Raw genomic sequence first — 480,804 nt, 5'->3', positions numbered from 1 at the left:
AACCTTTGTGACGGATTTGGCTGAATACTGAACAGAAACGGACCCCTAATTTGCTAATTTGTAAATTTAGGGGAAGGGGGGGACAAAGAACCACACCAATAGCGCACGGCTAAAAAGAAAATGTTGTCTTCCTTGTTTGTGTGATGAAATGTCTTGTAATTTTTTGGATTCTGATTCAGTTGGGCCAGGCACTTGGATTTCCAGCTGAAAAAGGCCGAGTCTTGGCCGAATCCTGAAGCAAACCCTTGGTTTGGTCCCTATTATTACTACATCTAGTGAGAAAGATTTGCCCTTCTGCTTTCAGAACAGCTGGGATCCATCTCGGAAGGAAGTTCTGTGCTGGTCGTGATGGGACACTGGAAGCCTCCGGCAGATAAAGGAGGTGGGAGTCTCCCCAGCACTTGGAGTTTTTCAACTTGTCCTGAAGGTTAAATGATATTTAGAGATGAGGAACAACTACGTGTTTGGCTTCATCCCAGTGTCCAGGAAACAACTACTGAGTTACAACTACAGGCCCTTGAGATATGGGATCTTCCACAGGGAACCGTTCTACCTGGTGACCTACAATGACTTGCACCTCATGTCCAACCCCTATCAGATAGAACTGTCCTTACTGTATGATATGTGTATTATAACTGCTCTACCCATTACTACTATATCAACAACACTATCCACAGTATGTCTCATACTTACTGAAATTCATAAGCAGAGATGAGAATTTCTCTCACTTCCTACTGTATCTCCTTCCTGTTTCCTACAATTTCTCTTTCTTACTTCCTACTGTATATGTCTCTCATTTCCTACTGTATATCCTTCTTATTTCCTACAGTATATCTCTCTGACTGCTTCTGTATCTGTCTCTCACTTCTTACTGTATCTCCTCCCTATTCCGATCTCTCTCTCTCTGGCTTTCTACTGTATCTGTGTCTCTCTCACTTCCTACTGTATCTCCTCCCTATTCATACAGTATCTCTCTCTGACTTCCTACTGTATCTGTCTCTCACTTCCTATTGTTTCTTTTCCTAGAGTATCTCTCTCTGACTTCCTACTGTATATGCGTCTATCTCACTTCCTTCTGTATCTCCTCTCTATTCCTACCGTATCTCTCTCTGACTTACTACAGTATATTTGTCTCTCACTTCCTACTATACTCTCCCTTTTAATTCAACTGTCAGCTCTCCAGTCCATAATGAACACTGCTGCGAGGCTCATACACCTCAGCAACCGCTCCTCCTCTGCCTCGCCATTCTGTCAATCCCTGCACTGGCTTCCGTTACCTTTCAGAATCAAATTCAAATTAATGACACTGACTTTCAAAGCACTTCACAACTCTGCTCCACCCTACATCTCTGAACTCATCTCTATATACTCACCCACTCGCTTACTACGCTCCTCTACTGACCTGCTCCTCAACTCTTCTCTCATTACCTCCTCACATGCTCACATTAAAGACTTTGCAAGGGCTGCACCCCTCCTCTGGAACTCTCTCCCACGGTCTGTCCCACTTTCTCCCAACCTTTCTGCTTTCAAGAAATCTCTGAAAACGCACTTCTTTCGAGAAGCCTCCCCTCACTCTGCTTAACTACCAAACACAACACCACATACAATACCACATTTCTCACCCACTTAATTCAATCTTGCCCACTCCCACACCTTGTGTATTACTCCCTTCCCTTTAGAGTGTAAGCTCTTTCTGCATAGGGCCTTCCTCACCTTTTGTACCTGTATTGATTGTGATGTATGTAACTCCATATGTTCTATGTATAGAATTCATGTGATTTAGTTGTATAATCACATTTACTATACAGTGCTACGCAATATGTTGGCACTATATAAATACATGTTAATAATAATAATAATAATAATAATAATAACAATATATCCCTATTTCCTACAGTATCTCTATGACTTCGTACTGTATGTATCTGTGTCTCGCATTTCCTACAGGGTCTCTGACTCTCTGCGTCTCTCAATGTGTTTGTTCTCACGATGTCTCTTTTGTCTCTGGCACTGGAGATCTGAGTGCAGTTATTTCTTGGCTCTGATTTCCTCGGCCCAATGCTCTGTCCTGTTACTCTGGGCAAGACTGTTCCTTGTCTCCGTCCTCTCCCTCCTCCTCATATCTCTGCAGCATTAAGGCCTGATGTGTCTCATTCTGTCTCTCACACCCACATATTTGGGCCTATGGACCTATGGATAATATAGGGAAAGCCTGAGCTATGGAACATTCTGTGGATTGAGGAAGTGGTGGGTTGGGAGAGGTTCCAGCCGCACAATGGGGCCCTGTGTCGTGGATAAGGCAACGGTTCTGCCAGAGTCTGGATATTGTACTTGGCACAGCCGGGGGAGCTGTGGGTTCTCCATCAGGAAAGGGAGAGGATCTTGTTGGGGGATTAAGTTTAGATTCATGAGAAACTCAAGGGAAAGGGTGGGGCTGATGTTGAAATAAACCAACCTGTAATGTGGCACTGGCTCTGCCCAATAGCGACTCATGAGATTAAACCTAATGGACTTTGTCTGTACTGGTGGGGGGGGGGGAAGGGGCAAAGTGTCCCCAGGCTAAATCTCTTCTGGATCAGAGACTGATACTGATTTCAACTTCTCAAAAGTTCAGAAAAACAAGGGGATTTCTCTCTTCTGGGCACGGAAAACACTAAACCATTTCTCCATGAACTCATTTATTCACTGGAGGAAACACTGTCTGACTAGGCCAGAAATAAATATAAATATATATATATATATAGACCCACCTGATTCTTCAGATTGAAAGCAAACCATGAGTTTCTGTCTGTGCTCACTGGGACCAGTCCCCCTCCCCCTTAGGCTCACAGTGTCATGAGACCCCTCCCTCAGCTTCTTCCACTGTTGAGTGATGGATTCTGGGACTTGAAGTCTCTCTGATTTCCATAGTCGGGGTGTAAAGCAAAGCAAACTGGTCAATTTTGGCCGAATGTTTAAGAGACTCAGAGGGGCAAGGGGGAAACATAAGAGAGGAATAATAAATGAAAACATAAAGATAAAAAATGGTATTAAACATAAAACTGATAACACAAATATTTATTTTTTCCAAACTAAAGAACTTCCACTTTAAGTCCCAGGCTCCTTTGCGGTGCATTGTCCCAGCCGTCTGTAAAATCATGATGGAAATGTGACAGTTAGACTGTCATGTGGTTCAGGCTCAGGCGTGTGGCCCTGTATATTCCCTATTGTGTCCCTAAGGCTCATGAATAAACAGAGCGGAGCTGCCATGTGACTGCAGGATTCCCAGTAACAAGACCCCAGTAAAGAATTACCCAGCATGCCTGTGTGCTGAGAGACAAGGCAAAGGGTCAGGGCTGTAAATCACTCTCACATCTGTTTGTGGTTAGATCTGAACACATAAACATGTCCCCGTCCAACGCTGCCCCCCAAGTACAGGATGAAAGGCCCCGCACCCCACTGCACCCGCCCAACTGCTCCCTCTGGCTGCCCAGTCAATAAACACAGGAATCTGCATTTTTCCTCCTCTGAGACAAATTGGAGAGACTTCAGATAGTGTTTTTCGCCTTCCTCTGGATCAACTGACAGTTAGGCAGGTTTATATAGACTTAAAGGCGGCATTCGATGGACATGTTTCTTTTTTCAACCTATGTTACTCTGTTACCTTAATTACATTTCCCGGCCTCTCCCATTAAAATTCTTCCTCAGTGCCCTGATGCTTGCACTCTAATAAACTGCCGCTCAGGCCCAGATACAGACACGCAACGTTAATAAAGGCTACATAAACCAATCAGAAAACAAAGGCAGCCTTTATGGGGTCTTCAGAAGGGGGGGAGGCCAAACCAGAATCCTTCATTTCTTTAAATAAACCTTCTGTCTGGCACCGGCTCCAGCAGTGTGTAAACCTCTCCCCTTGTACTCCCAGTAACCCTTCCCAGACTGAGGAGATGATAAATTGTCTGCAGGGGTCGCTGGGAGTTACAGTCCTGAGACAGTTACAAAGCTGCTTCGGTTACAAAGGGAAGAAAAGAACCAGAAGGTGTTACTTTTTGGTACAATATAACTGAGATTTATACTTGACCTTTAAATCTCTCCCCCTTTGACCTGTTTGACCTCTCGGGTTAATCCCCATTGGTTTCCTCTGAGTAACAATGAGAGGGGTGATGTGGGTGTTCCTGTGTCCCTGGGGGGTTAAAAGGGTGAGTTTAACTCTTGCAGCTTTGAAGTTGCACAGATGCCCCTGCCCTGACCCAAAAGTAATCCCTGAGTTGCCCCGGCCCGCCCACACAGGGGCACAAACTGAACTGTATATATGTCTATAGGGCTGACGTTGCTAAACTGGGGGGCTGATCACACTGGGCTGACAGTCAGGATAAAACTAGAATATATATAATGAGGGTGGCCCCCATCCCCCTTTAAAGCCAGACTGTTATTAAAGGGACAGCGCTCCTTCAAATCAAATGCCTGTATGACACAGCCGCTGCTGTTAGGAAGAAAGTAAAGGGGAACTCTAGCCAAATATTTTTAAAAAATGCCTAATAAGAAGTATGAAGTGAAGCAGGAGGGTGAAAGGCATTGTGGGAAGTCTTGACTGGTGAAGAGCTGACTCCAGCTGCATTGTTTCAAAGGTACATGTAGTCAGGACCAGCAGTGCAGAGAACAGACAGACAGACAAACCCAGAGGACAGTGTTGGACTGGCCCACAGGGATACCAGGAAAACTCCCGGTGGGCCCAGGTGTCAGTGGCCCCTCATGCTGATAAACATTTGGCCTATATCATGGCCATTCCCTATTTCTATGAGAACAAAGAGGCTAAATAGATGGAAAAATAGATTATAGTCTGTAAAGAAAACAGACTAGGAGAATAGAGGTTGAGTGAGGGGAGGAAGAATAATAGTACTGAGAGTGGGCCCCTGGTCTACGATTTTTGGTGGGCCCCTGGTGTCCCAGTCCGACACTGCCAGAGGGAGTGAGAAATGAATGGATATTGTGGTCTGTCTAAGTTACCCTTTAAACCCGCTGTGAGCTTCCTGTCTGGCCAATGAGGTAAAGTCAATTTCAGGGCCTTTCCCAATAGTCAGAGCCACAGACTGTAGGTTGGGTATGTGAGTGAGGGGGCTGCTGGCGGATATTACTGGGCCCAGAACCTAATCAGATTCATCCCACTGACCATTGGTCCCACGAGGGGCACTCAGTAATGGGCCTGTTTTTTATTATTTTATCATTAAATCATTGTTTTACCAGGTGTTCCCATTTATCTGCCCAAATCCAAACAGAAGCCAGTGTGGGGGGTGTCAATTGTTTTCCCTTAGACTGGGGGGGGGGCTGTACATTCATATTACCCAGTAATACAGAAGAATAAGAGTGAGGCTTTGCTGTACCTAAAGAGCTTACAATCTAACTAAATAATAGGAGGGTTATGCTAAGTCCTTTGAACCTTCTTCTACTTCAGGGTGACTTGAAATCCAGTGGGTCAGCACAAAATGCCACAATTCAGGTCAGTTTAGGGGTAGAGTATAAACGGGATTTGCACTTGGAGGGCAACTTTGGGGCAGGGAAGTAAATAAAAGTGCCAAGAAATTGTTATACTGTGTCTGGCAAGGGGCAACTCTACTGAATACAGGGGTCACATGGGGGAGTACAGGGCTTTGATGGCTACAAAGGTATAAATCCCCCCAGACTGAGTGTAACTGATCTGAGCAGAATGGGAAGACATTCCGACCGCTGAACTTGGAACAAATTTCCAGGGATGGGGGAGGCAAGTTATTGGGCAGATACAGAAGTGCTCAAACGACCCAAGTGACTATTCAAACACTTCTTAATTCTGATATAGTTTTATCATGGGGTAAAAGGGGTATTTGCCCTGTATTTACAGAAAGGGGGGGTAGCTACAGGGAACAGACTCCCAGCAGGGGAGGTGGGACTAAAGCTGGCCATAGACACACAGATCCTATTGAGGATTTGTACGATTTTCGGATCGTGTCTGGGGAGTGCCGACAGCTTTCGTCCGGCGGAGATTGGTCGGTCGATCGGTCAGGTTTGATTTTGACCCGACCGATCCCGCCGGAGCCCACGGCACATCGTAATCGGATCAGATTACCCCCGATATATCCATGCTCGTTAATGGAATATCAGGGAAAGATCCACTTGTTTGGCCGAATGAGCGGATCTTTGCGTCTATGGCCACCTTAATACAGTAAAGGTATAGGAGGGAGAGTGAAGTGATACTTTACAGAAAGGGGGATAGATACAGGGAACAGTCTCCCAGCAGGGTCGGTGGGACTAATACAGTAAACAAGCTGCTGCCGTTGGGTCTGTATTTTCCCTACATGGGGTGCAGGGGTTGGGGCTGTGGGTGAATGAACGGCCGAGTGATACAAAAGTCAATGAACTGGGTGCTGGCGGATTTGGACAAGAAGTTTCTAGTGGGCGGATCACAGACTGAGAGGATTGGGGTCTGGCAGCTCTAGAGAGAGAGAGAATGTACAAACCATCTGGAGTCTCAGCCTGGAATCTCTCTTTCCACATTCTGACAAAACTGTCTATCTGAGGCCAGTTCTCTTTCCTCTGGTTATTGGCCTCATCTATTCATTCTCCATATTCTCCAGGGGCCCCTCACTTGGCCAGAGCCCATACCTGAGCTGGATAAGGTCCCAGACTGTCCCCTACTCACACCTCTGCTTTTCCTCCTCACTGACTCCTGAGAAACTCCAAAATGTGTCTCATCCAATCTGCCCCATCTCCTCCAGAGCAGCAGTGGGCAGGGATGTACAGGATCCCCATATATATAATGTGCCCATATGTTTGCTCCCCATATGAGCACCAACTGGTACCTACCTGTGCACATAGACTTTACATAGGGATTCCTTTTTCTCTACTGGGGCAGAAGAGCAGTGTCAGGTTAACTGCAATGTATAAAAACTGAGTGATGGAGTCATTGTGCTTATTTAATTACCAATTAATCATTCAGCAAGAGGATTTTGTGGGTTTAATTATAGATTATAGATCTTGCCCTACAGACCTCAATTTGTCCTACCATCTCCATCTTGCCCTACTGTCTCCATCTTGCCCTTCAGTTTCCGTCTTGCCCTACTGTCTCCATCTTGTCCTACTGTCTCCATCTTGTCCTACTGTCTTCATCTTGCCCTACTGTCTCCATCGTGTCCTACTGTCTCCATCTTGCCCTACTGTCTTCATCTTGCCCTAATGTCTCCATCTTCTCCTACTGTCTACATATTGCCCTACTGTCTCCATCTTGTCCTGCTGTCTCCATCTTGCCCTACTGTCTCCATCTTGTCCTCCTGTCTCCATCTTGCCCTAATGTCTCCATCTTCTCCTACTGACTCCATCTTCCCCTACTGTCTCCATCTTGTCCTACTATCTCCATCTTGTCCAACTGTCTCCATCTTGTTCTACTGTCTCCATTTTGCCCTACTGTCTACATCTTGTCCTACTGTCCCCATCTTGCCCTACTGTCTCCATCTTGTCCATCTGTCTCCATCTTGCCCTGCTGTCTCCATCTTGGCCTACTGACTTAATCTTGCCCTTATGTCTCCATCTATCCCTACTGTCTCCATCTCGTCCTACTGTTTCCATCTTGTCCTACTGTCTCCATCTTGCCCTATTCTCTCCACCTTGCCCTACTGTCTCCATCTTGTCCTACTGTATTAATCTTGTCCTACTCTCTCCATCTTACCCTACTATCTCCATCTTGCCCTTCAGTTTCCATCTTGCCCTACTGTCTCCATCTTGCCCTACTGTCTTCATCTTGCCCTAATGTCTCCATCTTCTCCTACTGTCTACATCTTGCCCTACTGTCTCCATCTTGTCCTACTGTCTCTATCTTGCCCTACTGTCTCCATCTTGTCCTCCTGTCTCCATCTTGCCCTAATGTCTCCATCTTCTCCTACTGTCTCCATCTTCCCCTACTGTCTCCATCTTGCCCTACTGTCTCCATCTTGTCCAACTGTCTCCATCTTGTTCTACTGTCTCCATTTTGCCCTACTGTCTACATCTTGTCCTACTGTCTCCATCTTGTCCATCTGTCTCCATCTTGTCCTACTGTCTCCATCTTGTCCATCTGTCTCCATCTTGTCCTACTGTTTACATCTTGCCTTATAGTTTTCATAAAAAAAACAGCAGCAGATCATTATATCTGCAATCAAATGACTTTTATTGGCTGGGCATCAGCAGCCATCACTGTGACTAGGAGGAGCAGAGTCATTTCTGGCACTCAGTGGACAAATGGCAGCAGTGTGGCAGCTCCAGCTGAGTGAATAAGGCCTAACGCTGATGATCCAATATTTCTCAGCGAGGGTCAGGTTGCAAGAAATGGCACAAGCCAAGATTATTTTCATCAGCTCTATTCTCCACAGGGTCCTTATATAATCAGAGTTCTATTCATTATATTGTAACTGTGAGCTCAGCAGAAACATGACTTGAGTTACAGAGTAGGACCAGACCCACATGCCTGGAGGAATTAGCGCTTCCTGCGAAGGTCTCAGCCTAATTTACAGTGGCTCTTGGCCCGGCTCTATCCAGTAGAACAGTAACATAATGAGCCTAATTAATGACAGATCCTCAGGCATCTGCTGTGCTGCTGTTTCCCCATAGTTTGTTCATTATAGGGAAATCACTTGTGGTTCCAGTAGCTACTCTATTGTCTTGATTCTTACATCCCATGTGGGTATGAGTGTGTTACCCTAACCCCACAGCCCACAGAACATCAGAGATGGCCCCAAGCCATTGGCCAAAACATAGTCCCACCTGTAGTTAATCACCAGTTGCTGCACAGGACTGGGAGTTGTCTTTCAGCTCAATCCAAAGGACTTCAGGTTGAGCATTATTGATTTAAGTGTTACTGTCTCCATCTTGCTCTGTTATTGCCCATCTTTAGCAATGTTGCTTTAATATTGCCCTTCAGCTTTGCAAACTCCATCTTGCTCTGTTATTGCCATCTTATGTGCCTGTCCCTATTTTGTCCTACTGTCTCCATCTTGTCCTACTGTCTCCATCTTGTCCTACTGTCTCCATCTTGTCCTACTGTCTCCATCTTGTCCTACTGTCTTTATCTAGTCCTACTGTCTCTATCTTGTCCTACTGTCTCCATCTTGTCCTACTGTCTCCATCTTGTCCTACTGTCTCCATCTTGCCCTACTGTCTCTATCTTGTCCTACTGTCTCCATCTTGTCCTACTGTCTTCATCTTGCCCTACTGTCTCCATCTTGTCCTACTGTCTCCATCTTGTCCTACTGTCTCCATCTTGTCCTACTGTCTCCATCTTGTCCTACTGTCTTTATCTAGTCCTACTGTCTCTATCTTGTCCTACTGTCTCCATCTTGTTCTACTGCCTCCATCTTGTCCTACTGTCTCCTTTTTTCCCACTGTCTCCATCTTGTCCTACTGTCACTATCTTGTCCTACTGTCTCCATCTTGTTCTACTGTCTCCTTCTTGTCCTACTGTCTCCATCTTGTCCTACTGTCCCTATCTTGTCCTACTGTCTCCATCTTGTCCTACTGTCTCCATCTTGTTCTACTGCCTCCATCTTGTCCTACTGTCTCCATCTTTCCTACTGTCTCCATCTTATCCTACTGTCACTATCTTGTCTTACTGTCTCCATCTTGTTCTACTGTCTCCATCTTGTCCTACTGTCTCCATCTTGTCCTACTGTCCCTATCTTGTCATACTGTCTCCATCTTGCCCTACTGTCTCCATCTTGTCCTACTGTCTCCATCTTGCCCTACAGTCTCCATTTTGCCCTACTGTCTCCATCTTTTTCTACTGTCTCCATTTTGTCCTACTGTCTCCATCTTGTCCTACTGTCTCCATCTTGTCCTACTGTCTCCATCTTGTCCTACTGTCTCCATCTTGTGGTAGTCCAGTGAGACTGCTGCCTGACTGCACACAGCCCTGACCTTAACCCTGAACCCCAACTGTGATACCGATCCCCAAAATCAGTGGCCAACCTCACTATTGATTTGGTGACTGAATGGAAACAACTTCCAGAAGAGCAGGGACTGTTATAGCAGTAAAGGGAGAACCATTTATTTTAATATTTTAATGTCAAAGACTGAAATCGGGGGGCAATATTACTTAGAGAGAGTTACCAGCGCATGTATTCATAACCTTTTCATATATTTGGGTTACTGTTCCTTTAAGCTACAGACAGAGTAAAGGAGAGGCTTTTGTTCCCTGGGAGTAAGTAGTAATTATTGTTAAGATGTATCATTAGCAAAAACATTTCTATCCTCTAGTTCTCCCTGTCTGAGTGCTGCTCGTCTCACCCCATTGGCTCCATAACCCTTAATCGTCTGTAACCCTTAAATACTGTGCCCCCCCCACCGCTTGTTTCCAGGCATAAAAGTCGTGTTGAACAACAGATGTTACAAGTCACTTGTTTCCCAGGGGAATCCATGGAGCAGTTTGTTTGTTTAACTTCATATGAAAGACTTTCCCTTTATCCTCTGACATTGTGTTGGCCGGGGAGTTGTGTTATTGTTGCTTTTATTGTGTTATCACTGCTTGTATTGTGTTATCACTGCTTGTATTGTATTATCACTGCTTGTATTGTATTATCACTGCTTGTATTGTATTATCACTGCTTGTATTGTATCACTGCTTGTATTGTATCACTGCTTGTATTGTGTTATCACTGCTTGTATTGTGTTATCACTGCTTGTATTGTGTTATCACTGCTTGTATTGTATTATCACTGCTTGTATTGTATTATCACTGCTTGTATTGTATTATCACTGCTTGTATTGTATCACTGCTTGTATTGTGTTATCACTGCTTGTATTGTGTTACCACTGCTTGTATTGTGTTATCACTGCTTGTATTGTGTTATCACTGCTTGTATTGTATCACTGCTTGTATTGTGTTATCACTGCTTGTATTGTATCACTGCTTGTCTTGTGTTATCACTGCTTGTATTGTATCACTGCTTGTATTGTGTTATCACTGCTTTTATTGTGTTATCACTGCTTTTATTGTGTTATCACTGCTTTTATTGTGTTATCACTGCTTGTATTGTGTTATCACTGCTTGTATTGTATCAATGCTTGTATTGTATTATCACTGCTTGTATTGTATTATCACTGCTTGTATTGTGTTATCACTGCTTGTATTGTATCACTGCTTGTATTGTGTTATCACTGCTTGTATTGTGTTATCACTGCTTGTATTGTGTTATCACTGCTTGTATTGTGTTATCACTGCTTGTATTGTATCACTGCTTGTATTGTGTTATCACTGCTTGTATTGTATCACTGCTTGTATTGTGTTATCACTGCTTGTATTGTATCACTACTTGTATTGTGTTATCACTACCTGTATTGTATCAATGCTTGTATTGTGTTATCACTGCTTGTATTGTATCACTGCTTGTATTGTGTTATCACTGCTTGTATTGTGTTATCACTGCTTGTATTGTGTTATCACTGCTTGTATTGTATCACTACTTATATTGTGTTATCACTACCTGTATTGTATCAATGCTTGTATTGTGTTATCACTGCTTATATTGTATCACTGCTTGTATTGTGTTATCACTGCTTGTATTGTATCACTGCTTGTCTTGTGTTATCACTGCTTTTATTGTGTTATCACTGCTTGTATTGTGTTATCACTGCTTTTATTGTGTTATCACTGCTTTTATTGTGTTATCACTGCTTGTATTGTGTTATCACTGCTTGTAACCAGTGCTGCTCATGTGGGGGTCACGCAGTGTCAGACTGGGGGGCCCCCTCCCCTGCAGTAGTGTATTCTCCCTATACTGACAGGGGGGGAAAGAGTCCATGATTTCAGGGGGTCTTGGTTGGGGCCCATCAGGTTTTTCCCGGTGACCCACCAGCTCAGTCCGGGGGGGTGTTTTGCTCTAGTGCAATCGGCTGCTCCATGTGCAGAGGGAGGTGGGGGCTTCTGAGGGGGAAAGAAAGGGAGATGAGCAGTTGGGGGGCAGTTTGGAGTTGGGGGGCACTTTAGACTCCCCTGTGAAACAACAGGTCTCATGTGACTGGAAGAGGTTGGAAGAGGATTCTGGGAAGAAAAGAAAGAGAAAAGCTGGAGATTATAAGTGAAGAGTTAAGTGTCCTAGAAGAGGATGATGGGTCCCCAGGAATAAGTGGGGTTCAGGGGGAAAGATCAGGAGGAATATGAGCAGCTAATGTATAACAGCGGCACTCAAACTAAATGAACTGAGAAATAGAAATTTAAACTTTAATATTGAAGGTTAGAGATGAATTATTTGGTTCCATCTGTTTTGTTGTTGTTATTTCTAAGTTCTGATTATTTATTGTTACTCATTTATAGTATTTTAATGTGTCGGTACAAGAGGAATGTGTTTGGGGGACAACGTTTGGGCCAGTCGTATTCATCAGGGAATATCACATTGCAGGCGTCACACTTTCTAACACAAACGGACTTGTCTCAGTTTCAGTATCAGCCCCAGGAGCGGCTCCATGTGGGAATGTTTTCCTGGAAAACCACAAGACTGAGCCCTTGTGTAGAATGTGCTCCATCTGCTTCTCATCAGCCTGTGCTGAGTTGTGAGTCTTGTGTTGTCGTCGTTGTGTTGTTGTGACACAATGTCTCATATCCGGGCACCCCGGGGACTGGATCATTAAATGGGGGGTCACTCCTCTTATCCTCACCCACGGCTCATTGCCCCCCACATGTGACTCTCATTTATAAGGATCTGGTCACTGACCCACTGGGACCTCTTATAAATGTTTCCTTAGGGGCCTGAACTGCAGAGAAACATAACGACTCCCAATGTGTCAATTAACAACTTCCTGTACACGGGGCAAATACTTGGGGGTCACTTTTCTGATGTCAAATTGCAGCCCCCCCTGCTCCATGTTACAGACACTACAATAACCAGACCCTAAAGCAACCCCCCCCTTACACTACAGTGAGCTGATGAGCAGGGGAATGGGTTAATGGGGCGGGGGGGCAGGAGCTGCCATACAATCTGCTGGGGGTCGGCAGCCATAAGAGCAGAACTGGGGGTCGGCAGATAAATGAGGCCCAGCAGCCCCTGTGTATTGCACCCCAGTCACATGACATTTCTACCTCCCTCTCGTTCCCTGGCTCTAATCTCTGATTAGATGAATTTACTTGTTTTTATTGGAGGGGGTCACATATTTCTCTCCTATAATTAATTTGGAGGGAGGGGATTTAGGAGACAATGAGGTGGATGGAAGTTTATTTATGGCGTGTATCATGGTTTCCAACAATTCTGTGGTTTTGGTTATGGGGTCTGTTATGCTAGGGGTTTCCGGATAAGGGCTCTTGCTGTAATGAGGAGCACTGCCCCTTGAAGGAGAAGGAAAGCTACAGAAGCAGTTTATTGGCAATAGTGCAAGCTAGAAAACTATATTTATTCTGTAGAATACTTTACCATACCTGAGTAATCAGCTCTAGTAGCTCTTTCTGTTTGTTTAGAATAGCAGATGCCATATTAGCTTGGTGTGACATCACTTCCTGTCTGAGACTCTTCCTGCTCACTCTGGGCTCAGATTACAGCAGATTTAAGGCGATCATAGCTTTAAAGGAGAAGGAAAGGCTAAACATAAGTAAGCTTTATCTATGGCAGCATATGTGTTCCCTTGTACTAAACCCAATTCAGCAGGATTTATCCCCAGAGAGTGGATATATTGTCAGGATGAGAGGGGTTGATACAGGAAATGCACACAATAGAGATGACAGGAAGTCCATATGTACTCAAACAAACTGGAGCTGAAGTTTTATCACTGAACCCCTAACAACCAGGAAATGGGGTGTCACTGTCTTTTTATAAATATTTATGTTCAGCCATTTGTCATATAGGGAAGTATAGTTTTCCCTTGCAGGTGGGTATGATCATAGCTGTGGTAGGGCCACCATCACAATCTGCGGGGCCCGTATGACAACATTTTCTTGGCCCCCTTACAAGTAAAAAAATATTGGTGGGGGTTCTTTACTGTAAGGACAGTCGGGTTATGGGATTCCCTACCAAGAGAGGGGGAATGAGTGATTCATTGGTGGGGAGGAAAGGAGATCTCACCATCAGCATAGGAAGGGGTTCTTTACTGTAAGGGCAGTCAGGTTATGGGATTCCCTACCAAGAGAGGGGAATGAGTGATTCATTGGTGGGGAGGAAAGGAGATCTCACCATCAGCATAGGAAGGGGAACTTGGCTGTACAACAATCAGTAGTAGTTGGAGGAATGTGAATCCCATTGGGTTTCTGGGAACGGATTGTATCGACTGTTAAAGGAGACTTACCTGCTGGGGCTTCTGTCAAACAGAGAATAATGATGTGTCACTTGCAGCCTCTCGCCGCTGTCTATAAGAGTGCAGTGTATCTGGGATGTGCTGTACACTCAGGAATATACTGCCCCTCCCCGACCTTCTGGTGGGTTTCCAGGGGTATCGAGGGGTCTATTTAATTGCAACTATAACTATAGGTTTCCCTTGGGCTCATGTTTGGATGAGATGAGCAAATGTCTCATTGCCCCCTACTTGCCCCCAATAACAACCCTCCCCTCATACAGCACCTGCACTATTTACTATTGTGACCCCCCTCCCTGTGTTACAAACCCCTCCCTGCTCTTCAGTGGGGCCCCGGGGCCCGAGCAGCACAATAAAGAGCCAGTCCTGATTTATCTGCTTTATAGACTTCTCTATAGCAAAGTCTGAATTCTCCTGCCCAGCTGTTCCACGGGCCCCACTCTCAGGAGATAAATTATATTTCCCTACATAATGGTGACAAGTGATGTAACACAACAATGGGGTTTAAAGGGGAAGTTCAGCATTAAATTAACTTTTAGTTTTAGTTTGATGTGTTTTGTTTTTTTTTCAATTATTGTGCCCTTTCCCCTGGTATCTCTCAGCATCTCAAGTCTGTCTGTCTGTCTCTGTCTGTCTGTCTGTCTGTCTGTCTCTGTGTGTTTCTGTCTGTCTCTGACAGTTTGTCTGGAAATGCCCATAAAAAGCCAACGTGTGCGTCGGGGAATGACATGATGGCGGAGGAATCAGACTGCGGATAAGGAATTGAGGAATTGTTGGAAGATGTGAGAGTCAATAGGAGCCGGAGCCAGATGTGATGTCAGAGCACAAGGGGAATATCCATATGTTTTACTTCTGTCTCTGCCTGAAACAGGGGCAATAGGGCAGCACCTGTGACTCTGTCTCTAATAACAATAAGGAAATGTGTTTCCACTTTCAACTCTTTCTGAGAATGAGAAAATTCAGAAAAAGTAAATTCCCTCCCCAAATCCCAGTACAAAATTAAGATTCTGGAGTCAGCACCTTACAGTCACCCTAACCTTCTCCCAGCACCCTACAGTCACCCTAACCTTCTCCCAGCACCCTACAGTCACCCTAACCTTCTCCCAGTACCCTAGAGTCACCCTAACCTTCTCCCAGCACCCTACAGTCCCCCTAACCTTCTCCCAGTACCCTACAGTCACCCTAACCTTCTCCCAGTACCCTAGAGTCACCCTAACCTTCTCCCAGCACCCTACAGTCACCCTAACCTTCTCCCAGTACCCTAGAGTCACCCTAACCTTATCCCAGCACCCTACAGTCACCCTAGCCTTCTCCCAGTACCCTAGAGTCACCCTAACCTTCTCCCAGCACCCTAGAGTCACCCTAACCTTCTCCCAGCACCCTAGAGTCACCCTAACCTTCTCCCAGCACCCTAGAGTCACCCTAACATTCTCCCAGCACCCTACAGTCACCCTAAGCTTCTCCCAGCACCCTGTATAGATATAACCCTAATTACTGCCCTGTAGTTTCACACTGGGGTACCTGAGACTCACCAGAGAAGCTCAACCAGAGCCCCCCAAACACATAAGCACCCCTTCTACTGCAACTGTCACCCCACCCCGCTATTTATACAGATGAGCAGGGCTTTCTCAACAAAAGATGGGGCCTAAGGGGAAAGTGAAGCTTGGGGCCCTTTTCCACTCCCTTTAGCCATAATTACCAAGACTCACAAGTAAAATCACTGTAAAAAATGGATTATAAGCACATTAACTCTAGACATGCCAGAATGATCACTGCAGAACATGGATTAAGAGCACATTAACTCTAGACATGCCAGAATGATCACTGCAGAAAATGGATTAAGAGCACATTAACTCCAGACACGCCTATAAGATCACTGCAGAAAATGGATTGAAGGTCACACACAGACACTTGCACAAGTAGAATATCTCATATTTATTTTCTCTCCACTGCTGCTTCTTGACTTCTTACTCTTGCACATTAGAAACTCCTATAAAACTAAATAAATATGGCTGTTAATTTCCATTTTTCTTTTTTTTCATCTTCTTACAGTTAGTTTGACACATCTATCAGGCCCAGAGTTCCTTCTCATGCCGCTTGATCCCAATACAAGTAAATTCCATGTTCCCTGTGGAGCCTTCTGGGCTCCATATTCATTCTGAGGGTCCTTGTGCCCCTCTATATCCACCCCTGCCAGGGAATGGGCACTATAAACTGCAGACGGGGGCACATTCCCTTGTGCGACATTAATGAGTCAATTACTGGTTTATATCACAATACTGTGCCATTGTTTGTTTTGGGTCCCACAGTATCGGCCAGTGATCTGACTTATAATAATATAATAAATTCAGCCTCAGTCACACGGGCCGGTCCAACTGTCTCCCAGAGAGAAACCAGCAACTTCCACATCACGCAACTCCCAGGGGGCCTTGGACTGGGCTCAGAGATTTCTGCTAATTGAGATTTATTATCCTACAGATCAGATCCTCTTCTATAGACAAATCTGGGCCCCTGACTGCACCCGAATCTCAACAGAAATCTGCTCCATCTGCTCTAGAACCTCCCCACAACTGCACATAACTGTTTCTGGCTGCATTTATTCTGGGTTCATTTATTCTGGGTTCATTTATTCTGGGTTCATTTATTCTGGTACATTTATTCTGGTGCATTTATTCTGGGTACATTTACTCTGGGTGCATTTATTCTGGGTGCATTTATTCTGGTGCATTTATTCTGGGTTCGTTTATTCTGGTGCATTTATTCTGGGTGCATTTATTCTGGTGCATTTATTCTGGGTGCATTTATTCTGGTGCATTTATTCTGGGTTCATTTATTCTGGGTGCATTTATTCTGGGTGCATTTATTCTGGGTTCATTTATTCTGGTGCATTTATTCTGGGTGCAATTATTCTGGTGCATTTATTCTGGGTGCATTTATTCTGGTGCATTTATTCTGGGTTCATTTATTCTGGTGCATTTATTCTGGGTTCATTTATTCTGGGTGCATTTATTCTGGTGCATTTATTCTGGGTTCATTTATTCTGGTGCATTTATTCTGGGTGCATTTATTCTGGTGCATTTATTCTGGGTGCATTTATTCTGGTTCATTTATTCTGGGTTCATTTATTCCGGTGCATTTATTCTGGGTTCATTTATTCTGGTGCATTTACTCTGGGTGCATTTATTCTGGGTTCATTTATTCTGGTGCATTTACTCTGGGTGCATTTATTCTGGTGCATTTACTCTGGGTGCATTTATTTTAGGTGCATTTATTCTGTGTTCATTTATTCTGGTGCATTTATTCTGGGTACATTTACTCTGGGTGCATTCATTTTGGGTGCATTTATTCTGGGTTCTTTTATTCTGGTGTATTTATTTGGGTGCCCCCTGACTGCTAAAAACTCCTCTAGGAACAGCAGGAGGGGGGGATTTTGGGGGGATTCTGAATAACCGTTTTCCCAGCTGGACCCAAGGGACCCCTGGGGTACTTATTCTCCATACAATATGAGATCGGGGGTCTATGTGGAGGCAGCTGCCTACAGAGGTGTCGCTTGCAAACGAAATCTCAGGAGATGCTGAGGGTGAAGGTCAGATAATCCCTAACGAGTAATGAAGATTAAGCAGAGTCCAGTTAATTGGATAGAGGATCTGGTTAATTAATGGGGAACTTGGTTCATTAGGAGCAGCTGCTGGACATGTCCTGGTGGGTAAATTCATTGAATGAGCCGAGAAGCAGTTCCATTCGAAAAACTGACGGAAATACCCCCCCAGTACTGATATAGGGGGGCGGAAAGTAACTGCCCCTTCCATATCCAGCTGTGCCCCCTATCCCAAACATACACATCTGCTTCCCCAACATCAATATCATCATTTATATAACAGGCACTTAGTGATATTCCCCAGTTAATCCTTTATTCACATTACAACATGGCAGCTTGGAGAGTCTGACACCAAGTTAGTTAGGGGGGATATGATCACTATATATAAATATATAAGGGGATATGATCACTATATATAAATATATAAGGGGATATGATCACTATATATAAATATATAAGGGGGATATGATCAATATATAAATATATAAGGGGGATATGATCACTATATATAAATATATAAGGGGATATGATCACTATATATAAATATATAAGGGGATATGATCACTATATATAAATATATAAGGGGGATATGATCACTATATATAAATATATAAGGGGGATATGATCACTATATATAAATATATAAGGGGATATGATCACTATATATAAATATATAAGGGGATATGATCACTATATATAAATATATAAGGGGATATGATCACTATATATAAATATATAAGGGGGATATGATCACTATATATAAATATATAAGGGATATGATCACTATATATAAATATATAAGAGGGATATGATCACTATATATAAATATATAAGGGGATATGATCACTATATATAAATATATAAGGGGATATGATCACTATATATAAATATATAAGGGGATATGATCACTATATATAAATATATAAGGGGGATATGATCACTATATATAAATATATAAGGAGATATGATCACTATATATAAATATATAAGGGGATATGATCACTATATATAAATATATAAGGGGATATGATCATTATATATAAATATATAAGGGGGATACGATCACTATATATAAATATATAAGGGAATATGATCACTATATATAAATATATAAGGGAATATGATCACTATATATAAATATATAAGGGGGATATGATCACTATATATAAATATATAAGGGGATATGATCACTATATATAAATATATAAGGGGATATGATCACTATATATAAATATATAAGGGGGATATGATCACTATATATAAATATATAAGGAGATATGATCACTATATATAAATATATAAGGGGAATATGATCACTATAAATAAATATATAAGGGGATATGATCACTATATATAAATATATAAGGGGGGACAGTAATGAGATAGAGAAAGTACAGAGAAGGGTGAATAAGATGATAAAGGGAGTGGAAGGGAAAGTAGGATTAGTTACAGATTAGGAGTAAAGCTCCCCATAGACGCAAAGATTTCTCTTGCTGAACGACCGATTTTAGCGAAGTCCAACCAATCCTTCGGATCTTTTAAAAAATCTTTACATCTATGGCCAGCTTAAGATTCAGTGTGGGTGGGCACAGGTTAGTATATACATAGGGGAATGAGTGAAACTCAGTGACACTAGTTAATGTTTGCACTCAGTATATTTCAGACACGCAGTATGGCAGCTCCCGCTTCTATTTCAGGATATAAAGATTTACAGAAGGAAATTAAACACTTTTTCTATTGTTTTTCTATTGTTTACCCCCACATGATGAGTTACAGGCGGCTGTATATAATGAGAGCGAGTAGCACATACAGAAGAGGGTTAATATGGCAGCTGCTGGGGGTGATTAAGTCCTGCAGTTGGTCACGTTTGAGCCAATCATTTCTCTGCCTCACAATCGCTCTTCCTCCCACACATTTGATTTAATCGTTTCCCCATCCCTCCCGGGCCCCATTCTGACACAGCACCTGGTTTTCATTAGCCCTGACACAAGTCTGAGTTTTGGGGGGAGCCAGCGGCTCGGGTTCCTCCTGAGTCTGCACATTTCTGCCCTTTTATGGTGAGAGATTTGGGAGCCAGAGAGGGTGAGACTGATGACTGGGGTGTAGGGAGGGAGGGTCCTGGCTGGGCCAAGGCTAAATAGACCCTGGGATTATTATTTATAATTAGGGATATCAGTGACTGCTGGGGATGTTGGGAGTTGTAGTTCAGCAACAGCTGGGGGAGATGTTTACTATACACACTATGTCACAGTTACAGACCATTCCCATGATTCCTATACACACCCGCAGTTATAGGGGTACTGCAGTCAGGGGCCCCACGGGAGGGAGGGGCCTGAGATTGACAGGACAGACTTGCAGGAAGTGGGTGGAGTTTGCTCCAAGTTATTACACGGTAGAATATATCCCAGGGGAGGGGCTTCTGCTAATTTAGTATTCTGGGGCCCTGTTGTTACTGACTCTATTGTTATAAAATAGAGAGATAAATCCCCCCCCCCCCCGTCTCACAGCCACGTGGTGAATCCAATTATATGTGGGGGTTAAGGATGAGATTAGAGGATAAGGCATTTAGGGGTTAAGTTTTGGGATCAGTGCCCCCCTCCAGCCCCAGAACAGGTGATACATAACCGGGTGCCGGGAGTCCAGAAGAACCAGAGGGGGGGGGATTTGGGTCGGCAGAGGAGAAGATTCACAGACAGGGAAAGAATCAGAGACTTTTCCTTCCAGGGAAAATAAAACGTGTGAAGTGACTTATCCGGGGCCCCAGGACGAGCTCATATGAGGCCCAATAACAGGAGATTGGAACTGCAAGGGTTAAAGCACAGGGCTAGTCATGTGACACCACCTGCAGGAAATGCCCAGGGACAAAGCACAAAATGCGTTGGGACCAAGTACATCATGTGACTGGGGGAAATGAATAGGGGTCAATCAGATCACATGACTGGAAATACGAGGGGGGGCAATGGGAGTTGGACTTTCTCTGGGAAGATGTGACCAGCCTGTGGCCCCCCCAGCTCCTCTGCCTCCCAGCGGGGCCCCTGACATTAGTGATGGATCCTCTCTGCACCCCACAAACATTTCCCATGAAAGTGAATGAGGAGTGAGTGTTGGGTCCAACCGGGTGCAGATGAGCCCCAAGTCCAACACCAGGAAGGGGGGAGACTGAATTGGACTCACCCCCACTCACATACAATGAGAGAATCATCCTGTGGCCCCTTGGGCTCATCCTATACTAAGTGTGGCGAAGGGCCAAATATATTTTCCAGGCTCTATTTATACCAAATGATTTCATCCAGTAACTATTCCCAGATCCTCGGCCCAAGAGCTGCTCTCATAGAACTGCCAGAACCTGCAGGGGGGCTTTATGCACAGGAAAGGGGGTATATTCAGGCAAATGCTGGCGAACACTCCTAGGGGACCTGCAAACCTTAGCCAGTACTATATCCTGTAGAAGGGGGTAACTCTGAGTGATATAACCCCCAGTCATCACTATATCCTGTAGAAGGGGGTAACTCTGAGTGATATAACCCCCAGTCATCACTATATCCTGTAGAACTGGGTAACTCTGAGTGATATAACCCCCAGTCATCACTATATCCTGTAGAAGGGGGTAACTCTGAATGATATCACCCCCAGTCATCACTATATCCTGTAGAAGGGGGTAACTCTGAGTGATATAACCCCCAGTCATCACTATGTCCTGTAGAAGGGGGTAACTCTGAGTGATATAACCCCCAGTCATCACTATATCCTGTAGAAGGGGGTAACTCTGAATGATATCACCCCCAGTCATCACTATATCCTGTAGAAGGGGGTAACTCTGAGTGATATAACCCCCAGTCATCACTATATCCTGTAGAAGGGGGTAACTCTGAATGATATCACCCCCAGTCATCACTATATCCTGTAGAAGGGGGTAACTCTGAGTGATATAACCCCCAGTCATCACTATATCCTGTAGAAGGGGGTAACTCTGAGTGATATAACCCCAGTCATCACTATATCCTGTAGAAGGGGGTAACTCTGAGTGATATAACCCCCAGTCATCACTATGTCCTGTAGAAGGGGGTAACTCTGAGTGATATAACCCCCAGTCATCACTATATCCTGTAGAAGGGGGTAACTCTGAGTGATATAACCCCCAGTCATCACTATGTCCTGTAGAAGGGGGTAACTCTGAGTGATATAACCCCCAGTCATCACTATATCTTGTAGAAGGGGGTAACTCTGAGTGATATAACCCCCAGTCATCACTATATCCTGTAGAAGGGGGTAACTCTGAATGATATCACCCCCAGTCATCACTATATCCTGTAGAAGGGGGTAACTCTGAGTGATATAACCCCCAGTCATCACTATATCCTGTAGAAGGGGGTAACTCTGAGTGATATAACTCCCAGTCATCACTATATCCTGTAGAAGGGGGTAACTCTGAATGATATCACCCCCAGTCATCACTATATCCTGTAGAAGGGGGTAACTCTGAGTGATATAACCCCCAGTCATCACTATATCCTGTAGAAGGGGGTAACTCTGAGTGATATAACCCCCAGTCATCACTATATCCTGTAGAAGGGGGTAACTCTGAATGATATCACCCCCAGTCATCACTGTATCCTGTAGAAGGGGGTAACTCTGAGTGATATAACCCCCAGTCATCACTATGTTCTGTAGAAGGGGGTAACTCTGAGTGATATAACCCCCAGTCATCACTATATCCTGTAGAAGGGGGTAACTCTGAGTGATATAACCCCCAGTCATCACTATGTCCTGTAGAAGGGGGTAACTCTGAGTGATATAACCCCCAGTCATCACTATATCCTGTAGAAGGGGGGTAACTCTGAGTGATATAACCCCCAGTCATCACTATATCCTGTAGAAGGGGGTAACTCTGAATGATATCACCCCCAGTCATCACTATATCCTGTAGAAGGGGGTAACTCTGAGTGATATAACCCCCAGTCATCACTATATCCTGTAGAAGGGGGTAACTCTGAGTGATTATAACTCCCAGTCATCACTATATCCTGTAGAAGGGGGTAACTCTGAATGATATCACCCCCAGTCATCACTATATCCTGTAGAAGGGGGTAACTCTGAGTGATATAACCCCCAGTCATCACTATATCCTGTAGAAGGGGGTAACTCTGAGTGATATAACCCCCAGTCATCACTATATCCTGTAGAAGGGGGTAACTCTGAATGATATCACCCCCAGTCATCACTGTATCCTGTAGAAGGGGGTAACTCTGAGTGATATAACCCCCAGTCATCACTATATCCTGTAGAAGGGGGGTAACTCTGAGTGATATAACCCCAGTCATCACTATATCCTGTAGAAGGGGGTAACTCTGAGTGATATAACCCCCAGTCATCACTATGTCCTGTAGAAGGGGGTAACTCTGAGTGATATAACCCCCAGTCATCACTATATCCTGTAGAAGGGGGTAACTCTGAGTGATATAACCCCCAGTCATCACTATGTCCTGTAGAAGGGGGTAACTCTGAGTGATATAACCCCCAGTCATCACTATATCCTGTAGAAGGGGGTAACTCTGAGTGATATAACCCCCAGTCATCACTATATCCTGTAGAAGGGGGTAACTCTGAATGATATCACCCCCAGTCATCACTATATCCTGTAGAAGGGGGTAACTCTGAGTGATATAACCCCCAGTCATCACTATATCCTGTAGAAGGGGGTAACTCTGAGTGATATAACTCCCAGTCATCACTATATCCTGTAGAAGGGGGTAACTCTGAATGATATCACCCCCAGTCATCACTATATCCTGTAGAAGGGGGTAACTCTGAGTGATATAACCCCCAGTCATCACTATATCCTGTAGAAGGGGGTAAACTCTGAGTGATATAACCCCCAGTCATCACTATATCCTGTAGAAGGGGGTAACTCTGAATGATATCACCCCCAGTCATCACTGTATCCTGTAGAAGGGGGTAACTCTGAGTGATATAACCCCCAGTCATCACTATATCCTGTAGAAGGGGGTAACTCTGAGTGATATAACCCCCAGTCATCACTATATCCTGTAGAAGGGGGTAACTCTGAGTGATATAACCCCCAGTCAGTACAGCCAGTGTGCAGCAGTATTGTCTCTCATTGTCTCTTTAAGAGCTGCCGGAATGTTCCGGTTCTGGGCAGGACTGGACTGGGAGTCAAACTAGGTCCTGTCATTCCCAATACACAGACAGAGACCCAAACAGCCCCCTACCAGCAGCCCCTGTGGCATTTGCCAGAACCCACATATTGCCGGCCTGGGCCTGGTTCTGAGGCACCGGACTGGAATTCACAGACAGATAACGATAGAAATGGTCCGGGACTAATCTAAGCACAAACAGGATCCTGTGATTGGATGCGCCTGTCACCTGATACAATTAGGAATAAGGTGCAGCAGCGCCACCTGGCAGCCAAAGGCAGACATTGCAAGTGTCATATACTTTATTGCAAGTTGCTCAGAATTAGGTTTTATTAGGCACATTTTGGGGTTGACTTTCCCTTTCAAATGTCCAACACTGAGCTGCTGATATTTCCATTTAAATCCAGTCTCCCAAGGCAGGTGTCTGGGCGGCTCTGGACTGACAATCTGTAGGTTCTGGCAAATGGCAGTTGGGCTGCTGTAAGATGCCACAGACACTCACTATTTATTGGGCTGTTTGGGCCTCTCTGTACTTATAATGTTTTGCCTCCCAGTCCAGACCAGTATGTGAGAGCCGTCCCTCACCTTCTCAGCCCACACTAGAACTTGCCCCCTCTTTCTACGAAACATTAGAATAAAACACTAATAAAACACTAATAAAACACTAATAAAACACTAATAAAACACTCCAGGCCCTCGTCCTCTCCCTCATAGACTATTGTAACGTATCACTAGCTGTTCTCACCCACTGCACTTAGTCCTCACTGCTGATGCCCCATCATCTCATCCCCATCCTCATCTCTCACCCCTAATCTCTCACCCCCTCATCTCTCACCCCCTCATCTTTCACCCCCTAATCTCTCACCCCCTCATCTCTCACCCCCTCATCTTTCACCCCCTCATCTCTCACCCCCTCATCTCTCACCCCCTCAATACTGGACTCCTGGATTCTGCTCAAGTGGCAGCTAAAAGGGAAAGTTCACCTTCCAAACACTTTCAGAAATAAAGACTTTTTTTCAGTTGCTTTCCATCTTTTATTTTTTACCATTTCAAAGTGTAATGTTCATGTGTGAGTGTGTGTAAGTGAGTGTGTGTGTAAGTGTATGTATAAGTGTGAGTGTGAGTGAGTGTGTGTGTAAGTGTATGTATAAGTGTGAGTTAAAGAGTAATGTTGGTGTGTGAGTGTGTGTGTAAGTGAGTGTGTGTGTAAGTGTATGTATAAGTGTGAGTTAAAGTGTGAGTGTGAGTGGGGCAGCTCAGTGATCCCGGTGCAGATTCTGTTCCAATTGTCTGATCCATGAGTTGGTATAAAACAGTAACAAATAGAAAGTCATTGGGGAAAGTCTTTATTTCTGGGGAAGTGTCTGACACAACTGAACTGACCACTAACCAGTGACTCCCCCCCCCCACACTTTTTGCTGCAAAGAGGCCCCAATATTAGTGCAACTGGTGTCTCTGGAGTCAAGTTTTGGTTAAAAATAAAAACGAATTTGGTTAAGTAACCAGAGGAATCTTTTTGCCGCCCCCATAACTGGCTGCTAACTGTCAGCTGAGGCCTCATACATAGAAGTCTAGTGGGAAGCGACTCCCTGTTATTATTAGTTTTCTATATAATCTGTCTATGTCAGTCTCCTATAGAGTCTATTAATAAACCACCCTGTGCTTGTTAACCCCGAAGTTGCCTCACGAGGAAACTTCGGACGACTTTGTAAATCGAAGAGCCGTGAGTGCATTAGTGCAGGCGAATCTTCATGTGCTTGAACAGATGATGTTTTAGTGTATTTTACACCAGTAATAAACAATTAAGTCCCGGCTGTGTAATTGGGTATCAGCTCAGGAGAGGCCGGATCATTGGATCCCCGGAGTGAAGGAGGAGCGCAGGGGGGGTCATTGAGAGGATTCAGCAGATCCAGGGACCTGAGGGATTAGACTGCAGCTCAGAAGCAAATAAAAGGGTCCCTGGTGGAGCGAGTGCTGCTGCCAGAACATGAGGCACAAATTGGTGAATGAGACTCCCTGGAGGGAGAGACAAGTGAGAATGTCCCGAGTGCAGGAGCTGCTGTGAATGGGGAGAACCTCAGTGAGGGGGACAAGGTGAATGTGTGAAACGCTGATGAACTGTGAGTTCCTTTGACTTGATGTTGGTTAAAGTCTCCTGAAAATAAACCTGTGTTTGTCTGAAGATGTCGTTTCCCTGTATTTTTGCTCCTGATTATGGTAATTAGGGGGTGTGGCCATAAAATAAGCGCAGCAGATCTTTTTCTCCCTCTTTCTGTTTTTCAAATGTTGGGAGGTTTTATTTGCATAAATCCAGATGTGGTGCCACACACAGACCCCTGCAGCTGCCAGTCCACATACAGGCTACAAATAGCCAATCACATAGCCAATCACATAGCCAATCATATAGCCAATCACGTAGCCAATCACATAGTCAATCACATAGCCAATCACGTAGCCAATCACGTAGCCAATCACGTAGCCAATCACATAGTCAATCACGTAGCCAATCACATAGCCAATCACGTAGCCAATCACATAGCCAATCACATAGCCAATCACGTAGCCAATCACATAGCCAATCACGTAGCCAATCACATAGCCAATCACATAGTCAATCACGTAGCCAATCACGTAGCCAATCACATAGCCAATCACATAGCCAATCACGTAGTCAATCACGTAGCTAATCACGTAGCCAATCACGTAGCCAATCACATAGCCAATCACATAACCAATCACGGAGCCAATCACGGAGCCAATCACGTAGCCAATCACGTAGCCAATCACATAGCCAATCACGTAGCCAATCACATAGCCAATCACATAGCCAATCACGTAGTCAATCACGTAGCTAATCACGTAGCCAATCACGTATCCAATCACATAGCCAATCACGGAGCCAATCACATAACCAATCACGGAGCCAATCACATAGCCAATCACGTATCCAATCACATAGCCAATCACGTAGCCAATCACATAACCAATCACGGAGCCAATCACGGAGCCAATCACGTAGCCAATCACGTAGCCAATCACATAGCCAATCACGTAGCCAATCACATAGCCAATCACGTAGCCAATCACATAGCCAATCACGTAGCCAATCACATAGCCAATCACATAACCAATCACATAACCAATCACGGAGCCAATCACGGAGCCAATCACATAGCCACCCAGGAACATTCATTTCTGCTTGTGTTGATCCCCAACTCTTGTTACATCTCAATGTGACTCATGGTGGCAGACAGATGGCACATTGCAATTTATTTTTTGGGGTCACAGGGTGGAAATTCCAAGGGTTAAAGTTGTTCCAAAGCAAAGGCCAAGGAAGTTCCTATTTAGGACATCACTAATCCTAGAGAAAAAGGGGTTTCCATCACATTCTTCTGCCTGTTAGAAGAACTGCCTCATGGGAAGAGCGACTCCTGAGTAAAGGTGGCCATACACGGGCCGATAAAAGCTGCCGACAGACCGTGTCGGCAGCTTATTGGCCCGTGTATGGGGGCCCCCGACGGGCTTCCCCGATCGAGATCTGGCCGAAAGTCGGCCAGATCTCGATCGGATGGGATTAAAATCCCGTCGGATCGCGGCCGCATCTGTTCGTTGATGCGGTCCCGCGATCCGACCGCCCGTTTGGCGAACGCTAGGATCCGATCGTTGGGCCCTAGGGCCCACGATCGGATCAGCCCGATATTGCCCACCTCAAGGTGGGCATATTGGAGGGAGATCCGCTCGTTTGGCGACATCGCCAAACGAGCGGATCTATCCGTGTATGGCCACCTTAAGTCAATGACATGTCTCCCATATGGTCTAGCGGTTAGGATTCCTGGTTTTCACCCAGGCGGCCCGGGTTCAACTCCCGGTATGGAACTTGGCTTTTCCAATTTGATTCAGCCGGCGCCACTGCACCGATCTTATCCAGAGGCTCCTACATCTCTACTTATGAAAGGCAACAACATCATTCTCCTAATTCTTATTACACACAATCACTGAGCTGTATTATATCCTATACAGGCAACATGCTAGGATTGCTGCTATAATCTGTGTGTGGGAACATGATAGAGAGAGAGGAGAGACTTATTGGTTTTCCTTTTATTCACAAATGCTCTTGCGCACAATCTTCAGCAGAAAGAGTTCCCCGACATTCCACTCATTTTCTTTTTAGTGGGTGTGGGGGGCATGGAAAAGCCATTGGGGAATGACGGGCACAAAATGTCCTTCGAGCCGGAATTGAACCAGCGACCTAAGGATTGCTCTATTCCACCTACAGTCCTCCGCTCTACCAGCTGAGCTATCAAAGGCCCCATAGTGACACTATCCTGACCTTTAGCTGGAAACTTGACTTTCTTCCCAACCTTCCCTGTTAGTACCTGTATATATACACATGGGGCCCTGCTCTCAGAATGACAAGTCCCATACATACCTCCCAACTGTCACGTTTTTAGCAGTACAGTCCCTGTTTTGACAGCTCAACCCGCAGTCTGGGATTGTTACTGAAATGTCCCGACTTTCTTTTTGATCTACTGCACTGAACAATTAGAAAAAGATACAAAGTTTCTTAAGATTAATTGGCTTTTAGCAGAGAGCCCAGAATATGTGGCAGATGCACTTAGATACTTTTGTAACAATTTAAGATACGCAAAGAAACAATTGTAACAATTTAAGCTAAGCAAAGAATCAATTGTAACAATTTAAGATAAGCGAAGAAACAATTGTAACCATTTAAGATAAGCAAAGAAGCAATTGTAACAATTTAAGATAAGCAAAGAAACAATTGTAACAATTTAAGATATGCAATGAAGCAGTTGTAACAATTTAAGATAAGCGAAGAAACAATTGTAACAATTTAAGATAAGCAAAGAAGAAATTGTAACAATTTAAGATAAGCGAAGAAACAATTGTAACAATTTAAGATAAGCAAAGAAGCAATTGTAACAATTTAAGATAAGCAAAGAAACATTTGTAACAATTTAAGATAAGCAAAGAAGCAATTGTAACAATTTAAGATAAGCGAAGAAACAATTGTAACAATTTAAGATAAGCAAAGAAGAAATTGTAACAATTTAAGATAAGCAAAGAAGCAAATGTAACAATTTAAGGTAAGTAAAGAAACAATTGTAACAATTTAAGATAAACAAAGAAACCATTGTAACAATTTAAGATAAGCAAAGAAACAATTGTAACAATTTAAGATAAGCAAAGAAGCTAATGTAACAATTTAAGGTAAGTAAAGAAACAATTGTAACAATTTAAGATAAGCAAAGAAACATTTGTAACAATTTAAGATAAGCAGGTCTCTTGGAAAACTGTGACTTGCAGCTTAAAGGGCAATTCACCTTCATTAGCAAAATTATAACAATATTTAGGGGGAGTGACCATAAAATGGGCGTGGTCCAAAAAATGTTGGTGCTACGTGCCAAATGTTTTTATTCCTCTTTCTATTTTCCAAATGTTGGGGGGTACAGTGTGTGTTGGGGGGTACAGTGTGCCCATGTTCCAAGAAGGTGCCCCGGCCACAAGCTCAGCTTGACACAATGTCCCTAAAACGCTTCTTCTCTCCTTATCACAGGGTTAAATTTACATGGAAAAGCTGCAATGGGGAAGACTGGGGCAAATTCTGCTTCTTCTTCTGATTTTCTGCCCCACAGGCAAGGAATCTGCCACTGACACAGGGGGCCCAGCATGGAGCACAGTTTTAGGTCAGATTTGGGGGTGAATAAACATCTGTTCCCTTGGGGACCCCTGCCATTAGAACAGATTGTGTGTCACCACATATATATGTACCCCTGGCTTTCTAATGGAACCCCAACTAAATGTTGGACTTGAAAAGAACATTTGTACTAATAGTCCATGAGCCCAGTGCTGAATTAGCTCCGTCGGGAGAACATTTATTAGATGATATAAAGCCGGTCCTATACAGGCCATCACCCTGTATTGTATTTCAATGGGGTGTTAACGTCTCCTAAAGTAGCCCGCTTTATTCAAATGTAAAATATATACACACATATATACACACAAATATACACACTTACTGTACCTACACAGTTGTATCTCTGCACTCACATGTATAATCTATATATCCCCATATCTATACTAACTATAGAGTTTAGTATCACAATAGCCTTTGTATTATGTCTGTCCAAGAAATCCTCCAAGTCCCTCTTATAGTCATTAACTGAATCATCACCCGGCAGTGCATTCCCCAACCTCACTGTCCTCACTGTGATGAACCCCCTACTCTGTTCCTTTAAATGAAACTTCTTTTCCTCTAGTCTGAAGGGGAGGCCTCTGGTGCAGTGTTGCCCCCGCAGGCCATAGGCTCCTGATCTGTCACATGGAAGTTGCTCTAGAATGATAAAGTCACTCGGGTCTCATATCTGCTCCTGTCCCTTCCACCATTTCCACCCCCACGCGTGGCCTGGAACCTCTGCAAAGGCTAAAGTGGCACAGCTAAACATGGCAGAACGGGCAGACAAGGCCTTTCAGAGATTTGCAGCAGAATTGGAAAAGCCAAGTTCCCATACCGGGAGTCGAACCCAGGCCGCCTGGGTGAAAACCAGGAATCCTAACCGCTAGACCATATGGGAGACATGTCAATGACTTACTCAGGAGTCGCTCTTCCCATGAGGCAGTTCTTCTCAAGAGGCATTTGAATGTGATGGAAACCCCTTTGCCTCTCAGATCAGCGATACCCCAAATAGGATCTGCATTGGCCTTTGCTTTGGAACAAGTTCAGCCCTCGGCATTTCCACACTGTCCCCCAAATTAATCTGCAATGTGTCACTCATGTGTTTGAATACCGAGGTCACCCAACTGCTTCTTACCCCTCATCTTCTGGTGTTTGACTTGGAAAACAGCAGCACTGGAACCCCACTTTTGTCAGGGTTTAACCCTCATTTACTTGGGTAAGATAAAAGTACATTTGCCTGAAGCTGAATTACTTTGCAATCAGATAATTCGATTTCCCTCAGTTTGGAGGGGGTTAATTAGTTGCACCTCAGTGTAAATAGAACCCCGTGGAGCTTGTTTATATGAACCAGGTGTTTAAAGTGGGTTTAAAACAGAAGGATTTTGAAAGAAGATAAAGTAAAAACACTAACCAGTTTAGTTGCACTTAGTCTCTGCACTCACTTAAATCACAGCAGGTCTGGACTAGGAGTCAAATTAAACCCTGGCATTTCAAGTACACAGAGGCCCAATCATCCCCCCACCAGCCCACTAAATAGTGATTTTCTATGGCAACTTTCAGCAGTCCCTATGGCATTAACCAGAACGCACAGATTGCCAGTCCAGACCTGCCGCTAAGTATCAGTCGGTCACTACTCGGGCAGTCACATAGGGTTAAACACTCCCTCAGTGGGAAATACCTGACACGTGTTTCGCTCATTAAAAAAAAGCATCATGGGCACCAGGGCTGTCAGTATGTCCTTAAACCACACCCCTTCTGCTGATGCCTGCCAATCAGAATCATGAATAGCTTGGTTAGAAATAACGGAATCATTTAAATAAGAGAAAAGAAATAGTAGCCCCCCCTTCTTTCCTCACTTAAAGGAATTGTTCAGTATAAAAATAAAAACTGGGTAAATAAATAGTCTGTGCAAAATAAATAATGTTTCTAATATAGTTAGGCAAAAATGTAATGTATAAAGGCTGGAGTGAGTGGATGTGTAACATAACAGCCAGAACACTACTTCCTGCTTTTCAGCTCTCTTGCTTTCCACTGATTGGTTACCAGGCAGTAACCAGTGACTTGAGGGGGGGGGCACATGTCACATAACTGTTGCTTTTGAATCTGAGCTGAATGCTGAGGATCAATTACAAACTCACTGAACAGTTATGTCCCATGTGGCCCCCCTTATAGTCACTGACTAACTCAGAGTTAGAGAGCTGAAAAGCAGGAAGTAGTGTTCTGGCTATTATGTTACACATCCACTCACTCCAGCCTTTATACATTACATTTTTGCCTCACTAACTATATTAGATACATGTTTTATTTTGCACAGCCTATTTATTTACCCAGTTTTTATTTTTACACTGAACTGTTCCTTTAAAGTGGCCATACACAGAGATCCTCTCGTTTGGCAATTTTGCCAAACAAGTGGATCTCTCCCCGATGTGCCCACCTTCCAGGTGGGTGATATCGGGTGATCCGATCGTAGGCCTTAGGGCCCAACGATCACATCATAATTAAAGCAATAAGGGCGGTCGAATTCAGGGTTTTTACCCCTGCCTGACTGACATCTGTCTGACTCTTGACCAGATATTGATTGGGGAAGTCCACCGGAGGGCCCCATACATGGGCCAATAAGCTGACAACTTGGTCTGTCAGCAGTTTTTATTGGCCCGTGTATGACCAGCTTTACTCCTTTACAGTAGGAAGTGTATAATCATTAATGTCAAGGGCTATTATTCTGCATTTATTGATCAGGATTAAGAAACATCTGATCCAATCACAACCAACTGCAATCATCGTTAGAAATGTCCCAGATATTCAGTTATGATATATATTTGTCACTGCTCTCTCATGGTTTACATCTTCTCTGTCTGACTGTTCCTTTAACGTTTCCTTCTCTAACTCTACTACGTTCCCTCTCTCTGTTGGAATTCATCAAGTCTCTGTCTAAATCCCTGTGCTGTTCTCTATAGAACTTCTCTAGGAATTTGTATTCAGTCGTTTGGACTTCAGTATCACCTTTATGCTGGTGACTCTCAACTTTACTTGTCTACTCCTGACCTCTCTCCTTCTGTCCTATCCCAAGTTACAGACTGTCTCTCTGCTGTCTCCTCCTGGATGTCTCAGCAGCACCTGAATCAACATTGCCCAAATAGGACTGTATCTCAGTTCAGAATCAACTAAAACACTGGTTCAGTCTCTCATCATCTCCCGCCTTGATTACTGCAACTTACTCCTCACAGGTATTCCAACAAGTCACCTTTCACAACTCCAATCTGATCTAAACGCGGCCGCTAGACTCATCTATCTCACCGCTCAACATCAGCTGCTCCCATATGTATGTCCCTTCACTGGCTCCCAATCTCTTCTAGAATCAAATTCAAATTACTTACACTCACATTCAAGGTCCCTCAGAATGAATATTGTGATCGTCTCTGTAGTCTGTGGGAAGCCTTTAAGCAGGGAATGGGCATTTTGTGTTCTGTGATGCTTAATTCTGTTCATATTCCATATTTGGTAGTTACAGAATTGTATAATTTAAAGGTATAATAATATGATACAATTAAAACAGTTTGTTCCCATACCGGGAGTCGAACCCGGGCCGCCTGGGTGAAAACCAGGAATCCTAACCGCTAGACCATATGGGAGACATAGAAGTTGATAAATCGCCTGTCATTGATAGCCTGTTATACAGGACTGTAACTAAGCGAGAGTTAAATTCCTAATTTCAATTAGATGAATTAAAGGAGAAAGAATCACAATAAATAAATATTAAGTGCTGGTGCCAATAGTAAATGCTCACAGGGAAGCCTGCGCTTCTCAGATCTCACTGCTACAGGGTGTGTGATGAACTAAATTCATTGATATAAATAATTAGAGGAGAAAAGCAGAAATAAAAGAATTAAAAAGAGAAAAATTCAAGTCCTTCGAGCCGGAATTGAACCAGCGACCTAAGGATTGCTATATATGAGCTACAGTCCTCCGCTCTACCAGCTGAGCTATCGAAGGCTTGACCATTGCTGCCTCTTTCTAATTGGCTTCCGGAATCTTCTCATGTTTCTATTGCGTAGGCTCCACCTTGTTTCACCACAGCCAATAGGAAGACTCGTTACTGTTGACTGACAGTGGCAGGAAGTCTCTCCCTCTTACTGGCTGCCCATGTGACTATATAGAGATAGACTGAACTACACATCCCATCATCCTACCCAGAACAAGAGTTGGGCTAGTGTTGCAATTGAGCAAGTTGCCCCAGGATCTCAAGCTTAGGGGGCACTTTTGTAAAAGTTCCCTGAGTTTCTAATTATTTTATAACATTTCTGTTGTCCAACCTGCTGCCCCCCCAGCAGCCCAAATTTATATTGTAAAAATATTTCCAGATTGGGGTGGAACTTTCCAGCTGGGCCCCTTTTCCCCTCTTATAAAGGATCATGGGAATTGTAGTTCATTTGCTATTGTGCCAGTTCTCCCTGTAACTCCACCCCCTGTATAAATAGCACAATTATATATAGTGTGAGCAGCAACAAAGTAAGCACAAGGCATGCTGGGAAAGCAACATCCCGTTTAACCCCTCCAACCCCTGGGCTGTACCAGTGGGAACAAGTGAAGGAGGGGGGTCATTAGAAACAACTGATTTAGGAACAAAAATTCAAGTCCTTCGAACCGGAATTGAACCAGTGACCTAAGGATCTCTGTAATTCCTCTACAGTCCTCCGCTCTACCAACTGAGCTATCGAAGGCTTGTTGCTCTTACACCTCCCACACTGCTATACCAGGTCTCTCTTACAGGGATCCCCTCGTCACTAATCTTGGGGTGCTACTCACACAGTGCTATACCCAGGTCTCTCTTATAGGGATCCTCTCATCACTAATCTTGGGGTGCTACTCACACAGTGCTATACCCAGGTCTCTCTTATAGGGATCCTCTCATCACTAATCTTGGGGTGCTACTCACACAGTGCTATACCCAGGTCTCTCTTATAGGGATCCTCTCATCACTAATCTTGGGGTGCTACTTACACAGTGCTATACCCAGGTCTCTCTTATAGGGATCCTCTCATCACTAATCTTGGGGTGCTACTCACACAGTGCTATACCCAGGTCTCTCTTATAGGGATCCTCTCATCACTAATCTTGGGGTGCTACTCACACAGTGCTATACCCAGGTCACTCTTACAAGGATCCCCTCCTCTCTAATCTTGGGGTGCTACTCACACAGTGCTATACCCAGGTCTCTCTTACAAGGATCCACTCCTCTCTAATCTTGGGGTGCTACTCACACAGTGCTATACCCAGGTCTCTCTTACAAGGATCCCCTCGTCACTAATCTTGGGGTGCTACTCACACAGTGCTCTAACCAGGTCTCTCTTACAGGGATCCCCTCCTTTCTAATCTTGGGGTGCTACTCACACAGTGCTATACCCAGGTCTCTCTTACAGGGATCCCCTCCTTTCTAATCTTGGGGTGCTACTCACACAGTTCTATAGCAGGTCTCTCTTACAAGGATCCCCTCGTCACTAATCTTGGGGTGCTACTCACACAGTGCTATACCCAGGTCTCTCTTACAGGGATCCCCTCCTCAATAATCTTGGGGTGCTACTCTCACAGTGCTATACCCAGGTCTCTCTTACAGGGACCCCCCTCGTCACTAATCTTGGGGTGCTACTCACACAGTGCTATACCCAGGTCTCTCTTACAGGGATCCCCTCCTCTCTAATCTTGGGGTGCTACTCACGCAGTTCTATACCAGGTCTCTCTTACAAGGATCCCCTCGTCACTAATCTTGGGGTGCTACTCACACAGTGCTCTAACCAGGTCTCTCTTACAGGGATCCCCTCCTTTCTAATCTTGGGGTGCTACTCACACAGTGCTATACCCAGGTCTCTCTTACAGGGATCCCCTCCTTTCTAATCTTGGGGTGCTACTCACACAGTGCTATACCCAGGTCTCTCTTACAGGGATCCCCTCCTCTCTAATCTTGGGGTGCTACTCACACAGTTCTATACCCAGGTCTCTCTTACAGGGATCCCCTCCTTTCTAATCTTGGGGTGCTACTCACACAGTTCTATACCCAAGTCTCTCTTACAGGGATCCCCTCCTTTCTAATCTTGGGGTGCTACTCACACAATTCTATACCCAGGTCTCTCTTACAAGGATCCCCCTCCGCACTAATGCGGGGGTGCTACTCACACACTGCTATACCCAGATCTCTCTTACAGGGATCCCCTTGTCACTAATCTTGGGGTGCTACTCACACAGTGCTATTTGCAAGTCTCTCTTACAGGGATCCCCCTCCTCACTTATGTGGGGGTGCTAGTCAAACAGTGCTATACCCAGGCAGGGCATGACATTATGGCACTGACCAATAAAAGCACTGGAATATAAAATTCGTTTTATTGGACAATTATAAGAAAATGACTTATAAATGAAGGTTTATTTGTCCTTTAGTGCCCCAGCCCAAATGCTCTGTATCTGTTTATTAGATTGCAAGTTCTTTGCATGATTTATCTGTAAGATTGCTGTGGGTGCCCGTATGTTATACAAAGCTACAAGCAGAGATGGAACTGGGAAGCAATGGGGAGAGCTGACGACCCACTGGTACTTGAGCCCAAAACCTGAGGAACTTTATGGGGAGAGACACTGAGACGCCAGCGCTTCTACTAACCAGCGCCTGATTGGTTACATTCGGCTGCTCTCCTAAATGCAGCAGCCAATGGCAGCCTCTTAAACAAGTGCAAGTCTATGTAGTTACCTATGAGTGCTAACCAGAGGGGGATTAGCTCAAATGGTAGAGCGCTCGCTTAGCATGCGAGAGGTAGCGGGATCGATGGCCGCATCCTCCAACTCTTTTCCCCTCTCTTATATCAGATCAGTAGCCAAAGCTGCAATGTGGTGCCATTGGGCAAGATCAGGTAAAGAATTCATTCTTCAACACTCTGGACAATTGTACAGTTACGGGGACACTATACGTGTATTTCCAAATTAGCACTTTATATATTGACATGTCCGTGGTCTCATCTATATAAGTGAGACAACACAGATGGTAAAGTCACGTATGTCTCAACATCGTTGGAGCATAAATCTAGGCAATACTACATTACCTCTATTGAAACATTTTATAGATAAGGGACACACTGCAGATCAATTAAAATTCATGAGATTGGAGATTGGATCAAAGAGGGGGAGACATAAATTAATAAACTGAAATCTTTACATCCATTAGGTTTAAACAAGGATTACGACCTCTTTTTGTATTTATAAATGCATATATGTAAATTGATTGTGATACAACTATGAGGTCATTTCCTTTTCATTGTCTTAAATACGTTTTACCTGTACAATGTTGTCGTTTATTTGACTTGATAAAGGGCACATCGTTTGTCCGTAACATCTCTTTGTGATGTATTGAATTTTAATACACTTTTTGAATGAAGGACATGGAGAACTCATAAATTGACATTTTGGTCCTACACAGAGGACCCTTCTTAAGATATCTAAAGTGTCTCCTTTGTGTAGGACTGAAACATTGACCTACATTTTTTGCACATAAATCAGGTCCCATGAGAGCTCCGTGTCCTTCATGCTGATATTAATTTTTGCAGCAGCGCCTGGAATTTTTTGCCTTTTCTTGGGGTGAGTTTGCTGCCCTTCAGACTCTCTCTCTCAATACTAGAGATGCCCAGAGAAGAACAAGGAGGAGGACATGGAGGTAAGACTAGCGAGTAGTGTTGTAGCTCCCTGAGGCTGTGGGTAGCAGGAGTAGGGACAACAGATATATATATTCTCTGGTGTTACTGAGAAGGTGGAGAGCAGACTTAGGAGCCACCTGATTGGAGTTATGGTACCCTGGGAACTACATATCCCATGAGGCTCTGCAACAGGAAGTGGATGGAGCATGCCAATAGCAGCCATAACTACCTGGGAGAACAAGATGTGGACAGAAAAGAGAGGAACAGTTGCTAACTTGGAGCTTGCCCATTATCTGGACCATGGGAAGCTCAGCTGGAACCCAACTTTAGAGCTTGAACCTTGGGATCTGGAATCTGGAGAAGGGTGTGTATCTGCATGGGGCTCTGGATTACAGTGAGTACTGGGAGAAAATGTCCCTCCAAATCATCAACCAATTGCATATTTGCTTTCATTTTTGAATTATTATTATTAGACAAACCAAAACTAATGATTAGTTGCTATAGGCAACTGCATTGGCGCCATTTAGCCCCAAGTTTATAGAATAGATAAATCAATTTCTAGTATGAGTTTGCATTATAGTTACTTCACCTGTTTGTTATTGCTGAACAATCCATTGACATGGGCTCTAAATAATATGTATCTTTACTCCAATTATATCCATGACTGGATTTCTGGGTGTCAGCAGAGTGAGTGCTTGAGCCCCCACAGTGCTTGGTTCAAAGGCTGACACAATGGGTAAAGAGGTGTTATAGGAAATAAAAGTAACAGAAATGATTGTTAAACCCATTGTCTGGCCGGGTCATTGTAGTGATAACAACCAGCTGCTGCCTTGTACTTACCCACCCACTTAGATTGTAAGCTCTATGCGACAGAGACATCCTATTATCTCAGCATTGAATTGTGAATGTAAGTTTGTTTTCTGTGTTTTGTATTGATCCCAGTCACTGAGAGCACAAGCAGCACTGTATCCATAACAATATCCAGACCTGTCCCTGCAGTCTCCTGACTGGGGAGCAACATACTGGTGTCTTAAAGGTGTATGCAGTCAAGTGGGAGGAGCATAACAGCACAGGGGGATTAGCTCAAATGGTAGAGCGCTCGCTTAGCATGCGAGAGGTAGCGGGATCGATGCCCGCATCCTCCACTTTTCATAAATATTCAAGTGAACACAAAAATATAATATATATATATATATATATATATATTATAAATACACGATTCAACTTCCCAATATCTATTCATTCCTCATTCTCATTTCTAGTTCTATAGAACTGTCATTATGTCTGTCCCTTTTCTGCCTCTATAAATAAAGTTGCACTTGTCGTCTTTCCTCCTGCAGAGACAGGTCTGATCGGCTGCTTCTTGTGACAAGAGTCGGACCCAGAGAACTGAAAGCGACAGACACAATGACAGTTAGAACTGCACTAAATTCAGGTTATAGTTCTCAGAAATGTTTTGACTAATTCTTTTCTATCGTGGTCCTATATTTTTAGATAAATAGACCTGTCTGTGCAGAGAATACTTCTATACTACTATTTTCTAACCTATATCTCCCATATGGTCTAGCGGTTAGGATTCCTGGTTTTCACCCAGGCGGCCCGGGTTCGACTCCCGGTATGGGAAGATCTGATACTTTTTTTCACTTCCCCCAGGGTATTGAGTGGGGATGTACCATGGAAAGACCCAGCCCATTGCTAGACTGACCCTCAAGGTGATTTTTCTCTATAAGGGTAAAACCCAGACCCCCGTACATATAGAACAGGATATTATTATATGAGCATGTCTTGTAGTTACCCGGCCTGAACCAGTCTTAAAGCTGTATGCAGTTGAGAGGGAAGGGAAGAACAACAGAGGGGGATTAGCATGCGAGAGGTAGCGGGATCGATGCCCGCATCCTCCACTTTTTCTTTTAATAACATGGCTGTGAGTGTGATTTTCACTCTTACTCTTATATAATATGGGGTTTTTAGGATTAACAGTCCATAGTACTAATTTGTGCAATTTGTGTTTAATTTGGGTGTTTCAGTCTGGCAGCTCAGTGATCCCGGTGCAGATTCTGAACTGTTACAATTAATTGATCCATTTGTCAGTCAGATCTATGGGGAATATAAGTGCAACTATTGTATCAAGTCTAACAGTTCCCTGTAATGTCACTCAGGGATTCTGCTCAGCAGGGACAACCACATGGATCAACTCATGGATCAGTTACAGGGTCGCTGACCCCTCTCCCATAACTTTTGCCCTTACTTCACAGCTCCAGGTTCCTAAAGCCGTGGAACTGATTGCGCTTTGTCACTGACTCCTCTGCGCATGCGATCCCATCACTTAGGGACAGATTTACTAAGGGTCGAAGTGAATTCAAGGGAATTTTCGAAGTAAAAAAATTCGAAGTAATTTTTTGGATACTTCGACCATTGAATGGGATACTACAACTTTGAATTCGATTCAAAGTAAAATCGTTCGAATATTCGACCATTCGATAATCGAAGTACTGTCTCTTTAAAAAAACTTCGACTTCAATACTTCGCCAAATTAAAACTGCCGAAGTGCTATGTTAGCCTATGGGGACCTTCTACAACCATTTTCTTAGTCTTTAGAGGTCGAAGGAAAATCCTTCGAATGATCGTTAAAATTGATTTTTTGTTCGACCGCAGGATTGCCAAATTTGTTGAATAAATTTTGAATTCGAAATTCAAAGTTTTTTAATTCGATGGTTGGATTTCACAGTTTTTTGTACTTCGAAATTCGACCCTTGATAAATTCGACTCGAGGTAAAAATCGTTCGGATATTTGACCATTCGATATTTCATCATCTGCCGGGTCTCTGCCGCAAACATCACCCGACCATTTTTAGAACGATATTGCAATGATTATTTGATCCGTCTGTATTAGAATTGATTCTATGCCTTAAGACTCGTTCATATTGAAACGTATAATCCCTATTAACCCCTCCAACCCCTGGGCTGTCCCAGTGGGAACAAGTGAAGGAGGGGGGTCATTAGTAACAACTGATTTAGGCACAAAAATTCAAGTCCTTCGAACCGGAATTGAACCAGTGACCTAAGGATCTCTGTAATTCTTCTACAGTCCTCCGCTCTACCAACTGAGCTATCGAAGGCTTGATACACTGACTCCTCCCACACTGCTATACCAGGTGTCCACAGAAGAACAAGGAGGAGGACATGGAGGTAGGACTAGCGAGTAGTGTTGTAGCTCCCTGAGGCTGTGGGTAGAAGGAGTAGGGACAACAGATATATATATTCTCTGGTGTTACTGAGAAGGTGGAGAGCAGAATTAGGAGCCACCTGATTGGAGTTATGGTACCCTGGGAACTACATATCCCATGAGGCTCTGCAACAGGAAGTGGATGGAGCATGCCAATAGCAGTCATAGCTACCTGGGAGAACAAGTTGTGGACAGAAAAGAGAGGAACAGTTGCTAACTTGGAGCTTGCCCATTATCTGGACCATGGGAAGCTCAGCTGGAACCCAACTTTAGAGCTTGAACCTTGGGATCTGGAATCTGGAGAAGGGTGTGTATCTGCATGGGGCTCTGGATTACAGTGAGTACTGGGAGAAAATGTCCCTCCAAATCATCAACCAATTGCATATTTGCTTTCATTTTTGAATTATTATTATTAGACAAATCAAAACTAATGATTAGTTGCTATAGGCAACTGCATTGGTGCCATTTAGCCCCAAGTTTATAGTATAGTATAGAATAGATAAATCAATTTCTAGTATGAGTTTGCATTATAATTACTTCACCTGTTTGTTATTGCTGAACAATCCATTAACATGGGCTCTAAATAATATGTATCTTTACTCCAATTATATCCATGACTGGAGTGGAGTGAGTAAGTGCTTGAGCCCCCAAAGTGCTTGGTTCAAAGGCTGACACAATGGGTAAAGAGGTGTCATAGGAAATAAAAGTAACCGTAATGCCGTAATGATTGTTAAACTCATTGTAGTGATAACAACCAGCTGCTGCCTTGTACTTACCCACCCACTTAGATTGTAAGCTCTATGCGACAGAGACATCCTATGATCTCAGCATTGAATTGTGAATGTAAGTTTGTTTTCTGTATTTTGTATTGATCCCAGTCACTGAGAGCACAAGCAGCACTGTATCCAGAACAATATCCAGACCTGTCCCTGCAGTCTCCTGATTGGGGAGCAACATGCTGGTGTCTTAAAGGTGTATGCAGTCAAGTGGGAGGAGCATAACAGCACAGGGGGATTAGCTCAAATGGTAGAGCGCTCGCTTAGCATGCGAGAGGTAGCGGGATCGATGCCCGCATCCTCCACTTTTCATAAATATTCAAGTGAACACATAAATAATATAAATATAAATACACTATTCAACTTCCCAATATCTATTCATTCCTCATTCTCATTTCTAGTTCTATAGAACTGTCATTATGTCTGTCCCTTTTCTGCCTCTATAAATAAAGTTGCACTTGTCGTCTTTCCTCCTGCAGAGACAGGTCTGATCGGCTGCTTCTTGTGACAAGAGTCGGACCCAGAGAACTGAAAGCGACAGACGCAATGACAGTTGAATTCAGGTTATAGTTCTCATAAATGTATTGACTAATTGTTTTCTATCATGGTCCTTTATTTTTTAGATAAATAGACCTGTCTGTGCAGAGAATACTTCTATACTACTGTTCTCTACCCTATATCTCCCATATGGTCTAGCGGTTAGGATTCCTGGTTTTCACCCAGGCGGCCCGGGTTCGACTCCCGGTATGGGAAGATCTGATACTTTTTCTTCACCTCACCCAGGGTATTGAGTGGGGATGTACTATGGAAATTATTATATGAGCATGACTTGTTGTTATCTGGCCTTAACCAGTCTTAAAGCTGTATGCAGTTGAGGGGGAGGGGAACAACAGCAGAGGGGGATTAGCTCAAATGGTAGAGCGCTCGCTTAGCATGCGAGAGGTAGCGGGATCGATGCCCGCATCCTCCACTTTTTCTTTTAATAACATGGCTGTGAGTGTGATTTCACTCTTACTCTTATATAATATGGGGTCTTTAGGATTAACAGTCCATAATACTAATTTGTGCAATTTGTGTTACTAAAGGTTAATTCAGGTGTTTCAGTCCAACAAATGTTTATGGAAAACTCAATAAAAATGTATTGAAAATAAAAAAACAAAGTAAAGATTTGTAAACTTTACCCACTCTCATCACCTGAATATTTGCAGCAGCTTTTACTCCCCTCAAACACAAGTACTGGACCCTGTCTGAGGTCAACTAGGAACTATCGCAAAAATAAAAATATAATATAATATAAGGTTCATCATACTGAAGTAAGAACATTTCTAAATATAATCATTTAAATATTCTGTTTCTGAAATAATCAAGTTTATATTCACTATTCCTCTCTCAGCATCTGTTTCTCTTCATTCTCTCTTCATGCAGCAGTTGGGTGTCAGATATTCATTGACAGTTAGATCCAATATATCTTATAGGGGGGCTCCTTTTGCCTAGAAGATGTATTAGAGCTCACTCTATTAAACTCACCAGACATCATGTCTCTCTACATGCAGGATTTGTGCAAAAGGCAGTTATTTTGTTTGTACTGGAATCAGTTATGTGAGTGAGCTCTAATACATCTGCTAAGAAAGGAGCCCCCCTATAAGATATATTGGATGTAACTGTCAGTGAATATCTGACACCCAACTGCTGCATGAAGAGAGAATGAAGAGAAACAGATGCTGAGAGAGGAATAGTGAAGATAAACTTGATTATTTCAGAAATAATGCAGAATATTTAATTGATTAGATTTAAAAAAATATCTTATTTCAGTTTGATTTTCACGATAGTTCCCCTTTAAATTAAACTGCTGGCGTCATTTCTTCATCAATTCCCCTCCCCTCGTCTAGGGGTTCTCACCTTTTCAGAAACTTTTTACCAGCCAGTGGTGGGGGCAGGAAATGAAAGGGGCGGGCTGTGATATAAAGGGGGCAGGACATGATGCAAATGGGGGTGGAGCTGGGGGCAAAAGGGCGGGGAAAAGTGGTGCAATGGGCAGAAGATGGAGAAAAGGTAAGTTTCCAGCTGGGGGCCAAGGGCTTTTTTTTAAGGGTATAACAAATTACCAGCAACTACATTGCCAATAAATTTGTAATTCCGGCCCCAGCAGGTGATTTACTGGCCAGGTGGCAACCCTACCCTCGTCTCATTCTCACATTAACCCTTTCACCTCAACAATAAAATTCTGCTTTTGGGACTGGTGTTTGTACATGTCGTTTTTCCTTGTTCTTGTTCACTTTGTGTTTGTTCAGGTAAGCCCGTATAACACGGTGTGGCTGGTAAAGGGTTAAAGTGATACAGTTACACTATATAAGAGTAAAATCACACTCACAGTCGTGTTATTAAAAGAAAAGTGGAGGATGCGGGCATCGATCCCGCTACCTCTCGCATGCTAAGCGAGCGCTCTACCATTTGAGCTAATCCCCCTGTTAGCAACATCATGCTCAGGTTTTTCCTGACCCACATCCAATCAGCACCCGCCCTTCCTTCCACCCATGCCCTCCCAATCCCGACTTCTGGCTTCCCTTTATAGACCCGCGCTGACCCACCTCGCACAATGATGATGTCACAAAAGGGGCGGGCAGGCATGTGACTATCGAAGTCGTAAGCCGGCAGTTGAAAGTGGCGGGTCGGGAGAGCAGAAGGAAAAGCTCGACCCAGACCTGCCACCTGCAAAGGGGGGTGCGAGATCAGCCCGAACCCGACTGACCTGCGGGTATATTTGCCCGGCCTGCACTACCCCCTGTACTGTTTTTCCCCTCCCCCTCGACTGCATACGGCTTTAAAACAGCAATTCCAGTATGTTGCTCCCTAGTCAATAGACTGCAGGGACAGGTCTGGATATTGTTATGGATACAGTGCTGCTTGTGCTCTCAGTGACTGGGATCAATACAAAATACACATTTACATTCACAATTCAATGCTGAGATAATAGGATGTCTCTGTCGCATAGAGCTTACAATCTAAGTGGGTGGGTGAGTACAAGGCAGCAGATGTGTGCCAGGGGTATGACATGAATATCATACTCAGCAGATTTGGGCACAGAATCTAAAATACACAAGTCCTTTGACTCGGAATCAAACCAGCGACCTAAGGATTTCTGTTATTGTTCTACAGTCCTCCGCTCTACCAGCTGAGCTACCGAAGGCTCAATGTTGTATATTTAATATACTGTTTGCAGGCCGGGTAACTACAAGTCGTGCTCATATAATATATATAATATCCTGAGGGTCTGGGTTTTACCTTTATAGAGAAAAATCAGCTTGAGGGTCAGTCTACCAACGGGCTGGGTCTTTCCATAGTACATCCCACCTAATACCCTGGGGGAGGTGAAAAAAGGGATAGATCTTCCCATACCGGGAGTCGAACCCGGGCCGCCTGGGTGAAAACCAGGAATCCTAACCGCTAGACCATATGGGAGACACAATCAATGTAATGGTATATAAGTATTCTCAACCCAGACAGGACATATCCTACATCTGAGAATTTATTAGTCTGTCCATGGATTATTAGTATTGTTTGGGGGTTCCCAGTGGCCCCTATTATTGTCACTGTCTGACTCCATAATCATTTGTTGCAACTCACTCACTGCAATAATACGAATAGAACAAGCAAAGGGTTTCATTTGAGATGTTTGCAGAGTGAACTATAGGGATATTATTAACATTTATTTATCAAACTGCAACATATTGTCCAGCAATTACAAACCAAAAAGAACACAAAACATTTACTCGGCCAATCGACCGTCCGCAGGTGAGAAACACGAATACGCCCAATTATTTACAAATCTGCAATGAATCAGATTACAATGTATTCTACATACGTTTCCTCTTCCACCCGCTCACCAGTTCAGAAAGCGATTGAAACCGTGTATCTAAAACGTAACTTTTACTCAGTGTTACATTAAAACTATTTTCCCATTCACACGCAGACAAAGCAGTGCAGGACAGTGTCCTTCAAACCACCGATAAATTCAAAACCGCACAGAGTGGAATCTTTTACGCTTAATAGATCTACGTATCTCCAGTGTTTCCCAGAAGAGTAGCGCTAAGAGGTATCATTCTCTATTTCGCGCATGTTTTGGCCCTTACTTCACCGCTCCAGGTTCGTAAAGCCGTGGGACTGATCGCGCTTTGTCACTGACTCCTCGGCGCACGTGATCCCATCACTTAGGGACAGATTTACTAAGGGTCGAAGTGAATTAGAGGGAATTTTCAAAGTAAAAAAATGCAAAGAAATTTTTTGGATACTTCGACCATCGAATAGGATACTACGACTTTGAATTCGATTCAAAGTAAAATCGTTCTAATATTCAACCATTCGATAATCGAAGTACAGTCTCTTTAAAAAAACTTTGACTTCAAAACTTCGCCAAATAAAAACTGCCGAAGTGCTACGTTAGCCTATGGGGACCTTCTATAACCATTTTCTAAGTCTTTAGAGGTCGAAGGAAAATCCTTCGATCGATCGTTAAAATCGATTTTTGTTCGGCCGCTGGATTGCCAAATTTGTTGAAAAAACTCGATATTCGAATTCAAAGTTTTTTAATTCGATGGTCGAATTTCACAGTTTTTTTTGTACTTTGAAATTCGACCCTTGATAAATTTGATTCGAAGTAAAAATCATTTGAATATTCGATAATTCATCATCTGCCGGGTCTCTGCCGCAAACATCACCCGACCATTTTTATAATGATATTGCAATGATTATTTGATCCGTCTATATTAGAATTGATTCTATGCAATAAGACTCGTTCATATTGAAACGTATAATCCCTATTAACCCCTCCAACCCCTGGGCTGTCCCAGTGGGAACAAGTGAAGGAGGGGGGTCATTAGAAAGAACTGATTTAGGCACAAAAATTCAAGTCCTTCGAACCGGAATTGAACCAGTGACCTAAGGATCTCTGTAATTCCTCTACAGTCCTCCGCTCTACCAACTGAGCTATCGAAGGCTTGATGCACTGACTCCTCCCACACTGCTATACCAGGTGTCCACAGAAGAACAAGGAGGAGGACATGGAGGTAAGACCAGCGAGTAGTGTTGTAGCTCCCTGAGGGTGAGTGAGGCTGTGGGAAGCAGGAGTAGGGACAACAGATATAATAGAAAATTCATATCATACTTACTGGAATTTTCTTTTCCTGGCCATCCTCCCCATCAACATGAAAATTCACTAATGGGTTAATCTCCTGCTACTCCCAGCCTGGACAGAAGATAGTTAATTTTAAGAACCCATAAAGCCCACCCCCTCCTGGCTCACATCAGTCTGTTTATAAAGTCACCATAGGGAGGAGGGAATGTTGACGGGGAGGATGGCCAGGAAAAGAAAATTCCGGTGAGTATGATATGAATTTTCTATTTTCCTGGCCATCCCCCGTCAACATGAAAATTGACTAATGGGTCGTACCCAAACAATTAAACCACAAGGGAGGGAAAATAATTATACTTCAATTTATATGGCCCAACAGGCTAAAACATAAGAGAACTAACTGTCCAAACAGGACCAGAGATGAAGACAAAACCTCGAATCTGTAGAGTCTAAAAAGAAACATATTAGGGGTAACTGCAGATCATTTAGGAAGACCCTCCTGCCTCTGATGCCCAAGAGGCTTCCACACCAAGTGTCTAATGTACAGGGCCGCCATCAGGGGGGGACAAGCATACCAGGCCCGGGCATGAAGGGGGGCCCGGCAGCGCTGCATTTTTTGAAGATCCAGCCCCCCTTACGAGCGCCCGAGCCGTACGTCTTGCCTCTTGCGTTGCCGAATGCGGAAGTGCCGAAAAGCCGATGCGCCGAAAAGACCCGAAGTCACGGAAAAAGCCGATGCGCCGAAAAGACCCGAAGTCACGGAAAAAGCCGAAGTCCCGAAGCGCCGAAAAGACCCGAAGTCACGAAAACAGCCGAAGCCGAAGTCCTGAAGCGGCGCAAAGACCCGAAGTCACGAAAACAGCCGAAATTGAAGTCCTGAAGCGGTGAAAAGACCCGAAGTCACGAAAGGAGGCGAAGTTGAAGTACTGAAGCCACGAGTTCAATTCTACTGAACACCAGTTTGTGTTTTTTTTTTTTTTAATCCCCTGGCCACCAATGTATTATTTTAATATTCTATAGGCCCCTGCCACCAATCTTTTTTTTTTTTAAAACATTTTTTTTTGGGGCCCCAATTTTTTTTTTAACTCATAAGGGGCCCCTTGCCACCATTGTTTTTTCTTTGTTTTCAAAAAAAATGTTTTTTTACATTTTTTTTTTGGGATCCCAATTTGTTTTTAACTTATAAGGGGGCCCCTGCCGCCAATGTTTTTTTTTTTCAAAAAAAAATAAATTTATTTTTTTTTTCAAAAAAAAATATTTTTTTTTTTTTTTTTCACATTTTTTTTGGGGCCCCAATTTATTTTTAACTTATAAGGGGGCCCCTGCCACCAATGTTTGTTATTTTTTTACATTTTTTTTTGTTGGGGCCCCAAGTTTTTTTTAACTTGGCCACCAATGTTTTTTTTAAAAAAACGCTGATGTCTGTGTGGTCTTTTAACTGCGATGTGGAGTGGGCGGGATATGGGGTGGAGCTTGGTCGTCAGTGTGGGCGGGGCCCAGGGGGCCCCAAAAATTTTGTTGTACGGGGCCCCGTGATTTCTAATGGTGGCCCTGCTAATGTACCTTACTCCCCTAGGCAAATAGTTGCCCTGCTATTTACAAGCCCTTGATATGGTCTTGACTATCCAGGAAGAGTAGACTTGGAGGCAAGTTCCCCTTTTTTCCTTCCTGCTGGCACAGCAAACAGTATTCTAGACTTTCAAACAAAAAAGTGATCCCTTATCAAATTTATTTATCCTGCGGTAGAAGCGGAGGTCTGACCTTAGTCAGTACAAACTAATAAATTGAAAAGAAAGAAAAAAGTCCCCCACTTGCTTCAAACTCGCTCAGCAGTCTCTAGTTAGTTTCCAGATTCCTAATTATTATAATCTCAATTGCTGATTACTTTGTGGTAATCGTATGAATTAAAGAAAAGTGCTTGTGCTATAATTTAACTGGTTAAAATCCCAATTGATTATAAATTAATTAATAAATGTGATACAATTCATTCTCTTATATATAATGGGGTTAAAAAATTGTACCAATATAACCTTAGCTACAATCAATTCTATTTCACACTAATTTATATATTTTTGCAACAAGGTGTATTAGTCTAAAAGTTAATAATAACCCCCTCCAATCACTTTGAGTTACAAAAACTTTAAAGTGCAAGTGCTTAAACAACTAATCAAGGTAATCAACATAAATTCATCCGGACTTAACAATAATTCATAGAATTTAAATGCAGAGACTTGGTCTTTAGAGTGCGGAGACTCAGACCCTTTTGTAGCCCTGTGTTAAGAAACTTCAGGATATCCATCGCAGATGGTGTTATGGATTGAGATGCAGCTCAACAGCCCAGTAAGAGAATATATGCCATGTTTTATAATATTTACAATTTGTATTGAATTTACTGGCATTGATAAGGGTTTGACCTGATCAGAACATTCATACTCCTTTTCATATTCTTAGGATTCTCCTTTTAACCTCCACAACATCAGTTGGTGATTGGGTTTGGATGCTTCCAACTGCCCTGGAGAAGGAGACCTCTGGTTTGTGGAAGTAGTAACAAACGCAATTGACAGTCTTCTCAGGAGTAGATACCAAGGTCTTCTGGGCCAAGCGGAAGAATGGTCATCATGTCCATCCTTGACAATAAGATCCTTTGCAGGACTCAATATTATCCATACTGGAGGAAAGATGTAAGAAAACAGACCCTCCCAACTCTGGGAGAAGGCATCCACTGCCACAGTCCCACACAAGGGACTCTGAAGAGGAAGATCTGAAGCTTGGAGTTCAGATCTATCGCCATCATATTCAGCTCTGGACAGTCCCAATAGATGCTGGCTGAGATAATCTGCCTCAAGATATTGCACTCCTGGAATGTACAGAACAGTTAAATCTTGTAGGTGGGTCTAAACCCATTCCATGATTGGGACAGTCACTTTGAGCAAGAACTTGCTCCTTGTTCCCCTTGATTTCTAAAATAAGCTGCAGCCACTGCATTGTCTGATCTTCACTGCAGACCCTAGGAGAACCACACTGAGCTCCAGGATATTGGTCAGTATCTAGGAAAAAGGTCTTCTACCTAACCCTGAGGCATCTGTGAATGCCTCTATTCAAGCTGGTTTCCCGAGGGGAAACTCCTTACAGGGATTGCTGGGTATTTTCCACCAGGCTAGATGTCTCTTGCACTCTTGTGTTGATCTGAATTGCCGGTTTCAAGCTATAGGATCCTACTGCCTGACAAAATAACTGAATAAACCTCATCCTCCACAAATTACTCCGCAGATATGAATGACCTCTCACAAAATTGCGTTACCTGAAGGACAGGTGTCAATTTGAGCTCCAAGGTATGCCTTTTTCTGGCATGGTATCATCTGACTTTTGGCTACCCTTATGATCCAGCCAAACTTCTCTAAAATTTCCTTTTTATCGGATGGATGGTGATGTGGCTGGATCACACACCCCTAAAGTAAATCATCCAGGTAATGGTAGATCTCTGTGTTCTCCTGTCCTTTAGCTTGGCTATTTTCACAACAAGAACTAAGGTAAAAGTTCTGGGAGAAGTAGCAAGGTCAATGCGAAGACAGCAAAATTGGTAATGTTGGTCTTAGAGACAAAATTGTAGAAATCTGTGATGTTCTAAAGCAGGGAACCCCAACCTTTTTGAACCCGTGAGCAACATTCAGAATTAAAAGGAGTTGGGGAGCAACACATGCATGAGAAATGTTCTTGGGCTGCCATTGGCCATTTGGTAGCCCTTATGTGGATTGTCAACCTACATTGAGGCTCTGTTTGGCAGTACATCTGGTTTTTATGCAATTAAAACTTGCCTCCAAGCCTGGAATTCAAAAATAAGCACTTGCTTTGAGGCCACTGGGAGCAACATCCAAGGGGTTGGAGAGCAACATGTTGCTCACGAGCTACTGGTTGGGGATCACTGTTCTAAAGCAATGGACACATGCAAATAAACATCTTTAATCTAAAGAGGCTAGCCAATCTCTTGGACAAACTACAAACGTTATAGTAGCAAGGGTCTCAGTTAAAGTTTGGCTCTTCGGGAATCTGTCATTCCTCAAGGTCTAATATGGGACATAAGTCTCCAGTAGCAAATAGCAGAGAATTGAAAACTCTTCCTTCTTCCGGAGATGGAACCACTGAAATTGCTCTCTTAACAACAGCCCTGGAAACACTGGCAAGAAATGTCCTACGTCTTGAGGAATTGCAGTAGGAACAAATAATTGAAAGATACATAAGTTTTCACCCCTGAATCTTGAACCTTTCTAGCCGGCCCGAGACTTCCTGAAAGGTGAGCAACCTGGGGTAGGCTGGACGGAGTGACTGCAAATTAGCTTTTGAGGAAGGTTTGGGAGATCTTGGGACTCCAACTCTGGACCTGAAAGAACCTTGTCCTGATCGCCAAGATGAAAATCTAAATTATTCTCCGAAATTTTTGGAGTCCTGCCTTCTTCTGGAGAAGACCTACAAATGTTCCTGGAATTGTCAAAAAACTGTCTTGCTTGGTAAAGAAAATTACTCTTCCCCCGGAATACTTGGAGACCATGTCACCTAAGGCTTTCCCAAATAATCCTTTCCCTTCAAAAGGCATCAAGAAATTCCTGGAGCCAGTATCTGCAAACCATGTTTTAACCCAAAGGGCTCTGCGCTGCAACTTCAATGACAAAGAGCAAGCTGACAGCTGGACAAGCTCTAGAGAGACTTATTCTGAAGTCATCCAGACCTTTTAAGTTTTATTAAATATTTATTTTTTTATTTATTTATTTTTCTGGGAACGTAATCCTCAATGACTTGTTCCAGATTCTTTGCCCACATAGAACGGGCCTTTGTAACTGCCACAGAGCTACAGTAGGCTATAGGCCATCCAGAAGACATATAACATTTCTTTAATTCCTGGGATGTTTCAGTGCTGAAATGTCATCTATTGGCAAAGCCGCCTTCTTAGCTAATCTAGCCATTGGAGTCTGCCATCAGATCCACTCGTCTCACCTGAAAAAAAAAAAAAATGATACAGCTCTTACACTTATCTCTCAACCAGAACTCTTTTGGAGATTTTAAACTACTCTGCCTGAATAAAATCTGTCACTTAAGTATTCATCAAAGGATCACAGCCGGTATTCAAACTCAAAGCTCCACAGCCGTAAACCAGGCGCTATGCCACAAGGTCTGAGCTCTTGGAAAAAGAAGAGAAGTGGTTAGTTGGTCAAACTCCTCCAGGTTGAGGGTACATTTAACAGTCTTAATTAGGGGATTAAACGCTTTTGGTCAAATAGCAAGATCTCTCTCTCAGCCCCCCCTTCTTAAGCTGTATAAAAGGTGCATCTTTGATTTTTCTACAAGGCAAATGAGTACAGCTGTAGGCTTTCTTTAATAGCTGACCATGTCACTGAGCTTGGCTGCTGGCCCTATATTAAAGGAAATTTCCTAGATAGAGAAAACCTTGATAGGCACAGAGAGATCTTAAGCAGAAGCACTGTCTCTTTAAGAGTTTGGGATACTGCTCTCTTAATTAAAGACTCCTGATCTGGCAAGGAGTTGGAAGGAATGGCTGCATAATGTGAAACAATTCACCTTCTTAGAAAGATATTCAATGAAAAGGTATTACAAATTCTATGCCCTTCATTGCAGACTTGTTAAATGCTTCTGAATCTCACTTACCCACTTTTACTGGGCTCTTCAGAAGGAGCAGAGGCACTTAAACCAGTAAGAGAATGTATAATAAGCAGAACACTCTGGAGGTTCTTATTTTTTCGAAGTGCAAAGGATGGTACTCACTCGGCAGCTCTTGGAGCGGCTCATTTAGATGCAGCCAGATCCTCATAGTGCACATGTAGCAGCAGCAGCAGCAGCAAGGAAAATCCAGATTGGGGCCAAACAGCTTTCCATACAGGGTGTGCAAAGCACCAGCAGACACTGCAAAGCAGTTATCAATACGGAACAGGGGCTTCGGGTGGTGAAAGAACCTCCAGAAACAAAACTGCACCCGGTAATCTACAACTTGGCAAATAAGTGAAAACTTTCTTGACCTGTAAAATAAAGAAAAGAGAGTTAGTTTAAACTGTTAACCCTCTCACACTATGCCCAGGCTGGGACAGAAGAAACAGACTGATGTGAGCCAGGAGGGGGTGGGCTTTATGGGTTCTTAAAATTAACTATCTTCTGTCCAGGCTGGGAGTAGCTGGGAGTAGCAGGAGATTAACCCATTAGTGAATTTTCATGTTGACAGGGGATGGCCAGGAAATATATATTCTCTGGCATTACTGAGAAGGTGGAGAGCAGAATTAGGAGCCACCTGATTGGAGTTATGGTACCCTGGGAACTACATATCCCATGAGGCTCTGCAACAGGAAGTGGATGGAGCATGCCAATAGCAGCCATAACTACCTGGGAGAACAAGATGTGGACAGAAAAGAGAGGAACAGTTGCTAACTTGGAGCTTGCCCATTATCTGGACCATGGGAAGCTCAGCTGGAACCCAACTTTAGAGCTTGAACCTTGGGATCTGGAAACTGGAGAAGGGTGTGTATCTGCATGGGGCTCTGGATTACAGTGAGTACTGGGAGAAAATGTCCCTCCAAATCATCAACCAATTGCATATTTGCTTTCATTTTTGAATTATTATTATTAGACAAATCAAACTAATGATTGGTTGCTATAGGCAACTGCATTGGTGCCATTTAGCCCCAAGTTGATAGAGTATAGAATAGATAAAACAATTTCTAGTATGAGTTTGCATTATAATTACTTCACCTGTTTGTTATTGCTGAACAATCCATTGACATGGGCTCTAAATAATATGGAACTTTACTCCAATTATATCCATGACTGGATTTCTGGGTGTCAGCAGAGTGAGTGCTTGAGCCCCCACAGTGCTTGGTTCAAAGGCTGACACAATGGGTAAAGAGGTGTCATAGGAAATAAAAGTAACAGTAATGATTGTTAAACTCATTGTAGTGATAACAACCAGCTGCTGCCTTGTACTTACCCACCCACTTAGATTGTAAGCTCTATGCGACAGAGACATCCTATGATCTCAGCATTGAATTGTGAATGTAAGTTTGTTTTCTGTGTTTTGTATTGATCCCAGTCACTGAGAGCACAAGCAGCACTGTATCCATAACAATATCCAGACCTGTCCCTGCAGTCTCCTGACTAGGGAGCAACATACTGGTGTCTTAAAGGTGTATGCAGTCAAGAGGGAGGAGCATAACAGCACAGGGGGATTAGCTCAAATGGTAGAGCGCTCGCTTAGCATGCGAGAGGTAGCGGGATCGATGCCCGCATCCTCCACTTTTCCTAAATATTCAAGTGAACACAAAAATAATATAAATATAAATACACTATTCAACTTCCCAATATCTATTCATTCCTCATTCCCACTGTGCTTCTAGTTCTATAGAACTGTCATTATGTCTGTCCCTTTTCTGCCTCTATAAATAAAGTTGCACTTGTCGTCTTTCCTCCTGCAGAGACAGGTCTGATCGGCTGCTTCTTGTGACAAGAGTCGGACCCAGAGAACTGAAAGCGACAGACGCAATGACAGTTAGAACTGCACTAAATTCAGGTTATAGTTCTCATAAATGTATTGATTAATTGTTTTATATTATTAGCCTATATTTTTAGATAAATAGACCTATCTGTGCAGAGAATACTTCTATACTACTGTTTTCTGACCTATATCTCCCATATGGTCTAGCGGTTAGGATTCCTGGTTTTCACCCAGGCGTTCCCGGGTTTGACTCCTGGTATGGGAAGATCTGATACATTTTCTTCACCTCCCCCAGGGGTATTGGGTGGGGATGTACTATGGAAATTATTATATGAGCATGACTTGTACTTATCTGGCCTTAACCAGTCTTAAAGCTGTATGCAGTTGAGGGGGAGGGTAAGAACAGCAATGGGGGATTAGCTCAAATGGTAGAGCGCTCGCTTAGCATGCGAGAGGTAGCGGGATCGATGCCCGCATCCTCCACTTTTTCTTTTAATAACATGGCTGTGAGTGTGATTTCACTCTTACTCTTATATAGTATGGGGTTTTTAGGATTAACAGTCGATAATACTAATTTGTGCAATTTGTGTTACTAAAGGTTAATTTGAGTGTTTCAGTCCGGCAGCTCAGTGATCCCGGTGCAGATTCTGATCTGTTACAATTAATTGATCCATTTCTCAGTAAGATCTATGGGGAATATAAGTGCAACTATTGTATCAAGTCTAACAGCTGCCTGTAATGACACTCGGGATTCTGGGACAAACACATGGATCAACTCATGGATCAGTTACAGGGTCGCTGACCCCCCTCCCACAGCTGCTTCACAAACACATAAGAAGGGGAAACATGACTCTTTACACTTCAGTATTAGAAAAACAGTCACAAATAGAAAGTCATTGGAAAAAGTCTTTATTTCTGGGGGAATGTCTGACACCAACTGAACTGTAACACGTGTTTGAAGGTGAACTTCCCCTTTAAGTGTTACATTGAATTAGATCATGGAGATATTAACAATTAAAGAAATAGAATAATAGACATGTATGAGATTTTTTTGTACAAAATAAAAAACAACGAGGCTTTTAACTTACACAAAACATTGTTCACATTAGTACAACTTATGAGAAAGGAAGGAAAGTGATTGAATGAGGTTTAGGCAGAGACAGGACTGGTTTGATCAGGACTAGGAAGGAAAACATGGGCAGATTTTACTTAGGGTTAAAATGTCAAGGGTAAGTAGGAAATGTCTCCTTTACTGTGTCTCGCTGGTTAAACAGGGGGGCGGGCATATCTGTTGCTGTGGAAACCAGCAGCACTCTGATTGGAGCTTTCCTTTAAAGCTCCTCCACTCAGAGCACAGATCTGAATGTACCAATCAGCAAACAGAGGTGGGCGGGCCTGTGGAGTGACTACAAAGTGAAAAGCATTATGGGCAAAAACAGCTGAACCTTATATAAAGCTCACGTTTATGGACGACCGGTCTGTTTCCTTCAAACTAATTAAAGTCTTAGAACTACTACAAATCTAAATGTATTGGAATATAAAATGGCTTTATTAGATCACGGATATTTTTGATACTTGACATTACCATATTTGTTGATAATTCTTCTTATATAATTCTGTAAATGTGAAATTTGGCTTATTTTTGTTTCTTTACTTCATTATTTTACTCACTATTTTACCTATTTTTCTTTGGAATGTATGTTTTGTTTTTTTGTCTTTTTTGAGTATATAGTATAGATAGATAGATAGATAGATATTTGTTATACGGCATTGTATTGTCGTCTCTGTTGTTATTATGAATGTACTCAATCTGTGTAACAAATGTTTATGGAAAACTCAATAAAAATGTATTGAAAATAAAAAAACACAGTAAAGATTTGTAAACTTTACCCACTCTCATCACCTGAATATTTGCAGCAGCTTTTACTCCCCTCAAACACAAGTACTGGACCCTGGCTGAGGTCAACTAGGAACTAATGCAAAAATAAAAATATAATATAATATAATATAAGCTTCATCATACTGAAGTAAGACAATTTCTGAATACAATCAATTAAAAATTCTGTTTCTGAAATAATCAAGTTTATCTTCACTATTCCTCTCTCAGCATCTGTTTCTCTTCATTCTCTCTTCATGCAGCAGTTGGGTGTCAGATATTCACTGACAGTTAGATCCAATATATCTTATAGGGGGGCTCCTTTTGCCTAGCAGATGTATTAGAGCTCACTCAAATAACTGATTCCAGTACAAACAAAATGTAACAAAATAACTGCCTTTTGCACAAATCCTGCATGTAGAGAGACATGATGTCTGGTGAGTTTAATAGAGTGAGCTCTAATACATCTTCTAGGCAAAAGGAGCCTCCCTATAAGATATATTGGATGTAACTGTCAGTGAATATCTGACACCCAACTGCTGCATGAAGAGAGAATGAAGAGAAACAGATGCTGAGAGAGGAATAGTGAAGATAAACTTGATTATTTCAGAAACAGAATATTTAATTGATTGTATTTAAAAAAACTGGCGTCATTTCTTCGTCAGTTCCTCTCCCCTCCTCTAGGGGTTCTCACCTTTTCAGAAACTTTTTACGGGCCAGTGGTGGGGGCAGGAAATGAAAGGGCGGGCTGTGATATAAAGGGGGCAGGCCATGATGCAAATGGGGGTGGGGGTGGAGCTGGGGCAAAAGGGCGGGGAAAAGTTGTGCAATGGGCAGAAGATGGAGAAAAGGTAAATTTCCAGCTGAGGGTCAAGGGCTTTTTTTTAAGGGTATAACAAATTACCAGCAACTACATTGCCAATAAATTTGTAATTCCGGCCCCAGCAGGTGTTTTACTGGCCAGGTGGCAACCCTACCCTCGTCTCAATCTCACATTAACCCTTTCACCTCAACAATAAAATTCTGCTTTTGGGACTGGTGTTTGTACATGTCGTTTTTCCTTGTTAATGTTGACTTTGTGTTTGTTCAGGTAAGCCCGTATGACCCTGTGTGGCTGGTAAAGGGTTAAAGTGATACAGTTACACTATATAAGAGTAAAATCACAGTCATGTTATCAAAAGAAAAGTGGAGGATGCGGGCATCGATCCCGCTACCTCTCGCATGCTAAGCGAGCGCTCTACCATTTGAGCTAATCCCCCAGTTAGCAGCATTGCAATAAGGTTTTTTCCTGATCCACATCCAATCAACAGCCGCCCTCCCTCTACCCGCGCCTGCCAAATCCCGACTTCTGGCTTCCCTTTATAGACCCGCACTGACCCTCCTCACACACCGATGATGTCACAAAATGGGCGGGCAGGCATGTGACTATCGAAGTCGTAAGCCGGCAGTTGAAGGTGGCAGGTCGAGAGAGCAGGAGGAAAAGCTCGACCCACACCTGCCACCCGCAAAGGGGGGTCGAGATCAGCCTGAACCCGACTGACCCGCGGGTATTGGTATACCTCCCAACTGTCCCTTTTTCGGAGGGACAGTCCCACTTTTGAAAGCTCGACCTGCAGTCCCTCATTTGTACTGGAAAGTCCCTATTTTCTCTGCACTGAACAGCCAGAAAAACAAACAACGTTTCTAACTTAATTGGCTTTTAGCAGAGAGCCCAGAACAGCCACAGCAGCAGATAAGATACTTTATAACAATTTTGAGACACAAAAAAAAACAGTTTAGATAAGGAGAAATATTTTCAAACTTTCATAACCTGCCAAATTTTGTAAAACAAACATGGTAATTAGGGGGTGTGGCCACAGAAATGGACGTGGTCAAAAATTCCAAACAATTTTTTAGTCCCTCCTTTTTACTTCCAAAATGTTGGGAGGTGTGGGTATTGGGCCGGCCTGCACTACCTCCTGTGCTGTTTTTCCCCTCCCCCACGACTGTATACGGCTTTAAATCAACAATTCCAGTATGTTGCTCCCCAATCAGGAGACTGCAGGGACAGGTCTGGATATTGTTATGGATACAGTGCTGCTTGTGCTCTCAGTGACTGGGATCAATACAAAATACAGAAAACAAACTTACATTTACAATTCAATGCTGAGATTATAGGATGTCTCTGTCACATAGAGCTTACAATCTAAGTGGGTGGGTGAGTACAAGGCAGCAGATGTGTGCCAGGGGTATGACAGGAATATCATGCTCAGCAGATTTGGGCACAGAATCTAAAATACACAAGTCCTTCGAGCCGGAATTGAACCAGCGACCTAAGGATTTCTGTTATTGTTCTACAGTCCTCCGCTCTACCAGCTGAGCTACCGAAGGCTCAATGTTGTATATTTAATATACTGTTTGCAGGCCGGGTAACTACAAGTCGTGCTCATATAATATATATAATATCCTGAGGGTCTGGGTTTTACCTTTATAGAGAAAAATCAGCTTGAGGGTCAGTCTACCAACGGGCTGGGTCTTTCCATTGGTACATCCCACCTAATACCCTGGGGGAGGTGAAAAAGTCATTGATCTTCCCATACCGGGAGTCGAACCCGGGCCGCCTGGGTGAAAACCAGGAATCCTAACCGCTAGACCATATGGGAGATACAATCACCAGATTAATAGTATTCTATTCTCAACCCAGACAGGACATACAGTATCATACATCTGAGAATTTATTAGTCTGTCCATGGATTATTAGTATTGTTTGGGGGTTCCCAGTGGCCCCTATTATCGTCACTCTCTGACTCCATAATCATTTGTTGCAGCTCACTCACTGCAATAATCAGAATAGTTTTCATTCAAGATGTTTGCAGAGTGAACTATAGGGATATTATTAACATTTATTTATCAAACTGCAACATATTGTCCAGCAATTACAAACCAAAAAGAACACAACCATTTACTCGGCCAATCGACCGTCCGCAGGTGAGAAACACGAATACGGCCAATTATTTACAAATTTGCAACAAATTAGAGTACAATTAGTGTACAATTAGAGTACAATTAGTGTACAATTAGAGTACAATTAGAGTGCAATTCATCCAAAGAGCTACACAATCTTCTTACTCTCAGATATTGACCTATCGGTTTGCTATTAATAATATTCTGGGGCCGTTGACTACTGACATATAAAAGACTGTTAGTGGTTGTCTCTTTTCTAAATACCAATGTCTGTACGTTATTGGCAAGACCTCGAAAAATCCATATATATCCAGAAAATTAACAGAATTATTGTTAATTTCAGCGGTTACTCTCAAGTTTATATCATTAATGTTTAATTTGTTCACAAATTCATCCTGTGTTCCTGACCATATCAGTAGGACATCATCGATGCAGCAGAGCCATAATGGAATATTTTGTGTATATTCCAATAAGTTCTCACTAAAAACAAAGTTGCTTTCCCACCACCCAAATTACATGTTTGTATATGTTGGGGCACATGTGCTGCCCATTGCGATTCCTCTGGTTTGGTGAAAAATATTTGCCATTAAAGGGGAAATAGTTATGTTTAAGTACAAACTCGAGAAGTTCCACAATTTATTTGTTATGTTCCAAGTTTTGCTGCCCTCTCTGTTTTAAGGTGTGTTCAACTGCTTCCAATAATGAATAATACTGGTATAACGTGATTCAACATCTAGGCAAGCTAGAAAATCATTTTCTGTCAGAGTGATGCCCTCTAGGTGTCCATTGTATCTTGAGCAAATGACGGAAGACTAGATACAAATGGGTTTAAGACTTTGTCTATGTACATCAGGGATCCCCAACCTTTTGAAGCCGTGAGCAACATTCAGAAGTAAAAGGAGTTGGGGAGCAACACTAGCATGAAAAATGTTCTTGGGGTGCCAAATAAGGGCTGTGATTGGCCATTTAGTAGCCCCTATGTGGATTGTCAGCCTACATTGAGACTCTGTTTGGCAGTGCACCTGGTTTTTATACAACTAAAACTTGCCTCCAAGCCTGGAATTCAAAAATAATCAACTGCTTTGAGACCACTGAGAGCAACATCCAAGGGGTTGGGGAACAACATGTTACTCACGAGCTACTGGTTGGGGATCATTGATGTACATACTACTTGGTTCCATTAGGCTTCCTATGCCCGATACTATGGGGCGGCCTGGGGGGTGATGTACAATTTGTGTGTATTTTGGGGATGGTATAAAAAGTGAGGTTTTAACCATCATAAAATCTAGTTCTTTCTTATTTATTAATGACTTGTCCTTGCTTCTTTCCAGTATGTTCTATTTGAAAGATTTGGGATCTTCTTTTAACTGTGCATAACAATTCTCATCATTAAGTTGGCGCAGGCTTTCTTGTACATAAGCTTTTCTTTCAAGTATGACAATATTCCCACCTTTATCGCTCGGTTTAATGATAATTTCATTGTTATCTTCTAATTGTTTTAAACCTTCTCTCTCTTTCCATGATAGATTATGGGAAAGGATTTTTTGTCCATTCTGTACTGTAAAGTTGCTTGAAATCCCTGGTACAACCTTCAATGAGAACATCTACTCTTGGGCAAAGGGAACTTGGTGGTTTAAAGGTACTTTTGGCTCTCAAAATGGTAAACGGCCCCTTGGCTGTGTCCCTATATTCATCATTATCCTCTAACAAGTAACACAAATCTTGTAAGGCTTGTCTCTCTTCTGCTGACCAAGTTTCATGTTTGAATTTTGGATTCTACCAACTGTGCGAAGGCTTGATGTTGTTTGCTGGCCAGGTAACTACAAGTCATGCTTATTTAATATTATCACATGCTATATGTAAGGGGGTCTGGGTTTTACCCTTATAGAGAAAAATCAGCTTGAGGGTTGGTCTAGCAACAGGCTTGGTCTTTCCATTGGTACATCCCCACCCAATACCCTGGGGGAAGTGAAGAAAATCAGATCTTCCCATACCGGGAGTCGAACCCGGGCCGCCTGGGTGAAAACCAGGAATCCTAACCGCTAGACCATATGGGAGATATAGACTGTCTTTACATAGTAAACAAGTAGTCTCTACACAGACAGGACATATCATACATCTGAGAATTCACTAGTCTGTCCATGGATTATTAGTATTGTTTGGGGGTTCCCAGTGGCCCCTATTATTGTCACTGTCTGACTCCATAATCATTTGTTGCAGCTCACTCACTGCAATAATCAGAATAGTTTTCATTCAAGATGTTGGCAGAGTGAACTATAGGGATATTATTAACATTTATTGCATCCCTAAATGAAATACAGTATCTGTTTGCTCTTTGCTTTATTCCCTTTTCAGTTGGCCAGAATTAGATAGAATAGATTTATTGAACAGGGTGCAGAATAAATAGCGTTTCAGGGGAATAGAAGAGTATCACTGTGCTACCGAAGATCAATCCTTAAAATCATGGGACTTTCCTATATTACTTGTATCCCACCCACTGTTTGTTACTAACCCAATGTCCCTCACCCTGTAAATTGCTATCAGTACCACCCACTGCTTGAGTTACAGACTCCCAGCTTCACCCCTCTGACCCACTGCTTCAGTTACTGATTCATTAGGTCTTCCCCTGTAAACTGCCATCAAAGTGTCTTAGTCCCACCCACTGTTTCCCCTTTCTTTCATAACCTGCTAAATTTTGGAAAATTAACATTAGGGGGTGTGACCACAACATGGGTGTGGTGAAAAAATGTTTGGCCACGCTACACACGGCAAACCTTTTTGTGCCTCTTTCTATTTCCAAAATGTTGGTATGCCAACAGTGTTCTAGTCCCACCCACTGTTTTCCCTTTCCCTATAAACTGCCATCAGAGAGTTCTAGTCACACCTTCCAAGCCACAACTGTCAATCTGTGGATTCTGGCAAAGGCCAGAGGGGCTCCTGTAAGATGCCACAGACAGACTGTCACTATTTATTGGTCCTAATGGGGCTGTTTAGATTGAGCAGAGCCAACAGTGCAGCTATGAGGTTGGTTTGGGAACTCAGACTCCTGTATTGTATACACTGAAGAAAATAACTGATTTAGCATATTTGCCTTTTCTGTATCTGTTACGACCAAACTGGTACCATTATAAGAAGGAGCAACACTCTCAACTTGCATCATTTTACTATTAATATACTTAAATAACTTTTTGGGGTTAGTCTTAGTCTCTGCTGCAATCAGTTCCTCATTTTCTATCTTTGCCTTTAAGTCCTAGCTGTCCCAGCTAACCTGAAAGCCTTAAAACCAGGTCTTTTCTTACCCACCTCAACACCAATGCTTCTATTGAACCAAAAAGGTTTTGCTTTGCAATAACATTCCTTGCTTACAAGGGCAATATAGTGACAAGTTGATTTATTAAGCAGCATTTTAAAGACATTCCTAGTAGATTTTCTTTGCAGTATAATATGGGTTAACTCTTTCTGTGACATGTAATAGCTAGTTAGGCATTCAGGAAAGGGGGATTAGCTCAAATGGTAGAGCGCTCGCTTAGCATGCGAGAGGTAGCGGGATCGATGCCCGCATCCTCCACTTTTCATGTGTGGGAGATTTAGGCTTTGTGATGTTAAAGGTGGTAAATATCATACCGATCCAATAGTTTGGCCCTTGTGGAAGTGCAGGCCATCAGTCTGAATCAATGAGCCAATGCTGTCCTCATCCTGATGGGATTTTCAGGCAGATATCAGTCAGGTAGGAGCAGATAAGTTGTCATCTCAGTCTGAAGGGGCTCAATTGGCAGCTTAACGTTGTATCTATTGATGCAAGAGTGGCTCATCTGCATACTCTGTGTGTTCACATACTTATTATATTTATTTATTATTAATATTTCTCTATTTATTGCTTTAACACATGCATATCCAAACTCTGGGCGGGCCATTTTCAATTTTAGACAGGCCTTAAAAAAGGATTCGTCCATTCAAGCGCAGACCCAGATAAAAATTGGCACGCAACGCTATCTTCTTGCTGCGCGCAGTGATGTAATCGCCCGTTTGAGTGTGCGCGTGATGTCATGATATCACTGGAATTACTGGATTAGGTGCCAGTTCTCGCCTGTGATTACACCCGTGTGCCTTCTAATTTTTCTTGCAGATGCACATGAGCATGGTCACCGACTCATCCCCCCAGGTAAAATGTTTATATAATATGATTCAACATATCAATTAGAAAAGATAATCAAATTAATTGGAGGGCTCCCTTCTGAATGGACCGTCAGACTGGGTCTCACCGAGTATCATTCTAAGGTCACAAAAATAGAATATAGAAATGGAAGGAATCCTATATAATAAAGTTGAAGTGTCTCTGCGTCCAGTCCCTGTGTCCGTGGGATTACGCTACTGCGCATGTGCCCCACGGACAGGCCCGGACTGGTAACCTGTCTGTTCGGGCAAATGCCCGAGGGGCCGCATATATATTGTGTTCATGTGGGCCGCTCCTGATCATAAGAAACTCATGCCACTGGGGGCCCCGCACCCGACTGCAACGCTGCCCTGCAATAATAATCGAAGCAGTGTCCCCCTCTTTAATTTTCCACATGGAACAGTCCATTCTCATATATACGTGCTTGCGCTGCGCACACGTGCGCAGGATTTGACCCGTGATGATGCGACGCAGGCCCCATGCGTTACCAGTACCAGCCTCCCCCAGGCGAGCTCAGTCAGGAAGGACCGGTCAAAGAAAGTGTACCGCACCATGGGCCTCCATAATATCTTCCAGTAGTAAGTTAGGGTCAAAGACTCCTCTCCTTACCTCACCCCCTGCAACATGACTTTCTCCTGCTGTAATATCCATCAATCAATCATAATTCATAGATAATATACAGCATAGCATGTTAATTGTCTGATGATATTTTCTGGTCTGGTACTTGCCTCACACCTCCACCTGTTATTGTACAATAATTAGTTACAGTTTTTATTTTATTACATTTTTTGTTTTCTGCCTTAATTTTTTATTCTGGGTATTTGTTGGCTTGCCTATGCCTTATATTGTTCTATTCTGCTCCTCTCCTATTCATATTCCAGACTCTTATTCAAAACAGTGTCTGGTTGCTAGGGTAATGTGGACCATAGCAACCAGATTGCTAAAACTGCAAATGGAGAACTGCTGAATAAAAAGTCCATTGAGTGTTTACATGTGGGCTGCTTTGATTTGTTTGCCCGGGCTGCTTTTTACTCCCAGTTCGGCCCTGCCCACGGATATGTTCTAGCGCCCGTTAATTTAACGGGCTTAATGTCTAGTCAGAAAATAAAATACAGCCTACATGAGAAAACAATAAAAGTTTTAAACAAGTAAATAGAAGAAAAAAAACAGAAAAGTTAAAAAAACATGGTCGGCCCACACACATTTTCACCTCATCAAATCTGGCCCTCGTTGCAAAAAGTTTGGACACCCCTGCTTTAACAAAATCCAAGTCCTTCGAGCCGGAATTGAACCAGCGACCTAAGGATTGCTATGTTTCTGCTACAGTCCTCCGCTCTACCAGCTGAGCTATCGAAGGCTTGACCTTAATCATATACCCACTATGAGGTTTTCCTATACTGCCATAATAATAAAGATTGCATTTTATATATATTCCCTTGGTGTGGTTCCGTCTAGAGTAGGATGTTGGGAGTTGTAATTCATTTAGTATTGATTCCTCCTGTGAACCCCCACCCTATAGTTTACTACTTCTTATTAAGGGTGTGGAATAATTCCGGTTGAGTGCTCTGAGTTGGTGTATATGACTGACTAGATTGAGCTGAGCCATTAGTGCAGCTATGAGGTGAGCCTGGGAACTCACACTCCTCTATTGTATACACTGAAGAAAATAACTTATTTAGCACATTTTCCTTTTCTGTATCAGTTACAACCATACTGGTACCATTATTTAAAGGAACAACACTCTCAACCTGCATCTTTTTACTATTAATATACTTCAAAAACTTTATATTCTTTATATTCTATATCTAGGCTCTACGTATGATACTATTTAACCAGTTATTCTGATATATATAATCCCATGGTGTGTTTCTGTCTAGAGGAGGATTTTGGGAGTTGTAGTTCATTTAGTATTGATTCCTCCTGTGAACCCCCCCCCACATTATAGTTTACTACTTCTTGCATAAAAATTCTTATTACGGTTGTGGAATAATTCCGGGTCAGCGCTCTGAGTTGGTGTATATGACTGACTAGATTGAGCTGAGCCATTAGTGCAGCTATAAAGTGAGCCTGGGAACTCACACTCCTCTATTGTATACACTGAAGAAAAGAACTGATTTAACACATTTGCCTTTTCTGTTTCTGTTACAACCATACTGGTACCATTATTTAATGGAGCAACACTCTCAACCTGTATCTTTTTACTATTAATATACTTAAATAACTTTTTGTGGTTAGTCTTAGCCTCTGCTGCAATCAGTTTTCTCATTTTCTATCTTTGTCTTCTAGTTTCCTGATAAAAGTCCTAGCTGTCCCAGCTAACTTGAAAGCCTTAAAAGCAGATCTTTTCTTACCCACCTCAACACCAACACTTCTATTGAACCACAAAGGTTTTGCTTTGTGACAACATTCATTGCTTACAAGGGCAATATACTGACATGTAGATTTATTAAGCAACATTTTAAAGTCATTACATTCCTAATAGATTTTCTTTGCAGTATAATATGGGTTAACTCTTTCTGTGACATGTACTAGTTGAAACACTGATCCTAAAAGTTGTGTAGGAGGGGGATTAGCTCAAATGGTAGAGCGCTCGCTTAGCATGCGAGAGGTAGCGGGATCGATGGCCGCATCCTCCATCTTTTAAAAATATACAAGTGGACACAAACCCAAACATTTAGTATTACGAATAAAATAAACCACAATTGTGAAAAAATTTCCTTTACTATTAAAAGGACCAGTAACATCTATTTCATTAGTATACCACAAAAAAAAAAACAACCAAGACTAATAAAACTTTAAAATCACACAGCCTTTATTAAGAAAAAACTTACCAAAGCTCCTCTTCAGAAAAGGCGACACGGCGATGATTCCTTATAGGAGATAGCCAGGGAGGAGAAATCGAGCGCTGGACAATGGATCGCCTTTTCTGAAGAGGAACTTTGGTACGTTTTTTCTTAATAAAGGCTGTGTGATTTTAGAGTTTAATTAGTCTTGGTGTTTTTTTTTTCGTGGTATACTAATGAATTTTTAAAAAAAAAAATTGATTACTGGTCTTTTAAAGCTGTATGCAGTTGAGGGGGTGGGGCCGTGGCCATGGAAGTACAGGAAGGGGGATTAGCTCAAATGGTAGAGCGCTCGCTTAGCATGCGAGAGGTAGCGGGATCGATGCCCGCATCCTCCACTTTTTATGTATTGGTGATTTAGACTTTGGGGTGTAAAAGGTGGTAAATATCATGCCGATCCAATTGTTTGGCTCTTGTGGAAGTGCAGACCATCAGGGTGAACACTGAATCAATGAGCCAATGCTGTCCTCATCCTGATGGGATTTTCAGGCAGATATGAGTCAGGTTGGAGGGCCCAATACATGGGCAGATAAGCTGTCGGCTCAGTCTGAAGGGGCTCAATTGGCATCTTAACGCATTTAATGCAAGAGTGGCTCATCTGCATGCTTTGGGTCTTATTATTTATTATTTCTCTATTAATTGCGTTAAAGAAAAACAAGTCCTTCGAGCCGGAATTGAACCAGCGACCTAAGGATTGCTATGTTTCCGCTACAGTCCTCCGCTCTACCAGCTGAGCTATCGAAGGCTTGCCATTCTCTAGAGATCCACCATGAGGATTTCCCATACTGGCAGGTCATGTGCTCCAGTTGCATGGGTGCTGGCAGGGTGAGCTTTGGGTGCTTCCCATCAGGCTGAAATACACAAGTGAGACAGGTCTTTTCTTACTCACTTCAACACCTACACTTCTTTTGATCCACAAAGGTTTTGCTTTGCAACAACATTCCTTGCTTACAAGGGCAATATACTGACATGTAGATTTATTAAGCAGCATTTTAAAGAAATTCCTTATAGGAGATAGCCAGGGAGGAGAAAGCGAGCGCAGCACAATGGATCGCCTTTTCTGAAGAGGAGCTTGGGAGTTTTTTCTTAATAAAGGCTGTTTGATTTAAAATGTTTAATTAGTCTTGGTGGTAAATTGATGTTACTGGTCCTTTAAAGCTGTATGCCATTGAGTGGGTGGGACCACAGTTGTACAGGAAGGGGGATTAGCTCAAATGGTAGAGCGCTCGCTTAGCATGCGAGAGGTAGCGGGATCGATGCCCGCATCCTCCACTTTTCATGTATTGGTGATTTAGACTTTGGGGTGTAAAAGATGGGCCAATCAGGGCTGGATTTACATAGTGGGTGTTCCTAGGCCCACTGTCATCCATCTCCCCTCCCCTTTATTTGTGCAAATTTTTGTCATCGGACCGGATAATGGGGACTGGAGTACTGGGAATTTAAGAAATGATTGTATCTCCAGCACATCCCCAGTGTTCTTGAACCAATGAGGGTGTGGTTGGGCAGCATGCCGCCCCCTAAAATCCTGCCCCCCTAGGCCCGGGCCTACGTGGACTTTCGACAAATCTGGGCCTGGGGCCAATATAATACCGATCTAATTGTTTGGCCCTTGTGGAAGTGAATACCAACAGGGTGAACACTGAATCAATGAGCCAATGCTGTCCTCATCCTGATGGGATTTTCAGGCAGATATGAGTCAGGTTGGAGGGCCCAATACATGGGCAGATAAGCTGTCGGCTCAGTCTGAAGGGGCTCAATTGGCAGCTTAACTCATTTAATGCAAGAGTGGCTCGCCGGCATGCTTTGGGTGTTACCTTACTTATTATTATTATTTATTATTTCTCTATTAATTGCGTTAATGAAAAAAAAGAGTCCCGCGAGCCGGAATTGAACCAGCGACCTTAGGATAACTTTGCTTCTGCTACAGTCCTCCGCTCTACCAGCTGAGCTATCAAAGGCTTGACCTTACTCAGATATCCACCATGAGGATTTCCCATCCTGGCAGGTCATGTGCTCCAGTTGCATGGGTGCTGGCAGGGTGAGCTTTGGGTGCTTCCCATCAGGCTGAAATACACAAGTGAGACAAAGTCCTATCAGCCATCTGCCTTAAAGTGATACACATATGTTATCAGTGCTAAAGCAGGTGTGTGTGTGAGGCTGCTGTTGTGCCTGGGTGAGTGTCAGTGCCAAACACTAAAGGACTGGTGTATTGATCACTGGAACTAAATTATTATTATACATCAGGAGGGGGTAATATTTTCCTTATACATCAGGAGGGGGTAATATTTTCCTTATACATCAGGAGGGGGGTTGTATATCAGGTCATGTAGAAGATGTGGATTATGAGGGGATTGGAACCCCAGTGCACAGACAAGCTGGTAAAGATTTATTTTTAATTTTATTGCCCCTTCTACCTGTGCCAACCTCTAACACATAACAGTCCTGAAGCTAACAGCTTGGGGTGTTGGGAATTATTACTAATTACTGGTAAAATGTATAAAGCATTGTGTATAATAACACAGACTCACTCGTGTCTAGGGTTGCCACCTTTTAAAATAATCTGCACTGGCAGGTGGAGGGGGCGGGGTTAAAGGGTGGGGCCATGATGCTACAGGGGGCGGGCCATGACACGCTATTGGCTGGCTGGGTCGTGATGCCAATGAGCCAAACTTGCGCATTTGGCAAGAAGCCCAGGAAAAAAGGTACGTTTGGAGCAGGCTGGGGGCAGGCCACGGGCTATATTAAGGTGTATTACAAATTTACCAGCAGCTACATTGCCGGTAAATTTGTTATACCGGCCCGTCCTTGGCTGGTGTTTTACCAGCTAGGCAGGTAAAATAGCGGCCGGGTGGCAAAACTACTCATGTCTCTAGGGGCATTAGATAATAATCTTCAGGCTTATTACATTACACTGATTCCTTTCCCCTATAAACTGCCATCAGAGTCTTCTAGTCCCAACTTCCAGGCCCCAACTGGCAATCTGTGGATTGTGGCAAAGGCCAGAGGGGCTCCTGTAAGATGCCAGAGACAGTCACTATTTATTGCTCCTAAGGGGGCTGTTTGGACCACTGGGTACTTGGGCTTATTTTGAATCCCAGACCTGCCACTAGAGCCGGCCCAACCCAGACAGTAGCCCTAGGCAACCTGGCCGGCACGGTGAGTGTGTGCTCTGGTGCGCATGCGCAAAACTGCACTGGAGCGCACATGTGCAGAAGCGCAATTACAAGAATTATCTGCGGCAGTCGGGGAGAGACGGGACCAGACAATGGGGTAGACGTTAGAGCAGGTACGTGCCTGGTGCCCCCCAGCTTTGCCTACTCTGCCGACCCCTAGTTCCGACCCTGCCTGTCACTTTCCACTGTGTCTTATTTATTAACTGGACTTGTGCTGAATGTGCCAGTACTATAGTATCTGCCATCTTCCCACTCTCTATATTATGATAGAATAAATAATTAGCAGCTGGTTGGCTTACACTTGGGGTTCCTGTTAGTGTTTAGCCACAGTGGGCTACCAAACTGACTGGGGTGGCACATATCAGTTTTCAGGGGGACAACATAGAAATGCAAAGAGCTAAAGTTGTTCCAAAGCAAAGGCCAAGGAAGTTCCTATTTAGGACATCACTGATCCTAGACAAAAAGGGGTTTCCATCACATTCTTCTGCCTGTTAGAAGAACTGCCTCATGGGAAGAGCGACTCCTGAGTAAGTCATTGACATGTCTCCCATATGGTCTAGCGGTTAGGATTCCTGGTTTTCACCCAGGCGGCCCGGGTTCGACTCCCGGTATGGGAACTTGGCTTTTCCAATTCTGACTCCTTTACAAACTATTTGATTGGTTCAGTGCTGCGAATCTCTGAAAGGCCTTGTCTGCCCATTCTGCCATGTTTGGGTGAATTACACACCATGTGTCTGTGGTTAATGGATAACACTGGTACAATGTTAGCCTGAGCTCCACTTGAGAGAGACTTATAGAGACAAACCAGTTACATATTATATATATATATATATATATATATATATATATATATATATATATATACACACGGGGCCCTGCTCTCAGAATGACAAGTCCCATTAAGGGTATAAGTGGATATTGTTACATCCCAGGTGCAGGACTTTACATTTATCAACATTGAATCTCATTTGCCACTTAGCTGCCCAGATTGCCAGTTAGTCAAGATCCTGTTGCAAGTGTCACATCCTGGATGGAATTAATTGGGCCGATAGTTTTGTCTCATCTGCAAACTGATACATTACTTACAACACCCTCCCCTAAGTCATTAATGAACAAGTTAAATAAAAGTGGCCCCAATACTGAGCCCTGAGGGACCCCACTAAGAACCTTACTCCAAGTAGAGAATGTCCCATTAACAACCACCCTCTGTACCTGATCCTGTAGCCAGTTTCCTATCCATGTGCAAACGACTTCATTAAGCCCAACAGACCTTAGTTTAGAAAGCAGTCGTTTGTGGGGCACAGTATCAAACGCTTTGGCAAAATCCAAATAGATCTACTGCCCCCCCACTGTCCAGCATCTTACTTACCTCATCATAAAATGCAATCAAATTAGTCTGACATGACCTATCCTTCATAAAGCCATGCTGATTGTTGCTCATAATGACATTCATTAGGACAACATTTTGAATGTGATCCCTTAACAAGCCTTCAAATAATTTGCCCACCACAGATGTCAGATTTACTGGCCTATAGTTGCCAGACTGAGATCGTAATCCCTTTTTAAATATTGGAATAACATCAGCTTTTCTCCAATCCATAGGCACCATACCAGATGATAGTGAATCACAGTAGAGATTTGGGGTGAGTGTTTATTTGTACCCTGGGTACCCCTGGAACTATAGCAGGGTGACACCCCAATGTTTCTATATATCTGTAACCTTGTTATGAGCTAAGGGGGCCCAGTCTGAAGGTCAGTTAGGGGGAGATTTGGGGTGAGTGTTTATTTGTACCCTGGGTACCCCTGGAACTATAGCAGGGTGACACCCCAATGTTTCTATATTTCTGTAACCTTGTTATGAGCTAAGGGGGCCCAGTCTGAAGGTCAGTTAGGGGGAGATTTGGGGTGAGTGTTTATTTGTACCCTGGGTACCCCTGGAACTATAGCAGGGTGACACCCCAATGTTTCTATATATCTGTAACCTTGTTATGAGCTAATGGGGCCCAGTCTGAAGGTCAGTTAGGGGAGATTTGGGGTGAGTGTTTATTTGTACCCTGGGTACCCCTGGAACTATAGCAGGGTGACACCCCAATGTTTCTATATATCTGTAACCTTGTTATGAGCTAAGGGGGTCCAGTCTGAAGGTCAGTTAGGGGGAGATTTGGGGTGAGTGCTTATTTGTACCCTGGAACTATAGCAGGGTGACACCCCAATGTTTCTATATATCTGTAACCTTGTTATGAGCTAAGGGGGCCCAGTCTGAAGGTCAGTTAGGGGGAGATTTGGGGTGAGTGCTTATTTGTACCCTGGGTACCCCTGGAACTATAGCAGGGTGACACCCCAATGTTTCTATATATCTGTAACCTTGTTATGAGCTAAGGGGCCCAGTCTGAAGGTCAGTTAGGGGGAGATTTGGGGTGAGTGTTTATTTGTGCCCTGGGTACCCCTGGAACTATAGCAGGGTGACACCCCAATGTTTCTATATATCTGTAACCTTGTTATGAGCTAAGGGGGCCCAGTCTGAAGGTCAGTTAGGGGGAGATTTGGGGTGAGTGTTTATTTGTACCCTGGGTACCCCTGGAACTATAGCAGGGTGACACCCCAATGTTTCTATATATCTGTAACCTTGTTATGCACCAGGCTGCAGCTCTAAGGTTGGTCTTGGGAACCTGAATACTGAATGTCCTGCACTCTTACACATAAACACTTCAGAAAAGCTAAAAGGAAACATTTATTTGTGAAACAGATTTATTATATATCCCACTGCAGTTTTGTTCACAGATTTTACTGGAGACCCTGAAGTGGCCCCTGTGAAAGTACACAGCAAAGGGTGTGCAGACATGATTCTACATGTTGGTTTTTTGGAATGGAAAGGTCTTTATATAAAATGCATGGAGTCCAGTGACTGTACCACACTGATGGCAGAAGCAGAGAGCCGCGGCAGGACTATTACTCGGGATTGTAAGACAACGGTTATTGCAGCCTTGAGAGTAAAGTACTTGCCGGTACCGCAGGATTTCATAGTTACACAGGTTAAATAGGACTGGTCAGTGACAGGGACATAACACACACGAGTGTTCTACTATGGATCATCTGTAGCCGGAATAATGAAGAGCAGATTGTCTGCTGGAACCCCCTGGTAGCCGTACACTACCAAGTGGCCAGAAGCAGGAATTTCCTCAATACAAACACAAAATGGAGGAAGGTTTGTGCAGTGCCCCCCACTGAGCCAGGCAGATGGATTTCGGAGGTGTCGGCGAGATGCACAGCCATCGCAGAGTTCAGTCTTTTGGGGGGAGAAGGGTTGTGAAGCAGCTCCCATTGTACAAGGAAGAATGTTTAGTGGTGGGAAATGATGGACAGGGCCCAGTTTGTCACAGTCATGGTTGTGTTTTGCAGGTAAGTCCAAGAGGAATGGCTGATGTTGCTGACTTGGCCCCGAACGCAGTCCCACGTCACCTTCCCACTACAGGGACAGATTTAAAGTAAAAAATTTAACGAGAGAAATGAAACGTAAGCCCTGTGATTTCAGACACTAGCTGAAAAAAAAAAATCAATGATTGGTTGCTATGGGTTATTGCCCAAGTGCAGTGCCCACTATTAATACACCAGCAACCCTATAACTGCTATGATCCAGGACCTCATAGTTATCAACAGAAGCTTCCCCAGCAGTGTCAGAGGCACTGCACATGCTCAGTGTGCTCTCTGCGCTGCTAATGAGAAATTAAGATTGAGGGGTGCCTGAAAATCATTGAAAGTTACATGTATCATAGGAGTTGATGCTACAGTGCTAGTAGCATTCCTAGCAGTAGCTTTACTTGGCCTTTAAAGCAATGAGATAAGCCTGTTAGTCAGCAAAGCACTGGCCCAGAGAGCTGACAGCAGCTGGTGAGGAAAGTCAATACCAGGTCTGAAGTGCCCCCGAGCCTCGGTGAAATTGAAGTGTAAATGTCACTTACTCGCAAGACTCCACATACTGTTGCCAGGCGTTTTGTACGGCCGCCTCTAAATACGTAACTGCAGGTAAGAGATACGTCCGTTGTAAATGGAGCAGCAGTTCCCTCAGGTACTCGATAAACTGACAGACTGAATCAGGGGTGTGGGAATGGAGCTGAAAGGGAAGCAGAACGGTCAGTCGCATCCCACCCTTGACCCCAACCACATCAGTTCATTTCTCCCTCCCTTCACCTCACCCTTCTCTACCCCTTTAACAATGTCACAACTTCAGCTGCCATGGAGCACTCAGACTTGCAGTTCAACAGCAGCCTGACCGTCCTCAAGTCCTTTATTAGCCAGACATCCAAAAGGCACTTACCCACTCGATCAGCCTTGGCAAGTTGTCCTTGGTGTATGTTATGAGGACGGAACCTTTCTCACAAGCATAGGCTGCTCCCTCCTGGGTCTTTGCCCACACCTGCTCAAGGACTGGTCCCAAAACCTCAACTGCTTGTGAATAATACTGGGGTACATTCCTCTCTAACCAGCTGAAACCAAGAGAGAAACGACTCATGAAAAAAATAACTCGGGATTTGCTCCATAAATTGCAAATAACTGTAAGACAATGGAGTATAGGAGGGGCTGTTGCTGGGCTGACAGAGAAAGAGGTAATGAGAATCGGGGGGGGGGGTCTCCAGAAAGGTCACAGGGAACACTGAACTTTGGCTCACCCCATACACCCTGCATAGGAATCAAGCACAGGGTGACTACACTAGTCTGTGGCTCCCCATACTGGCAGATCAGCAATGATAACACCTTATAAGAACTGTGGGCTTCAGGGGGGACACTCACCTTTGTCCTTGCAGAGAGTAGTTGGAAACCTTGCTCCATGCTTGCTGGGATACAGACAGGAGCCCCGACTGCTGCAGTACTTTATGTGACGTGGATGCTGGAAGCAAAGGAGAGAAATCGGAGTGGATAAAGCTCAATGTAACAGTGGCTGCTAAAGAGTCTATTCTGTAAGTAAATAAATCCCATGTGCCCCCTGGTTGGCAAACTGAAGAGCCTAAGTCTGTTCTCACCTTGGAATGAATTGTGTGTCCTGACATCATAGAAAACAAATCCAAATAGAAACACGAATGCAATGACAATGAGCCGTCTCCACGGGAAGCCACTGCCCTTCATCTTATGTAGCAGAGCCTGAAACAAATCAAGAGCAGGGGCAATGTTATAGACTCTTCCATATCTGTCCTCAATGGAACCATAATCTTTAATTCTTATTCAAATGGCCCAGGACTGATGCACAGGGCAAGTGGGCTGGACAGGTAATAAAGGGAAAGGTCAGTACTTTGGAGAGATAGTATAGGTAGCAAAGGACTGATGCACAGGTCCGTACCTTGCTGTGATAGAGGCAGGTATTGCTATACAAGACAGTCAGGGCAGGGCCGGATTTACATAGTGGGCACCCCTAGGCCCACTGCCGTTCGTCGCCCCTCTCCCCTCCAGGGGGACCAGAGCAATGGGGATTGGCGCATGGGAAATTTAAAAAAATGGTTGTATCTCCAGCGCATCCCCAGTGTTTTTGAACCAATGTGGGTGTGGTTGAGCAACATGCCGCCCCCCTAAAATTCTGCCACTCTAGGCCCAGGCCCAGGTGGCCTTTCCACAAATCCGGGCCTGAGTCAGGGGATGGAGGTTGTAAAGGTTTTGTCTCACTTACCTGACAAGCTGTGTCACATGCTTCCAGGTCTTTCAAACTGGATCCTTTACCAGAGAATTCCCCATTTGTAACTTTGAAGGAATGGACAGTTTCCCTCACAGATTTCCTCATCTAAAAGATTAGGGAAATTTGAGCAACATTACCTGACTGAGCAATAAAGGGATCAAACCTGTTTCATCTTTGTCCCACCTTCAATCTGCCAGTTTTATAAGCTACTGAGGGACAGACATTACTTCTGGGAATGTACTTGTACTGGCTCCATCTAAACAGCTGAGAGTAACACAAACAACTCCAATACGATTACTGGGCAACAGCTGAACTTGAATTCAGTGCTGGTGTTTTGTCCCAAACCTGGATTTGACACATTCCTATTAGAAAGCGCTGCCTTTTGGAATCAGCTCTCCACTCTGTGTACAACGGGTAACTAGTGCTGGGAGAACAGGAAAACCACTGACTATTCACTGGCAGACTATTATATTATATATGTATAATATGTGTATATCAGTTGTTCCCCTGAACATACCGCTTTGGAGTTTGAATCCCAGGTTTCCACCAAATGCTGCAGCAGGAAACTGAAACACAGAGATAGAAGCATCACAGATATATTCATAGGCTGAATAACTTGGCACAAAGCAAATAATACTGCCGACACCAAGCGACTACAAGAGAGTGTTGGGTGTTGCACAAGAAAAGATTAAAGGCAGAACAAACCAAAACACCAGTGTAATTTATAGATACTTAATGATTCCATAAGATCTGTATTGGCATCTAGATACAACATCTCTGACAAGTGCTGCTAGACAATATAAATCCATATGTGAAACACCAAGAGCCCCTAACACATTATGGCTTGAGACTAAGCAGCCCAATTGCAAAAGGTCAGCCATATCAAGTCCAGAGATATTAGCTAAACCAGGGCCGTATCTTACCTCGATTGGGACAGGTGTTTGGTATACAGCTGGCGCCACACACTGAAGCTTAGTGGGTCCTTGTTTAGGCAGTCAGTCAGGCTATTAATGAGCTAAACACAAGAAATAAGGAGATTAACACTTACATTTCTGGCGACACACACACACTAATGGCATATGAACATGTACTGTACATATAAACTGTAAATAAAGGTACATGGTCGCAGCTCACCCCATTTGTGAGCATTGTCTCAGGTCAGGATTAGTATTTATTGTTCCAATCGGTTTACAGAACATACCTCCCAGTACAGCCAGACTGTATCACACCCCCGAATATCTCTCCCAGCACAGCCAGACTGTATCACACCCCAAGTATCTGTCCCAGCAGAGACAGACTGCATCATACCCCAAATATCTCTCCCAACACAGCCAAACTGTATCACCCCCCCCCCCAAATATCTGTCCCAGCAGAGACAGACGGTATCATACCCAAAATATCTCTCCCAACACAGCCAGGCTGTATCACCCCCCCCCAAATATCTGTCCCAGTACAGACAGACTGTATCACCCCCCCAAATATCTGTCCAAAGACAGTCAGACTGTACCCACCTCTTTTCTCATTTCAGCAGGACAGCTTGGGGTGACTCTGGAGAGGAAGGAGGGGAAATAGGTGTGCAGGGTGCTCTCTGGAGTGGCACCAAAAGCCAATACCTTTAACCTCGGGTACAGGTTGCGCAAGTTTTCCTGTTGACTTTAAACACATGGTTAGTGTCACTGGCTGCAAAGAGGGGAACTTACAGGCAACAGTAAATGGAATGGATACAGGGAAGTGTGTTAGAAAGGAGCACATAATGTGGAAGGGAGCCAATAGCTGATAAGGCTGAGAAGGAAAGGCAGAAAGGAGCTGACAGGAGAGAGCGGTGAGTTCTATGGGCGGGAGGCTCCAAGCAGTCAGTCACATGGTCAGGAACCTACACATGACATACGAGAGCAGTGATATGAATGGAAGTTTATATCTGATTGGGAAAAAGAATGTGATGAATGAATTGGAGCCTACAGATGATAAGGGAAAGCAGTGCGTTGCACTGATGGGAGTATATAAGGCAATGTTACATGGACCTACAGCTGAGAAAAGTGGAGCATGAAATGGAAAGTTATTAAGTTCAGTACCTGGAAGTGAGAGAGTTGTTGGGCATAAAGGCAAAGTCCAGGAGAGGGAAGAAGTCTTTTGGTCCAATCATGCCAAAACCTTTGGTCAGGTTACTGTGCGCTCTGAAACATAAGACAATAGAGTGCTGAAAACTGGAGAGTTTTGAAATCCTGCTTCTTGAATATGAAAACAATAAAAACATTTAAACAGAAGTGGCCACTCAATCCTGTGTGGTTTTCTGGTGCAGAACAGGGGTGCTTCTAGCAAACGGCAGAATGATAAAGCTTAAATGGACAGTCATGGCAGCCATCGTGGTTGGTTACAACGGCTGAGTTTTAAAAACCCACATATAGTTCAGTATTTGGCGGAGCGTCCAATAGAAACAGAGAGTCTAAATGTTGCTGATAACATCCCTTTTCCTTTGATCCAGTGCCACCTTTTCCATAGATCAGACAGCCATGAGCAGAGACAATGCAGTCGCTGGGCCAAAACCAAGATGTGCAGCTGAGAAAGCCAAGGCAAGTTACTCACAGCAGTAGCCGGTCCAGGTATAAAATGGCATAAGGTGTCAGGGTCTTCACTCCCAGCACAGGAAACATAAGGCCCAGCCATACTGTAAGGGGAAGAGAAACAGGAATAATATTATTCCAAAACCAGCAGACATGGAGACCATCCTTTCCATTGAGAGGCCCACTAATAGCTGAAATGTTATGTGCAGTGATCCACTGGCTACGAGGGATCAGCTGAACTACTGGGCCCTTGCAGCACCTCTGCTAGTCAGACACTAAATGCTCAGGGACCTAACCTGCAGGCATCAAGTGCTCACATTTAAATTAAAGGGAAACTTGTGAAATCCTCAAGCAAATAAAGAAGGTTAATAAATCTGTTCCACAATGAGATTTTATTTTGTATTTTCTTTAGTGTTTTCAAGGTAAAACTCACAGGAGCAGGGATTGAAATAAAGGAAAGATGGAGGCAACGAGTACCTTTCAGCCCCTCTGTAAGATCAGTGAATCCAGCCTGCCCTACAGCCCACATGACAGCGAGACATTTCATTGGTCTGTTCACTTGGGATCTCAGCAGCTCCAGGTACTAGTGGGAAGGAAACAAAGATGAGCCAATCACAACAAAGCTTATTAAAAGACTACAGGGGAGGCAGAGGGGCTAGAGCAGTGCACACTGGGTTGTCGGAGGGGTGATCCATATAGAATAGGGGTACAAATAAAACAGGATAGTGCAGCCCCCAACCACAGTGTGAGAGACAGAAGCAGCTCACAGACAAGCTATGTTGGAGAACTTGCTTTTTTTTTGTTTACTAGTCACACCAAATGCTTTCTACCGACTGTTGGAATGTAAAAGTATCACTTAAATGGGAACCATCGCGAAAATGAAAATTTAATATAAACTTCCTCATACTGAAATAAGAAACTTTCTTAATACAATTAACTATTATGTACCTTTTCTGAAATAATCAAGTTTATCTTCACTATTCCTCTCTCAGCATCTGTTTCTCTTCATTCTCTCTTCATTCTCTTCTCTCAGCATTTGGGTGTCAGATATTCACTGACAGTTAGATCCAATATATCTTATAGGGGGGCTTTCTTTCCTAGCAGATGTATTAGAGCTCACAAACAAACAAAATAATTGCCTTTTGCACAAATCCTGCATGTAGAGAGACATGATGTCTGGTGAGTTTAATAGAGTGACCTCTAATACATAGTAACATAGTAACATAGTAAGTAAGGTTGAAAAAAAGACATGTCCATCGAGTTCAACCTTTTTTTTTTTTTTTTTTAACTACCTATCTGCCAGTTGATCCAGAGGAAGGCAAAAAAAACCCATCTGAAGCCTCTCCAATTTGCCTTAGAGGGGGAAAAATTCCTTCCTGACTCCAAAATGGCAATGGGACCAGTCCCTGGATCAACTTGGACTATGAGCTATTTCCCATAACCCTGTATTCCCCTGTAATACATCTTCTAGGCAAAAGGAGCCCCCTATAAGATATATTGGATCTAACTGTCAATGAATATATGACACCCAACTGCTGCATGAAGAGAGAATGAAGAGAAACAGATGCTGAGAGAGGAATAGTGAAGATAAACTTGATTATTTCAGAAACGATGCAGAATATTTAATTGATTATATTTAGAACATTTCTTATTTGGGTATGATTACATTAAAATGTCATTGTCCCAATAGTTCCCCATTAAGGACAGTTTGGGAGGTGGATTCCTTTGTATGTCTCCAGAGAGCGGATCACATATACTGGTGCTGTACAAGTGCACTGCCCATAAGCAGACGTGTGGATAAACCTACTGTTGTGACACGGTCTAAAGCAAGGACACTGCCCCAGCACACAGTACAGTGCTACTAAATCTGCACATAGATCAGAAGCCAGACGACAGCAAGTGAAACACTGAAAAGGAATGTGGGCTTGGGGGGCAGCAGCTCTCTTCTCACCTTTGGCAAGTTGTTGGTTACAGTTTTGGGCTTGTCCAACAGAACAGCCTGCAGGCAGATCCGGTAGCCATGCAGAGACTCCCCTGATGGTACAAAAGCAAACGAAATACATCATTTCTCTTCCTCATCAACTGCAGATACAGCTATGAGCCCTCCCTTTGCCAAAGCCCCTGTATCAGGCACAATTATTAGCACACAGGGAGGGACACTTGTAGGTGGGGAGATCCAAGGTCATTTCTGGAAGCAAAGTGTCAGTTTAATTGCCAACCATGGTGCTTCTCTTACCCGTGGGTTTGTCCAGTTCCTGGAACATGGAGAAGATACAGTGATCCACCATCACATCCAGCACATGGGGGGCTTTAGCCAGCAACGAGCGGACGATGCCCTTTAGCTCCTTATTTACCAAGCAGTATGGGTAATCTGTGCAGGGACAGGGAAATTATTGTTAATGCAGTGATACACCCATCAGCATCCAGCCTCCAACTTACCTACTGATACTCCCACCTGTATCTCACTAGTTATCTACTGATAATCCCACCTGTATCTCACTGCATAGTTACTGATACTCCCCCCTTTATCCCACCAGTTAACTACTGATACTCCCACCTGTATCCCACCAGTTATCTGCTGATAATCCCACTTGTATCCCACCAGTTATCTACTGATAATCCCACCTGTATCTCACTGCATAGTTACTGATACTCCCCCCTGTATCGCACCAGTAACCTACTGATACTCCCACCTATATCCCAACAGTTACCTACTGATACTCCCACCTGTGTCCCACCAGTTAGCTACTGATACTCCCCCTTTATCCCACCAGTTTCCTACTGATACTCCCACCTGTATCCCACCAATTACCTACTAATACTCCCCCCCTTTATCCCACCAGTTAACTACTGATACTCCCACCTGTATCCCACCAGTTACCTACCGATACTCCCACCTGTATCCCACCAGTTACCTACTGATACTCCCACCTGTATCCCACCAGTTAGCTACTGATACTCCCACCTGTATCCCAGTTACCTACTAATACTCCCCCCTTTATCCCACCAGTTACCTACTGATACTCCCACCAGTAACTTACTAATATCCCCCCCCTTTATCCCACCAGATAGCTACTGATACTCCCGCCTGTATCCCAGTTACCTACTAATACTCCCCCCTTTATCCCACCAGTTACCTACTGATACTCCCACCAGTAACTTACTAATATCCCCCCCTTTATCCCACCAGATAGCTACTGATACTCCCGCCTGTATCCCAGTTACCTACTAATACTCCCCCTTTATCCCACCAGTTACCTACTGATACTCCCACCAGTAACTTACTAATATCCCCCCCCTTTATCCCACCAGATAGCTACTGATACTCCCGCCTGTATCCCAGTTACCTACTAATACTCCCCCCATTTATCCCACCAGTTACCTACTGATACTCCCACCAGTAACTTACTAATATCCCCCCCTTTATCCCACCAGATAGCTACTGATACTCCCGCCTGTATCCCAGTTACCTACTAATACTCCCCCCTTTATCCCACCAGTTACCTACTGATACTCCCGCCTGTATCCCACCAGTTACCTACTGATACTCCCTCCTGTATCCCACCAGTTTCCTACTGATACTCCCCCCTGTATCCCTGGATATTCACACATCTTACACAAATTGCAATATAAATGATATCACTAAATACAGACAGGAGCCCTAGATAAATAAACAGCAGACAGGCACAGAGAATACAATATATTTTCAGTGAAATTTCAGGCTGGCTAAGGCAAGGGCTTATGTGGGGGACGTATTGTTGCACAATTTACTCTCCAGTAGGACAAATATTTACTTGAATTCTATTTGGCAAGTGTATAAAACATTTCAGCAATTAGTAGTGTGAGCTAAAGCCATGTGAGTAGTACAAGTAGTGTGTAGGGTAGAGTTCAGTGTAGAATCAGAGTGAATGACAGTCCTATAAGGGGTCAGTAGTGTCCCTCATGGGTTCCCCCCATTCCCCCCACTAACCGTGAGACTGCTGGATCAGCACATCATTCTTCACAGTCTGCAGCTTATAGTTCAGGTATCCTGCCAGGTCCTTCACCCAGATTGAGGGACTTTCGGGAAACATGTTCTGACTCTTCTCCAACTCTCTCTGGAGCTCTGCCAGGTCCAGCTATAAAGACAGCAGGGGGTTAATCTCCTGTAACTCAGACACAAAGACTAGTGAGGGTTAAGTTGCACAACAATACTAGTTTAAGGTTAACCTGTAGAATGGCACAGACTTGGAATCTGAAGCAGCTTGTAATATTATTGTCATATGTGATAGCTTTCTAGTTTGGAGCATTCTGTTGCTAGGGCCAGTGAGGCTAGCAACAAGGCAAGCGGTTAAACAGTTAAACAAGCACTAATGGAATATACAATACCAATCCCACGTACAGCTTTGAGCCCTTCCTCCAGTGTGTGGAATTTTCTCTGCCTGGAGCCAGTGTCCCCACTCTGGGGCTTTTTCCTCCCGGGGTTTTGTTGCTGCTGCTGCTTCTTCTGCGGCTGCTCTGCGGGGATGTTATTGGGGGGCACTTGCTCCTTGTTCTGCTTCTTGAGAATTTGTTCAAAGCCCATCTCATACACCGTGTTTGCCATCTTAATGGGAGCTGAAAAGCACCAGCACAGACCTTATATATTATACAGATAAAGGAGGAGAGAGTGATGACCTACAGTGTGAGGGATTTGATTGGCTGCCCTGCTGTGACCCACATGGAATGCTGGGTAAATAGGAACCTTAGTAATGTGATGTCACAAGGAAAAGATTTCTTAAATGCATGGCAAGGGGTCACAGTGTTCCCTCTGGGAATCGGGGGTAACCCTTACACTAATGGGCTGAGAGCTGAAGCAGCAACGGGGAGGAGGTACAATCCTACAATACAAGCAGGGCACAGAGAGGGAGGGACAGCTGGAGGGACAGGGCAAAGAGGGGGAGGGACAGGGCACAGAGGAGGAGGGACAGCTGGAGGGAGAGGGCACGGAGGGGGAGGGCACAGAGGGGGAGGGACAGGGCACAGAGGGGGAGGGACAGCTGGAGGGATAGGGGCACAGAGGGGGAGGGACAGGGCACAGAGGGGGAGGGACAGCTGGAGGGACAGGGCACAGAGGGGAGGGACAGCTGGAAGGGCAGGGCACAGAGGGGGAGGGGCAGGGCACAGAGGGGGAGGGACAGCTGGAGGGACAGGGCACGGAGGGAGAGGGACAGGGCACAGAGGGGGAGGGACAGGGCACAGAGGGGGAGGGACAGTAAGTGGCAGTTAGAAAAGGGCAGTTGGTGACAGGGAGGGATAAGGACTGACCGGTGCCCCCGAGAGTAACGTTGCTCTCGCTTAGAGCCTTACGTCCCCCTCCCTTCTCGCCGCTCTTTTTTCCTTTCTTCACAACTTTCCATTTTCCGTCTGGAGCCCCCGATGCCATCGTTCCGTCACTGTCTGTCTCACGCCGCTCGCTTCACACGTCACTTCCGGGCTCCAGACAAGCGCCTCACTCGGCTGACGTAGCAAAAGCTGATTGGCTGCCAGCAATAAAAAAAACCGCACGCGCCTGCGCACTGGTAACCGAGGTTTGAAAGGCCACGTCTGTCATCTTCTAGTGACGTCACATTCCGAAATTTGACGTTAGACTGCCGGGGGCGTGGCTACTACTTCCCTTATGTGGCAGCCCTGAGCTTTTGCAAGTAGAAGCCCTCCAGCTGTAGCCACGCCCCCAACTGTAGCCACGCCCCCTGGGTTCGCTCCTTCCTACACAAATAAACAGACTTTCATCCAACTCGGACACAACAAAGGCTGTTACTGAAATCTGCCCATGTGAGACTTGTCTCTTCATCATTGTGCTACACAAACACAGGAGGAGCAGCTTATTGACAGAAAACTCATCAAATGAATCAAAAACACTGGAACCTCCTCAAAGTGAGTTTAGGAGAAATATCAGTGAAATAGATTGGGCGCTAGTTCCCTGCTCTCCAGTCAAACCTCCCACTATTTGCAAAATTCAAACAGGGACTAAAAGACCGCCTTCACCACACCCATTTTATAGCCACACCCCAAAGCCACACCCAGTTTATAGCCACGCCCAGTTTATAGCCACGCCCAGTTTACACAACTTGGTGTTCTATGGAAAGTCTGAACATATTTCTGGGGGTTTTAGGGTCAGGTTTTATGTTATTACAGTTTTGCCCTTTAAGCTGCAAGAAACAGTTTCCCCAAGAGACCTGCTTATCTTAAATTGTTGCATTTGTTTCTTTGTTTATCTTAAATTGTTGCATTTGTTTCTTTGTTTATCTTAAATTGTTGCATTTGTTTCTTTGTTTATCTTAAATTGTTGCATTTGTTTCTTTGTTTATCTTAAATTGTTGCATTTGTTTCTTTGTTTATCTTAAATTGTTGCATTTGTTTCTTTGTTTATCTTAAATTGTTGCATTTGTTTCTTTGTTTATCTTAAATTGTTAACAAAGTATCTAAGGGGCACATTTACTAAGTTCGAGTAAAGTATTCGAAGTAAAAAAACTTTGAATTTCGAAGTATTTTTTTTGGGTACTTCGACCATTTAATAGACTAAATTGTTCGACTATTCGACCATTCGATAGTCGAAGTACTGTCTCTTTAAAAAAACTTTCACTACATACTTCGGCAGTTTAAACCTACCGAGATACAATGTCAGCCTATGGGGACCTTCCCCAGCACTTTTCTGAAGAAAAATCCTTTGAATCGTAGGATTTGTGGTAAATCCTTTCGAATTCGATATTCAAATTGTAGGATTTTACTTCGAGGGTCAAATTCGAGGGTTTATTAAACCTCGATATTCGACCCTTAGTAAATGTGCCCCTAAGTGTCTGGGCTCTCTGCCAAAAGCCAATTCATTTAGAAACTGTGTATCGTTTTCTGGCTGTTCAGTGCAGGAAATCAAAGAGAAAGTCGGGACATTTCAGTAACAATCCGGGACTTTCCACCGAAGAACGGCCCAATTGGGAGGTAAATGTGATTGGCTGGGAGAGCAGGTGTATGTTTGTGCTGTGCAGCGATATCTCTGTCCTCAGGGCTTTCACTTTATTTCAGTTCAGAATCCACGGAGATTGTGTGAAATAAACGTCACCTTTAAAGGGGATAATCACCTTCCAAACACTTTTTTCAGTTCAGTTGGTTTCATGTTTGTTCCTAGTGTTTGAGTCTGGCAGATCAGTGATCCAGAACTTCTGAACTGTTACAATTTGCTACAATTAGTTGTTACATTTAATTGATACAATTAGTTGCTCCATTTCTCAGTCAGATCTATGGGGAATATAAGTGTAACTATTGTATCAAGTCTAACAGTTGCCTTTAATGTCACTCAAGGATTCTGCTCAACAGGGACTAAGATAAGAAATGGATCAACTAAATGTATCAATTTAGATCAGTTTACAGGGTCGGCGACCCCCCCTCCCAGAGCTGCTTTAGAAGGTGAAAAATACAACTTTACGTTTCAATATTAGAAAAACAGTCACAAATAGAAAATATAAAGTAATTTAGGAATTCTTTATTTCAGGGGAACAATCTGAAACCCCCCTCCATTGGGGGAGGTGCACCCATGCAGAAAGCTTCCCAGTGTCTGTTACTTCATTCTGAATAGAACTGTGATACCCCTGTACCCCTGTACCCCAACCTGAACCTGACCAACGATTACCCATCCCAGGCAAAAACTGTCAAAATATTTCATGGGAATTTTACAGGAACCGGCAAATTTCACAGATATTTCTGTTAGATACCACAAGTGAGTGTTTATTTGTACCCTGGGTACCCCTGGAACTATAGCAGGGTGACACCCCAATGTTTCTATATATCTGTAACCTTGTTATGAGCTAAGGGGGCCCAGTCTGAAGGTCAGTTAGGGGGAGATTTGGGGTGAGTGATTATTTGTACCCTGGGTACCCCTGGAACTATAGCAGGGTGACACCCCAATGTTTCTATATATCTGTAACCTTATGAGCTAAGGGGGCCCAGTCTGAAGGTCAGTTAGGGGGAGATTTGGGGTGAGTGTTTATTTGTGCCCTGGGTACCCCTGGAACTATAGCTGGGTGACACCCCAATGTTTCTATATATCTGTAACCTTGTTATGAGCTAAGGGGGCCCAGTCTGAAGGTCAGTTAGGGGGAGATTTGGGGTGAGTGATTATTTGTACCCTGGGTACCCCTGGAACTATAGCAGGGTGACTGTTACCCCAATGTTTCTATATATCTGTAACCTTGTTATGAGCTAAGGGGGCCCAGTCTGAAGGTCAGTTAGGGGGAGATTTGGGGTGAGTGATTATTTGTACCCTGGGTACCCCTGGAACTATAGCAGGGTGACACCCCAATGTTTCTATATATCTGTAACCTTGTTATGAGCTAAGGGGGACAATGAACCCTCTAAACAAATACATAATTTAGTGCTTATTCTAAGCCCCTGTCTGCTGACACATAATGATAGTTTTGCCACACAAAGGAAGATATTGGGTACATGGGCAAAAAGAAATGAGGGGGTGAATATATAAACATAAGTCTGACCTATAGGAAATGTGAGTTAAATTTAGGCTGCTGTCGGTGGAAGATAATCCGAAGCTCAGAGATACAGTTACCGGCTTGTGGTTAAAATAACTGAATTCTTTCTGATCAGATTTCCTTCTCGACTGCTGTGGCTCTTTATCAGTGTCGGCTCAGAGCTCTGTGCCCGGCCCGTCTATAAACATAGAATGAAGCCACAAGCGTTCCCTGCCATCCTGCTTATGTGATTGGACAATTCCCTGTGTGTTGGGGACACCTGGGAATGGGAAGGTTCACTAACACTGTCTGCAATTCGCACAGATATCTGGGGCCGGTCACTGTATTTATTACTATGTCCCCAGTACAACCTGCTCATCAATGCTCAAAAACATCGGATTTCATCCTGATAAAACTCAAGTTCCGTTGTTAGCCGGACGCTCTGCTTTACTGAACATCACACACAATTTTCAGGCACAAATGCAACACCTTTTTATTTTGATGGTAGTGTTATTGACAGGACATTAGTTCTCATGTTAGTTATTTAGGGGACACCCCCAGTGCAGCTTTGCGTACTCCATTCACAGCTTATTGAGCTCAGCTTATGAGACTTCATTTTTTACATCAAACAATGAACTGAAAGGATAAAAACCATTGAGTATATGAGAAATTAATATTTTTGGCCTCTCTGGAAGGGCGGTGGCACAGGAGGAACTGTGAGTGACGCCACAATTAGATGCAGTCACAATGGGCAGAATCACCAAGATGGTTTCCATTGGAAGAGCTACTGATATACTAACTAGATATGAGCAGGTTTTAAGCTACTGGTGCTAATTTGAAGGTGATCCTCTTTCAATCTGAGTTCTCGTGTGCCACCACCCTGAGATATTTCAGCAGCTACAGGGACCCTTATTTTATTGTTCAAAACTCATTAGCAAACCAAAATACTGCAGCCTCCTCTGCCAGCAAAACAACATTAACGAGCAATCAATAAATTAACAGAAAGACGACAATTTCCCAGTTTTACCCCCCACAGAGGTACCACGGATAGTGCGCAAAGGGTCACCAACTCAGCCTTCAAAAACCACAACTGGTACCAACTTGTGCTCCAATCAAAACCCAGCCTAGACACTACTGGCAGCCAATCAAAGGCATTGCCAAATGAGGAACCAATCGGATGAAGTGATATAAAACTAAAATTAAGAAATCAATAAAAAGCTTAAAAACACTAAATTAAAATAGTATATTGAATCTTAGAAATGATCCTCATAGGACATTGCTAATACCGTATATACTCGAGTATAAGCCGAGTTTTTCAGCCCCCAAAATATGCTGTAAAACTCTACCTCGGCTTATACTTGGGTCAAGCGCAAAAACGGTCGCCGGCGCCTAAGAATAGTCCAGCACCTCCAATGGGAGCAGAAACCCTCAATTTTTTGATGGAAACTAACCAGAAGCTGCTGCATTTCTCACCCTAGGCTTATACTCGAGTCAATAAGCTTTCCCAGTTTTTGGAGGTAAAATTAGGTACCTCGGCTTATACTCGGGACGGCTTATACTCGAGTATATACGGTACTTCCAGTTATATACTTGTTTCCCAGTTGCATTATATTTAAATTAAACTTATTATAAAAACGTAAAAAGTACATCCATGTAAGGGAATGGACTGCCTCTAACACAGGCTGAGTTTGTGGCCCAAGCTCCACTGTGGTTTGTGTTGTTTGGGGTGGGGAATAAAAAAAATAAAAACTGGGAACAGAAAGTGCATGTAAAAACCATTAAAATATACATATGTCCACTCTAACTGGTCAGCCCTCCTGCTGTGGATGGGCCCACATTGCATGATGAGACTGGGGCAGCAGGAAGGCTCTTACATATAATACAAGCAATCATGGCGGAAGGAGACATCAGGAGAGCATCTGGGTGGGACAGAAGGAGAGAGGTGGCGTATTTACCAAGGTTTCTGCTTGATGAGAAGGTCTAGAGAGAATTAGTTCATCATGCCTTGGTGTTTCCTCATCTAGAATAAGTTCTGTTTCATCTCCAGAATCCTGGAGTCTATTCTAGTTGGCGCCTACAGAACAGCTGATAAGGGTTTTTTCCAAGCTGGGATCTGTTCTAGGTGCTACATACAGGAGGAAACCATCCCATCCCATGAGAACATCAAGGATCTCTGGGGTACCACATATAGATAACCATGTTTGCATCTTGAAACTAGTGGAGCATGTAGCAAAGCCAATGTGATGGTTCCATGTCAAGTCTTGAGAAACGACAGTTTTGTAACCTGAGGTAGATACACCACCTTGGAGGAGGAGGAGGAAGGCTGAAAGGCCTCATATATAAAAGGAAGACAGAGACATACAGATATTATAGGATCAGTAACCCCAGACTCCCAACAGGCAGAAAAACAACCAAGGATATAAAACTCCCACAGGAAAAAGATTACCCTCCCGATAAAAGAATCAAGCGCCATGTTTAGCAAGCGTAAAAACCCAACTCCAAAGAAACACCAACACCTCCCCATCCAGAGTTCCTATTGGCTGGAAATGGCAGACTTTGCGAGACGCCTGCGCTGCATCGGCTGTTTCTATGACGACGAATAGTGGCGTGGGAAGTGATCCCAAACCCAAGGTGTCCTCTTCTCAGAACGACTGATGGGCAATGACAGGGAGGAGGATTTATATGGGATGCCAAGGAATAGGATGAAAAAAGGGAGGATAAAAGCCTCGTTAGTATTCATCTTGGTCCGGGGGATGAAGTTCATCATTCTCCTCGTCTTCCGGGGGAGCGAATCCATCCTGCGCAAGACAGACAGGGAGTTAGTTTTAGGGTGATGTCCATGGTGCAAATAAGATCCACTTATTCACACTGACCAATCAGAATTGGTGACTAAGAATGAGGGGTGATTTCTTACACACAGTGTCATTGGCCCCAAAGTGTTTCCCTGGGGGCTCCAAGCTGACACCCACCTCTGTGGCATACAGGATGTCTATGATCTTGGAGAGGACCCCGGGGTTCTCGCTCTCATTCTCCTGACAGATCAGCTCAATGTCTCGCAGTTTGCTGAAGTAGAAGTCGCGCTCTTTCTCCAACCCGTCCACCGTCACTTTCAGCTCCATCAGCTGCAATGGGACAGAACACACAGACATAAGGCCCGCCCCTTTCTATTTTCCCTTATTTGTAGGTATTTATTCTCCTTTCAAATAAAGCAACAGAGAAACAAGAAACATTGGGCTGCTGCACACAAGCACTTTGCACTGGGGTCACATTCTGCTCACAGGAGCTTCATTTAGGGGCATTCCCTGGGTCGTACACATAGCGGAGTCCCTCAGGATAACATTTATAACAATAGTAGAATCTAGGGACAGTGGAATTTTGTAGCAGGTGCTGGGAGTTCCATTGCAACATCTCAAGGTAGGACAGAGCTTCTTTATAGAAATAATTCGGGCCCCACAAACAGTGTTCTGCTCCCCACCACACCTATAGATGGCGCTGCTACTCACAAGTGGGAAGCTACACATTTACTACTAAAGCGGGGGTGCTCTCCAAAGACATGTGTTTTTTCATGGAGAACCCCCCCATTGCCTGGGACTTGGCTCACCTGCTGGTTAAGCTCCACCACCTGCGAGTCCATGTCGTGACCCCCATTTCTGGTGATTGGTGGGTTTTTCCTCATGGGAGGGGCCGTGTTTTGCAACCGCACAGGGGCCGGCATAGTCTTGGGACCCGTAGGGGATGTTCTTTGTGGGACTGCGAAGGAGGCAGAAGAGAAACATTCACTGCATATGAGCACCTCGTTATTGTTACATTCATGTACAATATATACAATGACATGTGCATTTAGCACTGGGGGCACATTGAACCCAACATTTTACATAATTATGTAGCACTATGGCAACTCCTCCTGATAAACATTCAGTGGCCTCCTGATAAAGGGATCCAATAAAATCTCTTACTGGCACTAGCCATGTATCAACTAGTGACCGGGCATCATGCTGATTGGCTGTATCAAGCGCTACTATACCTGCTGTGCCAATGGGTTTCTTGGGCTTGATCAAACCGTGATCCCCAGGGTTAGGAGCGGGGGCCATGTCTTGCCCCTGTCTCGCCAGCAGCGGGTCGTACTCCTTCCCATCATAGTTGGCATCAAAGAATTTCTTGAACCACTGGACAAACTCAAAGTTGTCCTGGAATCTCCCCTTTATTAACCTCTCTACTGGGATTATCTGCAAGAAATAAATATGTCATGTGAGAGAGAGAATGGGGTCCTACTGGTTCCTACATCATATAGTCCTGGGGCCACTGGGGCTCTTCATCCTACAGTCTTTGTGCCCTGATACAGAATATGGGGAAAGGAAAGTTATGACTGGTTACACTGGTGACTGGTTATGATCACTATATATAAATATATAAGGGGATATGATCACTATATATAAATATATAAGGGGATATGATCACTATATATAAATATATAAGGGGATATGATCACTATATATAAATATATAAGGGGGATATGATCACTATATATAAATATATAAGGGGATATGATCACTATATATAAATATATAAGGGGATATGATCACTATAAGGGGGATATGATCACTATATATAAATATATAAGGGGATATGATCACTATATATAAATATATAAGGGGGATATGATCACTATATATAAATATATAAGGGGATATGATCACTATATATAAATATATAAGAGGGATATGATCACTATATATAAATATATAAGGGGGATATGATCACTATATATAAATATATAAGGGGGATATGATCACTGCATATAAATATATAAGGGGGATATCATTACTATATATATATATATATATATATATATATATATATATATATATATATATATATATATATATATATATAGTGAATCAGGGGTACAGGCAGATACATGGAAGACAGGTACAAGGAAGGGTCAGATGCCTTTTAGTAAGAAAGTACTAGTTTGGAGTATTGAGTGTGTCCTTATGTACACAAGCATATTCTCATTATAGAAACGCGCACACTAGTGGATCAATGCACAAACACACCCGGGAATAGTAGAATCTCGTGCAGGTTCCCTCCCAATTGTCACCTACTTTGTCGACGCCCATTTTCTTGAAGGCCGTCTGTAAGACTTTGAAGTTGTGGATGGATTCGTGCTCCAGTTTGGCCTGGAATTTGACTCTCTTTAGGAGGATGCAGCCTGGGAAGAGCATGTCCATGAACTGACAATAGGCAGCCCCTGGGAGGGGGGAATAATTTGGCCATTAGTCACACACGGTCTTAAAGAGGGGGCATGGGGAGGGGCAAAAGGAGATCAAGGAGCTGGGACAGGAGGGCCACTCACCAGTGCAGAGTTGCTCAGTCTTGGTGTTGTTCAGCTGCAGGGAGTCGTTGACCCAGGCCAAGATGTCATGGCGACTGAGGTTCTCGCTGGTCACAGACGTGGAATAGACATTGACCGCCATCCCCCAGCTGTTGGCAATAAAAGGGTGGAATGAACAAAGGCACCGCCCTCTTCTTTATTAAAATCACTATTATTATTATTATTATTATCCACAGCACTGCCTCAATCTCTGCTGTACCACTCATCTCACCAATACTCCTTGTGGAACTGCACATCTCACTATTACTCTCTGCCACCACTGATTTCACTATCACTCTGGTGGCACCGCCCATCTCACTATCACTCTGGTGGCACCGCCCATCTCACTATCACTCTAGTGGCACCGCCCATCTCACTATCACTCTGGTGGCACCACCCATCTCACTATCACTCTAGTGGCACCGCCCATCTCACTATCACTCTAGTGGCACCGCCCATCTCACTATCACTCTGGTGGCACCGCCCATCTCACTATCACTCTAGTGGCACCGCCCATCTCACTATCACTCTAGTGGCACCGCCCATCTCACTATTACTCTGGTGGCACCGCCCATCTCACTATTACTCTGGTGGCACCGCCCATCTCAATATCACTCTGGTGGCACCGCCCATCTCAATATCACTCTGGTGGCACCGCCCATCTTACTATCACTCTGGTGGCACCGCCCATCTCACTATCACTCTGGTGGCACCGCCCATCTCACTATCACTCTGGTGGCACCGCCCATCTCACTATCACTCGGTGGCACCGCCCATTTCACTATCACTCCGGTGGCACCGACCATCTCACTATCACTCGGTGGCACCGCCCATCTCACTATCACTCAATGGCACCGCCCATCTCACTATCAATCCGGTGGCACTGCCCATCTCACTGTCACTCGGTGGCACCGCCCATCTCACTATCAATCGGTGGCACCGCCCATCTCACCATCACTCGGTGGCACCGCCCATCTCACGATTGCTCGGTGGCACCGCCCATCTCACTATTATTCCGCTGGGAACGCCCATCTCACTATTACTCCGGTGGTACCGCACATCTAGGGTTGCCACCTTTCCTCCCGACTAACTCGTGTGACGTAGAGGGAGGAGGGGCTCTTAAGGGGCCCTTAAAAAAACCAGGCTGTCTGGGTCAAAACCGGACTGGTGGCAACTCTTCGTCAATCCCATTATAACTCTCTGGTTGGATTATCCATTTCACTTGAGAAGTTTTCTGTAGTTATTACACCCGCACGTCTGGGTTATGTCTTGGTATTTAGGGGTGCGCAATGGAGAGTTAGGGCCCAGGGCTGCAGGTTATATAAGGGAATCAAGGCAAGAGAAGAGCCCAATCATGAAACAAGAACTGGATCTGGTTTAGGGAGGGGGTGGAAAGCTCATGTTAAATATGTAACAACTACTTCCCATACAGCACCGGGTGACCCCCATTCCCCCAATTATTTCTGCCATTAGAAACCTTTTCCCCCATGTCTGTTAGAGCTGAGCACGAGCCCCCGGAGGAGCTGAAGAGTCACACGGATACGTTACACCCAGAAACACGAGAGGCCCCTGCGCTGGGGATGTGAATAATTTAATATAGGACGGGGGTCAGTAGCCGCGTAGAGTCACAAAGTCTCAGATTCTGCCCTTTAACTCTCTCCCCACATCCAATCAATTGTTAATTATCCAACCAATGAATAAATAGTCAATCAATCGATATCCACTATCCACTGTCAGTTCCACCCACGGATATTTCTAATGATTTCACAAAATTCCACCACTGTCCTCTATCCACCCTCTCACACTGTCACATATTGTATCCTGTCTCTACTCATCTGCTAGTCATGCCCTCTGAACTCACACCCCTCCGACCCCAGACACCCCTCCGACCCCGGACACCCCTCTAACCTCACACCCCTCTGACCCCGGGCACCCCTTCGACCGACTCCCCTCTAACCTCACACCCCTCTGACCGATACCCATCTAACCTCACACCCCACGAGCCCAAAACCCCTCCGACCGACACCCCTCTAACCTGACACCCCTCCAGCCCATGATGAAGCAGCTGTCAGGCTGATAGTCGGATGCTGCTCAGGAATGAATGGCCGACATTACTGTACAACGAGGTTCGGCAACAGCACAACAACAAAACAGTCACTGGACTCTGTTTACAAAGTGAGACCCCCCCCATAACCTCTGGAAAAGATGCTTGCGGTGGTTCATGGGTTAACAGATGTACCTTATCAAGGTCAGTCCCTGCACCCCCCTTACTCTACGTTCTCTACTTACTGCCCTCCAGCAGCGACACCGTCTGTTACAGATTCCTGGCATGCCCCAGGCACACTAAGGGTTAATCAGCAAACTAATCCCTGGGATTCCACTTGCAACATCTGGTGCCCCCATAACACTAATCCCCCCTCTCTGCTTGGTCTAATCCCTGCGCCCAAATCTCATTGACTCCTGCAATAAGCCCCATGTCTTACTTGCCCTTTACTCTGTATTGAACCCCCAAACTGCAATACGGAGGCTCAAATATATACGACCTATATCTTGTCTACTGTATAGTGCAATGCACCATGGGATTTCCCAAAATAACTTTCCTTTTCTCCTATACAGAGACCTAATGTATGTTACTTCCCCTCTCCCCTCCTGGTACCCCCAGTTCTCTCTGTATTAGACACCTCCAGTTCTCTCTGTATTACACTCCCCATCTGACACCCCCAGTTCTCTCTGTATTACACAAGGGTCCCTCAGTATGAGATGGATGAGGCCAATGAGAGGACAAGCAGTTAAACTGTATGTTATAGAAAGGAAATTTTCTGCATTAATATCAGACAAAATCACGACAATTCCCAGCAGCTCGACAGGCACAAAAGCTGGGGGGCTGCAGCCTGGTCACCACTAATTCCCACAGATTTCAGCATGGGGGGCCCCTTGCTGCTAAATGGGCCCCTGGGCAGCTCACCTGTAGCAACGCTCCTCCCTGACCACATGTTTCCTGAAGGGAATGATTTGCTGCTGGTCTGGGCTGCGGTGCCGGCGGGAGGGCAGGATTGGGGCCGGCATGACTGGCCAGTACTCTGGGGATCAGCCGGCAGTTGGGTGGGAATGGTCGGCATTCAGAGCCGGCAGTTGGGAGCAGAGACCTGAGACTAGAGAACTGCAGGAGGAGACTGGTACCCGGAGCAGCTCAGCACATCCAACCTCCTCCCTCCCACAGACATTAATATTCTGTAATGGGAGAACTCCCAGCACCCACTCATGCACCGAGGAGAGACGGGAGGGAGCCGAGTGATTCAGCAAACTGCAGGGGGAGCCCATTCAGCGCTACATCCCGAGCCCCCCAGCTGCTGATTTATAGTAAAGAGATGGACAGGGGGTGCCCCATACTGAGAGCAATCACTTTACATGCCCAAAGCCTTCCTCCTCCTCTTCCTCATCTGTATATTGGGATTTATACATATGGGAGGGAGGTGCCTATAGTCTCACACTGTACAACAGGGGGGCCCCAAAAGATAGATGGGGTTCTACCAGGAGACCTTTAGCTGCTGATCTGTAGATCTCAAGACTCAACTAACAGCTTGTCTATATCACCTCCTGTTTCATTCTTTTCATTCATTACGTTAAAGGAACAGTTCAGTATAAAAATAAAAACTGGGTAAATAAATAGTCTGTGCAAAATAAAAAATGTATCTAATATAGTTAGTTAGACAAAAATGTAATGTATAAAGGCTGGAGTGAGTGGATGTGTAACATAATAGCCAGAACACTACTTCCTGCTTTTCAGCTCTCTAACTCTGAGTTAGTCAGTGACTATAAGGGGGGCCACATGGGACATAACTGTTCAGTGAGTTTGTAATTGATCCTCAGCATTCAGCTCAGATTCAAAAGCAACAGATATGTCCCATGTGGCCCCTCCTCAAGTCTCTGACAATAGTTGTTTGTTAAATATAACAATATAAATAAATCAGTATTTAAGTCATATTTCCCATGGAACAGAATGCTAACAATGCTTTTATGGATGTAGATCATTTTGGGACAACATCACTAAAAAGTAGACCTGACATTAGTAAAGTATGGGCCCTCCTGCTGTATAATATGGCACCTCCCACCCAAAAACTTCCCGTGCAAAGCTGGGGGTCAGCAGGACGTCTGTGTGTTGCTCAGAATTACTGACACCCAGTTTGATAGTTTTAACCTGTCACTGGGGTTGGAGGAATTATGTGGGGGCTGTAACTTTAAAAAGAAGCCAAAAATGACAAAACTAAAGTCATTCTGGTCATGTGACAATAATAATAAGAGTGGGTCTGGGCACCCTGATTTGGACTCCTGTGAACTCCGAGCCAGAATCTGCACAGAGGGTTGAGTAAAAAATTAGGGGCATTTGGCCGGGGGGGGCAGTCTACCCAGGGTAGTGGGGAGGGGTTTTTTAAACTACAGTTGAATTCTCCTTTAAGAGAAATAGGTGATGAGGTTCATGTTGTACTGGAGGGAAAAAAAATCAAAAATGGATCTGTCTGTAAGGTCCATTTATCTCAGTATTTCTAATATCAAACTTTGAGCAACTCCGAATTCCCGAATGGACCTTATTTATGAAGTTTTCCGCAAAAACAACTTTTTTTTTTCCCAGAGTTTTCTGAGGTTTTTGCGTCGAAACCCCAAAATCATCGAATATCGGTTCGGACATCAGCGCAGACACTGGAACCTTCCCCATTGACTTATACAGGACCTCGAGAGCTTTTAGATGCCGGGGGGTTCAGATTCAGAGTTTCAATAAATCAATAAACAGGAGCACCTGTTTTTTAAGAGTTTCATAGAAGAGGCAGGGTTGGTGGATTTGGCCACATTTGGTGAGAAGAAGAGTCAGTAAACCTATAGATGTGGCCCAAGATGTAGTAGTAGCTATGGGCTCTTTGCATGGATACGGCATTCCAGATCAATTCATTAGTTGGTTAAATGTTTTGTATAAAGGGGATTCCCTCTGATTGGAAGGTTAGGATGGAGTGACACAGACATGTCCTTTGAGTTTGCTCCTGAGGAGACTGCAGGACTGTGGGATTGAGGTTGTTCCATTCACATTTGGTCAATCCTTTAAGTCCATAGACGACACAAATGATGTCTCTCTGGCAATGTCAAAACCTGGGGAGGAGGGAAAGATTCTGGAGCACATCGAAAGTTATTGTGAGGCATAAGGGTCTCCGATCAACCAAGAGAAATCAAAAGCTTTGTAGGCTCTTGAGGGGGACCACGTTTTGAGAAATTCCCAGTGGCCCCCAGTTTAGATAGAGTTCTGGCGATTCAATTTGGGAAGGGAGACATTGCAAAGGTATATTGGGAAGAAATAAGGGGTTCAGTGTTGGAAGCAATGGAAACTGACCTACGGAGGAAGGATTGACATTATTAAGACTCTTCCTCTTGCCTTTTCATTACTTATGTCTTTTTGTTGCCAGAATCTCTCTATGCTCAGATCCAGAGCATGGTCTTCTAAATGCTTTGAGGGAGTAGGGTCCCCTGTAAAAAGAGGGATCACGTTCCTGCAGAGGAAAAGGTGATGGTGTGACATGCCTTGTCCAATGGGTTTCTTCTGCGCCATCTTTCTGAGGTTTAACTTTAGGCGTGTGGTACAGGGATAATAGTCTCTGTGGGAAATCAGTGTTGGACATTGGGCATCGCAGGTTGAAAGAAGTCTGGATAAGAGGAAGCTGAACCCCATCTTATCTATTTTTTAAAAATATGGAATATTGGTGCAGAAGTTATACGGTACCTGCATAGGAAGATCATTTATTGTGCTGGAACCTCAGTTTGTTTGATCAGTTTTGCTATAGACTCCTGGGGAAAATACTAGAGGAAAGTTTTCACTGCCTCATAAGTAAACTCAGAAAGTTCTGGGACATTGCTCGGCTGTCCTGGTAAGGCAATTATAACCTGTGCTTGTGTTTGTCAGTATGTACAAGAGACAATATTATATGGATAGGGACAAAGGTATCTCTGTGCATTAAAAACAGTCACAGCATATGGTACATATACATTATATTTGCTATTTATATCCTGGTTACATTGTAACAAGCGATGAGTCATTGAGGAAACATTAACTGGCAATGATTTAATAGCTTACATAATTTGGTCTTGTTCTCACACTATCAACAAGACACAGCGCAGTGTCATGAAAAACTCACCAAAATCATTAAAACATTGAAATTCTAAACAAATATTCAGCTGTGAGGATATGGGCAGAAATTAGGTGGAAGAAACAGAACAACACAGAGCACACAAGGCTGGGGTGTCCTCTATCTACCAACACACTGTATTCCATCTAGAGCAGGAGCTTTAGCCACACCTCCTGGTCCACTAAACCCCACCCATGCCCAATTGGTGACTGTTGAGCAAGATGGTGACAACAAGACAAGACAGAAAGATGTACACAGTGGGACAACATGGTAACAGTTTAGAAAGTTGGTGACAACACAAAATGAAAACAGCAAGACAAGATTGAGACAATAGGCCAAGATGGTGACAATTGAGCAAGATGGAAACAGTAGGACAAGATAGAGACAGTTGGACAATATGGACAAGATAGAAACAGTTGGCAAGATGGAGACAGTAGGATAGGATAAGATGGAAACAGTAAGACAAGATGGAAAGTGTTGAGCAAGATGGAAACAGTTGGAGAAGATGTAGACAGTAAGACAAGATGGATAGAGTTGAGCAAGAAGGAGACAGAAGGGCAATATGGAGACAGTAGGGCAATATGGAGACAGTAGGAGAAGATTAAGACAGTAGGATAAGATGGAGAAAGTAGGAGAAGATGGAGACTAAGACAAGATGGATAGAGTTGAGCAAGATGGAGATAGTAGGGCAATATGGAGACTGTAGGAGAAGATTAAGACAGTAGGATAAGATGGAGACACTAGGATAAGATGGAGACACTAGGATAAGATGGAGACACTAGGATAAGATGGAGACAATGAGAAAGGATGGAGAGAGTTGAGCAAGATGGAGACAGTAGGATAAGATTAGACAGTAGGAGAAGACGGAGACAGTAAGACGGAGACAGTAGGATAAGATGGAGACAGTGGGATAAGATGGGAGACAGTAGGATACGATGGTGACAGTAAGACAAAATGGAGAGAATTGAGCAAGATGAAAAGAGTAGGGCAGGATGGAGACAGTAGGATAAGATTAAGACAGTGAGCGAAGATGGAGACAGTAGGATAAGATGGAGACACTATGATACTATGGAGACAGTAAGACAAGATGGACATAGTTGAGCAAGATGGAGACAGTAGGGCAAGATGTCTAGAACTGGGCAAGTAGGAGAAGATGGAGAATCTTAGGGCATGACTACTGCAGTGAGCACCATTGAGGGGAGACCACAGCAAACCCAGAAACACCCCTGTTAGGAAGGTTGCAGCCTGCTAGACTAAGACAATGGATTCTTAAGCAAGGCTGAAACTGCAGCACTATGGTAGAAGATGGGAGGGATGCAAACAGTGTAGCTACCTATCCAGTTTGGAACCAAACAGTTTGGTTTTTCTTGGGGGTGTTTGGGGAAAACACCCACCTCTGTGGTCACAACCACACACTCATACATCACAAGCACCCCACCATCCAATGTCATGACCATGTCTCATATGTTGCTGCTCCACCATCTGATGTCATTGGCCTGCCCTACCTTGAGGAAACCCATGCACACAGAGGTAGAACATACACCCACTTTGCAGATAGTGCTCTCTCTTTGGAACAGAACCTAGGACCCCAGTGCTGTGAGGCAATGCTAACCACTAAGCCACCAATTTTGCATCCAATCAATGTCTAATAAAAACTTAAAGGCAGATGTAATAAACAAGGTAGTATTCAATTGCTGCTCTAATTCAATAGAGAACCTGCCCCCTCATGTTGAGATCTTTATAATGGCTGCCTGTCAGGTAAACTCCTTCTATTCACCTTCCAGACCTTGACTCCATCTCCATATGTTCCTCATCATCTCCTCTGTTCCTCTTAGAGACATTGACTTTTCCCACCACCCAACCCCTCTGCCATATACCAAGAGGACAGGAGGTTTAAGAGGAAGGAAAGGGCAGTTGGGGGAAGGAAAGTAAAAGAGGACAGCGGGTGGGAGGGGAGTGCAGTTGGGGAGTAGGAGAGGTTACAGAGGACAGGAGGTGGAAGACAAAAGAAAAGGGCAGTAGTGGGAGGGAAAGGTAAAAGAGGACGGCGGGTGGGAGGGGAAGGAAAGGGCAATTGTTCTAAACAAGAGGTATAAGAGGACGGGAGGTAGAAGGTCTGAGAGGACAGCAGAGATTCACTGATACCTCAGTAATGAAGTGGGTACTAAGAAGTAAGGACAGAAGAGGGAGCAGAGGGGACATTGCTGTTACAAGAGATTTCTCTAACTTCCAGTACGACTTTGCTGTAAATTAGTTTGTAGCAAAACTGCAGCACCCCCCAAACCCATCACAGCTGCATCGGGGATAAGTTCCAGCAATTTCCTTACCTGTCTGCATATAGATATGTCTACCAATGAGATGTTGCACAAGATCAGTGAATTCCTGCAGAGAACAGAAAACAGAAGAGTATGAGTTATAGATCTGCCTTGTACCTCAGTGCACCCAATTTACTGACACCCCCCCCCGCCCACTGAATATAACCCCAACCCATCTGCATGGTTCAGTAGTACAGAAAGCCCCACTAAGTGCCTTGGGTCCAAAGTTGGGCATTATAGTCACTTGAGAAGTACCTAACAAATTGGCACCACCCACTCAATTGGCCTTTTGTTGCCCTTTATTTTACTGCACATATTTGGCATTTTTTGTGTTACTTTTCTCCACTGAAATGTGAGACCTTAGCCAAAAGTGGGGCTCTAGTACCCTGTTGGGGTTCAATCTAACATGCCAGGTTGGGGAAGTTTGGGAAGACAAACTTCATGTTACAAGGGTCGTCACTGTGCCTAATGTATCCCTCCAATACCATGTGGCCTGCAGCTCTATACTGAATATATTACTGGGGTGAGAAGCTGCTCCTAATAGTTCACTATCCATAACCCTCTTGCCCTACCGTTTCCATCTTCCCCTACTGTCTCCATCTTGCCCTGCGGTCTCCATCTTGCCCTGCGGTCTCCATCTTACTCGACGGTCTCCATCTTGTCCTATGGTCTCCATCTTGCCCTACTGTCTCCATCTTGTCCTACTGTCTCCATCTTGTCCTACTGTCTCCATCTTGTCCTACTGTCTCCATCTTGTCCTACTGTCTCCATCTTGTCCTACTGTCTCCATCTTGTCCTACTGTCTCCATCTTACTCTACCGTCTCCATCTTGTCCTACTGTCTCCATCTTGTTCTACCATCTCCGTCTTGTCCTACTGTCTCCATTTGCCCTATCGTCTCCATCTTGCATGGGGCAGGTATTCCAAGATATTAAAGATAATGAAGCTTCTTCTAACCTATTTACCCCTTTCTGCTTGAGGCACCCACAGAGCCACACCTTTTATTGCGCTCCCCCCAGACAGAGATTAATGTGGCATTCAGAGCCTGATATTGAAGAGAACCAACACAGCAGTGCAGAAAGGAGGGTGGATACAGACAACAGATGCCCAGCAGGGGTGGTGGGACTATAACAGTAAAGGAATTGGAGAGATAATTCCTTCATGTCTGGAGTCCACGACCCTCTAGAGTAGAGAAGCAGAAGTAATAGGAAGGCAACAGGCTGAGATTAATGGGCATTGGCAGAACAACACCCCCACGCCAGGTGCAGGTGCCATACTGGAGGGCTGCCAGCGCAGGGCATAGTGGGACCTCCAGCAGTTTAGGGATGAGAGACTTGCAGGCGTCTCACTGTGGCACGTGGGGCTGCATTGCGCAGTGTTTATCTGAGAGGCAGAAATAATTCAACAACCAATGGGACGTGAGGGTGAGTCCTGCCTGGCAACTGCACCAATCACAGAAGGCTGACAATTCTGTAACCCCACCCCCTCCCGTGGGAGAGACTGAAAGAGAAAGAGACTCTGTGCTGTCAGTTTCTCGTCTTTTCCTTCTATCCCCCCCCACAACACTCTGATGTTACTCTGACCAATCAGCCTAGAGATTTCACCCCTCCCAGCGAGTCTCGGCATTCTGGGACATAAGTAACTGACCCTGCAACTGCCGGCGGCCCCAGGATACACAGGGGTCGGGGAGACACTTTAACGTTCAGAGGAGTTTGTTTTGGGGTCTGATAACTTCTAGTTACACCTCTGCTGTCTTTATTACCCCCAGCAGCCCCCCTGTTGCCCCAACACTGCCCCATAACGGTCGTCTCACAGGAGAACAAAGGGGATTATTAGGCCGGGGGTCTGTATTTGGCACAACAATTCCAAACAAGGCTTGAGTGGGTTCATGGGGGGCATATGGGGTCCCACCTTTTATTCCAGGGTAAATTACATAAGTAACGAATGTGACCCCTTAGTTATCGATTTCAAATCGAGAATCTGCAAAACTCACACCTACAGTCCGAGGCCCTTCTTTTATTTGTGTACAACTCCCAGCACCCTCTGACAGCCAAAGCCTAACTCCCAGCACCCTCTGACAGCCAAAGCCCATGTTATTAATACTTTTATTTGTGTACAACTCCCAGCACCCTCTGACAGCCAAAGCCCATGTAATTAATTATTTTATTTGTGTACAACTCCCAGCACCCTCTGACAGCCAAAGCCTAACTCCCAGCACCCTCTGACAGCCAAAGCCCATGTTATTAATACTTTTATTTGTGTACAACTCCCAGCACCCTCTGACAGCCAAAGCCCATGTAATTAATTATTTTATTTGTGTACAACTCCCAGCACCCTCTGACAGCCAAAACCTAACTCCCAGCACCCTCTGACAGCCAAAGCCCATCTAATTAATTCTTTTATTTGTGTACAACTCCTAGCACCCTCTGACAGCCAAAGCCCAACTCCCAGCACCCTCTGACAGCCAAAGCCCAACTCCCAGCACCCTCTGACAGCCAAAGCCCATGTAATTAATTCTTTTATTTGTGTACAACTCCTAGCACCCTCTGACAGCCAAAGCCCAACTCCCAGCACCCTCTGACAGCCAAAGCCCAACTCCCAGCACCCCCTGACAGCCAAAGCCCATGTAATTAATTCTTTATTTGTGTACAACTCCCAGCACCCTCTGACAGCCAAAGCCCAACTCCCAGCACCCTCTGACAGCCAAAGCCCATGTAATTAATTCTTTTATTTGTGTACAACTCCCAGCACCCTCTGACAGCCAAAGCCCAACTCCCAGCACCCTCTGACAGCCAAAGCCCATGTAATTAATTCTTTTATTTGTGTACAACTCCCAGCACCCTCTGACAGCCAAAGCCCATGTAATTAATTCTTTTATTTGTGTACAACTCCCAGCACCCTGTGACAGCCAAAGCCCATGTCATTAATACTAAAGCTGGAATTTGCTAATGATACGACATTCACAGCACAAATAGGAATAAGGCTTCATGCTAGGACATTTAACACTTAATTCCCCATAGACACACAAGTAAGAATTAAAGTCCAACTCATGACAATATGCAATACAACAGCCTGTGCAAGTGGACTACATTTCCCAGCATCCTCAGGCAGTAATTGTAGTAAAGGTTGAAAGCATGAATATTCCAAATTCCACATTCCTCTACTAAATTGCTGACAAGCCTTGTAATCAGTGCAGCCTCATTAACAACATGAATTGCTCTCACTAATTGCACGTACCCCCCCCCCCCCCAATTACTGGGCAGGGCTGTGAGAGGTGCAGAGAAGGGCAGGACTGTGTCTGGCTTGGGACAAACTCTACCCAGAGACCTCTCGAGACCCCACACTCTTGGGGAGAGGGGTAACTAATCCTGAGCCCTCCGCAAAACTCACTGTGAGCCTCATGGTTTATACAGAGGGGCACCAGCCACTCCACTTTCTGCCCACAAGTGGCAACTGTCAGATACATCACACAGACTGATACAGTTTAGTACCTTGTAAGAAGGAGCCCCCGGATGGCAGCAGGTCGGAAACCCCCCAAGCTGCTCAGCGAACACAAATCACACAAAAAAAGTAGAAACTTGTCCTTGTGAGGAACATTGTGACAACATTGTATCAGCTGGTCGGATATGTCACAGTCTTCTGATTGGTCAGGCTACTTGTAAATCATTAACTTGACCAATTAGGCTTCTCTTGGCAGCAGTCCAGAAAAACTGTCAGAAACTCAATGACAATCCTGTTCTCCTCATGTTTGAGTTCAACGGAAATGTGTCATTGTCACACTATTGAGCATTGTCCTACTGTCACCATCTCCATCTAACCCTATGGTCACCATCTCTTCTTTAGCTCTCCATCATGACCTACCATCTTCTTGCCCTACTGTCTCCATCTTTCCCTAACAGCAATATGAGAATTGTGCACAAGAGAAAAGCCAAGTTGTCCATAAATTAAACTCTATAGAAACTCCAAACCTATTCACTGCCCCCCACTTCCCATCATGCACTGAGAATATACGGGGGGTCTGTGTACCTGGAGCAGCTACAGATGGATCGGCCAGTGTTCCAACACCCTCAAATGTTATTTCAAGACACTAACACCCAGGCGAGGAAGGAACCAGCTCATGAGTATAAATAGCCAATGTCCCAATCAGTCACACAGTCTGGGTGTTTACTTGTGAGCAAGCGTGAAAATCATCCATATCTCTGTCCCTCCATATCTCTGCCCCTCCATATCTCTGCCCCTCCATATCTCTGCCCCTCCATATCTCTGCCCCTCCATATCTCTGCCCCTCCATATCTGTGCCCCTCCATATCTGTGCCCCTCCATATCTCTGCCCCTCCATAGAGTTCACTATTGCAGCAGCATCTTATCTGTGTGCAACAAACAAACAATGTGCCGAGGGGTGTGAATGGGATACAGAGTGAGTAGGTACAGGGATGGGATACAGTAGGAGAGTGAGTAGGTACAGGGATGGGATACAGTAGGAGAGTGAGTAGGTACAGGGGAGGGATACAGTAGTAGAGTGAGTAGGTACAGGAGGGGATACAGTAGGAGAGCGAGTAGGTACAGGGAGGGGATACAGTAGGAGAGTGAGTAGGTACAGGGATGGGATACAGTAGGAGAGTGAGTAGGTACAGGGATGGAATACAGTAGGAGAGTGAGTAGGTACAGGGGTGGGATACAGTAGTAGAGTGAGTAGGTACAGGAGGGGATACAGTAGGAGAGCGAGTAGGTACAGGGAGGGGATACAGTAGGTGAGTGAGTAGGTACAGGGGTGGGATACAGTAGTAGAGTGAGTAGGTACAGGAGGGGATACAGTAGGAGAGCGAGTAGGTACAGGGAAGGGATACAGTAGGAGAGTGAGTAGGTACAGGGAAGGGATACAGTAGGAGAGTGAGTAGGTACAGGGAGGGGATACAGTAGGAGAGTGAGTAGGTACAGGGAGGGGATACAGTAGGAGAGTGAGTAGGTACAGGGATGGGATACAGTAGGAGAGCGAGTAGGTACAGGGATGGGATACAGTTGGACAGTGAGTAGGTACAAGAGGGGATATAGTAGGAGAGTGAGTAGGTACAAGAGGGGATATAGTAGGAGAGTGAGTAAGTACAGGGATGGGATACAGTAGGAGAGTGAGTAGGTATAAGAGAGGATATAGTAGGAAAGTGAGTAGGTACAGGGATGGGATACAGTAGGAGAGTGAGTAGGTACAGGGATGGGATACAGTAAGAGAGTGAGTAGGTACAGGGATGGGATACAGTCGGAGAGTGAGTAGGGGATACAGTAGCAGAGTGAGTAGGTACAGGGAGGGGTTACAGTAGGAGAGCGAGCAGGTACAGGGAAGGGATACAGTAGGAGAGTGAGTAGGTACAGGGAGGGGATACAGTAGAAGAGTGAGTAGGTACAGGGAGGGGATACAGTAGGAGAGTGAGTAGGTACAGGGAGGGGATACAGTAGGAGAGCGAGTAGGTACAGGGATGGGATACAGTTGGACAGTGAGTAGGTACAAGAGGGGATATAGTAGGAGAGTGAGAAGGTACAAGAGGGGATACAGTAGGAGAGTGCGTAAGTACAGGGATGGGATACAGTAGGAGAGTGAGTAGGTATAAGAGAGGATATAGTAGGAAAGTGAGTAGGTACAGGGATGGGATACAGTAGGAGAGTGAGTAGGTACAAGAGGGAATATAGTAGGAAAGTGAGTAGGTACAGGGATGGGATACAGTAGGAGAGTGAGTAGGTACAAGAGGGAATATAGTAGGAAAGTGAGTAGGTACAGGGATGGGATACAGTAGGAGAGTGAGGGGATACAGTAGGAGAGTGAGTAGTTACAGGAGGAGATACAGTAGGGAGAGCGAGTAGGTACAGGAAGAGATACAGTAGGAGAGCTAGTAGGTTCAGGAGGAGATACAGTAGGGGAGCGAATGGGTACAGGGAGGGGATACAGTAGGAGAGCGAGTAGGTACAGGAATGGGATACAGTAGGAGAGTGAGTAGGTACAGGGATGGGATATAGTAGGAGAGAGTAGTTACAGGAGGGGATACAGTATGAGAGTGAGTAGGTACAGGAATGGGATACAGTAGGAGAGTGAGTAGGTACAGGGATGGGATACAGTAGGAGAGTGAGTAGTTACAGGAAGAGATACAGTAGGGAGAGCGAGTAGGTACAGGAAGAGATACAGTAGGAGAGCTAGTAGGTTCAGGAGGAGATACAGTAGGGGAGCGAATGGGTACAGGGAGGGGATACAGTAGGAGAGCGAGTAGGTACAGGAATGGGATACAGTAGGAGAGTGAGTAGGTACAGGGATGGGATATAGTAGGAGAGAGTAGTTACAGGAGGGGATACAGTATGAGAGTGAGTAGGTACAGGAATGGGATACAGTAGTAGAGTGAGTAGGTACAGGAGGAGATACAGTAGGAGAGTGAGTAGGAACAGGAATGGGATACAGTAGGCGAGTGAGTAAATACAGGGATGGGATACAGTATGAGAGTGAGTAGTTACAGGAGGAGATACAGTAGGAGAGTGAGTAAGTACAGGGATGGGATACAGTAGGAGAGTGAGTAGGTACAGGGATGGGATACAGTAGGAGAGTGAATAGGTATAAGAGGAGATACAGTAGGAGAGTGAGTAGGGACAGGGATGGGATATAGTAGGAGAGAGTAGTTACAGGAGGGGATACAGTATGAGAGTGAGTAGGTACAGGAATGGGATACAGTAGTAGAGTGAGTAGGTACAGGAGGAGATACAGTAGGAGAGTGAGTAGGAACAGGAATGGGATACAGTAGGCGAGTGAGTAAATACAGGGATGGGATACAGTATGAGAGTGAGTAGTTACAGGAGGAGATACAGTAGGAGAGTGAGTAAGTACAGGGATGGGATACAGTAGGAGAGTGAGTAGGTACAGGGATGGGATACAGTAGGAGAGTGAGTAGGTATAAGAGGGGATACAGTATGAGAGTGAGTAGGTACAGGAGGAGATACAGTAGGAGAGTAAGTAGGTACAGGAGGGGATACAGTAGGAGAGAGTAGGTACAGGAAGGGGATACAGTAGGAGAGTGAGTAGGTACAGGGAGGGGATACAGTAGGAGAGTGAGTAGGTACAAGAGGAGATACAGTAGGAGAGTGAGTAGGTACAAGAGGAGATACAGTAGGAGAGTGAGTAGGTACAAGAGGAGATACAGTAGGAGAGTGAGTAGGTACAGGAGGGGATACAGTAGGAGAGAGTAGGTACAGGAACGGGATACAGTAGGAGAGTGAGTAGGTACAAGAGGAGATACAGTAGGAGAGTGAGTAGGTACAGGAGGAGATACAGTAGGAGAGTGAGTAGGTACAAGAGGAGATACAGTAGGAGAGTGAGTAGGTACAAGAGGAGATACAGTAGGAGAGTGAGTAGGTACAGGAGGAGATACAGTAGGAGAGTGAGTAGGTACAGGGAGGGGATACAGTAGGAGAGTGAGTAGGTACAAGAGGAGATACAGTAGGAGAGTGAGTAGGTACAAGAGGAAATACAGTAGGAGAGTGAGTAGGTACAGGAGGAGATACAGTAGGAGAGTGAGTAGGTACAGGGAGGGGATACAGTAGGAGAGTGAGTAGGTACAAGAGGAGATACAGTAGGAGAGTGAGTAGGTACAAGAGGAGATACAGTAGGTGAGTGAGTAGGTACAAGAGGAGATACAGTAGGTGAGTGAGTAGGTACAAGAGGAGATACAGTAGGAGTGTGAGCAGGTACAGGAGGGGATACAGTAGGTGAGTGAGTAGGTACAAGAGGAGATACAGTAGGTGAGTTAGTAGGTATAGGGAAGGGATACAGTAGGAGAGTGAGTAGGTACAAGATGAGGAGTAGGAGAGTGAGTAGGTACAAGAGAAGTAGGAGATGAGGTTACAGGCCACACTGGGCGCAGTAATTGGGTGTCGCTTTATAATTTAGTGACGGACTCGGTGTAGTTGTTACTCAGTGAGTAGAAGGTGAGACAGAGAATCAGGTGATTGTTGTGGGGGGGGGTTGCCAGGCAGTGGGGGGGGGGACATACGGGAATATTTGCAGTGTCAGTGTATGAGGAGGGGTCGGAGGGGGGTCGGGGATAGCGCAGTGCGATGTTTGAGGGGTCGGCGGATGAGGCGGGTCAGACACAAATAATCAGATCGGCGGAGACAGTTAAAGTGTCACATAATTGTTACAGGAGACTCGGGGGGAGAGGCTCGTGCCCGGGTCACTGACAGTCGCTCTGATTTACCCCCAAACCCGCTGCCCCTCTCCCTCCCCCCGGGCCCGTTACTCACGGTTTGTCTGTGTCCCCCCGGGGCTCACGTTTCCCCCATAAACCCCGAAATAACGAGGTGCTCGTCAGGCGGCCGCACTGTGCGGCTCTAACACTCCCAGTACCTGCCGCGCATGCGCAATAGCAACGCAATGAGACTGGCCAGGAGGTGGGGGAGGAGAGCGTTACCCGGCCTGGACCGTTACTGTGGAAACACGTGACACGACATACAGGGAAAGTCACTGAGTTCTCTGATTGGTCCTTCCCGTTAATTTACTCACAGCCTGGAACATGAGGAGTAGAAGGGAGAGGAGGTTGGGGAGTAGGTAAGTGTGAGATGAAGATGAGGAGTAGAAGGGAGATGAGGTTGAGGAGTAGGTAAGTAGGAGATGAAGATGAGGAGTAGAAGGGAGAGGAGGTTGGGGAGTAGGTAAGTGGGAGATGAAGATGAGGAGTAGAAGGGAGAGGAGGTTGGGGAGTAGGTAAGTGGGAGATGAAGATGAGGAGTAGAAGGGAGAGGAGGTTGGGGAGTAGGTAAGTGGGAGATGAAGATGAGGAGTAGAAGGAAGAGGAGTTTGGGGAGTAGGTAAGTGGGAGATGAAGATGAGGAGTAGAAGGGAGAGGAGGTTGGGGAGTAGGTAAGTGGGAGATGAAGATAAGGAGTAGAAGGGAGAGGAGGTTGAGGAGTAGGTAAGTGGGAGATGAAGATGAGGAGTAGAAGGAAGAGGAGTTTGGGGAGTAGGTAAGTGGGAGATGAAGATGAGGAGTAGAAGGGAGAGGAGGTTGGGGAGTAGGTAAGTGGGAGATGAAGATAAGGAGTAGAAGGGAGAGGAGGTTGAGGAGTAGGTAAGTGGGAGATGAAGATGAGGAGTAGAAGGGAGAGGAGGTTGAGGAGTAGGTAAGTGGGAGATGAAGATGAGGAGTAGAAGGGAGAGGAGGTTGAGGAGTAGGTAAGTGGGAGATGAAGATGAGGAGTAGAAGGGAGAGGAGGTTGGGGAGTAGGTAAGTGGGAGATGAAGATGAGGAGTAGAAGGGAGAGGAGGTTGGGGAGTAGGTAAATGGGAGATGAAGATGAGGAGTAGAAGGGAGAGGAGGTTGAGGAGTAGGTAAGTGGGAGATGAAGATGAGGAGTAGAAGGGAGAGGAGGTTGAGGAGTAGGTAAGTGGGAGATGAAGATGAGGAGTAGAAGGGAGAGGATGGGGAGTAGGTAAGTGGGAGATGAAGATGAGGAGTAGAAGGGAGAGGAGGTTGGGGATTAGGTAAGTGGGAGATGAAGATGAGGAGTAGAAGGGAGAGGAGGTTGGGGATTAGGTAAGTGGGAGATGAAGATGAGGAGTAGAAGGGAGAGGAGGTTGGGGAGTAGGTAAGTGGGAGATGAAGATGAGGAGTAGAAGGGAGAGGATGGGGAGTAGGTAAGTGGGAGATGAAGATGAGGAGTAGAAGGGAGAGGAGGTTGGGGATTAGGTAAGTGGGAGATGAAGATGAGGAGTAGAAGGGAGAGGAGGTTGGGGAGTAGGTAAGTGGGAGATGAAGATAAGGAGTAGAAGGGAGAGGAGGTTGAGGAGTAGGTAAGTGGGAGATGAAGATGAGGAGTAGAAGGGAGAGGAGGTTGAGGAGTAGGTAAGTGGGAGATGAAGATGAGGAGTAGAAGGAAGAGGAGTTTGGGGAGTAGGTAAGTGGGAGATGAAGATGAGGAGTAGAAGGGAGAGGAGGTTGGGGAGTAGGTAAGTGGGAGATGAAGATAAGGAGTAGAAGGGAGAGGATGGGGAGTAGGTAAGTGGGAGATGAAGATGAGGAGTAGAAGGGAGAGGAGGTTGGGGATTAGGTAAGTGGGAGATGAAGATGAGGAGTAGAAGGGAGAGGAGGTTGAGGAGTAGGTAAGTGGGAGATGAAGATGAGGAGTAGAAGGGAGAGGAGGTTGAGGAGTAGGTAAGTGGGAGATGAAGATGAGGAGTAGAAGGGAGAGGATGGGGAGTAGGTAAGTGGGAGATGAAGATGAGGAGTAGAAGGGAGAGGAGGTTGGGGATTAGGTAAGTGGGAGATGAAGATGAGGAGTAGAAGGGAGAGGAGGTTGGGGATTAGGTAAGTGGGAGATGAAGATGAGGAGTAGAAGGGAGAGGAGGTTGGGGAGTAGGTAAGTGGGAGATGAAGATGAGGAGTAGAAGGGAGAGGATGGGGAGTAGGTAAGTGGGAGATGAAGATGAGGAGTAGAAGGGAGAGGAGGTTGGGGATTAGGTAAGTGGGAGATGAAGATGAGGAGTAGAAGGGAGAGGAGGTTGGGGAGTAGGTAAGTGGGAGATGAAGATAAGGAGTAGAAGGGAGAGGAGGTTGAGGAGTAGGTAAGTGGGAGATGAAGATGAGGAGTAGAAGGGAGAGGAGGTTGAGGAGTAGGTAAGTGGGAGATGAAGATGAGGAGTAGAAGGAAGAGGAGTTTGGGGAGTAGGTAAGTGGGAGATGAAGATGAGGAGTAGAAGGGAGAGGAGGTTGGGGAGTAGGTAAGTGGGAGATGAAGATAAGGAGTAGAAGGGAGAGGAGGTTGAGGAGTAGGTAAGTGGGAGATGAAGATGAGGAGTAGAAGGGAGAGGAGGTTGAGGAGTAGGTAAGTGGGAGATGAAGATGAGGAGTAGAAGGAAGAGGAGTTTGGGGAGTAGGTAAGTGGGAGATGAAGATGAGGAGTAGAAGGGAGAGGAGGTTGGGGAGTAGGTAAGTGGGAGATGAAGATAAGGAGTAGAAGGGAGAGGAGGTTGAGGAGTAGGTAAGTGGGAGATGAAGATGAGGAGTAGAAGGGAGAGGAGGTTGAGGAGTAGGTAAGTGGGAGATGAAGATGAGGAGTAGAAGGGAGAGGAGGTTGAGGAGTAGGTAAGTGGGAGATGAAGATGAGGAGTAGAAGGGAGAGGAGGTTGAGGAGTAGGTAAGTGGGAGATGAAGATGAGGAGTAGAAGGGAGAGGAGGTTGGGGAGTAGGTAAGTGGGAGATGAAGATGAGGAGTAGAAGGGAGAGGAGGTTGGGGAGTAGGTAAATGGGAGATGAAGATGAGGAGTAGAAGGGAGAGGAGGTTGAGGAGTAGGTAAGTGGGAGATGAAGATGAGGAGTAGAAGGGAGAGGAGGTTGAGGAGTAGGTAAGTGGGAGATGAAGATGAGGAGTAGAAGGGAGAGGATGGGGAGTAGGTAAGTGGGAGATGAAGATGAGGAGTAGAAGGGAGAGGAGGTTGGGGATTAGGTAAGTGGGAGATGAAGATGAGGAGTAGAAGGGAGAGGAGGTTGGGGATTAGGTAAGTGGGAGATGAAGATGAGGAGTAGAAGGGAGAGGAGGTTGGGGATTAGGTAAGTGGGAGATGAAGATGAGGAGTAGAAGGGAGAGGAGGTTGGGGAGTAGGTAAGTGGGAGATGAAGATGAGGAGTAGAAGGGAGAGGATGGGGAGTAGGTAAGTGGGAGATGAAGATGAGGAGTAGAAGGGAGAGGAGGTTGGGGATTAGGTAAGTGGGAGATGAAGATGAGGAGTAGAAGGGAGAGGAGGTTGGGGAGTAGGTAAGTGGGAGATGAAGATAAGGAGTAGAAGGGAGAGGAGGTTGAGGAGTAGGTAAGTGGGAGATGAAGATGAGGAGTAGAAGGGAGAGGAGGTTGAGGAGTAGGTAAGTGGGAGATGAAGATGAGGAGTAGAAGGAAGAGGAGTTTGGGGAGTAGGTAAGTGGGAGATGAAGATGAGGAGTAGAAGGGAGAGGAGGTTGGGGAGTAGGTAAGTGGGAGATGAAGATAAGGAGTAGAAGGGAGAGGATGGGGAGTAGGTAAGTGGGAGATGAAGATGAGGAGTAGAAGGGAGAGGAGGTTGGGGATTAGGTAAGTGGGAGATGAAGATGAGGAGTAGAAGGGAGAGGAGGTTGAGGAGTAGGTAAGTGGGAGATGAAGATGAGGAGTAGAAGGGAGAGGAGGTTGAGGAGTAGGTAAGTGGGAGATGAAGATGAGGAGTAGAAGGGAGAGGATGGGGAGTAGGTAAGTGGGAGATGAAGATGAGGAGTAGAAGGGAGAGGAGGTTGGGGATTAGGTAAGTGGGAGATGAAGATGAGGAGTAGAAGGGAGAGGAGGTTGGGGATTAGGTAAGTGGGAGATGAAGATGAGGAGTAGAAGGGAGAGGAGGTTGGGGAGTAGGTAAGTGGGAGATGAAGATGAGGAGTAGAAGGGAGAGGATGGGAGTAGGTAAGTGGGAGATGAAGATGAGGAGTAGAAGGGAGAGGAGGTTGGGGATTAGGTAAGTGGGAGATGAAGATGAGGAGTAGAAGGGAGAGGAGGTTGGGGAGTAGGTAAGTGGGAGATGAAGATAAGGAGTAGAAGGGAGAGGAGGTTGAGGAGTAGGTAAGTGGGAGATGAAGATGAGGAGTAGAAGGGAGAGGAGGTTGAGGAGTAGGTAAGTGGGAGATGAAGATGAGGAGTAGAAGGAAGAGGAGTTTGGGGAGTAGGTAAGTGGGAGATGAAGATGAGGAGTAGAAGGGAGAGGAGGTTGGGGAGTAGGTAAGTGGGAGATGAAGATAAGGAGTAGAAGGGAGAGGAGGTTGAGGAGTAGGTAAGTGGGAGATGAAGATGAGGAGTAGAAGGGAGAGGAGGTTGAGGAGTAGGTAAGTGGGAGATGAAGATGAGGAGTAGAAGGAAGAGGAGTTTGGGGAGTAGGTAAGTGGGAGATGAAGATGAGGAGTAGAAGGGAGAGGAGGTTGGGGAGTAGGTAAGTGGGAGATGAAGATAAGGAGTAGAAGGGAGAGGAGGTTGAGGAGTAGGTAAGTGGGAGATGAAGATGAGGAGTAGAAGGGAGAGGAGGTTGAGGAGTAGGTAAGTGGGAGATGAAGATGAGGAGTAGAAGGGAGAGGAGGTTGAGGAGTAGGTAAGTGGGAGATGAAGATGAGGAGTAGAAGGGAGAGGAGGTTGGGGAGTAGGTAAGTGGGAGATGAAGATGAGGAGTAGAAGGGAGAGGAGGTTGGGGAGTAGGTAAATGGGAGATGAAGATGAGGAGTAGAAGGGAGAGGAGGTTGAGGAGTAGGTAAGTGGGAGATGAAGATGAGGAGTAGAAGGGAGAGGAGGTTGAGGAGTAGGTAAGTGGGAGATGAAGATGAGGAGTAGAAGGGAGAGGATGGGGAGTAGGTAAGTGGGAGATGAAGATGAGGAGTAGAAGGGAGAGGAGGTTGGGGATTAGGTAAGTGGGAGATGAAGATGAGGAGTAGAAGGGAGAGGAGGTTGGGGATTAGGTAAGTGGGAGATGAAGATGAGGAGTAGAAGGGAGAGGAGGTTGGGGAGTAGGTAAGTGGGAGATGAAGATGAGGAGTAGAAGGGAGAGGAGGTTGGGGATTAGGTAAGTGGGAGATGAAGATGAGGAGTAGAAGGGATATTTAGTGTATAATATACAGGCCTGGATTTGCGGCAAGGCCGCATAGGCCCGGGCCTAGGGCGGCAAAGAAATAGGGGCGTCATGCCGCCCAGCCGCCGTTCAACTGCACCAGCTGCGCCGGCGTTTTTTCGCCGGCGCGCTGGGAAGGCGCGCGCTAGGACCGCGGGGCCGCCTGGTCGGACCGTGCGGCCTAGGGGCGCCCAAAAGTGAAATCCGCCGCTGATAATATAAATATAACTTTACTCAATTGATTTGTCGCCTCTTCATGTGTTTTTGTGGTTAATGAATATTTGGGGGAGGGGGGGGCTGATGAGCCGGTGTAGTAGGTGAATAAATTTACATGATATACAGTAAATATAAGTTAACCAGTAGTAAATTATCATCATCATCATCATCATTTCTTTATATAGCGCTGTCAAGATACGCAGTGCTTTACTGCAGTTATAGCAAACAGGGAATAAATGGTGGATAACAAACAAGGATTACAGATACAATAGGGTTAGAAGGACCTAGAGATTAGAGTTTACAAACTAAAGGTTAGGGTACAATTGAGACATTAGGATTATATAAACACTTTGTCATTTGTGATACAGCAATGATTAATTAAGGTACATCGAATAAGCCTCTTTAAACAGATGGGTCTTTAAGGAGCGCTTGAAAGTTTGGAAAGAAGGAGAAAGTCTGACAGCTTGTGGCAGAGAGTTCCAGAGAAAAGCAGAAGCCTGAGAGAAGTCTTGTAGACGAGAATGGGCAGAAGTGATCAGAGGAGAAGTGAGGGAAGATCAGAAGCAGAGAGAAGGTTGTATGAAGGAGAATATTTGGAGATCAGAGATGAAATATAGGGAGGGGTTTCATTATTAAGGGCCTTGAATGTGAGTGTAAGTAATTTGAATTTGATTCTAGAAGAGATTGGGAGTCAGTGAAGGGACATACATATGGGAGCAGCTGATGTTGAGCGTGAGATAGATGAATGAGTCTAGCGGCCGCATTTAGATCAGATTGGAGTTGTGAAAGGTGACTTGTTGGAATACCTGTGAGGAGTAAGTTGCAGTAATCAAGGCGGGAGATGATGAGAGACTGAATCAATGTTTTAGTTGATTCTGAACTGAGATAGGGTCGTATTCGAGCAATGTTGCGCAGTTGAATACGGCAAGATTTTGCAAGTGTTTGAATGTGTGGTGAAAAAGACAGATGAGAGTCTAAGATAACTCCTAGGCAGCCTGTGTGGTGGAATGAAAGGTGGTGTTGTTTACTGTGAGTGATATCTGAGGGACAGGGGAAGATCTTGGAGGAAATATAATGAGTTCTGTTTTAGAAAGGTTCAGTTTCAGGTGTGACATCCAGGAGGAGACAGCAGAGAGACAGTCTGTGACTTGGGAAAGGACAGAATTAGAAAGATCAGGAGTAGACAAGTAGAGTTGGGTGTCATCAGCATAAAGGTGATACTGAAGTCCAAATGACTGAATGAGTTTTCCTAGTGAAGTTGTATAGAGCGAGAACAGCAGGGGGCCAAGAACAGAGCCTTGAGGAACTCCAACAGAGAGTGGGAAAGTAGTAGAAGTAGAGTTAGAGAAGGAAACTTTAAAGGAACGGTCAGACAGATAAGATGTAAACCATGAAAGAGCAGTGTCCCGAATGCCAGCTGAGTGTAGAATGTTAAGGAGGAGTGTGTGGTCAACTGTGTCAAAGGCTGCAGAGAGATCTAGAAGGATTAGAATGGAATAATGACCTTTAGACTTTGCCAATAGAAGATCATTGGTTACTTTGGTGAGTGCAGTTTCAGTCGAGTGTGATGGGTGGAAGCCAGATTGCAAGGGGTCGAGGAGGGAGTTGTGAGTGAGATGCTGGATCAGGCGTTTGTAAACAAGCCTTTCTAGTAATTTGGATGCGAATGGAAGAAGGGAGACCGGTCGATAGTTAGTGGGAGAGCTGGGATCAAGGGAAGGTTTTTTGAGGATAGGAGTGATTAGTGCTTGTTTGTATAATGATGGAAGGGTACCAGTAGAGAGTGAAAGATTAAATAGGTGGGTAAGTGCAGGAGAGAGTGAATCAGAGATTGGGTGGAGAAGGCGAGAGGGTATGGGGTCAAGGGAGCAGGTGGTGGGTTTTGAGCTGGCTAGGAGTTTGCTGACTTCATCTAGAATGCTAAAATTATGGAATGTTTTAGCAACTTTTAAAGTTTGGTCATCATTTTTAAAAATACTTTTATAGTTTTTGAATTATTTGCCTTATTTTTCTGCCTCTACATCTTTTTAATAGGGGTCGCTGACCCCAGCATCCAAAAAACATTTGCCCTGTGCAGCTACAGTTCAGTTATTATTGTGACATTCTTTTTTTCTATTTATTCAGCCCCTCTACTATTCACATCCCAGTCTTTTATTTGAACCACTGTCTGGCTGATGTGTGAGTGGAGCAGAAGGGAGAGAAGGGGCTGGGGAAGTAGATTTGGTGCATAGTCTTCACTTACACTGTGGAGTTGCCATACTGCTAGATATATGGGCAAATTCATTGTAACTAAGGGATGGACATTACTGGGGGTTGTGCCCTTGATTGGATAACGAATCTGCTCATTCCCATCATGCAACAGGAGCAGCAGATCAAATTCACAGATTCCTTCTCTGTATGAGATGCAGAAAGTTAAAGGGGATATAAACCCAATTATACAGTTTTTCCTAATTAACTTTGATGTCATTCTGCACAACTTCCCATTATCCATTCATTCCTCATTCTCACTGGGTTTATAGTTCTGTGTAACTGTCATTGTGTCTGTCCCTTTCTCTGCACTGCTGCTTCTGACTCCTGATACAACTTCCCAATATCCATTCATTCCTCATTCTCACTGGGTTTATAGTTCTGTGTAACTGTCATTGTGTCTGTCCCTTTCTCTTCTCTGCACTGCTGCTTCTGACTCCTGATACAACTTCCCAATATCCATTCATTCCTCATTCTCACTGGGTTTATAGTTCTGTGTAACTGTCATTGTGTCTGTCCCTTTCTCTTCTCTGCACTGCTGCTTCTGACTCCTGATACAACTTCCCAATATCCATTCATTCCTCATTCTCACTGGGTTTATAGTTCTGTGTAACTGTCATTGTGTCTGTCCCTTTCTCTGCACTGCTGCTTCTGACTCCTGATACAACTTCCCAATATCCATTCATTCCTCATTCTCACTGGGTTTATAGTTCTGTGTAACTGTCATTGTGTCTGTCCCTTTCTCTTCTCTGCACTGCTGCTTCTGACTCCTGATACAACTTCCCAATATCCATTCATTCCTCATTCTCACTGGGTTTATAGTTCTGTTGTAACTGTCATTGTGTCTGTCCCCTTTCTCTTCTCTGCACTGCTGCTTCTGACTCCTGATACAACTTCCCAATATCCATTCATTCCTCATTCTCACTGGGTTTTATAGTTCTGTGTAACTGTCATTGTGTCTGTCCCTTTCTCTTCTCTGCACTGCTGCTTCTGACTCCTGATACAACTTCCCAATATCCATTCATTCCTCATTCTCACTGGGTTTATAGTTCTGTGTAACTGTCATGTGTCTGTCCCTTTCTCTGCACTGCTGCTTCTGACTCCTGATACAACTTCCCAATATCCATTCATTCCTCATTCTCACTGGGTTTATAGTTCTGTGTAACTGTCATTGTGTCTGTCCCTTTCTCTTCGCTGCACTGCTGCTTCTGACTCCTGATACAACTTCCCAATATCCATTCATTCCTCATTCTCACTGGGTTTATAGTTCTGTGTAACTGTCATTGTGTCTGTCCCTTTCTCTTCTCTGCACTGCTGCTTCTGACTCCTGATACAACTTCCCAATATCCATTCATTCCTCATTCTCACTGGGTTTATAGTTCTGTGTAACTGTCATTGTGTCTGTCCCTTTCTCTTCTCTGCACTGCTGCTTCTGACTCCTGATACAACTTCCCAATATCCATTCATTCCTCATTCTCACTGGGTTTATAGTTCTGTGTAACTGTCATTGTGTCTGTGCCTTTCTCTTCTCTGCACTGCTACTTCTGACTCCTGATACAACTTCCCAATATCCATTCATTCCTCATTCTCACTGGGTTTATAGTTCTTTGTAACTGTCTGTCCCTTTCTCTGCACTGCTGCTTCTGACTCCTGATACAACTTCCCAATATCCATTCATTCCTCATTCTCACTGGGTTTATAGTTCTGTGTAACTGTCATTGTGTCTGTCCCTTTCTCTTCTCTGCACTGCTGCTTCTGACTCCTGATACAACTTCCCAATATCCATTCATTCCTCATTCTCACTGGGTTTATAGTTCTGTGTAACTGTCATTGTGTCTGTCCCTTTCTCTGCACTGCTGCTTCTGACTCCTGATACAACTTCCCAATATCCATTCATTCCTCATTCTCACTGGGTTTATAGTTCTGTGTAACTGTCATTGTGTCTGTCCCTTTCTCTTCTCTGCACTGCTGCTTCTGACTCCTGATACAACTTCCCAATATCCATTCATTCCTCATTCTCACTGGGTTTATAGTTCTGTGTAACTGTCATTGTGTCTGTCCCTTTCTCTCTGAGTCGGGGGTGCAGGGGGGTGTCTGCTGGTGATCACATCATGGTGAGGGGTTGTTTTTCTCTCCAAAAAACCGAATTTGGGTGAAAGTTGTACAATGTGCCCTTTTATCTTCACCTTTCCATGAATGCTGGGGGAGTCTGTGAATTGATCCATATTATAGGCCCAGTGTGAAACCCACAGGTGCCTGTTGCTAATTGTCAGCTCTTGGGAAACACAATAAGAAGAGAAGAATATGAGGCCGGACACTGGTGAATAGTAGTAACATTTTAATGAAAAGTCGTAGCAGATTCCACTATTTCTTGCCCCTCACAGGGAACGTTGGGTTTCGGGAGGGCAACGCATGGCACGGGTGTGTAACATATGGGCCAGAGGGGAGAGGGGTTAGTGCAACTGGATGATAGCACCATAGCGTGGGGGGGGGAGCATCACTACAGAGAGAGGGAGGAGTAACAAAGTAACAGTCGCCGTGTTGTTTCTGTGCCCCGCCCCCTTCCAAATGCGCAAATAAATAAATAAATACAAAAAAGTCATGTGATTACTGTACAAGGGGCACGGGGGGGCCCTATCACAACTTGTACACAACACACACACACTTTGTCCTCCGACACTAATGACGCACAATATTCATTTATGGTTTTGGGGGGGGGGAAGACAAATTGTTTATTACTGGGGGCACCCGGGGGGCGTCTCACAGTGTAAGTCAGGGGCAAGTCATTTTGGGGTGAAATATGTCCAAGTTCTACTTACAAAAGTCCCCCTTTTTTTAAGGTTTTTGTTTGTCTTTCTGTGTGGGAGCCACGGCACTAGGGTTAAGGGTCACCCCACAAATCACTTCCAACCCCAATTCTGAGGCTGTTTCCTGCCCCACCTGGGAAATTGTTTTCCTTCAGTCCCAAATGGAACGTCTTTAAAACTGATACAGAAGTTGAAAGAGAGAGTTGGCCAATGGTTGGGCAAAGCCCTGAAGCTCTACATGTTGACATTGCCCAGTACAGAGTATTTGCCCAGAGGGTTGCAATTAATTTGTGTTTCTAAACATTTGGGCTACGGTAACTTTATCCAACCAGCCAATGAGAATCCCTTACACATCCCAATGCCACCCTGCCAGGCTTATAATATGGAAACAAAAGTTGCCAAGCCACGGAGGTCCTACACAACATGAAGTCAAGTGATAGGAGGTCCTACACAACATGAAATCAAGTGATAGGAGGTCCTACACAACACGAAATCAAGTGATAGGGGGGCAAGGCAGGGGTTCTTGCTGGGAGCAAGTTGGTCGGACTCCATTTACTTGAGGCATTTAATGATGATTGGAGTGCAGCCCTTTGTCATGAAATAGGAGTAGGTGAGGGATGGAGGAAGCTGCCCCTTCCGTCCAATGAAACAGTGGGTTCTACAATATGGACCGAAACCTGAGCTTCCTTATTCCATGTATCTGCTCCATCTAGAAACTGGCCAAATGCAGTAGGGCTCATTTACTAACACAAATGCCACACACTGAGCAGCACTGGCATTACCCACAAAGGTACTTGCATTCATACATGCTCCTTAATGGGCAGCACCAATGCACCCCGCCAGACTGGTCTGATGGATTATGTGCAACTGGATGCAAGGAACTCTGGGATTTTTAGCAACCTGGACCTGCTTGGCGGTAGGGAATATACTAAGCCCAACCCACAGATGCTATTACTTATTGGGCACACAGTACAAGAGGGGTTCAGGCTAAAGCTGGGGGCACCCTGGTATTCTTAGGGCCAGAAAAGGTCAACTCTTAGAAGCCAAAAGTCAGGGTTGGCCATTGACACCTGAGGAGCGGGGGGATTATATAAATTAGGTCTTGCCCTCCAACCATACTTGTACTACTACTCTAACTCCAAGGTAGCACCCCTGTTGCCTGACTCCTGTTTAAATCACAAAAGCCATAACACATCCCTAAACTAAGGGCAGCAGCGTGGGTGGGTCATGTTGCAATAATCTGAAGTTTCCAAATCTCACAGGAGGCCTCCGGCTCAGCGTTATCTCCAGATACTGAAGAGTGAGAGGTTCCACCTTTGGCCATGAAGGGGTTCACACCCACAACATCCGCACACATGTGAAATGATTTCTTACAGACATACACAAATAACAAGAGCCCTGCACCCCAAACTAATCAAAATATTACTACTGTCATTAAAGGGTAAGACAACGTCAATTCAACTATTGCAAAAACAGGCTCTTCAGACACCATACAGTAGCAGAGCCAATGGCAAATTAACTTGTGACTTGCTCTTCAGACTGGCGGCAAGGGGGGGGATTCCAAGGCTTTGCAGGAATGTTCAGAGATGAGATGTTGTGTTGAGGCAAAGTGGACCTTCTTTTCTTACACAATACCAGTGAGTTTATGTGATGGGTTTGAGACAGTTGCAGAAGTGCTTGACTCTCCCAGGAGAGTAGGACGCAGAAGACCTGTGATATAGTGGGGGCAACAGAAAACAGGTTGGTTCATTGCTGATTACCAGATCCCACTGGATCTTCCTCCGGGAGGTGCAAGGATTCTGGCCGAGGCTCGCTTTGGGACGTGATCATCGATCTGAGAACCTGAAACATGGTAGACATTAATTAGTACAACTTATGAGTGTTATTGAACTAAATGACATAACCTGGAGCTTTAGTTTAATGGGCAGTATGGTGGTGTCTGCCTGTGGGCCTGCATTCTAGTAAATAAACACATTTTAGAAGGAAAGATAGACCTCAACCAGGAGATAACATGACTCTTACTGAAGGCTCTCAATCATGGAAGATGGTCACCTTGTTATCAACCTGAAATCTCATTCAATCTTATACAACTGCTGACCAAGAACAAAAAAACCCTTAGGGTTGGAGACCTCAACCAAGGATCATCAAAATGCAGCACAGATCAATTCTTCTGGATGATGGTTAATTCAAGCTCATATACATTGAATGGCAATACAATGGAAAGGGGAACAATGGGTGCAGTGAGTAGAGCATAGCATTACAGGCAGTATGTTCTACTATAGCTCCTGGCTTGTAATTACTCAACAGAGCACTTTGAACCAGTCTTACACATCCAACATACACCTGAATGGTTATATCACTGCCTTGTGTGTATTTGTGCAAGCCAATCATCTCTAACAAGTTGGCATTTCGTACTACTTCTCAATAAATCTGGATTCTGCTCCCCGAGGTGACTCTGACTGTGTTTGATCTACTTTTGCTGTCTCTTACCAGATAGGCTGAAGCCTGACTCATGAAGGTCTCTCATGCCCCCATGACGAGTGGTTGGTCGTGTTGGAGTGTCTGCCATTGGACTGCCTGTTTCCTTTTTACCAGAATTTACAACCACAGCAACTTCCCCCTGGTACGGAGTGCGGTCTACACATTTTTGGCTAGATGTCTGAAACGAAAAGTGAGATAAGGTTTGAAAAATCTACAGCACAAACAAGGTGTAGGTAGGCCCAGACATTACATTTGGTTAATGAAAGACCCCCCAATTGTTACATTTTGCTGTGGTCAAGCAACACACCTTAAAAAGGCCTCTCGAGAAACCAAACTTCTTCTCAGGTTACTCTATGCTTATACTCTACTCTTCTCACAGGACCCAATCCTTACATTCAACCTCAGGAGAAACCAAACTCCTTTTTCTTCTCATGATACTCTATGCTTATACTCTACTCTTCTCCCAGGACCCAATCCTTACATTCAAGAGAAACCAAACTCCTTCTTCTTCTCATGATACTCTATGCTTATACTCTACTCTTCTCACAGGACCTAATCCTTACATTCAACCCCAGGAGAAACCAGACTCTTTCTTCTTTTTATGATACTCTATGTTCATACTCTACTTTTCTCACAGGACCCAATCCTTACATTCAAGAGAAACCAAACTCCTTCTTCTTCTCATGATACTCTATGCTTGTACTCTACTCTTCTCACAGGACCTAATCCTTACATTCAACCCCAGGAGAAACCAGACTCCTTCTTCTTTTTATGATACTCTATGTTCATACTCTACTTTTCTCACAGGACCCAATTCTTACATTCAAGAGAAACTAATCTCCTTCTTCTTCTCATGATACTCTATGCTTATACTCTACTCTTCTCACAGGACCTAATCCTTACAGTCAACCCCAGGAGAAACCAGACTTCTTCTTCTCATGATACTCTTTTCAATGAATCCAATGTGGACACTCTACTACCATCATAGCACTAATTCTATGTCCTGACTCTTAATTTGTCTAAATCATCCCAATCCTTCCAATAGATGCTTCTAATAGTCTACATATATGTAGACTGTATATCTACTCGTTTTGAGACAGCCCTGTGGCTGCATTTATTCTATCAAAACTATCAAAGAGTCCAATGCATAAGAGTTATCTCAAGAAACTCAATCATTTTATTCCAGGTATCTTGCATATCTGTTTATTAACATTACAAATCTCTCAAAGAAATGGAAATTTTTGGCCTTCAAAAGAACTCAACTCAGCTATGGCAGCTACTTAGACTCCAGGTATCACCAACAAATCAATCTTATTGGGTCTCAGGAATCACAATACTTGCTTTTCATGATGCTGTTCTTATTTTAGGTGTCTAAACCAAACCCTTGCAGTTCAGGTCTTTACAGACACAATTGTGTCATAAATGGCTAAAATAGTTAATATTCTACATTACAGAACTGCTTTCTATAGTATTCCAAGGGACACCTTAGCTGTTGACTTATTTTCCCACTCAGCTGCAACCAGCCCCCATAATAGATCTTTAACACTTTCCCAATTCCCTCCTCTACAGTTTACCTTTTCCTTCTGCACCATCTTCTTGTAAAGGAAATCTGGGTAAGTCCTCATGGGGAAGAAACAACCAGATCCTTCCGCACACATGAACACTCCATTCTCATAGACTACGCGGCCATGGCTAATGGTGACCAAGGGGACTCCGTGACATCTCATGTTCTCATACAGATTCACATCTCCACCTTGGACCTGGGTGCTGGCAGAGATGGTCCTAAGGCAATAATTGGATTAGGATATAGAAAAGTGATACATAAAGCAGTGCCACCACCCACATTCAGTCATCTGGTCTCTCATAAAGACTTGGTTCTTTTATATGGAAAGCCTCCTTGGGAGAAACTACAGGGGCATCAGTAGGGTAAAGCAGCCGCCACAGAGGAAAGAACCAATGAGAAGGCAGCTCTATTATTCCAGTCCCTTACCTGGTCGCCTCAGGATCCCACACCACTATATCTGCATCAGCACCTGGGATAATGCGCCCTTTCCTTGGGTACATGTTGTGTATTTTGGCTGCATTGGAGCTGGTTATTGCCACAAATCGGTTCTCATCCATCTTCCCCCCGACCTGTGTGGCAAACAAATAAGGATTAATTTACAATTGCTGGGTGCAACACTAGGTGCAATGATCACAATCAAAATGCCATGCTGCTCCATATAGGAATGTCACCTGCACCTAAACGTTAGATAATACCTTCTATCACTTGAGCCTATAACCCTACAAGTAACAGTAACAGTACTTCACAACATGCACCCACATATTTGCACACAGGGCAGCTTGTACCCCCTTGTTTAGCACAGGTGATTTCATCTAATGAAGAAGCTAACGATGGCCAAGAACCATAATTTCTCTCTCCAGTCCTGATCTGGGTAATCCAAATTCTGAGAGCAACTGTCAGGCCAAGTTGCCAGGCACCAGAGCCTTACAGAACAAATGGATGATTCCATGAACTTATGGGCGAGGGTTTATTTATTGATAATGTTGTACAGGACCATTACTCTCAAGTGGGTCAGTGGCTATTACTGTGCTTTGAACCTCCACTTTCTCAGCAGCCCTGCCTGGAACATACCACTCCTCTCTCCCATATAACACTCATGCGGTCTTGCACCCCTCCAACGCCGTGAGGAATCTTGGTGAAGTCCTCCTTGCCCATGGCTTTCTGTTTGGTGGTGAAGGTTCTGTGGTCTGAAGACACCACATTGAGCGAGTCACTGGGAGACAAAATAGGGGAGAAAAAAGATGCAGTTTGATGCATGTGCCAAGTGGTAGGTAGTTAGGGTGGAGCTGCACTCTAGACCACTGGAAGTAAATGTAGCTGTGATGAAGTTCCCTTCAGGGGATCCCAGAGCAAAGAAGCTCAGAACCCCCTTGTCTACTTGCAATATACCCCCACCCTCACTGTCTGTGCCTGACACCCCCCAATCCCCCCACTTACTTGGCCAGCAGGCTCATGAGGTAGTTGGGTGTGTTAGTGTCCAGGCGCAGTGGTGGGACAGTAACATAGGCGGCGGCGTGAGACCACTCCTGGTGGTAGTAATGAAGTCCATTCAGGGTAGAGTGGGCTGTGGTGGTCTCTCCGTATACTGATTTACCTGAGGGACAGCACATCAGATATATAAATATGAAACCCACCAGTGAACCAGGCAATTCAAACACCTGTATTTGTTGCCAGACATGCGCAGGTGCCCAAGGTTCCACCTCAGGGACATTAGCAGCACCGCACAACTCTTGTGTCTTGGCACAGAATTACAGCTGATTCAGACCTTGTACCATCTCAAGCAATGAGCCCCATTATATTACTCGTTCTTGGCTTATGGTGGCACAGCAGCATCTGGGGGGCTTCTTACCTTGCATCTTGGCTGCGGCAATGACATCTCCTGCTGAAATACTGGACACATTGACCAGGTATAAAGGGCAGAAAGTCTGAGAAGCAGAAATAAAGGGGAGATAAGATGGAAGAAAATGCATTCTGGGTAATAAGTGTAGGGTTAACAGTCCATATAGAGGGTAATCCCCCACATGTGCTATTCCTCTAGATTCTAGGCCAGTTACGCCAGTTATAGTCCATTCTAGGAAGGTGAGATAGTAAGGGAAAGCTAGAAAGAGCATGTGCTCCACCTATGGATTGATAGCTGGAGGGGGCTCTAAGAACTTATGGCCTCCTATTCTTTTCTTTTGGCAGAAGATAGTAGTTGCACAACACCCTTTCCCTTCCTCCTCCAGTGAGGGCCCATCTGAGTAAAAGAATCCAGTGTGACCCATGTTATACCAACGCTAGCTGGACACGTTTAGGCCAAGATACAGGTTCCCTGAACATAACAAGGAATAACCAAGCACCAGCCCCTCCCAATGCCAACCAGATACCCACAATGCCAACCAGATACCCACAATGCACTATTCCTAGGGACAAAACAAATGCCCCCAGGCAATAAGCCCCAGGAGAACATTACCCTGTTAGCGATGGTTATTGCTCGGTGTACGGCCTCTGCTTCCAGCTGCAAATGAGAAACAAACATGGAGAGACATTACATTAATATTCTATAAACGCAGCTCTGAAAGTCATACAAGCCATTGGCAAGAAGCCCATTCTGCTCACCCCCAGTGAAATTGAATCCAGTCACCCCAATACTTACCTACGAACATTCTGCTCCTGGTCTGTTCTTTTTCCCATAGTAAAATGGACTGAAAGCTCCCCCCATTGGCCAAAATGTAATAAACCTGATTTATATTGTCTACTGAACAGCAAAGCCAGGGGAATCTCCAGCCATAATGTAAATAAATGGGACCAGGTTTTACCCCATGTGGAACAATATTGGCATTGTTTTGTGATGAATCCCTAGAAACGACTGACAGATATAGATGGATAGATAGATAGATAGATGTATAAATAGATAGATAGAGATACATAAAGATAGACAGATAGAGAAAGATAGATAGATAAATAGATAAATAGATACTGTAGATAGATAAATAGACATATTGAGAAAGATAGATAGATAGATAGATAGATAATAGATAGATAGATAGATAGATAGATAATAGATAGATAGATAATAGATAGATAATAGATAGATAGATAGATAGATAGATAGATAGATAGATAATAGATAGATAGATAGATAGAGAGATAGATAATAGAGAGATAGATAGATAGATAGATAGATAGATAGATAGATAGATAGATAGATAGATAGATCGATAGATAGATCGATATAAAGATAGACAGATATTTATCTTTCTCAATCTGTCTGTCTATCTATCTCTATCTTGATCTATCTATCTATTATATAATAGATAGATAGATAAAGAGAGAGATAGATAGACAGACAGATTGAGAAAGATAAATAGATAAATAGACAGACAGACAGACAGACAGATAGATAGACAGACAGACAGACAGACAGACAGACAGATAGATAGAAAGACTAAACTACTAAAAATGGCCTCCCCTTTAAACAAGACTTTGTCCATATATTGCAATATATTTAAGCTGCCCAACTGTGTCCGAGTCATCTCGTTTCTGGCCAGTCCTACACTCATATTATATTATTATATTATATCGTATAGACGTGAGGCTCCTCCATAGAGACAATATGAAGCTCCAGTGAATGTGGTCGCTGTCCTGCTGTGTGGACACTAGGGGGAGCCATACATACAGGTTTATATAAGGACTCGTATTGGCAGGTCAGTTGTACACAAGAGGTAGGGGGTAGAAATTGAAAGGGGTCTCTCGTTACCTCTTCGGGTCGGCTGATCTCAATTCCCTCAGGGCCAGTGATCCCCAGTTCCAACACCTCCTTAGCACCCTGCAAAAGACACAGCACAGAGAACATGGGGGCCCTGTAATCACTCAGTTTCCCAGAATGCATTGTAGGTGTGCAGTCACATCATTATTATTATTATTATTATTATTCATTGACTGGACTTCTGTTTCCCATCCCCTTTACCCCGCACTTCTCTTTCTGACCAGTAGGTGGAGCCTCCACTCCTTCAGACACAAATGTTAATAAGTGAATACAATTCCCAGGCTGGATTTATATTGCTCTCCCCTCTCTCCAGTGTCTCCCCTGTCCCTCTCACAGTCTGCCATTCATGTAACTACCTTGTTGCTAATGTGAGATATTTAGAGAAGATGCGGGTGGGTGGGGTTCAGCGCACAAGCAGATACCAGAGAAGGGAAATACAACTAGACCAGAGCTTTTATTGCTTGTTATCGGTGCCACAATGGGATTCAAAGTGCCCCCCTTACCTCTGCCACCAAATCCCCATTCTCAGCGTGGACACGAGCCACGGCCCCCAGATCTTTGCAGTGGCGGAAGACTTGGTAGAGCTCGTGGTCCCTCAGCATGTAGAGCTCCTTGTAGGTCATGAACATCTGGAAGGAATTCACCCCTTTCTCTCGCACCAGGGTCTCCATCTCAGCCCTCACCTGCGGGACAGAGAGAAACACAAGGGGGTGACTGTGGCATTTGCCCAACAACAAGGGCTTAGGTGCAACCAGGGCCACCATAACAATTCTCGGGGCCCCGTACCCCAAGTTAAATAAAATTAGTGCCCAAAGGTTTAAAAAAGAAAAATGGTGTTCGTTGCAACTCGGCTTCTACTTCAGCAGTTCAAGTGGGGCCCGGTTAATCCAGGAAACGCAGCTCGGCCCCCCTTAATATATAGAAGCCGTCAGGCCCGGGCAACTGTGCCCCTTGATGGTGGTCCTGGGTGCAATAATAATTACACAAATTACTAAATGATACGTGGGGACGGAGCATGTAAGTTAACCAACGAGACTACGGATTCTGTTTGGGATTCTGCGTTTTTCAGTAGGATTCAGCCAAATCCAAGTGCGTCTGAACTGAATCCAAATCCAAAAAATCACGCGACTCTTCGTCACACAAACAAGGAATTGAAACATTTGTAACCGTGTGCTCTGAGCACAATTCTTATTCCCCCTCATTTCCCTAATTTACATATGCAAATGAAGATTTGGTTCAGTATTCGGCAGAATCTATCACAAATGATTTGGGATTCGCCCTAAAATAGTGGAGTCTGTATATTCCTAAATGAGACCTCCATGAGTTACTGTTTGGAAACACTGAGGAGCCTCCTATTGTGCTGCCTGATACTTTAACCAGCAGGGGGCGCTGTGTATGTGTATGTGAGGGAGAGGATTGGTTATTAAGGCAAATATGCAGATGAATAAGGTTTCTGGGCCAATCATTATGGAGAAATACAGTGACTAAAGCTATACAGGCAGAGCCACTCAGAACCCCAGTGGATTGTAAAGGTCGCAGACTCTCGGCTGGGAGTTTCCTCACTCTTGGTGTGATATTGAGATGGAGCCGAGGTTGAATCCATCATTGGACTGATTTATTAATGGGCACCAGGAAGTGCTGGTCCAGCTGTTTTCTCTGCCCTTCTCAGGATTTGCTTTTCCCTGTCACAGAGGTGGTTTTATATTGATTAGGTGCCTGGGCACACACAGCTGCTGCTCCCACCCCCTGGGAATAACCTCACCCATCCTGTTCTTCTAATATTATATATATATATATATATATATATATATATATATATATATATATATATATATATATATCCAATATATCCAATTTATAATACTATATACCCAATTTATAACATTATATACCCAATTTATAATACTATGTACTCAATTTATAATACTATATACCCAATTTATAATACTTAATACCCAATGTATATTATATATCAAATTTAAAATACTATATATATATGGACCAGGAACAGCTGCTCTTCATTTCACCTGAGTGACCCCAGTACTGGACCAGTACCAAAACCATTAAACCTAATAACAAACATGTAGGTAAATATCTGACACATGAATTAACCCCAGGGTACCAGGGAACTCCCTTATGCCATCTGGGGGAGGGGGATATCTAATGACATGGGGTTGGTTAATAGGAGCACAAATGGGTTGGTGGGGGCCACACTCACTGACCCACAGATATAGGCGCCAGGGTGGGGTTCAGCACACAATACAGTTCCATGTCTTACCTTGGGGCTCCACCAGGTAACGCCCATGTGCAGGGAGTAGTCACAGCAAACCTTGGGGTCGGCCAGGCTGCGGCACTTCTCGTAGGCGTCGAGGAGAGACACGTCCTTGTCGGGCAGAACTTGTCCAATAATCATGGTGGTGCCGCCCATGAGAGCTGCCTGCAGGGGCAGAGCAGAGATGAAGGGGTTATGTGTGATGAGCAGAGATGAAGGGGTTACGTGTGATGAGCAGAGATGAAGGGGTTACGTGTGATGAGCAGAGATGAAGGGGTTACGTGTGATGAGCAGAGATGAAGGGGTTACGTGTGATGAGCAGAGATGAAGGGGTTACGTGTGATGAGCAGAGATGAAGGGGTTACGTGTGATGAGCAGAGATGAAGGGGTTACGGTGTGATGAGCAGAGATGAAGGGGTTACGTGTGATGAGGCAGAGATGAAGGGGTTACGTGTGATGAGCAGAGATGAAGGGGTTACGTGTGATGAGCAGAGATGAAGGGTTACGTGTGATGAGCAGAGATGAAGGGGTTACGTGTGATGAGCAGAGATGAAGGGGTTACGTGTGATGAGCAGAGATGAAGGGGTTACGTGTGATGAGCAGAGATGAGGGGTTACGTGTGCATGAGCAGAGATGAAGGGGTTACGTGTGATGAGCAGAGATGAAGGGGTTACGTTGTGATGAGCAGAGATGAAGGGGTTACGTGTGATGAGCAGAGATGAAGGGGTTACGTGTGATGAGCAGAGATGAAGGGGTTACGTGTGATGAGCAGAGATGAAGGGGTTACGTGTGATGAGCAGAGATGAAGGGGTTACGTGTGATGAGCAGAGATGAAGGGGTTACGTGTGATGAGCAGAGATGAAGGGGTTACGTGTGATGAGCAGAGATGAAGGGGTTACGTGTGATGAGCAGAGATGAAGGGGTTACGTGTGATGAGCAGAGATGAAGGGGTTACGCGTGATGAGCAGAGATGAAGGGGTTACGTGTGATGAGCAGAGATGAAGGGGTTACGTGTGATGAGCAGAGATGAAGGGGTTACGTGTGATGAGCAGAGATGAAGGGTTACGTGTGATGAGCAGAGATGAAGGGGTTACGTGTGATGAGCAGAGATGAAGGGGTTACGTGTGATGAGCAGAGATGAAGGGGTTACGTGTGATGAGCAGAGATGAAGGGGTTACGTGTGATGAGCAGAGATGAAGGGGTTAGGTGTGATGAGCAGAAGGGGTTACGTGTGATGAGCAGAGATGAAGGGGTTACATGTGATGAGCAGAGATGAAGGGGTTACGTTTGATGCTGTAACTTCCCTATAGGACAAATAGTTAATATGTGCTGCACTGATTGGCTGCAGGTGAGATTTCTAATGATTCCAATGACCTGGACCCCTGGGTAATCTTGCATAGTGGGTGACACAGGGGAGCCCCCTCAGCTCTAGGTGAGTTGGGAGAAGTCGCACCATGTGCAGTAGTGATGTACAGGCCGACCTGAAGCCCACGGGACCCAAAGTTTGTGGCTGAACTTTAGTCTGAGTCCTTTTATATACTCATATATATATATATACTCACATGCCAGCGTGCCCCACCCCCACCCATGACATCACAGCGGGTGGGTATATAAATAGGGGAGATTGGCCGGTACTCAGGGGTCGGTGTGTCTCCTGTTTTTCTCACTAATGTCCACCCTTATAATGAAATGTCAACTTCCCCTTTAATTTATATCCAGTCTCATTATTATTATCCAATCAGAACCTTATTTATTTCTTCTTTTTATTCTTCTTGACTTTCTCAGAACGTCTCAGCAAATAAATACAGTTATACATATAGACATACAAATGGAGAGATTAGGAGTCGGGGGTTCAGCAAACATCATTGGTTATTTCATACAGACGAATATTTCCCATCAGCCCCAGCGAGTCATTAGGATTAGTAACAAGTCTGAATGATAAAACACATTACCCACAATGCCCCCCTGTATCTTCCATTATCAGCAAGCCTTACAGGGAGTTGTAGCCGGGAGTATCTGGATGGCTGTTGGTCACTTAACCCTGTACTGCACTTTAACCCTTCCCACTCACTGGCAGCTCAAGCTCAGAATCAGCAATCGCAGTTCAGCACTATGATCAGTGGACAGCTCCCAAATGACTCCTCTACATTCCCCTTATTCCTGGGGCCACACTCTCTCTTCCCATTAGACATTAGAGCTGCTATTCACACATTGGGACTTGTTACCATGGATACAGGGCCAGCCCACGCCTCAGAGACCCCCTGTTAGGGGAGAGGACTGGAGGGTCACTGGGAGACCAGTGATATCATTAGATTGACTGACTGGTGGGGCTCTGGCCCTCCCATGCCATACTGGCCAGTGAATTGGTAGGGACATTACACTGTATTAGATTGTTAGCTCCTCTGGGCAATACATCCAAGTGCCGGTTATTAGAATGTCTAAAGGAAAACTGCTCATTCCAGATCACTTCTGGCAGTTGCATCACAAAACAGGAGGGGCCTCGTCAGAAAGTGGGCGGGCCTATATGCAGACAAGCGAATGGTCTGGGAGTGAATATCTTACAGATTAAATACATGAGAGAAGCAGTTCAGCACGAGGCCCCCTGGTGGCTGCAAACAAGTCGCTCATGTTGTCAGACCAGGAGAGGCAGTAGAAGCTGCTGGTTGTGTGAGTGTGGGGGAGGGGTGAGTGGGAAGGTTGAGTGAGTGGGAAGGTTGAGTGAGTGTATGCTTCTGAGTCCACGGAAGTGACCCCTACTGAGGAGAGAACATATAAATGTAGATCTGCTCCCCTACAGAGATGACTTTATTGCTCAATATCTCTGCTGATAATGTTCTACAATTATCTCAGTCATTTCTCTATTGCTATGACTGCTCATTAGCTAACGAGTGTCCTTACCAAGTGCCTGGATATTAGGCCATGACGGGGGTTCAGCTGCTGCTCAAGTCTCTGTATCAGGGAATCTCTCATTGAATTATTCATGTGCCCGTGTCTGGCACTGCCGTCTGCCTCTTATACCCCCTCCCTCTGAACACGCTGCTGCTTTTGATCCCCTTTAAATATCCCAGAATTCCCTGTAGCACATTATGTTCAGTCTCTTTCATTCCATTCCCACATCTTCCCATTTATCTGGGGTCCCGGGATCCAAACACCATTTACTACAATCACTACAATTGATTTGTTCCATATTCCTGGCACTGCCAGTCTCTCCCTCTGCCATTCATAGAATATAATGAGAGTCCTTTATGTATAAACCAATGGGATGGCACCGGGGAATATCCAAACCTTGTTATGAGGTCGGTTAGAGGGAGATTTGGGAAGTGCTTATTTGTACCCTGGGTACCCCTAGAACTATAGCAGGATGACACCCCAATGTTTCTATATATCTGTAACCTTGTTATGAGCTAAGGGGGTCCAGTCTGAAGGTCAGTTAGGGGGAGATTTGGGGTGAGTGCTTATATGTACCCTGGGTACCCCTGGAACTATAGCAGGATGACACCCCAATGTTTCTATATATCTGTAACCTTGTTATGAGCTAAGGGGGCCCAGTCTGAAGGTCAGTTAGGGGGATATTTGGGGTGAGTGCTTATTTGTACCCTGGGTACCCCTGGAACTATAGCAGGGTGACACCCCAATGTTTCTATATATCTGTAACCTTGTTATGAGCTAAGGGGGCCCAGTCTGAAGGTCAGTTAGGGGGAGATTTGGGGTGAGTGCTTATTTGTACCCTGGAACTATAGCAGGGTGACACCCCAATGTTTCTATATATCTGTAACCTTGTTATGAGCTAAGGGGGCCCAGTCTGAAGGTCAGTTAGGGGGAGATTTGGGGTGAGTGCTTATTTGTACCCTGGGTACCCCTGGAACTATAGCAGGGTGACACCCCAATGTTTCTATATATCTGTAACCTTGTTATGAGCTAAGGGGGCCCAACCTGAAGCCCAGTTTGGGGAGCTCTTCGTTACCTTATATTCTCCAGGGGGGTAAATTCCTTCCACCGCCAGAGAGACAGACGCAGAACCTGGGCGACAGTCTGAACATTAGGAAGGTAATTTAATTCCAACCAATCAGATGTTTGTTATTAAACAGCTGATCAGTGAATGTTACCTGCTGGCTGGTTGCTATGGGTTACAAGACCAGTAGCCAATATCACACTCCCAATGGCTCCGCCCACCCTCAGGCCACATGACTCACCTTGGTCCCATTGTAGAAGTCGTCCATGCAGGTGGCATTCATGAAGGTTTGGTGGAAGTGGGTGCTGGTGTCTATTCCTCCCGGGATCACAAGCTTCCCTGTAGCATCAATAACCTTGGCTCCACCAGGGATCATCAGCTCCTTCCCGATCTGCTGGATTATTCCATTCTCTATATAAACGTCAGCCTCCTGGGTACAGTCATCGTTCACTACTTTCCCTCCTTTGATGAGTATCCGAGCGCTGGCAGGATTGGCGTGCATGTCTGTATGAGCAGAACCAATAGATACCGGGTCAGAACCTGGAGCCCAATTATAATTAGTTCTCATCCCCCCCAGTACTGTCTTATGTCTGTCCCTTCCCCTATCTGCCTAAAGAACTCACACTTATTCCCCCATTACGGCTTATTTTTGCTTTGCAGAATTGTGGGAGCAGCACAATCCCCGGGGATAACAAATCTGACAGTTTACATATGACTGTGTAGATATTTCTTCCCCAGAGAAGGGAAACGTTGTTTTGGCAAATTTGTCTCATAATTAAATGGTGTTTTCTTTATAAATAACAAGGTGAATGTTTGGCTCGGGCCCTTGGCTTATTGATGACTGTGAGGAGCTAAAGAGCTGGGCTCCATGTGACGTCTAGTTAATGTGAATTGAGGAAAAGCCCAATAGTAATGATCCCATTGGACCAGTACAGACACCCTGGTCGGGTCACATATTTTGTTCCTAGTCCTGTAAAGAGGATTTGAATATGGTCTTCTGTACATTTCTATTAGAATATATTGTTGGGAGCTGCCATGTTGCTTCCCAGTATGACATTGCGTGTCTCCTTACAGACAGGAATAAAGGGCACTAGTTATCTGTGGCTTAAACGACCCTGCCATGCGGCTAATTCAATTCATCACAAAACCCATCTAGTCGACCATTGCAGCTGCAGCCGACTGGAGAAATCGTCTCATCAGAGGAACCCCAGCCGGCAGTCGGGCACAAACTGTCATTATTAACCAGGGAGCATCTGGGGATGACAGAGAGATGAGCAAACTGTCAGCACAGAGAGAGGAGCAAACTGTCAGCACAGAGAGAGGAGCAAACTGTCAGCACAGAGAGAGGAGTAAACTGTCAGCACAAAGAGAGGAGCAAACTGTCAGCACAGAGAGAGGAGCAAACTGTCAGCACAAAGAGAGAGAGAGAGAAGCAAACTGTCAGGCACAGAGAGAGGAGCAAACTGTCAGCACAGAGAGAGGAGCAAACTGTCAGCACAGAGAGAGGAGCAAACTGTCAGCACAGAGAGAGGAGCAAACTGTCAGCACAAAGAGAGGAGCAAACTGTCAGGCACAGAGAGAGGAGCAAACTGTCAGGCACTGAGCACTCAACCAAGACACACCAACCCTGATCCAGGGAAAGTGGAAATTAAACACAGAAATGTTCCCAGAACAGACAATGTAAATAATATATATATATAAATCTGTTTATTGTTACTTATTATAGAGCTGGGGCTGCCATACTGTTAATCTGCTGAGCACAAATGATACATCAATCTAAGATGTCAATGAAAACAGCACCTGCAAATAAGATTGTAAGTTCTATGGACAAGGAACCTTTTCCCTCCTGTTTCGCGAGAGTTTTGAGTTGAAAAGCAGCAGTTTCCGGACTGTCAGATTTGGGTGCATAACACTAACTCCCCATGTAGGGTGGTTACAACTCCCAGCACCACCTGAGAGCCAAACTTTAATCGGAGGACTGCGGCTTGTCAGTTCTATGGTCTTTGTTTAGTGCCCCTCTCCTATTTCTCCCTCGTTAGCTTTCCCTTCGTTAATAATAAATGCTTCTTCTCATTCAATTCATTATTCACCTGGATCTCAGTTTCACTGCTGGCTGCCCAGCTCAGTCCTTACAAAGCCACATCCATTGGTCGAGTACATAAGGCCTGACCTCTGTCATAAGAAACTCACCAGCCGACCCATTGCCCAAGGTGTGAGTGTCAGGGAAGGCAGTAACTGGCTGTGTATAGAAATGCAAGCTCTTGTGCCACGGAGCATATCAGATGTGGCTTATTGATTGTCCTTTCTAATCTTGCCAGTTACTCAAAATAAACTTTATGTTCTCCAGCTTTCCTGTTATCTGGGTGCTAGGGTCACACTGTCCTTAGCAACTAGGCATCCGTCTGAATGGCGGGAGGAAGATGAAGGAGAAAAGAAAGAATCAAGTTGCACAGGGCCAAGCATGGCAGCTGCAGGGTTAATGCACATCCAATTCCCATCATCTTCCTTTTCTCCAATTCCCACACTTTTTCTGGCGCTTTATATATTTATACTGCTCCTCAGTCTAAAAATAAGTGGAGAATATTATGGGAAACAAGTCCTATAATGAGACTGGCACCAACACAACTGGCACCATTTGGGCCAACTGATGTGACATAGAGAGGCAAGAAGATCAGCACATTCCCATTTACACCAGCCTTCAGCCCCCCAAAAACATATTCACAAGCTCCTCCCACCTACTGACAGGGATAACAGCTGGAGGGCCACAGGCTGGAGGGGTTAAAGTTCTTGTGAAACTTGTCCTTTGTTTATGTGTCACAGTCTGATAGAAAGGGAGTCTGAGCAGCTTGTTGGGTGGGCTTCACTGAACTATATGCACAAAGGGGTCAATAAAGGGCAAATAAAAGTAGTTTTATCACTTTTTCCTCAACCCAATGAAATGATGTACCCGTCAAGTCCATGTGCAGTTACAAAAGCTGGAGGGCCACCATTGTGCCCCCCTTTTTATTAAATCAAGTCACCAACCAGCTTTAGCGAGGACCAAAAAGCGCACTGGGGAGTTAGTTAGCCGCGGCACGTGCCAGTATAGAATTCCTGACACTCGGAGATTAAATTGCACAAGGCCATGGGGGTATATGTGCGGCCCCCTGTCTGTCCTAAGACTATTAATTAATAAAGTCATTATTTAATTCATTCATTAAGAAGGGGCAGCAGCTGGGGGGCAGTGAGCGAGACTGAAGGCCAGAGACATTCAGCTGAGGGGCCCGAGCCCTGGGGAGGGGTAGAAGGGGCATCTGTCTGATAACCATATTAAAGGAGAAGCAAAGGCTAAAAGTAAGAAAGATTTATCAGAAAGGTCTATATAAATACACCAGTAACCCCTCAAAGTAATGCTGCTCTGAGTCCTCTGTCAAACAGCACATTTCTTTCCTTCTATTGTGTACTCATGGGCTTCTGTATCAGACTAACTGTTTTCAGCATAAACCTCCAGGGCTAGGGCTTGAGCATGCTCAGTTTGCTCCTCTCTCCCTGCTGTAATCTGAGCCCAGAGCTATGAGTGAGCAGGGAGAGACTCAGGCAGGAAGTGATGTCACCCCAAGCTAATATGGCAGCTGCTATCCTAAACAAACAGAGAGCTTCAAGGTATGGTAAAGCATTCTACAGAATAAATATAGTGTTCTAGCTTGTACTATTGCAGATAATCTATTGGCAATAAACTGCTTCTGTAGCTTTCCTTCTCCTTTAATCAAATAATATGGGGGAGAAGAGTTCAGGTAGGGGCAATGAATGGAAAATACCCCAAAATACCCCATAATCCATCAGTCCTGTGGCCCTTACTGCATCCAGGAAAACAGACACGACAACTCGTTTGGAGACTAATTGGCCCCCAGTTTTAATAAATAAACTAACATTCCTAAATGTCATTAGTAGCCCCCAAGATACTGGTCTGTGGCCCCCTGAACAGGATCCCACAGTTTCCACAAAGCTGCTCTCCCCAAAACCATGCTCATTAGGAAGAGCAATTAGTGAAGAATCATAGGGAATTGGCAGGGGATTATGGGAAAAGAGGCCTGTCGGCACAAATGACTCCTTTCTCTGTGGATGACAAGCTGCGGGAGTTTATTTGTGGGTGAGCGTAAGCTCTGTGGGTTAATTGCCTCCTGTGGGCTTCATGATCCCTGAGTTCCGTGAAGCAGCAGCAGCTGAGGGTTCAGGAGCGTTACTGAGCAGATTGCAAGCTCTGACCTAATTTCAGATGATGCAAAGAGTTCCATATATATATCATGTAATGAACAGGGTCCCTGGGGCTCCTCTAAAAGGGGGGACAGAGCCTCCGAGCCGCTAATTGTTACACGGGGCTGCAGAATCTTCTAGTTGTTTAAATAATTCTAATTTCAAACCTCTGGGCAGGCTGTGGCGCTGTTCCATTCATCTCTATGGCTCAGTCTCTTGGCTGAATGTGGTGGGAGGCGGTACTGCAACTAGAACTAAATACATTCAGATCTACACACATTCTCCTGCAGGTGGTCCCTACAAGAACCACAAAATTGTGATGGGAAAAAAAAGAGGGTGGAGACAGTTGTGCTGCTCACAGAAAACAAAACACCCTCCATTATATTCCTGATGCTTCATGTGTGGCCCCAGGGACCCAGCTGAACTGGGCAATAGAATAATAAACTCTGAACCCCACCATGTAATTATGTGGATAAAGATGGAGTAAATCATTCTGCTGTCCAGGTCATTGGGTTTTATATCCTTATATAGTGTAGCTGGGGGTACATTATTCCACACAATAAACGAGCCATGTCAGGACTGGTGTGACACTCCCTTTCATACCCTAATATATGCCCTATTGTGTCCTTATAAATTAAAGGTGGGGGTAAATTATTAATGATAATGGACACAGCCATTGATTGGAGGAGAATATAGAGGAAGTCACCAATCACTGTGCAGCTCAGATTGATGTTTGCAGAACAGACAGAGGAAGTCACAGGGAACTTATGGCTGAATTAATGATGGAGTTGGGTCATTAAGGAGAAGTTTAATGGGACCACATTATCCCTGTATATTCCAGGATACATATATATATTCCAGGATACAGATACATCTCTGAGGCTTCTGCCAGGCTACCTGGTGCCAAACATTGTTTCAGTTCTATGGAGAAAGGGGAGGTTTAGAAGCTTCTGTCTCCATCAGTTACCGGTAAGTGGCCGCGGTGATCTCGTATTATAATTCACCTTATAAGAAACAGATTCTCCAAGAACAGGTCTAATGTTGGACTTCCAGAATCACCATTTATATATGGACCTTCCGTAACCAATCTCTGCACAACCCCACCAGGATAGGCACAATCAGACCTGACTCCGCCCATCTGGGTTGGACTGTCTCACCTGGGCACCAGTTAAAGGGATACTGTCATGGGAAAAAAAATTTTCTTTTCAAAACACATCAGTTAATAGTGCTGCTCCAGCAGAATTCTGCACTGAAATCCATTTCTCAAAAGAGCAAACAGATATTTTTATATTTCATTTTGAAATCTGACATGGGGCTAGACATTTTGTCAGTTTCCCAGCTGCCCCCAGTCATGTGACTTGTGCTCTGATAAACTTCAGTCACTCTTTACTGCAAGTTGGAGTGATATCACCCCCCCAGCAGCCAAACAACAGAACAATGGGAAGGTAACCAGATAGCAGCTCCCTAATACAAGAAGCTGAGAGGAGGTGTGTGAGCTCCAGGCTGTGAGTTTTTCACAGGCCCATTTTGGGTCTGGGAAGAGCGTTTTTCCTGTAAACTTTGCAGGTTATGAGGATTTCTCTCAGGAGAAAACTTTTTCCACCTGTTCTTGCTTTTGTTCCCCCACAAATTCCCCTTAAAAATGAGGAAGAAGAGTGAGGACCCGCTTGGGGTGTAAGAAGAAGACTGCTACTCCCGGTTTGGCAGCAGTAGTTGAGAACATTCAGGTGAACAAGGAGGTGGTGGCCATGGTGACAGCAAGGAAGGAGAAGGTACCTCTACATGCAGTGTTCCATCTGTAATGGAGTCTCCCAAGCAAGTGAATACCCTGGGTGACCAAGCTGAAGTTGCTGCAGAGAGTTGCAGTTCTGCTGCTGAGAGTTGCAGTTCAGAGGCAAGCCAGGAAGCTGCTGCAAGGCATGCTGGGAGCCAGGAAGGAAGTGCTGCAGGCTGTGAGGAAGCCATGGAGAGACTGAGACTACATGCTGTGTGACTATGGAGGAGTCGCTGAGAGAGAAGCCCAATTCTGCTGCTGCTGCAATGGCCCAGGTAGGAGCAATACACCTGTGTGATCATGGGGAGAGGAGGCTGCTGGAAATAGCGCTGGGAAGCCACAGACTGTGAGCTCAGCTGGACCAATCACAGCCAAATAATCAGGGACCTGACAGACATTAAAGTGTTGGAGGAGAAAAGGAACATGTTGGAGGGGAGAGTTAGTAACATGGTGACTGGACTGAGTGATCTCAATGGGACTGAGAGATCTAAAGCCGTAAGGAAATAGATTTTATGTCTAATGACTTGGAGGAGATTGAGAATAACATTACCAGGGTTCTGGCACTTCTACAGCCCTGGAAAGAGCTTTGTGATAATCACAAGAGATTCCTGAGGAAATGGAGGAAAATGAACTGAAAAAGTTACTTAAAGACTTTTCTTTAACTGATTCCTGGAGGGACAATGTGGGGTCTTTGTGTGCGGATTCCCAGGTGGCCAATACTAATGGCAATATAAATGCTGAGTGTGGCTGCTGTGAGCTTGTCCAGTGAGTGAGTGTGACCGGTGAGTGAGTGTGACCGGTGAGCGAGTGTGACCGGTGAGCGAGTGTGACCAGTGAGTGAGTGTGACCAGTGCAGTGAGTGTGACCGGTGAGTGAGTGTGACCGGTGAGTGAGTGTGACCGGTGAGTGAGTGTGACCAGTGCAGTGAGTGTGACCAGTGAGTGAGTGTGACCAGTGAGTGAGTGTGTCCAGTGAGTGAGTGTGACCAGTGAGTGAGTGTGACAAGTGAGTGTGACCAGTGTAGTGAGTGTGACCAGTGTAGTGAGTGTGACCAGTGTAGCGAGTGTGACCGGTGAGCGAGTGTGACCAGTGAGCGAGTGTGACCGGTGAGCAAGTGTGACCGGTGAGTGAGTGTGACCGGTGCGTGAGTGTGACCAGTGAGTGAGTGTGACCGGTGAGTGAGTGTGACCGGTGAGTGAGTGTGACCAGTGAGTGAGTGTGACCAGTGAGTGAGTGTGTCGATAAGTCAGTTATGTTTGCAAGAAGCTTTTAGATATCATTTTGAGAAAGAGAAAAGTCTTTTTATTCTTTCTATTGTATATGGTCCAGATATAGTGAATAAAGTGCCCCTTATTGTAAAATATAAGGATATTATAAGTTACCGAGGAGTTTCATGACCATATAAAAGTACGAGGCCGAAGGCCGAGTGTTTTTATACAGGTCATGGAACTCCGAGGTAACTTCTAATATCCTCATATTTTACAACTGGGGGTACTTTATTTATTATAATACACAAGTTTCAGTGAGTCATGTGACAGAAATGACATCACTAGTCACCGTTTATAACTGATGACATCAGAACTCACCGTTTATAAGGATATAATTTACAAGATATTCATGGCTTTTGTGTATTATATGTAGACTAGACATTAAGCCCGTTAAATTAACGGGCGCTAGAACATATGTAGTCAAACATTTATAAAAACAGAATTGTTCTAGGTCGGCGAACGGTAACGTATTTACGTTTTTCAGACTATCACCCAGAATGGTAAAACACGCCACAGCGTAAGGGTGCGAAGTTGCACGTCTATCTACCATACCTCCCAACATTTGAGACTAAAAAAGAGGGACAAAAAATTGTGCTGTGCGTAGCCCACTTTATGGCCACTCCCCCTCATAAGTCACGCCCATTTAACAAAAACACACAAATTATTTATCTATAAAGCATCCGGTATGTGCATTTTGCAGCTGAAGAGGATATCAGCCTAGTGTATGAGCCTGACATGTGACTGCTCAGCCAGGGTCCAGGAATATACCATGGCGGTCAGGGGAGGGGCAATAAGTGTTTCATTCAGGTGATGTGCGATGTCTAATTGATATGCTCAAGAATAGCACCCAGTACACAGTGAGAATCCTCTATATGGATTTCTATTATATAAGTTATATAAGTTGCCCTACCCTATCAAATTACTGCCACACTGAGCCTTTGCACAGAATGACCAGATTAGTAACGAATGCGCCCAAACTGTAATGACCGAAACACAAAACATTTCATGCTTCACATTTAGAATTGTGAAACTGCATTGTTTGTTTACCTATCACTTCCCGGAATCTTCATGTTTTCCCTGCCTCCAGCGGCAGAAGTGAGGGAGAGGAGGAAGCATGAATGGGCGTGAGTAATGAATTGAAGGATCTAGCACTTCTGATGGGCACATACGTGCAGAAGAAAATAATGCCGCATGCCATCGCCTAATTTTCTCTCACCCCCATCCGGCTGCAGTCACACTCCGCACCTCTGTCCTGGCTCCTCCCTCAGGCTCAGCCGACAGATTGTGACATCACGCGCATAGTCTCATCTCGCAAGACTTCGCCGCTACTGCTGGACTGAACCACGGGCACAGCCTTCCCCAATCCTGCGCCTGGTCAGGTATTCCTCCTCCCTACCCCCAGTGTTTGTGTAGTCCAGGCCCAGTGCGGTGTGCAGGCCCAAACGGGAAGGCGGTGCCTTTGCTTCCTCCTCCTACTTCCAGTGTGCGGGAGCTGAGAAGTTACTGTCCCATCTCGCGACGCAAAGTAAGAGTTCAGTTCCGGGACTCCCTTTGCAAACGTCACGCTCCCTTGGCTTATTGTCGGTTTCCTTTACAGAAAGCGCGGTCGAGCGCGGATATCCTCCGCAAGAACCCGCAGCAGGACTTCGAGCTCGTCCAACGGGTTGGCAGCGGCACCTATGGGGATGTGTAACCTACAGATCCTGTCTCTGCGTCCAGTCCCTGTGTCAGTCCGTGGGGCACATGCGCAGTAGCGCAATTCCACGGACACAGGGACTGGACGCAGAGACACTTGAAGATTATTATATAGGATTTATTGGATAAACCCAAGAAAGAATTGCTGACTGAATTGGGATTCATAGGGTCTTCTGAATAAGGGAATTGTATAGGCAAAATATTTCCTGGAATTTGTTTCTAATTATTTCCCACCAGTGTTCTAAGTGCTTTATTGTATTTCTTTCTTTTTTTTGTTCTAATGTAATTTTATTTTGTTCAGTTTTACTTTTATGATCTTTTGTTAGATCTTTATTGCTCTTGGTTTGTCCTTGATGAGCATCATTTGCTATTGTATCTTTATACATTTATATTCCATTTTGGATTTGTTTCATGTACTGCTTCATTATTGACTTGTTTATGATTGATAATAACTTAACTGAGTGTGTCAGGTGCAAGTGTGCAGTGTAACATGGCTGCGGGGAGTACTAACTTGGCTGCGGGGAGTACTAACTTGGCTGCGGGGAGTACTAACATGGCTGCACCCCTGACTAATAAAACTGTATGTGATGGTGCAGTAAGAGAGAACGTAGCTATTGAAAGCAGTGTCACAGAGGGTGCAGGGAATCCTGCAGAGAATCCTTGTGTAAATAGTGAGAGTGAAGGGGCACAAGGGAGGAGGGGTGTTTGGGAAGAGACTGTTTAGGCAGAATGTCTCTGAGGTGGGTGAGCATCAGACCAGTAGGAGGAAGAATGAGGTGAAAATTAAGTGGGTGAAGGAGAGGGGTGAGTTCCGGGGGGGCAGGTTTGTAGCCAGAAATCTCATCAAAGAGTCACTGGGCTTTACCCCTGCAGATGTGTTTGGGCTGGAAAGTGTCACAGACACTGAGTTTGATCTGAGCTTCAAACTGTCTCAGGGGCTGGATGAGTTCTGGCGCAAATATGAGGGTAAGAGAGACGCCCCAGAATGGGAGGGGTTTAGCGTGATTCCAGTCTCCCGACCTGAGACCAAGACTGTCACCATTATGTTTAAAGGGATACTGTCATGGGAAAAATATTTTTTTTCAAAATGAATCAGTTAATAGTGCTGCTCCAGCAGAATTCTGCACTGAAATCCATTTCTCAAAAGAGCAAAAAGATTTTTTTATATTCAATTTTGAAATCTGACATGGGGCTAGACATTTTGTCAATTTCCCAGCTGCCCCTGGTCATGTGACTTGTGCTCTGATAAACTTCAATCACTCTTTACTGCTGTACTGCAAGTTGGACTGATATCACCCCCTCCCTTTTCCCCCCCCCAGCAGCCAAACAACAGAATAATGGGAAGGTAACCAGATAACAGCTCCCTAACACAAGATAACAGCTCCCTGGTAGATCTAAGAACAACACTCAATAGTAAAACCCATGTCCCACTGAGACACATTCAGTTACATTGAGAAGGAAAAACAGCAGCCTGCCAGAAAGCATTTCTCTCCTAAAGTACAGGCACAAGTCACATGACCAGGGGCAGCTGGGAAATTGACAATATGTCTAGCCCCATGTCAGATTTCAAAATTGAATATAAAAAAATCTGTTTGCTCTTTTGAGAAATGGATTTCGGTGCAGAATTCTGCTGGAGCAGCACTATTAACTGATTCATTTTGAAAAAAAACATGTTTTCCAATGACAGGATCCCTTTAAGGGCAGGACTCCACGGACGATTCCGACGCACTGCGCAAAAATGCAGGCGTCACGTCGGATGTGACGGAAATAAGGTAAGTAATTCTATTGTCGGATTGTGTTGCAGCATTGATGCGACGCAATTGTTGGATGCAGACGCTGCATTACTTACTAACAAATAGAACTATCCAGCCACAGGGGGTAGCAATCTATTCGCACACAGTTACCTCCCATGAAAAGATCCACTATGTGTTTTAGAAACCCAGAACAGCCACAGGTGCAGTTAAGATACTTTTCTAAGAATTTTGAGATAGGCAAATAAGTAATTGTAACAATTTAGATAAGGAGATCCCTTGGGGAAAGTTTAGACTCACAGCTTAAAGGGCAATTCACCTTCATTAACAAAACTGTAATAAGTGAGGAAAAAACAGAAAATATGTTCAAATTTTCATAACCTGACATTTTGAAAAATGAACATGGTAATTAGGGGGTGTGGCCACAAAAATGGGCAGGTCAAAAAAATTGTTGCGCTTTTGTTGGGAGGTGTGCCCTACACCCCACAATGTTACCACTCCCAGCTCAGATAGGATAGCTAGAATCTCAGCTGCCATAAAGCAGGACAGGACTGCTGCTTACAATGGGGATCATATAGGATGTGTGCAGCCACTGGGACAGAATGTTCTGTTATACAGATAGCTAGAATCTCAGCTGCCATAAAGCAGGACAGGACTGCTGCTTACAATGGGGATCAGATAGGATCTGTGCAGCCACTGGGACAGAATGTTCTGTTATACAGATAGCTAGAATCTCAGCTGCCATAAAGCAGGACAGGACTGCTGCTTACAATGGGGATCAGATAGGATCTGTGCAGCCACTGGGACAGAATGTTCTGTTATACAGATAGCTAGAATCTCAGCTGCCATAAAGCAGGACAGGACTGCTGCTTACAATGGGGATCAGATAGGATCTGTGCAGCCACTGGGACAGAATGCTCTGTTATACAGATAGCTAGAATCTCAGCTGCCATAAAGCAGGACAGGACTGCTGCTTACAATGGGGATCAGATAGGATCTGTGCAGCCACTGGGACAGAATGTTCTGTTATACAGATAGCTAGAATCTCAGCTGCCATAAAGCAGGACAGGACTGCTGCTTACAATGGGGATCAGATAGGATCTGTGCAGCCACTGGGACAGAATGTTCTGTTATACAGATAGCTAGAATCTCAGCTGCCATAAAGCAGGACAGGACTGCTGCTTACAATGGGGATCAGATAGGATCTGTGCAGCCACTGGGACAGAATGCTCTGTTATACAGATAGCTAGAATCTCAGCTGCCATAAAGCAGGACAGGACTGCTGCTTACAATGGGGATCAGATAGGATCTGTGCAGCCACTGGGACAGAATGTTCTGTTATACAGATAGCTAGAATCTCAGCTGCCATAAAGCAGGACAGGACTGCTGCTTACAATGGGGATCAGATAGGATCTGTGCAGCCACTGGGACAGAATGTTCTGTTATACAGATAGCTAGAATCTCAGCTGCCATAAAGCAGGACAGGACTGCTGCTTACAATGGGGATCAGATAGGATCTGTGCAGCCACTGGGACAGAATGTTCTGTTATACAGATAGCTAGAATCTCAGCTGCCATAAAGCAGGACAGGAATAAGCAGTAAGTGAGTAGTTGAATACGCAGATTTAGTAAATGTGTCCGTTTATTTCCTGCTCAGAATGTTTTAGGGACAGAGAGGAAAGTAACATTGTAACTAAGGAAACTTTGCAACTGCCCCAGTTGATAAATAATAAATCTCTCCCTGAGCAACTGACTGTTCCACTGTCTCCTTTTGGTCCCACTATATCCTGCACGCTGCTGTGTGGGGGCACCACGTGGGCCCTTGTATTAATATCTGAACCCCAATTCTGTATCAGTATGTGGCTCATGGTATCTATAAAGGAGTCAGTATTTTGGCCAAATAAACAAATGGGTTCATTGCACCCCAATCAGCAACTGAGCGAGGCTGGAAGTTGCCCAAACTAAAAATCCCTTAATAAAAGGAGTGCAAGAGTGCAGCCAGCAGTAACCATGGCAACCCGATTAGAGACATTGCTGCATGTATCATTAGGATGTATATATATATATTTTTTTTAGGGATGCAGGATTCGGATTCGGCCGAATCCTTGTGCCTGGCTGAACCGAATCCGAATCCTAATTTGCATATGCAAATTGTGGGGAGGGCAGGATTTCACTTGACTTTTTGTTACAAAACAAGGAAGCAAACCAATTTTTTTCCACCGTTTCCTTTCCCGCCCCTAATTTGCATATGCAAATTAGGATTCGGATTTGGTATTCGGCCGAATCTTCCAAGATGGATTCAGGGATTCGGCTGAATCCAAAATAGTGGATTCAGTGCATCCCTAATATATATATATATATATTATATCAATAACGGGACAGAGATTATGTGTCTGTGAGACAGAAGCCTATTGGTCTGTGTAGGAGCCCAGTTTAACCCCGACATAATCATTAACTGATTGTGGATTATTAAGATATGGAAATATTGCTCCCCAATCACTTATTGGACCCCTAATTGGTGTCTTGGGACGTCTGACTTAGAAGCACATGAGACAGACTGAGGGGTGGCCAATTAGTCAGCGGCACCCCCAGCAGCCGACAGCCCAGGAATAGATCAAATAAGAGACCCCCCCCCAGTTAAAAAGCCTGGACACCCCAGGAGTTTCCCTTATTCCCCTGCAGCTGCTCAGGGTGTTATGGGGGGATTATTCTGCCCCTCTGACTCACTAATCTCTCCCATGCAGCCACTGTGCAAAACATGGGGTCCTTTAACTCCTTTCACTGCTGGAGGGGCCCAGAGAACAAACACAAATTATTTCGAGACTCTTCTGAAGCATGAAGCGTATTCCCCTCACCCCCTACGCACCCCCGCCTGACAAATGGTACAGTCCCACCCTCAGCGATACTCTCAGCACCTCTAGTACAAATGCACCAGCTGTCAGTCACACACTCCCCTTGTCTCTCTCTCTCTGGGTGTCCCTTGCTGAATCACAGTCTGGCAGAGGATGCTGGGAGCTGTACTTCACATCAGCTACAAGGATGTTATTCCTGCTGTATCCATCACTGTGCAGTTAGGATTTGGGACTACAACTCCCAGCATTCCCTTTCCCAACAGTTGGAGGGTATAAGGTTGCCCTAATGCCAGAGCAGTGTGAGTAATAGAGAGAATCAGCAATATGTCTGCATGTTGCACTGAGCCTGTATCCCATATATATATATATATATATATATATAATACACAAAAGCCATGAATATCTTGTAAATTATATCCTTATAAACGGTGACTAGTGATGTCATCAGTTATAAACGGTGAGTAGTGATGTCATTTCTGTCACATGACTCACTGAAATTTGTGTATTATAATAAATAAAGTACCCCCAGTTGTAAAATATGAGTATATTAAAAGTTACCTCGGAGTTCCATGACCTGTATAACTCGGCCTTCGGCCTCGTGTTTTTATATGGTCATGAAACTCCTCGGTAACTTTTAATATCCTTATATTTTACAAGAGGGGGTACTTTATTCACTATATATATATATATATATATATATATATATATATATATATATATATATATATAAACAGACACACACATATATATATATACACATACACATATACACAAGCACAGGACACACAGTAGATAACAGATAAGGTACACAGCAGCTTGTTTATATAAACTATAGTAGTACTTATCTGTTATCTACTGTGTATCCTGTGCTTGAATGGCTGCCCCCATGGCTACACAGCAGCTTGTTTATATAAACTATAGTAGTACTTATCTGTTATCTACTGTGTATCCTGTGCTTGAATGTCTGCCCCCATGGCTACACAGCAGCTTGTTTATATAAACTATAGTAGTACTTATCTGTTATCTACTGTGTATCCTGTGCTTGAATGGCTGCCCCCATGGCTACACAGCAGCTTGTTTATATAAACTATAGTAGTACTTATCTGTTATCTACTGTGTATCCTGTGCTTGAATGGCTGCCCCCATGGCTACACAGCAGCTTGTTTATATAAACTATAGTAGTACTTATCTGTTATCTACTGTGTATCCTGTGCTTGAATGGCTGCCCCCATGGCTACACAGCAGCTTGTTTATATAAACTATAGTAGTGTTTCTGAAGCAAACACACCAGTTTTACTAGTGCTGCGCACACTGCATTATATTTGTATAACTTTAAAACACTTTAATTATTTGTTGTTACTGTTCCTTTAAAGCTTTGTCCTCGGTTAGGGTGAAACTGTCATTTAATGCACTGGGGCACTAGCATGGAGCAGCCACCAATGGGTTAAAGCAGATGACCCTGGGATAGTGCTGCTATGAATGGTTTAATACAGCAAATAATGTGTTAATGGCAGTGTCAGTTAGGTTAGGGAAGCAGGGAATGGGTTAATGTAGGAATGATTGGGGTGGCACCGGTATAAATGGGTTAATGCTGGTGTCATTGCAGCAGGGAATGGGTTAATGCAGGTAACTGTGGGTTAATAGTAAAGGGAATGAGTTAATGGAGGAGACAGAGGGACTGGGCAGGAAATGGTTATTGTACAATTCAGTGTCGCTCTTACCTACTGTCGGTTCCGAGCGGCTCCGGGTTGGCAGGGAATTGGCAGTTGCAGGGGATGGGCTGATCTCTCCTCCGTCCGCCTCTCACATTAACTTGAGCGAGTAGAGGCTGCGGGTCTGTAACATCGAGGGGCGGGCTCTAGGGCAGAGTGACGAGGCGGATAACCAATAGTATTGCGGATAAGGACGTACAGCAGGTTAGAGTGTCACCTGTCAGAGATCTGATTGGCCAATTCCGTGAGTAGTTCTTGGGTTCGCGTTTGTAAAGGTAATTGGGCTCCAACGAACTGCAATTCCCGAAAACCATTGCTCCGGGGCGGTGTCTCCGTCTGGGACATCGCAGAATGGGAGAGGGGAGGCCAAGAGGTTTCCATGGCGACCAGTGGTACCTGACAAAGGATGGGAGAGGCCATGGGGGTACAGGGGCCCCTGGGATTTGGGAAGGGGGGGGGGACACAATCATCTTTATAAAGAGATACAGGGAATGTATGAGAGGCTTATGGGGAGTCTCAGGTGGGTGTTGCCAGTTGTAGGGTTAAATCAGGGCACTGACTGGCGGTTTCACATATTCTCTAATTGTCAGTTTCACATATTCCCACCGACTGACAGTTTCACATATTCTCACTGACTGTCAGTTTCACATATTCCCACTGACTGTCAGTTTCACATATTCCCACCGACTGTCAGTTTCACATATTCTCACTGACTGTCAGTTTCACATATTCCCACTGACTGTCAGTTTCACATATTCCCGCTAACTGTCAGTTTCACATATTCTCACTAATTGTGAGTTTCCCGTATTCTCACTAATTGACAGTTTCACGTATTCACGTATTCCCACCGACTGTCAGTTTCACATATTCTCACTAATTGTCAGTTTCACATATTCTCACTGACTGTCAGTTTCACATATTCTCACCGACTGTCAGTTTCACATGTTCCCACTAACTGTCAGTTTCACATATTCTCACTGACTGTCAGTTTCACATGTTCCCACTAACTGTCAGTTTCACATATTCTCACTAATTTTCAGTTTCACATATTCTCACTAATTGTCAGTTTCACATATTCTCACTGACTGTCAGTTTCCCGTATTCCCACTGACTGTCAGTTTCACATATTCCCACCGACTGTCAGTTTCACATATTCCCACTAACTGTCAGTTTCACGTATTCCCACCGACTGTCAGTTTCACATATTCCCACTAATGGGCCGGTGCCTCCATGTGCATTGCTAGATGCCTGCTGGAGAGGGAGAGGGGTAACGGGCGCTGCCATTGGGCACTGAGTCATAACTGACCTTTCACCATTGGCAAAACCATATTATTCCTCTTGAGCATAAGATGTTGGGGGGTAGGGCCCAGGTACACGCGTGTCTCTCGCTGTTGGAACTTGTCATTCCACAGCCATTTGCCCGTCACATTGCTGAACTTGCCCAAACCCCACATGAACACATTGCCAATCATACAGCCACTTTATTAAGGCTTCCAGAGGATTCTGGGAGATGTAGTTCAACCAAAGCTAAAGAACTACAGATGTCGCTGTGGGTTTGGACTTTAAAAACCCACCCAATTTTTTTAATGCAATTTTAAAATGGCTTTTGGCTAGTTTTTTTTGAGAGTCTTTGGCTGGTTTTGAAATATAAACCTGGCAACCCTGATAGAAAGGGAGCCCCACATTTTTGGGGTCTCCTTTACAATGTGCAGGTTCAACACACCCAGAACTGGGAAACTGTCAGTTATATAGATGTAGCTGTACTGCCATTCGTCTATATAACTGCCGGTTTCCCAGTGGTGCTACTTTAGTGCACGAGGAGCCGCGCTCTCTGCAGTGGAATCAATGGGCTCCCGTTGTTTGTGGCCCCTAGAGGCGCTCGCTGTGATGTCACTTGAGTTAGTAAATAGCAAACTGTAAATGTGCCTCAATTGGCTTTCTGTGACTTTCCTATTGGGCCGCGAATGTGAGAGGGGCAGTAGCACAGGGGGTGGCTAGAGCTGAGCCTCTTTATCTCTTTCTGCCTTAATAGCCCAGAGGAATCACAAGCCAATTGAATTGTTTGGTTTTGAGGCTTATAGCCAAAGTTATATCATGTTGCTTTGCTGCCACCTAGTGCCTGGAAGTGAGTAGTGTTCAAGTCTGAGCTGCGCCTCCCGCACACCAACCACCCAATGTATAACTTTATTTATAAAACGAGGATACACAGCACTATACAGGTATGGGACCTGTTATCCAGAATGCTCGGGACCGGGGTTTTCCAAATAACCGATCTTTCCATAATTTGGAACTCTGAAATCATGTAAACATTAAATAAAGCCAACAGGCTGGTTTTGCTTCCAATAAGGATTAATTATATCTGAGTTGGGATCCAGTGTTTTATTATTACACAGAAAAAGGAAATCATATTACAAATGTGGATTATTTGGATTAAATCAAGTCTATGGGAGACAGCCTTCCCGTAATTCGATGTTTTCTGGATAACGGGTTTCCATATAACGGATTCCATACCTGTACAATCTTTCAATGTACAGAGGGAGGACAGGTATAATGAATATCTATAAATACACAGAGACACAGTAGGAAGGAAGTCTCTGCCCTGAAGAGCTTACAGTCTAATGGGGGGATAACATACAGGTACAAACCGAAGGGCAAATGAAAATGAATAGATTGTTATTAAGGACTGAGCTCTCCTGCTGCCCCCTGCAGTCATGGGCTCTGCTGTATTGAAGTTACGCCACTACTACTTTGTATTGCACTTTAACTACCCAGAATCCCAAGGGGGATGAGGAGTTTAGATGTTTCACATCAATGAGTTCCCTGAAACAGTCCCAGATTTTTAAAACTGACCAACTGCATAAAAGCATTTCAATGATTTGCTCCTCTTATGAATTATTACTCCCAGGGTCCCTATCAGAAATCAAGGGGCCCCATAATTCCCACTAGGCACCTGGCAGGGTTGTAACTAGGGGTTCCGCTGGGGGGGGGTGCCATTTAGTAGGGGAGGTTTGCAGGCTGGGGAAGGGGCTGGTGGCAGCAGATGGAGCACAGGGAGCAAGGTATGGTGATAGGTGCCTTCTTGGGTGCCAGTACTACTGGGCCTGGCTCTGTTAACTGGTCCCAACTAGGGTTGCCACCTGGCTGGTATTTTACCGGCCTGGCCGGTAAAAATGATGGTTGATCCCAATGTTATTAATAGGGAAAAATTATAAATATAAAGGAAGGCCGGTATTTTTTTCCGGAAAAGGTGGCAACCCTAGTCCCAACTAACAGAGTTGATCCCCCAAAGGGAAAAAAAAATGCCCATCTAATTAAATTGCATGCCTGGCCAGGCCCCCGATCTTTCCCAACCACATCCAATTACACCCAAAATATGCCCAAACCAAGCCCATTCCCACATGCCCCGTTCCCTTTGCAATCCACAAGTTACTCCTTCCCACTGACCACCCTCCCTCCAATAATGTCCCTAATTACTCCGACCACATTGCAGGTTACATCCCGCACCCCAATACTCAGAGGTTGCCGCTGGAGTGTGGAGGAGAATAGTGGTCGCAGGGCAAAGATGGCTTAGATGGGTGTTGACTCTGGCCAAATGCCGGTGCCCAAGTAGAATTCAATAACAACAGCAGCAGCACATTATGCCCAGTGGCTCATGGGAATTTTAAAGGATCAGTAACATGAATTAAAAAAAAAAAAACACAGACATATTAAACTTTTAAATCGCTAAGTCTTTATCAAGAAATAATTTACCGAAACTCTGCTTGCGCTCCTCTTCAGAAAAGGTGATCTGGCGATCCATCACGCAGCGCTCGATTTCTCCTCCCTGGCTATCTTCAATAAGGAAGGCAGGCAGGAGAAATGAAGCGCCGCACGATGGATCGCCAGATCACCTTTTCTGAAGAGGAGCGCAAGCAGAGTTTCGGTAAGTTATTTCTTAATAAAGACTTAGCGATTTAAAAGCTTAATTTGTCCTTGTGTTTTTTTTTTAGTTCTATACTAACAATTTTAAAAAAATAATTTTTTTTATGTTCCTTTAACCCTGGGTATTAGCAACTGTCCGAAGTACAGGGCACCACCATTCTGTGCCCTTTGTGCCATTTTTCTACCTTAAACCACCAGTTCTGCCCATGAGATCCTGCAGCACTTGGTGGCGTTACTTTTGCAGGTAAGTGGCTCCCAGTTAGAGCCCCCTCCACACAGGCATGGGGTTCTGATTCCACTGGATGCAAAGCTTCTTCTCACTGTAGAAGGCTGGTACAAAAACAGAACAAAACACAAAAACTCCACAACAACAAGATTTCTTTAAATGATTTATTTCTCTTTAGTTTTCTGGGAACCAATAAAAACAAAAATGAGGCGAACGGAGTGAGCTGGACCATCTGCGGCAGGCAGAGACCCCCCCATATTTGTATTTCATATACAGCTATGCCACAAGCATCATTTACACAGAGTTACAACAAAATGCCAATATCAGGTACATGGGGGGCTTAATATTCTAAAATGTACCCCCCTAAAAAAATAATAAAAACCTTGCCCCACTGTAACCTTTAAAGCTCTCCTTTCTCCACCTGCGCTGCTCCTTCCTGCGACCATCCCGTGAAATGTACATCAATACATATAATAAATATTGAAGCCGTTTTACAAAGGAAAGAATGGCCAACCCCACTGAACGCCAATGATGCGGGTAACACAAAGAATATGACTCGGCTTGGTTTCCCATCCATTCATTCCTACCATTGGGCTCTAGACTCCCAATAACCAAAGCCAAACAGTCACCAACCTCTTCAACAATCCAAGAGGCCACAATGGAGGAATGGATCCAAGATTTAAGTAGGGGATGCATCAATCCAATATTTGGTTACAAATGTCCGAACAAACTTTGGATCATGTCTATTCAACTCCATCCCTGAAGGGCCTCATCAAGCCAAGATTTCAACAGATCGTTGCTTGGAAGATTTTAACTTTTTTGGATAAAAAACATGCCCTCATTTGCAAGGGAAGGTCATTAAGGGTGGAAGCAGAAGTCAGACAAATCCTAAAATAATGGACAGACTGCATCCCGAATCAAGCGATAACGCTACATCGACGACATTCCTTAACATCACTACAGATACAGAACTTGCTGCGCCCCAGTAGCCCACAGCCAGTGTCATTTGTGCATCAGATGATTGGGAACAAGATCTTCTGACCATGGAAGTCCAGTTAGAAGCCATCTTCAAAGAGAACCCCTAAACCAACCCACCCTAACTGACCAGCAGTTTGCTTTGTCTTTGGTCAGGAGATATGGTCTTCCCAGGTCTTGGAAAATGGACAAGATTAAGGCTTAGGGTGCAGGTGGCATTTCTCCAATGGATTTTGAGGAGATACACCCTACCTACCATGCCTCCTGTCCTTCATATTAATGGAAACTGCATCATGAAGTGTTTTTTAGCCTGAAAAGCACAGGGAGGTTATTGGCTGAGGTATGCTGGCTAGGGCTGTATTTTCTTTATAGGCACTCACGGGCCTGGGCTGAGGGCAACAGATTTAGATGCTGCCCCATTTTTTGCCTGGGTGAACCAAATCGAAATCCTTAAAATTACTTGACTTTTGATCATCTGACTAGAGAAATTGCAGATTTCCCCATCCCAGGATTTTGATAATTTGCATACGCAAATTAGGATTCGGGTTTGGATTGAGTTTAGCCAAATCCTCTCGGGAAGATTGGTTATTGGGCCAAATCTGAAAAAAAATTGGATTTTGTGCATCCTTAACATTTACAAACAAAATGTCCCTTTCTTCCAACTGCCGCCTGTGTGAATAAGGGAGGAAAGAGGGCAGGGCAACAGGCGGATGCCTAGAGCAGTACTATATTTTAATACAGCCCTGATGCCGGCAGAGAAACATTATATGAACCATAGTTCTAACAGGTGTTATTTCTGGGTCACTTCCATTGTCAGAATTCTCTTGCACCCCAAAAACACACAAAGCAAAACACAGTAACTTCAAGGAGGTGATCAGTTGCACAATAATTCAAGAAAAAACAGGAATAAAGGAACAATTTATCATGGCGCAATAAAGAAGAAATAAAATGAATATAATAGGGTTCCTGTAAGTGGAATGTGGGGTATTTAATTAAAAAACAAAGATGGGAACAATAAAAGTAAAAGGTTTCTAACATGGAGAAAAACATGATACAATTGTCAAACAATAAAAGTTATCAAATTCTCTACATAGTTTCATTTTCATATACATCATTGTCACAAAGAGTTAAAGCACCCACTAGTTCAACGCCTAGGCTAAAACACATGAAATCTGTTTGCTTTTTTTTGTTGTTTTTTTTTGCTTTTTTGTTTTTTCGTTATTTATTTCAAGTACAAAGTTAAAATGCCTTTTTTTTTTACTCATTTGTTTTCATAATAATAATATAGAAGAGTAAAATAAGAGTGCTTTCTCCCCTCAGCACGCCAAGAAATAAAAAAGAAAAACCAAGAATAAAACAAAAGAAAAAAACAGTCATCGACCAAATAGTTGATTTAATTTAACAATATATATTTTTTTCATAAAACGCGTAGCACCTTTTATGTTTTAAGTCGCCTACCACCTTCTTCTCATCTTAAGGAATTCAGGCATTTTTTTTTTTAGTTTTTATATATTTTTATGCTTTCGGTTTCACCCAGGGCTATGCCAAAACAAGGAAAAATGTGAAAAAAATTTCAGTAAAAATATAAAATCTCAGCACTTTTGAAAGAATGAGAATAAAAGTTAGAGGTCAAGAAAATTTGTGTAGAATTTTTTTTTTGTGTCTGGATTTCCTATGTTACCCACAAGGCACGTGTGTGCCCACATTCACTAAGGTGTATTTTGCAGTAAGTTCTGGTATCCTGGGGGGCACAAGTAGTGGGGCCCCTCAGTTCCAGAGATTCAGAATAAAGTTTATAATTTTTGCTTTAAAAGTGCAAATGCAGAGATGCTCCAGTCTCTAAAACATCACTAGAGTGGCCCTTCAGCAACCCCAACAGGCTTTGCCAACCTGCTCTACTGGCACCATCTTGATCTTTAATCAAATAGCAATTTAGAATGAAAAGCCACATCGAGTCCAGCTGCCTTTCTTTAAACTGCTACTTTGTGGGGCCCTGGTAGTCCCCCCTCCTTACAAACCCCTAAAGATATTTTTTTTTTAATTTGGAGGGCTAAAGGTTTTCCATTAGTGAATGCAGTTTATAAGCTAAGGCTAAATATCAGCCTGTTCCTACGACAAGCTAACCATGCTACTTATCAACACAATTACTTGAGCTCCTGTGGCATAATCTGGACAGTCACTGGGAGAGCCCCAATGGCATGGTCTGGACAGTCAAGGGGAGAGCCCCAATGGCATGCTTTGGATAGTCAATGGGAGAACCCAGATGGCAAGCTGTAGACAGTCAATGGGAAAGCCCCAATGGCATGCCCTGGAGAGTCAGTGGGAGAACCCTAGTAAAAAGCTGTAGACATTCAATGGGAGAGCCCAATGCATGTTCTAGACAGTCAATGGGAGAGCCCAATGCATGTTCTGGATAGTCAATGGGAGAACCCCAATGACATGCTGTAGACAGTCAATGGGAGAGCCCCGATGGCATGCTATGGAGAGTTATTGGGAAAACCCCAAAGGCATGCTGCAGACAGTCAATGGGAGAGCCGCAATGGCATGGTCTGGATATTTAATGGGAGCGCCCCAATGACATTCTGTAGACAGTGACTGGGAGAGCCCGGATGGCATGCTCTGGAGAGTCAATGGGAGAGCCCCAATGACATTCTGTAGACAGTGACTGGGAGAGCCCGGATGGCATGCTCTGGAGAGTCAATGGGAGAGCCCCAATGGCATGCTGTAGACATTCAGTGGGAGTGCCCCAATGGCATGCTCTGGAGAGTCGTTGGGAAAGCACCAATGGCATGTTGCAGACAGTCAATGGGAGAGCCCCAATGGCATTCTCTGGATAGTCAATGGAAGAGCCCCAATGGCATTCTCTGGATAGTCAATGGGAGACCCTGGATGGCATGCCATAGAAAGTCAATGGGTGAGTCCTGATAGCATGTTCAGAACTGTCAATAGGAGAGCTCCAATGAAATGACGGGAAAGTCAATGGGAGAACCCCAATTGCATGCTCTGGACTGTCAATGAGAGAGCACAGAGCTCTTTGTACAGGGCAGATAAAGCTACATCAGGCATATTTTAAGCTTAATATGATTATTAGATCACCCAGTGGCCCACTGGCCTCTTCTGGTCTAATAAACACAATGAGTGTAAAGCAGTTCTGCAACTACATACACACAATTGTGCACCAGGAACAATATTTTTTTGCCTGATTATTTACCTTTGTATTTGATCTAATTTTATTTATTTATATAATTAACCAACGCATAATTTAATACTTATTTATAGATTCTACATTCTGCCACGAGGCGGAGCATGTAGTGAAAATGAAACTCTGAGAAACACTTTGGGAAATGATTGCTAAAAATGCTCCAGATGACAATAAGAACAGCCCTCTCAGCATTCCTATATTGTTTCTCTAGATCATGTACTTGGTTTGGAGCAGATACCCCCATAGGCTTTTTGAAGGACCAGTAAAAGCATTTATAATGTACCATTACTTACCCTGCTTCGGAAATACTACTATAGTTTATATAAAATAAGTACATTATTTGGAGGTGCTGGATCAACACATATACATCTTATATTTAAAAACCATACAAGGAACAATCAGTCTCCACACTGGAGTTCTTGGCTTGAGGTACCTACAACCAACTGTGGTTCAAATGGACAGATATCTCTCTATAATGTCTCGCAAACTGGAGCATGTCCACAGCACATATAGGGGAGTGCAATGGAGCTCTCTCTTAATATGGGTTCAAACCATAGTGGCTTGCTGCCCTGTCCCTTTGGTGCATTGTCTTACAGACCTTCTGTGAGGCCATAGATGGGAGATTCAGTATAGACCTCCATGTTTCCCGGACATTCCTTTTGAGTTCGAAAGACATTAAGACAGTGGGGAGAATTTTATTAGCCAGCTGTCCCGCTGCACAAACATTGAATCATACAGTACATTGAGTTCAAGAGAAATTTAAAACTTTGTGAAATTCTCTGTGTTGAGAAAATATATTGGCTTACTGGACATGCAAACCCGATTCAGGGTTGATAGCACCATCAGAATGTCCAGAGTTAAGCCAGGTTCCCCATGGTGAAACCCAGCTCCCAAAAGGGACACCGGAGTCACTGGGGCAGATGTTTGTTAGAGCACCGAGGGGGATGCCCAGCTAAATCATTTGTGCACAGTTTATATTCTTTGTATAAAAAATATATCTGCAGAATAAAGAGGGTGAAGGCTTTCTCAAGGCTGCTGCAATGAAGCCAAATAACATCCATACATGCACAACAGAGACTGCCCTGTGTGTTCAGCTTGATAAATCTGGTGCTAGTTTTTTGCTTCAGCCAATAGGAACTCAGGTTCTACCGGTCAATGTCTGATCTCCCAAGCTTTACATGTAGAAGGGTTGGAAATGTTTCCACTGTACAGCAACAGCCTAGGTTTGTGGTGTCATTAGTACATGAGAAAACTCTAGAACATACTTAGTGGTATGTGGGTGTATTTAGTATTTGAAGATCCTTTGGTTGAAGGTGAAGAGTTTTTTTGTTTGTCCGCTTAAGTCCGCTAAGTGGGGAGCTTGCAGGCTTTTTGCTTCCTCCAACCCCTTCATCAGTTCTTACCTCTTATCTGCTTCCACCAATGGGTTATGATCACTAGTGTAGCGAGTGCGGTTGCACTCTTCTGCCCAAAAGCAGCAGAACCTGGAAATTCTGCGCTTAAAGATACCAAGGTTCTCATCTTTCCCCCTTTTCTGAACAGTTACAGTTGGAAGGGAAATATAGTTTATTTAGAAACATTTAAGAAAAGGGGGCAGAGTGTTCTCCTCATGTTCCTGAGAGCAAAGCCAAGACTGTTCACCCAAATGAGATCCCTATGAAAGGCTCATATATGGAACTGGGTGGAGAAGAAGACCTATGTGATGCAGAGTGTGTGTCATGGAATAGTGGGAACATCAGTTTGAAAAGTTGCCATAATAAAAACACAGGGGCTCATTTATCAACACTGGGCAAATTTGCCCTTGGGCAGTTACCTATAGCAACCAATCAGTGATTAGCTTTTCAAAGCCAACTGCAAGTAGAACAATGAATGCAGCAATTTGATTGGTTGCCATGGGTTACTGCCCATGGGCAAATTTGCCCAATGTTGATAAATGACCCCCACAGAGTCTTAAACTGCCAGTGCAGTAGAATCATGTAAGTTGGTGGAGGTGCTTCACCTGTGCTCCCCTAACCAAATTGTCTTACTGCCCAATTCTATGGTCTCATTTCAGAAGAGTCTTTGAGCCGGAGGTCACTGCCATCCTTTACCCAAATAAGACTGGGAGAAATGAAAATGTAAAAGTTTTATTCATGTTATAAAAAGATCCCTGAAAACACTGCTCTATATTTTAGTCAACAAACACCAACAATAAAAAAAACTGTAGTTATATCTTCTCTGGAATTGCCCTGGGAATACAGGAGAAACATCTGTCTGAGGAGGGTTCAGGAACATAAAAGGGTTTAATTCTGTGCCAATCCTGGGGGAGGGGAGGGATTGAGATACCTTAATAGGACATAAGAGACAATTAAAGCTTTCAAGCATCGCCACCTGAGCTAGACAAAGGTACAAATTAATGGAGGAATACTGGTCTGGTGTTGTTTTTCATGGTTTGGGCCCCTAGAAAACAAACCTTAATGCTACAAATCCATGCCGCCTACTTTGGACAACAGTTTGGGTAAGGTCCTTTCAGCAGAACAATAACCCCAGGCACAAAGTAGAGTGCAAGCCGAATGGGGTTGCTGAGATGGCTCTGCGGGATGAACTGGAACCCCAACTGAGAGGATGATCCCCAACATCAGCGCACAAGCTCACTAATGCTCTTTTGGCTAAATGGAAGCAACTCCCAACAACCATGGTCCAACATCTAGTGGGATCTTTCCCAGAAGAGCATGGCCAGTTATAGCAGCAGTGAAGGGCAAATTCATATTATTCCCCTTAAATTGGGAATGAGATGTTGGGCAGGTAGATGACCCCCATACTTTAGGAAAAATAGTGTATATTCACCAAACCAAGTTTACCCAAAATATTTTCATTAATTGGGTGCTCAAAGGTGACGACTACAATGGCAAAGCTGAAATTGTTGCAAGTAAAGAATTCATTGATGAAATGAACAGAATTTTCTGACCTTGTGTGTAATGTATTGGCTTTTCTGCTGTAGTTCCAAACTTTTGAACACTAGTGTCCGTTGCTCATTTGTCTCCAGTCTCTGGTATATGGCCATTCTAGCAGCCCACTGTGCCATTCTAGCAGCCCACTGTGCCATTCTAGCAGCCCATTGTGCCATTCTAGCAGCCCACTGTGCCATTCTAGCAGTCCAACCACTGTCAAGCTGGTAAACAGCAATATGCTCCATCCATTGTAAAATCCAACGTTTGCTACTCATGACTAGACATGTTAACCCACCCATCACACCAATTGTTGGGGTGGTTCAATGTGATTTTTGCAGTGATATCTGAGCGGCATGCTCCGGCTCTTGCATAAGGTGGAGCGTGTTGCTGTTCAAAATGAAACGTGAGTTAATGCATCCTACAAACCCTTTGTTTCAGCCCTTCTATTTTAGAAGGGACATAATTAGAGGCTGAAATAATTTTGTTGGAAATTGCCTAAGTTTGAAAAAATTGCACCAAATTTATCAAAAGAACAAGCAGAGTAAAAACAAAAACATTCTTGGCCAATAATACCAAGGTTTTAAGCAGATACGGATGTTACAATGCAGATTTTAGCTCTGAAATTCAGACGCCTTGAAAAAAACAAAAAAAAAAGATTTATTTCTGGCTCAAAATGTGGAAACCAAGAGCTGAATTACAGTGGTCCCCCTTCCTTGCACCACCAAATATGCATCAAATGAGCGCCACCCTCTGAGGGACCACTGTAAATCCACATTTCAAGCCAGAAAGCTTCTCTGGATGGAAGGATCTGTAGATTTCTTATTTTTTTATTTTTTTGATACATCAGCGAGTCGCTGCTAGGAGAACGTTAAAAAACTACTGGGAAAAAGATACTATTTTTTTCCCCTCTTTTGTTAGAATCACAGTTGCAACTGGAAGGAGAGTGCGATGTTACAAAAGACGTTGGAAGATGTACAGTCATTGAAACCGGCTGTATTTGTTTGCCATAGAACACAGCCAAACCTTAATCAAGTAAATCATAAAATAAAAATGTTCACATCATATACAAAGGAGGAAACAGAAGGTGGGCGGGGTCTATGCCATGCCCCACCCCCTTTACAACAATAAAAAAACAAAAAACAAGATTCCCAAAAGCAGAACCACCAAGAATAAAAGCGAGAGTTGTGAACGTGTGCCGGTCCTGACACACACATGATATCGTCCTGTACTTTAAAACAGTACACGGGGCAAGGGTTCCGGTCTATTCATTCTGAAATGGCCTAGAACAGAATGGAACGGACCCCTGGGCCCCACTTGCTAAACACCCAGTTTTACTGAATTGAGTATCCAAACCCATAATGATAAGAGGATTTCGAGAGACTGCGTTTGCCAATCCCCCGCACAAGTAGAACTATAAAAACCGCAGCTTCTGGATTGGTTTTATGTTAGGGATGAGTAAAAACATCGCTGAGTCTCCCGTTGGAGGCTGGGAGGTGCACTAGGCTGTCATAGGCTTGCATTGACCAGAAGTCTGCTATGATTTAGCACACAATAGAGGCATAGACCCCAGTAATACAGTAAGTGTGAGTGTGGTGGCTGCACAAGCCAACACAATAAGCACCAGCATTGGTAACATAGAGTATCATGAATGGGGGCATCTTGGCAGGTGGGGGAAAAAAACAACACACAATCCAGATACATAGAGGTCAATGTGGTTATTGCACATTCTCTTAGCAGGGCAGATACACCAGTGGTGGGGTATTTGCTAACCCCATAACAGAGGAGCAGTTAAAGTATGGTATCTAGTTAGCTTACATTGACTGATAGGGATATATGCTGCTCTTATTGCATAGGAGAGATGCCACCCAGATCCAGGATGTAATGAATAGGTATATCGACGACATACACATTGCTCATTGATCTCAGGGAGTCCAGCGGTTGCTCTGTAATCAGGGCGACACTATCTTATGAGTTGAAGGAATGTACATTGGTGCCGGATCTGAAAATGTTACATGCAAATTGGCAATAAGGCACCACAAATAAATGGTTTCAAGTGGCGAGGTCTAGAATAAACTAAAAGACATGAGATGGCCATGAGACGGTGCTCACGACACGTGACGATTATGGACAAATAAAGGGCCCATCTAATAGCACCAGTTTATCGTTATGGACGAATGTGAAGTTGGTAGATTGCGATGCCTTATCACGGACCATCTCTCAACCATTGAAATGACTGGTATGAAATAGAATTGCTATAAAATCCTCTGATGCTTCTTTGTGCCTGGTCCACAGATATAAAACAGAAGCCCTCCAGCTACTGGTGGAGAACACCACACCTCCCCTAAATAAACCCCATACTGATACTTCCTAAGGGAAGCCCAACTCATGGATCTCCAACTTTCCTGTGGCTTTTCTGCAGACTATAAAACTCTGCATTGGAGTTAGTTCTACATCCAAAACTATAAATCCTCCCTTGACTCCTAAGGTTATATTTGCTAAGCTTCTGCCTAAATTCTTCTAATTACGAAGCAGAATCTTGTGTTTTTTTTCCAAGAAGCCTACCCTACAAGCCCAGATACACACGACCCTTTGGAAGTAACTGCCTTGGTACAATAAGGCACTAGGAGAGATTAGCTATCATTAATCCTTGGGGAAGGGAGGATAAAGTAGATCACCAAACGCCTTCTGGACTCAGGGGTAAAGAATGTTTCGGAAAGGCTCCACCACAATCACCATTAAGTCTAATTTACTGACTGGCAAGGCTAGCAACAAAGTGTTTATAGGCACAGTTCTTGTAAAAAATAAGCACCTGATCACATTATGGAACAATGTGATCACTTGATTATTAACCAATGTGATCACTTGGATAATTAACTATAGGAAGCTTGGAATGTCCTGTGGACACAACAGATCTGACCCAGATCTGGCCAATGGCCAGCTTTTTGCACAGCCCATAAGGCAACATGGCAGCTGATGTTTTTAATCATCCCATTGTTGGTAAGCACCATATGAAGTTGTTGTACAGCAGTAATCAGTACCAATACACAAATACGTCAACACTCTAAGGGTATGCATCATTGTACACAGGTATACCATATGTTAAAACATATACAATACACAAGGCCACCATTGTCAACCATCAGAAACATTCTAGTGGCTTTACAACACCAGCATGGCAGCATTAGAGAGATTTAACAGCACCTGGTGTATTGTAAGCACCTTACAATATCTCCTAATGCCCACCAATTTCTTTAGTTATCACCCATGCTCCATATTCCTCAGCCAGGAGGGAGCCAATATTTGTTTCTTAAAAGATTGGAATGGCTATGGGAGCCAATATTTGTTTCTTAGGATATAGGGAACAGCTATGGTAGCCAATATTTGTTCCTCAGGTAGAATATTGGGAATGGCCATGGGAGACAATGTTTGTTTCTCAGATGGGAGATTGGGAACTGAAATGGGAGCCAATATATGTTCTTCAGTTAGGCTATTGAGAATGGCCATGGGAGCCAATGTTTGTTCCTCCGATAGGAGATTGGGAACGGCCATGGGAGTCAATATATGTTCTTCAGTTAGGATATTGAGTATGGCCAAGGGAGCCAATGTGTGTTTCTCAGATAGGAGATTCGGAAGGGCCATGGGAGTCAATATATGTTCTTCAGTTAGGATATTGAGTATGGCCATGGGAGCCAATGTGTGTTTCTCAGATAGGAGATTGGGAACGAACATGGGAGCCAATATATGTTCTTCAGTTAGGATATTGGAAATGGCCATGGGAGCCAATGTGTGTTTCTCAGATAGGAGATTCTTGGTTTCTCAGATTTGAGATTGGGAACAACCATAGGAGCCAATATTTTCTGCTCAGTTAGAAGATTGGGAATGGCCATGATAGCCAATGTTTGTGGTATACCTGACATATCATGCAGACACTTAGAAATTAGCGTATTGGTAATTATCACAAACAGTGTAAACAGTGTTGAGAGGTCCGAGCTGTCTGTGTGAGCTGCTTGGTTCAGGCTCCTTTTTTGCACGAAAATAAACGTGTATAATTTCACCATATATTTTCTTTTTTTTCCTCGGTCTCATAAAATTCTGAAAGCTGGCATCTGGTAAAATCTATATAGAATGTTTCATCTCCAATGATCAGTTTAAGGAAGATGAAGAAATAAAATCTAAAAGACAAGATGCAGAAGACCAAACTATATAAAAGCAGCACCCTGTTTGCTGAGCAGTGCATCTCCAAGTCTTCCAGAAGGAGGTGGTCCCCGAAGGTGGCTCATGGAGAAACACCACTCAGTAAACGCTGGTCTCACCATGACAATGCCAAAAAGTCACCTTGAAAGGAAAATGTGTAGATGTGTATTTTTTATATATCCTCTTCCTTACTTGTGCTCAAACCACTGAATATTTGCGGTATTTTTACGACTAAGGCATAGTACAAGATACCGAACACTAAACGTCAACATCTAACCTTTCAGCACCAGGATACAATGACCTCAACAATAGACAAAAATATCCACTACAACTCAATGGCGCTGCTCCGTTTTTAAGACGTCTTTGTAAAGACCAGCGGCACTGCAATCATTTGCTAAAACCTAGGGCTGGAGGGGTTTAAAATGCCCCCCTCTTCCCCCTATAAAATAGCAGATAAAAACTACAAAAAAAATGAAAATAAAATGAGAAATGTGGACAAGTGTAAAAGAGAATAAAAGTGTAACATTGAACAGGGAATTACGTAAAATTGTCTGCTCAGGTCTCAGATGCCCCCGATCTCCTGACAGCTGCTGGTTCTCTGCCCCCGTGACTTTACTGAGATTCATTTCCTACGTGACACGTTCTTGTTTCGCTTCTTTCTTCCCCAGGAGGATGGGGTGAAGGGGAAGATGGAGTGAGGATCTTGCAGGATCGGGGGTGGGGGGTTGTTGAGAAGATGGGGATCAGCCTCAGGTCCCTGTGCCTAATGTGTTAAACACAGGCATAATATTCCTTAAGAGGGGCAAAGAGGTGACGGATGACCGGGACACTCCAGGATCTTCCCAGAAGCCTTTGCCTTGCCAAACGGCTCATGTTGGAAACGTCAGTGTAGTGGACTGGGAAGCCGAAAACCCTGTAAGAACATTAGAAAACTGGTAGAACAGGTACAAGCATATTTGGAATAAATACAAAGACTACTAAGTTAGCAGGACCCTCCCCAAAAGGGACCCTAATTATTAGCCCATAGAGCCCTTTGGTGGTGGGTCTTGCCATGAAGTAGGATGGAGCCCCAATAAAACCAAAATGCCACCCACGTACATGATCACTCCTCTGATCTCCTCCAGCTTCTCTGTTATGCCAAAACCCCACCCATGGTTCCCCCAAACTCCCTGCAAATCCTTTTTACAATTATGGATCAGATGTCTCTTTGGACACCTCTGCCATGGGTCCTCTGACTGGAATACCCCCTGAGGGGGGCCCTGTTGTCTGTTTTTTGCCATAAGAACTCTCTTCCTCCAAATTTAGATTTGCACACAGAACTCATCCCTGCCCACCAATACACCAGTCTCACAGGACTCACCACACCATCCACAGACCCCAAAGCCCAGATCAATGGAAACCTCAGAAAGGCAAACATCTCCCTGGATGAATAACCAGAAGATAAACATAGTGAAATACCAGGGATAGACGATAGTTTAGGGCCATAGTCCTGTGCTTGGCTGTCCAAAGCAACACTGTAGCTTGTTTCCTCACTGGAGAAAGGGAAATCTGATTTTGCTGTGTCAAGCTAATTTCTAAATTCTAATTTCTGCATCCTAGATGGAACTATTGGCTGGAGTCAGCACTGAGAGCTCTTTGGTAAAGCATGGTGGTTAATACAAGGAACTTCCATGAGCAGAGCTACTTACTGGTATAGCACATATTCATTTCCTTGCAGCTCACTCACCTTTCCATCTCAGTGCACCAGAGAATGTCTTCCTTCTCATTCATGTACACAGGGAAATGCTGGTCCTTGCCCTGTTTGATGGAGTTTGACCTAGTGGTGATGGTACGGACCTTGCTAAACTGAGGAGACAAGTAAATATTATACTATGAGTGCTGCAATGGCTGGCCAAGGCTTTTTTATATTGGTAGAGGTCTCAGGCACTGACTCACCATCCTCTACTACCTGATACCTGAGATTCTGTCCTTTTACCATAGCACCGTTTCCCAACGGTCAAACAAAATGCAGTTGTAAAATAAGCTATTTATAAAAATGACTTAGCAAAACTATATCGTATAAAAACTATATAAAAGTCAACAGGGGTATTGCCCATAGGGGGAACTCACCTTTGCTAACCTGCCATGTTCCAAACAGTCTTGTAATTCCAGCCTATCATTTATTGTAGAAACCAGAGGCCTGCGAGGAAAGAAATAAAGGGCAAGTTAAGACAGAGGATGGGGTACTCACAATACAGCTGCCTGGCCAGTCATACCAGCACCAACCACAAACACAGCCAGCTCTGCATCACCAACATATCTACAAAGCCAAAGTCTATCATGTATAAAAGCCAAAAAATTAAATTTTTGACAATTCCTTTACTATGTAGTGTCAGTATTCAGGAGGAAGGATTAAAGAGCCGCCTATTTAAAAGCAAACATCAAATTGGTTGCTATGGGATACTGCACCTGGCAAACGTTGCCTTATTTATTACAAATGGGGTTATGGTTGTAAACTACAATTAGTAAAGCCTTGGGTATTAATCCCAGTAGAAGTTGCATGCTCACAAACTCAGTTAAACTGGACTCTTGTCCCCCTCATCATGCTCTCACCAACCTGTTCATACCGGGAAGGTTACCCCAGAAGTAACGAGCTCTGTGGGCTGCCGACACCTCTCTTGCATCGATCATCACTGGGTTGGACTGGAAACGTAAAATAATCCATTGTCATTGTAGAGTCAGACATAGGTGAATTGAGAGTTGTGTTACCCTGATGTCCCTGAGCTTTGGCTTGCCTACTATGAGAATTACCTCTAATACTCTAAGCAATGGTTCCTGGGACCAGACCTTACTCTGAGTTGTACCCTGCAAACCCCTTACTCTGAGAAATACTCTAACCCTAGGTTGCTTAGCCTGATCATTACCCTGATTATTCTGAGCATTACCCATGTTACTCTGAGCATAACCTTGGCTTCTCTGAGCATTACTCTTGGATATCTCAAACAGCTGAGGACAATTTAGCCAGAAACCTACATTTGAAGGTCAAAAGGAACTAATCAAACCCTCTAGTCTTCCCAGATCCTCACCTCTAGGAAGCGTGAGATGTCCCTTTTGTCACTAACGCCCATGGCCACAACATTCTCAAAGAGCCAGAAGAACGGCCGGTCCTCTCCTGCCTTAGGTCTGGCCTCGTGAAGCAAACGATAGAACTCAAAAAAGAGTCTCCCGGTGCCTTCTGTCAGGGGGAAAGAATAGTTCAAAGTCAGTTGGGATTTTGGCCTAACACACGCCCATCGTATGACATATATGCCCTGACACCAACTACTGAAGTATTTCTTGATGGCAAAGCAGGAACTTCCCACTTATTTGACCTGTGTTTAGCCGAGTTTATACCATAGGTATTACTCCTACAATGTTATCCTTACCACTGACATTCTAACCAATGAAGTGCACCCCCAATTTGTCCTTCATTGGGCTGAAGATGAATAAGAGAGTAGACACAACGTGATCAATCATTAGGGAAAAGTTTGTATCCGTTAGGCAGTACAGTACAAGCTCATTTTTTATCTGGCACAAAGGGTGATTTGTTGCACACAGCAATCTGTGCCACCCATGGGTGACAAATCACCTGAAGGACCCTTACACCTGGAACAGTGAAGATTGCCACCAATAAAACACATCAATCAGGAAACTTTTTGCAGTAATTGAGGTTTTTTACCCATGGTGGTGTTTATTGATCTCTTGGATTTTTTATCCAAACACATGAAACATTCTACACTACCAACTAAATCTTTCCCACAGACTAACACACACATACATAAATTCTACTGTTAGTGGACCATCAATTTCCACATTCAACAGTATAAATCACTTACCGAACAGACCTTTCCTTGCGGGGTTCACAATGGAAAGATCATTACAAGGACTACCCCCAATAACAAGGTCAAAAGGGCCCCATTCCTGAATCTGTGGGAAAAGAAGTCAGAGCAATCAATATAAAAGAAAGTGTTAACAGTTACTATTCCCAAAACGCTACAGTGTGTTTACCTAACTCAATCTCAAACTTATGGGCAAGTGTCATCACTGATTTAGAATTTGGGATAAATCTTGGCTCCATACATAGTAGGAAGGAAAGAAAAAAGAGAGGGTGGGAATATTTGGCCAAAGAAAGTTCTGCAATGGCTGCACAGGTCAATTGGAGATGGTCAATGGCTGCAAAGGTCAATTGGAGATGCGAAGGTCTGCATCAAACTGAAGGTTCTGGATGATAAACCTTTGATTGTTTGAGGTGAAGTCAAGCAAAGTGCTTCTGAGAGTTCTGCAGAGTAACAGAATTTGCTGACAGTAATAGTTTAAAACTTGACCAAATTTTGGCTACAGAAAGTGTGAATCATTTGTCTAGAATCCAAAGAATTATTGCATTTTGGTTCCCTGAGGATGATAACGATCAAAAGTTAACAACAGGTAACAAAGTGGCCTAATTAAGAGAGTATTGAGCTTTTGGGAAGATGATGGGGAAAAAGATGATCATCTTGTGAATTATTGGGGATATCAAAGATTTGTGTTGAGACCATGCTGTGCCTTTTGAGTGCTCAACGCATTGTATGTTCAAGATGGTTCACATGACAGTTGGTTGTTGGTTGAAGTATCATGTTGTGTAGGAGTTCAGCTACGTAATCCCTCTTTGTTGAACATGATTTTCTATTGATTCTAAAAGTATCACCCTTTTAGCACTGGTACTCACATGCTTATGGGTAATATTGCGCACATCTCCCACGTACACGATCTTTCCCTGATGTCGCACCATACCGACAGTAATGGAGTCTTCACACACCTCTGAGGCAATGTAACGTTCTATGTGGATCCCAAGATCCTTTAGCACCAATAGACCTGTCCAAACAAAAGCACGATGACTTATAACCTGAGGGTAAAGCATCCCAATTGTTTAAAATTATGTAGCTCAGTCTCAGGCACTGATCTAGCATCAAACCTTTAGCACTTGCACCGCACAAACACAAATGGACAGGGATCTGAGGTAATATTGGATGGAAGACTGAGCCAGACAAGGGAGAGTTTGGGTGTGACGAGAGCTAGTTATAGCACGTGTATTTTTAAAAATTCAAAAAAATGCTACCTTACCTTATGGAAGTGCTCCCAAATCATTTGTTACAGAGGAACAATATGTAGGAGTCCCTCTCCCAACTATCCCTTGAGACTCCAGCAAAGCATTTGAACAATGGTTGCAGTTTGTGTCATTAAAGAATGCATTAAAGCCCCTAATAGTCAGTTAACCCCACAAAAACATATTGTTTTTGATAATAAATATTCTGAATATTTTCAAATGGGTAAATGTATCTTTTATAAAAATGACCACAAATCAACTGCAAAAAAGCAAACAAAAGAAATTCCAGAAACTGACAGTTGCATTTACAGCATCTTACCACCCACATTGCCTTGGTTAAAAACATAAAAAAAAAAAAAAAGAATCTCCTGAATAATCAGAGCCGGATTTCTTCCCCGGCAGCCCCTAGGCCGCGCGGTCCGACCAGGCGGCCGCGCGGTCCTAGCGCCCGCCTTCCCAGCGCTCCGGGGAAGAAACGCCGGCGCAGCTGGTGTAGTTCAATGGGGACGCGAACGTCCCCATAATGCGGCTGGGCAGCATGCCGCCCCTATTTTTTGCCGCCCTAGACCCAGGCCTATGCGGCCTTGCCGCAAATCCGGGCCTGTGAATAATATGATATAACACATATTCATATTATTATCCAACTATTTGGAATGAAGAGACCCAAAAATATAAATAGTTCTAGTGATTTCCTTGGCTGACATTCGGCCCCTGCTCCATTCAGGTCTCTCTCTCTCAAAAAATCAACTGTATATTAGCACTTTGCAGGATCTTATCTCTCACATGCTCTACAATTAAAAGGCCAAACTCCATAAATATGAATGCCATGGATCTTCTGAATTATCTGATACCCCACATGCATATGATCAGCTGAGCTGCGTACCATGTAGGTGCCACAATATGTGAATGGCATTTTCATTGATCACCAAGATGTAAGGTAAATTGACCCCTGGATATGATGTGTATTTGGTAAATCAATATCATACGGGATTCAAATTAGTTTCAAATGTCTTTCAAGGAAAAAAGTATCAAATGTCAGTTTTTGTGATAAACATTGTGCATTTAACAAATTGCCATTTTTTAAAGTCACAGTCACCCCATAAATACCACTACTAACAACATATATCTACTGAGAAGACAGTAGCGTGTGTATCACACAGGGATTGGAATGTGCTCCTGTGGGGCTTATGGATCCTGGGATATCGTTATTGGTTTCTTGTGATGCCATATATTGCCCTCCAACTCCTCTAGTAACTTTCAATCTTCTCTTAAAGGGCCAAACAATATTGTGGGGGCAGACTTTCTTAATGTAAATTTTGACTACTATTTGATTTAACTGGTTAATATCTACTGTGAGTCTCACCTGTTGCAATGCCGTCAAATAGAGACAGTACTCGGATAGGCTTCCGCTTTTCAGCTGCTATAGGCGGATAAAGCTTTGGTGGGTCCTGAGGAAGAAGGGACACTGTCAGGAAATCCCACAACAGACAAACAGCCCCATCTGCTGGTCAGTTATGCTGCCTGGACTGGTTGATAAAACTTACCAGCAGATGGCACTGTTGTTTAACTTTCAATATATATCAGCAGTGTAAAACTGCCAATATCTTAAAAATGAAAATTAATATACATTTTAAATTTTACATTCATATGTAGTGATGGTTTACATTTCCTTTAATTTAAACCCTCAGTTTGTATATACCAAAGAAAACAAGGCTGGCCCACATATTACAGGCCAATAAGAGAATGTAGGGGCTACTTACAAATTCTTGGTCGTGGTTATTGGCAAAGAAAAGCTGAAGCCGGGAGGGCCAGTCATCGCGCCTCTTGAGCAGCCCGTAGATACCCTTGTGTCCGCACATGTAGCAGTTCCAAGGGTCTTCTTTAATAGCTGCCTGGGCTGCACCTGGTCCCACGAGCAAGTCCACACACTCTACACAAAAGCACCTAAGGGGGAAGATTTTAAAGATGTATCATTTGGAGCCAACACCCCTTTCTGCTCTCCAGTGTGTCAGGGAGAGGTTCCCGTGTAGAATGGGCTCTGGTTCTGACAGATAGAGGAAGTGACCTGGCAGTCACAGCTGACCACAGGAAACTCCCCGTGCAACAGAAAAAGTGCCACCCCTGAGACTCTACAGAGCAGAACGCACACCTTGCATGGAGCAAATGTCACATCTTTTTGCAAAACTCATATAGCAGATCATGTAATCTTATTGTTATGTCAGGAATGCAATGCTGCAAATAGTGGTTTAACAATTGCATTAAATTGATGGAATAATAAAGAGTGGTCCTTACCTGCAGCAGTTATTATTGCCACACATTAGCACCTCCCTCCCGCCGCAGCATATGGTGCAGTAGGATTGATAGCCGTCATCATCGTATTGGTACGCGCACTCCAGAAAGCAGTTCTGCACACAGATGAAATGACAATACATATGGCAGCCCCGACCAACAGCCTCTTCTCACTTTCCAATAATCCGTTATATATATATATATACACACGCACACATCTATGAGAAGCCTAAAATGCTCTGTATTGATGGTAAGGGCATGGCATGTTTGCATAACTGAATGTCAATCATAGCAAGAGGGCGTGGCCTAATGACATAGGGCCACTGGGAGTGGACGGAATATACGGGCTGATTTATTACCCACATGGTGACATACACTGGCCAATACCTTACACAGAATAAACTAGGGATGCACCGAATCCACTATTTTGGATTCAGCCGAACCCCCGAATCCTTCACGAAAGATTCGGCCGAACACTGAACCGAATCCGAATTTGCATAAGAGGTTTTGTGTCTGCCTTACCTTGCAGTTTTGGCACATGCCCCCATTAAACAGGGGGTGTTCCAGGGTAACATTCAAACTGCCACAGGAAATACAGATATCTGGAGGGGAGAGAGAAGGGTGAAAAGTCAGAACCCAAATAACCTGCTGGAGGCTGAGGATTTAGAGATGCTGAGTGCCCTCTCCTGTACTGTGTGATGTCTGCTGTGTACTGGCTATAGACTATGGATAATACTCAGAGTACTGTCTCCTTTACTATACACTGGCTATAGACTATGGATATTACTCAGAGTACTGTCTCCTTTACTATACACAGGCTACAGTTTATGGATAATACTTAGAGTACTGTCTCCTTTACTATACACAGGCTACGGACTATGGATAATACTCAGAGTACTGTCTCCTTTACTATACACTGGCTATAGACTATGGATATTACTCAGAGTACTGTCTCCTTTACTATACACAGGCTACAGTTTATGGATAATACTTAGAGTACTGTCTCCTTTACTATACACTGGCTACAGACTATGGATAATACTTAGAGTACTGTCTCCTTTACTATACACTGGCTACGGACTATGGATAATACCCAGAGTACTGTCTCCTTTACTATACACTGGCTACGGACTATGGATAATACTTAGAGTACTGTCTCCTTTACTATACACAGGCTACAGACTATGGATAATACTCAGAGTACTGTCTCCTTTACTATACACAGGCTACAGACTATGGATAATACTCAGAGTACTGTCTTCTTTATTATACACATGCTACAGATTATGGATAATACTCAGAGTACTGTCTCCTTTACTATACACTGGCTACGGACTATGGATAATACTCAGAGTACTGTCTTCTTTATTATACACATGCTACAGATTATGGATAATACTCAGAGTACTGTCTCCTTTACTATACACTGGCCATGGACTATGGATAATACTTAGAGTACTGTCTCCTTTCCTATACACAGGCTACGGACTATGGATAATACTCAGCGTACTGTCTACTAGTACTATATAGTGATTAGTAACTATGGATAGTGATTGCTTCGATTAGCGTCTCAGGTACTATACTGTAGCTGGAAGATGCTATACTATATGCTCGTTGTTAATAACTTTGCCAATGCTTGTCTATATGGTAATATGTTCACATGTGGGGGTGGGTTCTGTCTAAAGTAGGGGTGCAGGGGATGTCTCTGTAGTCTGTATCTAGAATATGTACATATATCACACACAGACTCCTGATTCCCATGACATACTCACCTTCAATGTTCCTGCACTTCTGCCTTACTTCATAGACCAGTCTCTCTGCCAGGGAGGAGGAAGAGATAATTAGTATTCCAAATATAATGATATTATTATATGGGGGATAGAGAGGTGGAGGAGAACTCAAAACATTGATATTATTATAGAGGGGATAGAGAAGTGGGGGAAAACTCAATATAATGATATTATTATATGGGGGATAGAGAGGTGGGGGAGAACTCAAAATAATGATATTATTATATGGGGGATAGATAGGTGGGGGAGAACTCAAAACATTGATATTATTATATAGGGGATAGAGAAGTGGGGGAAAACTCAATATAATGATATTATATGGGGGATAGAGAGTTGGGGGAGAATGCAAACCCAGTTAACTCTCTAAGATAAACTCACAGACCATAGGGAATCACATGAGCATCAGAAGAGAAAGGAATGAAAGCAAATTCCTATCTTACTTATGGGCAATAGAATCTGAGTTCTTTCCAGTACTCACAATTCCCAACGGGTTACTTCCCTCTCACTGAGGGTTCTGCCAGGGAAATCAAGGTAATGGAGCAGCACCCTCTAGTGGCCACAGCAGCAATGACGGGCATGGGAAAGCAAGCAGTATGGCAACAAGCGGGAGCTTATGGTGACATGCAGTTGTGCATAAGGCTCGTACCTCGTGTGCCCTCATCAATGATTTCCTTGACCTTGGGTTTTTCTGTGCTTTTTCGAGGTTTTTTAGCTGGAGGGGGAGGGGTGTAGGCAGCTGCTTCGGGTTCCACCCACATTTCTGTGTAAACTTCTTTGTATGGGTTGCGCTCCTCTGCAGAAACAGAGAGGGGGTAACATAACAAACAGTATGGCAGCACCACAGAACCAGTGAAAAACCCACAGCGAGGAAGATTCACAGGGAATTCGTAACAAATGGAGCGTTACTTTTGTTTTTCTTATCCATGCAAAGGACATGGTCATATGGGCCCATGGCAGGGTATATGGAGTCCAGCTTATGTAAGAAAGTGGGTGATAAATTTACACCTATAGCAACCAATCAAACATTGCTTTTGTTTTCTGACTTAAAACGCAGCAGTGCAGTTTAGCATCTATGTTAGTACATCAGCACCTTAAAGGAGTTGTTCTTTGAGTTAACTGTCTGTTAGTATGATGTACTGAGTGATATTCTGAGACAATTTGCAATTGGTTTTCATTTTTTATTATTTGTGGTTTTTGACTTATTTAGCTTTTTATTCAGCAGCTCTCCTGTTTGCCATTTCAACCATCTGGTTGCTAGGGTCCAAATTCCCCTAGCAACCATGCATTGATTTGAATAAGAGAAAAGAATATGAATAGGAGAGGCCTGAATAGAAAGATGAGTAATAAAAAGTAGAAATAACAATACATTTGTAGCCTTACAGAGCATTTCTTAGGGTCAGTGACCCCTAGTGATGTGTGGCTGGCCTGATACCCACGGGACCTGCAGGTTTGGACCAAACTCCCTGCTCAACTTGCGGGTCGCGGGCGACCTTAGACTGCCGGCTTCCAACTTCCTGTTTTATAGGGTTGCGCCTGCCCTGCCCCTTTTGTGATGTCATCGGCGGGGCGGGTCAGGGCGGGTCTATAAATGGAGGGGGAAGTCGGTGCGAGCAGGTGTGGGTCAGGCAGGTGTCGGTCGAGTTTGTCTCCACCCACACATCACTAGTGACCCCCAATTGAAAGCTGGAAAGAGTCAGAAGAAAGCGGCAAATAATTCAAAAACTATAAAAAATAAATAATGAAGACCAATTAAAAAGTTGCTTAGAATTGGCCATTCTATAACTAAACACCCCCTTTAATAGCTATATAGGTACAACATGGTTAATATAGTTACTATGCAAAGTGTTACCCTAAACCTCAGCCGCTGCCTGGTCTTCAGTAAAGGGAATTCTGGGTAATGTAGTCTGGTTGTGGGTGAGACTACGAGAGCAATAATGTGTATATATAATATAGTAGAAATAGTCTGTGCTGACCCCCCAAACTACTCAGACCAATTACACAAGGCAGAGGCCTACAAACGCACCCCTTTAATTTCTGGGCTCTGGAGTATAAACACACCCCACATTCCTCTATACAGATTTATTTCCTCTTTTTTTTATCTGGGGGTGACTAAAAGAAACAGCGCTGCACTCTGTAATGCAATTGGTCTGGCCCACAGGTGGGTGTGGTAAGAAGAAATTCAGTCTCAAAAGGGGTTTGTGGAAACATTTTCTATCCCCAACAATATTATAGCCCTGTCCCCCCAGAATTCCCTTTCCTGAAGCCCTTCTGTCCCGTGGGAGGCAAGCTGATGGGGACCAGGAACTTGGGGTGTCTCCTTAGCTGGGAATGAACGGTGAATGAACGGTGAATGAACAGAGAGGCAACAGTTTCTCCACACAAACCTGACGGAGGGGGAACAAGAACATTTAAGATATTTTGGGAAACAGACTATGGGGCCCATTCTCCATTAGCTGGGGTCACATTGGCTGAGCTTCCAAGGGAATGTTCTCCCCAAATCCCACCCAAGCTGGCTCAGACCTGGCCAAACGCGACCCACCTTCCAATTTGGAGCCATTAAGGGATAAATAACACACACACCCAGGGGCCCGTGTTCTTACGTCTGTTACAGAAATAAAAGTAGAATAAAAGGGGCCCGGTCTCATTCTCACCTTCTGGAGGTTCCAGTCCTTTGGGGCCAGAGGGTTGGAAGCCACCCAGCGCCCACTCGATCATCTGCTTGTTCTGGATTTCTACTGCTTTGGAATTGTCCGACTCGTCGTTTTCTGGGCATGTTGGGAAAACCTTTCTGGCTCGGGTGCTGGCCACCTGAAATATATGTCACCCCATTACCTGAAGCAACAGGGTCTCATTCTATTCATCTTGCTAAACGATGAGGAGCAACCAAATCTAGAAACGAGTCTTGGATCCCATGGCATCAACATTTCAGGCTCTGTTTTTGGTAACATTCAAGAATCTTGGGGGGAAGGAACAATTGGTGGACAACTGTTTCTCTGCAAGGCACTTCCCTGGCCAACCTCAGTCATGTCCAGAAATGGAGCCTGGCCAACTTGTTGATAGACTTTACCAAGAGAACTTCCCAGCAGAGCTTTCCTACCTGGAGAACCTCATAGATGGCTTTGCGGTACATGGGCTGCTTGCTGTAGGTGGCCTGGTGGAAGGTGCCGGCGAATGAACTGAGAGGCAACAGTTTCTCCACGCAAACCTGACGGAGGGGGAACAAGAAGATTTAAGATATGTTGGGAAACAGACCATGGGGCCCATTCTCCTTTAACAACAGTTTATTAAGAAAAATGTCAGCACTTACCACAGAGAACTTGCTGTCCCCAAACCACATGACCCAACGTGTCCCCTCTGCTGCGCGGCTCCTTCCCGTCATCCACCAAGATACAATGCGACCAGGCCACCAGGAGAACCCACGGAGCTTGCCCCACACCAGTTCTCCAATGCCAAAGCCCCGACCATCCTAGCAGAGAAGAGCAGAGGAAGATGAATTGGATACATTCCGACTGTGGATCATAAATGAGAATTGTGGGATTCCATCCCGGAAGCAGCTGGCAGGTCCTGGGCCAGATGGTATTCATCCCAGGGTACTTAGAGAGCTTAGCTCTGTGATTGCCAAACCTCTTTACTTAATTTTTCAGGATTCAGAATTGCTAATGTGGTGCCTCTATTCAAAAAAGGTTCCCGTTCTTAGCCTCAAAATTATAGGCCAGTTAGTCTGACTTCAGTAGTAGGAAAGCTTTTTAATGGGTTATTAAAGGATAAGATACTGGACTTCATAGCAAATCATAATACTATGAGTTTGTGCCAGCATGGTTTTATGCGTAATAGATCTTGCCAGACTAACTTAATTTCTTTTTATGAGAAGGCAAGTAGAGACCTCGATTCTGGGATGGCAGTGGATGTGATATACTTAGACTTTGCTAAAGCATTTGATACAGTGCCACACAGAAGGTTACTGGTTAAATGAAGGAATGTTGGCCTGGAACATAGTATTTGTACCTGGATAGAGAACTGGCTAAAAGATAGACTACAAAGAGTGGTGGTAAATGGAACATTTTCTAATTGGACCAGTGTTGTTAGTGGAGTACCGCAGGGCTCTGTACTAGGTCCCTTGCTTTTCAACTTGTTTATTAATGACCTGGAGGTGGCCATTGAAATTACTGATTCTATTTTTGCAGATGAGACTAAATTGTGCAGAACTATAGGTTCCATGCAGGATGCTGCCACTTTGCACAGTGATTTGTCTAAACTGGGAAACTGGGCAGCAAACTGGAAAATGAGGTTCAATGTTGATAAATGCAGGTTATGCACTTTGGCAAAAATAATCTAAATGCAAGTTCTACACTAAATGGCAGTGTGTTGGGAGTTTCCTTAAATGAGAAGGATCTTGGGGTCTTTGTAGATAACAAGTTGTCTAATTCTGGGCAGTGTCATTCTGTGGCTACTAAAGCAAATAAAGTTCTTGTATAAAAAAGGGCATTAACTCAAGGGATGAAACATAATTGTGTCTCTTTATAGGTCCCTGGTGAGGCCTCATCTGGAGTATGGGGGCAGTTTTGGACTCCAGTCCTTAAGAGGGATATAAATGAGCTGGAGAGAGTGCAGAGACTAAGTGCAACTAAACTGGTTAGAGGGAGGGAAGAGTTAAATTATGAGGGGAGACTGACAAGGTTGGGGTTGTTTTCTCTGGGGGAAAAAAGGCGCTTGTGAGGGGACATGATTAGACTTTACAAGTACATTAGAGGACATTATAGACAAATAGCAGGGGACCTTTTTACCCATAAAGAGAATCACGTACCAGAGGCCTCCCCTTCAGACTAGAGGAAAAGAAGTTTCATTTAAAGGAACAGAGTAGGGGGTTCATCACAGTGAGGACAGTGAGGTTGGGGAATGCACTGCCGGGTGATGATTCAGTTAATGACTATAAGAGGGACTTGGATGATTTCTTGGACAGACATAATACAAAGGCTATTGTGATACTAAACTCTATAGTTAGTATAGATATGGGGATATATCATTTATGTGACAGTAGGGAGGGGTGTGTGTATGGGGCTGGGTTTCCATTTGGAGGGGTTGGACTTGATGGACTTTGTCTTTTTTCAACCCGATTTAACTATGTAACATATTTACTAAGCTGGCCAGGAAAATAAGAAACGTTGGACAACACTCTCTATCTGCTGCGGTGATGCTCACCTCATACTCTGCCTCTTCGTCTGCAGACTTGGACGTATTTTTGTCGACAGCATCAGGCGCAACCGGTTCGGGGGTGGTGGCCACTGTGGGGGAGGCGGGGTCTGTGGGTTGCTGGGGGGCCAGCGGGCAAGGTTCCTCTTCCTTATGAGGCTCCCGTGACACAGTTTCTTCCATGGCGTTGATCACGGCTGCCAACTGCTGCTTCTTCTCAGCCTGCGGGAGACACAAGCAATGAAATATTTGTTACTGAGCAACAACAACATGAGCAGCAGAGATACATTCCCTGGTTATTAACTGACTGACAGCAGGACTGGGCTTCTTGCAGCAGGAGGGGAGGGAGAAGGTCTCAGCTTCAAGGATCTCCCTCACAAACTGATTGGATCTGGGAAGTTCAAGTGAGACAATTGTCTGGCAATAAACCCTGTCCAAGTGGGACACTGCCTTGGTTTCTATAAGGGGCCCAGGGTTGCAGTTGGTCGTTTTCTGCCCCATTCATTTCTATCAGCTGGTTTACACTGGCGACAGCAAATACATACAAACAAATGAAGTTCCAACATTAACATTTTGAGGGAAATTGCACAAAATCAGAACCACAAAGTTGTATAGACCGAGCTGTCTATGAGTGGCATAATATGGTGAACCGTGCTGGGCCCGGCCCCCATATATAATGGGGCACTAAAGACTAGAGGCTTTACTGTAGTGGACCATTCAGAGGGCCAGACCAAGTTTTATCCAATCAGAGAATTAGAATATTCCTAGGGCCAGACCAACATGTAGCCAATAACAGCATCAGAATATCCACAGGGCCAGACTGACCTTTATCTAATCAGATATTTAGAATATTCCTGGGACCAGACCAACCTGTAGCCAATCAGAGCATCAGAATATTCACAGGGCCAGACTGACCTTTATCCAATCAGATAATTAGACTATTCCTAGGACCAGACCAACCTGTAACCAATCAGAGCAATAGAATATCCACAGGGCCAGAATGACTTTTATCCAATCAGAGAATTAGAATATTCCTAGGAAAAGACCAACCAGTAGCCAATCAGAGCATCAGAATATTCACAGGGTCAGACTGACCTTCATCCAATCAGCGAATTAGAATATTCCAAAGGCCAGGCCAACCTGTAGCCAATCAGAGCATGAGAATATTTACAGGTCTAGACCACTAGACTAGAACACCAGCACTGCTGCCCCAACTATAACTTGTTCCTATAAACTAAAGGCACCACCACTTTGGGGCAGATTTACTGAAGAACAGAACTGGGAGTTCCTGGAGGATTCCCAGCAGTTCAGGGGTGTAAATAGTGCAGGTGCAGCAGGTATTCAATGTTTCTAAAGGTCACGTTTAAATAAACTTGTAGTATGATACAGACAATGACATTTACAATTGGTCTTCTTTTTTTGGTATTCCAGCTTTTTGGTCAGCAGCATTCCAGTTTGGTATTTCAACAGAAACCTTGTTGCTAGGGTCTTATTTACCCTAGCAACCAGGCAGTCAACTGAGCGAGAGACTGGAATATGAATTTGCACGGTGCTGAATAAGAAGTAATAAAAAGTAACAATAACAATTAAAATTAACTCAAAGGTAAACTGCCCCTTGAACACATTCCTGACAGTTGGATTCAAGCTCCGTTCTGGTTGCTAGAGAAAGGGAACTTAACAACCAGACAGTGTTTTACATTTCACATAAGAAGCAGAAAATTAAACAGGAAAAATAGTTAAATTCTGAAGATTTGAAAATTATCTGAAAATGTCCCGATGTGTCCCCTGCCCACCGACAAAGGAATTCTGCCCCCGGGGCTTAGAGACGAGAAATAAATTTGCCATTAGGAGGGGGCACTAAGCCCCCAGTATCTGCTTCGTTACTTTAAAGGGGTTGTTCACCTTTTATTGAACTATTAGTATGATGTACAGAGGGATATTCTGAGACAATTTGCTATTGGTTTTCATTTTTTATTATTTGTGGTTTTTTACTTATTTAGCTTTTTATTCAGCAGCTCTGCAGTTTGAGCCGTCTGGTTGCTAGGGTCCAAATTACCCTAGCAACCATACACTGATTTGAATAAGAGACTGGAATATGAATAGGACAGAGCCTGGATAGAAAGATGAGTAATTAAAAGTAGCAATAACAAAGAAATTGTTGTCTTACGGAACATTCGTTTTTTAGATGGGGTCAGTGACCCTACCATTTAAAAGCTGGAAAGAGTCAAAAGAAAAAGTCAAAGAACTCAAACATTATAACATATAAATAATGAAGACCAATTGCAAAGTTGATAGGAAATGGACATTTTGCAACATACTAAAAATGACCTCAAAGGTGAACCACCCCTTTAATCCCATTATGAGAAATCCTCTCATTCCCTGGGGAGCACAGAGGCTCATGGGAGTGGCCCTAGAGAATCGTGCACAGGGGCCACACCAGGAGACGTATAAGTAAGAGATTAGTGCCCCCCAGTTCCTCTATGATTCCAGGGTAATTGTGATACTGCCAGTGTAGCAGAACTACAGGTCTCGTGAGTGAGTTCTAGATCAGAAATTCAGTGCATTTATTCCTGTATTCTGGATTTAGCTGTTGTTCAACATTAACTCCCAGCAATGCAGAAAACTATAGCTGGAGGGCAGCAGTGAGAGTTGCCACCTTGCTCCAGTCATAGCCACTGCATGTGAGGCTCCCATGCTGCCGGCTGATTGGTTCAGCTAAATGTTGCACAGCAGGAGAGAAAGCAGTGCAGGCTGCAGCAACTAATCCTTTTTCTGGGTATGATTTTAGCATGTGGCTCCCCGTGTGCAGCCAGCGATCATACCCAAATCCCTGTTCTATGTCAGCCATACCATCTTATCCCTAGGGGTATAGTGCTGGGGGCTGCCCCTTTACTGTACCTGTGGGGCCCTCCTGCGCAGCGTGCCTCTTGTACAAGTAACATTCCTCCTCCTCCTCCTCTTCAGTCTCTTCATCTGGGAGCAGGTCAGGCTGCAAAGTGCCAGGAACTTCTGCTACAATAATGGGGCCCCTCTGTACCTCCCAGAGATCTCCCACTTAGCCCCTCCCACTCACCCCTCAGCAGCCAGTGCAGGGCACACAGCTCAGCCAATCAGCACAGGAGGGGGGGGTCCCCAGTTTCTCAGCACCCTTAACTGCTTGATTCCTCCCCCACGACTGCCCCTCCCAACTCTCTTTGATGATAAAGGAAGGGAAAGTGTTAATGGGAAGAAGCTTAGAGGCAGACCCCCCCTGAACTACAAATCCCACAATCCCCTGAGATCTGGATGGTTTAGTGTCCCCAAGCAGACGATTGGCTGAATAAAAGGGAATGCTGCAGGGATTGCAAAAGAGTATTCTTTTTATTTAAAATAAAATCATGTGAGGGGCTGCGGGGGTCTATACAGATGGTATGTGCGCCCCTGAATCCCACTCTAACGGGGTTATTTACTAAAACTCCAATTTATCTCATGTATTTATTAAACCAAGCTCGACCAAACGCCCATCCACGATTTGATCTTATTTATCAATAAAATAACTAGAAAAAGTGAGGTCGGGAAAAGACTCCATAAAACGGAGCAGTTTTTCTGGGTTATTTCTGGATTATCGGACGACACCCAACGTAGAGCCCGATATGTTTAAATTGTAACAGGGACATCTGCCATTGATTTCTACACAACCTCGGCAGCTTCTAAATTTAGTTGGTTTCAGACTCAGACTTTTAGGAGCTTCAGCGTAAAAATTTGAGGGTTTTTGTTTCTCTAAAAATTCAAGTTTTTGCCCAGAAAACCTCGAGCAGAAAAGAAGGTTTAGTAAATAACCCCCTAACCGTTACTGGAAACATCTGACTGTGTGTCCCTAATCACCGTGGCAACTTGGTCTGGCTCAGTGTTAAACACTCCCACATTTATTTATTTGTGCTGTTTTATATTATTAGATTATCTGGAATTTACTGAGGGTGTAGTTGCTCAGTGCTGCCCCCTAGTCTATGCTCACTGCAAATTCTAGACCTGGGGGGGGTGTCCCCCAATCACAAGGCCCTTATCCTTTTGGCTGTGCAAATCAGGAGAATGAATTGTGGCTACAACACTCCATCCCCCCATGTCCCTCTTACCTATCACATTCCCATCAGTCCCTGTCCCAGTGAGCTTACAATCTAAGGTCCCTATCACATTCCCATCAGTCCCTGCCCCAGTGAGCTTACAATCTAAGGTCCCTATCACATTCCCATCAGTCCCTGTCCCAGTGAGCTTACAATCTAAGGTCCCTATCACATTCCCATCAGTCCCTGTCCCAGTGAGCTTACAATCTAAGGTCCCTATCAAATTCTCATCAGTCCCTGTCCCAGTGAGCTTACAATCTAAGGTCCCTATCACATTCTCATCAGTCCCTGTCCCAGTGAGCTTACAATCTAAGGTCCCTATCACATTCCCATCAGTCCCTGCCCCAGTGAGCTTACAATCTAAAGGTGGCCATACACGGGCCGATAAAAGCTGCCGACAGACCGTGTCGGCAGCTTATTGGCCCATGTATGGGGGCCCCCGACGGGCTTCCCCGATCGAGATCTGGCCGAAAGTCGGCCAGATATCGATCGGATGGGATTAAAAATCCCGTCGGATCGCGGCCGCATCTGTTCGTTGATGCGGTCCCGCGATCCGACCGCCCGTTTGGTGAACGCTAGGATCCGATCGTTGGGCCCTAGGGCCCACGATCGGATCAGCCCGATATTGCCCACCTCAAGGTGGGCATATCGGAGGGAGATCCGCTCGTTTGGCGACATCGCCAAACGAGCGGATCTATCCGTGTATGGCCACCTTAAGGTCCCTATCACATTCCCATCAGTCCCTGCCCCAGTGAGTTTACAATCTAAGGTCCCTATCACATTCCCATCAGTCCCTGCCCCAGTGAGTTTACAATCTAAGGTCCCTATCACATTCCCATCAGTCCCTGTCCCAGTGAGTTTACAATCTAAGGTCCCTATCACATTCTCATCAGTCCCTGTCCCAGTGAGCTTACAATCTAAGGTCCCTATCACATTCCCATCAGTCCCTGCCCCAGTGAGCTTACAATCTAAGGTCCCTATCACATTCCCATCAGTGCCTGTCCCAGTGAGCTTACAATCTAAGGTCCCTATCACATTCCCATCAGTGCCTGTCCCAGTGAGCTTACAATCTAAGGTCCCTATCACATTCCCATCAGTCCCTGCCCCAGTGATCTTACAATCTAAGGTCCCTATCACATTCCCATCAGTCCCTGTCCCAGTGAGCTTACAATCTAAGGTCCCTATCACATTCTCATCAGTCCCTGTCCCAGTGAGCTTACAATCTAAGGTCCCTATCACATTCTCATCAGTCCCTTTCCCAGTGAGCTTACAATCTAAGGTCCCTATCACATTCCCATCAGTCCCTGCCCCAGTGAGCTTACAATCTAAGGTCCCTATCACATTCCCATCAGTCCCTGCCCCAGTGAGTTTACAATCTAAGGTCCCTATCACATTCCCATCAGTCCCTGCCCCAGTGATCTTACAATCTAAGGTCCCTATCACATTCCCATCAGTCCCTGCCCCAGTGAGTTTACAATCTAAGGTCCCTATCACATTCTCATCAGTCCCTGCCCCAGTGATCTTACAATCTAAGGTCCCTATCACATTCCCATCAGTCCCTGCCCCAGTGAGCTTACAATCTAAGGTCCCCATCACATTCCCATCAGTCCCTGTCCCAGTGATCTTACAATCTAAGGTCTCTATCACATTCCCATCAGAGCCTGTCCCAGTGAGATTACAATCTAAGGTCCCTATCATATTCCCATCAGTCCCTTTCACAGTGAGTTTACAATCTAAGGTCCCTATCACATTCCCATCAGTCCCTGCCCCAGTGAGCTTACAATCTAAGGTCCCTATCACATTCCCATCAGTCCCTGTCCTAGTGAGCTTACAATCTAAGGTCCCTATCATATTCCCATCAGTCCCTTTCACAGTGAGTTTACAATCTAAGGTCCCTATCACATTCCCATCAGTCCCTGCCCCAGTGAGCTTACAATCTAAGGTCCCTATCACATTCTCATCAGTCCCTGCCCCAGTGATCTTACAATCTAAGGTCCCTATCACATTCCCATCAGTCCCTGCCCCAGTGAGTTTACAATCTAAGGTCCCTATCACATTCCCATCAGTCCCTGTCCCAGTGAGTTTACAATCTAAGGTCTCTATCACATTCCCATCAGAGCCTGTCCCAGTGAGATTACAATCTAAGGTCCCTATCACATTCCCATCAGTCCCTGTCCCAGTGAGTTTACAATCTAAGGTCCCTATCATATTCCCATCAGTCCCTTTCACAGTGAGTTTACAATCTAAGGTCCCTATCACATTCCCATCAGTCCCTGCCCCAGTGAGCTTACAATCTAAGGTCCCTATCACATTCCCATCAGTCCCTGTCCCAGTGAGATTACAATCTAAGGTCCCTATCATATTCCCATCAGTCCCTTTCACAGTGAGTTTACAATCTAAGGTCCCTATCACATTCCCATCAGTCCCTGCCCCAGTGAGTTTACAATCTAAGGTCCCTATCACATTCCCATCAGTCCCTGCCCCAGTGAGCTTACAATCTAAGGTCCCTATCACATTCCCATCAGTCCCTGTCCCAGTGAGCTTACAATCTAAGGTCTCTATCACATTCCCATCAGAGCCTGTCCCAGTGAGTTTACAATCTAAGGTCCCTATCATATTCCCATCAGTCCCTGCCCCAGTGAGCTTACAATCTAAGGCCCCTATCATATTCCCATCAGTCCCTTTCCCAGTGAGCTTACAATCTAAGGTCCCTATCACATTCCCATCAGTCCCTGTCCCAGTGAGCTTACAATCTAAGGTCCCTATCACATTCCCATCAGTCCCTTCCCCAGTGAGCTTACAATCTAAGGTCCCTATCACATTCCCATCAGTCCCTGCCCCAGTGAGTTTACAATCTAAGGTCCCTATCACATTCCCATCAGTCCCTGCCCCAGTGAGCTTACAATCTAAGGTCCCTATCACATTCCCATCAGTCCCTGTCCCAGTGAGCTTACAATCTAAGGTCTCTATCACATTCCCATCAGAGCCTGTCCCAGTGAGTTTACAATCTAAGGTCCCTATCATATTCCCATCAGTCCCTGCCCCAGTGAGCTTACAATCTAAGGCCCCTATCATATTCCCATCAGTCCCTTTCCCAGTGAGCTTACAATCTAAGGTCCCTATCATATTCCCATCAGTCCCTGCCCCAGTGAGTTTACAATCTAAGGTCCCTATCACATTCCCATCAGTCCCTGCCCCAGTGAGCTTACAATCTAAGGTCCCTATGACATTCCCATGAAATATATTCATAGTGCCAGATGGGTACGTGGGGCAGAAAGTGGGTATGAATGGGCTCAGGTTACATTCAGTGCTGGTGGATAATGCGGGGGGCACACAAGTTACACAACATACAGTATTGTGAGTGTTTGTATTGAGACAATAAGAATAGAAGTGATTAATGAGCAGCGCTGGGGAGGAGGAGGTGACAGAATTAGGGAGAGGAGGGCAGGTGCTTGTGTTGCTTATATATATATATATATCTGTTTGGCACAACATATAGAGATTGTATAAAGCTGCTCACTGTGTGTAATTACCTCAGAGCCCATAATGTAGAGACTAGAGAACGTCAGAAAACAGAGGAGCAGACGCTAGTGTTAGGAAATAGCACTTTATATTTAATAGGTTTATTTATGAGGAAATCCCAATGTGTTTCACAGAAGGCGTCTGTCAGGGGCACAAGTCTGTGCATTGAAAGCCTTTGGGATTTGAGTAAAAACCAAGAATTCTGAAATAAAAGACTTGCTGTTTTCTAATGCTGAAGTGTCTGAGGCCTGTGACTGGGCATTGACTGAAACCTTTCCCAGCCTTCATTATATGAATTGAAATCAATTAGGTCGCACTCACTTGTCTGCAACTTTGTTCACGGGTGCACTTTTCCCACGTGTCCTTCCACACGAATACGATATTTGTTAGGAATTCAAACGGGCAGCACTCCATAAAATAAAAGCCTTTATTTTTCACATGCAGGGCAACAGCAGAGCAACGTTTCGAGCTGCCTGGCTCTATAAGAAGCTTGATAAAGAGCCAGGCGGCTCGAAACGTTGCTCTGCTGTTGCCCTGCATGTGAAAAATAAAGGCTTTTATTATATGGAGTGCTGCCCGTTTGAATTCCTAACAGCCTTCATTATATGCTCAAGTTTTACCCAATGAATAAGCTTGACTGGGCCTCAGTATTCCCAGCAGGGGCTCTGGAGTGGGGGACACAGTGAGTGAGAAAGGGAAGATCCTAGAAGTGTTGTCAAACTACAACTCCCACAAGCCTGATGATTGTGACGCTTATACACAACGGTACATTCTCTCATTCGCTTGTGTATGTGCGGAGGCGCCACAGACCATAATACCTCACAAACCCGCGCCATTTTATTAGTTTCACTCAAGAACTTGCTCACAACTGACTACCCGTGCGCTTCCCGCCCAATCTAGCAATCGTACTTCCCACCGACCAATCAGCTGAAGGTGCACTATCTGTAATTGACCAATGAGCTGCATCAACCCTTAACCGATTATTTAGACCTATGTTTTTCCTTCATGAAGAACTTGCCGCTCATTTTTTTCTCCTCACTGACCTATCGGCTGACCTGTAGATATCCCGCCTACCGACCAATAATAAACGGTCTATGTTACTACTGTCCAATCAGCTTTCCACTCGTCCCATCTCTGTCCAATCAGCTGCAGCTTCCCTTCCCGCGCTGTTGAAGTTTGCGTGTGAGAGAAGAGTGACGCAGGGACAGGAGCGTCAGTAAGAACTAGTCATTATGGTGAGAGACTGAAGAACTATGTGTTTGTTATCAGTATGGCTGCGTGAGAAAGAAGAATTATAGGTGAGGTGAAGTCGCGGTGTATTCGGTGTTTCCCGACAGATTCCTCTCAGTATTGCGGAACATTCAGTTTATATTCCAATATCTGAACCCGTTCTCACATTTTCACCTTTTTAAGTCCCAAGAACTGACAATTAATGTTGGTTTTCTTTGAATAGACCCAGTCACATAATGGGAGGCCCTTGGCCCTAGGTAACCATGGCAACAGCGCTGTGTCTCCATAGAGTAGATCTGCCCTCACGTGCCAACAGCTCGGTATCTTGGTAAAGTGGCCCCATGTTGCCTGTCCCTGCTTGTCTTGGGGGCCCACAAAATGGCCCAAATGGCCTATCATAGGAAAGCATTGGAACCCTGTGCCTGGGGCAGATACAGACAGGACACGTGCTCTGGCATCTCTGATTGGTGCCTGTCTCTCCCCACCTCTATCCTATGTGTTGCTATGGTGACTGGCCCAACCCCTGAGTCCCACAGGCCTAAATCTAACTGGGCTCCTGGGAGAGAAATTGTTCTTATTGCTGGACTGCCTGTTGCTCTCTGGGTTCTGGGCTAAAACAACATTAGATTTTGTTATTAGGAAACACTGACCAGAGAAGGGACAGAAGTGGAACAGAAAAGAACAAAACCGGATATTCAATGTTGAAACTGAAGTGATTGACAATTAGCTGGGGGGCCAGTGTTAAGGTGCAGGTGACAGATTGTTCTGTTTTGGGGGGCACTGTGACACTCCTGGGGGCAGATAAAGGGGCGCTTCACCTTCAAACAACCAGTTTCTTTCACATCACCAGAAATAACTTTTTCCAATGATTTTCTATTTATTATGTGTCACCATTTTTCTAATATTGACGTGCAAAGTGTCATTTTTCACCTTCTGAAGCAGCCCTGGGAAGGGGGGGGGGGTCGCCGACCCTGTAAATTGTTCTAAATCGATACATTTAGTTGATACATTTGTTATGTTTGTCCCTGCTGAGCAGAATCTCTGGTTTTCATTAAAGGGATACTGTCATGGGAAAAGAAAATTTTTTCAAAATGAATCAGTTAATAGTGCTGCTCCAGCAGATTTCTGCACTGAAATCCATTTCTCAAAAGAGCAAACAGATTATTTATATTCAATTTTGAAATCTGACATGGGGCTAGACCTATTGTGAGTTTCCCAGCTGCCCCCATTCATGTGACTTGTGCTCTGATAAACTTCAGTCACTCTTTACTGCTGTACTGCAAGTTGGACTGATATCACCCCCTCCCTTCCCCCCCCCCAGCAGCCTAACAACAGAACAATGGGAAGGTAACCAGATAACAGCTCCCTAACACAAGATAACAGCTGCCTGGTAGATCTAAGAACAGCACTCAATAGTAAAATCCAGGTCCCACTGAGACACATTCAGTTACATTGAGAAGGAAAAACAGCAGCCTGCCAGAAAGCATTTCTCTCCTAAAGAGGCACAAGTCACATGACCAGGGGCAGCTGGGAAACCGACAATATGTCTAGCCCCATGTCAGATTTCAAAATTGAATATAAAAAAATCTGTTTGCTCTTTTGAGAAATGGATTTCAGTGCAGAATTCTGCTGGAGCAGCACTATTGTTGAAAAAAACATGTTTTCCCATGACAGGATCCCTTTAAAGGCAGTTGTTAGAATTGATACAATAGTTGCAATTCTATTCCAGAGATGTTGCTGAGAAATGGACCAACTAAGGGGCAGATTTATCAAAGGTCGAGGTGAATTTTCAAATGAAAAAATTAGACTTTCAAGCTATTTCTTGTGTATCTCAACTAGGGAATAGTCCAAATTCGAATATCAAAATTTATCATGTACTGTCTTTAAAAAAATTCAACTTCAACCTTTCTCCATCTAAAATCTGCCGAATTGCTGTTTTAGCCTATGGGGGACCTCCTAGAACCTATTTGGAGTCAATTGGTGGACTTTAAAAAAGTTTTTTTTTGTGGGAAAAACTTTGAATCAAATGTGATATTCCTTTGATTCATACGATTCTAATTCAGCTGAATACGGACCTATTCGACCAAAAAAAAAAACAAACAAACTTCGATTTCGGTTGGTCTTTTTGAATTTCTACGTTTTTTTTTCAATTCGAATTCAACCCTTGATAAATATGCCCCAAAATGTTGCAAAATTGTAACAGTTCAGAGTCTGCACCTGAATTACTGAGATGCCAGACTCAAACACCAGAGACACCAACATTAAAGTTTAAACTTAGATAATGGAAAGTAACTGAAAAAAGTCTTTATTTCTGGGGAAGAATCTAAAAACAACTGAACTGAAAAAAGTGTTTGGAAGGTGAACAATGCCTTTAAGGTAACTTTTAGTATGTTCCAAAACTGCCAATTTTAACCAACTTTTCAGTCGGTTTTCATTATTTATTTTATATAGTTTTATAGTTATTTGACTTTGCAGCTTTCAAATGGGCGTCGCTGACTCCTAAAAAACAAATGCTCAGTAAGGCTACACATGTATTGTTAATGATACTTTATATTACTGATCTTTCAATTCAGGTCCTCTCCTATTCATATTCCAGTCTGTTGTATAAATCAATGCATGGTTGCTAGGGTAATTTGAACCCTAGTAACCAGATTGCTGACTTTGCAAACTGGAGAGCTGCTGAATAAAACACTAAGTCAAAACCACAAATAAACCAATTGCAAATTGTCTCATAATTTCCCTCTCTACTAGGCTTGGGCGAATTTGACCCGGTTCATTTCTCCCCAAAAATTTTCTGCCGGCGAAATGTCGTGGACGCCCATTAAAGTCTTTTTTTTGACTCACGACGCCATACAAGTCTATGGGCATCATTTCCGTTAATTTAAAGGGAAATTCATCAGCCAGACCAGTACTGTAGTAGTTGTTGTTAAAATACGTATTTTTGCCTTTTGCATTGATTAAAAAATATTCTGTTTAATTCCATGCACCAAAAAATGTCTTTACTGACTACCAGGTTCAACACACCTCACTATAGGAGAAAAAGAAAGTGTGTGTGTGTGTCACATGATACCAATATATAGCTCAAGGCAATTATTTTAAGTAATGCAATATTTTTCTTGCATTTTTCTCAGGTCTGAATAAGCAAATTAGGGTTAGGATTTGTTTCGTTGTTGAGCTGAATGTTATGCGAATGATCCAGAATTAAGCTGTGGATTTGGTCTCTGCCTACTTTACCAGAGTTTGTGAGCTGCTCTTCTAAGTTATGGAAAGAATATTGAATGTTTGCTTGACCTTTGCTCGCTCTAATTTCATTCCCTTCTCTTTTACAGGGTTATTGATTTTTCTCTTGGGGAAAACTGTTAATTGTACGCTTCGTTTAATCCACATCGAATGCTCCATTGATACGCTGTACTTTTCCCACCTATTCAGTTTGTTGGCTCGGTGGACCAAAGTTGCGCCGTTCCGCGTCCGTAGACACGAGTGAACTCTGAGCTGGTGTGGCACTTTGGGACAAATGACACTAGTGAGTGGAACTAGAGTGCAGCAGTGAGAATGAGGCTTATTAGCTGGAATACACATGGACATTAATATTGCATGTCTGCTTGATCCCTTGCTTTGTTTGATTTCATTCCCTCTCTTTTACAGGCTTATTGATTCATTCGCCTGCTGGGGTAAAACTGTCTGTTACTCACCACATTTAATTCACATGCACTTCAGTATTTGCATTCGGATCTTTTAAGGTAAATGAGAATTCTTTTCTTTGCCTAGTGTGTAGATACATATTTACATGAAATAAGTAAAACATTTTGGTCTCAGGGCAAAGACCCATAAAAAAATATCCTGTTATAGACATTGTCAGGGCAGCAGTGAGGATTGCAAGAACCAGTAGTAAGATGGCAGTACAGCTCCCTACTACAGAATCATGGTCCAGTGCAGCTGTCTAGCGTTTGAGTTTTAGGTATTATAATCACTGGGGGGAGCCTAACAAATAAACAGATGCAGATTGTGACTTAAGGTCCCATACAAAGGGGTTGTTCACCTTCCAAACACTTCAGTTTTTAGATTGTTCCCCAGAAATAAAGACTTTTTTCCATTATTTCTTTTTTACTGTTTTTCCAAAAAAAAGTTAAAGTTGAATGTTCCTGTCTCTGGCGTTTCAGTCTGACAGCTCAGTAATTCAGGTGCAGACTCTAAACTGTTACAATTTTGCAACATTTAGTTGATCCATTTCTCAGCAGTATCTCTGGACTATAAGCAACTACTGTACCAATTCTAACAGCTGCCTGTAATGTAACTCTGCTCAGCGGGGAAATACACAAGAAATGTATCAATTAAATGTATCAGTTTAGAAAAGTTTACATTGTCAGCAACCCCCCTCCCAGAGCTGCTTCAGAAGGTGAAAAATTACACTTTACACTTCACTATTAGAAAAGCGGTCACACATAGAAAGTAGAAAGGCATTGGAAAAAGTCGTTATTTCTGGTAATATATCTGAAAACAACTAGTTGTTTGAAGGTGAACCACCCCTTTAATACTGTATAAGCTTCATCATACTGAAATAAATACAATCAATGAAATATTCTTTGTCGTTTCTGAAATAATCAAGTTTATCTTCACTATTCCTCTCTCAGCGTCTGTTTCTCTTCATTCTGTCTTCATGCAGCAGTTGGGTGTCAGATATTCACTGACAGATGAATTAGAGATCACTCAAATAACTGATTCCAGTACAAACAAAATGTAACAAAATAACTGCCTTTTGCACAAATTCTGCATGTAGAGAGACATAATGTTTGGTGAGTTTAATAGAGTGAGCTCTAATACATCTGCTAGGAGGGAGCACTCCTATAATATATATTGGATCTAACTGTCAATGAATATCTGACACCCAACTGCTGCATGAAGAGAAACCGACACAGAGAGGAATAGTGATGATGAACTTCATTATTACAGACACAGTACAGAATTTTTAATTATTTGTATTTATAAAGTTTCTTATTTCAGTATGCTGAAGCTTATATTAAATTTTAATTTTGGCGATAGTTCCCCTTTACGTCAGCAGGTTATTGGGCAGTGTATGGGGGCCCTCTGACGGGCTTCAATTATCAATATAAAAAGTCGGCCAGATGTTGATCAGGCAGGTTTAAAAGTTGATGCGTCCCTCAATCTGACAACCCGTATTCTCCTCTTTGTGATCTGATTGTTGGGTGCATGATTGGATCAGCCCTATATCGACCACCTCAATTTGTGCATATTGGGGAGAGATCCCCTCATTTAGTGACCTTGCCAAACTAACAGATCTCCGTATGTATGGCCAGCTTTACACTTGAATAGGAATTAGTGCTATTGGTTTTGTGCCTACTTTCTAAGTTCTGGTTACGGCATTGCATCAGCTTGTGTAGCCAAGGCATTTATGTGACAGTGTGCCCTGAGAGTAAAATACGGTTTCCTTTCTGACTTCTTCCCACAGACACACGAGGTAGGATACCACACTGTCATTTACAATGTGACAAAGCTTTCGCAACACCACAGCAACGCTAGATGGAAAGGGTAACTTTCTCAGGGGTGTTTGCTGATTTATGTTTTTGTTACATTACAGCTGCAGGAAACGCAGCAAATAGAACTTAAAGGGAAAGTTCAACTTTGGATGCAAGTACCTATAATGAATGGTGTCAAGTCGTGCAATGTCTGCATCATTTTTACATATTTACAACTGTGGTTGTGAGCCCTTGTGTCTCATCTAAGGGAGAAAAGAAAATCTTCAGGGAGAAAAATCATGTTCTTTAAATTGGCAACATTCAGGCAATACTGGGAGTGGTGGTTGAATCTTCACTGAGCATAGCAAAATTGTTCCCCCCCACCAGAGGTGTGGGATATTATAGCCCTCACTGGTTGGGGGGAACAATACTATTTTGTAGGGATGCACCAAATCCAGGATTCAGTTAGTGATTCGGCCCTTTTTCAGCAGGATTCGGTCGGTCGAATCTTTTTGCATGGCCGAACTGAATTCTAATTTGCATATGTAAATTAGGGGCGGGAAGGGCAATCGTGACTTTTTGTCACAAAACAAGTAAGTAAAAACAGTTTTCCCCACATTTTCCCTCCCATAATTTGCATATGCAAATTAGGATTCAGTTTGGTATTCGGCGAATCTTTCATGAAGGATTCGGGAATTCGGCCGAATCCCAAAAAGTGGATTTGGTGCATCCCTACTATTTTGGTCAGAAAATGCCCCTAGTGAATGCTATCCCATGCACCCAGAGGGAGCCTCATATAAATTTACCTCTGTTTATAACCAATAAAAAATTCTTTACCTTTTTCTGAAAAAAATCAAGTTACTCTTCAGTATCCCCCCTCTCCGCAATATGTTTCTCTGTATGCAGCTTTGTGTAATTGTCTATACATAAGCGTCACGCAACTGGCCCAATTGTCAATCAAAATCGGACTCCAGTATAAAAGATACTTTGCTAAGAGGCAAATACATATTTCTATGAGATGAACCTCATGACGTTTTCATTTTCATGATATTTACCCTTTTATTCAGTGTACCACTGGTGTTGGCACTAGATAATAAAAATGAAGGCATACAAAGAAGTCACTAGATTCCCAGATAAAATGCTTGTTTTTGAAATAATTTCTTACAGACCTATGTACAAAAAGCCCAGTAAATATATTGCCCAATAAACACATACAGACCTGTGTACAGAAAGTCAAGCAACTATACAGCCCAATATTCACTTATACAGACTTGTAGAGAAAGCCTAGTGATCCTATACAGACACAGCTACAGTAAGCCAAGTAAACATTTGGACTAGTAATCCTATAGAGATCTATTATATGTCATGTCCTCTACAGAATCCCCACTTACATTTTACTGACAAATACTAATATTTAGAGCTATGTGATTGTGCCACTAAAATAATGGCCGCAGCTTTGGGCAGGGACCTCCTGTACTGTATCTCTTACCACATAGCACTAAGCTCAATATCATTATATATATCCTTATATACACTCTATGTACTGTGTTGTGTATATTTTAGGGATGCACCGAATCCACTATTTTACCCCCGAATCCTTCGTGAAAGATTCTGCCGAATACTGAACCGAACCGGCTCCTTAAGGGGGTTGTTCACCTTTTAGTTGACTTTAGTATGGTGTAGAGGTTGACAATTTATACAGGTTTCATTTTTATTATTTGTGGTTTTTAAGTGATTTAGGTTTGTATTCAGCAACTTTCCAGTTTGCAATTTCAGCAATCTTACATAGTTGCATAGTTAACTATGTAAGTTTGCATTTTTAGCAATCTGGTTGCTATGGTCCAAATTCCCCTAGCAACCATGCATTGATTTGAATAAGAGACTGAAACATAGTAGTAGAGTCCCAAATAGAAAGCTGAGTAATAAAAATTAGAAAAAAGTAATAAAGAGTAGCAATAACAATAAGGGGGTTATTTACTAAATAAACCCTGAATGCAAAAATCATGAAAAATTCATGATTTTTTTTCTTTTATAAAATCAGACTTTTAAAAAAAAAAAAAATCACAAATTTTTCGTAATTTATTAAACCCTGAGGATGGAAAAGTCTGAATCTAAAAATCTGGCTTCTCCGACCTGTGGAGGTTGCATATAAGTCAATGGGAGAAGTCTCAATGATTTTTTGATGTGTACTGGGTTTCGTGCAATACCCTGAAGAGAGCCAGAATGCAAATAATTCCAAAACTATAAAAAAAAAATATATAATGAAGACTTAAAATTGACCATTCCTTCTTTTTCCTTCATAGTAGGGATGCACCGAATCCAATATTTTGGATTCGGCCGAACCCCTGAATCCTTGTGAAAGATTTGGCTGAATACCAAACCGAATCCTAATTTGCATATGCAAATTAGGGGTGGGAAGGGGAAAACTTTTTTTTTTTACTTCATTGTTTCGTGCTAAAAAGTCACACGATTTCAGCCAAATCTGAATTCAGAAGAAAAAGGCCAAATCCCAAACTGAATCCTGGATTCTGTGCATCCCTATTCATAGTGCCATAATGCGGATACCATTTATATGCAGTTCTCGGCTCTGGCAGGCCGGAGAGTTTTCTGGGTTTTTCTGAGTTTTCCAAGTATTAGTCACAGACAGTGCACAAGAGCAAACCCATTCAAACAAGTTGTATACTGTATGACTTTGTATGTTAATTGTTTTGAAATGATATCACTGTCAGCATTTAGTATCAACATATGAACAAGGATTGTTTCATGTAATATAAATGGAGATTTGCAGATCAAGTGCAGCACTGGGGCAACATGCAGGGGGCCTCCCAGCACATGTTATGGGACCCTGCTTTAGCTCTTTTGCACCATTACAAAGCCCCCCCCCCCATTCTGTTCTGGCATAAAACTCAATCTAATATCTGCTTTAATCCTAGAAAGCATTTTCCTATAATTATTATAAAAGTAAAACGTTTTTAATGGAGACCTGAGAAAGGGAAAGTGACGTAACAAGAAAGTCAAGTGTTGAGAAATTTGACAAGATGGGAGCTAAATACAGAGACAAAGATGAAATGAGTAGGGAATAGATGCTTCTTTCCAAAGTATCAGGGGAAAAAACTAGTAAAGTCAGAGCTTGGTTTACCAGAGGCCTGAGGGAGTCATAGGACTGGCTAGTGATGGCGCAAATATGGGTCCTCTCATTACCAAACAATAACACAATAAATATCATGCCAACTGCCAAAAAGCAGGAGCCTTTTGTTAGATGTCCTGGCAAACACTGTAGCATTAAACATTATTAACATTATTTGTATCTGGGCTCAGACTGGTGAATGTGCCTGTTTATCATAATATAGTGAATAAAGTACCCCCTCTTGTAAAATATAAGGATATTATAAGTTACCGAGGAGTTTCATGACCATATAAAAATATATATATATTCATACAGGTCATGGAACTCCGAGGTAACTTATAATATCCTCATATTTTACAACTGGGGGTACTTTATTAATTATAATACACAAATTTTAGTGAGTCATGTGACAGAAATTACATCACTACTCCCCGTTTATAACTGATGACATCACTACTCACCGTTTATAAGCATATAATTTACAAGATATTCATGGCTTTTGTGTATTATATGTGTATTATCTGTGCCCATTCATCATAATGTATGTATTATCTGTGCCCATTAAACAGCCATGCAAAGACACATGCCAAGCAGGGACCTGTAGAAATGGTGTGTGTGCATATGCCATGCAACAGTAACATAACTGTACTTAAATCAGGAGGGAAAATGTTACCAGTCTCACTAATGAAAAGGACATAATGAGCTTTTAATGTATGAACAGAAGAGCTTATGGAATGTCCAGCCCTGTATGCACAACTCTCTCATTCTCTGCTATAGAATCCATACTATTTCCAGTACTTAAGAGATCTAATAATTCTCTACTAAAGACAAGCCACAATTCTTTGTGCCAAACTAGGGGAGAAAACCTCACACTAAACCATTTGTGCTTTTCACACCAAACATACATTGAGTCGAAGTGACTGAAAATTTTTCCTTATATGGAATAAAAGCCACAGCCCATCTGGTGTTGGCCAGGACTTTCTCTTTATAGGCTGCTTAGTTGTGCCTCTTTATAGACTGTGTTTAGTTGTGCCAGAGCTGTGCCCCATGCAGAGACATATGGACAAAAGAGGGCACTGTGCTTAGACAAACGCTGCTCCAGCGAGAGGGACATTCTATGTGCTCCAAGCTTCTCCCTGGCTACACACAAGGACACGTGCTAGAGAGAGGAGGCTTTTATTCTGTTATAAAAAAACAGCAAGAGGTATCTGCAAACCCCATATCTAAATACTACCTTTATGGTAGGACTACATGGATGTTTTCGGCGCGATCCGACGCTTGCGACAAGTCGCATGCGATGGAAATAAGGTAAGATATAGAAATGTCGGATGAAGTCGCAGTGTCTGCATCCGAAAATCGTGTCGCGTCAGATCAACGCTGCAACTTCATCCATTTCTATATCTTACCTTATTTCTGACGCAGCGTGTCAGATCGCGCCGAAAACGTCCATTTAGTCCTACCCTTAGAGGCACTTTTGTCAAGGGTTGAATTTCAAATTCATGTCAGTTTTTTTAAAACTCTCATAAATTTGAATCTAAATTTATTAATAAAACTGATTCTTTTTGAAATCAGACTAATTGAAACAACATGATAACTCTGAATTTGATTCGAATTTTAAAAACTCAATAAGCGTTTTTTTTTCTCCAAAAAAAAAAACGTGAATGTCAGGAAGGCTGCAAACATCACCAAATTGATCCCTGGACCTCTCCCCTTGACTTGTACAGTAATTCAGCAGGTTTTAGGTGGAGAATAGTTGAGTTTGAATTCTTAAAGGGTCAGAGTATGATCAATCTCTAAGTTCAAATTAAAACTCAAATCGAGTTTTGATAATGCACAATTCGAATTTGAGATTTTTGAGCCCCCAAAAAAATTTGAGAATTAGAATTTTCACTTCAACCCTTAATAAATCTGCTCCTTAGTGTTGGATTTCCATACTGACCCAGGGTGCCCTGTCTAGGCTAATCTGCATAGCTAGTGGAACCAGCAGGCTGTGGATAGTTGGTTCATTTTTGTGTGGTGCTAGTGACAGCCCAGAATGGGCAAATAATCTAACTGCCTAAATCAGTGATCAGTCTCTTTTGCTGTTATTCAAGGGAGTCCCTGTCTGTGCCCTGGGTTTAGACACTGGCTTCTAAAGAGACTTTTCGGAGCCACTGATCAGGGAGATTAGTTGCCCGGCGACAAATCTCCTCTTCTTCTGAGCGACTAATCTCCCGGGAACTAGAGTCCTGCGCGGAACCAATTTCTAAGACCTGAACCCACAGCCTGCAACCCGCATATTTTTCCACTTTGATCCACTACCGGACCCGCAACTGCCTTATCCGCAACCCGCCGACCACCATCAAACAGGAAGTGATTTTGTTCCGAAACGGAAGTGACGTCATAAAAAGTTGTAAAACGTAAAGGAGTAAAATATAGTCAATATTACTTAAGATAAGAAATTTAGGTGAGACCCGACCCACAGACCCGCACCTAAAAATCCTCCCCTCGTTCCGCAGGGTGCCTGCTTTTTTGCAGGTAACCCATCGGTACCCAACCTGCTGCAGGAGTCTTATCTCGAACTGCCTTCCCACCGGCTAAAATGTAAATCGCCCGCGGGGTGGCACTCGGAGCAATTTGTTTCCGAAGTTTCCTTGTGAGGCAATTTCAGGCGACTTTGGAAAACGAATCTGTCCAAGTGCCATCCCACGCGCAATTTACATTTTAGCCGCCGGGTGTCAGCTCGGGGAGATTAGTTGCCCCGAAGAAGAGGAGATTTGTCGCCGGGCAACTAATCTCCCCAAATCTGTCTGTGTGCCCTGAGTCTGACCCTAAAACTGTTCATACATGTAAAGATTCTGTTGCCAAATGAATGGATCATTTCCCCACATGCCCACTCTGAACTGGACCATATCAGGCTGGTTGTTTGGGCCAAATTTGTGTAGTGAGGGGAGAAGTATGTGAGACTGTATTTTGTGCTCTTGCTTTGTTTTTTGTACTCACTGTCATGCCATCAAGAGGTGTGATATCCAGCAGTATGGGTTTCACCCCCAATTGCCCCTGTTCAATACATGAGCTCAAGAGAAAAATAATAATGCTATAATAAACTACAATGGGACAAAGTACATTTAGTGGCACAGTATTATGTCCCTGAGTAGATCACTATCGCGCAGAATTATCAAGAGTCAAATGGTAATTAAAATACGAATTTTCGAGTGTCAAAATTCACACATTTGAATTTTAATCCCCCTTCTCTAATGTCAATTCGAATGTGAGATTTATCACACGTTGACCATGGAAACGGTCCTAATTCGAATATTCGTTGCCTAAAATATGCCAAGTTCACTTACAAATCAATGGGAGAGGTCCGTTGAGCCATTTGCCATATGTTAATAGTCTTCCTGACATTCTAGCTTTTTTTGTGAGAAAAACCCAGTTCGTATGAATCGAATTCGAAACAAAGTAGAATTGTGTCTGTATGTTACCCTCCCATTTAGACTGTAAGCCCTACGGGGTAGGGTCCTCTAGCCTTTTGTTTCCTTGACACTGAGCTGCATTGTAATTGTAATTATATTTTATATTTATGTGAATTGTATACTAATAATGCACTTATTGTTACTTTTTATTCCAATGACCCCTTGTTTGTTACTACTAATTTATTGTTTTGCTGTACAGTGCTTTGCCCTCAAGGAGCGCTTTACAAATAAAAATATACATACCGTATATACTCGAGTATAAGCCGAGGTACCTAATTTTACCTCCAAAAACTGGGAAAGCTTATTGACTAGAGTATGAGCCTAGGGTGAGAAATGCAGCAGCTTCTGCTAAGTTTCAATCAAAAATTGAGGGTTTCTGCTCTCGTTTTTTGACGCTGGCGACCATTCTTGGACGCCAGCGAATATTCTTGGAAACTATTCTTGGGCGCCGGCGACCGTTTTTGCGCTTGACCCTAGTATAAGCCGAGGTAGAGTTTTTCAGCATATTTTGGGGGCTGAAAAACTCTGCTTATACTCGAGTATATACGGTACATACATACAATTTTTGGGTCGGAACCATTCGATCGAATATTAGACATCCTAGTCAAATTGTCAGTGTATTCGAATTAAAAAAATTCACACAAATTCAAAATTCGACCTTTGATAAATGGGCCTGTAAGTGTGGTGTTGCTACAGCTGCACTCTGTAATCTTTCCCGTATTGTGGGATTATAGGTTGGGGTACCCAGTATCCCCACAACGCAAGCAGCATATCAGTTTATATAATTAAGAGTATATAATATGAGTGAGAGGTGACATAAGCAGATCCATATAATAAGGCAGGACTCCTTATGCTAAATTCCTTGAATGAGTTCCATCAGGTAATGGGAAATGTTTCTACTCAGAATTCTTATTTTCTACATACGGGAAATGTACACTAAGAAATAGTGCATAAGCCAAAGGTGAATTCCAGACTTGTATTACTGACAGAACTGGGCACTTCAACACAAATATACATTTAATCCCAATGATCAAATCTCATATGCACTATACATATATGCACTATATATATCATATGCATTGGACAGAGAAAGAAGCTCAGGTTAGTGAAGTTCATTTGGGGGAATATAACGTGTGTGTCGTTTTATTACTGTTTACCTCTAGTAACCTTCACTAAAGGAACACCTCACGGAATAACATCCCCATAAAGGAGTGGTTCACCTTTAAGTTAACTTTTACTGCGTTATATACAATGGTCAAGTCTAAGCAACTTTTCAATTAAACTTCATTTTTTTCTTTTTTATAGTTTTTGAATTCTTCTTCTTCCGACTCTTTCAAATGGGGTCAGTGACCCCATCTAAAAAAACAAATGCTCTGTAAGGCTCCACATTTTATAGTTATTCTTACTCTTCTGTCTATTCATATTCCTGTCTTTTATTCAAATCCATGCATGGTTGCTAGGGGAATATGGACCCTAGCAATCAGTCTGCTGAAATTGCAAATGAAGTGCTGCAGAATCAAAAGTTAAATAAATCAAAAACTATAAAAAAAATTGTCAGATTTGGCGTTTTTTGTGTAATTTGCATATGTTAATTTTGGGGCAGGGAGGAAAATTAAGTGACTTTTCATCACAAAACAAGGAAGTGAATAAATGTTCACACTTTTTACTTTCCCGCCCCTAATTTGCATACGCAATTTGCAATTGGGTTATGCAAATTAGGATTCAGTTTGGTATTTGCCTGAATCTTTCACAAAAGATTTAGGGATTTTGCCGAATCCCAAATAGTGATTATAAAATTAAATCCAATTGCAAATTGTCTCAGACTATCCCTCTCTACATCATGGTTTGGATATGTTGTACCGTGTTAGCCATTGATAAAATGCAGAAAATGTAAAGTTTGGTGATACCTTTTATTGGCGAACTGAATAAGTAACTGCAAGGTGGTCTAGTTCAAACTATGTGACCTGACTGAATCCAGACCCCTGGACTATTTACAACCCACCCTAATTACTTTTATTATCTCTACAAGTTATCTCTGTCTATCTGTAACTTTCTCATTTACTGCCCATAAACCCATTTTCAATGATCTAACAGTATGTATGTGTGTGTGTGTGTGTATATATATATGTATATATGTGTGTATATATATGTATATATGTGTGTATATATATATATGTGTGTATATATATGTATATATGTGTGTGTATATATATATATATGTGTGTATATATATATGTGTGTATATATATATGTGTGTATATATATATGTGTGTATATATATATGTGTGTATATATATGTGTGTATATATATATATATATATATATATATATATATATATATATATATATATATATATATATATATATATAAATATGTGCCTTTCATTAGTATTTTGCCTGAAGAAGGGGCCTGTGTGCTCTGAAAGCTTCACATTGTTACTTACCGTATATACTCGAGTATAAGCCGTCCCGAGTATAAGCCGAGGTACCTTATTTTACCTCCAAAAACTGGCAAAGCTTATTGACTCGAGTATAAGCCTAGGGTGAAAATGCAGCAGCTTCTGCTAAGTTTCAATCAAAAAATTGAGGGTTTCTGCTCCCATTGGAGGTGCCGGCGTCTCGTTTTTGGATGGCGGCGACCATTCTTGGACGCCGGCGACTATTCTTGGAGACTATTCTTGGACACTGGCGACTATTCTTGGACACTGGCGACTATTCTTGGACACCGGCGAATATTCTTGGAGACTATTCTTGGACGCCGGCGACTATTCTTAGGCGCAGGCGACCGTTTTTGCGCTTGACCCGAGTATAAGCCGAGGTGGAGTTTTTTAGCATATATTGGGGGCTGAAAAACTCGGCTTATACTCAAGTATATACGGTATTCAGTTAGCCAATAAAAGGTATCCCCAAACTTTACATTTTCTGCAGTTCATTTAAAGGTGAAGCACCCCTTTAAGGCAGATGATAATTATTCGGCTCCCTTGCATCCACAGGTCCTGTAGTTTGTATGTAATTCATTTTGGAGTGAGTTGGGACATCACATTGATATGCACCGCAAAGCATAACGTTTGTGTAATGGCACAAATATGTATATCAAAATGTATTGCTTTTCACTTGGGTTCCTAAATGAGCCTTTATATGTAAAGCAGGAGTATATGGAAAGTCATACCGTAGATTGTAAGCTCCACTGGGGCAGGGGCTGATGTAAACAAAGCACACACTATATAAATATAGCCGCATCATAAACATTAAAAGTAAATAACTCGGCAGAATCTGAAGTAAAGCTGATGTATATAAAAGTGGTGTTCACCAGCAGAGGGAGAAGTGCTTTTCCCTTTCACTACTTCTTTTCTATCACCTTCTGTTTAGAAAGTGTCCGGGCCAAAGGGCAGCCTCCCCCCCAGCCACTGAACACATGCAATAAATTTCTGTCACGCCATGAAAAAGTTCTTGCAGAAAGAAAAAGTACTTTCACAGAGAAGCCTTTCCTACATAAGCAACGGGCAATTAACCTCTGCCTGTCCAGATGTTATTAAACTACAATTCCCAGCTACACCCAAGACATATCATCTGCTGGTCAGAGGTTTAAAACTCCCCACTATAGACTAGGTCTCCAGATAAACTGTAGCTCCAACCATGCGCCAATAAATATTTAATAAACCTTTCTACAGTTTAAAGGTACATTGTGTTCTGATTCTATACGAGTATTTGTACCCAGGCACTTCATTGTGTTTTAAGCAGAGAACTAATAAAGCATTCTACCAGCAGAGGTACAAAAGCACAAGGTACAGGTATGGGATCTGTTATCCAGAATGCTCAGTATTCCGGATAATGGATCTTTCCATAATTTGGATCTTCATACCTTAAGTCTCCTAGAAAATCATATAAATATTAAATAAACCCAATAGGTTTTGCTTTCAATAAGGATTAATTATATTTTAGTTGGGATCAAGTACAAGCTACTCTGTTATTATTACAGAGAAAGGGGAAATCATTTTTTAAAATTTGGATTATTTTGATAAAATGGAATCTATGGGAGACGGCCTTTCCGTAATTCGGAGCTCTATGGATAACTGATCCCATACCTGTATAACCATATTTTCATACTACATTTAGGACTTTTAGTAGTGAAAGAGCATTTGGGGGATATTCCATTAATTCTCGTGCTTTCTGAAGCTAACACGAGTACCAGCCTCTGCGTTTGATGGTCTGCACTTGGAGACGCGGGCCTGTAGCTGTGAATGGCTACCAGTTGCCACGTGAATGCACAATGAATGAATAGTGGCCAATGGGCAGAAGTGTGTGGCAGCTCCTGGAGGAGTTTGTTGCTGTTAGCCTGGAATATTGAGTGACCGCAGCTGCACACCTGTGCTCTGTGTTGCTATTGTATGTGTACCTGGTGACATCTCATTGCACGCTCACTATATATTGTGTATAAAGGGGCAAACGTGTAGGAAGATGCAAAGAAACCCTATCTATCTATGTATCTTCTATCTATCTATGTATCTATCTATCTATGTATCTATCTATGTATCTTCTATCTGTCTATCAATCACACTGGCCTTTCCTTGGGCTTGTGAAATGAATGGAACCTGAGAGGGAATCCCGGCCGGTTTACCTAGAAACAAGCGCACTGACTCCACAGCTTGTACAGATAAACACTTTCTTAAATACAATAAACACTTCCCTTAATCCCCATGCGGGGACCACCAGCATCATTCTCACTAGGAATCCCCCCATTTCCTATTATCACTAGGAATCCCCCCATTTCCTGAGCCAGAAGCAGCTCATCCTGTAGGAAAGCGCGCGCTCCATCCTTCCACATCTACCCCCCCCAAAATCCAGTCTTACTCAGCACTCTGCGTCCTCATTCGCTCTCGTGTCCCCTTTCTCCCTCTCTCTGCTCCCCTCTCACACTCACTCACTCTTTCCCTGATACACACAGCACTAGAGACACACAGTCTCCCTTATCTGCACAGACCCCCCATCACCAACAACAAGGAGGGAAAATATGGCACAAAAATAAAGGTGAAGGGACGTACCCATAAAAGCAGGAGCCGCACGGCAGTAAGGATGCAGTCAGGTGTTCACACCCCCCACTCCTCCCTCGACTTCTCCCTCCCTCCCTCTCTGTCCTGATATTGCAGTTTGACGAGGAAGAGGAGGGGGAGGGAAGCTGGGTACGTTGGGGGGCCTGAGGGGGGAAAGAAGGGAGAAATTTCTTTGTCTAGATACAGGGGCTCACGTGATTGTGGCTGAGATTTTTGGTTGGCTGGGAAGGGGAAGGAGGGTGAGAAGGGGAGAGGGTGCCTGAGAGGCAGAGGAGGGGGCCGTAGCACACGCTGGAATGAAGCCAGTTGTGTCTGAGAACACACATTGCTGGGCTTTATTCCCTCCCAAGCCAGGCTCCTTGCACGGGTCACACACACCTACAGACCTGTAACATGTGTAATATTTGAGCAACCAGCTCTTCTGGTCACTTGCTGCTCCCAGGAGCAATATGGAGAACACTGTCTTTTATATACCTGTAGGGTTAAATGCATAGATCTGCCATTACTGGGTGTTATATTCCTTTAACTGGCCTTGCAGCACTCCACTGAAAACAACAAACTAGCCATAAAGGTAATAAGGGGAATCCCAGTTGTGCATTAGTTGTGCTATGGTTGTGCAACAGGGTGAACACACTTGATACTGCAAGTCCGACAACTCTAAGTTACCTTCCTGCAATACCTGGGCCCCAACATGTCTAACCCTAGACCTTCAGTTGGACACACTTGTGTCTTCTGTCAGCCTTAGTCGCTGTGTCAGTACATTGGCCTGACGCTGAGGCCTCTACGGGTCATTCAGTTCCAGGGCACAACAGATCACTTTTCTTTCAGTGTCCGATGTAAAGAGGGGCACATTCTGGGAGGTTGCCCCCATAGAAGGTAAAAGTCAGACCAAAAAAATAGTAATGGCCCACTGTCGAAATATGGGGATTCTGCATAGAAGGGCGAAATTATGGAGCAGTGTAAAAAGTGGAGTTGTGTGGTGAAGACTGAGTGTAAAATTGTGGTGTAAAAAAAAAACTGCAAAAACAGTCTGTTACATCACTCTTAAACACCTTTTCTTAATATATTTCTTAATAATGACTTTATTATATCTGTCAAAATATGCACCATAAAAAAAGTCTCTGTTTACACCACTTCAAACTCATGGCTTTCTGCTCAGCCCCACTGAATGTAATGGGTTGCAGCAGCTCTGAGGTGGTGCAAAATAATAGTGTACATTTCTAGATTAAATCAAAATGCACATCTTCCGAAATATCACCACTTTGAACTTGTATTCTGCCTGCTCAGTTTAGAAATGGTGATGAATTGGTGTGAGAAAAGAGAATAACACAGCTTGACAAATAGCACTTTGCGACATCAAGTTGTGCACCCTTTTATTTTTTGATACTAGGGATGCACCGAATCCAGGATTCGGCCAGGATTCTGCCTTTTTCAGCAGGATTCAGATTCGGCCGAATCCTCCTGCATGGCCAAAACGAATGCATATGCAAATTAGGGTGTGGAGGTAAATCGTGTGACTTGTATGTCACAAATCAAGGAAATAAAACATTTTTCCCCTTCCCACTATTAATTTGCATATGCAAATTAGGATTCGGTTCGGGATTCGGTGCATCCCTAGTTGATACATAGGCTAACCCAGGGGTGTCCAAAAGGTAGATCGGGATCTACTAGTAGACCTTTAGTTGGTCATCAGTAGATCTTAAAGGGATACTGTTATGGAAAAAAAAAAATTCAAAATTTTTTTTTCAAAATGAATCAGTTAATAGTGCTGTTCAGAGCAAACAGATTTTTTTTATATTCAATTTTGAAATCTGAAATGGGGCTAGACATTTTGTCAATTTCCCAGCTGCCCCAAGTCATGTGACTTGTGCTCTGATAAACTTCAATCACTCTTTACTGCTGTACTGCAAGTGGGACTGATATCACCCCCCCCCCCAGCAGCCAAACAAAAGAACAATGGGAAGGTAACCAGATAGCAGCTCCCTAACACAAGATAACAGCTGCCTGGTAGATCTAAGAACAACACTCAATAGTAAAATCCAGGTCCCACTGAGACACATTCAGTTACATTGAGAAGGAAAAACAGCAGCCTGCCAGAAAGCATTTCTCTCCTAAAGTGCAGGCACAAGTCACATGACCAGGGGCAGCTGGGAAATTGACAATATGTCTAGCCCCATGTCAGATTTCAAAATTGAATATAAAAAAATCTGTTTGCTCTTTTGAGAAATGAAATTCAGTGCAGAATTCTGCTGGAGCAGCACTATTAACTGATGCGTTATGGAAATTTTTGTTTTTTAAAAAAAAAAGTTTTCCGATGACATTATCCCTTTAAGTTTGTTAAATATAGTAATATACATTTTCTCATAAATTACTATAATATTTAAGTAATATTTTCCAAGAAACAGAATGCTAACAATGCTATTATGGATGTAGATCATAATGGGACAACATCACTAAAAGTAGCCCTCACATTAGTAAGGTATGGGCACTCCTGGGCTAACCTATGGCTCTCCTCTCTGTAAAAGCCCCAAATCCACTGTACATTTTGTACCCTAGCACACCATTAGTATGCAGGGGTAACACCATGTAAATACAAATGCTAAGGGTGGATTCATCAGATGATTCAATAGAGGATTCATGGCAATTTCCAAGCAGTTATAATGCTAGCACATTTACTAATATTTTCCAGAAATAGAAAATTGTTAAAAGACAAAAACAGTTTAAATCACTGTACTTGCCAGTACTATAGGTACTCCAGTGAGCAAAAACAAGGACCTTCTGCTTCAAGCCAATGTTGCTTTTCTATAAGAATATGCAAATCTGGGGTACATAACTGGGTAGCGTTGGGGCATCTCTATCTTTTTTGGGGAAGGGCACAGTATGCTGGCACTTGCCTGACTAGCTATACTGCACATTTGCCCTGGCCAAGCCCATGCCAAGATTTTTATAGAAGAGGTGCATCGGCTTGGGGCAGAAGGATAGTGAAGAGAGGAGTGGAGATGATTAATTGGGCCAGGGTGTGGTTGTAGAGTTTCTGCCATAGCTTGACTTAGAAGAGAAGGGGGTGGCAGCAAGTAGGGTGCCAAGCTACACAGGAATGCCTTGGGCAGCAATACTCAATGGCCCCACTGGTATTTTTACTTACTGGCGTGCCTAGCAAATTGCCCCCTCTAGTTATGGAAGCTTTCCTTATCCTTTACTGGACTAAATTATTTATCTCTGACTTTTTGCTGGAAAATGTTTGTGCCAGTCAAGACTAGATGAATTCCATTTTTAGCTAAAGGCATAAAAGGTATAAAGCAGAGCCTTATTCTAATGCTCAAACCAATTATGAAGTCACCAAAAAGAACATACTGTTACTTTAAAGCAGTTAAAGGCTATGGGCAAATTTTAATCATTTCAGTTGCAAATTTGAGCCGGAAAAGAATGAATCCAGACTAATATTTCTGTAACCTTCTGTGTGACACTGTATCAAATGCTTTAGCAAAGTATATCACATCCACTGTCATCCCAGACTCTAGGTTCCTACCTTATCTACCTAATTCTCTAGTGGCCTATATAGTATACCTAAATTACTCCAGTATTCCTAGCAGGGCAGCCATCAGGGGGGGACAGGGGGGAGAGTTGTAGGGGGCCCGAGGGTAAGGGGGGCCCGGCCGTGCCCCCCAACTTTCTGAGAACTGCTGACTTCGGAAAGGCATGGACGTTTAACGGGCCCTGGCCACCAATTTTCTCATAATGTGGTGGGAGGGGGCCTGGCCACCGATTTTTTTTTTCTCATGTGGGGTCCTAGCCACCAATATTTTTTAATGGGGGGCCCTGGCCACAAATGATTTTTTATGGTGGGCCCTGACCACTAATATCTTTTTATTTTTTATTAACATGTGGGAACCCTAGCCACCAATATTTTTTATGTTTTTTTACTGTGTGGTGGGGGCGGACCTGTAGGTGGGGCTTGCGGTGGGTGCAGTCCAGGGGGCCCATGAAATTTTGTCGCATAGGGCCCTGCGATTTCTGATGGCGGTCCTGATTCCTAGTAATATCTCCAATATGCCCATTCTTTAATAAAAGTCTCTATTATTCCTTATGTTATTCTGTAATGTTGTGTTATGTTGCACAACAAACCTAATGTTATCATTAACCTAATATGTAACTGTGATACAGTTTCCAATAACAATAATGTTATTCTGTAACCTCTGAATTTATCTCTCTACCATCACAAACATATTCAGCTTGTCTCATTCCAATCATTCAACAAGGTGTTTTCATTGCATGAAGCCCTGTAGCATGTTGTACACATATGGAGAACTAACACTAGTCAAGAGAAAGTCCATAAGGGAAGTGGCACACAGGGAGATATTCGGCGATTTGGTACCCACTGATTTTATTGGAGCTGCACTGCTCAATGTTCAAAATCCCTCTTAGTCTGCTTTCAGTTGAAAGCTCTAGTGCAATTTATAGTTGCCAAATGTAATTTTCAATCAACAATTTCCTGGCAACTGCTAAACCATCCAAACCATTGATCACCAGCCCCACACATGGAAAGATGTTGGCCAATACAAAATGTTTGAACTTACCAACCACATCACTGTACATATGTATCTGCTCTAACACTTAACAATTCTCTAATCACTTTGTAATGCCTGGGAAACACTTAACAATTCTCTAATCACTTTGTAATGCCTGGGAGTCTCAGGAGTTTTTTTTTTAGTATTTAATGAATATCAGGAAGCAAATGTGCTCTGCCCTCCCACAATAACAATAGAACATTTAAAAAAACAGGCAATGGGGGATAGTATAGAGGGAGTTTAACACCCGTCCTATACTGCTGAAGAAAAGGTGTGATAACATATATAATATTCTCTATTGGATAAAAAATTTTTTTTTTAAAAATGCATTGAGAATAATGTACTCATAGTATAAAACATAAGGATATTAGAAGTCACTGAGGGGTTGTTCTGTGACCATATAAAGGCACAAGGCTGCAGGCTGAGTTATACAGGGAACTCTGAGTATCACTCATGTATTATAAGGGATACTGTACCCCCTACTGTAAATGATAAGGATATTAGAAGTCACTGAGGGGTTGTTCTGTGACCATATAAAGGCACAAGGCTGCAGGCTGAGTTATACAGGGAACTCTGAGTATCACTCATGTATTATAAGGGATAATGTACCCCCTACTGTAAATAAGGATATTAGAAGTCACTGAGGGGTTGTTCTGTGACCATATAAAGGCACAAGGCTGCAGGCTGAGTTATACAGGGAACTCTGAGTATCACTCATGTATTATAAGGGATAATGTACCCCCTACTGTAAATGATAAGGATATTAGAAGTCACTGAGGGGTTGTTCTGTGACCATATAAAGGCACAAGGCTGCAGGCTGAGTTATACAGGGAACTCTGAGTATCACTCATGTATTATAAGGGATAATGTACCCCCTACTGTAAATGATAAGGATATTAGAAGTCACTGAGGGGTTGTTCTGTGACCATATAAAGGCACAAGGCTGCAGGCTGAGTTATACAGGGAACTCTGAGTATCACTCATGTATTATAAGGGATAATGTACCCCCTACTGTAAATAAGGTCCTATAAATCTACAGTCACACCAGTAGAGCGTTATTTGGCATGCAAAGTCCTTAAAGGGGTGGTTCACCTTTAAGTTATTTTTTAGTAATCATAGAATGGCCAGTTCTAAGCAACTTTCCAATTGGTCTTTATTTGAAAGCTTTCCAGCCTTCAAATAGGGGTCACTGACCCCATCTAAATAGAAATACTATTTAGATTGTTATTGCTTTGTTTATTGTTATTGCTATTTTTTTTGCTCATCTTTCTATTCAGGCCTCTCCTATTCCAGTCTCATTCAAATAAGTGCATGGCTGCTAGGGGAATTTGGACCCTAGTAACCAGATTGCTAAAATTGTAAACTGGTGAGCTGCTGAATAAAAAGCTAAATAACTCAAAAACCACAAATTGAATTGAAGGCTTTCCGACTGTTTGCAGAGTATCTGGTAGGTATGTGCATTCTACATCTCGGTGTGACTGTTATTGTGCCCAGTCTGACTCACACCTGAACAACCTTGAAAAAATCTGAATCCGCACTATTATTCAAGGAGTAATTGGTGCATTTCCTTTGCCACAAACCATCATTAAACATAGCAAATCTATGAACAGTACCATATTATAACCATTTTATGGGCTAAACTCCATATATCCTGTTGGACTGACTTTTTCTTGCGCTGTACAGTAGATGGCCCACTACTTTTATCAAGGTAGATCTCATGACGTAGGCAGGTGTCAAGAGTAGATCCCAGGGTAACAAAGTCTGGGCACCCCTGCCCTAATGTATACTACAAACTCTATCTAGTTTTGGTTGGACAGACAGTCTGAAGCACAATTTGGCTGGCTGCAAACAAATTGGACTCCTAGGGGCAGATTTACATAGGGTCAAATACAGAGGGTTAATTAACCCTCGATATTCGACTGCCGAATGTAAATCCTTCGACTCCAAAAATCGAAGTCGAAGGATTTAACGCAAATAGTTGGATCCAACGAAAAGTCGTTCAATTGATCGTTAGATTCGAAGGATTTTAATCCATCGATCAAACGATTTTTCTTCAACCAAAAAAAACATTAGAAAGCCTTCCCCATAGGCTAACATAGCACCTCGGTAGGTTTTAGGTGGCGAAGTAGGGGGGTCAAAGTTTTTTTTAAAGAGACAGTACTTCGACTATCGAATGGTTGTAGTCGAAGGTCGGAATAGCCAAAAAAACATTCAAAAATCGAAGTTTTTTTTAATCCTATTCCTTCACTCAAGCTAAGTAAATGGGCCCCTTAGAGTTAGTATTAGTCGGTCATGCTCCGTGTATGCAATCTAATTACCATTTCACTCACATTTGCAGTTTCGACTATAGCTTTATGCAAAATGATTCAACCTCAGGGCCAATTCTCCTACATTGAAAAATAAGCTAAAGAGACCTACAGATATAATACAATTACAAAGATAGCAGATATTCTGTCTTAAATACAAACAATCCATAAATCTAAAACAAAATCTGCATCAAAACTAACATTTCTTTATAAACAGAATGATATAGTAATTGCATCTGCTTTCAACCAGAGTCCAAATCAAAGTGTTTTAAAGTCCTTTGCTCATAAAGTTAAATATGATCGTAGGATTACCCAGAACATCTATACTGCATATATTTATACACATATTTACACCACACTATCTTTATAATACAATAGCCCACCCAAACCCTAAAAACAGAGATGCAGGTTACATAAAACAGCATGATCCCAACCATAAAAAGCTGCTGGAAAGTAAAAAACAAAAGGAAGTGAGAGATCAATGCCACACCAGAGAGGCCAATCAGAAAGTGTCTCAAAACTAAATCTGCACCATAAAGACGCCTACCATGCCACATCCATCCTCTTCATCTCTAAAGAACAAATCTACTGAAGCTCATCCAGTATGATACCTGCCACCTTATCAGGGGAGAAACCTATGCCTAGTAGGAACCTGATACAACGCACTTCAAGTGTAAAAGCAGAATAACTAGAAAAGGTGTGCTCAACTCAAAACCCTGGTGACGCACCTAGTGACCCCCTCCTGGTAATTTAAACCAAGGTGGCAGGGAAAGCCCAAGAGAGCCCATTAGAGACTTTTCTGTATACTTCAATGTTAAAGGGAAACTAAAGCAGGAAGTGGTCTATGAGAACTCCACCCATGCATAGTCATGGTCATCGGCACACCTATTTATTTATTTTTGGCACACATGCTTTCTTTATCCATTAAAATAAACCTTCCTATGAAAAGGGTACCACATGAAATCCCTAAACTTGGTGGGAACCCTGGGTGGATTTACTAAAGAGAGCCCTACACTTAGTCTGGGCAATCGCTTTGGGTCAACAGAACATGAAAGTAGGATCTCAAGACCTCCTGTATTATCTTCTCCCTAGGAATGCAGCTGATTTCACCCACTGTGATGCATCATCATTGCTACAACATAAGGTGGGTGAAAGCCATGGTGCACTTGCATACTCTTTACCAAGCTGCAATTGATCCAGTCCCCAAACAAAGGAGATAACCCATATCCTTCCCACTACGGAGGCATCTCCACAAGGAGGTTGCTGAATTTGTTCTTAATAAAGTTGTTCACAAAGAACACAGCAGGGTTAAGCATGTTAAGACCTCAACTCCTTCCTTTGCAGGTAGGTGACAAATCCTGGAGAAGGAAGAACAGACCACAAATCCTGGTATAGAAACACTGTGGCAAAAGGTAAACATAGCTGATGTAAAGAAAGATTACAGTATAAGCCGTCCCGAGTATAAGCCGAGGTACCTAATTTTACCTCCAAAAACTGGGAAAGCTTATTGACTCGAGTATAAGCCGAGGGTGAGAAATGCAGCAGCTTCTGGTAAGTTTCAATCAAAAAATTGAGGGTTTCTGCTCCCATTGGAGGTGCCGGCGTCTCGTTTTTGGATGCCGGCGACCATTCTTGGACGCCGGCGAATATTTTTGGAGACTATTCTTGGACGCCGGCGAGCGTTTTTGCGATTGACCCGAGTATAAGCCGAGGTAGAGTTTTTCAGCATATTTTGGGGGCTGAAAAACTCGGCTTATACTCGAGTATATACGGTACGTCAGATGAGTCTTAAGATAGCCATAGACGCAAAGCTGCAGTCGTACAAAAAAAAAGACTCGTACAATTTTCAGTCTGTGTGGGCATCGTCTCGACATTTTTTTGGACAATCAGTTGTTTAATCAATGGGACAGGTTAGAAATGATATCTCTGCATGTATTGCCTGACAGTGGGTGATTGTCACTACTTTTTGTCATATATTACTTTTGCACAATTGCTTTCTGTCAATTAATGGCCAGAACATTGTCTGATTTGTTATTTGTAGTACTTTGAATGGTTAGTAGCAGGTCCATCAATTGGAACAAACAATCGTCCATTGTACATGGGAACAAAATCTGCATGTCTATGGCCAGCTTTAATCAAACCAACCATGTACCTTAGACTAGGGCCAGATGTTACATATTCTCTGCAGGCAGAGTATCCACTGCCCGTTTGCTCCCCATCTCTTTCAGTATGAAGGGCGGATTTCGGCATGAAAAATTACGCTTTTCGGTGACAAAATCTACCGCATCTGCCTGTATCCAAGAGGAGACAATGCTTCCAGGTGCAAGCAGGCAGGAGCAGCAGTGAAACGGATTCACAATCGTCTGGCCAGAGCCTTTGTGTGTAAACTTTCACCTTTTTCATTGGTTGGCCAATGCAGATGCAGTCTCCAACTTATCTCAATTTGGGATGGGGTAATTTCCCTGGCCAAATTCAATTCCAAGGATTTTCATTTTGGATTGGGCCACAGGAAAGAAATCCAGGAGATCAAATAAAGATTCCAAGCAAACCGCACTTACTTTATAGTTTACTTTTCCAAGGTATGGGTGCACGTCAAATAACCTGTTCACCAAGGTTAGAACTTTTAACACATTTCTCTCCACAGACAGCACTCCAAATTCTTAATTAAATTTCGCCTTTATTTCATTTTGCTGCCCCAAGATGAAATAAATAAAGGCAAATAAGAATTTGGAGTGCTGTCTGTGGAGAGATCAAAGGCAGGATCTCCTGTCTCCATTCCATCCATTCACATTCTTCTTGTTAATTAGTGACCCTGAGACCTTTGAATAGTCCTGCACAATCAATGCCACAACATCTGCCTCTGCATACTGACTGATATTGTCAGCTTAGGCAGTAAACTTCAAAGCTCTCCGAGGTCCAAGAGAACGCCCTGTCAAGCATCACCACCAAGCCACCTAGTTAACAGATGTATGGTGAAGACATGTAGCAGGGAACTCCAAGGACAACCTTGCCTGATCCAAGAAGTGGCCTAAAAGGACCCAGCAGACCAGCCATTCACAAGATTACAGCTTTTGGCCCTAAAGCTGGCCATAGATGTGCAAGTATAGCCTTAATATGAACGGTTGTGCGGTGCAATATCCCGACTTACCACTAACCATTATGATCAAATAAACGATGAGAGCGCAATGGGTTCCAGCAGGGCGGTCGGGACAAAATCAAACCTGTCCGATCGACCAAACGTCCGCCGGCCGAAAAATGTCGGGACTCTCCACACACGGTCCGAAAATCGTACAAATCCTCGATTCGTACGATAGGATCTTTACGTCTATGGCCACCTTTAGCGACCGATCGAAAAGTGTCTGGACGATACACACACAGTCAGAAAATCGTACTATGGCCTATGACCAGCTTAAGATACAAAACTTTAAACCAATTAATAAACCTCCCCAAAAGCCATACAATAGGCAGCAGAAAATGTGCTTCATGGTGCAATGCTGCAAGGGGGAAATTAATTGCTCCCAAAGAGGAAAGAGATGATTAAACAAGAGTTTTGACAGAATCTTCCTATACACAAGTTCTCAATTGTGGCCTGATCCAAACCCTTGGAGAGCAAGATTTAAGGCTGAGGGGAGGACATAAACCCTCTTCCAGTCAGCTATTAAATATCTCCATGAGACAAGGTGCCAAGAGGTCTCAAAATTCGTTATAAAAGTGACCGGAAGACCATAATGCGCTTGTGACTTTTTAAGGTTGAGGCTATCATTATGAATTCATTATCCTCAATCTTACTCACCAAATAATCAAAAGGGTATTATAATTATCTTGCTGAATAGGGTCTTGTCCAGGAAGGATGACATCCTAGTTGTGCTAAGTTGAACTGTACAAGGTGAACCCCGTGCAGTCTGGTTATTGGCAAATGTGCACAGTAAGTCTGGCCTTTTTAACTATGCTAGTAAGGAAGGCAGTATCAGAGCCCAGTCACCCTGCTGCAGCTCCCCTGATGTTGGGCTCAGCCATGGTATTAATATCACTACCAAACACTACCAATTAGGCTGTCAAAAGAAAGGGCTTAATCCTGCTAAAAGGTCCTTCCTTTCCCAGTGTGACTGAAGACCATAAATATTGGCGATCCAATGTATCTGGGGTTCGGCCAAGATTCCGCCTTTTTCAACATGATTGGACCAAACCAAGTGCCTGGTCGAACCAAATCTAAAAAATCACGTGTCTTTACGTCGCACAAACAAGGAAGTCAAGAATGTTTTGACTCTGCGGTTCTCTTTCCTACACATTTCCCTAATTTACATACGCAAATTTGGGTTCGGATTCAGTTTGGTATTCGGACAAATCTTTCACAAAGGACTTGGGATTCAGCTGAATTCTAAAATAGTGGATTTGGTTCATCCCTAATAAATATTAATCAGATGAAGACTCATTCAGAGGGATGTCACAGACCACATACAACGACCCATCTCTACTTCAATCACCTGTTTGTCTTAAAAAGGGCTGCCACTCAATTGTAAGGCTCAGCCAGAAAAGATCAATATGAGGGACTTTTGTTTTAATTCAGGAGAACAAAGAATAGGCTGATTCTCTTGCACTTAGACTTGCAACATTTATAGTCAAAAAGTAAATTATAGAGGGGACAACCAGAGTGATGAAGGCTTTTTTTATGTCATCATTTGAACCCACAAACTTAACAGAGAGCCAAAATGCAATCTTCTCTGCTTTTTCAGCAGGAATATTCTTGAAGTCTATGAAAAACTATTGGCATCAGAGAAATCCTCATCCAATTCTTGTACCTTCTCCAACTCAGCCCAACATAGGTGACCAACCATGTCACGGCAGGCTTTATTTTAACTTTATTTCAAGCAGTCTCTCTACTCAGAGCCTTTACTACTGTAACCAATTCAGTTGCACTAGAAGGAGTCTTAGGGATCAGTGCATTAGAAAATGGAAACTTTCCGTCATAATACTCCCCTTCCCCGGTATCAATGGCATCGTCAAATTGACAGTTCCCTGTCCCTGCAGCTGGATTGGAGAGGACGATGGGAGATGTAAGCAAATGTACTTCTTTTTCTACCAGAAACCTTTTTTTTCCCCTCAGCCAATTCTATTCTACTCCGTAACACAGTCCTTTCTATAATATACATGGTTCCCTTTTAAGGATGCCTGAAGTATAAGTACAAGGGTGTGTATATATGTTTTACTTCCATGGGATGGTTATTAGCGTGAGTTTGTATTATTTGATTTACTCAAGTTTTTCCACGTTGTCACCAGTTTTCATTAGATCCTCCAACAAGCTCAGGACTCGCTAATTACAATATTAGTACAAAAATTCATGTTATGGTAGTTGAGGGGGTTCATTCAAAATGTAGAAACGGTAGAAAAAGTACAGGATACAAGTGAAATACCTATGTATTTTTCCTTGTGGTCAAGGTTGACTGGATACCGAAAAGTCTTTAAATAGTATTGCCCAGTCTTCTTGTGAGGCACCTCCGCCGTAGGTGCAAATAAGTAATCCACCAAAAAATAGAACACAAGAAGATAGGCGCTGAGGCAGGATTAACTGCTAAATCATCAGTGTTTATTTGCCAACACCGATTTAGCAGTTAATCCTGCCTCAGCGCCTATCTTCTTGTGTTCTATTTTTTGGTGTATTTTTCCTTGTATCTCTTTTATTTTTTCTATGCTATAAGTTGCTAATAAACTAGACATTGCCGCCATTTTGTATATTCATTTTGCTGCCTTTGCTAGATATGTGGCTATCTATTATACCATTTACACACTTGCACTGGGGATCACTCTCATGTACGAAACTAGTGGTTTCTCCCAGTTGAATGATTAGAGGCAGATCTTATTGTACCTCTGCATATGGGCACAGTCCTTCCATTTAGCGTATAGCCAGCAGCACAGATCTGTTATTCCCAATCCCACTGAGCACTCTGAGGTCAGATACAAAATGCGCAGGGGGTGTGGAATGCCACCCCCCTCCCTACACACTTTCTGCCTCCCATTAACAAGTCCCAGTGGAAGGTATTCATTTAACTGGTGGTGATGCCATTAACAAGGCCCCAGAGTGTGTTAGTAAGTGCGGAAGGATATTGACTCCTGTCGCCCGAGGGGACCTCTTAGCAATAAATCCTAACAGTCAGGCCGGACAGAGGGAGCAGCTGCTCCACATCATACAGCTTTAAATTCACCAGTCGATTAGTTAGGGATGTCTATATGCAGCTCAGGCCACTGTGTTTAAGTAAGTAGTGCTTGTTTAGCCAACAGTTGAGCACAAACTGGCACAGTATTGCACCCTCGGGGATGCCACTTCATGTATTAAATACTAATCATTATTGGCACAAGCTGTGGCATTACATTGTGCATATTATGTCGGCAACATACAGTATGTGTAGAACTGAGCCGGGCCAGGATGGTCAGGTGCCCTAGGAAACATGGGCGGGTTGTGTTGCACATGCACGCGTGCAACACTAGGGGTAAGTGACAGAGAAGTTATGTGCCTGACATCCCCCAGCGTTGCACTCTAGGCACTTGCCAACTCTGCCTACCCCTAGTTCTGGCCCTGGTGCCGAATGCTAAGTATGGCAGTTGCCATGCACAGGAGACACAAATTATATAATAGGTATTGTACAGAGTGGCACAATTCATTTAGGTCATTGGAAAGAACACAGGCTGACTTATTGAAGTATTGCGGTTAGAAGCTTAAGGGGATTTATATAAAGTAATCATCTTTTTCATCCCGTATTCTGTAATGTCAGCAATATCTAGGTCAGCCAGTTCACCCCTAATTGTTCCTTAAGGCTGGGTGTTCATGACCATATACTTCAACTCTCACTTTAACTGGCCTAACATTTGGCACCCCCAGTCATTTAAATGTTCATTCTACTTTAAAGGAAACCTATACCCTCCGAACAATGTAGGTCTCTATAAAAAGGATATTGCATAAAACAGCTCATATGTAAAACCCTACTTCATGTAAATAAATCATTTTCATAATAACTTACTTTTTTACTAGTATGTGCCATCGGGTAATCATAAATAAAACAATTGCCATTTTAAAGGCCGCCCCCTGGGATTGTATGATTCATGGTGCACACAAACACACCGAAAAAACCATACATGTTAGGTCACATGAGCCAATTAACAGACAGAGTTCTGTCTTTTGCTTCCACACTTCCTGTTACAAGTTAGAGCTGCAGTATTTCTGGTCATGTGATCTCTTCCTGTTACAGTTAGAGCTGTAGTATTTCTGGTCAGGTGATCTCTGAGGCAACACACAGACCATCACGAAATGGTGGTTCAAGGCAAGAGATGTAAAAGGACAATATTTACTTAAGTATATATACCAGTGTGGGAAGATTCTTAAATATGTCACTTAATATAATCGTTTATATCTGTTGCTTAAATATTTATTTTGGGGGTAAAGTTTTCCTTTAAGACCAGGATGAAATACCAACAAAGGTTCTTGGAGAGAGAAAAGGTGGCCATACATGTGCCAATACAAGTTGGCGCCTCTGCCCCTTCTTACAAAGTCAGCCGTTTATTGGCCTGTATGGAGCCCTCAGGAAGGCCTGTTTGGCCTATAGCTAGCCTGAAAATGGACCACAACTATTAAGCAGTTGAGAATTCTGTTGGCAAACTCTGTGCCTGATGGGTCTGTTCTGCCCATGGAAACAATTTTTGAGACCTGGAGTTGCAACTCACTTTGATCTTGGATTGGATCCTCTACCCAACGCCCCACTGCCTTATCCACAACCCACTGACCCCTATTAAACAGGAAGTGCTGTTGCTGTAAAAAGGATGTGACATCATGAAAAGTGGGTAGGGGCAAAAAAAAAGTTTCTAAAAGGAGTACAATATAGACAATATAACATATAGACGTGACCTGCATCTATACCTGCACCTTAAAATCCTACTAGCAATTTATACGGGTACCTGACCCGCTGCTGGGCTCTAGCCATTGGTATGATCTGATCATTCTCCGCCCAGGCTAATGATTGGATCAGGCCAATTTGGACTAGCAAGTGGATGGTCAAATTGGGCAAAAGCTGCACGTGTGATGATCTTGCTAAATGATATTTTAAATTGTATGGTGACCTTAAGGCAGTATTAGCCAGGCCATTCATTTAGTCCCATCTGATTGGCTCTTATCTGCCATCATATACATGTGAAATAGACAAACTGTCGTAATTCCACGACAATGACAATGGGTATGGAGTCTGCTAATTACAGACTTTGTGTGTCGCTGAAGGTATATTTGAGAGATATTATAGCATGAGTTTATTAGGTACACATTTCATCAGTAATTGCTTGAATCTGTACATTTGTAAACAATTAAACAATCAATAGCAAAATCAATTACGTGGGGAGCCGCTAGCTCCCCCCACACACACAGATTATAGTGTAGCCCGAAGTGGTGCATTTTCAGTGTATTTAAACAAGACTATATTCTGAATTATGCAGCAACGTGTTAATTGGCCCTGTTCATTATATTAGTGTAGCTAATTAGTAACATTGTATATCAGACAGCAGTTACATAAACATTGAAGCATTGTTACTACTGTACCCCTCATGCCTGGATAGGAAAAACCGGTGTTTCTCTGAGTTTATAGGGTTAACCCAGTAACCATTGGCACACAGGAATGGCAGCTGCATTCAGCCCTGTTATCCAGCATGTAATCACCTTATTTCACCCTATAAAGCGCGTCACAGTGCTGCCGTCTCTTTGGAGCAACTGGCACTGCCCATATCACTGCAGCACTCGGTGTAGTCCTGCTACAATGCTGTGATTGGCAGACTCATATTCCTAGCGGGCCTGTGTTGCTATAAAAAGCTGATTTTATTATGGAAGTCCCAGTGCCCGTAAGTTGTTGCCAGGGAGACAGAGCAGTGCCGGAGTGTGTGCTGTGATTGTAGAACTGAGACACCGCCTGCAAGGGGAGACACCAGCCACAGCCCGGAATCCATAGCCCCATACACCCCACCTTCATACACCCATAACCCCCATACGTCCATTCATCATACCTCCATACACCCATAACCTCCATATCTCCATACATCCATTCATCATACCTCCAAACACCTATAACCCCCATACTCCATAGCCTCCATACACCCATTTCTCCATATACGAGACGCACACAGGGAGACGGCCTTAGCTTCTAACCAATATCGTGCCAAATAGGAATGTGTCCCAGATAGGGCACTCACAGCAGTATACACCCTCAGACTATGCCTTTTGTAATTGTTTATTTTTAACTGCAGAGCCAAATCTAAAGACACCATTCTTTCAGAGATCTCATTATTCATCTATTTATATATTTATGTTTAAAGCAATAAACTGGCCATACACAGGCCAATAAAAGCTGCTTTCTCTGCACCTCCAGATGTTAGCAGCTTATGGGGCCCTGGGGATGTCCTGCCAAATCATTATCTGTCCAAAATTTAGTCAGGTTTAAAAATGCTGCCACATGAGGTCCACGTTGGACTGGGCATTGCGCGCCCAAAGGCCCTCCTGGCCACCAGAGCCCAACTTCCAATCTCCATCCCTCATGTAAGTGCACTCTGTTGTGTCACATACCACAGCCCATGACCCACTGGGTTGTTTTCTGGTGTCCTGCCAGCCCAGTTCATCCCTGCATGAGGATCACATTGCTGCACTATTGAGACCCTCTCCAAGCGGATCTCCACAAGCCCCCATAATGATCTAATCATTGGCACTGGTTCAATGACAAGAGGCTCTAATCAATGCCTGCCCATGTGCCACATTCACATTTTCCAGCACTTGGTGAAATTCCAACACCACTATAATAATAATATAATAACCCAAAATGGAACAAAGTCAAAAGCTTCTGTGCACTTGCCCATGAGTTGATTAAAGACAATTGTGTAGAAGAGGTAACACTCACACAACTTGTGTATTGTAGATACAGTATAAGTCCCAGTTACACTTCTGATTCCAAGAAGATCACTGGCACACAAGGCTATTTCAAGCAGGGAAGCACCCTTGTGTATTTATTTGCAACGTTTTGGGGTAATACCCCTTTGTCAAGTACTACCCTGAAACATTGCAAATAAATACTCAAGGGTGCTTCACTGCTTGAAATAGCCTTGTGTGCCAGTGATCTTCTTGGAATCAAGTTTTTGGGAGGGTGCCGATCCCCCCTTCACCATGCACTGGGCATATCATCTGAAGGCCAGGGTGTCCAAGTTACACTTCTGTACATGGTCCTATTCATATTGGGTATCCAGCAGACTCACACTCCATACTCACAGCTACTATACTAACTATAAGAGAAGTGAGCGAGTTACTGGACCCATCTGTATGAACTGTGTGTGGTGAGTAAAGCTTATGCTAAAGATAATCCAAGCCAATGACAGTGTCAGACTATGGAAGCTCAGGACTGATGAAGTATATTAAATTGGTTAAGCACAAACTGTGAAACAGGTTTCATGCAAATCATTGTTCAATAATTATTGCAAGAAACACAATATGATTAAGATTAAACTGAAGCAAATTTGGGTCAGTTATATATATTTCTCTCTCACTCATTAATGGCTTCAGTTGTTCCATCATAAGGGAAGCAGAAGATATCATGGAGATAAGAGTGGGACTGGTCATGGAGAGCTGCCCGAGCCCAGTGCATTTGCTCCATCTCAGTCCTTACCTCCCTTTTCCATCTGGCCAACCACTCATCTCGCTTCCTCTTGCTGACGTAATAAGGGTCCCCAGCCTGGAAGGGTAGTCTTTGCATTGGTCTCTGACGTAGATTAGTCTCCCAGCCTAATCCTCCACGCAGCCGGCCTCGGTATTCCTGCTCAACCGTATTTGGAAAAAAAAAAATCAATAAGCCCTATCTGGCTAATCGATATCTTAATTAGCTGGTTGTGAGTATCTGCTACCTACATGGGAAAATAGCGGGTAGTGGTTTGGACTTTGTTTGACCAGACTGGCAGCCGGTGTATGGGACCATCGGTATCTGATCGGGCAAGTTTTGACATTGATCAGTCTGGGTGGAGATTCCCAGTAAACGCATATTGCACTGTAATATGTATGGGCTGCGGGGTATCCTTTACTGGCACCCACTTGTGATGTGGTAGTTGGCCTGAGGGCCAAACATAGGCAGCAAAGTAACTGGATCTTCTCCATGCATAAATATGGATTCTATGAGAACAAGGAAACAATACACCCTTTGTTGGCTTGTTTTGGTCCCACACAAGTCACAATGTAGACAACTGGGTTAAGAGTTTCCAAATGAGAAAGAATGACCACATGTATTGTATGTCATACACCCAACAAGTACTGCTTAATGGCTTCTTTCTGTGTTTCTGCATGGCACCATGCATGTAATATTGTATTATTATTCCCTGTATTGTCGTAATACTGTACGTGTATATGCTGCCAGTGGAACAATCAAACCCTTATTTTATGGTTTTCATTGAAATGGACAAAACTGTGGGAAAAGGCAAACAACCCGCCCCACCAAGGGATCGCGAGCAGCAAATCATACTCTGATATATATATATATACATGACGGCCCTAGGATGCAATGTCACATCTGTTGAAGTATCAAGCAGTCCTATCAGGCCTCTCACAAGTCTTTATTGCAGTACAGTGTAGTGCCCATGTGACACTGTGTAACTGAGCAACCAATCAGAAATCAGCCTAACAAAAATACACCCAAATAGCAAAGTAAGTATGACCAAGAAATGTTTTAATTCCATAAAGGACTGACCTATCTAACATCAGACCAACTCACACACACAAGCTAGAGACTTCTAAGATGAGGCCACTCGGAGTGGAGGTCGGCTGCTTTCAGGATTTCAGGCTGACGTCCCCTGTGCTCCGCTCCATGTCTCTGCACTCAAGCAGAAGCTGTACTTTTCACTGCAGATAAATGGAGCTGGGGAAGGGAGTGGATCTGCTTCTCTCTACAGAAATCCACCGGCCACTGAACCTGCAGCTCTGGACTACCTATGCCACCCCAGGATAAGCAGGACCATGAAGTATATTGGATATGGCTGAGCAGTGACAATATCATCTCCAGGCCCTACCGTTTTACCTTTTGGCAGGTGTCCTTGAACTACACATCTCACAGCCAATAGAGGTCATGAGAAGGATCCAATACTAACACAAGGATACAAAGAATGATCCAATGAATCTTTCCTTCCATCAAGGGGTACTGGAACCTTCATCCATTCCCCCAATACTAAAAAAATTAATATGTTTTGTGATATTTATTTTGTAGGACTTCATCTTGCTTCTGTACAGAATCTTCCTTAGTTTCCCAAAGCCCTACTGGCAGTCTCTGTGGAATTTGTATAGATAGGTAAGTGTATCAGATGTAGCCCTCGTATGCATCCCTATAGATAGGTAATGTGTATCTGGCCTAGGCTGCCAATGCATTCCCCTTAGCGTCATTTGCATAATACTGAGTTCATTTGAATTTGTGCCCGTACATTAAAGGAGAACTAAAGCCTAAAAATGAATGTGGCTAAAAATGTCCTATTTTCTATAGTGAACTTATTGCACGAGGCTAAAGTTTGAGCTTGTCAATAGCAGCAATGATCCAGGACTTCAAACTTGTCACAGGGGGTCACCATCTTGGAAAGTGTCTGTGACACTCACATGCTCAGTGGGCTCTGATTGGCTGTTGAGAAGCTAAGCTTAGGGCTCGTCACTAATTATCCAGCAGAAAATGAGCTTCCCTGGCTGTAATATAAGCTGATGCTACAGGTTTGCTGATTATTCAATTCTGATGCTAATTGCACTGGTTTCTGTGCTGCCATGTAGTAATTATGTGTATTAATTACTAATCAGCCTTATATTGTGACATTTCTATTCTATGTTTATAAAGAAAGAATTGTTCAGTGTACCTTCCTAAAAAAGCAATACGTTTTCCGAACGAAAGAGGTGTGATTACCAAAATAATGTGTTATAGAAATGAAAAGAAGTAAAACCCCTCTCTATTCAATTGGCCACCAATTAAAGAAAATTCAAGTATTAGTGCAGCAGTGTCAGAGTTTATTAACAGTTTCGTTAACGGTTACTAACCCAGTGTTGCTTCAATTATTGGGCAGCCATTGCTGGGTTACCCAATAAAGTGCTATGTGCTAGGTGCTAATAATTCATTAGCAATTAAAAATCATGTAACAGGATTAATTAATATTGTGCTATAAAGTGCTAGTGCTTCAAATGAAATTAAGAAGTTAACTTAAATAACCAGGATTAAATTGACCCAGGTGAGATTAAAGTTAATTCATTATTATATATCACACATTAAAATCCATTCATTATAGAAGATTGTAAATAACTGATTAACTGTTAAAAAGTAAACTTTACTAAACTCATTAAAATTGCTGCAAATCAATTAAGGTAATCTTTGAAGACTGCATGAAAATTGGTGAGTAATAATTAATCCATACACCCCCGTTAAAGTTATAGGGTGTTAAAAAACGTTTGCATGAAATTATTCAAAGGAGACCAGCATTGAAAGAGAAAGGAGGAATAGGAAAATTGTTAGAGGTGGAGAAGTCCCAAGTTCTAGCTGCCTGTATTTTTCTAAGTCTGGGACCCCACACGGAGGAGAAAGTAGGTCACTGGGGACTGTAGTCTCAATTTTACCTTGCTATCTTATAATTCGGAGAGCTAATCTTCCCTATAAAACTACAAATCCCACAGTGCCATTGGATAACAGGTAAGATTATAAAAGAAGAATCAATGCGGTCGCAAAGGTTTAAAATCAATAGGAAATTATTTTGCAATAGTAAAAATAAGGAAAGCGCCCAGGAGACTTCACAAAAAGCGCTTCCCAGTGTGCCAACACGTGTTTCGCCTGCTGGCTTTGTCAAGGCAAAATCTTGGGTTTTACTTCTTTTCATTTCTATTCTATGTGTACTGTATATTGTGAGTGGCTCCCTAAGCTCAGTAATTGACAGCAGCACAGAGCATGTGAATCAGTGAATCAGCAGAAAAGAAGATGGGGAGCTACTGGGGCATCTTTGGAGACACAAATCTTTACTGCTAAAGGGCTGTGGTTGCCTTGGGCTGGTACAGAAGCACAAAACCCAAATGTACAACATTTCTAGACTACTTCTTTAGTTAGACTTTAGTTCTCCTTTAAATGTTCTTACTGCCTATGTCCTGTATTGAGCAGATCCAACAAATAATGTATGCAGGTACCGGAGTGTGTTCATAAAGAGAAGCTAGAATACAGGGAATTATAATACAGTTATCACACATAGGCCTGGGGTTCTGCCTTGGTCTGAGACAGTGAGCTGAATGGCAATGTAACCTGCAATCTGTTTTATCTGCAGTGTATTCTGTGGGTTATACTTGCCTCCGATTTGGGAGAGCTGGAACTTGTATCTTCCGTCTCTTCTTTGCCTAGAAGGGCAGACAATACAGGACTAGTTAGCACATTGTATGTTCACAAACAATCCTATGGACTTGCCCTATTCTTCCATCTGCATGGGAAAGCTGGGACGCCATGCTTCAACCAAAGCTGCTTAGCCTCAAACCAATGTGTCTGTTTGCATCTGGTTCTGACCCATGAACACCCCACATGGCTGAGAGAACCCAGGAAGGTGGTTTGGAGGAGTTGCTCCCTAAAGCTACAGCCAATCAGCGGGCACTGTCAACTATTTTGTTGGCCTGGCCGGTAAAAATGATGGTTGATCCCAATGTTATTAATAGGGAAAAATTATAAATATATAGGAAGGCCGGTATTTTTTTTCGGAAAAAAAATGTGGCAACCCTAACTGTGGTACTGCAGGGGGGCTGTCAGCTGGCAGCGAGGTGGGCAAAAATATACCATGACCTGGATGAATGAAAATCGTCATAGTGACATTGTTACCTCTCAAATCTATTGAGGTCCAACTGCATTAGCAAGTAGCATTAACCGGACACCTTTTAAAAGCAAATTTGATTTGTTATGGGTTACTAGACCTGGTGAAACTTTGAAATCATTGTTACATTACCGCCTTTGCTCTTTATGAAACTGATATTTTGTTTAACCTGAACCCTGCACGAGTTTCTGGCTGAATGGACACACTCCACTAAGGTATGCTCAAAACTAATTCCAACATGAGAGCGTGACCCTTCTGTCTTATCTTTTAACATTTTTTGTTTGCTTTCACCTGCATTCTGGGATTCACAGGAGGTAGAGTCCTGCAGCGGGTCGGGTACCCACGGTTAGGGTTGCCACCCTGCCGGGGCCGGTATTACAAATTTACCGGCAATGTAGCTGCCAGTAAATTTGTAATACGATCAAAAGGAGCCCTCGGCCTGCCCCCAATCCCCTGCAACCTTTTTCTTTGCCTCTTCTAGCGCCCGCGGGTCTCCGTCGTGTGGCCCCGCCCCTTTTGAAGTCATGCCCCCTTTGACGTCACACCCGCCCCTTTTGAGGCCCCGCCCCCAGCAGCCGGTAAAAAAATTTATGAAAGGTGGCAACCCTACCCACGGGTTACCCGCAAAAACCTGTGGTACCCTGCGGATTGCGTTTAGAAGTTCCGGTTTTGCGGGTCGGCCCGTGGGTCTTCTCAATATCGATATTCACTCCTTTCTTCTGGTCATGTCTACTTCCGATGATGTCACTTCCGGTTTACAATGAGAGCACTTCCTGATTCTTGATGGTCAGCGGGTCCGGGTTGCGGATAAGGTACTTGCGGGTAGCGGGTAAGAATGCGGGTCTGGGTTACAAAAAATGGACCCGCGCAGGACTCTAACAGGAGGGACTGCTCGAAGGCAGAGACACACGATCAGATTCTGGAGTTTATTCGCCCGTCGACAAATCGCCTCTTCTTTGGGGTGACTAATCTCCTCAAACTGCCTTCCCGCCGGCTAGAATGTAAATTGTCGGCAGATGGCACTTGAATTGCTTAGTTTTCCGAAGCAAGGAAACTTCGGGCGACTTCGAAAAACGTAGCGCTCCGAGTGCCATCCTGCCGGCAATTTACATTCTAGCCGACGGGGAGGCAGTTTGGGGAGATTAGTCGCCCCGAAGAAAAGGAGATTTGTCTCCAGGCAACTAATCTCCCCGAATCTGACTGTGTGTCTCTGCCCTAAGCTGAGAAAAATAGCTACATATTGTGAATCATTCTGATTTTATGTTGTAAAGAGCAGCTTAGGGTGAAATACCCACCAAACACTTTTCCCCTTACTTACTAACACTTGCCAGTATGGATAGTGCTGCCTTTTTTATGTACTGGAGGAATGTTCCAAGCAGGGGCATGGGGTTCCAAGAGTTTTACTAAAGGCCACACGGGCACCACTTTGCTAACGCTAGAGAATAGCACAACCCTAACTACAGATAAGTTCCACCTGGACTCTGAGGAGAGAGATCTAATAAGTGGTAGTTTAATCCCTGGTGTAAAAGTATTTTGTTACAATTCTGACAACATGACAAGTAGAAAGCACGTCCAAACACAGGCAGAATAAGATTTTGATATGGCAGAAAATAACAAGCTGACAGAAATCAGCCTGAGGCCAGAAATCCTTCATATATAGCGAAACCTCAATCTTACATCTGCAATTTACACCGTTTTTTTGTGGCCCTGACAATATATTATGAATAATACATTTCCCTGACTTTATATTTTCACAGATTTAACACCATTTTGTTTCTGGCCCTCTGAAAAAAGTAAAATGGGGGTTCTACTGTTTTTGTGTTTCTGGAATTAGAAAATATTGTTATTATATAAAAATATAGGTATTATCCATTAGTGACACACAAGGCGCTAACACACAAAGCCTTTAAATGTAACAGCTAAACTAAGTCTTGGGGTTTCCAGCTCCTCAGTCTGTAAATGAGCTTTAAAGGAGAAGGAAAGGTTAAAACTAAGTAAGCCTTATCAGAAAGGTCCATCTAAATATACCAGTAAACTCCCAAAGTAATGCTGCTCTGAGTCCCCTGTTAAAAGAAACACAGCTTTTCTTTCCTTCTATTGTGTACTCATGGGCTTCTGTATCAGACTTCCTGTTTTCAGCTTAAACCTCCAGGGCTAGGGCTTGAGCATGCTCAGTTTGCTTCTCTTACCCCCCCTCCCTTCACTACTGTAATCTGAGCCCAGAGCAGGGAGAGACTCAGGCAGGAAGTGATGTCACACCATGTTAATACAGCTGCTATCCTAAACAAACAGAGAGTTTCTAGAGCTTTTTACTCAGGTATGGTAAAACATTCTACAGAATAAATATAGCATTCTAGCTTGGACTATTGCAGCTAATCTATTGGCAATAAAATGCCTCAGTAGCTTTCCTTCTCCTTTAATGAAATCAGGGTCAGGCTACATTTCAGAATTGAACTGCAACAGGTTAATGTAAAACATTGTCATACGTTATTCTATATTATACAGGATGGCGCGATAAAGAAGGCAGATGAATATTTAGCCTTATTGTGTTAAACAAGCCTATCTGTGCCTTCATGTAAACATGTCTTTAAGTTACAATAATGAAAGTGTGTTGTTTCTTCCAGAATAGAACACGGGTTACATTGGACCCATAGGGGTTCTGTAGAGCAGGGATTTTCTACCTGTGAACAGTTTTCTAATGTAAAAAGAGTTTGGCAGAACACCTGGTTTTTATATAATCAAAACTTGTCTCCAAACCAGTAATTCAAAAATAAGCACCGGCTTTGAGGCCACTGGGAGCAACATCCAAGGAGATGGTGAACTGCATGCTGCTTGTGAGTAGGGTTGCCACCTTTTATCATTTTTTTTACCGGCTGCTGGGGGGCGGGGCCTCAAAAGGGGCGGGCGTGACGTCAAAAGGGGCAGGGCCACACGGCGGAGACCCGCGGAAGAGGCAAAGAAAAAGGTAAGTTGCAGGGTATTGGGGGCAGGCCGAGGGCTCCTTTTGATCGTATTACAAATTTACTGGCAGCTACATTGCTGGTAAATTTGTAATACTGGCCCCGGCCTTGGCAGGTATTTTACCGGCTAGGTGGCAACCGTACTTGTGAGCCATTGTTTGGGGATCACTGCTGTAGAGTGATGTAATAGCATGACATAAGCAGTATCCTAACACTTAACAATCAAGTTTCTTTTCTAATGAGTCACCGCACTAACACTAGTTTTGGGGCTATGCAACTCACTAGTTAGTGCTATGAAAGAACCTACCACTCTCTACCGGGGCCTACACCGTCACAAAGCTCTACAACACACACACACACGTGTGTCCACTGTGGGGGAATGCTAGACACACAACGTATCTCCATGTACTCACTTTTCTCTGAGCTGTTGGACAGGCTTCGTCTCCCTCTTTTCTTGGGTGTAGAGATTTCTAAAACATCACAGTCCTCCATTTGCTGAGGATCCGTCTCATCACTTGGAGTACAGCATCCATTCTCCACCACCTGCTTTACATCACTGTCTCGTAGAACTTCTTCTGGCGAATCACAGGTCTTCGTGTCTCTTGGACTTAGCTCTGGTGTTGGTCGATCTTGGCTGGACCTCTCAGGCTTGTGCTGCCTTTTGGTGGATTCCATATCTCCGTTGTGAATTGGATCTGGCCGTGTGGTGTTTGAAGACGTGTGGCACTTAGGGACTGAGGCAATGTCTTTGGATACATTAGCGCTTTCCACCTAATAAACAAAATAATGTCCGGTTATTGCTTGTGTATAAACAGGGCAGCCGTGTCGACCCATTCAGCCAATGCAGCAAAAACATTCCCAGAATTCTGCCCTCAGAATAAATCCCACTGCGTTTTTCTATCTGGATGTGGGATGAATAAGGGGATTATAGGGATGTATGTAAGGAAGGCTCAATTCAAATTGGGTTCATACAGAAATGATGAGTGACACTTTGTATCAGCACCTCATTAAAGCAGCTCATGTTGAGATGAAGATGTCCCCCAGATACATGGTTTAGGGGGCTCTGCTTCCTTCCCTTGCCCTGACTGAAGGAGAGGCCACTTCCTAGTAGCAGGGGAGGCACCGGTCTGACACGTTTGAGGAGTTGAAGCCGGGACAAGCAGAACCTGACAGGAAGATTATGGGATTTCAGAAATGACACCAGATCGAAGGATTAGAAATGGGAGCCTGGGGCCTTGCGAGGAGAGACAGGAGTCAGCTGCAGAGTTCAGGGAAAGCTCAGTCAGCGTCGAAGGGGAACTCCACACAAATTTGATTTTTAATCTAAGCATCTACCAAATATACATGAATTCTGAAGGTTTATATACTCTGCACTGCTGGTTCTGACCAGTAAAAGTCAGTTGATTAACAGACCTGAAAGAGAAGTGACTTAGATGGTAAGTAACACAGATCCAGCTCCTTGTTGCTATTCCATTTAGAAATAACTTTGCACACATTGATGTATTTGAAGTCATGTTTACAGAAATGTGCTTAGAATTACGCTTTTATTATGCAAAAACAAGTTTAGGATGGAATTCCCATTTTAGAAAGACACATGCTGGCAAGTTAAATGACAGTTAAGCCTCATACATGGACCCATAAAAGCCGCTGACTCTGCCCCTCCAAACAAAGTCGGCAGTTTATTGGCCAGTGAAATGGCTTGCCCAACCAATTAGTCATGTGCGAAACCTGGGGTTCGGGCCGGCTGCTGTACAAAATCTTTGGGTCACGAGCTAAATTTATAGACTCGCATCTGCCCCTCTTGTGATGTCAGTGCGCTGCGTGTTGGCTGCGTAGGGGGTTGGGCGCGGGTCTACAAATAGAGGGGAGACGGCAGCCGGGTTGAAAGGGGGTGGGTTAGGGTTGGGTGTGGGTCAAGAATTTCTCTTCCCGCACCCCACTAAGACCAATATCTGGCAAAGAAAAACATTCCCATCAGCAGCGGACTGCATTTAGTGTTGATGTAGACCTTGTCTATGGGTCCCTGTAGGCCTGTAGAATGATCTGATTTCTGGACAAAAGATGAATAATGCAGAGCACCTTTGGAAGTGATGCTGGTATGAGTAATAGAACCAGGCTGGTATCACTTTAACCTGAGCTGTGACACTTGATCCTTGTGCCTAGTAAATCCCAGGTGTGTATAATAGGCTTAGGGTACCATACAGAGACCCACTCTTGTATATATCATCACAATACTAGGCCTATAGTGCCATTTAACTGCAACCTTAACCCAGAGGTGACACCTCTTGCACACAGTTTTGGGTAACATGGTTATAGAGTCAGGCCTAACTACACACCTAAGACTGTCCAATAGAACACCTTGCATGCTCTCCCATGTTCTTGCACTGCACCAGTACAGGAATATACCCCTCTCCCAGTGCAAGAACAAGTAATACCATTTTCTTCTGTGTGGGCACCTATGTTTAATGAGAACCCCAGCTTCAAGGGCAAATTGAGTTGTATTAAATGGGGCAGAGAGTCACGGGAGGAGGGGGTCCCACTGTATAGAGCACTGGTAAGGCCCCATCTAGAATATGCCCTACAGTTTTGGTCTCCATCACTCAAACAGGACATTATTGTATTAGAGAGGGGACAGAGAAGGGCAACTAAGCTGGTAAAGGGAAAATCTTAGCTATGAGGAAAGACTGGCCAAATTGGGGATGTTCACTCTGGAGAAGAGGCGCTTAAGGGGAGATATGATAACTATGTATAAATATATAAGGGGATCATATAATAATCTCTCTAATGATTTATTTACCAGTAGGTCTTTCCAGCTGACACAAGGTCACCCATTCCGATCAGAAGAAAAGAGGTTCCGCCTAAATATTGGGAAGGGGTTTGTTACAGTGAGAGCTGTGAAGATGTGGAATTGTCTCCCTGAATCAGTGGTACAGGCTGATACATTAGATAGGTACAAGGAAGGGTCGGATGCTTTATTCACCAGTAGCTCCTCCCAGCAGACAGGAGGGAGCCAATGAGATTAGAGGAGGGAAAGGGGTGTTACAGGGAGAGCTGGGAAGTGAATCAGTGGTACAGGCTGATACATTAGATAGGTACAAGGAAGGGTCAGATGCTTTATACACCAGTAGCTCCTCCCAGCAGACAGGAGGGAGCCAATGAGATTAGAGGAGGGAAAGGGGTGTTACAGGGAGAGCTGGGAAGTGAATCAGGGGTACAGGCTGATACATTAGATAGGTACAAGGAAGGGTCGGATGCTTTATTCACCAGTAGCTCCTCCCAGCAGACAGGAGGGAGCCAATGAGATTAGAGGAGGGAAAGGGGTGTTACAGGGAGAGCTGGGAAGTGAATCAGGGGTACAGGCTGATACATTAGATAGGTACAAGGAAGGGTCGGATGCTTTATTCACCAGTAGCTCCTCCCAGCAGACAGGAGGAAGCCAATGAGATTAGAGGAGGGAAAGGGGTGTTACAGGGAGAGCTGGGAAGTGAATCAGTGGTACAGGCTGATACATTAGATAGGTACAAGGAAGGGTCGGATGCTTTATTCACCAGTAGCTCCTCCCAGCAGACAGGAGGGAGCCAATGAGATTAGAGGAGGGAAAGGGGTGTTACAGGGAGAGCTGGGAAGTGAATCAGGGGTACAGGCTGATACATTAGATAGGTATAAGAAGGGGTTGGATGGTGTTTAGCAAGTGAGGGAATACAGGGATATGGGAGATGGCTCATAGTACAAGTTGATCCAGGGACTGGTCCCATTGCATCTTGGAGTCAGGAAGGAATTTTTCCCCCTCTGAGGCAAATTGGAGAGGCTTCAAATAGGATTTTCACCTTCCTCTGGATCAACTGGCAGTTAGGCAGGTTATACGTATATAGATGTTTTCAACCTAACTTACTATGTAACAGGTGTAAAACACAGGGCTCCCTTGTACTTACAGCATAGCACCCCAATAAGAATAATTGCACGTTATCCTGTTTTATAAAGCCCAAGTGTGACAATAAACATAATGTGTGCTTTCTTGCTCTTCCATTTCTGATGAATAAGCAGCATCATAGCATGGCACATACAATCAGGTCTCTATGGGGCCAGTGAATATGAAGTCGGAAGCTGGTCTCACCCCTCCTAGTTCTGATGTCCTTTCACATTCCCAGTGAGTATGGGCCAAGCAGACATGTGGTTCCTCTGATGAGCGACACAGACTTTCCTGCATCCTGATGATTGACAGCTCCACACTTGCACTTCTGTGCACTAAACGTGAGCAACTTCACTCTACACACACTCTCCTAGGAACTCACGTATCATTTCCTCTCAATCGGAAAAACAACCGAGTGTGTCATCTATATCTGCCTGTGTGTGTGTGTATATATATATATATATATATAGAGCGGCCATGGACAGCACTCAGCATTTAAAGAATTGGCAAACCAAAATGATAAATGCACAAAAAGAAAGGGTTATTACTTTCCTCTCTTTTTTTTGCATTTATATTTATACCCAAGTTTTGTTGCTACACATGGTAAGGACCCTATGGACTATTTTATACAAATATATTTGCCTGTATACCTGCCAGCTTGTAATATATCAGTGTGTATCTGCATCCAAGTCTGTCTGTATGTGATTTATCTGCCAGTCTGTCTGTTTATATCGTAATAATATCATTAAATAATATAGTGAATCATAATATTCTCTTATTTTATAACTGTGGGGTAAATTACATCAATAAGGAGTGATAAAATGACCTCACTAAGCAGCGTTTATATAATTAATAAAATGCCCCTTATTGTAAAATATAAGGATATTATAAGTCACCGAGGAGTTCCATGACCATATACAGTGGTGTGAAAAACTATTTGCCCCCTTCCTGATTTCTTATTCTTTTGCATGTTTGTCACACAAAATGTTTCTGATCATCAAACACATTTAACTATTAGTCAAAGATAACACAAGTAAACACAAAATGCAGTTTTTAAATGAGGGTTTTTATTATTTAGGGAGAAAAGAAATCCAAACCTGTGTGAAAAAGTAATTGCCCCCTGAACCTAATAACTGGTTGGGCCACCCTTAGCAGCAATAACTGCAATCAAGCGTTTGCGATAACTTGCAACGAGTCTTTTACAGCGCTCTGGAGGAATTTTGGCCCACTCATCTTTGCAGAATTGTTGTAATTCAGCTTTATTTGAGGGTTTTCTAGCATGAACCGCCTTTTTAAGGTCATGCCACAACATCTCAATAGGATTCAGGTCAGGACTTTGACTAGGCCACTCCAAAGTCTTCATTTTGTTTTTCTTCAGCCATTCAGAGGTGGATTTGCTGGTGTGTTTTGGGTCATTGTCCTGCTGCAGCACCCAAGATCGCTTCAGCTTGAGTTGACGAACAGATGGCCGGACATTCTCCTTCAGGATTTTTTGGTAGACAGTAGAATTCATGGTTCCATCTATCACAGCAAGTCTTCCAGGTCCTGAAGCAGCAAAACAAGCCCAGACCATCACACTACCACCACCATATTTTACTGTTGGTATGATGTTCTTTTTCTGAAATGCTGTGTTACTTTTACGCCAGATGTAACGGGACGCGCACCTTCCATAAAGTTCAACTTTTGTCTCGTCGGTCCACAAGGTATTTTCCCAAAAGTCTTGGCAATCATTGAGATGTTGTTTAGCAAAATTGAGACGAGCCTTAATGTTCTTTTTGCTTAAAAGTGGTTTGCGCCTTGGAAATGTGCCATGCAGGCCGTTTTTGCCCAGTCTCTTTCTTATGGTGGAGTCGTGAACACTGACCTTAATTGAGGCAAGTGAGGCCTGCAGTTCTTTAGATGTTGTCCTGGGGTCTTTTGTGGCCTCTCGGATGAGTTGTCTCTGCGCTCTTGGGGTCATTTTGGTCGGCCGGCCACTCCTGGGAAGGTTCACCACTGTTCCATGTTTTTGCCATTTGTGGATAATGGCTCTCACTGTGGTTCGCTGGAGTCCCAAAGCTTTAGAAATGGCTTTATAACCTTTGAAATTGAACTCAGGTCTGATAAACCACAGTTAAGTTCTTTTTTAACAAGGGGGGCAATCACTTTTTCACACAGGCCCATGTAGATTTGGAGTTTTTTTTCTCCCTTAATAACGTAAACCTTCATTTAAAAACTGCATTTTGTGTTCAATTATGTTATCTTTGACTAATAGTTAACGGTTTTTGATGAGCAGAAACATTTAAGTGTGACAAACATGCAAAAGAATAAGAAATCAGGAAGGGGGCAAATAGTTTTTCACACCACTGTAAATACACAAGGCCGAGTGCTTTTATACAAGTCATGGAACTCAGAGGTTACTTCCAATATCCTCGTATTTTCCAACAAGGGCTACTATTATAATACATAATTTTTAGTGAGTCCTGTGACAAAAATGACATCACTACTCACCGTTTATAACTGATGACATCACTAGTCACCGTTTATAAGAATATAATTTACAAGATATTCATGGCTTTTGTGTATTCTATATGTGGATGCACCGAATCCACTATTTTGGATTTGGCTGAACCCCTGAATCCGTTGTGAAAGATTCGGCCGAATACTGAGCCAAATCCTAATTTGCATATGCAAATTAGAGGTGGGAAGACTTTGTTTTATGACAAAAAACCACACGATTCCCCTCCCCATCGCTAATTTGAATATGCAAATTAGGATTTGGTTCGGCTGGGCAGAAGGATTCGGCCAAATCCGAATCCCGCTCAATAAGGGGGAATCCTGGCCGAATGCTGAACTGAATCCTGGATACGGTGCATCCCAAATTATATATATATATATAGTGAATAAAGTACTCCCTATTGTAAAATATAAGGATATTATAAGTCACAGAGGAGTTCCATGACCATATAAATACACGAGGCGGAAGTAATTTCTAATATCCTCATATTTTCCAACAGGGGGAACTTTATTTATTATATTACACAAGTTTCAGTGAGTCATGTGACAAAAATGACATCACTAAGCACCGTTTATAACTGATGACATCACTACTCACCGTTTATAACTGATGACATCACTACTCACCGTTTATAAGGATATCATTTACAAGATATTCATGGCTTTTGTATTATAATATATATATATATATGTGTGTGTATGAATCACTTCTCTGCAAAGCTTTGAGGGCTTACGTGTGCCCACCCTTCTTCTCACCCTCCTGATTTCTACATCTTACTCACCGGCCTTCGGGGGCTCTGGCTGTACCCCAATATGTCTGAGTAGGGACAAGGATATTCATGGCTCTTGTGTATTCTATAACAATGTATGTGCAGCCCATTTCTGCTTGTAATTGTCATGAGTAAGTGTGCCACAGTGTGAGTGCTCCCATTGCATTCCATATAGTCTATAACCTTGGTATATTTAATACCCTGATAATCCTATGCTCATTTAGAATTGGAAGTGTCCTGCTATCTCTCTCTCTCTGTGTATATGTATATATATAAATATACACACACTATACAGGTTGTGAGTGTGTCGCTGTGCATGGGACATTACTACTACTCTTAGGTTAGGCCCAGCAGACTATGGATCACACCTCTGTATGTTGAGAGTAAAGAGCACTGCTCTGCTGTAAGGGTAAATACTGAGCAGCTGTTTATACAATTACACAACAAGATCCGGCACACTTTGCCAAGCTTATTATCATCCCCGTCTTTCATTTGTGAAAAGATTGTGTTTTATTCCCTTGTAGCCTTATAATTCTAATGCACTGCATAATCACAGCTACACAGTGATATGTGTATGTACAGCCAGAGCCACTATCAGAATTTGCGGGGGCCCCTATAAGTAAAAGAAGAAACATTGGTGCCGTGGCCCCCCTACAAATTAAAAATAAATAAATAAACATTGGTGACCAGTAAAAAAAAAAAAAAAGGGAAAAAAAAATTTGTGCCGAAGGTTAAAAAATAAATAAATATATATATATATATTTATATATGTTGGTGTTCACAGTTTGGCTCCTACTTCAGCACAACTCGGCTCCTACTTCAACGCAACTCGGCTCCTACTTCAACGCAACTCGGCTCCTACTTCAACGCAACTCGGCTCCTACTTCAACGCAACTCGGCTCCTACTTCGTCGCAACTCAGCTGCTACTTTGGGCAACTCGGTTGCTACTTCGGCCAACTCAGCTCCTACTTCAACGCAACTCGACTTATACTTCAATGCAGCTCAGCTCCTACTTCGGCGCAACTCTGCTCCTAATTCGGCAGAACTCGGTTGCTACTTTGGCACAACTCAGCTCTTTCCTCGGCACAACTCGATTCCTACTTCGGAGAAACTCTGCTCCTACTTTGGGCAACTCGGTTGCTACTTCAGCCAACTCGGCTCCTACTTCAACGCAACTCGACTCCTACTTCAATGCAGCTCAGCTCCTACTTCGGCACAACTCGGCTCCTAATTCGGCAGAACTCAGTTGCTACTTCTGCACAACTCAGCTCCTTCCTCGGCACAACTCAATTCCTACTTCGGAGCAACTCTGCTCCTACTTCGGCGCAACTTGGCCCCTTTGGCGCAACTCGATTCTTACTTCATCGCAACTTTGCTCCTTTGGCGCAACTCGATTCTTACTTCATCGCAACTTTGCTCCTTTGGCGCAACTCGATTCTTACTTCATTGCAACTTGGCTCCTTTGGAGCAACTGGGTTCCTACTTTGGCTCAACTCGGCTCCTACTTCAGTGCAACTCGGCTCCTACTTCGGAAGTTCAAGGGGGGCCTGTAAACACAGCACAGCCGGGCCCCCCCTTATCGTATAGACGCCATCGGACCTGGGGCAATTGTCCACCCAGTGCCCCCTGATGGTGACTCTATGTACAGCATATCACTGAGTGCTTCCCCTCTGGGTGTTGGTTTGTTGATTTTGATTCACCTTGATTCTGTATTGACTGAGGCTCAGTCTGGCTTTCCCCAAAGCCCGTTTTTATGGCTTGTATTCCTTGTCTTTGATACAATTTGGCCTACTGTGCTTCCCAACAAGGTGCTAGTGGGGTTACAAGATGAGCCTGCAGTTGTGTTGGAAATCTCTATTTACTACATTCATGTTTCACGTTATGACTTCTTAGTTTAAGGAAAGGGAACTAGATACATGGTACAGTCTTTAAGCACATTTCATAGGGAATCACACTGAATAATGAGCAGCAAATGTATCTGTGAAATGACATATTTAGGGATAGAAGTGCAGTAGTAACTTGTTGCAAGTAATCTCTGGTTGGAGCCATGTAGTAGTGGGAAGTAGTTAGGATCTGGGGGATGTAGTAGAGGGAGAAGATCAGAGATGTTGTGCATTGTTAAGAGCCCATTGCTCTGAAGGAGAAAAGGAGACACTTGTAATTAAAGTCTGGCTTGATTGGGAGCCAGAGATGGAATTAGGATGATGATCTCAGCTGCTTTATTAAACACTTTCCATTATATCCACGCGAGGCCCGGAGTTCTGGGTTACACTAGTCATGCCAGGAAAGACTGAGGCTTTGCAGGACACTAGAGGAACGTGCTGGTCAACATCTCAAGCTGAGAAAAAAAATCTCTCCTTCCTGGGGGGGTGATTTATCAATGTTTGAATTTTTGCCGCAATTATAAATTTTTCCCTAAAATTCCTGAATGCAACTTTTGCTGTCAAAAACTCGATTGGATGCTATTTATTAAGTGCAAAATAAATTCATTTCGATGTAAAACTTTAGCATCTACGAGCTCCGGAGTTAATGTAAAAGTTTCCATTATTTAAAGCGTTGTTTCTGTGCAAGTGCCTTACATTTTTTGAAGATGATAGAGCACAAACTCAATGTATTCAAGTTATTTTTTGATTACATTTTTTTTTCTATTTGGATGTTTTAATAAATAAGCAAACATTGGATTTAAAAAAAAAAAACTTTATTCATATTCAAGGTATAAAAAACTCTAACATTACACAATTTCTAAATAGACCTGCAAGTAGAGTCCTTCACGGAACCAATTTCTAAGACCCGAACCCGCAGCCCAAATCGCAACCCGCATATTTACAACTGCCTTATCCGCAACCCGCCGACCACCATCAAACAGGAAGTGATGGTGTTGCAAACCGGAAGTGACATCATCAAAAGTGGGCAGGGACAGAAACACATTTTGTAAAACATTAAATGGAATAAAATATAGACAATATTACATAAGATAAGAAATTCAGATGAGACCCACATCTATACCCGCACCTGAAAATCCTCCCCTCATTCCGCAGGATGCTTGTTTTTTTTTGCGGGTACCCAACCTGCTGCAGGACTCTACCTGCAAGAGTGCATCTCATTAGGAATTTTCTAGTCCCCTTATCAGGCTTGGACTGGGGGGTTCTGGGGCTGCGCCACCTCCCCGCACCCCCAAGGCCCCCCACCAGTGAGTACCTGCTTTACTTACAATTCTTTATACGATCGTGGGGGGGGGATCAGGAGCAGCGAGGGGCCCATTGGGTTTATTCCCGGTGTCCTGTCTGCTCAGTCCAACCCTGCCCCTTATTTGGAAACTATTTGGATTTATGGACTTGTGCAAAAAAAATATGTTTTTGGTGTTTCCATGGCACCCTGTATACTCCTGGGCCCCCAACACGGAAAGTAACCAGTGTATTTGCACCAAATCCACCAAATCCACTATTTTGGATTCGGCCGAACCCCCGAATCCTTTGTGAAAGATACGGCCGAATACCGAACTGAATCCGAACCCTTATTTGCATATGCAAATTAGGGGTGGGAAGGGGAATTTTTTTTTACTTCCTTGTTTTGTGACAAAAAGTCATGTGATTTCCCTCCCTACCCCTAATTTGCATATGCAAATTCAGATTCGGTTCGGCAGGGCAGAAGGATTCCTGTATTCGGTGCATCCCTAATATTTGTAAATAAAGTGTATTTCCCCTTTAACTGCTGTATAGCTACCAGGCATGCGTGTGCAGCAATGAACCCGTGTAGCCTTGGCAAGTCTTTTTGTGATCCGTGTTCTGCAGCCAAGAAGCCTTGTCCCCTGCAGGCGAGAGATGGAATCACTTCATTTATGCCAATAAAACACAACAGAGAAGACAAATGTTTTCTTAATTCTCCTGCAAGGTTACTGTGCAGCCCAGGAATGTCACATTAATATTACATGTGTGTTGTATATCATCATTATAATATACAGTCATTGCACAGTGTCTATGCTCTTTAACTTGTTTGTATTGATATTGAAAGCAGTGTTTCTTCCTTTCTATTCTCTGCACTGCTGCTTCAGACTGCTCATACAGGTATGGGACCTGTTATCCAGAATGCTCAGGACCTGGGGTTTTCTGGATAATGGATCTTTCCGTAATTGGGTCTTCATGCCTTAAATCTACTAGAAAATCATATAAACATGAAATAAAGCCAATAGGCTGGTTTTGCCTCCAATAAGGATTAATTATATCTTAGTTGGGATCAAGTACAAGTGACGGTTTTATTATTACACAGAAAAAGGAAATCATTTTAAAAAAAATTGGATAAAATGGAGTCTAAGGGAGTCAGCCATTCCGTAATTCGGAGCTTTCTAGATATCGGATTTCCAGATAAGGGATCCTATACCGGTACAATGTAAGACAAGGCAGCTGATTAAACAGACCTGTCTTTGCTGCTGGGGAATTAAGACTTTTGCAACATTGTTTAAATTAGTGATGCACCGAATCCACTATTTTAGATTCTAAAAATCTAAAGACAAAAGATTCGGCCGAATACAGAACCAAATCCTTATTTGCATATGGGTTGGGAAGGGGAAACATTTTTACTGGCTTGTTTTGTGACAAAAAATTTCCTCCTGCCCCTAATTTGCATATACAAATTCAGATTCAGTTCAGCCTCATCCTACTGAAAAAGGCAGAAACATGAAATAAAGCCAATAGGCTGGTTTTGCCTCCAATAAGGATTAATTATATCTTAGTTGGGATCAAGTACAAGCGACTGTTTTATTATTACAAAGAAAATTTAGGATAAAATGGAGTCTATGTGAGACGGCCTTTCTGTAATTCAGAGCTTTCTGGATAACGGCTTTCCAGATAAAGGATCCCCTGCATTGGAAAGTTGCTTAGAATTGTGTTTATTTTGGGGCTGACTTGCCCTTTAAGTGCCATATGGTAAATGTCACAGTAGAATAAAAGTCACTGTCCTGTAGAGCTTACAATTTGAAGGCAAAAAGAAATGTCAAACCAGTGGGATTGGGGTGAACAGCAATTGTCTGCATTCCCTAAACATTGGAATCCCCAATGACATACTCACGGCAGTTACTAGAGATTAACAGAACGCTTAAATGTTCAATATATAGTGAATAAAGTACCCCCTATTGTAAATTATAAGGATATTATAAGTCACCTCGGAGTTCTATGACCATATAAAATCACGAGGCCGAAGGGGTACTTTATTATAATACACACGTTTTAGTGAGTCATGTGACAAAAATGACATCACTACTCACCGTTTATAACTGATGACATCACTACTCACCGTTTATAACTGATGACATCACTACTCACCGTTTATAAGGATATAATTTACAAGATATTCATGGCTTTTGTATTATAATATATATATATATATATATATATGTGTGTGTATGAATCACTTCTCTGCAAAGCTTTGAGGGCTTACGTGTGCCCACCCTTCTTCTCACCCTCCTGATTTCTACATCTTACTCACCGGCCTTCGGGGGCTCTGGCTGTACCCCAATATGTCTGAGTAGGGACAAGTGACGTGTATGTGGGAATGTATTAATCATTGTGCAGTAACCAGATTACTCATCTCCCATAGAGCTTACACTTCTCACATGTACTGGGTGCTGATTGGATGAATGGAGCACCAATGACGTGTCAGTAACTGACAGTCTCATCCTCTTATAATAAAAGGGGCTGTTCAATTCACCGCTGGGGAGAGATGGGGGGCTGTCGGAACATGTATAGAGAGTCTTATTCAGTTTAATACTGGAAACTGGATCTCAGCTTTTGTTGCCAAGTAACCGAGGATTGGGTTTATGCAGCTACTTTCTCTACTAAATGCACTGAGTCTGGGCAAACTGTGCGGCTTCTTATTGTACAAACAGCTGCTGAATTTAACACAACAGAGATGTGATCAGTAGAGCGGCACAAACACACACAACCTGTACAGTATACTGTATTTATATATATATATATCTATGTCTCGGGCAGGAAGCTGTGTGATATACATAGTAGGCCACTTCCATTTCTAGGTAAAGCCACAATGTGGTGCTGCAAGTGTGTGAGTGTGAGTGTGTGTGTGAGTGTGTTGAGATCACAGAGAAAGTGTTTGCATCTGCTGAATCCACCTACATCTACTGTATAAGCACCCAACCCCCGACACATAATTATTCATTAACAAATTCACCAGCCGTTTAATTAAATTCTATACAAGAGGTAAAGAGAGCTTACAATCTAAAAGTGGCCCTATCTTTCCTACTGCTAATTACACAAATATAGTTTGTAATTAACTAAAGAAAGGACTGAAGTGGATCACTCCTGCATTATAAGGGATAATGTACCCCCTACTGTAAATGATAAGGATATTAGAAGTCACTGAGGGGTTGTTCTGTGACCATATAAAGACACAAGGCTGCAGGCTGAGTTATACAGGGAACTCTGAGTATCACTCATGTATTATAAGGGATAATGTACCCCCTACTGTAAATGATAAGGATATTAGAAGTCACTGAGGGGTTGTTCTGTGACCATATAAAGGCACAAGGCTGCAGGCTGAGTTATACAGGGAACTCTGAGTATCACTCATGTATTATAAGGGATAATGTACCCCCTACTGTAAATGATAAGGATATTAGAAGTCACTGAGGGGTTGTTCTGTGACCATATAAAGGCACAAGGCTGCAGGCTGAGTTATACAGGGAACTCTGAGTATCACTCATGTATTATAAGGGATAATGTACCCCCTACTGTAAATGATAAGGATATTAGAAGTCACTGAGGGGTTGTTCTGTGACCATATAAAGGCACAAGGCTGCAGGCTGAGTTATACAGGGAACTCTGAGTATCACTCATGTATTATAAGGGATAATGTACCCCCTACTGTAAATGATAAGGATATTAGAAGTCACTGAGGGGTTGTTCTGTGACCATATAAAGGCACAAGGCTGCAGGCTGAGTTATACAGGGAACTCTGAGTATCACTCATGTATTATAAGGGATAATATGTAGGATGTAAATTCCATGTATAGAAGAGCATAAATCAGTGTTGGGGTGAGTTACTGATAATGAAGCAGCTTTATTTATGAAATGTTAGAAGACTGTGGAAGGGGTGTAATTGCTGCCTGAGGAACCAATAAAATCAGTAAATGGAGCCAAAGGAGCAGAGAGAGGAGGGGACAAGGGTAGGTGACATAGAGGAGACTAAATCGCCAGCAGAGGGCACTTTATAAGCACTTTTATATAAGCAAAGACCAGAAACTGCAGGAACTGTTAGTAAATAAAATCCTGTTTAGTAATAAATCCCTGCAAATAATAAAGCATCGAATTAGTGATACACTGAATCTGTATTCCACCCAATCCCGAGCAGCTAAACCAGATCCCAAACCTAGTCATGTGACTTTAACTCTCTGAATCTTTATTAGTCAACAACTGATGCAATATTTACATATTTTACTTACATCTTAATATGCAAATTAGGGTTCAGACTTGGCTTGCTGTTTGGACAAATGTTTTGTTGAGGATATGAGGATATGATGTGATATATATATATATATATATATATATAAAAATGCGTGTAGTCCGCACACCATGAAATGGAAATAACCTGGGTGCTAGTCCAAGTAAATAATGTGTAGCAAGCGTAGGATGACAGCACTCCAAGGATTTGACAAACAAAATATGGTATCAAAAATAGAATAGGTTTATTAGATCCGACGTTTCAGTTCCTCACAGGAACTTTCTTCAGGGAATACAGAACACAGTGCACAGTGGAACGCTTAAAACAACAATTTGGCGCCAAGCAAGGTTGCTAGGCAACAGTAAACAACGTGAGGGACACCATAGGACCCCAACCGTGTGGGGAAATATTTGGAGATTAAAAGCAAACATGGTTGTGGAGTAAAATATCAGACCTATTCACATTGATCTTGCGCCAGAAATGACAGGCAACCAGGATAATAACGCGTATAGTACAGAGAGCATGGGGGCGTGTCGTACCGCCCATATATGGACCTTCAGAGGTGGGTGCGGTCATTCACCACACAGGCATCAGTGGGGCGGTGCGTATTGACACGCATGGTGGGAACTCCCAACGGTAGCTCGGCTCATCTCCCCTAGCAACGTGCAGCGGCTTCATTAATACAGAGGCTGGGACCCAGTAGTATAGTGGCTGCAGCGCATATAGGTGCGGTGCTGCGCACATCTCTACCATTGGTCCGTGCCTATAAGTATGCGGGAGACTGAGCCCTCTGTTACCACCTGTGCCTATTAGATCGCCATGACACCTTGCCTGTTTGCCCACATATTAGGACCATCACTAGCTCTTGTAGAAGGAGCCAACCCTTCCGCTCCATTTTACCTGGTTTCCAAAGGTGAATCAGAAGCGCCAATGATCAAATATAGTGAGTCATGGGTCTGGAAAGTAAAGCAACATTGTTGCAGCATAAAAACTGTGACAATTAGCAGGCAGATAAGAATTGAAACAAACATTAACAGGGATGTAATGCATCAACACAGAATATAGTACATCTAGAGAATCAGACAAAGCATCCCAAGGGCAATAATTCGTTAAGTCCTCGGGGGGCCACAGTGTCCAATTTATGAATCCATCTGGATTCTCTTCTGAGTAATGCCTGGTCCCTGTTACCACCCCTAGCCAGGGGTGGTTGATGGTCGATCGCCATACACCTGAAGGTAGGGAGAGTGTGCCCTTTGGACAGAAAATGTTGAGCTACTGGCTGCAAGGCTTTGCCTTCTTTCAGGGCTTTACTGATGGACGAGCGGTGATTGCTGATCCGTTCCTTCAATGTTGTACATGTTTTCCCGACGTAATACATACCACAGGGGCATGTAATGATGTAAACGATATAGGTCGAGCAACAACCTAGTCTGTGCAAGATTTTGAATCTTTTTCCCGTATGGGGGTGGGGAAAGTCAGGCCCCGTAAGTAGGCACCGGCAAGTCACGCAATCAGGGCACTTGTAGCACCCTAATTTTCTCTGGGAGGCTAGCCAACTGGATTCCGTGTTTGTAATGCCCTTAAAGTCTGTTCTCACCAGTAGGTCTCTGAGATTTCTGCCTCTCCTGTAACCCATCATAGGTCCCCTGACGGAGTGTAGGCTAAGAGAGTCGTCCAGGCTCAGCATGGGCCAGTGTTTGTTGATGCTGGCTGTTAAGTGACGGGAAGCTGTCGAGTAGGTCGTAGTAAAAATCAGGGTGTTCTTGGAACCCTCCTTATCCTTAGGGCTCGTTTGCAGAAGTTCAGCTTGCGTGTGGTGGAGGGCCCTCTCGAGTTGTTTGTATAGTGAGTCCTGTGTGTATCCTCTGTTGAGGAATCTGTCAAACATTTCTCGAAGCTGTGTTTCGGCTGTCTCTCTGGAGCTGTTATTGCGTATTACCCTTAGAAATTGTGAGTATGGGATCCCCTGGGTAGTACTTGGAGGATGGTTGCTTGCTGCATGTAGGATCGAATTGCGGTCAGTAGATTTTCTGAAGAGTCTGGTGCCAACTCCCGGGCCATCTAGAAAAATGTTCAAGTCAAGGAAATCGATGTTCAATCTGCTGTAGTTGAGGGTAAGCTTAATGGGACTGTCTCCCATGTTCAGAGCCTGATGGAATAAAAGTAGCTTTTCTTCTGAATCTGTCCAGATAAAAAACAAATCATCTATATAGCGGAAATAAGTGAGTATCGAATGGCCACAGTAGGGGACTATGTTCAGAGTCTCAAATTCCAACATGTAGATGTTGGCATAGGACGGTGCCAATGCACTGCCCATCGCCGTGCCCGCCACCTGTAGATAGAATGATTGTTCAAATCTGAAGAAGTTCCTTGATAGTGTGAGTTCCAGGAGTTGGATTAAGAGCTCGATAGGTACATCTCCAGGAGGTGAGGCTTGCAGAGCTCTCCTGCAGGCTTGTACCCCCTGATCGTGAGGGATCACTGTATAAAGGCTTTTAACGTCCATGGTCACCAAAATACTAGACTCTGGGATGGGTGGCAGCTCCTTCAGTCTTCTGATGACATGTCCAGAATCCTGTGTGTAAGAGGACATAGATTGCACCAAGGGCTGTAAGTAATAATCAATGAAAGTTGAGACAGATTGGTATAACGAGCCCACCGCAGAAATGATCGGTCTGCCCGGGGGAGCAGATAGCGACTTGTGCACCTTAGGTAAAGTATATAAAATGGGTGTTCGGGGGTATTTTGTCACCAGAAAATTAAATGTGTTCACATCTAACCACCCAGCATTCTTGGCCATCAGCAAAACTGAGTCAAGTTCCTTTTTGAATTTGATGGTGGGGTCGCCAGGGAGTAAGCGATAGGTGGCAGTATCAGAGAGTTGACCAAGGATTTCTGTTCGATAGTAAGCATAGTCTAAAAGGACGATAGCTCCACCCTTATCGGCTGGTCTTATGACAAGTTCTTTGTCGTCTTTAAGAGTCCTGATTGCCCGTCTCTCTTGCGAGTTGAGATTGTGATGAGGCCTGAAATCGTGCTTCATGTTGTCGATCTCTCTACTGAGGATGTTGCCAAAGGTTTTAATGGCTGCCGGGGGATTTGGAGGTTCAAAATTGCTTTTCGCCCGGAACTTGGGTATAGGAAGCTCTGTTGTATTTTTAAAATGTTCTTTAAGTTTGAGTTTTCTCTGGAACTTGTATACATCAACCAACAGGTCAAAAGGGTCGGGTGGGGACGAGGGTACGAAGGACAAACCTTTGGAAAGCAGTGAGGTTTCGCCAGGCTGGAGGATATGTTTGCTTAGGTTGAAGATTATGGTTTCTTCCCCCTGGGGGGTTTTCCTCTTATGCTTATGCCCTCCCCGCCGCGTGTGCCTTCTGTGTCTTCTTTTTCTTTCACCGCTTTTGATCTTGTGGCTACTCCTAAAAAAGAAGTGTTGTTGGTCTTGTTTTCTGGTCCGGTGTCTGAATTTGTGGATTGGTCAGAACTGTCTACCGAGGTAAAGGACTTGGGGATGCGTTTCTTACGTCTCAAAGGTACTCTATAATTATCCGATCTGAGCCCCATCAGCCACCCGTAAACTCGTCTCGCTTTATAATCATCAGACACCTTTTGTAGTTTGTTCTGCTTAAATGAAGTTAAGTCCTGTTTATATTTATCCACCAGCTTCTGGAGCTTGTCTAGCCAGTCAGAGGATGTGTCTGCTTTAAGTGTATCTAGGTGCTGTTGTTCCAGGACCCTGATCTCCTCTCTAGTTGTAGCCAGTTCTTTTCCAACCTGTTCCACTACTAATAAGATGAGGTCGAACGAACACCTATTAAGTATCCCGTTTTTTATCTGGACAGATTCAGAAGAAAAGCTACTTTTATTCCATCAGGCTCTGAACATGGGAGACAGTCCCATTAAGCTTACCCTCAACTACAGCAGATTGAACATCGATTTCCTTGACTTGAACATTTTTCTAGATGGCCCGGGAGTTGGCACCAGACTCTTCAGAAAATCTACTGACCGCAATTCGATCCTACATGCAGCAAGCAACCATCCTCCAAGTACTACCCAGGGGATCCCATACTCACAATTTCTAAGGGTAATACGCAATAACAGCTCCAGAGAGACAGCCGAAACACAGCTTCGAGAAATGTTTGACAGATTCCTCAACAGAGGATACACACAGGACTCACTATACAAACAACTCGAGAGGGCCCTCCACCACACGCAAGCTGAACTTCTGCAAACGAGCCCTAAGGATAAGGAGGGTTCCAAGAACACCCTGATTTTTACTACGACCTACTCGACAGCTTCCCGTCACTTAACAGCCAGCATCAACAAACACTGGCCCATGCTGAGCCTGGACGACTCTCTTAGCCTACACTCCGTCAGGGGACCTATGATGGGTTACAGGAGAGGCAGAAATCTCAGAGACCTACTGGTGAGAACAGACTTTAAGGGCATTACAAACACGGAATCCAGTTGGCTAGCCTCCCAGAGAAAATTAGGGTGCTACAAGTGCCCTGATTGCGTGACTTGCCGGTGCCTACTTACGGGGCCTGACTTTCCCCACCCCCATACGGGAAAAAGATTCAAAATCTTGCACAGACTAGGTTGTTGCTCGACCTATATCGTTTACATCATTACATGCCCCTGTGGTATGTATTACGTCGGGAAAACATGTACAACATTGAAGGAACGGATCAGCAATCACCGCTCGTCCATCAGTAAAGCCCTGAAAGAAGGCAAAGCCTTGCAGCCAGTAGCTCAACATTTTCTGTCCAAAGGGCACACTCTCCCTACCTTCAGGTGTATGGCGATCGACCATCAACCACCCCTGGCTAGGGGTGGTAACAGGGACCAGGCATTACTCAGAAGAGAATCCAGATGGATTCATAAATTGGACACTGTGGCCCCCCGAGGACTTAACGAATTATTGCCCTTGGGATGCTTTGTCTGATTCTCTAGATGTACTATATTCTGTGTTGATGCATTACATCCCTGTTAATGTTTGTTTCAATTCTTATCTGCCTGCTAATTGTCACAGTTTTTATGCTGCAACAATGTTGCTTTACTTTCCAGACCCATGACTCACTATATTTGATCATTGGCGCTTCTGATTCACCTTTGGAAACCAGGTAAAATGGAGCGGAAGGGTTGGCTCCTTCTACAAGAGCTAGTGATGGTCCTAATATGTGGGCAAACAGGCAAGGTGTCATGGCGATCTAATAGGCACAGGTGGTAACAGAGGGCTCAGTCTCCCGCATACTTATAGGCACGGACCAATGGTAGAGATGTGCGCAGCACCGCACCTATATGCGCTGCAGCCACTATACTACTGGGTCCCAGCCTCTGTATTAATGAAGCCGCTGCACGTTGCTAGGGGAGATGAGCCGAGCTACCGTTGGGAGTTCCCACCATGCGTGTCAATACGCACCGCCCCACTGATGCCTGTGTGGTGAATGACCGCACCCACCTCTGAAGGTCCATATATGGGCGGTACGACACGCCCCCATGCTCTCTGTACTATACGCGTTATTATCCTGGTTGCCTGTCATTTCTGGCGCAAGATCAATGTGAATAGGTCTGATATTTTACTCCACAACCATGTTTGCTTTTAATCTCCAAATATTTCCCCACACGGTTGGGGTCCTATGGTGTCCCTCACGTTGTTTACTGTTGCCTAGCAACCTTGCTTGGCGCCAAATTGTTGTTTTAAGCGTTCCACTGTGCACTGTGTTCTGTATTCCTGAAGAAAGTTCCTGTGAGGAACTGAAACGTCGGATCTAATAAACCTATTCTATTTTTGATACCATATTTTGTTTGTCAAATCCTTGGAGTGCTGTCATCCTACGCTTGCTATATATATATATATATATATAGAGAGAGAGAGAGAGAGAGAGAGAGAGAGAGAGAGGTAATTAGGATATATATATATATATAGAGAGAGATAATTATGAGTCAGTAGTGAGACGTCCACAAGCCCCCCTGTATGGTGAGAACCCACGAGTGGGCAAATGTGGGGAAACACTAATGAACTGTGTTACTGTGACTTTAAGATGGGAAGAGATTGCCTAAACAAAGCTCTGTTTTTGCCAGAAGCAGTGGTGCCCCTGACTTTACAGGTCGCTAGCTTGTTAGAATGTTAAAGGGGTTGTTTGCCTTTAAATTAACTCTTAGTATGCCGTAGAGAGTGATATTCTGATATAATCTGTAATTGGTTTTCATTTTGTATTATTTATGGCTTTTGAGTTAAGCTTTTTATTCAGTTTGCCGTTTCAGCCATCTGGTTGCTAGGGTCCAAATTCCCCTAACAACCATGCAGTGATGTGAATAAGAGACTGGAATATGAATAGGAGAGGCCTGAATAGAAAGATGAGGAATAAAATAAAAACAATCGTACATTCCATGGGGCTGAACCACAAATACACATTTATTTGTTAATTCAATTACTATTGAGAACAGTGTTTGTCTATATTCTCTGCACTGCTGGTTCTGACCCTTGACACTATATAAACAACACAACAGGGATAAACAAATGCTGCTTGTTAATTGGTTACAAGAGGTGATGTACCCGAGTTTTATTACCTCCCAACATTTTGGAAATACAAAGAGGGACAAAAAGATTTGCAAACAGTGGAACATGTTTGACCACTCCCATTTTCTGGCCACACCCACTAATTACCATGTTCATGTTTTACAAAATTTGTTAGGTTTGAACATATTTCTGTGTTTTTTTCTGTGTTATTACAGTTTTGCTAATGAAGGTGAATTGCCCTTTAAGCTGCAAGTCATTGGGGCTCATTTATAAACACTGGCCAAATTTGCCCCTGGATAGTAACCCATAGCAACCAATCAGTGATTAGCTTTTTTCAGCTGCAGGTTGAACACTGAAAGCAATCATTTGATTTGCCCAGTGTTTATAAATAACCCTGACAGTTTCCCCAAGAGACCTGCTTACCTTAAGTTGTTACAATTGTTTCTTTGCTTATCTTAAATTGGTACAATTGTTTCTTTGCTTATCTTAAGTTGTTACAATTGTTTCTTTGCTTATCTTAAGTTCTTACAATTGTTTCTTTGCTTACCTTCAGTTGTTACAATTGTTTCTTTGCTTATCTTAAGTTGTTACAATTGTTTCTTTTGCTTACCGTAAATTGTTACAATTGTTTCTTTGCTTATCTTAAGTTGCTACAATTGTTTCTTTGCTTATCTTAAATTGTTACAAATGTATCTAAGTGCAGCTGCCACATTTTCTGGGCTCTCTGCCAAAAGCCAATTAAGTTAGAAACTTTGCATCTTTTTCTGGCTGTTCGGTGCAGGAGATCAAAGAGAAAGCTGGGACATTTCAGTAACAATCCGGGACTGCAGGTTGAGCTGTCAAAATCAGGATTGTCCCGTGAAAAAACGGCCCAGTTGGGAGTTGTGTATTACACTTTATAAGCTGAATGGGGTACAGAGCAGACCTGCAGATGGTCACATTCAGCACAATGTATGTTAAGTGTTTGTGATTCCTCAGGATACAGCTGGTGCCATTTCTCATGAGTTATAAGTGATGCCCTGAGCTATGTGTGTGTTAGTGTCCAGGCATGTGTCCCTGGCACAGTCTTTGCACACACACTCTCACACACAAGTGGAAGGGTACACTTTGCTTTGGGGCAGACACTGGGCACATCACAGGAAGACGTGAATACATAACAGTCACAAGTAGCTGCTGCCCTTCCTCCCTGCACCACTGATATATTGTATATGAGAGTGATATATTGTATATGTGAGTGATATATTGTATATGAGAGTGATATATTGTATATGTGAGTGATATATTGTATATGTGACTGATATATTGTATATGTGAGTGATATATTGTATATGTGACTGATATATTGTATATGTGACTGATATATTGTATATGTGAGTGATATATTGTATATGTGACTGATATATTGTATATGTGGGTGATATATTGTATATGTGACTGATATATTGTATATGTGACTGATATATTGTATATGTGACTGATATATTGTATATGTGACTGATATATTGTATATGTGACTGATATATTGTATATGTGACTGATATATTGTATATGTGACTGATATATTATATATGTGACTGATATATTGTATATGTGGGTGATATATTGTATATGTGACTGATATATTGTATATGTGACTGATATATTGTATATGTGACTGATATATTGTATATGTGACTGATATATTATATATGTGACTGATATATTGTATATGTGGGTGATATATTGTATATGTGACTGATATATTGTATATGTGACTGATATATTGTATATGTGACTGATATATTGTATATGTGACTGATATATTGTATATGTGGGTGATATATTGTATATGTGACTGATATATTATATATGTGACTGATATATTGTATATGTGGGTGATATATTGTATATGTGACTGATATATTGTATATGGTGTCCTAATGTGACTGCACTGTACCCGCTGTCTCTCAATAATATCTGGAGGGATGTGAGTTGAGTGTAGTGCTAAACAAGCCCCTCCCACAACCATAAGCCACACCCATTGTTATAAAAAGCCTCACAAACCAATACTTTCTGGTTTCATCCACTTTAAAGCAAAGCCATTTTAATATTTCCTTTTTGGTATTTCCTCCTAATGTACAGTTTGATGGGCAGTGTGTATAGATTTATGTGACTCCTTTTCTCTATATCCCTCTCTGATGCCTCCACCTTCTTCATCTGTTTAATGTTTCTCTATCGCTTCTACTTCTCTCCCAGCAATCGTTTATCCTCTTTATATTTAACTATATTATGTTTTCTCTGCATTTTATTTGCCTGCAGAAGTGGAGAGGAGCAAAAGAAAGTTCTGGGATTCATATCTCTTGTATCAGCACTGAGGGTACTCAATTCTGTCCCTGATCAAATGAGTGTCACTGACCAAACAACTATTGCTCTTTTTCTTCAATTTTATTACATGGATTTCTAACCAGGCCTATACATAGTCCAATCACTCATTCAATCAAATGCCTGGTTGCTAGGATAATTTAGACCCTAGCAACCAGATAGCTGCTGAAATTCTGAACGGCAGAGCTACAGATTAAAAAGCAAAATTAAAAAAAAACACAGATAATAAAAAATGAAGACCAACTGCAAACTGTCTCAGAATAGCTGAATACTAAAAGTTAATTTAAAAGTGAACATTACCCCTTTAAGTGTGCGTGAACCCTGAGTCCATACACATAACATGTACTTATTTGTTGAGGTCACACAAATCCATATCTTTACTGATCTTGCCATCAAATTGTACTGAGATTAGATGGAGGGACAGTAGTTTAGGGCTCATAAGAGCAGGACTCCCTGGGGTACAATGGTGCGTGACTCCCTGGGGTACAATGGTGCCTGACTCCCTGGGGTACAATGGTGCCTGACTCCCTGGGGTACAATGGTGCCTGACTCCCTGGGGTACAATGGTGCCCGACTCCCTGGGGTACAATGGTGCCCGACTCCCTGGGGTACAATGGTGCCTGACTCCCTGGGGAACAACAATGGTGCCTGACTCCCTGGGGAACAACAATGGTGCCTGACTCCCTGGGGAACAACAATGGTGCGTGACTCCCTGGGATACAATGGTGCCTGACTCCCTGGAAATAATGGTGCCTGACTCCCTGGGAACAATGGTGCCTGACTCCCTGGGATACAATGGTGCCTGACTCCCTGGGATACAATGGTGCCTGACACCCTGGAATACAATGGTGCCTGACTCCCTGGGATACAATGGTGCCCGACTCCCTGGGTAAAATGGGTGGCGTACTCCTGGAACAATTGCCTGATCCTGGGATCAATGGTGCCTGACTCCCTGGGAACAATGGCCTGACCCCTGGGATACAAAGGTTTGTGACTCCCGGAACAACGGGCTGACTCCCGGGGTACAAGGGGCGACCCCTGGGAAAAACAATGGTGCTGATCCCTGGGGAACAAAATGGTGCCTGATCCCGGGTACATGGCCTATCCTGGGATACAATGGTGCCTGACTCCCTGGGATACAATGGTGCCTGACTCCCTGGGATACAATGGTGCCTGACTCCCTGGGATACAATGGTGCCTGACACCCTGGGAACAATGGTACCTGACTCCCTGGGATACAATGGTGCCTGACTCCCTGGGATACAATAGTGCCTGTCACCCTGGGATACAATGGTGCCTGACTCCCTGGGGTACAATGGTGCCTGTCTCCCTGGGGTACAATGGTGCCTGACTCCCTGGGGTACAATGGTGCGTGACTCCCTGGGATACAATGGTGCCTGACTCCCTGGGATACAATGGTGTGTGACTCCCTGGGATACAATGGTGCCTGACTCCCTGGGGTACAATGGTGCGTGACTCCCTGGGGTACAATGGTGCGTGACTCCCTGGAATACAATGGTGCCTGACTCCCTGGGGTACAACTTTGCCTGACTCCCTGGGGTACAACGGTGCCTGACTCCCTGGAGTACAATGGTGCCTGACTCCCTGGGGTACAATGGTGTGTGACTGCCTGGGATACAATGGTGCCTGACTCCCTGGGGTACAACTTTGCCTGACTCCCTGGGGTACAACGGTGCCTGACTCCCTGGAGTACAATGGTGCCTGACTCCCTGGGGTACAATGGTGCCTGACTCCCTGGGGTACAATGGTGCCTGACTCCCTAGGGTACAATGGTGCCTGACTCCCTGGGATACAATGGTGCTTGACTCCCTGGGGTACAATAGTGCCTGACTCCCTGGGGTACAATGGTGGGTGCCTGTCCTGAGATGGCAGGAATGTGAGAATAAAATGATAATATCAGAGTATCTGTTGTTAGAATAGAAGTAATGTGAGAGGTCAGAGACTTTGCTTCTAGTTACAATAGTGATGAGAGGTAACGTCAGGTAACAGGCCCGGCTGCACTTTACTTCTCATCAATAAATCACACCGTCAATATTTCATGTGCCCCAGGCTCCCAGGCTCCGTTTCCCCTGCAAATGAGGCACAGTTATCCACATACACATTAATCACTCCATTTCCCAGCAGCCCCTACTGAGCATGCTCCCTAACTGTTACTAACGTCTGTCCCATAGCAACTGCTACATACGGTACATGAGTCGCTCATGCTGGGTCAGACTCCTGATACAATGTAACACAATGTAACACAAGGAGCTGATTAACAGACCTGACTTTGCTGCTGGGGGTCTAAGACCTTTGCAACATTGTTTAAACAGTGACAAGCAGGAGTTAAACAAATGCCGCTTTCAATAGCATTTTTTTTACAAATAACTTTAAAAGCAGTGAAACATTTTTAATCAATGTATATTGGAAAGTTGTTTAGAATTATGTTTTCTATAAGGCACATTTTTATTTTGGGGTTTAATTGCCCTTTAAGGGTTAAATTGGCGGGTAATCGCCAGTAAAGAAGCCCCTGGTCTGAATGGGGAACATAATAATAATAATATTATTTAGCATATGACGTTGGCAGTATGAGAGGCCGTGTGGGTAAATAGCTGTCAGTATATATATATAGTATATAGTCACTCCTGTATCACTGCTGATTGTGTCATTGGGGATTTCACTGGGAGAGAGAATTTGGCTAAATAGTCACTTGTTTAAGCAGCAGAAGGACCCCCCCATAATAACGAGACTTGGCTTATATCTTCCAATGCCCGTGCCAAGATATTCTATTCATTTGGCACAGCCAGTATGGGTGCCACATCTTAGAGTCCTGCACGGCTCCATTTTTTGGAACCCGTACCCGCAACCTGCAATCCGCTACCCGACCCGCAAGTACCTTATCCGCAACCCGGACCTACAACCTGCTGACCATCAAGAATCAGGAAGTGCTGTCATTGTAAACCGGAAGTGACATCATCGGAAGTACTCGTGATCAGAAAAATGGAGTAAAAATCTCTATTGACAAGACTCGGAAGCCAGACCCGCGACCCGGAATAATCAGCATATTAACCCCATACATGGCAGTATAATTAGTACAGAAAATGGATAATGAGCATATTAACCCAGACTTGCCAATATAATCCCTAAATAAACTTGATATTGTGCATATTAATCCTACATGTGCCAGTATAATTACTACAGAAAATTAATATTCAGCATATCAACCCCATACATGGCTGTATAATTAGTACAGAAAATGGATAATGAGCATATTAACCCAGACTTGCCAATATAATCCCTAAATAAACTTGATATTGGACATATTAACCCTACATGTGCCAGTATAATTACTACAGAAAATGAATAATCATCATATTAACCCCATACATGGCAGTATAATTGGTACAGAAAATGGATAATGAGCATATTAACCCAGATTTGCCAATATAATCCCTAAATAAACTTGATATTGGGCATATTAACCCTACATGTGCCAGTATAATTACTACAGAAAATGAATAATCAGCATATTAACCCCATACATGGCAGTATAATTAGTACAGAAAATGGATAATGAGCATATTAACCCAGACTTGCCAATATAATCCCTAAATAAACTTGATATTGGGCATATTAACCCTACAAGTGCCAGTATAATTACTACAGAAAATAAATAAACAGCATAATAACCCCATACATGGCAGTATAATTAGTACAGAAAATGGATAATGAGCATATTAACCCAGACTTGCCAATATAATCCCTAAATAAACTTGATATTGGGCATATTAACCCTACATGTGCCAGTATAATTACTACAGAAAATGAATAATCAGCATATTAACCCCAGCTGTGCCAATCACTGCTGAAATAATGGCCACTGAGCACTCCATTGACTCCAGACATGTCAGTGAGATCAGTGGAAACACGAGATTTTCTCTGAAGAACGTGGGGGGCAGCAGTGACAAGGGGAGTATTAATGGAAGCCATTTTGTCCTTTTATGACACCCTGATTGACAGCAATGTGTTGCCAGAGACTGATGGAGAAATACAGAGCTGGAGCCAGCGCTGGAGACAACGGGCATCACTATGGAGCTTATATTGAGCATTACTGGGGGACAAGATAGACGAGGTAATGAGGCAAAACCACAAAGCATTATAAATACTAACAACACACTAATAATCTCCAGCACAATATCTCATATGTATGAAGAGTAATCACATTAAGTGCTCCCAAATCCCCAGATAGAACATCACATTTACTATTGTGTTTATGGGATAGGAAGAGCTCATTGGGGATTTGGCCAGAGGAGACACACATCTCATTATTCTACTTTATATTCACCTGTTTACTCATTCATCAGCCCAACCTGCTCAATCCCCATTCTCTAATAGTACCATCCTCTCCTAAACGTATTAACCTGTTAACTTCCACCTCTCCTGTTTGAAATCTCAGCAGCTTCATGTACTTACCATGCTTTGCTTGCGCTTTCTCCCTGGACGCCCCGTTTTCTTTGTGGACACCCCTTTGTCTGGCTTTTCGTCTTTGCTCTTATTTTCTTCCATGGCTGCATCTCCCTGGAATGACAAAGTGTTGCTGTCACAGACTCATAAGGGGCAGATAAATATGGCTTCCATAAACCACACTGCTACAGTAGCTTCTCCATGCACCCCACAATAACCTCCTCAAACCACATCCCTACAGTGGCTTCTCCATGCACCCCACAATCACCTCCTCAAACCACATCCCTACAGTGGCTTTTCCATGCACCCCACAATGACCTCCTCAAACCACATCCCCACAGTGGCTTCTCCATGCACCCCACAATCACCTCCTCAAACCACATCCCTACAGTGGCTTCTCCATGCACCCCACAATCACCTCCTCAAACCACATCTCTACAGTGTCTTCTTAATGCACCCCACAATCACCTCCTCAATCCACACCCCTACAGTGGCTTCTCCATGCACCCCACAATGACCTCCTGAAACCACTTTACTACAGTGGCTTCTCCATGCACCCCACAATGACCTCCTGAAACCACTTTCCTACAGTGGCTTCTCCATGCACCCCACATTTACCTCCTGAAACCACATCCCTACAATGGCTTCTCCATGCACCCCACAATGACCTCCTGAAACCACATTCTTACAGTGGCTTCTCCACGCACCCCACAATGACCTCCTGAAACCACATCCCTATAGTGGCTTCTCCGTGCACCCCACAATCACCTCCTCAAACCACTTCCCTACAGTGGCTTCTCCGTGTACCCCACAATCACCTCCTCAAACCACATCCCCACAGTGGCTTCTCCATGCACCCCACAATCACCTCCTGAAACCACATCCCTACAGTGGCTTCTCCATGCACCCCACAATCACCTCCTGAAACCACATCCCTACAGTGGCTTCTCCATGCACCCCACAATGACCTCTCAAACCACATCCCTACAATGGCTTCTCCATGCACCCCACAATGATCTCCTCAAACCACATTTCTACAGTGGCGTCTCCATGCACCCCACAATCACCTCCTGAAACCACATCCTTACAGTGGCTTCTCCATGCACCCCACAATCACCTCCTGAAACTACATCCCTACAGTGGCTTCTCCGTGCACCCCACAATCACCTCCTCAAACCACTTCCCTACAGTGGCTTCTCCGTGTACCCCACAATCACCTCCTCAAACCACATCCCCACAGTGGCTTCTCCATGCACCCCACAATGACCTCCTGAAACCACATCCCTACAGTGGCTTCTCCATGCACCCCACAATCACCTCCTCAAACCACATCCCTACAGTGGCTTCTCCATGCACCCCACAATGACCTCTCAAACCACATCCCTACAGTGGCTTCTCCATGCACCCCACAATGATCTCCTCAAACCACATTTCTACAGTGGCGTCTCCATGCACCCCACAATCACCTCCTGAAACTACATCCCTACAGTGGCTTCTCCATGCACCCCACAATCACCTCCTCATACCACATCCCCACAGTGGCTTCTCCATGCACCCCACAATGACCCCCCTCAAACCTCCTACCAACATGTGACCCTTCTTTATTCCTTACTATGTGTTTATCAGCATAACCCTCCCACTCCCTCAAAGTACTAACAATTATACAGCCACTAATTATTCACCATGACAACAAGTTGTGTACAGTTTTAATTGTGGAAAACACTTCCCATCCCATAGAGACAGTTACACACAATTTGCTTGGGAAACTCTAGTAGTTAGTACTGACTAGAGCCTGTGCATGACACACCAGTCCTTGCTATGGGCAGCAGTATGGCAGCACCTGCATATATTAGTACATGTAAACATACTTATCACAAAAAAGATATTTCTCCCCAGAACCTGGTGCCAACATAGAGTGGTAATGAGCAGCATATGGACAGAAGCCTCAATAGCATGTCTGTCCCAGGTGCCATGTTACTTGCAATGCCTTATACTCATACTCATACTAACTTATACTCATATTAAACTCCTACTCATACTAATCATGTGCAGGCCCATCTGCTCTTTGTCTCACAGACTATCCCCAAATACAATATAACCAATGAACCGGCCGTGAAGTCAGTGAGGCCCAGTGTAGACTATTTTCAACATGAACACAATGAATTTAATTAGTGTTTATATTTATTCAGCTTTGTTGTTACTCACTAATCCCTATACACAAGGACACACATATTCTCCTTTAAATTACACCCCCCTCTCCCCCAAACTCTCCTTAGGTGCCGGGGCATCTTGTGACTCACGCTGGGCAACCACCTGTCTGGCCACTAATGAGATTAATGCAGGCGGCCGGCTACTATATATAGATCTGCAGCTACATGTCACCAGAGCCCACATTATTCCTCTACTAATCATGCCACTTAGACTGTAAGCTCTGCAGGACAGGCTTCTCCTCTCTCTTGTCTCTTAAACACTGTTACTGTAACTGTACTTTATTTATTAATGTATTGAGCCCTGTAAGTTCTAATCTCTATATACAGTACATACATTTGACACCATGATGGATACAAAAGCAAACTTAAAGAGGTAGTCCCCCTCTAGACCTTAGTTTGACAATAGTTTATCAAAATGTCCTTATTTACTATTGCCCCTAGAGAAACCTGCCCAACTCATATCCCTCTGCACTTGCACATACTATACACTTTCCCTTTACACAACCCAACGGCTCCATTCCAATGGCTCACACTTGTCTTTATAAATAGCAATGGGCAACTAGAAGCGAAGTTATAGAGAGACGACAACACCCAAATGTGAGCAAAACCCAACAGGGAAAACAGGTGATTGGGCAATTCTGTACAACACAATTACACTTGCCTTTAACTAGTAGCAATATATATATAGCACTCACCCCAAATCTCCCCCTAACTGACCTTCAGACTGGGCCCCCTTAGCTAATAACAAGGTTACAGATATATAGAAACATTGGGGTGTCACCCTGCTATAGTTCCAGGGGTACCCAGGGCACAAATAATCACTCACCCCAAATCTCCCCCTAACTGACCTTCAGACTGGGCCCCCTTAGCTCATAACAAGGTTACAGATATATAGAAACATTGGGGTAACAGTCACCCTGCTATAGTTCCAGGGGTACCCAGGGTACAAATAATCACTCACCCCAAATCTCCCCCTAACTGACCTTCAGACTGGGCCCCCTTAGCTCATAACAAGGTTACAGATATAGAAACATTGGGGTGTCACTCTGCTATAGTTCCAGGGGTACCCAGGGTTCAAATAAGCAATCACCCCAAATCTCCCTCTAACTGACCTTCAGACTGGGCCCCCTTAGCTCATAACAAGGTTACAGATATATAGAAACATTGGGGTGTCACCCTGCTATAGTTCCAGGGGTACCCAGGGTACAAATAAACACTCACCCAAATCTCCCCTAACTCGCCTTCAGACTGGGCCCTTAGCTCATAACAAGGTTACAGATATATAGAAACATTGGGGTGTCACCCTGCTATAGTTCCAGGGGTACCCAGGGCACAAATAAGCACTCACCCCAAATCTCCCCCTAACTGACCTTCAGACTGGGCCCCCTTAGCTCATAACAAGGTTACAGATATATAGAAACATTGGGGTGTCACCCTGCTATAGTTCGAGGGGTACCCAGGGTAGAAATAAGTACTCACCCCAAATCTCCCCCTAACTGACCTTCAGACTGGGCCCCCTTAGCTCATAACAAGGTTACAGATATATAGAAACATTGGGGTGTCACCCTGCTATAGTTCCAGGGGTACCCAGGGCACAAATAAGCATTACATGGTCCCCCCAGTATTCCATAGATTCTATAGATAATGGGATTGTCCCATGTGGGGAATGTATCAGTGGTTGAGTTAAAGGGAGTGACATTTAGGAGTAACACAGGGCAGTTACTGGATTAGGAAATGAATTGTTTGGGTGCAGGTTGCAGAGGGGGGGCAGGTGGGTGCCAGTAATCCTCTTTATTCAGTAATTCTCTATGGCATTAACACACAGGGGAATAGTGTGGCCCTCCAGTTATGTGCAGGGCCCAGTCTACCTTAAATTAAACCTCTCTAAAACTGAAATGGTTCTCTTTCCTCCAACTAACACCAGTAACATCCCCGAAGTATCCATCATAGTTAACAATTCCACTATCACCCCCTCTCCCCAGGCCCGGTGCCTTGGGGTTATCCTAGATTCTGCCCTGTCATTCACTCCTCATATCCAGTCACTTATTAAATCATGTCACTTCCACCTAAGGAACATATCCAAAATACCATCATTTATCACCCAAAATTCTTATTCACTCTCATCATATCACGTCTAGACTACTGTAACTCTCTTTTAATTGGCCTCCCCCTCCAGAGACTGTCAGCTCTCCAGTCCATAATGAACACTGCTGCGAGGCTCATACACCTCAGCAACCGCTCCTCCTCTGCCTCACCATTCTGTCAATCCCTGCACTGGCTTCCATTACCTTTCAGAATCAAATTCAAATTAATGACACTGACATTCAAAGCACTTCATAACTCTGCTCCACCCTACATCTCTGAACTCATCTCTATATACTCACCCACTCGCTTACTACGCTCCTCTACTGACCTGCTCCTCAACTCTTCTCTCATTACCTCCTCACATGCTCACATTCAAGACTTTGCAAGGGCTGCACCCTCCTCTGGAACTCTCTCCCACGGTCTGTGCGACTTTCTCCCAACCTTTTCTTCCCTTTAGATTGTAAGCTCTTTTGCACAGGGCCTTCCTCACATTTTGTACCGGTATTGATTGTGATGTATGTAACTCCATATGTTCTATGTATGTTATTCATGTGATTTAGTGTATAATGACATTTACTTTACAGCGCTACGCAATATGTTGGCGCTATATAAATAAATATTAATAATAATGTGGTACTGCTGCAGCTGAATGGGGTCTAATGATGACACACACTGCTGTAATGTCAGCTCACAACTGTCATACCACAAACACACAGCAGCCAAGGGACACTCTTAAAGGGACACTGTCACCATAATGACTGATAAGTTAGGGGTGTAGCCCAGTAAAGTGTATTCTGGACACCCCGCCTGTACAGACAAACGGACAGATTGTGATGGTCAGTCTGTGATGTACCAGATGAGTAGTGAGTACAACAGCTGCTTATATTACTATTCTCTAGCCGAGGGACGAGAGAGAGATTTTGGCCAATGACAACAAAGGAGCCTCAGTGTTGGGCAAAAGGGGTCAAGGTGGAGCGAAGAGAAAATGAAATGGGGCATCTCCATAGTACCCATATGATCCGCCTGCGTACATATGGACACTCACTCACTACTCACTTCCATCTCACTGACCCTGCACAGTCCTTTCACATAATGCATCCTCAACCTGCCAATCAACTAGTCCATTTAGATGCTGCAGACTGCACTGCTTTCTGTACAGCCACACCATATGCTACACACTTGCTTGCTGACTCAGTGTAGGGTGGGCCAAGCATTCAGCCAGGGGGTCCCCCTATTCCTTATTATTTATGTTAAATCTGTGGCTGTCCAGCTGCTACTAAACCACAACTCCCAGCAGGTTACACAACAAGTGTGCAGCAGGTTATCTGCCCTAGATTGTTAGCTCTTAAGGCAAGGTGCTCTTACACTTATTCTTTATTGCAGTGTATTTAGATATGAAGGCTGCGTCCCCCTTACAGGAAATGTAGCAGAGGGGGAGGGGGAATCCAGACAAATCACACTTGGCTGCGCCCCAGCTAAGCTTCACTGCAGCGCAGAGTCAAATCAGGTAACGGGAGGGGGGAGCCAACTCCCAGCACTGCTGCACTTGGCTTCCAGGCCCAGATCATTGTGCTGATTTATCAGGATGTGCAACCCCCCCGGCTATAGGCTTCCAGGTGCAGGGAGTTGCTGCCTTAGGCTCAGACATATATATATAGGCCTAAGTCACAAGTGCAGGGAGTTGCTGTCTCAGGCGCATATATATATATATATATATATATATATATATATATATGTATATTATATATATATATATATATATATATATAGACCTAATAGAGTAACAACAAGTGCAGGGAGTTGCTGTCTCAGGCGCATATATATATATAGGCCTAATAGAGTCACAACAAGTGCAGGGAGTTGCTGCCTCAGGCGCATATATATATAGAGGCCTAATAGAGTCACAAGTAGTGCAGGGCTGTGCCATAGAGGGACCCAGGGGAATGGGCAGAATGTATGGGCACAGCCCTGCACTACAGAATACAGACTGGGCACAAACTGTTGGCAAACTGTTTAAACTACACAAAAAACAGACACAAAACAGCATGACAAACTGCCAGCCTTCCCCATTCTCACTGCCTACCCAATCCATCCCATTCATACTCACTGTCATCCCTGCCCATTGCTACCAACTGCCAGCTTTGTCCATTCCCACTAACTGCCATCCGCGCCCATTGCTATTAACTGGCACCCGGCCCATTGCTACTTCTAACTGGAATATATCGGCCATAAGGATTGGGGAAGCCTATTTGCAGCCGTGTCCTGGGCACAAGCCCCTCAGTAAGACAATCTGTGCAGCACACACTGGGGGTTTGTACAGTAACAGTCACACACACACTGGGGGTTTGTACAGTAACAGTCACACACACTGGGGGTTTGTACAGTAACAGTCACACACACTGGGGGTTTGTACAGTAACAGTCACACACACTGGGGGTTTGTACAGTAACAGTCACACACACTGGGGGTTTGTACAGTAACAGTCACACACACACTGGGGGTTTGTACAGTAACAGTCACACACACTGGGGGTTTGTACAGTAACAGTCACACACACTGGGGGTTTGTACAGTAACAGTCACACACACTGGGGGTTTGTACAGTAACAGTCACACACACTGGGGTTTTGTACAGTAACAGTCACACACACACTGGGGGTTTTGTACAGTAACAGTCACACACACACTGGGGGTTTGTACAGTAACAGTCACACACACTGGGGGTTTGTACAGTAACAGTCACACACACACTGGGGGTTTGTACAGTAACAGTCACACACACACTGGGGGTTTGTACAGTAACAGTCACACACACTGGGGGTTTGTACAGTAACAGTCACACACACACTGGGGGTTTGTACAGTAACAGTCACACACACACTGGGGGTTTGTACAGTAACAGTCACACACACTGGGGGTTTGTACAGTAACAGTCACACACACTGGAGGTTTGTACAGTAACAGTCACACACACTGGGGGTTTGTACAGTAACAGTCACACACACCTGGGGGTTTTGTACAGTAACAGTCACACACACACTGGGGGTTTGTACAGTAACAGTCCACACACACTGGGGGTTTGTACAGTAACAGTCACACACACTGGGGGTTTGTACAGTAACAGTCACACACACTGGGGGTTTGTACAGTAACAGTCACACACACACTGGGGGTTTGTACAGTAACAGTCACACACACACTGGGGGTTTGTACAGTAACAGTCACACACACTGGAGGTTTGTACAGTAACAGTGACACACACTGGGGGTTGTACAGTAACAGTCACACACACTGGGGCCACTGGCAAGTGCTGAGTCCATAATAGGAAGCATGTGGCTAGTAAATGAAGAGATTTTATGGCACCAGCGAGCCTTGGGCTGAAACACAGAACATCTGGCCCTTGTCTGCAATTTCTCTCCTTAGTGTAACCCCTTCACTGCCAGGGGCCAGCATGTACAACAGGGATCTGCAACTCCCTGCATCCTCACTCAGCTTACAGAGCTAAAGTAGGGTAACAAGTCGTCCATGCATCTGCGGGCCCCTTGGCACATGTCTGGGCTCCTATACAGGGTATAGTCTCTGTGCCACTAATTAGTCTCTGCTGTACATTCCCTATACACGGAGTACCTGCTGCAGAGGGTAGTGTTCCTTTAAATGGCAAGGCATGCTCCGTCTCAGGCTGCAGCAGCAGAGGTGTGAGTTCTCACTCAGGGGCCACAGACACCACTGGGATGCCAAAGGTTAACTGGTGGATAATGGTTTCAGTCTGTCGCCCCAACACCAACCAACTGCAGGGCCAATAGGACACACACTGCAGTCTGGCTGATATTAAAGGGGAACTAAAGCCACTAAAAACCAGCAAAGACTAGAGTCAGCTGCACAATGTTCTACTGGAAAGAACAGTATTACCCACCAGGCTCTCCCTTCTGTGCTACATGTGCTCTCACTTACAGCCACATACACTGTATCCAATAGATTTATCTGTTAGTCCTGCTCATCCATATTAACCAGCACACTGCTCTGTATTCTGTATGGCATCTACCTGTTGTAAAGCTGCAACTCCCACAATTCCACCGCTATCCAGCTAAAAGTGTGTCTTAGTATTTCTGCACTGAGAATCAATGACACTCACCTTTACATTACTGTCTGCCAGTCTGGACTATAATAATGCCAACCAGTGCCCAGGGGAGATTTGGGGTGAGTGCTTATTTGTACCCTGGGTACCCCTGGAACTATAGCAGGGTGACACCCCAATGTTTCTATATATCTGTAACCTTGTTATGAGCTAAGGGGGCCAGTCTGAAGGTCAGTTAGGGGGAGATTTGGGGTGAGTGTTTATTTGTACCCTGGGTACCCCTGGAACTATAGCAGGGTGACACCCCAATGTTTCTATATATCTGTAACCTTGTTATGAGCTAAGGGGGCCCAGTCTGAAGGTCAGTTAGGGGGAGATTTGGGGTGAGTGTTTATTTGTACCCTGGGTACCCCTGGAACTATAGTAGGGTGACACCCCAATGTTTCTATATATCTGTAACCTTGTTATGAGCTAAGGGGGCCCAGTCTGAAGGTCAGTTAGGGGGAGATTTGGGGTGAGTGCTTATTTGTACCCTGGGTACCCCTGGAACTATAGCAGGGTGACACCCCAATGTTTCTATATATCTGTAACCTTGTTATGAGCTAAAGGGGCCCAGTTTGAAGGTCTGGTAGGGGGAGATTTGGGGTGAGTGTTTATTTGTACCCTGGGTACCCCTGGAACTATAGTAGGGTGACACCCCAATGTTTCTATATATCTGTAACCTTGTTATGAGCTAAGGGGCCCAGTCTGAAGGTCAGTTAGGGGGAGATTTGGGGTGAGTGTTTATTTGTACCCTGGGTACCCCTGGAACTATAGCAGGGTGACTGTTACCCCAATGTTTCTATATATCTGTAACCTTGTTATGAGCTAAGGGGCCCAGTCTGAAGGTCAGTTAGGGGGAGATTTGGGTGAGTGCTTATTTGTGCCCTGGGTACCCCTGGAACTATAGCAGGGTGACACCCCAATGTTTCTATATATCTGTAACCTTGTTATGAGCTAAGGGGGCACAGTCTGAAGGTCAGTTAGGGGGAGATTTGGGGTGAGTGCTTATTTGTACCCTGGGTACCCCTGGAACTATAGCAGGGTGACACCCCAATGTTTCTATATATCTGTAACCTTGTTATGAGCTAAGGGGGCCCAGTCTGAAGGTCAGTTAGGGGGAGATTTGGGGTGAGTGCTTATTTGTACCCTGGGTACCCCTGGAACTATAGCAGGGTGACACCCCAATGTTTCTATATATCTGTAACCTTGTTATGAGCTAAGGGGGCCCAGTCTGAAGGTCAGTTAGGGGGAGATTTGGGGTGAGTGTTTATTTGTACCCTGGGTACCCCTGGAACTATAGCAGGGTGACACCCCAATGTTTCTATATATTTGTAACCTTGTTATGAGCTAAGGGGGCCCAGCCTGAAGGCCAGTTAGGGGGAGATTTAGGGTGAGTGAGGCCCCTCAGTGGCCCTGGCACATATATAGGGGTACAGTACTGACCTAGTATTTACTGCATATCACTGGTTAATGCCAATAGCAGTCAGAAGGTGCTGGGAGTTGTATGCATGGAGATCTAGAGGGCTTCAGCTTGGCCTAGAGCTGCAGGCTACAATGGGATCCAACTGGACAGCACTGCTACAATGATCTTCCCCCTTAAAACCAGTATTAGTGGTGTTTTGGGGTGTCCTGGATCAGAGCAGAGAGGGGTCACATGTGCTGGAGGTGTATCTCAGCCTGATTCTGTTACTAAGTGAAGTGACACACGAGTTGATTGGGGTCGGGCCAAGAGCTAAGAATGGCACTGCCAGAACTCACCCTTCCTGTTCCTCGGGGTTCATGGAATGTTAAATACAATCCTGCCCTTGTACTGCCACATGGCTCCTCCCACTTCAGTCACATGATCATTGGCCTGGCACAGCGGTGTAGGAATGGGAGTGACTTTATCAACACTGGGGCTGCCAGATACATATGTCATTCAGAAGTTCATTTAGATGCTGCAGACTGTGCTGCTCTCTGAGTAGCCCTGCAGCATGTGCACCAAATAGAACAGGAATATTGGCCTCATACATGGGGAGGCGGCAACTTTACCCACTGCCAAACAGACACTGATCTGCCATTGGTACTTATTCCACATATAAACCCAGTCCCACATAGAAATGTACAGAACCCCCCATGATGCCTCCTGTATGCAGCAATGCAATCTAATTCACACCTTGTCTCTCATACCCCTTCCCCTTTTAGACTGTAAGCTCTTTTGGACAGGGGCCTCTTTACCTCTTGTATTGATTATGAATTGTGAATCTGTATGTATTCTGTATACATCCATTTATTGTACAGCTCTTCAGAATATGTTGGCACTTTATGAATATTAGTCAGAAATAAGTCCCCATTGCACCAGCCTGTGTTTTCTCTTGCAGTGGCCATTCCACAGCCAATGTGACTTTCCCTTCCTTCATACATGCTGGGGCCATGCAGGTAGAATCAATCATGAGATACAGGTAAGGTCATGTAAGCAGGACAATTTAGTATGGTGGCATGGAGACAGGTCAATATCAGTAAGAAATGATGGAGACAATATGGAAAGCTCAGACAGGGCAATATGGAGACAGTAGGGCAAGACCGTGACAGTAGGGCAAGACCGTGACAGTAGGGTAAGACGGAAACAGTAGGACAAGACGGAGACAGTAGGACAAGATGGAGACAGTAGGACAAGATGGAGACAGTGGGACAAGATGGAGACAGTAGGACATGATGGAGACAATAGGGCAAGATGGAGACAGTAGAGCAAGATGGAGACAGTGGGACAAGATGGAGACAGTAGGGCAAGATGGAGACAGTAGGGCAAGATGGAGACAGTAGGGCAAGATGGAGAAAGTGGGACAAGATGGAGACAGTGGGACAAGACGGAGACAGTAGGACAAGACGGAGACAGTAGGACAAGACTGTGACAGTAGGACAAGACGGAGACAGTAGGACAAGACGGAGACAGTAGGACAAGACGGAGACAGAAGGACAAGACGGAGACAGTAGGACAAGACGGAGACAGTAGGACAAGATGGAGACAGTAGGACAAGATGGAGACAGTAGGGCAAGATGGAGACAGTAGGACAAGATTGAGACAGTAGGGCAAGATGGAGACAGTAGAACAAGATGGAGACAGTAGGACAAGATGGAGACAGTAGGGCAAGATGGAGACAGTAGGACAAGATTGAAACAGTAGGGCAAGATGGAGACAGTAGGACAAGATGGAGACAGTAGGGCAAGATGTTGACTGTAAGTATCTAGATGAGGATTTTTCCCATGAGAAGGTTAGAGGTACCAGACATGGTGTAACTCACCTTTAGCGCTTGTGCATCCGTCTCCGTCGAGGGGTTGCTGGTGTTGAGGACGGTGCCATTGGACGGCATCATTAGAAAAAAGAATTCTTGCACTTGATGTCTTGGGATTTCTTCCTTTTTTTTGTTTATTTTTTACTTGTTTTTTCCCGTTTGTTAAGAAATAGGTGAATCTGCCGGTTGACGTCGTAAAAATTTCAAACAATAAAAAATAAGGTTTAAGGAAAAGTTACTGTACTTAAAAAAAAATAAATATAAGCACCAGAAGGAAGGGGTGTCTCTCTCCACCGCTTGTTATTGTCCCGGGTCTCTCTCTCCTGCCCCTGAAAGTGACAAACAGAGAAAGGTGAGTGTGGCATTGAGTGGGCAGTGTGTTTAATTGCACACGGGGGTATACTAGGGTGCATGGGAGCAACAGTGAGAAGCTACAGTGCAGCTCAGTATATATTTATATGTATAGAGAAGTGTCTTTGTACCTGACCAAATATTTATCCTTTTACTTGTTCATTTTTATTTTATTTCTACCTGTGTATCAGTGAGACCGGAAGCCTCCAAGTGAGTGCGAGTGTTTGTATTGAGGCTCTGTCCCTGGCACAAGAGTTGAGAGTGAGTGTCTGTGTCGGTCGGGAGTGAGTGATACACTCATATACACACTGATACACTCATATACACACTGATACACTCATATACACACTGATACACTCATATACACACTGATACACTCATATACACACTGATACACTCATATACACACTGATACACTCATATACACACTGATACACTCATATACACACTGATACACTCATATACACACTGATACACTCATATACACACTGATACACTCATATACACACTGATACACTCATATACACACTGATACACTCATATACACACTGATACACTCATATACACACTGATACACTCATATACACTCATATACACACTGATACACTCATATACACACTGATACACTCATATACACTCATATACACACTGATACACTCATATACACACTGATACACTCATATACACACTGATACACTCATATACACACTGATACACTCATATACACACTGATACACTCATATACACACACTGATACACTCATATACACACACTGATACACTCATATACACTCATATACACACTGATACACTCATATACACACTGATACACTCATATACACTCATATACACACTGATACACTCATATACACACTGATACACTCATATACACACTGATACACTCATATACACACTGATACACTCATATACACACACTGATACACTCATATACACACACTGATACACTCATATACACACACTGATACACTCATATACACTCATATACACACTGATACACTCATATACACACTGATACACTCATATACACTCATATACACACTGATACACTCATATACACACTGATACACTCATATACACACTGATACACTCATATACACACTGATACACTCATATACACACTGATACACTCATATACACTCATATACACACTGATACACTCATATACACACTGATACACTCATATACACTCATATACACACTGATACACTCATATACACACTGATACACTCATATACACACTGATACACTCATATACACACACTGATACACTCATATACACACTGATACACTCATATACACACTGATACACACACTGATACACTCATATACACACTGATACACTCATATACACACTGATACACTCATATACACACACTGATACACTCATATACACACTGATACACTCATATACACACTGATACACTCATATACACACTGATACACTCATATAAACACTGATACACTCATATACACACTGATACACTCATATACACTCATATACACACTGATACACTCATATACACACACTGATACACTCATATACACACACTGATACACTCATATACACACTGATACACTCATATACACACTGATACACTCATATACACACTGATACACTCATATACACACTGATACACTCATATACACACACTGATACACTCATATACACACTGATACACTCATATACACACTGATACACTCATATACACTCATATACACACTGATACACTCACATACACACTGATACACTCATACACACTCATATACACACTGATACACTCATATACACACACTGATACACTCATATACACACTGATACACTCATATACACACTGATACACTCATATACACACTGATACACTCATATACACACACTGATACACTCATATACACCATCTATACACCATATACACTCATATACACACTGATACACTCATATACACACACTGATACACTCATATACACATCACTCATTACACACACTGATACACTCATAACACACTGATACACTCATATACACACTGATACACTCATATACACACTGATACACTCATATAAATATACACAACACACTGATACACTCATATACAACACACTCATACACCTCAACTTAACACACACTGATAACTAAACTCATATACACTCATATACACACTGATACACTCATATACACACTGATACACTCATATACACTCATATACACACTGATACACTCATATACAACACTGATACACTCATATACACCACTGATACACTCATATACACACTGATACACTCATATACACACTGATACACTCATATACACACTATACACCATATACACCATATACACACTGCATACACTATACACTCATATACACACTGATACACTCATATACACACTGATACACTCATATACACACTGATACACTCATATACACACACTGATACACTCATATACACACTGATACACTCATATACACACTGATACACACTGATACACTCATATACACACTGATACACTCATATACACACTGATACACTCATATACACACACTGATACACTCATATACACACTGATACACTCATATACAACACTGATACACTCATAACACACTGATACACTCATATAAACACTGATACACTCATATACACACTGATACACTCATATACACTCATATACACACTGATACACTCATATACACACCTGATACACTCATATACACACACTGATACACTCATATACACACTGATACACTCATATACACACTGATACACTCATATACACACTGATACACTCATATACACACTGATACACTCATATACACACACTGATACACTCATATACACACTGATACACTCATATACACACTGATACACTTCACTATACACTCATATACACACTGATACACTCACATACACACTGATACACTCATATACACTTCATATACACACTGATACACTCATATACACACACTGATACACTCATATACACACTGATACACTCATATACACACTGATACACTCATATACAACTTCATATACACACTGATACACTCAATACACACTGATACACTCATACCAACTCATATACACACACTGATACACTCATATACACACACTGATACACTCATATACACACTGATACACTCATATACAACTCACTATTACACACTGATACACTCATATACACACTGATACACTCATATACACACACTGATACACTCATACACACACACTGATACACTCATATACACACTGATACACTTATATACACACTGATACACTCATATACACACTGATACACTCATATACACACTGATACACTCATATACACACAATGATACACTCATATACATACAATGATACACTCATATACATACAATGATACACTCATATACACACACTGATACACTCACATACACACAATGATACACTCATATACACACAATGATACACTCATATACACACTGATACACTCATATACACAATGATACACTCATATACACACTGATACACTCATATACACACTGATACACTTATATACACACTGATACACTCATATACACACACTGATACACTCACATACACACAATGATACACTCATATACACACAATGATACACTCATACACACACTGATACACTCATATACACACAATGATACACTCATATACATACACAGTCTGGGGCACAAGGCAGAGGACACGTAACATCAAAATGAGATCTTAGGGTACCCGTTGTGCCCAAGGGCTCTGTATGCCCCTGTGTATTACCATGTGTTCCCTCCAGACAGCTCTCATGCCAGCATCTCCTAAGGCTTGGCAGTAGAGCTAACAATTGTCTGTGCCATTATAATATCTGCTTGGCAACTCCCTGCTAATCCATCCACAGCTACTCATAGTCTCCTGACCATATGCAAGTTACATATCCCTGCCCCTGCCTAATGCTTAGGAGACTGATCCCCATTGTTAACAGCAGTCCTGTCCTGCTTTATGGCAGCTGAGATTCTATCTATCTGTATAACAGAACATTCTGTCCCAGTGGCTGCACAGATCCTATCTGATCCCCATTGTAAGCAGCAGTCCTGTCCTGCTTTATGGCAGCTGAGATTCTAGCTATCTGTATAACAGAACATTCTGTCCCAGTGGCTGCACAGATCCTATCTGATCCCCATTGTAAGCAGCAGTCCTGTCCTGCTTTATGGCAGCTGAGATTCTAGCTGTCTGTATAACAGAACATTCTGTCCCAGTGGCTGCACAGATCCTATCTGATCCCCATTGTAAGCAGCAGTCCTGTCCTGCTTTATGGCAGCTGAGATTCTAGCTATCTGTATAACAGAACATTCTGTCCCAGTGGCTGCACAGATCCTATCTGATCCCCATTGTAAGCAGCAGTCCTGTCCTGCTTTATGGCAGCTGAGATTCTAGCTATCTGTATAACAGAGCATTCTGTATAACAGGATAATTATTAGAATGTGACACAGATTTTAAGAAAACAGGAAGATTCTCTTACCCTGTGAGTGGCACCCAAGGACCCTGCACAGCACCCAGGTGAGACAGACAGAGAAGGGATCAGCAGACGTCTGCTCCTGAGGCAGGTCCCTTATATACAGCAGTGATGAGACTCCCCACCCCAATGAGACAGTCAGATCTTACACATCCCTGCAGTGTGGGTGCAGCACCCACTCACACTTGTGCTGGTGACCGTCAGGCAGGGGACAGCTCATTCTGTACTGATGTACCAGACACCACTGGAGACAATTACACATGGCTCCTGCCAGCACATCATTGTACCTTATACCTCCTCTCCTCTAGTACATGAGCTCAGCAAACACCTGACAAATCATTCAAAAAGCAACTTCTCCCCCAAGAATAATAATACTAAGAAACCTGCTCATTCTTCTATATCATCAGTGTGACCTGAGGCAGAACAGATGTGATGGAGCCCTTTTATATAAAGTAGCAAAGTGTACACTTCAGATATTGTAAAACTACAACTTTTAGCACCCCCCCTCTTGGCACTGGGAGTTGTATTTCACAGGCATTGGAAGATCTGAAGAACTGATATAATTATACCCTATAGAGACCTTCTCTTCTTGTCACTATATTAGCAACAAAGGTAGTAGGTAGCACCTCCCATTGATAGAGAGATATAACATATAATGGTGTGCAGGGTCACATGATATATAGAGCAGAAATACAGGAGAAAAAAAGGGAGGAAGGGCGGAAGGGTTGGAAAAGGGCACCGTAAAATTGCCGACCAAAACTTTTAAGGCACTTTGCCGATCGGCTACTTGCGTCCTATACTGGGGAACTGATCACAAAGGAAGGGTGGTGTGGGAGGATACGAGGGCTCTCGATATCGGAAGGTTGCCTCCGCCTCTCAAGCTTTACTATCCCTTCCGTGAGAAAAGGGACCAGGTGCATATACCCCCGCCTATTTAACTCCAAATGCCATTTACCCCTTACATTCACAGAGGTATGCCAGCATGACAGCAGTCGAGACTGATGGTGGGCAATAGTTGCTATTGTAGCATAAACCCACGCTACATTCTCGACATTATGTATCGTATACTAGCTAATGACCTTGTGTCGATATAGCTACCCTACCTAACCTTGTTTTTAATTCTTCTTTTTTCTCTTTCTTGTGTTGAATTAGTTGATTTAATAAAAGTTAAGTTTTAACTTATATTGTTGGGATTTCAGACTTAATAATGGGATGGTGCAAGTATATGGGACACACTTTTTTCTCCTGTATTTCTGCTTGTCACTATATTTCCTATTCAACATATTGTGCTTCTGTCTCATTCTTGTCCCATGGCATCCACCTTTCCCTACTATCATTCATTTGCTCTACTGTCATCTTCTTGACCTAGACTTTTCATCTTGCCCTTCTGTCTCCATCTTGTCTTACTGTCTCCATCTTGCCCTACTGTCTCCATCTTGCCCTACTGTCTCCATCTTGCCCTACTGTCTCCATCTTGCCCTACTGTCTTCATCTTGTCCTACTGTCTCCCCTTACCCTACTGTCTCTTTCTTGACCTACTGTCTTCATCTTTTCCTACTGTCTCCCCTTACTCTTCTGTCTCCATCTTGCCCCCCTGTCTCCATCTTGTCCTACTGTCTTCATCTTGCCCTACTGTCTCCATCTTGCCCTACTGTCTTCATCTTGTCCTACTGTCTCCCCTTACCCTACTGTCTCCGTCTTGACCTACTGTCTTCATCTTTTCCGACTGTCTCCCCTTACTCTTCTGTCTCCATCTTGCCCCCCTGTCTCCATCTTGTCCTACTGTCTTCATCTTGCCCTACTGTCTCCATCTTGCCCTACCATCTCCATCTTGCCCTATTGTCTCCATCTTGTCCTACTGTCTCCATCTTGCCCTACTGTCTCCATCTTGCCCTACTGTCTCTATCTTGCCCTACTGTCTTCATCTTGCCCGTTGTCTCCATCTTATCCTACCATCTCCATCTTGCCCTATTGTCTCCATCTTGTCCTACTGTCTCCATCTTGCCCTACTGTCTCCATCTTGCCCTACTGTCTCCATCTTGCCCTACTGTCTCCATCTTGCCCTACTGTCTCCATCTTGCCCTACTGTCTCCATCTTGCCCTACTGTCTCCATCTTGTCCTACTGTCTCCATCTTGCCCTATTGTCTCCATCTTGTCCTACTGTCTCCCCTTACTCTACTGTCTCCTTCTTGCCCTACTGTCTCCATCGTATATACCCTTATATGTTAGTTAACCAGTCATTAAATTAAGCAATCATATCTTTGTTTAGGTGGTGGGACAGATAGGAAGGAAGTTATAGGGACCTATCAGAATTAGTCACAGCTCTAAATTCAGGTCAGTGTGAAAGTGAATTGTGGGAAATGAGAAGTTTCATTTTAACACTATTTGAATGGGTTTCCTATAATGAGATATAAAGTGTAAGTGTGCTGCGGTGCAGAGGTATGCTCAGTTAGAAGTTTGGGGGACACTGGGTAGTAACAAGGTCAGGGTTCATGGAGTGGAAGATTGGGTAGGAAAATGAGCAAGTTTTTTTTTGTCTTACCAATTCCACTTGCTCTTTCATTTCATTCACTCAATTTTACTTTCTCCTGTTTGCCTCTAATATTTCCTTTGATACCCTCTCCATCACTCTCTACTTTCTCCATCACTCTCTGATACTTTCTTTGTCGCTCTCTGATACTTTCTCTGTTGCCCTAGGATACACTCTCTGATACCCCCCATCACTCTCTAATACCCCTTCCATTGCTCCCTGATACCCGCTCCGTCGATCTCTGAAACTTTCTCTGTCAATTTCTGATACTTTCTCTGTCACTCTTTGATCCTGTAGTGAAGTGTTTTGGGGTTGCATCACAGCGGGGGGCTGCCAATCATCAACAGGGACTGGGCATCCTATTAATAGGAGCATGAATGGGGCAAAATAAACAGCTTCAGGCAAAAAAAATAGGTTGTGAGTGTGATAATGAGTGGGGCTTCCACTCATTATCTCCTGGGGCTTCCACTCATTCTCTCCTGGGGCTTCCACTCATTACTCCTGGGGCTTCCACTCATTCTCTCCTGGGGCTTCCACTCATTACTCCTGGGGCTTCCACTCATTCTCTCCTGGGGCTTCCACTCATTCTCTCCTGGGGCTTCCACTCATTCTCTCCTGGGGCTTCCACTCATTACTCCTGGGGCTTCCACTCATTACTCCTGGGGCTTCAACTCATTCTCTCCTGGGGCTTCCACTCATTCTCTCCTGGGGCTTCCACTCATTCTCTCCTGGGGCTTCCACTCATTCTCTCCTGGGGCTTCCACTCATTCTCTCCTGGGGCTTCCACTCATTCTCTCCTGGGGCTTCCACTCATTACTCCTGGGGCTTCAACTCATTCTCTCCTGGGGCTTCAACTCATTCTCTCCTGGGGCTTCCACTCATTCTCTCCTGGGGCTTCCACTCATTCTCTCCTGGGGCTTCCACTCATTCTCTCCTGGGGCTTCCACTCATTATCTCCTGGGGCTTCCACTCATTATCTCCTGGGGCTTCCACTCATTCTCTCCTGGGGCTTCCACTCATTATCTCCTGGGGCTTCCACTCATTATCTCCTGGGGCTTCCACTCATTATCTCCTGGGGCTTCCACTCATTATCTCCTGGGGCTTCCACTCATTCTCTCTTGGGGCTTCCACTCATTCTCTCTTGGGGCTTCCACTCATTCTCTCCTGGGGCTTCCACTCATTCTCTCCTGGGGCTTCCACTCATTCTCTCCTGGGGCTTCCACTCATTCTCTCCTGGGGCTTCCACACAGTGACATCATATAGGGGCTCCTTTGTCTCATACTGAACAGAACTAAATGTTGGGGGCCAGTCAGCTCATGTTGCCACAAGGAAAGTGAAAAAAGAGTCTCATTCCCCACGGCTGGTTCCACTCAGTTGTCATACAAAACAGCCTGGTCCCCTGAATAAGTGGGGTGCCACTACTGTGTGTGCCACGTCTCTGGAACCTGAGGAAACACCAGCAAGTGACCCGGGGTCCTTCTACTCTCACTATGGGTGCAGCCCAAACAGCAGCAAAGACCCCAGCACAGCCCTGTGTGTATATTGCTTGTGTATATATATATATATATATATCCCTGTGTGTATATGTATCCCTGTGTGTATATAATCCCTATGTGTAAATATGTCTGTGTGTATATGTATCCCTGTGTGTATATAATCCCTGTGTGTATATGTATCCCTGTGTGTATATAATCCCTGTGTGTATATAATCCGTGTGTATATAATCCCTGTGTGTATATAATCCCTGTGTGTATATAATCCCTGTGTGTATATAATCCGTGTGTATATAATCCCTGTGTGTATATAATCCCTGTGTGTATATAATCCCTGTGTGCATATAATCCCTGTGTGCATATAATCCATGTGTGTATATAATCCGTGTGTATATAATCCCTGTGTGTATATAATCCGTGTGTGTATATAATCCCTGTGTGTATATAATCCCTGTGTGTATATAATCCCTGTGTGTATATAATCCCTGTGTGTATATAATCCCTGTGTGTATATAATCCCTGTGTGTATATAATCCCTGTGTGTATATAATCCCTGTGTGTATATAATCCCTGTGTGTATATAATCCCTGGATTAACTGAATTCAGGAAGTTGCTGACCCCCCGGCTGTGCCCAAAGTCTGGTGTTAGAGGTTGTGTGCCCAAAGTAGAGTCCCGCGCGGGTCCATTTTGTTGGAACCTGTACTTGCAACCTGCAATCCACTACCCAGACCCACAACCAGCTTTGTTACCCACTTGGACCCGCTACCCGACGGGCAAGTACCTTATCTGCAACCTCGCGACCCGCTGACCATCAAGAAACAGGAAGTGCTGTCATTGTAAACTGGAAGTGACATCATCAGAAGTAGGTGTGATCAGAAAAAAGGAGTAAAAATCACTATTGAGAAGACCCGCGGCCCGACCCGCAGAACTGCCGACCCGCTTCTATACCCGCACCAGGAAATTCCACCCGCAACCCGCAGGCTTTTGCAGTTAACCCATATGTACCCGACCCACTGCAGGACTCAAGCACAAAGTCTGGTGGTTGAAAACTATGTCTGTAACTGCTCAATTCTCCCAAACCTCTAACCATAGAAACTTCATGTAAAGTGCAAAATATAGTATATATACTGTATATATGTTCATTTGGGGGGATTCAACCCTACTGAGCATGCTCCCTGAGTGTTACTAACGTCTGTCCCATAGCAACTGTTACTGGGATTATAATAAAGCAGATTTTGTCCTAAATGATCCTTTTCCTTTACTTCTATAGAGCAGTGCGACATTAACACATGACAATGTGACTTGTGTGTCCAGGAGGGAGAGACAAAGAGACAGCACATGTGCCTCTGGGGTTAAACGCTCTAGAAATGAGGTGTGTTAGTGTCAGGGAAGGGTTAATGAGCAGAGCTGGTTGTGCGAGAGCCAAATGGATCCGCCTTGTGCTGTGGTCCTGGGAGGCAGATAAGGAAGGAATGTTCCAAGTTTACTAACCCCCATTACTGAGCTGCCCCCCCCAGAACAGTTCATTTCACTCAGTCCCTTCCATAAGTGCTGGGCCCAATAACCTTCATGAAAACCTCTGATTTAGCAACTGGTGCCCCCAAGTCTCAGCATAAAGGGGCAAATCCTTCCATTAGTACCTGCTGCAAACTGAACTGTAACTTCCCCTTTAATGCAGTAACAGACAGACTGACAGACTGACAGAACTAGAGACCCAGTGACATTTTCTTTCATTAGGCAAAAGCCATTTTTGGGTGGAGTTTAAGAGGTTTTATATTGCACTTAGCGGCCCACTGAGATGAACTTTCCCTGGTGATGCTGTTGCTTTAAGAGGCAGCGTGAGGCCTGGGAAGTGCGAAGATTTCCTGTGTGAGAGGCCCTTGTGTTACACACTCACTAGCAGTAATACACACACTTACTAGCACTCACACTAACACATACAATTACACACTAACAATCAATCACACACTAACACACACACTAGCATTCACACTTACACACTAACACTCACACTCAGTCACACACTTACACACTCAGTCACACACTAACACACACACTTACCCACTCACTAGCACTCACACACTAACACACACACTAACACACACTTACACACTCACTAGCACTCACACTAACACACACACTTACAAACACTCACACTCAGTCACAACTAACACACACACTAGCACTCACACTAACACACTTACACACTCACTAGCACTCACACTTACACACTAACACACTTACACACTCACTAGCACTCACAGTCAGTTACACACTAACACACACACTTACACACTCACTAGCACTCACACTTACACACTAACACACTTACACACTCACTAGCACTCACAGTCAGTTACACACTAACACACACACTTACACACTCACTAGCACTCACACTTACACACTAACACACTTACACACTCACTAGCACTCACAGTCAGTTACACACTAACACACACACTTACACACTCACTAGCACTCACACTCACTAACACACACACTCACACTCAGTCCCACACTGACGCTCACTGGGGCAGAGAAGTAACGACAGAGGAGTCCTAGCAGGACAATGTATTGGGGGAGAGAGGCTGCTGGGAGTAGTAGGCGTGGCTTCAGAACTATAACTCTCACAACTGCTGTCCCTGCACTAGTGCTCTATGTATTGTGCCCCATGGGAATCCCCCTCCCCTGGAACTGGGACAATCCATAAGAGGGGTCTTTTCTCTGTGACATTTTTCTATTAAATGTAATTCATCAAGTTTTCTAGTAAATCCACGAGTGGGCAACATGCCCCCGGCAGTCAGTATGAGGGGTGAATTGTTTTGTTGCTCAGAGTGACCCCAATGACCTATGATTCTCTATGGGACCCCCAGTGTCTCTAGAATGATATAGAGCCTAAATCAGTTCTCCCCTCGTTGTAGGCCTTCTGGCAGTGAAGAGGTTAAAGCTGCACTGAGAATTGTGTTTCCCATAGTCCCTTGCGCTGGAGCAGGACGGCCCCTGATTGGCACCAGCAACACTGACTGTTCAGCCTCATGAGTGAGAACCGCCTGTGCCCTGCACCCTCCCCTCTCTCTGCCCAACACTGTGAGCTCCCCCAGAGGAGACAGGGAGAAGTGCAGCCCAGTCCTCAGCTGACCCCCAGCTCTGTATGTAGGTCAGGCCCAGTGATAACGGGGTTAATAAGGACACATGATGATGATAGACTTATGTAACGCCTGATACAAGTACACAACTCTCACACAACATCTGATACAAGTACAACTCTCTGTACAACACGTGACACAACCCTGTGCTTATCCTTGTGTCACACACTCAGTGCTGGGCAACATATGTCTTAGTTTGCCTTTAACTTGTAACTAAGTGTCACTGAGCTTCTCACACGTTGAGTTGAGGGGTCGCACAATCAGCCCAGTCAGTAAGTGACTAATGGACTTGTGTCTATAGGGGCCCCAGTGTATAGACGTCAGTATAAAGGAGAAGCTAAAAGGCCAGTCAGTATTGGGTCTGTATAGAAGTCTCCGTTACTGGGCTTTGTGTCCTTAGCAACCAGCTGGGCAGGAATGTGCGGTTGCCGGGGCCACTGACCCTTAGTAACAGAATCTTCTCTCCTGAGACCAATGTGAATAGGGGGGGGGTATTTGGTCAGTTTTGTAGTGACATATTAACTGTTTGTTACCCCCCCAGTGTATAATGTGAGACTGTGAGCAGTGAGACCGGGGCAGCTGAGGATTGTGGGAGGGGAGAGGCTGGTGACTGAGGATTGTGGGAAATCCAGTGAGAAGAATCAGCTCGGGGGGGGGGGAGAAAATCTCATTATTGGTCATTTTATATTTCATTGCCCCCCCCCATTTATTCCTCACACTGACACTGAATAGTCACCCCCCCCCCAGTGTGTCAGTTATTGAGGGTCAGTGTGAAGGACACGGGGGGGTGTAACAGTCAGTGGGGTCTCACTACCCCCCCCCCCCGCGGCCCCTGATATTTATATTTATATCCCCCCCCAGTTACTCACCCGCCGCTGTCAGTCTGTCCCGAGATCTCTCCGTCTCCCCCCGGCTCTGACTCCTCCTCCCCGCGCGCTCCCTCCCCCCGGACCGCGCACTGACACTTCCCTCCTCCCCCTCCTGAGGCTCCACCCCCTCCTCTTGTCTCACTTGTGTCTCTTACTCCTCTCACTGATACTGATACTTACACTCATCTCACTCACTGACACACTTACACTCACACTCACTCACTGACACTCACCTGCTCTCACTCACTCACACTCACTCACTGACATGTCGGGCACAGAAAGACTGAGGAAATACAAACACATTGGGACTGATACAACAGAATGTTGGGGAAGGAATAATGAGACTACAGGGGAAAGAAATGAATATAATGGTCACAATGTTATATTACATTATCACTGACATACAAATGTTATACAGTGTGGGATAGAATTATTATACAGTGTGGGATAGAATTAATATACAGTGTGGGATAGAATTATTATACAGTGTGGGATAGAATTATTATACAGTGTGAGATAGAATTATTATACAGTGTGGGATAGAATTATTATACAGTGTGGGATAGAATTATTATACAGTGTGGGATAGAATTATTATACAGTGTGAGATAGAATTATTATACAGTGTGGGATAGAATTAATATACAGTGTGGGATAGAATTATTATACAGTGTGGGATAGAATTATTATACAGTGTGAGATAGAATTATTATACAGTGTGGGATAGAATTATTATACAGTGTGGGATAGAATTAATATACAGTGTGGGATAGAATTATTATACAGTGTGGGATAGAATTATTATACAGTGTGGGATAGAATTATTATACAGTGTGGGATAGAATTAATATACAGTGTGGGATAGAATTATTATACAGTGTGGGATAGAATTATTATACAGTGTGGGATAGAATTATTATACAGTGTGAGATAGAATTAATATACAGTGTGGGATAGAATTATTATACAGTGTGAGATAGAATTATTATACAGTGTGGGATAGAATTATTATACAGTGTGAGATAGAATTATTATACAGTGTGGGATAGAATTATTATACAGTGTGAGATAGAATTAATATACAGTGTGGGATAGAATTATTATACAGTGTGGGATAGAATTATTATACAGTGTGGGATAGAATTATTATACAGTGTGGGATAGAATTATTATACAGTGTGGGATAGAATTATTATACAGTGTGGGATAGAATTATTATACAGTGTGGGATAGAATTATTATACAGTGTGAGATAGAATTAATATACAGTGTGGGATAGAATTATTATACAGTGTGGGATAGAATTATTATACAGTGTGAGATAGAATTAATATACAGTGTGGGATAGAATTATTATACAGTGTGAGATAGAATTATTATACAGTGTGAGATAGAATTATTATACAGTGTGGGATAGAATTATTATACAGTGTGGGATAGAATTATTATACAGTGTGGGATAGAATTATTATACAGTGTGGGATAGAATTATTATACAGTGTGGGATAGAATTATTATACAGTGTGGGATAGAATTATTATACAGTGTGGGATAGAATTATTATACAGTGTGGGGTAGCATGGTAAGAATATAAAGGATTAGAATGAGAACAATATCAGAATGTTTTGGATAGAATGTCAGCCATGAACACACAATAGTCACATGACTAAACACACCAGCACAGTAACTTCTATAGTCACACCCACCTCCCCTGCTCTATATCATTAACACTTACATGTCTTTATTCATCCTCTTATATATATATATAGTGAATAAAGTGCCCCATCATGTAAAATATAAGGATATTATAAGTTACCGAGGAGTTTCATCACCATATAAATACACAAGGCCAAAGGTCATGGAACTCCGAGGTAACTTCTAATATCCTCATATTTTGCAACTGGGGGTACTTTATTTATTATAATACACAAGTTTCAGTGAGTCATGTGACAGAAATGACATCAGAACTCACCGTTTATAACTGATGACATCAGAACTCACCGTTTATAAGGATATAATTTACAGGATATTCATGGCTTTTGTGTATTATATATATATATATATATATATACTCGCTCATTACTGGTCATTCCCACATTTTATTTGCCCCAGGGAAGGGGACACATATTCTCTGCTTCTCTGTAGGTCCTGACAGTTGCCTGAAACTACTGACCTTCCCAGACTGACTGTCACACTGATACACATAATACTCATCATACGCACAATAAATGTCATTTCATCAACTGCGCCCCCTTATTCACCAGAGCCAACAATAACACAAACATGCCTTGGGCTAATGAAGTTGTTTTTAATTGCCTCCTCCCACCCACTTACCACTGTGCCAGGTGCACAAACTATAACACAGCGGTGTCGGCTCTAAGACTTCCCTTAGGGCTACACAGGTGGCTATCAATTATCTGTGGGTCAGTCTCCGGCTACTGGTTCTCCCGGCATTAGCCAAGAAACATGGCGTCACTGCCATACTGACACAAAATCCACTTATCCCCAATTGGGCTCTGAGTTTCACCATATACAGACCAGGAGTCAGAATCAAATATAAATATTCTGCTGGTCTTTGTGGCTCCTGCTGTGCTCATTGATCTCGGCCATGTCCTATATATATATATATATATATATATATATATATATATATATATATATATATATATATATATATATATATATATAGAAAGGCAAAAGGAGCGCACAACCATATGTCCATATTCGCCCTGGGTGCCAGTCAAGGAATATGTAATAAGAATTGCAGCAAGCGACGGCACTCCTAGGAATTTCACCAAAACAGCAGTGGTATGAATCAAAGGTGAGGTTTAATAAATCCTACGTTTCGGTTCCTAACCGGAACCTTCGTCAGGGTTTTGTTTCCCTGACGAAGGTTCCGGTTAGGAACCGAAACGTAGGATTTATTAAACCTCACCTTTGATTCATACCACTGCTGTTTTGGTGAAATTCCTAGGAGTGCCGTCGCTTGCTGCAATTCTTATATATATATATATATATATATATATATATATACTGTATGTCTGTCTGGGACTGGACCCACTAAATTCACTATAAACTCTTGTAAGAGACATGATATAGGTTCCTTCTTCCATTGGGGGACCTGATGAATACATAGGAGGGACCTAAAGTGACCACTGTAATTGCTCGTTCACCTCTAGGTGCAGAGTCCAGCAATAGCAGAGTATGGCCAGGGCACTAGGACCATGCAGCCTACGTGCACAGCAATGGGAAATCCAGGCCTGGGACCACCATCAATAGAAACATGTGACTCTATAATAACCAGTCATTCCCACTGCTGGAAAGTTCATGTAGGAGAGACTCATATCATTCAGTAAATAGATCCCAATAGAAACATGTGACTCTATAATAACCAGTCATTCCCACTGCTGGAAAGTTCATGTAGGAGAGACTCATATCATTCAGTAAATAGATCCCAATAGAAACATGTGACTCTATAATAACCAGTCATTCCCACTGCTGGAAAGTTCATGTAGGAGAGACTCATATCATTCAGTAAATAGATCCCAATAGAAACATGTGACTCTATAATAACCAGTCATTCCCACTGCTGGAAAGTTCATGTAGGAGACTCATATCATTCAGTAAATAGATCCCAATAGAAACATGTGACTCTATAATAACCAGTCATTCCCACTGCTGGAAAGTTCATGTAGGAGACTCATATCATTCAGTAAATAGATCCCAATAGAAACATGTGACTCTATAATAACCAGTCATTCCCACTGCTGGAAAGTTCATGTAGGAGACTCATATCATTCAGTAAATAGATCCCAATAGAAACATGTGACTCTATAATAACCAGTCATTCCCACTGCTGGAAAGTTCATGTAGGAGACTCATATCATTCAGTAAATAGATCCCAATAGAAACATGTGACTCTATAATAACCAGTTATTCCCACTGCTGGAAAGTTCATGTAGGAGACTCATATCATTCAGTAAATAGATCCCAATAGAAACATGTGACTCTATAATAACCAGTCATTCCCACTGCTGGAAAGTTCATGTAGGAGAGACTCATATCATTCAGTAAATAGATCCCAATAGAAACATGTGACTCTATAATAACCAGTCATTCCCACTGCTGGAAAGTTCATGTAGGAGAGACTCATATCATTCAGTAAATAGATCCCAATAGAAACATGTGACTCTATAATAACCAGTCATTCCCACTGCTGGAAAGTTCATGTAGGAGAGACTCATATCATTCAGTAAATAGATCCCAATAGAAACATGTGACTCTATAATAACCAGTTATTCCCACTGCTGGAAAGTTCATGTAGGAGACTCATATCATTCAGTAAATAGATCCCAATAGAAACATGTGACTCTATAATAACCAGTCATTCCCACTGCTGGAAAGTTCATGTAGGAGACTCATATCATTCAGTAAATAGATCCCAATAGAAACATGTGACTCTATAATAACCAGTTATTCCCACTGCTGGAAAGTTCATGTAGGAGACTCATATCATTCAGTAAATAGATCCCAATAGAAACATGTGACTCTATAATAACCAGTCATTCCCACTGCTGAAAGTTCATGTAGGAGAGACTCATATCATTCAGTAAATAGATCCCAATAGAAACATGTTACTCTATAATAACCAGTCATTCCCACTGCTGGAAAGTTCATGTAGGAGAGACTCATATCATTCAGTAAATAGATCCCAATAGAAACATGTGACTCTATAATAACCAGTTATTCCCACTGCTGGAAAGTTCATGTAGGAGACTCATATCATTCAGTAAATAGATCCCAATAGAAACATGTGACTCTATAATAACCAGTCATTCCCACTGCTGGAAAGTTCATGTAGGAGACTCATATCATTCAGTAAATAGATCCCAATAGAAACATGTGACTCTATAATAACCAGTCATTCCCACTGCTGGAAAGTTCATGTAGGAGACTCATATCATTCAGTAAATAGATCCCAATAGAAACATGTGACTCTATAATAACCAGTCATTGCTACTGCTGGAAAGTTCATGTAGGAGACTCATATCATTCAGTAAATAGATCCCAATAGAAACATGTGACTCTATAATAACCAGTCATTCCCACTGCTGGAAAGTTCATGTAGGAGAGACTTATATCATTCAGTAAATAGATCCCAATAGAAACATGTGACTCTATAATAACCAGTCATTCCCACTGCTAGAAAGTTCATGTAGGAGAGACTCATATCATTCAGTAAATAGATCCCAATAGAAACAGCTACACAAGTTATGTTTCTGTAACTTACACAATTTACATAAATTTGCGTTCCGTGGGCCTGGGACAATGGTGGCGCTAATCTCGGGGTACAGCAGGACGGGCATACAATTCCATTATAGGAGGTTTCTATGTGGTGTCTGGGCTGCAAGTTCTCTCACTTTCCTCTCTGTCTCAGTGAATGAAGGAGTTAACTTAAAAGCACAGCCGCCACGTTTTTCTCTCACCCCCCACCTTGACTCAGCACTGGCAGTTATTCACACAGCCTATCTGTCAGCCAGCAGATCATTAACCCTACTACAAGTGAATGTGCGACTTTTGGCCCCTGAGAACTCGCTTTGACTTGTCTGTGTGTCTGTGTTTGTAGAGTGGGGGTAGGGTGGGGGGTAGGATGAAGGGATTAGAGCCTGTGACACTACAAAAACTCACTTAAATCACATTAGAGCTTTTATTCTTTATTTGCACAACATGGACAAATGTTCACCTGAGCCAGAGGAGCTTACAATCTAATGGACTGATGCTAGTTACCCTACCAGTCCTGAAACAGGGGGAGAACCTATCATTTCAGTCATGGATGGTGTCCTGGTGGGTAGAAAAATCAAGACTCCAGCAACCATTGTGCCCCAAAGTCAGTTCTTTCATTGGCACTACTCAAGCCATGTTGCCCAAGAGTGAAAAAGAGAGTTATTGAGGGAAGGGTTGAATTGGATGGATTCAACTTTACCTACGATATTGTTTCTTTCCTTGCTTGGAGTCCGTTCATCTCTGATGGTTAGCACCTAGCAAGAGAAAATAGATGTGGCGCCAAACACAACACTTATATTTAGAAGCCTGTATTTAGATGATACAATAAGCTCTGGTAGATGAAGTTTTGGGTTGTACCCACCACCCATGGCATGGAGACCTCTCATTTATGAGTTTAACAGGGGACAAGAACATGAAGACCCCACCATCAAGTCTTGCAAGGTCTACTGTCATGTTCCTTGTACCTCATCCTGCGACCCTTGGCCCCTCTGCCCAAAAGCGACTAAATCTCCTTATCATTGGCTAATTTGTTACACCACAGAAGAAGAAGATCTGCTCTGGAAAGGCAACAATGTCCCAGAACCTACATTGTGTATTTTAGGTTCAAACATGAGCGGGTCACGTGGTTGGGGCAATGGTTCTATCTTCTGTTTGTCCTTTTGGACCCACTCGCTGATATTTATGATCTTGAAAGGAGTCAAGTAAGAAAGTATGGAGGCCTTGCACTACCAGAGAGAAGCCCTGGGGAGGGGTAACACAAGAAGGAAGAAACAGGGGGGTTCTACTCTGGATATCACTGGCTTCCGATGAAATGGGGGGACCATGTTTTGTTGTAAAGGGACAAAGCAGAATGACCTGTGTAGGGCAGATAATCACAACTAGCCCCAAAGAACCTCCGGCTGCAGGCTATAGAGAGAGAAGCAGGAATGTGGGGCCCTTAGCCCTCATCATCTCCCTTCCAGGCTGAAAGCTATTACGTTACTCTCTGCCTTTGTATTGGGGTGAGAGAAGAATGTGCAGCTTTGACGGCCGACATTCCCGGCCTACGCCCTGCGCCCCAGACAATGGCTCAGCAAACAAAGGGCCGGCTCCTCTGGAATAAAGTTGTTGAAATTTGCCCATTGTTCCTGATTAAACAGAGGGACGGATCTCTCCTGTGATGTTCACCTGCTATTTACTCACTGGCCCTCCATTCACTGGGGAGTCGGGGAGGGTCATGATACAACACATCTGCCCTTTGTACCCGTCTCTCTCAGGTACAGGCGGCCCAGGTGTGTGGCACAGAACAAAGGGGCTTTATGAGGACAAGTCAACGTAGAGTTGCTCTCAATTTCCATTATATTGACGGAGATTGGTCGCCAGCTCTGGCCCGTTAGCTGGAGAATAGAAGTGACCAATCAAAGGTCTGGGCATAGCCACTTGCAGTTTCACATTTCACATAAATATATATATACTGTATGTCTGTATGACAGTTAGGTTTGTCACATGGCAGGTATTTTATTGGCCTGGTCGGTAAAAATTATGGTTGATCCCAATGTTATTAATAGGGAATAAAGATAAATATATAGGAAGGTCAGTGATCCCAATGTTATTAATAGGGAATAAAGATAAATATATAGGAAGGTCAGTGATCCCAATGTTATTAATAGGGAATAAAGATAAATATATAGGAAGGTCAGTGATCCCAATGTTATTAATAGGGAATAAAGATAAATATATAGGAAGGCTGATGAATTAATAAGGAGAACGGATCACTAATGACTAGTAAATCAGTTATTCTGAAGAACCTTCTTTGTCTTGGAGTCTTGTAAATAATAAGGTTCTGGTAAGTAATTTACTAACCAGGCCGGTAAGTTGGCAACCCTAATGCGTCAGTGGTTTTGTTTGCTCTTCCAAAACTGAGCTTTCTTCTCTTTATTTCTTCTTTAAGAGAAAGGCCACGAATAAGATTTGTTTGAATGAAGCTGCCCTTATACAGAGGCACGGCTGCCATACAAGAGGATCTCTGCCTGATTTAACCAACACGCTCTCTGCCAAATCTGATCCAGTCATTGTTCCCGGGACCCCGTGATTGCATCATACTAAGCACCAATCAAGCCCATCGGGGGTCCCTATTCACAGGCCAATAAGCTCCTGACTTTCAAGCCATGATTTTCCTGATGCTTTAACCCCCGGCTGTAATGAAAGAGCGCCCCCTGCTGCCCACACCGTGGGGTTGTATGTCAGTCCCAGTCTATCCTGAGCTGCACCCCAGAGTTTAATGGGCAACATCCGCCTGCAGAGACCCCCTGACCCTTATCCGGAATTCCCATGTAGGAAAATCCATAGTGAGACGTGAGAGACGGATATAAAGTGCATTTCCCCTTCTCTGTAACAATTGGTTCAGTCCATTTCCGTCTAATAACGTCTCCTGGTTTAACCTCCCGTCTCTGCCAGTCAGACTCATCCACGTCCCTCTATCCCAGTGCCCAGCACAGCCCTGGCATTTAATCTTGTTGCCCTGGAGAGAAAGAAGGAGGGAATTAGTGGGCACACATATCCTGCCATATTATGTATATACAAGGCTGGCACACAGATATATATATATACATATGTGGTGGGGTGTGGGCAGCGAGGTGGATCTGTTTTGCCTGGCACTGCCCTACAGACGCCCCCCTTCCTCTCCTGCCCAGTAGGTGTGGGCACAATCCAGTCTCAGTTGCAGGAGAATAAGAGAGACACACGGGGCTCCAGTTATTATGGGATACAGACAGTGGCTCCGTGCCCTGGGACTTGTAATTGCCCATTTGTTGTGTTGGCAACGAGTGGCCAATCCTGTTTGTACATTAACAAGCCGATTCCATTTATGTTACATCCAGACGTAGGTTTCATTGTAGCTGGACTTGTGCCTGGAAAAGCCGTCGTTAGATTTAATATGTGAGTGATTATTTCTAATTACAGGCTGAACATTATTGGTGAAATTGTCTTTCTGACCAATGGGGGCCCTCGAGTTCATGGAGCCTCTTATAGGAATACGAGGCATTAGTGTATAGTGTAAATACAGTGTATAATGTATATAATGTATTTACATGTATCAGTTCTCTGATATCACCTGTAATCCTTCATACCCCAACTCATCTACTTTTGACCCCCTGAAATTCCTTGTTTCTTTCCGCTCTGGTGATAAACATCAGCCAACAGACTCCAACAATGACCATTCATTAGGCCCCTGCCCACACGTCATTATCAGACCCCACAACAACTATCCAAAAGACCCTAAAGTACAAACCAGCCAATAGGTTCCAGAACTCACCCTCCAACAAGAAGCTACTGGGCCCAACAGCAAATTCACTTTAGGGAACAGAAATATTGATAAGTTCATGATAACAAGATATAGTAAATTTGCTCATTAATTAGGGTCTCACTGGGCCCCTCTAGTCTCCTGGGGCTCCCTGCAACCTCAGGGTCTGCTCCCTCTATAGTTACACCCATGGACCCCAGCACCCACCCTCCAACTGATCTCATCAAACACCCACCACCCAGGCACTCATACTGTGTGTGTTTGACACAAGGCTTGCACTCTAACGTGAATTCCCAGTGAGAGGGATGTGAGATTGGGACAAGTGCCTCCAGCTCAGAGAATGGAAATGTACCAAAAGCCTCTTCTTTTATTTATTTATTTATTGATATATTTATGTGCTTGTGGCATGTGCAACTTCACTCAGATGCCTAACGTACTTGGGACTGGAGCCTGGGGCCCCAAAATTAAATGTAGAAGTCATGGGTGCAACAATAGTGGGAGCAGTTTGACTGCTGAGAGGCCCATGAGTTTGCCAATGCAATGGCCGTCATGGTGCCCAGCTGCCCAGTCGATGAACCGTATAAAGATATTTGTCAGGATGGTGTGGCCTTTACATCACAAATCTCTCCAGAGTAACAGTTCCCACCACATCCACCAACAACTTGGCCCGGCATTGTGTTTGGGTGTTGGAGGGATTGTGGGTGCGGGAGAGACCACTCCTAGAAATGAATGTACCTGCCTGGGACTCGGCTCAGTAACTCACCGGGGAGGGGGATCCATTTCTGCTGTTTGCTCCTCACTAATCAGTTAACCTTCTCTAAAGATAGGATCATGGGATGTCAGGACCACCCGTGCTGGGATTTATATGGGCCACCGAAGCCTGAGGCTCGAACAGGTATCAGCTTCTGTGCCCCCATTACTCATTATAAGGATACCAGTGTGCCCATGTGCATTTGGTACCAGAGCCAGCCCTGTGCCACAGTCTCCTACATTAACCCCCAACTTTCAGATTCTCCATAGAGACTTCTTATATCCAACAAGTGGCAGGGCCCCTAACAGCGGGTGCCTGGGGGACACAATTATAGAAAAGGCAACAGAAGTTTATTATGTGGGGGGCAACCAGACCCCTATGGAATTGGAAATAATTATTTAGACACCAAATATATTGAGCCCAGGTCCTATCCATTTAGCTCATGGGGGTGCCCCTTGGCCATTGTCAGTTTCAGGTTGGAAAGATACTGACCAGTCTTGGGGCCCTTTTATGCTCCACCAGAGGAAAAGACAATTCTCTGTGTGCAATGGTGCAGGGCAGCTGATGTTTGAATTATGGGTGGGATTCCTGGCCGCCATGTTAGACACACTGACACTTCTCAGCTCCGTCTCCCAGAAAGAGTGATGTCTCTGCGCTGAAGCTGAGGGAATCCAGAGACCTCCTAATGCAGCAGCTCCAGCGCAGGCCTCGGCCAGAGGTGCAGCAATTGTCAGCTCAGCATGACGAGGAGGAGGAGGAGGAGGGTAGATTGCGTTGCAGCCTTTGTGCTCAGGGAAATCACAGTTTAAAAATAAGCTCTCGGCTTTGCAGCTTTCTTTTAACTCTTTCTCCCAAAAAGAGACAAGGAACAGCTTTGAGGGCCACATCTCACACTGTCCAGGGATTTAGAGGACTGCGAGACCACCAGAATGGCACCACTAAGGGATAAAAGTCCAGGAATTATTTACAAAAACTGGGAAAAAATCCACTATGGACACAAAATCCACAGGCGAGTTGCATCCATGTGTTTATTTCTATGAATTGCTTTTTTCAGAAACAGAGTCAATCCATTAATCATCCATCAAGAGCTACAGAAACCTTCCCAAGGCCTCCTGGACTGCAACTCTTGTGGAACAGCTGTAGAAGGGACCTATGAGTCCTTATTGCCTAATTCACACCTATTGTACCAGGAAAGGCTAAAGCCAACATTATGTGCTCTGTAGATCATTCCTGATAAAAGTAATGTAAAAAGTAAAAGTAGTGAAAGCAGAGCCACAAGTATTTATTATCCAAACAAGGCCCCATCTTACACTGTATTAACTCAAAGCAATGACAAAGACCAGCAGATGTTGCTCTGTAGACGACCCTTGACAAGAGAAACCTGAAACATTCCATATGGGTTCCATACTTATTGGAACTCTGGGCTCAGCTTCTGTCTGCTAAATCCATAGCTGGCAAGTCTATGTGCATTTTATAGGCCTCTGTATTTACTTTAGTGGAAGTGTAACCAGCAAATTCCTGTACGTTTCCATCAAGGTTTACATGAAATTCATAAGGTTAATAATATAGTTAATGGCAGAGGAATAGGGAACTTTTCTGTAGCTGTGTTTCTTTTTTTGTAAACTACAGGGAAATATTAGGCAGAAGAAGAGCATGGAGATAGTAGAACTGGGGACAAAACATAAAAGGGGTTCCATAGTTACAGTATGAGAAGATGGAAACAGTAAGAAAGTGTGGAGACAGTAGAACAAAAAGAAAACAGAGGGACAAGGTGATTAGGTGGAGATAGTAGGACAAGATGGAGATAGTAGGACAAGATGGAGATAGTAGGACAAGATGGAGATAGTAGGTCAAGATAGAGACAGTAGGATAAGAATGAACCCCATATGACATGATGGAGATAGTAGGACAAGAAAAAAACAATTGGATTAGATGGAGACAGTAGGACAAGATGGAGACAGTAGGGCAAGATAGAGACAGTAGGACAAGATGGAGACAGTAAGACAAGATGGAGAATGTAGGACAAGATGGAGACAGTAGGGCAAGATGGAGACAGTATGACAAGATGGAGACAGTAGGACAAGATAGGGACAGTAGGACAAGATGGAGACCGAAGGACAAGATGGAGACAGTAGGACATGATAGGGACAGTAGGACAAGATAGGGACAGTAGGACACGATAGGGACAGTAGGACAAGATGGAAATAGTTGACAAGATGGAGACAGTAGGACAAGATGGAGACTGTAGGACAAGATGGAGACCGTAGGATAAGATGGAGACAGTAGGACAAGATGGAGACAGTAGGGCAAGATGGAGACAGTAGGGCAAGACAGAGGCAGTAGGACAAGATGGAGACCGTAGGATAAGATGGAGACAGTAGGGCAAGATGGAGACAGTAGGGCAATAATTAAAGGCACCCATTGACTTTAATGGGGGTTTTGTAGATAACAAGTTGTCTAATTCTGTGGCTACGAAAGCAAATAAAGTTCTGTTTTGTATAAAAAGGGATAAAACATAATTTTGCCTCTTGCCAAGAGATCCCCTTCAGACTAGAGGAGTTTAATTTAATGGAAAAGAGTAGGGGGTTAATTACAGTGAGGACAGTGAGGTTGGGGAATGCACTGCCGGGTGATGTTGTGATGCTGAGCTGAGAGGCTGCACCACAATATTCATTTGTATCAGACTGGCACAGGGAAGCCACATACTGTGTCTGGAGAGACAGAGAGTGTGAGAGGAATCCAGACTGGAGGAACAACCAGCAGGAGATTCCTATCTGAGCATCCAAAGTCTCACTGTATGTCTGACTGTGCTGGACTCACCTGGAGAGACTCTAAAGCATCCAAAGAGGATTTGTGTGAGTATCCTGTTTAAAGGGACAGTACCCTAAAGAGCGCTGAAGATAAAGAGACTGTTATTGAAAGGACATTAAAGGACTTTATCTCCTTTAGTTAGACAGTTTGCTCTAGCAAGTCAGTTAGTGAGGCCCTATTGCCACCGGTTAGGAGTACTGCATGTACTAGTTGGCCATTTATTTTATATAAACAGTTATTTAAGTTAACCAATACTGTGTGTGTTATTACTGTATTCCTAGTGGGGCCACCCGTAGGTGCATTCCCAGATCCCACTAGGTGGCGACACTGCGCTGGTAAGTACCAGGTACCCAGTCTCTTCCAATACCACTGCGGAGTGGCTCAGGTTTGTCCTGTGTCATCAGGTAAGCGCAACATGTGGAGTGTAACACCGACACAGGGGTGTTGAAAGGGTAACATAATTTATGTGAGAGTATGGAGGGGTGTGTGTGTGTATATGGGCACTGGGTTTCATTTGGGGGTTAAACTTTATTTATCTCAATTTACAATGTAACTTTATCAGGTTGTCCCATTGCCCAGGGCTGCCGGCTCTTTATTCCCAGTAAATTGCTGCCCATTGGAACAGTGTCAGAGCCAGGGAATTGCCTTCTTTATAGCAACCTGCCCATGTATAATACATATATATATATACAAAATTCCAGGGCTGGGACAAGGTAGTTTGGCATCTAGCCAAGGGCTATAAACGCCCCCCCCCCCATTCTCTATGACCATTTCCCACCTAATCACGTTTTTTTAATAAAGAAACGTTACAACACATTAATGAATCAAACGGTACCTGTGCTAGCCAGCCAAAATATTGCCCTCAATCTGGACCTGTTTCAGACAAGATCTTTTCCCATGCCAGCAATACCCAAAATATTTCCCCAAATCTGTAACCATAGTGCCAGCTGTATTGCCCCCCCCAAAATCTGTACCCATTCTGCCAGCATTGCCCCCCAAGAGCAGCAGCAGCAAAAGAAATATTGCCCCAGATCTATATCTCACTGCTCATTTTTCTTCAACTTCTCCAAGAACAACAGCCGCAGTGCCTGACCCTCCTCAATACGCGGGACCCCATCGCGCCAGCGCATCTCTCAGCCTCACTATGTGGAGTGACGTCACAATGCACCGCTTACTACAGCGCATCCACTTTCACATTGCGTTATAAGAAATCTGCACTACTGGAGAGAGGCGACAATCAGATGCCGGGCAAAGGGCAAGTGAGAGGGAGGTGGGGAGTAGAGCGGAACGCTGCTGGAGTCTGGGGCGAACCTTAAAATGTAAAAAACAAAAAAAAAAAAATTCTTTCCCTTCAAAAGTGCGCCCCCCTATGGCTGCGCCCTATGCGGCGCCTACTCTGCCTGCCCCTAGTTCCAACCCTGTAATACTCAGTGCCCCCCACACACTGGAAGGTTTTGTCGAACGTTAAAAGACTCCTGAGAGTCCTGTTTCCATGGAGACAGAGATATGTAAAATTGTTAAGTATTAATGCAGAGCGTGTGCCCTGGAGCTGCAGGATTTTGGGAGAGCGACATATAAATCCCTTTCATTTGTCTGCATGGGGCGGGGCCTCAAGGAACCCCACTAACCTATATTTTAGGGGAAACCGCATTTTGGAGACTATTTAAAGGTGGCCATACACGGATAGATCCGCTCGTTTGGCGATGTCGCCAAACGAGCGGATCTCCCTCCGGTATGCCCACCTTGAGGTGGGCAATATCGGGCTGATCCTTCACGTTTGCAAACGGGCGGTCGGATCGCGGGACCGCATCAACGAACAGATGCGGCCGCGATCCGACGGGATTTTTAACCCCATCCGATCGAGATCTGGCCGACTTTCGGCCAGATCTCGATCAGGGAAGCCCGTCGGGGGCCCCCATACACGGGCCAATAAGCTGCCGACTCGGTCTGTCGGCAGCTTTTATCGGCCCGTGTATGGCCACCTTAATAGTTTCTTTCCAAGAGCAAATGAGTCCTCCAGATAAGAAAGAAGAAACCTGCAGGAATCACCTGTCCCAACCAATCGTCTAGTCCCAACCAATCGTCTAGTCCCAACCAATCGTCTAGTCCCAACCAATCGTCTAGTCCCAACCAATCGTCTAGTCCCAACCAATCGTCTAGTTCCAACCAATCGTCTAGTCCCAACCAATCGTCTAGTCCCAACCAATCGTCTAGTCCCAACCAATCGCCTAGTCCCAACCAATCGTCTAGTCCCAACCAATCACCTAGTCCCAACCAATCGCCTAGTCCCAACCAATCGTCTAGTCCCAACCAATCGTCTAGTCCCAACCAATCGCCTAGTCCCAACCAATCGTCTAGTCCCAACCAATCGTCTAGTCCCAACCAATCATCTAGTTCCAACCAATCTTCTAGTCCCAACCAATCGTCTAGTTCCAACCAACCAAATGGTCTAACATGTACTCCCTGCACTTTACCTTTACTATTCATTCATTTTATACTCTGTATCTCTGTACCCCACATATATATATTGTATAGGGATGTACCGAGTCCACTTTTTTGGATTCGGCCAAACCCCCGAATCCTTTGTGAAAGATTCAGCTGAATACCGAACCGAATCCTAATTTGCATATGCAAATTAGGGGTTGGAAGGGTAAAATGTTTTTACTTCCTTGTTTTGTGACAAAAAGTCACGTTATTTCCTTCCCTGCTCCTAATTTACATATGCAAATTAGGATATGGATTCAGTTCGGCCTAGCAGAAGGATTCGGCCGAATCTGAATCCTGCGTAAAAAGGCTGAATCCTGGATTCGGTGCATCCCTAATATTGTAAATATCAATATGTGTCTCTGTGCTGCAAAAGAAATGTACTCCTGATACAAAAGGCAATAAATAACTACTTGACTTGACTTGGAGATGTGGAATATGTGACTTTTTATCGACTGGTGGCCCCAGGCCCATGTTTAAACCTTGTTGGACAACCTGAAGGAGATGCTGTTGTGGTCAGTAGGGGGCACCAGTGGATATTGTCTTCTCATTAGTGGTCTCAGTGTGGCACTGCTAAACACTAACTACCTGGGATGGGACAGGCCTGCTGATTGGTTGTTTATAGAACAGGACCAGCTCTAACACATCAATTGAGCTCTAACACATCAGTTCTAACCCCCATGCTGCAAGGTACAAGTGAGTGTGCAAATCACCATCCATATGTTGGGTTTCTACACTCACTTACCCGAGCAACTAGCTGGCATTTAAAATAAGAATAAAAAGTCTTTTATAAAAAAAAGCCAGAAATACCCAAGAACCTGAGGACCCACTTCATCCCCCATAGGGTTTCCCTCTAACAATAGTTGGTTGTCTCTGTTGAAAGGTAAAAGCTGGGAGTTGTAGTTTCACAACATATATGACAGTGTCTATTAGAGTATTCTGTGTGGTGTATAAAGAGAAAGTGAGAGGCAGGAGCCGGGGAGGGAGGGGGAGGCTAAAGATGATAAATAGGAGCTGAAGGATTAATGGAGTTGGGGGGAGTCACTTTATGACATGAATTGAGATGAATTCCTTGTGCTTGGCCAGAGGTCACTCCTGAGACTGGATGTGAGAGAAACAGCAGAAAAGGAAAGTTACTTCCTACAAGTGACCTTATTAATTAGCACAATTAACCTCCCCTGCCCCCGGCTGGTTGATGGGGCTCATGGGGGGAGGGGTACGTGGGAGGGTTCAGCAAACCCAGAATCTCCCAGTTACACACGGGGCGACAATCTACTGAGGAGACATTTCATTAGAAGCAGAGGGTTCTGGGAAGTAGAATGAAATCCGAGAGCCTCCAGTTGTGTTACTTAGTAAATACTGTAGAGAAATAGAGCAGAACAATAAATCATATTGGCAGTATATGCCCCCCCCCGTGAGGATTGTGCCTGCTGGGTAGGCAACTTCTGATACCCTCTGCTACAATTTCATACCTTTCTGTAAGAATGCTATTTATAAAATGTACATTAATTATCATTTCTTTGCTATCAGTCACCTTCCTCTGCTGTCTCCTCCTTGTCCTTCTGTCAAACCGTCTTTCCCTGTTCTACAGTCGCTTTGTTGTTCTATCTATTTATTTTGCCCTACTGTCTCCATCTTGTCCTACTGTCTCCATCTTGCCCTACTGTCTCCATCTTGTCCTACTGTCTCCATCTTGCCCTACTGTCTCCATCTTGTCCTACTGTCTCCATCTTGCCCTACTGTCTCAATCTTGTCCTACTGTCTCCATCTTGCCCTACTGTCTCCATCTTGTCATACTGTCTCCATCTTGCCCTACTGTCTCCATCTTGTCCTACTGTCTCCATCTTGTCCTACTGTTTCCATCTTGTCCTACTGTCTTTATCTTGCCCTACTGTCTCCATCTTGTCCTACTGTCTTCATCTTGTCCTACTGTCTCCATCTTGTCCTACTGTCTTTATCTTGTCCTACAGTCTCCATCTTGTCCTACTGTCTCCATCTTGTCCTACTGTCTCCATCTTGTCCTACTGTCTTTATCTTGTCCTACTGTCTCCATCTTGTCCTACTGTCTCCATCTTGTCCTACTGTCTCCATCTTGTCCTACTGTCTCCATCTTGTCCTACTGTCTTTATCTTGTCCTACTGTCTCCATCTTGTCCTACTGTCTCCATCTTGTCCTACTGTTTCCATCTTGTCCTACTGTTTCCATCTTGTCCTACGGTCTTTATCTTGTCCTACTCTCTCCATCTTGTCTTACTGTCTCCATCTTGCCCTACTGTCTCTATCTTGTCCTACTGTCTCCATCTTGTCTTACTGTCTCTATCTTGTCCTACTGTCTCCATCTTGTCCTACTGTCTCCATCTTGTCCTACTGTCTCCATCTTGTCCTACTGTTTCCATCTTGCCCTACTGTCTCTATCTTGTCCTACTCTCTCCATCTTGTCCTACTGTCTCCATCTTGTCCTACTGTCTCCATCTTGCCCTGCTGTCTCCATCTTGTCCTACTGTCTCCATCTTGTCCTACTGTCTCCATCTTGCCCTACTGTCTCTATCTTGTCCTACTGTCTCCATCTTGTCTTACTGTCTCTATCTTGTCCTACTGTCTCCATCTTGTCCTACTGTCTCCATCTTGCCCTGCTGTCTCCATCTTGTCCTACTGTCTCCATCTTGTCCTACTGTCTCCATCTTGTCCTACTGTCTCCATTTTGCTTAATGTCGTATTTGAAAAATAAAATGTATAATAAAAAGCCTTTGTGGAAGAACAATAAAAACTCTGTATTTAAGAAATATACACAAATATATTTATGGACAGGGGTCCTTTAACTGTGCTTGGTTCTTGCAGGGGACTCACAGCTCCCTATTCTGTGTTTTACATGTGAAAGGAATGGGGTGACAGCAGCTGGGTGCTGAGTGGGTGTCTGTAGTGAGTCAGTGTGAGGAGCTGGGTGCTCATGAGTAATGTACAGGCTGCTGGGCCATTGCAGTGGGAGGCCTGGATCACGCATTAAGTCTGAGGGCGGCTAATGATATTCATAGGTCTGTTTGTGGGAAGCATTAGAAATAATTTTGTGCTGAAAAACTTCCTTTCATGTCTCATTAGTGCACCTCACTGCCAAGCACCCCCACTCTTTCCAATAAAAGAGAGACATTACTAGATAATGTGCAATCAGCTGATTCCTCACTGGCATCTCCACTGTCATATAAATGACTATTCCACAGCCCAAAACACTCAATTCCCAAATCTTCTTCTTGACCTTCAGAAACAATCATGTCCCACTGCCCTTCCACCTCCAAAAATCTAAATGTCTCTTACTCCTTCCACCTCCCACATGTCCCGTTCCTTCCACCTCTCAAAACAATGATGTCCTCTATCCCTTCATTCTCCATGAATATTGTTCCTCATCCCTTACACCTCCAGAAGTCTTCATGTCCTACCCACCTCCCACCTTCACAAACAACAATGACTCATATGCCTTCCAAAAATGGTTCTATACCACAGCCCTTCTACCTCCAGAACCAATCAATTAGTGCATCCCTTTCTTCTCTATAAATGTTAAGATAGACTTATAATAATGTCTCATATTCCTCCCACCTCAAGAAACAATGTGTCCCACCTAAAGAAGCAACATGGTCCCACCCCTTCCACCTCCACAAACAATGGTGTCCCACAAACCTTCCATTTCTAGAAACAATTATGTCCCAAATCCCATCAATATCCAGAAACAATGATGTTCCCCATCCATTCCACCTCCAAAATAATATAATGATGCTGCCTGTGCTGTGTAACCGTGTTACTGTGTTACTGTGTTACTATATTACTATATTACTATATTACTATATTACTATGTTACTATATTACTGTGCAGACCTCACCAGCTTTTCTCCAGTGCACTGGCTTCTTCTTGTCAGTTTGGTGTCAGTTTGGGCAGATTGTGGGTCACTGACTGATCCTTCGTGAGTCTGATAATGATACTGATTGTCCCACTGTTATTGGGTTTAGTTGGACAACTGATTATATTGACTGGCGACGTTCTCCTAAAATCTCCTAAATATTCAGGGTTGTCCTGGGGGTTTCTTCTAGATCTTTTAGGTTCTGCTGAAATACCTTTTGGAGATATTTGGGGTTGTTCTCAAAACCCACTGCGTTGCACTTTAATAAATACACCTATCTTTTGTATTCGCGCCCCCTATTCAGTTTAGTAGACACTCGTTTTTTGGGGGGGTCATTGAAGTTCGGGGGGAGACCTGTAAAATTTGCTACAAGGAGATTATAATATTTTCCTGGGATATTACTTTGCTTATTCAGGGAACATAAGAGGATAAGCCCCAATTAGTGTCTGGGATCAGTCGATGTATTTGATTGTCAGCTCTTTTGCCAGTAGATGGTTTTGGGCTGTTAAAGGCTGAAGACTTTGTGTATGACAGTGGTTGCCGACCTCCTCTCTGCCAACTATAAGAGAATATGAACATGTGCCAGTTCCTGGGGGGAATCTCTGAATAATCTTTATTTCTATATATGTGTCAGTGAGTGGGAAGGTGCCGGGAGTTGACGAATGAATTGACTTTATCACAACAGGAAGTGTCAATGTGTCAGCAGGGAGGGAAGTGGCCCGGGAGTAACAGCTCATACATACGGGATCTATAGGGTATATATGTACTGGGGTATCTATAGGGTATATACATGTGTACTGGGGTATAGGGTATATATGTACTGGGGGCATCTATAGGGTATATACGTGTGTACTGGGGCATCTATACGTTATATATATATATATATATATATATATATATATATATATATATATATATATATATGCAGTATATATATATACTGGGGTATTATAGGGTATATATATATGTACTGGGGCATCTATAGGTTATATATGTGTGTACTGGGGTATCTATAGGTTTTATATATATATATATATATATATATGTATATATACTGGGGTATTATAGGATATATATGTGTACTGGGGTATCTATAGGGTATATATATGTGTGTACTGGGGTATCTATAGGTTTTATATATATATATATATATATATATATATATATATATATATATATATATATATATGTATATATACTGGGGTATTATAGGATATATATGTGTACTACAGGGTTAAGTAAATGATATATATATTTATGGTACAATATTAAGTGTCAGCTCCTCTGCGCTCAGGTTGGGGCAGTGCCAGTGAAATATTCATGTTGTTTAACACAAACATAAAAAAGCAGTTGAGGCTCCTGCAGAAATATTCTCTAATAATTCCCCTCGTGTGGACACAATCCAGACAATGACTGGGCCTCCCTGTGCTCAGCAATGGGCTCTAATCACATTTCCATTTCTCTCCCCTAAATACGGATGATATATATAAATATATTGTATACGGCCAGATCATTCATTTTCTCTATATGTGTGGGAGCTGCCATATCACATTGTTTTGGCAGCCCTTGTGTATAAAGTTCCATTGTTAATTAAATTACTTGCCCCTGTAGTGTTTGTATATAATTCGGGGCAGTAAGGCTGTACCGGCTCAGCTCATACGAAGATGGACTGGGTAGGAATGAAGAGAAAAATGTGCAGGAGTGGTGAAGCAGAGCTGGAGGGGTGCAGGAGAGGTGCAGGAGAAGTGCAAGAGAGGTGCAAGAGAGGTGCAAGAGAGGTACAGGAGAGGTGCAGGAGAAGTGCAGGAGGGGTGCAGGAGAGGTACAGGAGAGGTGCAGGAGAGGTGCAGGAGAAGTGCAGGAGGGGTGCAGGAGAGGTACAGGAAAGGTGCAGGAGAAGTGCAGGAGGGGTGCAGGAGAGGTACAGGAAAGGTGCAGGAGAGGTGCAGGAGAGGTGCAGGAGAAGTGCAGGAGAGGTACAAGAGAGGTGCAGGAGAAGTGCAGGGGGGGTGCAGGAGAGGTGCAAGAGAGGTGAAAGAGAGGTACAGGAGAGGTGCAGGAGAAGTGCAGGAGAGGTGCAGGAGAGGTGCAGGAGAAGTGCAGGAGGGGTGCAGGAGAGGTACAGGAAAGGTGCAGGAGAGGTGCAGGAGAAGTGCAGGATAGGTGCAGGAGAAGTGCAGGAGAGGTACAAGAGAGGTGCAGGAGAAGTGCAGGAGGGGTGCAAGAGAGGTACAGGAGAGGTGCAGGAGAAGTGCAGGAGTGGTGCAGGAGAGGTGCAGGAGAAGTGCAGGAGAGGTGCAAGAGAGGTGCAGGAGAGGTGCAGGAGAGGTACAGGAAAGGTGCAGGAGAGGTGCAGGAGAAGTGCAGGAGAGGTGCAGTGCAGGAGGGGTGCAGAAGTGGTGCAGGAGAGGTGCAAGAGAGGTACAGGAGAGGTGTAGGAGAAGTGCAGGAGGGGTGCAGAAGTGGTGCAGGAGAGGTGCAAGAGAGGTACAGGAGTGGTGCAGGAGAAGTGCAGGAGAGGTGCAAGAGAGGTGAAGGAGAGGTGCAGGAGAAGTGCAGGAGGGGTGCAGGAGAGGTACAGGAAAGGTGCAGGAGAGGTGCAGGAGAAGTGCAGGAGGGGTGCAGAAGTGGTGCAGGAGAGGTGCAAGAGAGGTACAGGAGTGGTGCAGGAGAAGTGCAGGAGAGGTGCAAGAGAGGTGAAGGAGAGGTGCAGGAGAAGTGCAGGAGGGGTGCAGGAGAGGTACAGGAAAGGTGCAGGAGAAGTGCAGGAGAGGTGCAGGAGAAGTGCAGGAGGGGTGCAGAAGTGGTGCAGGAGAGGTGCAAGAGAGATGCAGGAGGGGTGCAGGAGAAGTGCAGGAGGGGTGCAGGAGAGGTACAAGAGAGGTGCAAGAGAGGTGCAGGAGAAGTGCAGGAGGGGTGCAGAAGTGGTGCAGGAGAGGTGCAGGAGAAGTGCAGGAGGGGTGCAGGAGAGGTACAGGAGAGGTGAAAGAGAGGTGCAGGAGAAGTGCAGGAGAGGTGCAGGAGGGGTGCAGAAGTGGTGCAGGAGAGGTACAAGAGAGGTGCAAGAGAAGTGCAGGAGAAGTGCAGGAGAGGTAAAAGAGAGGTGCAGGAGAAGTGCAGGAGAGGTGCAGGAGAGGTACAAGAGAGGTGCAAGAGAAGTGCAGGAGAAGTGCAGGAGAGGTAAAAGAGAGGTGCAGGAGAAGTGCAGGAGAAGTGCAGGAGAGGTACAAGAGAGGTGCAGGAGGGATGCAGGAAAGTGTAGGCTGTGAGAGAGGAGTAAATGACAGAGAGGAGCTTCTGTGCACTGGGGCAATAGGGCAACTATTCATTATACAATATGAGCTCCCCCTGCACAGCCAACTGCCCCCCAGTGGATTCTATAACCTGCCCCCACCTACTGCTCTTGCACTACAACTCCCAGCAGACAAGGGCAGGCTGTGCCCCCATCAAACCCCCCATGTTGCCTGATTTTGTCTGCGTGCAGAGAATCCCATGGCATGCTGCAGCCTGTGCTGACTTCTGAGCAGCCATACAATGTGCAGCAGATTTCCCTCTCCCAGGTACAATGGTGTTTGTTTCATCCAGTTCCACTGAGAGGCCCTTTGTAGGGGGTATTATGGGGTTAAATCCTTGCACCCAAGGGGGAGGGGGGGCAGAACTGAGCTTTAATTATATGCTATGGGGGGGGCCCAATATGAACTACAATAGTGAGACTTTATTGGAAAATAATGGAAATTTGTGGGGAATTCTATTCTGTCGGACATCCCTCCCCCGTAGTCCTGGGTTTGCAACTTTCTCTTCGACCTCCTGCACTAAACAGCCAGAGAGTCCAGGCTATATGGCAGCTGCACTTAGATACATTTGTAACAATTTAAGATAAGCAAAGAAAATTGTAACAATTTAAGATAAGCAAAGAACAATTGTAACCGGGTGATGCTGTGATGCTGATTCAGTTAATGACTATAAGAGGGACTTGGATGATTTCTTGGACAGACATAATACAAAGGCTATTGTGATACTAAACTCTATAGTTAGTATAGATATGGGGATATATCATTTATGTGACAGTAGGGAGGGGTGTGTGTATGGGGCTGGGTTTTACTTTGGAGGGGTTGGACTTCATGGACTTTGGCCTTTTTTTCAACTCAATTTAACTATGTAACTATGTAATTTAAGATAAGTTAAGAAACATTGTAGCAATTTAAGATAAGTAAAGCAACATTTGTAACAATTAAAGATAAGCATATGTGTGTTTTTTGTTTTAATCCCCTGGCCACCAATGTATTATTTTAATACTCTATACACCCCTGCCACCAATGTTTTTTTGAAAAAATATTCCTTGGGGCCCCAATTTTTTTTAAAACATGTAAGGGGGGCCCTAGCGCCAATGTTTTTTTTTTTTTAAACTTATAGGGGGGCCCTGGTTACCAATAGATTTTTATAACTTGTGTGTGGGGGGGTTACCTTTTTTAGCGCTGATGCCCCGAAAACGTTGTTGTATGGGGCCCCGTGATTTCTAATGGTGGCCCTGAACTTGGGCCAGGGGATAAGGTCCAATCCTTGCAATGATACAAGTGGGGGTCAGGAGCGCATATACAGCGGGCGAGGGGTTAAGGACTGCAGGGAGGGGCTCAGCTCGGAGAAATATCCCAATAAGAGAAATATCTCAAGATTAGCATTTTGCACAGAGTCTACTGATTGGACGATGAGCTGAAGGTGGGCGGAGTGTGCGGGCCACACGTATCCATAGAAACACAGGTCCCACCACTATAAACCAGACTCCCCACTGTGTATTGTCTGGGGGTAAAAATTCCATATAAACCAACCGTGGGGGGGGGATTCCTGGCAGTTGCGAGTGGCAGTTGGTAATTCTAATATAAACATGGGGGCCGCCCAGGACTTTCATTAACACTTTGCCTTCTGCAAATACCCCGGTGCATTGTGGGTAAAACCCCAGCAATTTGCCCCCTCAGGTCACATGCTTCGTAGCTAGTGCCCCCCCCGTATCTGTCAGTCTGGGGGATCATTTCCTGCTGCTGATTTCGTACAATTCTCCTTTATTAAATGTGCTTGGGGGCCAAAGCTGCAGCATCTGTACAACTGCCACTGTCAGACCGGCCCCGGGGCCCCCCCTCACTTGATCTGAACTCAGGAATTTCCCCAAAAACCAGTTGGAACAAAAGTCCCGATTCTGGAATCTGAAACCACAAAGAACAATGAGCAGCCGGGGGGGGGGATTCACCTATTCTGGGGGTCACACAAGGCCAGACGTGGGGGGGTTAATGTCAATTCCTTTATGAACCCCAGTCTGTTATTGGGGGGGCTGCACCCACATAATGCTCAGCTGATCCGTCACTTTGGCAAATTTACCGCTTTTTATTTTGTCATCGACTTGTGACTTCCAGACATTGGGCCAAAGTGTGAGACACAGAATATGTGACACTGGGGGTTCATTCTGGGGGTCGTGGGGTTCAGTAATGGAGAAGTGGCCCCAGAATTTCATAAGTAAAATATCATTTCTCCTGGTTTTTAATCAGATTTATTTTAATTATTAATGAAATACATAAGGGTGAGCCAGTGACCATGTGCAGGAAAGCTGAATGAATCTACATCTATATCAGCAACGACTGATCCACTAGTCACTAATCACTAATCACTAGTCACTAATCACCAGTCACTAATCACTAATCACTAGTCACCAATCACTAATCACCAGTCACTAATCACCAGTCACTAATCACTAGTCACTAATCACCAGTCACAAGTCACTAATCACCAGTCACTAATCACTAGTCACTAATCACCAGTCACTAATCACTAATTACCAGTCACTAATCACTAGTCACTAATCACCAGTCACTAATCACTAATTACCAGTCACTAATCACCAGTCACTAATCACTAATTACCAGTCACTAATCACTAGTCACTAATCACCAGTCACTAATCACTTGTCACTAATCACCAGTCACTAATCACCAGTCACTAATCACCAGTCACTAATCACCAGTCACTAATCACTAATTACCAGTCACTAATCACCAGTCACTAATCACTAATTACCAGTCACTAATCACTAGTCACTAGTCAAATTATTGGGCCAAGTCTGATGTGATGGGAAATGTCTGTGGGATTCCAGTTGCCCCTTGTCTGTAGTGAAATGCCCCAGACACTGACGTTTATTCTATAGGGACATCAAACAACCACTGACCCTGAGCAATAACATCAGGACAATCATTATGGGGGGGGCAATAGTAAAAGAACGACAGCCCCCCCAGACCACAAATTATACCTTGGGGCAATAGAGGCAAATTCCAGAGCTTTCTCTGCCCCCAGAACTTACAATCTAGAGCAGCGCTGGGCTGTGAGTTTTGGGGGAACATCTGGGGAGAATTAGAAATAAATGGGAACCACATAAATGTCACTGCTGATTGGGACCCTCAGTATTTCATGAACAGAATTATCCTGTTTCCCCAACACACACATGCAGGATATTCTCCCTCTTGTTTTATTATTTATTAATATTGGGACCCCCCCATTCTCTATCCTACACCCCTCTTTCTTTTCTGCAATAAATAACTCGTTTGTGGTCTCATATTTTCTCTCTATAATTTCCACTTCTGTCACTTCTGTACCACTGGGACCTGAGTTTGATTAAAGATTCTGCACCGACTGCTACGACTTCTAATATCCTTATCATTTACAGTAGGGGGTACATTATCCCTTATAATACATGAGTGATACTCAGAGTTCCCTGTATAACTCAGCCTGCAGCCTTGTGTCTTTATATGGTCACAGAACAACCCCTCAGTGACTTCTAATATCCTTATCATTTACAGTAGGGGGTACATTATCCCTTATAATACATGAGTGATACTCAGAGTTCCCTGTATAACTCAGCCTGCAGCCTTGTGCCTTTATATGGTCACAGAACAAACCCTCAGTGACTTCTAATATCCTTATCATTTACAGTAGGGGGTACATTATCCCTTATAATACATGAGTGATACTCAGAGTTCCCTGTATAACTCAGCCTGCAGCCTTGTGCCTTTATATGGTCACAGAACAACCCCTCAGTGACTTCTAATATCCTTATCATTTACAGTAGGGGGTACATTATCCCTTATAATACATGAGTGATACTCAGAGTTCCCTGTATAACTCAGCCTGCAGCCTTGTGCCTTTATATGGTCACAGAACAACCCCTCAGTGACTTCTAATATCCTTATCATTTACAGTAGGGGGTACATTATCCCTTATATAATACATGAGTGATACTCAGAGTTCCCTGTATAACTCAGCCTGCAGCCTTGTGCCTTTATATGGTCACAGAACAACCCCTCAGTGACTTCTAATATCCTTATCATTTACAGTAGGGGGTACATTATCCCTTATAATACATGAGTTATACTCAGAGTTCCCTGTATAACTCAGCCTGCAGCCTTGTGCCTTTATATGGTCACAGAACAACCCCTCAGTGACTTCTAATATCCTTATCATTTACAGTAGGGGGTACATTATCCCTTATAATACATGAGTTATACTCAGAGTTCCCTGTATAACTCAGCCTGCAGCCTTGTGCCTTTATATGGTCACAGAACAACCCCTCAGTGACTTCTAATATCCTTATCATTTACAGTAGGGGTACATTATCCCTTATAATACATGAGTGATACTCAGAGTTCCCTGTATAACTCAGCCTGCAGCCTTGTGTCTTTATATGGTCACAGAACAACCCCTCTGTGACTTCTAATATCCTTATCATTTACAGTAGGGGGTATATTATCCCTTATAATACTCCCTGTATTACTGGGGTCCATCTTCTCATACAGTTTCCCCAGCAAGTTATTTTAGTCTCAGCAGGAGAGATGCCGGGGGGGGGGGATCTATTTTAGTTTAATGAATTTCACGTTTCCCATAAAGAAGAAATCGCTTTGTAGTTTCGCAGAATCGGCGCTTGAGTATTTTTCGCCAACAGAACGCAGAATATTTTGCCAGTGGAACATAAATGTATTTTATTATTTAGGAAGATAAAAACACTGAGAGGCTCATTGGGTGCCGGGGGCTGAAGTAGGACATAAAGTGAAGAGTAGGGCAGGAAGGAGAGAGTAGGGCAAGGAGTGAAGAGTAGGACAAGAAGTACAGTAGGACAGGAAGAGTAGAGCAGGGCAAGGAGTTGAGAGTAGGACAAGAAGTACAGTAGGACAGGAAGAGAAGAGTATGGCAGGAAGTGTAGAGTAGGACATAAAGAGAAGAGTAGGGCAGGAAGTGAAGAGTAGGAGAGGAAGAGTATGAAGAGTAGGAGAGGAAGAGTAGTTGCTTTGCCCCCTTGCCAGCACGGCCTTGATTGTGCATGCGCGTCTGCTAGTGTGTGTCCATGTGTACGCGCGCCTGATATTACAATTTGTGGAAAGGGAGGGAGCACGCACAGAAGAGCATGATGGAGCATGGCGGTGAGAGAAAAAGGGTCCGGACCAGGTGTAGGCAAAAGAAGAGGTACGTGCTTGGCACCCCCACTTTGCTGCGCCCCTAGGCACTAGCCTCTTCTGCCTCATCCCTAGTTCTGGCCCTGACAGGAAGTGAGTGAAAAGTAGGACAAGAAGTAGAGTAGGACAGGAAGAGAAGGGCAAGAAGTGAAGAATAGGACAGGAAGCATAGAGTAGGGCAGGGAGTGGAGAGTAGGACAGGAAGTGAAGGGAGTGGAGAGTAGAAAAAAAAGTAGAGTAGGACAGGAAGTGAAGTATAGGACAGGAAGAGTAGCGAAGGGCAGGGAGTGAAGAGTAGGACAAGAAGTAGAGTAAGACAGGAAGTGAAGATTAGGACAGGAGGAGTAAAGTAGGGCAGGAAGTGGAGCGTAGGACAATAAGTAGAGTAGGACAGGAATTGAAGAGTGGGACAAGAAGTAGAGTAGAACAGGAAGTGAAGAGTAGGGCAGGGAGTGAAGAGTAAAATAGGAAGTGAAGAGTAGGACAGAAAGTGAAGAGTAGGTTCTCCTTGAACAAGAAATGGCCCCTCTGCCTTCTATTAGCCTCAGCTAGGATGTCTATAGCAACTTGCTCTTCATGTTGCCTCTGCCAGTCACTGGCCATTTTTTTGGATCCATTTTGAGCACCTGGCCCTGGCCCACACAATGAGGCATCTGATTGGCCCATGTCACAGGGTGTACAGAAGAGTGGACAAAATGGCTCCTGTAATGATTTCCCACATGATGAGGCTTTGCCCGAGGGGCCCAGACCGAGTGGAACATTCCCACAGATATAACATTTTTATGAGGCAGATTCCTAATTGTTTGCAGTTCATGGGTCGGGGGTCTCGCCGAGGGGCAACTCGAAACCATTACACAGATGTGTTGGGAGTTAATGTTTGAAGGATTTTATTCTCCAACCAAAGTATCATAAAGCGGCGTTGGTTCTGTGCCAGGGGGGGAGTGACGGAGCAGAACAATGACATGGCACCGTGCCCAGGCTCCATTTCACTGTTTTGCTTCTCTGTTACCTGCTGGGAATGAGGGCAAATCTTTTACTGGTTATTTGCTCCACCCGACTGGATGTGAAACGTCTTTTTATGGATCTTCCATCAACTTCACTTTTTTCTTCCATTAGCCCCTCCCCCCCAGAGACCCCATTATAAAGTAATTCTCACAGAGACTCCATCAGTGCTCAACCTACAACCCAGTATTTCTATTAAATGCCCCATTAAAGTGAACCTGTCACCCAGACCTAAAAATCTGTATAATAAAAGTCCTTTTCAAATTCTTTTTTTATTAAAGCATTCATAGCTGTTATAAACTCATTTAAACATCTCATCTGTCAATCAAATATTGTCTGCCCCTCCTCTATGCCTTAGGCAATTACTTTCACTTTCCATTCAGCACTTCCTACATGTCACTGCTCTTCCCACATTCCCCCCAATCTCTTCACCATTTAATTGTGTAACCAGGACATGGGGATGGACATCAGGTCCCCCAATCTCTTCACCATTTAATTGTGTAGCCAGGACATGGGGATGGACATCAGGTCCCCCATTCTGGTGCACAAACAAGATTCTGAGATGATACAAGTCTTGTCTTAATAACAGTGTCCCACAATATGGCTGCTGTCTGCTTGTTATAATTATGAATTCCCAGACTGATGGAGACAAGATTCAGATCATTTATACGGTGTAATTAAAGTTCATTTTGCACGACTAACATGATAAAATAGGATTTGGAATTTTTTTTTTTGGGTGACGGGTCCCCTTTAAGCACAGCGCTCACCCCAAGAACTGTGCAATTAATATCGTCCATTGAGCAGTCCCAAATTCTTCCCCTTGCTCTAAGCAAACTACAGAAATAGGCCATGAACTGAAACCCCATAATGTTGCTCCTCTCCCTGACTTTAGGGGAATAACTCCTTCCGAATTTTCAACGATTTATCCACAAATTACTTTAATGAATGTTCTCTCCTCCCCAAGGCCCCTCTGATGTTGAGAATGTCATTTCTGCCCCAAATTTCCCTCTAAATGACCAACATGTGGCCTTACAGGGGTATCTAGTGAAACGTCTGTCCTAGAGAATGTACCATGTGACACCTACAAAGTTAATGAGATGAGCAGCCTATCTCTTGAGAACATATGGACAGACCTTTGGAATACACTGTGGCATCACTGTGAGACCAGATGAGATGTCCTGTGAGAAACTGATGGAAACAGATAATAACGTTGGCCCAAACTCGCTGCCCAGCCAATGCCCCGGGACTTGCCCTTCTCCTGTACTATCAGGTTTCCTGCAGGCTCTGTGCATTTCCCATGAGCACGGCGTGTGAATAGCAGTGTTAGGTTGCAGTGTGACCAATGGGGGCCTATAAGTCACTCATTGCAGAGGGACAAGCCTGTTATTCTTATCCTATTGAGCTGCTGTGCACATGAGCCCTGGGATCTGCTTGTCGGGAGCAGAAGGGGATTATGGGAGAGATGTCAGTTGGGCTTATTGGCCGCTATTGTAATATATTTGCACCTTGTTTCTTACTGTCTATTTGGGTTGTGCAGCCCATGTCCCTGTGTGTAGAACCCAAACCCTCTGTCATTGGGGCAGTTATTTCCTCCAGTCACATTACTGCTCACACAAGGAGATGTGCAACCATTGGTTGTGAGACCCCATGGGTTCTGCCTAAAAACTGCCCCATTATCTTAAGCAATCAGTGCCTTATACTCACCCATTATTTTGTCATTCGGTTCCTGGTGCTTGCCAGTTAAATTGGAGTTCAAGACCTTCTGCCCATCCAAATTATATTGGGATTTAATGCCTTCTGCCCACCCACTCGTTATATTGGTATGCAATTTCTTCAGCATCCCCATTACTACAGAAATCAATGCTTTTTACCCACCCATTACATTGGGAATCACAGACTTCTGATCAACCAGTACTTTGGGAGTCAGTGCCCATGTCCTGCCCATTATTTTGGGATTTGGTGCCCATGTTCCTCCCATTAGTTTGGCATTTGGTGCCCGTGTCCCTCCCATTAGTTTGGCATTTGGTGCCTTCTGCTGTCAGTAAATACTTGGAATCGAACCATTGGCTTGTTGAACTGTACCTGCACTATCCTTCTGTGCCACTGTTGCCTCCTAGAGTCAGCGTGGGTTGTTATCCTGATGGACTTATACTGTCTCTCTATGTCGCTCTCTTCCCCCATCGTCCTCTCAGGATTCGGTGCCTTCTGCTTGCCCACTAGTTTAGGATTCAGTGGCCACATCCTACTCATTACTTTGAAAGTCAGTGCATGGGCAGTGCACCCATTGATAATACAGAGGCGGTGTTGGAATGGTATCATACATTTATTGGATTATTTTGTTTGAGGGCGTCGGCCAATCTAGGTCTAATCTGTAAATGCTCAGCCTACATGGAGATAGTACCTGAACATCACATGGACAATGAAGTGTTGGTGGGGAACCTGGCGTTCAAGCATGAATGGATTAGCTTATTAATATCGTCTCCAGTGCTATAGGGGCCTGACACAGCCTGAGCCTCACAGTGTCCCGGGCCTCTCGTTCATGGACGGAATGAATAAATTAAATAGTCAGATGCAGCAGTGTCTGTTCAACATTACAAAAGCCTCACCAGTCGCACAAACTCACTCACTCCTTGAGATTCACAAGCACACACTCACACTCACTAATTCTGGTGCGTGTTTCACAAACACACACGTTTCTCTCTCGAGCTTCTTCATGGGCATGGTAGCAACTGGCCCAATCACAATGGCTGGATGTCATACGGAGAACCCAACATGCACTAACAAAGGTATAATGTCTGTGCCCTTGTGTCGGAGTCCGGGTCTCCCTCGTTGACTCCACCGTGTTCAAGTCACATCTCTGCTGGATGGAGAAGATAGCAGTTGGAATGGTTGCTCAGAAGTACATGGGGATTTTGGAAGTCACTGTGCCTGGGTGGGAAAGAGAAGAAGAGGAGCATGATGATGAGGTCATGAGTGTTGTGTCTCTAACCACCATTGCTGGAAGCTAGAACCTTATCATGGACCTCTCCAACCTGCTCGTACAACATGTGTGCTGGAGAAAGGTATGTCCTTACACATCACAGATGCTCTAGGCTATTTCATTTATCACAGGCGATGTATGGTCACATGATATGGGTGACATTGCCAACATCTGAAGAGCAGGCGCACAGGGAATTTTCTGGAACGGATAAACCAGGGATCCCCAACCTTTTTTACCCATGAGCAACATTCAAATGTAAAAAAGTGGGCTAGTAACCAAAGAATGCAGCAAGTTCCTGGCGTGGCAAATATGAGCTATGATTGGCCATTTGGTAGCATCTATGTGGACTGGCAGAATGCAGGTGGGTCTATTTTGCCAGTAGACCTGGTTTTTATGCCAAAACTTGCCTCCAAGCCTGGAATTCAAAACTGCTTTGAGGCCACTGGGAGCAACATCCAAGAAGTTGGTGAGTAACATGTTGCTCACAAGCTACAGGTTGGGAATCACTGGGATCCACTTGATGACTTTAAAAAAAGACTAAAGGGGAGCTTCACAAGCATGATAATATTTCCAAATAAGCACTGCAATCGTCTCGTACCTTTATCTCTCCAAAACATTGTAGGTCTGGTGAACATGATAAATGGCACTTTTGTCAGCCCGTGTTTGACCACTTTAAGACCTATCAAGTTCTACAATTCCCTGTATAACCTCCTGCCATAAGTCTCTTTGGGCCACTCTTCCTGAGAAACTCTGATCCAGTTTAAGGTGATGATTTGACTAAATTCTCCACCATGCCCTAATAATGGCTTCCAGCAGGTTCCGCTCCTTCAGGTTCCTTCACATCAGTAAGCACCTTTAATCCAACAGTGTGGATCTGAGCAGTGCCATGGTAGGAGAGTAGTTAAATGTGGATTGGCAGGTAGTATCCAGTAGAGCACTTGCACTCCAGTTAGTTGCAGGTAAATCTGTGGCAGGTGGAGTTGGTTTCAAGTATAGGTACCAGTAGACCGGACTTAGAGCATAGACTTGTGGCAAAATATGGAGCTGAAGAACATCGCTGTTACTGGATGGGCTCAAGCAATGCAACCTCTGAAGGATAAAGGTCTGCAGGTCTGTGTCACGTTTGGGTCCCACCACATTGGACTCACTCCTTTCCAGCACAAGTTAGAGCCAGGCTGCATATTCTATGGGTATGGGCTAACTAGATCAGTCATTAGACTAGTTGCACTAGTACCAGCATCTGCTCAACTGGTTTGAGTGCCAGAAACGTTGAACACATGGTCCAATAACAGCTGTAGAGATGCCGTCTGGACATGTTTCGGCAAAACTGAAATGCGGTTCCTTACACACCTCGTGCAGATCCGACCCCCCAACAATCCAGGTGTCATTTCATATAACAAATTCACTGTGACCATTAGTTAAGAGGCGTTAGTGCCACTATATATATATATATATATATATAGATCTATCTACATAATGGGGTCACATTATATTGGGGGTTATTAAAGCAGCGGGGGCCACAATGTTACATACAGATAAAGTTAAGAGGCTGATGGGAGATGAATTATCATTGGACTTCAATGCTCTGCATGCTGATGAACAAAAAACATTGGATCTGCACTTGCATTTATTTAGGTGACCCTTCTGTTCTGCTCTTGTGCAGTAACCTGTAGTACAGAGAGTAAATGATGTGGGTTACTCTACAGGATATCACCCCCTGCCCCCCTTAACATGATGAATGGGGGATGTTTCCATGATGCACAGCTGGAGGTATTTACTCATCACAACAAAGAGGCAGAGCTCTTTCATCTCCAGTAACAAATATTAAGCACATGGCTCCGACGGGTCTCCCGGACTCTGTGCATCATACATGTGCCGTGCTCATGGCACAACTCTCGACTATGATTTAATGTTAGCCAGCCACGTGGGGCAAAGCAGAAACAGCCCTGGCATTCTTTGTATCCATGGGACAAGATGCTGCAATTCCATAGATCTACAATCTTGGTGCCAACATATGGTTCTTGGTTGGTTTCTGGGGGACAACTCTCTAGAAGAACAAGAAATCTGCCCAAAAAGTCACCAACGTTATATTCCCAACACTTTTCTCTGCACCACAAGCTCCTCCAGAAACTGGAGCAAAGAGTGGGATTTCGATTCATCCAATAGAAGATAAATGATGGGAGTATTTGATATCTTCTAAGGAGGAGGTCCAATCAGAAGATGGAGATGGGTCATTGTTGTTAGAGATAAGGAATATTGTGTGATCCCAAGTATAAATGAGATACGAACACCATCAATAGATTGTATCACTAACTCTAACTTATGTTCTGGCCATCGTTAGTTAACAAGATACGGGGATACGGGGACACACGGTGGGGACAGTTGGCAGAAGAAGTATTTGCAATGGGCACAAGGGGGAGGGTAATATAAGGGGGGTAATATGAGGGAGGCAGTGCAAGTGAATGGGACAGTAGAAATAAACACCAGTAGTGGATGAGGGACATTGGTTCATAGACATGGTTGCTCTTACCACGATCTTTCCCATTTTGGATCTTTTCTTCCTCGTCATCCCCAACTTCCTCCGCTGGAACAGAAAGAAAAGGGCACATATGGGTAAGTGCTCTGCCTCCCCGGGGTGGATTCTGCAGTGAGGGGCAATTAGCAGCACATACCTGAGTGCAGTTCCTTTACCAGCGAGGACATTGTGTTAGTGATGGAGTCGGCCGCTACCAATAAATCGTTTCGGAGGTTCCTCCTGGTACCTAAGGAACACACGGGCGAGTATGTGATTATGAACATGTAACTGTATGTACACACGTGTGATACCACTAAGCCCCGCACAAAGTAGATATATCACATGACACAACACACAGTGCCAGGGCAGATACTCAACACTGATTGGGCCTTTCTTGATCCAATAGGAAGCTCTGGTTCCACAGGTGGGATGAAAATATTCCCCTTTCCCAAACAACAGGGGGCAGTGTTGGACTCACCATGTGCGAAGGCATCCTGTACTTCTCCCAAGCCAACCAATGAATCCTGAGGTCCATGCGTGGGGGTGGAGCCGGCCGAGGTGGATCTGACGGGCATGGGCATGGGCCGATTGGCACCGTGGCTTGGGGAGGAGTGAGGAGATCCAGTGGCTTGTGCCTGGGAAGCAATAACATTGATTGTAAGTAGATATTGCTGCACCAAGTAGCTGAGCATGCTGGGAATGGGGGGATCAATACTCAGTACGTTTTGTAAAGTGCGTCACACACAGTAAAACTGACACAGACACACACAGCTGTCACATAGGTGCCGACACAACACAGCGCTGGGAATTGTATAAATGTGTCACATTCAATACAAGTAACACAATATCAAGAAAGTGGGAACAACCAATACAGTGAGGGGCCCCTGCCCAGGAGACAGTGGGGACAGTGGGGATCTTTATACCCCTCTATATTTAACTGCTTTGGCACCCCAGGGGCCACATATTCCTTTATATATGTGACTGTAAATCAATAACAGAAATGAATCATTGCTTTGTTATGAGCTAATGGGGCCCAGCCTGAAGTTTAGTTAGGGGGGAGTATTGGGGTGAGTGTTTATTTGTACCCTGGGTACCCCTGGAACTATAGCAGGGTGACACCCCAATATTTCTATATATCTGTAACCTTGTTATGAACTAAGGGGGCCCAGTCTGAAGGTCAGTTAGGGGGGAGTATTGGGGTGAGTGTTTATTTGTGCCCTGGGTACCCCTGGAACTATAGCAGGGTGACACCCCAATGTTTCTATATATCTGTAACCTTGTTATGAGCTAAGGGGGCCCAGTCTGAAGGTCAGTTAGGGGGGGATTTGGGGTGAGTATTTATTTGTGCCCTGGGTACCCCTGGAACTATAGCAGGGTGACACCCCAATGTTTCTATATATCTGTAACCTTGTTATGAGCTAAGGGGGCCCAGTCTGAAGGTCAGTTAGGGGGAGATTTGGGGTGAGTGTTTATTTGTACCCTGGGTACCCCTGGAACTATAGCAGGGTGACACCCCAATGTTTCTATATATATGTAACCTTGTTATGAGCTAAGGGGGCCCAGTCTGAAGGTCAGTTAGGGGGAGATTTGGGGTGAGTGTTTATTTGTGCCCTGGGTACCCCTGGAACTATAGCAGGGTGACTGTTACCCCAATGTTTCTATATATCTGTAACCTTGTTATGAGCTAAGGGTGCCCAGTCTGAAGGTCAGTTAGGGGGAGATTTGGGGTGAGTGTTTATTTGTACCCTGGGTACCCCTGGAACTATAGCAGGGTGACACCCCAATGTTTCTATATATCTGTAACCTTGTTATGAGCTAAGGGGGCCCAGTCTTAAGGCCAGTTAGGGGGAGATTTGGGGTGAGTGCTTATTTGTACCCTGGGTACCCCTGGAACTATAGAAGGGTGACACCCCAATGTTTCTATATATCTTTAACCTTGTTATGAGCTAAGGGGGCCCAATCTGAAGGCCAGTTAGGGGAAGATTTGGGGTGCTCACACTCATATATTCGTATGTCCCAAGCATCAGACAAGAGGGATGAGATTGTGGGTCGGCCATGATGTGGGGGTCAGACAAGCAGGATTAGCACTTCAGTTATGGAGGAGCCATTTCCACAGCTAAAAGGCCTCAGTGAAAAGCCAAAAGTGCCGGCGCTCATGGCAACGTAATGAAAGGGGCATTTGATTCGGGGGGTCTCGTGAGCGCATGGCCAGTAGCCAGGAAGCAGATGGTCCAGGACAATTGGGCTCATTCTGAGACGTTGGGATAAGTCGAGGCCTATCCTCTGGCTGCAGCTTTATTAAAGGACGAGGTGGGGGTGAAGGTGCTCTTTCTCCCCCCGACTCTCTCACTTTCCCAGTTTATGAGATTTTTGGAGGCAGAAGTGAATGCCGAGCGCTGGCAGTTGCACAGGCAGGACTATATTAAGCCTAAGCTGGCAGTTAGATGTGAGCCGGGCGCAGCTGTTCCACATTCTGCTGAATCCACACATTTACTCTTCCCACATCAGTATGGAGTATGTTACACCATCACACCAGACTGATATTGTGCAGCTGTTTCACTTGTGTCTGTACATCAGGGTCACAAAGTATAAACAACCCCCCCCCCCATTCAGTGTCAGTTAGTGATGCCTGAGCCTCATGCCCCCCTGCCCTTACCCACCGTTTCTTTCCATCACACTGGGCTACAGAATCTGGGGGGCATTTAATAAGAGGCACCAGATAAAATAACAATGTGCCCATGAACGAGGCAACTGCCACACGGCTACTGATTTCAGGGGCAACAGTCACACCCCACGGACCATTGCCCTAAATACCCACAGCCCCCCCCAATGGCAACAACTGATACAACATAATAAATCACCTGTAGTTTCTCCTCAACGGGGCGCTGTGATACTGGGGGGCTGTGCTCCCCCCTAATACTCCCCGACTGCCCTGTAATAGTTACACCTATGAGTACAGAGAGGGTTAATGTACAAGTGAGGCACGAGGGGGGGGGGAGACATTTATTTTGGACAGAGCCGATCACTAATGGAGCCGACACATGTGCTGAATCCTGGAATCTGGAGGAATTGGGCAGAATGAGACGGGACAGACACCCCATTATACAGTGACCCCAAAATCAACAGAATAACCTTTAACCCTTCATGAGCTGCTGCATCTGGGCAGGTTCTGAGACAAGTAACTAAATGATAAATTAACTCACACTGTGCCAGGGACAGACGGACATTTATATACACGACCCCCAGCACTGACCGTTAATATCAGGATATCCGGCTTTATAGTAACCCTTTAATCACCATCACTGGTGAGACCAATAACAGTCGGGGAGGATTTTATGTGACTATAGGGAGATGTTAATGTGATATTATAGTTCCACATGCCACCCATGTTCCTCTATATCATCAAACCCCCCTAGAGGAACCCACATTCACCCTAAAATAAATACCTCCAAGCACAGCCCATGAGTGATATATATATATTTATATATACTGTATGTCTGTACGTCTGTCTGTCCTTCCACACTCACTCCTACTTCTACTGTCCCACGAGATCCAACACATTCACCTCTATCTTTCTACATACGAATAACTGTAATATTATATATTCCCCTGTACAGACACAACTACAGACAGACAGACAGACTTCCAGCAACAATAACATATATTCTATCAGCCCCCTACTGTAAATGATAAGGATATTAGAAGTCACTGAGGGGTTGTTCTGTGACCATATAAAGGCACAAGGCTGCAGGCTGAGTTATACAGGGAACTCTGAGTATCACTCATGTATTATAAGGGATAATGTACCCCCTACTGTAAATGATAAGGATATTAGAAGTCACTGAGGGGTTGTTCTGTGACCATATAAAGGCACAAGGCTGCAGGCTGAGTTATACAGGGAACTCTGAGTATCACTCATGTATTATAAGGGATAATGTACCCCCTACTGTAAATGATAAGGATATTAGAAGTCACTGAGGGGTTGTTCTGTGACCATATAAAGGCACAAGGCTGCAGGCTGAGTTATACAGGGAACTCTGAGTATCACTCATGTATTATAAGGGATAATGTACCCCCTACTGTAAATGATAAGGATATTAGAAGTCACTGAGGGGTTGTTCTGTGACCATATAAAGGCACAAGGCTGCAGGCTGAGTTATACAGGGAACTCTGAGTATCACTCATGTATTATAAGGGATAATGTACCCCCTACTGTAAATGATAAGGATATTAGAAGTCACTGAGGGGATAATGTATCCCCTACTATAAGGGGTAGGCAGACAAACGAGTTACGTCTCTAGTGTCCCCCCAGCACTGACCCCCAGTAGAAATGAACATGAGGAAACTGAAAAGCACAAAGTTAATGGGAATAGAAACATCTGAATTTATTGCTCAGAAGAGAAGGAAAGTGATTATATAGTGAATAAAGTACCCCCTTTTGTAAAATATAAGGATATTATAAGTTACCGAGGAGTTTCATGACCATATAAAAACACGAGGCCGAAGGCCGAGTTATACAGGTCATGGAACTCCGAGGTAACTTCTAATATCCTCATATTTTACAACTGGGGGCACTTTATTTATTATAATACACAAATTTCAATGAGTCATGTGACAGAAATGACACCAGAACTCACCGTTTATAACTGATGACATCAGAACTCACCGTTTATAAGGATATAATTTACAGGATATTCATGGCTTTTGTGTATTATAAAGGAATATGAAGCAAATGTACAACAGACTGAGTTTCAATCCAATTATTTGGGGCTCGCAGGGCTGATGCCAATAAGAGTTAAGTATTAACAAATTAGGGGTTGGGGAGCACCATCCATCAAGTACAAAGAAAGGTGTGCAGGGTCAAATAATGATTAATATAAACAAAAGAGAAGAAAGAAATGACCCATCCAATTGCACCACCCCATTCAAATATTGCCAAACTCAAGTGAAGTAATTAATAAAACTTAACTTTTAATGAACTATTAAAAAATAGTCTAGAAAGCACCATTAAAAAGAAGGTAGAGGTAAGGAGGCTGGTAGACTGAAAACCAGGGGGTTGGAGGGGTTTTCTGAGTCAGAAGTGACGGTTGGTTCAGGAGAGCTGATGTATAAACAACCAGCACATTGTTAACACTATATATCTGTACGTACACCAGTAGTGCTCCGCGTGCAGCCACCCCTTCACCCACTTCAGAATCCCTCCCTTCAGGTGTGCGGGCGAATCGCTAAGGATCCGATTAGCAAGCCTCAGTACATTTAAATCGTTCCAGAACTCTGTGTATTGGAGTATTAGCTTCAATTGGTAAACCCACGGATCGTATATTGAGCCAACCCCTTCACCCCTTCACCTATGCCTTTGATAAAGCCCGCAAATTGGCGGGTGAAACGCGCGTCAGGCGCACTTTTAGCTCTGGTTAGGTAGGCGTCTGGTAGGGACAAAGAATTTATCACGGGGATAATCGGATCGGGAGGGGACTCTTGAGGGTGAAGGGGTTGGCTCAATATACGATCCGTGGATTTACCAATTGAAGCTAATACTCCAATACACAGAGTTCTGGAACGATTTAAATGTACTGAGGCTTGCTAATCGGATCCTTAGCGATTCGCCCGCACACCTGAAGGGAGGGATTCTGAAGTGGGTGAAGGGGTGGCTGCACGCGGAGCACTACTGGTGTACGTACAGATATATAGTGTTAACAATGTGCTGGTTGTTTATACATCAGCTCTCCTGAACCAACCGTCACTTCTGACTCAGAAAACCCCTCCAACCCCCTGGTTTTCAGTCTACCAGCCTCCTTACCTCTACCTTCTTTTTAATGGTGCTTTCTAGACTATTTTTTAATAGTTCATTAAAAGTTAAGTTTTATTAATTACTTCACTTGAGTTTGGCAATATTTGAATGGGGTGGTGCAATTGGATGGGTCATTTCTTTCTTCTCTTTTGTTTATACTGATGCCAATAAGATGAGTCACAGTGATTCTGGCTCCTCATTGGTGCTGGTTAGTCGCCATACGCACGGTGCAGACACAGAACCTTTATTCTTATACACAACTCATTATTTTCTTCAAATATTAATTAAAACACCAATAAAAATGCTGCACCCTCATAAAAGAGCCAATTAGAGGCAGAGTCTGGGCCGGAGGCAGTTGCTCCTGTGTGTGACAGTTGCCCATTGAGAAGATGCCAGTCACAGAGGAGTGGGACACAATATAGTGAATAAAGTAGCCCCTCTTGTAAAATATAAGGATATTATAAGTTACCGAGGAGTTTCATGACCATATAAAAGTACGAGGCCGAAGGCTGAGTGTTTTTATACAGGTCATGGAACTCCGAGGTAACTTCTAATATCCTCATATTTTACAACTGGGGGTACTTTATTTATTATAATACACAAATTTCAGTGAGTCATGTGACAGAAATGACATCAGAACTCACCGTTTATAACTGATGACATCACTACTCACCGTTTATAAGGATATAATTTACAAGATATTCATGGATTTTATGTATTATAATGTAATAAATATATAAATCTAGTGAGAAATGAGGGGTTCTGACCACTGGCCTGATAGAAATATACACTGGGGCTTCCTTTATAAATGTTCATTGCCCCAGTCCTGTAACCAGGGGCAACCAATTAGCAAATCTCTAAAGTGAATAAAGTTTGCTCAGACCAATCAGGGATGCACCTAATCCACTATTTTGGGATTGGGCCGAACCACTAATCCTTCATGAGACATTTGGCTGAATCCCAAACTGAATCTGAGGCCTCATTTACATATGCAAATTAGGAAAAGGAATCTTGAAAAAAAAAGTCAAATTCCTTGTTTGTGTGACGAAAAGTCAGAATATTTTTAAGGATTCAGACAAATTCGAATCGCAAGCAGAATCCTGGCTGTGGTGCTTAAAACCAACGCTACTCTCTAGGGCAGCTCCAATGTGTTCTGAGGAGCTTTTGTCATTTGAAACCACCAGGAATAATAAATTCAGTATCAGGAGGTCAGACTGGGCCAGTAATAGTCCACCCACAAGAGCTGACACTTAAAAAAAAAAATCCAAATAAAATAATTTGCTAATAAAAATGCAGAGCAGGGAATTCCGAGGATGCTGGGAAGTGTCTCCTGAGCCCCATGCACTGGAGGTTAAATGGTTAAATTAGGAGCTGTGGCATTTTGCAGAAAGAGACAGGGATTGCCAGCTGTATATATATATATATATATATATATTATTATTATTATTGCACACTACATACGAAGCTTTGGGGCAGCACATACAATCTCCCAGCATGCACTTGTTTGGGTTGGTTGCAGTAAATAAATAATGGTGGCACAGCGCCCTCTGCTGGACATGGAAGAATCAGCATTTCCCCAGCGTTGCTGTTGGGACTCATTAGGCTGCCGGCCAATCAGCTCCACTGCTTTATGTAGGGTGTGAGGGGCGGAACCAGCAGTGCAGATGACCCTCCTAAAAGCACCTGAAATACCAGGAGGGGCCCTGTCCCCCGTCAGTGACTCTCTATCTAGTACTGTGTGTGCACTAGCATACCCTGAGGGGCCCCCCACCAGCCAAGCACAATATACCAACCCCCAAACTCTGACTGCCCAACACAGATGGGCCCCCCAAGAGCCAAGTACTGCCCAACACAGAGGGGCCCCCAAGAGCCAATCAAAATATACCAACCCCTAAGGTCTGACTGCCCAACACAGAGGGGCCCCCAAGAGCCAATCAGAATATACCAACCCCCAAACTCTGACTACCCAACACAGAGGAGCCCCCAAGAGCCAAGCACAATATACCAACCCCCAAACTCTGACTGCCCAACACAGAGGGGCCCCAAGAACCAAGCAACAATATACCAACCCCCAAACTCTGACTGCCCAACACAGAGGGGCCCCCAAGAGCCAATCAGAATATACCAACCCCCAAACTCTGACTGCCCCAACACAGAGGGGCCCCCAAGAGCCAATCAGAATATACCAACCCCCAAACTCTGACTACCCAACACAGAGGAGCCCCCCAAGAGCCAAGCACAATATACCAACCCCCAAACTCTGACTGCCCAACACAGAGGGGCCCCCAAGAGCCAAGCACAATATACCAACCCCCAAACTCTGACTGCCCAACACAGAGGGGCCCCCAAGAGCCAATCAGAATATACCAACCCCCAAACTCTGACTGCCCAACACAGAGGAGCCCCCCAAGAGCCAAGCACAATATACCAACCCCCAAACTCTGACTGCCCAATAGAGTGGCCCCCAAGAGCCAAGCACAATTTACCAACCCCCAAACTCTGACTGCCCAACACAGAGGAGCCCCCCAAGAGCCAAGCACAATTTGCCAACCCCAAACTCTGACTGCCCAACACAGAGGAGCCCCCCAAGAGCCAAGCACAATATAGCAACCCCCAAACTCTGACTGCCCAACACAGAGGAGCCCCCCAAGAGCCAAGCACAATTTACCAACCCCCAAACTCTGACTGCCCAACACAGAGGGGCCCCCCAAGAGCCAAGCACAATATAGCAACCCCCAAACTCTGACTGCCCAACACAGAGGAGCCCCCCAAGAGCCAATCAGAATATACCAACCCCCATGGACACAGGGGGCAGATTCCCCAGTCAGTACCTGAGAGTCAGACAAACACCATTGAGGTGTCGGGGGGGGGTGCAATTACTAATGCAGCTGGGAATGTGAATGGACCTCACTAAATGGTTCTGTACCGGCAGCAGACGCCTCCTGAGCTTTTTATGGAAATGATTCGGGTGGATTTGCCCTTTACACAGTCAGTACATCCACACCTGCTCCTTATTATGCTGCAATAAAATATACTTGTCAGGCAGAAGCAATTACCGGCACGTGAGCTTGCAATTATAAATTGTAACCCAGAGGCTCATACATACAGTAAGTTCTGCCCAATTCAGTGCCAGCAAGGAATGATGCCAAACTACAAGGAGCAGATTTAAAGGCACTGTGAGTTATAGTCTAGAAATCCACCTGATAGATCAGTATGAAGTATAATACACATGTGCACTACACAGGGTTTGTCCCAATAAACAAGGCGAGTTTTGCTCATGGTAATGGATCTTGTGTGCAAGCTGCCATTTTCCCTATAACTCCTCCTCCTTACACAGGGCAATGCAGATCTTGTGCAAATACAGAGACAGAATCAGGCGCAATGTTTGTGTAGATACAAAGTATCAAAGTCCAACGTCTTGTGTTCCAGTGTTGGCGCCAGAGGGATAAATAGTCTCAGCTTCTCTGAGGAATATATTCCTACTGTGGGCAACTACTGGCACGTGCCTGGCCATTAATTGTGCCCCTTTATTTCTGTTTCATATAGTCCAAGGGCTGTTACTATGTCTGCAAAGATGTGCCAGCAGGGGGGGGGGGGTGAAAGGCAACGTAATATTATCCACTAGAGTCAAACACAAGCCTGGCACAGACATACAGCTGATTGGCCTCTTCCTTTCATTCAAAGAGATCTGACCAAGCAGCAGCCATTTGTTTCAATCACAACAGAGCGAGTGAGAGTGTAGGACACACACAGATCTAGGGTTAATCACTGGACATTTCATGCAGAACAAATGGAAACAATGCCACTTACTGACTGTTTTTGTTCCTCCTCCTTTGGCAGTGGAGAGAGAGAGCGAGAGTAAATAAAAGAGAAAAGAACAATCACAATGTGAATCCAACACACGGCAAACAGCCCCCCAACTCTGTACTCTCCCCCAGCTACTCACTGGCTACACAGCTACAGTATATGCAGCCATCTCTACAGCCTCACAAAGTCCTGCTATATACAGTATTAACACTAGCTAAACACTTTTATTTAAAGGACAAGAAAGGTACAGAGAAGAGCGACTAAGCTGATAAAGGGAATGGAAGGGATCAGTTATGGGAAAAGACAAGTTGGGATTGTTACACTGGAGAAGAGACAGTTAGGGGGGATATGATCACTATATATAAATATATAAGGGGATATGATCACTATATATAAATATATAAGGGGATATGATCACTATATATAAATATATAAGGGGATATGATCACTATATATAAATATATAAGGGGATATGATCACTATATATAAATCTATAAGGGGATATGATCACTATATATAAATATATAAGGGGAATATGATCACTATATATAAATATATAAGGGGGATATGATCACTATATATAAATATATAAGGGGATATGATCACTATATATAAATATATAAGGGGGATATGATCACTATATATAAAGGGATATGATCACTATATATAAATATATAAGGGGATATGATCACTATATATAAAGGGATATGATCACTATATATAAATATATAAGGGGATATGATCACTATATATAAAGGGATATGATCACTATATATAAATATATAAGGGGATATGATCACTATATATAAATATAAAAGGGACAGAGAAAGTACAGAGAAGAGCAACTAAGTTGATAGAGGGAATGGAAAGGCTCAGTTATGAGAAAGGCTGGTCAAGTTGGGGTCGGTCACTATAATTAGCCATTTTCCCGACTGTGGACTGGCTTTTCGAAGTATTTGCGAATGACTTAGAGATAAAGGAGAAAATATAAAGGGGGACCTTGCTAGACATATGGCCGAGGATGTATTCATGTGTGGAGAGATCTGAGCCCAGTTGAGTGATCTCATTCAGCAGAAGCAGTGCCCTGGGCTCTAGAAATTCTGGCAGCAATGACACCAGAGGTTCCCAAGGGTTGGATGTTGATAGAGCTCAAGGCCATCATATCTCTCTCTATGGTGGGACAACTAGAGGGGAAATATCTCAAGTCCTCAAGAAGGTTTATGATCAATAAAGATCTAATGAGCAGAGATTGGGCGATGGTTACGGCTCATACAAATGAGACACACGTGTGAAAGCACTTATGGTACATTGTGTGAGTAACAGGACCGAATTGGAAGATGTGAAGGACGAATTTGCTCTTCATTCCCCAACCAACAAACTCCCTTCTCTACAGCAGAAGTGAGATTGGACTTCTACATTTTGGTACTGTCCGACGCAGTGGCTGTTTAGTGATCATTAATGAAGTTCAGCTTGAGCAGGAGAGACACATTGCTTTGGAAATGGACCATGTCTAACCAAGAAAAGGAAGAGGACCAACTAAGGCCCTTCTCCATGCTTGTTCTATCACTGAAGATGTGTTGGTGTACTAGTGATGCACAGGCTGGAGCACCTCCTCCATGAAGGTATTGTTGGTGGGTTGTGTTGCCTAGAGGCTGCCCAATCTGACGTCATTTGAGGGGTCCACTGGGGTAGACAAGTCTCTTATCATCCCAGGCCCAGGGTCACTAGTTTTTTCCTGTGCCAAATCATTTGCCAATCATAGCACATGCTGCTCTTTTGCTGCAGTCTGATGGATAAGATATTGCTCTGGGCAGAACCAATAAGCTGCTGTGCTACAAGTCAATGACCAATCAATTCTATATTTCACCTGCAACCTTTTTTTAAATAGTTCCCCCCCCCAGAAACGGTAGAATCTTCTGTGATCGGTTGGAAGAATTAGGTGAGATGTCACTTCCCTGAGAAGATATTACTTTGCTGTGTCGGATACAGAATCATGGCGGCAGTAAGAATGATGGATCACCTCACTTTGCTGCTCTGGTCTCTGTAGAATTGCCAATTTTAGAGACAGATCTGGACATTTCCAGCGCACGCAGGCATGGGTGTCCCCTGCAGGGTCAGCCCAACGTCAGGCCCTTCATTAATCTTCTGCCTCAGAGTCATATTGAAGAAGTAAATGAATTTTGGTTCTTCTTGATCCTTGTAAAAGATGGGGTATAGAAGGGGCATCAGTTTCCATTTTACGTGCAGCTGAATCCCGACTCTGGGCCACCATTATACAGGGCTTGTTCTGGGGAATGTGAGGGTAGTGTTTGGAGATGGATGAGGGGATGGAGTGGCAGGAGGAAACTAATACATTGATGACTTTATGCTGATGTCTCCATAAAGGAACTGTGTGTTCATATTCCTGCCCAGTTTAGGGTGAGCTTTCCAGGCCCAGGGGTACTGAAGACCCAGTGTGCTTATTTGGTTTCTGGAGGCCCAACTTGATGGTCCATTAAGGTGCTCCCTAACTGGACACAATTCCCATTGGCCCATTATTTCCTCCATAGGACAATATAACATCTATTAGCACATTTATGTTGTGAGAGTGGTCCCTATGTATCAGGTTCTGTGAGGTGCCCCAGGAGGGCCAGTCTGACAGTGGTAGGCAAACTTTATGCCAATCAATATAATCTCATTCACAGAAAAAGCAGGAGTGTAGTTAAGGGCCTGGCTAATATCCTCCGATAGAACTGGAGGTGAATTGGGCAGATATTTCAGGGTATAGGTTACCTTTAGCAGCTTCATAAGTCCTTCCAGCTGAACCATAAGCTCTCGCCGGCTCTCCTGCAGCGCAGACATCCTCTGTTCCAGCTCGTCCTTCCGTTGCCTAATCAAATATAAAAAAGGGAGACCTTAGAACCCCTATATTTACAGGCCCACGGTCTATACAGAGAACGAGAGGAAACAACACAGGGATCTCCCCTGCAGCTGAAGCATGGAAACCAGATAGCGAAGGTCCTGCCCATTTACAGTAACAAAATTGGCACATTGGCAGAAATTGGACTTACAGGAACCAGCAGATAAAAAGATCAGTCCATATTGATCCGTTTCTTGCCAACAATGTACAGGAATAGATCATCTTCCGCCCCTTTACTGGCTCCCTGTGCTATTGGATTTTCCATGTTAAGCATTTGATCAGCTTCTAATAATGTGAAGGGCTCAACAGTGGCCTCACAACTGGACTGTAAGCTCTTTTGCACAGCAGTCTCCTTCCTTCTTCGTGGATTTGTGGCCCTTATACTAAGGTATAATTTGAGGATAATTATTTTGTATCTAAATACTTATCTAATCAGATTCTCCTCCACAGGACAATGAGCGCCTCTGAATATAATCTCGCTTTGAGACGCAAGCACTAAAAGGTGAAGAAGAGGGGCCCTTGCAGTTGCAGAGCTATAAACTGGGCCTGGCCAATAAACTGGGACCAAGGGCATAGGAAGAGACAGTTTCGGCAGGGAACAGATGTGTGTGACCCAACAATGTGGGAGTGAAAGTCAAGTAAAGGACGGTGGCAGATTTGTCCTACTGTGAGTCGGCACGAGGAGTCACCTCTAATGTCATGATGACACAAGATCCAGCTCATCTGCTCAGCGGCTGGTGCAGGAGTTGAATATGGGATGGAACCCCCACCGGTGCCGAAATGATTAACTGTGAAGCTGTCATCCTACTCATCCAGCACAGCCTGTCCCCTCTAGGAAACCCAGAGCATGCTGGTAGTGCAGCTGGCACATAGGGCATTAACCCTATCAGAGACCTTCGTGCAGAGAGGTGCCCAGAGCCTGACTACATTATGGAGTTCTTGGTGTAAGGAAATATTATTAATGGCAGAGTCACTAAGGTCTCGTGTTTGTTACATCCCCATAGAAAGAAATATCACAGAACCATGGCAACATCCTTAATAATAATGGGTGTAAAACACCCTGTTCACTGGGGGTGTGTTCCTTAGGCTGGTGCTCCTGTTATGAAACAAATGCCCCGGCATAGGGAAGTCTAAATCAAAGTGCCACGGCGCCATCTCGCCTTTCTTTCCAAATCCAAGGCAAGATGGCGGCACGGCTGCGATTCAAACTTCCCAGGTTTGGGTGGTATTTTCCTAACAGGAGCACCAGCCCCTAGAACACACCTCACGATTCTATGCACTGGGGGGTGCCTAACATTGCAAACACCCCTGCAGTAAACAGGGCTTTCCACGGAAACAGGCCTGCGTCGGCTTTAATTGAGCAAGAATTGGGGATCACATTGGGGCTGTTTAATCACTCAGCTTCTTTTCTGCTGGAAATGGTAAAATATAATTACTGATTTCATCACGGTTCCTGATGCAAGGAGAAATCAGACTGATCTGTTGGGGACTAATATAAATAGACACAGGGTCCCTATAAGGTGGGACTTGGTAGCCTCATGTCTTTTGTCATCCTCACCTGTCATTAAAATATCTCTTTCTGAACAACCTGAGCCTAATGGAACATCAAGTTCACCGACAGCCGAGCTGAGAATCAGGACCTCAATTGCGGCTAAATTGCTGCCCTCCCATCACTTACAGGCCATTAAAGTTGAATTAAGAATTTGCCTTTGTGTCAGGCCTTTTGACCTTCTAAATGGGGATTTTATGTGAGGGTTTATGGAGAGCTTAGCTGCCTTCTGCCTGAATTATGCACGCCTTTCTTCTTCTCTGATTTCCCAGGAAGGCGCTGTCAAAGCAAATACACAGGACTCTCGTTAATATGTTACGGCCATGTTTAATTAATGGTACGCTGCTCCTCACAAGCCGCCTTCCCTGAAAGACTAGAAGGAAGGGAGAGCTTGGGGCAACCAGCCTGGGCTGCTATATAGAAAATATTGCTGGGATTAACCTTGCATGGGTCGTACCATTGATGTACGCTCAACAGATCAAAGGAACAAACTATAAAGGGAGGGGGTGATGTTCCATCAAACCACAGCCATGTGAAATAATAATGGAGACTCCCAGTGCTGAACTGTTGCATGCATGAGATCCTCAGTTCTCCCAATTTAAGGCCCAATTGCTATAAACAACACACGGAAGCTTCTATAATGGGGGTCCCCAACCTTTTGCATCCATGAGCCACATTCAAATGTAAAAAGAGTTGGGGAGCAATAGAAGCATGCAAAAAGTTCTTGGGGGGAATGCCAAGCCAGGAGTTAAAAAATAAGCACCTACCACTGGAAGAAACATCGTAGGGGTTGGGAGCAACATGTTACTCGCAAGCCACTGGTTGGGGATCATGGTTTAGAAACACAGGGAAAGAAATGTACTTACCGCAGAAGCCGTAGCTCTGCCAGAAGAGTTGGGTTCTGTTGGGCCTTCTCTGGTGTTGGCTGGGAGGCCTGTTCATGCTCTAACCTTAGGCGCTGGATCTCTTGCAGTATTTCCCTATAAGAGTCACAAGAACATGAAGGTTTGACTTTGACTACAATGAACATAATATATTATAATGGTCTCCCAGATAAAAAATAACGTTCCCAAGCATCTGGGGGGAAAAGCCATGGAGAATATGGACCTGTGTCAAGAACACTAACAGCCAAACCTACGGCAAGTTCTGCAACAAAGTGACATACGGTACATGGGTTCCATGAGGGTGAGTAGGTGATATACTGTGATGAACATACTGACTGCAGAGTAACCCAGAGAGCAGAACTGGAGATAAACTGTAGGCCCTCACTATGGTAACAGGAGAAGCCCCCACAGAAGTGGAGATAAAGAAACAGGACAGAAGAGCAGCACATTCAGAATATGAGATAGCGGCAAAACCAAGCAACTGATAAATGTGGGCACATGAGATACAGTAGATATCAAGTCTAATTAAGATGCTTATACACACCTTTAAGTGCACCATATCTCTACTGTATGTGATCTACCTGCAGCTTGCATGGGCCTTATATAGAAGTAATGCATTGGATGCTGTAACGCTCAAACATCAAACCAACGTATGGCAATCATTCTGCAGCCAGCATCTCTCCTACCCCAGGGATTACTTTCATACAGTCTGCCCAAACTCCAGCAGTGCATCCATACTGTGGCTACCATCTGGCCAAACTAAGGTTTCAAGGATTTCAGACTCACCTGTTCTTGTTCTCCAGCTCGGCGATGAGTTGCCGTTGTTGCTTATTTGCATCAAAATTAAAGCTGAGCTCAGTTGGTGGACGTGGCTGGGAAAGAAACCAGAAAGTTTGTTTAGTAACATGACTGTAAGCTCCACAAACTCTTTCAATGCTCCATGTGCTCACTGTTCATCATAAGTTTGGGTGAGCATGTGTCTACTAATCTCATGTTTCCCAATGGGTCTGTAGACTTGAAGAAGGAGATCAGAGTTAAACACAGCAAATGGACTTGCTCAATGTTTATTGCATTAAAAATGGATCTACTCTCCTGTCCAGTCAATAGGAGACACGCCAGCCATATACCTTCTAAGAAGTATGAAGACTAAGGAGTCCGTAAAAACCTCACCAGAGCATGGCTGTGCAGTCTGAGTCCTTCTCCTTTTACCAAGGGGCATCTAAGTGACTTATCAGTTCTTCTATAAAAGTCTTGTCAGACCTAAAATATCTGTGGGGCTAATACAGGTACTACATAACCCTGGAACTGCTGCTGGATGACCATGTTCTCTAACTTTGTATCAGCGTCTGGATCACATAGTAGACAGCAATGAAGGGCCTAAACTAAATGTTGAAAACCGTTGGTCTACTCCAAAGGGGGTGTGGTAAGGCTGCAAATATTCTCTTGGGAAGATCTAGTTAGGAATTTAGCTCACCGAATTCCCAGCTTCTGCTGCTAACCGTGCTGCATATCTTGCAATCAACCGATGTTCTTCATCTAGTCGACTGGGACTGTCCAACACACTGCAAAAACAAAGGTAGCACATAAGCCAACAAGGCTGAAACACTGCTGTTAGTTAGGGTAGATCCTACAGATCTGTCAAGTCTTATATACTATGCTAATCTAGATGGTATGGTAGGTGAGATCATTATGGACACCTCAAAGACTCACAAGAGATCTCTTAAAGACAGTGCTGGGAGGTTGAGGGTGTAGACTCAACTGTAATGGACATTATCCATCTTAACACAATCCATCCAACTGATCAGTAGATATCCAGACAAATACACAGAGTAGTCATACTGGAGCAGTGACCAGACTGGAGGAGATGTGGGTCAGGAAACTGAGATATGGTTGGAGGAGATGAATCTACACAGTATGATGTGTAACCCACCCCTGTAGTATATCATAGTCTGTTCCAAGCCACATAGGCTACAAGGGAAGGACACCACACAAACATGCCCTGTGGTACCAAGAAGCTTCAATTCTGACACAGCTGCACCCCTACCCACAGCCCTCCTGATACTCAAAGTGCCCACATTGTACTCTGTTTCCCTGCCATAGACAGTAATGGTACCAAGTGCAGTGACACTTTTCCTTTAAAGGGAAGCAGTAGGATACAAATATAATGATGGCACGGCCAATAGACGGAGCAGCTGCTAATGCTTTTGAAGAACATGGGTTTAGTACCAGGCTACAGCAGAACTGAAATATACAGACCAGCTAAACTCATAGTGATACTGTGTGCTCTCCACTTCATCTAGTCATTTCTCTATGTAATTAACCCATATAACAGCAGTCTGCATAGACCAGAACCATAACAGCCTTGTTACAGCACTGCTATATCCTTTCCTTCCTACAACTACCGATCTGATGCTCAGCATAAATGCATTTATAGCCCCAGGTCTTGTTCTTAGCAGGCAAATAGGCTGTGAGTTATTGCAGTGAAAACATTTCCTGCCCTCCTGTAAATAAATAGAGATTTAATGTCCCATGAGCCAACCATTGTGTTGCTTACAATAACTATATGTCCTACTTCTTCTGTCCTCCTGCACAGCTTTTTGCCCTGTCTGTGGCTTCCTCAGAGCATCACAACCTGCACTAAATGTCACCTGCACTAAATGTCACCTGCACTACATCTGCCGCTAGAGCATTCCATGGCTGGGAGCCAATCATTGGGTCTAACATGAGGAAAAACAGGAGCATTTCCAACAAGCTCAGGAAGTTTCTATATATCTGTAACCTTGTTATGGGGGGCCCAGTCTGAAGGTCAGTTAGGGGGAGATTGGGGGTGAGTGTTTATTTGTACCCTGGGTACCCCTGGAACTATAGCAGGGTGACACCCCAATGTTTCTATATATCTGTAACCTTGTTATGAGCTAAGGGGGCCCAGTCTGAAGGTCAGTTAGGGGGAGATTGGGGTGGAGTGTTTATTTGTACCCTGGTACCCCTGGAACTATAGCAGGGTGACTGTTACCCCCAATGTTTCTATATATCTGTAACCTTGTTATGAGCTAAGGGGGCCCAGTCTGAAGGTCAGTTAGGGGGAGATTTGGGGTGAGTGTTTATTTGTACCCTGGGTACCCCTGGAACTATAGCAGGGTGACACCCCAATTTTTTTTATATATCTGTAACCTTGTTATGAGCTAAGGGGGCCCAGTCTGAAGGCCAGTTAGGGGGATATTTGGGGTGAGTGCTTATTTGTACCCTGGGTACCCCTGGAACTATAGCAGGGTGACACCCCAATGTTTCTATATATCTGTAACCTTGTTATGAGCTAAGGGGGCCCAGTCTGAAGGTCAGTTAGGGGGAGATTTGGGGTGAGTGTTTATTTGTACCCTGGGTACCCCTGGAACTATAGCAGGGTGACACCCCAATTTTTTTTATATATCTGTAACCTTGTTATGAGCTAAGGGGGCCTCAGTCTGCAAGGCCAGTTAGGGGAATATTTGGGTGAAGTGCTTATTTGTACCCTGGGTACCCTGGAACGTATTAGCAGGGTGACACCTCCATGTTTCTATAGGTATCTGTAACCTTGTTAATGAGCTAAGGGGGCCAGTCCTAAGGGCCCAGTCTGAAGGTCAGTTAGGGTGGAGATTGGGGGTGAGTGTTTATACCCTGGGTACCCGTTTTTATACTGGTAGAACGGGTGTATAATAGTCTGTAACCTTTGTTAGAGCTAAGGGGGCCCAGTCATTGAAGGTCAGTTAGGGGACTGGGTACTGAACTATAGCAGCTTTTTTTATATATCTGTTTGGTTATGAGCTCTATCTGAGGCCAGTTAGGGATATTTGGGGTGAGTCTTATTTGTACCCTGGGTACAAGCAGGGTGACTGTTTCTATAATATGCTGTAACCTTTTATGGAGCTATAGGGGGCCCAGTCTGAAGGTCAGTTAGGGGAGATTTGGGTGAGTGTTTATTTTGTACTTTGGCGTTGACCCTTCCTTGCCCCGTAACAGGGTGACCAAGCTGGAACTATAGCAGGGTGAAAATGATTGCATACTGATTGGTATATCTGAAAGGGCAGCGTTGATGGCCCATGATATATCTGTAACCTTGCTAAGGGGGCTTTGAAGCCAGTCGGGATAGTTTGGGGTGAAACTGGGTAGGAGATCTATTGAGCTCGAATGTAGGTTATGAGCTATTGAGAGGTCCACACCCACTGTAGATTTAACCTGGATAGCTTGTCTTAGTACCCCGATGGGATACAATATCAATTGAGTTTCTTGTTGCTAAGTAACTTGTTATGAGCTAAGGGGGCCCCAGTTCCTGAAGGTCAGCTTTTATTATATATTAAGAGTGGGTGGGTACTGGAGAGCGGACAAGATGCTGTATATAAAAGATGTAATTATAGTCTAACCCTTGTTATGAGCTAAGGGGGCCCAGTCTGAAGGTCAGTTAGGGGGAGATTTGGGGGTGAGTGTTTTATTTGTACCCTGGGTACCCTGGAACTATAGCAGGGTGACACCCCAATGTTTCTATATATCTGTAACCTTGTTATGAGCTAAGCGGGCCCAGTCTGAAGGCCAGTTAGGGGGAGATTTGGGGTGAGTTATTCTCTGCTGTTTCCATATATAATGGAGACCTATAAATAATACATTCCGTGGGAATAAAACAAGAGTAAAACCTACATTTATAGGTATGAGGGAGAAAGGGGGAGCGCAGATGAGGCTCAGTGAATTAATCTGTTGTGGCTAAAGCCTCATTTACATTTTACATAAACCCATATATACCCATGTATCGTAGAGGGAAGACAAATTGGCAGCAAATAAGTAAATTGGACAATGTTTTGGAATATTTATCAGTCTAGCACAGACATGGCTAATAAGTCATCTGAATGCCGCAGTGAGTGAGAGGATTTCCTGCTCCCTATTAAATTGCAATCTATGGCGTGTCATTGCTGATTGATAGCACCAAGGCTTCAGTCTGTATTCTGCTCCCTCCAGCACAAGAAGGGTTACAGTACACGCCGAGCATAATAAACATGATGCCATGTCAGGACCACCAGACCGGGACTGAGACAGGGAGCAGAACGCGAGTGTTGCAATGCAGGGAGCATTGGGGCACTAAAATAGATGCAAAGTTGTGTGCATATCTACACCATTCTTGTGCTCAATCATGCTCCTGTTTTACTTTTGGGGGAGTCAGTGAGTAGGACTGAGCTGAAAGGCATAGGGAATGAGTATGGACAAGATGAAAGGCATAAGGAATGAGTAGGACTGAACTGTAAACAAATGAGAAAGAAGAACAGAGATGAAAGTCATAGGGAATCAGTAGGACTGAGATGAAAGGCAAAGGGAATGAGTAGGACTTAGCTAAAAGGCAAAGGGAATGAGTAGGGAAAAGATGAAAGAAATAGGGAATAAGCAGGGACAAGATGAAAGGAATAGGGAATGAGTAGGGACAAGATGAAAGAAATAGGGAATGAGCAGGGACAAGATGAATGGAATAGGGAATGGGTGGGGACAAGATGAAAGGAATAGGGAATGAGTAGGGACAAGATGAAAGTAATAGGGAATGAGTAGGGACAAGAGGAAAGAAATAGGGAATGAGCAGGGACAAGAGGAAAGAAATAGGGAATGAGCAGGGACAAGATGAATGGAATAGGGAATGGGTGGGGACAAGATGAAAGGAATAGGGAATGAGTAGGGACAAGATGAAAGGAATAGGGAATGAGTAGGGACAAGAGGAAAGAAATAGGGAATGAATAGGGTCAAGATGAAAAGCATGGAAATTTTGTAGGACTGAGCTGTAAGCAACTAAGAAAGAATGACAGAGATTAAATGCAAAAGGAAAGAGTAGGGCCAAGTGAAAGGTATAGGGAATGAGTAGGGCCAAGTGAAAGGCATAGGGAATGAGTAGGGCCAATATGAAAGGCATAGGGAATGAGTAGGGCCAATATGAAAGACATAGGGAATGAGAAGGGCCAAGATGAAAGGCACAGGGAATGAGTAGAGCCAAGATGAAATGCATAGGGAATGAGTAGAGCCGAGATGAAATGCACAGGGAATGAGTAGGGCCAAGATGAAATGTATAGGGAATGAGTAGGGCCAAGATGAAATGCATAGGGAATGAGTAGGGCCAAGATGAAATGCATAGGGAATGAGTAAGGCCAAGATGAAATGCATAGGGAATGAGTAGGGCCAAGATGAAATGCATAGGGAATGAGTAGGGCAAAGATGAAATGCATAAGGAATGAGTAGGGCCAAGATGCAAGGCACAGGGATTGAGTAGGAACAAGACAAAAGGCATAGGGAATGAGTAAGGCCAAGATGAAAACCGTAAGGAATGAGTAGGGCCAAGATGAAAACCGTAAGGAATGAGTAGGGCCAAGAGAAAAACCGTAAGGAATGAGTAGGGACAAGATGAAAGGCATAGGTATTAAGTAGGGCTGAACTGTAAGCAAATGAGAATGAATAACAGAGCTGAAAGACATAGGAAATGAGTAGGACCAAGATAAAAGACACATCGAATGAAAAGGGCCGAGGGGAAAAGTTACCTGTAAATAGATAAATATGGGTAATATTGAAAATAGCAGTGCAGATATGCCCTTCCTTGTACTGCAGTGATTTCCATTGGTTTGTATGGAGCAGATTATTCTCAGTCTTAATTCCGTTATCTGATGGTTATTATGAGTTCTACAGACCCCCTCCCTCACTCACTGTTCTGCCCATCTCATTATTTTCAATCACAATAATTCCTTAGCGAAGTACCAAGGACGTTCAAAACAAAAACCAGAAAGGCCAAATTCCATTCAGCTGCCTAATGTTATCTATCAGTGCAAATTGTACAAACATCTCTTCTCCTGCCATGTATCACCTCAGCATAAATAATCAGGACTCATTACCATGGAGAAGAGAAATTGTAAGATGAATGATGTGGATGAGTAGAACTTGGCTCCATGGGAAGGATCAATGGAAATGAAGAGCTGAGGAGAAGTCCATTTTCATTTGTTCTGTCTAGGAAATGCTTCATATTAAGATATATACCTGGACAGCTTGCTGTATAAAGATATAATGAGCTGGAAATTCTCTATATGAGGATACACTGGGTCAGATACTCTACTCTATGAAGACACAAGGCGATATATTCTTGGATTTAATTATCAAACTGTAGGGGACATGAAGAATATGGTTCCCAATGTCAAAAGAAGACACTGCCAGGCAACACCTTTAAAGTATTTTCTCTATTTAAATGTGATATAGAGAATGATGCCTTAATCTCCATGATTCTCCATAATAGCACAAAACCAGTCAAAATAATAATCCTACTATGGGGATTCCCAAGCCTCTGGCTGTCCTCCTAAGGGTGCTTGAGCAGTGGCTAATTTAAGTGAGATTTAGAGGGGACCTTTATTTGATTCCCTAGATATTGTTTAATCATAGCTTGAAACCTGAAAAGCAAAGTTTAATATATGGATTAAGCCAACGGGGCTCTTGAATGGTAGTGGAGTAAGTACTGGGGAAAGAAAAAAAGATTGTGTCTTAGATAAATTTAAGGTACTCTTGGCAAATGGCTTACAAGAACAGACCCTAAAAAGATTGTGGGTGAGAATGGGGGAACAGAGGTACATTTGCATGTCATTAGCTTGGTATTGGACACCATATGAATTGATAAGATGGCCAAGGGAGAAAGGAGACAGAGAGAATAATAAGGGCACTAGGCCCAAGCTTGGAAGACCCCCAACAGTTACTTCATAGCAGGAGACACTAGTTTGAAAGGCAAGAGAAAACCATGAGACGACAGTGTGACGAACGACAAGATTATGGAGAGACTGTAGGATATCAATGGTGTCAAATGTGCTGAGAGAGTTAGAACTATTCATAAGCACCGGTGATGTTTGGCTTTTGTACAGCACAGACCATGGAACAATCATGCTAAAGCAGTTTCTGTGGCGTGCTTTGGCCCAAAACAGCTGTTCGGGTTCAAGATTAGAGGGATTAAAAGAGGGATTTTTTATGGGCGAGATTAGTCCATGTTTCAAGTGGGAGGTGAAGATTTCAGTTATGAGAGAAATAATAGATGTGTTAGAGCTTTTATTAAAAGGGGATGGGGATATACTGCTTGGCTCAAATTAATTCATTTAGTTTTCATTCTGTGGAAGGACAAAGCATTACCCACCACGTGCCACACATTCCAGGATTAGTGTACCACCCTTCAACTAGCGCAAGTTTTAGATTGAGCTCTTTTTTGCAAACCAATAGCAAATGGTATTGTGATGCTCCCAAGCCTCATCTCATCCTATCTGTATAAATGGAAATGACTAACCCCGTTCTGAAACGTCAGGGTTATACTTCCATTGAACCACAGGTGCACCAAAGTGGTTTTAAGCTTGATGGACGAAAGTCTTATTAGGAAGACAGCAAGTATATTAAGCAGTAGGTAATTCACTGACTTCTTAGAAAAGAAAGACACAGAGGGAAAAAGACTCCGTTTGCAAAGGCTTCCAGTACAGAGGAGATGGGACCACAAGGTTAAGGGTGAAAGTGGCAGCAAGGAACGGTAAAACAGTGGTAGAGAATTTGCAGGAGAAGAACAGAAGAAGCCGGGACTCAGATGAGAATCATCACAGAAATACTGTTATTATGACAGACTGACCGGTAGCAGAAGGAGGGCACAGAAAAAAGAGGAAAGTATAACTGCCAAAAAAACAGATAAGTCAGGGGCTTATTACACATACAGTAGGTAACAGTGGTCAGGGTAGGAAGTCATAAGAGCAAGAGCCAATCGGAATCTTGTTTATAAGCAAAGTACACAAGTACAGAGCTAAGAGATGAAAGATTGGCAAATAATTGAAGCACAAGAGAAGTGATGTTGCAGAGCAAGGAAATGTTGATGTGGGATAAGGAAAGGCAAGGAAAAGCCAAAGGTAAAGGAACACAGTGACGAGCATAAGGTACAGGGTGGGGGGGCTTCCAAGTCCTTGTTGAGCTAGTCTGTAGCAATTCTATCATACATACTCAGAAAGAAATCCTAACCCATTGACAAAGCAACTTGCGAGCAGGGGGCCATTTGGTATCAATTAAGTTGCCTAAAACTAACCGTGTGCCAAAGCGGAGCCGTGCCACATACTCTGCTATCAACGCATGTTCATCTGGTACTCGACTTGTGGTGTCTGCGCTGTTGTGTAACCTAGTGACAGTCAGGGTAAAGAAGTGAAACAAAATGTTACAATATATGGAGCCATCTCTTGGCCATCGGATGAACCTGTAAAAGAAAAAGACACAGGCGTGGAGCCAACCTTCTTATGAGAGCACAAGGCCCACCACCCTGCCTGCCAATGGAAACTGGCATGAGGGGCCTATCTGAGCCAAATGTCTATGTAAAGTTTGCTCCATTTGTACTGCAGAACCTGACACAAATGAATAATATATAATAAGTGTAAAACAGATGAAAAGCAGATGGAGCGATGCTGAGGATGGAGTTGTTTATTGAGGAGCGACTTCCATTTTGCATCTCGTTAACAGAAGGAGCAATGAAATTCAGTTACGCATGGCTCCCGGGTCAGAATATCTATATTTACTGAAAAGAAAAGAATAATAATAGGCACGTGAGGTACCAAGAGAACTCCTGGGACTTCCTGATGGATGGGTACACAGTGGCTAAATATATCTTCTCTATACAAAAAGCTTTGTGCCTCCCTGAGATATGCCACCTGGGTACTGTCGCACAATATGGTTTGTATTCCATTCACGTCCATATATACAATACATCTTCCCACTGAACAGGCTTCGGCCCATCCATGTGTTCACGATGAAGCAGATGGGAATTATTTGTTTGTTATGAAACAGTTTTTTGGAGACATCTGCTTTTGTGCAGGAAACGAAAAAGAACGCCGTCAGATCCCACCCCCGGCCAACGAGCCTATGATGCCGGTCTCTGTGAATAGAGCTCACTGAATGGTTATTTAACTACTTAGAGCATGCCAACAAATCCCCACTGGGCTTGCCTTCCCATAATGTTTTATTAGAAATATATCTTAAAGGAAACAGGAAATCAGACATGGAAGGGTGCTGTGTGGTGGTCTGGAAAAGGTGAAGAACTGAAGCCAACAGCTATCACTAACAGTGGTAAGTACCGGGAAGGTCCAGCAGAATTCCAAACCTTTGACCACCACCAAAGACATCAGAGATCTATGCGCTATTTAAGTTACATGAAGGAGAAAATAACGGAAGGGGAAATTCTATATAAAGGCACCAATAGCTTGTAGAAGAACAAACCTGGTGTTGCAGGAGACAAGGAAATACAATTTATACTAAATCAATCAAGATAAATATACTTAATTACAGCATGTATCCTACAGACGTTTCATGTTAGTTACAGTAACAGGCATTTCATTTGTACAGTAAATAAAATAATGCAGTAGATCCAAGGAAATATGGTTAACCAAAGCCAATAAGCTTGGAGTAAATGGCTTGTCAGTAGAAGACCATGGGAAGGGTAGGCTATTGTATTCAACATTCTGGAAGTTTTGACAGCCCTTGGCTCAATAGGGAAGTCTACAGGAGGGGGAAAGTCATTAAGCTTCTGTGCTCTCTGGGTGGGGTGGCTCAGATCAGGGAGACAAACAATTAAGGGAGAACTAAACCTCCCTACAGATAAAAGCCCCCATTGGCCACCCTCCACTGGCCTCCCTCCTTGCTTCCTCCCCGCATAGTGTTCTACTAGAATAAGTCCTGCAACACTGACCTATATGTGCAGAGAAGCGCAGTGGAGCTCAGGGGCGCCATGTCCGGTAGTTTCAGTATCTTCGTAAAGTGAGTGCCGACACTTCAGCTTTTGGTCCATGTACAGTTGGACTCGGAAAGCTCCATAAATTACCAAAAAACCAGAGGATCCGTAAGATACTGAAGCTACAGAACATGGCGCCCCTGAGCTCCGCTGCGCTACTCTGCATACATAGATCAGTGTTGCTGGACAGGACACTTATTCTAGTTTGTAGCACTAGAGGGAGGGTAAATTTTCCTGGTATATCCCATACTGCAGGCCTATTTACTGCTCTCTATGTCTACCAGCAATATCCCATTGACAAGAAAGCATAACTGGGGGGGATAATGTATGTAGCCTTCCCCAGAGAGTGTCTAAACTGCAGACTTAAAGTCTACCCTAAGGCTCCATCAAAATAGAATGTAGATATAAATGTTAACAAGTACTTGGGATTTGGTTTCTCCGCTCTCAGTAACCATTCATATTCCCCTCCAACAGCATTAGAGTGTAACTAATACCAAAGGGCACAAAAAAAAAACAACAACACAAGACACCAACAAATAGAGGCCCCAGATGTTATCAGACTCATTTCCAAAGAGAGGCGGTTGTCCAAAATGGCCATTTTTTCACCAAATAGAGAAACTATTGACAATGTGATAGTTCTTGGCAAATGAATGGAGTAATTATTGATTATTATTCATTCTTGGCTTGGGTGTAAAAATCATCATCAAAAGTCCCAGTTGATGTTGTGTATGGTCAGTGTACAGCCTAGAAGTGTTAAGAAGAAGAAATGATTTTGTCAACCAAAGGTGGAGATAAAGGATCTATGCAACGAGACTGCACTCAACGGCTGAGTAAAATGAACAGCCCAAACACTGGCTGATGAGCGGCCGTCTGTATAAACCCACGACAGGATGGAAACACCATGGGCTCCACTAAAACTCTCCAACTGAAACGGAATGTGTATGTAAGCCATTGTTTCAGGTTCCTACAGAAGGGTTTTAATTTGATGAAAGGCACTGGGAAAGGGAGGTGTAAATCTCCTTTACTTTCTGTGAGCTCCATGCACAGAACCCTAAACAACCACTGTGGATATAAGTAAACCTTGGACTTGGAAACAATTTCTATATTATTGCGCTGAATTGTCCTAAGACAGATGCAGCATTTCCAGGCAGTCACTCGGTATCTCAAACCTTGCCAGGCCAGGGAACATCAACTCAATACATTGATAACTGTGCCATACCTTTTTGTGGGCGTGGGAGCACCAGAAGATATGTGAGTGACCATGGCATCATTCATGTTGGGTAAGTGACGAGCCGGGCTGAATGGAGAGAAAACAGAGAGAATGGCTATTAGCGAAGAGGAGACAAAGAGTTGTATGTGGAGTGTTACCCAGCAGGGCTATCTCCATGGCACAGACAGTATGGCGTCTGGCTATTGGCGTGTGCAGTACGATTAGTCCTTGAAACACACACTGGGAAATGTACCAGATGGGATAGGATAACAAAATCCAAATAAAATTGCAATCTCTAATGACAATATTGATTGTAAGGGAACATTATGCGTGGGCTCTGGATGCTATTAGATCCAAACGGTTTCCTGTTGCCTTAGCAATTGATTTACCTAAAAGCCAGGGCTATAAATGACACACAGCCTTTGGCAATGCTCTGTTATAACTCCGATAACCTGCGTTGTATACACCTATGTAGATCTTTCCTTTACCCACACACCCACCAGGCACATGGCCACATACTTCCCATTGTGGAGCAATTTACAGACCAGAAAGTCTGATTTCCAGAGGCCGATGGAACATACAACCAAACACAAGCAAATCTGATGGGCCAATCAATACAGTGAAGGACTGGGCTCCAAATTGTGTTATAAGAGTAGTATGGCTTGGGTCTGGCCTGATAGCAAGGCTATACTACTGTGGTGAGTATTTCCCCCTTTCAAGCTATATTCTATTTAGAATCAAAATGTCCACCACAAAATGAAGCAGCGGGCAACTGTAACAATCAAACCACCCAACAACAGACCTAGAGGGGTAGGTTAAATGCAATGCAGATCACCGTGCATGTAAGATATTGTACAAGGCAAGTTGGAGGAATACCCTCAGGAGATGGGGAGGAATAGTATTAGGGTAGAGGGAGATTAGGGAATTCTCTCAGGCAAGGCAGAGGGTGAAATATCAAGTATTGTCAGTGAGGAAAGGAGGAAATAATGGGAGGCAGGGGAAATAGTTTTTATGGGAGGGATAATACTGGAGGGGTGTAAGACAAATAGGCAAATGGGATTAACGGAGAGAAGCTCTGAAGGGCCAAATGCACCAACAACCCTTAGGTTATAATATATAAGTTATAATGTTCATATATAAAGCCTATGTTCATGGATCAACTATTAATGCAAAAGTCTATCCCATATTAAGTCTCCTGTTACTCAATGTATCATGCCTGTTCCATACTCAGGCGTGTTCCTTGACATATTTCACTGCCACAAGATATATTAATAAACACTTGCCTTACATACGAAAGGCAAATCATCTAATGTTGGCATGAGACCTAAATCTGAAGGTAAGAAAATTCAGATGCTAGACCTGTACAAAATGGGCACCAACCGAGACTCTGAGGCACAGCATGGAATGGATAATGGGAACGTACTGAGAAGAATATTACTGAACAACAGACAAAACATATATACAAATCCTTACAATATTGAGGAGAAACAAAGTAGCTGAATGTGAACAACCAGAAGGCCAAGCAATACTCTCGCACAAAGACTCTGTTGGTTATAGTTAAGAAAATACCATTTTAATGAATGTCTCCTACTAAGCAATGTACGAAGTCATTAAAATCAAGTATTGGGTATAAAAAAGATGGTGAAAGACAAGAAAAATGCTGAAGAGGACTGGAGTCAAGTAAGACAAGAAAGGGGTGCTCAGAAAAAAGCCCAGGAGATGTTTGAAGGGACTTCAAAGATGCCTAGAAGATAGCTGGATAGCTGGAGAGAAGAAATGATGCCAAAGGTCAAAAAGAGAAAAAGGAGCCTTAGAAGAGGCCAGAAAACATGCCAACAACACAGTGGAAGGCAGAGATGACGGATAATAAGAGAAAAAACCAAGAAGGAGGTAAGACAGAGGAACCACCAGATGGAAGGAACAATTATTTTAATAGGGGAAAATATTCATGAGAGTATTCTAAAAAACGAAATATTCATTCATTGGAAAGAGGTGAAAGGGAAGTAAAGGTACTTATAAACAAAGCCCAGGACATGTACGAGGCATGCAAAGATACCCAGAAGACACCGATAAGGAGATAAAATGCAGATCGAGGTGCCTTGGAAGCAGCCAGAGAGAATTATTGGTACTTTGAATGGAGTGAGAAAGAAGGCGGTGCCATAAGAGAATGTAATTATTGAGAACAGGAGAGAATAATATTCAGGGTAAGTTAGTGGATATGAAACATGCCCAAGGAAAGGCCACAGAATAGAGACAAAGGAGACATTGGCTGGAGGTAAGTTCGTGGGAGCAGTTTGGAGGAAAGAAACACTGCTGGTATATTGCTCCTGTAAAAAGACAGTTTTTAAAGGGGCAATATACCAGCAGTGTTTTAGATTGTAAGCTTTTGTGCAGAGCCTTCTCTATCTCTTGTGTAGCTGGTTATGCCTTGGCATGTAAAAATATTCAATATATAGTGAATAAAGTACCCCCTCTTGTAAAATATAAGGATATTATAAGTTACCGAGGAGTTTCATGACCATATAAAAACACGAGGCCGAAGGCCGAGTGTTTTTATACAGGTCATGGAACTCCGAGGTAACTTATAATATTCTCATATTTTACAAGAGGGGGTACTTTATTCACTATATATATATATATTATAATACACAAATTTTAGTGAGTCATGTGACAGAAATTACATCACTACTCACCGTTTATAACTGATGACATCACTACTCACCGTTTATAAGGATATAATTTACAAGATATTCATGGCTTTTGTGTATTATATGTTTATTGTGAAATATATTGGCTCTTTATAAATATGTTTAAATAATATCTAATATCTACTGATAGAATGCTTGTTTCCTTTACAACCTCAGACTTAATCATTAAACAGCAGGGACTGGATTGATTTGTATTATATTTATTTATTATAAAAGAGTACAAGAAGGTTTCCATCACGCAGAGACCTATTGCTATACGCTTTAACAGTTAGTTTCTCTATAAACATTACTCTTGCCCGCCCTCCAATTCCACATGCAAATTCTAAATCACCTGGCTCTCTAATCAACCCATCTGCTGTTATCCAGATATTGAGCCTAGAGGTCAGGGATATTTCATTGCTGCTTTATTTGGATGCCCCCAGAGAGCAGCTTAATGGAGGGGGTGATGGGAAGCCACACTGTAGTTAGTTACTGCTAGTGCCACAATATGGAGTCTTTTTTTTGTTATTGGTAATCCTTAAAAGTAGTTAGAAGAACCAAAACCCAGCAGATGGCAAGGTGCTGCAGAAGCCAGAGCCAATCCATCAAACAGCCAGGTTCTGAGCATTGGCCATTTATTATCAGAGGCCGCTCTATGCAAGGATACAGAGTCCGCCAAGAAACAACTCTATGACCTTTATTATGATATATGCTTTTGCCTGTGCAGGTAGAAAGAGATCCGGTACTGTTAAGCACATTAAGGTGAGTCGCATTACTGACCTGGTGGGAGATAACGGTACTGCAGTGAAATTTAAAAGCTCTGTAATGGGACAGCAACAAACCCATGCAATGTATGGATGGCACCAGACTGACCACCACCTGGTTCTATAAAGTGGCCTCCTCATCATAAACTGAGAAACTTTGTTTACTGTGAGATGGACATGCACTGCTAGAAACAGGTATTTGCAGGTCACGTTCACTTACTGGGAATTGTCCATGTTTGCCCCATGGTTCTGTTCCCTAATCGACTCTCTTGGTCACCTTGGGACCCAACAGCTAAGATTTTAGCAGAACTCTTTATAATGTCCCATGTATGCTATGGACATATATATATGTGTATTTTACTTTAAAGGAGAAGGTGGTGGTGGTGCTTGCTGAGAAGAACCTTGGGCTGGTTCAGTAGAAGATAACCTGGCCTCGGGTATCAAGTAAATGAAAATAATCACTGGGTTGTGCCTTACTTTTGGCCAGTGTTTATGACTTTCCTTCTCCTTTAAGAAGGAATAAGTCATTACTAAATTACTCGGTAAATGGAGGCCAATAAATAGCCAATGGAATTAATCTGAAAGTCAGCACTTTGCCACTTAATGGTCTTCTTTCGCTCCCTGCTCTTCCAATGGATCTGTACATGTCAATAGACTGGTGCTTGTGGGTCATGGACCGTCTCGATATATGTTCTCTGTCTGCTGAGTGCACTCCTCCACTTATGAAATGTGCTTTACTCTTCAGTCTACAAATGGGTTGTGCCACAAGTAGAATCTTGCGCAGAGCAGGGAAGAGAGACTAAAGCAATTTAATAATGAGTATAATGCTCATTCTCATTGGACCTATACTCTGTACGCACGGTTGGAAGTGCAATTTCTTAAGTAGGCTACTACCCATGGTAAATCTGCACTACTGTGGTCCACAAAGCTCCTGAAAGGCCTTGTCTAACCTTCCTGCAGTAGACAGATCACTGAAAAAAATATGTTTCCATAGGTTAGGCAAGGGGATGGCATTCTGAGATCTGTTGAGCACAGTAGTGCAGATTTAGCTTGGTATTGCCCCCAAAATGTTGTTTGGACACATTAAAACATGAGGGACTAGTTTCTTACTGCAACTTCCTTATTGTGCGAATAATGGGGATATAAACTCACAAACCTATAAACATAGAGTGAAGTCTTTCTAAATTGCTGTACGAGTAACAGTCAGTATAACAGCGTAGGGCTTTTATGATTCTCTGCACTTAATTCCCATTAGGCATGACGGCATTTAAAGGGGAACAAAAACTGTTTTGTGTAATAAAAAATAATAGATCATTCATCCCAACATTGCAATTGCTATTGCAAGCTGTATCTGTCTGTCTGTTTATATTCTCTGTACTGCTGGTTGTGACTCATGAAACAGTGCAGAAGTCCCCAGACCTGAACAGACTTCTGCAACACTATGTCAAGAATCAGAAGCACAGCAGATAAGGGGACAGACAGACGCAATGACATAAACCCAGTGAGAAGGAAGAATGAATGGATATTGGGAAGTTGCTGAGGATAATATTTTGAGTTTTTGCCTGGAGTTCCCCTTTAAAGTTTCTTATGGGAGAGCTGCAAAGCCAGAAAGAAAGCCAGAGACAAGAGAGCCAGACAGAAAGACACAAACATGGTGAGATTGCTAGCAGTGCGCCCTATACAAACATAGCCCTGCTGAAAGGACCCAATACCCTATATAATACCCTATATAATACCCTATATCCATGCAATACAGGGCTGTCCCAATTGCGTCCCTACTGACAGCTACTTTAGTGCAACATCTTTTCTGAATGAGAGTTTGTCTGTTGCCAATGTATAGGGGTACAGTAGGCTGAAAGTTACTATGTCTGTGTTTCTGATTCCGTGGGAATAGCTGCCCCCCACTTGCCCTGGGATGGAACAAACACAAGGAGCCCCGTGTGGATAAACTCCCATTAACCCTGACAGAAACTCCCTGTATCTTGACTGTTTTGTGCAGCCCAGTCGCCTGCTGTGCAAATCCATAGAAACAATAAAGAATTCTACCAGTTCAATTATCCCACCGGAATGAGAGATAAAGAAGAGACAGAGGGAGAGAGAGAGAGAGAGAGGGAGAGAGCACAAACCTTTGGAGCGAATGCTTGTTCCTTGCCCTCTCGGATGAGCATCCTTGTGCAATACACAGTGCAATACATAGTGCAATACGTAGTGCAGGCGTCTCTAAGGAAACGGCTGGTCACATGAGCAGGGGCTGGCGCTCATGAGATACGTTATCCCGGAGTAGGTGCATGCAGGGGGGAGAGGGAGGCATTTGCTGGCCACTCGCTGTGTGAGTTGAGGGATGTAGGAGCCGGAGGATTCGCCATTGATCTGCAGCCTCTGTACCAACCTCAGTGTAAAACAACAACCCTTTCATGTCCGGCTCACACTCACAACACTGTATACCCCTCCCTCTGGTGTGTGTCTGTGTGACCATAGGGCAACCATCACAAGCAACTCCGGGACCCTGTTAGATGTCACCCTTATAGTACAATGTAACAATCCCAGAGCAAGCAACATGGTAACTTCAACAACTGGGGCCCCCAACTGCTGGGATTCAAGCCTGGGTCGGTTGGATACTGGGAAAAAATCCAGTGGACCCCAGCTCTCATGGGCATCCTGGTCATGACCCACTGGTTGCCCTTGCTGCAGGCACACGTGGTCTAAAGGGGGGTTGCTGTTGCAGCAGGGGTCTGGAGGGGGCTTTGCAGCAAAGGATGCGGGCACCCGAGACAGCAGTCCCGATGGGCCCTGGGCCCCCCAGTCCGACCCTGCCTGAGCTAAGACAATGATACAGTTGCTCAACTCTGAACTAAGACTAACTCTGTGAGCTAAGACCACAACTGGTGGGGTTCAAGCCTGAGTCAAAGCAACGATACAGTTACTTAACTCTGTGAGCGAAGACCACAACTGGTGGAGTTCAAGCCTGAGTCAAGATAATTATACAGTTGATCAACTCTGTGAGCTAAGACCACAACTGGAGGGGCCCAAGTCTGGGTCAAGTAAATGATACAGTTGCTCAACTCAGTGAGCTAAGACCACAACTGGTGGGGTTCAAGCCTGAGTCAAGACAATGATACAGTTGCTCAACTCTGTGAGCTAAGACACCAACTGGAGGGGCCCAAGTCTAGGTCAAGTAAATGATACAGTTGCTCAACTCTGTGAGCTAAGACACCAATTGGTGGGGTTCAAGTATGAGTCAAGACAATGATACAGTTGCGCAACTCTGAGCTAAGACCACAACTGGTGGAGTTCAAGTCTGAGTCAAGACAATGATAAAGTTGCACAACTCTGAGCTAAGACCACGACTGGTGGAGTTCAAGTCTGAGTCAAGACAATGATACAGTTGCTTTACTATGTGAGCTAAGACCACAACTGGTGGAGTTCAAGTCTGAGTCAAGACAATGATACAGTTGCTTTACTATGTGAGCTAAGACCACAACTGGTGGAGTTCAAGTCTGAGTCAAGACAATGATACAGTTGCTTTACTATGTGAGCTAAGACCACAACTGGTGGAGTTCAAGTCTGAGTCAAGACAATGATACAGTTGCTTTACTATGTGAGCTAAGACCACAACTGGTGGAGTTCAAGTCTGAGTCAAGACAATGATACAGTTGCTTTACTATGTGAGCTAAGACCACAACTGATGGAGTTCAAGTCTGAGTCAAGACAATGATACAGTTGCACAACTGGTGGGGCTCAGGTGACTAAATCCAATTGAAATGGCAGAGCAAGTCAAGGTAGTGCAAGAGCAAAGTACACCCCACCATCAAACATTAGTCTTGACACAAGTCCTGGACGGGAGTACAACACTGCTGTGCAGCCGAATATAATGGAAGCCCAAACCAAAAAAAGTAATTTTTCCATTAGTTCCTTTAACTCACACACAAATGCTCATTTCCATGGCAACAGCCAGGAGTGTTCTGTTGCTCCTAAGATAATGGAAAAAAAAATACCAAGGCCACGTTTCCATGGTAATGCAATGACATGCTTTATATTATTGTATCTCAGGCAATAGGAATATTTAGAGAAATTTACTGCACTGGGTCACGCGCTGGTCAATACCGGGGGCCTGTGGCCCCTATAAATGATCAGTGCAAGAAATTCCATAGAGATTGGGCTAGAAAGCAGTATATGTGTCTATAGGTGACACTGGTCACACTGTCCTTGGGGTTCTGTTGGACAAAGTCCCTCTCAAGGAGTAACGCAATGTATTATACACACGTTACACCTGCCTTACAGTGACAGCAAAATAAGGAAGATATAAGGGTGCAACATGAACACGGGCACAGAAAAGCATTCTGGGATGAGCCCCAGGTGTGTGATGGTTTGTGGGTAATGCAGAGCCTTGTGTTTCACACCTTGATGTTTCTCTAATGAACATGAGTGAGGCCCAACCACTATTTTTTGGTGCAACTCACACAAAAGTACCCCAGAAACTTGTAGCAGCTCCAGTGTGCCGGAAACCAAATGAACCAGAGGCTTAGAAACCAGTAAGGAAGTTTCTGTCCCTGAATCAGTGGTACAGGCTGATACATTAGATAGGTATAAGGAAGGGTCGGATGCTTTATTCACCAGTAGCTCCTCCCAGCAGACAGGAGGGAGCCAATGAGATTAGAGGAGGGAAAGGGGTGTTACAGGGAGAGCTGGGAAGTGAATCAGGGGTACAGGCTGATACATTAGATAGGTACAAGGAAGGGTCGGATGCTTTATTCACCAGTAGCTCCTCCCAGCAGACAGGAGGGAGCCAATGAGATTAGAGGAGGGAAAGGGGTGTTACAGGGAGAGCTGGGAAGTGAATCAGGGGTACAGGCTGATACATTAGATAGGTACAAGGAAGGGTCGGATGCTTTATTCATCAGTAGCTCCTCCCAGCAGACAGGAGGGAGCCAATGAGATAAGAGGAGGGAAAGGGGTGTTACAGGGAGAGCTGGGAAGTGAATCAGGGGTACAGGCTGATACATTAGATAGGTACAAGGAAGGGTCGGATGCTTTATTCACCAGTAGCTCCTCCCAGCAGACAGGAGGGAGCCAATGAGATTAGAGGAGGGAAAGGGGTGTTACAGGGAGAGCTGGGAAGTGAATCAGGGGTACAGGCTGATACATTAGATAGGTACAAGGAAGGGTTGGATGCTTTATTCACCAGTAGCTCCTCCCAGCAGACAGGAGGGAGCCAATGAGATTAGAGGAGGGAAAGGGGTGTTACAGGGAGAGCTGGGAAGTGAATCAGGGGTACAGGCTGATACATTAGATAGGTACAAGGAAGGGTCGGATGCTTTATTCACCAGTAGCTCCTCCCAGCAGACAGGAGGGAGCCAATGAGATTAGAGGAGGGAAAGGGGTGTTACAGGGAGAGCTGGGAAGTGAATCAGTGGTACAGGCTGATACATTAGATAGGTACAAGAAGGGGTTGGATGGTGTTTAGCAAGTGAGGGAATACAGGGATATGGGAGATAGCTCATAGTACAAGTTGATCCAGGGACTGGTCCCATTGCCATTTTGGAGTCAGGAAGGAATTTTTCCCCCTCTGAGGCAAATTGGAGAGGCTTCAGATGGGTTTTCCCCTTCCTCTGGATCAACTGGCAGTTACACAGGTTATATATAGACTTAAGGTTGAACTTGATGGACGTGTCTTTTTTCAACCTCACTTACTATTCATGTTACTGTTACTTACTATGTTACTGTGAAAAATGGATGTGACATATTGACCAGACTCCAATAAACACATTTACCCTCATAAAGCTTTACATAGTACCCACTTAACATACTCACATGATAAAGAAAATGGCATAAACTGAAATTAGGCAAGTGATTACTTGTGCCCTGGGTACCCCTGGAACTATAGCAGGGTGACACCCCAATGTTTCTATATATCTGTAACCTTGTTATGAGCTAAGGGGGCCCAGTCTGAAGGTCAGTTAGGGGGAGATTTGGGGTGAGTGTTTATTTGTGCCCTGGGTACCCCTGGAACTATAGCAGGGTGACTGTTACCCCAATGTTTCTATATATCTGTAACCTTGTTATGAGCTAAGGGGGCCCAGTCTGAAGGTCAGTTAGGGGGAGATTTGGGGTGAGTGATTACTTGTGCCCTGGGTACCCCTGGAACTATAGCAGGGGGACACCCCAATGTTTCTATATATCTGTAACCTTGTTATGAGCTAAGGGGGCCCAGTCTGAAGGTCAGTTAGGGGAGATTTGGGGTGAGTGCTTATTTGTACCCTGGGTACCCCTGGAACTATAGCAGGGTGACACCCCAATGTTTCTATATATCTGTAACCTTGTTATGAGCTAAGGGGGCCCAGTCTGAAGGTCAGTTAGGGGGAGATTTGGGGTGAGTGTTTATTTGTGCCCTGGGTACCCCTGGAACTATAGCAGGGTGACTGTTACCCCAATGTTTCTATATATCTGTAACCTTGTTATGAGCTAAGGGGGCCCAGTCTGAAGGTCAGTTAGGGGGAGATTTGGGGTGAGTGATTACTTGTGCCCTGGGTACCCCTGGAACTATAGCAGGGGGACACCCCAATGTTTCTATATATCTGTAACCTTGTTATGAGCTAAGGGGGCCCAGTCTGAAGGTCAGTTAGGGGGAGATTTGGGGTGAGTGCTTATTTGTACCCTGGGTACCCCTGGAACTATAGCAGGGTGACACCCCAATGTTTCTATAACCTTGTAATGAGCTAAGGGGGCCCAGCCTGAAGTCCTATCGTTGACTCCATATAAACAGATGATAAAGTAACAGAAAAGAGGTGTAATTTGGTTTTCTGGTCAGACAGAAATAAGGAAGGTTTAAAGTGCAGCTGATCTGAAAGGGGGAGAGAAGGTCCTGCAATAAACATCAGAAACACATTTTATACACAGAGTTGGAACCTTGAATGTCGCATCACATACTTTTCATTTTTGGTGTTTAATGACCGAATGAAAAGCCGGCAGACAGAATCAATTACCAGAGCTTGGATAAGGCAAGTCTATTTGCTGAGGTGCATAAATACTTTAAGGACATGCCCGTTGCACACATCCAGATGAATCAAGTGAAATTACAGATCAAAATGTTGAGTGCATACAAAAATTAATGAACAAATAAAGGCGCTTAATCTGGACCAAAGTTTCTTTTTAACTCCTTGATTGACCTTCTCACAACCTCAACCTCACAGGAAAACACTGACATCTCATCTGAATGGCAATGGCATCACCAGTATCAGAAGAATATATTCAACCAGACTGAGCTGTCTGTGGGCCACAAGCACTGAACATGGAGATGGATAAATACAAGGGAGGCAGAAAAACAAGGACAAGCTCAACGGCTAAATGTCCATTTCCAGAGGCCCTAAAGGGTTACTGTCATTTTTTTCAAAATGAATCAGTTAATAGAGCTGCTCCAGCAGAATTCTGCACTGAAATCCATTTCTCAAAAGAGCAAACAGATTTTTTTATATTCAATTTTGAAATCTGACATGGGGCTAGACATTTTGTCAATTTCCCAGCTGCCCCCAGTCATGTGACTTGTGCCTGCACCTTAGGAGAGAAATGCTTTCTGGCAGGCTGCTGTTTCTCCTACTCAATGTAACTGAATGTGTCTCAGTGGGACCTGGATTTTACTATTGAGTGCTGTTCTTAGATCTACCAGGCAGCTGTTATCTTGTGTTAGGGAGCTGCTATCTGGTTACCTTCCTATTGTTCTTTTGTTTGGCTGCTGGGGGGGGGAAGGGAGGGGGTGATATCACTCCAACTTGCAGTACAGCAGTAAAGAGTGACTGAAGTTTATCAGAGCACACGTCACATGACTTGGGGCAGTTGGGAAACTGACAATATGTCTAGCCCCATGTCAGATTTCAAAATTGAATATTAAAAATTTGTTTGCTCTTTTGAGAAATGGATTTCAGTGCAGAATTCTGCTGGAGCAGCACTATTAACTGATTCATTTTGAAAATTTTCCCATGACAGTATCCCTTTAATGTTCCAGTTCCCAAAGTCAAAGGTACATGGCCCATTCACATGTGGCACAATATACATGCTAAAGTCCCATAGGAGTTTACTCAAGTTTGAAACCCATGTCCCTTTGCACATGTCTCTGTAGACAAGGTCATGGCACTGTATGTGGACACACGAGAAAGAGTAAGATTCTTTGAAATACTTTGAAATATGGCACATGATGTGTAAATGACACAAGGTACAACAGTTTCAACTTTGCAACTCAGTGAAAGCAGGTTTAAATGAAGTCTACAACTCCAGCCCTGCAGTCCAACATGGAGGAGGTTTCCTGATCTTCTGGTGCCTAACTGGCCATTTTGGAGCACAATACTGAACCCAGTGTCACAAAGTTGGGTCTTTATCCCACATTATGGATCTTCAGCATGAGAATGACCCAAGTGAAATGGCCTGTGATGAGATCTAAATAAAACTTCAGGATAATCCCTCGGCCTCCATTGTAATCAAGTAGTGACTCCCAAGTCAATACCCGGAGTCTGAAGGCTGTAAAGTGCAGAAGAAAGTGTTGCTGTGCTTCGCTGCAGACTGAAGCGTTCCGGGGTCTGATGAATATGCAAGGAATTGTGTGCCGCAGATATTTATATTTCTGCCAAATAATAGCACTTATAGCAGGCGGCAGCTCCACTAATTCATTCTCTATGCCTTCATGTAGCAAATTGCTGTGGCTGCCAAACAAGTGTGTTGGCGGATAAACAGCACACACAGTGTATTGGGGCTATTAAACGATTACAGCCCCCCTGTGAGCCCATTCGACGCACGCTCTGTGACTACTAATGGCCGGCACAGCTCTACTGCTTGCTCTCGTCTCACCTACACTATTTTTATTTGTTATTAAAAACCACATGCTACTATACACAGGGAAAGTCCTCAGTGTTCTGTGGGGAATTGAAGGGACGATACAGAGAGGTTCTGAAGCATGTTGGGTCAGTTTGACCTTCACATTGGATGTTTCATCTGTAGGTCTGCAACACTGTCTCCTCTGCTTCTTCTTCTTTAACGGAGCTCCACCCCTTCATTACGTCAAGCCCCTCCTCTCTTCTGCATATTTTGCAATGACATCACTTCCTGTTGGGGCGACTATGGCTGAATGTGTAGGATATGGAGGATGGCTATGTATATGTGTAAGTTGCTCCCTAAAATACAGCTTGCGGGGGTCCCCGTACTACATGTGGGTGGCATCATGGTGGGTAGAAGATGCCAAAGCCCAGTATGTAAGGAGCACCCCTCTCCTGTTACTACTGTTACTACTATACATATCAACCTGTGAGCAAGATGGATTCTGGATAGACCCATAAAGTGCCAAAACAGGGCATCCATTGCCACATAGCACAGAGCATAACCTTAGGCACGGGTACAAGTTCTCTTTGTAATGGGCACAACTCATCATGTGGCCCCTAGTGCAGGAGAACCCAGTGTGGAGATGCTGATCATTAGATATCACAGATCCAAATAATACAATTAAATACAATTAATTAAATACAATTAAATACAGAGAGAGATTTGACACACACCTCATTCTTCTGGCGACTGGTGAATCGTCTGATTCAGGACGTATAACTTATCCCACCCACCCTGTACCTGGGAGAGAGCACGCAGCGCCTTATCTCACCCAATTAATGAGAACCCCAATGTGGCGCCGCCGGTTCTTCATTAGAGAGAACTTGCCGTTTGTTACAGCCATAAATATTTCATGGATCAGAGCAGTGAGAATTACTAGAGAAGTGATAGAGAGGAAGGGGATAAAGCAGCCAGAGCTGTAATGAAAGCACAAATAACATCTAATGGGGAGCGCAGACACATCACTGCCTTAAGCACCTCGGAATATCAAATACCCCATAATATAATCAGCTTAGCCCTCTCACTGCCAGACCCAACTGTCAGCAATGTCTCCTACTAATGAAAACTGAAGGGACAGAGACAAATATTACAATTCTACAGAATGCTGCTTTTATTTACAGGTATACTGTTTATCCCACTCTCTAATATCCTTATCATTTACAGTAGGGGGTACATTATCCCTTATAATACATGAGTGATACTCAGAGTTCCCTGTATAACTCAGCCTGCAGCCTTGTGCCTTTATATGGTCACAGAACAACCCCTCAGTGACTTCTAATATCCTTATCATTTACAGTAGGGGGTACATTATCCCTTATAATACATGAGTGATACTCAGAGTTCCCTGTATAACTCAGCCTGCAGCCTTGTGCCTTTATATGGTCACAGAACAACCCCTCGGTGACTTCTAATATCCTTATCATTTACAGTAGGGGGTACATTATCCCTTATAATACATGAGTGATACTCAGAGTTCCCTGTATAACTCAGCCTGCAGCCTTGTGCCTTTATATGGTCACATAACCCCTCAGTGACTTCTAATATCCTTATCATTTACAGTAGGGGGTACATTATCCCTTATAATACGTGAGTGATACTGTATAACTCAGCCTGCAGCCTTGTGCCTTTATATGGTCACAGAACAACCCCTCAGTGACTTCTAATATCCTTATCATTTACAGTAGGGGGTACATTATCCCTTATAACACAATAGATAACTGCACAGCTCTTCAGGACAAGTGCTAGATTCAGACTACACCAAACAGCGCCCAGTCTGGGTATCTCGGCTGCCATGTTGAGTAAGTATGAGCTTGTAAGACAGCCGGGCACAAAACTGGGCATTTCAGGTCCTTGCCAACTGCTCTGTGTGAGTCCAAATTCCCAGTAGAATCAGCAATACTGTGTGTGTGGCCTGAGCTTCCCGTGTGTGAGTGAGTGAGTGAGTGAGTGAGAGGAAGGAGGGCTCCTCTGCCCGGGCACAATATATAATTCAGTGGCAGTGAGTCTTTCATCTGCAGCCAAAACCCATTAAAGCAATTAGAGACCTGAGAAAAGTCGATAAAACCGCACTCCTGAGTCGGTGCCAGTTCTCCTTATCTTTAGTCGTACTGCGTGTGTGCGAGACCAATCCCCACCCTGGCATATAAACTGGGAGCACTCTAACAGCGCTGCAATTGGGAGCACTCTAACGGCGCTGCAACTGGGAGCTCTCTAACGGCGCTGCAACTGGGAGCTCTCTAACAGCGCTGCAACTGGGAGCTCTCTAACAGCCCTACTATTGGGAGCTCTCTAACGGCACTGCTGGAGAATCACTGTGTGAATCGTTCAGATAGAAGCTTCTTACTAAATATGCAGCACTTTAACTTTAAGGACAAGGAAAGTGTAAAATAGAATAAGGCTAGAAATGCTGTATTTTGTATACTAAACATAAACATAAACTCACTGCACCACAAGCCTAATCAAACAAATAATTTATGCTTTCAAAGTTGGCCACAGGGGGTCACCATCTTGTAACTTTGTTATACATCTTTGCAAGACTAAGACTGTGCACATGCTCAGTGGGGTCTGAGCTGCTTAGGGATCGTCATAAACAAAGCTGCTTGAGTTCTGCATGGCTGGGAAGTAAGGCGGGGGCTCCCCCTGCTGTACATAAGTATGATTGTTTCCCTGCAGAGCAGTTAGGGACCGCCTGACAATTCCTATCCACAGCAGTAAATGAAGGGAGAATTTCACTGCATACAGTCAGGTTTCTTATAAAAACTGCATACATTTTTTAATTAAAGTATATTGGAGATAGGTTTCTTTTTCATTAAAATGAAATGGAGCCTGCCCAGCATGGTAGATAGGGTTACTAATAAGCTAATTAGCACTAATAAGAAAAAAAACTGCAACAGTATTCTGCAGAAACCATAAGCTTAGACTTTAAATGCTTCAGAATTGAAACAAGGGGCTGGGGATAATTTAGTAACTCAAGCTAATAAATAAAAGGCATCTGCCAATCCTTGGGAGCCAAAGCACTATCTGATATAACAATAAAAAATGTTACTGTTTGAATCGGCTCTTGTCATCTTATGAGACAATGAGCGACTCTGCAAGGCACCAATTGAATCACTTTATAGACCTCATTTCCTTTTCTCCCATGGCCGTGCCTCACTCCAATCAGCAACAATAATAATGAGAACAACAGAGCAGTATAATCGCTTTATATGACTGGCCGCTCCTTGCCTGTGATTGGCTATTGGCTCTATTCCATGCCTGTGATTGGCTATTGGCTCTATTCCATGCCTGTGATTGGCTCCTGACTCTATTCCATGTCTTGCCACCAACCAGACGTGTCTGGAAACATAGAATCTGTGGTGCCTGCGCTATTTAAGCAGAGGCCTTAGATTCTACACTCTGTGGCAATAAAAGGGTTAAGAGGCCTGTCTATACTGCACTGCGGCCACCGTGCCTGGGCTCTGCCTATAAATAGCAGTTAAATAATATAGATAGTGCTTAAATAATATATATAGCGGTTAAATAATATAAATAACAGTAAATAATATAAATAGCAGTTAAATAATATAAATAGTGGTTAAATAATATATATACCTGGGCTGCAGAGGAGTGTGTGTAGCTTCTGCCTGTGTGTTTGTCCTTTTCCATAGCACAAATATATATAGATTTCCCCGAGTACATATGGTTGTGCCGGGAAATGAATCCAGTGGGGCCGGATGGATGGGAATGGTTTGTGCAATTTACAGTGTATTGCATGGGAGGAGGGGGGGATTGTAAATTTATAGAATGAATAGAAATGACTGGAAAGCACCCAGTGTTTGGATTTTGTACCCCCCAATGTTCGGGGCTCTGGGAAGAAGACAGACAGGTACAGACGTATATGAGGCCAGTGACATACATCACAAGTCATTGATTCAGAGCTGCGGTGCCATTTGTATAGTGTCTGTACCTCAGCTCTCCATCTATTACTCACTATTGCTGGGCCCAAACTTTGGGGAGCTACAGCCCCATATATATCTATATAATACACAAAAGCCATGAATATCTTGTAAATTATATCCTTATAAACGGTGAGTTCTGATGTCATCAGTTATAAACGGTGAGTAGTGATGTCATTTCTGTCACATGACTCACTGAAACTTGTGTATTATAATTAATAAAGTACCCCCAGTTGTAAAGTATGAGGATATTAGAAGTTACCTCGGAGTTTCATGACCTGTATAAAAACACTCTGCTCATTTATCAACACTGGTAAAATTTGCCCATGGGCAGTTACTTATAGCAACCAATCAGTGATTAGCTTTTTGAAGCCAGCTGCAAGTAGAACAATGAATGCAGCAATTTGATTGGTTGCCATGGGTTACTACCCGTGGGCTAATTTGCCCAGCGTTGATAAATGATCCTCAGTATATCTATACACAGTATCTATAGATCAATATCCCAGTCCCACATACAAGGCAACAGATCTCTGAGCTATACACACCAGCAGACTCCATGCTCAGTAATGATCTATTCATAATATATGGGAGCCGCCTCAGCACCCCCAATATCCCCCCAGAACAAGGGACTAAAGAAACCCTGTGCTGATTAACCACCTACACTGCTTCAAAGTAAAGTTCTTTTCCTCTGTATGTGCAGATATATATATATATTTATATCCAGCCTGTGAATCAGCAGATTCTGTGCATTATGTGCAGGGTAATTATTTCCAATAGTGAAGTATTATGTGTGAGATGTTCATTCTCCCTGTCATGTCACTGTGTGTTACGACTACTGAATAAATAAGCACAGACAGACAGACAGACGCTCCAATCACAGTGCAATTTATGGCTCTGACTGCAGAACACTCCATTATGTGACTCAGTCAGTAGATACCAGCATTCACATCCCGCCACTGATTCATACCATGCTGGGCACATATTGGGCACATATTGGGCAGCACCAACATTTAGGCTGATTAACTGCCTATTATTGGTCAATTCCTCCTTTTATCCAACCATTTCTAGTTTGTAACTCGTCAGGAGCAAAAAAGCAAAGGCTTCAGTTACTGATGCAGGAAGCAGCTCTTGTTGCTTCTCTGCTCTGCTCAATAAAAGGAATGAATGGAAAAATTTAAATTAATTTAAAAAGTGCAAATCCTCTTTCTCTCAGTTTTCTTAATTTCCCATTTCATTTCAGGCCGTGGCTACAGCACAAAACATTAGACCCAGACCATGAACATCTATGCCCACACCTGTGAATTCTGTATGGCATAACTACAGTACATAATGCAGAGCACAGCTTCGTTTGGGGATGATAGAGAAGAAAAGGATTCTAGAGAGGAATGATAGAGAACAAAGGAATTCTAGAAAGGAATGATAAAGAAGAAAGAGATTCTAGAAAAAAAATTGAGAGAAGAAAGGGATTCTAGAGAGGAATGCTATAGACGAACGGTATTCTAGAAAGCAATGACAGAGAAGAAAGGGATTCTAGAGCAGAATGATATAAAGGATTCTAGAGAGGAATTCTAGAGAGGAATGATACAGAAGAAGGGGATTCTAGAGAGGAATGATAGAGAAGAAATGGATTCTAGAAAGGAATTGTAGAACAAAGGAATTCTAAAGGGAATGATAGATAAGAAATTTATTCTAGAGAAGAATACTAACAGAGAATAAAAGGATTTTAGAGAAGAATGATACAGAAGAAAAGGATTCTAGAGAGGAATGATAGTAAAGAAGGGGATTCTAGAGAGGAATGATAGAGAAGAAGGGGATTCTAGAAAGGAATGAGAGAACAAAGGAATTCTAGAAGGGAATGATAGATTATTATTCTAGAGAAGAATAATAGAGAAGGAAAAGGATTCTAGAGAAGAATGATTTAGAAAAAAAGGATTCAGAGAGGAATGATAAAGAAGAAGGGGATTCTAGAGAGGAATGATAGAACAAATGAATTCTAGAAAGGAATGATAGAGAAGAAATTGTTTTTTGTGACTTCTGTACAGCATGACATGAGTGAAAGCAGTTTCCCAGTTGTCTTGAACCCATTAATAACATTGTTGCTAAACAGCAATATAAAATATGGGCTAGAGAATCATTAGGGCAGCTCCGACCCGTCTACTTACACAACATGAGTCAAGTCAAGTGGCTTCTCCGGGTGCTCGGGGAATAAGGGGTGAGACGGCTCTCTGCTTGGGACACAGCCAAACGATTTACTGATTGCGTGACTTAACTTTTTTGCTGGGGATTTCTGAAAGCAAGAACAAAAACACAAAAATAAGCATATTGATGCTATTCATTGGCCGAGCAGCAAAGCAAAGGTGTCAGACACGGAGGTGTATCTCGGGGTACCCTGTATCCCCCCAGCCTGCAGCACAACAACCTACAATAAAATGCCAGGATTTCTATCCCTAATACATTTGTATCATATGAATGAGATTGGCATTGGTCGGGGTGCTACAATACCCGCCAGACTGTGGCCAATGATATTAATGCAGCCGACCTTGATATCTGGAACAGGAGGCTGGCCTATAAACATCCAGTCGTGTAAGAGGGAAAAATCAGAGAATCTTGCCCAGTTCTACAAGCAGTGACTTATGGGCTGTACTTTGCTGCCCCCTTCTGATCAAAACATGGAAGTGGCAAAAACTGGCAGGGAAATCTGGCAATTATTATTATTATTATTATTAGTATTAACGTAACTATAAAACTCCTAATATTGTACAATAAATGTATGGATTAAACATACAGCAAAACATCAGTGACCAATACAAGAGCTAAAGAAGGCCCATGGTGGATGTGGAACTGCAATGATGTACTGCATAGCTTTTCCTTCTGCTAATGTCTCCTGTGCAATATGTGTGCGTATATCCCTTTTATTCTATTACTACAGTGACACACTTCACTATGAGCACATAAATACCCAGGGGGCAGTGGGGGATACACAAGGACCAATACACCGCTTCCCCACGCAGATAGTCCTGTTTAACTAAAACTCACCCACGACGAATGCTCCTTCATTTGATGCTGATTGCTATGGGGACCGTTGGCGTGACCTCTCCAAAAGCAGTTCTGGCAAAGCTGGTAGTTGTGGCACTGCTGGCATCGATATCGAAAGCCCATCATACTCTCAGAGCGGCAAAAAGAGCACTCCACCGGATGGAAGACTAGGGGGACACAAAGGAATGTATGTGACGTTAAGGGAGAGGAGAGAGAAGAAGTGGATTCTACAAAAGAATGATAGAGAAGAAAGGGATTATTGAGAGGAATGATAGATAAGAAAGAGATTCTAGAGAGGGCTAGAGAGGAATGATAGAGAAGAAAGGGATTATAGAGAGGAATGATAGATAAAGAGATTCTAGAGAGGGCTAGAGAGGAATGATAGAGAAGAAAGGGATTCTAGAGAGGGTTAGAGAGGAATAGCAGAGAAGAAAGGGATTCTAGAGAGGAATGATAGATAATAAAGGGATTATAGAGAGGGTTAGAGAGGAATGATAGAGAAGAAAGGGATTATAGAGAGGCATGATAGAGAAGAAATGGATTCTAGAGAGGAATGATAGAGATGAAAGGGATTCTAGAGAGGGTTAGAGAAGAATGATAGAGAAGAAAGGGATTCTAGAGAGGAATGGTAGAGATGAAAAGGATTTTAGAGAGGGCTAGAGAGGAATGATAGAGAAGAATGGGATAATAGAAAAATTAAAGCAATGAAAGGGATTCTAGAGAGGAATGATAGAGATAAAGGATTCTAGAGAGGAATGCTAGAAATGAAAAGGATTTTAGAGAGGGCTAGAGAGGAATGATAGAGAAAAGGATAATAGAAAAATTACAACAATGAAAGGGATTCTAGAGAGGAATGATAGAGATGAAATGGATTCTAGAGAGAGGGTTAGAGAAAAATGATAGAGAAGAAAGGGAATCTAGAGAGGAATGATAGAGATGAAAGGGATTGTAGAGAGGGCTAGAGAGGAATGACATAGAAGAGGTTCAAGAAAAATAAATTAATATAGAAGAAAGGGATTCTAGAGAGGAATGATGAAGAAAGGGGTTCTACAGCAGAATAATAGAGACAATATGGATTCTAGAGGAATGATAGTGATAAAAGGGATTCTAGAGAGGAATGATAGAGATAAAACAGAATTACAGATAGACGGAAGGGAATTGGCAGGACACTGACCATTTTCTACGTGGGCGAGTCTGTGCATGAGAGGTAACCATACAAGGCACTGGGGAGGAGGATCGGCCATTATTGTGTCTAAAAACATGTTCAGCGCAATCTTCTTCTGCAAGAGAAAAGCACAGGCTGCAGTGAGGGGCAGGAGACACTACTATAGATTTACCCCTACTGCCCCGCTCAACCCCCTGTCTCTATGCCAACTGCCCTGTCTGCCCCACTGGCCAAGGATTAGTGCCCCTTGTATCGATGTACTCGTCAGTGTGACTCCAGCTCACAAAGCAAAAAATAATAAAATCACGTGATCTTTATTTAACCCATTACACTCACACTCACCCGATATTTATTTACAAAAATAGCGTATCCCGATGCAGCCATACAGAGGAGCTATTCATACTCCCTTATGCTGAAGGTCTGGGGCATGAGCACCCAGACCCAACTGGGAAAGCCCTAAGTTTATCCTGATGATTCGATAGATTTCATGAATTTTCATGATTATTTAGTTTATTGCTGCCCAACTGCCCAAGATGATGCACCTTCCTACAGTGTCCCATACTGTCCAAATCACCTGATAGCAAAGCAGCTCCCTACTGTGTGTGACTCACAAATGATATAAAGTGCAGCGGGACCCTCGTACTGTGTGCTGCATTTGGCGCATGGAATCATGGAATCTGCGTCGGTGGCTACTGTTTATGTGCCATGCCATGGGGTACCCGCTCGGGTGAGTGTGCCCGTCAGTGGGGGTAACCTGGAGGCATCTATTTATTGTGCATTCAGTTAGAGAACACAATAACATCTGGGGTCCATGTATTCCTTAACTCTCCCTACGCCAGGGGCTGCTGGTAAATTCTAATCAGCCGGATCCATAAAGATCACTTAATGGCAGACGACCCAGGGCCTCTGATTCTCTACTTTATTATCAGGATATATTTTGATTGGTTTTAAAGTGGACCCGTCACCCAGACATAAAAATCTGTATAATAAAAGTCCTTCTTAAATTAAATATGAAATCCAATTTCTTTTTTTTATTAAAGCATTCATAGCTGTTGTAAACTCATTTAAATATCTCATCTGTCAATCAAATATTGTCTGCCCCTCCTCTATGCCTTAGACAATTACTTTCACTTTCCATTCAGCACTTCCTACATGTCACTGCTCTCCCCACATTCCCCCCAATCTCTTCACCATTTAATTGTGTAACCAGGACATGGGGATGGACATCAGGTCCCCCATTCTGGTGCACAAACAAGATTCTGAGATGATACAAGACTTGTCTTAATAAAAGTGTCCACAAAATGGCTGCTGCCTGCTTGTTATAATTATGAATTCCCAGACTGATGGAAACAATATTCAAATAATTTATACAGTGTAATTAAAGTTCATTTTGCTTGACTAACATGATAAAATAGGATTTGGATAATTTTGTTTGGGTGACGGGTCCCCTTTAATGAGCCAGTGCAGTTGCGTGAGCTGCCAGCAGGTGTCACTATTTTATGTAGATTCCACTTCTTACACCCAAAAACCCCCATACTGCATGGTGTACTCCACTTCAGCTCAGTCCCATTTCTGAACTTTACACACAGGGTGACAAAACGCTTCAGGTGGCAGCAGGCCCACTTGCACCCCCAATTTGGGAGCACCCTGACATATACAGAAAAAGTGCACACTAATTGGCAAATGAAGTTGCAGTCGGAGATTCCACCCATCTACAGGTGGCCTTCCCCTTTAAATGATGGGCCCTAAGTTGCCATTAGTGAGCAGCCAGGTAAGTACCTGTGGGGGGAAACAGGTGCGGGCGGAGTGCTCTGTGTACCCAAAGGAGGGCCCCTCAAACACAGTCGTGGGAAGCTTGAGCACCTCTCGGAGGAACTGGTCGAACTTTGCATAAACCATGAGCCCCGTGGAGTCCGACACCTGGGAGAAAATATCTGCAGAGAGGAAGCAGGGAGTTGCAGGGAGTTACATGGAAGGGACAGACAGATGCATCTGGCGCTGAGCTCACAGGCTACACATCAGAGGGGTTCGTTAGTGACACCTAAATGATTAATTACCTGACACCTTTAGGTACCAATCAGCGCAGATTTAGTTGGAATCAGTTACTGGGTGGGTGTACAGTTCTGGGGGCACAACACTGACCCCCCAATACACACAGCACTTGTGACCCTGCCCATAGAATGGGGACTGGTGTCATTAAAGGAACAGTAACACCAAAAAATGTAAGTGTTTTAAAGTAATGAAAATATCATGTACTGTTGCCCTACACTGGTAAAACTGACCTGTTTGCTTCAGAAACACTACTATAGTTCATATAAACAAGCTGCTGTGTAGCAATGGCAGAAATTGAAAAAAGGCTCTATGGATAACAGATAACACCATTAGACAGACAGAGCTTATCTTCTATCTGCTGTGTAACTTGAGCTTTTTCTCCTTTGAATGGCTGCCCCCATTGCTACACAGCAGCTAATTTATATAAACAATAGTAGTGTTTCTGAAGCAAACACAGCAGTTTTACCATGGCAGGGCAACACTGCATTATATTTTCATTACTTTAAAACACTTTTATTTTTTGACGTTACTGTTCCTTTAAAGGGGTTGTTCACCTTTAAATTAACTGTTAGTATGATGTAGAGAGGGATATTCTAAAACAATTTGCAATTGGTTTTCATTTTTTATTTGTGGTTTTTGACTTTTTTTTATTTTTTTATTCAGCAGCTCTCCAGTTTGCAGTTTCAGCCATCTGATTGCTAGGGTCCAAATTCCCCTAGCAACCATGCACTGATATGAATAAGAGACTGGAATATGAATAGGAGAGGCCTGAATAGAAAGATAAGTAATAAAAAGTAACAATAACAATACATTTGTAGTCTTACAGAGTATTTGTTTTTTTAAATGTGGTCAGTGACCCCCATTTGAAAGCTGAAGTCAGAATAAAAAGGCAAATAATTAAAAAAACTATAAAAAATAAATAATGAAGACCAATTGAAAAATTGACCACTCTATAATATACTAAAAGTTAACTTAAAGGTGAACCACCCTGGAAACCAAGCAGGGGGTATTATGGGGCAGATCTTACTGACAGCTGCACACCAGATTCCTTTAACAGCCACAGAGTGTAGTATCCCTTTAATAGCTACGAGATTATGAAGGAGAGGCGGTGGGATTAGACCGGGGGTAGGTGTTAGTGCCTGGGCAGTTGTGGCTCGTGTGCCCTTGATGTGGGTTAAAGTGTTAGAGTCCAGAGAGTGGATTAGGGTGTGGGTGACAGGGTGCAGTTAGTAACATGTTGTACATCTCACAGGGCGCACACCAACCTGTTCCACCAGCAGGGGGCACTAGCAAGAGTTCTGGAAGCGAGACAAAATAGCAGGTAAGTGATATAGGGGAAACTCTTGCACCCCATGTGGGACTTCCTCTGCAGCACCCCGACATGTGTAATGGAATGCCTTGTGATTCCCACAACAGGGCAGCCCCCACGCATATATACACAGAAATACAATTATATATATAAGTGACTTACATCTGAGCTTGTCCAGGATCTTGCCGCCGCACATGCTTGATAAGATTGCTTTCACTGAAAACACCGTCAGCTTCCCATGCCCTTCACTGCAACGATAACACTCTCTCATTACACTCACATTATAATCTCGTTATACTCTCTTTACACTCTCATTACTGATTGGCCACAGCAGCAACGTATTACGTGTAACACCCACAGGCCATATGTTATACTAAGCCTTGTACACAACGGCCACAGTAACCGCTCGGCTTTTGGCTACAGATCATAACATTGGTCCTGTCACAGAAGGCGGAGCTGTTGCAAAGGTTCGTTGATGTGCCCATTAGGGGATCGTTCCATTAGGGGTTTTTCCCATTAGAGGGTCGTTCCCGCTAGGGGGTCGTTCCCGCTAGGGAGTCGTTCCCGTTAGAGGGTCGTTCCCGTTAGAGGGTTGTTCCCGTTAGTGGGTTGTTCCCATTCAGGGGTTGTACCCATTAGAGCGTCGTACCCATTAGGGGGTTGTTCCCATTACTAGGTCATTCCCATAAGGGAATCATTCCCATTAGGAAGTCGTTCCAAATAGAGGGTTGTTCACATTCGGGGGTCGTTCCCATTGGATGGTCGTTCCCATTAGGGGGTCGTTCCCATTAGATGGTCGTACTTATTAGAGGGTCATACTTATTAGAGGGTCGTAACCATTAGAGGGTCACACCCATTACGGGGTCGTTCCCATTAGGGGGTCGTTTCCATTAGGGAGTCGTTCCCATTAGATGGTTCTACCCATTAGAGGGTCGTTCCCATTAGGGGGGTCGTCAGATTTAGCATTTATGCATGGCCCTGCACAGAATCATAAGGAATCACACTCAAACTGCCTCCCTTGCACAACTGTCACTTACTGCGGCACAGTCTGCAGCCAATCACGGTGAATCTCTGGAGCGCTCGGCTTTTCATGGGATATTATTATTATTTACTCATCAATCTGCACAGCTGCGCCTCATTACAGCTCTCCCTAAAATGAACACTGTGTGCAAGTAATTAGCCGGCTGAAAGGCAAATATGTATCAGTAATTTCCCTCCTTCTGCTCCCTGCTCTTCCCCTGCAAACTTAGGGGACCCCCCCCATCTCATTGATACATGCCCAGCACAGAGCTGGTGATACACAGGGAGTTTTCATGCCCTGCACCACTTGCACATAATACTCTCGGGGTACAGCGCTGTAACCTGACTGCAGAGCATTTACGTGTCAGTCTGCTCCCCTTATGCAACCTCTCCGCTAAGTGGATCTTGACCAAAATACTGCAGATTTTATCTTCCCAATTGTCTTGTTTGCACATTTCTACATCTCATGACTCCCCCTCATTAGTTTTACTTTATCTACCTCCAGCCTCTAAATTCCGCTGCAAAGCAGAGCTGTGTGCCTCTTTAGCCAAAGTCTGTTCTCACAATTATGCCCCCATGGCCTATGTGCACCCCAACATCTGAATTAAACCCCAATGATCCCTATTGCATGACTCTTAGATGTGGCTTCCCTCCCAGTATTGGTTTAACCCCAGGGCATATTAAATATGTTTATGTGCCGGAGACACAACATTGGTTGGTTCAAGTACAAGCCATGAACCACAGACAACATGGATTTCTACATAGTCTGCCAGCGCCTTGACTCTAGCTTCATCATTACCAGAATAATTAATCTGTCTGGGTACAGTCTGAGTACAGTCTGAGTACAGTCTGAGTACAGTCGGAGTACAGTATGGGTACAGTCTGGATACAGTCTGGGTACAGTCTGGGTACAGTGAGTACAGTCTAGGTACAGTCTGAGTACAGTCTGAGTACAGTCTGGATGTATGTGAAGGTCACTAGAAGCCCATAGCCGTGCCAGCCTGGTACTCAGTATAAAAGACATTGGCACAGCAGAGCGAGCAAGTGGGATGAAGTCCCTGCACGTTTATTGAATGCGGTGAAACACTGGATCTAATGCATTGAACATGCATGCGTGACGCATGCCCTTGCTCTCTCACTTACTGTAAAGTCTGGGTGCAGTCACTGGAAAGCTTGTCTGTGTATAGAAAGTTCTAATTAGGGATGCACTGAATTCAGTATTTGGCCGAAGCCCGAATCCTTTGTGAAAGATTTGGTCAAACACGAATCAAACCCTAATTTGCATATGTAAATCAGGGAAAATGAAGGAACCTACAAGCAGGTCAAATCCGAATCCTGTTGTAAAAGGCTGAATCTTGTCCTGGACTTTGTGCATCCCTAGTTCCAAGGAATCCAGACACAGAAGAGAATCCCTCGCACCCCACAAATACAATGAGAGCTGATGGTACCCACCTGTCATAAGCAGCGATCATGAAGTTGAGCAGGAGACTAATGGACTGATCAACTCCAATCTGGTGGGTAGAAGGGAGTCGTTTGTTCAGCTGGAAGTATATGGACGATATGATGGTCTCCAGCCGGGACACGTTTATCTCTGTGTTGTGATCCAGTGTGTTAAGGCCGTTGTCTCGGAAAGCTTCGATCATATTCCAAATGTCGACCAGGTGAACTGGAAGAGAGAGAGGAGGGATCAGGCACAAGAGTGGGACAGAGGGAAGCTCCTCCAGCTCATACAAAACAAACAAAGCCCCAAACCTGTATAATTCATCAATGGAAGAAATATGAAATATCTTTGTCTAACGTGTCAAAAGAAAATACATGAGGATAGTACGAGTATATGAGCACAGTACAAGTATATGGAATTAGTATTATATGAGCACAGTACAAGTATATGGAATTAGTATATGAGCACAATATAAGTATATGGAATTAGTATATGAGCACAGGATGAGTATATGGAATTAGTAAGGATAATATGAGTATATGAGCACAGAATAAGTATATGGAATATGTGAGGATAGTATGAGTATATGAGCAGAGGATTAGTATATGGAATAAGTAAGGATAGTATGAGTATATCAATACAACAGTCACCCCATTTTTTCCTCCTGTCCTAACAAGGTGCCCAGTCCCTGCTGAAGAAGAGCAGCCCAGAGCATGCTGCTAAGGAACCCCACTATACTTCCATGATAGGGATGTGTTATTTTGGATTTATAATATATATTCTGATTTGGCCAACAAAAACACTCTATATTAGTATCTAGTATAAATTAAAGTCAAAGGCAACTGGACACATTGGGGCAAATTCACTAAGGCGCGAAGCGCCGAACGCTAGCGTTAATTCGCCAGCGTTTGGCATTTTCGCTACTGCGCAAATTCACTAACGAACGCTGGCGTAGTTTCGCTAGTGTTACTTCGCAACCTTACGCCAGGCGAATCTTCGCTAGCGACGTAACTACGCAAATTCACTAACTTGCGCAGTGTACTGAACGCTACCTTTTACGCTAGACTTCCTTCGCCACCTCAGACCTGGCGAAGCGCAATAGAGTAGATAGGGATTGTTTCAAAAAAAGTCAAAATTTTTTCTAAGTCCCAAAAAACGCTGGCGTGTTTTCTACATGATGGCTGATAGGCTGAAAAAGATCTACATTTTTTTGAGGCTCCCCTTCCTCCCCCCTACATTTCCTGACTCATGGCAACTTACCTAGACAGTGGGCACATGTGTAGGGCAAAATAAAATTTTTTTTTGCAGATTTGAAGGTTTTCTAGGCATTTGTAGTGCAGATACGTGTTCCTCCATTGAAATTTGAATTTCGCGCCGTATGCAAATTAGCCTTCGCTAGCGCAACTTTGCTTTATATAGCGAAACAACGCTAGCGCAACTCCGCAACCTTACGCTACCCCTGTGCGCAACTTCGGATTTTAGTGAATTTGCGAAGCGCTGGCGAAACTACGCCTGGCGAAGTGCGGCGAAGTTGCGCCTGGCGCAACTTCGCATCTTAGTGAATTTGCCCCATAATGTCTTGTAAGTCTGATCATTTTCTAAAATGTCATATATCTTTTCGTCCGACAGACATTTTACTGAGCGTTTTCAAAAGACAATTTGCCCGACATTTTCATTTTGGAGAGCCTGTGTCGCAAAAATTGTAGGCAAAACAAATTTAGTTTACGAGCAATTCATAAAAATGTCTGGAAAAGTGACGCAGAAAAAAACACGGCCACTTTTAACGACGCTACTTCAAAAGTGTCGTACACGTGGGGAAAATTGACGGGTAAATCCTCTGTGAATTTGTCGGCTATTACTACGACACTTTCTACGACATTTAAAAGACATTTTGTCGTCCCCGACACTTTTGTGAATTCCCCCCCGATGTGTTACATGTGAATAAAGAGAGACACTGGGATGAGGTGCAGATTAGTAAAACCCATTATTTCACTGCAAATTGTACAAAGACAACAGATCAGATGAAACAATTGAAAAGAAATTGTATTGTTTTCTGAAAAATATCTGCTCATTTTGCATTGGATGCAGCCAGCACGTTTTATAAAAAGCTGGGCAAGGTGCAAAAAAAGACTATAAAAGTGGTGTAATGCTAAATAACACCCGGGCAACATCTCATCAATTGGCATCAGGTCAATAACATGATTGTTATAGAAAAGTGGGGGTCCCAGAAAGGCGGGGTGTCTCGGAAGTATTTGAAGGCGTCCGTGTGGGAAAATGTATACAGTGGTGTGAAAAACTATTTGCCCCCTTCCTGATTTCTTATTCTTTTGCATGTTTGTCACACTTAAATGTTTCTGCTCATCAAAAACCGTTAACTATTAGTCAAAGATAACATAATTGAACACAAAATGCAGTTTTTAAATGAAGGTTTACGTTATTAAGGGAGAAAAAAAACTCCAAATTTTCATGGGCCTGTGTGAAAAAGTGATTGCCCCCCTTGTTAAAAAATAACTGTGGTTTATCAGACCTGAGTTCAATTTCAAAGGTTATAAAGCCATTTCTAAAGCTTTGGGACTCCAGCGAACCACAGTGAGAGCCATTATCCACAAATGGCAAAAACATGGAACAGTGGTGAACCTTCCCAGGAGTGGCCGGCCGACCAAAATGACCCCAAGAGCGCAGAGACAACTCATCCGAGAGGCCACAAAAGACCCCAGGACAACTTCTAAAGAACTGCAGGCCTCACTTGTCTCAATTAAGGTCAGTGCTCACGACTCCACCATAAGAAAGAGACTGGGCAAAAACGGCCTGCATGGCAGATTTCCAAGGCGCAAACCACTTTTAAGCAAAAAGAACATTAAGGCTCGTCTCAATTTTGCTAAAAAACATCTCAATGATTGCCAAGACTTTTGGGAAAATACCTTGTGGACCGACGAGACAAAAGTTGAACTTTTTGGAAGGTGCGCTTCCCGTTACATCTGGCGTAAAAGTAACACAGCATTTCAGAAAAAGAACATCATACCAACAGTAAAATATGGTGGTGGTAGTGTGATGGTCTGGGGTTGTTTTGCTGCTTCAGGACCTGGAAGACTTGCTGTGATAGATGGAACCATGAATTCTACTGTCTACCAAAAAATCCTGAAGGAGAATGTCCGGCCATCTGTTCGTCAACTCAAGCTGAAGCGATCTTGGTGCTGCAGCAGGACAATGACCCAAAACACACCAGCAAATCCACCTCTGAATGGCTGAAGAAAAACAAAATGAAGACTTTGGAGTGGCCTAGTCAAAGTCCTGACCTGAATCCTATTGAGATGTTGTGGCATGACCTTAAAAAGGCGGTTCATGCTAGAAAACCCTCAAATAAAGCTGAATTACAACAATTCTGCAAAGATGAGTGGGCCAAAATATCTCCAGAGCGCTGTAAAAGACTCGTTGCAAGTTATCGCAAACGCTTGATTGCAGTTATTGCTGCTAAGGGTGGCCCAACCAGTTATTAGGTTCAGGGGGCAATTACTTTTTCACACAGGTTTGGATTTCTTTTCTCCCTAAATAATAAAAACCCATTTAAAACACTCATTTAAAAACTGCATTTTGTGTTTACTTGTGTTATCTTTGACTAATAGTTAAATGTGTTTGATGATCAGAAATATTTTGTGTGACAAACATGCAAAAGAATAAGAAATCAGGAAGGGGGCAAATAGTTTTTCACACCACTGTAGTTACGCCCATAAATCTTTGGACAGAGACAACTTATTTCTACTTTAGGTTCTGTACATGACCACAATGAATTTGAAATGAAACAACTCAGATGCAGTTGAACTGCAGACTTTCAGCTTTAATTCAGTGGGTTGAACAAAAAGAACTAATGCCTTTTTTTAACACAATCACTTCATTTCAGGGGCTCAAAAGTAATTGGCCAATTGAGTCAAAGGCTATTTCATGGGCAGGTGAGGCAATTCCTTGGTTATGTCATTATCAATGAAGCAGATAAAAGGCCTGGAGTTGATTTGAGGGGGGAGGGGTGTATGTGGAACAGACAACATGAGGACAAAGGAGCTCTCCATGCAGGTGAAACAAGTCCTCCTTAAGCTGAAAAAACAGAAAAAACCCATGTGAGAAATGTCTCCAATATTAGGGGAGGCAAAATCTCCAGTTTGGTACATGGTGAGAAAGAAAGAAATCACTGGTGAACTCAGCAACACAAAAAGACCTGGACGTCCACAGAAGACAACAGTGGTGGATGATCTCAGATTCATTTCCATGGGGAAGAGAAAGCCCTTCACAAGAGCCAAACAAGTGAAGAACAGTCTCCAGGAGGTAGAGTCTCCATATCCAAGTCTGCCATAAAGAGAAGACTGTATGAAAGTAAATACAGAGGGGGCACTGCAAGGTACAAGCCACTCATAAGCATCAACAATACAAAGGCTACATTGGACTTTGCTAAAAATAACATCTAAAAAAGCCGCACAGTTGTGGAAAACCATTGTTTGGACAGATGAAACCAAGATGAAGCTCTAGCAGAATGATGGCAAGAGTAAAAAAGTGTGGAGAAGGCTTGGGAAGAGCTGATGATCCAAAGCATAGCACAGTTGTGTATAAAACATTTGGGGGGCAGTGTGATGGCTTGGGGTGCATGGCTGCCAGTGGGACACTAGTGTTTATCATGTGACACAGAAGCACAAGAATGAATTGTGAGCTCTTCAGAGACACTGTCTGCTCAAATCCAGCTAAATGCACTCACATTGATTGGGAGGCGTCTCATAATGAGCCAAAACATAGAGCCAAAGCAACCCAGGAGTTTATTAAAGCAAAGAAGTGGAATATTGAGCTGATGTGAAGCCAATTGAGCTGCATTTCACTTGTTGAAGACTAAACGTGGGACAGAAAGGCCACAAACAAAGAGCAAGTGAAAGAAGCGGCTGCAGTAAAGACCTGGCAGAGCATTAAACAGGAGCAAACCCACAATCTGCTGATGTCCATGAGTCCAACACTTCAGCCTGTCATTGCAGCAAAGGATTTTCTACCAACTATTAGACATGAACATTTCATTTGCACTTTTTTCATTTCTCCAATTACTTTTGAGCCCCTGAAATGAAGGGATTGTGTTAAATAAAAGGCTTTAGTTTGTCACATTTTTATACAATCTTTTTGTTCAACCCACTGAATTTAAGCTGAAAGTCTGCAGTTCAACTGCATCTGAGTTGTTTCATTTCAAATTCATTGTGGTAAAATGTACAGACCCAAAATTAGAAAAAACTTGTCTCTGTCTGAAGATTTCTGGGCGTAACTGTATCCTGGTGAAAACAGCCCTCAGTGTGATGTCACTTCCAGGTTCCCCCGGGGGCGGGTGGCATGTGCCAGGATAGGGAAAAGAATGGGGTGAGGGAGTGCGGGTTGGGGGTAATTGGGAATGGGCCAGCAAAAACATCCAACTTGTTATCAGTGCACAGTATTAAAGCCCCAGTATCTATAACAATATGGGGGTTCATTCATGCATAAACATTAGGCGCATTATTAAAGGTAGAGACAAACACACAGGAGAGCCCCAAGCAGCTGAAATCATCAGGCAACAATGGGCTACAACCCCAGCAATCGGGCTCCTCACTTCCCAAACAGTTACAGAATGTTGGGAAAAGAACTTTCCCCTCATCTCCAACTTTTTGGAACCATGTTGTCGGCATCACATATTTTTCAGAAAATAATAATTTCTCAGTTATAACATTGGATATGTTGTCTTTGTACTAATTGCAATTAAATACAGAGTTTCACTGATTTGCATCCCGTTGTCTTTCTATTTATAATCTCCCAACTCTTTTGGAATCAGTTTTGTTTATCAATTGGGCTTTATGTAATTGCAGTTATGTTTATCTATAGGACTCCATGCAGGTCAGCTTTATGTACATGTATCTAGCATGATGTATATGATGTATATGCTCCCAGCTTCACTCATGTGTATCCAGCTTGATCTCTATTTACCTGTGTGTTTGTACATCACGTATATGGCCAACTGTACCCCCAATTACCATGCCCCCATAAAGAGATCACTGGCACCAGTGCTTCATATCAATGGGGTGCTTGTGTGAGTCAGACATGGGATGACAATTGCAGGTGGCACTAGCAGGTTGCTTAGAGAACGCACATAATATAAAGTATCTTTGCTGCCCCTGAGATGTTTCCTGGTTGGCAGTTAAGACTCCTGGCTGCCATTTAGCAGAATATCACATATCCCCAGGTATTACTGGGCAAACAGTCCTACCAACACCCCCTCTCATTTCTCTTTGTGGACATAATTGTCACTACAGTATATCTAGCTTTCAAAAAAGTATCAGATCCCAGTATTCTTCTTTTTTTGGTTAAATATGCATAGATGTGTAGACTTACACTTATCCTTAGGAGAGACAGTTTCAACAGGACATAAGCTGGGGTATAGCTAGGCAGGAGTACTGCTAGGCAGGGCTTTAGTTAGGCAGAACTTTTGCTAGGCAAGGATTCTGCTAGGCATGGTTATTGTTAAGGAGGGGTACTGCTAGGCAGGGCTATTGTTAGGCAGAGCTTTTGATAGGCAGGGCTTTTGCCAAGCAAGGATTCTGCTAGGCAATGGTATTGCTAGGCAGGGCTATTGTTAGACACAGTTTTGCTAGGCAGGACTTTTGCCAGGCAAGGATTCTGCTAGGCAGGGGTACTGCTAGGCAAGGCTATTGTTAGGCAGGTATTTTGTTAGGCAAGGATTCTGCTAGGCAGGGCTATTGCTAGGCAGGGATAATACTAGCCAGGGGTACTGCTAGGCAGGGTTATTGTTAGGCAGAGCTTTTGCTAGGCAGGACTTTTGCTAGGCAAGAATTGTGATCAGGTAGGGCTATTGCTAGGCAAGAGTACGGCTAGGCAGGGGTATTGTTAGGCAGGGCTATTGATATTCACGGGTACTGCTAGGCAGGGTTATTGCTAGAAGGGGTACTGCTAGGCAGGGCTATTGCTAGGCAGGGCTTTAGTTAGGCAGAACTTTTGCTAGGCAAGGATTCTGCTAGGCATGGTTATTGTTAATGAGGGGTACTGCTAGGCAGGGCTATTGTTAGGCAGAGCTTTTGATAGGCAGGGCTTTTGCCAAGCAAGGATTCTGCTAGGCAATGGTATTGCTAGGCAGGGCTATTGTTAGACACAGTTTTGCTAGGCAGGACTTTTGCCAGGCAAGGATTCTGCTAGGCAATGGTATTGCTAGGCAGGGCTATTGTTAGACACAGTTTTGCTAGGCAGGACTTTTGCCAGGCAAGGATTCTGCCAGGCAAGGATTCTGCTAGGCAGGGGTACTGCTAGGCAAGGCTATTGTTAGGCAGGTATTTTGTTAGGCAAGGATTCTACTGGGCAGGGCTATTGCTAGGCAGGGCTAATACTAGGCAGGGGTACTGCTAGGCAGGGTTATTGTTAGGCAGAGCTTTTGCTAGGCAGGACTTTTGCTAGGCAAGAATTGTGATCAGGTAGGGCTATTGCTAGGCAAGAGTACGGCTAGGCAGGGGTATTGTTAGGCAGGGCTATTGATATTCATGGGTACTGCTAGGCAGGGTTATTGCTAGAAGGGGTACTGCTAGGCAGGGTTATTGCTAGAAGGGGTACTGCTAGGCAGGGTTATTGCTAGAAGGGGTACTGCTAGGCAGGGTTATTGCTAGGCAGGGCTATTGCTAGGCAATGGTACTATTAGGTTAATACGGTGTCAGCACCCTTGTAGGGTATAAGGAGCGCAGTCCAGCGCATACCTTCCCGCCGGCGTTCCATCCAAAATGGCGGCACCCAGGGCAGGCCACGTGGGAAGTCAGCAATGGCGCCTCGTCTGGACGCAGCGAATTTGCGGCAGCATCAAAACGTGCAGCGTCAACGTGCAACGTCAGCACATGACGTCACTACGCACGTTTTGGCGCCAAAGATCAGTTTAAAAGGACGTTTGAGACCCACTGCCTTTGCCCGTGAATAGGTTCTACTTCATTGTGTTCCTGGGTGCGACTATTGTGTTTTGGATTCCTGCCTGTTCCTGTTTACGACTACTTGCTGCCTGAACTGATCTTCTGCCCGTCTGACTACTCTTACTCTTGACCCCATCTTGTACTGCGAACTGTGTTTGGAAACCCGCAAGCTTCTTCCTTGGTCCGTTACTTCAAACTGAGCCTTCGGGCCTGACATAGGGCTTCTATATTGTACCACAGGACACATTGGGATGGATTCCGCTTATAACAAAGTAATTAACACAAGTCAAGGCCATAAAGGTGGGATTTGCTCTTCTGAAACATTCTATGTAATGTGCTGAACTACAGAATAAGGAATAACAATATGAAGGAATTATGGGGGCCAGTTGCTTTTGACACATTCTTCAAGGTCTGTTGGAGTGGAGCAATGAGAGACTTTAGGGAAGAATGGAAGGGAATGGAAGAGACAGCCCATGGGCTCCATTTCTCTACTCAATACAGTGTGTCTGACAGTGGGGTACAGAAGGGAACAAGTTAAGGGAGACCCCTGGGTCACGAGCCTATTTAGTTGCTCTGTCAGTAAAACTTACGGTTACATCGTTTCTGCACAAATCGCAGCTTACAGGCCGTGCGGTACGTGGACAGTCGAATGACATCGAAGTTCTGCGCCCCTGAAAGGGAAACGGCACAGGGTCAGACACTTAGTACAGAAGCCAATGAAATGTATGGAACATTCCCGGAAACGATAAAACACATACTCATTTCCATGAAGAGCTGCCGCTTCTCCGCCATCGTCCTCCTTTTGCCGCTCTCTTCAATCATCCTGCAGCAGAAAGAGATCATTGAAACTGCGCCACCTTGTGGTGGGTTCACAACACTGCCCTTCTTTTAGGGACACATTTCATGAAACAAATATATATAACCCACTGTATATGAGCATGGTTTTGTTTTTCTTATTCCATCACTTGGAATCTCAGCTGTATATAACGATCACCTCCACAAGCCGCCATTTATACAGTGACTGCCAGCTCACCAACGGGCAGTTAGATTTACCATATCAAAGGTTCCGTGGAAACTTTCAGGCACCAATTGTTACAAATAAAGGAAAATGTTGCTGATGAGCAAAACAACGACCCAGGGGTGTGAATTTAACGAGAGGCTGCTGAGCACAACCGTCCAATCATTTAACCTGTATTGGTCTGTGAGTAAACAAGAAACGGCACAGACTCTGGGGAGTGTGAGTGTTTGTGCTGAGTGCCGGCCTGGTCACACTTCACTAATATTTCTCCAGTAACATCGGCAATGACTGGGGAAAGAATCCTGATGTGATGCCACATATATTAATTGCATCTATTCCATTGGGCAACTGCCGAGCCACAACTGTCATGTCTCGCTCTGAGAAGTAAAACTCACTCCTCATTCCATGAGCCAAAGCAAGAGCATGTCCCTATCCTGCTACACATCTACAATGATGGTTTTAAAGTAGGAATTCGGTTTGGGACTCGGCCTTTTTCAGCAGGATTTGGCTGAATTCAATCCTAATTTGCATATGTAAATTAGGGGCGGGTAGGGAAATCACGTGACTTTTCATCACAAAAGAAGAACATTTTCCACTTTTTCCTTTCCTGCCCATAATTTGCATATGCAAATAAGGATTCGGTTCGGTATTCGGTAGAATCTTTCACCAAGGATTCGGGAATTCGGCCGAATCCCAAATCTCAGTTCTGTACAGCCTCTCTAGGAAATGGTCCAGGCTCCCTTTCTGTCAGGTATAAAATGAACGAGAGTGTTTTTATATTTAGTGATTTGCCTTTTACACTATTTTTATAACATTCTCCTTAATTGGTTTCAGGGGATAATCAATTCCATACCCGGATCTCATAGAGAATTTAGCAGAAAGTGAGCCTGAACAGCTTTCTATACTGGACAATAGGCTGATTCTTCCTCTCCAATCCCTGCACATACTGTATTACTGCAAATACACTGTTTGGTGTGGACACTGTAATTATTAGTAAGACAATTTTATAAGTCATTTAGCTGCCAGCTGGGCTTGGAATTGTAGGTACAGGGGTTAGGGACACAACGGTTTGTTTTGGGTGGTAAAGCTAGAAAGGACTGTTCCCCAAAACTGGATGCCTTCAGCTCTTCCTCAAAGGGGATAGAAACCTAAATCTAAAATAAAGAAAATCTAATTTTATTCAACTTCCCAATATCCATTCATTCCTCATTCTCACTGGGTTTATAGTTCTGTGTAACTGTCATTGTGTCTGTCCCTTTCTCTGCACTGCTGCTTCTGACTCCTGATACAACTTCCCAATATCCATTCATTCCTCATTCTCACTGGGTTTATAGTTCTGTGTAACTGTCATTGTGTGTCCCTTTCTCTGCACTGCTGCTTCTGACTCCAGATACAACTTCCCAATATCCATTCATTCCTCATTCTCACTGGGTTTATAGTTCTGTGTAACTGTCATTGTGTCTGTCCCTTTCTCTTCTCTGCACTGCTGCTTCTGACTCCTGATACAACTTCCCAATATCCATTCATTCCTCATTCTCACTGGGTTTATAGTTCTGTGTAACTGTCATTGTGTCTGTCCCTTTCTCTTCTCTGCACTGCTGCTTCTGACTCCTGATACAACTTCCCAATATCCATTCATTCCTCATTCTCACTGGGTTTATAGTTCTGTGTAACTGTCATTGTGTCTGTCCCTTTCTCTGCACTGCTGCTTCTGACTCCTGATACAACTTCCCAATATCCATTCATTCCTCATTCTCACTGGGTTTATAGTTCTGTGTAACTGTCATTGTGTCTGTCCCTTTCTCTTCTCTGCACTGCTGCTTCTGACTCCTGATACAACTTCCCAATATCCATTCATTCCTCATTCTCACTGGGTTTATAGTTCTGTGTAACTGTCATTGTGTCTGTCCCTTTCTCTGCACTGCTGCTTCTGACTCCTGATACAACTTCCCAATATCCATTCATTCCTCATTCTCACTGGGTTTATAGTTCACTGTAACTGTCATTGTGTCTGTCCCTTTCTCTGCACTGCTGCTTCTGACTCCTGATACAACTTCCCAATATCCATTCATTCCTCATTCTCACTGGGTTTATAGTTCTGTGTAACTGTCATTGTGTCTGTCCCTTTCTCTTCTCTGCACTGCTGCCTCTGACTCCTGATACAACTTCCCAATATCCATTCATTCCTCATTCTCACTGGGTTTATAGTTCTGTGTAACTGTCATTGTGTCTGTCCCTTTCTCTGCACTGCTGCTTCTGACTCCTGATACAACTTCCCAATATCCATTCATTCCTCATTCTCACTGGGTTTATAGTTCTGTGTAACTGTCATTGTGTCTGTCCCTTTCTCTGCACTGCTGCCTCTGACTCCTGATACAACTTCCCAATATCCATTCATTCCTCATTCTCACTGGGTTTATAGTTCTGTGTAACTGTCATTGTGTCTGTCCCTTTCTCTTCTCTGCACTGCTGCCTCTGACTCCTGATACAACTTCCCAATATCCATTCATTCCTCATTCTCACTGGGTTTATACATTTCCGAGAGCATTATCAGTCCACATAAACCTGTAGCAGTGCTGCACATCACTAGTGCCCTACATCAGGACTGCAGGTACAGAATACTCAGATCTAAACAAGAATGTAAGAACAACATTCAGACCCTGGGGGGCTTCATAACATTTCCTTTATCTAAAGCCTTTCCTCGTCCTGTCAGTCAGTGTCTAATACTGATTTATCAGCCCCCACACACCACTAAACCCCAATCAAACACCTTGTCCTACACAAGCCAATCCCCAATCGGTTTAGGGACGGCATCAACAGAATCACTTGTATTCCTTTAGGATGAAAACACCAACCCCTTATCACCCCTTAAGGCAGATAACCCCGTATAGATAGCCCCCCAATACTAAGGCAGATAACCCCGTATACATAGCTCACCTAAATATCCCAAAGCTGGTGCTTCCTTAAAGCAGAATTAGTCAGTACACAATAAGTGAAACAACGTGATATGTTCTTGATCTAGAGAAACACTGTAAATATAAACTTTATAAGGAAAGTCCCACATCTGTGCTTTGTAAGTGCCAGTTTACTTCCCCTTTAAACTGGGTGTCACAATTGTAGATTAGTGATGAAGCTGGCGGGCAAAGCAGTGGGCGTGGCCTATCTCCTGAGTGACAGCTGTCAGTGAGGAACAGACCCTGCGGCTCACTTTTACACAACTCGTTATTACTATACGGCTCTCACCTTTCCCAAAGCCAGTTAGCAAATCAGATTTGTGCATGATCCCCGGGTCATGTGACACTGAGCTGTACAATAAGGCGCTCATTCACATGCTGCTGCTGCTGTCTCATCACATGACTCGGGGAAGAACTGGAGCTGAATTACATTCCCCTGGTGCTGCCTTTATACTGGGCTTTATTGCCTGGCCCAAAAGCATGCGCCTACACCTTATTAGATCTTTCATCAATGACATAATGAGAAATTAAATGAGTTTATTTGTTCATTACACCAACATGATGTCAGTCCTGCTGCCAGTCCCTCAGCCCTGCCGCCAGTAACTCAGCCCTGCCGCCAGTAACGCAGTCTTGCTGCCAATCCCTCAGCCCTGCCGCCAGTAACTCAGTCTTGCCGCCAGTAACTCAGTCTTGCTGCCAGTCCCTCAGCCCTGCCGCCAGTCCCACAGCCCTGCCGACCAGTCCCACAGCCCTGCCGCCAGTAACTCAGTCTTGCTGCCAGTCCCTCAGCCCTGCCGCCATGTCCCTCAGCCCTGCCGCCAGTAACTCAGCCCTGCCGCCAGTAACGCAGTCTTGCTGCCAATCCCTCAGCCCTGCCGCCAGTCCCTCAGCCCTGCCGCCAGTAACTCAGTCTTGCCGCCAGTCCCTCAGCCCTGCCGCCAGTAACTCAGTCTTGCCGCCAGTAACTCAGCCCTGCCACCAGTAACTCAGTCTTGCCGCCAGTAACTCAGTCTTGCTGCCAGTCCCTCAGCCCTGCCGCCAGTCCCACAGCCCTGCCGACCAGTCCCACAGCCCTGCCGCCAGTAACTCATTCTTGCTGCCAGTCCCTCAGCCCTGCCTCCAGTAACTCAGTCTTGCCGCCAGTAACTCAGTCTTGCTGCCAGTCCCTCAGCCCTGCCGCCAGTAACTCAGTCTTGCCGCCAGTAACTCAGTCTTGCTGCCAGTCCCACAGCCCTGCCGCCAGTAACTCAGTCTTGCTGCCAGTCCCTCAGCCCTGCCGCCAGTCGCTCAGTCTTGCCGCCATTGTCTTACCTTATTTATCATCACATGCACACCTACTGTGTTGAGATGTCCCCATTAGCCTCACTACATGTTTTACCCCCTGTATTATATTTGGGGTGCTTGTATATTGAATTCCTGCGGGGGAGGGGGGGTTTGAATACGTGGGCCCCTCAGTATTGCAGTGATTGGCAGAGACATATGCTGCAGGACTGTGTATTTGGCCCTGGCAAGAGAGAGAGAGCGTGGCACAGATCTGCAGATGCCAGCGAGTGCCCTGCTACTAATTTACTAATTACTTATATAATGAAATCTCCTGGGTGACTGTGCAATTTCCCTTTCTATGCCGAGATGATTACGGCTCCTTTTATAAAATGCTTACTATAATAGATTTTACTAATTTACCCCAGAGTGCCATAATCTGCTTGAATATACTCCCCCCCCCCGCTCATATCTGCACCATGAGCCAAATTCCTACACACAAACCCCTTCCATTACTCACTAAGTACTGTCACCCCGGGGCACAACAACACTTTCTGCACATCTTGCTCCTATGGCTGCCCCCCTGCTAAGTCACACACTAACTGCCACCTCTATACCATCTCCTACACCCCATACACTGGCACCTCTATGCCATCTCCTATACCCCATAGGCATTCCCCTGTACTAAGCACAATTCAGCAGGAACAGTCCCTAAGTTTGCTCATAGTCTGTACAGAGAGATCCCATAAAACTATGGCAGCATAGGTATTCCCTGTACTAAGCACAATTCAGCAGGAACAGTCCCTAAGTTTGCTCATAGTCTGTACAGAGAGATCCCATAAAACTATGGCAGTATAGGTATTCCCTGTACTAAGCACAATTCAGCAGGAACAGTCCCTAAGTTTGCTCATAGTCTGTACAGAGATCCCATAAAACTATGGCAGCATAGGTATTCCCCTGTACTAAGCACAATTCAGCAGGAACAGTCCCTAAGTTTGCTCATAGTCTGTACAGAGAGATCCCATAAAACTATGGCAGCATAGGTATTCCCCTGTACTAAGCACAATTCAGCAGGAACAGTCCCTAAGTTTGCTCATAGTCTGTACAGAGAGATCCCATAAAACTATGGCAGTGTAGGTATTCCCTGTACTAAGCACAATTCAGCAGGAACAGCCCCCTAAGTTTGCTCATAGTCTGTACAGAGAGATCCCATAAAACTATGGTACATGGGTATTCCCCTGTACTAAGCACAATTCAGCAGGAACAGTACCCTAAGTTTGCTCATAGTCTGTACAGAGAGATCCCATAAAACTATGGCAGTATAGATATTCCCTGTACTAAGCACAATTCAGCAGGAACAGTCCCTAAGTTTGTTCATAGTCTGTACAGAGAGATCCCATAAAACTATGGCAGTGTAGGTATTCCCTGTACTAAGCACAATTCAGCAGGAACAGCCCCTAAATTTGCTCATAGTCTGTACAGAGAGATCCCATAAAACTATGGCAGCATAGGTATTCCCTGTACTAAGCACAATTCAGCAGGAACAGTAAGTTTGCTCATAGTCTGTACAGAGAGATCCCATAAAACTATGGCAGCATAGGTATTCCCCTGTACTAAGCACAATTCAGCAGGAACAGTCCCCTAAGTTTGCTCATAGTCTGTACAGAGAGGTCCCATAAAACTATGGCAGCATAGGTATTCCTCTGTACTAAGCACAATTCAGCAGGAACAGTCCCCTAAGTTTGCTCATAGTCTGTACAGAGAGATCCCATAAAACTATGGCAGCATAGGTATTCCCTGTACTTAGCAAAATTCAGCAGGAACAGTCCCCTAAGTTTGCTCATAGTCTGTACAGAGAGATCCCATAAAACTATGGCAGCATAGGTATTCCCTGTACTAAGCACAATTCAGCAGGAACAGTCCCTAAGTTTGCTCATAGTCTGTACAGAGAGATCCCATAAAACTATGGCAGCATAGGTATTCCCTGTACTTAGCAAAATTCAGCAGGAACAGTCCCCTAAGTTTGCTCATAGTCTGTACAGAGAGATCCCATAAAACTATGGCAGCATAGGTATTCCCTGTACTAAGCACAATTCAGCAGGAACAGTCCCTAAGTTTGCTCATAGTCTGTACAGAGAGATCCCATAAAACTATGGCAGCATAGGTATTCCCTGTACTAAGCAAAATTCAGCAGGAACAGTCCCCTAAGTTTGCTCATAGCCTTTAGTAAAGGTAGCACTATGCCTGGGTGCACGTGTTGAAGGTACAGGAGCGGGTGTAATAAAGCACCAGTATATCTGCTATGACCCAGGGGTCAGACTTCATATGGGCAAGGCAGACAGCAGGGGGTATGAGAACGGTAATTACAGGCACAAAGCAAACAAGTCATTAATCACAAGCAGGCAGCTGCTCCTTTATAAACTCACACTATTGGAATCACATCATATGGCTCATTAATAAACAACAACCACAAACCCTTAAAAGTCTTGTTGTGACCATTAGTGTGTAGCTAGGAGCCCTGCCATAAAGCAAGACTGGACGGTCAGTTGAGTAATACATTGGCCATGCAAGAACAAAAAAAAAACTATAATATCATAAAATACAGATATTGTGAAAAAAGAAAGACACAGTACAAGCATGGAAGCCTTGGGACCTGGAGCTTGCTAATAAGGGGATTTCCCAGTAGGTGCAGCGCTAACATCAAGTTAAAACTCCTGCCTCCTCTATATTCCCTTTCCTTCACTAGTGGGTCAAAAATGAATGAAAGGGAAGAGACATAGGAAAAAGTCCAGATCTGGTAGCAGATTGCAGTTAGTGTTTACAATATTCTGGTCGATGGTCTGTGCTACAAAATGTTTTTAGGCAGAAGGATGTTGGCCAAGAGTCAGACGGAAGATGTTACATAAGCTCAGCAATGAGTCACACACACAACGGAGCTTTACTGGCACAGAGGCAAAGGAACCAGTTTTCATGCAAAAACAAGACTGCTCTAGAACTTGTAAAGCAAAGAGATCTCCTAGGGTCTCACACATGGTTTCGCAAATAAACGATCAGAAGCTGAAGAGCCCTACTGAAGCTTCACAAACTCACAAAGAAACCTATTTCTAAGAAAGGAGACTTCACCTAGATCCTCACTGACTGGCCTAGATGTTGTAGACTAGAGACCTCTCCGTAGGCATCACACATTGGCCTACAAACCAAATAAAATAAGCTGTAGAACTCTCTATTAGATGTTACTAGTAGCACGGACACTGGTTCAACTCTGAAGACTGCAGAGTAAGACATTTCACAATTTCACTTTTTCAAAGAAGAGCCGTGCAGGTAATGATGCCTTCCATTCCTTGAATCTACTCACAGAGCTCCACTTGAACTACTATCTCTATTGGACAAGAGGTTAAAAGCATTATTGCCCCATATCCCACACATTGGCATATCCTAAGAAACGAGATGGCTCAATCAGATAGGAGAGGTGCAATGGAGCTCCACCTCCCCTCCATTGTCCTTTATCCAAGTGTTGGCGAGTGTCAGGAACTAGACGTTTTCTGATTCCAGATGGTCCCGGGTCACAATTAAAGAAATGACAATGGCCAATGGGAGATGCCATATTTCAGTCTGGATTCAGCATTCAGAGGACATAAACAAAAACTATCCCCCTATGTATATGTTATATAGTGTATATAGTGAGGCTTATATACACAGCATTTCCACCATTTTTATTTCTCTCGTACATCGTTTTCCCCTCTTGCTTTGGTTTTTCTTCTGCCAGGCAATACGATTCTTTGACAAAGCACCAGGTGAGACTAACCTGCCCCCAGGTGGTGCTGTCAGTATTGGGAAATGTCCAGGTTTGACAGATGTCCATGCCGGTGAGAAGCCAGCGTTTTCCCGCCAACGTTCCTGCTGGATTGGGTTTAGTACATACACAAGGCAGCAGTGTTTATATTTTAGTGGAGTTGGAGCAATAAACATGAATCCTGCTTTTTCCCAAGTCACGACACATCAGACATGTGATGAGCTGGAGTCCAAATGGTTTCCAGACAGTGTCATATGAAACCCCCATAACTCCCCGCACCCAGTGTCACTCTCTAGTCCTCCTTTCAGTCTTTGCTCCAGTTAATATAGAACAGACTGCTCCATCTAGATAGAACATATAACTGGAGGCAAACTAAACAAATGGGGCTCTCCAGCACTCAAAGGAATCCATAGGGCCAAAACCAAATGAAGTAAAAACAAAATTTATTTGTAGAATTTAAAATTTATTTGTAGAATTTAAACTTTAATTGTAGAATTTAAAATTTACACACCTCCATGGGCCCTAAGCGTTTCATGCCAAACTGGCACTTACTTAGTCATGGGATCAAATCACAGCTCAGGAAATGAGAATATAAAGAAAATTACAGCCAATCAAAAACCAGTTAGAAAAAGTACAAAAGGCAAACAGAGCCCAGCCACGGGGTCGGACAGTCTTTAAAGGGCATGCAAACCCAAAAATAACATTTTCCATAAAGAAAATATAACTGTAATCTTTTTATTCCTCATTCTCACTTGTAGTTAGGTATAGGTGCTATTGAAATCAATTTGCCCCTTCCTGCACCTCTGGTTCTGCCTCATCATGAAATAAATATAGCAGAAGTCTGGACAGGGTTCAGTGCTGAGTAAGTTCACGTGGCGCCTGCAGAGGGGCTGCATTAAGTGCAGTACATACACCCTAAGCCAAGGACACGCATTATTTGCGTCTGTAGAAAACTCACAATAGAATCACAGTGCTTGGGTGCCGTGTGAATCAGCAAATCCCTCTTTTGTGACTTCTAAGAGCAGTTAAAGAAGGAGAGGCGATTTTGCCGGGGGAATGCTTTAAATGTTGCACATAGCTCAGAGGCAAAGCGTGGTGAGCTCGGCTTTGTTCTATGGCCAACGGGAGTGCGGGGGCGGGGGGCTTCAACAACACAACTAAACCCAAATAAAAGCATTTCAGCACAGAGATATGTGCAAGCCTTTTGCCTGGGTCGGGTGCAGGATCTCGGGGGTCAGGTGCGGGTTGAGGTTTTCTCATCTCACACATCACTACAGCAGAGCACAATGTCAGAGAATTTGAACATCCAGAGAGTTATATTTCTCAACACATGGACAGCAGTATGTACCCCCCAAAAATAATAGTCTTTATTGGCTCAAGGGGCTCAAAAACCTGATGCGTTTGGGGCTGTTCCGCGCTTACTCATATGCCTATGACTAAAGGAATAAGAGATCGAAACGAGTGTTTCCTCACTTCTTCTGGGACAGGAGAGCGGTGCTGAGCCGGAGAAGTAGAGTTGGAGGCCTCAGAAACCTTCTAACTTGCGTTGTTAGCTGAAATAAAAGCTTTTATCACCTCTTTGTGGAGATCTCAGCAATGGATTTCATGAAAGTGCACTTTATACCTTCACTACAAACCCAGATATCGAGTTGCTCACCCCTCAACAATAATAGCACTTCAACATAAGGGTCAGATCAAACAAAGACTTCATCAGGCATGATCATATTGGACACTACGAGCCTGGCCAATGAGAGGGAACCCATATATATATCTGAATTGCAACCATTTCTTATACTATTGCTACATTACGTTCATTAAATAAAAGGATTCCTGTTCTGGAAAGGTGCCAGGTTATTCGGGAGCAATACGAATGAGCCCCATGCTATAGTATTTCACCCTTACACAAGACTCCATTGTTACCGGCTGACTGGCCACCTCCATTGTTATTTCTCTTTACAAGAAGACATTGAGGGGTGTGACACGACATTATTAAGGGCATGGGTAGAAGCACAGGTATGGGATCCATTATTCAGAATGCTCCAAATTACAGAGTCTGTCTCCCATAGACTCCATTTTAGCGAAATAATCCAAATTTTTAAAAATGATTTCCTTTTTCTGTGTAATAATAAAACAGTAACTTGTACTTGATCCCAACTAAGATATAATTAATCCTTATTGGAGGCAAAACCAGCCTATTGGGTTTATTTCATGTTTACAGGATTTTCTAGTAGACTTTAGGTATGAAGATCCAAATTACGGAAAGATCCATTATCTGGAAAAACCTAAGTCCAGAGCATTTTGGATAACAGCTCCAAAATCTGTAATAATAAAACAGTAACTTGTACTTGATCCCAACTAAGATATAATAAATCCTTTTAGGAAGCAAAACCAGCCAATTGGGTTTATTTAATGTTTACACGATTTTCTAGTAGACAAGTTATTAAGTTCCAAATTACAGAAAGATCCATTATCTGGAAAACCCCAGGTCCAGAGCATTCCAGCTGTAGCTGGTAAATGAATAGCTGCAGCTATACGAGATGGCACGGCCCAAATAAATCAGATAAAAAGGAGTTTAATCTTCCAGCCGCACTGATGGGAAATTCTCACATTCAGTAAATTCTCTCCCCGTCCCTTATCTTAACTGAAATCCTTCTCCCCGGGACTGACAGATCCGTGTTGGCACTTCTGGACACTCAGATATGAGACGCTCACAATTACAGGTTCTGATCCGGCTCCTGCTGTGCTCTAATGTGTTATATCTATTGAGGACCACAATCCTATGTACTTATTACCTATAGATACTATGAAATCATGTTTCCCATGTATGAAATATTGTCATTAATGAGACAGAGAGATGACCCTGAGTTGAAGTCAAAGAGAAAGACCCAAATGATGGGCACAAAACAGGGACACACCACACTCTGTGAACAGGGTTTGCACAAGGGTTTCATTGCACCGGGGTATAAATACAGGCGAGATAGAAACAAGGCAATATCACAAGACCCACAAGTTGATCAGAGAAATGTTCTTCATGGTTGTCTTTAATATGTTATTTTTTATTATCATAATATTATTGGCTTTATAACCGAGATTATCAGTAAAATGGCAAAACTTCATTACAATCTCCCATAATCATCATTTCCTAAGACTTGGTCTTGGTGTTTTCAAGCCTAAACATCTCTCTCATTTCCAAAGAGGTTACACTTGCCCCTGACATACTCAAGCCTTTTTCCATCTCTCTCATTTCCCAAGAGGTTATACTTGGCCTTGGCTTACTCAAGTCTAACCCATCCCTCTTATTTCCTAAGTGGTTATACTTGGCCTTGGCTTACTCTAGCCTTACCCATCCTTTTTACTTCCTAAGTAGTTATACATGGCCTTGGTTACTCAAACCTTACCCATCCTTCCAATTTGCCAATAGGTTATACTTGGCCTTGGCTTACTCGAGCCTCATCCATCCCTCTTATTTCCGAAGTGGTTATACTTGGCATTGGCTTACTCAAGCCTTACCCATCCTTTTTACTTCCTAAGTAGTTATACATGGCCTTGGTTACTCAAACCTTACCCATCCTTCCAATTTGCCAATAGGTTATACTTGGCCTTGGCTTACTCGAGCCTCATCCATCCCTCTTATTTCCGAAGTGGTTATACTTGGCATTGGCTTACTCAAGCCTTACCCATCCTTTTTACTTCCTAAGTAGTTATACATGGCCTTGGTTACTCAAACCTTACCCATCCTTCCAATTTGCCAATAGGTTATACTTGGCCTTGGCTTACTCGAGCCTCATCCATCCCTCTTATTTCCTAAGTGGTTATACTTGGCATTGGCTTACTCAAACCTTACCCATCCTTTTTATTTCCTAAGTGGTTATACTTAACCTTGGCTTACTCAAGCCTTATTCATCCATCTTATTTCCTAAGTGATTATACTTGGCCTTGGCTTACTCAAACCTTACCCATCCTTCTAATTTGCCAATAGGTTATACTTGGCATTGGCTTACTCAAGCCTTACCCATCCTTCTAATTTGCCAATAGGTTATACTTGGCATTGGCTTACTCAAGCCTTACCCATCCTTTTTATTTTCTATGTGGTTTTACTTGGCCTTGGCTTACTCAAGCCTTACCCATCCTTTTTATTTCCTAAGTGGTTATACTTGGCCTTGGCTTACTCAAACCTTACCCATTCTTTTAATTTGCCAATAGGTTATACTTGGCATTGTCTAACTCAAGCCTTACCCATCCTTTTTCTTTCCTATGTGGTTTTACTTGGCCTTGGCTTACTCAAGCCTTACCCATCCTTTTTATTTCCTAAGTGGTTATACTTGGCCTTGGCTTACTCAAACCTTACCCATTCTTTTAATTTGCCAATAGGTTATACTTGGCATTGTCTAACTCAAGCCTTACCCATCCTTTTTATTTCCTATGTGGTTATACTTGGCCTTGGCTTACTCAAGCCTTACCCATCCTTTTTATTTCCTAAGTGGTTATATTTGACCTTGGCTTACTCAAGCCTTATCCATCCTTTTTATTTCCTAAGTGGTTATACTTGGCCTTGGCTTACTCAAACCTTACCCATCCTTCTCATTTGCCAATAGGTTATACTTGGCCTTGGCTTACTCAAGCCTTTCCCATCCTTCTTATTTCCTAAGAGGTTATACTTGGCCTTGGTTTACTCAAGCCTTACCCACCTCTCTCGTTTCCTAAAAAGTTATGAACTACAAAACCATGATACCAGTAAATGTATAAAAGTCTACAGAAGTTCTGGAGCTTGTGCTGTAGATAATGAACATTATTATATAGTGGGCTGGAGTAAAGTCAGTGTGGGGGGTTCCTTATCTTTAATGTAAGAGAGTGTTCCTGCCTGACTGCTCTCCCCCTATGTTACACACTAGTGGCCTCCCTGTTTCCCTCTGCTCAGTATATACTATCAGTACAAGTACCAACAGGCACACACTAGAAAAACATAGGAAGATTGGGCCCTTTAATTAGGCATAATCCCACCCAGGTGTCTGGCAGGCAATCTGATTTAAAGGGATACTGTCATCTCGTAATACCTTTTCACTTCAGAACTTTGTTTGCAGGGTCTCAAATAAGCTTACGATCTATTCCCCCAGTTAAATCTGTCAGAGGCATCTCCACCCAACAGTGCTGCACATTTACATCCCATAATAGTTTCTCTGTCTAATAGCACAGCTTGCACAGTGTGAGTACAGAGAGCCGTGCTCACTATATGGCTGAATGTAAAGTACATTTACATCAGTGTCTTAGAAAGGGGACCAGCTCTAAATCTGTGACAAACTACGCTTCCCAGCATCCACTAGGGGTGATGCATGCTGGGAGATATAATTCCAATAGCTGTAAGGTGTGTAAATAACACAGTCATCTTCCCTTTGCACCCACTAGGAGACCCAATTGGGACCCTGGGATAATAAGCAATAAAGTGCCCGTTCAGAGTTACTTCCCCTTGAAATAATATGCACCCTGTTATGAATCAGCTCCCAGCAGAGTGTTGCAGTTGTACAACATACACGGCAATAAACAGGAAGATTCTGTACTTAAACTGCCGCCTGTCTCCGCTCACATTTACAGCAGAATTAAATGATGCAATTGGGAGCCCCGGCTGGTGCAATATTTATAATAAAATGTTTGTCTGACCTTTAATTACATCTGTTGAAACAGCTTCCCCATTATACAGGCCAAATGGCATTTACTTTCTAATGGGAACATTTGTGTAAGCTTAGTAAATATACTCTGCATATTACCCACCGGCGGCCAAACCATCACACGCTCACTCTCCCAGTGTAACGAAAACTACAGAATGGCACCATCTTCATCATTACTGCCCAGTGATCTGACCTTGCCGCATAATGTACCCCCTACTGTAAATGATAAGGATATTAGAGGTCTCTGAGGGGTTCTGGGAGCATATAATCAAGTCCTGTGGAACAGTATGTGGCTTACAGCTTCATTAGGATGTTGCAGCAAATAAAGTTGTATTATTGGCCACTTCTCATGGTAAGAATACAAAAGGCAGCATTTGGCCCGTTCCTGCAAGCGGTGCCCCCTATCCAGTGAGTAAGGAAGGAGCCAGTTATAAGATTAGCAGGAAATAAATATAAGAGTGAACATAGTTTGGTTGCACGGGGCTGGGAATCAATAGCTGTCAGGACAGTGTGATTAAACGGATACAAAGAGGCAGTGGAATTTGTGCTCATGAGCTCAGGTCATTATTCATTTGTATTATTCCTGTGTATCCGGAGGAAGGAGAATGTGTGAGAGCAGCATCACAGCAGGATGAAATATGGAAATAAACCCGTTCCGGCCACTCGCACTGATGACAATCTAAATCTATCCATTTACTGGGCATCCTCCAAATGTATGGGGTCACCCTACCGCACAGCCGCCTACATCACCCTAAAGGGGACACTCACCTTTCAGCAAAGCATAAAACTATTCTATTATAAGTCACTTTAAACTTGGTCTTCATTTTGACTTTCTGTAATCCTTAAATCTTTTGTTCTACCTGTGTCTGAACTGACTACAGCTATGAGACCACCAGGCTGCCGAGCCCTCCAGACACTAACTGCCATCTCTGTATCTGCTCCTGGGAATGACAGTGAGCACAAGTGTGTGTGTGTTTGTCAGTATGAGAGTGTGTGTGTGTGTCAGTATGAGTGTGTGTGTCAGTATGAGTGTGTGTCTGTATGAGTGTGTGTGTGCCAGTATGAGTGTGTGTGTGTGTGTATGTCAGTATGAGTGTGTGTCTGTATGAGTGTGTGTGTGTGTGTGTGTGCGTGTGCCAGTATGAGTGTGTGTCTGTATGAGTGTGTGTGTTTGTGTCTGTATGAGTGTGTGAGTGTGTGTGTGTGTGTCAGTATGAGTGTGTGTGTGCGTGTGCCAGTATGAGTGTGTGTCTGTATGAGTGTGTGTTTGTGTCTGTATGAGTGTGTGTGTGTGTGTGTCAGTATGAGTGTGTGTGTGTGTGTGTGTGTCAGTATGAGTGTGTGTGTGTGTGTGTCAGTATGAGTGTGTGTGTGTGTGTGTCAGTATGAGAGTGTGTGTGTGTATGTGTATATGTGTGTGTCAGTATGAGTGTGTGTCTGTATGTGTGTGTGTCAGTATGAGTGTGTGTCTGTATGTGTGTGTGTGTGTGTGTGTGCCAGTATGAGTGTGTGTGTGTGTGTGTGTATGTATGTATGTGTGTGTGTCAGTATGAGTGTGTGTCTGTATGAGTGTGTGTGCGTGTGCCAGTATGAGTGTGTGTCTGTATGAGTGTGTGTGTGTTTGTGTCTGTATGAGTGTGTGTGTCAGTATGTGTGTGTGTGTGTGTGTGTGTGTGTCAGTATGAGTGTGTGTGTGTGTGTGTGTGTCAGTATGAGTGTGTGTGTGTGTGTGTGTGTGTCAGTATGAGAGTGTGTGTGTGTATGTGTCAGTATGAGTGTGTGTGTGTGTGTGTGTGTCAGTATGAGTGTGTGTGTCAGTATGAGTGTGTGTGTGTGTCAGTATGAGTGTGTGTGTGTGTGTGTGTGTGTGTCAGTATGAGTGTGTGTGTGTGTGTGTCAGTATGAGTGTGTGTGTGTGTGTGTCAGTATGAGTGTGTGTGTGTGTCAGTATGAGTGTGTGTGTGTGTGTCAGTATGAGTGTGTGTGTGTCAGTATGAGTGTGTGTCAGTATGAGTGTGTGTGTGTGTGTGTGTGTGTGTGTGTATGAGTGTGTGTGTGTGTGTGTCAGTATGAGTGTGTGTGTGTGTGTCAGTATGAGTGTGTGTGTGTGTGTCAGTATGAGTGTGTGTGTGTGTCAGTATGAGTGTGTGTGTGTCAGTATGAGTGTGTGTGTGTGTGTGTCAGTATGAGTGTGTGTGAGTGTGTGTCAGTATGAGTGTGCAAGTGATACCATCCCAAACTCACACTTGCACTATACACATTCTCATAACAAAGTCACCTTTAGAAACAGAGGGCACCCACACAGGTCTAGACTGGGAGTCAAAATAGGTCCAGGCATTACAAGTACATAGAGGCCCAATGAGCTCCGACAAGCCCACTAAAGAGTGACTTTCTATGGCAGCCCCTCTGGCATTTGCCAGAACCCACAGATTGCCAGTCCTGGCCTGCCCACAGCACCCACAAGAGACACTGCAGGTGTCAGCAGCTATAAAGGTGCAACACAAAGCTGGGGCTACAATACTGGGTTGCTTCAAACACTTCTCAAATCCAACACAGATCTTATGGAAAAAGACCAGATAAAAATGAAGAGCTAAAATCACAATTACTAGCTAGAGATCTCACTGCCTTCTTACCCCCAGCATGCACAGCAGAATAGTGCCACACAACAGGACTACCTTATGAGAGGGGCAGCGGCTCCGTCACTGAGGTGTCCTATATGCAACCCAACTGCAACTCAACTCCTGACATCTGGGTTTGGGATATTTATCAAAGGGTTTTGTACCAACTGCAATGCAGTAACTTTAAAGAATCCTCTCAACACTGCACAGGCATGGGAAAGAACACACAGTACGGCTGATACATATACAGTAGCGCATACACAGTCTGGCTGATACAGATACAGTAGCGCATACAGAGTCCGGCTCATTCAGATACAGTAGCGCATACACAGTCTGGCTGATACAGATACAGTAGCGCATACACAGTACAGCTGATACAGATACAGTAGCGCATACACAGTCTGGCTGATACAGATACAGTAGCGCATACACAGTACAGCTGATACAGATACAGTAGCGGCATCACTAGCCGGCTGGATACAGATACAGTAGCGCATACACAGTTCCGGCTGATACAGATACAGTAGCGTCAAACACAGTCCGGCTGATACAGATACAGTAGCGCAATAACACAGTCCCCCCTCCCCACAGGCTGATACAGATACAGTAGCGCATACCACAGTCCGGCTGATACATAACAGTAGCGCATTACACAGTCCGGCTGATACCTTACAGATTACAGTTAGCGCATACACAGTCCTGTGATAACAGATTACAGTATAGCGCAACACAGTCCTGCGATACAATACAGTAGCGCATACACAGCCTGCGATACAGATACAGTAGCGCATACACAGTCCTGCTGATACAGATACAGCTAGCCATACAACAGTCCGCTGATACATTACAGTAGCGCATACACAGTCGGCTGATACAGATAGAACATAGCCAAACACAGTCCGTATAACATAACAGTAGCGCAATTACTCACAGTCTGGCTGATACAGTACATAGCGCATACACAGTCCGCTAACAGATACAGTAGCGCCATACACAGTTCCGAGCTGATACAGAAGCGCCAACCACAGTCGGCTGAACATATACAAGATAGGCAAACACAGTCCGGTGATACAACAGTAGCGCTTACACAGTCCGGCTATACATATACAGTAGCGCATACACAGTCCGGCGATACAGATACAGTAGCGCATACACAGTCCAGCTTGATACAGATTACAGGTAGCGCATACACAGTCCTGCTGATTACAGATCAGTAAGCGCATACACATCCCTGCTGATACAATACAGTTGCGCATACAACCAGTCTGCTATACAATACGCTGTAAGCGCATTACACAGTCCAGCTATTACAGATACAGTAGCGCATACACAGTACAGTATTTACAAACAGTATTAGCGCATACACAGTCCGGCGATACAGATACATAGCGCATACACCCAGTCCCGGGCTGATAACAGATACAGTCGATTCTGATGCCGCACTTGTCTCCTATAGATATCTATACACATGTAGACCCTAATACAAATTATTTCGTTCTTACACAACTCATCTTATCTATATACTCACTGTACCTAGAAATCCCTGATTACTCCTCTCTTACTTTCTATCCTACTCAATGTAGTACGCCTATCACAGTACAGGCGTCGCATTATCCTCAGACATACCCTACTAGTACGCCATACACAGTACGAGCTTGATACAGATACAAGTACGCTATCACAGTCCGGTCTGATAACAGACATACAGTAGCGATATGTATGACAGCCGTAACCCATGACTACAGAGAACTCTCCAGTCCCTAATCTTTCTCATCACACATCACGGCTGATACAGATACAGAGCCGCATACAACAGTACATAGCTCGATACATATACAGTAAGCGATACACAGTACAGCTGATTACAATACAGCTAATCCATACACATCGCTTGATTAAATATTTACAGTAGCGCAACAACAACAGCTGAACAGATACAAGTCTAGCGCAACTACATCGGCTGATACAAATACCAGTAGCACATACACCAGTCTGTGCTGGATACAATACATCAGTAGCGCAGAATATCTAGTCCGGCTGATTACACATACTACCAGAGTTAGCGCTGATACCACCAAGTACAGCTGAACAATACGAAGTAGCGCATTTACACAATCCGGGCTGATACAGAAACAGAAGCGCAGGTATAGTCCTGCTGATACATATACAGTAGCGCTATTACACATCGCTGATACAGAACAAGTAGCCATACCACAGTACAGCTGAATAACAATCAGTAGTCGCATACACACTGCTGAACAGACTACTCAGTATCGCATTACAGAGTCCGGGACTGGATCACAATACTCTCTCTGCATCATACACAGTCCTGCTGATACAGGATACTGGTTAGCGCATTCACAGTACGAGCTGATACAGATACACATTAGCGCATACACATGTTCTGCTTGAATACAGATAACAGTAGCGCACTATATCACTAGTAGACAGGCTGATACAGATACAGTCGCATAACACAGTCCGGCTGATACAGCATACAGTTTAGCGTAAACACAGTTCTGGCTATACAGAATACAGTAGTCGCATAACAGTACATGCTGATACAGATTTACAGTTAGCGCATTTACACGTCTTGTCTGATTACAGATATCAGTTTTGCGCATTACACAGCAGTCTATACAGATACATTAGCGCATACACAGTCTGAGCTATACAAACCATAGCGCATACACAGTACAGCTGATAACAGATAACCCAGGTAGCGCATACACAGTTTCCGCTGAACAAACATAGCGACATACACAGTCCGGCTGATAACAATACAGATAGCGCCTACACAGTACAGCTGATACGACTACATAGCGCATACAGCAGCTGAGCTATACAGATACATAGCGCGAACACAGACAGCGGAACAGATACCAGTGCGCATACAAGGACAGCTAATACAGATACCAGTTAGCGCACCAACATCCACTCGGCTGATACAGAACAGTAGCGCGATATGTAAACACTAGTACGCTGAACATATATCAGTACCTACACAGTCCTGCTGATACAATACTAGTACGCATACAGAGTCCGGCTGATACAATTTACCTAGGAGCGCAACACATTCCGGCTTGATACATATATCTCCATAGTTAGCGCATTAACAAATTGTGTCATACAGACTACAGTAGCGCATAGGACAGAAAACAGGTGATACAGATACATAGCGTCATACACAGTCCGCGATACAATACAAGTAAGCGCATACACAGTCCAGCTGATACATATACATACGTTACGCTGCATGACAACAGTTACAGCTTATACATATACAGTAAGTAGCGCCATAGCACACGCGCGAACATTATACAGTACGCATACCACCAGTCTGGCTGATACATATACAGTAGCGCAACTACACAACACGCTCGAATTACAGTACAGTACCATCAAAACAGTCTTGCTGATAACAGATACGTATAGCGCATACACAGTCGGCTGATACATATACTAGCTTAGCGTTCATAACATCGTGCTGCTGAAAACATATACAGATATAGCATACACAATCGGCTGATCAGAACAAAGTGTATATAGAGTCCTGCTGATACAGATACAGTAGCGCACTTACACTGTCTGGCTGATACAATACAGTAGGCAATACACCGTACAGCTATACATATACATTGCGCATCACAGTCCTTGCTGATACAGATACAAGTAGCGCATCAGATCCGGCTGATACAATACGTAGCTACACACGGCTATTACAGATACAGTAGCGTCATACAAAGTCTGGCTGATACAATACAGTAGCGCATAGACGAGAACAGCTGATGACAATACAGTAGGCGCATACATCAGGGTTTTTACCGGGCTGTTCTGAATTTCTCCCTTCTACCCCACGATACTTAGTAGCGCTACACAGCTCTCCAGCTGATAATATGACAGATTAGCGGCATTACACAGTTTACAGCTGATACATATAACAGTCAGCGCCAAACACAGTCTGGCTATACATAACAGAGCGCATACACACGTCTGGCTATACATTAACAGTCTTTAGCGCATACTACACAGCTGATACAGAATACACAGTGTACGCAGACCCACAGTCTGGCTGATACAAACAGTGTAGATACACAGTCTGGCGTACTAATCCAGTAGCGCCATACACAGTCTGCTATCATATTATACAGTAGCCATACCACAATCGGCTGATTACATAAACAGAAACGTGCATTAAGATACGCTGCTTGATTACAAGTACTACAGTTAGCCGCATAACACGACTTGGTAGACAGATACTCCCAGTACGACGATACACAGTCACTCCTTCGTGATTAGACCGATATTATCGACAATAGCGCCCATTACACAGGTGCTGGGCTGATACAGATACAGTTAGCGCCACAGTAATAACGCACATTAAGTAAAACCGCACAGTCTTATCATATGTTATATCATGTTTTACTCCATCTATCGCCAGAGTAACGCGCATAATAGCGCGCAGTAAGTACCGCAGTACATTAAGCGCACAGTAACAGGTCGCACCAGTAAGTTATGCGCACAGAAGAAACGCACAGTAAAGATACGCACAGGAAATATGCGCGAAGTAAAGATCGCGCCCTATCATCTCCTTCAATGTTTGCTATACCTATCTCCTCTCTAACCTTGAACCTATCTCTCTAACATCCACTTGTCTCTATATACCTCTCTCTGCATCCCACTCCCTCTATAATCTGATACCTTAATTTAAGCCTACGCCAGTAAGTAACGCCACAGTAAAGTAGCCACAGTAAGTAACGCACCCAGTAAGTCTGCACAGTAAGTAGCGCACAGTAAAACGCTCACAGTATAGAACGCACAGTAAGTAGCGCAATCTCTTCCGAGTAATCATCATCAGTAAGAAACGACAAAGTAAGCAGTAGCGCACAGTATTATACGCACAAAGAGCGCACCATGGTAATATGCACATAAAAGTAGCGCAACAGTAAATGTAACGCACAGTAAAGTTCATGCAACAGTAAGAACGCAACCTAGTAATAGCCACAATAAGTAGCGCACCGTTAACGCACATATAAAATAACGCCAACAGTAGAATAACGCACAATAAGTTACGCGCTACAATATATAACGAATAAGTCACGCACAGTAAGTAACGCCACAGTAGTAACGCACATAAGTAACGCACATATAGTAGCGCACAGTAAGTAGCGCCACAAGTCAGTAGCGACACAGTAAGTAGCCACAGAAAAGTAGCGCACCAGTATAGTAACGATAGTAAGTAAAAACGCACAGTAATTCTATGCACATGTATAGCTTAGCTGCCAAAAAACAGTAAGTCATGCACAGTAATAGCGCACAGAAGTAAGCGCAACCAGTAACGCCACTATAAGTAAACGCACATAAGAGCGCCACAGTTAAGTACGCCACAGTACAGTCATGCACGTATATAGTCGTTACAGTAAGCATTTACAGTATCAGTAGCAGCCACAGTAACGCACAGTAAGTCATGTACAGTAAGTCATGTACAGTAAGTCATGACAGAAGTAGCAGCGCACATAACGCACACAGAAGTCATTGTACAGTAAGTATGCACAGTAAGTAACGCACAGTAAGGAGCCACAGTAAGTAGCCACAAGTAAACATGTACAGTAGATAACCACCAGTAATTTCATGTATCTTAAGTAGCAGCGCACAGAACGCACAGTATCATTCCCAGTTAAGGTATGCGCACGTCAAGTAACGAACATAAGTCATTTACAGTATAGGCGCACAGTAAGTTAACTGCACAGTTACGTAGCGCACTTTAGGAAGTAGCGCACAGTAATAACGCACAGTAAGTAACGCACAGATAAATCGCAATAAGTAGCCCTGCACAGTATTACATAGAGTTAAGCGCACCAGTAAGACAGTAATTAGCGCACAGTAAGTAGCGCACAGTAAGTACGCACCAGTAAGTAACGCACTATTAATATGCCACATAAGTAACGCACAGTAATAGTAGCCAAGTTAAGTAGCGCACAGTAACGCACAATAAAATAACGCACAATAAGAGTAAACGCACCAATAAGCATGCACAGAAGTATACGCCACTAGTTAAGTAGCGCACAGTCAAAGTGCGCACAGTAAGCAGTAACACATGTAAGTAACTCCTACAGTAAGTCTATGCACATTAAGTACCACAAGTAAGTCATGCACATAAAGTAGCACACAGTTAAGTCAATGCACAGTATAGTACGCACAGTTAATAGCGCACATAAAGTAGCGACCAAAGTAACGCACAATAAGTAACGGCACATAAGTAGCGCACAGACATAGCGCAATAAGTCATGTACAGTCAATAATGCCACCATAATAACCCCATAAGTACGCACAGTATCAGTAGCGCACATAAGTAACGCACAGTAAGTAACGCAAGTAAAGTTTCATGTACAGTATAGTAGCGCACTAACCCAGTAAGTAGCCCCACAGTACAAGAGTATAACGTCACCGTAAGTCATGTGTACAGATGCAGCGCACAGTAAACGCACAGTTAATCATGTACAGTAAATAGCGCACAGTAACGCAACCAGTACAATCAGTACATAAGTACGCACATAATAACTGCAACATACGTAGCGCACAGTAATAGCGCACAAGAACGCCACTAGTAGTACGCACATATAGTAGCCACAGAGTACAGTAAGTAGCGCACAGAAAGTACGCACAGTAAGTATCGCCATAAGTAGCGCACCAGAAGTAACGCAATAGTAATAAGCGCACAGTAAGTATACGCACAGTAAGTAACGCCCCAACAAATAACGCGCACAGTAAGTTAACGCCACAGTAAGTAACGACAGTAAAGATAGCGTCAATTTATAGTAGCGCACAGTAAGTAACGCACAGTAAGTAGCGCACAGTAAGTCATGCACAGTAAGTAGCGCACAGTAAGTAGCGCACAGTAAATCATGTACAGTAAGTAGCGCACAGTAAGTAACGCACAGTAAGTAGCGCACAGTAAGTAACGCACAGTAAGTAGCAGCGCACAGTAATGCACAGTAAGTCATGTACAGTAAGTAGCGCGCAGTAAGTAACGCACAGTAAGTCATGTACAGTAAGTAATGCACAGTAACGCACAGTAAGTAACGCACAGTAAGTAGCGCACAGTAAGTCATGTACAGTAAGTAGCAGCGCACAGTAACGCACAGTAACGAACAGTAAGTAGCGCACAGTAAGTCATGCACAGTAAGTAGCGCACAGTAAGTCACGCACAGTAAGTAGCGCACAGTAAGTAACGCACAGTAAGTAGCGCACAGTAAGTAGCGCACAGTAAGTAGCGCACAGTAAGTACAGTAAGTAGCGCACAGTAAGTACAGTAAGTAGCGCACAGTAAGTACAGTAAGTAGCGCACAGTAAGTCATGTACAGTAAGTCATGTACAGTAAGTAGCAGCGCACAGTAACGCACAGTACGTAGCGCACAGTAAGTAACGCACAGTAAGTAGCGCACAGTAAGTAGCGCACAGTAAGTAGCGCACAGTAAGTAACGCACAGTAAGTAACGCACAGTAAGTAACGCACAGTACGTAGCGCACAGTAAGTAACACACAGTAAGTAACACACAGTAAGTAACGCACAGTAAGTAGCGCACAGTAAGTAGCGCACAGTAAGTAGCGCACAGTAAGTAGCGCACAGTAAGTAGCGCACAGTAAGTAACGCACAGTAAGTAGCGCACAGTAAGTAACGCACAGTAAGTACAGTAAGTAGCGCACAGTAAGTACAGTAAGTAGCGCACAGTAAGTACAGTAAGTAGCGCACAGTAAGTCATGTACAGTAAGTCATGTACAGTAAGTAGCAGCGCACAGTAACGCACAGTACGTAGCGCACAGTAAGTAGCGCACAGTAAGTAGCGCACAGTAAGTAGCGCACAGTAAGTAGCGCACAGTAAGTACAGTAAGTAGCGCACAGTAAGTACAGTAAGTAACGCACAGTAAGTAGCGCACAGTAAGTCATGTACAGTAAGTAGCAGCGCACAGTAACGCACAGTAACGCACAGTAAGTAGCGCACAGTAAGTAGCGCACAGTAAGTCATGCACAGTAAGTAGCGCACAGTAAGTAGCGCACAGTAAGTAACGCACAGTAAGTAGCGCACAGTAAGTAGCGCACAGTAAGTACAGTAAGTAGCGCACAGTAAGTCATGCACAGTAAGTAGCGCACAGTAAGTCATGCACAGTAAGTCATGCACAGTAAGTAGCGCACAGTAAGTAGCGCACAGTAAGTAGCGCACAGTAAGTAGCGCACAGTAAGTACAGTAAGTAGCGCACAGTAAGTCGTGTACAGTAAGTAGCCCACAGTAAGTAACCAGGCCCAGCTGTTACACACACATTAACTGTCACATACACATACACTGCACAGCAGGGCCAGTGTCACACACACACACACACACACACACACACACTGTATATAGTGAATATTGTAAAATATAAGGATATAAGTCACAGAGGAGTTCCATGATGATATAAAAACACGAGTTATACAGGACATGTAATTCCTAGGTGACTTCTAATATCCTCATATTTTACAACAGGGGGAACTTTATTTATTATAATACACAAGTTTCAGTGAGTCATGTGACAGAAATGACATCAGAACTCACCGTTTATAACTGATGACATCACTACTCACCGTTTATAAGGATATAATTTACAGGATATTCATGTGTATTACTATGTATATATAGTGAATAAAGTAGCCCCTCTTGTAAAATATAAGGATATTATAAGTTACCGAGGAGTTTCATGACCATATAAAAGTACGAGGCCGAAGGCCGAGTGTTTTTATACAGGTCATGGAACTCCGAGGTAACTTCTAATATCCTCATATTTTACAACTGGGGGAACTTTATTTATTATAATACACAAGTTTTAGTGAGTCATGTGACAGAAATGACATCACTACTCACCGTTTATAACTGATGACATCAGAACTCACCGTTTATAACTGATGACATCAGAACTCACCGTTTATAAGGATATAATTTACAGGATATTCATGGATTTTGTGTATTATATATATATATATATATCCACACTGACTGGCACCTACACACTGGCCCCGGGCACCACACACACACATATATACACACACACACATAGATAAATAGATAGATATACAGAGCCCATCACACACACAAGGTGTGAGACATGAAATAACACACATATATATATATATACAGTATATAACACAGTGTTACACACATTATCCTGGTACCTCCCCCCACAGGAATACACACACACACACATATATATATATATACACACACACACACACATATATATATACACACACACACACACACACACACACATATATATATATACACACACACACACACATATATATATATACACACACACACACACACACACATATATATATATATACACACACACACACACACACATATATATATATATATACACACACACACACACACACACACACACACACACAGTACATAGCTACACATCACATCTGTGTCACACCGCAGTGCCCTCTCTCTCTCTCACACACACACGCGCGATACACAAGTCGGGCTTTTCCCGCTACAAATAACCTGCCTCCCCGGAGGGAGTCTCACCTCTTCTCTCTGTCTCTCCGGTCCCGTTAGCCGCTTTCTTTCTCTCTCCCGTGCGCGCTCCCTCCTTCCTAAAAGCCTCAGCAGCGCGTTCCCTGGCGCGCGTACACTCACTTCCACCCACGCGCCCCTAGCCCCGGCGCACTCCTTCCTCTCACTCCTAATCCGCCATCTTTGTTACTGGTACCCGCTGCTTCTCATTGCCTATACAAGTGATGTCACTGGCACCACAATGCCCCTTAGTGATCTATATAATGATGTCATTATCACTGTCACTATCTCCTCAGAGCCCTGCTCTGCTCCTCCTACTTCTCTTACTGAGGTGCAAACTTTCCTCTGCTCAGCATACATCTTATTATTATTATTATTATTATTATTGATTAATAACACACTGACAAGAAACATGGAGGAGCCAAACAATAAGCCAGGGCCCAATCCTCTCTGTACAGTGAGACTGTCAGGACAATGTTATATATAGAAGAGACTGCAGGACACTTTGTCCTTCTCTCACAGCGCTCTGTGTATTCTATAGTCTTGTCATTCATATGCAGCACTGATATGAGGGGAATTTGTACTATTTTGTTCTCCAATATGGAGGGTGTTGTTATTCACAACAGCCTCTGTCTTGTTTGCTGTCATCTCATTATACTGTCTTCGTCTTATCCTACTGCCTATATCATGTCCTACTGTCTCCATCTTGTCCTACTGTCTCCATCTTGTCCTACTGTCTCCATCTTGTCCTACTGTCTCCATCTTATCCTACTGTCTCCATCTTATCCTACTGTCTCCATCTTGTCCTACTGTCTCCATCTTGCCTTACTGTCTCCATCTTGTCCTACTGTCTCCATCTTGTCCTACTGTCTTCATCTTGTCCTACTGTCTCCATCTTATCCTACTGTCTTCATCTTGTCCTACTGTCTCCATCTTGTCCTACCGTCTTCATCTTGTCCTACTGTCTCTATATTATCCTACCATCTCCATCTTGTCCTACTGTCTCTATCTTGTCCTTCTGTCTCCATCTTGCTCTACTGTCTCCATCTTACCCTACTGTCTTTATCTTGTCCCTCTGTCTCCATCTTGTCCTTCTGTCTCCATCTTGCTCTATTGTCTCCATCTTACCCTACTGTCTCCATCTTGTCCTACTGTCTAAATCTTGCCCTACTGTCTCCATCTTGCCCTACTGTCTCCATTATTATTATTATTAACATGTATTTATATAGCGCCAACATATTGCGTAGCACTGTAAAGTAAATGTGATTATACAACTACATCACATGAATTACATATATAGAATATATGGAGTAACAAACATCACAATCAATACAGGTACAAAAAGGTGAGGAAGGCCCTATGCATAGGCATACACTCTAAAGGGAAGGGAGTAATACACAAGGTGTGGGAGTGGGCAAGATCGAATTAAGTGGGTGAGAAATGTGGTATTGTATGTGGTGTTGCGTTTGGTAGTTAAGCAGAGTGAGGGGAGGCTTCTCGAAAGAAGTGCGTTTTCAGAGATTTTTTGAAAGCAGAAAGGTTGGGAGAAAGTCGGACAGACCGTGGAAGAGCGTTCCAGAGGAGGGGTGCAGCCCTTGCAAAGTCTTGAATGCGAGCATGTGAGGAGGTAATGAGAGAAGAGTTGAGTAGCAGGTCAGTAGAGGAGCGTAGTAAGCGAGTGGGTGAGTATATAGAGATGAGTTCAGAGATGTAGGGTGGAGCAGAGTTGTGAAGTGCTTTGAAAGTCAGTGTCATTAATTTGAATTTGATTCTGAAAGGTAACGGAAGCCAGTGCAGGGATTGACAGAATGGCGAGGCAGAGGAGGAGCGGTTGCTGAGGTGTATGAGCCTCGCAGCAGTGTTCATTATGGACTGGAGAGCTGACAGTCTCTGGAGGGGGAGGCCAATTAAAAGCGAGTTACAGTAGTCTAGACGCGATATGATGAGAGAGTGAATAAGAATTTTGGCAGCGTCTTGGGTGATAAATGATCGTATTTTGGATATGTTCCTTAGGTGGAAGTGACATGATTTAATAAGTGACTGGATATGAGGAGTGAATGACAGGGCAGAATCTAGGATAACCCCAAGGCACCGGGCCTGGGGAGAGGGGGTGATAGTGGAATTGTTAACTATGATGGATACTTCGGGGATGCTACTGGTGTTAGTTGGAGGAAAGAGAACCATTTCAGTTTTAGAGAGGTTTAATTTAAGGTAGCGTTGCGACATCCAGGTAGTGATAGCGGACAGGCAGGAGGAGGCGCGAGTTAGGAGTTCTGGGTTGAGATCAGGAGATGAGAGATAGATCTGAGTATCGTCAGCATAGAGGTGGTAGTGAAAACCATACGAATTTATTAATTTGCCAAGGGAGGAAGTATAGAGGGAGAATAGTAATGGTCCCAGGACAGAGCCTTGGGGAACCCCAACAGAAAGAGGTAGGGGAGAAGATGATACTCCATTGTAGGAGACACTGAAGGAACGATTGGTGATGTAAGAAGAGAACCAGGACAGGGCTGTGTCATGAAGGCCAAGCGACTGGAGGGACTGGAGGAGGAGAGGGTGATCTACAGTGTCAAATGCGGCTGACAGTGTCTTGCCTTACTGTCTCCATCTTGCCTTACTGTCTCCATCTTGTCCTACTGTCTCAATCTAGCCCTACTGTCGCCATCTTGTCCTTCTGTCTTCATCTTGTCCTACTGTCTACATCTTGTACCCTGTTTCAAAAATTACATGCACTGTTTCAAAATTACATGCACTGGCATATTTACTTGAATTACTTAGACAGGGCTTTATACTTTTTGAAATTATACTTTTTGAAATTGGCCTTAGGTGTGCATCCACAAACCCCCCCATACTACTCTCTCCATCTTGTCATGCCATCTCCACCTTGCCCTACTGTCCCCATTTTGTCCTATTGTCTTCATTTTGCCCTACTGTCTCCATCCTGACTTACTCTTGCCATCCACCGTGCCCTACTTTTCTTTTTCTAACCCACAAATTGTTCAGCTTTACTCTTTCTCATCATTCCCTCCTACTATATATTTGATATCCTCCCATTTATCTATCTACTCCCTAACCCCCATTTCCCTTCTCCTCTCCTATACCATCTTTCAAGTCTTCTGTTTTGCTTTTTCTAATCTTCCCTCTATTGTTTCAACTCTTCTTTTTCCATACATAATTCAGTAAGTATAAAAGCACATATACCACGTAGGCAGACCAGCCATAAGGGGGTGTTATGCTCAGTACTACTGCTAACAGTTCCATCATTCGGGATCATTAACATAAATTAAGTCATGGGCAGCCGTTATACCCTATAGAAGGCTCACTTAAATGTTAACTCAGCCTGATCATAGCTATTGATGGTCCATAATCAGGAGCTTGCATTGCTTTGATTGGATAATGGATTGAAAGTTGAGAATATCTTAATTTGCCCCAAAACTGCCCCTGCTTGTTGAATCTTAATGAGGGTATCATCAAGTCATAATAAGAGATAGGATGACATCCCCGAAAGGAATACTATCAAACCCAAAATGTCTATTTCTTATTTATGAGAAATGCTGATTGTATTCCCAATTCAATGGTAGGCTGGCACAGAAACTGGACTTCAACAGGCAACCCTCTCAGATGTTCATTTTTTTGTAACACGAGTGAAGTCCAGTTTGTGTGCCAGCCTACCATTGAATTGAGAATGTATGACGTTACTTCCCCAAGTTGAAGGTCTGGGGCTTGAGCACCTGGACCCTGTGTTAGCATTAGTAAGTGCACCTCACTGCTTACAAACCTTCCATACTGGATATTTTTCTTTCCTTTACCCTTTCCCCCTCTCATTATTACATGCTGATTGTGACTGGTTACTAGTCAGACATGTGGTAGCATAGGATAGGACAGGCTAGGTTACATTCCATTTTTCCTTTTGGTTTGTCTCCTTTTGGTACCTGTAAGAAATATCCTTTGAAAAGCAAGTTTTTTGGATCAAATCTGCAAAACCAAGCACAAGATTGAAGACTCCTCATCTGAAGGCTCTTTTTCTAAATTCAGTTAAAAATGCTATCCAAAAAAATCCCAGCACCCTCAGCATTTCCAAACCATGGACATTCAGTTCAGGAAGAACATTTCCAGTTTCCGCACGTATCCTGGGATTTATATAATCTTGTTCAGACACTTCTTACTTTATATCTTGTATTCAGTTTGACCCATCTATCTTCTACAGATAAATAGAAAGAAATAATCAGCTACTGGCCCAGCTTCTACATCTGGATTTTCTCTGGAACGTGGAATGGATTTGAAGTTACCAGTCAACATAAAAGCAGAACCAGCCAAGTGAAAGAGAAATGGCAAAAAGCAACATATAAATGCCATTATACATTCATAGACACTCACTGTATTCTCCTTAGAATCAGGGATTTTTGGAAGCTAGAGATGGTGCTCATGCAAGTAAAGAGATGTTGCTTTTCAATAGTCAAAGTCAAGGGAACTGTGGGACTGTCCATAAAGAAATACTTTGAAAAATGCTTGTGCCTATAATTGGGAATTGAATATCATGTATCTGTGATCACTGTGACCTAGAAAACAGAAGACTTCCTTTCAAAAGTCTTCCAAGATCCCAGGGACAGGGCCACCAGGCAGAAGAAGAAAAAAATCCAAGCTCACATGGATAGTCTCACATCTGACTCCTTGTCGCAGGGGCTAATTAGTGGCGTCTGATAATCCCTAGAGCCTGAATTTTCCCTTTATCCCCAAATTCTTTTCCCAAACATGGATGAAAAGGATGATAGGACAATTCTCCACAACGTTTATTGAAGAACTTGGTAAAACCCTGTACACTTGACTTATCATTCTTTCTATTCTTGAGAGCTTGATAGATTTGCCCCATATGTTGTTGTCCATGACATAAATTATTATTGACTGAGTTCCTGTAAGTTAGACAGACCATGGTAATGCATCCATTGGCTCCCTTGAGTGCTAAGTGGGTTTCTGATGGTGATTGTTCTTTTGGAGGTATAGGGTCTGAATTCTTCAGTGGCCTAGGGAAAGGTAGGACAGTTGTAGTGCTGGCAAGGGATGACTGGGAAGTGTTTCTCAAGCCTGGACTCACCTGGAGATCTTTTGCTCTACAGAAGTAGGGGTAGCACTAGATAGCACTTGTAGTAATATATAGGGACAGAGACAAGGAGAAATAATTGAATTGGATGGTTCCTACTAGGGCCAAGGTCTCCAACCTCTTCATCATCATCTCTAAGTGGCCAATTAGCAACTAAATCACGGACAGCCATAAATGTGTCACTTTGAGGCAGAGTTAAATAACCTATTCCTTCCAGCATGTTTATGAGCAGCACTGGGATTTTTATTTTTTGGTTATGTAGGCACTTGCCCTTCTCAGTTGTCTGGGTGTAGTCTCCAGTCAAAGCCAATGTATTGGCCTAGCCCTAAACTATATATATATATATATATATATATATATATATATATATATATATATATATATATATATATATATAATAAATGAAAAAAAGACCGCACTCACAGGACTTTCACAAGAAAACAAGCCCCCACGGGCTGTGACGTTTATTCCTCAACGTTTTGGCTAGAGTGTGCTAGCCAAAACGTTGAGGAATAAACGTCACAGCCCGTGAGGGCTTGTTTTCTTGTGAAAGTCCTGTGAGTGCGGTCTTTTTTTCATTTATTATATGCAATTTTGTTACCAGCACCAAGGCAATTACCTACCTTACTGTGGAGTGCACCAGTGCGGATCTATATATATATATATATATATATATATATATATATATATATATTGGTATTTTCAAAGTATATCATAGAACCGGACAGGCTGGCAGGGTAGGAGTGTTTAGACTGGAGAAGGAGTTACCTAAGGAAAGATAACATAGTGTTTATCATTTCTGGCCTGGGGTCCTGAGCTCAGATTCAGCCAGGGGGATGATCTGAAAGGAGAATGTATGTTCTCGCCACGTCTGCATGGGTGTAGAATACGCTACACGTATAAGCCAGGATAACTGGCTTATACGTGTGACTTTTTATTTTGGTCTCAGTAAAATTGCCTGAATTGGAATTCCGACCATGGTGGACACTGTTAACTACTTACCCAAGGGCACCCTTAACACTTAGGTGACAAAACACTGGAAATTACTCCACGTCATTGCCTTTGATTAAGTCTTCTGTGACTGGTGGTAAACACCCTCTGATCTGTAGCTTTTAGCATGGATATGCAAGCATTTAGTGACACTCTGCATTTTTGACCCAGACGTATGTGACACTCAGCGTTTTCAGACCAGATGTATGTGACACTTTGCACTTTTGGCCCAGAGGTATATGACACTCAGTATTTTTGGTCCAGACGTATGTGACACTCAGTGTTTTTGGCCCAGACGTATGTGACACTCAGTGTTTTTGGCCCAGACGTATGTGACACTCAGTGTTTTTGGCCCAGACGTATGTGACACTCAGTGTTTTTGGCCCAGACGTATTTGACACTCAGAATTTTTGGCCCAGACATACTGTATGTGACACTCAATGATTTTGGACCAGACGTATGTGACACTCAATGATTTTGGCCCAGACGTATGTGACACTCAGCGTTTTTGGCGCAGACGTTTGTGACACTCAACGTTTTTGGTCCAGGAGTATGTGACACTCAGCGTTTTTGGCCCAGACGTATGTGACACAATGATTTTGGCCCAGACGTATGTGACACTCAGCGTTTTTGGCCCAGACGTATGTGACACTCAGTGTTTTTGGCCCAGACGTATTTGACACTCAGCGTTTTTGGCCCAGACGTATGTGACACTAAGTGTTTTTGCAAAATTACTGACCAACTGCTGCAGTCTATAAAGACCTGTCAAAAAGGGGCCAAAATCATTGGAATATAGCCCCCAGCTCAAAGGGCACACATATCAAGTCCAAAAATATATTCCAAAACATTCTTTCAAAGTTAAAAATGATTCTTTATTTAGCATAAATATTAAAAAGTAGGCATACAGACCAATTGATGTTTCGCCTTACGCGTTTTGTACCCACCGGTACTTATTCATAGGCATTGAATAAGTACCGGTGGGTACGAAACACATAAGGCGAAACATCAATTGGTCTGTATGCCTACTTTTTAATATTTATGCTAAATAAAGAATTCTTTTTTAACTTTGAAACTTTGAAAGAATGTTTTGGAATATATTTTTGGAGACGTATGTGACACTCAGCAATTTTGGCCCAGATGTATGTGGCACTCAGTGTTTTTGGCCCAGAGGTATATGACACTCAGTATTTTTGGCCCAGACGTATGTGACACTCAGTGTTTTTGGCCCAGACGTATGTGACACTCAGTGTTTTTGGCCCAGACGTATGTGACACTCAGTGTTTTTGGCCCAGACGTATGTGGCACTCAGTGTTTTTGGCCCAGACGTATGTGGCACTCAGTGTTTTTGGCCCAGGAGTATGTGACACTCAGTGTTTTTGGCCCAGACGTATGTGGCACTCAGTGTTTTTGGCCCAGATGTATGTGGCACTCAGTGTTTTTGGCCCAGACGTATGTGACACTCAGTGTTTTTGGCCCAGACGTATGTGACACTCAGTGTTTTTGGCCCAGACGTATGTGACAGGTAGACATATGTGACACTGTATTAAGGGTACAGTATTTCACACATTAGTCAGATCCATCATTCAGAATTATCAAGTTATTTTGTTCCTAAACCAAAGCCTCACCTCAGAGTGAGCTTTTGTACAAATCCAGTAAATAAAATGGAGTTTATGTTTAATTCTTGGCTGACATGTCCCGTCAGAGATTGATAGATAAGAATCCGTCTGTGGCCTAATGAGGAGAATGACCTCCCACTAATTGGGGTTGGTTGTGCATAGTCATTAAGGTGCTCACCCAACAGTGACAGATATAAAGGCTGGGAATACTCCTGGGTTCTACACAAGGACAAAGTCCAGCTCCTCTTCATGAGGCAATACACAGAACTGCACCGTGCCCTCAGCATGATCTCTTTATATCAATATATTAGTCTATAATCAGCAGTGGGACCGGGAGTAGAGGCTGCTGCAAACACTCACTAACCATGTGATTTTGTCAGAAATCAGAAAAAAACAATAATCACAGTATCACTTCTCTAATTCCCATGAAGGACCCTGAGTCTGTGAAAAGAAGCTCAATTTATGGCTGGGAAGTGACATTACTGGGAATATGGAGGATTCGGGGTCCTTACTTTGGACTTTTTTTTTCTTTACTATGAATTAGTTGAGCTGTGAAGTCAGAGGGCTTTTCCATAAGAAATTATAATTACTAATTGCACATCTCATAACAAGCAGATTTTAGTTAACGCTGAAAAAATGGATTTGATCTTTTGAGAAGGGAGCGCAGATGCCTGGGACTGCATTGTGTTGTTCAAACAGTGCTCGCTTCCCCTTTAATTGGAGCTCAGAGCAGGAATAATTAGCCTGATCAGGAGAGCTGGGTCCCATCCAGAAGGCAGCGGTATAAAGCTGATGTGGACAGGTGGAGGGACTGATTAGATGGGAGACGGCTGCGGAGATGTTGAGTATATAAAACAATTGATTAAATGTTACTTGGGAGGAAATTAATGAGATGCAAAGAGTCCTGCGGTGCCCTGTTATATGGAAACCCATTATACCAGTCCGGCAGGAACGTGATGGATAAACAACAGCGACAGCTAATGAGCTTTTGTTCCTGCTGCACCTGCGGGGTTATAGCACCTCATGTATCACCTTCCTACAGTCATCTACTGCTTCTTCCCCAGCCAAACAGCAGCAACATTTATAGACTTCTATAGAAATAACTACTCCTGGGCACTGCTAACTCATCCTATAGCAGGGTGACACCCCAATGTTTCTATATATCTGTAACCTTGTTATGAGCTAAGGGGGCCCAGTCTGAAGGTCAGTTAGGGGGAGATTTGGGGTGAGTGTTTATTTGTACCCTGGGTACCCCTGGAACTATAGCAGGGTGACACCCCAATGTTTCTATATATCTGTAACCTTGTTATGAGCTAAGGGGGCCCAGTCTGAAGGTCAGTTAGGGGGAGATTTGGGGTGAGTGCTTATTTGTACCCTGGGTACCCCTGGAACTATAGCAGGGTGACACCCCAATGTTTCTATATATCTGTAACCTTGTTATGAGCTAAGGGGGCCCAGTCTGAAGGTCAGTTAGGGGGAGATTTGGGGTGAGTGCTTATTTGTACCCTGGGTACCCCTGGAACTATAGCAGGGTGACACCCCAATGTTTCTATATATCTGTAACCTTGTTATGAGCTAAGGGGGCCCAGTCTGAAGGTCAGTTAGGGGGACATTTGGGGTGAGTGTTTATTTGTACCCTGGGTACCCCTGGAACTATAGCAGGGTGACACCCCAATGTTTCTATATATCTGTAACCTTGTTATGAGCTAAGGGGGCCCAGTCTGAAGGTCAGTTAGGGGGACATTTGGGGTGAGTGTTTATTTGTACCCCTGGAACTATAGCAGGGTGACACCCCAATGTTTCTATATATCTGTAACCTTGTTATGAGCTAAGGGGGCCCAGTCTGAAGGTCAGTTAGGGGGAGATTTGGGGTGAGTGCTTATTTGTACCCTGGGTACCCCTGGAACTATAGCAGGGTGACACCCCAATGTTTCTATATATCTGTAACCTTGTTATGAGCTAAGGGGGCCCAGTCTGAAGGTCAGTTAGGGGGACATTTGGGGTGAGTGTTTATTTGTGCCCTGGGTACCCCTGGAACTATAGCAGGGTGACACCCCAATGTTTCTATATATCTGTAACCTTGTTATGAGCTAAGGGGGCCCAGTCTGAAGGTCAGTTAGGGGGAGATTTGGGGTGAGTGTTTATTTGTGCCCTGGGTACCCCTGGAACTATAGCAGGGTGACTGTTACCCCAATGTTTCTATATATCTGTAACCTTGTTATGAGCTAAGGGGGCCCAGTCTGAAGGTCAGTTAGGGGGAGATTTGGGGAGGTTTCTATCCATGTGTAATATTAGGGGAGCCTGGCAGTTGGACTATTACCCTTTGCAGATCACCTACAAACTCTGCCCAGTACTTGTCGCCGTTGAGTATTTGACCAATGCTGAGAGTTGTTTTGCTTGTGCCTTTCCATTGTTTCCCCGGGGATCATCCCATTGTGCAGCAGAGCTAATGATACGGTTATATAATGATACGGTTATATAATGATATGGTTATAACAATTGCCGGGGGATAGAGCTGCTACACACTCAGGAATAGAGAAGCACAAGCAGCCGACTCGGAGCGGCTCATTCATTCAGTACAGGACATTGGGTTCAGTCTGGGGGAAATGTTCCTGCTATTTTATACAATTCACTTCCAAATTAAAAGCATATCGTGCTCATATCAATAGCCTGCAGTAGCAACAGTCTCTGAGGTGTGAAACGGAAAGGAGGGGGAGACATAATTATATTTAATTACAGCCGCAGGCCCCAACAAAGAGGAGGAAATTACCCCATGTGTTTAACCCCTTCCCTATAGGAACAGGCTGGTTTAGGTATGTATGTGACAGTTCTGCACTGATCTCAAGCTCTGACCTCTTCCTCTCTGGGTTAATAATATACAAATGACTCACTGTCACTTCCTGCGAGCGACTGCCACATCTCCGCACTAAGAAAGTGTCTCACTGTGGTGCACCCAGGCCCTCGGAATGGGGAGAAATGGCAATTTCTTTTAGATTTGCTTTGTGGGGTCCAAGTTCAGACAAGTGCCCAGTGACTACAGACCAGTAGATTAAAATATAAACTAATAAACTACAAATATACCTTTTGGTTGTTAATCAAATCAGCAACACACACAGTAAGAGCAGGGACAACGGTTTAATGAAGGATATCAGCTAAAGATGGAAACTGTAGAGCAAAATGGAGGTAGAAGAGCAAGATGGAGAATGTGGGGCAGGACAGAGTCAGATGTAGAACCAAGGACCTGGTGTACCCTTTGCTTATGCTCCTCAAGGCTGAACACAACATAAACTGTGGTTTTGGCGCGAGGGATAATATAAATGACTATCCCCATCCCCCAAAACTGCTAACCATTTATGATACAGTTGCGGGCAATAGCCCAATTAAGGGTCTTTTAAGCCTGCCTCCTCCAATACCCTGGGCTGGATCATTAAGCAGTGACCAAGCCTTCTGTTTCTAGCACCTGAAATCCTGTATCCTGAATTCCTTGCTCCTGCCCTGTCTTGTTCCCCATATTCCATGGAAACCGTGATCTTGGTCTGTTATGTGACCTTGATCTTGGTCTGTTTAGGGCAAGATGGGGACAGTAGGACAAGATGCAGACAGATGGAGACAGTAGGATGAGATGGAGACAGTAGGGCGAGATGGAGACAGTAGGGCGAGATGGAGACAGTAGGGCAAGATGGGGACAGTAGGGCAAGACGAAGACAGTAGGACAAGACAGAGACAGTAGGACAAGATGGAGACAGTAGGACAAGATGGAGACAGTAGGGCAAGATGGAGACAGTAGGGCAAGATGGAGACAGTAGGGCGAGATGGAGACAGTAGGACAAGATGGAGACAGTAGGGCAAGATGGGGACAGTAGGGCAAGACGAAGACAGTAGGACAAGACAGAGACAGTAGGACAAGATGGAGACAGTAGGACAAGATGGAGACAGTAGGGCAAGATGGAGACAGTAGGGCAAGATGTAGAAAGATGGAGACAGTAGGATGAGATGGAGACAGTAGCGCGAGATGGAGACAGTAAAGCGAGATGGAGACAGTAGGGCGAGATGGAGACAGTAGGGCAAGATGGAGACAGTAGGGCAAGATGTAGAAAGATGGAGACAATAGGATGAGATGGAGACAGTAGCGCGAGATGGAGACAGTAAAGCGAGATGGAGACAGTAGGGCGACATGGAGACAGTAGGGCAAGATGGAGACAGTAGGGCAAGATGGAGATAGTAGGGCAAGATGGGGACAGTAGGGCAAGACGAAGACAGTAGTACAAGACAGAGACAGTAGGACAAGATGGAGACAGTAGGACAAGATGAAGACAGTAGGGTAAGATGGAGACAATAGGACAAGATGGAGACAGTAGGGCAAGATGGAGATAGCAGGGCAAGATGGAGACAGTAGGGCAAGATGGAGACAGTAGGACAAGATTGAGTAGGACAAGATTGAGTAGGACAAAAATACATTAGAACAAGATAGAGACAGTAGAACAAGATGGAGACAGTTTGATGAGATGGGGACAGTAGGGCAATATGGAGACAGTAGAACAAGATGGAGACAGTAGGGCAAGATGGAGACAGCAGGGCAAGATGGAGACAGTAGGGCAAGATGGAGACAGTAGGACAAGATTGAGTAGGACAAAAATACATTAGAACAAGATAGAGACAGTAGAACAAGATGGAGACAGTTTGATGAGATGGGGACTTTAGGACAAGATTGTGATGGTAGGTTAAAATGAAAACAAGTTGGCATTAGTAGGATAATATGGGACAATAACATACCATTCAATTAATCTCTGTGGGACCGTCCCAGTTTCCCACCATTTGCCATTTAAACGTTCCACTTATTTGCTGCCAGCACTGTGAGAGTTTGGTTGCAGTGCCACAAGGTGAGACTATGTCATTATGACTACTGAGTATATAGAGCAAAGTGCAGCGACTGCAGGAGTCACAAGCCGCACACAAGTGGAATCCTTTGTACAGACTATGACCAAAACAGTAGGCCAAGAAGGAAACAGTAGGGTAATAACACGTTATATCATCTGTGCCCAACCTGCAACATTTCATTTTATTTGTTGTAGCTGATCTAACCTGCCAATGGGTGCTGGGAGTAGTAGTTTAATAACAGCCACAGAACTAAAAGTTAGTACTAAATATAAATATTTTTTTATTCTGTTATTTTCTGTTGCTTGAGCTCCAGTTTAGCAGCAGAGGAGGGTGAGCAGAGTCACAGTTGCAGATCCAGGACCTGAACAGTTATTGTGATTCTGAACTGATGTTGCAGATACAAAGAAGCAAAGGCTTCAGCTGCAGATCAGAGATTGACTCTGTCAGTGAATTGACTCTGATCTGTCTGAGCCGCTAACAGTTCTGCCCTGGGACTGCAGCGTTTCACTGGTGCTGATCTATGTTGCACCATAATCACTTGGCTCTGCACTGCTGAGTATCACCTCCCAATTCACTTCAGCATATTATAACTATATATATATATATATATATATATATCTCCACTAGCTCTGAGCTATTCCTATATACACCCCAGCCATGTTCTCTTACTCACACCCAGTCTCATGCCAGGCATTGGGCAGAGCAATCTTTAGAGGGGTGAAATCCCAAAGGCAGTTTTTCTTCTCTCTCCGGGTAATGGGTTTCTGGATATAAAAGGGCAATTAAAAGCCTGAGCTGACTTTGAGAAATTTAGGTTTTTAATTTGCCAGTGATTTCATTGTAGTGGAAATGAGGAGGGATTTGCTGCCACCTGCTGGCAAATAGTAAGAACCACATGATGAAATACAGGATTGAGGGGCTAATGTGTACAGGTTACTACATCTCTAGTGACATCTAGAGGCCACTTTATGTAGCTGCACTGCTTACAAGTAATATATATACCATGTCTATATCTATGTCACAGTACTAGGAGTTGCAGGGGGGTTGACATTGGTAAGAGGTTCCCTATATATATATATATATATATATATATATATATATATATATATATATACTAATATATATACTATATAATACCAATTAAATTTTTATTTAATCATTACACTGTGAGTCCAATGGTCTGGTCCATCTCAGGGATCTCTATGAAGGTTAAGACACAAATGAGTACAAAGTATTACTTTAGGTGTGTAGCCCTTTCGACACTCCTTTGTCGGTGTTACACTCCACGTATGGCGCTTACCTGATGACACAGGACAAACCTGAGCCACTCCGCATTGGTATTGGGAGAGACTGGGTACCTGGTACTTACTACTAGCGCAGTGCCTCCAGCTAGTGGGATCCGGGAATGTACCTACGGGTGGCCCCACTAGGAATACAGTAATAACACACACAGTATTGGTTAAACTTAAATAACTGTTTATCTAAAATATGGGCACCTAATACAGGCAGCACTCCTAACTGGTGGCAATAGGGCCTCACTAACTGACTTGCTAGCATAATCTGTCTATCTAACTAACAAGGCAAAGTCCTTAAATATAAACATTATTATTATATAAATTATTCTTCAGCGCTCTATAGGGTACTGTCCCTTTAAACAGGATACTCACACAAATCCTCTTTGGATACTTTAGAGTCTCCCCAGTTGAGTCCAGCACAGTCAGACCTACAGTGATGCTCAAATAGGAATCTCCTGCTGGTTGTTCCTCCAGTCTGGATTCCTCTCACACTCTCTGTCTCTCCAGGCACAGTATGTGGCTTCCCTGTGCCAGTCTGATACAAATGAATATTGTGGTGCAGCCTCTCAGCTCTCTGGTCCCACCAGCAGCTCTCTGGTCTCTCTCTGTATCCACCATGCGGCTCTCTATGACAGGCTCTCTTCTTTTGCCAGTCTCTGTGACTTCCTCTTCCTGCCAGCCACTCCTTAGCTGCTGTGTCACTTCCTGTTGCACTGAGATCACTGAACAGCTGGTTGCTAGGTAACAGCTTACAGCTCACACACACAGGCTCTGGGCTTGATCTCATACAGGGATAAGTACAAGAGTTTTGCACTAATTCCCTACAGCTGCTTATGTGTGAAATGGGGGAGGAGACAAATGACATCACGAGCATCCAGTTACTATAATGAATGGATTGAAAAAGAATAAATATAAAAAACAATAAAAGCAGCATCGCTACACCTCGTGTGTTTCTTCGGGTGACAGTGATATTGTGTCTAAAGGGAAAGTTCTGCATTCTGATAATAAATGACAAAGTGAAGGACGTGGCAGATAAAATTCACCCTGAAGAAGAAAAAAACAGATAGAAATGTAACAAATGTCTGATGCAGAAATAGAACTACAGCGTCAGTGCATTTATTTAGCGTTAACTGAGAAGTTCTCTATATACACACACATAGATGCTATAAGCCTAAAGGGGTTGTACACCTTTAAATTAACTGTCAGTTAATTTGAAGGATTTCGAAGGATTTTATCGCTCGATCGAACGATTTTACTTTGAACTCAGATATTCCAAGTCGAAGTATTCCAATTCGATGGTCGAATTTTGAAGCTTTTTCTACTTCTACAAATTCGACCCTTGATAAATCTGACCCTTGATGTTTCATGTTTTTTTTTTCATTCCATCTTTGTAGAAATACAGGGTGTGTCAGTACATGAGGGGCTTCAGAGTTGTACGTGTAGATATTGGCACAAGAACCTGAATGGCTTTTGGTGAGAACTAAATTGAATCAGTTCCATATGGACATGAGCCCATGGTTTTGTACTTATTATCATCTCTATACCTTCCTTATGTACTACATTGTGGCATAAATCTCCTTAATGTTCAATATTCTAGTTTGTTCTAAAGCATTCATGTAATCTGTGGTGCCTCTGAGACTTGTACCTAAACTCGTAGGTGAATATCAATGTACAAAGCCAAGGGTTCCAGTAAAGAGTCAACTGCAGACACAATTTACCTCCCCAATGGCTTAAAGGGCACCTGTTGGCCATAAATATTTTCCCAATCAAAGGTTTGGGTTAATAGAGTCTGCACTCCAGTTGGGGGTAACAGCAGTTTTTGTTTTAAAAATTGCCCCCACCAGCGCTAGGCCACTTGCACCGGGAGCGGCCATGTTGGGGCAGACATGTGGATATCGAGTGCCGCTATTTGGTCATTATGCGCATGATGTCATAGGTAGTGATAAGCAGGTCGCGTAAAACCTCAACCCGCATCAGCCCTCCCTCAACCCGTATCCGCTTAAGCCTGACTTCCGGCTTCCATTTATAGACCCGCCCTGCCGACAACATCACAGTAGGGGCGGGGACAGGGGTGCTCCGCCAATGAGGAGAGTTGAGGCTGTCGCCTCAGCCGGCAGCGCCCCACTAGGTACCAGGGGCAGCAAAAATGCTGCTCCTGGTACTTTAAGAGCAAATTTCCGGGGGAGGGGGGCAGCAGCAACTGCTGCTGCCTCAGGCGGCGGAGGGGCCAGGATCACCCCTTTTTTTTTTAAAAAAAGCTACTGTTACCCCTAACAGGAGTATTGGAATGGTTACACTGCACACCTGGAACGTTACTCACTTTTTCTGCTTTAGTGGTGCTGGTTATCCTCCGGCCTGAGGAGGCCCTCCAATAGTAGCAATTTCAATTATGGATCCGCACACACCAATTTTCTGCAGTTTTCTTTAATTTTTATTCACCACCAATATCAACGTTTCGGGGGGTACAACCTCCCTTCGTCAGGATATACATTTAAATGTGAAAAAACACCTTTATAGGCTTAGCTCCGCCTACATTGTTACATGTGATCTAATTAACATCTTTCTATATTTCCCCATCTGGGTTTCAAAATTTTTAAAAATTCTCGTAGTGTAGAAACAGTGATTAATAACTCGTGAGATTTTCTCTTATACAAAAAAGTAAAATATTAAATACTTTATAAGTTGTTGTGATATTCCCCTAGTAAAAACAGCCCTATACTTCCACCCATACCTTTTGTTTTCAAACAGTAAATCCATTTAGTCAGTGAATCATTTTCTACCTTTGTTGTAATATTATTTTCTCTCTATCCCCTGACTGTTCATTTCTGTGAAAAAATAGAGGGATAAAAACATTGTATCAAAAAGTGTAATTGGAATAAAAAGGACAAGAAATTTAGGGTTAAGACACTCTGGAGAATGTGTATGTTATAATCATAAAAAACATGCCAAACTGAAATTTTCATTGAGACCCCTTGGAGTTAGCGTTTTGAGTTGCCATATCCAAAAGGCCTCACGTCTTAAAAGGTTCCTTTTAAAATCATTGCCTTTATCCTTTCGAACCACTTCTAAAATTTGCCATCTTAACTGCGATATGTTATGTTTCATTTCAAAGAAATGTTTTGCTAGTAGTGTTTCTTTCTTATATTTCTCTTTTTCTTTCCCTTTAACCTCACTTGTTTCTGGTTTAAAATTTCTTATGACACTTTTATGTTCATACATTCTTAGTTTGAAAGATCTAGATGTTTGGCCCACGTATCCTAATCCACAGGGGCATTTTAATAAATATACTACACCTTCCGTATCACATGTGGAAAAAGATTTGAGTTTTATATCATGTCCTGAGCTCGGGTGTTTGCATATATCTCCTTTAATCACCCCGCTACAATGTCCACAGCTATGGCAGGGAAAGGTTCCACTTTTGTTAGAAACTTTTTTATGGGTGGGTTTCTCCCCTAAGTCAGTTCTGATGATCCCATCAGAGATTGTCTTACCCCCTCTTAAAGCTAAATAGAGGTTTCTCCTTAAAAAGTTTGCCATATACTCTATCTTTTTGTAAAATGGGCCAGTATTGTAGTATCGCCTTCTTTACAAAGGTTGAATGGGGACCAAATGTTGTCACGCATGTTAAATTTTGTTTTTTCTTTCTATTTATTTTTTCTTTCACTTTTAAACATTCTAGTCTATCTATACCCAATACCTCTTCTTTGATCTTTTCTAACTCCCTTCTATCATATCCTCGTTGGTTTAAAGTTTTTTATCATTATGTCTGCCTGTTCTTTGTATAGTTCATCAGACGAGGTGATTCGTCTCGCTCTGATGAACTGACTTTTTGGTAACCCTTTCATTACTCCTGCTGGATGGGAGCTTTCTCTGTGTAGGAGGTTATTTCTGTCTGTTTGTTTTCTATACAAATCGGTTGTAAAAGTCCCCCCTTCGTGGGTAACCTTTACATCCAAATAGTTTACTACGTTTGGACCCACATTCATGGTAAATTTAATTGTGTCATGTACTGTATTTATGTAGTTATAGAATTCAGACAATAGTTCTCTTGTACCTGTCCAAACCATGAACATGTCGTCCACATATCTATACCACATGTCGACGTATTTACTATATACAGGGTGCGATAAAATGAATTCATGCTCAAATTTATGCATGTAAATATTCGCATAGGCTGGTGCCATGTTGACACCCATACTCGTGCCCTGTATTTGTAAATAAAATTTGTTGTCAAACCGGAAGTAATTTCTTTTTAATATTAGGTCTAGACAATCACACAAAAAGTTAACCTCCTGTACCTGTAATTTCTCTTTCTGTAAGTACTCCCTACAGCATTCTATCCCTTCCTCGTGCCTAATTGATGTATAGAGATCCTTTACATCTATAGTGCAAAGTATTGCTGTGTCTTTCTTTAAGGTGGTATCTTTTACTAATTTCAAGAATTGGGTAGTATCTTTAAGGCATGTATCTAATTTCGGGAGAATGTCTTGTAGATATGTATCTATATATATTGCTAGGGGCTGCAACAATGAATCCACCCCTGATACTATTGGTCTTCCCGGGGGATTGATTAGGGTCTTATGAATTTTCGGTAAGAGGTAGAATACTGGTGTTCTCGGATTATCTTTGATCAATAAATTCTCTAGCTCTGGTGTTATACTCCCTGCTAGACACGCGTCATTGAGGAAAACCCTTATATCCGTTTTTAATTTCTCTGTCGGATCCTTCTGCATTTCTAGGTAATGGTTTACATTGGATAGTTGGCGCTGTACCTCTATTAAATAGTCATCTTTATTCATAACCACTATACCTCCACCTTTATCCGCTCTTTTTATAATGATATCTTTATTATGTTGCAACTCTTTTAAAGCTTCTCTTTCCTTATATTTTAAATTGTTACTTCTTGCATTCATATGTTTACCTAAATTCGTTTCTATGTCATTGTAAACCATATTTGTAAAGGTCTATATTGAGGCATTATTAATATTTGGGTTAAATGTACTACGATTTTTTAATTTCCCATACAGAATTTCTTTCTTATTTTGGGACAATACACCCCTATCTTTATCCATAAATAGCATTTTCAATTTCAATGACCTCACAAATTTGTACATTTCCACCTGCAAAATAAATGGATCACATTTGTTTGTCGGTACAAAGCCCAAACCTTTATTAAGGACAGTTATTTCATCAGTAGAAAGTTCCTTAGAAGATAAATTAATTACCAGGTTTTCTATTTCTTTCTCCTCAGAGGGTAATCTCTGCCTTCCTGGATTTCTGCCGCTGGTGCTGTAATCTTCCGATTCCCCTCCTTGGGTCTGACTGCGGAGGGTAACCTTCTCTCTCCTCCTACCGTGTCCCCTCCGTGTGCGCTTATGCCTAAAAAAGGCTGTGGGGATATTGGAGAGGCTGCTGGACTGTCTCCCTCTGTTACCGAGTCAAACGTGCGATCACGTGACCCGGAAGACGCCGATGAATCTCTGCGATGGTCTCTTTGCGTTCCAGCTGACGTCATCGCTCCGCGTCCGCCTCGTGGGTGGCGGCGTCCTCTACCTCCTCCGCGTCGGCCCTCTCTCCTTTGCTGCGTCCACGTGTACACCTGTCCTAGTTGGTAATCTTGTGTGTCTCGTTTAAATTTTTTCAGTTTCTTTTGCAGGATGTATTCACGGAGTTTTCCCAGTTCTATTTTAGTAGCGTTTAGGGTTTCTGTCACTTCTTCTGTAGTGAATGTATTCTTTATTTCCGTAGTGAGTTTATGTATCTCTTGATTGGTCTCACGGATTTCCCCTTGTAGACTAAATGGATTTACTGTTTGAAAACAAAAGGTATGGGTGGAAGTATAGGGCTGTTTTTACTAGGGGAATATCACAACAACTTATAAAGTATTTAATATTTTACTTTTTTGTATAAGAGAAAATCTCACGAGTTATTAATCACTGTTTATACACTACGAGAATTTTTAAAAATTTTGAAACCCAGATGGGGAAATATAGAAAGATGTTAATTAGATCACATGTAACAATGTAGGCGGAGCTAAGCCTATAAAGGTGTTTTTTCACATTTAAATGTATATCCTGACGAAGGGAGGTTGTACCCCCCGAAACGTTGATATTGGTGGTGAATAAAAATTAAAGAAAACTGCAGAAAATTGGTGTGTGCGGATCCATAATTGAAATTGTTACCCCTAACAGGAGTGCAAGCTCTATGGCTGGGGAAAATATTTTCGGCCAACAGGTGCCTTTTAATGAAAGGTCTACTGTATCAATGTGTATCCCAGTCGTTTCATATTGATTTGTGTCACTATTTACCACATGAATAAAGTTCTCTGGTGATGAGTTATTGATGATGTAGGTACGTCTGATGTAGAATGTATTTTCTACTACCAGTTCTCTGCTAGAAGGTTGACTGAGGCTTGTGGGAAATGAAGGCGAGTAGTGGTGCAAAACAATTACTTGAAATGAATTCTGTTTTTCATTCTTGTTATACCTTAACTAAATAATAACTATAGACCTTTATTGAAATACAAGTGGGGCAAATAATAAACTTGTTTCATGAGAAAGGCTCAGTACACAATAAACAGCTCATACAATATATACATATAATTATGGACCCAGTACGTCTGAGAAATGTTAGGAGTGTTTGGATCCTATGTGTCTGTGATTCTCAATGCTTATAATTATTCCTCAATAAAAGTTATCCAAAAACTTCTTGAGGTGCTGGAGACTTTGATTCTACGAAGCCCTCCTCTATTGGTGCCCTGTTGCCCGTGGGTTTGAGAAGGAGGTGGTGGGTCAGGATTAGAGTGTGACGCAGTGAGAACATTTTCACAGTTTGTTTTGTACAATATTTATCCACCATTACACCCTGCCTCCACACCATTGCATGGGCCCACACCTGAAAATAATACGTCTCATCCGGAGCAAACATATTGGTAAAGCTGATAGTTTAAAGGTGCCTCTCTAGTTACTATAGCCTTACACAGACAAAGACAAGAGGTTCTCTGCACTCAATCCATTACCAATAGTACAAATGCAGGTGTTTGTCCATATATTACAATATATTCACACTGCCAACTACATCAAAGTCATTCCTGGTCTGGCCAGTCCTTCACTCACTTTCATCCGATTCATTAACGGCAGGGTTGGACTGGGCCAATGGGACACCAGGAAAAAACCCTGGAAACACCAGGAAAAAACCTGGTGGGTCCCAGGCTCTTGTAGGCCTGCCGACCAGATCCGCACCAGCCTGATAAACAACCTGCCTTGTCACAAAATGGCACCTGCCTTACCATGATTGTGAATTCCAAGACTGAAGGAAACAAAATTTGAGTAATAAATATAGTGTGAGTAAAGTTTATTCTGCTCAACTAACATGATAGAAAAATTTGGAATTGTTTCTTAGGGTGACAGGTCCCCTTTATTGCCGTGACGTCCCTTTGTCGGGCAGTCGGATCAAAGAAATTGCGCGCGTACTCGGCGCAGTGCACATCCTCAAAAAACCCCTGGAGCATCAGAGGGGTCCTGGGGCAGTAGCCCTGGCCCCCCAGTCCGACCCTGATTAAGAACCAAAGTTTTACCTGCAACTTCGTTGCTTTCAAGGTTAAAATAGTTGCCCTTTTATTGGAGCTGTAGCTGGAAATGATGGAGCTACAACATGGTTTATTATTTCAACCAGCTACCTGTAACTATCACTCTTTAAAAAAGTCAGCCAATAAATGGTCTCTATTTTTGATGCTTCCCTATAAGAACTAATTTCCACTATAACAAACATATCAATGATGAAAAGTGGTCAGACCAGCATGACAAATAACGCATTTTAATACATTTAAGCTATAGATCATCTTTTTTTAAAAATACTGATGGATCAACATCTTTCTGCCTTAAATGTCCAATATTGATAAAATTTCATTATTTATGGTATTGCCCCAAAATACCGTATATACTCGAGTATAAGCCGAGTTTTTCAGCCCCCAAAATATGCTGAAAAACTCTACCTCGGCTTATATTCGGGTCAAGCGCAAAAACGGTTGCCGGCGCCTAAGAATAGTCGCCGGCGCCTAAGAATAGTCCCGGGCGCCTAAGAATAGTCGCCAGCGTCTAAGAATAGTCTCCAAGAATATTTGCCGGCATCCAAGAATGGTCGCCGGCATCCAAAAACGAGACGCCAGCACCTCCAATGGGAGCAGAAACCCTCAATTTTTTGATTGAAACTTACCAGAAGCTGCTGCATTTCTCAGCCTAGGCTTATACTCGAGTCAATAAGCTTTCCCAGTTTTTGGAGGTAAAATTAGGTACCTCGGCTTATACTCGGGACGGCTTATACTCGAGTATATACGGTAATAGCTATGTGGAAAGCACTTGAATTATATTTACAGAAAATATTTAAAATTAACATTAGCGTTTCCCTGAAATTATCTTTGTTGGATTTATACAGTGGAATAAAAATAGTTTCCTGTGAAAACCTTTTTGTTAACCACTCCCCTTTTGACCATTCCCACTGTAACCACACCCATGTATCACCACAAATTACATTTTTTGTTTCATGTTCACAGAACACATTGGAAAATAAATAGTTTGCCAATAGAATACCCACAGAACACACAAGCAGCACAGTTTACATAAATGCAGTGCCAACCTCACATTGAATGCCCCAAAACACATAGCTGTATAAATGCAATGCCAACTACAAATCCAATGGCCACAGAATAATTAGAAGCATCAGAGGTATCACACTGCACAGGAGAAAGGAAAGGGGGGAAGGTAGAGCGAGATCAGACGAAGAAGGATAAAAAACAAGATTCAGTAGTGGCAGCTTGGTCAAGTACAGCTGATTTATAATAATTTTCTTTTTTATTATTTACGTTTTTATTAGTCTTTACATTTAAGTTACAATTCGACATGTATATCAAACCAATAACAGTTATAAGATAATAAGTACATAATGGTGGTTCAGTTCCATATATCATGTCATTCACATACATTTTGCTGTTGGAACTTTCCATCATGTCAATTGTATCTTATATAAGTTATGGGGGTACACCGGGAAGTTGGGTTGGGGGAGTCTAAAGGGTAATTAACGAGGGACCTGCCCACAAATCACATTGTATCTGATTGGGCCATTTCGAATTCTGCCCAAGGGAGCCATAACAGTTCGTTTTCGTATCCCATGCCTTGAACATATGCTCTAATAGTTTCCATTTAACTTTGGTAATGAGTGTTTGTTGTTTTGGGAGAGAAGTACTTTTCCACTGAGCTGCTCAATTTATAATAGTTTTCTAAACATGGGATTTACAACTACCCCACTCTGATCCATTACTTCATCCATTTCTTATCTTTGTCCCTGAATACCTGAGTTAAGCTGAATTAAACTGTAGATATCAATTTTGGAAAAGCTTGAAAAATGATTTCTAAATTGGAATTTTTACTATCCTAAACAAATAAAACCACTTTGGTACCATCACAATTTTAATAGTAGGAATATGCCCTTACTAGCTTAGATACTGGTTCTCTATTTTTTAAATGATTGTTTTGTAGCATATCTCTGGCTTTAGGCAACTGGATTCCTTAATATGTAGGTTTTGGCCCATTAAAACTTATTTATTTCTTTCTGATAGAATTATCCTGTGGGATATTGAGTTTTTGTTTCATTCAATTTATAGTAAGACATTTTGTTATAGAAACGCTGTCATTCGTTTAAGAAAGATTCTATATTTGTGAGAACTATTATTACATCAACATCATCTGTAAATAGCCCTATTGTTTCTTCCCTATAACTTTCCCAAGTTAGAGAACATTCTCTAACCTTCCCGAGTTAGGGGATACTTTGATTTGCAAATTCTCCCTGAATTGCTGGGATAGAGGTTCTATCAGTAAAACAAAAAGTAGGTGTGACAATGGGCATCCTTGTCTTATGCCATTTGATATGGCAAATATTTCTGAAATTGTGCCACCAGGGAGAACAGACACACAAGGATTTTATTATAAGCTTGAATTTGGTTTATTGTCTTCTGTAGAATGGAAATGCACATTTCTCTAAGGTGGCTCTGAAGTATCCCCAATGTACATGTATGGATGCCTTTTCTGCATCCAACAAGAAAAGCAGAGGAGGCATTCCTAAGTTTTCTACTACCTGAATTATATCCAAGAACCTTCTTGTCCCATCTGATGCTTGTCTAATTTTAATAAAACCAACCTGATTGGCTCTTATTAATGTATTGATACTTACAAGTCTTCTAACTAGAATTTTTGCATACAGTTTCACATTGACATTGAGCAATAAAACTGGTCTAAAATTTCAGCAAGTAGTAGGTACAGTACATTACATAGTTTCAGGAGGATGACAATAGTTTTATCCAGCATTTCCATAAGGAATTCTAGATACTGTAAGTCTCCTGCTTCTATATATAAGTTTAGAAGATGTGGAGGCTTATTTATCAATAAATCAGTAAACTTTTTAGATTTTTTTTAAATTCGAATAAACGAATTTAACCAAACTCAAATGTTTCATTGTTTATTAAAAAATGTAATGTAAAAAAAATTCTGTCAAATAAAACCCATGAAAAAATAACCTCAAATTCATTAAATTTGTATTCTACTCTTGAATTTCAATGGATCTACAAACTCGCAAAAAAATTTCTTACATTTAGCCAAGGACAGCTCCAACTGACTTTTAGATTCAGATTTTTTAGCTTAATAACTATTGAACATTTTTAAATTTTTGAGTTTTGAAATTAGAATTTAAATGTATTCATTTTAGCACAGAAAAAAATCAATTATTCCACTGGTTTGAGGGTGGTACACAGAAGTTATTTGCTTAATTTATCATTTTACACAATTCTTTCATAAGCCAAGAGATAAAGGGTGTACCCTGGTATGTGATGATCGCCTTTGGAATGGCAGTATGGCTAAACATGATAATCAGCTAACTAGCATACTGTAATCAGTATTCCTTAAAGGAACCGCTTCAGGGTAGTACATAGCATAATCCAGTTCTACAAAGATCAAATGATGCCCTCCTGGGCTGACTTTACAAGGGGTCCAACTAGGTCCATTGCAATCCTTTAAAATGGGACATCAATGATAGGCAATGGAATTAGAGGGCTACAGAAGTGAGAAACTAGGCCAGACAGCTAGCATTCAAGGCATGAGTCACAGTACTACTTCACATAAAAAAAAATATTCGGTCAATATAATCTTTGCAGTCATTGTTGTGTCTTGTCCTGTTGCATGCAACGACCCAGGGTGTAAGTGTGGGCCAGGTCCAACATCATCCAGCAATAGGGTCAGGGATACTGTCAAGTGCACCACAATCACACAATGGAACATGTCAACCATACAGTAAAACCTTATTGACCAAAAAATGGGAAAAATACTCCAAGCACCAGGTTTTCCCAGACCTTGGACAGTGTAGGATCTGGGATCTTCAAATCTGGCATGTCAAACACTGAAGGCTCTGAGGGCAACTTGGTTTCACTCAATAATACCTCTAGGAATATTATAAACTACAGTCTTGGTTACCTCTACAGTAGCTACATCTGGTTCCAGTGTCGCCAGCTCAGACCTCCTACCTCGGCTCCGGCTCCCCATAAAGTAATGAACGGCGATGTCGTGGGCGCGTTCGTGCATGCGTGCTGCTCATCTCGACTATTCGGGCAGCTGGCAGGGAATTGGATGTCGGGAGGGGGCCCCCGGGAACTGCCAGGAGGACCCTTCATTTTCAGCCACGATGGGCCCCCAAGGCTTCAGTCCAGATTCATAAGACCTGGGGACACCCCTGGGAATTCCCACCCCAAACCCCTGTGAATGAACTTCCTTTACTCTGAGCATTGGCAGAGGGTGGATTTTTTGTTTGGGGAGGCTAAGGCTTAATGTCATACGCCGGTATTTCTCAGTAGAGAAATGGCTGATATGGCCCCTACCATTCTGATTATGTGGCATTGAAAACATTGTAATTCACCCCTTTGTATATTATGTGAAGATCTTACCTGCCAGTAATATAAAAACATCAAATAGTTAATGAGCACTGCATTAACCCCAGACATGGCAGTATGATCATGGCGTGAGAGTACCACATTAACCCCATAGAAGCCAGTAGGCGAAGTTAGTAAAAATTGCTTTATGTTTCAGTTCACTGCAGGTTTCCGGCCACTATAAATAATGATTCATATACAGAGAGCCTTTAAATTAATTAAACAAATTTTTACTTAATAAATTTGAACGTACTCAAAACTGAAATGTTATCTTATTTAAGAAAAAACTCGAACGTCTAAAATTCGAACAAATGTTACTGACCTGAAAACTCAAATCGAAATTTGATAAGAGTTTTTCTCCGATTAACATCTTCAAATGGGTCAACGGAGCTCTGCCATTGACTTGTACATGAATTCGGCAGGTTTTAAGTGGCGAATATTCTGTTAATATAACTGTTTCCATGGTTTTGAGTTGTAATAAATTTTGCATTCGAATTTACATTCAAGTTGGTGCTTTTAAATTCAAATTTGTTTTAACACAAAATGTTTTTCAAAAATTCGAATTTACCATTTGAACCTTAATAAATCTACCCCCCTATTTATTTCTAAGATGCTCAGCACATTTCTGCTTATTGAGGAGATTTGCCCCACCAAAAGACCTTTTCAATTGTTTAAAAGTGCAACGTTCTACCTATCAGATGATCTCCTCTGCCGGGTTACCTTGAGAGTGACGAGAACCAGAGAGGGATGAGAAGAATCCTAAATGCTATCAGGCGTATTATATTGTAAGCGCATCCAAAATTGAACTGTGCTTGGTGCAAAAGCGTCTGTACTCCACTCTTTAGGGATGGGCGAATTTGACCTGTTTCACTTCGCCAAAAATTTGCCGAAATGCATTAAAGTAATCTTTTGAGGCGTGCAACATTTTTTTTGACGCATGACATTTTTTTCCCATTGAAGTCTATGGGCGTCATTTCCAAGGCGAAACTCGCCAAAAAAATTCCCTTATCCCTACTGACTTGACCTTTTGGTAATGAGGTAGTCAGGACAGTTTATACAGATAATTTACCCGTCATTGATGGTCCGTTCTCCTTATTAAGTCATCACTTAATAGTCAGATATTTGTGGTTTAAGAGGTTTTTGAAACCACAACTAAACTTACAAACGCTAAAACCGCAACAATCATTGCATGTATTAAAAGATCCAATTAAAAAAAGATGAACGAAAAAAATAAAAAATCTGAATACCACAAGATCCTCTAAAAGACAATTTGTAGGGAGAAAATGGAAAAAAACTCTAAGGTTCTGATTGGTTCAGGTTTAAAAATGGTCCAGTAGGATCAGTGCACCTCCTATTGACTTTTATAGCATCTCAACAACTTTTTCTTGGCGAAGTTAGGCATTAAAGGCTTTCTTAGTTTTTTCACTTAATAAACCTCAAATTATTAGAGCTTTTTATAAATAATGGAAAACAACAATTTTTTTTGTGATTTGTGGAAAAAAATGCAATTTGTTAGTAAATGGACCTGTAGAGTCTCCATAAATGCAGAGCACTCAAACACTAAGGTCATTAATTCGATCTGGATTCTCTTGCCAATCTCACTGAGCTCCCAGAATCCAGAAGAGCTTGGACAATCTTTCTGCCCATCTTTACGACCCCATATGTAATTCAGTGACTATGGTGCACATGGGGTGAGTAAACAGCGACATCTGTTGGACAGAGTTACAATCCATAGGTAGAACAGGTAATGGGCACCAGACAGTGACATGTCCCCAGTCATTAAAGTGCCAGCATTGTACTTGGCCTCAACTCTGTTGGAGCAGGATTTCTATTCTTCTTGAAGCCATTGCAAAGCCTTTTGGTCAGTCCCTGTATCACCTCACTGGCTTTTCCCTTGGAACTTAGGAAGGATGTTTTGTAGCTGAATTGTACTGGGGTGAATGCAACACTAGGTTGTCCTTAGCAACAATAGAGAATTCCAGCAATCTGATGTATTGGCTCCTTTATACTGTAGCCAATTACTTTACAAGTGGAACATTTAGGGGGAGCCTGGGCCTGATCATTATTTTCCCCTCAAGATCATCATCTCTCCAAGACACACTATACTCTATACGCTTATATAATATACCATAGGGGATATACAGCTCAGTGGCCTTACCTGTGTCCAAAACGAATTTAAATAGCTATAGCACTCAACTATAACAATCATATTGCCTATAACGCAATAGTGAATCCATACAAAAATCAATCTGTGGAACCAATTGAACAAAAGACATTCACATATTCATGTATAAAGTCCATGTTGATGTTAAAGGAGAACTAAAGCTTAAGTAAAGAAGTAGGGCAAAGATGTTGTACATTAAATTTTCAGCTTCTATTTCAGCCTAAGGAAACCCCAGTCCTTTATCAGTGAAGATCTGTGTCTCCAAAGATGCCCCAGTAGCTCCTCATCTTCTTTTCTGCTCATTCACTGCACAAGTTCCATGCTGCTGTCACTTACTGAGCTTAGGGACTGACACACAATATACTAAATATATAATATATGTGTCATAATATAACGCTGATTAGTAAATCATTTTTGGAACAGGTCATCTCAAAAACCAGTGCAATTAGCATCAGAATTTAATAATCAGCCCTGCAACATCAGCTTATATTACAGACCAACCTCATTTTCTGCTGGATAATTAGTGACGAGCCCTAAGCTTAGCTTCTCAACAGCTGCTCAGAGCCCACTGAGCATGTGCAGTGCCACTGACACGGTTGGCTCTTTTCTCTTGTGACCTTCAGCTCATTAAGGGCAATGGTGAGTGTGGAAACATATACAGAGGAACTAATTAGTACAGGAGATGACGGAGATGGTAAAGTGGGTCACATAAAGAAGACAAAGGTGAGATATCTAGATTTGCAGGTCACTGTACAGTTGTGTCAGGGGGGTGGTGGAGGGGTAGAGGGTACTAGTGAAGGTTGAAATGTAAGAAATTTGGGATTTGAGGGGAATTTGTGAAGTTAGAAACTGATAAGAATTTTGGAAGATAAAGATAAAGACAATGAGTCGCAAAAACGGGACAGGAGAAGTGGAGACACATTAGAGAAATACAGAAGTGTTAAGAAGAGAAAGAGATGAATAAAGAAAGACAAAAGTTTATAAAAGAGAAACAATGCAACAAGTAAACCAAGGGCATCAAAATAAAATTGTATTGACAATTTGTAGCATTTCAGATCCAATGAATTAATAGTGTGCAAAACCTTACACTGACGTGCAGTTGGCAATGAGTGTAGAGTAGTTACATGTTTCACTCTCATAACCATTGTTTTATTAAATAGGATCATTTTCCCTACTCTGCAGGTCTCTACAATACATTAGTTAAAATGATTTTCTTAGGAAAGTCTTTCTAAAAGCCGTTAAAACTTCTGTGTTTCTCCAGCTGTAAATAATTGGGTTAAGCATAGGAGTTACTACTGTATACAGCACTGAAACGGAAGTGTCCTTCTTTCTGGCATCAGATGGAGATGGCTTCATGTAGACAAAGAAAGCTGAGCCGTACATGAGCGTTACAAGTGTCAGATGGGAGGCACATGTGGAGAAGGTCTTCCTTCGTCCTTGTATGGAGGAGATCCTCATGATTGCAGAGGCAATGTGTATGTAAGATACAATGATCAGCAATAAGGAACCAACAGAAATAAGGCCGATCAGAGAAAAGAGCAGTAATTCATTCATGAATGTAGATGTACAGGCCACGCTTAGTAGAGGAGGAATCTCACACAGAAAGTGATTAATGGTCTCACTACAGAATGATAGCTGGAAGGTGTAGTTAGTCTGTACCAAACCGTTTATAAAAGCCACACACCACAAAGCCAAAGCCAGGAGCAAACAGATTCTACTGTTCATGATGGCAGCATAGAGCAAGGGCTTGCAGATGGCCACGTAACGATCATAAGCCATGGCTGAAAGGAGCAAACACTGGGCGCTGCCCAACGAAGTGAAAAGAAACAGCTGAGCAGAACACCATGAGATCTGAATGGCCTTGTTTGACATAAAGACAGCCAGCAGTTTGGGCACTGTGACCGAGGAGAAGCACAGGTCTAGAAAGGACAAGTTGCCAATGAAGAAGTACATGGGCTTGTGCAGGCAATAGTCCAGCCATATGAGGACAATAATAAGCAAGTTTCCCAGCAGAGTCAATGAATAAATTATGAGGAAGATGAGGAAGAGAATGGGTTGCAGCTCCTTTTGATTGGTCAGTCCCAGAAGTACAAAGCTGCTAAAGGAGGTTTGGTTTTTGATTGATTCCATCACAATCTCTACCGTTAATCACATAATAGCCCAGTAGCATTTATATCACTTTACTGACTAAACAGTGCAGCCAACTAGTCACTTTTGAGAAGGGCAAATTCTTCATGTGCTCAGTTTGAATGACCATCTCAACTGTAGTCCTGGGGGTAAAGGGGTTCTACAAATGACCATAGTCTGTCTCACATTTTCACCACTCACAATAATAAAAACAACAAGTGTAATTCTAATATCTAATATCTTGCTCAATTCACCCTCTATTTTGCACTACAAGTTGCCTTTGGGAAATCTACGGTTTATGGTTTCATGGTGCAAAAGTGTCAGCGGTGGGTACTTGCCCTGTACACAAAACTACCTTAGGTCCTCATACCAAACATTTGCTTTGTGACATATTTCATGAAAATCATTGCTCTTGGTTTCCAGTTCTTTCCCAGTTTATAGGTGTGAAAACTCCAATCTCCTGTATCAAAGCTGTCTCACATACACATTGTAATATTTCAATTCCACTAACAGTGGCAAGTGGGATTTTCAGAAGGATCGAGCACCCACGGTACAGGAGGGAAGGCAAAGTGAAATTCCCCAAACTCCTGTGGGAGTGAAGTGATTTCGTTCAAATCCAGTTCCAGTAAAGACCACTGGGGCCACTTGGAGTGACTGAACACTTTACTGGATTAAGGCTGCAAATATTTCATCACAAATAATGAAAACACAAATATCCTATTACACTATTGGCTCACTATAATAAGGTAAGGTGCTAATATGGCTCTTAAAGGGGACATATACCTTCCTGAAAACTGACCCATTTGCTCTACATTGCACTCTAATGTAGGCTTCCTAAGATTAATTACAAAGGCAAGAGAGTTCTCTAGTGAAAATCATCCCTACCTGCAGTGCCTCAGTCAAACTTCACAAGGACCTTTTTAGGTCCCCAGAGCCAAACGAGCTTCCCAGTGGCTTTGGCAATGATGAAATAAACAGAACAGGCAGAATTCTCATTGGTGGATCCTCTTGCATCAACTGTGCTGCTAGATCTGGAGTTTATGATGTTTTGCTGCTGTAAGAAACCATGGATGTTGAATTGAATATGCCGGTGAATGCTGAGAACTGTATTCCATCAATAGCTACATGTCCCTATCAAACATAACACAAAGAAGATTGTTTGGAAGATCTGATCTCCATCCATGAACTTCATTATTGTTACTGGGAACTGTGTCTGGACCCACAGCCTTCTCTTGGGTGTGGAAAACAGATCATAATGAATGGAGATGGTGCCTAATGGTTTAATGGCTTCAATGAGCCACATTGGGGCAAATTCACTAAGCGCCGAACGCTAGCTTTACTTCGCTAGCATTTGTCATTTTCGTTACTGCGCAAATTCACTAACGAACGCTGGCGTAGTTTCGCTAGTGTTACTTCGCACCCTTACGCCTGGCGAAGTTTCGCTAGCGATGTAACTACGCAAATTCACTAACGCGCGCAGTGTACTGAACGCTACCTTTTACGCTAGACTTCCTTCGCCACCTCAGATAGGGATTGTTTCAAAAAAAGTCAAAATTTTTTCTAAGTCCCAAAAAACGCTGGCGTGTTTTCTACATTATGGGTGATAGGCTGAAAAAGATCGAAAAAATTTTTGGGGCTCCCCTCCTTCCCCCCTACATTTCCTGACTCATGGCAACTTACCTAGACAGTGGGCACATGTGTAGGGCAAAATAAAAATTTTATGTGATGATTTGAAGATTTTCTTGGCATTTGTAGTGCTGATAAGTATTCCTCCATTGAAATTTGAATTTCGCGCCGTATGCAAATTAGCCTTCGCTAGTGTAACTTCGCTTTACTTAGCGAATCAACGCTAGCGCAACTTCGCAACCTTACGCTACCCCTGAGCGCAACTTCGGATTTTAGTGAATTTGCGAAGCTCTGGCGAAACTACGCCTGGCGAAGTGTGGCAAAGTGCGGCGAAGTTACACCTGGCGCAACTACGAATCTTAGTGAATTTGCCCCATAGTTTCAGGTGACTGACTTTCTCCAGCTCTTTTCTGTTCTTTCTTGGTAACTAAATATTAACAAGTGCCAGTTAACAAGTTGTCTGAGTAAAAGGTGAAAACAAAATATACGGATGAGGAAACTTGTATATCCTTTAAAACCTGCCACTGGCCAAGCATTAAGTACAGGGGTCAGTTTGAGAATTTTGTGTTCATCAATAAAGAACATATAAGTGAACTCCCATATCTCACTCTTGGACCTCCATAGTTACAAAGATGTACATTACAGATAAATATTACAAATGGATGACTTTTTAGGGAACCAATTATAGTAGAAACCTGTCCATGTTATCAGATTTTATAATTTCCCAGAATTGATGTTGTTTTTTCCTCAGTCCCACACAGGCAAACCTCATTTACACCTTTTTGACACAGTGCCCTGAAACCTTAAAGGGATTCTGTCATGATTTTTATGGTGTAGTTTTTATTTCTAAATGACAAATGACAGTGCTGTTCTTAGATCTACCAGGCAGCTGTTATCTTGTGTTAGGGAGCTGCTATCTGGTTACCTTCCCATTGTTCTGTTGTTAGGCTGCTGGGGGGGAAAAGGGAGGGAGTGATATCAGTCCAACTTGCAGTATAGCAGTAAAGTGTGATTGAAGTTTATCAGAGCACAAGTCACATGACTGGGAGCAGCTGGGAAACTGACAATATGTCTAGCCCCATGTCAGATTTCAAAATTAAATATAAAAAATCAGTTTGCTCTTTTAAGAAATGGATTTCAGTGCAGAATTCTGCTGAAGCAGCACTATTAACTGATGTGTTTTGAAGAAAACATTTTTTCCCATGACAGTATCCCTTTAAAATCAGGGCTGTACTGTATACTAGAATTCTGGGAAAATCAACTTTGTTTCTTAAACTATAATGGATTGTGCCAATTTTTGTCATTTAGAAGGAGACTCTTGTCCCAGGAAGTGCAGGATGTGGGTGGGAAGGAATCACTGCTCCCTTGGTTCTTGCTTTGAAAAATAAGCCCATATTTCATTATTTATTTCAATAAACAGTGGCTGTGTTCCATGTTGGTAAAAAAGCTTGAACATGGGACAATCTTACTGTTATCTTAGAGTAATATGTATTCATCTTCCATGCATTTACCTTTTGTTACATCATATGGTTCCAGGAAAAGGGGCACCACCCTGTAAAAAAAAGATTTGTTGCTTTATGGAGGATCTGCATTTGGCGGCCCAAACCCATGGCAATGCTTAGTTCCATAAGCTGATTACAGAATGCAGCACCTTTAATTTAGAACATTAATTGATGGTTTCGGATGATATTTGTAGCCATCTTGGAGAATGTCTCTTGGGGCTTTCTTTGCACAAAACCAATTAATATAACATTTTCCTCATCCTTGTTATGTTGCCAGTTGTAGTTTCTCATCTGGGAATAATTAAAAAAGTCAAATACATATCCAAGGCCTTCTGGGAGTTCATCATTATCTGTGGTGGTGATGCAATAATGGGATCTGCAGTGGAGTTTGATAGAAAAAAACACCTTGTATTTTCATACAGCACCTTTAAGGCTAAAAATGATGGCGAATGTGATCACATGAAGAGGAGATATAAAAACTCTGATCCATCAGGACCAACAATGGTTATACATTAGGTCCTCATTATAGTGTATTAATTGACCATGTTTGGCTTTATTGAGTACATCAGCCTCCTATTTCTGCTCATTGCAGACCTCTGTCAGCCGCCATCTTGTAACATATCTTTTCCTTAGCTACATTTTACCTATAGATGCACAATCTCTCTTGTTGAGCCCATAGCACATCATCATCATCATCATCATCATCAGCTTAGAAAAGAACTATAGGTTAACAAAAAAGTAGGTAGAAATGTTGTACATGATGTTTTGTGCTTCTGTACCAGCCCAAGGCAACCACAGCCCTTTAGCAGTAAAGATTTGTGTCTCCAAAGAACCAATGTTGCAATAACTGACCAATGCACCAAGCCAATCCCTGCCATCTACTTCCACCTCACACACCCATGATCTTTAAAAGGTAACCTTCTCACACTGTAACACAAAATATTCATGATTTTGAAAAGAAACCAATCAATCCTAAAAAAAATAAAGCAATCATTTTGGTTACCCATCATTTTAAATGAGATCACTCAAAAATTCCCCACACTTATCCCTTCCCCACCACTCTCTGCACCTATCACCATCTTCTATTATGCAATTAAAGTCTCCTGCTAAGATTATATTTTCTTCCTCACTTAAAAAGAACTTAACTTTTTCTAGGAGATCAATTCTCCTTCCTAATTGTAGGACAATGCACATTAATAATCTTAAACGGATATTCTCCATATTCAACAAAAACTAAAAGGACTCTCCCTTGCACAATATACACAATTTGCTTAATTACAAACGTGTAACTCCTGAATAGAATGCCTACACTCTCATTACTTACAGACCAGACAGATGGGGGTAAATTTATCAAAGAGTGAAGTTCCGCCACTAGAGTGAAATTCCGCAGCTCTCAATTCATTTCTATGGGATTTTGAAAGGCGTATTTATCAATGGGTGAAAGTGAAAGTTCCCCCTTTGATAAATACGCCTATAAAAACCCCATAGAAATGAATGGAGAGTGGCGGAATTTCACTCTAGTGGCGGAACTTCACTATTAACTTCACTCTTTGATAAATATACCTCATGGTCCCAAATCCCATTTTGCAATATATGGTTCCTCTTATATGGCCCATTCCTGCAAACAGATTACGTTAAGAGACACAGATGCCAATAAACGTAGAATATAAGCTCTTCTACTTGCAGATTTAATGCTTCTAACATTAAGAGTAGGGATGTAGCGAACGTCGGAAAAAAAGTTCGCGAACATATTCGCGAACTTGCGCAAAAATGCGAGCGGTTCGCGAACGGTTCGCGAACCCCATAGACTTCAATGGGAAGGCGAACTTTAACATCTAGAAAAGACATTTCTGGCCAGAAAAATGATTTTAAAGTTGTTTAAAGGGTGCAACGACCTGGACAGTGGCATGCCAGAGGGGGATCAAGGGCAAAAATGTATCTGAAAAATCTGCCTGTGTGTGCTTGGAAGAGATAGTGTAGGGGGAGAGCTGTTAGTGATTTCAGGGACAGATGATAGTAAGTTTGCTGGCTAGTAATCTGCTTGATACTGCTCTGTATTGGAGGGACAGAAGTCTGCAGGGATTTGAGGGACATTTTAGCTTAGGTAGCTTTGCTGGCTAGTAATCTACTGTTCTCTTTAAACAACTGCCATACGTTGACCTTGTAGGCATTGTTTGCCCAGTTTTTTTGGACGCAGCCACTGAAGCACAGTTGCCAGAAAAAATATGCCATATAAATGCTGAAAATAGTCATTTTTCGCCATACGTTGACCTTGTAGACATTGTTTGCCCAGTTTTTTTGGACGCAGCCACTGAAGCACAGTTGCCAGAAAAAATATGCCATATAAATGCTGAAAATAGTAATTTTTCGCCATACGTTGACCTTGTAGACATTGTTTGCCCAGTTTTTTTGGTTGCAGCCACTGAAGCACAGTTGCCAGAAAAAATATGCCACATAAATGCTGAAAATAGTCATTTTTTGCCATATACGTTGAGTCAACGTATGGCAAAAAATGACTATTTTCAGCATTTATATGGCATATTTTTTCTGGCCTCTGTGCTTCAGTGGCTGTGGCCAAAAAAACTGGGCAAACAATGCCTACAAGGTCAACGTATACACTACTACAGCGGTGGATACGGATTACGTAAAATATATGAATGCTGCTTGAAAAAAAGTAACTCAAGTGGTTTTTCTAGAGACGATAATATTATCAATATTTAGACAAAATGTGAACAAGCTCACACAGCTCGATGGCGGGTTGAAGAAAACAGTGTGCAAATAATGCCTACAAGGTCAACGTATACACTACTACAGCGGTGGATACGGATTACGTAAAATATATGAATGCTGCTTGAAAAAAAGTAACTCAAGTGGTTTTTCTAGAGACGATAATATTATCAATATTTAGACAAAATGTGAACAAGGTCACACAGCTCGATGGCGGGTTGAAGAAAACAGTGTGCAAATAATGCCTACAAGGCCAACGTATACACTACTACAGCGGTGGATACGGATTACGTAAAATATATTATGGCTGCTTGAAAAAAGTGACTCCGGTGTTTTTTCTGGAGACGGTAATATTATGGATATTTAGACAGAATGGGAACAAGGTCACACAGCTCGATGGCGGGTTGAAGAAAACAGTGTGCAAATAATGCCTACAGGGCAAATAATGCCTAAAAGGTCAACTTATACACTACTACAGCGGTAGTAAAATAAAAAAAAGTAAAATAAAAAAAAATGAATATTAAAAAAAAAAATTAAAGTTGGTGCTGCTGAACTACTAGGAGCAGCAGATTAGCACACCAGTCCCACTCCCCAACACTGCTAGACTAATAGCACTGGGCTCTTATAGTAGTAGTAGTAGTAGTAGTAGTAAAACAACAAAAAAATAAATAAAAGCAGTCCTTACAAGGACTACTGTTATTGCAGCAGTCAGCAGATGAGATCAGAAGCAGGACAGCTGCCCACTGCAGCTACATACAGAGCACTGCAGTAGAAGGTAGATTACTAGCCAGCAAAGCTACCTAAGCTTAAATGTCCCTCAAACCCCTGCAGACTTCTGTCCCTCCAATAACAGAGCAGTATCAAAACGATTACTAGCCAGCAAACTTTCAACTGTCCCTGAAATCACTAACAGGCAGCAGCTCTCTCCCTACACTATCTCTTCAGCACACACAGGCAGAGTGAAAAAACGCTGCAGGGCTTCGGTTTTTATAGGGAAGGGGAGTGGTCCAGGGGAGAGCTTCCTGATTGGCTGCCATGTACCTGCTGGTCTGGGGTGAGAGGGCAAAAAAAAGCGCCAACAATGGCGAACCCAAAATGGCGAACGTCGCGCGACGTTCGCGAACTTCCGGCGAGCGCGAACACCCGATGTTCGCGCGAACAAGTTCGCCGGCGAACAGTTCGCGACATCTCTAATTAAGAGAACCTACTTTAATAGGCATTGAAAGAAAGAGAGCCCAAGCCCTGGGAAAAGGATCCTTGTTAGGGTTTTCACCTATAACTTCCCTCATCCCCTCCTGATCTTTTGAAAAAAGTTCACCTTTCTTTGGATTCTTCTTTTTGCTTTTTAGAGTCTTCCTCCCTTCTGTCCACTTTCACAATACTCATAGTCTGTGAGAACTTTTCCACCATCTCTTGGTCTAAGAAAGCTGCTGATAGGCAAGAAGAGTGTGAGCCCACTATAGCAAGCCCGTCATCAGCTCTTTCTGGAACTTGAGAATTCGTCCACTTTCTCACTCTAGGAAAAAGAGCCTCCCTTGCACAATATCTAACACTTTTTTTTACAACAAAATACCTATATCGGCGGCATTACTTTCCTGGCTTGTTGACCAGACACTAGGACCAAATTCCCAATTTCCCATAACAGGTTCTCCTACAAATGAACATTTCTGTAAACAAAGCACATCAGCATTTAAAGAGGAAAGAAGTTTTAAAACTGCCGCTCTTCTGTTTGCCGTTCTTATACATCTTACATTAACTGATTTACATGAAAAAGTATAGGAAGATCCAAACTTTTTTTTTTCTTTTAAACCACTCAGTGGTAAGAAGTAAACTCTGCCATTATATGACAATTATCAGTCCTTCTTACTTTATCACTGCGGTCAAATTTTCAAGTTTTATTAACAGCACAAAAAAAATAATTTTTATTGCACAGAAAAAACACAAATACTTTCATTACTCATTAACAATAAAACGCCATTTTTAAAATTTCCATAAACCTTCTGCGTCATCCAGCCCACTGCACTTAATATCCCATAACTTATATATATATATATATATATATATATATAACATATAACAAACAAGGGAAAGTTGTGCTCACCACTATTTTTTAAAACCATTAGGCGGGGGTGCAATGAGGGTGTGACCACAAAATACATATAGTCAAATACAAGATTCCTCTGCACTCAACCCATTATCAATATATTTAAGACAGAGACATTTTGTGCATACTGCTACTAAAAAATGCCTTACCCTTTAAACAACACAGGGATTGTTTGTCCATATATTGCAATATATTTAAGCTGGCCAACTACGTCAAAGTCATCCCATATCTGGCCAGTCCTATGCTCAATTTCATCTGATTGATTAAGAATTCTATTGCTTCATTATACATTTTACAAAGGGACTTGGTTTTACCTGCAACTTAACTTGCTGCTTTCAAAGTAAACCTCCATACTTGGCTGCCCTTTTATTAGACACCAGTGGGATCACCTGACTATAGTTGGAGGGGTGGGAGCTACAACATGGAGCTGGTCACTGCTCCTGTATAAACTATAACAAACAAGGGAAAGTTGTGCTCACCACTATTTTTTAAAACCATTAGGCGGGGGTGCAATGAGGGTGTGACCACAAAATACATATAGACAAATACAAGATTCCTCTGCACTCAACCCATTATCAATATATTTAAGACAGCGACATTTTGTGCATACTGCTACTAAAAAATGCCTTACCCTTTAAACAAAACAGGGATTGTTTGTCCATATATTGCAATATATTTAAGCTGGCCAACTACGTCAAAGTATTTGACTATATATATATATATATATATATATATATATATATATATATAAATATATTTAAGCTGAACAACTACGTCAAAGTCATCCCATATACCAAAATAAATAATTAACCATTTCCATCCCTGGGACATATATCAGATACACACAAATCCCACTTCTTCTGAAAAGCTCTTGTAGACAAGCATTGATGATAAGACATCCATAAAATATCCATAAAATATCTGTAACCCAGACATTCCTACATATTTCCACACCACCTCTACTTTACAAGTTTTCAAATTCCCAATACTTGACACACATTCATCCCTCCTGATCCATTGCTTGACTATCTTTTTATTTTTCTCCTCCTGCCTCAAATCTTCCAACTTAAAATAATTTCTAAATACCTGCAGTCGTAAATAAAAATTCAGAACAACAAAATACAATGGCTTGTTTAATTCACGGCTTAACCACCCCCATCTCCTAAATAACCACCCTCCCATATATTTTATCAGCACAATTACAATCTCTATCCAAAATTTTGATAACACAAAACCAATACTGAAATACCGAAATATTTGGCATATATCCAAACCTCCATACCTCTTTTCTTTATACACTATTTCTCTTTTAATTTTATCCCCATCGAGATCCCCATAAAAAGAGAAAGATCAACCGAATTATTTTTTATAAACATAACTTACTCGGAGGAAAATATTACTCATATATAAAATGATTGATAATAAAACTGCTTTAACAATTAGCACTTTCCCTGACAAGGACAAATCTCTCATACACCAAAACTTAATTTTTTTTGCTATCTTATTTCCCATATTATTCCAAACCACATTACCTTCTAACTCTTTATCAAAAAAACACCCAGCACTTCAATACCATCCTCTGCTTTCATTATCAAGTTATCCTCAAAAACCATACCAAACACACACAATTCCAACTTTTGCCAATTTACTTTCACGTTAGACTCACTACAAAAGATATTCAATCACAGCTTCATTCTATTAATAGTTACAGATGAATTAGTTAAGACGACCACATCGTCCATATAAACCATTGTTTTTACTTTTCTCCCTCCACTACGAGGTAACTCAAACCCCCTAATAATCTTATCTCTTTCAATAAGCTTCACTAACGGTTCCATAATACAAATGAAAGCAATAGGTGACAGTGGGCATCCCTGCCCAACACCTGACAAATCTTTAAAACTTTCACCCAAGAACCCGTTAATCAGCAATTTGCTCTCAAAATAAAACCCTTTAATTACCTGCAGAAGTTCTACTGGAATATCCATTCTGCTCAAAACACTAAAAACTAAATGATGTGATACCTTATTATAGGCCTTCTCTAAATCCAATGAAGACACTATAATAGAACAATTTATATCTTTAATATAAGAAATAATATCATACAATAAAATTAAATTTTCTGTAATTACACGTCCTGACACTGCACAAGTCTGACTCCCACCCACTATTTTACCTACCACATTCCTAATTCTATTTGCCACCAACTTAGCAACTATTTTATAGTCTGAATTCAAGAGCGTAATCAGACGCCAATTCTTCATTTCCCTACGTTCACCTTTCTTAAAAATTAGAACAATTACACCTTCATTGATTTTGAAATAACTCCATGCTCCATTATATACCTACAAATTTTAAAAAAATCCTCCTTCACAATTCCCAAAACAAACAATAAAACTCACTAGGCAACCCATCACTTCCGGGTGTTTTATTTAAAGCCATACTTTTAATAGTATCCTACACTTCCATAACATCCACACTTCTTGCCAAGTCTCTAGCATCATTTACATCCAAAGAACAGTCTAAGATATCTAAAAAATCAATATCAACTTTACCCTCACTTCCCCCATATAAATTAGCATAAAATCTCTTAAAACACTCATACGTTTCTTCCCCTTTCACTTCCTCACCACTTTCATTAAAGACATTCTCAAAACAAGCTTTTTTATGAAATACTTTTTTGGAGAAAAAAATTCTAACTGACGAACTTTAGAATGATAACTAATACCCTTCCCTTTTTCTTTAATTTCTTTCTGAATTTGCTCTCTCATGTCCAAAATATCCTCCTCCACACAAACCCCCACATTCCTTAACTTATATAACATTTGAAGTCCATTCTGCAACCCATTAAATCTTTTCCTTTCAACCTGGCATTTTCATAACCTTTATGTTCAAAAAAGTCTAATTTTCCCCTTGACCCAATCCCACCAATCTAAGACATTACTAAAAGACTTTTTCTCCACACGCCACACCTCATACAACTCACAAAACTGTTTTTTGTACTTTTCATTTTCAGCAAACTTTACATTTAATTTCCATACCCCACGCCCATAATCCTTACTTCCCAAGGAAACTTCACATGTTACCACCACATGATCAGAATAAATAACAGAAACATGACTCATTTTTATAAAGACAAAATGATCTGAAAATAAACATAAATCTAATCTAGACTTAACTGTACCTGAATCTAAAAATAAAATAAATTGAGTATCTTTATAGTTTGCGACTTCATGCGTATCCTTTAGTTTTAAGTCTAAAATTATATTATTTAACAAATTCCCAGTAGCATCTCAATTAACATTTCCACGTCCCACCGTATCAGAGGCTTTACGAATACAATTAAAATCCCCAACCACAAAAGTCAGACACTTTCCATACAAAAAAATTTAAAGTTTTCAAAAAAAAAAGAATCGATCACTTTTAACTCCTGGTGCATATAAATTAAATAGGTGGAACCTTTCCCCCAAGATAACAACTCAATTAATAGAAGCCTTCCTGGTACCAGATCTGTATAAGAATTAACTAAAATATTTGCATTATTTATTAACACACCTACAGCAGCATTTTTATTCTCTTCTGATTTTGACCAAAAACTGTCCCCATAACTCCTCTCACTCTTTTTAGTAGCAAAGGAACATTCTTGAAGGCAGAAGATTTCTCCACCCACATTATGCAAATCCTAAAATACTGAAGCTCTTTTGACCACTGAACTAAAACCTCTTACATTTAGGGAGAACATAGAAACATAGAAATTTAGACACACAAAAAAAGAAAACATAATTACTCCAATTCCAATTAACTGCTGCTGCTAAAGAAACACACATTTTGTAGATTTTCCACTTTTTCCGTTTCAAGAAAACTTTGATCAGGAGACTGTTCAGCAGTTCTAAACATAACAGGAGTTTCAGGGCTTGAAAATACAGACCCCTCCTCCACTACACCCAAAACAGGAAAACTTGCAAGTACTTTAGTTTTTCTAGACCGTTTTGCAGGACTTTCAGCTCCACTTGAACCTGACTTCTTTTTGCTGCTATGAACCTCCATTTGTTCCTGTTCCATACATACAACATTGCCTACAATATACGGGTTCTCCAGGGTAATACAAAAAAGCCTTATTTCCAGCAGGTCATAAACCCTGAAAAGCACCTTCAGCTTAGACCAATCAGCATAACAACACTTGATCCAGTCAAAGCACCAAGAAGCGATGCAGAGCTGCCAGCCCATCACTTCTCGTCATACTCTGCCTCCCTATATGTGCCATACTCTGCCTGTGCTATGTTCCCTGTGTGTACCCCAAACTCTTCCTGCCTTATGCTGCCTGTGTGCCACACTCAACTTGCCCTGTGCTCCCTGTGTGTGCCCTACTCTGCTTGTGGGAGATGAGCATGGTGGCGGTTGTTTTTTTGTTTTTTTTAGCATTTGGAAATAGTTGTTAAGGGGGCCCTGAGGTGTATAATAATTGTCTGGGTGTTGCTGTGTTATCCACTGGGGAGGAGGAGGCATATGGATTAAGGGTATTTCTTAAAGGGATACTGTCCTGGGAAAACATGTTTTTTTCAAAATGCTTCAGTTAATAGTGCTACTCCAGCAGCAAACAGATTGATTTATATTCAATTTTGAAATCTGACATGGGGCTAGACATATTGTCAGTTTCCCAGCTGCCCCCAGTCATGTGACTTGTGCCTGCACTTTAGGATGGAACTACTTTCTGGCAGGCTGTTATCTCTCATACTTAATGTAACTGAATCAGTCTCAGTGGGACTTGGCTTTTACTATTGAGTGCTGTTCTTAGCTCTACCAGGCAGCTGTTATCTTGTGTTAGGGAGCTGTTATCTGGTTACCTTCCCATTGTTCTGTTGTTTGGCTGCTGGGGGGGAAAGGGAGGGGGTGATATCACTCCAACTTGCAGTACAGCAGTAAAGAGTGATTGAAGTTTATCAGAGCACAAGTCACATGACTTGGGGCAGCTGGGAAACTGACAATATGTCTAGCCCCATGTGAGATTTCAAAATGAAATAGAAAAAAAACCATTTGCTCTTTTGAAAAATGGATTTCAGTTCAGAATTCTGCTGGATCAGCACTATTAACTGTTGTGTTTTGAAAAAAACATGTTTTCCCACTGAGTAATAAGCACCAACTGTTTGTTATTTTTTTTTTGTATGTAGATTTGGTCTAAAAAGTTCTTATATTAACATTGGTGTGGTTTAAAACAAGTAATGGCCAAAACTGACTTCCATTATCGGCCCTCTACAACAGAGTGGAATGATGCCTTTTCATTTCTATGTTCATCGGTTACTACTGTAACTACTGTAGAGAGACAGATTTTGTGGAGGGGAGACTAAATGATCATTTTTATTTCAGAATCTGTACAGAATATCTAAGTCTCTGGTTGGCTGGAATGGATCTATATTGGCGGTGGAGGGCCCTCAGTTTTTTGGGTCTTTATCCCTTCTTCAGTAAAATGTTTTTGGATGAGCTCAGATAGATTATATGCATAGTACTTTCAGCTTGGATTTTCTTCAGTGACTTGTACTGTATCTCTCTGAGCGCTGATCTCTTCTATCAGAAATGCTGGGATTTTCACTATTTATTTTACTGCCTACTAGGTAGTTACCAAATGCAGGGTTCAATTCAAATTCAGCCAGATATAAACCCTATTGAAGGTTTTAGAAAAACAACTGTTTAGCCAAACCCAATCCCATCCCTTATAATCACTGGCTTTAGATATCTGGACTAGTGATGGGCGAATTTATTCGCCAGGCGCGAATTTGCAGCAAATTTGCGCGATTCGGCGCCAGCGAATAAATTCGCAAAATGCTGGCAAAAATTCGCCGGCGTCAAAAAATTTTTTTTTTCAAAAACGAGTGCGAATTCGCCCATCACTAATCTGGACAACTAAACATGGTTATTTTTTTATTCACGGATGATACAAGTATTTACGTGTTTCTCAAAACTTAATATGTAAATTAGGGTTTGAATTTGATTTAGTATTTGGATAAGTCTTTTGTGGAGGAATTTCAATACAAACATTTTACTGAGTTGTTTTGCTTATCTCTAAATTGGATCATTTAAATAGACATGTAGCTAAAGAAATGTATTTTCCATCAAAAATTTAAGCAAGAAAGAATGATTTTTAATTAGATTGAATTTCTGGATTTCTGATTAGGTTTTCTTTTTTAAACCAACATGTCTTTTCAATTTTAAAGCACAGAATATACTGTATTTTTTCACTTAGAATCTTAAAGCAAGAAATAGTATATCTACATATTATAGGGAAACAGATAGGGGCCGATTCATGAAGCTCGAGTGAAGGATTCGAATTAAAAAAACTTCGAATTTCGAAGTGTTTTTTGGGCTACTTCGACCATCGAATGGGCTACTTCGACCTTCGACTACGACTACGAATCGAAGGATTCGAACTAAAAATCGTTCGACTATTCGACCATTCGATAGTCGAAGTACTGTCTCTTTAAGAAAAACTTCGACCCCCTACTTCGGCAGCTAAAAGCTACCGAAGTCAATGTTAGCCTATGGGGAAGGTCCCCATAGGCTTGCCTGAGATTTTTTGATCGAAGGATAGTCCTTCGATCGTTGGATTAAAATCCTTCGAATCGTTCGATTCGAAGGATTTAATCGTTCGATCGAAGGAATAATCCTTTGATCGTTCGATCGCAGGATTTGTGCTAAATCGTTCGACTTCGATATTCGAAGTCGAACGATTTTAGTTCCTAGTCGAATATCGAGGGTTAATTAACCCTCGATATTCGACCCTTCATTCATCTGCCCCTAAGTCAAAATGCAAAAAAAACCAGACAAGAATGAATTTCTTTGTCAGAAACACGCATTATTAAAGCGAAAACAGGAAATGCCCAACACACCAACAACTTTCAATAAAAAATGTTCCTGCTACACTCAGGATTTAAATACAATAAATCTTGATGACCTAGCAAATTCATCAACAGACGATGGAGAAAATTCAAACTTACCTGAAACAGAGGCCAGAGCAGAAAAATCACAAAGCAACAGTAATACAACAAAGGCAAAACAACTGATGCCTAAATCTCAATGTGGAATAATGTCAAGTGCAGATGTGGCCCAAAAAACAACCTCAAGAAGTAAACAAGAAAAATTTGCTTTTGAAGAACTACTAATTTTAACTGAAGAGGTAAAATCACTACTATGGTTTTTTCCAGACTGCAGTAACACTGTGGTAGATAAAGTCATAAACTCAATAGCATTCTTTTAAATTATACGATTCTAATTACAGGAGAATACGGCTGATTTTTAAAAACCACAGTTCTGTGTTGAAAAAACAACTGGGTCTGGGTAAATAGTTCATGTGAGAATTTTAGAAAATGTTTCCAATACAGTATCGAAACAGACTGTCTGTAAGTTTGGATATCTGGCTCTGAACCATTAGGCTGTATCTGTGATATAAACCAGCGGTTCTGGATGCAGAGTTGGCCAAAGGGACACAAAGGAGTGATTTCCATGTCTCCATCCATGGTGCCTTATGGGAGTATCAAAACTTAAAAACAAACACGAATCACCCCACTATCCCTTGGTTTTTATCCTTCTAATTCCGGTGGAGGTCTGACTGCAGTCAGTATTCAAAAATTTCACAATATCCAAGGAATAGAAAAGAACCCCCACTAGAACAGACTAAACTCAGGCAGTCACAAAGTATTATTGACACACTTATTTATAGTTAGTTAAATAGTAAACACTTGAATAAACACCACTAATCAGTGCATGAGGCTGAATATACCACTTATTAAATTTTTATAAAGTGCTGTGCAATAAGTTATAAAGTGCGGTGCAAAAAATTATTAGTGAGGAGCTTAGAAGGCCAAATTTCTTCTTTACCACAATAATATCCGGCAATTAATAAAGTGATACCAGAATTGATCACTAATTTCTAAATTACTTGTAATGTAAATAAATAAATTGTTTATTATAATTGATTTACTAAAATGAGAGTATTGAATACATTTGATTATAAAGTGCTACAGTGCTGAATAAATTAGTAATCCTTCCTAATTAATAAGGTTCAATTCGATAATTAACTAGGCTGCCATTAGATAGGATAAAAACTAAAATCAATGCTCAAATTCATGAGGAAAGGAGGAAAATGAAAAAAGAGAAGGTGGAGTTGTCCCAAAACTACTACCTAGTTTGTTCTATCCCTGGGACACCACAAAGGTGGAGAAGGCAGAGTAAAGGTGGCCATACACGGGCCGATAAAAGCTGCCGACAGACTGTGTCGGCAGCTTATTGGCCCGTGTATGGGGGCCCCCGACGGGCTTCACCGATCGAGATCTGGCCGAAAGTCGGCCAGATCTCGATCGGATGGGGTTAAAAATCCCGTCAGATCGCGGCCGCATCTGTTCGTTGATGCGGTACCGCGATCCGACCGCCCGTTTGTGAGCGCTAGGATCCGATCGTTGGGCCCTAGGGCCCACGATCGGATCAGCCCGATATTGCCCACCTCAAGGTGGGCATATCGGAGGGAGATCCGCTCGTTTGGCGACATCGCCAAACGAGCGGATCTATCCGTGTATGGCCACCTTAACCGGGACTGTGGTCTCGTAATTAACTGAGCCCTAAGCTGATTTGAGAGACTAAAATATCCTGTAAAACCACAATTCCACGGTCTCCTGGGAGTTTAGTATTGCAGAGAAAGAGAAGGAGTTGAACCGAGCAAGGATTCTTTCCACCACCCTCCACGAAAATTGTTCAACCCCAAGTTTGGTAAATAGTTTTAAAAGATAACCAGATGTGGAAATGATCCAGATCTAGTGGGGGGTCTTTTGTATTCCTTGGATATTGGGAGTCTCAAAACTGTCATGTTTGGTATCTAGGCCACGCTGTGTGTCTGGCATGAGACAAGTAAATACCTTTTGATGTCAGAGCTTCACTTTGCAAGTAATTGGTAGGGAAAGGCTTTTTGGCTCCTTTCAGCACTTCTCACCCTAACTAGGTTCAGTTTCCCATTCCAATACAGTATTTCATAAATTAAAAGATTAAAGACTGTAGTGTGTCAATGTGTAACATAACAGAACTAAACTTTGTGAACTTCACCTGTACCTTGGGTGCCTATAGAAGTTTTTTATACAGATGCAGCCACTTTGGTTTGTCTGTTTGACACAGAATAACTAAACACAGATATCCCATTTATCTCATTTAACACAGAAAACTGTGTCACAACATCCCATCTAATTAAAGCATTCACCATTGTGAACAATGGTGCTTTGGTATGCTAATGAAAAGGTTAAATGCATTAAATGAGTTAAGATGACTTTAGATAACCCAGTTTCTTCAATTAACCCTGAGTCATGACGCATTTAACTCACAAATCCAAGTGGCTTCATCTGTATATATAAAAAAAAAAACAACTACTTCCGCAAATCACCTTAGGTAATCTAGTAAAAGAGCTGGAGGGTGAGGGGTAGGGGGCCGGCTGGTTGCGGAAGTGACGTCACTTCTGTGTGGCGTGTGACATCACTTCCGCTACGTTTGTGCCTGTGACATCATGCGTACGACATACTGATGTCACAAGCAGCATGTAGGGACCGTATTCAGGTCTAATTCCTAGGGCAGCATCAGACCTAAAAACAGTCCTGATTACATGACATAACATTTGTAGTTTAGTAAGTGAATACGTGAATTAAATTAGGATTTCATAAATCACTGTAAACATAGAAATAGCTCTCTTGAGACACAGGCTTCTACCTTTAATTAATGTTTTGCAGACAAAACATTGGTATAAGCTGATCATTTCCAAATAATCGTGGGGAAAGTTAGTTTGACAACATTCCCCTTTTATATAGTACATATTAAACGGCTGTACAATTAATTACAATAGCAAAGTACAGGTATGACACCCGGTATTGTGAAACCCATTAACCCGTTAGCTCCAATTTATTGATCTTATGTAGACTCCAATTTTTAAAAAAAATCCACATCTTTAAAAACGTTTTCAATATTGTCTGTATTAATATTGCTGAACCTTATACTTGATCCCAAGTAAGATATAATTAATCTTTGTTTCAAGCAAAACCAGCCTTTTGAGTTTGTTTAATATTTTTTCATTTTTGGCTTTATTTCAATCAATTTCTAGTACATTTCATGTATGAAGATCCAAATTAAGGAATGTTCCATTATCCAGAACACCTCAGGTCCCATACCTGTACCTTACAGTTGTACTTTAGCCATTGATTGTCAAGAAAAATAATTATGTTATAATCTTGACATTAGTGATGGGCAAATTTATTCGCCAACCGCGAATTTGCAGTGAATTTGCGCGATTCGCGGCAGGCGAATAAATTCGCAAAACGCCCGCGGAAATTTGCCGAAAAAAATTCGCCGGCGTCAAAATGTTTTTTTAGAAAAAACGGACGCCGGCGTAAAAAACGGGCACCGGCGTCGGAAAAACTGGCGCCGGCATCAAAAACGGGCGCCGGCGTCAAAAACGAGACGCCGGCGCCGTTTCGCAAATTTTTTGCCGTTTCGCCAATTTCGCGAATTTTTCAGCGAAACGGCGCAAATTCGCCCATCACTACTTGACATATTAAATTAGGAAGTTAATAACAATTTTGGGTTCATTAACACAGTGGCTTTCTATCATACAAGCAAATTGAAATTCAATAATTAAAAACAATGCTAATATTTACAAGCATTTCTACTGTAAAATCCAAAGCATATTCATATATTTAATTTAAAATAGGTTTCAGTACATGATACAAAGTACAACAAAGTTATGTTCAAAATGTTATGCGATTAGCAGCATAACATGTGCCAGATATACTAGTATTGTTTTAAATGTTTTTATTCTTGCCAATATATACTTAAGCATGCATAAAGGGCTGAAACCAATAGATTGTATACCTGTACTCTTAATACAGTTTTCAATTATGTAAGTAATTCTTTGAAGATTTATGAATAAAATTTTTTTACACACATTTATTTTTCCTTGCTTTGTGTTTTCTAGGTAAAAAAAAACTATAAATTTCTTTTTGGTGTTAAATCTAAAAAAAACTTCACTCAATTTAAAAACCAAAATTTGGAAATCAATCCAAACTAAAATAAATGCTTTGGGTATTGGAGAGAGAAGCTTAAAGGAACCGAAGAAACGATGGTACGATCTTCGTAGAAATCTGAAGACAAAACTAACAAGCAAAAATGAATCCAAGGAAAAAGAACCGGAACTGAACAAATATGAAAACAACGTGAAAGACACTTTTCATCCACATCTACTTCACGGAATAGTAGAAGTGGACAGTGGACTTTTAAAAGCAAGCACCTCCAAAGGTAATAAAGTATTATACAACTGAAATGTGTGTGTTGGTTTGCTTTAAGTTAGAAAAGTGATAAAAGCCTGTATATATGTATATACTATATTAATAATGTGGATCCAGACATGAAATTAACACCAGATATCTGTAACAGCCTAACTCACCCACATATACAAAGATGTCCAACAAACTAAGGGGCAGATTTACTAAGGGTCGAATATCGAGGGAAGTCGAACGATTTAGCGCTAATCCTGGGATCGAAAGATCGAAGGATTATTCGTTCGATCGAACGATTAAATCCTTCGAATCGAACGATTCGAAGGATTTTAATCCAACGATCGAAGGAATATCCTTCGATCAAAAAAACGCAGGCAAGCCTATGGGGACCTTCCCCATAGGCTAACATTGAGTTCGGTAGCTTTTATCTGCCGAACTAGGGGGTCGAAGTTTTTCTTAAAGAGACAGTACTTAGATTATCGGATGGTCGAATAGTCGAACGATTTTTAGTTCGAATCGTTCGATTCGTAGTCGAAGTCGTAGTCGAAGGTCGAACTAGCCCATTCGATGGTCGAAGTAGCCAAAAAAACACTTCAAAATTCGAAGTTTTTTACATTCGAATTCTTCACTCGAATTTTGTAAATCTGCCCCTAAGTGTATAATTGAAGTTCCTCAACATCTAGTCAAATCACAACGAATACAAATTAATAAGTAAAGTGAAATGTAAATAATACTTTCATTATTATAAATGACTGCATCAAAACATCTAGTTTTTTGAGAAAAAAATAACATGCATTACTTTATAATTTAGACCCATTATTCCACACAATCTTAGAATTATTTTTAAGATTAGAATTACATCATTAACTAATACCAGCAATATGTTTTCACAATTAGGGGCACATTTACAAAGCTCGAGTGAAGGATTCGAATAAAAAAAACTTCGAATTTCGAAGTGTTTTTTGGGCTACTTCGACCATCGAATGGGCTAGTTCGACCTTCGACTACGACTCGAACGATTCGAACTAAAAATCGTTCGACTATTCGACCATTCGATAATCGAAGTACTGTCTCTTTAAGAAAAACTTCGACCCCCTAGTTCGGCAGCTAAAAGCTACCGAACTCAATGTTAGCCTATGGGGAAGGTCCCCATAGGCTTGCCTGTGATTTTTTGATCGAAGGATATTCCTTCAATCGTTGTATTAAAATCCTTCGAATCGTTTGATTCGAAGGATTTAATCGTTCGATCGAACGAATAATCCTTCGATCGTTCGATCGCAGGATTTGCGCTAAATCGTTCGACTTCGATATTCGAAGTCGAACGATTTTAGTTCCTAGTCGAATATCGAGGGTTAATTAACCCTCGATATTCGACCCTTAGTAAATCTGCCCCTTAAAGTTCAGAAGGTCTTCCAATAGTTCATAATTTTATCAAATCATAAGATGCTACTTGTGTGATATATACTGAATGAGAAACTATTTTATAGGCCATCAATTAGGACTAATGTAGCTGATATTATTTTGCTGTGATAGAGGGGCCGAACTGCTTTATAAATAACTAGACATTAAGCCCGTTATATTAACGGGCGCTAGAACATATGTAGTCAAACATTCGCCAGCATACCTCCCAACATTTCAGAATAAGAAAGAGGGACACAATTGTTTGCCGCGCGTAGCCCCTGGGATTAAAGCGCCAGGTGAAGTAGGTTTTGCATTTCCTTTAGAGATGAGTGTATGCAGTTTCCTAATTCCTATCAATGCACTGTATGGCCAACAGATGTCTTGCAGTTTCCTAATTCCTATCAATGCACTGTATGGCCAACAGATGGCAGTGTCTTGCAATTTCCTAATTCCTGTTGCCTCCCAACGGTCCGTGAGGCACATGTTGGTTGATCGAAGCGTTACATAAAACAATACTACACAGCGCCATCTGTTGGTTGATCGATGCATTATATAAAGCTATACACAGCGCCACCTGTTGGTTCACCCAAGCATTACATAAAACAATTCACAGCGCCATCGTTAAAGTGTGGTGACAATACACAGACAGTCCATGGCCCCGGTGCTGTAAGTGTCGCCGCTGCAGCTCCTCCTCCTCCCCGGGGCCCGGCCGCCTCACTCTCTCCGCTCTCGGTGACACTGGGGGACTGGGAGGGAAGAGGCGCTGCAGCTGCTGGAGGGAGAGATGCGGGGAAGGAGCGGGAGGGAGGGGAGGAGACACACGGAGCCCACGCGATACTCTTACTCACCCGCCGCCGCAGCCTCAGTCGCACCGATGGGAGAGGAGGGACAGGTACATGGGGGGCTACAGACTGTGCAGATCATGAGGGGTCGGGCCCAATGTACTGGGGCAGGGGGGATATAAGTGACTGGGGGTTGGGGGCAGTGACAGGGAGAACTCGGGCGTATGTAACGACGGTCCGTGGGGCACATGCGCAGTAGCGCAATTCCACGGACACAGGGACTGGACGCAGAGACACTTGAAATTTATTATATAGGATGACTACTTTCAGTAGGTTTCTTTCCATGCCCTTTTACTCATTCTATTCTAAATATTATCAATACTAATTCTCTGATTAACTAAATAATTTTTTTACAATTTCCTACAGATACATATAACATTGATCTGCAAAATTCTGACCAAGAGAGCACATTATTAGATGCAAATGTACCATCTCCGGAACCTCAAGAATTACATTTCTCCAATTCAGAATCAGAATATGATGAAGATGAGCCTAATTCTCCAAACAACTCTCCACACTTAGAACAATTGGAAGTAGATTTTCTAAAAAGCATGAAATCATTTCAACAGGAGTATTTCCCTTTTACATTGAGCATAGCAAACACAATTGTGCAGAGTATTACGAATCTCACACAAGCGGTACAGCAGTTGCATAACACTGAAGAGACAAGACTAAGAAACATTGAGCAATTGTTACTCAACAAATAAATCAATCAAATACACAACACAGTTCTTCCACACACTGCTGTACATACTACTATGCCTAAAACTGACAAAAAAAAAGTATGTCCCCCCTTCAAAGAAACAACCAAATTGAAATGAGGCTCAAAAAACAGATGAACTTGTACCAAACCATCTGCATCTCTGCAATTGCCTGATAGAATTGTTGCTATTAAACAAGAATTTCTCAATGACTTATGAATGGCTGTACAGCGTGCATCACTTAAAGGAGATCTAAACCTTAAAAATGAATGTGGCTAAAAATGGCCTATTTTCTATAGTGAACTTATTGCACGAGGCTAAAGTTTGAGCTTGTCAATAGCAGCAATGATCCAGGACTTCAAACTTGTCACAGGGGGTCACCATCTTGGAAAGTGTCTGTGACACTCACATGCTCAGTGGGCTCTGATTGGCTGTTGAGAAGCTAAGCTTAGGGCTCGTCACTAATTATCCAGCAGAAAATGAGCTTCCCTGGCTGTAATATAAGCTGATGCTACAGGTTTGCTGATTATTCAATTCTGATGCTAATTGCACTGGTTTCTGTGCTGCCATGTAGTAATTATGTGTATTAATGACTAATCAGCCTTATATTGTGACATTTCTATTCTATGTGTACTGTATATTGTGAGTGGCTCCCTAAGCTCAGTAAGTGACAGCAGCACAGAGCATGTGAATCAGTGAATCAGCAGAAAAGAAGATGGGGAGCTACTGGGGCATCTTTGGAGACACAGATCTTTACTGCTAAAGGGCTGTGGTTGCCTTGGGCTGGTACAGAAGCACAAAACATGAGGTACAACATTTCTACCTACTTCTTTAGTTCTTCCAGTATTTTACAGGCATATTCATTTGTACAGCTCAGTCCATAGCCACCACCAACCGATATATATCCTACATATTCAAAAATAATTATGTGGTACAGAATGATCTAAATAACATTTGCAATCTAGAAACCAACCATTTACAATCACACAAGTTAAATAATGGTTTACAAAGATATCTCTAAAGACACTGGGAATAATGATAGTTTTAACAATTACACCACAAAAAAATATTTTTTACAAATCTAAAACAGTAATCAGTTACATGTCTAACATACATTAACATAATTCTTCCCTAATAACCATGAATCTTTGAACTCGCCCTGTTCAAACCGATTACACAAAGATGATTGCGACAAAATATAAGAATCGTGTGAGGAGCCGGGAAATTTTGCCCCAATATCGACAAATTGTAAGTTAATGAACAGACAAGCTGAACGTTGACGCTGCGCGAGTTCTTTCGATTCCGGTAAATATGCTCCTCGTCAGCAGGTGGACACAGTGCAATACGCGTGCAGTCGATTATTCCCACCGCATTTGGAAAACCAGGAAATTTCGTAGAATTTTTGTTTCACATTTTGCAAATAACTGCTGTCAGAGGGAAAGCACACATACGATTTATATACATGCATTATTGCCTTCAAAACCTCATTCAAGTGACTTCAACGCAACTCTGAAAATCCCCTTTTGCAAAAAAATTCAAGGCCAAAAGCAAAGGAACTAGGCCAGGGATAACATGGGATCTCTGAGTCGGCTTGCACAAAAAAGGTTTCAATACCTCATACAGAGATATTATCTCCAGAGTGTTCAGCCTGTATCCATCTTTGATTTCTGTGTCCGTAAGGTCCACTAACGTGACTCTGTCACAAAAACATTTCATCTTCTGTCTTTTCACTTGCCTTCCTTCCTTACACGGCTTATCCACCTTTTCAATTCTTTTCTTTCTTAAATGAAAGAAAAAGAGGGAAGGAAATACGATTTCCATGATCTAAATTTAAAAAGAAAAAACTTTTATTACAACAATGTGACATTCATAGCAGAGGTGGGCCAGGCCAGCTACACACACTAACCAACCCATCCATCCTTATCACATTCACTGCTGCATGTACATACATGGTAGTGAATACATGGGCAATAGTAGCATTTATGTGCAATGTCCGGTCTAGGGATAAGGCAGAACAGGTTCCTCCCCAGCACCTAATATAGTTGTGCTCTAGGCAGCTACTTCTTCTGCCTCCCCCTACATCCAGCCATGATTCAAAGTGGATATAAACACATGCAAAAGTGTATTCAGCTTGGTCAATTTCCCATGGGATCCAACTGTAACTTACATCCTTATAAACAGTGTGTTCCTACACCAGTGTCCTACATCTAATTCCCAGGCTCAGCTCTTCCTTAAAGGGATACTGTCATGGGAAAAAATATTTTTTTCAACGTAAATCAGTTAATAGTGCTGCTCCAGCAGAATTCTGCACTGAAATCCATTTCTCAAAAGAGCAAACAGATTTTTTTATATTCAATTTTGAAATCTGACATGGGGCTAGACATTTTGTCAATTTCCCAGCTGCCCCTGGTCATGTGACTTGTGCCTGCACTTTAGGAGAGAAATGCTTTCTGGCAGGCTGTTGTTTTTCCTTCTCAATGTAACTGAATGTGTCTCAGTGGGACCTGGATTTTACTATTGAGTGTTGTTCTTAGATCTACCAGGCAGCTGTTATCTTGTGTTAGGGAGCTGCTATCTGGTTACCTTCCCATTGTTCTGTTGTTAGGCTGCTGGAGGGGGGGAAGGGAGGGGGTGATATCAGTCCAACTTGCAGTACAGCAGTAAAGAGTGACTGAAGTTTATCAGAGCACAAGTCACATGACCAGGGGCAGCTGGGAAATTGACAAAATGTCTAGCCCCATGTCAGATTTCAAAATTGAATATAAAAAAATCAGTTTGCTCTTTTGAGAAATGGATTTCAGTGCAGAATTCTGCTGGAGCAGCACTATTAACTGATTCATTTTGAAAAATTTTTTTTTTGCCATGACAGTATCCCTTTAAGGGTAAGGCCACACAAGGGGAGATTTTGTCGCCTGATGACTAAACGCCTCGTCTTTTGCGCAACTATCTCCCTGAACTGCCTCTGCGTTTTTCCCCATAGGCTACAGCACAAAGTTGCCTGCGCTAATGCACACACGGCAATGCGTTTTCAATAGTCACCCAAAATTGCCTCAGTAGCCTGAAGCCCTAACCACCCAAGCCCCACCCCAGATCTGGCCTTTACCATTGATGGTTAGGGCCCCATAAATAAAATAAAATGTTTATGTCAGGGCTTCCCATAAAAGTTTGTTTTTAAAAAAAAATTTGGTGCCAACCCCTCCCTTACAAGTTAAAAAGAAATATTTAGGCCCTAGAGAATAATTTAAAAAAACATTGGCGGCAGGACTGAACTTGACTTCAGAAGTTGGGGACTATGGCGGATGTGGCACGGTTTTGGCGCTGCCAATAGGGCCCGGGTATTATAAAAACTACAAATCAGCTGGGCCCCCCTGTGCCTTCCCTCATGGTGTCCCTTGTGACTAATAATATCTTTAAAAAATGTTAATAGTGGGTACATTATCCACTTTACATATAAATAAAGTTAGTATTTCACAAAAAATAAAATAGCATAAGGATAACAACTGGACTGTGAACTGGCACTTATATAACAGTGTAACAATCTGTTAATACCCCTCTGAATTGTGTCTGTATCTTACCCTCCCATTTAGACTGTCAGCTCTATGGGGCAGCATCCTCTAGCCTTTTGTTTCCTTGACACTGAGCACTTAGGGGCTGATTCACTATGGGTCGAATATCGAGGGTTAATTAACCCTCGATATTCGACTAGGAATTAAAATCCTTCGACTTCGAATAATGAAATCGAAGGATTTAGCACAAATACTGCGATCGTACGATCGAAGGATTATTCCTTCGATCGAACGATTAAATCCTTCGAATCGAACGATTCGAAGGATTTTAATCCAACGATCGAAAGGAATATCCTTCGATCAAAAAAACTTAGGAAAGCCTATGGGGACCTTCTCCATAGGCTAACATTGACTTCGGTAGCTTTTAGCTGGCGAACTAGGGGGTCGAAGTTTTTTTAAAGAGACAGTACTTCGACTATCGAATGGTTGAATAGTCGAACGATTTTTAGTTCGAATCGATCGATTCGTAGTCGAAGTAGCCCATTCGATGGTCGAAGTAGCCCAAAAAATACTTTGAAATTCGAAGTTTTTTTACTTCGAATCCTTCACTCTAATTTAGTGAATCAGCCCCTTAATCTGTATTGTAATTATATTTTATATTTATGTGAATTGTATTTCTAACAATGCACTTATTGTTACTTAATATTGTTACATCTTAGTTACCTTTTTGTGTCACTTATTATTGTTACTTTTTAGTGTAACTTATTATTAATACTTTTTAGTGTCACTTATTATTGTTACTTTTTAGTGTAACTTATTATTAATACTTTTTAGTGTCACTTATTATTAATACTTTTTAGTGTTACATATTGTTGCAGTGTCGTTTTGTTTCTTCAACTCATTTATTGTTTTGCTGTACAGCGTTTTCCCTTCAAGGAGCACTATAGAAATAATAATATACATACATACAAATAAAATAAAAGAAGCAATATATATATATATATATGATGAAGAAATATAATAGAAAAATTATAACACTTAGTGTAAAATAGCAGAAAATGTACAGGAACAATATCTTCTGAAAATCTCCTCAGGATTAAGCAGCTTTCTCTGAGTAAAAAAACTCAATCTGCAACAGGTGCCGTGAAGAGATACTGCAGTTGTTATCGTGCGCGGGATTTTTTTTTTCGATCCAACGACATCAATATTCGTATAAACGACTTTTCAGTACAGTTGTACAGTGCTGGCGCCCTTTTTCTTGAATGTGCCATAATTACGATAATTTCTCGAAAATGTTGTTCACCCAACGAAATAATATACGACATTTTAGAAAATAGTCGTACTTACGAGACATTCAGAGACAGTAACATCTGCCTTTGTGAATTTGACGTTCGTACGACATTTTTCAGTTTTGTCGACTGCCAATTCTGAGTTACTTATTTTCCCGACACTTTTGTGAATTCCCCCCTATAAGTGACTCTGTCATCCCCAGGCATTGAAACTTCATCACTTATAGACTCATTCCCTGTACAACGTCTGTATTTCCATGAGTGAGTAGCATTAGCCCATTTGGAATATGGAAATATACAATCAAATAGATCTTGCCATATATATTCTGTTATCTTATTAGCAGGGTAGTTGTTAGGACAACCAGGATACTGAACAATCTTTGTTTTCAGATCTTTTGAGTAGTGATGGGCTAATTTGCGCCGTCTCGCTTCGCCGAAAAATTTGCGAATTTCACGCGAAATTCGCGAAACGGTGAAAAATTCACAAAACGACGCTGGCATCTCGTTTTTGACGCCGGCGCCCGTTTTTGACGCCGGCGTCCGTTTTTTCCGAAATATAATTTTTTTGACGCCGGCGAATTTTTGGCGCGAATTTTCGCGTGCGTTTCGCGAATTTATTCGCTGGCAGCGAATCGCGCAAATTCGCGCCTGGCGAATAAATTCGCCCATCACTACTTTTGAGAGTTGCTTTGAGGATCCCATGCTGTCACTCTTCAGAGGAGAGTCAAACACAAGCACAACTTGCAATTGGTCTCCTTAAATACCTTTTCTCATGATTGGACACACCTGCCTATGAAGTTCAAGGTTAACGAGCTAATCCCACCAATTTGGTGTTGCCAGTAATCAATATTAATCAGTTACATACATTCAAATTAGCAAAATTACAAGGGTACCCACATTTTTGCACAGCCAGTTTTTCACATTTGATTTAATTTCATACAACTGAATACTGCTTCACTAAATATCTTTGTTCAGAAAACACCCCAGTACTCAGATGTTCCTGGGAAATCTCTCAGTTCCTCTGATTTATTGGATTACTGTGTTACACCTGGAGCGGGGGGTCTTACTGAGATAGAAATAACCCCAATACCCAGTCATCCCTATGTTGTGTACTGTTATCTTTTTTGTTGAAAGTGGAGTAAATGATTATGGAGGCTGAGAGGGGTTCCCAGACTTTTTCATATGACTGTATATAAATGTCTATACTGTATATATCATCATCATCATCATCATCATCATCATCATTTATTTATATAGCGCTGTCAAGATACGCAGTGCTTTATATATAGTCTAATGTTGCTCTGTGATGCACCAGCTTTTGTAGTGAGGAATGCCCTACAATAAAGGGTAAGTGCAGCATGGATTAACTTTTCAGTCACATATTTTTGACTACAGGACAATTTATTTTAATGAATTGATCCATCCAGGCAGAATAAAATAATATCAATTAGCTGACATGTTCACTCCTTTCTGTTTTGTTTGTTGGCCAGTTTGCTGTGCAGCTGCTGGAACTGTCAAGATTTGCGAGGGCTTCAGATGGTGCAGTAGAATATTTTCATTTGTAGTGGCCCAGGCCAAATGGTGGTCTCCCAGTGGGAAGAGGTTTGCTTGGCAAAATATCCGCTCCAATAATCAGGAGCTACTTGGCTTATCTCATTCATCTGCATAGCCTCAATACAACAGACTGCCTGGATTTGCCGCGAGATATTATAAATGAAGGGACAACATGCCGCCCAGCCACATGGGCAATTTGTTTGATTCCGGAGCCACTAGTCCTCCAGCAAGAAGTAAGGATGTGCACTATCCTTTAAGAGGGAGAGGGCAATGGAGGACGCTGGCCTCCGGGTCCCTCAGGGCAAATCCAGCCCTGCCAATACGATTAGAGGAGAAGGAGAGTCAAAAGTCATTGGGGTGCCAAAAGTTAAGCACGTCCAGTGACTGAATTCACTTACCTGATAACCTGAGCCAAACTTTAACAAAAATGCCAGATGTTTCATTCTACTACACACGTGGCTTCCCCAGTAAATTTTAAGTAAGGAGAAGCTGAAGAAGAGGATCACTCTGTGGTGCTCACTGAAAGAACCCCAAGCTGGGCAGTTTTGTGCAGATAAGAGCACCAGCCCAGGGTATCAGGACAAGTGACTGGGTTTTGAATTATTTTATTTTTCCTTTAATGGATGCAATTGAATCAGGAAGAGGCCAGGGATCCATAAAAGCACATTAAAAGAGAAAGTCAATCTGAGCTGAAGGCTTGTTTATAAACACTAGATTTGCACCTGGGCAGGCCCGGATTTGTGGCAAGGCCACATAGGCCTGGGCCTAGGGCGGCAAAAAATAGGGGCGGCATGCCGCCCAGCTGCATTATGGGGACGTGAGCGTCCGCATTCAATTACACCAGCTGTGCCGGCACTTTTTCGACCGGCGCACTGGGAAGGGGAAGTGTAGGTGGGCACTAGGACCTCGCAGCCGCCTGGTCGGACCTCGCAGCCTAGGGGCGGCCGGCAAACAAATCCAGCGCTGCACTTGGGCAGTAACCCATGGCAACCGAGCCAATGTTCACTTTTCTCTGTTTAACCTGCAGCTGCCTGAAAAAGCCAACCACTAATGGGTTAATGGTCAGGTGCAAATTTGCCCAATGTTTATAAATATGCCCAAGTTATGTCTCTGCTGGTTCTCAGTAATGAAGGAGGGATCCACGCTAACCAAGCCAAGGAATCTGTAGTCAGAAACAGAAACATTTATAGAATAAAATAATTCAAAGAAGCTAACAAATCTATCCATTATATTTAGTCATCCATGGCCATGGCCTATGGCAGGATTATCCCAGGCCCAATAGAAGTCAACACAACGACCCTCAGGATGAGGATATGTTTGATGAACAAGGTTCACTATGAATGAAGGTATAAGGGATCCTGTTGCCTGGTCCTAGAAATCCACGGGTCCATGTTGTAAATGCACCATACACTGCTTTACGCATCAAAAAATATAAAAAATATGTGAAAACATTAGCTGGTCAGAGCAGATCAGAACACCTGCATTTCTTCCCAATAAGTGATAATTTACTGATTATGGGGCAAATTCACTATGTGCCGAAGCGCCTTACGCTAGCGTCAATTCGCTAGCGTTGGGCATTTTCGTTACTTCGCCGATTCACTAACGAACGCTGGTGTAAATTCGCTAGTGTTACTTCGCACCCTTACGCCTGGCAAATTTGCGCAACGGACGAAACTACGTAAATTCACTAACGCGCGCAGTGTACTGAACGCTACCTTTTACGCTAGACTTCCTTCGCCACCTCAGACCAGGCGAAGCGCAATAGAGTAGATAGGGATTGCTTCAAAAAAAGTCAAACATTTTTCTAAGTCCCAAAAAACGCTGGCGTGTTTTCTTTCTTATGGGTGATAGGCTGAAAAAGATAGAAAAATTTTTTGGGGCTCCCCTCCTACATTTCCTGACTCATGGCAACTTAACTATACAGTGGGCACATGTGTAGGGCAAAATAAACATTTTATTTGTTTATGTGTTTTGAAGGTTTCCCAGGCATTTGTAGTGCTGATACATATACCTCCATTGAAATTTGGCGCCGTATGCAAATTAACCATCACTAGCGTAACTTCGCTTCACTTAGCGAATCAACGATGGCGCAACTTCGCAAACTTACGCTACCCCTGAGTGCAACTTCGGATTTTAGTGAATTTGCGGAGCGCTTGCGAAACTACGAATCTTAGTGAATGTCCCACTATGTGTCTTGAGGCATCAGGTAAATTCTTCTCCATTACCTGGGAATCATCTCTGTGTCCACACAGAGTTAAAAAATAAACAAAAAATACAAAAGAAAAAACAAAAACTGTTTGATTTCTATCAAAATTCACCAAAAAAAAATAAAAAGTGAGGAGGGAGACCCTACCTCCCTGTCCAGTAGGACAAAAAATAACTGTGGTGAGGAGGAAGTCATGTGATCTTATAGGTCATGATTCATTTTGATTGGCTGTGTTATAGGTCCTACCTCCAGGTCTGGGAGGGGCAATGCCCATGTGTACTGACATGGAGGGACGTAGAAGAAATTGTGGTTTGTGACAATATTTTTGTATCAAAGGAGTTGTTATAACAATTTCAATATTGCTGTTGAATTGGGTTTATTTCGCTAAAAATTATTACAAATGTTTGTGACCTGGGATTTTCCAGATAATGGATCTTTCTGTAATTTGGACCTCCATACCTCAAGTTTACTATAAAATGAATACACTTTTAAACATTAAAATAAACCCAATATGCTGGTTTGTTTCAAAAAAAGATTAGTTATATCTTAGTTTAGCTCAAGTACAAGCTGCCGTTTTATTTGGATAAAACAGAGTCTATGGGGCAAATTCACTAAGATGCGAAGTTGCGCCAGGCGTAGTTTCGCCAGGGCTCCGCAAATTCACTAAAATCGGAAGTTGCGCTCAGGGGTAGCGTAAGGTTGCGAAGTTGCGCTAGCGTTGATATAAAGCGAAGTTACGCTACCGAAGGCTAATTTGCATACGGCGCGAAATTCAAATTTCAATGGAGGAATACGTATCAGCACTACAAATGCCTAGAAAACCTTCAAATCTGCAAATAAAATGTTTATTTTGCCCTACACATGTGCCCACTGTCTAGGTAAGTTGCCATGAGTTAGGAAATGTAGGGGGGAAGGAGGGGAGCCCCAAAAAATGTTTCGATCTTTTTCAGCCTATCAGCCATCATGTAGAAAACACGCCAGCGTTTTTTGGGACTTAGAAAAAAAATTAACTTTTTTTGAAACAATCCCTATCTACTCTATTGCGCTTCACCAGGTCTGAGGTGGCGAAGGAAGTCTAGCGTAAAAGGTAGCGTTCAGTACACTGCGCAAGTTAGTGAATTTGCGTAGTTTCGTCCGTTGCGCAAATTTGCCAGGCGTAAGGGTGCGAAGTTACACTAGCAAAGTTACACCAGCGTCCGTTAGTGAATATGCGAAGTAACGAAAATGCCCAACGCTAGCGAATTAACGCTAGCGTTCGCCGCTTCGCGGCTTAGTGAATTTGCCCCTATGGGAGATGGTCTTTCTGTAATTTGGAGCTTTCTGGATAACTGATTTCTCAGTAACGGATCCTATACCTGGTAAAGCTGGTAAAAATCTGCTTAATGCAATGATGAAATGTGAATTTAAGTTCTCATAAAATCCAACATTTACTGTAGTTTAAAATATATATATTACCGGTGATAATGTTTCCGAAAATCTGATAAATTCAAGGAGATCTTTATTGAGGCATATCTTCCTGAAATGTGATTCAAATAAGATCCCCTCTGAGATATTTATCAAGGTTCTCGGGTTCCCAGAAGCAAACTGATTTATCAATAGTAGGCATCACCACATATACACCAACGTGTATTTCCTACTCTACCCTACACATTCTCTTCAGACTCCACATTGAAATATAAGTATATTTTGTTAACAGGCTATACATGAAGATAAGTGTTGTGGGATATGAGCACATGATATTTCAGTATGGTCAAAAAATAGGGGGCCATTGGTGATCATGGCACCCCTAAGTGGTAGAACCTATTGGGTTAATTGGTGGCCAGAGGTTTAAAGGAGCATTCAACCCCTTATTGGAAAAAAAACCCACCCCCTACCCTACATAGACCAACCATCTCCCCCCCCAGCCTAGCTGCTACCCCAGGTAAATGCCCCTAACTTTTTACTTACCTCTTGGTGCAGATTCAGGGCATCAGAGTTCACGGGCGCCATCTTCTTCTCTTCATTTCATCGGGAAGAGAGCGGTGTATCGGCGCATACACAGTTGGAACAATTTTCCGGTTCACGACAAATGCGCATGCCCTTAAAGTCAGGGAAATTGCTGAAGCACCAGAAGAAGACCCGAAGATTTATGAAGATAAAAAGATGGCTGCCTTGAACTCTTATGCCCTGAATCTGCACTGAGGGGTCAGTAAAAAGTTAGGGGCATTTACCCAGGGTAACAACTAGGCTGGGGGGGGGAGGAGGAGGTCTATATAGGGTAGGGGGCAGGTTTTTTTTTTATTAAGGTTGAATTCTCCTTTAAGATGAAATAAGAACATTGGTATTCAGAGTAACTTACCTTTAATATTCAACAGGTGTCTTTTTCTTCCACGAAGGGAGGTCTTCTTCATTCTTCTCTGCCAATGGATTCTTTGTTCTTTTCCAGCAACAGCTTCTTCATTCTTTTATGGGAATGGCTTCTTCATTCTTTTATGGGAATGGCTTCTTCATTCTCCTTTGGCACAACTTCTTCATTCTTCTACGGTGTAGCCTCTTTGTTCTTCTCTGGAATATCTTATCTGTTCTTTTCCGGCACAGCTTTTTTGTTCTTCTCAGGCACAACTTCTTTGTTTGTCTCCTGCACAGCTTCTTTAGCAGCACGACTGGGCTCCCTTAAAACTAGAAATATCCCGGATAAGGGTCAACTGTCATCCCTCAGCTCGTCTGATGGCAGCCCTGCACACATTTTCTGCAATGGAGTAAAAACATTGGGAGGGAAAATGTTGATTCTTCCATCTTAACAACGTATGCGTGTGCATTACCAGGACTTGGCCATGGAGTAGATTACTTCTACTCGTCTTCATATCTGTCAGTGAAGTCACTAGCTAGGTGCTAGGGAAAACTGGACCCTAGCAACCAGATCATGGTTGAAATTTTCAACTCAAGAGTTGTGGAATAAAAATTAAAATAATTCATATACCACAAAAAAATTAAAATTGTCACTGAGAATTACCCCTTTGAAAAGATGGAAAGTTAAAATCTCTGGGGCTAACAAGATGCTAGTGATTCACAGTGATTTTAGTCACTTGCTGTTAACTCTTCAAAAAACAGACCAGCTGAGTTGCTACCAAGCCACCATTTGCATTCTCCTACCAGATGACCCCACACAACTCGTATTGCTCGTATTCATGGGCGGAGGATGATTTTTGTGTTTGGGGAGGCTATTTAACCCCTTCCTTACCAGGACATTTTGGTCTTGCAAGTCTGCTTATGTCCAGTATATAAATGGCATATTATAAATCAAACGCCAGGTATGGGATCGGTTATCCAGAAACCCATTATCCAGAAAGCTCCAAATTATGGAAAGGTTGTCTTCCATAGACTTCATCTTATCCAAATTGTTTTCACCTTGCACTTGATCCACTGGCAACACCAAATTGGCTGGCTTAGCTGGTTAAGCCTTGAACTTCATAGGCAGGTGTGTCCAATCATGAGAAAAGGTATTTAAGGTGACCAATTGCAAGTTGTGCTTCTGTTTGACTCTCCTCTGAAGAGTGACCGCATGGGATCCTCAAAGCAACTCTCAAAAGATCTGAAAACAAAGATTGTTCAGTATCAGGGTTTAGGGGAAGGCTACAAAAAGCATCTCAGAGGTTTATTAAACTGTCAGTTCCAACTGTAAGGAATGGAATGAGGAAATGGAAGGCCACAGGCACAGTTGCTGTAAAACTCAGGTCTGACAGGCCAAGAAAAATCCAGGAGCGACATATGCAGAGGAGGATTGTGAGAATGTTACAGACAAGCCAAAGATCATCTCCAAAGACCTGCAAGAAGATCTTGCTGCAGATGCAGGTGTATCTGTACATCGTTCTACAATTCAGCACAATTTGCACAAAGAACATGTGTATGGCAGGGGGATGAGAAGCCCTTTCTGCACTCACACAAACACACTCGCTTGTTCTATGGAAAAGATCATTTACACAACACACAGGCATTTGGGAACAAAGAGCTTTGGACTGATGAGATAAAAATGGAGTTAGTTATTTAGTTATAACAAAAAGCATTTTTCCAAGAAAAACACCTGCTACCGACTGTCACATTTGGTGGAGGTCCCATCATGCTGTGGGGCTGTGTGGCTAGTTCAGGGGCTGTGTGGCTAGTTCAGGGGCTGTGTGGCTAGTTCAGGGGCTGTGTGGCTAGTTCAGGGGCTGTGTGGCTAGTTCAGGGGCTGTGTGGCTAGTTCAGGGGCTGTGTGACTAGTTCAGGGACTACTGGGGCCCTTGTTAAAGTCCAGGGTGGGATGAATTCAACCCAATATGAACAAATTCTTCAGGATAATGTTCAAGCATCAGTCACAAAGTTGAAGTTCCGCTGCAGGGGTCGGATATTCCAACAAGACAATGACCCTAAACTCACTTGGAAATCTACAAAGACATTTATGCAGAGGGACAAGTACAATATTCTGGGGTCCCCCCACTTGAATATCATGGAAAATCTATGGGATGATTTGAAGCAGACTGTCCATGCTCGGCAGCCATCACATTTAACTGAACTGGAGAGATTTTGTTGGACCAATGGTCACAAAACTACTGTTTCCATAAGGCAAGTTATACAGTATATTAAAAGGAAGCTCAGCCAATGATAAACAAAAAGAATTAAGAAGGGTTCCCAAACTTTTTAATACAACTTTATTTAACTTGCAAGGACCAAACGAGGGGTAGCACACTAATGGCTAATAGCATACCCACCACTGAATAATATATGATCACATTATTGAACAAAAGCACTAGATACTGGCACTAACACATGATGAGTTCTGACACCCCAAGAACATGTTATAGTGAGAGACATTGGGTAGAGGTACCACAAGGACATACGTTCTGATGCAGTGGCTCTGGGTTCACACATAGAAGACTCCAGATATGAGCGGAGAGGTTGTTTCTTGGCCTGAACTTATATGCAGCCAGTGTGGCATTAGCTACAAGACATTAGTAGTTGTAACACAGATGTATTTACTAACGATGGACCTGATTCTGTTCTCTCTCATATTAGCCTCCTGTTGTTTCCCTTTTGTATTTGACTCTCTAACTAATTTCTATCCTGTCTCTACTCTGACATCTTCTTTCTTTTTTTCTGCTTTCAACCATCACTTAAGCATTCTAGGTTTTTTCACCCCTTCCTTTCTCTCTTGTTTCTGCTCATGTGCTCAATCTATTGCCTCCTATCCCTTGTATTTGCTGATTTGGCTAACCTTTATTTCTGACATCTACCTTCATTTTTGTTCAGTTGGAATACATGCCATATACTTTCTTAATATTTTCTGGCTGGTGGAGAAAAGGGCTGAAAGGAATTCAATGGGCAAAAGTTAAGAAATAAAGTACCTGGGTGCCGGCCTTCTCACACATAATCAGGGGACTTCTAAATATTCATAGAAGCCGCACAGGGGGGATTAAAACGGAAGACAGATTCCAGGGAATTTAGTTTTGTCCCTTCAAGATGTAAATCCCGGTCCTGCCACTGGGGGATTGACTAGGATGGAGGAAGGTTCAAATTTCCTTCTTTAGCCTAGCCAATCACCTTGCAGCTGAACCGGGACTTAGAACTTAGGAGTAGCGATGGGCGAATTTGCGGTGAATTTGTGTGATTCGCCACCAGCGAAAATTCGCCCCAAAAAATTCACCGACGTCAAAAAAAAATTTGGCATCAAATTTGGCATCAAAAACGGGCACCGGCGTAAAAAACGAGATGCCGGCGCCCTTTCGCGAATTTCTCGCCATTTCGCGAATTTCGGGCGAAATTCGCGAATTTTCCGGCGAAGCGAAACGGCGCAAATTCGCCATTACTACTTAGGAGGAGTCTGCAGATGTGACTAAAATTCCCAGCCATGTTGTGCATTATTGAGATCCTCACTTGCGATGCAGGCGCAGACAGAATAAACAGTTTGTAAACTTTGTTGGTTTTTTTGCTTTCATTTTTTTTAAAATTTTTAAAAAAAATTAAATCACCTCTTTATTCTTTTTATTTAGGAAGAGAAGGTTTGGGGAGGCTAAGCCTTCATGAATATCCGCCCATGTTCGTTTTTTTGCATTTTGCACCCTAAAACATTGCAGCAAATCTCTACACTCCAATAAAGCATCGGCCATGTTTACAGCCCACACTAGAGCCCTGTACTTTAGAGAAAGGATTTCCGTGCAGCAGTCATTTGTGGGCTCTGCAACTGGTACTGGACTGTGCAGAGTGAAGCCAGAACTAGTTTGCTTTTAGAAAAAGCTCTAAGGGACTTGCTTTTGCACCCCATAGTGCTCTTTTGCTTGTGTCATAGCTTACTTCAAATAACCCCTAGGGGCAAATTTACTTAGCTTGAGTGAAGGATTAGAATAAAAAATACTTCGAATTTTTAAGTATTTTTTTGGCTACTTCGACCATCGAATTGGCTACTTTGACCTTTGACTACAACTTCAAATCGAACGATTCGAAGTAAAAATCGTTCGACCATTCGATAGTCTAAGTACTGTCTCTTTAAAAAAAAAACTTCGACCGCCTACTTCGCCACCTAAAACCTAACGAGGTACAATGTTAGCCTATGGGAAAGGTCCCCATAGGCTTTCTAACCAATTTCTGATCGAAGGAAAATCGTTTGATCGATGGATTAAAATCAGCCCAAAAATGGCGGTGCCCATGGCTGTAACGTGGGTAGCGGCGCCGGTGCAATGACGGCAGCGCAACGACATCGGCGTGGATGCATTGACGCTGTGACGTCACTAATGGCGCCAAATTTGTAAATAAACGGGTAAATAAAAGGGCACCCTGGCCACCTAGACGCTGCCCAATTATAGGATCTGTTATATAGTTGTCACGGTCGGCACCCTAAACCAGAACTAGTGCCAAGCTCCCTGGTCTCGGCTTCACCAGTAGTGTGACCGCCTTTGGCTTCGAGAGGAGCCCTCAGCTTACTCAGATGCCACCTGGACTTTTCGAGAGGAGCAAGGCGAGGAGTTCTGGCTGGCAAAGGGGCACGACTGTTGTTAGAGTCAGTTAGGCCAAAGGTCACGGTACAAAAGGATTAGGCAGAAGGATGGTCAGACAGGCTGGGTCAAGGCAGGCGGATATCAGAATCGTCAAACAGGCAAAGGGTCAAACCGGGTGATCAATCAAAGGGTTAAGCAGAAGAGTTGTCGTAGGCAGGCTAAGGTCAGGATACAGATTGTCGGATTGTCAGGAAGCAGGCTGGGTCAAACACGGATAATCAGATCAGAATTCAAAACAGACGCATAAGGCTCAGGAAACCACAAGAACTAAGTTCTATCACGGGCAAAGGGCTGTACAATGAATGGCCCTTAAATAGCATTCAAAATTCGCGTCAAAACGTGCGTCAAAAGGTGCTGGCGCAAACACGCCAGCGTGCCTTCGCCTTTAAGAGGCGTGCAGGCGCGGCGCGCACGCCCTAGAATAACATGGCGCCGTCGCTTAAGGACCATGCGGTGGGCGTCCCCGCTGATGGCGAGGCGGGCGACACCGCCACACAGGTGCTTCCCTTACACAATGACTTGGCAAGGGTATTTTAAGAAATTAATGTTATCAGGCCTATCTATTCCATCCAGGAAATGTCTACCTAACAGAGAATCTAGGAGGCTAATGAGATTTAATATTTATGTAATGTAAGGGTATTTACCTGTTAAGGTTGTCACCTTTTGGCCCATTTGAATCTGGGCAGGGGGTGGGGCCATCATGCTATGGGGGTGGGGTTGTGATGCTGCGGTGGGGAGTTGTGATGCTGCAGGGGGTGGGTCATGACATCAGGGGTAGGGCTATGACGTGGCAATTGGTGATTAGTCCATTGCCACATCAATCATAGCGAACCCTACCCATTTTTTTCTAATTTGGAAATCCAAGCAAGCAGTTTTGACCCAGTCAGCCCTTCAAAAAAACGAGCTGTATGAGTCAAAACCGGACAGGTGGCAACTCTATCGCCTGGGCTATAGAAACATGTAAGAAACATACAGTATACCCTTAATAGGACTATGTTAGGCAGATCCTTGAGTGAGAAAGAGTGTGTACGTTCGGTGAGAAGTTCTCTCCATGAAGCTGTTGTACCGGCACATACAAAGGGTTATATGCCCTTTTGGCAAGAGAGAAAATACAGAGTTACTGAAATTATTTCTTTATAAACTCAGGGCCTGGACTTATTGGAGTCAGGAATGTGTTATCACATCTCAGGTACAATGGAGATAGTTCTAGATTAAGTTCTTTCCCCGTCCTCTAAAAGATCAACTACCATTTTTTATTTAATCAAATTGGTTGGACCAACCAGATTTTTCTAGTTTTACTGACTTGTTCCAGTTAGTATCCAGTCTCTTTAGCATCGTTACCCTAGCACAATGCTCCCCTCCTTCCACTGACTAAGTTTTATATATATATATATATATATATATATATATATATATATATATATATATATATATATATATAATATATATATATATATATATACTATAACAGATGACCATTTTTTGTTTTAAAACATTTAAATATTCAGATTTAGTACAGTATTCAACTAAATATTTTCTAGAGAATTCAACTGATTACAAAAACTATGGATTTGGCAAATCACACAGGTTTCCACTCATTCTGGATGTGGATTGAGTCTCTGTCCATGGGGGGTAGAGGAACCATTTATCTGCTATCCCACACTCCGACATGTGCTCTCTCTTTCTAGTATCGATTATTTGAATAGACATGAAGGTAAGCTTAATTGTTATTTGTTTTGTCTTGCTGGTCACAAACTGGTATTTTTTGTAAAATTTGATTGAGATTCACTGATTATTGGGGAGGTTTACAGTAATTTAATTATTTAAAAATACGTATTTTATTTTAATTTTTATATACACGTGTCTTTTGGAAATACAGAATATTTTTTTTATTAACTTAGAATATCCTAGCAAAGATATAATAAATCTGCCCATTCTATTAGAACAAATGAAGGGACAATTTTACATTTTTCTTTTGTTCTGTTCTGGCTTAAAAAAAATAATATAACATTTAGGAATAAATATACAGCCCAATAATCCAGCACTGGAAGATAACATGGCAAATATCTCAACAGCCACCATTCTACTCCCCTTACTGCTCAGGTATGCAGGGACAAATGTCACCCACACACTACAGAACACCAACATACTGAAAGTGATGTTTTTAGCCTCATTAAATCGGTCAGGGAAATCCTTGGCTAGAAATGCGGCAATGAAACTGAACAGAGCCAGAGCAGTCATGTAACCAATTACACTGAAGAAAAACAACACAGATCCTTCATTACACATTAAAAGTACGGTGTCAGTTTCAGACAATGTATCAGCCTCCAGAAATGGAGGATTTGAAGCCATCCACACAGTTGAGATGATCATCACGCCTAAACAACATACAATGACTACTGTGATGGCCAGTTGGGTTCCTACATACTTCTTCAGCTTGCTCCCAGGCTTTGTGGCATTGAAGGCAATAATAACTGTGAGAGTTTTAGCCAACACAATAGAAATAGAAGTGGTAAACAGAATACCAAAATTGGCTTGCCGGAGGAGACAACATAACTTCGTTGGACGCCCAATGAATAATAAAGTACAAAGGAAACACAACATGAGAGAGATGAGGAGGAGGAAGCTGAGATTTTGGTTATTGGCTTTCACAATAGGAGTGTCCCAATATTTCATAAATATTCCCAAAACGACAAAAGCTGTGATGAAGAGAACCAAAGTTATAGATGTTATACTGGCCCCCAGGGTATCTTTATAGGAAAGGTAGTCTATGTCTTTCAGGACACATTCTGTTCTCCGCTTATTAGACTTCTGATATTCAGAGCATATTTTCCTTACACAATGACTTGGCAAGGGTATTTTAAGAAATTAATGTTATCAGGCCAATCTATTCCATCCAGGAAATGTCTACCTAACAGAGAATCTAGGAGGCTGAGATTTAATATGTATGTAATGTAAGGGTATTTACCTGTTAAGGTTGTCACCTTTTGGCCCATTTGAATCTGGGCAGGGGGTGGGGCCATCATGCTATGGGGGTGGGGTTGTGATGCTGCAGGGGGTGGGTCATGACATCAGGGGTAGGGCTATGACGTGGAAATTGGTGATTGGTCCATTGCTACATCAATCATAGGGAACCCTGCCCATTTTTTTTCTAATTTGGAAATCCAAGCAAGCAGTTTTGACCCAGTCAGCCCTTCAAAAAAACGAGCTGTATGAGTCAAAACCGGACAGGTGGCAACTCTATCGCCTGGGCTATAGAAACATGTAAGAAACATATACCCTTAATAGGACTAAGGCAGATCCTTGAGAGAGAAAGAGTGTGTACGTTCGGTGAGAAGTTCTCTCCATGAAGCTGTTGTAGTGGCACATACAAAGGGTTATATGCCCTTTTGGCAAGAGAGAAAATACAGAGTTACTGAAATTATTTCTATATAAACTCAGGGCCTGGACTTATTGGAGTCAGGAATGTGTTATCACATCTCAGGTACAATGGAGATAGTTCTAGATTAAGTTCTTTCACCGTCCTCTAAAAGATCAACTACCATTTTTTATTTAATCAAATTGGTTGGACCAACCAGATTTTTCTAGTTTTACTGACTTGTTCCAGTTAGTATCCAGTCTCTTTAGCATCGTTACCCTTACACTGACTAAGTTTTATATATATATATACTATAACAGATGACCATTTTTTGTTTTAAAACATTTAAATATTCAGATTTAGTACAGTATTCAACTAAATATTTTCTAGAGAATTCAACTGAATACAAAAACTATGGATTTGGCAAATCATACAGGTTTCCACTCACTCATTCTGGATGTGGATTGAGTCGCTGTCCATGGGGGTTAGAGGAACCATTTTTATCTGCTATCCCACACTCCGACATGTGCTCTCTCTTTCTAGTATTGATTATTTGAATAGACATGAAGGTAAGCTTAATTGTTATTTGTTTTGTCTTGCTGGTCACAAACTGGTATTTTTTTTAAATTTGATTGAGATTCACTGATTATTGGGATTTTTTTTTATTAACTTACAATATCCTAGCAAAGATATAATAAATCTGCCCATTCTATTAGAACAAATGAAGGGACAATTTTACATTTTTCTTTTGTTCTGTTCTGGCTTAAAAAAAACAATATAACATTTAGGAATAAATATACAGCCCAATAATCCAGCACTGGAAGATAACATGGCAAATATCTCAACTGCCACCATTCTACTCCCCTTACTGCTCAGGTATGCAGGGACAAATGTCACCCACACACTACAGAACACCAACATACTGAAAGTGATGTTTTTAGCCTCATTAAATCGGTCAGGGAAATCCTTGGCTAGAAATGCAGCAATGAAACTGAACAGAGCCAGAGCAGTCATGTAACCAATTACACTGAAGAAAAACAACACAGATCCTTCATTACACATTAAAAGTACGGTGTCAGTTTCAGACAATGTATCAGCCTCCAGAAATGGAGGATTTGAAGCCATCCACACAGTTGAGATGATCATCACGCCTAAACAACATACAATGACTACTGTGATGGCCAGTTGGGTTCCTACATACTTCTTCAGCTTGCTCCCAGGCTTTGTGGCATTGAAGGCAATAATAACTGTGAGAGTTTTAGCCAAGACAATAGAAATAGAAGTGGTAAACAGAATACCAAAATTGACTTGCCGGAGGAGACAACATAACTTCGTTGGACGCCCAATGAATAATAAAGTACAAAGGAAACACAACATGAGAGAGATGAGGAGGAGGAAGCTGAGGTTTTGGTTATTGGCTTTCACAATAGGAGTGTCCCAATTTTTCATAAATATTCCCAAAACGACAAAAGCTGTGATGAAGAGAACCAAAGTTATAGATGTTAAACTGGCCCCCAGGTTATCTTTATAGGAAAGGTAGTCTATGTCTTTCAGGACACATTCTGTTCTCCGCTTATTAGACTTCTGATATTCAGAGCATATAAAACAGTTGAGTGCATCTAAAATATTAAAAAATATATATTTAGAGAGAATTATTATGTTGCCAAAAGTTGCTGCTCACACAGGAACTTCCTTTGATAGTGACCCGTTTTGGTTTCCATGATGTGACTACTACCTGATAATAGTACAGAGGATAAGAATTAACTGAAATGTAGAATGTAGCTGAAAAGCAAATGCATTAAATGAAGACTTCCAAACTGAGGATTCATTTGGTTTTATTGTTCAGTCATGTGGGAAATGCAGTAGAGGATGAGCTGGAGGACAAAAGAAGGATTGACTCACAGTGATTGGCTTCTTGTGTAATAAACTAAAGACATGAGCCAATATACAACTCCTAAAGATGGATGGTCATATATTGTTAGATATTAAGGAGCAGATGTATCTAAATGGTAATTTAGAGCTCACTCTTAATTCCTATTGGATTTTCAGAAGCATATTTATCAATGGGTGAAAGTTAGAGTTCATTTGATTCTAAAACTCCCATAGGAATGAATAACAAATTAATATTTTTTTCTGTGGTGAGTTCTAATCTCAGAAGGGCCATAGAAAAATAAGGGGAAGTTTCTGTCAGATGATATTGCTCCCCCCCAAGCATACATTCCCTTCACTTGTAGCAAATATATTTTCTCTTCTCATTGTTTTCAGTTCCCTATGTCATTTGTGTGTTGTGCTCATTCTCTTGGTTTGTCATTTTTCTTTATAAAGAAGATACTATTAGTAAAGAATTTCTGATTTTTAAAATTGGATGTTACTATCCGGTTAGATTTATATTGTTAGTAAGATTATTCTGTAGTCAGAATTGCCAATTTATGGATAAAGCACCCCCACTCCCACCCTCTCATTCACAGTCTGATCCTTCCCCACGTAACATCTTGAAAACATACATCTATTTTTAAAGGCATAAGATCAACATTAAAGGAAGATCGGTCTTCCTATTTCTTTCCTATTTCTGTCCTGTGACTGCCACTTACCTGTTGTATTGGACATTTCCCCATCTGCACACTTGACACATTCATAACAACAAGATGGATTCCCTTCTATTTTAGCTTTCCTGTATCCTGGGGCACAGGGCTCATTGCACAGAGATTGTGGCATCTGTATTTGTATGGGAAAAACATGGAGGGAGTATTGAGATATTGGAATGTGTGTGTCTTTTTCAACCTAATTTACTATGGGTGTTACACTGAAATAGGCACCCGCAAATCACGAATGCTGGGAAATATCAATTATTATTCTATTATTACCTCTTTAAAGTAAGGGCCCCACAGATCAGCGCTGCTATTTATATAAAGGAGTTTGGTGCCATTGTTTAATACATCAAAACTTCCAATTTTTTGTCTTGCAAAGAGACCATTCGGCAACGATAAAAATATTATAACATCGAACTGAGCTGGTGGATCTCCTTTGTCACTGAAGAATATGGTGTCACCAGAAGAAGATAAGAAAGTCACATTACGAACAAATGTATTTATCTGCATATAAACACACATGGCACAACATTTTCAGTACAAGTTCATATACTTTTTTAGGAAATCTTTTTTAGCAAATGTTAAAGTATTGCTTGTTAATAACATATCTACAACAAATTATTATTACCATATATTTATAAAATTCGAACATATTCCGTAGCATTGTACAATAAATGCATGCATACGTTAAATTTAGAAGAAAACATGCAAAAAAAAACAACCAAAAACCAAACAAGAGGTAAAGAAAACCCTGAATGAGACACAAGATTAGGAGAGATGTGGCACTGAGCATGGCATTTAGCAGCAGATAGTGTCCACTGAAGTTAAGCTAGAGGAGGGAAAACTTCTCAAAAGAAATGTGTATAATAGATTGTTTGAAGGCAGAGAGATTGGGGAAAGTTGGACAAAATGCTAGAGAACTCCAGAGATGGGGAGCAGTCCTAGTGGGAGAAGAAAGAATGAGAGAGGAGCTGAGGAGTGAATATTTCTGAGGTGAAACATTCTGTTGGCATCTGACTAACTGCCCCAGAGTGGCATAAAATGTGTAAGGCTTTTTGGCAGATGTAATATAGATACAATAAATATAGAGCAGAATCAAGCATAACCCCATGGCATATAGATAATGGAGCTTTCTCCTATCCAACGCCCACAACATCCCAGAAGTGTCTACCACAATTGTTGAAGTAGATGTAAAGGGGTTTTGGGCTATTTTAGCACAAAAGGATTAATATCCAGCTATAGGTATAGAGAGCATGTGTTACATTTAACTCTAAAACTCCAGGATGGGCCTTCACAATATTGAAGAATTGAAGGTATGGTGTAGAAAAAACAAATACAAGGGCTCCAGGAGGTTTTTACAATAAAAATAGAACAGTTTATTTGTCAGAGACAAATTATTCACAGGTTTTGTACTTTCAAGCCACAGAGGCCCAGCAGATAATCATGGCATGGCTACAACATGTCCCTCACAGACAGCACATTGGAACTCCCCAAGGCGTCACACCCCCAGGATCTCAGCACTGTGACCTGGATCCCACACTTGTAAAGTCAATTTGTTTTGAATGGATGTGGTGTCTTTCCTGTAGCTTATTAACCCTATGGTTCTGATCCTATACCCCGTCCAAGGTACGATATCATCAGTATAAATATGTAGGGTGGAACAGACCAGGTTTACGCAGTACTTTGCTGCAAAATTTCATTTATTTGACACTACATGTTTCTAGCCAAATTGCCCTTTATCAAGTGTACTTAACACCATTAACACACATTCTGTATAGGAATACAATGGGAGGAGTTTACGGTAACACACCCCTTGTTTAAGGTGGGGAAGGGTTTAACCTTCTCAATAAAAATATTTGCAAACAACCTATTGTGCAAATATATGCAATACATGTTTATACTGATGATATCGTACCTTGGACGGGGTATAGGAGCAGAACCAAAGGGTTAATAAGCTACGGGAAAGACAACACATCCAGTTTAAACAAAGTGACTTTACAAGTATTATATTGTCCATCCATATGGAAGTGGTTCCCAGCACAACCATGAGCAGACAAAGCACAAGCAATAAAGGACACACGTTTGCATATGGAGAATGAAGTACAGAGGATCCTAAGTAATATGGAAGCAAGCAAACCCACAACTACAGGTCGCCATAAATCTGATGACCAACGCCTCAAACTAGGGTCAGGATTTCAGAAGTCAGGATCGTCAAAACAGGCAGGGGTCACAACAGGAATCAGATATCAGACAAGAATAACTCAGAAAGGCACCAGGAACTCACAAGGAATGAACCTATAACGGGCATTGAAAAAAATCCAAAATGTCCCTTTAAATACATTTAAATTTCACGCCATTGTGCGCTTCATGGCAGCGCGCATGCGCCTATAAATACAGAGGAAGCGCGCCATAGTTACCGGCACACACAGAAGAGGAGCAGTGTGGTATTGTGTATTGAGGACCCGCTAATGGCACAGCCCTGGTAAGCCATTTGCAATAAATGCAATTTACGCCACTACAGGCTGAACCATGTGTACTACAGGCTGAACCATGTGTATTCGTGGAAGGAGGACCGACGTCGGCAGCGATCCCAGAGATTTCCACCGCGACAGAGGGGACAAAGGAGTGGTCTGCCAGGCCCTGTAGGCGAGAGCCAAGTAAGCCAGGAAACTGGCCCGTCAGACGAGTATGGGAGCCATGCGAGCGACTCTGAAACAAGTACAGCATCATCAGCCTCTCTTTTAGGCAACCGCATAACAAGGGACACAGACAGCAAGAGAAAAAACCCAAGAGAGACAACACCCCGGCAACAGTATCCTTACCGGAGGCACCAACAGAGGAGGTAAAAGATCTAATTGTTAATTTATCCTCTCATCAACTTACTCCCGCTGAAAGTACTGTACTAAATAAAGGGCTGGGATTTGTTCCACCTTTCTCTTGTGACCCCGTCAGCTGGGAAGTGGACTTCCTTAAGTTTACTAGGAACATAAAACTTAAAATGCAGTTTTCTGATAAAGCACAATACCCAAAGGAAAGAAGGGAAACCTTCAGGAAACCCAGGACCCATATGCCAGAAATGGACAATCTTGCATTAAATACATTTGAAACTGTTGTATTAAACGATGTGAAACAACTATGGGATAGAAAATGTATCGGAGGGAATCACTAGACTCACCTTTAAAGAAAGAGCAGCCCTAAAAGCTTTAGAAAGTAACACTGATATAGTGATAAAGAAGGCTGATAAAGGTGGGGCAATTGTAGTGATGGATAAACTAAAATATGTGAATGAAATACAGAGACAGCTGTTAACCCCTGGTCACTATAAAGAGATAGGAAATGATCCCACACCCCAGGTTAAAAAGGAGGTTGACTTTATGATTCAAGAAGCATGGAATGAAGGTGTAATTGATAAGAAAACCAGTGAGTTCCTAAGTACAGAGTTTCCATATATACCGGTCCTGTACACTGTACCGAAAATACATAAATGGTTACACGATCCCCCTGAACGACCAATAGTGTCAGGAATCGGCTCTGTACTGGAACCCCTGTCCAAATTTGTTGACTCATATTTGCTGTATGAGGAATTGTGGAATTGAGGAATTGTGGAGCAGCAAAGTCCCAAGATAGAGCACCACAGAATTGCATCCATGGAATTTGTATTAACGGAGTGATAATGCATCTGGTTCACCTATATTGTGGGAAGACTTAGGGGCAGATTTATCAAAGGTCGAGGTGAATTTTCGAATGAAAGAAATTTGAATTTGAGCTATTTTTGTGAACCTCGACAAGGGAATAGTCTATGGGGGACCTCCTAGAACCTATTTGGAGTCAATTGGTGGACTTTGAAAAATTGAAAACTTTGAATCGAATGCGCTATTAATTTGATTTGTACGTTTCGAATTCGGCCGAATACGGACCTATTCGATCGAAGTTTTTCAAATTCAAAATTCGACACTTGATGAATATGCCCCTTAAAATCAAGGTTTGGGGAGTTATGGGGTAAAATTGGGAATTTTATTAATACAAAACTGAACATTGATATTGAGTTATCTCCTGAATTTGCATTACTTGATTATCAGGTGAACACTTCGGCTTATTTTACTCCTAAATTAAATATTGGAATAAATATAAATATTTCATACATCTGCTCAATGTAGCTACTCGTAAATCTATTTTTTTGTATTGGATTCAGGAAAACTCCCCA

The 480,804-nt window shown here is 43.2% G+C and overlaps 6 protein-coding genes, 1 long non-coding RNA gene and 27 other non-coding genes across 45 annotated transcripts; 13 read left to right on the top strand and 21 right to left on the bottom strand.

Moving 5' to 3' along the window:
* The first annotated feature begins 27,808 nt into the window (after window positions 1-27,808).
* Window positions 27,809-27,880, top strand: trnae-uuc. The gene has a single exon. It is a non-coding gene; the product is annotated as a tRNA-Glu (tRNA).
* Window positions 27,881-28,224: 344 nt separating this feature from the next.
* trnay-gua lies at window positions 28,225-28,310 on the bottom strand. Its single transcript is given in 2 exon segments — window positions 28,225-28,260; window positions 28,274-28,310. It is a non-coding gene; the product is annotated as a tRNA-Tyr (tRNA).
* A 2,214-nt stretch (window positions 28,311-30,524) lies between these two features.
* Window positions 30,525-30,596, bottom strand: trnae-uuc. Its single transcript has one exon. It is a non-coding gene; the product is annotated as a tRNA-Glu (tRNA).
* A 2,662-nt stretch (window positions 30,597-33,258) lies between these two features.
* On the bottom strand, window positions 33,259-33,330 carry trnae-uuc. Its single transcript has one exon. It is a non-coding gene; the product is annotated as a tRNA-Glu (tRNA).
* A 275-nt stretch (window positions 33,331-33,605) lies between these two features.
* On the bottom strand, window positions 33,606-33,691 carry trnay-gua. Its single transcript is given in 2 exon segments — window positions 33,606-33,641; window positions 33,655-33,691. It is a non-coding gene; the product is annotated as a tRNA-Tyr (tRNA).
* Window positions 33,692-34,333: 642 nt separating this feature from the next.
* On the bottom strand, window positions 34,334-34,419 carry trnay-gua. Its single transcript is given in 2 exon segments — window positions 34,334-34,369; window positions 34,383-34,419. It is a non-coding gene; the product is annotated as a tRNA-Tyr (tRNA).
* Window positions 34,420-38,440: 4,021 nt separating this feature from the next.
* On the top strand, window positions 38,441-38,513 carry trnaa-agc. Its single transcript has one exon. It is a non-coding gene; the product is annotated as a tRNA-Ala (tRNA).
* Window positions 38,514-38,920: 407 nt separating this feature from the next.
* On the top strand, window positions 38,921-38,992 carry trnae-uuc. The gene has a single exon. It is a non-coding gene; the product is annotated as a tRNA-Glu (tRNA).
* A 1,409-nt stretch (window positions 38,993-40,401) lies between these two features.
* Window positions 40,402-40,487, bottom strand: trnay-gua. Its single transcript is given in 2 exon segments — window positions 40,402-40,437; window positions 40,451-40,487. It is a non-coding gene; the product is annotated as a tRNA-Tyr (tRNA).
* Window positions 40,488-41,602: 1,115 nt separating this feature from the next.
* Window positions 41,603-41,675, top strand: trnaa-agc. Its single transcript has one exon. It is a non-coding gene; the product is annotated as a tRNA-Ala (tRNA).
* A 376-nt stretch (window positions 41,676-42,051) lies between these two features.
* Window positions 42,052-42,123, top strand: trnae-uuc. Its single transcript has one exon. It is a non-coding gene; the product is annotated as a tRNA-Glu (tRNA).
* Window positions 42,124-42,267: 144 nt separating this feature from the next.
* On the top strand, window positions 42,268-42,340 carry trnaa-agc. Its single transcript has one exon. It is a non-coding gene; the product is annotated as a tRNA-Ala (tRNA).
* Window positions 42,341-43,763: 1,423 nt separating this feature from the next.
* trnaa-agc lies at window positions 43,764-43,836 on the bottom strand. The gene has a single exon. It is a non-coding gene; the product is annotated as a tRNA-Ala (tRNA).
* Window positions 43,837-44,757: 921 nt separating this feature from the next.
* trnae-uuc lies at window positions 44,758-44,829 on the bottom strand. Its single transcript has one exon. It is a non-coding gene; the product is annotated as a tRNA-Glu (tRNA).
* A 1,448-nt stretch (window positions 44,830-46,277) lies between these two features.
* trnay-gua lies at window positions 46,278-46,363 on the bottom strand. Its single transcript is given in 2 exon segments — window positions 46,278-46,313; window positions 46,327-46,363. It is a non-coding gene; the product is annotated as a tRNA-Tyr (tRNA).
* Window positions 46,364-53,715: 7,352 nt separating this feature from the next.
* On the top strand, window positions 53,716-53,788 carry trnaa-agc. The gene has a single exon. It is a non-coding gene; the product is annotated as a tRNA-Ala (tRNA).
* A 609-nt stretch (window positions 53,789-54,397) lies between these two features.
* Window positions 54,398-54,470, top strand: trnaa-agc. Its single transcript has one exon. It is a non-coding gene; the product is annotated as a tRNA-Ala (tRNA).
* Window positions 54,471-57,049: 2,579 nt separating this feature from the next.
* trnaa-agc lies at window positions 57,050-57,122 on the bottom strand. Its single transcript has one exon. It is a non-coding gene; the product is annotated as a tRNA-Ala (tRNA).
* A 1,025-nt stretch (window positions 57,123-58,147) lies between these two features.
* trnay-gua lies at window positions 58,148-58,233 on the bottom strand. Its single transcript is given in 2 exon segments — window positions 58,148-58,183; window positions 58,197-58,233. It is a non-coding gene; the product is annotated as a tRNA-Tyr (tRNA).
* Window positions 58,234-58,433: 200 nt separating this feature from the next.
* On the bottom strand, window positions 58,434-58,505 carry trnae-uuc. The gene has a single exon. It is a non-coding gene; the product is annotated as a tRNA-Glu (tRNA).
* Window positions 58,506-60,791: 2,286 nt separating this feature from the next.
* On the bottom strand, window positions 60,792-60,863 carry trnae-uuc. The gene has a single exon. It is a non-coding gene; the product is annotated as a tRNA-Glu (tRNA).
* A 1,438-nt stretch (window positions 60,864-62,301) lies between these two features.
* On the top strand, window positions 62,302-62,374 carry trnaa-agc. Its single transcript has one exon. It is a non-coding gene; the product is annotated as a tRNA-Ala (tRNA).
* Window positions 62,375-64,251: 1,877 nt separating this feature from the next.
* On the bottom strand, window positions 64,252-64,337 carry trnay-gua. The gene is given in 2 exon segments: window positions 64,252-64,287; window positions 64,301-64,337. It is a non-coding gene; the product is annotated as a tRNA-Tyr (tRNA).
* Window positions 64,338-66,088: 1,751 nt separating this feature from the next.
* Window positions 66,089-66,161, top strand: trnaa-agc. Its single transcript has one exon. It is a non-coding gene; the product is annotated as a tRNA-Ala (tRNA).
* A 321-nt stretch (window positions 66,162-66,482) lies between these two features.
* Window positions 66,483-66,568, bottom strand: trnay-gua. Its single transcript is given in 2 exon segments — window positions 66,483-66,518; window positions 66,532-66,568. It is a non-coding gene; the product is annotated as a tRNA-Tyr (tRNA).
* Window positions 66,569-67,022: 454 nt separating this feature from the next.
* On the top strand, window positions 67,023-67,095 carry trnaa-agc. The gene has a single exon. It is a non-coding gene; the product is annotated as a tRNA-Ala (tRNA).
* A 2,446-nt stretch (window positions 67,096-69,541) lies between these two features.
* trnae-uuc lies at window positions 69,542-69,613 on the top strand. Its single transcript has one exon. It is a non-coding gene; the product is annotated as a tRNA-Glu (tRNA).
* A 2,117-nt stretch (window positions 69,614-71,730) lies between these two features.
* On the bottom strand, window positions 71,731-82,682 carry tmem214.L (transmembrane protein 214 L homeolog). Its single transcript, NM_001096970.1, is given in 17 exon segments — window positions 71,731-72,462; window positions 72,956-73,107; window positions 73,312-73,480; window positions 73,785-73,881; window positions 74,015-74,132; window positions 74,653-74,763; window positions 75,176-75,224; window positions 75,582-75,673; window positions 76,170-76,311; window positions 76,731-76,832; window positions 77,242-77,323; window positions 77,697-77,802; window positions 79,171-79,253; window positions 79,456-79,590; window positions 81,190-81,337; window positions 81,601-81,815; window positions 82,506-82,682. Coding segments are annotated over 17 exon segments (2,046 nt in total). The 5' UTR covers window positions 82,624-82,682; the 3' UTR covers window positions 71,731-72,335.
* A 3,481-nt stretch (window positions 82,683-86,163) lies between these two features.
* Window positions 86,164-107,975, bottom strand: mapre3.L (microtubule associated protein RP/EB family member 3 L homeolog). 2 transcript variants are annotated; one of them, XM_018262195.2, is made up of 8 exons: window positions 107,823-107,975; window positions 99,565-99,619; window positions 91,053-91,180; window positions 90,802-90,947; window positions 89,721-89,922; window positions 89,298-89,446; window positions 88,666-88,818; window positions 86,164-88,494 (listed from the first exon to the last, which is right to left on the bottom strand). In XM_018262195.2, exons 3-8 carry the CDS (start codon window positions 91,171-91,173, stop codon window positions 88,426-88,428), a joined length of 840 nt encoding a protein of 279 aa, XP_018117684.1. In that variant the 5' UTR covers window positions 91,174-91,180; window positions 99,565-99,619; window positions 107,823-107,975; the 3' UTR covers window positions 86,164-88,425. The 2 variants fall into 2 exon arrangements, with proteins under 2 accessions (XP_018117684.1, XP_041419599.1); XM_041563665.1 differs by lacking the exons at window positions 99,565-99,619; window positions 107,823-107,975 and adding an exon at window positions 94,036-94,234.
* Window positions 107,976-117,967: 9,992 nt separating this feature from the next.
* Window positions 117,968-147,880, bottom strand: dpysl5.L (dihydropyrimidinase like 5 L homeolog). 4 transcript variants are annotated; one of them, XM_041563660.1, is made up of 13 exons: window positions 147,762-147,880; window positions 132,710-132,972; window positions 128,523-128,681; window positions 126,748-126,927; window positions 126,236-126,304; window positions 124,949-124,993; window positions 124,346-124,421; window positions 123,934-124,090; window positions 123,568-123,709; window positions 122,923-123,065; window positions 122,507-122,714; window positions 120,942-121,110; window positions 117,968-120,293 (listed from the first exon to the last, which is right to left on the bottom strand). In XM_041563660.1, exons 2-13 carry the CDS (start codon window positions 132,968-132,970, stop codon window positions 120,208-120,210), a joined length of 1,695 nt encoding a protein of 564 aa, XP_041419594.1. In that variant the 5' UTR covers window positions 132,971-132,972; window positions 147,762-147,880; the 3' UTR covers window positions 117,968-120,207. The 4 variants fall into 4 exon arrangements, with proteins under 4 accessions (XP_041419594.1, XP_041419598.1, XP_041419595.1 ...); XM_041563664.1 differs by having other exon boundaries at window positions 147,766-147,789; XM_041563661.1 differs by lacking the exon at window positions 147,762-147,880 and adding an exon at window positions 140,791-140,932.
* Window positions 147,881-152,049: 4,169 nt separating this feature from the next.
* On the bottom strand, window positions 152,050-280,907 carry LOC108716062 (DNA (cytosine-5)-methyltransferase 3A). Of its 4 annotated transcripts, XM_041563656.1 has the most exons (23): window positions 280,782-280,907; window positions 267,892-268,211; window positions 256,209-256,313; window positions 228,633-228,990; window positions 224,752-224,798; window positions 221,080-221,226; window positions 177,580-177,792; window positions 175,688-175,846; window positions 175,478-175,585; window positions 175,032-175,188; window positions 173,027-173,173; window positions 172,363-172,407; window positions 171,113-171,192; window positions 170,594-170,706; window positions 170,062-170,245; window positions 169,665-169,749; window positions 167,924-168,069; window positions 167,055-167,145; window positions 166,266-166,414; window positions 165,797-165,882; window positions 165,310-165,379; window positions 164,927-165,045; window positions 152,050-164,113 (listed from the first exon to the last, which is right to left on the bottom strand). In XM_041563656.1, the coding sequence occupies exons 2-23, from the start codon at window positions 267,961-267,963 to the stop codon at window positions 163,972-163,974; spliced, it is 2,823 nt and encodes a 940-aa protein (XP_041419590.1). In that variant the 5' UTR covers window positions 267,964-268,211; window positions 280,782-280,907; the 3' UTR covers window positions 152,050-163,971. The 4 variants fall into 4 exon arrangements, with proteins under 4 accessions (XP_041419590.1, XP_041419593.1, XP_041419591.1 ...); XM_041563659.1 differs by lacking the exons at window positions 221,080-221,226; window positions 224,752-224,798; window positions 228,633-228,990; ... (1 more) ...; window positions 267,892-268,211; window positions 280,782-280,907 and adding an exon at window positions 203,521-204,552; XM_041563657.1 differs by lacking the exons at window positions 221,080-221,226; window positions 224,752-224,798; window positions 228,633-228,990; ... (1 more) ...; window positions 267,892-268,211; window positions 280,782-280,907 and adding an exon at window positions 185,514-185,629.
* On the top strand, window positions 186,243-192,098 carry LOC108716078. 2 transcript variants are annotated; one of them, XR_001935632.2, is made up of 4 exons: window positions 186,243-186,427; window positions 189,752-189,945; window positions 190,068-190,162; window positions 191,890-192,098. It is a non-coding gene; the product is annotated as an uncharacterized LOC108716078 (long non-coding RNA). The 2 variants fall into 2 exon arrangements; XR_001935631.2 differs by having other exon boundaries at window positions 186,243-186,490.
* A 30,662-nt stretch (window positions 280,908-311,569) lies between the features above and the next one.
* On the bottom strand, window positions 311,570-402,906 carry dtnb.L (dystrobrevin beta L homeolog). 4 transcript variants are annotated; one of them, XM_018262179.2, is made up of 20 exons: window positions 402,772-402,905; window positions 376,650-376,714; window positions 376,482-376,562; window positions 367,951-368,164; window positions 365,641-365,726; window positions 363,897-364,051; window positions 362,127-362,232; window positions 360,953-361,119; window positions 360,079-360,203; window positions 341,678-341,755; window positions 338,770-338,859; window positions 331,165-331,252; window positions 330,477-330,562; window positions 329,673-329,786; window positions 327,131-327,227; window positions 324,362-324,382; window positions 315,239-315,395; window positions 314,918-315,007; window positions 314,776-314,829; window positions 311,570-312,193 (listed from the first exon to the last, which is right to left on the bottom strand). In XM_018262179.2, the coding sequence occupies exons 2-20, from the start codon at window positions 376,711-376,713 to the stop codon at window positions 312,159-312,161; spliced, it is 1,908 nt and encodes a 635-aa protein (XP_018117668.1). In that variant the 5' UTR covers window position 376,714; window positions 402,772-402,905; the 3' UTR covers window positions 311,570-312,158. The 4 variants fall into 4 exon arrangements, with proteins under 4 accessions (XP_018117668.1, XP_018117670.1, XP_018117671.1 ...); XM_018262181.2 differs by lacking the exon at window positions 324,362-324,382 and having other exon boundaries at window positions 402,772-402,906; XM_018262182.2 differs by lacking the exon at window positions 338,770-338,859.
* A 29,062-nt stretch (window positions 402,907-431,968) lies between these two features.
* LOC108716291 (olfactory receptor 5G3) lies at window positions 431,969-432,898 on the bottom strand. Its single transcript, XM_018262413.1, has one exon. The coding sequence runs from the start codon at window positions 432,896-432,898 to the stop codon at window positions 431,969-431,971; it is 930 nt and encodes a 309-aa protein (XP_018117902.1).
* Window positions 432,899-480,804: the final 47,906 nt, after the last annotated feature.

This window comes from Xenopus laevis, chromosome 5L, assembly GCF_017654675.1.
Source record: "Xenopus laevis strain J_2021 chromosome 5L, Xenopus_laevis_v10.1, whole genome shotgun sequence".
Taxonomy (NCBI): Eukaryota; Metazoa; Chordata; class Amphibia; order Anura; family Pipidae; genus Xenopus; species Xenopus laevis.
Note: the sequence above shows the minus strand (reverse complement) of the source record. Positions and strands in the feature narration are given on the sequence as shown.

Coding starts and splice junctions, on each gene's coding strand:
- mapre3.L (XM_041563665.1), bottom strand. CDS start 94,136: ATGCCGGCCCCAATCCTGCCCTCCCGCCGGCACCGCAGCCCAGACCAG. Junction 89,447..89,720: donor GAAACCCATTGGCACAGCAG/GTATAGTAGCGC, acceptor CCTCCTTCGCAG/TCCCACAAAGAACATCCCCT. Junction 88,495..88,665: donor ACATCCTGTATGCCACAGAG/GTGGGTGTCAGC, acceptor TGTCTTGCGCAG/GATGGATTCGCTCCCCCGGA.
- dpysl5.L (XM_041563660.1), bottom strand. CDS start 132,970: ATGCACGCCAATCCTGCCAGCGCTCGGATACTCATCAAAGGAGGGAAA. Junction 126,928..128,522: donor TTACCTGGTGGAGCCCCAAG/GTAAGACATGGA, acceptor TCTGTCCCGCAG/GTGAGGGCTGAGATGGAGAC. Junction 121,111..122,506: donor AGATGGTGCAGAAGGAAAAG/GTAAACTGTAGA, acceptor TTTTCGTTTCAG/ACATCTAGCCAAAAATGTGT.
- LOC108716062 (XM_041563656.1), bottom strand. CDS start 267,963: ATGATGCCGTCCAATGGCACCGTCCTCAACACCAGCAACCCCTCGACG. Junction 256,314..267,891: donor CGGATGCACAAGCGCTAAAG/GTGAGTTACACC, acceptor TTGTCATTCCAG/GGAGATGCAGCCATGGAAGA. Junction 170,707..171,112: donor GCATGTGCCAAAACTGCAAG/GTAAGGCAGACA, acceptor ATCTGTGTGCAG/AACTGCTTTCTGGAGTGCGC.
- dtnb.L (XM_018262179.2), bottom strand. CDS start 376,713: ATGATTGAAGAGAGCGGCAAAAGGAGGACGATGGCGGAGAAGCGGCAG. Junction 330,563..331,164: donor CAGCAGAAGCTGGGAATTCG/GTGAGCTAAATT, acceptor TTTCTTTCCCAG/CCACGTCCACCAACTGAGCT. Junction 329,787..330,476: donor GAGCTGGAGAACAAGAACAG/GTGAGTCTGAAA, acceptor TGACTCTTATAG/GGAAATACTGCAAGAGATCC.
- LOC108716291 (XM_018262413.1), bottom strand. CDS start 432,898: ATGGAATCAATCAAAAACCAAACCTCCTTTAGCAGCTTTGTACTTCTG.